This window comes from Tyto alba, unplaced genomic scaffold, assembly GCF_018691265.1.
Source record: "Tyto alba isolate M040663 unplaced genomic scaffold, T.alba_DEE_v4.0 Super-Scaffold_46, whole genome shotgun sequence".
NCBI classification, from domain to species: domain Eukaryota; kingdom Metazoa; phylum Chordata; class Aves; order Strigiformes; family Tytonidae; genus Tyto; species Tyto alba.
In genome coordinates this window covers 11,466,089-12,007,741 of record NW_024881322.1, presented here as the reverse complement: position 1 = coordinate 12,007,741, position 541,653 = coordinate 11,466,089, and the positions used below count along the sequence as shown (strand labels likewise).

Below are 541,653 nucleotides of genomic sequence, written 5' to 3'. Positions count from 1 at the left end.
ATGCCTTGAACACACAGAGGTTGTATCAGATTTCCTTACGCTTTTTGTTCCACACACTATTAACACTCCATTTATCATCATTTTATGTAAGAATTGAACTTTGCCTTAAAAACTTACAAGGAGTTGATTGTAAACCATCACTTCCTCATGAAATACAGGTATTATACTACACAGCTGGGGTAGCTTCTCCCGTTTGTCCCTCCTTTTCTCTTGCTGGAGGTGTGTGTCTGCTCAAGGGAGAGGTTACTGCTCTGGAGGCCTCTTCTGTCCTTCAGCTTTCCAGGCTGCATAGGACATCTCCAGATTTCCTCTTCAGGAACTCAACCATTGGTATTAAGATCATACGTCCAAATAACTTTATCTTTGATGCTCTGGCTTTCGAAACCAGAAATCCCGCCATTAAAGGCATGGAGCTGCTTGGAGGCGGATGTATCCACCTACATTGCCTTCATTTTAGAACATTTTTAGTTTACTTCTTTCTTATCACCATTTACCAAACAGACTTAGGAGCTCTGTCAAGCACCGACTATTGTCTAGCTATTTGTTTCTGTGGTGCCCTAGCCCGTGTGCTGGCTGCAGCTACTTCAATGCAAAACCTTAAAGACTTCCAAAAGAGGTGCCTGGAATTCAAGTTCCTGGGCCTGAGGTTTTCCATAACTACACAACTTGTGTGGAAAGAACGTGTGCATAAAGCTCCTAATCAAATTTTGCCTGTTGGTGAAGCAAGTAGCATAGACTACTGCAGGTACGAGATGACAGAAAATCAGTTCCAGGATCTCTTTGCGTTGCCACCCAGAACTATTTCTTTCCAGTTAAAGAACTCCTTTCCCCTCTCCAGCACTAATTGTCAGAGATTGTGATAATAATTTTTTAAAGAAAAAAGTATGTGGTGAAGTATTGTAATATTTTCATTCCACTGGTAAAACACTGACCACCAGAGTTAACCTGTTTTGTGATTCGACTTCAGTGGGTTACACTGGGGATACATTTAGCACCTATGAGCCCTAATTTTTCCTCTTCATCAAACAGTTATTCAACCATTGCAAGTCTCTTGGGTATTATCAATTTTCTGGTAAGCTTGTGATTCTGTCTTTAAGGCTTCCTTAGCTGATCTCTTTTCATGTTCAGTCATTTCCTCAGCTCTCAACATTACAACCAAAATCCCCTGCCATTGTGCCTTCTCGGGTGGGGATTTCATGATTTACTAAGAAGTCCATTAGCCAATGATTTATTTTTCTTAAGCCTACATTAAGTAAGTCTGATGTCCTTTACTGTTCCATTTAACCTGAGGAGGCAACTGATACTCTTGCGGCCTCCTGAAATGGCACTGTGATCCCTTTTTCATTTTGTTCAAGTGTCTGTGGATTTTTTCTGGCTTTCTTAATTTCCATGACATACGGTCCCAAGCCAGTTCAATCTTAATAAGTACAAGTAGTTCTCAAACCCTTGTTCTTTTCTAATGAGAAATAGCTCCTCTTCCAGTTCTTCAGTATTTATTGTGGCTTTTTTCAGCATTCTCAGGTTCTTTTAACTGATTTTTCTTTTGCTGCTGCTATTGTTAAATGCCAACATTTACATGTGACTGCAATAAATTAGTGACTTTTCTTCCACTTCTCTGATCCTGCCAGCTCTTCTTGGGAGGCTGCAGGAATATGGTTTTTGCCTCCCTTCTGCCACCTCAAAGTCTTGCAGTTGTGAGTTGTCTGCTTCAGATGTTAGCAGCTTCTGCCTAACCTAATGGGATATTTGGATTTTGTCTCTATTTCTTTTTCTGAGATGGCTTACCATAGATGCTGATGCTCAGGGAAGCATCAGTTCACTGAAGCCACGGCGTCACATGTCTGACATGAACGCAGCATTGGTGCCATGTGTCTGCTGACCCTGAGCTGACTTGAGAGGAAATTTGTATTGACCTCAGTGGCAGGATTGCTTGCTGTAGAGCTGTACAATTACGCTTTTTAATAATTGCTTGCATTTCTAGCAACAAAGCTGGCTATTTGGGTAGCTGATCCTCCACTGTTGTCCTCCATTGATCCTCCATTGACTGCTGGCTGTCAGGACAATCTTTCTCATGTGAGAACCAAAGCTTGCACAAGGGAAGAGACTGACAGGTTGGAAATCAGTGTATCTGACAGACTGTTCTAAGTATGTAATCTTTTTCAAATTAATACCTTCTCTTACTGTTAGTAATTCTTCATGTATTACTGGCTTCTTGCTAATTCATCCCCCCCATAAACAGCGATATTGATTACAAAAATGAAGAAGGGTGGTAGTGATTCTCCTACTCAGTTCTGTTTCCATAAAACAGCATTGCAGGCCACATACTTCTGTGTCTCGGCAATTCCGATAGCCAATAAAGTCAGCTACAAAAAATAATTGTTTTTAGAATGATCAGTACTGGCAAGTTCAACGGGAATTCAAATGTCCTGCTGGGCCCTTTCATTTACCATAGTGATTCTGCAAGCAAACCTTCTTTACTTATGTTGACAAGGCATGAGCCAAAAGCAAATTAAAATTGCTCCATTTTCCAGAGCTTGACTGCCTTGGAATGCTGAAATATAAACCCAAAAGTTAGTCAGAAGTTGTTCTCAATTCACCTGGAAAGCCTGTCTGACCAAGGAGGTGCCATTCTTTCATATTTGCCAGAGTCATTTCGAGGTAGAATTAAAGGTGCATCTCCTCAAGACAAGCTATTCCCCTGAAAATCCAATAGCATGTCCTGCTCTACAAAGCTATTTCTCAATAGGCTGTTGCCATTAATATCCACTGTGTCTCTTCACATCCTTTACAGTGAATTATTGGTCTATATTGATAATGAAGGCAGACTTAGAAGGTCTTTCAATTTCTGGAGAGTCTTCATGAAAAATGGTTTAAATAGCATGCAAATTTTACAGCTCTGAAAACGGAGTTGTGATTAGACAAAGATTTGTTGGATTATAAACGTACAAGTGTTTATTATGGCTGGTACTGAGAATAAACAGTTGCCTGCATATGCCAGCTACTATGGAAATATGTTTTTAAGTTCTAATGTGAGCTGTAAACCAAAGCTACTTCAGTTAAAAAAATTCAATACTTAAACTGTGGGGAGAAGTAGTCAGTGCCAGAGAAAACATTCCCATTTAATAATGTTTGAACATAGAGCTATGATGCAGTTTGTAGCAAGGCAGTGAGAAAAACCCACAACTAATCCTTCATTGCAGCTGTCTGAACTTTTGGTTGTCTGCCATACTTTAAACAGCGACTTCTTTTTTCTGGTGACTCAAGACTTGAATGACCTAGTGTGGAGAGTTTAAGCTATATACAAAAAAGAAGTTAAGTAAGAAATAGCCAAAGTAAGTTGGGTTGCACCTCCCAGCAAATCAGGGGTTTGTATATTAAGTCCTTTACAGTGCCTAGGGAAAAAATATTAAAATAAATAGATACCTATTTATTTATTTATTTTTGGCAAGAAAATATTCAGCAGTTTAGACACCTATCTCTCATCCCTCCCCTCTTCTCTCTCCTTAGAGTACTGATGATATATGGAAACTAAATTCTGTAGAGAGTTCTGAGTTTTTAAGTGTACAAATGCTAACCTTTTCTGTAGAAAAACTTTCTAAGTTTTATTTTATTATTTTAAACTTTTTCTTCCCTTTGATGTATCTCTTGGGTAGGCCTTTTAGGTGGCATGAAGTAACAAATCTGTTTTTTTACTGATTAATTCTTTTGCAAAGTAATGGAACTTGCTTACTTTCAAGTAGAAATATGGGGGTCAGAGGTGTAACTTTATGTGACTACTAACTTTAAAGAAAAAAATTGGGAGTTTCTGCCTTTGCCTCATTCTCACTATCACTTATCTGAAAGGGGATTAAACATTTGACTATTATCTTGAACTGAAGGTAACCCTGAAGTTTGACAAGTCTTACAACTATCTAGTAATTTCTTGTCACAACTAATTTTTAAAATGGTTATTCATAGCTACATGTATCTTTGCATTACAAATTATTGGATACAAAAAAACCCATAAATTCTTTTAATGGAAGAAAAAAATCAATCTATGCTGCCTTCAATGCCCCTGGCAACAAATCCCCAACATAATAGCTTTTGAGGTACCATACACAATAAGGCAGGACAGCACAATAAAGTAGATATTGTCATCTAGCTGGCAAATGCAAGGGCAAGCAGAGAAATTTAGGGGATTTCAGACTGAGAACTCACAGAATACCTAAAATCCATGATTTTAGTGTACAAAGGGAAACGAACACCATTTGCTTGAACCTCCAAACACTGCCAGCAGCTTCAGATGTTACACCCCACAGTGGCACATCTCAGCCTGCCTGACAGCAAACCTGTACAGCATCATCTGTATGAAATGGGGGGCGGTGAAGTGGGGGTAGTTGTTAATAAAGGAAAGGAAGGGAAAGGGAGATCACCACTGAGCTGATTCTGGCCAGCTTTTTGTAACACATGGCTTCCCTGGAAGAGGATGATACATGACTTTTGTCACAGAGTAACAGATGAATCTCTTAGTGACCGGATGTCACCATCACAAAAATCACTCCTGATATTTCCCCCTTTCCTTTTTTCTTTCCTAATTTCAGTGCACAGCTAGCACTTTCAGCTCTTAATTCCTATAATGAGTAACTCATCCCTCCCTATATTTTGTCCTTATCATCTTCAGATTTGGTATTTACTGTACTATTTTTATTGTTCGCCATCCCTACAGTCTTTGATTAGCCAAGTTTTGCACACAAAAGGAGGTATAAGCCAAATGTATCATTCATGGGCTGTTTATCACCATCTTTTATTGATCTTCCCAAGCTCCCTGAATCGTTCTGGTAAAGTGAAAACTGAGTACAAACAGATGCTGCTGCAAAAGTAGGTAGATGGTCTTCTGAGCTGAGCTGGGCTGGCAGGCTAAGCTGAACACTTTTCAGCTAATTTTCTTAATATCAGAGTGTCTTCTACAAGAATTATCCAAGCAACAGACCCACCTTTTCTCCCTAAACATGGGGGGAAACTGGATTATTTGAACAAGATCACACACAGGCGCTTCCTTTCCCTTTTTTTTTTGGTAACTTGATTTTTATTTAAATATGTCCAAAGCATTATGTTAATGTACATTTTCCTCTGGTTCATGAACAAGTATTTCCAAGTCTCAAATAAGAAACCTGTACAGCTTGTGTTTGTAATTATATTTTGAGTCTCATTTACACATGTTCAGTTCCTGAGCCAAATAGTATTGACTTTTCATTTTGAATGATGCTGCACAGAACTGTAACACATATTTGTACCTTTCTGTTAAACAATATTTTTAATGGATGTTCCTGTGTTTATTTTTCAGCATATTTCCATTAGATTACAGACGGTATGTTTTAGTTGAGTTAACAGTCTCCATAAAGTTGCTTAGTGCGAAATCCATTGTTTTTTAAAAAATGTTACTGCATAAAAAAATAGTTTACAACAGAAATTCTAGGTTATTTCATAGTCTAGAATGCATTAAAAGCAGAAATTCATGCATATGTCAGAGAACACAATATTTACAAATCTGTACAGTTTCTGTCCTTCTTTATTTACTGTGGCTCTTGACAGGCAATTAGATTCAACTTGTACCACTCTGAGGTCAAATTCTCCAAGATAACATATAGCTGTCATCTAAAAATGCTTTGTTTTCCTTACCAGCACTGAGATCGATGGCTATATGTATGAAGGACCCAGTTCTGTACTCCATTTCACAGAGCCTACCTTCAATGGAGTTAGAGATGGTTACTACTGTGACTCAAGGCAGAACATGAACATGGGTGAACTCCACCCGGTCACCTTTTCTTACTCCAATATTTTGATGTGTTGAACTACTGGTGTATTTTGGCCAAGGCTGTACAATAGAGTGGCAGATGAATTAATTTCTGACCTGCAGATTATTCACAGTTGCCAGTCTTTTTCTTGTTCATTCAGAAAGGTAAGGAAGAATATTTCATACTCAACACACCAGATTTATGTTAAGGGACTCCAGAAATCATCTTCCCCTCTCTCCCTGTTTATTTTCAAAACCACTTGAAACGGAACATGCAGTTGGAAAAGCCTCTGTGTTTTCTACCCTAGCACCCAGTCTACAAGCCAAGCATTTGCATTTTATCAACAGAATGCAATTTCTCTCTTTCCCAGATTTGCTTTATCTTTAAAACCACAACAAGCAGCATTCAAAATAGACACCCTTCTCCCATACCCAATGTCCACCCCAGACACCCTCCAGCTGATGAAATAGCAGAATGGTGAAAATCGGTCCTTCTACAGAGTTCATATGGCAGAAGTATTATACATGCCTTCAGTTGCCAGAGGTACTACCAGCTGTAAATTAAAATTTGGTATTGTGGTCAGTCGGTATCGTGTTCAGAAAAGCAACTGACTTCAGATAGGGTTTCCCTGGAAAGTGCTCCATCACTGTCTGGCTCTGTAATAGAGGCTGTTCGTCATAACACCTGGAGTCAAAGGTGCTCTGACTCCTCTCCTGCTGATGCTCAAGGAAGAATGACACTTACAGTATTCTCTGAATTCCAGGGAGACATCGTGATTTCTATAAAGAGATTAGTTTAAGAATGGCACTTCTTCACTAAGGCTTAAAGAGCACCTTCCAGAAAAACAGCGTAATGATCCAACATTTGTGGCTTGTTAGATGCACAATGTTGAAGAGAAGTACCTTAGTAATCATTGCAATACTATCCATTAAAGTATGGTTGCAAATAGTTTTTCTTTTTAAGACACGTCAGGTAATAATTTGTTATGGTGGTTTATCCTGACCAGCTTGGGCAGGTTCTAAAAAAGGAAAAAACACCAAATGTGTGGTTGCTCCAAAAACATCCTTCTCCCCTCCTTCCCTCCTTCTTTTCCTCTTCCACTGAGAATAGACCAAGAAGGCCTGACCAGCCCTGCCATTACATTATAACCAGGTAACACAGAAATTAATCAATTAATTTATTATTAATAGGAGCAAAATGTAAAAGCGGAACAAATTGTAGATGTACTACCAAGTACGTTGTGTCCTGCTGATGTCTCCAAAAGACCCTTGTGACAAAAACGTACATAATTCTTTAGCTCTGAAAGGTCAAATATGCTAAACTGTGACTTCAAAAAGATGAAATCTTTTCTGTCTTCTACGTTCTGTTAGCGTTCTTTTTTTTTTTTTTTCCTGCTTTCTGCACTTCTGGATTTTAGCATCCACGAGTCATGTGATCCTTCTAGCATCAATATGTTTTTCTTCTGATTTCTAGCATCTCTGCCAGAAGACTCCTGGTTAGACTTTCTGCATTTCGATGTGCTGGTGGTGGTAGTGGTGGTAGCAATGATGTCTGGGTTGACACCTTCCATTTAGTTTATAGACAGAATTTTTCTGCTGGCGTTTTTTAAAAAACCACACAGCCAGGACAGCTGCAACCAGTAACAAGCAGAGAAGAATCACAATTACTGCTATGATAGCACCCTTACTTGACTTGGGACAATCCTCTCCCCCACATGGCTCAGAAGTAGGGACAGGTTTTTCTCCAAGGCCCGGGGTAAGATTTTCTTGCTCAGCTAATTCCTGGGATGATGTGTCAGTAAGTATATCTGGAGCTGGTGCAGTGGTTGCCGCTTGTGCTGGGTAAGCAGTTGTTTCTTTTGGTTCTGCATACAGGGTGTGATCAGAGGGGCTGACCATCACAGAGGTCTCTAACATGGACGTTTTTAAGCTGGTTATGTCAAACAGCATCGTTGTACTGGGCTCCTGAGTCACAGTTTCTGGAGACGTAGTTGGTTGGTCCCATGCAGATTCGTCGTAACCTCTGCTCCTGCTCAAGTTCTCCAGACCACTCACCGATGTAAGTGGTACTGGTGTCTCTTTGGCACCTTCATCATATATCCTTGTTGTTGCTGCCACAATCTGTGTTAAGCCTTCCTCTGGAGCTGGGCTGCCATTGCCCGATTTTCTTACTTCAACGTGATTCGGTTGGTCAGTTGTGAGGACGACATCGTCTTCTGTTCCCATCGATCCATCAATTTTATCCCCGTCCTCTTCATCACCCTCTACCACTTCTTGTGTTACTGGATAGCCATCTAACCATGACTCGTCAGTAATGGCAACTGCATCTATCTCTGCCTTTGTATCATTAGGTGTGAGAATGGGCCCAATGGGGAAATGCTCACTGTCATAAAATATTTTGGCACCAGGTTCATCGTAGGCTGTCTTCACTCCAATGTGGTTATCACCTTCAGAAAACTGTGCTTTAGTGGAATCATCTGTCTCCTTCTCTGGTTCGGGCTCACTGAAAGCTTCTGATGGAAACCAGAACAAGTTTTTTTGGCTTAAAAGTGACACAGGGGATTCAGTTGGTGCCTGGCTTCCTTTTTCAGAAGTGTCTGTGTCCTGAGTAACATCTTTGGTACTTCCAGTTCTCCTTTCCTCTGAACTTTTACTGAAGGAAAGCTGTTCCTGCTCTTGCTCAATTTCCTCTTTGCCATTGACATGTTCATTCTCAACAATAGGTATTGATCTGTCATCAGGAAAATTATCTTCATAGTCAATGTGTGCCTCAGTTTCATCTAGAAAGGTTAAAAAAACAAAAGAAAACAAAACAAAAGCCAACACTTAATTTCTCCAGAAAAGCGCTGGATTCATTTGTTACAAGAAGCCAAGAAGAAAGGTGCAATGAGGATTGACTTTACACAGTATTTTTCATTCAGTGTTATTGTTTATTTGAAAAAGGGATGGTCTGCCATAGGCTGATAGTCAATACCAAGAAAAAAAAAAATCATTATAGGTGTCAATGCTAACCACTAATAACTTATCTTTCCAGATTTAAAAAATGTATATAAATGATTTACTATCTGCAGTTAGAGGACTTCCTTCAATTGCTTATTGTTTTCTCAAACCTTCAGTCTCCATAACATGACTCTTTTTGCCAGACTTGAGGAAAATTTTTCATCATATTCAAGCAAGAAATGGGTGGGGAGAGGAAAGTAGAGCAGAAAATAATCCATTACTAATTGGATTGTAAAAAAATAAAAATCTGCAAGTTTTACAGCAACTTCATCCCTTTTGAGCCAGCTGATTTTGAAGGATTATATTCAGTACCTTATGTTCAATTTTTTATCACTGCAGTACTTTTCAATGACCTTGTGGTTGCAGTGATACAACACCTGGGGCTGGGTGAGCTGAATGGTATTTCTCATTCCATTAGAGCTCTTCAGAGCTGACTGAGGAAGACCCCCCCATCAAAGCCGACAGTAAGTTCTGCTCATCTTCATCTGAAGAAAGCAAGATGCACCTATAACTGCAAGGATAGAAAACTCTGTCTCTAACACTTAGAGCCTAACACCTAGCTATCAAGATAATATCATTTGTAATTAACTCTTGGGCTTCCAATTTTAAGAAACTGAATGTTACCAAAAAGAAAAGAGAAAAAAACCCACAAAAGCAAACCAGCAAAAAAAAAAAAAAATGAATGCAACAGAGGGGCAGATTCATCACAAAGTTTAAGTTTGGTTTAGAAATACTCCCCATGCCTCAACAGACCTACCACTCACAGCAAAATAGATTTGACTCAAAGCATGAAACTAAGTGTTTGAATTTGAATGAAATAATGCATTGTAATTTATATTTCTTCCACTCTTCTAAAACCTTAGCTCAATGAAAAATTTTCCAAACTAGACAGGATGGTTGATTTTCAGCTCACACAAGTTTTACTCCATAGAAAGTTGATGTAATTGCTGAGATTTATGCTGGCATTAAAAGTCCTAGAAAATAGTGCCCTGGGATATGGAAAATAAAACAAACTGAATCATGGTGAGAATTTTTCTTTTTAAGAGAGTGTTTAGTCTTTTGTGAAGACAGTGAAGCAATAGACCTGGCATGACACAGGAAACAAGAATTTAATAGGAGAAGCTGTATTACAAATCAATGCATTCATAAAGCCTTATCTTTTTTTTTTGCCTTTTTACACTCAACCAGCTTTGAATCACATTTTCATCTGGGGCCCACCTCAATTTCCAAATGAGTCACATTCTCCTTGGAGACTGCTTCCCAGACTTCTGGCAGAGCCATATTTGGTCTACTCTTAAGAAAGTTTAGAAATATTGTTGAACCAGTCTGACCAAAACCATTTATTGGTGATACAGCTCACACCAGCTTATTTTTTTGCCAGAACAGCTTAAGCCAGGTGCCAGAAGAGAATGAATATTAGCAAAAGGTATTTTTTTTGGAATAGTGTCCAGGTCTACCAGAAACCAAAGCAGTTACGCCGAGGAAACTGAAATGTGTGACACAGCCCGTGGAGAGTTAATACCCCTGTGAAAGCTATCATGCTGGAGAACTGGATGTTCTCAGCAGGTCCTCTCATCTCACAGCGAGGATGTAGGGTGGCACCTGGACACGATATAACAGTGCCATCAGTAGATCTCCCTCCCGATCCCAGTGTCCTCAGCTGTTTGTGTCATCCTCTAGGTCCTCTCCAAAGCGGGAAAAAACTTCTATCTGGTGCAAAGGTGACTTAACAGACAGGGGAACCCAGCTTTCAGAGTGGAAAACTTCCTGACAGGACTCTCACTTTTCTACTTCATCTTAAAATCTTGCTCCAACAGTATTTCGGACTTCCGTTGATGACTGAAGGTTACCTCTGAATACCAAAGCATTTCAGCAACATATTGATGAAGATCTGTGTAGCTCTGGCTTTTGCTACATAGCACTTACAATTGCCATCAAATGCTAGTCTCCCTTTGTCCCTTGTCTCACTTGCACTTAAGAATTTTTCTACGTGGCGCTCTCTTTGCATGGAAATGGTGCCTCAAGCCATTTTGTCCTCCTACCATCCAGACTCCTGCTAAAAGGTGATATGTGGCATACCTGCTTCACTGAAGTCCACTGTCTATAGGTGTCTATTGGATGTATATGAACTGGAACATCATACTGTGAGAACTTACTATTTGCCAATTGTGATGGTCATTGTTTTATTTTTTGAGATGAATCATCATACCAGTCTGTCTTCACCTGTATGTCTCCTGTACCTCTGTTTTTGCCACTCATTTACTTTTCAGACTACGGTAATCCAGATGAGGATGAAACATTGATTTTTACATGATGGTGTTCTAGTGCACATACATTTGTGAACAAAAATTACATTCATATGCTTGTGTTGTTTCCTCCAGACCTATTCGTTAGCCAGCAATATGAATGGGCAGCTAGCATTCATCTTATTGACCAGTATGGATCATTGGTGAATGCTTAACAACTGTAATAATATGCTTTTCATAGAATTTTAAGTTCTTCCCCTTTAGTGCCTCTCTTGCCATGTACGTTCAGCCCTTTAGACGAAAGTCCTATGGAGGCACATCAGGAAGGAGCACGTGCTCCTAGCAAAATACAAGTCCTCAGTCTACGAGAACGTATTAAAGTTTTGTTGAACCATCAGTCAAGTCTCCATCAAACCTGCTGTCTTTGGGCCTGATCCTGCATGTATAGAAATGAATTGGTGCTTTCTTAATGCTTAGCTAAGGAAAGAAAAAGCCCATTGTAGTCTAAAGAGAGCCTGAGATTGGAGCTCATTATGCACTGCTCGTCACCGCATAAGGGAGTCTTGTTCCTTCTGATAATCAGATTGTGGCCCAAGTTGTAAAGCTGCTATAATGTATTTTCATATGAAATCTCCTGTATTTGTACAGTTTATAGCAAAGACTATCAACAAAACTAATGTTAGCTTATGGGATGCCAGAATGAAAGCAACTATTGAGCTCTCTAACCATCAAAGGAAATACAGACCCCCTTACTCTGAAGCTTTGATTTATATGATCCTGAATTGACTTACATAGTAATAATACTCTATTCTTTCTTCTGGGCCTCAGACCTTCAAATGGGGCTTGGACTTAGTATTTAGTGAGTTTGTGTTACCATGACAATCTTTTAAGTCAGCTGTGAGCTTGATTTTCCAGGAACAGATTCCACAACCTTTGCAATTCTTTTTGCTCACCTCCTTAGCACTTCCTTGAGCTTTCCAGATCCCTGAATTTTAGTCTCGGTACTGAAGAGCAACAACCAAAGTGGATTCAGCTCCACTTCTTACCCAAATAGTCGTAACCTTTATTTATAAAACAGTTAGTGGCTGATTTAAAAGTGGTTGCATCTTCTTTCCTATCCAGGCAGGAAATTAATTAGTCCAAGACCAAAATCTTTCTATATTTGGTCATTGTTACATCTTACCCCTACCATCTGGCAAACTCAAGGATCAGTGAGTTTTGATACACTGTCTGAGGGATTACTGAGGCTGAAATGAACTTTTTACAGCAACAGATGCTGAAATGGCATACTACCAAAGATGTGAAGCTCAATTAAAAGGTAAAATCATTTTAATTTAGCCTTGTCCTTTCTGGGAAGCACCCAGTCCTAAAGAGCTTTCATCTCCTTCAAGTTTTTATCCTAATGTGAAAATAATGACCAAACACAGAGACAGGCAAAACCAAAGAGCTTGGTTTTCCACACTCTAGGATCAGTTTAATTTTTCTTCTAGATAGCATATTGGCATCCGAGCTCTATTTTGAGTGTTGCTATTTTGGACAACCATGAAATGCACTGCATATTTTGTGGATGTATTTTTGGAGCACAGGAAATTGAAACTTGATTCTATGTAGACCATCATCATAAACATTTCTACTGTATAAAAACATATTTATTCTAAGAATCTCAAAGTAGTTACAGCAAACATTAACAAGCTGGCATCTGTCTTTAAGGGTGGGAAGGAAAAGAGCATGTAGAGAGATTTGCCCAAGATCAGTTGGATTTGTGAACTACAGCATCTCAAAGAATTATCCATTTGACTTGGGTCAGGCACATGAATACACTTCTCTCAAATAAACCACAATACACTAGACAGAATTTGTGTTGCCTTTTGTCTTTTGCAACAGCTACAAGAAGGGGGATGATTTTTATTCTAGTAAAAAGCCTGCTAATATAAATAAATAATCCATCACAATTTTTTAAGCCAATTAGATTTGGCAGAATCAGTTCGTGCCAGATCGATACTTGACATTAATCTAATACAACTGCTTGGTGACAGACCTGAAAAGAGAACCAAAGTTTGTCATCACAATTGTTTTGACAGACCATTTACATATTTTGTTGATGATTTTATTTGTCTGTCACAGCCCTCCCTTTGCAGTCTCAGGAGAAGAAAAAAAAAAGCATTCCCAAATAACATCAAAAGACAGAGATATTTTGTTTTACTCTCCCCATTAAAAATATAAACGTAAAATATTAAATGATGCTGGTTAGTCATGCTTACAGAACACATGAATGTGAATCAGTACTATTCTTGAAAACTTGGAAAGCAATGTCTGAAGTAATGAGAATAGCTGAACCAGGCAAAAAGACTGGGAGCTGCAGATGAATCTTTCAGAGGCGGTTGAAGTCAGACAAATCCTTCTTACACTGAAATCAGAAGTATGGTCCTCAGTGTGGAAAAGTTAGACGAGCTCTGAACACACTAGACAAGTATCCAAGTGTTGACACTGGAGAGATTCCTTAGATGTGCAGAAGATATGACCTCTCCTGCCACAAGCTTATAGCTGGAAAAAGCCAAAGCAGCCAAGGGAAAAGGATAAATATATGACATTATTCTTAGCCAGTTTTAGGGCAGAGATGTGACATGATTTCCCAGTCATTTAACTTGCCTTGTCTTTGGAGGAAGCAAACTCTCAAGGACGCACACAATGCAGCCCTGACACCCCCCACTGAAATTTTTGTATTAATGCTTCTGATAGTGAACCTATAGCTCGTTTGGGGAAAAAAACAAATGTCATTTAGCAATGGTCACTGTAGTCTCCGTGCCTGCAGGACAGCCACAGCGTGACATGTACACATTTGCTTTCAGACCTTACTACAATGCCAATCTTCAGGTTATATTTTGTGAAGCAAATGTGCTCTATCCACAGAAACTGAATAAATATTAAACTGCAAAAACATGTATTTCCCTGTTCTCTGCTTAAGGTTGCTTTGTTGGGTTGAATATCCCTGTGTTTTCAGCTAGAACACAGTGTCTTTTCATGATGAGAAATTGCAGGAAACACTAACTATACAGAGACATTTTTTATCTTTAAAAGCATCTTGATTAAAAATTACAGCCCACTACCTGGGGTGCGCAATGTACATTAAAGCCATTTGTAATGTACTGTTTTCTTAATTTCCAACATACTTTACTGTATCCAGAATCCACTTAATATAACCCCCAAATGATTTTGTTCAGTTATGTCCATAGCCAAGTTTTGCCACATATTTTGGATTATATGTGTGTTGATACGTAATATATTTTTTTCGTTTAATTTACAAATTTGCTGACTGTATGGTTGTACACTTATATCCTGGGTGCCAGAATGGACCACATGTCTTCTAACTGGATCAAAGCAGAGGGGAAAGATGATCATAAAGCTACTTCAAAGAACATTTAAGTGCTATATTTAGACATTGCTACGATGATAGTTCTTTGACTCCGTATTTGCTCTGGGTGAGCAACAGGGAACATAAAGCAGGCCCAATGCTCTTACACAAACAAGAAAAAAAACAATTATTGCTGTTTAGTCTGATATTCTGCTTAGACAGCTGGGCATTATAGTGTGGCAGTTACCAAGTACAACAGTAATATGCAGCTGTAATATCCACAAATCTCAGAAAGCTTTATGAAGCTGGATCAACGTTATCACTCTTTCAAGGATGAGGTGGAGTAAGCAGCAGAGAGTAGGATAGTGACTTGCCCCTGGTCTCAGAGACACTGCAAGATGTAGGAACAGGTCCTATATCCTTTAATCCTCTGACCGGAGTTTTCTCCCCCTTGTCCAGTTGTGTTGGTGCAGGAGCACTGGGACCACTTCACACTTCCAGTCGCTCACCCGGCGCAGATGCGGAACAAGGGAACCGCATCATCTTACCAGCCTCTAAACACAGCTCCTAAATGTTCACTGAAGCGGCTGCACAGCCCTCTTTCCTCTGATGTCAGCCAGTTAGGGCAGAAACGACCCACCCTGCCAACAGGGATATAAACTCTCCATTAAGTCCCGTCATTAAGCTTCATGATAGGGAAGTTACTCTCTTGCCTCAAAGCACTTAAAAAGCAGTGTGTGTGCTGACTTCTGGAGTACTTAGTAATTATTCTCCTACCTCCTATGACCCCAAAACATGTCAACTGTAAATCAGGTTTCTTTTAATTAAATTCATTTTTGTTTGTCTTTTTCACTGAATTCTTACTTTTTAGAAAATAACAAACCCTAGTATCACACATTGAAGTCTTCCTGGAAAGCCTCCTTTCTTAAAAAACTGTGGTCAGGAATACAGAATATATAATTATTAATTGAACACGTATTGTATTTTCTATTCCAGGTCCTTAAAGTGTTTGAAAAACATTGATCAAAGGAAGCATCTCAGCATGAAGTCAACATTTAAATCATTTTAAAAATCATAATCCACAATATTACATCTGCTCCCAAGTTCCAGTGTTGATGTTTGTGATTTTACAGCCACACTTTCCTATTTCTTTTAAAAATATTTTTCTCTCCCCTGCGGCTGTGTGAAAGGCTCAGGCAAAACAGGGGAAATAGACTATTTATCCAGGGAAAACAGTGAAACACACACAACTTAAATGGCCTGGTTTTTTTCCCTTCCTTACTTTGGTGTAATACAGTTTTATTTCTCTGTGTGATAATGTTAGCATTTTCACTAACCTCAGTGAAGGAAAAAGAAGTATCAGTTTGGACTGGATTATAGGAGATTCAGATGCCCTGGGTTCTCAGATGTAGATATTCCTTTTCCCTTCTCTCCCTCCAAGCTCCTCCTCCACTCTCTGCAGTATTTCACTTAATAGTCTGAACCACATTTGTAAGAATAATTCTGGAAGCTGAAACTGTTGGAACATTTTTATTTTATTTTTTATTTCTATACCATTTGGATGGTTTTAAATATCTGCTTCCTTGGTACACAGACATGATCCCTTTCTACTAAGAACAAGTATGACCTTTTCTCATGATCATCCACTGCCTGGTGGTATGTATTCGTGAGTAAAAATAACTCCTTGCAAGCCCCTGGGCATTAACTAATATATAGGTTCTGAAATGGATATGTTAACTCCGGCCCATATAGATAGCTCAGCTACCCAACCGCTGCCCACTCCTTTGCTTCAAATTTATCTATTTTGCCAGAAATATTATTTTAAAGGTGTGATATCTCTCTGAAAAAAATAGTAAGATACGCTGATGACTTTTCTTGAATACTGGAAAATTTGCAAGCTTTATGCATTGAGCAGGGTAACATGAGAAAGACAATGAGGAAGCAGAATATGGGCTGCATCCACGTCTGTCCTTATGGTAGTATTTAACTTATGTCTAAACAAGGGGAAAGTTAAAAATTTCTTGCAGAATTTAACTAACATATAAAGGTGGATTTACTTGAAGGTTTAAATTAAGGACATACCATTATTTCCCAGAGCTTTTACATTTTTACTATATATATGTATATATGTATAGTTAATAAAAGCCTGATTCCTTGAGTCAAGTTATTTGGTAAGAAAATCCACTTTCATTCCTTTTAATGGAGTAAACATCTGGGTAGATACTATTGTGTTTGTAGACAAAAATCCTGAAAGCGTGGTACAAGATGAAAATTGTATTCCTTTTTATTGGGGCAAATTAAAAAATAATACACTTTTTAAAAAAACCTTCTCCATCTCACTACTTAGCTCTAGCCCAAACTGTATTCCTGCCACTCTGCCATAGACTTCTTCTGTGGCATGGGCAGCTTTCTTAACTTACACAGCTCTTTAATTTTCCTAATGTACCAAAAGGAAGTGGCATTTACCATATATGTAAGGCCAGAAGTTCAAAAGTGCTAAAGCAAGTAGTAGGAAAGGGCTAGCAACAGCTCAGATCAACCAAACTAACTTCCTACAGGCCAGAGGGAAAAGTCTGGGGCTTAAAAGGTGGACAGCTATTGTACTATTCATTTTGCATCCCAAATAAAAATCCAGGAACGCCTAAAGGATGGCCAGCTCCGTTCAACCTAGAAAATATAAAGAAGCAAGGAGGGTTGCAGATGGGTCTGCTGTGCCCTTGAGAGGTATTGACCCCTCTCCATGGGGCCACGGTACCACCGTGGCATCTTCTCTTTCCTGTGAGGAGGATGCTATCTCAGGGGCCTCAGCGTGTCCCAGCACGTGAAGATGTGAGGCTGGTGGCGAGTGATGAAGCCATGGAGAGCCTGTCTGTGGCATGGAAAGCTGTTATGTGCATGCAGGCCATGCTTAGTGCATGCCTACAAAAAGACAACAGCTTTTCTCTGTACTTGGTCTGGGTTCCCAAAGGTGAGGACAAACACAAAGTTTTCATTTCAGTAGCCTGCTCTGCAGCAACTCTGTGGCTTCATGTGAAAATAAACATAGCAGAAGACACACAAAACTTGCATTGTGCACTCTATCTGGTAAACAATGTCTTTGGCTCACTAACGCTGCCTAGACATGGCTTTTGAACTACTCTGAAAAAAATACCTCTGATATTTCTTGCACCATCCATAGTAACCCCTTTCCTTGAATTAACAAAGTAAGTGCACTGAAAAGTTACAAACCCCATCCTGTAACAGAATGAGCACATACAAGGTTATAAACAGCTGATTTCCAGAAAGGGGCCGATTCTGATATTGAATACACAGATGAAGGATCTTCCCAAAGGTTATTTTCTAGCAATTAAAAATTATGCTCAGAAGTAAAGAAAAATGGTATTGTGTGAAAAAGAAAGAAGATGGCAGACTGGAAGGAAGGAGCTGAGTGATAACCCTGGGATAAGACTCAGTGAATCCCTGAAATGGGGTTAGCGGATAGGGAAACAATAAAAATGGCATAAGATAATTCTGATTTTTTATCGTGAATGGCTCCTGCTACCCAGAAAGAAACTTTATGCTTATGTAAGTATGAATAAATTATCCTCCCCTGTGGTTTACTGGAGATGTCTACCAATGGGATTGTAAAAGCCCTGTTGGGCCAGCTAAGACATTGATGCTGTAGTCACCAAGACCTTCACGGGGGCTGCACATTCCCGGCAGACGCCCCTGTAAGCCTGAAACCATCCCAGTTGGGCCGTTGGGAGGCTGTGGCCTCCCAGAGGGATGCTCTGGGCGCTGGGGGAGCTTACCTTTGACGCAGGCCTGAACCTGCCCGTACCACTCCCCGCAGCTATCGCAGAGCAGGGTGAACGCCGTCTCCTTGTTGCCCATGACGTACCCCTGGGCGCAAACGTACAGCAGCTCATCCCCCATCTCAAAGCCAGTGTGGCCATGCAGGATGGTGTGGGGGAAGGATGGCGGGTCCCCGCAGGGCTTGTCTGAAAGGGAAAAATAAATGAGATTGTAGAGACCTTGCAACAGCCTTTAAATGCAGTGCCAACAGCGGTGCTAAAAGAATTACCCCAAGGACAAACTTACACATGCCCATAGAACTCATGTATCAATCTGATTCATGCCCTTATCCTCCTTCATAACTATCTTCATCTGTAATTGGGAAGGTATATACTGGTCTACAACTGTGATGTGATACCTGTGACATTATTGATGTGTAACAGTGATGCATCTAGAGGGGCTTTGTTTCCAACAAGTCAGCCCAGGATGTCAAGCTACAGCTGTCTTCTCTGACTGCTTCTACAGAGGCCAACAAAGGCTTTGGTAGCTTGGGACTGGAAAGTAAAAGCTTGGGCACAGTCATTTTTCTTAACCACAGAAAAGTTTGTGAAATTGTTCAAGACTGGCACTTTATCATCTAGTGCACTGTAGCAATCAGGCAGAGGCTGAGCAATGACCCAGTCCGTGTTCACAAAAAGAAAAGGTCCAGGTGGACATCAGTCATTTTTCAGACTATCTCTAATCTTCTAGTCTTTCTCAAAATCAAAAGTTTCTTCCCAGATACTCAAATTTCCCCTATTTTAGGTTAGAGACATCCTAAAATAAATGGTGACTTGTGCGCTTCAACTTAACAACACCCAGGGCTAACACAGCTCTGCTCTCTGTGAGAATTTGAAATGCTAAATTTATCAGGATATAAAAGCTAACAAGATGTTTGGTAATATTTTTGCTGACAGCACTAAAAGCCTGAAAGCAGAAGTTACTATAAGCAATAACAAAACCGATTTGAGTCTTTTGTTGCATGAAAGAAATGCAGGGAGGAGGCAGACAGACAACTGCCAACACTGGTGTAAACTGACTTTTAACTCTGTTTTTCAGGTTTGAACAACCTTGATTATTGTTAACAAAGTGGGTCAAAAGCTTCTAGACAATACTTCTAGGCATTGCAGTTTCCCTTCTCTCAAAGGTCTTTCTCAGAAACGCTCTCCAAGAGGAGTTTGCCGTGTCCCGCTTTTCCTTCACATTTTTTACAGTCCCTTTTGGAATAGACATCTCTTGCTTACAGAAAAACAAAACAAAAAAATCTATAATGCAAAACCATGATTTTACCAAGAAATCCGATGGACGAAATGTGCAGTGTTAGTACAAATAAAACACTTCCATATTCTTTCAGAAATCTGGGATATTTTTCCAGTGGTTCTAGAGCCCTTATTGACTCTGGAAATAAAAACAACTGTTCCACTTGCCAGCATACCTGAAGATTCAAAAATGTGCTTCTGTCCTGATATGAAACAACCAGAAATGAAAAGGCTATTAGGTAATAACTCAGGAGTTCTGGTAATTATAGGGGATAAGTGAAACTTAGGGCCAGGTCTGTGTTCTAGTATTGATCTCCCCTGTTAAAACCGTTTGCCTTGGTACAAAGAAAACTAACTGATTAGTTGGCTAAGTAAAGATTATGTTCCTCAGAAAGACTTTTGTTTGGAAGCTGAAAAAGTGACCTCCAAGATTATGCTGCTAAATATGCAGAAGGAGAAACATCTCCAGAGAGCATCCTGCCTACCTTTAGTCTACTTTTAGGACAGCGTCAGCACAAGATCTTACAAACAACATTTCCATTGACACCATTTCATGTCCGGGTTTTTCAACGGGCAATAGTTTTGACAGAAGAGCTTTTTTCAATCTATTTTCTTCACAAGCTCAGGCTTTCCTGCTTTTGCCCCAGGGACATTCTGCAAGATCCTTGTGAGTTCTGGCTGCAGTTTTTCCCATCATCTACCCACTTCTGACCAAGCATAGGTAAATACATGTTTATTTATAAATATGATGTATTTATGTTGCTAGTTGTTTACCTCATAGTGAAATGAACATCCTACAATAAACATCCATGCTCTGTGAAAGTTCTTTTGAATCAGGCTCTTAGAAATAGCCTGATAGACCCGGCTAACCACTTCAACCAGGTATGCTGAAAAACATCTGCTGCTAATTTAAGGGACACGCTACTGAAGTCAAAGCTTTGAAGTCTATTCTCCATACTGTACACATACGTATATACTGTCTAACACCTTCAGAAGTTAGTGGGAGTTATGTACACACACACACTGACAGAAAAAACAAGCTCTTGAGGCTACACAAAGCTCAGTTTATGTACAGTCTTATGGAGGCTTGGCATCCGAGGAAGTGAGGAGCAGTTAGCAGCTAATGCCTCTCCTGTGAACTGGTTGGATGAATAGAGATTGATGTGGATGAAAGGAATAAAAAAATATTTTATTGCCTCATAGGAAGGCTACAGACCCCTGTATTTCATGTACTTTATTTATGTAGCTACTTCCATCAGTACAAACGGGAGCTGTGTATCTGCACTGAGGGAAGCATTGATCCCAAGGCTGTATGGGACAATTATATGTCAGAGGGTATTCTTATCTACAAAGCTTTGCTTCTTAATCCTGTGGCCAGAGAAAGCAGAAAAGTAACACTTGAATTAGTTAAATATGGCAAAGACATTCAAAAAGCACATTATAACCTTCCAGGAAAGAAGGAAGCTGAAGGGACCTTTACTGTAAAATGTGGCAACGTACATGGCAACAGAGAATTATGAGATCCTGAAAGAGATCTGGCTGATGTATGAATAGAAATAAAAGTAGATTATTTAAAAGATGTTCATGGACGAGCACTGTATGGGGAACTTTTGACTCTCTCACATGCGACTTTGTAAGGTCGTGTCTTTGCTGCAGAGCATACTGAGTGACAGCACGGACAAGCATAAGTGAAAGCTGATACCCTACAAAGACGTACTCAAGCTCCTACATCCATTTTGCTGCTGTCCTCTACTGTGCAAGATGTACGGGAATTTTCCGGGTTGCAGCATCTTATGGTTCCTCGTCCTGCTGCAGTCTCAGTTGCTATGACAATTCCTGCTCAGCCTTTTGCCAAACCTGTATTTTCTGGTACACGTACAGAAGTGACACTGGCACAGCAGCTCATCAAACTGAGCCACTTCTGGGGACAGGCTTCAGGTTTTTGTCTGCAGCCTTTATACCAGGAGCTGGCAAAGCATGGGCTTGTTTAGAACAACAGTCTGTACACAGTGCTGGCATTCAGGCCATTTTCTTGCTGGAAGAGAGGAGGCAGATCTGGGGCATGAAGCATGACAGAGGGTGTGTTGGCAGCAGCTTGTCATGTAGAGGAACAGTACTGCTCTTTGTTAAGGCAACCACAGGAGTTGCCTGGAGTGGTGATGCTGGTCAATAAGGACTGCGCTCCTCCAGTGCTGAACTCTTCATCTGGAGCACTGCTTTCCCCCGCATCTATCCTCCCATAAGCCAGCAAATTTTCTCAGTGATTGCTAAAAAAGGAGCCCAGTAGAAGAGCCTGATGTTCTGGATACTCAGATCCCATCCAGCAGATCCCATGCGCTACCTGCTTCTGTGCCAGATCACATCTGAAACCTAGAAACCTGGAATGTGGTTCTGGACACCGTGACCCTTTCTGAGTTTGTCACATATTGACAGCGAGGTCAAAAGCCTAATGGGGCTCCATACATTGATAGCTGACCTCCAGTATGCAAGGATGGATTGGGTTACACAGTGAGACAGCACAGCACAGACATAAGGAGATGTTGAAGTACAAAGAAGATCCTTATGTCAGCAGTAATTTGACACAGACTATCTTCTGGAGTGAAAAACACCACCATAGTCAATAAAGAACTCAATATACACGGGTAGAAATCAGGATAGAGTCAACATCTGACAACTGAATGGGAATAAGTGGCACAGCAAAGATGTGAGTGTTGAGCATAGATATGTTAGGCTAGGGATGACTGGTTACAGACCTCTTAGAGACTCGGTAACTGTTTTTTACAAGGGACTGAAGACACCTCTTGTTAACTGACTTAGCACATTCAGTGATTGGCTTTTAGGAAATAAGGCCTCTCTGAAGAGTAAGTTTAACTCCAAACCATGTGTGGAAAAGAGTTTGTGACAGGTGAATTCTTGTAAAGAGTCAAAACAAGTCACTTTAAGAACACAGCACCCCTCCTCCCCAATCCAGATTCCTCCAGTAGCATCGTTTTGATTTAAACTACAAGCACCCCACCAGATTGTAAATATTTTTTTGAAATATCTGGATAGAATATTGTCTACAGAAGGGACAGCCTAAGATCAATGCAAAAAAAAAATCCCATCAACATGAAAAAGATGCAAACTTCAGTTTTCACACCACCTGGCAGAACTGGGAATCTACCGAAAACTGATTTTCTACAATTGCTACTTTAACTGTGTACCATGCTCTGAAAGGTGACATGAGACATCTTCTTTGACATAAAACATCTAGTTACGACTTTCCAATTCAGTGGAGTTTTTCCAGAGAGACCACTGGAATTTCTAGGATGTCATCTCGTCATTAAGAAATTGGAAAATGCAACTCTTATCGCTCAGCCCTGTGAAAGACGAGTGTGGATGTTTGGTTTTCTTCTTGATTACAGAGACACTAAAGCATATGAAATTTTCATTTTTGCATAAAAATACTGAATACAGATAGAGTACAAAGAACCAAAACTCAATCATAGTCAATATAAGAGCTGCTTGTAAGCTACCAATGTTAGGATGCCAATACCTCTTTCATCAGATAGGGCGTGTAAGAATGCATTAGTTTAAATGACATCACTAGGTAGCTGAAAATTCACTGTCAGCTATATACAAAGCTCTAGAAAAGAAAGCTGTACCAATGAAAAAATGAAAAACTTCATATCCACAGCAAAGCATGATAAACACAAAGAAATGGTTCAAAAACTACATAAAACAAATTGCAGTTTGATTGATCTTGAAGAGTACATTTAATATATTTGCTATAAACAACATACTAATTTATTTTTTTCTTACTGCTGAAAAAGGCAACCTGAAATATGTATGTAAGCCATCAAGCTTTGATGTGTATCTGGAACCAGCAGTCATGTTTAACAAAGTGTGATTTTCATTTATGCTGTATGCTACTACAAGTTGCTGCCTGTTTAGTTTTTCTATGGTGGCAGCAAATCAAAGCCTTATGGAATAGAGATCTTACTTGTTGCCTGTAAATATCAGTGGGTCACCAAAAGAAAGAATCAGTAAAACATTGAAGCTATTAGCAGAGATCTTTCCTTTGTTGCATTTAAAAAAAAGCCAAGGAAGGCAACCAAGAGGATTATATACATATGGAATCAAATGGTATGCGGTCCTACAAAAAAATAAAGACTAGTAGGAAAAATTCCAGCTTTCTGTTTTTCTTGCTTTCTCTCTTCTATATTTTGAGGTATTTCCTTATGAACTTTCATACAGAAGAAATACACATTATGTGGGCCAGATCTCACTTACGTGGGATACTCCTTTTTCAGAATATGCAGAATCTAATAAATTTGTAGGTCATTTTTAGCACTTGGGATTGAGGGAAACTTTCTGATCTCAGATACTGAGCTGGTACAGAGTTGTCTTCCTGACTCTAACGGCTGCATAAAACATTAATTTATGAGAAACTGAGAAGACACATTTCTCTGTACTGCAAAAACAGCAGCTATCTATACTCATAGCATTCATAAAACATTACAACTGCATCTTTCCCTGTCAAACACAACTCTTAGTACCAATTCCCTGTAAAGCACAACTCTTAGCATCAAAGATTGCTGTGATTCTTCTGTGTGTACAGAACAAAATCCATTTCAGAATCACAAAAAAAAAAGGTATCTCTCTCTTCAGGATTTTTATTTGTAAAAGCCTGATCCTGTTAGCACACCCAGGGCTCTTGCTGGCATCTGACCACTGCCACAGCTGTTGAGGGGTGCTGAGGTGTATGCTTAAGCAATTTGACTCAACTCATTCACATGTTAAACGTTAATTGAGAAAAGATTAATATTAAATCAAGGACTAAAAATGGAATTTTGTGATGGTTGGTACTAGAAGTTTCATGGTGGTTTCAGATGCCCTTTGCACAACCTTAAAAACTGAAAATAGAGTTGTGAAGAGTTACTATCATCAACCTAGTTTCTGAAGAAAAGGCTGATATGGCCGTTCCCTCTGTCTGTCCTCAGCCTGCCAGTCTGTCTGAGCCTTTGTCTGATCTCAGCCAAGTCTGACAAAGAGGGAAAGCTGTTGCGTGTCTGCTCATTTTTGGTAAGATGAGTTTAAAAAAGAAAGAGCCAAATCCAGGCATCAATTCCATCGGAATGGGCATAGGTAAAACTCAGCTCTCACCCATCCCCACAAGCGGTGCTGGCCAGCCGATCGGCATTGCACACAGGTGGACAAACCAGCATATTTATACCTCTAAGGCAGATGAATTTCACATGGGACTGCAGATTATTGCTTGGATGGATATTGAAGAAATTAAAGGGTTTGTGGTTATTGTGTATGGGCACACAGGTCTCAGTGTAAGAAGCCTGGGGTTTATCACTTTTGGCAGGGCAAAACAACTTTTTGTACTTGATTTCAGTATGCAGGCCTTAATACTAACTTATTAATGTATTATAATTTAAATTGTATCAATTAAAAGAAATGTCTGCTTTTCTAATAGAAAAAAAATACTTGGGAGTTTTTGAGTAAGAAACAATTCATTAATCCTAACTTAGACACATAGTTATTAGCCACATGTACGAAATGGTGGAACAAAACAGAGGCTGTGATGCAGGGTTTGCTGTTGCTGCTTCTTACTGGATATTTACTTCCCAAAACTGAAAGTGGCATCCCTGAGCTGTAGGTTGTTCTTTCACCAGTCAACTGCTTTGTGCTGGCTTGTGTCTTACTGTGTGTAACACTTGCACGTTAAGGCTGTTTCCTTTCTAGGCTTTGCTCTTTTCATCCCAACTGTAGACTAGGCTCTGCCACACAACTTCACTTAAGCCTTTCTATTCAAACATTGACTCTGCATCTGAAATTTTTTATCTATTCAAATAAGAGGGGACCTTATTGTCATCCAGAAATGTTTCTGTGTGTAAGGAGTATTTGGTGAATGCATTGGCATGCTCATCCCATTCCGTCATCAGGAAACTCCCTGCCTTGTACAAAACAAGTTGTTCAGAAATTGTCTCTTCTTTGCAAATGATTCCAATTTTCCCCAGAGATTCAACTATGCAGTTTCTGAGTCCTATGAGGCATTCCTTTCCAACAAGCATTGCCAGACTATGTTCTTACCTTCACCTGTCTGCCCCTTCACCGCGAGCAGTAACCAACTGCAAAAGGCAAACACGTCTCCTTCCCCGAGATCCAGCATCTACGTGTAAGCTCAGACACCGCAGGTGGAGACGGTCAGGGGAGACAAGGGCACAATGGAACAATAGCGGCCAGAGCAATGACTTCAGCCTCCCACAGCTGTCCCACCCACAGCAAGGTTTTTCTCAAGGGGGGGATGATGACAACAGCGAAATTTGAAGGAAGACAATGAGAGAGTTTTGCAGATGTTTACAGCGAGCTGCTCCTATATGTGAGGAGCTGCATGGAAGGAAACACAAAGGTGCTTGTGTGACAACACTAGCAACTGGGTGACGGAGCTGGCATCGCCCATAGCAGCACGGAGCCTGGAGTTGGTGTCATGAGGGTTACTTGAGAGAACGGTCGGTCAAACTGTGAATTTTGAATGACTAGGTGCACATCAAATATGCATCATCTCTGCCATATTTTACTTCACCCATATTTTCATTCCCACTGCTGCCACTGAATGTTTAACAAAATGGTCCCCTGCGTTGTGAATTTATTGTTTCTCAGTAAATGTCACCCACGTGCCTCTGCTTTTCTCGGAAATGAGATGCAACACTTCACTCCAGACATCAACAATCTGTTTCAGGGGTTTCCAAACTTCTCTACACAATCCTGCCTATCAGTAACAATATACTTTTTGCCTTCAGAATCCATCTTTGCTTGTGGGTTCTGGCATTTGAATATAAAAAAGTTTAAGCATTGACTTAAATTGGAAATGATTTGGTATTCAGAATTATCCATAATATATCAGAGTCCCTAGCAGGCTGGTCTACACTTGTTAACAAAACCAAAACAAAACAAAATAAAAATAAAATGGAGGCAATGAAGTTATTTTTATACAAATGTTGCATACTGATAGATATGCAACAGCACGGTGTTTTGCAGTTGGAAGCCAGCTGTCTGAGTTACATTCACTTACAGTGCTGAGTATGGGAGATGCTTCAGGCATCTCAGTTATATTGGTGCCAGATATATATTCTTTTCCATAAAGTACATTCTGTGAACACCAACATGGGTTCTTCCAGATCAGTAGTGCTGTTTGAACTTGCTAAACTGCAGCAAAGACAAAAGATAATGCAATTTATTTTCTGCAACCAATGTCTTTGCAGCAGTTGGCTCACTTAGTGGGCGATTACTATAAAGATTTACTCCTTAACATTCTCTCTTTGCCTCTCAGCAGCAGAAAAACTGAAGGCAAAACTTTTAATGTTGCAAGACAGCGATGACTGTAAATTATTTCAATAGTGTATTAGTGCTGACCTTCATCCTTTACACAAAAAGCATCATATTGGTCATTCACAAAGGGATCGGTTTCAATTTTAACATCAATGGCTTTCACGCTCTGCTGTTTGCTGCCCGTCTTTCTGCATATAATTGTCCTAAAATAAAGAAGAAGAAGAAAAAAAATAATCAGAAATCTTGTGGACTTGTACATGCAGGTGAACTCTGGAGATCTTTTATCACAGTAGTCAGGCCTTAGCCTTATCTTAACTGTCTAGAGTTGGCACATAAGGCATTAGTGTGGGAAGATGTATGAAAAAAGTCAATGGAGAATTAGAAGTAATTAAAAAAAATGTTTTCTGTAGATAAGTTCAAGGCATAGGAAGCAATAAAGAATGTTTATTTTATTATATTCTGTAATACTTCTAAACACCAGACCAAGTCCCAGAGTATTTAAGGCCACGTTCTGCTCTCATCAGCAATGCAGATTCCCACCAATGGCACCTTGATAAAAATTAATAGAAAATTCAAGATTTTATCTGAAAGATTATAAATCGTTAGCATTTTACATCAAAAGACCATTAAGGTTGCATATTTAACTGCTCAAAAGGTAACACAGGTAAGCTCGGGAAATTAATCTTGAGTTCTTGGAAGAAAAACTGCTGTCATTTTTTTAACAGTAATTCCACACCTTTGTGTAAACGTCATTTTTTCTGGTTTGGTACTCAGCAGTACCTAACCCATCCCGTTGCCCTTCATAGGCTTGGACAAAGGTAATAAATCTGTATTTGGTTTTACAACTCTGTAGATGCTGAGCATGAAGGAAGAGATCACTAATTGTCTCTTCTCTCAGCTACACTGGCTGCTTAAAACTAACAAATAGAAGAGAGTTTGTTGTAGAAAACACTGGTTTTACTGTAACCACTGACAAAGGTTACAAAGGCTGGGGAAGCTAATTCAGCTCAAATTTTTGCAGCTGGATATTAATGGTGTGAGGTTTATTTTTTGTAGACAGCAGGTTTGCAGAAGTGCTGCACGATCAGCTGTTCTAGTGAAAGCACGGCAAAAAATGCTTTCCACAGAGGAATCCTTCCAGCAGAGAGTATTTATCATTTTGTATTGTGCAATGGTTGAACTAATTTTGCTGTCAGTCCCACACTCAATTTGGGGAATAAAATAAATGTTGACTAACTGTTCATTCACTCAGTGTGGAAAAGATCCAGTGGAAACCTAGTATTTGACCATGCACTTAAATACTTTAAAACCATTGATTTACACAAGTGGGCTGAATTAGGATTGTAGAGACCATCTTCATTCTGGCATGTGTTAGATTCTGAGGAGTTAAATATGCAACTTTAAAGCTCTTTTAATGTAAACAAACAAAAGCAACATGAAACAAGCCATATGGTGGTGGTCACGCATACATACCAAAATGGTTCCTACCACACTTCTGCTCTGCAAAACAACATGATGTCATCCCCTACAGATAGTCCCTTTATGATTCCAAACCAAATATGTTTCTTTTGAAAGGAAAACACCTCTTGATTTTTTGGGGGGTCCTTTGAAAGACAATATTGTCCATAAAAGTTTAAATTCAAGTTTCCTTAGGATTTAATGCATTTAAAGTCCAAATCCTCTAAGTCAGTAATCAGGCACCTAAACAAAAGTGACTTGATTTGCCAAAGTGAGTTCAGATGACTGGGAGAATCAGGCCATCAATTAGAAAATTTTTGTATGTATTCACATATTGTTCTACCAGGTCTTACAAGGCCTAAGTGAATGAAACAGTTATGCTTCCCTTCAAAAAGTGATTTACCAGCCCTAATCTTTCCAATAATTACTAAATCAGGTACCTGGATCAGTTATGTCTTGCAACAGTGAGTAGACAGATACTGACAAGTCTTTAAAAGTTTGTGCCTTTTGTCTGTAATTGTGCACTTAGGACTTCAGACTCTCTTTTATAAAAAAAACAGTTTTGAAGATTGTTGCCATCATAAAATTCAGGTCTCTGAAAATCAGGCCACGTTCCTTTCTATGCACATTCAAAGAATAAAATTCCTGATACTTGGAAGCCACTTTTAAAAATCATATCTTGAATTTTCCTATTCCTAATTCCAATTTCTCACTAATATATTTTGCTTCCACCCAAAGCACTGTAATTTCTTTATCATTTCTTCAGTAGGCTAAAAAGTTATCTGTGGGTGACACATTCCTGGTATATTCAGGTCATCTCCAAAACAGGATACCTGTCACATATAAGACTGTGTATTTGAAGAGCAAGATTTTCTTACTTTTTTTTTTTATGTATTGCACAATGAATTACAAGTCTGTATTTGATAGAATATATTGGTTAGTTAACGTTAAGAGCATTTCTTAGCTGCTATTCAATGTGACCAAACTAACAAAGGTGTATCTTGCATATAGTTTTAACATTATACATAAAGAAAGGCTTTAAATGATGCTAGGACTTTTAAAATGTGTTTCTCACTAAACTTTTTTCCTACATGAAGTTTAAAAATTGCTCTTCCTTTCTGTTTCTTTTTTCCCTACAACAGACTGGACCCTGGTTAATCTTCTTAATTTGGATTTTTGTCATATTAAAATTGATCTGATTAAAACCGCAAACATTCTAATAGAATTCTGAGGTGAAAGAAACCATGTCTTGTACACACACATACAAAAAATAGAAGAAAAAAAAAAAATCTATTTTATCTCTCCCATTCCTCCTTCTTAGTCAGTAGTTTCCTACCACTAGCTCAATCCTGCAAGCTTTAAACATCTTCAGTAAACTGTTATTAGTGCTGTTGAAAGGAGTTTCAAGAGTGCTCAGCATTTCTCAGTTGTGGGGCTAACGATCAGACCCGCAACACCTTTGGCATAGAAATAGTCTCTCTGCAGCCAGTAGGACTCCAGGTATGACTAAAAATATACAATAATAGTCTCTTTTTTCTGAGTTCTTGAGGGTGGGTATATGTTTCCCTAAATCCTAAAATGCTAGGTTTTAATCTATAATTATGATTAAATACATAGGTACACTTTTGTCTCAGTTCTAAAAATTAGGTTTTGATGCTTTCTTCTTTGTTACATTTTTCATTTGAGGACCAAAAAATGGCTATCAATTCAGAATTCAACATATTTTAAAATTTCTTTAGCAGCAGCATCACCATGCTGAAATAAGAAACAAAAAAATCAAACATTTTTCCTACTCTTTCCAGCACCCCACTGAGAGGTTGTGGAAATGAGTTGCACACTTCATTTTTTTACTATTTTGAACTGTTGCACTGGGGCATGCATCATGGTTGAGAGAATGTCACAAATTTTATACTTTTTTAGAGATGCATCCACCTACCCAGCCGTTTAGAAGAATGTATTCATGCAGGGAACTTTAATTCTATTTATTGCTACTTTCACGTAATTGAACTCAAACAGACTTGCTCATTACTCATTTTAGCATACATTGTAATCTGATGCTTAGAGCAGTGTAATGCATGATTTTGTACCTTGTATTTAAGAAATAGATGTAATTGTATTTTTCTTTCTGTGGAGACCTCTTATGAAAGTAGACATCCTCAGAAGAAAGACACTGTGTTCAAACTGCAGATCATCTATAATAATCCTCTATATTTAATATGGATCTGCTTGAAACATCCATGTGTCCCTGAAAATTACTCTTACATGGCCATAAACTCACATGGCCATGAACTCACACTCACAGCATAAAAATGAATCACACATACTATCACTATAGACTGTGTAAGTACCATATACTATCAGTAAGGAAAAATTATAGTTGGGAAAGGAGCGGGTTTAGCGGTGTTGACAACAGCCCCTGCTCTTTGATGGAAAGTGAGAGGGTATCTGATGGTGTCTCCTTTGGTTCCTTCACAAGCCAAGCCAAAAACTACTGAGAATCTTCTCAGTCCACTGCTAAGCAGCCTAGAAAGACAACTTGCTCCATGATTCTTCTCTCAAGTGGGAAAACAAGAGACTGCAGAGACTCTGCCCTATGTTGAATCTCAGCTTAATTCCTGCTGTACGCCATGACTCATCCAACTAAGAGCAATTAGCAGCCCTTCCTCTGTACCTACCCCGAAAGAACGATCAGAGGATAGCCAACCTGATTGTTGTTTTCCTGTGCCATGACTCAGATATCACAGTTATCATGTGCACATGCAAGGAGAAAATTTAATATGTAGCAAAATAAGGCATGAACCAGACTTCCTAGAAGCCTTCCACTTACTCTTGTGCTGGTTAATCTTTTTCTAATTAATTATGTAAACAATGAGTAATTGCTGTATTTTGCACTTCTTTTAAGGAATGAGCAGAAAAGCTGGCATGAATAGTATTTATTTCACAATATGCCATAATATGCCATTATATAATATATATTATTAAATACATCATAATGATATATTTGAGCCATAGTATTGATACCTATTTTTATGTATTTTATGTATGCATGTATAATAGATATATATATAATAAACACACAATACATATATATAAATTATAAATTATCTTTACAGTAGTATCCACTGGTACTTCTACTTTCTAAGATAATTACATAGCAATTTTGTAATACTTGAAAATTTTTCAGTAAACCCAAGTTAAAACATAGGGAGTTAACAGCTGAGTTTTTATGACATAGTGTGATCCATCAGCACAGAAACCAGTAGGTGGGACTGGGATGTTTTGTAGTCGCTACATTTTGTAGTCTTTGTCAATAAATTCACTGAACTGAGTCAGAATGGTCTTATGACATTTATTCATAGTAGTATGAGGCACTGTGAATGTCTGGTTTATAACATAATATAACAAACCTTCCCCTAATTAGAAAGTTAAAAACTTCATCACTTTTCTTAGTCAAGAGAAATCTTTAACATCCTGTGCTAATTTTTTTCATGGGTCAGCTCTACCACTTGTGTTTCAGTAACTATGTGAGAGAAAAAAAATCAGTAGTCTGGAAGCGAAACTAGAGGATTTTTATTCTTAGTCTTTCCCTTCTGTAGTTTGGGAAACAGCAAATTATAAAGCTGGCTTTGATGAGGAATAAAATATAAATGACATGTTCACGATTACCGAAGGGAAGAAAATTTCCCTGAAAAGTCATGAAGGGGAGCACAGGTGGGCTTTGGAAAGTCCATTGACTGGGAACTATAGAGGCTAATTTTGGCTGGATGTGACCCAAAGAAAGCAGCTGCTAAGTGTGACATGAAGACATTCCAACAGCAATACTGCCACTGGAAATGTCAAAAGGAGGTCTTACGAAGGCAGAACCAATATCCTTTAGATTCTTAAAAATATACACCAAAATGCAGCCTTTTGTGCTTAAAATTGTACATATGACTACTGAAATAGTAAGGCCTCTGTTCACTAAATAAATATGGCCCATTCATGCAGATTTTCATACTGTAGCCTAGTATGAGAGATTTTATATAGCCATTTTACTATAATATTGCTATGTACATATAATTTGAGCATTCTTAGTGCTTGTAGAGAAGAATCGTGTTGCTTCCTGGCCTGGACTTGGGTGCTCAAAGACATGTTGAGTGTTGGTTTTACCCAGTTTCATTTTATGGGCTCTAGTTTAACCCATGGTTTTCATAACAGACGTGATGAGTTACCAAAGGGTTTAAAAAAACCCCACAAAAATACTTGCTGAATGTTATTAATTTACAAAGAAGCTCAACTGTCAGACAAAAGGCTAACAGGTATGACAAAACATTACAGAGATTCTAAAAGAAGGGCAAAATGTGTGAAGTTCTTTTGAAAATTAGAACACCAACCTCATTAGAACTAACTGGCAAGTTAAAACTCTGGTATGAGCTGCTCTTGTGCATTTGCTAAGCGTAAGCATATCCCCTTTCTGTCTTCATTTTGCTAGGCTAAACAAACCGATCACTTTTAATCACTTCTGATAAAAGACCTGTTTTCTTGGACTGATCCTAGCCTGAACTCATCCCTTCTGGGCTGGGATGCCAAGAATTACATTGCACTATTGCAGGTGGTGTCTGACCAGTGCCTCGTTCAAGCCCTTCAGTACTGACCTTTCTCTCCTGGAAGAGCTGATGGATGTCTTTTAGGAGGACTGCATTTCTTTTTTTCACAAATTTTATGTGAGTTATTTTATTTTACATCAGGCTCACTGCCACCCTGTGTTCTATTACTACACCCAGACCTTTCTCCTGCTCTGTCTTTTCCAGCTGAACTGCTAGCTTAAGGCAGAAACGCCTATTAGTCTTCATGTAATACTGTTACATCATACCCCACTTCTGTTACTCCATCTCTGAAGTCAGGATTACCTTCCTGTTCAATGTTGTGATTTTCCTTGGTCCTAACAATAAGTTCTAACCTTCTGGCATTAACTGATTTCACTAGTGTACCCCCTACCTTTTGTGCCAGAGTTGAAGTTTTGCTAAAGCTCTCAAAGTTTGTTAAAAAAATCTTCCAGTAAAAATACAATTTAAAAGTGCGAGTCCCAACTAAGTAAATGGCTACTCTGAGGACTGTGATGCTACAGTTTAGCAGATGGTGTTTAGAGTGCTTGACCTAGAAAATACATCAAAAATGTGTTTTCTTTTGTATGGTGCTTTTCCTGAAGAAGTACATTTCCTAAAAATTACTTCAATTATTGGGCTGTCTGTTTTACAAGAACCGTGGCTGTCATAGTTTGCCCATGCTGTCTTCCCAGGTTGTGCCAAGAAAAGATTCACCTCCCCCCCAAAGCTAATGCAAAGTGGCTCATGTACACGTTGCTCGGTGGTATCATTCCTTGGAGTAAACTGGCCATGTCCATACATTAAATTCAAGTCTCTTGACTAAGCATCATGTAGAAATCCCTATTCTTGAAACAAAATTACTTTGCTTTTTCTCTGTATGGGACTTTCTGAGATGATTGACAAGGAACAATTAGAAGACAAAGTCATCAACTAGCAGAGCATGACACCAGCTGTGAACTGTGGGACTAGAGTTTGTGACATGAAGGCATTTCAGAGTGCAAGACCTCCTCAGACAGTTTCATAAGCAATTTTAGCATTTTGAATTGGACCATGTCCTGTCAGCTACGTCTGGATTTTTCTCTTGAAGGGAATTAATTGACCTACATCATACACATGTCTGGGAGCAAATTCATATGCATTATCATCAGACAGCAGAGTACAGCCTTGAAATAAACCAGAGAGTTTGCCAAACTAACATATCATTAGGACTGCTTCTCTGCAAATAAGCAAGTGGGCCTGTTATAGCATGTACACCTGGATAGATTTCACAGGGTCCATAAGTCCAAGGGTTTACACACACAGATGAGAGGACTGGCAAGGGTTAGCAACTGACCCTTATTTAATTCCTTGGATATTGCTTTTTTCTTTCCCAAGAAATGTGCTGTTTTTACCCTACTGCCAGGTGCTGGGCAAGTTCCACGCAGTAGGCAGAAAAAGAAGTAGGTAGTCCTGTGAAATGTCATTTCTGAGTCTTATTATTACATTTCCCACTGGTGTCATCTGCAGTGAGGGCCCTGTTGTGTTTGAAACTGTAGAAGCATTCAATAGGAGTCAGTACAAAACCCAAAGAGCTAACAAAAGGAAGGAAAAATAGAGATGAAGTAATATTCCTAGCAGCAAACATCTGGTGTGTGGTCAGCCAAGAAAAGAACTCCAGTCTTCTGACTCCCTCAGTAAGGCTTATTCTAGCTGACTCTGCTTGCTCACTCCAGTCATCCCCTCCAAAATAAATCCTCCAGGGACTGGGTAGGAACAAGCTCAGGGCGATTTCATGCAAAAGAACAGGTTGACAGCCCTGCAGGAGGTCTATCATAGAACAGAAAGCCTATGCAGAGGTTCAAAGCCCTTACAGAAGGGATACATGGGGCTTCATTCTTTTGTAGACAAATATGGAACAGGATAGGGAATAGAACAGCTTCAGCTTTTCAGTCCTAGAAAAAGCATGGAAATGAGTAAATTTGCTATTAATATCTTAATACAAGCTGTTGAGGGTGTTTACAATTTCTAAGATAAATAGCTGCTTTCTAATATTCTGTGCACAGGGCTGATTGTAAAAAAAATTGTGTCATGTTCACTTTCCAAATTTCAAAACCCCCAGAAATGAACATAAGACCCTACAGGATGTGCTGCCTAGCACTGGAGGACTTGACACAAGGTTTTCTAGTATGACATCTGAATACAAAAGATAGCAGTTCAGAGAACTCTGCCACCTTTTTTCATTTATATTCTGGCAGGTCGCTTGCTGGTTTCACTGACTCAATTGTCTGACATGCAAATAAGTCATAAGAGTGTCATTTTTAGTATAAATAGCTATTATGGCTCATCTGACAAATGAAACCTGCCTAACAACATTTAATTTCCTGAAATGTAACAATGTGTAATGCTTTATAAGTTACACATGTCAGGACTGATGGACTCATATATGGTTTACTTCTGGGCTGCTGGAAGAAGTTATCCAATATCCTCTTACCCCTGAACTGGGTTCGTCTGAACAACTGAAAGCAGAAGACGGAAACATCCCCTTATGCCTGTGAAAGAGGTTCTGTCCCAGGCCGAACAAACCATAAAACCACCCTGGCAGGTTGCTGGCAGGAATCTATTTGTTTAAGCAATTTTCATCCTACATCAGTTGAAGGGAATTGTATTTATCGAGACCCATTGCTTGGGCTAGCCCAGTGTGCAGATGGAAGCGGGTTAGAGAGCGCAACGTGAGCATCCCCACCAGCAGACTGGTGTCTTCTTCCACCAGCATCACTCTCTGCAGAACAATGGTTTTTAACACCCTAACCAGTAGCTGGTTGCCCACCCTGTTCACTTCTGACTTAAAAGAGACAAGAGACAAACACCTCTACCAACACAGCTGAGAAGGCAGCGTTCATGGCAGTGGGCTAGTATGAAGTACATTGGAGTGAGCTGGATGGACACAACCTCACTGGATCCAACAGAGGGTGTCCCATTATAATCCCCAAATCTTTGCATAATTACATATGGATCCATATTTACATACAAGTCATCAGAAATCTGACAGTCACCCAAACTGGGCTAGTTTTCAGAGTGAATTCTCCTCTTTGCCCACATATGAGGTATAGCCCAGAGAGCAGGCGGAGTGCACACGCTCATGCTGACTCAGTGATGTGCCTCAGTTGTAACCAGAGAAACTCCCATGGGTTTCCAGACCCTGCTTTGTCTGTAAAAATAATTATAAGGACACACAACAGCCAGCAGTGATGGATATATTTTCTATGAGCGGGACTGTAATTATTCACTAAGACCATAAAATAGCTATCAGAAATGAACAAATCACTGACTTGCGCAAAACCTGGAAAATTGATCTAGAGGTGAAAAAGTCCTTACATCTCTGCTAGAGCTCCTGTTCAGTTTTAAGTGTATGTGGGTGAAGGAGGACTGAAGCGTGTCAGAAAATCTGCAACACTCTAATGACTTCACTCACATCATTTGTTTGTGTTTACTTCTGCTGCTAACGTCTAATCCATTTTTCCTCAGGGGAAAGACTGGAATAATTTCCAGGCATCAAATAAACAAACCAAACTGCATTCTTCTTGAAATTAGGAACTTCTTTTGTCATCTTCCCTCCTATTCATCTCCTTTCTGATGTACACAGTCCAAGAGTATATGGGAGAATATTAGACTAAAGCTCTGTGATCTGCACTGGACGCCAGTCATCTGCTGGAAGGAATCCAAGGTTTTAGATCTAATCTATAAAGTCCTGAACAGTTTTGGATCTGGCAAATATGAGGAGGTCACTTCTCTCCCTGGGCCTTGCTATCACATTCAAGGATGTGTAGGTCCATCAAGATAAATAGCACAAGGTGTGCCTAGCAAAAAGTCCTTAAATTTAGAAATCATTTTCCCTACTTCCATACCCTTCTGGACATGCTGTGAAGCCTGCTTTCCCCTCTCCATCTTAAATCAGCTGAGTGTGGATTGAGGCTTTTCTATTTACCAGCTATCCTTTATCCTTGTTGTCATGTTTCCATTTATCAAGTAAAGGCCCAAAGTATTGAATAGGTAACTGTAGATATATTTTTCAAATTGAATAACTAATTCAGTAAAATATTTTGAGTCCCTTCTTAATAGCTTTTCCATTCCTTTAATCATTCTTGAGCTCTTTTTTGAGCCTCATTTAGTACCTTTCTTAAGATGTGGTAACAGTAATACGTATAGTATTCCAAAGGAGGCTGTTACACTGAGCTATATGTGCATATATATGTATATATTTTTCATACTCTCCATCCCATTCCATAACCACTCTAGAAACTCTTTGTTTGCTTGTTTGCTTGTTTTTATTACGGCTGCAGTTTGACATAGGGTTTTTTTGTGCTGTCCATAGCGATGTCCTCATATCTTTCCTGGGCTGACAGAGGCAAATCAGAACCCTATAAGATATTTTCAAGTAGATTGCTATTCCTCCTGCATGTATTATCATTTAACTCCATTTGTCATCATTTTGCTCGTTCATCTAAATCCCTCTGAAAATCTTTATATTCTACTTGAGCTTGTCCAACCTGAATAACTTTGTCTCATTTGCATACTTTGCACTCCACTGCTCATTTCCTTGTCCAGAGCTGCAGTAACTAACAATGAAACCAGTATAGCCTTTTTAGGCTTTATACTTTTCCTGATTTTCCCCAGAGTCAAAAATATCCAGGTCAGAGAACCAAGTAACATACATTCTGGTGCTTGCCTAGCCACAGGTGAAATAGTCCCAGAGAAGAGTATCAAATTCCAGCTCTGAAGTACTATTCTCTCTGGTGAAGCTCTCCAGTGAAGGTCAGATGTGGTGGCTGCACAGGAAAGGCAACTGATGTGCCCCCACAATGTCTTTTCTGATAAATAGTTTAGACACTTCTATATTAAAGACAGGTTTACTGAAGGAATGGAGTACGGAAAGTTGGAAGAGATGAAAATTCTTCCTATCCTTCCCATCAGTATGCTGATGTGTACATTCTCACATCATCATGATGGGATGTGTATGATACCATCACTGTATCCAATTTTGATATTGAAGATATTCAGGGATAGGTGTGTAACTGGTATATTAACAGTTGTAGCTCCAATTTCTGCAGTAATTAACTGAGGATCTCTCAGGACTAATTAGTGGTATTGATTAGATAAAAAAGGGATGGTTTCTTCCTCTACTCATCATCATTCCTTACTTCCATAATACAGAGGTTGTATAAAAGAACCTGTACAACAACTTTGCTGTGCACTTTTTAGAGATGGATAGTTTTCTTGGCTCTTCAGCCTGTATGACACCTCAGCAACTGGCTTAGGAAAAAAAAAATTAGGGTTTAAATCATTGTCCCGTACCCTGAGAGATTTCTGGATATTTTTAATGACCAAAAGTTCATACAAATACATTTTCAAACAATTTTTCACCTGGAAAAAAAAGGATCACTGCAACTACTTGCTTTTGCTTGAAGTTATTTAGATATCACCTTTCATTAATAGTAGCAATTTTCTGTCATTTGAAAACTTTATCACTAAGAATACACAAACACCAATGCTTACTTAGATAACTGGTAACTGTGACAAAACCCAATAATAAACTGAAGTTTGGGAACTTGGAAACAGTACCTTGATAAAACAAAATTTTATCACCATTAAACAGTGACAGCAGGTTAGATATTACCCTCTAACTCATGAGAACTTTGTAAAGCACCTCAAGGGAATTAATATATGTATTACACTAAGGTTGTGGCTGGTAAGCCTGCTGAAGGAAAGATTCAAGAGTGAAGGGGCTTCAGATCTACTCATGCTCCATCTAGGCAACTCCTGTATGGTCCCAGCTTTGGTGACACAAGACATTCATACCAAACCTCAGCTCCTCCATTTTGTTTGTTTGTTTGTTTGTTTTTTAATTGAATTTTCTGTGATTTGGTCTCTTTGTCAAACATGAGGCCTGTCTATCTGTTCCTGAGGCATGCTGTAAAGACTTTCATTATGAAAGAGACTGGGCAGCTGGGCTATAGGTGCTTGGCCCCGTGCAGTGCCACATAGCTGGACCTGTGCAAGACTGGGATGACTCTTGTGTTAGCTCAAGTTTGGGAAACCCTCACCAGCCACAGGAGAGTGGCATGGTGGCAGGGCCATGCTACTTCTGGCATACAGCTAGCGCCCATGGGGACATACATTCTCAAAATCTTAAATTTCCCTGAAAGTCATTGGTACCTCTGGAGTACTTATGAAGGCTGACTGCTTAGCCTTCTGAAACCATGATCAACAGAGGGAAGCAGTTTCCACCACAGGACACATTCATGTTTCCTGCTTTGAACTAGTCTCTACAAAGGCAACGATGCTTCCTGGAGAGGCTGTGGCCAGTCCGTACATCTTGCAACACTATCCATAATGCAAGGCAAAGCTCAGCCTAGTGCTGTGTCAAGTCACCTGAGCTACCCCGAATAACACAATTCAGCACATCAAGTGACAGTTTCAGTTCCCTGGTGAGCTTTCTCAACAAACTCTCTATCACATGAGTGTTATCATATCTAGGTACATTTAAAGTCATACCTATCTGAACACGTCTATTCAGATATGTGTAAATACCTGAGATAGGTGAGTGGTTTCCATGCGCAGCTCAGTTTGCTGAGCTTCTTATGGAGTAGAGAATAACAGAGTCAGTGGGAGCACTGACACTAACTCCAGCTCTCTGTCCTCTCCCTGCAAGCTCCTTTAGGGCTCAGCACCCCACTACAGGCCAGGTGAAAAGGAACCATAATGACATAATTCAGAAGAAAAGAGGAAATTGTCTCAGGTCTGTGAAATATGTGATTTGAGACTGATAAATACTTGTGTCCCTGCAATATTAACTGCACAAAACTGATTTTGTGGGGAGAGTGGCCTATTTAGCTATATGTCGTGGTGCTTGAATTGTGGCCAGTGGTTTTCAGTAATATTCTTAGTCAAGGAGGCAAATTTGCTTAACATCTGTCATTCATTCTTCTCTGGAAGGGTTATGGTGTTGTCCTTACCCGGTGGAGCCACCAGCAAGCCATCCCGAGGTGCAGCCAGCAAAAGAACAGTCCAGAACAGCCCTTTTCAGTTCTTCCACAGTTGCTAAGCGAGCACTCAGGTCAACACAAGCTTTCTCAGCTTCAGCTAAATCCAGACCCTGAGAGTTGTTCTTGGACTCAAGTGCAAACACTTTCCCTGCAGCACCAAGAAAGGACATGTCACTCGTCATGGTCTTGCACTCAATGCATATTCAACAAAAATATTGCAAATTGTCACCAAATAAAGTCTCCTTGCTTTTACTAAATTCATTTTAATGACCAACCTACTTCTTGGAATGAGTAATTTTATCAACACTGTAAATACCTTTGTCTTAGCTTTTCTTTTAGTTTTGTTCATCACCAGAAAAGCAAGTATGGCTAAGTCCCGAATTATTCCAATCCCACATGAGAAGCTTGTCTTGCCTCTATAGGTCTGTGCTTAAGATCTGGAGAAGAGAAAGCTTGACACTCTCTTATATGCACATATATAGTCAAAGTCAGAACATCTCCTGTAGACTATAACACTGGAATTCATTGCTAAGCATTTTACGGTTACATTTATAACAACTACATGTATAAAGCACAAATCTAAAAGCCAGTATTACAGCCCAGTCTTACATGTCAGAAATAGATTTATACTTATTCTCTAAAATCAAAATGATGTAATTCTATGGCAATTTTTGTCTAAATGCTGTTGCAAAGCCACTTTGTTTTCATATCTTTCTGGAAAGACAGACAAAATTTTTTTCTTAATGGAAGGCTTTTTTGAATGAGCATGAGAACAAATTTAGCATAACAATTTCTTGTGTTATTTTTATTTTTAGTTCAGTTTATTTTATTTTAATTTATTTAACACTGTGAAAGCTATAAGGGTGAAAGTTAGAGGTTTTGGCAACTGGGAACAGGGCAGTTGGGGTTTTGGCAGTGAAGCTTGAGAAGTTACTGGGTTATGGAATAAACACATTAGCTGGATGTCTCCAGAAAAAGAAATAAACAATGAGACAGTTCACAGTGCTGACATTTAAATTGCTGTAAGTATTTTCTTTCTGAAAATAACATCCTTCAGAATACCTTCCAAATTTCAAAGGTACAGATTGAGGTTGCCTGCAGGTGCAGGAAGACAACTTTTAAGTTAAGCACTGTTCATTCATTAAATGCCTGGAAACACTTATTATGTCTTATTTCAAAAGTAGATTAGTGGTAGTGATTATATGAATGCATAGCTTCTAGCACATACTGAGTGTTCCCAGTGTATCTAGATTCACACTCATAGGACATATTGACCAATGTCAGAAATCTTTCAGACTGATTCAGCCCGATCATCCACCAAGGGCCACCCCCACCACATATCATTTCATCAAACTGATAAATCTGAATCTAATCCTCAATATAGGGAACTGATACAGGGAAGGTCTGTACCTGACATCTTTCTGTCCTCACCTGTGCACAGTTTAAACCACTGGAAGAATCTCAGCCAGTAGAGCAAAAAATGCAACGTTTCTTTCAAGTAAATACATCATTTGTGTTCACATTAACTGGCAAGTGCAGATGGGTCCTGATGAAGATTCTTACTTTGGTGGGAATTCTACATGTGGACAGTAAGAAGTTGTCCTGATTTGGGCAGACAGTGGTTTAAATAAGCAGGACAAGCAGCAATGAAAAGGAATTTAATCTGAATTCAGAGTACCCAGAGTGATTTTCTCAGGCAGCTAATGGTAGTTGACCAAAAAATGCAACCCAGAAGCACAGATCAGTGTCCTAACCACTGGTCTACATTGTCTCTTTATTCTCAACTATAATCAGTACCATGATTAGAACTGCAATTAGAACAGGAGTTTACACAGACCAGTGAAAAAAGCAAGCCTCTACACTCCTAAGTACCAGAACATCAGGATTCTTCGCAAAATGTCGCAAATAATGCACATGAGACTAATGTAGGCCAATGTTACTAAAGCCATGAATAGACAGGGAAGTATGCATGGCATAGGGAGAGAAATAATTTAAGCAGGAAGATGGTGGTTTTAAACAGCCATTCTTAATCTGTAAAACAACTTTGTGCATGAAGGTAAACAGGGATTAAGTGTAATACTTTACTGAGGCTTTGTCTGAAATAAAAACTTGTCTACATTCTACATTTCACCATTGACTGTCAGGATTGAGATGCATCATCAAAGACATATAGGGCAAGTTTGTGTAGCATCTGACTGAAATCATAAACTTTGGTTTGATATTGCAGTAATCCTTATTTTCCAGCTGTTAGTATTTCAGTTAGAAGACTTAGAGAAAGGAAAATCATGAAGGATCAAGTTCCATCTAGATATAATTAGAAGAAATTAAGTTCATTTAGTCTTTTTACCAGTAAGTAACAATTACATTTTTAGAGGTGTTTAGCTAGCCAAGACTGAGGTTTAGACAGCTTTCCTTAACTACTGTTTGCTAGTACTTGTGATAAATTAACTTTTTATTAGAAACTATGAAGATGCTGATTCAAAACAGAGCCTTGTCATTCAAAAAGCTATCTGGAATGTCCAAATTATGTAGACAAATAGGTTTCAGTGTAAACTAGGAAGGATTTACTGGTTGGGAAAATTACAGTGAACAGTTTTATAGGAAATTCAGGTTAGCCAGAAGTGGATAAAGAAGGCTGACCTGCTTACCAGGCTGACCCAGGAATCTTCTCCAAAGCTTTAGAAGCTCTATGGCTATCTGCCCAGTTTTTAAGATGTGACTTCCGTTTTTTCCTAATTTCTTACTTAGAAAATATAATAGCAAGCAAGATTCACTTATCAGACGCTTGACCAATGGAATAGCTGGATCCCCAGTATCCTGAGTTGTGTCACATTACTGAGGGGCATTTACAGGAAAAAAATACAGGAGACATGCTATCACAGTAATATGAAAAATGCAAAACCACATCAAAACAGGAAATCCCCTTAAATAAATAAGATTACAACACTGAGGTTGAATTTTGCACCTTGCAGTGGCATGCTTGAGATATTAATGTATTGAATTTTTCTTTTTATCAGAAAAGTGATACGATTTTCAAGCTGGGGATCTAAGGGTCCTGGTTAAATATTTGCAAAATTTTTATCACTGCCAGTTGCAATTAAAAGTTTTTTTTAAAAAGGTTTGTCTCACCTACTTGATGATATCACAGTCATTGGTACTGGGGTTGTGAAAAGTTCCTTTCTCTCTAGCATGTTATGACAGTGCAGAGTAGCTGAAATCAGTTTTCTCTCTGAGATAGTATCAAGAGATGTATTGTCATTTTGTTTTTAATGTGCAATTCTAAATATGAGACTGCTCTGTATTTCCATTAGGCACAGGGTAAAGGATCATGCCTTTGTGCTTATTCGTGTGAAGAATGTAGTATGACTTTGGTTGTGGTACCTTTGAACAGCCACTGTGTCTGAAATCCCTCTCAACTCTCTCCCTTTATTTCTGCCCCATAACATTTGTTTCCCATAATATGATGATGGGAGAGGTGGTGTGGAAATTTGTTCCCAAAACTCTACGTACTTTTCTGAAGCCTTTTTAAACAAAGCCAGTCCCTCTGGTCTCAAGATCAAGCTAAAAATCCATACAAAGTAGTCTTTCTCCGGAGGTTTAATGCACATCTTGAGTTTAGCAGGTTCCCCTTCGAAACCAGTGAGAAAGTTTTAACTTCAATGGTAAGACATAAATGATATGACATAATTCTTCCAACTGTTAATTAACAGCTGGTTTCATAGTTTTGAAGAAAAATTCACACTTGAACCCAGAGTCGTTCTTTAATAATTAGCCTGTATTGTATTGCTAGCCTCTACCATCATCTGAACACTATTAATACAGAATATTGATTATATTTAGATATATTGATAAAAGAACCATTTTTATTACTGCTTGGCACCAAAACTTTGTAAACAAGCAAAAGCTGAATATAGTTTTTACTTCAGAGTACCCCAGTATATTCTGATTGAAAACTTACCCATAGGAGCATAGATCTCAGGGTGTCTAGGATTCATTTTTATCACTTTGTTTAATCCTACATAACTAGACTGTAGAATTCCCCCAGTAATTCCACCACTGAGTTCAAAAATTCATGGTTCAACTAGACCATGTCTTTTCAAAAGGCATCCAGTCATGATTCAGTGACTCCAAGTAATGGAGACTTTACAGCACACTTTATAGTAAACTGTTCCAATGGTTCATTATTCTCACTCCACCTTATTTCCAGTTTCAAATTTTTCTAAACTCAGCTTCTAAAAACTGGATCATATTATGCTTTTGAGACTGAAGAGCTGTCTACAATCAGATATATGGAAGCCCAAAAAAGGGACTCACCAAGAATAAAACCAGTCCAAAACCTGTTTCTTCATATTTTTAGGAATCTCATTGGAATTAGCAGAATTTTATTCATTAGCAGGAAGACAGAATTTGGCTAATTTATTCTAATACAGTAACATACAGTAACATATACAGCAAGAAGCTCTTCTGAGGTGTACAGGTACAGTTCAAAGCCCACTGAAAGGAGTTCAAAGTCCTCCATGTCTTCAGTAGGATTTGCATCATGCTTGAAGAAGAAACATAAAACTGCATAATAATATATACTTTGCAATAAAAATGTCTCTTGCAAATAATATAAAATGCAAGCACTTTAAAAGGCATGCCCAGTGTGCTGATCTCATGACATGATACTGGTTCAAAGGATAAAACCTAATCAGTTTCAACAAAATAAATGTGGTGAAAGATATGTAAATGAGGAGTCTAATTTATTTCTACTGAAACACTAAAAACTTCAAATTGAGGTAGAAGAGAGCAGAGGAAGGGAAGGTCACTTCTGTACTTCAAGAGCAATTTAATTTCCATTTCTACGGCTGTATGTAACAATGGTCTTGATTGTAATAGTAAGGGTGGATGATTCAGTAAAACTGTACAATTACAGACAAGAGATTTGGGTAATTACCAGTTCTGTTTAGTGTTCATGAATGTAGAGTTTATTTCTGCGAGAAACTAAAGTGAATGATGTCTTATTTAATTCAAATTGCTTAAAATATTACATCATCAGAAAAACAGCAAAATTGGGGGCTCACCTTTGAGTTTCTCCTCAGCTAAATCTAGTTTGAGCTTAAATTTTAATTTTACTACATGCTTTAGGATCAAATAGTTGTAAGAGTTTATGCATTTATTTTTGCAACACACAAGAATACATGCTGTTTTGCAAGTGGGAGTTTGAAATACTTAGACACCTGCTACTCAAATGCAAGTGTCTAGAGAGAGCAAATAAGAAAAAGCATACTCTGCCTTTTCTTTACAAAAAAGGTGCAAAGCAAACCAAAGGAAAAAGTATAGTAGTTTTTTTGTTTGTTTTTTTTTTTTTTTTCTGCCTTTGACATTGGACACATCTGATTCTAGGTCAGAGGTATGTATCTCAGATCCTCACCTAATTGTGCCTAGTTTTTTGGATTCAGGATCCTTCCACTGGCAACCTCTGCAGTCACTGTGCATGGGCACTACCAGATGACTGCTTGACCAACAGGTCTTCCATGTAACCCGAATTTAGCCAACAGACCAACTCCACTTCCACTCTGGGACAATTAGTAAAGTTTTGCAATCAGAGCAGTTTTTTCAATTCAGGAGTGTCTTAGTAAGGCAGGTTAATCGCCATCATTCTTTCCTGACATGCTCTGTCTCAGAGCAAGTACTCTACAGAAAACCATGGTTCATACGTATGAATATTTTAGCAACTGTGAAAAAACAGAAGAGGGAGTCAAAAAAAGCAGAGGCGCTTTCTGGGCAGGATGCAGGAAGTCACATCCTTGTTCTCCTATTGCAGTGCAAATCCAAGGAAATTTTTAAAAGTCCATACTCGCACTGGTATAATTGAGATCTGTCACGATAACATATATTATTCACCAGTAACTGCACTAACAGTAGTGGCACACCATGGTACGTCAGGGCAGGAACAAGCCCTTGAGAAGCTTTCTGTATGTCTGACCCCGACCTTAACAGCTATGAGCAAGCACATTTCAAATGTAAAAGAACTGCAAAGCGAAACAAAGCTTTCATTTCAGCATTTACCTTGGTCTTTCTGGAGTCTAACTGCACTACAGCAATCTGTGCTGTGGTAAATACTAGTCAAAAGAGATCAATTAAGCTTTGGGGTTTTACACTTTCACCAGACCTCGTTGTCTCTAGTTTTATTGCCTGCTCTCTGTCATTATTTGTGTGCGAGATAATAAAGCAAAAGTCTTCCTCAGGGAAATATACTGTAACCGGTTTCGGACATTTGCCTCTAATAGGGGCCAGTCTGAATTTCACAGGGTTTTTACAAGGTGAATTCAAAACCCATTCAGTGGTTTGCAAGACAGTCAGTTACTTTTCATTAAAAATAACAAATATGTATCTAAAATACAAATACATATGTGTCACCCAGAACAGTCCACTGGCATTAAAGTAACATCTGCATGTGTTAGAGGGTAGCACAATTGTATTTTCACCTACAACTTAAACAAATGAGAAGGTGATTTCCTGCCTGGATCAGGCCAGAATATGTTATAAAAGAAAGTACTAATCCTGGTTTATACTCTCAGATCTTCTTAAAAAGAAGCCTACATGTAGTGGTAAATTTTAAAGTTCACGTGTTTTCTTTGGTATCAATGTACAACAAACCAGTATATAGGACAGTGTTACAGTTGTTTGCTTGAATATTAATATTAGGAGAACACACTGAAGAGCATGTTAATAGAGGACTTGCACATTTTTCACAATGATACTTAGAAATTAAATAAAAATGGAAGCTACAGTATTATAATGATGGTCTACAACTGTAATGTACTTAAGATATTCTACCCTTTAATTCTTATAATTGCTTTACCATGTGTGAAGTAAATTTTACAAACTGTTGAATGACAATTAAAATCTGTCACGAACTCTGCCTTAAAATGATCTCCAACCTTTTTTTCCCTTTCTCTTTTATAGGATGTCTGTTTAGGAAACAAGAAGATGCCATTAATTCTATAGAAATAATACAGATTGGGAGGTGCTCTTGTAAATATAAGGGAGTTCTTCAGATGAAGCATTCTTAGCAGAGGAAATAAATTATTCCTGTCCTGTCTTCTTAAGTTCTGTGGAGAACTCTCTTTCATGGGTATGCATTTTTTCCTAATTTCAGAAGGATTTTTCTAGGGAAGGAGTATTTCCTAAAATCAGAATCACAATTTTGCCTACTGCAACATAGTGTAGTTGTCTGACACATTTCTTTTCCTTCATTCTTAATGGAAAGTAATTTTCTTCAAATTTACTAGACAGGGTTCTGTTGTATAAATGGCATTTTATGCAAAGTGGTAAAACCATACAGGCAAGATTAATTTTCCCCCTTTCCTTTGTTATACTTTGTCATCAAGCTGAAATAAATTTAGATTAAAGAGCAAAAAGAGAGGAGAACAAAAAGAAGAGGTTTTTATTGCCCTATAACGTTTAAGATCTGTTCTCTGGAATAATGCAGCAAACATCAACGGTAAAGGATTAGTGTATCGAAATAAAAAAATCCTGAGATCAGGCACAAATCTATCACAGCTGTGAAAGTGAAAAAATGTGGCCATTCAGCACTGCTCTCCCAGGAAAAGACACAGTTGTTTCAAAAATAAATCGTGTTTTTGCTTAGGCAAGTTGGTCATCACTACAGGCTTAATCATTACAAGGGCAATAGGCTACTGGAAACTTTCAAGGGATGCAGCTATACAGGATTATCATCAGTGAGTAAAAAGTCCCATTTCAGAGTAACTGGTAGCTGGTGCTTCAGGCAAATTCATGTCCTGATCACATCCCTCAGCAGTGAAGTGCAGATGAAACTCACGTGCAGAAAGTTGAGCAGTTATCTTCAGCGTGTGGGGTACTGAACAGAAAAGGCTATAAAAGCCTTTGACTTCTTGTCTTCCCTTCCCCAAGTACCTGCCCATATAAATCAACACTGGGGGGCACCTGAAGTGGGCAGATGGGGACCTCTTTGGAGAAAAGATACTTTTAATTATAAGGAGAGCTCTCCTAGAATATAGCTGAGTCTTCTTATTCATGTTCTGGCTTTGTTTTATTATTCTTATTTCCTCTGGAAAAGTTCACTATCCTGTCGCTTTGATGTAACAAAACAATCTTAGCCTTCTGGGATTTTATTTCCTTTTTCTGCTTAACCCCAGGATATTTGTAGAGTCTCAAAAACCTCTGAATCAGATCTTTCCTAACCAAAATTGGGGCGTGTATTTAAGTTTCTTATTGAAAAAGAAAAGAAAAAAAAAAGGTGGTTTGTTTTTTTTTTGTTGTTGTTGTTGTTGTTTTGGTTTGGTTTGGTTTTTTTTGCAATAACGCATTTCAACATACAGCTCTCATTCCAGCCATAGTAACCCAGCCCAAACTGAATGGGGGGACTCACCATCAGCCTGTACAGAGATGATCTGAAGGATGAAGAAGACAGATCCCACGCCCTGGAGAAAGGTGAGAGAGAATCTCTGAGAGCCTGAAGCCATTGCCCTGCTTGCAAAGCCCTCAGCCGCAGGAGGTTGGCTGCCGAGGCTTTTTCTCTCTCCTCCTCTGCACTTTCGCAGCGGGGTCTGCGGTGATGATTTCAAGGAGCGCTTTCCCTCGGCAGGATCCTGCGTCTTGGGTTTACACTGAAAGCGGGAGGGGTGGAAAAAGAAAGGGGGAGGGAGGGAGAGAGGAATCCTTGGCTTGGTTAGTGTGAAGGGGAGGGGAAGGTGGGGGGGGGGGGGGAGATGTCCAGCCAGCTGGGGTTGGGGAGAGGCTTTATCCAGCCCCGTCTGCAGGGCAGAGCATGCAGAGAGCCAGTGTGAAAAGTCACATTACCCTGTCAGTAAATACCTAATGGATCACGGTGGAAGAAACGTAAAAGCCAGGAGGGAGAGAAAAGTGTGTGGGGGGGTGGGGAGCAGGAAAGCACAAGCGACGAGCAGAAGAAATCCCCCGGCTGAGAGGAGAAGGGCAGCTAGATAGCTGGCGCTGGTACGCGGTGAGTTTGCGGGGTTAGCTGTGCATCTCCGGAGGGATGGGATCAGAGGTGGGGAGTGTTTTCTCTCTGCAACACGAAATCAGCCAGCGGCACGCTGCCGGGGGCTGCAGGTCTGGGGCTGCGGCAGCGAGAGGGACGGTTTTCAGGTAAGGGCTGAGGAAAGGTGACAAAGGGCATGGGACCCTGGCGGCCGAGCCTCCCTGAAGACTGCGATTGGGATGGGTTACTCCTGCTATTTCAGATCCCAGCGTTGGGACGGGCATGGGGAACTAAAGGTTGAAGTGGGAGTCTGTCAGCTGGTCTCTGTCAGCACTTCTGGCCCAGATGAATGGTGCTGGTCAGGTTTGAACGCTCCAAAAGCAGCTGATGAAGGGGGTTTCCAGCTCCCACTAGCACTTACAGCACTGACATCTGTCCCTTATTCTCATTTGTCCTATATTTGTCCCAACACGACTCAGAAGAAACTCCCACAATAAGAGGAAACATATTGGTGGGGATGCCAGGATTTATTTCGCTAAATATATAAATGGAATAGTTTTGTGTTGCTGTTGGAACTGAGCAGAGCTCAGAAATGTTGTTTTCATATTCCCATCCTATTTTGCTTTTCTTTCAGCTTCTTAAAATTTTTTCCCTTCAAAATTTGAAGCTGGGCAAAAAAACACTCAATCTGCTAGAAACTCTGAGCCACCAGGAAGAAAAGTAAGGACCTGACCCTCCTCCTTGCCATAGGCCTCGGTGCCCTACACAGCAAGGTGCTGGTAGACAGTTGCAGGCATCTTCTGATAATGATGAACCTGCCCAATGTTTGGTTTGGTCTGACTGAAATGACTCAAGCTCAGGAACTTCTGTATTTGATATTCAAGGAGGCAAGTAACACCACAATACTGGATACTTCAAAAATACCCTCATTTGATGAATTCGGGCAGCTAATGCTCTGAACCTGTTGACTTTTAAAGCATTGTAGCATTCTTTCCTTTCCTTATAGCCGTGTATGGCATGTGAATGTACATGCTGAATGCTTTCTGACAGCTTTGAACTTTCTGTTTATCCAGAGAATAGGGATGGCAGCATGTTTCTTTACGTTGCCTTGCCAACCTAACTTGTGAGGAACACCTCCAGACCTAGAAGGACGGGCAGTTTCTTGATCACTCCATCCTTAACATGGGATAGTTGGGGTAATGTAACTACGTAACTGCATTTAATTTCAATGGAGACTGTATGCTCTATACAATGGAAATTAACATACAACACGACAGAAAAGGAAACAGAAAATTGTAGCATTCTTTGAATTTATTTGTGTTTCTTTTACTAGTGACATAGCTAATGGCATAAAATGAAGTTTTGACCCTCTGATATGCCTGTAGTTCCACCCCTATTTTAAAAATCAGTGGACACAAGAAGATGAGAGATGTTGAATCTACATGCTTTTAGTGCGATAGCAAAGAGATTCCATAACACTGAGTAACTAATTACAGCAAGACACAGACATTAACAGAGACTTGACATGACCGCAGCAATAGCTCCAGGTTTCTCTGACACTAGCCATAGGGCTGATGACTTTGTTGGCTCTTTGCTGTCCCCATGAGTTTGGCCAAAGCAGCTGGAGGAAAGGACAGTATCTTCCGGATTTCCATCTAAAATTCCAAAGGTCTGTTGGATTAGTTTTTCTATAAATGGATCATTTCCTTATGTTGATATATGCAAAGGCATGTTGCCACTCTGGCTCCTGTCTTGGAAAATCTCAGCTTGTATTCTTGAGTAGCACATCTTACTGATTTTAAAGAATTACAACAGACCACAGCATCTGTTCCTTTTGAAAGCATGAGCAGTTCATAGAATAACCTGGCTTCTTGTCATCCCATCTCAACTGTAAAGTCTGTAAGTGTGGAAAGGTAAGGACACTTACCAGTTATTAATTCCTGGAAGGTAAGTACCTCACTGCCAAACAGCTGTCCTTCCAATCCAGTATTTCTATCGGCAAAAATCCCTGCTCCTAGTGTATTTTGGAAGATTTACATAAAGCTGAGCAGATTAGGTTTTGTACTGAAATGATGTACAGATTGTTTTGTATTGAAATCAACATTAATCAGGAAAAAATCCTGCCTTTAGATTTTGGGCTTCTGGGAACACAAAACTCAAAATGAGATCTGGAAGTTAAGATGGTTAGAAACAGACACAACCTTTTGCTCAGAACCTCTGGCATTCATAGCACTACAGTAACACATAGGTCAAACTATTCAGTGTATGATGTACAGTGTATTATGACACATTACAAAAGATTAATTGTACGTGTAGCTTTACACAACTCACAGATCGTGACTTCCTTGGGAGTAGTGAATGTGCCAATGGTGATATTTTATAAAACAGTGCTTCACTATATGCAAACTTCTACACAGAGAGTAAGAAGTGTGAAGGCACTGGCTGTAAAGTGCATACATACACATAGGAATATACACACACGAAAGACTCATGTGCTGTGAAGCACACAATAATGGTTTGGGCATCTAGCACCTGAAGAGCATCTATATACATTTACATCTGGAATATGTCATTCAAGTAAGAGCGGATTTTTAATACTAAATAAAACACCTAAAAGAAATATAAGTGAACAGACACATTTGAAAACAGGAACATGTGCATTTACAATAGAGATTATTGTATTTGGTCTCTTCATATCTACTACTAGGAATATTTACTTTCTGTCATTAAAAATTTATATACTATAAACTTTATAGATGTAAAGGCTCCAGTTCTGTAAATTCTAACACATGATCGTAAGCCTTTGCAAGATAAGGACCTAGGTTCCTAAGGCCTTGAGCAAATAGACACTCTCAGAAACGGTTGCTATCTCAAGCCAAGCTGGGCAGATGTTGGCAGACTTGTTAAAGTGCTGCAACTGGCAAAGAATCTGGTCTTTGAAGAATGCTGGAAAGTCATAGGAAAGGTCACTTTTCATATCAGAATAAAGCACAATAGAATGTTCAGAAAGATACCTCTCTTCTCTGTCACTAACGTATGAGATTCTGTTTAACTTGTTTCTCCGCAAAATGCAACAGCTTCAGATGTTGACAGTCTGCACAATTTAGTTTGAAGAACTGAATTTAAACAGAATATAAGCTTTAGGTTTACTTATCATTCTGAATTTTAATGATTTTTTTTAAGAAAGCCATCTACGTTAATATGTGAGCAAGGTGGTGACTAAATTGCTCTAACCAGCATGATTATTAGATTTTATCATACAGCCTGAAAATTCTGAAGTACTGTCTCCAGACAAAGTTGAAAGATAAATACAGAAGTAACTGAGGGACACAGCTGGCTATGTGCCCTAGACTCAGCTGCAGAGCCTGCTTAAAATGATGGCACTACTGGATAACTCCATAACCATTTGTGGTGATCCATGCCCAGGCACGAGTTATCATATCCGAACTTTCAGGTGCCAGCTGGTATACGTAAATGTCACGCAACAGTTGATTTCCTACAGGCCAGACGTGTTGGCAATGGCTTCCCCAAAATACAGCGGTGAGAACTGTGGAAATCAAGAGGATTTGGGTTCTGCAGCTTACTAACACATCAACTTGTAAGTCTGCACAACCTCTTCAGGCTCTCTAGTCACATCTAAATGGAGATAACCAACTTTACACACCATTCTACAGATACCCTTGCAGTATCATATCATTATTATGGGGGATGTCTGCTTTCCTGAAGTCTATGGCTTGAGCTGCTGCTAGAAGCAGGACATAAAGGATTACAGCTCAGCTTGCCAAGCACCACGTAAAGGGATCTGAAATACCTAATAGACGATATAGCATTTACATACAAGCACTGCAGTGACTGACATCTCCTGAAGGATGTGGAGCCTGTGCGACTGAAAGGCAGGCAGGAAACCTTGGTAGTACTGTACACCTATTGTATTCATGGATAGTACACCTACTGTATACTGGGATCCAAACTTATTCTGCAGCTGTATCCAAGCTTCTAACCCCCAAAAGCCAACTGGAAAAGGGAAAGAAAAAAGAGGGAGAGAAAGATTTCTTTGTTTATAAAATGTGAATTATTAAGCAACAGTAACAGAGACAAACATTTTTCAGTGTCTGGCAGTCTGCAACAGCCTACTAGCTGCAGGGAACTTTTTATTTTATTTATACAGAGTGTTTGCACCTAATTAAATGAAAAAGTAGAAACGTGCAGAACTACCTGAAAGTAATTCAGGGAGCAGACAAAAAAAAAAAAAAAAATTAAAAAAGGGAAAAGGCATATGCCCCACTTTGTGGGTGGTGTGTCAAACACAGGGACCTGTGTCATGGTGCTGCTGACCCTGAGAAAGAGTGTGATTCTTACACTTACATCATGTTATGTGGGGTCAGGCATTGTCATATGACAGGCCATGACCCTCATATAAATCATTGCCATGTAAACTGTAAAAATCACACTTCATTTCTTGAAGACTGAGCAGTCTCAAGAAAAGAATGAAGATATGTGGCCATAAAACAGCAACTGCAATATTAGTGATATACAAAATTAACTTGATTTTTTTCCTGATGAACAGAGGTAAACCAAACATCTGGCTGGTTTTGGTTGGTGTTATTTGGCCGGGGGGATGGCGATAATTTTTACTTTCTTCTTTTTCTAAAACCTCGCAGAAGTTTAATGGGTGAAAATTACGTAGCAGTGTAAAAAAGCACTCAGGTTTGGCCAGAAGGTTTCTGTTTGGTCTCTGTGGGCATCTGTAAAAGTCTGGGTAGAGACAGAATCCAACACCTTGCCTGGATTTCCCTCTTCAATCTGGAGACGAACCACTCCAGTTTCACAGTTTCACCCTCCTTTTCTCACACCCTCTAACCTTCACCAGCCATATTTTTCAGTTAGATGAGAAAAAGCAATTAAATTAAATTCAAGGCTACCTGCCTCTAGTTGATAGCTGCTGAGTGCCTCAGGCTGGCGACATGCAGCATGAGTGAGCACGGGATGTCACTTATCTTCTCACAGTCCCTGGGCAACAACCAGAGAAAAGACAATCCCTTTTCAGGAGTCTCACTTCAGGTCACAGTCCCTTTTCAGGCGCTGGCAGTCTCCTCAGAAGCAGGGTGTCCCCAACAGCACCGATACCTGCACCAGTGGGGAGCTGCACAGCAGGCCTTGCTCTGAGATATATTTCACCTGGAGGCATAGAGTCAATGTGGACCAACAAGCAACAGCTGAACTTCAGCATTTATCACAGATCCCCACACCTTCTCCATCCACCTGGGAACACTGCGGGGCCAGAGCACACCTGTGGTGGGAAGAGTTAGGGCCCAGCACATTTCTAAGGGGCCAACCTCTCTGGCACATGGCACGGCATTGTCTCCCTGTGGCAGAACTCCGTTCCAGCACCTCAGCTCTGGTTTTCAAAGGGACACGTCCAGTCCTTCCACTTGCAAACAGACCCTTGCAAATAGGGGAGGAGGAGGCCTGCAGAAAGCTAGAAACGGCGTCTCTCAGAGCTGCAAACACTCCCAACCAGGGCTGCGGGGAACACGCAAGGCCACGGTTGCAGTGTTTGTCATGCTTCCAGCAATTAAGTTGCCATTTATTTTACCAGGCAGCTAATATTTCAGCTTTTGTGTCTCAGCCTCCTTCTCCAGCTATTTCCTAGAAGTTGGTTTAACTGCATTATAACGTCTGTTCCCTGGACCTTAAGGCACCCTTAATTTCTCATTAGCTGTTAGCTCTGCCCTCTAGTGCTGCCTGTGACACAGGAACTGGAGGTTGTGTTACAGACCTGCCGCTTTGACAGAAAGCCCAGCTGGTGTTTAAAACCTAAATGGTCAAATGCTAAATGGCCAAAAATCCACACGTTGACTAAACCGACTTGACATTTTCTGCGCCTCCTGGGAGGGGGTTACCAGTCCATTTGTAGTCATCTAAACAACAGACCTCTGAAATACAGCCCAACATTTTACAATACTAACCGGTTCAACTGAAATTTATTTATCACACTCTTATGCAGCTCTGATCCACCCCGCAGGTTCTCAGCTGCCGGGGATGTGACCAAGTGCTGCTTTGAGCGAAGCGCAACCCAGAAAGTTCTTCACCTCTGTGCCTGGAGTTCAAGGTCAATGTGGAACAAATGGCTGAGCCAAATTGAGCACCGTGCTCTGCTGAAGCAAAAGGTTTCTATGGCAGGCTGTCCCAGTAACCAGAAAAGTTATAGTCATGAGATGTAAGTTTGTTTCGGCCTGAACACTTTGCAGTTTGCAAAGCATATGCAAGAACTTTGGATAGTGCTTTACATTTAAACAGTAGTATTTTTAAGTTGAGTTTTATGCGAACTCCAAAGTCCTGTGTTTTCCTAATTCCACTTGGGGAAAATGACATTGCTTCATCACACCGAAGCTGTTAGGATAATGTTGTCATGCTTCCTAACTCAGCGGAACTGAGTACGGGGAGATGAAGGTGTGGCTGTTGATATCAATCTTTGAAATGCCTTCTCTCCTTGCACAAGCCAAGCATGCCATTACTAAGTTCACTATAACTTTTTGGTAAGACAATAGAGAATATGAGAAAGGAAAATGTTTAAGAAGCTTTGAGTCTTTCTTGTCATAGACACTCATTCATATTTGGGAAGGAAACACCTTTCCACACCTCCCATCTCCCTTTTCTCCAGTTACCACACTTAACTTTCACAGTCGGACCTCTTTCACACCTTTCCATGACCTCTCCAAGATACGCAGGTACTTGAGGAGAGTGGAACTGAGAACCTGGGAGTGTAAAGCTGCTGAATGATAGGTGTAGGGTTTTATTCAAAGATCAATCAGTGGAGGCATTAGCATGACAGAGAGTAGATCGGGAAAGTTAATAATGCAGATGGTCCCAAGCTACTGTGGGAGTCTGGGGCACTGAGGCATGGAGAGAAGGAGGCTAGAAAGGAAGAGATCAAGCTCTTTAGCTCTTAGCCTGAGGAAGCCTAACTTCTGTTTTCTCAGTCCCCCACCTACATCCCTGCCCACAGTGTGGCTTTCCGTCTTTTCAGAAAATATGTTTATCAGATTCCTCTCAATCTCTTCTCCTGCATCTTTTCTCCAACTCTTCAGCTTCTGAGTCTCACGCTGACACTTAGCTCTTCCAGGGGGGCCAGGAGGGGAGAAGGTTGAAGAAGCAGAGCCAGATTTGCTGGACAGACAGAGGGCCAAGAAAAGTGCCATTGATTCAAAGCCAGTGTCAGGGTCCTGTGCAAGGTGATGGTTACCAGGGGGTCACAGGTATGAGCAAGGGGCAGTTTCTTTGGGCTAGATGATACTGAGAATGTTGTTTCAAAGAAATTCAAATACCTAAGCAACTTACAACAGCGGCCCTACATGCCACCAGTTTTACAACAGCTAGGTTACAATTTGGGAACACCATCTTCCATCTTCTCCCTTTCAAGGCCACGCTTCAGTTTGTGTCAGGGAAAGTGGATACACAATATTAAAACTATATCCACACTACCCATCAAATACCACCCACAACATCTAAAGGTCACTACACTTCCATCCTTGCAGTAAGTCCAGTTGTCAGGAGTTGACTAAACAGCAGTTAAAGTACACCCTACAAGTCATAATGACAACTGGGGTTGGGCAACAACGTAATTTGTGTACCAAAATCAGTAACTGGTCTTAGCAATGAGTTAGTGTCAGCCCCTTGAACCTGTCAGCTCTCGCAAGCAGGTTTGAGTTTAATAATGTGAGAAACCAGTGTATCCACAAATGCAAAGCTACTAACATTGCAACCATCGATATTTATTACTCACTACAAAAATAGTAGTGGGTTATTAGTAGCAAAAAAAATAATGAAAATATATATATGTTGTTCCATTACATTTAAACTGACATCAAAACATGCACTCTTAGCAGTGGAAATAGCCAGGATACTTCTGATATTAAAATATTTATTTTGAAAAGAAAAGAAGTATTCTCCCTCATTTGTTGAAGGAAAAATCAACACTTTGTGTCCGCAAATAATTGATCATTTTAGCCCTATAAGTAGAAGGAAATTTGTAATAACTCTGGATTCCCAGGTCTGTCCAGGGGTTGAATATTGCTATTGAAGAGATGACTAATTTTTTTTTTTTCTTTAACATATAAATCATCTATTTCATTTGTAAATGAAATTGAACCCTGCTCTAAAGTTTGGAACATCTGCAATTAGTAATTGTACAAAGAAGCTTAGGGAACTGAATCAAAACAGAAGCTTTTTGTGCGTACGTGCATGCGTGCATGCACACGCACATGTGTGGGTGGGTGTGCTCATTAGGGTGTCTGAGAAAGAGGGAGGGAGAGAAAAAAGGAGAAATATTTTCCTTGCTTTTTTATTTTTGCAACTCAGGACCTGGCAATAGGTGATTTCCAGACATGGATCTAATGTTGCAGACCTCATCATATGCTGATACCTCCAAAATTAGATTTGTGGCTAAGGCTTCCCACTTGGAGAACTTCTGATATTTTTCCTGTGTGCCTCATGAGCATGTGATATGTTTCAGTATATCTGTGAAAAGGACACTCTAAAGCATGAAATGAAGCTAGATTTAAAGTTCAATATTTACCAAAAAAAGGTTATGGAATATGAAGGTTAATTAGTAAGGTAACTGATAAAATATTTGAACAAATAAACCAGTAATTAATCATACAATAAATATAATCTAATTTCAGTAGCTGATGCATTTCTGACCAAGCTACTATACTAGAAGACAATTTTAAATCAGCAAGGAATTATTGACCAAGAGATAATGCCTAAAATAAGACCCGTTCATTCTGGCTTGGTCTATGGTCATAGCATATTTATCAATCCATCTTTTCTCTTTATCTGACTGATCATTTTTGGTTTCTTTCAGTCTATTTGTTGTCCTTGTGGAGCACAACATATACTTACTACTAAGACAAGCAGTCTTGGGGGGAGGAGACATGAGCACATGAGCACTCTGCACATGAATGTAAGTGCAAATATTCTTTGCCTCTGAACACAATAGAGAGAAGTTTATTTTTATAGTGTTTCAACCTTCTTTACCTGTCAGAGCTGTACCACAGGATCAGTCTTAGCTTCCCATCCAAGTCACTGTAACACTGCTTCTATGGTTATCCTTAGACTTCTCTGTTTTTGTATTCTGTCCTCAGTGAAAACACATCCATCCAGGTAGATTGTACAAGGAAACTTCTTTTAATTTAGGCTTTGCATTTGAAATCTGGGGAAAAAAATTCCTGACCTTTACTCTAGATGAAATATGGCTCACTAACTACAAGAAAGGTAAATCCAGCCTCCTGAACTACGTAACTTATTAGTTGCTCTTCATTCCATGGGGACACAGAATACATGGAGTGGCTAAACAGGGACTAAATGACACATTTATTTGACAGGCTGTAAGAAAGAGTAGATAGATACAAAGAGAGCATGTTATAGCCTGTAATATTGCAAATTCAATGACAAATTTAAAAGGATACAGGAGGCAGTTCAATGTACATTAAGTAGGAAATCTGGGATTTTAGGGGCAGAGAAAAATAAAGAAACATAAAAAATTCTAATAGAAGAGCTCAATGAAAGACAATTCTGCATCAAATAAAAGTGATAGGGATGCTATAGGAGACAAATTAGCAAAAAATATACAGAGGGGTAGAAGGGGAAGAAGTTCTAAAAACAAGAACAACCTTCTACTTTAAAGAAATAGCAGAAGTAGTCAGACTTCAGTGTGTTTTGCTGAATTATTCCCCCAAGCCTTCTGAAAGTCAGGCATCACAGATACCCTGGCTATGAAAAAACAGTCTGTGACAGCCCTCATCAACATGACATACCCACTAAAGAAAACAAATTTTGCAAATTTAATTTCAGACCTAAAAACTTTGTGTCCCTCTAACCCAACACTCTGAAAGTTCTCTGAATTTCAAGTTAACTTTGCCCTCCGAAACACACATATATGCAGAACATGAGTGTGCAGCATTTAAAAGCTTGAAAACACCTGGTCTCCAAAAGTCCACATGCTGCTGCCCATTTGCTTTGGTAGGGCTAATCCTTGGTTAAATTGGCACAGCTTCAAGAAATTAATTATAGATACATAGCTATTTATAGCCCTGATAACTTCCAGAGTCCTAAAGCAGCTGCTACACTAAAAGGATAGGTATATGCAGAATGCTATTTCCATTTTGTTTGCTTTGTTTTCTCCTCCTAAGTCTTCCCCAGTGTGAATACTACCATCCTCCTCCTTTATCTCTGTTTCTACCCTTGCTTTCCTTTCTGTTTTCTATTTCGTCTGTTAAGTTGCCAACTCTCCTTCCCTAACTCTCTGTTCTCGTGTTTTTATTCCTATTAACTTGTTCACTTTCTTCTTTCTCTGTCGTTCTACCCTGGACTACACCAAACAAAACAAAATATGAGGGGAACAAGATGAAGGATTACAACTCTAGTATACTTATTGCACATCTCATGGTATTTGGTACATGAAGCCTTAGCACAGGGCTGGGGCTTGACTTGAGAAATAGTAATTTTTATTTGGAAAAGAGAAAGCAGCTTTCTAGCACACGTGGTTTCTGAGAAAACATTATCTGAGCGTACCCTGAAGGCTAAGAAACCAAAGGCAAATAAAAGGAACCTCAAATTGATTATTTTTAAGCCAGAAGGCAAATAAAAAGGAACTCCAAATTGATTATTTTTAAGCCACCCTCATCACGTATGATTTTGGAACGCTTAGTGCTGGCAACACTGCAACACGGATCAAGTGTAGGATTTGCCAAAAATCAGTCTGAGCTTCCTCCGTACATTTGCTTCCTCTTCTACTCTTACCTATTAGTGCAGAATTTTTAAAGACTGACTGTTGAAATCTATTGCCTGCAAGCTAGCAAAACAGCAGAGTGCACCCTGAAAACTGGTGAAAAGAAACAGCAATCAAAACAGGGAATAGAGGGATTTCGTGACTGCCGTGCTCCCTCCTTTCTCAATTCCCAAATGGGGATGGGCTCTGAGACTGTCTCCAAAACCAATGCACTCTTCAGCCTTGTTTCTAGGGCTGGTCCACCAGGCCACGTGTCCTCTCATGACCACAGATAGCAGATAATGACAAAAATGAGTGGTAGTGTGACAAAGCAGGCAAGTGGCGAGCATTATCTGTCCTCAGGTTCCCAGGGCTGAGAAAGGAACATGCTAAGACACAGCGTCATCTTCCTCTTGGGTCTGGGGGGGTAGATGGTTTCCTCCAGTTTGCTTTGATTTGCCTTCAATAGCCTTAACGACATCTCAGTAACGGCTCAGCTTAAACAAGAAACTTCTCCAAACTTGACCAGATCTTTGTGATGGATGAAAATGTGTTTAACTCTCATCGGCTTTGCATTTTCTAGTTTGTTTTGTCAGGATAGAGAGCAGCAGCATCAAAAAATTACAGAACTGCGACGGTGTTCCCTGTTCTCCTTTGTTTCCTTTTGTTCATGTAGGTAAGGTGTCTGGTACCTTGGTAGGTATCATGGTATTTCTGGTTTGATAAACACAATTTGTACTGGAAATATCACATGATATGCTCTTCGCTGTGCAGCTACTACCTTATTTTTCAATCACTTTCAGGCACGAATCCATCCCTTCCACTCTAAGCTGATCTGAAGCTCAGAAATCAGAAACTATGGAATCCATAAAGGAAATAGCACACAAAGAAGAAAAACAGCTATTTACAATTATAGCGACTTGGGTTTTTCCAAGAAATTCTGATTTTGTGTATTCCTCTGCCCATGGTGTTTGTTTCTGTGGTGGATAGTTTGATGGATCTGAACTGGAACAATGTTCAACACAGAAGAGGCAGAAACAAGTGCAGAAACCTTGGCAGCACTGCTGTTGGCTGCTTGCTGGTGGTGAGGATGTGGAGACTAATCGACAGCGTAGTTCAGGGCACAGTGAGTTAGGGCTTAATTGCTGAGAGTGAGCCATGGAATCAGCAAGTCCTGTCCAAATTGAACCTAACGCAAGAGTTTTATGGTTGTAGCAGAGAGACGTGTGCCCGCTATGAATGTACATATGTTGTGAGGAAGCTGAACGTTTCTAAAGTCTCAGCAGTGCTAGGAGAACATAGAGTCAGGTTCACCTTTCCAGCAGTGAAAAGCTCTTTCTGTAGGCTAACATTACCCTGTTCTTCTCTGTGCAGGCACACCTGTCTCCTTCCCGAACCTTCTTGCCATTTTGAAGCTCTCATGTTACTGGTTAAATGGGGATAAAACAGAGTCTAAACTTATCATGGCTCTTTTGTGGACTGCACAGGAAGGTAAGGTGCTTAAAATCAGCAGTAATATCCGAGGCTGAATGGTGCATTTAGGAGCTGGCAGAAACTGGCTTTTGAAGCAGCATCTTTTTGAAAGTCAAAGGGTCTCAGAGATACAGCCAAACTGTTAGAAAAATTCCTGACTGTAATGCTCATTTGTCCAGTTCATAAATCTGCCTCTCTATTCTTCAAAGTGCCAAAAGCTATCTAGCCAGACATCCAGCTTTTATAAGACAGTCTAACAAGCTGTCTGGCTCAATTAGTTGAACTCTGATGGTGCTCCAGATTTTCAGTCAGCAGAACACTTTGTAAGGAAAATATCTACTCACAGACCCTGTTCCCTTCCGGTATCAGTAGCTTAATCTACCATGTTATATTTCTAAAAAGTTTTTTTCAATGAACCACAAGAAAAATCTCTGCAGTCCATCCACACACCACAATTTCAGATCCTTAATTCCTCAGCCCTTTCCTCTTGGCCTTCTTCACTGTAAATGGTTGAAGTGATACTTTCCCTGGTCTGGTTGTGCATAACACAATGTGAAAAAAAAGCTGCATACTTGGTAATGACTGAGAAATTCTGAGTACAAAAGCACTCTTTGGGATTTCTTCAGCCTGAGCTCACTCTGTTCTTGGATAATCCCCTAACAGGCTGTTCTATATGATCACTGATGTAAATGGCCCCACAGAAGCTAGACTCTATTACCAAGTCAGACTGTATACGGTTATATCTAATCACTGTTTCCACTATAACTTCTAGTAAAAAGCTGGTATGGCTCAGTTAAACAGAAGCAGTCCTTATAAAATCACAATTAGGGCTTTTAATTCATAATGAGTAAAGTAACCACTAGAATTACAGATTTGTTGTTATGCCTCTTCCTAAAAAATGACAATGCCTAAAAAGTAACCTGTTTTTCCCTTAGCTGCCCAATTAACCTGATTCTTCCAGTTTCACCCTTGGCAGTCAGCATACATACAGAGAGATTGTTTTTCTCTCCTGGCAGACAAGGGACAGAGACATTTTCACCTTTCCATGTTTCTAACATTTGCCACTAATGGCTTCAGCAACGTTCCCACCAGTGCTCCCAAGAACCCGGCTGCTTTGGTGATCCCTTGCTAGTGATGTAGGCATCAGTAACGCAGCCACGCAAACAAGACTTTAATAAACAAAATCCAAACAGAAACCTAAAAAACTGGAGACTCAAAATGAATTGTTCCCCAGCATTTCATGCACTGTTCTATTTTTTTTTTTTTTTATATTGGCCATGCAAAGCTTTATTCAAATATGTTCTATTATCTGACTGAAAATTGACAGTGATAAAATTCTCAGTCATGCCAAATGCAAAGAAAAAAAGGTAAATACACAATGGGAATGCAATGTTATTAGAGTTCTTATGTTTTCAGGATTTACAGCATTTCAGCAAGCAAATTCAGCAAACCCATATAGATTAATTTTTCTCTGTGTTTAGTTTTTGGATTTTGACCAACCTCTAGCATTACAAAATGAATCCAAATAAGATGCTACTTCTGTATACTACATGGTTAACTTAAATCTGTACAAAATTTTCAGCTGTTTAAAGCATAACACAACAACTTATCATCCTATATGAAGCAAATATCAGAGAAGAAAAGCTATTTTTGAACTAGTTGCACTGACTTCAACACATTTTAGAGCAGGCCTTATTTTCATAAACTTCACAAGTTAATATGCTATTTTTATGAGAGATAATAATCAGGATTATGTGGAAAGATGTTGGCACAGTAACACATACAGTAAAACAATTCTCAAAATACTAGTTATTATTCTCAATTATGTTTCCTATTTGATTGTTAAAAGCCAATCTTGTTGACCCAGCAATATACACTTGGCTTTGCAGCCACTGTTGCTGCTTAGTAATGTCTTGGGAAATCCTATGCCTTTGAAACTCTATGCAAATCATCTAAAAGGAGCCAATGTTAACACTCAGGCTGAATTAGAAAATAGGAAAATACACGAAGTAAGTAGTTTAAGGACAAAGTTGTCTCTAGCTAAAATTAAGCACTGATTCACAGTGACATTATGAAAACACTAAACTGTACATTAAAATTCCTAAACATTGCTGCTATTCACAACAGGCCAATGCAAACATTCGTTACTTCTGTGCCTGAGAGTGAATTTGTAAGTTAGGAAAATGATGTCAGTATAAAAGAATTCAAAACTAATTTTATCTGATTGGCAAGTGAGTTCAAGTACTGAGATACTAAATAAATATTTGACAGCACCATTCCATAGTATAATTTATTTCACATATGCACTAAATTAAAAGGAAAGCTTTTCTAAACTGCAAGCAATTTCCAGGCAAACCACTAAGCGGGATGATGGTGATGGCTGCCATTGTGTCATGGTAGAGCACCTTCTTACCCTTGCAAAGGTCACCGGAGTTTTGAGCAAATAACCAAAACCACAAGGCAGAGAACAGTACAGTAGGTCCACTTCTGTCACACTTGTGACAGGGAATTTAAATTTATACTTCTGAGCACTTCTGTTCATGGGGGAAGAGGAAACAATGCTGAATGCCTGACCTTGTATTTGTGTCGGTAGGGCTACCACTACGCATAAGGAGTTCAGAGTTTTGCCTTGCAATGGGCTTTGCTGAGAAAATTCATGCCAGCATGACAGAGCTGCTGTTAAGATCCTATTTAAATCTATGATGTACCTCAATGAGTGTGTGGAAATGTGTTATTTGCACAACAATCAATGCTCCCGGGCACACGAAGGCACAGGGAGAGACACAGAGGTATGCAAGAACTGTTAGACATAACGCATAAACAGACCCAGAGCTCAGAAATCTTTCCAAAGAGGAAACTGAGATACAGTGTGCACCCTTTTTTTTGTTGTACGCTGAAATGGAAGCTGCAGAAGCAGTACACTCTCTGGTCCCCAGTTCTGGAAAGGGTAGGTCTCTTTGGTGGTTCCTACCAAAGCAGAGTTTTGACAAAAAGCTCTGTTATTTAAGATTCAAGCAAAGAATAAAGAGTTTCACATTGTTACAAGGATATAGAGCTGCATTTTTAATACTGTAATTATGGAGACAGAAAATCAACCTGGTTTAGACCTTGCTGAAATGCTAGGGTCAAAGTTAGAACTGAAATTCCTCCATATTGAGAGACTATTATGCAGAATTTTTATTTAAACCCCCATAGAGACAATAAGTAGTTTCAAAGTTCAGCTGGTTTATATCCCAGAGGATCAAGGGCAAGGTTAGTGACTAATTATGCGAAAATGTAGGTAACACTCATCTCAAATGCAAGCCTTACCTATATGTAACACCATATGCTTTTAATGTATAACACAATGTACATGCTACTACAATGTTTTGGATGTTAAATGCAAAACAAAAAGTATTCAATAATAGTTACACTTACAAAACTATCATCAAAAAATCTGTGCTTTTTTCTCCATTACAGAAAAAGGAAGAGAGTTGTAGACATCATCTATTTATCAAAAAAAAAAAAAAAAACAACAAAAGAAAACCAAACAAAATAAGTGAAACGGAAATGGAAACTCTATTTATATGGTGAAATTAAATTCAGAATGATATTTTTCTGCTTTTTACAGTACATTTTACATATCCCGCTTCATTCTTTTCCATAATTTAGAGGAGCCTGGAATATTTACTGATTATCCCACAAATCATTAAACCCTAACTAATATGCATTAAAATACTTGAACTATTAAAAGGAAAATTAATACAGAGAGCATTGGAGGTTCTACAGTAATCATCACTCTCGATCTAACAATTTATATCATCTATGAATATACACGTTCTTGTCTTCTTGACGTACTTTCTGTCATGTACACAGGATCCTTTTCTTTCTAGAGGGTGCTAATACAGAAAAAATGCATTTGTTGTGAAGCTTTACTAATACAATACAGAGTCTGTATAGCACTTTAGCATTGTTCTCGATGAAAAGCATTACATGCACGTAAGCTGTGTCATTAAAAAAAAACAATTTGAGAGATTAGAAAGAGAGAAAAAGAGAAAGAAAATAGTGGTTCTGAAAGAAAATAATGGTGCTGGGAATCAACATTCTATCTTCCTAGGCTTTCAGTGCCACATAATTACCAGTGTGAAGTAGCTGTTCACTTTATTTATCATTGCAAAATAAACTCTCTTTGTGTGCATGGATGTTCTGTTGCACTTTGGAATTACAATTAATGGCTATTGAAACACCAGCAATAAACCATTTTCTAACAAGGTGCAGGTGGAGTCAGAAGATTGACTCACAAGTCAGTACTTATTCAGACACCTACTAGCCTTATTTCCAAAGTTCAGAGGTCTCAACATCTTCTGTTGCAATTTCTTCTGTTTTAAAAATGTTGGCCTAGATGTCAGTGCACAAATGCTACACATGCAATCTTATGGGCAAGTACACGTGCCCCCAGACTGGGCACAGATTGGATACAACTGTTAAAATTAATAGCGTCTCTGAGAATATGAATGTGTGGTATAAAGCTGTAGCATCCTGAATGACTACAGAACTTTTTAATAACACTGCACTTAAACAGCTACTGTGATGCCAATGTATTATTCTAAAGTATGTCAGCCTAAATTGGTGAAATTCAATTAAATATATTACAGCTACACCTGACTCTGATCACACTTGGTTTGAGCTGAAGTGACACATCCTGACATCAGACTAGGTTAAGTGCCAGTCCAGAGCTGACCTATTCTTTGGCTACTATAAAATTGACAGAAAACATCTTATTTTTGTCAGGAAATAACTTGAATAGAGGAATATTGTCACCACAGTAACTTAATGTTTTCAATATAATATTACCGTAAAATACATTTTTAGTAGGTGACAAATTTTAACATGGGATCTAATAGCAATTGCACTGCTCTTCTTTCTCTGATCTTTAATTACATGGACTCTCTTCCAGCTTTTTCTACCTCATCACTTGCTGTCATGACCCTAGTCCAGAGCTGTGTTGTCCATCAAACTGCACTAGTTTCTCTTTTGGCCTTTTTCTGAGCATAAGCTTCACACAGTGCCTGGAGAATTGGTTTGTTTTGAGTTGAGGTTTTTTTACCACCCTGTGTTGTAAATGCCACTCAAAATAGTGCAAACACATATGCTGGTTTGGTTTATCTGTGTCTTTCAAATCCCCAATGTTATGCTCCAGTAAATTTTACCACAGAACCTTTGCAACAGGCACATTCCACCCACCCGAAGCCTAATCCTCTACAATTATGCTCGCACGAATGTCTTGCTTCTCAGTATCATTTTCTAGTTCATTTCTGTAGCATGGAGTGGTCATTCCGGCTGTCAAATGTCATTTTTGTCTGAAAGGGCAAAAAGACAAGCAAAGAAAACCAAATAGTTCTACAAAAATAAAGATGGATAAAGCAACTGGAACTGATAATGTTCATTCCTCAGTGATTTCAGATTCCACGATATACAATGAGGTTATGAAATTGATTCTCAGACTTTTCCTCATCTGAGGAAAAGCAAATGATGAGACCAAGGTGATTGCTGAGGGAAATTGTTAGGATAGTTACTGCCTCACACCTGCCTCACTGAAAAAGAAGCCTGCCTCTCTTCATTCACTACAAGAGAAATGCAAACACCTTGTTTATAGACCTAACACATACCACGCACGTGCTTCTACTGCAGCTCATCTTGCAATATCTGCAGCCCTAGACTATCTCATCCTTTCTGAGAAGAACCCCTTTTTGTTCCATCCATCTGCAGGACAAGCTAGAACCTTCAGACTCTGGGGCTGTGTCAAAGGAAGAGGTAACGGTGAGCGGGAGAGGTAAAGCCAGAACAAAATGGCACCCCCTGGCAGGGGCACAGCTCTATGGAAAAGACTCTGATGGTCCTGGGGGCCAGCAAGCCAAGCATCAGCCAGCAGCGAAGAACATCAGCCCTGGCAGCAAAGAAGGCCAACTGCATCCTGAGCTGTATTAACAGGAACACAGCCGGTAGTTGCAGAGAAGTTATTATCTCCCTCTTGTCAGAGCTCATTAGACCACATCTGGAATACTGTGTACTGTTTTGGATGCCCCGTACAAGATAAGTTGGAGTGAGGCCAGTGAAGGGCCACCAAGATGGTTAGGGTGGGCTGGAGTGCTTGTCCTGGGGGGAGAGGCTGAGGGAGCACAGCTTTTTCGGCCTGGAGAAGGAAAGACTTTGGGTGGACCTAATAGAAGCCTGCCAGTGCCTGTTGGGAGGCTGTTGAGAACATGGAGCCTCCCACTGTGGTGCACAATGGGAGGACAAGAGACAACAGGCATAAGATGAAAGAAGAGAGGTTTTTACCAGGTATTAGGAAATCCTTTTTCTCTCTTAGGATAATCAGGCAGTGGAACAGGTTGCCCAGAAAGACTGTGCCATTTCCATCCTTGGAGGTTTTCAGGATCAAACTGGTTAAAGCTCTGAGCCACCTGCCCTGACCTCAGAGCCAATCCTACTCTGAGCAGCAAGTCAGACAGGATGACTGCCTGTGGTCCCCTCCAGGATGAATTATTCTGTGACACTGTAAGTCTACATCGTGTGTGCTGTTCAGAAAAACGGCTGCTGGAAAAGACAGCTTTAGTTACCTCTTACATGTTGGTTTCAAACGGTCTGAAATTCTGCACACTAATGAATACTGTGTTGCAGTCTGAAAGATTTTAAGGCTAGTGTAAAATCATGGCTATCTTCCCAACCCATCAGCTCTATAGAGCTGACTCTTGAGAAACGTTCAGCCTTATGGTGTTTCCTTCTGAGTTTTTTCTTCCGGCATCCTAGCTCCCAAATCCACACCTCAACCCAGTACTGCTGCAGTAGTCAGTGAATGCCAGGCATACAGCAGAAGGATGACCATGGGTAACTCCAGGACAGCATAAAATCACAGAGAAGGCATCAGGAAGAGATAATGCTGCAGAATGTTATAAAACACGTATCTGTGAGCAAAGTAATTTAATTGGTATGTACAAAGCTTTCTCTACTTTCATTGCATAAGATTAGCTTGTTTGCTGTCACTTCAGGATTGATATTTTTTCTCAGAACAGAAGAGTATACTACATAAAGTCACAGTGTACATTATCGGTAGTAATAGCTTAGCATCAATTTCACATTTTAAACGGTAACTGTTTCTGCTTGAAACTTGCTATTGCTTCACCCAGCTGTCACCACTTCTCTGTATAACATTTGTTTTTCATCCATCCTCATTCTCCTTCAAATTCTGACTTTTTTCCCCATAGTTTCAGAGATCCTAAGCCCGCTCATTTTCTGACTGGTTTCTGCCTTCAGTGTTAGCCAGACTGTGACTGATAGGAAGAGAAAACACATAAGGCCAGTCACTCTGCTGCAGAAAACGTACACAATGGATGCAAAAAATACACAGGCTTGGTCATATTCCTATAGGTGAACAAGGAGGTAGGGCGTGCTCCAGCAAGTGACCTTAAATAATACATTAATCGATGCAAGGAGATATTGCCCTTAAATTGACAAGCCATGAGAATGTGAGACCTGGCATCTAACATCCATGTTGTTCATGGGTGCCACTTAAGTTTCGCCGAGTGGCAGGTGATGTTCAGGCTCTTCGAGAAACAAGCTGGAGGACTTCTGTTGGCCTTCTTCCAGCCGTGGGACATCACTGCAATGTGAGGGGGGACCAACGGCAGCTATTCAAGAGATCAGGGACTCTCCACGCACAAGGTACATGCTTATATACCACCCAGCACTGAATGCAAAATGTTCACAGACTTCTGAGGAAATCTTAAACCATGCCAGATCTTGATCCACTGATGTCAGTGTTATCTTTCCAATAGACTTAATTGCTGGCCGAGGCCGGCCGAGGACCCAGGCTAAAGGAGGAAGAACGCAGCCGACTCAATATGAGTGATAAAGCATGCTTCAGTTTATTGATTTTCGTTACAGCCTTTTATAATCCTTCTACTAATTATGCCTACTAGTCACTAGCTGATTGGCTTAAGCTCTAAAGGTCGTATTCGCACGGTCCACCTACTTGCAGTTAGCTTACAGCACAAGCTTCTCATAACACTAAGTTTCTCATGTTACTATTTCTAATTCCTCTTATCTTGTTTACGATACACAACAGTACCGTAACACAATGTTTCTCAGACCACCGTTATCATAACACTAGGTTTCTCAGACCAACACCACGGTACACAGGGCTGAAGCGTCCTTGACATTCCTCCTGTATCAGCAGCTGTGAGCAGCTGCAGGCAAACCCTAGTGAGGCCCAGCATCAGCAGCTAGAGCAGGCTCTGATCATACAATTGCTCGGTGGGCTCAGGACCCTTGTCTCTGAGCCATTCTCCAACAATTAATGAAATTGGGACCTTGTCCCTAGACTAATTAAAGTAATTGTTCAATTCTGTATCTTTGAAAAATTTGCTCTATTTGAGGTACACTGCCTGTGCATTTGTTGTAACTCTGGAAAATCTTTATTCCTGTGAAGAACCTGTCCTCCAGAAAATTAAAAAAGCATAACACATGTACCAAAGAAGTATGTATTCCAATGGGTAACCTCTATGAAAGCAGACAGCATTTCACTGATAATTTCTAGAAATTCCTTGGGATTGCTTGGCTGTTTCTGTTTTCCGTATAAAGTATAATTAAAAGAAAAAAATAAGTTAAATTCAAAGTATGAATTCTTGAAATAATTTCATTGATGTCAGTAGAATTACAGTGAATATTAATTTAGTTCAGAGACTGTCAAGGAAGGAAGCTCTTAAAAAGTTACAGATTTATTTTTGCTGCGCCTTTATTTTTCTGATAATGAAAGGACACAAAAATATATTCTGTATGGATTCATATATAGTCTTAATAACATATCCAATCTGAAATAAGTATGATTCACCCTTCATAATTTATTATTCTCTTCACTAATGTGCTTATTACAACAGATAGTTGAAGGGTTGTCATTAGGATTTTGTCACCATTTGATGTAAAACAAACGGAAAGTTATTTTTAGATATATGTTAAATATTTAAAATATATTTCCTACATAAGAATGCAGAGATTATGGAAATTCTTTAGAAATATAGTCTTGGCCTTCTTTTTGCATGTTTTTCTATGTTATTGCACATTTTTTTGGATATGTTACAGTATTTCCAATCAGCCATTAGTAATAGGTTTAGCAGTTGTTTCAACCTCCCTCAAAATTCTTGTTCTCATTTTTATTCCATAGAAGGCATTTTAGGGATCCATCTGCAAACACTTGCTACCCAAAGCAGTGCATGCTATCATTTAACAGACCTCATGAAATCAAAGTAGAAAGTACTCTACCTAGTAATGGGAGTCTGGAGGATTGGAGCTTCGGTTGCGAATGTTCATTTAATTTTCAGAGGACATTCAGGCAACCCACGTTTCTCTCTCCAAGTGTATACCACATTCTGTAACTCCTGCTTTCTGTTTCTAACACTGCTTCTGACCAGTCATATTTATCTGAACATGGGCCATACTGTCTCCATGCTTCAGTTTACCTGGATTTAGAATAGAAACCAAAACTGCCTCATGGCATTTAGAAACACAGTACTTCATTAGGAAATCTGAGAACGATGCCAGTGACAGAAATACACTGAGGTCTTCAGTGGAAATGCACCCTTCTGAAGAGTCCACAAAAAGCAACATTTTCAAAAAGATCCTACCCTACTCTTTATTTCTATGTGGGCACTGCATCTGTAATTCCCTGATAAGATCCTGGTAACATCGATATTTATGCTTCGCTTTGTCCGTATAACTGTGTTTGCATCTTGAGGCATCTAATTTCAGGTTACCTAGGCAGTCAATAGGCAGCAGGTAGATTCTTAACTTCTCACAGGTCATTATAAAGGGAATCTGTTCTTCTAAAACAAGCAGCTGATTTATATGCCTGAAACTCAGCTGTGTCCAAACCCATGCATGAATACAAACAAAACAAAACAAAAGCTTCAGGTGTCCAGTTCAAAGTGGTAATTTGGGAAGGAATCCTCACTAGAAGGAGCAATGACTCCAAAGAAACCAGAAGACTGTATAAAGTAGGTGTCTATGATATCTCTTTATCTAAGTTCCCTACTGTGCTCCAGCCTTTTGTTGGTGAGCCATATGAGAAGGACCTTTCTGCATTTAAGTCTAATCTAAAGACCAATGTTTCACAATGTTTGCTTTTTCAAAGAAGCAGGCATATTTTTTACATTTAAGAAATCACAAATAAGAAATATATGATAATGGAAATGGCAGAGGCATGAAATATCTGTTCTGTTAAAGCAGCAGCATGTATTCCAAGTTTAGAGAAAGCAGACATGCTGCCAAGGCATTTGACCACAATAATTTACACTCTCTGTTTAAAATGCTAGTATTTATCTCCTCTTCTGCTTTTATCCAACAAAACTCCATTCAGGTTTCTACCTGATAAGACAACACAGACGCAATGATTTTTAGTTTACCTGACCAACAACTAACTACATTAAAAGACTTTTATTTCACAGTTGCAAACTAACATTATTAGAAAATTCCAAGACACAATCTACAGCATAGAATGGGTTTATCAAGCATCATTTTCAAACTGCAGAATGCTTGGATGCTACCACACTCCTAATCTAAATTCAAATTAGGTCTACTAAGCTTTACCAATAATTTGAGTGCAACAATCTGAAAATTTTTGTCTGGTACTTTTATGCAAATAAATATACATACATTCTCCCCAAACACAAAGCTCAAGCAAAATTATTTGTAAAATATCTTTAAGATCACATTTGTATCTGTTGGTGAGTGGCTTACAGGTGTCTGTAAATTAAAAAGAAAAAAAGCAAAAATCAGAGCAGCACAGTGTATGAGCAAAGGACTTTATCACGCTTTGTAAAGGGTATCATATTCCATTGCTGCTTCTGTCATCCTAATGTTTCACAAGAATGCAGCAAATGAGAACTAATTCAAAGAAGTATTAAACAGTTTTATTGAAATTTGACACAGGCAGAAGATTAGGACAGGCAATAAAATACCACTATACTCGTGAACCTAAGTTTTATTTTTATTTGCAATCACATAAATCTTACTACAGTGACTTTTTATTCCTCTAATTTTGACTTCAGCTTTTTGAACATAGCTCCGAGTCAAATATACCAGGCTACTGGGGAAGCCACACATGGTCAAACTGCTACCACAAGTCTGTACCACATGGAAAATTAGGCTGTATCTGTTAAGTGTTGATAGATATATGCAACAGCAGGTAAACATACATACTATGTCCTTGTCGAGAACATAAGTCAACTTTCCAAACTTTTATCAAACTGGTTTTCCCAAACAAGTACCTTCTAAGGGCAAATGTGATAGAAATTTCAACACTTCTTACTTAAAATAGAAATTTCAACACTTCTTATTTAAACTAGAAATTAAAACACCCTAGCAGAGATCCTTCTGCATGGCAAAAGAGAGCGTGCTCTGAAATGCACTTTAAATGTACCATGTTAGAAGTACATACAGAGAATATTCTGAGGCTGCATATGGAGGAACTTCTATAGCAGCTCTCTGGTTTTGTGTTTACTGAATTACTTCAGTAGGTGAGGATAACCAACCACATACGCACTTATAGGACTGGTGCCATGGCTTATCGCACCGATAATAATTTTCAAACATTGCCAGCTCATTATTATTTGAGCAACTCTGATAAAGTTCAAAGACTTTTATCTGGTTGAATCTTTGTTCTTTGTTTGTATAAAGTAATTCACTGCCGCAAAGATTCAGAAATACAGAATTGACTTTAAGAGCACCTCCTCGGATTTTCCTGAATGGGAAAATAAAGGAAGGACCAACAATGACCTCTCAAAAGTAGGAAAGACAGGTGTTATGGGGAAATTCTTAAACACATAGCTGCCACACATACTCCTTTTTTCTGACTGAAAATACTGTCTGGTCAACACTCAGAAGACTTCCTTATTTGTCTGGGATACCCTGATGCATGGCAGCATGATCAGAGTGACTGTACAGGGACCACAACCAGGCTGCCACGTGTTAAGATGACCTGGGACATACCCACAGACCTGCATATGCACAGAAGCTGGTGACTTTTGGGAGACACTGGACTGACTGCACAGACGTGACAGCCCGTGTATGCCCAACTGCTCAGGCATCTATCAGCTTGCAGATACTCCCTGCTTTCTGAATTTGAAGGAAACCAATTCTTCTGCACTTCCTGTGGCTTCATTTGAAATTCCCCATGTATATATTTTTGCCAACCAATTTTACACATTAGCATTGACAGAATAATCAAAGTTGGAAGAGACTTCCAAATGTCCTCTAGACCAGCTTTCTGTTCAAAGCAGAGCTAACTTCAAGTAAGAGCAGGTTACTCACGGTCTTGTCCAGCCACGTTTCAAAAATCTTCAATGGTGGAGACACCGCTGTCTCTCTGAGCCCTGTTCTAGTGCTCAGCCACTCCCATTGCCACAAATATTCTCCTTATATCCAATTGGAATTTCCCTTGTTGCAACTTGTGACCATTGTCTCTTATTCTTTCACAAGACATCTTCAAGGAGAGTCTGGCTTCATCTTCTCTACAACCCCCCTTTTAGGTAGAAGACTGTGATTAGATCCCACCTGGTCTCCTCCTCTAGACTAAACAAACACCCAGTCTCTTCTCGTTCAGCATATGCTGCAGCCCTCAAACACTACAGTGCTCCTCCAGTGGACTCCCTCCATTTTGTCCACATCTTTCTAATGATCAGGACCCAAAAGTGCTGTCAGTACTTTAGATGCAGTCTCACAAGTGTTGAACAGAGAGGTATAATCACTTCCCTCAACCTCCAAGCTACTCTCTCGCTAATGCAGTTTTTGTTGCTGCCAGGGCACACTTCTGACTCCTGCCTAGCTCATTGTCCACCAGGACCCCCAAGTCCCTTTGTACAGAGCTGCTTGCCAGCCAGTCAGCCCCCGACCTGTGCTGCTGCAGCAGGTTGCTGCATCCCAGAGTCAGGACTGGGAGTTTGTGTTCGCTAAGTGTCCCGAGGTTCCCACCAACCCGTTTCTGCAGCTTGCCGAGGTGCCTCTGAACAGCCGCCCTGCCTGCCAGCATGCTACATGCTTCTCACAATCCAGGCATGAGGCGGCTGAGGATGCACTGTGCCCCTTTGCCACGTCCGTGGGTTGGACCCCCAGAAATTATCTGGGTAGGGCAGGATATTCCCAACCTATGGTACATGTGTTACTAGCGGTATAAAAGCAGCTTTTGACAAGGCGACACCACCACAGAAGTACAAATCCTGGCACAAAGCTAGCATATGCTGGTGCCATGCTCGGGGAGGAGAAACAGTTTGGGAAGTCTTGGTCTATCAGTTCTTACAGGGCAGTACATGAAAAGCTGTGTCAGGCATTAAACCCTCACCTGCTTATGCTTAATGTGAACATGTACAGAGTACCAGAAAAGCATCCCAGAAACAAGATAAACTCCCTTGACCATTTGCACTCATAAAGGCAATGAACAGATGTGGACCTTCTTATCACAATCATTTAACTTAAGGAAAAATGAGCTCCTGAAGAGCCAGTATAGTAGCTTCAAAAGTTAACTACCTACAGCCATTTTCCTACACACCTGTAGTCAAAGCCCTTCACCGCTGAGCTGTGTTAACATGATCAGTCTTGGTGCAAGTTAAATTTACCGTGCCTGTTCTCTGGGACTTACTTTTGTTTGGCTTACACAAAGGGAGATGGGGAAAAGTGAAGGAAAGATGTAACAATTAACTTCTTTCATACCAAATGCCTTCGCTCAGCAAGGCAAATTCCTGGAAATATTTATATGTAGATTTATAAGCACATGTCCACTCCTAAGAATACTGACCCACTTCCAGACTCAAGGAAGTGCAACAATCAAAGGACTACTGTAGAGGAAGCTACTGCACAGCAAGTTTCCTCCTGCACTGAAAAGGTTCAGTTGCTGCAGCCTGGCAAGGTTCAGAAATGACAAACGTGGGGAAATCTTCACGGGTTATGAAGTTGGGGAAAGCATGAATGGCTGCAGTCCAGAAACAAAATTCCTGCTCTGAGACTGGGATACTCAGACTCTGCAGTGGCTTTCTGGAATCCAAAAGTCTCTTCTGGGCCATAGGACCTAACAGCCCAGAGACCCTGAGGCTGCTGTTCAGCAACAGCAAAGACCTCCAGAATCACACTGCTAACCCAACCCTCTCCTGGGTGGCAGTTGTTAATTTTCTCTAACAAGTATTTAAACTATTTTTATTTTTTTTTTTTTTAAAGTTTGGTAAAAAGGTAGGTAAGAAGGGAATTGGGTCAGCATTGGGAGGAACTTCAGACAGTCAAGTTCAAAGGTCAAGCTGAAGCTGTTGAACATAGCCCTGCAGCTTACAAAATATAAAAAGACATAAGTAATAATTTACTTAATCTGTCATTCTAAAGATACCAGTGCAAAGGCATTATCTAAAAACCTAATGATTTTAAAAGAATGCTAAAATTAGAGCTAGCTGGGAACTTTTTGGATGAAAAATTTTTCATTGCACAATACTACTGTGGATTGGATGAAAACAAGACGCTAAACATGGATATATTTTCTTAACACTTCAGATGTATATACTGAGACATTCCACAGACAAGAAATGGAGAAGACACAACAGGATGTTGTCACGCCCGAGACGTATACACTGCTGTACACACATTTCTGAAGTCTCATTTCCACAACTAATGGCTTATTTGACAAAACTCAAGACAATCTAGAGGGGTTTTTTGAGTAAGCTTTTCTTGAATTTTCAAGTGATACCACAACATAGACAAAAAGGAGTCCAGAAAGTCAGTAGTGCGGTGCTGCAACATCATTAGGTGGTCCAGAGCCAAAGATACGGATTTCAGCCTCTCACATCCTAAACAAATACACAGGTGGCAAATATATGACTGTCTTCTATTTCCTGAGAGGTGAAGCAAAGAGCTGTCTTTTTATAAATAAAATATTGATTTAAATCTATTCTGTAATGTTCCACTCCTGACAGTTTTCAATCAAATGAGAGGTGATGTTAGGCCACAGAGAGTCTACTTGCACATTTGATTTCTCTCCTACCTCCCTTGCACAAACCAGATCCCAACTGGGCTAATTATCCTGAACTATTCTTCATGAAACTTGGTTATTATTTTGCAGTGTCCCTTCTTTTTGCAAAATCAGATTTTTTTTTATTATTATTATTCAGGTTGCTGCAACTTCAGCTGATTCTAGCTCCCTAGATTTCTTTCTTTTTACTGTATTGATAGGAAAATTTGTCACTATCTTTATAATACAGGCCAGAGATTTGCACTGAACTGAAAAAAAAAACCCAAAAAGTATTGTGATAATCATGTATTTTGTTTTTTAATGTGAACCAATAGAATTTAGAAATTGATGGTCTGGGCCTTCTGCAATTCAGTTGAACACGTCTAAATTGTTTATACATATTTCACATTTCTGAGGCTTTCTTCCCAACTCTACAAACCAGATCAACTGCATGAACCAGGTCATTCTCCAAAATCTGGAGAGTGTAAGACAGTAGATTCAGAGATGTGCCAACGAATGGTATGTACATGTACCAACTATTTCCGTGTGGGTTCTGAGAAAGGCCATTTTTGTAAGAAACTATTTTTTACTGTTAATGAAACCAGAATATTTCATTCCTTAAAGCAACAAGCGCAGCCTCTTCCAAATAGCAAACTCCTGTTATAGTACAATGACCACTTATATTTCTTAGAAATCTGAAGGACTGAATCAACAGAAAACAATACCTGCTGGGATAATTCTTTCTCCCTGATTTTCCCCATTGCCTCAGATTTGCACGCAGTATTGTGACTGCTGAACAGATGTAACCTGTAAGTGCGCTATTAACAATATTGTATTTGGCTTTGACAGTGGTTTTATGCCGAGAGTGTTTGCAGAAGCAAGCCGTGCTCTTACTGACAGTACACCATCGCTTTAAAGCGCTTGGCTCTCCGACAGGCAAGCTTGTGTGGATTTTTCCGTAGCAATTTGGGATGTTCTCATCCCCAGTTATATCTGAGCTCGCGGTTGCAACAGGAGTGACTGCATGCTGTGGTCGCAGCCCCTCCAATTTACTAGGCAGCATCTCGGACAAAACACTTTGCCAGCAGTCATTTTGCCCAACGCTGCTAAGTCTTCCTGTGCCCAGGGAGGAGCTGGGGGCAGTTACACCTGCACTAGTAACACCCAGCAGCCCTTCAGGAGAGCAGGCAGCTGCCCCGGCCTTTCCTCGTCTCCTCAGCGCACAGGCAGCTCTGAACGCCCAGGGCCGGCGGGTGAGGGGTAACCGCCCCTTCCCACCGAGAGAAAAGGCGGCTGGCCGCATGATGAGAAGCGGGAGGGAGCCGGGTCAGGGCGACAGCCCTCCCTCACCGCGCTGACGGGCTCGGAGACTAGCCAGGTTCTCCTTCCCGCCACCGGCAGCCCTCACAGACCAACCGGCCGCCATTTCAACACCCCCCCCCCTTCCCCTCACGGCGCCACCTGAGATGGGGGCGGGGCCAGCAGCCGCGAGGGGCGGGGCCAGCAGCCGCGAGGGGCGGGGCGACACGGCCCCACCGCGCAGAGGGCGGTGGCGGTCACGTGGGGTGGCGGCGGCCCCGCCCCGCCCCGGCTCCGGCAGCGGCGGCGGCGGCGGCGGCGGCGGCGGCGCGCGCGCAGGCGTTGCACCTGGCGCCCTCTGCGGGGGCTCCGCGTCGCCGGGACAACCGGCCTCGCCGCCGCGCCTCTGCCATGGTGAGCCCGCGGCCCGGCCCGCCGCGTCCCCCCCCCGCCACCCCGCGGCATCGGGGGGGGGGGGGGGGGGGGAGGGCTGGTTCGGCCGCTCGGGGCCCCGGGGCGGTGAGGCGAGGCGGGGCGGGGCGGGGCGGGGCGGGGCGGGGCGGGCAGGTGGCGGCGGGGAGGGAGGAGTGCCGGCCGGGCTGTGTGGAGCGGCCGCGGGGCCGGGCGGCGGGGCTGGCCCCCTCGCCCTGAGGGGAGGGTGGCGGCCGGGGCGGGCGTAATGCCTGCGCTCGGTGGGGCGGTGCGGTGCGGTGCGGTGCGGCCCGGCCCGGCCCGGCCCGGGGAGCGGGGATACCTGGGGGAGGCTGTGCCGTCCCCCGGTGTAACGGTGGGGGGAGAGTCTGTCTGTCCGTCCGTCCAGAGCAGGTGGGGCCGCATGGTCCCTCTCTGGATAAGACCAGTAGGCGGCTGCGTGTCTGGGGGTGAGGCGGGGCAGGTGTCTCGCCTCCCGCTGTAACGCTGGGGCAGCCGCGGCTGGAGTGCGCCGCTGTGGCGGGGGTGTGCTGTCCCCCCTGCGTAACGCAGGAGAGATGATTGTGTGTGTGTTTATGTGTATGGGTGTGCAAGGTGGGGCGTGACAGAGGTGTGTGACCCCCCCCTATATAAAGTAAAGAGCGAGGTAAGGTGTGTGTCAGTGCCCGGAGCGGGCGTGGGGTGTTACAGTGTGGGGCACTGGGCTGTATGCTTGTGCATGTGCTATAAGACAGGGTGTGGCCTGAGATGTGTGTGTATAGCAGACGTAGGGTGGGACACGAGCGTAATAACATCCCTCTGTGTCAGTGTGTGTATGTATCTGCTACGATTTGGGTTTCCGATATGCCTGTATTTGTGTTGTAGCAGAGCTGTGACATTACGTGCAGGGACGTGGCATGGCATCGCATGTATGTCGTTGTGTGTGTGTACTGCTGTCTGGTATGGGCTTGTGTCAGTGGTGTGTGTATATAGTGAATATTGGGTGTGGCATAATATGTGGATATTTTTATAGGCATGTATGCTATGGGTGTGGCAAGGATTATCTGTACTTTCGTATGTATGTAGCAGATACAGAGTCTGGTATTTTGTGTGCACAGAGCAGCAGTTGCCTATAGGTATAAGCATGCATCGCTGTGATGGTTTAGTCTGTATGCACAGATGCATTTATAACAAATTTGTGGGGTGTGTGTGTGTGGGGCACGAGGTTTGTTGCATCTGTATGTAGAGATGGTGTATCATGGAGTGTCTGTTGTGTGGAGGGTGCAGCAAAGGAGGAAGAGTGGTTGAGGTTTTCTCTGTGGGGACGTGATATGGTACGTGTACGTAGCGAGTGGCAGGGGAGAGGTGCATTGTGATGTTTGTGAAAGGAAAGGGGGAGTGGGTAGGGACAGGCATGGCATGTCTGGAAAGGGTATTGGTATGATCCCTGTTTTCAATTACAGCTTAAATGTCGGATGCCTTATTGCTTCACAGTGATAGTTTCATACAGGAAGAAGGCACAGTTGCTAGCCTTTCGCACACGGGGAAAATGCACAGTGTTTCGGGGCAGAAAATCACTTTATGTGTGTATTTATGTGTGTGTAATGATAGTAGGCTTCCTGAAGCAAGTTCTGCAGAGGGAGCGCTCAGCCTCACAAGGGGAAGGAGCATATCCATGTGGTGTTGTAACTTTTCTCTTCTTTGCATGAAGGCTTGTTTGTGCCCCTTCTCTTTCTTCTCCTGCACTTTCCCTTCTGTTCCTTCCCATTTCTAGCTTATATGTTTTGAAGCTAAGCAAGACAACATTGAAAACTAAAATGTGAGGTGGAATAAAGATATGGATAGACGGTGTGGGATCGCAGTATGCTTCAATGCAGAATCTGGTTGGGTTTGGTTTGCAAAGTTTTTAGGATGTATCTGTGGCTAGAAGGAGGAGTAATCATCAGTGAATAGAGCTGCAGATGGTGTAGTATTGGTGGAGGATGATGCGACTTAATAACATGTCCTACGTCACATTAGTATTCCATCACACATCTTACTCCACTATCAGCAAAGATACAGTATCTTAAATCCATTTTATTCAATTGACTTTTATCTCATGTTCTAAACTTAGGAAAAATTACAGACTGAAAAAGAATGAACAAAATATTTATGAACTGTTTCACAATATAAGTAAATATTTCCATTTACCACACTCCAGGTATGGAGTTTTCCTTCGTGGTCCATTTTGACATTCCTGATTAGGTACCTCTAATAGTCTAAACTCAGCAGACATGGAATCTGCAAAGAAACACTGGATTGTGGCTTTAATTGCACAGGTAAAAATCTTGGAAATTATACCAAATAAGCCTTACTGCTGCGGAAATTCTTCTATTGTGCAGCTCTTTAGTTGCACTTGACAGCTGAGAAGAAAAAGATTAAATAGTGTGATATTTTTGTAATACTTTTCTTAATTTTCAGGTATTTTATTAAATGAATGTTTATACTTGAATTGTTGTTCTCTGTGGTAGGGTTAGTCTTGTTTACGGTGTTCTTTCCCTCTTAATTCTTCATAGCTGCATAGTTTAAAATTCAAGAAAAGTGAGGAAGAAATTAATTTTGACCAACTAACACCAGACCTTTTACCATTGGGAATATTGGTGTTCCTATAGATCAGAGGGACCATTAGTTTATTGCTTGCTTATTTTGATAATAGACTGGAATATTTATTCATCTGTGTTAAAATCAGGGATACCATGGGGCTAGCAGATACAGGAAGTTTAAAATAAAAGTTAGATTTTCACTGAAGCATGGCAACTATTTTTAGGTTAGTGTAGAAAAGTAGTACTAATCTTGGCACTGTGACAATATTGATCTGAATGCCAGCAGAAGGCTACACATTAACAGTACTTCATCTGTTTTGTCAATTAGAAATCAGAATAACTGGGCTAATTTCATATAAATTGTTATCAACTTGTGTAATAGTTCTAGTAGTGCTTCTACTGAATCAGAAATACACATAAATGGGATATGCTACATAGGACAAAACCAGATGAAATTGTGAAACCGAAGAGTTCTCCCTCACAGTTCAGACAGTGTCCTCAAACTGATTTAGACGATAGCCACAACATTCACTTGCATTCTTTCTAATAACCTTTTTAGGAAGTGATCCATATACTCCATAGATTTCTTATTTTTTTTTTCCTCTTTATGTTTTAGCACAATATAAAAACTGTTACAATATCTGATCATACTTGAGCTATATATTTTGGGTGACTTGGTTTGAGTGTTGATAGGGTTGGAGTCCAGCTGTCTGAGCTTTTACAAAACAGCTTTCCCACTTGAACTTTAATATTCTAATTGTTTGTAAAGCTGCTGAGAAGGAAGATTGTAAACACAGAGTAACTTCTAAATGGTGAAAGTCAGGTTTGCATTCTTAAAAATGCAGGAGGTTTTTATCCATTGTTAAAACAGAAAATCATACACATAAGGTATTAAAAGAGTATAATGATGGGCTTAAAATTCACAGCATACTGGTATCTTCTCTGTCGATTCCATCTTTATTTTTCAGGATAGTGATATTACTTGTATATCTCTCAAAGTTTGAACTGGTTGTTCTTGAGATTGAAGATTATTTTTTTTTACTAGTAGTTTGTGAAGATCAAACATTTCTTTCGGAGTAATTTTTCAAGAAAATGTACTGTGCTATGAATGTCTGAAAATCTGTATATATAGTGTGGTTCTACAAGGCTTCATGAAACCAAATGGATTACTTTTGTAATGAGATTAATTTCAATTTGAGTATAGTCCCTGTGAAATGTGGTGGAAGCTCCCTTAGATTCTATTTCAGTATGCCTGTGGAGTCTCAAAGTTAATTGAGTGGTCAAAGGGAAGTACCCTTCTCGAGTGTTTTTAACTTGGGCTTTTGCAAATTGCATTTGAGTGTCTACCTATGGAGGGATTTGTTATTTACCTGGTCAAGAAAAAGAAACCACAGAATCTGTAAAATGCATAATTTCTGCCAAGTTCAATGACCTCCTTCCTGTCCCTACCTGGTTGTTGTGTCCTGTTCCCCACCCCACCCCCACCCCCCCCCCCCGAAAAAACCTAAACCCAAGCAAAACTACAGTATGAATTTCAGTCAGAGTTGAAATGGACTAAAATAATTTCTATTGGGTACAGTGAGGTAATGGAAATGCAACAATAGTTGCATTGTTTAAAATACAAGGAGACTTCAGCTGATGCAATCAACTACAGCCAACGTCTTGAGTGATTCCCTTTGGGTTGTTATCTTTGCTTTGGAGGAACCACTGCCCTTGTGCTAGAGGAGGACTGAACTTGGAAATGTGCCCTTTTCTGGGCTTGCGCATTTATGACTGCTTGGAGCCACAAGCTGCTGCTGTGTAGCCCACAGGAAAGTACTTAAAATTTGGTATCAAGCTGCTACCTGTAAAATATTGGCCGTACTTCATGATATATTCTCTTTTTCTATCCCAGTGTTTTCCTGTGATCTCCTTCAGGTGAAAGGAAATAGTAAACTCTACTTTAATTGAATTTGACTGCTGTTCAACTGGTTAACCTGTATGTTCTGTAAATTTAAATCAGTAAGGAGACATCATCAAATCTGCATAAATGTGAAACTCTACCAGTATGTCAAGTTTGTCTGTCTTCAGAGGTTGAAATTGAGGTCAGAGCTTCACAGAGGAAAGGCATTTCCATATCATGACTTGATGTTATGTAGTAGTTATCTAAATATTAAGGGGCAAAATGTCTGAGTGTGCTTGTAGTTCTGAAAATGGTCTATAATCTACTTCTTAAGCAAAAATATCAAGGTTATTTTATTTCTGCAGAAATTGAAGAACCATACATTTTGTCAAATACTAACAATTAAGTGAGTATCCAGTTTCTCTTCTAAATCTCAACCTCTTACCTTTCTTGGAATGGTTTGAGAACGGTGTTTTGGAAATGCTACTGTGATGCTATTTCCTTTGATGTCAGTTATAATTGCTGCTTGTAATCATGAAGAGGTACCTAATTTTGTCTCTTATAACTGAAAGCTTTTATTATTTATACACTACATATATGGTGTGTGCAGCTGCAACACAGATTTTGTGTCATCTTTTTTTCTGGTTCATACTGTGTAGAGATTGCCTTGCAGAGGAGGTTTGTTCTTTGTAATAAAAGATTTCACACTCTTAGTACTAGGAAAAACATCGCTTCTGACATAGTGTTTATAGTGCAGATCAAGCACAGCTTTGAAATGGCTTTGTAGAAGCTATAGAGTCATTTCTGTAATGAACTATACCTTTTACGTCTCAAATGTATTTCTGAAGAGCAGTTATGTTGGGGGGGAAAATACTGGGACTCAGAACTTCTGTTTGACAAGTGCTTAGGAGAAGGGATTCTTCTTTAACCATGCAGTCAGGGCTTAAACTGTAATTTCATTTAGTTTGAGCTAAGTTCAGTAAGAAAAAGAATCGCTTTTCTGGATTGCGTGACTGGAGGGAGGACTGTGTCAGTGCAAATTAGAGTGGTGCAAACTCCTGGGGAAATGGACCTGCAGAAGAATCTCTGTGTGCACATTCTGGGAGGATTTCAGGTCTCCGTTGTCGTGCCATCAGTGTGTGAGTTTGCATGCTAATATTGGAGACTGGGAATAAAACCTAGCCATATGTCTGGCAGTAAAAACAACTATATGCAGAAGTGATGATTCAGAGGAGGAGTTTTGAAATGTGTACTCGTAAGGGCTCTGATGAATCTATGATGTGGATTAAATTTGGATGGCAGAGGCTGAATGGTTATCCCAATCCAAATACTGCTGCATTAAAACAAAAGGACACCAACTTTTCTCTTGAACTGATTTTTCAGAAACATACCATGCTCTGAATGTCTGAGAATGGGTATTATATTGCATAATTCTAGAAGACTGCATGAAAGGAAATGGATTATTTTTGTGATGGAACAAATTGTAATTTGAGCACAGTCTCTGTGAATGCTGTGATGGGAGCTGCCTTAGAATCTATTCCAATATTTCTGCCTAGAGTCTCAAAGTTACTTGAGTGGTACCTTTCTCAGGTGTTTTGAATTTAGGCTTTTGAAAATTGCACATGGGTCCCTGCTTGGTGCTTTAGGGAGGGTTTTGTTATTTATCTGGTCAAGAAAAAAAGAGCACAGAATCTGTACGATGCATAATCTACCCTTGTGATGAGCTATAGTCAACAACTGCTTCATCCATTTTACTTTAATTTTCTGCCACAGGTCAGTTGATCTCCAAGCCCATAAAGTAGATGATAAGGGTTTCCCCATGTGGCACTTCAAAGTGATTTGTAGATTTGACTGTTAATTGAATGCTTTATTTTGGTTTTTTATTTTTTTTTTTAGGAATAATATCTAAATGCTTCATCATGTACTGTTTTTATTTGGAAGTGCATGATCTTAAAAGAAGAATAATAGATAAATATCTGAAGAAGGAAATGTTCAGTCATTAAAATTATATTTTTTTAAAGAAAGAAAACAAACTGAAAAGATTTACCAGTCAGTATATGACTAACAGATGATGAGCATAAAAGTTTGTCAAACTTGTTTTTTCAGCTGTCTCTATATGTATATTTACAGAATATACAGGGATTATAATTAACAACTTTTTCCAAATTTCTTAGTGTTTAAACAGTAGTTGTTGAATCTATTTTTTTTTTTATTTATTTTTCTTTTTCCCCCTGAGCTGAACCAGTCTCTAGTCATGAAGAGTTAGGTAAGAGGTACTTTATTTTTCCATGTGGTTCAGATTTGTTTTGCCCCTCTCTGGTAGTGGTTAGAACAGGATGCTTTAAAAGACCCAGTGTGAACTAGGTGGATCATAACCTGAATGGAGGGTTAGTCTTCCGTGTAGCTCTTATCTCAGAGTAACATGAGAGAAGCAGAACTTGCAAACCTTTTCTGCAAATACTAGTGTAATGCGTGTTTCTTTTGGTTAGATATTGGGTTGAACCTAATGTTTTCTGGTTTTATCAAATGTCAGTTACATGATAGCAAGTAGTGATAAAATGCTATCTTTCAACTGAATTTTAGGCTTGCAAGTAATTAGGTCAGTCGCTAATTTTGCAAATCATTGGATTTCCCCCTTATAATATTAACATATTAAAGTAGGAACTATCCCACTCAAGTTAGTCTGAAGTGCTGACGCGGTACCGAAAAATTTATGCAACTTTGAGTTTGTTCTGCACCTCTTTGGTTTGTATCAGAATTTACAATGAATTAAATGCTTAAATAAATCTGTGTCACAGCACACTTAAATAACAGTGCAAGTAAGACAGCAGTATCTGAAAATATGCTGAATATATGGGGCCAGTTCAGAGGATTGCTGTCTCTTTGATGACTTTATAGGAGACAAGGTTAAGTCTTGCATTAAAGGATGAGCAGTTCAGCTAGTGGGTCAGGCTAACCTGTTGGGCCTTAATGCCTTGGCTGCTTGCAGTAATTAAGCAACACAGCTGAAGAGGCTTGACTGGTGATTTCCAAATATGCTGTTGGTAGTAGGTGACCGCACTTCTGAAAGGCACACAGGAAAGGGTGATGTGAGCTATTTAGTCAACTGGGAAGGAGCTAGTGTGCTTGAGACAACAGGCAAGGCAACCTTCAAGCACCTTCTGCTTCACGCTAAGAGGCAGTTGAGTTGGAACGGCCAAAGGCCTCGAGATAGGGTTGTGCAGCTATGGACATCAGCTCTGAAGTTCACAGATGACGTTGATCCGTCACCCAGTGAGAACAGGGCCTTGCAGAGCCAGACCGATGCCCTCCAATAAAATGTGAATGATCTGGTATGAATACCAGTGCTGGCTAAACAAGAACGATGGCTCTTCTGGAAGAAAACTAAGGAGCAAAGTGGGCAGTGTAGCCAGCTGCTTCTGCCTGGCAGGTTTGATTGTGCTGGATGGCACTTACCCTGGGGAAACTTTAAAAGCAATATGGCCTTTATAGGCAGCCCTAGGTCAGTGGAAGGCGCTTTGGAAAGATAGAGATGTTCCCAGGTGTGTTTGATCTTATTCTCTGAAGGTGAGCCTTAATTGTTGAAGATGACCAATGCAGCAAGAACAAAAGGCTTTCAAATGAGGTGTTAGTTGCTTTTGATCCATCAGTTTGTCACAGTGCTGGAAGAGAAAAGATCCTGAGGAAAGACCAGTGCAAAAGATCCAGTAGGTATCTGACATGGAGGAGGAAGCTATAAGCCTACTGGAGACAGTGCCCTGGGCTCTGGTAGAAGGTGTCCAAGCTAAAAAGAGGTTAGTGACCAGAACAAACCAGGGTGGTTGGGAATTTAAAGTGCACAGAGTCAAAGCCTGAGACAAGCATGGGGAGCAGCTGGAGCATAGGAGTGAGAACCTGGAGGGCAGAGAGTGTATGGGGGTTGAAATAAAAGACTGGGCCAGTCTGTCTCTGTGGTAGATGAGCTTTGTTTGAGATGGCATTGCCTTTCGAGGTTCACTTTGATGTGTCGGAATTTTATTGATTATACAGAAAGCTTTGCCTTGGGTTCTATTTTAACACCGGTTCTGTGCCATCAGCTGTTGTGTCTTCAATATCACTTATTTCAGTTCTGTTGGCAATGCATATCTGTTCGCCTGTCTAACACTCCTTTTGTTGCCTAGATACGGTTACATTTTGCTACTTGCATGGTGTTAAATGATTCTGCCTGTCTAATGCATTAATTGTACATTTCTGGAGGAAGCGCCAGCTAGCAGCAATTCTCTGACCATTAGAGAGCACTCTATAATGTAAGATGTGAGATTATCTGAAATTTATTGTAAAGGAAGATTGTTTTCCCTTTCCTTCTTCCTCCTCCATTTTTCTACTGTGTTTAACTAGAGAGCTTTATAGGATGCCATTTGTTACTTCAGCGTGCTTGTGAACTGCTCTGGGTAGTAGAGCTGATCTGCTAGCTTTCCTGCCACTATAGCAATGGGCAGTTTCAGTAGCGTGGCAAAAGGAAATTGCACAGACAACAATTAGGTGTTTCCGCTGAGTAGGAGAGATGTGCAGCAAGCTGGTGGATATTGTGTTTGATAACAAAAATCTGCATATCAGGGGAACTGAATGAAGCTTTAATTTCATTTTGTCAGGATTTTCCTTTAAAACATTTTGTTCTTATGATACCTATTACTGCATAAGTAATACTAAATAAATACTGTTCTTGCCAGTGAAAACCTGAAAGACTTGATGCTTTCTACATATGGCAATATTTACAATATAACCAGGACATTTGCTCTGTCAAACATAGGAGAAGGGAAATGTATGGATTTTTGTTCTAAACTAGTCGTCTTTGTTGACAAGGACCAAATGTTGGGTTTTATTCCTTACTTGATAAATAATTCAGCCTTGTTTTCAGTATATGTCTTCTCTTTTTGCTGATGTTCTTTGGCGTTTCTCAGACTTCATCTTCCTTCTTTCCTAAATTTACATTTACCCGTAATTACTTTCTTTAGCACACTACTAAGCAAGGCTGATTTTGAGAGTCTGGATTTTAATAACTTTTGATTTGAAAAGCTGACAGGTTGAAAGTCCATATCTACTCTGATTTTAGTGGAAATTAGGTACGTAAATATCTCTGTGGAACGGAGCCATAATGGCTGAGTTGCTAACAAAACTGTTTAATTTGTAAAGAAAACAATCTTCTTCAATAGAGAACTGAATGACAGCCGAAATTGCATCATTAAAAAAACCTAAGGTCTATGAACAAAATTAGCAGTATAACCTTATTTTGATCTTGAAATACCAGCTTAAGGGAATTTCTAAATGTTTTAGATAAGCATGATAAACCAGGGTGAATATTCCTTTGTTTCTTTATTGAGAAAAATGAACTTTTTTGAGCATATTACAGTTCTTTGCTAGACTGGGTACAAAACTAGAAATGTGCAACTCCATCAGAAAAGATTTCTTCAGCTCAGTAATTCTGGTGAAAACAGTAGAGCTTTATCTCTAACTGTTAGACCAGAGGAGAATAATACTTGATGCTTTTAATGGTCACAAGCCGTGATAAACCAAGAAGTTATATTCTAGGACTAGTGGCAATTAGTATGTTTAATAATATGGAAAGGGAAGCAAAATGGGGATATTATTCTTTTTGGAATTGACAGGTTTACAAAATGGATACTTTATTTATACAATAAAGAGAGGGAAAAAAACCTCAGTGTAGTTGCAGAAGAAATTTAGTGTAAGCAAGTATCAGGTCATTTTTTTTTTTAAGGAAATACTCCCTTTTTAGCTCATTATAACTTGTCTTTCAGAAGTACGATGAGGGTACTACCAAGAGAGGTCAGTTAAGGAATGTAAGAAATGTCTCAAGATTCAAGTAATAAACAATTGCAGTTTTCTCTCGTGGGTTTTGTTTTGTTTGTTCTCACAATTCCTTTAAGAATGTAGAGATTTTCTGTATCTCTTCTTATGTTAACAGGAAACTTAGATCTAGTTTTAGAGTAACTTTTATTACATATGTTCAATCTCACCTATCCTTTTTTCTTGTGCACATCTATCTGCTGTGTTTTGGGGTTTTACACAGTCCAAACCCACACTTTTCTAGAATTTGAGATACCCTGTCACTAACACAGTCAAACTTGCTACCAAATGCAAAAGCAAGGAAAGAAGAAATAGTCTTTCTACATACTTGGTATTCTTAATTGTTATTTTTGTATTATTGTATACAGGTATTTTGAGGGCATGTCATTGTCAGCACTATCTGTAACCGAAGACAAATAAATCATATTTGACAAGATTATTAGAATGTTTTTTACAGCAATTGAACATTTCCTTGACTGATTGTTTTTGGTATTTTTTTTTTTTTATAAATAGAAACAGAAAACTAGAAGTTTGCGTGATAAAAATCAAGTAAAAAACAAAAAGGACGATGCTGTTTGCTTCAGAGCGGTGATACATAAATGCACTCGGGGTATTTATTTCATTAATGGAAGTTTTAGATTATCAGGAAATGGTCAAAGAATAAATATGTTATCCTGTTTGTACCCTCTGTCTTTTCTCTCCACTTGAACACATTCAAAATCATGTTACAAATCTTAATCTAGAAGATGACTACCCTGGTTATTCCATGCCTGTTCTTCACTTGGGGGAACACTGATGTTGAGGAGCCTTTGAAGAAGTCCCTCTCTTCTTCTGAGATGGAAATGCAGTATAACTCTAAAGGCTAACATACTTTTTCCAGAGTAAGAGTACTTTAAATAGATGCTTTAATTTTTCTAAATACTATTATTCCATAAGAATAATACTTGTATGCATTAGCTACAGCTATCATATCATAAAGAGTACATAAAACTTACAGTTTGAGGGAAAGCAGCTTCGAACCTGTTTGTGGCCTCATGTGTGACTTGGGTAGCAGGCATGGTACTTGGTGTGGCTGAGCAAGTTGCATGCCTCTTGTATTCAGTAGTAAAAACTGCATTTTTTTCCAGTTTTAACTGGGATTCCTAAATGCAACCACATTGCTCATATCTGCTGTCACGTATTCAAAATAGTTTGTCAGTCTGACTTTAACTTAAAAGTCTAAAGGTGTCTCACATAAACATATACAGAGTATAAGCTTTTTTCCCATAAGAGTTGCCACTTTGCTTGTAGGTTTAGATTTTCAGTTTAGCCTCAGTAGAAAAATACTATTCCTGAAAATCTGTGCTATGATTTGTAGTAATTTGGCTTTTTAATGCAGGAGTTGTGGAGTAGTTGGAAATATTTAAAAGTCTCATGCATTGCAGCTGTTTGTATTAAACCCTTGCTAATTTAAATGCTGTGTCACCTCCATACAGAGAGCACATATCCATGTTACCATACATCTGGGAAGAAAAAGCAGATAATAACAGCTTTCATACTGGCAAAGCGATGTTACACATGTAAACTAGTATCAGTCTGCAAAGTAGCTTTGTTTAAAAATATATACTTATGCATATAAATGGGAAGTGTACGCTAGATGATGTAACTTTTGAGGAATTATCTGCAATTGTAGAATAGTTAAGTTGAAAGAGGATTTTTTAGTGGTCTGTGATACTGAATGTTCAGTTCCTGGACCAGAATTAATGAGACCTAAATTCACTTGTCTGTTTTACCACAGACTTTGTGTGTTTTCATGAAGGTAACTTCCTTCTTTGCAATTTATTTTTTTTAACCTGTAATGTACAAGAATATTTTCCCACTTTGCTTCCTAGTGATTTTAAGTTCTATGAGGATGGCATAAGTATCTCCTTTTTCTCAATGAGTGCTGCAGTAAACAGAATTAGACCCATGTTTTCACTGTTCTTCTAAAAAAATTACCCAAATACACACTTTTGCTTTCAGTCTATAAACTGCAAACAGTGAGTAGCACGTAATATTAAAATGGCATATGTGCAGATAATTCATAAATCTGTCAATTGTCAAACTCAGAAGCAGTCAGCCAGTTCTAAAACTGCTGACTGGAAAAGGGTCAACATAACCCTCATTTTTAAAAAAGGAAATAAAGAATACCTGCGGAACTAAAGGCCAGTCAGTCTTATCTCTGTGCCCAGCAAGATCATGGAGCAGATCCCCCTGGAAACTATGCTGGGGCACATGGAAAATAAGGAGGTGATTGGTGACAGCCACCATGGCTTCACTAAGGGCAAAGCATGCCTGACAAATTTCTTGGCCCTCTACAATGGGGTTACAGCGCTGGGGGAGAAGGGAAGAGCAACTGTTGTCACCTACCTGGATTTGTGCAAAGCTTTTGACACTGTCCTGCACGACATCCTTGTCTCTAAATTGGAGAGACAGGGGTTTGATGGGTGGCCCAGTCAGGGGATGAGCAATTGGCTGGGTAACTGCACTCACAGAATTGCCGCCAGCAGCTCAGTGTCCGGGTGGAGAGCAGTGACGGGCAGCGTTCCTCAGGGGTCGGTGTTGGGACCGGCGCTGTTTAACATCGTTGTTGGTGACGTGGACAGTGGGATCGAGGGCACCGAGCTGTGTGGTGGGGGGACACACTGGAGGGCAGGGGTAGCATCCAGAGGGACCTGGGCAGGCTGGAGAGGTGGGGCTGTGTGAACCTCGTGGAGTTGAGCAAGGCCAAGTGCAAGGTCCTGCCCATGGGTTGGGGCAATCCCAAGCACAAATCCAGGCTGGGCGAGGGGTGGGCTGAGAGCAGCCCCGAGAAGAAGGACTTGGGGGTATTGGTGGGTGGAAAATGCCTGTGAGCCTGCAACGTGCACTCACAGCCCAGAACCCACCCGTGCCCTGGGCTGCAGCCAGAGCAGGGGGGGCAGCAGGGCCAGGGAGGGGATTCTCCCCCTCTGCTCCGCTCTGGGGAGACCCCCCTGCAGTGCTGGGGCCAGCTCGGGGGCCCCCAACAGCAGAAGGACACGGAGCTGCTCGAGCGGGGCCAGAGGAGGCCACGGAGATGCTGGGGGGGCTGGAGCAGCTCCCCTGGGGGGCCGGGCTGAGAGAGTTGGGGGGGTTCAGCCTGGAGAAGAGAAGGCTCCGGGGAGACCTTCGAGCGGCTCCCAGGGCTTAAAGGGGGGACAGGAGAGGTGGGGAGGGACTCTGGGTCAGGGGGGGGGTGGGGATAGGACAAGAGGTGACATTTTAAACTGAAAGATGGTAGATTTAGATGAGATGCAAGGAAGAAATTGTTCCCTGTGAGGGGGGTGAGGCGCTGGCCCAGGGTGCCCAGAGCAGCTGTGGCTGCCCCCTCCCTGGAAGGGTTCAAGGCCAGGTTGGACGGGGCTGGGAGCCCCCTGGGCTGGGGGAAGGGGGCCCTGCCCGGGGCAGGGGGGTTGGAACTAGATGATCTTTAAGGTCCCTTCCAACCCAAACCATTTTAAAACCAGTGTTGATGTACATAGTATATGTCAGCATAAAGGCTGAAAATACTAACAGCAGTGGGTATTGGATGTAAAGCAGAACTAGAACAAATCTGATCCTGTGGTCAGCCATATGGAACTACTTTGAAGCCAAGAATGTGTCTCTTTTGAAGGAACTAGAGTTGTCCTATTGAAACACCCGTGCATAGGTGTTTTATGCTTTGAATGTCTACAGTCATCAGTCCATGAATAATTGTGCTGCTTCTGTTGCAGGAAAAGGAAGCTTGATTAAGCCTGTTGGTCCTGTTGAAAGTTGACAATTTTATTGTGGGTAACTGTGCACAGAGGTGGTTGGTGCAGAAAGTGGCTTTTGCTGTTGTGTCAAAATTGAGAAACAGTAGTATATCGTTAGACCTGAGATCAGCCTAGGATGTACTAGAAGAGAAAAATGGTTCTTGATGGCAGCCAGAAGGACATTCAGTTTTTTTAATCTTACATTATTTTTTAGGGAGATATTTTCAGAATTCCCAGATATATTCTTTCTGCTGTCTTCCTTTTTTTTATGAAGAGAGATATAAGCTTATATTCAGCTGCTTTTTTCATTTTTTGCTTCATGTATGTTTATTCAGAACCACTTCTTGTTTAGCTTTTTTTAAAAAAAAAAAAACCAAAAAAAAAAACAAAAAAACAAAAAAAAAAAACAAGAAGCAAAGTAAATAGATACCAAGTATGTGATATGTGTTGATGGTAGGATGAACAAGGGCTGCTGGAGTCAGGAACAGCATATTCTTAGTGAAGGACAGGGGAAAGATTTCTTCCAGTTGTTTTTCATGTTTGTGCTTTGTGTGGTTTTCATTTTTACCTTTTAGCACTCTCTTTCTAGCTTCTGTTTCTGGTAATGTGGACAGCAAATGGTCTCCATAAAGGTCTTCTCTTTACAGGGGAAGTGGCTGCTTACGACTTGGACTTCCTCCAGTCTATGCTGTGGTTCCTTAAATTCTGATTTACCTTCTGTTTTGTTTATTGCTGTGTTCCTCTAGCAACATTTCTCAAACCTAAATATTTACAATAAGTTGTAAGTCTGGTCAATATCTTTTTTTGTTTAGTTTTTCTATTTCACTGTTGACTGATCCTTCTCTCCTTTTGCAGAAATGTTTTCCTATATAATCTTAGTATTGCCTGCTTTTTCCCTTGGGCATTTTCTTTCAGTCTCTCCACTTTCTTCTTAGGAGGTATGTTAGTAATAAGTTTTGGGTGTGAGGTGTTTTCAGTTTTTCTTGTAGCATTTCTTGAGGTGCTTCTAGTGCTTATAGTTGCACTCAGATCTGTAACAGTGAATTCCTTAGATCTTTAGATTATTATGTTTTATCCATATTCACATACCTAGGTCAAAGTATTTACACCGTAGACAAGGGAGAAAGGGACCTCAATAACTGGAAAATGTCCAATTTGCTTTCTGGAACGGGACAGTTTTAGAACTGTGCAACTAGTGCATGTTTGTATGTATCTTGCTATTGCTGGAAGTTTCACTATTGCCTAAAATACTTCTTTACCTGGTGTAAGTGTGGCTTCTGATTGCTTGTTGAATAATTCCTAAGTTGCTCCACAATTTCTGTGCAGTTAAATCTTAGCACTAGGGAAGAGCAGGTGTATGTGTGGGTGTGGCCCTGTTGTGTATATTGAGATAATTCTAAAGTATTACCAACTAACTTGCTGAAGTCTTGACATTAACAGTAATTTAAAAGAACTAAGCACCTAAATAGAAGATGAAAAGACTTTCTAAAGTTGTTTTCCTAGTTAGTCTTTTTAAATGTTATTTTTTCTTTCTATTTCTAGGTTTTCTCAAATAATGATGAAGCCCTTATTAACAAAAAACTACCCAAAGAACTTCTGTTAAGGTAATTCTACATAATGTGTTAAGGAGTGAAAACCTGGTTGTATATTGCTTATGTGTCTTACAGGCTATCAGGTACTACTCATTCTTTCTTAAATCTGTCTTGAAATAATTAACAACATATCTGATTTAATTTTTTGAATACTTGAACTTGTGTTTTTGTTAGTCTTGATTTGTTTTAATATGTTCAAATTTTACTATATCATTGAAGGTGTCATTTAATAGTGATGTTTTCCTTGCATATCAGGAAAAGAAGTGAAATAAAAGGTCCAAAGAGCTTTGGTGTGCAGAGTAGTCAGCTCTTCCACACTGCAGCGTTTTATCTGTCTGAAGAGACTATAATGTTTCTCTAACGTAGTTCGTACTCTTTATTTCATGAATTTTGTTATAACAAAATAAAATACAAATTCAACTTCAAAGCTTTCAGAAAGGCACTGCAGCAAAAAAGTGCTGCCTGTTAGCATTACTGCCAGTCTGTGTTACATAAGGTAGAACCAACAGGAGGATGTTTCTTAGCACAGTCCTTTGCCTAATCATAGATTTCATCAGCTTGCTGGTGTGCAAGTAGATCACCTTTGCAGGAGCTAGCTACAACACCAAGATCAGTAAGTTCATCCCATGGTTGAGACACTGATGGATGTCTTCATACTCTCTCCTCTTGTTCAAAGTTGATTTGAAGCAGTGTAAACTGCCAAATGGGGAGATTCTGCTCGACTGGGTGTGACCACTTCAGAGCTGGAACTGAACCAACTCAGCAATGTCTTTTGTACCTTCATACAGGTTTTGTTGCAGCTCACTTTTTGAGGGTGGGGGGGGGAAAAGGTATTTGCTTTTAATGGTGCAACTACAGTTTTTAATGATGGTGTTATTAAAATTGAGTTGGTGATTTCTTCTTAATACACTAAGAGTTGTTTGGGTTAGCTTATATGCATGTCATTGTTTCCTGCTTGATTTGAAGTGAGAGAATGTCTCAAATAATGGTGTTTTGCATCTTGTTTCTGAAGAAAGTGCTCTTAAAACATTATGACTTCTTTTTGTGTCTGTAGTATCACAGTGCTCTCTTGGTGGTATTAAAGAAGCAGTCTGTCATTAAAGGAATTGAATTTTAAAAGGATTTTCATTTTTGTTGAGAAATACTCATTCCATATGCAGTGTCGTATATTAGACTCTTAGAACTGTTTAGAAAATGTGATTAAAAGAGACCCGTCGCTGAAAGATGCCCTGAACAGAAATTCTAGTAGCTTTGCTTTGTTGCACTCAATGCCACACATGAACCGCAAGATGAAAGTCAGTTTAATATGCTGCCTCCTTAGCAAAGAATCATAATCCACAGGCACTTATTTTTTAGCAGTAGAACCCTCCAAATATCTGTGGCAATGACTGTCATTTTCATTGTTATGGGTACTAAGTATTCCATTTATGTAATTCAACAGAATTTGTTGATGTGGTTTAGACAGTGAAAAGTATCGTGCACTGAGATAGTAAAGGCATCTTCTTTTGAAAGAACTTACTGATTATGTAGTATCCCTCAATTTTCATTGTAGGATAAAAAGAAAGTATCTGTGAAGCTATATAGATATTAAATTGCTAAATTATTGTGTATATGCTAATGACATGATTAGTATCTATGAAATTAATGTGTGGAGGTTTACTGTGAGAATTACTGCATTTAACTTCTAGGTGTCAGCTTCTTGAACTGTGTATTCCAACACTAAATTTGGTAAGTTCTTTAAAATGTTATATAGGGAGTAGCTTGTTTGCTTCATTGAGCAGTATGTTTATTCCATCATATATCTTATTGTACAGGACATTTTAAAGAACTCGGCAGGAAGAAACCCATGTGCAACTAATTGAACAGTACCAGTGGCTTAGCTGTTGGCTCTTGTAGTCGAATAACTTCTTACAGAGCAACTCAGAGGATATAGAGGCTCACCTTGGATTCAGCCAGCTGAGGAAGTGGTGCAGCTAGGCACTGCACTACACTGTCGTGGCGGTGTCTAAAGAAGCCTTTTGCATGGTTGAAGGATTTCCTGGGGCTGAAATGACACAACAAAATAGCTGAGGCCAAGCATGCACAGAATTGATTCAGCCAACCATCTATTCTAGTGCACATATGTCCTCTTTGCAGTTGCACAGTGATCTACCGAAGTAGCATTGCAGCTGTAGCCAGAAGGGTTGATGATCTGAGAAATTGAATTGGGACAGTAAGCTTTCTCAGTAAAGATCATGATGATCTCATGCTGAATGCTGAGACTCAGGTGATGGTCTGCCCATAGCCAGAGAGAAATAAAGTTGTAACACCCACAACATTGTGCTGACCATCAGGGCTTTGGAATGGAGAGGAAGGCAATGGGTGGGAGAGATGCTCTGTAAACCTCCTTTTGAAATTGTACTGCTGCAGAGACACTCACAAGGCCAGAGGCAGAGTGTGTTAGAGTTTTATGATGGGATGTGGGCCTGATTCCTGCTCTCATCACTTCAGAGTGTATGTATATGGGGAAATTTAGGGGCGCAAACCTGGCTAACGGATTATCAGTGGGGAATTTGTTTTATGCTCCTGCATGTAAATGCTTTTGTATGACTGGGCCTGAATGTCTTTCAACACCTAAACCAGTTTATGCTCTTGCTATGACATGTTTTAAAATTGTCTTGCCGTATGGTTATGACAGGAGGGATTAAATATTGCTGCACTGAGTGTAATTAATATCCTAATTATTTTTACTATATTAACTATGCAGTCTACCTTTTAATTAAAAGGAGAGTAAACCAGTTGCAGTGGAAACATTTTGCTCACAGTGCCAGAACTGAAAAGCAAATACTGTTGAAAGTATCATGAAATGCACTTAGTTTGTTGCTTTCTTATACCAGGTAAGTATGAAAACTAGTGGAAAGCACTACAGCTCTTTTAAAAGAAAAAAAAAAAAAAAAGACATAAAATTCGGCACATGGAAAAAGGGTGGTCGATATCTTGTTATAAATATCTGGAAATTAAATGTAAACATAATTTATTATATTGCAAGAATTGGTCTTACTTGCATCATATATTTAAACTTCTGTAATCCGACTATATCAAGCAATCTGGCTTTTTTCTCTCAAATTAAGAAACCTTTTTCTGATGGTAGAGAGGAAATACTACCACTCTAAAATTTATTCTTTTGTTGCTGTAGTTGTATACTGTAAAGTTGAGCAAAGTAGGCCCTTGGTGTCTTATACTGCAGTTCTTACTCTTTCTCATTATTATTATTAATCTAACAACCTGAATTAGACTGGAAGATTTTCAGGGCAGTGTCATGTCTCTTGCACATTTTCTACAGAGTATCTACTACACTTGCAAATAAATAACTGAAACCCTTAGTTTCTCAGGTAGGAAGCTCATTTGAAAGGGTACAAAACCAGAGACTATTTGTTCCTTCTCACATAGACCCAGGTACCTGGGCAGAGGAGGAAGAGGTTATCTGATTAATATAGACAGTGGTGGTTTTGAAGAAGACCCTGGTTTGGAGGGACCAGTTATTCTTTGAGTTAGGTAGAATAGCTTGAGTGGAGAGAGGGGAGGAGTTTCATTTGTAACTCTTTCTGGTTTATGGGTATTTATTTCTATTTGTAATATTGTAGTATTTTTTTCTTCCTGTGAAAGAAATAGGCTGCTTCTAAAAACTTTGATTTGTAGTACTGCTCAAGCTAAAAGAAAAATGATCACCTGTTAGCTGTTGCAGTGCTATTAGTTTGCCAGTTGGCAAGGAATGCTCTTTCCCCTCTGTTCTTACATATTATGAAAAATTAAAGGTTGACTAAGAATCCTGCAGAGGTTTTATAAATCATGACACTTAATGTTTTCAGACAATTGTAGCTTTATTTTTTTTTTCCTCAGCCTATGTGTTTATGGAAAAGCATCATTTGATTATATAGTACATTAGTTGTGGGTTTGCATTGGTGTCTAAAGCTAATATCTGTTATCAGGAGAATCAGGAATCAAGTCAGAGATAGACTATTGCAATTTCAATGGTAACAACTTTTCTAGTAAGATGTCACAGCCTTGAAGATAATAATATTTTTCTTTTTTTCCTTGTAAATTGCTGGGAAAAGGGGTTTTGAAGTTACAGTATGACTCTGAAAAGCATTGGAAACAAAAAACCTTAAGTTTCCAACAGATTCCAACAACTTCCAAAAGTATTTTTTTAAGTTTTGTGCTTTATAAAAAGTAATAATACATGTTTGCATGTGGAGGGCATAGCCAGTACTTTGGGCATGTAGGAACACAGTTAACTTTTGTTCATTTGTATTTTAACTGCTAACGTTCTGTGCTGTAAGAGTTTGAATGAAAATGGCAAGCTTCAGAAACAGATGTTCATGCCTTTCAGCCCCTTGAACCATTTTCAGTTCCTTCACAAATTGTACGACAAATGTAGAAGCTATTATGAGTTCTGCTATAAACCGTACTTATTGAGTGCATGTGCTTGAATAGTAGGCCTTACTCATCAGACTGAAAATTTGAGTGCTCAATTGGATTTAAAAGAGGATAAGCAAGTATTGGGAGTGAAGTGAGGAGAGGAACCCAGGAATTGTGTTCCAGCAGCAGCTTTTCTTGTATGCAAGCATATGCAGCTTGCGAGTTGGCTAAAAAAGCATTATATATGTTTTCATGTTTCTGTTCTTTGTTTTCATTACTGCACACTGCTTTTTTCTCAGCCTTTAGTGTGTTCATTATTGTAGAGAATAAAAATTACCAGAAGCTTAGAATTAGTGAAGTCAAATGTAGTATTTAGTATATTTGAAGTCATGCTTTACCATCTGTGTGATTAACTTGGGGGGAAATAGAAGAGAAATACAGCAAAGGTTATAACAAGAAATTGTCATAACCCCATTGGTGTTTCTTAGCTAGGTACTGTAGGTAGTTAAACGGCCCACAACTGCTGTAAAATTTGGCTGCTGTATCTTAGCGAACAAAGTAGTGACTAGTGAGTCAAAGAACTGAAAAATATAAACTTGTATCTGGAACTGTTCTTAGTTGGTAAGAATTTTGTAAGCAGAGAAACAATACATGTATTTTTGAAAAGGGGGGGAATCTGTCATCTCAGACATGATTAATTTTTCCTACTTCAAGGATTTGTATAATTAAATAGGGCAATATTTCACCCTGAGTAGAAAAGACTGCTGTTCAGTGTTTGACAGTCTCAGGAAAACATTCCAGTTTTAAAATGCACATGCAGTCTTTTATTTTGATTTTTAGACCCTGTTTTGCATCTCTCTGAAGTCCTGTGTAGTAGTCTGCCAAGCAATTACAATATAGCTATTTAGTATTGGAAACAAGGACATCGGTGTAAGTACATCAACTGCATTCATACATATTATGAACCAAATTGATTGTGTATGAGCTGCTTATGAAAGTAAAACTTATTTCCTTTCTGTACATTTACACAAATCTGTGGTTTCTGTAAAGGGAAGTCTAGTAGTGCCTTGTACAACTTCCATTGAGTCAGTCGTTTGATTTATCTGAAATATATCTGTCCAAAGAATTAGTGCAGAGCAGCTACAACGCTCCAATCTCACACTAAGTACTCAATATAGAAAACTTCTTTACCTAAGGATATGGGAAACATTTGTTAACTAGAAATATGGAGACTAACATTTACAGGAAGTAAGCAAGAACAATGGGACTGCTAACAGTGTGATATCAAATCCAGACTCATTCCTGTGGAGTCACATAGTCATCTCCAGTGGTCCTTATTTCCAAAAAAGTGATCAAAAAACAACTGAAAAGTGATCAAAATGAACCACAGGCACAGGTCATGGACAAGATAAAGCCTCTGGAAGGTGATTAAATATTTTGATCTTTAGCCAGGGAAATAACAGAATTCTAATTCTTTAGGACTTTTTCAGATTTACTGGGTGTTTTCAGAATTCTTCCGTGCTTTAGCAGCAATGGGTAAATAATACCACACTACCAATACTATTTTCATCCATTTTAACATGATTTACCTGATGTTAAAATGAATAGTCATTTAGTTTCTTGTACCTTCAGCCTTCAAGGTATTGTATCTAATCTGAAATATACATTGAGAATCCAACAAGTTGCAATTTTCTGATTAATCAGCTTTTGTTTTCAATTATTCTGAAGTGGGAATGGGTTTTCAAACTTTAAAACTTTCCAGTAATTTGTCTCAAATTCAGGACAGAACTTATGCACTGACTGAGAAGACTAAAGACTCAATCAATAGCTTGGGGGTCAGCATACTCCCTTCAGAATATGGAAAAGGTCTCATGTTGACCTTTTTTTACACTGCTACATGTATTGTTTGTCAGCTTATGAAATTCTTACCAAGATCAGTTCCAGATGCAAGTTTATATTTTTCAGTTCTTTGCCTCACCAGTTGGCACTTTGTACACATTTTCTGGCTTCTTTCTACGAGATGCTGAACATTTGCAAGTGATTATATGATCAATTAACTTTGGCCTTTTGAAATTGGAGTAGGTAGCTGCCATCCTCTATTTAATATGTTTAAGTGATTTGTTTTTGTTCACAAACAAATGCAAGAGTAAGCTTAAAACTGAATGTTTTGGGCAGAGATGTTTCAGATGAAATTTCTTGAAAGATGTGAGCGGCTGTAAGAACACAGGCAGAAAATTGCATGCTAGTGCTCTTGTACACTGTGTTAACGAAGAAGGGGAGATTTGGGAATGAAATAGATTTTTTTGTCAAGGTGCTGAATAAGATTTGTGAATTTTGAAAAGAAAATACTTTTTTTAATGTTTCTGCTTGAACAGTCGGGACTTCCTTATAAATGGGGTGCTTCAGCATTACTTGGTTCAAGTGCAGGCATTATCTCTCAGTAAGAACATGCTTGTGACAAAGGATTAGTCGTACTGGAACAAACAAAAGTAAATAACAAGTATTTGAAGCAGGTGTAACAGCAAAAGAGGATACAGCAATGACTTATACAACTCTTGGAATCATACATTACGATTTATTTTGTTTCATTTTGTTTTTATTTTATTTGTTACTAAGCTTCTCTTTAGAATCTGTTCTTTAACTAATGAAGACTTAATTCCATTTAGAGCTTTATTTACCTTGAAATGGGAGTCTTATGCTCAGGCTCTTGATTAACAGATTCTCAAAGCCAAATGTTCAGAAGTATCAGTGACAGAAAGAAGTCATGCTTTTTATATGGAGCTTTGTGAGGCAGAGAGGAAAATGTTCTTCCTCATTTCCATGCAAAAAGTAACATCAAACCATAAACTTTGATAAAAATCCTGCTGATGAAGCTAGGGAGACATGTGGAAGCTTTAGAAATTACAGAACATTGTAGCTCATGCAGCACTTACAAGAAGTGATTAAACTGGACAATCCATGGGGCTTTTAAAGTTAGAAGTCTGGATCATCCCCCTCCTCAAATATTCCAATTTTAGGAAGGCATGACAGATGTTGTGGAGATGTTGATGTGCATGAAGGGTGTTTGGGAGTGCTGGGAGTCCTGTTGGCCTGTTACCACTTCATTTCGAGATAAAGCACATGACTTGCCTCATCCTTTTGTTTAAAAGATAGTATTTGGTCTTAAATGAATATTGTCTTGGGAAAGGAAAAAGATGATTTTTTTTTTTTTTTTTTTTTTTTTTTTAATGAAAAAAGACAGAAAACTCATTGCAAATAAAGGATTCTGAAACTTTCTTCTTCAGCTTCCCTTTTGGAAGCTGAACACAGTGAGATTCCTAACCAGTATTATTAAAGACTTAATGATGTTAAATATTAAGATTCTTTTCTCATAACAGTTGTTACAGTTTTTCTGCTTAAGTTTCTTGTGTCTTGGTATTGTATGAATCAGGATAACCAGTGCAGTGAGGCAATTGCTCAAAATTGTTAGGTCACCAGCTATTTTGAGTGAAACAGAGCTAAGCAAGGATGCTGAAACTGAATCTAGCATATATATGACCTTGAAGAGGGAAGACTTCAACCTTTTGTGAAACATTAGATAAAACCTATTTCATGGGCTGAACTTTTCTCGCACACTTACTGTATGTAAGTTTTGTGTTCAAGTCTTTAACTTCTAAAAGGTTACAAAAATATGACCTTTGAAGCTACATTACGCATCCATAATATCGAGTAAATACAAATCGGAGATGTAACAGGGATGCATTCGTGTGCTATCTTCTAGATTGCATTTTCAGGCTAAAGTTAGTTTATGACTTGCATAATGTAGTTGTATCTATTAGCTACATAACTGACCCTGCAAAATTAATTACCATGTAATGCAGTTGCTGTATTCTCTATGTTTGATGGTAAATTAAACAGATTTAGCCCTTCTTGAACTTACCATTGGGCATTTTGTTTCAGATGCTAAGAGAATTAGACTGAAAATGTTGCTGTTATGTTGCATATGGTCATACTTTACAAATAAGTAAAATTTATTTTTTAAAGAGTAATATGATCCACTTGTTTTGCAAGTAATGTATAGACCATAAAAAGTTAGATGCTATCCTATAAAATGAATCCAACAGAGCTTATTGTTTGTAGAAAAAGCTGACTCCAGTTTCAAATGAAAATAGACATTAGGCATCCCGTAGACAGCCTGTTCTTTTGCAATTGCTAATATTTATGTAAGGGTTGTGTAGCAATAAGCATCTTGGCAAAAGAAAAGGAGGTTTGGCTTGTAAAGAAATGTTTTTTGGTGCCATGTTTGTTATTGAAAGACTTGCTATGTAGATCTGCTGAGAAAGGCATCTTAGCCTGAGTAGTTTACAAGTGGAAATTGCAGGGGTAAAAGTTACTGGAAAATTTTGGAGTGTCTCACACAGTTTCTAGTTTAAGTGCTTTACTTCACAAAGTAGCACTTCCCTAGTGAAAAGGGATTTAATAATTGTCCTTGGAAGGTCAATCATTAGATGAGTCAATGAGTGTGTGCTTCATGTAGAAATTGGTGTTTGTCAGCCTTTTGTGATGGGCTATTGAAAACAAGCCTGACAGAAATGAGCTAAAAGATACTTTTTTTTAAAAAATTATTATTAGAAAATAGTCAGACTCCTTAAGCTTTTAATATGTCTCAGCATTTACATTTCCAAGACAGGTAGTATTATGTGGTTTTATTGAATAAGGTATTACTGGAATTTACCAATGGAACAGGTTCCTACCTGCAAAGTTGGTGAAGTTTGGAAATATGCCAACACTAGCATTGCTAATTTAATCACATAGTTATAAATTTGTGCATGCACAATTATACATTTCCAGATTATGGCTATGAATTATTATGTTTATCTGTGTATTTTCTAGCCTACATGTTTTATTGTAGTGTTTATACATACTGCTGGACAACAGTTACCTGTGGGATGCCTCATGCCTCAGTAGGGTGTTTAGTAAAATGGGAGACAAAGGGAGAAGAGAAACCTGCCACATATAAAGAATTATAATAATGCTTTGTATTTACTGAATATGGCATTTTAGGAGAAATACAAGACAGCTTCTACGGTGATTGTGAGACTTTGTGACTGCGTGTGTTCAAATGTTATTAGTGGTGAACTGAGAGTGGCTGACGCTCATTTTCCCCTGTTGCTTGTTAATAGAGTATGCTTGGGCATTCTTTCAGAAAATTCTGAGAAGAACCTGCTAAAAGAGGAAAATCAAACCTGTGAAAGCTGTACTTTGTCTCTCTGTAATAGTTTTTCTCATGTGTAGGCTTTACTCTTCCATATTTCATTTACATTCTAATGGCACGTAAAGAACTTTCATGAGAGCGGGTTTGCTATGCAAGGAGTTGTACACATCAATAATGATCTCCCTTCCTTAAGAAGTTCATAGTCTAAAATGGGCAAGACAGAACAAATTTGCTGTGTGCTTGTTCTGTAACAACTGGATGGTGTAGTAAAGTTGAAAGGATCTTCTGAGCAGATTATCTAGATGATGTGCAGTCTTCAGTCAGGCATTTCTCGTCATTATTTTGGTTTTCATTTTGATACAGTTTCTCACCATTCTTTGTGTGCAAAACCAGCATAAATTTAAAAGATGTGAAAAATAGAAGTTCTGAAATATAACTGACTTGTGAATGAAATTCTTAAAAAAAACCCAAACCCTAATTTATGTTATTGGTGAAGCTTTTTAGAAATTTTTGGGCATTTCTGTCATACCAAATTTTGGGGGTTGGGCCAGATTTTCCAAGAAGTCACAGTGTATGTGTGTGGTACTTTATGTATTTTGTTATCTACTTTTTATCAGTCCATATAGTATGGTATCAAAATATTTAAAATGAGTAGTTGCCAGGCCAATACTAGAAAAGCTTATTCCTTATGTGATCAAATTTGGAAGGACCTTACAAAGGCGAGAGAAAAACAATTTGACACTTGCACAGTTTGATTTCTCACTCTGTAGGTGATACACAGTACAGTGCTGGGGTTTTGAGAAATAGCTGTTTCTTTCTGTGGCTCCATGGGGAGGGAAACAAAATATCAGGAGTCAGCCATTTCTGTGTTTGGAAAGACACAGGACAGTCTTGTTTATAGCACACAGGAATAGTGAAGCACGTGTGGAAATACATGGGAAGATGGTAGAGATTGTAGATCATCACTTTTTGTAGTTGTCAGGACTATATAAATTGCAGTGAAAATGCCTTTAAAAGGCGATTTAGGAGGTCTGTGGCCCTCTTATGCTGAGTTTCGGTGAGTCTTGGGTATCAGGAAGATGCCATGAAACTAGAAGAGTATGAATCCTGAATACAACACTTTCAACAAGGCAAGAGAGAGATGACCAGAAATCTCAGCCTCACATTCTGTATGCAGTGGAAATACTCATCATAGATTTGTTTGATAGAAAATTGAGAGGGAGGATTATAACTGAAAGTTGCTGTAGTTTTCTGGAAAATAAGTGATTGGACAATACCATTCCTTTGAGATTAAACAATTGGTTCGTTTTACCAACCAAAATGTCATGTTTCTGTTGAGGCATTTGACTTTTAAAATGAAAAGGTCAAGTGTTAAAGTAGCACTGTGTGTGTGCAGTGTATCAATGCATGTCAAAGGGATGCAGTATTGGATAACAGTTGTTGCAACAATTGACAGGTAGGCCTGTAGAGTTTTAATTGAATGCTTTGGAAATCACTTCTTCAGAAGTCACTGGGGATAAAATTATAGATGATACAAAACGAACCGCAGTGGTAAACTACTGTGAATACAAGGCACTCTAGAGGAAGTCAGAATAACATGATAAATTGGGATGTGTTCAGACAAGATTAATTTTACAGATTAATTTTATGTGGATACACAGGACTAAGGAGTGCTACAGAAAGAGTTGTGGCCTGGAGTGTGTACTCTCAGAAGAGGATGTGAAGGTGAAATGGGTAAGACACCGTAAGATTCTTGTGTGATGCTGTGTAAGAAAGGCTGTTACAGTGGCCTGAAATGGCTCTGAAAATGAGGGTAGTGTAATCATACTTTATGTCTGTGTGGAGCTTTGTTGATACTAGTAAGTTTTTTAAGCTGCACATGTTTCTGATGCCATGAAGAAACATACTGGAAAAATGAAGAATGTGCAGAGAAAATGAGTTTGAAAGAACTAAAGTTTAAAGATTGTTAAAACGAAGAATTAAAGATGACATGATAAGTGGCTTTAAAACTCAATGAGCAGAAAGTACTAACTGCTAAAACACTCTTTAATTCGGTGAAGAGAAGTAGAAAAAGTATAAAGCTGGAAGTCAGACATTCACCTTGGAAATAAGGCAAACATTTTAATGGGGTGATTGTCTAGTGGAGCAAACTACCGGAGAAGGTGATGATTTTCCATCTCCTGAAGGCTTTCCAATCAAGAATAGATCCTTTTCTGGAAGTTAGGCTTTAGCCAAATACATGTTTACTATAAAGGAGTTGAGGAACTGAGAGCTTGTACAACCCTTTGTGCCTTTGGTATGAGGCTCATGCATTGCAGCGGGTACTGTTAACATTGAAAGATCTCCAAGGCCAAACTCATGAGGCATGTCTCCAGAGCAGTACGTGCCTAGGGATGAGAAATCTTGAAGAACTCTGACTGTTGGTAAGCGGATTCTCCTTCTTGAGCTCAATACAAGATAACTATGCAGAGTTTAATAGCCTGGGATACTGGAAATCAGAATAGATGATCCTAAAATTTACTGTGGATCTATTAACTTAATTTCCAGTTTCCCTTAATCCATGCAAAAGATTTAAATGGAAATTAATCCTGCTGCTGGCTGCGTTATCTACCATCTATGTAGCTGTGGTCATAGAGGACAGAAGTGCTATACAACCATCAGCTGCGCCCTGCCTGGTAGTTTTTTCCACTTTTTAAAATTCCAAGTCCCTGCTGACACAGTCCTTCACCCTAAGCGCCAGACAATGTCAGTGTCTGACAGATGACTGACAATGTCAGTGTTGCCATCTCTCCATCTTATTTTGTTGGTTGCATTTAAAGTCTCTTAAAGAGTTTTTAAATGACTTTAAACCATAGAGTCTTGTGTCTTGTTGGCTAGTTTCCCTGACTTGTAGTTATTTGCTAGTAGTTCTGTGGAACTGCAAGGAGAGAAGCAAGTGTGTGTTAGTGGTGCACATGTGAGAGTGTACTATAGAGGGTAAATAAATAGAGAAGCATGGAAAAAAATGTTTTCAAGCAAGTTGGCAAAATGACTCTCTGGAATTGTAAAAGAATTTATGGGCATCTCTTACATGTCATATATAATTGAATAATAATCATTCTGATTTTGCTGGGTAATGATGCATCTTAATGTTGTTACCTATTTGATGAGCATAGCTTGAGCTGCCTTGCAAAAAAATTTCTTTAGTACAAAGATAAAAACCTGAAAGCATCTAAATATTACTAAAATATTTATCCTTTTAACAAAATGGCCACCTCTAGTTTTTGACTCTTTAAAAAGTCACTTCATATGGAATGGAGCAAAAATAAATACATCTGTGCTGCATTTGCTTTTAATTTACATTTTTAGTAGAAATCATGCATCCACATAAATCTCAACAGCAATAAACAATCAAACATGAAGACAGACTGCTAGACAACTCACAGTAGTGGGTGTGTATAAAATAATGTTTTTTCAACATCTTAGTTTCTTCTGTTGTTTCTTATTTCAGTAGGTCTTGATACACCACTTCTGAAGCATGTCACGTCCTTCATTTAGGCAAGAGTATTGTGTCATGAAATGGTTTTGTCACAACCCTTCCTTTTTTCATTATAAATACTGTAGAAATCTCTCTTTTGTGCTTCAGCTTCTGTAAGTCCATGATAACCCTCTGATTCCACCCCTACAGTGGTGCTATGAGGAAGTTTCTACAAGCCAAGAAGTTTTTACAGCTCTCCAGCATGATCTCCACACCCTCATCTTCTGCCGTTTGCTTCATGGCGGGGGGGAAAGGTGACTTCAGAAGAGGGTTCATGCTGGGTCATTGGTATAAATGCTGCTCTCAAGAGAGAACCTTTCAGTGCTCATCTAAATAGCCCAGCAGTCTTGCTGAGCACATTGTGTACTTCGAGCATAAAATGCTGCTGAGTTTCTTAAAGTGGGCAGACCTCAGCGTGGATGTCCAAATGAGAAAATAGATGCTATCAAAATGAATGTTAGTGACAGGGTCTTACAAAGTGTTTAGTAGATTCTGAAAATGTCGTGTCCTGTTGGCATGGCTAATAGTTTTTTTGAGAAAATGTGTTACTGTACGGCAAATAAGAGTGTGTTTTCATATGTTAATGAAATACTGGAGAACTGATATCTGAAGTGATCATAATAAATGTCCGGGAGGCTGTTATGTTTAAGAAGTACTTCCATTACCTTCTTTGACTCTTACCACAGCTGAAAATCAAAGCGCTTAAGATGTAGGCGTCCATTCTGAGCTCTTGCTTTAGATTTCTATTTGGAAAACAGTAATCAGAATTTTACATGATTAAATTTGGCATCTCTTATCTGTTGTCTGCTCTTCAGAGTTAACATCTCACTATAAGATGAAATAATAATAATAATAATTATTATTACTATTATCGTTAATACTCTTCATTGTTTTGATGACTGAAGAAGTTCATTGGCAAGCAGGTAACAGTCTGTAAGTGAATTACAGTAACAGGTTTCATATACTTCATATCTTTCATTCTCTGTAATAGAAAATTATTTTGGAATAGGTTCTATATTTCATGTTTAAGCTAATGTTTTAGGTTTTTTTTTGAGAACATCCTTTGAACCAATTTCATTGTTGTTTGGAAATGGTATTTAGCAAAATCATTTTGACAGTGAAAAATTTCTTTCAGAAAACTATTAAGAATTGGCAGCCTTGAGGAATTGGTTCCATGATCAGAATGATAAATTTTTGATTGTACTTTTTTCCTTGTAGAGTAAATTAAAAAAAGATACTGTGTTAGACTTGGTAGTCACTGTGAAACCCCTTAAAAATCTGGGTCATTGTTCTTTGTGTTAGTACTTAGATTCTTGAACTTGGATTTATCTGTGTGGTGTTTTCCATTTCTTACTCCTCACAAGCCTCTAAAATCTTCACCTCTATTTTATTAAAAAGAAGAAAAAAGAATTTGCTGTCATTCATACATTTTTAGGTAGTTAAGGAAGCAAAAAACGAAAACAGATTTTCAGAAGAAGTACCTGCCTGTTCTAATATGTTGGTGTTGACTGTCTTTAGATGATAGCTATGATATTATTCCTTAAGTCTCAATAAGCAGAATAATTTGGTAGAATGCTCATATTGCATTTAACTTGCTTCTTGTGTAACTGGTGTCTTTTCATAGAGCTACAGAACTGTGAATCCATGTATTAGTCTGAATTTATAATAAAACATTTTAATTGTTATTTTACTTTCTTCCTAGAATATTTTCTTTCTTGGACATAGTTACTTTGTGTCGATGTGCACAAGTTTCCAAGGTATGTATTTCCACTGGGGTTTTTTGTTGTTCTTTGGGGTTTTATTCTCTTAATTACATGCAAATCATGGGCTTTAGGGCAATCCGCTTCCTATCCAAAAAAACTCAAATAGTTCTCTCAGTCTCTTTGTTTATTAAAACAAATGAACAGTGGGTCCAGTTTTGCATTCAGATGTGGACTTAGTTGCTGTGTACTGAAGTTCTGTTTAAAGGCTATGGAAAAGATACCCAGTTGTGTATGCTCTATATCTGGAGAAAGGATTAAGCTCAGTTTGGCATGATGGCATTTGCTTTTTATAAAGCATATGGCTATATAACATTATTTTTCAGACACATTTTCTGCTTAAAAATTCCATGTAGTTCAGTTAATGTGCACCACGTGTCTAAGTAGTACATCCATCATTTGCTTGCCAAGTACAAAAGGTGTTAAGTAGATGGACTACTAGTAGAGGATAAAGGCACACAGAAGATAATAGAGAAAGCATGCTAAGTAAGCTTTTACATTTAGCTCATCTTGATTTTTTTTTTCTCGAGTTAAAATGAATAATATTCTGTTCCTACATCAAGTGTGTACAATAAAGTGCATCTTTTTACAACAGGAAGGAATTTTTTTATGTCATGCTTTTCTTCCTTCTCTTAATGAGGATAGGGTTTTATTGTGTTTTTGTTTTAATTGTGGGGTTTTTGTTTGTTTACAATTTTTAATATATAATTAAATGTGTAACTATTTTATTCCTATGCCCACATCACCTTGGTCTGCAGCTTCAGTAAGCTTGATGAGTCAATTAACATCAGGTTTTGGTAGAACCTTCAGCTAAAACCTAGAAAACAATGGAAGAAAACCAAAGTGATTGAATAAATTGCATTTTTTCTCTCAGAATTAACTGTCAGTTGGATGTGGTATTCTTTTTTTCTGTTTTTTCTGAGTATATTTGTGTTTTTCTGGCTTTTTTATTTTGTTTTACTTTGAACAACAATTGCTTCAACCATGAAGGACAATCTCAAACAAGTACATGTAACTTAGCACGTGTAAAGGAAAAGCCTGATCCTAGCAGTGGAAAGTCAGCAGTTTTCTGGAAGATTTCTGTTCCTCTCAGAACAGTAACTAGTGAGGTTGAGGAACTGTGGTTTTATTGGAAAGAATCTCATCTGCAGCTACTTTTTTCTATATGGATCTAGCAAAAGTAACTTAGTAGACAAATTTACAAAAACTTTTTTAAAAATGCAGGGTTAAATCTTGCTGTGTCCATGTATGTACTTTACATTTAATTTCTTGTTTTCTTGTATGTTTAATGGGACTTTGAAGTGTAATCCATTTAGGAGATTTGAGATTAATTTCCACAAATTATGTGTTTGTAACTAGTTTATATTGTATTACTACTATAATCTACAATCACATTTCTTTTTAAAAGATGCTACCTGAAATTCTATCTTTTGTTACATTGGAATTGCTGTGAGGAAAATGGAGGGTACAGGCAGTAGAGGTAATAAATAAACTGTATTTGTTTTCTGTAGGCATGGAATGTTTTAGCTCTGGATGGAAGCAATTGGCAAAGAATAGACCTCTTTAACTTTCAAACGGATATAGAGGTTAGTGTCTTTGGATTTTTTTCATTCCAATGGTGATGTTTGAGAGATTTTGAGTATCCCATAGACTGTGCTTGCATACATATGTTTTAAAGGCTAAAGTGTAACATGATAATACTGTCAAAGGGCAAATTGAAAAGAACTCTGCATTTGCCTTTTTCTATATGGATGAGTATTTCAGTTTTGGTTGCCAGCTATGTATCAGACAATTTGCATTTATCATATACATACAGGGCTCTAGAAATTCAAAGCTGCTCATTTTTAGAGAGCAAAGGTATAAATGGTGCCTCTGGATGGAGTGAGATCCTTGGAATCCCTTCCAGGATCCAGAGGACAATTTTGTTGCTGGTCCCGAGTCTCTCTGTGACGGTGCCATCTCGTGCAAAATGCTCTGTGGACACTTGGCTATAGGACTTGGAGACTGAAACAATAAAATGCTGAACAACTTTTCTTGCCACTGACTTGCCTAGGTTTGATTTGGTGTGTATCTGATTACTGTTTTATGAATGCTTGTTTTATAAGGTTTGAACCTTGCCTGAAATGCAGGTACATGTGGATTAAAGAACTTTTCAGGATATGATGAAAGGATTAGGGCAGTCTTGGCTTCCATAAGGGAAACACATCTGCATTAATGCTATCACAGATGTGCATAACAAAATAAAATATGACGTCTGAAAATGAAGACAGAAATCCACGTGGAAATACAATTCCTTAATTGAATCCGAACTGGTTAATTATTTGTTGTTCGATGATACAAAATAAATGTAGAACACAATCATGAATTTGCTTCTGGATTTTGTTTTATCTTCTTAGTTTTATGAATAAAATCCAGATGGGTTTCATTTGATATAATTTGCTAACCGTGGATCAAACTGTTCCTAAAGCTCTACAGTAATACATAGAGTAAATTTTTTTCACAGATTTCTTAAAATTGTATTGCCAACTCCTCTGCTATACTGATGTTAAACATGAGGATCTTACAGAGGTAGGAGAAAGATTTTGGCATCTGCCTCTGTCTAAATATGTCTAAGAAGACTTGGAGCTTTAATGTCAACGTTTCAGTTGTCTTTAAAAAGGCTTGTGTTTCTTATTTGCTAAGAAATATTAAAACCCCACAGGTCTGTGGTCCTTCTGTTGGTAGGCCTGTTTTGTGTCTGAAAGGTTTCTGCTGTTTAGAATTACAGTATTGGATTTTTATCTTTTCGATATGTTTGTTTTACATTGTACCTAGTGGTGCTGCCCTTTGAGACACTGTGTTTGTAGCATGGGATTCAGGAGAAGGAATGAATTTAAGTTATGATTCCCTTCTTCTACAAGAAGCTATTGTGGTTTGGAGCAATTCAGTTACTTCAGTATATTATATTTAACTACATTTGTAATATAAACCCTTTAAATTTATTCATAAACGTATGTTAAACCAGCAATTATTACATAAAGTAGCTTCGGATAAGATACACTTTCCCATTCAGTGTCTAAGAACTTTTTTTTCTTCAGCTGTTTTAGTAACAATTTTTGCCTATAGATTGAGGACATGTAGAAGCTGCTAATTGTATTTGGCAACTTTTTGCTCAGTTGGACATTGTACTGTTTGGTGATGCTTCACATAGCATCAAGCAGTACTTGATCTGAGAGTACCAAATAATGAAAAATTAGGTTTTGTGAAATTTTCTGTGTAGAAGACCTCCTGTGGTAGAGAATGAAGTCAGGGAGAAAAAAACTATGAAGAAAAGATGTTTCTTTTCTGTCACAAAGATGTGTGAAGATCTCTTGAAGTTAAATGTGCCTAGGATTTCCTGGTGTGTGGAACCAAATGTAAAAAGGGGTAATTTGAAGAGCTCATTTTTTGAGTGACATTTAATTATTCAAACAGCTAAACATATTTGAATGCACTTAAGGGGTCTTTTTCAATATGCTGTTTGTTGGGGTTTTACGTGCTTTAAGAAATAAATGGGTTTGGGAAAACTTAACTCATCATTTGTTTCTATTTTCTTTGAATAACGTGCTAGGGTTTGACTTCTTTCTGCAATGTAGATTGAACTTGCATTATATGTTATTAATTGAAGACTTTATCCTTACAGTAAAGGTATTTTGGCCTCTGCTGAGAAATAATTCTGACTAATCAGAAGGCTTTAAAAAATAGATAATTTTGTTTGTATAATGACTTCCAGTTTGTTTGTTTTGGTGTCAATTCTTCTGAGAGATAAGATAACCAGTGTTACTTATGGACTAAGAAACAAGCTCTGATAAGAAAATATTTTCACATAGTTCTAGCCAGGAGTTTGGTATTAGAGGTGAGTAACAAAATGTAAGAAACATTTTACTGTTTCACTAAAGTTGTTACCATCCTGTATAGAGAGGAGTAAAAACAAACAAACAAACAAATCTATAAATCTATAAAAAAACTATAATTTTGAAAGTGTTTCTTTTTTTTTTTTTTTTAAAAAAAAAAAGGAAGAAAATAAAAGGTGCTGTTAGGTATTAGTCCTGTTTGTTAAATGATCAGTGTTCATTTCTTTTATTTTACTTCCCTAAAGTTAGACGCAGTGTGATTTCTAGTCAGTTTTTGCAGTGGCCACCTGTTTTTTTGCTATTGTATCTTGATTTTCCTACCAAAAAACAACCCCAACCCTAAAAAAAAGGTATATTTTTATTGTAATTTAAATAACGTTTTTGCACAATGGTACTTTCAGATTGAATACTAGAAGTACTGTGCCATTTTTCTTACTCCTAATGTATAGCAAAATGCACTTTCAGGATGTCAGTAAAAACCACTTTGTAGCAAATGAGGGGTCAAGGAGGAAGTTTTGTTTGTAAGCTGTACTTCAGCCTTTGACAGATACAGAGGCATGAAGTCTGTAAGCTTCACAGTGTGAGAAGTTCTCTGGCATTCCCAAGTGTTGTGCACAGGCACCCAACTATAAATCTGACGTTGAAGATGTGGGCTTGGGCAAATCTTCTGGAGGCAACTGAAATGGCTGCTCCCCCCAAGGTGCTGAGCACCTTCCAGTTGCAGAGGTAACCGTCCCCATAGCAGGGACTGTAAAACAGGACTTGCGGAGGCTGTAGTTCAGCGCCGTGCTGGCCTAAGCACGGCTTCGTGGATGAATTAAATTTACGTGCTATAGTAGTAACTGTGATCCTTGAGGAACGGGCAAGCCTCCCATTCCACCTCTGGGGCAGCTCTTCGGTTTCCCTACACATCTGACAAAACTTGAAGATCGTTTTAGGAGTCTTCATGGGTAGGTTTTGCTGAGACAAAAATTTGAGCCATGTGTGATAGACTGAAAAAAAACCAGGAGAGAGAACTAAGGATTGAATGGAATAGCACTTCAATGTGGGTGGAGATTCTCAACAGGTAATTGTTTTTCTCAAAGTAGCAAAAGACATTCAAAGAGGTGTAGTTCTGGTGGGGTATAGCTGGGGCTGGTTTTCACTCCTGGCATTTTGAATTCAGTTAGAATGTTATGTCAGAATAAAACTCAACAAAATCTTCCTTTTATTTGGTTTAAGGGTCGCGTCGTGGAAAACATATCGAAAAGGTGTGGTGGTTTCCTGAGACAACTTAGTCTGAGAGGATGTCTTGGTGTTGGAGATTCCTCTTTAAAGTAAGTAAAGTCCTGGATTGAGACATCACTTATTTCCTAATGTCCGGACGGAAAGCAATTATTGTTACATTTGTTTGGATTTTTAAGTACTGACTAATGACCAAAATGGGTTACTTTAGTACTAAATACCTTAATAACAACTAAAGGAGATGTCAGTTTGAGATCGAAGTATAGCTACTGTTATTTTCAGGAAATGAACTAAGAAATGAGAACTGTGCTTTTCAGAAATGTGTCTTTTTCTTTCGTTAGTATTATGTTGATATCTCTCCATTTTCAGGCAGTTCTAATGTTCTTAGACCTATACTCTGGCATCCTACATATTAATTTCATCTAGATCAGTAGTCATTCAGTTTATTTTCTAGTCTAGACAAGAGGTGACTCTAGCAAAGGGAGGAAAAATAACAACTGATATGATCATGTGCCTACAAAACTGGGAAAGGTCTGGGATGCTCTTCTTGCTCTAATATAAGAACAGGCAGGCAACAGGAACATCTTGGGAGTCTCTATTTAGAGACAGTGGCCCTTCTTTACACAGTATAGAAATTGGACTGTGCAGTTTGTTCCCAGAAGATCATTTGAATCTATATAAGCTTTTTTTATACGCAGACTATTTAGCCAGATTCCTCTGTGGATGTTTCTCTGAGCATTTAAACCCAAAGGTCCTACCTCCACATGAAGGGTCCCTAAGACACAAGTACTGTAGGGCTGAAAGAATATTTCAGGGCAGCCCTGGGGTATGGCTTTTCGCAGTTAGGCTTTCCTCTACTGTCACAGGAGACTGGGCTGGATGGTGTGCAGTCTGGCATAGTGTGGCCATTCTTAGGTGGAAAATATAAGCACAAATAATTTGTTAAGCAGCGGGCATTAAGTCAGTGTCTTGAGACCTTTAGCTCTTTCTAAAATTTATAAGTAAGTCTAATTCACTGATTTTTGTCTTTAGAGTAAGTTCATCCAGCAACTAGTTAAGCAATAGATTGCTTTAGTAACCCAAATGGGCATCCTAGATTCAGACCCGGAGGTCTCCCCAGAGCTTTCCTTGCCTCTCGGCCATGTCCCTAAGGGCTCCATCGTGTGTCTCCACCTTCAGGCAGTCTTGCCTCCTCAGCAGAAAGTGCGTATTACTCCCATCTCCCAGATTACTGGCAACTGCTGTCAAAAAAGAGGTAGCCCCAAGCAGAGGTAACTTTCTGCAGTGCTCCTCCAAGTTCCCAGGGCATTCATGCGCACAGTCCCTGTGTCCTCAGTGGGAAAGGCAACCGCAGAAGTGGAGGAGAGGGGCAAGGCAGGCTCTGAGAGAGGTGGCAACTACCGTGGGGAGGAGGTAGTGGGGAAGGCGATGAAAAGCGTCTGGGAAGAAAGAGTCAGGACAGTAGGTAACAGTTTTGCCCCCAGTAATTCCATTTTCAGATTTGATTTAGGCTCCCAGTTGTGCTTTTTAGGCCGCTGAGGCCTAGGGGACTGCGGAGAGGGTTGTGAATAGAACCAAAAAACCTAAGAGGGTTCAGGTATTAGTGGCACTTGAGAAGAGGGGGGGGAGGCTAGAGATGGGCTATTTTAAAATAATGATATATTTACTAAACAGATGCTTAGAGTAAGTATACAGCAGTTCAGTGTGTAGCATGTGTACATCGTAGGGATGATAGAGCTAGTCATGCTATCAGGTAATAGGACAGGCTTAGCTGAGACCGGCTACCAGAGCGTTACCAGTATTCACGTGTGCATCTGTAACAGCTAACTGGTGCAGGTGGTGGTGGTGTCTGAGGCAGTTCAGGAAAGAAGATGGTTCACCTCTGAAATACAAGCAGATTACATTCCAGTTAACTAATGAACAATAAATGCACGAGCTTTAAGACTTTCAAAACATTAACATGAGAAAGGTGGGATTAGTTTTCAGATACTTGTTCTGAAAGCAACTTTTCCTATCAGGCTTTTTGTGGTGAGTTGTTTCCAGATCCGTTAGTTTTGTGGGTGATATTAATTTCTCTATTTATCCTTCTTCTACGTCGACTTTTGTTTTAAAATAGCCCATTGCCAAAGTAGGTATTGGCTACGCAAGTACTGAATGTTTGTGGCAGCTCTCTCAGGCCATGCCCCGTGCTTGAATCTCAGAGGCAAAGCTTGCCATTCCTCCAGAGTGCAGCACCTTTCCAAGTGATTTGAAGAGTGTCTCGATTGTAAATCTCCCTCCAGTACATGAATTTTGGAATAGCTGTTTTGAGAATTCAAGTGGAAACTCTCACCAGTATAAATGCTTGCTGGGTTTTTTTCCATTGTTTTCAGTCCACGCTGGAGAGCCAGGAAGTTGTTACCGGTTGAATGTGTAGTCGGATCTGTTAACCACGGCAAGCCTCCAGACAAAACTGTTTTTGTGTGTTTCTTCCACCCTGCCAATAAAATCCATGCAGTTGGAGGAAACATGGGCATAAAACCAGTGTTCTGAAATGCAACGCAGCTGTAAATATTACTCTGCAGAGATGAAAAGAAAGTTTATGTATTTCTTCTGGGTAATTAGTATAATGATACATACAATCTTTTAGCAGTATAATAGCTCCAATCATCCTTAGAGTTCATACCCAGTAGTGCACACAGATGCTTTTTAATTTTTAAAATCATAAATAGCTAATTTGCAACCCAGAGGGCTCTCCATTGGCAGTCCGATAGGCTTAGGTCCCACTTCTGTATTGTGCAAGCTACGCTCCTTTTCATCTGATGTGGGAGTGAGCTCCTTAAGACCTACAGAGGCTTCAGTAATGACACGTGCAAAAGCTCTCCCCAGCAGTGTATATTTAATTGATGTGATATTTAAACCTTTCTGGTTATGCCCTTAGTGTTTATAGTTAAGGCGTTTGAAGCAAGTCAGTTCTGGCTTATATGTGTATGACAAACACCTTGCTCAAGTGGCGTTTGAGAGAGGAACAACACTTGGTTTCGGGAGAAACCTGCAATAGAAAAAGGAGAGAGCAACCCTTGAGACAGCTGTATTTGAGGTGTGCTTTGTAATTGCTCTGTGTCTTGAAGATTAAGGTTTTTGACGGAGGTGGAAGGAGGTAGGGGACAGAGCGCACTCTAGTGACTGTATTACAGCTTGTCACATTGTATTAATTCTCCAGCTTTTTGTTGCTGTTTTAGGACCTTTGCACAGAACTGTAGAAACATCGAACACTTAAATCTAAATGGGTGCACAAAAATCACTGACAGGTAAGTCAAAGGGGTTTTTTCTTTGATGGGAAAATTTGAAAAAAGAAGTAGCTGAAGGTATTTTTAGTGTGTCTGCTGTTTTGCAGCACGTGTTACAGTCTTAGCAGATTCTGTTCCAAGCTGAAACATCTGGATCTGACATCTTGCGTAGCCATCACAAACAGCTCTTTGAAAGGCTTAAGGTAAGAAGATTCAGTGGTTTTGTGTTGAAGAAAAGCATTTAAAGAGCTGTTCAGCATTTAATAAAGTTTTTTAAAAAAAATCAGTGCTGAACCTTAATACTGTGTATCAGCACTGACTGTATTCTGTATCTAGGACTTCTTGGGTATAGACTGTCATGTTTGTGTGTGGTCTTTTCTCATGACTTTTCTGTGGAGGCCTGGCACAGTCCACTGGCTATCATTAATTTCTAACAGTGTGTTTAATTTGGGTTTCCCACTGTTATGACTATTTGAAGGCTGGATTTAACTTTATGTATTTTTTTAATTCTCCCAGTGAGGGTTGCAGAAATCTGGAACATTTGAATCTTTCCTGGTGTGATCAGATTACGAAGGATGGTATTGAAGCACTGGTGAAAGGGTGTAGTGGACTAAAAGCTCTATTTCTTAGAGGTTGCACACAGGTACATAACTGCTTGGGTGATCCTTTAGGAATAAAATTTTATTTTGGGTTTTTGAAATCTCCATGAATTAAAAAATACCCTTTTTGTTGTCATCTTTTGTTCAATCTTAGAAGATGTGTACATTCTTTGGGCTGCTTTGCCATGCTTTTAATTTCTTGTTTCTTTTCCTCGGTTCGAATTAATTGCTAAATACAGTTAGAAGATGAAGCATTGAAGCACATTCAGAATCACTGTCATGAACTTGTAATCCTGAATTTGCAATCCTGCACAGTAAGTATTTGAAGCTTCAAAAGATGTATTCTCTGAGACTCATAAACCATTTTTGAATGCTAGTGAAGTAATCTGCTACACACTGAAACACTTAAATAATTCAAATAGTACATCTTTGCAGTTTACAGAATTTTGTGTGGAATAGAGGCTTTAAGCTGGTTATTTTTACAGCCGAGTGTGGATTTGGAGTGTTAGGGTTGGTTTTTTCCCCTCATTACAACTTTTAACTGTAGCAAGCTCTAGAATAATAATTAACTGCAATCATTCAAAAGTCATGAACCGTGTTTGCACTAAACCACACAGTTTCACAGATGTAGTTCTTTTTCTCCCATCCGTTAAGGCCAAACATTTCGGTCTATTCATAATTTTAAGGTTTCTAATTGAGCACAAGCTGTGTTCGGGGCTACATAATTGAAAGTAAAATGTAATAGCATCATAACTGAAGATGATTCAGAACCATGTAGGTAGCAGGAGAAGGGCATGCTTTTTCAATAGTAATGGAGCAACATATTAATATGTAATTAAATGACTGGGAATCATTCATGTACTTTTAATTGTAGTTAGTACACAAGAAGTAGATTGGCTGTATTTTCATATTTGCTTTTTTTTTGTTTCTGATGTGACTTTTTAGGAATGGGAGAGATCTCCTTTTAGGTTTTAGATGTATTTAAGTAATTCTTTGTCTGTAAATAAGCCTTAAAAATACTGAAATAAAATAGAATTCCAGTGTTTCAGTCATGCAGATTTGAATGAACAAGTTAGAATGATTTTTTTTTTTTTTTTTTTTTCTTTTGGAAAGCTTTCTACAGTGTTATTGCTAGAAGGTATCATAAAATCTGCTTGGGCAAAAACTTTCAAATCTGTTTTACACATTACTCCTGAATGAATGTGGCATGGGGCCATTTTTTTTTAAGATTGGGTGAAAATTTTTGGACCTAATAGATTTCTTTAGTGTTGAACGTTTTAGAGTGTTAGGGATTATTAGAAGTTAAATTTAAAAATTTCAGAAATTAAGAACAATATGAATACAATGTTTGAGTTCCCACGAGCCAGATGTTTAGTGAAAGAGAGAACTTTCAGATTTTTCAGTCTGAATTTAGCTGCCCACTGTAGTCGGGCACCAGAAGATAATGGGAATGAAAGGAAGTTCCTTCTTTTGGTCAGAACCACACTTAAATAACTAAAGTCAGTACATAATTTCCTCCCCTTTCAGACTTCCTTTTGCTGTCCTCCTCCTCCAAAGTTCTGTTTCTGTTCTGTTTTACCTGAGACCAATGAGATATATCAAGGCCAGCTTTTTCTGAATATTTTTGTGGAAGACTTTCAAGAGGTCTGATGATAATCAGTTATTATCTCTCCTGCTTAAAGAGAGGCATTGGCATGGAAGTGTACTGGAGTTTTCCCTTGGCCGGTATGTTTGTTGTCATGTAGATATTAAGTACAAGCAAGAAGCCCCTCGTGAGTGAAAGTATTTTTTCCTTTGAATTTTTTGAGTTGATAGTCTGTGCGTCCTACCTAGTTATGTGTGTGTTAGAGCTTTATTTCACTGGAGATGTGTTTTGCTTGCTGTGGCTTAGAAGCCTGCTTCCAGAAGCAGCCAGACTCTTTCACCAAAGGGCTAGCAGGGCTTTTTACACAGCAGGTGGTCTTATTCTTTGTATGATCCACACTTTAATTCTAGTGGCTCTGTTTTATGGACCTTGTAAAATGCCAGGCCAGCTCCAGCAGCTGTGGAATAAACTGATATTAACTCTGGAAACTGCACATCTGAAAGGTACCATCTTTAGAAAAAGATTTTAGAAACTGGGGACTTGCAGGCATGAAACTCGAGGGTTTTGTCCGTCTCCAATAGCAGCATAAAATTTACATAGCCCTTACATCCAGAATAGTTCCTTTTCCCAATAATAGTGTCATGAGTGTTTCTCAAAGGAAACAAAACAGTTCCAGAAGATAATGTCTTTGGAGAGTCAAATCCGGAAATACCTGGTTGATGTTGGACTTCTAATTAAACAAACAAACAAAAAACCCAATGCCCGGAAAACACTGCTTATCTGTAGATGATTCAAATCCTTCTGGATCCACAAAAGGAAGACGAGACTTCTAGAATAATTTTTATTTGACAGAACAAATTGCAAATATCAACTTCTGATATTAGAAAGTGCTGGGTTGGAGGAGGGGCCATAAGGCGATCTCCCTTTGTGCTGAGCTACTGGTATTTCTAATTCTGTTTTCATCTATGAAAGGTAATGTTTGTCCTAACAGCCTCAGAAATATGCTATAGTAGTATTACCGTACTTAGATGACTGGCTTATAGAAGGAATGTGTATTTTCAATTCAAAATACAGTAGAGGTCTTTATTATTTGTGGAAGAGTAACGTTAGGCCAGGAAATAAAATAACCTATTTTGCCATGAAGGATTAGTCATTCAGCAGAAAAATTAAATTCTTGGAGTTTGGGAGTGGGAGGAGGAGAGAATAGTTTTTCCAGAATAGAAGACCTGTAAACAAAATAATATTTGCACACACCCCCAGTAACCTAGTTCCTGTTGCAATTTTGTGTGCAGCTGGATTGGGGCGATTTCTTATAGTTCCTATTTCAGAGAGAGGACTTTTTTATTCATATTCCAAATTTAGAGTTACTTTTTTCAGAATAGTATGAAACAATTGTTAGAAATTAAAAACCCTCTTCTGAGTTTAATCTTTCAGCTAAAGACAAATGCATTGGGTAGGGCAAACCTGGCTTTTACATTTGTCTTCTCTAATGAACAGATTATATATAATAGTTTACCTGTAACTCTTGCTTTGAAAATTATGCAAAGGTGAAGGATTTTTACCCTTGGGTCCCACTGCTCCAGTGCAAAATAGGTAGTTAGCTCTCCTGCTGTCGAGCTTTAAGTTCTCTTTTGCACTGTTCCTGAACTTAGACAGTCGCTGAAACAGAAGACCTGAACTCCACAAACACATAAGCAGCAAGCTATTTCATGCAATAACAACTACAAATTAAAACAACAACAAAAAAAAAATTGTGAAAATTGTAAAGCAAAAGCAAAGCAAAGGAGGAAGACAACAAACAACTTTTCCTCTGTGCTTCAGACTGTCTTTGAGCAGTACTTGATATCTGTGAAAAAATACATAGTCAAGTAGGAATTGTGTGTGTTGATTATCTTCAGTGTTACGGATGAAGATGGTTTCACAATGGTATTTTTTGGTTGTAAATCCACAGGTTGCCATGGTTATGTACAACATGGCACTAACAGTTCAATAATATGACTTGATTTTTGTTCTTAGATGATTACGTGATAACAGAGTAACTTCAGTCGTCTTATCTGTTGCAGCAAATTTCAGATGAAGGCATTGTAAAAATCTGCAGAGGATGCCATAGACTTCAGTCACTCTGTGTTTCAGGCTGTAGCAACCTTACAGATGCTTCCCTCACAGCCCTTGGTCTAAACTGTCCAAGGCTGAAGTGAGTATGTCATGAGCGTGTCGTGAGTATGTCCTCTTGTCCCTGGCCTGATCTAAGAAATTCACTTCTGAAGACAATCACTTGATACCTGCAGGTTCAATTCAGCTCTGTATTGTTTGTGTTACCTTTGCAGTCAAAACATTGTTAGAAGTACCAGTTGAATATAAAATTGAGAGCTGGTCCTCTGTAGCTATCGTGTAAATGTAGTCTACTATATATAGGAAAACCAAGAATTAATATATGACAAATAAAACATGTTGAACCTAGCAGTTCAATTCTGTGCTTCTAGCTAAATATTTTAGGTACTAATTACAAGCCAGAAGAAAAGAAGATATAAAGCCCATTATTTTTTTGAAAGGTAAAAATATCTGTAGTTGTGTTGTCTTGTGATGTTTGTACTCTGTGGTGTTATGCAGTTGTTTGTCTTGCAAAAAAATATCTAAATCATAGCTGAGTATTGTATTTACAGATTTTATTATAAATGTGTGTTTAATATGCTCTGTAGTACATCTTGGCATTTTAAAACTGATACGGAGTGTGTTGATGTCTCTGCAAGCACTGAGGACTGATATTTATGGGATGTGTTTTGAGTAATAGGGGCTCATCAGTTAAAAATAATATACATTTTTATTTGTGCTAACATGTATGTTATGGTGGTGTTCTCAGAAGTGGGGACAGCTTCAGCTTTAATAATGAAGCTCTGTCATGTGGCAGCTCTCTGGTTGTGGAGACATATAATACTTCTTGTGAGGTCTAATTTTAATGTAAATTAAATCAAAACAAAAGATTTTTGGATGTTAGTAAATTGCCATTTATGACAGGAACGAGCAGAGGTTGCGACTTGTTATACTTCAATCACAGATAAATGGAGCAAAGGGCAGATCGTACAAATCAGGGGAAGCTACACTCAAATGCCAGCGTGCAGTACGCTGACACGCAGTGTTCCTTTAGCTGATTGAGTGAAAAAGAGCTGTTGTTACCATAGAAGACCTGTCCTTAAGACAATTCCAGAGTGACAGTCCCCTTCATGTAACCGTTCGTACTTACAAGAGCTTACGTGTGCCAGCGTTAGGGGCTGAGGAGTCTGCTCACACACTTAGTGGTGTTCCTTAGAAAACTGTGCTGTTATTCCTGGTCTTTTTGCACAATTTCTCTCAATTTGCAGCTGAGACTGGAAATCAAGGGAGGTCTAAAGCACTGTTAGTTGTGCACTTCTCTCTGAGGGCGGTACAACTCTAGCAGGGATTGCTTTGACTTGGGTAGGTAAACTGTTAGCCCTTGTCTGTGCCACGAGGGGGAAGGCGTCTGCTGTTCTTCTGCAGTGAGGAGCAGGAGAAGGAAAAACAAACGACCCTTGGCAGCACTTACGGCAGGGGAGAGCGTGGTGGAAGGCTGGTTCCATGGGATCTTGTACGGAAGGTGCTTGATAAAAATTATGTTGGAAACCAAAGGGAGATGTAATCCCACGCTTGTTCGTACCTTGTGAATATTTTGGTGTTGAGTATGAAAGAGAACTCTTCTGCCTCTCTTGGGTGTACTGGCCCTGTTAGGAAGGTTTTGAGGATTTTCTGTGCTGAGTTACTTTCACTTCACTTCAGGGTCTTGGATGTGCTACTCTGCTGCTTTCCACGATAGCGCTGTGTTCTGCAGCTTTTACCACTCACAAATGACATCTCCTTGAAACAGAATCCTAAGCTTGACCAGCTCCCTTCAGCTGTTTTTTCCCCCTATGTCAAGATATAGCTGTCTCCTCATCCCTTTTTATATCTGCTTATTTAAGTGCTTGATACCTTCCCCACTTCTCCTTTTTTAGCACGTTTTAGTGTTAAAATACCAGTAGGTGTTTCGGTGAGGCTGTTTGCGAAAAGCACGGGTGAACCCTGAATGTCTTTGTCTAGGTGGGGCTGTGAAAATTAGGATCATACTGCCTTGAACTCCAGGAATGTTCTCTCCCACCTGCTGCCAATTCAACAGGAGTCGGGCGGTGCTGTGTGCAGACACCTGTAGGCAGTGAATGCAGCTGGGAGGTCTGTCTGGGAGAACACTGCCTCAGAGGGGTGGGGAACCTGCTCTCGGGTATCATTTTGCCTCATCAGCTCCTACGCTAGGCACTGTGTCATGAATCACTGGATGGGAAATAAATGTCAGGTGTATCTGGAAAAAGGAAGGGCCCTCTGTAATTAAGTGCTATCAGTAAAACAAAGCAAAAATTAGAACTTTGCTCGGTTTCATGCTGAGCAGTGCCTTCCCACCTGTTTTTCATCCCGGGACCTGATTGCTGCAGCAGGTGTGTATGTAACTCTCCTTGTTCTGCTGCTCTGACTGACTGCTCACCCAGTCTCAGGAAAGCTAGAGCTGATAGTCTGCTGGTTTCTCACCCCTCTGTTTCCATAATCTTCTTTTCAACCAGATGTGCAGTAAGTAGCATACTCGCTATTTTCCAGATGTAATTTTCCCCTGTCTTTAGGGTCAGAAATGTAATGGGGTTGGTGATCCAGTGGTTGTAAGTGTAGGTGGGGTTGAAGGCAAGTAAGTGATGAAAGGACTAAGAAGGGTGATAAATGTGGCCTGAATCAGGGGGTTTGTGGTGGTGCTGGTGACAGGTTTTTTTCCCTTCCTATTTGGTATTGTAGGTAAGTTACAGAGTAGCTGGGAGTGTTTCATGATGGGTTGCTAACTGCCCTTGGTGGAAGGGCACAAGGTTCCCAAATGTGAATCCGGAAAGAAAATCCAGAGGTCCTACAAGCATCCATTTAGGAAGCAGTACCTGTTGGCTGTTCTTGAATTTCCATCCCGCTTCTGAAACTGGTTGAAGCCTGGCATTTTGGAAGTTATTTTCCAGGGTGTACCCTGTGGGGCTGCTCACCTCTCAACTCAGCTGCGCTCTTGCTTTTGGCCTGGAGGAGACTGATCTAGCATAGTCAGAGCCCCACGTCCTGTACTCTGGTGGGGTTGTATTTCTCTCGTGCACACAGCATGGCTTTTCCCTTTGCAGTTTATAGAGGAGAGAGCTTTCTAGTGACCTCCCAAACCAGTGGAAGGGTCTAGATGTCTCTAAGAGTTACGGCAGCAAGAGGTTCCTTTGTCCCTCTCTCCCTGCCTCCTCCCCACTGACCCCAGTAGAGGAGTAGTGTTTGCTCTGGTGAGCGGGTGAGTTGAGCTTAGTTTGTGCTGCTCATTGCATGGCACTGTAGTTTCACCTTATTCATCTTGATACTGACACAACCTGAAAAGTAAGAAGTGTTTGTTAAAAAAAAAGATGCCAAAATGTTAATGGGATGGAGGCCTGTTCTGCATACTAGTGGTGCTGTTTGGGGAAGTTGACTATCTGGGAAGAGTGTTAGGTTTATCTTTCCAAAACCTTGTATTATTTTCTTGAAAGTTGTGTTGGTGTGGTTTATTGTTTTTACTGTGGGCTTGGTGATTTCAAGCTCCTTGCTTTCTGGTAACTTGCTTCACTGTGCTTTGTGCACAGGCTCTGAACACATTTCTAGGAAGCAGTTTCTCCATTTTGTGGCTTCCCAACATCCTGTGTTTAGATAACAGGTTTTAGACGTAGGCTTCATCTGCATTTTCCTTAAGTCAGGGTTTATTCTCCCATATCTTTCCGCAGATAATGCATGAGAAAACTCGAGCATTATGCTGTCTTACTGAAATGAGTGGTCTAAATGCCTGTAATTATGTATAATTTTTTTTCCATTAAATGTTGAGAAGGTTTGAGGATTGAACTTAATCTGTTCTATGCCTATCAGAGTCTTCTGATAAAATGGATCAGAGGTCTGCCTAATGCTTTTTAGTTGCAAATTACTGTGAAAAAGTCATATGTATACATTTGCTATTGAGAGCTTAAAGTTGCAGAAGACAGATTTGTGTCTCAAATGCATTTGCTTTTCTTTGTGTTAATGTTTTCTTTAACATTTAAAACTTTTCCAGGATTTTGGAAGCTGCAAGATGTTCACATCTTACAGATGCTGGTTTTACACTTTTAGCACGGGTAAGGGTCATCTCAGAAGGTTAGGGCTCGCCTTGTTTTTGTTGCTGCTGAGCAGCTGTGAATTGATGTAGTCTTACTGGGAAGGAATATGAGAAGAAGAAAAATAAAGGAGGAACAACCCAGTGGAGGAAGGGACTAAAAAGTGATTTTTATTTCTGGATTATACTTAGAGCTGCAACTTGATCTGTTTTGCCATCTATCGTTGCATTTTTCACTTTTCCCCCTCTTTTTAGTGTGTTTCAGTTGAATTTCTTATACTTCCCACAACTCTAAAATTGTTTTATGTATTCTAGCCAAATTTCCCCTGTAAAAATTACACACGACCGTGTGATATTTACAGCCAAAAAATCACCATATAATAGATTGTTTTGAGCATACCTTTAAGTTACAGAAATACTTACATTATGCAGTATAAGGTATAAGCACTCGTGCCCTGATTCATGATGTAAATATATAAAGTAATCATTGTGATGGTATCAAATGCTTCAAGTAAGACTTGTAAGCTTGTTGGTTTAGGAAATCTGGACATAAAATTAATACTCTGTAAACGGGATTCATTTATGCTGCTGATACTTAGTGTGAATGAAAGGGTCTTTTTTTCTAGCCACAGTGGCACAGTGGTTAAACAGAATGGTTTTCTAATCATTCAGCACTACAGCCTTGGGCTTTTGGTAGTCACCTCAAGCCTGCTTTTGGGAGCTGCAAGTTAAAAACCACTTCTTCCTGTGCCCGTAAAAACGGGTCAGGGTTTGGGCTGAGCCGTGGCACCATGTGGTCTGCTGCGAGGTCATGAGGTTACATCATTTTCTTGAAATTAGTCATGACCAGATACTGAAAGCACTTCAGAAAGCTTGCTAGGGATCTCTCAGAATAGTGGGAAAATTGCTTGTGTAAATGTGAAGTGCAGCTTTCTCCGAGCCTTAAAATCGACCTTATTTTAATATTTTCATCATTCGTTAGCAAAGCAAAGTGTTTTTAAGGCTTCTTGCTAATGTATGATGATGAAGAGGGATGTTCCATGGGCTTCTTAAGCATGTTTCAGATTACTTCAGTGCAGAAGTTGGATTCATCTGCATGCAGATTAGTTAGCTTCAGTGCACAGGCTGTAAGTGCCAGAGGTTTGAATTGAAGTTGACCCCAGAAGGGGAAAGGGAAGGGGGGAAGCAGGGGTGGGGGAGTACTGATACACATTGTTCAAACCTTACAGGGCAAGAAGGAAGTGTTTCACTTTGAGAAAGGCTGAAATGTAGATGTTTGAGAGGGAGGTGGTGAATTGCTTGTGGATTTAATTTATTTTATTTTTTTTTTTACCATTTATTGTCCTTTGATAGTAATCAAATATTCGAAGGGTTTTAGCTCACAATTTCCTCTTGGAAGCTGTGCTATCCCATCTCACCAGCCCAGTGCATGATTTTATGTCTAAATGTTGTTTTATTTCATCTTTTGTTTATCTGGTTTGGTTTTTGTTTCTTTTAGAATTGCCACGAGCTGGAGAAGATGGACTTGGAAGAGTGTGTGTTGGTGAGATTTAATATGCAAAGGAATATTGAATGTCCAGTGTAAGAATGCAGTGCATTAGCACTTCCCGTTAGATGTACTTTGTTTTTTATTAGTAGTGCCATGTTTATGATAGTAAATAAAAATAATTATTGGGCAATTCTATACAGGGAAGTACTTGAAGAGTTAACAGGTGATTGGGTTTTTTTCAGAGATAACAGAACCTTCATCTGGTAGAGAGAGATACCTTATTTGAGGGTTGATTCTCCTGCTGTCTGTTGCTTATGGTTGTTTGGCTTCTTTCGTTTCTAGATAACTGACAGCACGTTGATACAACTTTCTATACACTGTCCCAAGCTACAAGCATTGGTGAGTTTAACTCTGTGTTTGTGAATTTTAATACATCCCCCTCCCACCAACTCCTGCAATACAAGACCAGGCTGTTCACTCGGTATCTAGAAAAAGTTCCTGGTGTAGTATGATACTGTGCAAAATATATGCAAGTTTTATAAGTATTATAAAAGAAGGACGTTACTCTAAAAATATTTACATGCATTGTGTGATAAATATTACCAAATCAGTGAGTAATAACCAGAAAGTTTATATGTTATGGTTAACAACCTTCATATTTTATTAGTTCGACTTACAGTTCTCAGATCCTTTATGGATACCCTTAAGTGTTCCCTAATGGTTTTCTTAGGGAGGATGGCACTTGACATCAAATATTGAATAAACAAAACCACCCAGTGAAGACAAACGTAATCACTCTGTAATCAGTTTTGCATGCAGGCAGTTTTTCCCATTTAAATCATGGAATATGGAAGGTTTTTTGGACCTAGACTTTTGAAGGTAGTTGTAGCCAGTGGAGGTGCCTTCACTGGGGTGCCCCGATTCCTGTGCTTCAGAGAACTGTTTTCTAGGGAGTGGTTGCTTCGATCTTTCAGAGCATCAAAACCAATTTCAGCTGACATAAATTTGGCAGTTCCTCAGTCGAACTACTCCAGTATTACTAGACTGTCCTTACAGTAGGAGCTCCTCTACTTAGGGCCAGTTGTCCCTTTAGTGTAGATTTGTTTTACACTACCTCAGATCTGTGTGAGAGAACATGTATCTTTATAATCTGTTCTTAGATGGGATTAAGGGAAGGTTTGCTGCTTCATTTATTAAATTGTGATATGATTAGTTGGGGTTACTCAGTGTTACTAAGGTAGCAACGTGAGGAGAGATGGCTTTTAAAGAGGAGCTTGTTCACGGATTTTTATCGTTGCTGGGTTTTATTTTTGCTTTTTAATTGTCTGACCTCATTTCTGTACTGTAATTCTTAATGCTAAGCCAAACAAGGGTTGTCAGGAGCTGTGGAGCCATTTGTATCAGAAACCCTTCTGTTCTTACGCAGCAGATCTGTTTTTGTATTGCAACCCCAGTTGTAACCGGTACTTGCAAGGGACCTTCTGTACCAGCTCTGCCAGTGCTTCACCAGAGATATCAGAAAGCCTCATAATTTCCACGTATTTTCTGAACTTGCTCCTGTTTGCCAGCCTTTGTGCGTGGGCCCACAGACAGGGAGGTGTGGCATTGGCAAAATAAGATACCTTTTTCTAAGGGAACCACAAAAAACTGTATTTTGTTGTTGTTGTGTATATCCTGTGTGTAGAAAGGCTACATACTCAAAGACTGGGAGTGAACAGTCATGGCTGAGAATTACAGGGAAAGAAAAAACAAACTAGCAGTTGCCAAATACCCTACTGAACTGATCTTGATACTTCAAATGTGGAATCACATCCTGTATATAGTTCTGTAAACTCTTGTGTTGCTGTGCTTTAGCATATGTTTAGGTCTATCTGCAGTTTAAACAAATATTTTGGAGTTGCAGAAATCAACTTTGAATTTGTTTCTTGATGTTTGGAACCTTGGTAGACAGTGGAAATGAGCAAAAGCACTCTTAGACCGATTATAGCCAACTCTTCATCAGTATCAGAGTACTCAAACGCTTTATTACTTACTGGACCTAAAAAGTAATTTCTGGTGAAAGTGTTTAATAATTGCACCTTCAAATTATTAGAGAAACTGAAATACTCATGATATTCCTGGAGATGAGAAGACAGTTGAAATCTTCAGTTGATCATACTGTTTCTTACTGTCACAGTATATCATGTCATATTTGATGTATACCCAGCATTTAGTACGTATCTGACAGTATCTCTTTGTTCTAAAGGTTTCAAGCAATTGTCTTCATAAAATTCCATATTATTAACACTTTCTAACGGGCTTAAGAAGTCAGAATAATCACGTGGTTTGATACAAAGTATGTATCACTCGGCATATTTGTTTGACAGAGTTCTGTGAACTCAGCTGTACATCCTGTATTGTCCTTTCAGTAGCAAATACAGTGTCTCAGGAAAGCTGATTTTATAAGCTGATTACTTCCTGGGATGGAAAACTCTTAATTAGCCAGCAGACTGCTGCCCTAGCCAACAGCTTCGCGTAACCTCCTGTCCTTCCTTGAAACAGCATGCCTGTTACTATAAATGTTCTTTAACCCTGCAACTGCTGGTTGTTTCCAAGCTGTGAGCCAAATCAAGTGCTCAGAACGGGTACCTAAAGAAAGTAGGTATAGGAGAGAGTGTGAGTGTTTAGAGAGCTGATAGACCTGCAGAATGTAAACATGTCATCAGATGAAACACTGTTGATAGGGGCAAGGGCTTTGTTTCTGTTGTCTTTTGGAGATGGTGTGCGCCAGCTGTGGAGCTGCTGGGCGTCACTGCCAGCAGTGCCAGGGTGATGAGGGAAGCTGGACCAGCTGGAGCTGAAGGGAAGCTGCCGGGGGGGGCTCCCTGCTAGAGTTGAGGGGAGTCGCAGAGCTGTCTCCCAGCCTCTCCTCTGGTTACCTGCCCATCCTCTTGAGCAAAGGAGAAAAAAAAGTTGAGGGGCAAGTTGTTCTAAAGGGCAGGACAGACCTGGTGTGTCTGGTAGCAGGCAAGAAACGCTCATGGCTTTAGCTGAGGTAAAGTAATGATAAGGTTGGTAGTGCTCAGGCTTCCTCGTCAGGCTGAAATAAAAGAAGGTGGATGTGATGTACCGAGAGGAGGGAAGGGTTACGTGTTTGATTTGGGTGATTGCAGGAGCATTTAGTTGGCTTGTGCCGAGGTAAAAAACATTTCTGGATTACTGCAAGAGTTTCCTCATCGGCTGCTGTCTGAGAAAAACTTGTGGCAGGGAAATGCTACTTCAAAAGCAGTCACCATTCGAGTTAGATACAAGTACAGGTGAGGCACAGGGCCGAGCATGAGGCAAGGAACCGGCCCAGAGCGAGAAGAGTAAATATTCCTTGGTCCTGAATGTTCCTCATGCAGAAGACTTGAGAGCATTCCTTTCACTGGTGACCAAGAGTGGTTTTTAAGCCTCCTCCGAGGAAAGTCTGTTTCCTGTTGTTGTCATCATCATTGCTTCTCCAAAAGTCATTAATTCCCTAAAGGAACCAGGAAACTGCTTTATGTGGTGCTACTGCCTGAGGTGCTGCAACTTCTTCCATGCTCGTGAAATTCAAGGGAGTAAAAAAATACGCTGGAGTAGAATTTTTTTGTTCATTATGCTGATTGTTGCAGAAAAGACCTGCTCCTGCAGCTGTACAAGGTATTTATTACTCCTTGTATGTAGAGGCTGAGGTGCTCAGCGCTCATGGGTTTCCTGAGATCGTTATTTGGCAAATCAGTACAGCCTGACTGTTCGTTATCCGTGCGGGCTCGCACAGGCTTGGTCCTGGTGCTGTGTAGGGAAACGTGGCAGCTGTGAAACAGGAACTCCTGCCGGCAGATCCTCATCGACTCCTGTACGTTCTCGATCAGCTTTGGGGTTGTCTCTGGTTTCTGGCGTGGCACACGTGCTGTTAGCACCCACGGGCAGGGGAGGTGCGCGGCAGTGGGGACAGAATCCCCCCGTTCACAGGCAGCAAAGGGGCCTGAGGAGTTTGCGGCGGGGCGTGTTTTGGGGCTCTAACTCATTTTGAAGCAAAGTTAAAGTACCACCCTTCTTGATTCTCTCCTGCATTTCAGCTGTATACTCTTTGTAACTGTTTAACTGCTAGAATGAAGGAGGTTGAAGAGGACTTCTGGTGTTTAGAGGATGGAGTAACGTAGGACTGAGTGATGTCATTAAATGTTTGCCTCTGTTTTAGAGCTTATCTCACTGTGAACTGATCACTGATGATGGGATTCTTCATCTGAGCAACAGTACGTGTGGTCACGAGAGGCTGCAGGTACTGGAGCTCGATAACTGTCTTCTCATCACGGACGTGACTCTGGAACACCTGGAGAACTGCCACAACTTGGAGAGAATTGAGCTGTACGACTGCCAGCAGGTCACGCGAGCTGGAATCAAACGGATCAGAGTAGGTGTTTGCTGACTTGTGCTGGGAATGCCCGAGCTGTCGATGCTGCTTGAGATTGGGTGAACCCTGCAGGTGGATGGAAAAGCAGAGCCTGAATATCCTGCAGTTAGGTCCCCAGCTCTCGGGACTGAGTGTAGCTTTTCTATACGAGCAGTAATAATTGTCTAACTGTTGGTAACTCGTGACACTTTTGCTGTTGGAATGAGGAGTGCTTACCTTCCGCTTTCTGTATTTTTTCAAATACAGGCTTCTGTTGTTTTTAGGATCGTGTAGTGGCATTCTTTAACTCCCCTAAAAAAGATGTTAATATACAGAGCCAATCGTAAAACATTTGCACGGAGGTTTTGGTTAATGGGCTGTTAGGCCCTGGAGTCCAGCCTCAAACTTTCCCTCCCCGGTGCCCTGGGGGCGGCGTTTCAGCCTCCAGCTTCTCTGCGGCTGCCGATCCCAGATCCACATCCAGTCGCCGAGAGTGACCCCCGAGGGCCCAGTTTTATTCCGTGCTGCTTCATAGGGTGAGAGGAGCCACCTCCTCCCCCTCCCGTGGGAGACGAGGCAGAGCCAAGTCAGCCCTTGGGAGCCAGAGGCGCTTTGTTGGGAAGCGAGGCGAGCGTGCCAGAGCCGGGGGGGACACGAGGATTCCGCAGCAGGAGGAGACAGCTTGGGTGGTATCAGGGGCACAGATGCTTTTTTTTAGCTAACCGACCTTAATGAGAGCCCACTTGCTGGCACTAATGGAGGTGTACTGCTTCTTTTTACGAGTTAGGTTTATTTCTCTCCCGTTATAACGCAGACTTTTCATCCACAGGCTCATCTACCTCACGTGAAAGTTCATGCTTACTTTGCTCCAGTAACTCCCCCGCCCTCGGTCGGGGGGAGCGGACAGCGCCTCTGCAGATGCTGTATTATTCTCTGACAGTAAGTGCAACCACACCGGAATTTTTGTTGTTGTTGTTGAAGAAAAGAATGGGACTGCAAGTCAGTGGAAGGAGTCGGTTTCCTGACAGTCCTAATGGTGGTGTTTGGTCATCCAGTTTTGTGACAAGAAAAGCATTTTTTTCCAGGTAAAAATCTTAACGTAACGTGCAGCTGTGGATTAAGTTGGTGATGCTTCGGTTTGTATTAGTAACTCCTTCCTTCTGTTGGCATGAGAACTGAAGTACCGTGTAAAATGTGCCGGCGTTTCAGCGTAGCAGCTACTTGGTGAAAGTTCCCTAAACTTGGAAGTTACTTTGCGTGTGGAAGCACTGTACCTGGTGTGAAGTTCTAACGTAACGTGGGGCTCGAGTCCGTCACACCAAGGAACTGAACCTGCTGTGCTGTAATATACGTGACAGAGTAAATATCAGGTTTGAGGACAAATCAGCTTTAGCAGATGTTGACCAAAAAATGCAAGGTAATCATGAGCTCTTACAGCAAAACAGCTTATACTTTTTCATGATTCAGCTTCGTGTTTAATTACGTAACAGGTAATGTCAAAAGGTAAGATAGTACCTCCAGATAACTATATACATAGAAATACTTTCCAAGTTGTTGAACTTGGTTCAGTTGAACTCTGTGTTAGCATAGAGCTTGCCTGTCACTGAAGCACGTTTTATGCCCGATGCCATCGGCCTTTAAAAGGGGCAAGAAATCCCCTGGGGTAGAGCTCGTGCCCGCGGCTGCCACAGGCGCACGTGGTGCTCCCCGTGATGCTGTTCCTGCCTGTCCTCAGCCCTCCTCCCCTCGCCAGGAAAGGCCGCAGCGGGTCGGGGAGGGGGGCTGTGTGGGGTTCACCCCTTTCTACAGCTGGAGAACGGCAAGCAGGGCCAGTGATGGGAATGAGAATGATGATGGAGCGAGGAATTCACTTCGGGGGGGGCTCGTCCCCTCTGTGGGGACACAGCAGACAGAGATGGGCAAATCAGGCCGTGGGCAGGAGCTGAACCAAACCAAACCTGTGGGTTTCAAATGTAGAAAGCCAAACTCTTCACCTCTGGGTTATTTAAGCAGCTGTCAACTTCTGAATGATAATAGTAATAAAAAAATCTCTGTATTGCCTCTTAAGGCCATGCTTTCATCCTTAGTTTTTCAGTGCTAGAGGGTTAGAGAAAATAAACTCTTTTATATTAAGCAACTTAATTATCTGAGATAAACTACTCGACAGTTCAGAAAGCTTTTTTGTGTAAGATTGTGTGTGTGTATGTTTCAAGAGGTCAGGGCCTGTGCGTTTACTGAAAACCAATAGAAATACTGGCTTAAAAAGCAGTTGGAGAAGCTACTACTGGATAGTACTGCAATTTCCCCCCAAAATTTTAAACTACTCTTTAAAAGGAGTGTGAACATCACCAGATACTTATGGCTACCACCAGCTGGGTTGCGTTGGTGCTTCACACCTTCCCACACAGACTGTGGGGACGGGAAATGAAGATCTCGGCGCTGAGGTCAAGTTACAGATCAGAGTGCAGTACATGGATTTCTTTACTACTACAAAATAAGTCAATCGGGGCTTGTTTTGCAGAGTAGTGGAGGAGTGTTGGTACAGTCACACGCTGAGTTCCATTAAGACAGTGCTGTAACGGAGAGTTTTAAGCAGATTTTATTCTCAACTGTACCAGGAAAGTCAGTGGTCCCAGTACGTCAAGATGTGTTGCCTTCTGTTGGCTCATTTTTTTTTTCTAAGAACATAATGAACCTTGTAAGTCTCTTGCATTAAAGATGTACAGAAACAAATGGAACTTACTCTGATATAGGACACTTAAATAAACCATCGGCTGATGTCAAATTTGAATTTGTTTCAATTATTTCCAATGTAACTAAGTTTTCTAGCAGAAGCAGCAGATGGATTTGGGCAGAGCTGGTTTGCTTCTGTTACTGACCTTTACCTGGCCCTGGGGCAGGTGTTGCAAAAGTTCCTTCTGCTGGTAAGATTCAGATTATCTCTAATGTGTGTGTGTGTCGGGGGGGAAGTAAACAAAAAGAAAAGCACATTTACAAAATTATTGAAAAACATTTATTATACTTAAATTGAAATGTGTACATCTTATTAAAAAACAAAAGCAATTTGCTGGTGCCATAATTTAATTCCAATTTCAAGTGAGCTGGACAAACTACTGTACAACTTCTGATATTTTTTTTTTAAAATTAGGTATTTGGATACTTTTGAATGAAGGATTTTTCCACTTTTCTAAGACATCTGGATCTGACTACGGTGTGAGCTGAAAGGACACGAGTGTCAGTTCAAGAAAATGTTAGGACCAAATGATACCCAAAGATGAACAACTAACTTAGAGGCAGAAATGTTTAAGTACATAAAATTTTACTTTCAGTGCAGAAAAAGTAAAAATAGGGAAGAAACTCTAGCTCTGATGAATGTAAATTTCCAAAATGCTACCGCTTGAGGAAGCTTCACCTGCTAAGCATTTGAGCCAGTTATGAGAAGAGGGAATGAAAAAAACCCAAAGTTGCTTTTTTACATGCTGTAGTCGACAGCTGCAGTGAACACTGACTGCAGCATAAAGGCAAACTAGTCCCGAGCTTCGAAGCCAGAGAGCAAGGTGGGACTTTTCAGAGGCACAAAACAACAGCTCTGAAACTGTCACTTAATACCTTTTGAAATATCCCCCTCGAAGTACCTGACCGGTTGAAACTTAACGGTAAGGTCGGAAACGCTGTGCTGTGTCTTGACAAGAAATATCCAAACTCTTGAAAAAGCAGATTGCTTGTTTCAAAGTAAGTATTTGGTCATATGGAAGAGGCACTGTAACAGTGGTACAGTACGGATCCGAGGGCAAGGGCAGGTCAGCAGCAAAGGCCAGAGACTTGTCCGTGCCAGCAACTACAACAAGGCCTTTACCTGGGGGAAGGGGACTTAATGGTGCAGAGTTAGTGTTTCTTAAAGCGATTTATTGGGCATTGCTGAAAGCTATGGCAGCCCCCTGGTGCCAGTGGGTCATCTTCCCTCATCAGCAGAATTCCACAAAGTCATAAAAATCCACCCCTCACTGCTAGTATTTAAAACCCCACAATTTTACAAGCAAAGAGTTAAAACTGCAGCAGTGCTCCGCAGAGAACCTAGGAAACTAAACATAAAGGATGCATAGGCAATTCTTTTCCATTAAATTTGTTAAAGCAAAACACAATTACTTGGTACCCCAGAGGATTTATAGTAATCCCTCCAAGAAGGTACTACTGATAATGCAGTTTGCTGCATGCATATATTGCATCTGTCTAGGGCTTCTTAAAAGCCCTGTTCTGGCATTTACACTTCTTACATACACTCTTATACACAATTTACACGGGAAGCTGTTTTGACAGCTTTACTCTCAAAGACCCGACAACCTGATCACTATCAGCTTAACTACTCATCTCCACACAGATTAATATGTGCTCTGCTAACATCAAAAAATAAAACCAGCATAAGGTACAAGCAAGTAACAGACAAACTGGCACAGAAAGGTAAATGCCCCCAAGTAAGTTTACATTCATCTCCAACTGGATACAGATAATAGAAAAGCACCGCTGCTTCTCTTCTACAAACTGTATCTACTGGCCAGTGCAGTAAAGGGCAAGCACCTTTGCTTACATTGTCTTCCATGCCTGTACGAAAGCTGTCATGGCATTATACCTCTCATGAGGACACTTAGCTATGGCAGTGATAAGAAAGTTCACCTATCAAACAGCTCATTAGAAAGGTCATTTTGTGTTTTCAATATGAAACATCTTATACAGTGAAGTTAGATCCTAAGGTTTGGGATGATCTTCATAAGCTTTAGGCAGGACTTCGCTCTGCGTTGGCGTATCAGTCTAGCAACTGTGTGGCGTCACTTCAGAATGATATGGTAGCCTTCACCATTTTCAGCTGAAGAAGAAAAATAAGCATCAGGCTTTCGTAAATGGCACCATAACTGTACTAGCTGCTGCACCAAAACGTCACTGTCTGCACTTGGGTTTTACAGTATGGAAGTGGTTCTTTACTACTATGAAATGTGAAATAGCAGTAACTTGCTCTTCAGACTAAATGCTTGAAGAGTAACTTCTTACACTCTCTTCGGTTTGCAGCTATTTCTGAACTCTCCCTATTACCTGTGAAACCCACCTCCTTTGACAGTATCACTGAAGTTGGCTTCTGCAAGACCAACATCAATCCTTAGCGCATGTTTTTAATCATCTATTCTGTGATGCTCAGCCTTAAACTACAAAGCCAAACGGAAACAGCGTGGAAAAAACAAACCCTGGGGGTTTCATGCTCAAAGTCAGCAGTAACACCGAAGGGCTCAACAAGGGAGCCAAACCTGCTGACCCTGTGGACAGATTTTATCCTACACAGAACAATCAGTTTCAAGTCAGAACGCTGGTAACGTGAAGCAGACTGTAAAAATACAGCTTCGCTACAGCACAAACAGAGCTGCTAAAAAATCTCCTGCTTGCGCTGAGCAGAACGGTTACGATTAACAAATTCGTCGTTGGATTTTCAAAGTTGGGACAGTTTCTGCAGCAAGAGTTGCGCAGAGTCAAGCTGGTCCACTGACAACAGCAATTCCTGGCACCTTCTGCTGGAAACAAACCCGGCTGCTAAGGAAGCGTGGGATTCACCCGAAGCACCCTGTGCTTGGGAGGGAGACTCGCAGCGCCCACCGAGGAAGCCTGAGCCGCCCTCCGAGGAGCGGGGCTGCCCCCCCCCCCCCCCGGGCTGGCTGCCCCTGCAGTTCGGATGATCTCAGCCCCAGCAGGGGGGGCAGGGGGGGCTCTGCTCTGGGCCAGCCCGCAGCAGCGCGTCCTGGCGCTGCAGCCTCCAGCAGCAACCCAGGGGCCAGGATCGCGGACTGGCAGGGCCAGGACAGAATTTCACATTGGGTTCCGACAGCTGCCGGGACTCTGTTAACATCTGGTTTCTGAGCTTCAGGGGTACCACTGTCAGGATTTTTATTTTTGGTTTTCTAAGTTATTTTGAAACGTCACCATTCTCAGCGATTACGAACAGCAAGCCCTGGCCGGCGATGGGTGACGGAATTTTAAATGAGGTTTGTTACCGAGGGCTGCACTGGCTCTGAACTGCAAGTCTGGAGAAAAGGCTGAGGTGCCCTGCAGAGGCTGAAAGCTCTGGCTAACAGAGGAGGAACTCGTGGATATTTTCTGCCACTATTGTATGCAGATTTCGTTATTGTTCTTAGCAAGTCAGCCTTCACTACATCTGCCATTAGTCTTTGCTTGGGGAAGTTTTACCAGAATAGTATTCTGCTTTAAAGAAGGCTGGTAGAATAATACTGGTAGAATAAACAATTAGGGTTTTGACTCTCACAAAACACATTGTACCTTTTATTGTGGTGAATAAGAAACAACTCTCATCTTGAAAGTTTTGAACCATCTGCAAAAAAAAAGGGAAAAAAAAAAAAAAGGAAAAAGTTTTAAACCCCTCCTGAGTATGACCAGTGCAAAAAATAAATACACCAGCTATTAAACACAGGCTTTTATAAGCAATTGCGTATTTTTGGTTTAGCTCAGCAAGTGACAAGCATACACCAAATTAAATTAAAATACTGTCAAAATACTGCTGGTTAACCCTGTGACAGCCTGCTGGGAGCCGATGACTGCTGGCTGTGTTTTTCAGACTCTAAGCAGGTGTAGCAGATGCTCGAATAAGCTGAGTTCAACAGTATTGAAATGCTCCTTGCCTTTGGGCATGTTCAAAGTACACAGAGTAAGTAATTACTGCAGCATCTCAGCACTATACAGACCGGTTGCCTTTCTCTTATAATCTGAATTTATTCAGGTAGAGGAAGAGGGACATTTAAAGGATCCTTCTGCTCATTTTAATGTAAAGGAAATGATACTCAATGTCAGAAAATCCTAGGTTGCATTATCAAACAGAAAAAACAGTAATCAAGAAGCAAGCAAAGAAAATCTTCCATTCTATTTAATTCATAAATAAATTCTGTCAAAAAAATAACTTCCATTACCTGATCACTAACAAGAATGTGGATACCTGTGGGACCCTGTCTGTAAACCTGGTTGATCTGATGCAAAGGAATATTAAATGCCAAAGCAAGCTTGCGTGTCACTTCTGAGGCTGCCATTTCTTCTAAGTAGATTGCATGATAAACTGCAAGAAAAAAAGGAAAATTACGTAAGCATGGTACTAGTTGGTAAAAAGTTACTGTATCGAAGAAATCTGAGTTTGTTTATAACCACAGCTTTAAGGAATTCTACAAGCTAAAACCCTTTACTTTACTCTCTCCCTGCTCTCACTAAGCAGCATGAACTGCCATGACTTTTCTTTCAAGGTAAAGTCATAAGTGCACGTCTCTGACAAGGGGGAGCTTCTATTCGCTCTGATACTGAAAGCAACTCCCACGTTTTCCCCTGCATCCCGCAAAAAACGGTGCAGTCACGTCAAACAGACTTACAGGGATCTTTAGAGAGTCACCTGAAGATGACTTTGGGAGTAGTTCTGGGCTGTCTCAAAAGCAGCAGGTAATGCAGCTGGCTTCTACGCTGTTGTTTTAAATAGGGATACTGGATTTTTTGAGGGGGGTAAAGAAGCCCTTTTTCAACTGTCTGAAAACATTTCCTACAGATCATCTCAGAGCTGAAGGGCGGCAGGGGACAGAAATACAACACAGCAAACAAACAGAACGGGAAGACAAAGTGGCGCTTTGGTTTGATGCTGTATTTACAGTCCTATCGCTTTATCTAATCGTGCCAGAAGCCCTCAGCAGCTCCATGTTTGCACAGTCTCTGTCCCAAACCAAAGGCTGAAGGTATCGACACAGACAGTATCCTACGGACAGACCCTCCTCTGCTTCAGTTCTTGCCCGGAAAATACAGAACCAGTATTACAGCAGCAGCCTCTACAGGTGCTGGCTGGTGGGGCAGGGAGGCCTCTTCCTGCAAAGCCAAGAGCCAGGAAAGAATAATTTCAAATAGCTCCGTTCTCTTTATTGTAAGATTGACATGAATTTACAATTAAGTTCCCATCTGTGCTAAAACAACAGCTATCTATCAGGAAAATAATACTAAAATTGTGAGCCCGTGCACAACTTGGCTGTTCTTCCTTGTCCAAACTTTACCTGTTTTCGTTCAGTTGCACAGGAAGCGACAGCAAAACCGAACAGAAAGTGGAATGGCACCTCAGTGTTTTATCGGCACGTCGCTTTTACATGCACCTACATTGATCTGGTTGACACCATGTCTGTAACAGCACAGCACAGCTAATTGGAGAGCCCCTTAATTAATCACCATGCAACTACAGTTAGTTTTTTCAATAGAGTGAAAAAAAAATCACTGATTTAATGTTGAAGTTTAAGGTTCTGTTCATCCTGTGCAGTGTTAAAACTGCAGTGTCGCTGTGAATACAACTTCCTATGGTTTCTCTGTGCACCAGGAACAGAAAATCAGCTTCTTCACTACTCTTTTTTTCTTCCCATTTACCTCGTTTTAGACTTTTTGAGACACGGAAATGGTATGCTAGGAGGCCCCCTATGTGCCATACCGTATATTGCACCGTTGCTGCTATCGCCATTGTCTGCATCTTGTCTTTCCAGTTGCATGCTCCTTAATGGCTCCTGACAGACATAGATTGTTAAACGGGGCCTAACAGACCTGCAGTTCAAGGAAACCACAAATCAGAGAAGAGGTTACTTGCCCTGGAAGTACAGAAACAGATATGCCATAAAATGTAGATTTGTTATGCTAACAGTACACTTGAAAAAAAAAAAAAAAAAAAACCAAACCACAATGGTAAGTGGTCTCTCAGATGCTTCTGCATTTGAACAAAATATCAATCAATTCTGAGTTCATCCAGATGCTGCCTGCTGGAGTCCTGGCACGTAACCACTGAGGAACAGCGACGGCTCTTACAAGGGTCAGTGGTAACAAACGCCCATTTCAGTCACGCTCTCTGGGTTAGCGCCCAACACCCCTAACCCCCCAAAGCCTCAGGTTGTTCCGAGCTCCCCTAAATGAGAAGTTTTGTGTCTTGGCAACAAATCCATTCGTCCCCGAGAATCCAGGAGCGCTACCAGCCTCGGGGCCGCCCTCTGAACCCGGCAGTGCCTGCGCCTGGGCTGGGGCCTGCCCTCGGGGGCGGATCACAAACCTAGAGCCCCCACAGGCACCGAGGCCCATCCCCAGAGTGACCTCCCAGCTCTCCCGGGTCCAAGGACGAGGGATCCTAGTACAGGACAGGACAAACCCCCTCCCTCAGCCTCCCAGCCACCCTATTACCTGGATTTCAGTGCATTATATAGCCGAATTCCATCGGCCGGACCACAGATTTGTACCAGATCTTCTCTTGTCAGCTTTAATAAATCAGCACCTGGAGAAACACAGGAGGATTTTACAAAGATTATTTTAGAACACCTGTACTTTTAAAAGTAAGTTGCATGTTAATTAAAAACAAACTCCACCATTATAAAGCTGGGATCCTGCAGACACAAACAAGCAAGTGAAGTTTCAAACAGGCACTAGCTAGCACTACGAAAAACCAACCGATTTCCCACCTGAGGTGGTTCGCTTCACTTGATGGAGTTCACATCTCTGAATAAGTACAAGGTCTGCAAGGCACACAATTTCTGTAGAGACAGATGACTGTTCTATATCCAGACAATGGCTTCAATGACTCAAAGTTTTAACTGGCACCCAGGTTAGTGTATTGAAACACATGCAAAATACAGAGCGAAGATATCTGATAGTTCACTCAATGAATCATCCCAGGCTTTCACCCAATACATAACGTCCTCTATGCACTTAAGTTATTACAGTGCACTCATTTACTGCTGAGGGCTGGCATAACTAAATCACTGTGGTCAAATCGGTACCATCAGCAGCCTGTGGGGTGAATCTGGGTTGGGAGATACTTCCATCCAAAAGCATTATTTTTTTAAAAATGATCCTGGGAATAAGTGCTGTGTGAAAACAGCTGCTTCCCGGAACATTTACTGCAGAAAAGGGAGCTTCAATAAAAAATGCAAAGCAGATCTAAACATAAAATGGAAGGCAGGATCCTTTTTAGAAGCAGCATGGGTGTCAACAAAGAAAACAACAGTCAGAAAAATCAGTCGCTGTTATAGATGAGTGGGAGGACAGGGAAAAAAAAAAAAGATAGTCTTTATTTGTGAAAATACTCCACGGATGATCTAGGGATGCACAGGTAAAAGCTAACAAAGACAATCTGTCATCATAGCCCTTAAATATTATAATAAAAACCCCAACACACCTCAAGTGTAATGAAAGCTACATGCACTACACCTCTTGCTTCAAAGAAAATCTATCAGCCAGGTAGTATTTGACTTCTGTAAACATATAGAAGATAATAATGAAAAAGAAGAACTCCTTTCAAAGTCTTCCAAGAGTCTTTGCCAGATACTTGGTACAAAAGTTTACTGAGAAAGCCTGGCAATGGTAACACAAGGGGCACAGATCAAAAACTAACCACCACCAGCAGAATTAGTGCTCAATTCCCAACACTGCACAGGCTGACTATAAAATCCTGTGCTTTTCCATTAGATCTGTGGTATTTAAAATAAAATCATCACGTCACTGGATTAACTAAGGAGCCTTAGCACACCAGTGTTGGTGAGCTGGTAGGTGCTGCTGGTTGCAGGGCAGCTGGGGCAGTGCTGCCCGCTGCCGTGCCCCAGCAGGTTGCTTTGCCAGCAGGCGCACTGCGCCGCGCGGGAGGGAAACCCAGGCCAGCACCAATTTATTGCTGACATTGCCAGCAGTGCCAAGTCGTTCTTACAGGTTATATATGTTACTTGGGAGGTTTTTTTCCTCTCAAAGAAATCGTGTTCTTAGGTGCCAAAAGCTGCAGTTTTTCCAGAGGCCTCACTACCATCTCACCGTCCGGTCAATTTTTATTTGGAGAAGTCATGGTGCCTGTGCATAGGAAAACATCACGGAACCTTGGCGTGTTAAAATTTCAATTATTTTTATTATAAGACTGTGTTATTATTAGCAGTAGTTTACAAAACTGTAGCTATTGCTGCCCATATTGATGTCATCAGAGCTATACATCAGTAACTTTTATCAACACCGTGTTTCCATACTGTTTGCTGAGGAAGGCATTGCAAAACACTGGCTCGCTCATTAGCGAGATTGCAGAGCTTCCTTTGTCAGGGCTGGATGACACCTTCACAGCTTGCTCAGAAAGGCTAACTGTGATCTTATTTCTCAGAACCTGTATATCCTAGCAGAAAACAGTATGTATGTTAGGCAGAAAACAGAATTAATTAGCTACAGAAAAGACAAAGCTTTGAGTCTTACAGATTTCAAGAACGTCACATTAGCGAATCCGTACTTTTAGGGGACTGCAATCCTTACTAGATCGGACTAGAGAAACATCATCTCAACTAGGGAAGATGCCTGGTACAAAGGGAATTCTGGCAGAAGCACGAGCTAAACTAAGAGGCAAGGAGCAGGCGTCATTCATCATGTTCTCTCAACATACGTCACCAAAGAAAACTGAGGAATTTTCCTCATAGTGTGTACTGTGTCATCCCACCCTCTGCACAGTTACGGGGGAGATTAAAGAAGCAAACAGCTAAACACAGCCCCAGACAGTGCACCTATGGCCATTTCTTGCTTCCATACAGACAGTGGAAACTACATCAACACATATTTAAGGAACAACAATCAGACTTTCTGCTGAAAAAAAAAAAAAAAAAATACATGTAGGTAAAGGAATTCTCCTGTTGCCTGCCACTGGAGCAGAGTTCGATACAAAAAAGAATTTGCCACTTCTGCGAGTAAGATGACTATTCACAGCTTGCGTTTGGAAGAATGAAAGCTTCACAGGCTACGATTAAAACTAACTCCTACAAAAAGATCTAACATGGGGCAGATGTTAGCAATTTCTTACACTTTCTTTGAGATCATTGCATACTGGCTGTCATTAGGCAATGGCACAGCAAGACAGACAGCCTGCTGATCTGACTCACCGAATTTGTTCATTTTTCTCAAAGGACTCATCCTGGTTTTGGCTGGGATAGAGCTAATTTTTTTTTTTCTCCTGTCTTAGTAGCTAGAACAGTGCTGTGTTTTGGATTCAGTAGATTTGGTATGAGAAGAATGCTGATAATACACTGATGTTTTCAGTTGTTGCTGAGAGATCAAGGACTCTCTGACTCCCTGTGTCCTGCCCATGCGTAGGTGTGCAAGTAGCTGGGAGGGAGCACGGCCACAGCACCAGATCTAAACTGGCTGGTGAAATATTCCGTATCATGTAACGTCATGCTCAGTGTACGGGGGAGGGCTGATGGCGAAGCGCTCTCTGGCTTCCAGGATCATGGTTTCAGGATTCTCCCTTCTCTGGGATCGCTAGCCGGGAAGGGGCTGGGCATCAGTCAGTGGGTAGTGAGCAATCCCACTGTGCATTGCCCATTTGTGTTTTCTATAATTACTGTTATTATTTTATGTCAATTATTGTTTTTATCTCAACCCACGAGTCTCCTCACCTTTACCTCTCCAGTTCTCTCCCCGCTCCCTGGTGAGCGAGCGGCTGCGTGGCGTTTGGCCGCCAGCCGGGTTTAAACCACATCAGGACTAATCAAGGTTTAAATGATTCTATTCACTATCATCAGGGAAAAAGAACCTAGCTTCACTTTTCGGTGCTAGGGTGAATTTGTGTGAAAGAAACTAAGGAAAAAAATGCCTTCCAATGCAAACTGAACATTTAATAAGCAAATTAGTAAATTCTAATAAATATTGATGCTATAATGTTTTTAGAGAATTATTTTCCCACACAAAACTTGCTCAATCACACAAAGAAAGACTCAAAATAAAAAAGTAAACTATAGATACCTGAGAAATTTGAAAAAAGCCTTGTATAGGTAGAGAACCTATGCTTGAGCAACCATTGCTGAGTTTCCTGGATTGTGGCTGAAGGATGAAGCTGCTGTAAGAAACAAGGTTGGATATGATAAATCTAGACAGTAAAAAAAAAAAAAAAAAAAAAATCAAAACCATTACAAAAATCTCCCTCAGTTAAACATTTCCTCAGTACCTATTAATACCAAGGCATGTATAAATCAAATGTTCTAACACAAATATAGCCATGATCAATACCAGAAAGCAAACACTCACATCTCCAGACCCTTGAGAGGTTCCATCTCCTTGATGATTTGGGGAGGAAGAATTACTACAGATAAAAAAAAAAAAAAAAAAAGTATTACTAGATTTCTGTTAAACACAATATTCAATCATTGTCGAAAAGTAACTTGAAATTCCCAAAACAATAACTATCACTGTTGAAAGATGAATTAAATGCTGCAAAGAGTAAAATTTAAGTTAAACTCATGAGAAAGATCATCACACTTCATTATGCGAGCAATCTGGTTCCTATGCTGTGTATTCTTTCTGAACTGGAGAAACAGTTCTACCAACACACACTGGAGGTTATATGGCCACTCAACTGTCTTAAAGGGCGACTGAGGAAGAGGCAGTAACATCCAAGGCAGACAAAAGTATACAGACCAGGCAATACCACTGTAAATCATTCCTTGATCACCCAAGTTTGATTACAGTAGTTTAATTAATGCCTCAATACAAAATGTTTTTACCAATACAATTTCCGTTGAAAAGCTTGTAAAGATTATTGTTGAGGTTTTTTTCTTGCAAATTATATTAACTGTGTATGATGGGAACGAAGACTGTTCTTACAGAAAAAAGCTAAATAGTCTCCCCAGAGGACTACATTAGAATAGTTAAATGGTGAAGTATTTGTTATATGACAAAGGACAAGAAGAAAAGTTTTCAACAACGTATAGTAAGAGAGAAAAATGCTGAAGCAGAATTAATTACATTATAATTCACATGATGCAAGCATCAACTGCTAAAAGAAATATATAGATCAAAACATTCTCTCATTCCCCAGTGGAACCAGGAAAAAGTTGCATTTACTCAGAAAACGCTTTTCAGTAAGCCTGATTTTAAAACGTTCTCTTTAGTTAGGGTAGAGAAAAGAAACTTACCTGTCTGGGACACTGTAAGTATTATGTTGAGCAGAGGTAAAAGTTGGAGCAGGAGTAGAACTGTTGTTTACAAATGTTGTAGGAGTATCAGGCCATGGTGAGCACTGAAGATAAAGATTTAAAACTTCAGTTTCTCTTGACAAGACAATTTTTTTTTAACTCTGATGCACACTTCTTTGATTTAAAGCCAGAGTTTTATCCACAGAGAATTCTGATTTGTAATTCCAAATCAAGATTCCCTCCATCCCACACATTACATGCAGATATGTCAGGTAAAAATCAGTTTTGGTTTCGCTCATTCTTTCATGAAGACTCCTATTTATACTGTCTTCTGTTAACAAAATGAAGGCATTAGTGGTGGAACTGACAGAAGACCTGTACAGATTACTCAGTTTAAAACAAGCCAACCAGCCAACCCCAAGCCATTTGCTGAAAAAAACTTCTTTCATCCTAAAAGGGATGAAGAAGTTGTTCAAACTGCAGGTATCATGACTTGACAACAGGTGTTTAGCAATAGTAAGTAAAACTACAAAGCTAGATTTTACCTTGTAGATATTTTTAATGTGTCTGCCCTAGGAGCAATTAAATACAAATGGAATTTTCAGTAGAAATTTTGTGAATTTTCAATTTTTGTTCATTTACTGCAGAACTAAAATGATGCTTACATGTCTCTAAACTGCTCGGTATACTGGAATTTTTATACACAAATTTAAGTCATCACAAGTATATCATGAAGCAGCTGTCCAATTTAGTCAGTCTTTTTTGACTATTGTTTTAAACCATCATGATAAAGGCCTTCAAAATGAGACTAGCATTTAGTGTTTCCAATACTATTGCTAAATTAATATTTTAAAGAGAAATAAAATCCAAACAGATTTTGGTATATTTAAACACAAATAAGACAGGATTAAACCAAAAAAGTTGCCCAAGATAAAGTAAGCTAAAACCATGCCTGTCAAAACAACAAAGATTTCTGATATACTTATCATGCACCAGCTAAATACCCTGTAAAGAAGTTTCAGTTACATCGTAGCCTCGTGAGGGGGGAAGAGGAAGGAGGGGAACAAATATGACCTAATATTAATGGAAATATGTTTCAACAATTTTTTGTTGAAAGACCTTTTCACTATCCAAGGGAAACAGTAAATAAGCAAAACACCAACTGCAATCTTCCATAAAACAGTTAACAACATTTCTGTGCTGGACTCCAGTCTTCACTTGTCAGAGTACGACTAAGTTCCCCAGTATGGTGCGTACATTTAAAAAAATTAGTCTTGCATGCCAATAGCTTAAAAATTAGGAAAATTCTTTATCTGTCTGAGATTTGATTCAAATCAGTATTTTTGCTAGCCACTCTCTGCATGCTGTCTTCTACCACGTAGCCACAGCCACCCTTTACATGACAAACTGTGCCATCCACACAAAGCATGCTCTCCTATGACCTTCTAGTTTTAGGTGCTCTTCCTCCTATTCTGTATATCCCCAGCTGTTGTTTCCCTTCTCAAGCTCATTTTAACATCAATCTCAAAGATGTTATATTACAACAGGTAGTTAAGAGGCTTTCACTCCCCAATGACGTGGTCCAAAGCCGTTGTTTTAAAATAAAAGCTCAACATAACAATGTTAACTTTGTTCTTCTGAAATATTTTGAAAGTGTATCTTTTTTTTTTTTCATTTTCTGACACTCTCTCCCTAAGTTTTAATGCAAGATGTTTATCTGCACACACAGCTGCAAGCTGTACATCCTCAGCCACTATTCCATAACAAGATTCTGTTCAACATACATTTAACTTCAGGGGCAGGGAAGAATGTGTTGGTGTCAAGAGAACAGCTTTTCAGCCATTCCCAAGGCATGTACTGCAGTTAATGCTTCTGTTCTTCAAACTCAGCTGAAGTTCTTCACAACAAATCTCTGAGTTTAAATGCAGGAAAAAGCACATTTGAAATATTTCTAAGAAAATCGCGATCCAAAGCAAGCAGTCTTTCTTCTCTTATAAACAGGGTTTCCTACCTTGTCTCCTCTTCCAGCAACAATGTTACTAACTACCCAGGGAGACTGAATCAGTTGGTTGAAAAAAAAGTATAATTATATAATCATAATGGTACTGCAACAGGACCATTGGCTTAGTTCTCCTTTCTTAAGTCTTATAGGTTGTGGAGGGAAAAATGAGCACCAAGATACTTAATTCTGAAACGTTCAAGGAACAAAAAGTGGAGCATTTAAAAAAAAAAAAAGAAAGAAAAAAATCAACCCCACAGAAGACAAACAAAAAAAACCTCAAACAAACAAAACAACCCCACAACCAAAACCAACCAACAGCATGCATTCTTCAAACATCTTTTTAGCAACTAACCTGAGCTGCTTATGCTTTTGGTATCACTCACATGAACCACTGTCCCCCACTCCACAAACCCATCACATTTAGAAACAGGATTACACCAACTCCTGACCATCAAAACCCATGAACACTAAAAAGCCCAAGCCGGGGTGTGCTTTCTAACATCCCACATGACAATTCTGGGCACTGGGAGGTTACAAGGGGAACGGATCACAGAAAGTGGCACGGCTTCCCCAAAACGGTGCCTGGGGCTGCCACTGCCAGGGACAGAGCACCGGACCTCACAGACTCGTGGTCTGATCAGTCAGGGTATTTCTTATATTCTTAAGCCCAAAAGTGAGTTAACCAAAGGACATTCATCAAGCTAATACTAATTACTGGAAGTTCCTGGCCACTGGATGCAAACTTTAGAGAAAAACGTCACCCTGTCACAAGGAAGCATCCAACTCTATAAAAAGCCATCACAGAACAGAAAAAAGATTGGCATTCTATCTTTACCTGTAATGAACAATAAATATATACTGGTGAATTTCCAGAGATGATGTTTTTGAAGTCTCAAGCCTAACTACCCTCCATTACTAGTACACTGATACAATGCTACTGATATAACCGTACTCTGGAAATGATGTCTTATTTCCAAATACTGATTAATTCTTGAGAAGGAGAAAACTTTCTGGTTTCAGATATTTCACATCCTTCTGTGTAGGCTATGAATGAAGTTATAAAGTGCTGACAAATGGTTTTACTGAGTTAAAAAGGAAGATAGGAAATATTTCTAAGTAAGCCTTTTCAGATTCAGGATATGGAGCATTAACATTCCTAACTCATAAAGAACTGCAAAATCACAAGTTATTCTAAGCCACTATTTAATGTCATTTCCATTCCTACTACCAATCTACCTGAATCTACCCAAATTCATGCTTTACAAGAGAGTAACACTGAACTTTGACAAAGAACTCCACACTATATTAAAATATCAAATAAACACTAAAACAAAATCTAGGTAGTCCGATTTGTTCTCCTAATTAGACTTCTTGTACGTGGGCACACAGCATCATCTTTAGAGAACAAAGCAGCATTTTTATTATACATGGTGTAGAGCTTTTTCAATGAACCTGTAAAATACGTGGTTCTTGTCCCAAACAACCGAAGTTGTTGTTGGCAAAAGTAAAAAGCTTCTGCACACATAGACTTGATTGCTATGAATGCAGAAGTTATTCCTAAAATGTGAGGTCACCCACATTACATATCCTGTATGCCACTGATACTGCTGCATGAAGGATAGATGTAAGGAGAAACAATCAAGGAAATACTATATGCTTACGTTGCTAAATTAGTTTTGCTCCAGCTCCACTTTCTTACTCCAATTTAGAATACAAAACCTTACAGAGGCTATGTAACTACCTTACAGAAAATATTTAACTTCTGCACCAATCTTTCATGTCCAAAACTTAATGTTCCCATTTATTTCAAGGTCTATACCTGGAAGTCTTCTAACTTCCATGTGCCAGCTCTATCTGCAAAAAATGATCATTTGATCAAATTTAATCAAATTGTAGCTTTATATATTCTGGCTTTTACAAATAATATAATACATACTAATATAAAAATCAACCAAGATACTGCAGACAGAAAAAAGTGCAAAGACACAACTATCACAATACAAACGTGCCTGCTTTTTCAAAGTCAAAGCAGGGGAAGTAATCTGGTGGGGTTTTTTGTCTTTATCCTTAGATAAGCACTAGCTTCTGTATATTTGGAAGGGAGGAAGAAATAAAGTGCCTCCTTCATAAAATGGCTCTTGGATGAAGGTCATGTGGACTCTGAGGTCCAGAAGGCAGTGTTACATTTATAGCCTTTTATCTCTACAGAAAAAGTCAACAATCCATAGGAGGAGAGAGTCTTAACAAGCAGTTTGTGTCTGTCCATTTGGAAAATATGGAGATAAATACTGCAGAAACTGCAGTGAGTGCACTGAATTTCGAAACATCAAGTAAATAAAAAGGAGTAATGGAAAAGCATATCTAGATGACATTCTTATGAAAATGAATGAAAATATGGATGATGGTAGTTAGAAAAAAATATCTCGTTCTTAGAAGACAAAAGAGCAGAGCAGAATGACCATTCAGAAATGAAGCTTCACCAAAATCTTTGTATTGTATTAGAGTCCCATATGAATTAAATTGGAAAGAAGAGATATTAGATTCAATGCTTCCTGAAGAAAGCACTGTAAGAAACCATTCTGTTCAAATCAGATTGGGGCTGAGCTAGAAGAAATCATACAGGGGAGGAAAATAAATAATAAAAAAAAAAGAACAAAACAAAATTAGAAACAGCCAGCAAATGGGACAGCAAAATCTTGGAAGGGCAAAATACAAAATAAAGAAGGCAACATACAAAATGAGATGCAAAAAGCAAGGAACCAAAAAGACAGCCTGTATAGTAGGTTATGTGTAGGAGGAAGGTAACAATACCCAGCTTTAAAAAGGGAAAGGATTATAGATTGGATCAACCTAAATTTCTGGAATTCAGAAATTCTGGGCATCTAGGAAGCAGCACTGGCTAAGTAACAGCCAGTACTCTTGACTTCGTCAAGAAAAACACTCCAAACAATCCTGTTTTCCTTCTGTAATGGAGCTGCAGCTCCCAGGACATGCAAAGTACAAGATCCATCATATGTAAAGACATAATATGTAACCAGTGTCAATTCTCATACATAAATGTAGGGAAACAGGTCTTCAGTTTTTGTGTCTAAGTCCCTCTGTGACCACTGTACTGCATATGTGGAATGTTTGATGTGCACATACAAGGCAAGTATGACAACGGCCAAACCCTCTGATGGCTGCATTTCGGAAGACAGATCTGCAAGGACAGAATTCCTTTAAGCAGAAACATGCATCACCCCCTGTCCATATTTACAAGGCCCACAAGAGTAAGCCTGTCTGGTAAACAAGAGAAAAAGGCTGATGAGTTGGCCTTCAAGCTGCAAATCAGACATTCCTTTTCTAGATCAAGCAAACAAGTCGTACACTCGACTTACATAGTTACAAATGGTACTTAATGAGTGTATAGTGATTACCATGGGTTCACTATGAACACAGCAAAAATAGTGTTTCATGGTATTTTTTAACGGGCTTGGTGATTTCTAATAATTTTGCTAGTAATAAAAATAACTGTCATGATGGAACGGGTTATGTGCTAAATCTGCAGATGATACCAAGTTAGCAAGGCTGAAAGCATTTCATCCTACAGGAATAAAGTTCAAAATGGTCTCGACAAACTGACCAAATGATCTCAAGATAGCATTTCATTAAGGGAAAATGCAAACCAGGAATAGTCAGCTGCACAATGAAGAGAACTGAAAAGCTGTACATAGTTGTTATTCCAAAATAGCCCGTGGGTCATCCTTCAACCCAAGCAAGAAGCGAGGAAATAAACACACCCCCACCATCCTTTGTGTGCTTTGGGAAAGGCATTAGAAGTCCAGTACTACACCTGTCCTACCTCTATTTTTCTTCACTACAATAAAGGTAATGCACTCATTCATAGAAGCTTAGTATTTCAAGAGATTATCAAGTTGAGAACAAGTTAGACAACTTTCAGGTATCATTTAGTTACAGTTTGTCCTACTCTGGAAAAGGGATTTGTTGTATCTTTTAAAAATAGCTTTTTCTATTATTCTTCCTATAAGCAACAATCATTCTATGAAGAACTTGTATCAACAGGAAGAGGAGAGCATGGGGAGGGAAAAAAAAAAAGCAGAAATCCCTCCAAGGACAAGCTTCAAAAGATGCTTCAGACATGATTTAGAAGTGGAAGTGATAAAATCCTGTGTCTCCTGTCTGTACCTCACCCCCAGGGCCATCTGGAACAAATGAAAGAATGTCTGCCCTGCCAAAGAATCCTAAAGGTGCATCTTAAAAGAAAGAAAAAACAAGAACAACAACCAAGTACAGTAGAAGGTAAATTCAGACAGCTCAGGGTTCATGATAATTTCAGGGGACCAAAAAAACCAGATCCTCCAAAGAAGCCTTCTGACTTAATATTGCTTGCTCCCTCCCACCCGGTTACACAGTTTATAAACAACAAGAAATATTTTATAACCTAAACCTTATACATCACTGTCAGAGATCATAAATACGAACTAACTAATGTCCGAGAGACAACAGTCAGTCAGTTGGCCGTTGCCTAAGTGCTGCTGGGAAACAGCTCCCAGCACAATACGCCTGTTCAAAGAACAAACAAATAATCGTCTTCCAGAGTCACATAATTAATTGACATTTAAACCTGCCAAAAGGAAAATGCAGGATTGTTTCTCATCTGAAAAACGTACGGTCTCGATAATATTCGCTTTAAGAAACAGCATTTAAGAAACCTAAAATGCTAACTCTTGACAGGAAGATTGCGCAGGATACGTGTTAGATTCATTCTGGGGGGCACATATAGATTAGCGTACACATGTCACAAAGATGTCCTGACACTTTTAACTGCATTAAACAAGCTTGGAGCACAGTATGTTGATAGCTAAAGGAAAAAATCAGTCACTAACAATCAACCATCTGCAACACTACATGACGTTTTAAAAATACCGATGTGCATGGAAACTTATATTGAATGTTAAGTACAAATATGGAACAAAACACTAAATTTCACTGTTCTTACTTCCACTAGGTACACACACATAGGAAAGCAAAAAGCTATTTCATTTCAAGTCGCATAAACGGAAAGCTCTCGACTTAAAAGTTACACAGTCCCTCTGCAACAGTTTAAGTGTTAGATTTAGGAAGGATTCCTTTGCTGAAAACAAACATGGAATAATTGGTATACATAAAAGTGAATAAAATTAAGACACTGCAATCAAAATGTTTTTACTTTATATAATGGAAGTTTCTCCTATATCTAACACTGCACAAGGTATCTTGCACAATGAAAAGGTAAGCAGAAGTCCCTTACACTGCCTCGCTTTGCCAGAGAATCACCGTAGTCTGCTGGCAAAGTCCGCTTGCTGGACTTTTTCTGCTCATGTTCAACTGCATCTTCAATTATAGGCTCAAGCCTCATCTGGACAAACACCAAAGATTTGGATCAATTTCTTTTCATTATACAGTGAGGAAAGATCTAAAAGCCTTTAAAGAACTTCTGAAATCCTTAGAAAACTTTATAGAACTCACTGATGTTTAAATAAAAAGAAAATGCAAAAACCTACAGAGGCGCTGGCCTTAAATTCAGTAATCTCCAAAAAACAGACTCTGAAGCTCAAATTTGGCAGATATTTAAATTCTCAATTCCCCCCTCTTTTCTGTTTTGCTTTTCAGCTGCAAGGTTTTTAGATCTGTACCAAAAGACTTGGTCAGTACAGTCAGTCAAATAGTGTTCAATCTTAGTGTGTTTTAATACAAGCATCTATCCAGTATCTATATGAAGGTTTACTGCACAAAAATCTTAAAATTTAACGTTGCTGTTCACTGGAAAGTTTGTCAAATAAAAAGCTTATCTTTGTGTAGAACTAATTCTTCCCCAACCCTTCCAAGACTGCAGCTAAGTAATAAGCTGTATCTATGCATTTCCTTCTCAGTCAGCAGATGCAATTCTATTTTGTTACCTCTGTAAGAACTGTGGTGTCATATGAAGGCTGATACTTTTCTTTTTCATGTGCAGTTCGCTTTTCCATCTTTTCTCTGTCTGTTTTCTGTTTCCTGTCTGCTCCTTTTGGCTAAAAATGAACAGTTACACGAACAAGAACACAAGTGGAAAATGGTTTTATAATTGAGATCTGATCTCAGAAGTCAAGCAGTAATATAAAGATGTCCCCCATCTTTATGAGAACTTCTGAAAGGATTATTAAGGATGTTTTCTACTGTTACCTTAAAAACTTTGATTTGACAACTGGCTGAATGCAGATGATCTGTATATTCTCCATTTTCAGTCTGCTTAAAAGTGTCAACCTGAATCCTGAAAGGAACTCCTTTCTCTCCTCCATGTTTACGAGGCGTAAATTCAGTGCTGATACAGTGTACCTGAAAAAAAAAAAAAAAAAAAAAAAAAAACAGACAAGAAAGACCCTCAGAAGTATTCTAGATATTAATTTTATTATGTGTTACCAACATCATATACCTTTTCTAAGGACGAGTAACAAATTACCCAGCCTATCCCAGGACCAAGCTGCATAACTAACATTTCACTCCTTTTCATGCTCACACGCAAATGAAACCAAAAACATTATCCCTGAGCTGACAGGGAACAAGGGCAACAACCAAGTGTGTCACCAAAATCTCTCCAAAAAGCAGAAGTCAATATAGATTTTTATTTAATAAGAACTTGTTGGATATTAAGACAAATGTATGTGGATGACAACTATATCTATCATGAATATAGCAAAAACTTTTTAAAGATACTATTGTTCAATGCATTATAGCTAGAGTAAACATTAGAGTTACTTGTAATATGTATTACCAAATCTATAGAAGGTTACTGACTGGAAGAGTTTTTAATTTTATGTGAAATCAGTATATTTGCAAATATGCCCAACTTCCTATAGAAGTCAGCAGACCTTTTGATCAGTATGTAATTGCCTCAAGTGCTACATCAGAATTAAGACTGGGTTTATAAGCTAAAAGTACCCCTAAAAGGTATCGAAGGAGAAAATCAGTGTAACAGAAAGTTACGATGAATCTCACTAGACAGTTCTCATTTTTTTTTGTTTCCTTACAGAATTTTAAGTGAGCCAAGCACCATGGACAGCTTGCACTCTCAATGACTACAATACTATCTTTTTATTTCCTACAGCCACCAACAACAGAGAACCACAGACTGGAAATGGAAGCTTTCAGTGTGTAATCAGTGCCTCTATGTTATGCTCTCTAGCCTTCGGAGTAAGTGAACTATACTGGCATAATAAGAAACAGTTCCATTTCCAGTCAGTCTGTTACCACTTCTAAGGAAGTGCATTAAAAAAAAAAAATATTCAATAGTTTACCTCACACTATTTCAAGGAGAGAACACTTTAGCAATTATGTAATTCTTACTAGAAAGAATGTCTTTGTTTGTACTAGATCAAAGTTAACTTACTGACAATATGGAATTTTAACTATTTTGGCAGCCTCAGTAAGAAACACTTCTACCTCAAACTTTATACCTCTATCTTTTTATTTTGTAATAAAAACAGATCTGAGACAAAAGTAAGCTAAGAATTCCAATGCAAAATTGAACATTCTATCTAAATAATTTCCAAAGAAAGCATGTTCAATTGCCCTGAATATCAAATACAACAATAATACAAATCCTACTACAAGGAAGCCTACTGACATAGTAAGAAATATCTTTGAAAGTCTGATTTAAAACTCTTTGTAGCACATTATTTTTCATTTGGATTCCTCAAGCCAAGCCTCTGCTGAAGCTCACCACTAGGAGCAGGTCCCTCAACTGGAAAAAACGTCATCATGACAGTTATTTAGAGGAATATAAATTAATTCTAATGCTCTGTATAACTAAGTATTTTTACCATGTCAGCTTTCTTCCAAGAGCTTTTCAAAAGCCTTTCACATTTACATTGTTTTTAAAAGATGCTTTTATAAACCCAAATCAAGTTGAAAAACCTAACTATGGACCTTTACAGAACTATGGATCTATCTTCTTTACAAAGCTGGTATTTAGTGGCTATCCCACAAATAAGAAACCGAGAAGCTTCACAGTGCATTCATGACTACTGCTTGTGACCTGAAAGGCACCAAACACAGACATCCAGTCAAGTAAAGTTTCAAACCTGAATAAAAGCAGATGTACATTTTGTTGGATCCCACAAAAATTCAACTGCATTGAGCTGGCTTGGATTTGTCTTGATATCAATGACTCCAACAGACATTGGAATATCTATTAAAATAAGTAGTATATATTTCAAAATAATCATATTCCAAGAAAACGTTACAAATAAATTTTAATATAAGGTTACCGTCAGCAAACACAGGTACAATGGAAAAATGTGGTCTTTGATAGCTTGACCATAAGCCGGGAAACAGTTTCTTCAGACTGATCTGAAGAATCTCAGTAGACTCAACATACAAAGCGCTCAGGGTCTCAGGGTGTTTTTTTATTCTTCTCCTCTCCTACCACCATCCACACACAACTTATGCACCAAAAATTATCAAGTTATGCAACATACAGAAACCATGTTGGTACCATTTTCACAATCTAATAAAGTTACTTTTGTCTGCGTTCTTCTAATTACTCTAACATTTAGTAATCCAAATTAGAAAGATTTCTAAATGCCTAAGATTGCAGAGTTGCTATCTTACTTCTGTAGAATTTAAAGGTTTTAATGGAATGTGAAAGTGGTAAGAACATTTATATTCAAAATACACATGACAGAGCAGCGTGCAGAAAGCTGGTCTGTGTTTTTTCACCAGCCCAAGCACAAATGTGACCATGATCAATTTAAATTCGGAAATTGAATTTTATACAGTGGCAACAGATAGAAACAATTATACCTAAGTCGAGAAGTCTGTCCCCAGGGCGGTTCCACTTCCAACCTTCTAGCTGCTGGTGCTCTGTATATTGCAACCTTCTGTCATGGAACACAACTCTTATAATACTCTAACAAAGAGAAAAACAAGCATCTGATGAGCCACAAAGTTACTATATGTTTAGAAACAGCCTGAAGATAAAGCACTCAAACATTCCAAAATAGCCACAGTGCCAATAAATATGTATTTACAGAAAAAACATTTGGCAACCATCAGTATACCAAAATATTCCAGAACATAGAAACAGAACTGAACAGCAGGAGATGTTCAAAAATACGGTAAAAATCCAAAAGAGAATTACATCTGATCGCATATTCTAAAGGTCACTATGAATTACATGCAGTGAACTGAGCAACGCTGACAGCACAGTATCAACACTGTGTAAGCAACACCAACTTACTTTAGAAAACACACACAGAAGTCTTCATTTATTCGGAAAAGCAGTGAATGTAGTTTGACAATTTTTTTCACTGGGAATTACGTGAATTTTTGTAGGTGGTTTTAAGAAATAAAATTAATAGAAAATTTCCTTCCTAGTAGTTATGAGCATATTTACAACAAATCTGTGATTTTATTTAATAACAAGTAGTAATAAACAACTCCCATACTATTCTAGCTGAAATATGAATCTAAAAATACGATGACAGGATTAACTTTATTCAGCTAGAAGCAATTATCCAACACCACCTATTTTTGTGACCGGTTCGGGTACAACTGTGCGCTTTGTCACATTCTGCTGCATGAATGCACATACAAAGCAACTTGTTATATAGAGGGGCAAAAATCCTGGACACATTAATTGCTGCTGAACAAACACAATGTAGACAAATTTGCATTGTTTTTTTCTATTAGTCTGCAGTCTTACTTGTATTAACAGCAAATAAAAGTGCCCCAAAAACCCCAAGAACTTTTACATCAAGTATCTCTTCAAGTTACATTCCATCTCCCTGGTTTTATTTCAAATATAATGGAAAGCACATGTATGTGTGCATATACACGCACCCATGCACAAATAAACACACCGCTCCTTTTTCACTGCAAACTGACAAGTTTGGAACTTGGAAATACCCGCAACCACCTTCACCAACATGAAATGCCGCCTTTGTTAAAGTACTGCAATTCCAGCAGGGAAGCGTCCAAAATGGAAAGTCTGTTAATGGAGCGTTACAGTACCCTGCTATGATAAACATCACTTTTTTTAAACTTTTACTCTGCTTCGTCCTATTCTACCTACCAAATGGCTCATCACCGATATACGAACCTATATAAAATTACAGCAGAGAGATACCCAAAGGCTACAAGGTAATAGCACCTATGAGGACAAAATAGTCAACAGGCTTATTACAGCCAGTCAACGTGCCAGGTTGCCAAAGGTTTCATTACAGAACTCACAAATCCCAGTTTTATGCTTATGCTTAACACTTCCTGAAATCATCTCCGAACAAGTATCTCATAGACAGAAAAAGAACAAGGCACAGGACTATACAAGCAAGTCAAAGGTCACAAATTACATAGCCCAAAGCTGAGAGGTAAAGACTCAGCCTCCCACAGGCAGACTGTTCTGGTGTATTTATCAGTACCACTTTCAAAGTGACTCAGTTGAAGTTTTTCCACTCTTTCCTATATATCCAAATAAGATTTTTCAGAGAATTAGATAAAACCATTAGATGCTTAAAAGAAAAATCCAAACCCCTCCCTTCCATCAGTTCTTTTAATTTGTACCACGAATTGGAGATTTTTCAGTCTACCTCATTCTTATGCTTCATTCAATACCTGAGATCCACAGTACCTTCTGCTACCATTAAAGCACAAGGAGACAAATCTGGAATTTGGAAAAGAGCTCAGCTGTGGAACAAACTGCTCAATGAGCAGCAAAATTAGAGACCTGGTTTCCTATGGATGTATCTTCAATATCCCATTGTTGTAAAAACCACAGGTATGTCTTCCATAACACCTATTAAGAAACATGTTCATATCTCCACTACCTTCTTAATGATCCCCTAGCTTCCTTCCACATGGCCTAATCACTTGAAATGGACAATGAAACAGCTCAGAACACGTTGGATACAAATCTATAGGCAACTAGGTATCTTAAGCTTTGCATAAAATAATTTGGACTTCAGTACAGACAGTGTATGCATTGGGTATTTACAGTCATTTTTATTTGTAAACATCACTGGTCCATGCTCATTCTGAGCAAGTATCTAGTGACAGCAGGGAAAAAAAATAAAATCCATAAAACGTACAGTCTCCAGATTGGATTTCTCTTACCTAACTTTAGATACCCTAATTTGAGATCACTGTTACCACAGCTTTCTTTTACTCAGCAGAAAGACATGGGCATATTTGGTGGAGGTTCATCTTACCTTAAAACAGATCAGACTGCAGACCTCATAAAGGGTACGTGAAGTGATTAGCTCACCTTTAGTTGTCTAAAGTTACATGAAATGAACCCATGCATGAATGGGGAAAAATATACATGTATATTCTTTTAGTTTGTCATAAACCTGAAATAACAAAACCACACATTAGGTTCCCCTGTGCCTATTTTCTTTATTGGTCAGAGCCGCTGGTCTACCTCCCTCCGTGAATAAGCATATAATAAAAGGTTAAGAATTACTCTTTTCATATGCAAGCAGCACAGGTTCGTTAGAGAACTTCAACTCACCTTCACCAATTTTCCATTGATCTCTGGTATGTCTCCAGCCTTCCGATTATCTAGCATCCGTATCTCATAGGACTGACCTTTAACGAGAAAAATGTTTGTATTAGTAGAAGAGTCAAATCACAAAGTTATTTTGTGTTTAATGCACCTTAATTAGCTTTGGTTTGCAGCACACAAGACTATCAGTCCCTGAAACTCCTGTTTAAGAAGTTTTTATAGTAAGATTCACTTCACAGCAGGGGAATTAATGGAACAAAGCAAATCTTCTCAGTACCTTCAAAACTACAGATACTTTCAAAGTTTAAGTATTTTACATGAAGTGTAGTCCTTGTTTATTTTTTTTTTTCCTGAAGAAAAACTTTTCAAAGCTGAATTCTTTTATTTTTAAAACTGATGAAAGGCAACATATTGAGAACCATAGACCAGTCTTCCAAAACAAACTCTTGCAGATTTTTTGCACTCTTCATACAACATACACACTACTCTGCCATTTTTAACTTTGCCTGTTTACCTGTTGCCTTTGTACAATTTGTAGGTTTTGTATGATTTCAGAAATAAGCCTTTAGAAGAGCCAGTTACTGGTTATTCCAAACAGGTGTGAGCACACCTGTACTTCCACTGAATCTGATGAACGGGTGTGCTTCAAGAGACAAAGGTCTAAGTAATTTATTTCAACTACAGAGGTCTTAATTCCAAGGTGAACAGCACATATACATTTGCAAAATTACCTTTCTCTAACTAAAATATAGGACAAAATAGATTTCAAGAGGTTCACCAAGATCAAGTGCAGTAAATTCATTACCTTCTGCATTACCCTCCAAACTGCCTTTACACTCTAGTGTACGCTACATTTAAAAGGCATTTATTGACTTGCCCTACAAGGCAGAAGTTCAGCTATCATACCCCTGTGGATGAGCAAACAATTTCTTCAACTCCTTTCACGGTTTCATAGACTGATGTTATGTCCAACTATGGACCATTTGGTTGTTGTTTTTGTTTTTGTTTTTCTGCAATGAAATTAGCACATTTATGTATACGCTCTACACATGTACAGGGTTTCTTTACCCCAGAAGCATTTGATCATTGATGTAAGCACTGATGACATAAATCCATAGAAAAAATTAAGTTAGTGCATCTGACTAAAGTTATAGATAATTTCTCTTCCTATATTTAACAGGAGGGAACTTTTTTCCTGTTAGTGAAATTTTTTCAATTACTAGTGTTATTTTACTCACACAGATATAGCACATTTAAGTCCATCTGCATTTACAGACAGCATTTTCTTTTAATCTAGCACAATTAACAAAACTTTTGCAAGTATTTCTCTGTTCTCCCTCATCATTATGTGGGGGTAGTAGGAAGAAAAAAAATTCTGATTGTTTGCTCAACAAGTGCTGCTGACCTGTTACAGGTGCAAAATAATACTAAGACTGAAGATTTGATGAAGATAAAGACAAAGGAATACCTGACTCAAAAGTGCAAAAATAGCATGGAAAGTTTTCAAGATGAAGGGACAGATACATTCCATTCTGGAGTTTTGGACACGTAGCTGCTCTGAAAGTGTGAAAAGCACCACAGCATTCATTTTAGTCATCTCTGTAGGAGAGCTGTAGATGCTACTTTCTCTACTCTTTCCTGGAGAGCAGCCACAGGAGCAAGGTGACATAAGGTGCTAGGAACTTTAATTGTACCCCTGTTTAACTCTGAAACTGTAGTGCCCTTTTTTCACAAATACCACAGAACCGTTGAGTTTGGAAGGGACTTCTGGAGGTCGTCTTGTCCAATCCCCCCACCCAAGCAGGGCCACCTAGAGGCAACTGCCTAGGACCAAGCCTGGCTGCCTCTGAGTATCTCCCAGGATGCTCATCCAGCTCATACTTCATTAGATTCTCTGTAAGAACCTTATGGGAAAAAATAGCAAAAGCCTTACTGAAGACAGTGACTTGTAAACAATATTCACCGCCCTCCCCTTGTCTACCAAGCTAGCCATTTCATCATAGAAGTTTATCAAGTCAGTCAAGCATGTCTTCCCCTTGGTGAATCTGTGCTGACTACTCCTGATGACCTTCCTGTCCGTTGCATGCCTGGAAACTGCCCGGGATCAGCTGCTCCATCACCTCCCCAGGGAGCCTGCAGTTCCCTGGGTCCACCTGTTGGAAGATCAGAGCAATGGTTGCTTTCCTGCAGTCCCCCAGCACCTCTCCTAGTCACCATGATTGTTCAAAGACCACTGAGAGTGGCCTCAATGACAACTGACAGCTCCCTCAGCACTCATGAGCACATCCCGTGGACCCAGGGATTGATGTAAGTCCAGTTTGCTTAAGTATTCCCTGACCTGTTCCTCTTCCACCAAGGGTACATATTCCTTGCTCCAGACTCTCCCCCTGACCTCTAGGGCCTGGGATTCCTGAACACCCATTATGCCAGAAAAGACTGAGGTGAAAAAGACATTCAGTACCTCAGTCTCTTCCATGTCCTGTGCCACCAGGAGGCCCAAATTTTCCAGTCTTCCTTTTGCCTCTTCTATACTTACAGAAGACCATCTCATTGTCTTTGACATTCCTTGCCAGACTGAATTCCAGCCGAGCTTTAGCTTTCCTGACCACATCTCTGTGTGCTCAGACAGAGTCTGTATTCCTCCCAGGGTATCTGTCCCTGCTTTCACCTTCTGTATGCCTACTTTTTGTGCCTGAGTTTTGCCAGGAGCTCCTTGCCCATCCATGCAGGCCTCCTGCCCTTTTTGCCTGATTTCCTGCTTATTGGGATTCACTGCTCTTGAGGTTGGAGAAGGTGATCTTGAGTATTAATCAGCTTCCTTGGGCCCCTCTTCCCTTCAGGGCCTCACCCCAAGGGACTCTACCAAGATCATCGAAGAGGCCAGTCTGCTCTCCTGAAGTCCAGTGACATGATCTTGCTTTCTGCCCTGCTTCTTCCTGTCAGGATCCTGAACTCCACCATCTCACAGTCAGCAGCCAAGCCTGCCTTCGCATGCCCAATGGGCCCTTCCCTGTTGCATGAGGTACAGCAGAACACCTCTCCTTACCACCTCTTCTGTCACTGGGGTCAGGAAGTTGTCAGTCGATGGTCTCCAGGAACCTCCTGGATTGCTCATGCTCTGCTGCCTTGTCCCTCCAGCAGACAGGGTGGCTGAAGCCCTCCCGAAGGCCACAGTCTGTGAACGTGAGGCTATTTCTAGCTCTTTGCAGAGGGCCTCATCTACAAGTTCTTCCTGGTCAGGTGGCCTAAAGCAGACATCCACTACAATGTCACCCATATTGTTCTGCTCTTTAATCCTACCCATAAGCTCTCAGCTGGCTCATCACCCATCCTGAGGCAGAGCTCCAGGCATTGCAGCTGTTATCCCACATGAAGGGCAACTCCCCATTCTGTATCTTCTTGCCCTGCCTTTCCTAAAGAGCCAGCACCCCTCCACTGCGACATTCCAAGTATGCAAGCCATCACATCTCCATGATAGGAGTCATAGGTCATACCCTACAACTGCCAACAGCTGTCTTAATTCCTTGTGTTTACTTCCCATGCTGCTTGCATTAATGTACATGCACTTCAGAGAGGCACCCCACTGGGCTCATTTCCCAGACAGGCGTTTGGGGTTTCCTCATGGTGCTTTAGAGGCACGTGCTTGCTTACATCCAAATGCTGGAGGTGAGCCTGATTAAGCCTCCTTTTGTTCATTCCGTGTTCCTTTTCAGGCACATCACTTCAGGCCCTTTGCTCATCAACCATGTCCATCACTCCCTCACAGTGCTGCTGCTAACTCTGTCCCTCCCCTGTCATTCCTACTTCAAAGCCCTCCTTATCAGGTCAGCCAGCCTGCTGGCAAAGGTACCTTTGTTCCCCTTACTGAAGTGGATCCCATCTCCTCCAAGCAGTTCTGTGCATTCACAAAACTGCAAGTCTAACTGCACTGTGTAAATCAACCTCAAGAATGCCTCCCTTTTAAAAGCAATTATCTTCCATATCACTTCTGCTACTCAATATACATCTACCTGAACAGCAGCCAACTCAAAATGCCATCCTACAACTCTGATACGCATTCTCAATGCATTAATTTAACAGACTTTACAGTTAGGAAGAATCCTGCAACCTCCTGAACAACCAACCATCGTCACTCCAAGATTTGAACTTTTAGAATCAGCTTCAGCTGAAAACCTAATCACTTTAAATATTCCATTAGCTCAGAGAATATCTCAAGTTGGAAAGGACCCGTAACGATCAAGTCCAATTCCCTCCTCCTCACAGGACTATTTAAAATTAATCATATGACTAAGAGCATCGTTCAGATGCTCTCCAAATGAAGCTCTTAGCTATTCCAATTAAAATACTTCCTGACAGAGGGTAAAGTCAGGGCTTGCTTAAGTACTGCCTTAGGGAACGTCACCACATCTTAACAGACAGAGAAAATCTTCCCATTGATCCTGGTATTCCCAATCCAGTGAACTAAAACAACTACTGATGAAATTAAAGAGGGTACTTGCCCTCTATAGTACTCCATATTCACAGTCCTCTTGGAAATTATTTAAGACACTGACTGATAACAGAGTCAAAACTAGAAACCAGGTAACTGAAGTGACCAGAATTAAAATTACGCTTTTTCTAGAGGAATCCATCCAACTCATTACACAAATATTTGTATTGGTACAACTCAGTGTTGCAAACTGATCTTTACTTTAAGCTGGCTTCAGTATGAAAAATGTCATCTCTCAAAACTATACCAGGATTTTTTTTTTTTACACACATATATATATACACACACACACAAACAGTTAATAGAGAGAATTTAAGGAAAAAGTCTTAACCTAGGCAGCAAATATACTATCTTTCTGTCTGAAGTATTAGCATAGAATAGAAATTGGCCAACTGTTTTTTTTCCTATATTTATTTAGAAAAATAGCATACCGATGCCTTCGTTTTTCAACACCAGAAAGTTACCTAGGACACTGAAAACCAGCAAAACTACTTTTCAAAAGGAATCTTTATATTAAAAGATACCTTGGCAGGCAGATGAAACATTTACAGTCATTTCAGACACTGTCACTTAAACAGCAAGCTCTTTCTCAGAGGCAAGATAGCAAGCACTTTCCTCCTTCAGCTTGCCACCTTGTGCTAGTTCCCCAGCACACCGAGCTAACCTTCAAGCTTTGTGTTTGGTCCGGGAGGCTGAATCCTGGCACTGAAGAAGAAAAAGTATGTTCCTCCAGAGTTAAAAGTTTATAGAACTCCAAAGTTTTTTTTAAACAGTGCAAAGCATCTTGCTGGTCCAGTATACTGCTGCAACTGCACTGTTTTCTCCTGAAGAGAGCACTCAGGGTACGAAAAGTGGTAAAAAATAAAGTAAACTTGACCAAGCAAAAGGCTGAACTATGCAATCACATGTTTGTAAGACACTAGAAATCACCTAAAGAACTTCCATTATTCTCATTAGTAGAAAGTCAAGTAACATTTAAAGCATATTTAGACAGACTGGATACTGCAAGATAAAGCACTTAGCAACTTTATTCACACGGAAAGCTGAAAACGATGCTGTCATCATGTCAGTATCAAATTAGATACAATCTGCTCTCACAGATTTTAGGGCCCCGGTACAGAGTTAAACACTTCCAGGTATGAAATACACCACCAGAAATTCACACTACTAGAAACATTTTAATTTGAGCAAAAAAGATAACCTATCAAGAAAACACATACGTAAAATACACAAATTCTATAACCTAGTAAAGCAATTAAGTTAAATAGCTCCCAAAGGCCAAGGAAAATTCACCAATACATATTTTAACCTGTGTCCTTTTAACTGCACACCAAAGTAGTATGCTACTCAGAGAAACATATGAGCTAAGAAGATTAATTGTTACAAAACATGGTAGTACACAGAAAATAAGTGGTGAATATAAATTTTTTTAAAATTGTTTTTATCTTTCATACAAATCATGCTATGGGACTGTGTCTTCTAACTGCAGTTCTGTCTGTTGAGAGACTTTGGGTCAAAGTCCACGACAAAAAGAAAAAGCAAAAACAAGTCTACAAACGGTGATCCTAGATTGTCAGAGCCAAGGGAGGGAGGCGCAGGAGAGCACAAAGGCACTGATATGGTCCAAAACAAATGATAAATGGTTTCCTTTGAGTTCAGAACACTAGCTGACTAAACTTAGGACACCAATGTCACTTCCAGAGGTGAGGGAGGTTTTATCACATGGCAATGACCACATTCAGTTTATTTACCCAGCAGTCAGTGCCCTCTGTAGAAGGAAAACCCAATTTTCATGCAAAACAATTGCAGGCTATGACAAAACAAAAAACAGTTAGACTCACACAAAGTATTTATCTAGTTAATTTCTGATAAATGTAAAGAGACAATGGTGAAATACACACAAACTCCAAAGGTAACTGCAAAGGTAGCTGCACTTCTGTTCACGTTTCAAATATGATACTGTTCTGGGCAGATATGTATAGTTATTTGAGAGCGATTACAGTGGTCTCTGTTGTGTAACACTTTTTGCTTAGGGATCAACATTTTAACATTTATTATGACTTTTAGGGGGTGTTTGTGTGTAACTTATGCAAATATCATCCAAATAACTTCCTATTATGATTCAAGTTTAAATAGGAATGAAAAATGAGTCTTGTATTTGAAGCTATTACTACCTGAAGTTTGTCTCCTAAAAGCTCTGTTGGCTTTATTTTTATTGGGAGAGGCGGGAGGACGGAGAGGATAGCATAGAACAGTAAGAACCACCAAAACAAAAAACCCCAGACTCTAAAGGGGAAGCAATGACAGACTATAGTTATAAGTCTGCAAGTTGGACAAAACAAGACTACTAGTAAGGTATCCAACCTCATTTTCAACGTGCATTTATTTTGGATGTACGCACACATATCAAAACATGAAATACAATCCCAGTTTTAGACTTGAACCACAAGCTGCGTTCGCTGTAGTTATGCCTACAACATATGTATACCAACCTTGATTCAAGTATGTAAGAGTTTCATCATATAATTTCACTGCTGGAGATGTTGCAGCACACATAACGTACTGGAAGGGTGGATGTTTAGTCTCATTTTCTTGTGGAAGGCTGGAATCTTCCTGTTTGAAAATAGGCAGTGCCAAAACATCACTGAAAAGAACAAACAAATAACTTTGTGAGACTGCTGGTCCTGTTTTGCCTGAAGTTAAAGAAAAAAAAAAAAAAAAGGTTATTTGTAACTTAAAAAAAACAGTAGAATACATACAGAATTGTGTCACTCGGTTTATTAATGAAACGAATGTGAGCAGTATCCAAAATATTTTCCACCAAAATTTTAGGCTAGGATACATCAACAAAGCTCTGGAACCTAAGCAGGCAAAAAATAAAGTTGTGCTGATCCTCTGAAAATTTAATCTTCAGTTCTTGTCTCCACTGAGAAAACTCAGTTTACTCTTTCCACCTGTCAGCATAGGCAAGTTTGCCTAATATTCATGCAGCTGAGAACAATGCATTTACTTTCTTCTTCAAAATAATAAATTCCCCAAAGTTACACTGTGAACATTTTTCTCCTCAATTATTATCATTATATCTAACTTATAAATTCTGTTGACATTGAAAATTTTTCAATATTAACTTTTATTCGGCTTTAGCACACTGAATAGCACAACAATTATTAAGCAGCAGTTTCACACAACTTAAACTACTGAAAGTATATGCCAAGATTCACTTCACTTATAGTCACAAGACAACCAGGAAAACTTTGGAACTGCAAAGCTTCTGAAGAGTAAAGAGCAATCCGTGCTGTCCACAGGTAAGACAAACAGCTTCACCACAACCAGCAAACACATCTGCTTTCCATGGAATTAAATATTCTGTATTAGCAATGGATTTGTTTTCCTTGTATGCAGTAATCCTTCATAAATAAAACTTCAGAGATTAGTAAATTCTGTTCAATGACTGTTTTTTCTTGCGCTGAATTTTTGTTCATGGTGAAATTACCTGCAGATCCATGAAGATTTCTTTGAAAATTAGTTTCCACAACTGAAGGAAGATTTCTCACACCACCTCACCTGTTGATTCAGTTTTTAATCTACATATATCTTTTACGTCTCTTGCATTGGCCACAATCATAAAATCCCATATACTTTGTAAAAGAATTGTCTTATCTGTATCGCACTATTATTTATACTTTGTACTCTGAAATTTTTGAAGTAAAAATGTTTTTTGCTGTTCTTCATTTCTGTGAGAGCCTGCTTTATTTAAAGAGAAATGTCTAATCCCTCTTAAATTCCAGCTCATATCTGGAGAATCAAAAAGTATCAGTATCACAATCAATTTTAAAAGTCAAATTACAGCCAGTATTTTTGTGTCACAGAAATTTAAAGTACAGACTTGGTCTACATAAGAATTAGGCATGAGGAACACAGCTGGGGCATTCCAACTTTTCTCTCAGAGCGTGTGCTACATACAATAATGTAAAGGCCAGCCGCATCATATTCTACTCCCCTGGAAGAAGCTATATTGACCTGAAAGAAGAAATACTTATGAACGGTGAAAAAGTCTAAGAAGTTTGTCTATACCTTGTAGAGACTCTACAGCCTCTCCCCAAAATAAGAACCAGAATTAAGAACAGATCAAAAAAAGACACCCATGGAGACTCCTTTCCACTGGGAAGAAACCACATGAGATGCTACAAAGCGGCATGAAAGCAGGACAAAGCACGATGATGTCCAAAAAAGCAGTACAAGCCTGCTGAACCATACCTTAGCTATTTCTGATGCCAGCTCCCCAAAACAGAGCCCGGAGGAGGCTGCATTGCTTTACTAGGTACAAAGGAAGATAACGTGAAACACCCACTTGAGAAGTGGACACTCTCAACAGACAAAAGTAGCACCATATCCAGGCATAGGACGGAAAATTTTGTAGATCAGTGGACTGCTGCTGCTGCCTGAAGATGACTTGGAAGAAACAACTAGATGCTTTGTGCCCTGCTGTCCAAGGGCAGTATGAGCGGAGGGCAACCCAACACAAGAGGGAGAGCTGCCACAAGCGGAGGGAAGCCCCGTCCCAGGGCAGGACTTCTGCACCAGGAACCCACGCTGGTCACCCACCGACACCTGGAACACCCGCTAGTGTTTTTATGAAGAGGAACATTAAAACCAAAAGAATGAAGAAACAGTAACAGGCTTTAAAATACATACATAAGAGCCAAAGTGCAACAAGGAAGGCATGCAATCTCATCAAATAAATAACCTGCAATTCTCAACTAAGTTCCACCGTGCTTGCTTTCGTCGTGTAACACGCAAGATTAAAAAGAGAAGTCTTTTGTGTATTTATGAAAAATATCTTTCAAGCCTTCATCTTCCACCCACAATTTAAAGATAAAAATGCATCTGGTCTGCTTGAGAATGTGTGCCGTGGTTAATGAACTAGTTAAATTAACAGACAAGGCACTGGAAGCCAACAAATACAAATGGAAGACAAATTTAGCCAGCTTTAAACCTGATTTTGCTAGGAATTACAAAGTGATAATAACTATCTGCCACTGCAGAAGAAAACAAAAAAAAGACAACCAACTCCTCAACCCTACAATTAATTTGGTTGTAAAGAAAGCATAATGTGCATTCTTAAATGCCACCATTCCAAAAAAATGATCCAGCAAACAGCATGAGGCAAATGTAAGAACCTTAATTTCTTTTCCTAGATAAAAACATATATTTTTCTTATAAAAGAGTCTTCTGGGTACTAGTACATTCCAACAAAAAAGAGAAGCCATTACAACTGAAAAGACCTTCCTAGACCATCTTTAAATAAATACCATTTAAATAACATTTTTATTTGTTCACTCATAAAGAATGAAATGTCAGTGTTTTCACATTCAAACATATACTTGTTCCCATCTAAAACCAGGTAGAAGCTGCAGGCAAGTAAAGAGAGTCAATAAGGTATTAATAAAGTATTTCAAGTTAAGATTTTAACATGTCAGTGGTAAAGAAATGTTAACTGATTTAGAACCAACTATTCACTCCTCTTGAAGTGATGCATCTTTTCTGACTTTCAGCAAGGAAGCTGCTATGAAGCGACAGGTCTGTCCTTCAGTCGCTGTTGTCCAGCACCAGAGGATGACCAGTTTTATTCGATACCCATGAGCCCACGGCTCAGCAATGCAAAAGGTATTCTGGGCAGGACTGGCATAAAGAATTTCTGCCACGTGAACTGCTCCCTCCCCATCCTCCCCCTTGACACACTGTTTTTCTGGGGTAGGTTGGGATCTCTTTCCGTTCATAGCACAGCCCAACACACAGCTACACAACTGAAGGTGGTAAAAGCAGGTGACAAAAATATTACTGTAGAGAAACTCCCACCCTATCAAGCATAACTCGAGGGCAGGCATAATGAGTTAAGCCCATTTCCCCCTCATGAGTGGCAGTAACAAAGAAATCACTAATGCCTACATTTACCTAGGAAATCATAAGGAACATGCAGAAACAGGAATACAAAGAGCATTCCTCCCACTTCTGAGGCCAAAATCCCCTGATTATCCTTACATTAGTTCGAACAGGGACCACCTATATTTCAAAGTGACGAGCTTTTTCTACAAAATAAAATTCATTGCTCACACAGCACAGCTGAAGATGTGAGATGTACTCACAATTCAGAGAAGGAAACCAAAGGGAAAACAGAAGTTTAGTATTTTCAATAGTCCTCTTTACTTACACTGAAGAAGAACATCTTGTAAGTGATAAACTGCATACAATATATGCTATTAAGTAGATCACATTCCTAAAAACTATGGAGATCCTAAATGGCGCTCTTTTTTACCACCTCTAAGTTTATACCGATTCTATTGTAGGTCCCAACAAAAAAAACTCAAGAGCAGGTCAGCCTTCTCAGTTCCAGCTTCTTTCCCCTCAGACCCCAAATACAATTTCTGCGTTTATAAAGAGCCAACAGCCTGGCAGTGCAAATTATCTGCCCCCCAGTAAATCCTTGGCAGCCTCTGTGTTTATGCACACTTCAGCATCCTTTAGTCATTTTCCTACTCGCCTGGTGAAATTTGATTTGTGTTGGCCCAGTGCAGATTAGTGACAGGCACTTCTACTGCCAGCTTTGCTCAGGTTATTTAACATCGCAAAGAACCTCTTACCAACACTGAAGCACCCACTGGCAGGGCTGCCCAGATGGAAGAAAAATAACTTTTCCAAAATAGCTACTGTTGAAATTATTTCAGGCTACAGGAGAAAAAAGCTTTAAGAGAGTGATTCTGTTCTTTTTCTGCCACTGATAACTTCTGATCTTGTGAAGTAAAAGACTAATTTACTTCGTCTCATCTAAGTGAACTCTGGGCTACTACAAGCAAGCTGAGGTATAAATTAATGGCAATGTTTTGCCATGAAGGAGAAGTAGCATATTTTATTAGACTTCTTGGTATCGTTTGAAAAAGGAGATCTATCAAGGTTTATTCTCCTGATGGAAGGAACTCTGAGACCAAATTTTTGAAACTATTAGCCCAATTAAAGAAAGTCTTATCTCAGTCCCTCACAATTTGTTATCTAAAGCATTCAACTGAAAGCATTCTTTCTTCCTAGAGGGAGGAGAAAATTTTCCCAGAAACCCAACAGAAACAGTCTTCATTACACACCAAAAGCAGGCAGTAAACACATCTCCAACACTCAATAACCTTAGGTAGCTATACTACAGAAGTGCATAAATGAAACTTCACCATACAGAAGTAGGAAGGGCTTAGAAGAGGAAGCGAGGTGCCTGTTAACACCTGAACCAAAGCACCCAGTAAGACAGATCATGTGTGATAAACTCTGTTATGTAGCCTACATGGGCATAGTACAAAAAGACCAACAAAAATTTAAGTTATCCTTCTCCCATGTTTGTGAAATGTGTTTGCCAGCCACAAAATCACCTTCCTTCTAAATTTAAAACCCTCTTTCCTTTTCTGAAGCATTTTAAAAACCACCAACCCTGTCTAGTAATAACAGGGTCACAAAACACACGAAGAACCTCCTGTCCTTACAAGAACAGGAACTAGTATGACATCAAAATTCAAAGTGACAGCCCATCAATCATCTGCCTTATCTGTCTTTTGGATTGTATACCTTTGGGTGTGAGTACTAAAGCATCCAAGAATATCCAGTCTTTTGAAACTTTAAAGCATGGTTTACAAGGACAAATACCTCGAGAAAAATGTTCCTCAAGCAGTATTTAAATAACTTACAATCTCCAAGTCAAGTTCCACACTGTTAAAAGGTCTAAACAAGCCATAGGAAAATGGAAGGGAACAGGAAAGCGGATACTTCCTAGCACTTTCCCTGTGTCCACAAAAGCAAGTTTGATGTGAGACGAGCCCCTGGAAGCAGCTGCTGGGAAACAACTTTATCTGAAGCAGCTGTCAAGAAGCGCAACATGAATGAGAAAATGGGTGCAAATATAATGCTCTTTGGGGAATCCTACAACCCATCACATGGAAACTCATCTGGTTAAAGGCCTCAATTTACGGGAAATCTGGCACAGAATGCAAAAAAACAACCAAAGAACAAAAATCCCACCACCAAAACCCGTGTCTTCCTGAACTCCTGAAGGTACCAAGGAAAAGCTGTAAGAACAGTATTTGTTCACAGTTACAAATCCCTGGCTCTCCATCCACTCCTCCGACACAGGGAGGGTCAGGCAGCTGCTCTAATTTGCAGCAGCTTGCTCCTAAACATGAATAACACATAAAGCATAAATGAGGGTAAACTTGCTGCCCTGCTCTCAATCCCACACATCCATCCACCATGAGAAGTCACGGGAACAGACAAGGTAGGTAAGCAACCTGAAGCGTCTTTTCCTTAAGAGTTAAACTGGTCTCCTTGACTTTTTGAAACATATTCACCCATTCAAGTGGGAAGAAGAAAAAAAACAGAAAAGAACCAAACCCCATGTCAGGGATCTAGAACACGAGGTTTATCTTCTGACATGTTTCATCCGTGTTAACAAAGCAAGGGGGTTTAGGGTTGTGGATTTTCTTTTTCCTCAAACGTCTAGCTCCTAACAGGTATTTATATATTTGTGTGCAAACATACAGAATCAAGCTCCAATTCTATGCAGTAAATAAAATTTTATTTTAGAGTCTACACACCAGTGAAAATTATTTCTTCTACAGTGCAGTACATAAAAATAGAACAGACCACTGCATAGAAGCTTTTTCATATATTCTCCAGAAAATGCTGTGTGCATCTTAAGGTATCCTGCATTTTTTTTTTAACTAAGCACTCCTCTTAAAAACAAACAAACAAAAAAAAAAAACAAAAAAAACAAACCAAAAACAAACCAAAAAAACCCAACATAACCAGTAGCAGAATCTCAAAAGAGTGGGAGGCGTGAGGGGAAGCACAAACACTCATTTTGTCTGTCAGAAAGTAACAGCAGCCACAAGGAAAACCAGGCCTGAAAGAGGTAACTCCATCTTTTTTATTTCTGCTCAGTGACTATGAAGTTAAGACAGTAACTGTCATGACTGAATCATGTTCATCAGAAGCCAGAAAAAGGATGTCAGGGACCCAGAATGTGTTAGAAGACAACACCCTCCCCCTGTTTTCCACCTGCATGGTAGGTTTGAGTGGCAGGGTTTTTGTTAGCAAGGGAGGGGGCTACAGCAGTGACCCTTGTGAGAAACTTCCAGAAGGTCCCCCAAGATCCAAGTCGGATCTGCCTCTGGCCAGGGCCAGGCCAACTAGTGACGGTGGCTGCACCTCTGCAATAATGTATTTAAGAAGTGGAACCTGAGAGGGGGCTGGGACTTGTGAAGAGTTGTGAAAAGGACACCTACGCAAACACCCAGGTCAGCGGGAGGAAGGGGAAGGACGTGGCGGAGGTGTGCTGGGGCAGAGCCCCCTCTACCCCTTGGGGAGACGGCAGGGCCACCCCCCTGCCACCCGTGGAGGTCACCAGTGGAGCAGCAGCCGACCTGAGGCCTGTGGAGGAGCCCACGCCAGGACAGGCGCCTGCGCTTAGAGGAGGCCGGGACTCTGAGGGGAGAAGTGGCTCCCACTGTTGTGGTTCGGCGCTGGGAGGGCTGGAACACGCGGGGGGGACCCACGCCAGAGCTGCACAGAAACGGCTGCGGCCCGTGGGGAGGGATCACGCCAGAGAAGGTTCGTGGAAGACTGTCTGCAGTGAGAGGGGAGCCACATTCATTCCCCATCCTGAGAAGGAAGGCACGGCGAGCTGACTAACCCACATCCCCTGTGCTGCTGGGGAAGGAGGTATAGATATTTGGGAGCAGAGCTGAGCCCAGGAAGAAGGCAGCGGTGGGGGAGGTGTTTTTGCATGTGGTGGCTCTTCTCACCATCCCACTTTGTTAAGAGTTGTCTTTTGTTAGTGTCTGAATGAAAGAGATTTTTTTTTTTTTTATTCCCCTAACAACACCCCTTGCAGCCCTTATCTGGATTCCTGAGCCATTCTGCTTCATCTTCTCCATTCTGTTCCTGATAGGGGAAAGGTATGAGTGAACAGCTTCCGTGGTGCTCCATTGCCCTCTGGGCTCAAACCATGAAAACCTGAAAATAAAGCTGTAAGTTTTAAAGACAACGGCTAAGCCTCGGGGGTGAGTGAATACACAAAGTTTCCTCACTTTGGATCCATCCAAGGCTCTCCAAAGCACAGTAAGGAAGTTATGGACTGCAGTTGGGTTTCTGTTCTTTTCAACCAAGACAGCAGCCAGCTCCACTCTCCAGAGATTCTTCAAGTGTTTGGGAGATGCAGCAGAATCAAACTGACTTGATTGTCCACAAATGGAGGACTGTCTGGACGTCTTTTCATATGTCCTGTTCCAGAACCAAGAGTCATCTTTTTCAATTTAGTTAATTAAGCTTCAGGTTTTAATCTAGGAGTATATACCAAAATACCTACTCCTGAACTAATCAACTTACCCAATGACAGGCTTCAATTTTCACACTACAAATATCATTGGAGTTGCAAGCATTTAAATAAATCCATATACTCGGCTTCCAAATTACACATTAAAAAAAAAATCAGTCATTAAGGTACTTGCCCTTATATTAATGCTCATTTAACTTAATTTAAATCAATTCATTAACCAAGTAATGCATTACAAGGAAAATGAAATTCTACTAGAGAAATGGCAGGCAGTTCCTGAAACTTATCACTTCAATGAAATAGCACTCGTTTTTTAACAGTTCATAGCAACAATCAGTGGTCCCCAAAATTACAGTTCTTGCTGTGTTACAATGGATATCTATATCACAGTGTCACTATCAACAGAAGCTAACAGCCATACTCAAAACTCACTATCACTAAAGGTACCATGGTACCTATACTTTTCCGAGGGGGGTTACTTGACGCACCTGACAATTACTATCAGTTGAATTGAATCCTGTGTTTATAGGCAGTTTCATATTGCATGAGATGTTAGAACAGCAATCAGAAAAACTGGGTTTCAAGTTCAAGGAAAATTTGAGAACTACTTAAAACCATGTGAATCTTCAGAGAAACTTTGTCCAGTTAGCTTCCTTTTAAAAAAAACCCTAGTTACTGGTCAATGGACATGAGCAGTTTTCTTAATAAGAATAAACACAGGAATAATGCTACATATTCTACTTCAGGGCACTGACTGATCATCAGCTTGAGGAAGCATCAGCCACATCATATACAACCCTAACAGGTAAAGGCATTATGTGCAGGTCTTCCTAGCAAAATGCAGGGACTTATAGCTTGGGGAGCTCTCCCATCATTCTCCTCCAGACAGTACTACTTTTTCTTCTATAATTTTTTTTTTTGCAGGGAAGTGACAAGTAATTGGCTTATACTGGCACACAGAACAGTGACAGCGTAATATCTTCACTCTTCAGGCTACACCATTTCTCTTAGTTTCCCCCTCTCACATCACTTAACAGTCCATGATTTCCCTAAAGTAGAAATCTAAGCATGACAAAAAACTAACATAGTTGATGAAATCACTCTGAATCCAGCAAACACTAATTTCAATTAGGTGATCCCTAAGTTACAAATAATATTCAGTGTGTGTTCCAAAAATACTTGCATCTCATCACACACATGAAGAACACAACAAAGTGTGAGACTAGTGCATAGCTTGGCTTGTGCAATTACTTTTTAAGAGCTGTTTTTAACTGCTATAACTCATTTCGTGGTAATACAAAATATCCTAACGGGCAGGAATATGTAACTAAAAAAACACTTAGGACTGCTGCCCACCATAAAAGGATGATATGAGCAAAAGAAACAATCTATCCAACAACAGTAAAGATTAAAATTCTTTAAGTTTCAAGAAAATAAACACTGTGTGCTACTGAGAGGAGAAATGAAGTCTACAAAAAGAAAGCAAGTCTTCAAAAAGCCATCCTAGTCAAAACCCAAGACTTTTAATCATAAGAAATCCTAGAAAGAACTCGATCACAATAGAGAAGGAAAACCGGTTCTTGACCAGGAATGCATGCATTATCCGTTGGTGTGGGCACAAGAAAAAAATAACCAGAAACCGAACGCTGAAAAGCCATCCAGGCAACTGCCATAGAGTGGCCCAGAAAAACTGGTACACCACTTTGTGGGATCAAAGTTCGCTTGACAAAGACATAAACGGGACAGAAGTGGAATAAAATCGAGACGACTGGAATATAAAATCAGGAGTGTTCTCAGGAAGAGAGGTGAATCACCTTGTTCTCTGAACTGGCAAGTTCTCAAAGTTATTTTTAATTACAAAAAAAAACCCACACCAAAAAACTATCAACTAAAAAAAAACCAAACATCGAACGCCACACAAAATACCGGCCCCCCCCATCAAATACATATCCCACCATAAGCCTGCTGAGCTCACGATTCCAAATACTCGCAGTAAAAGGGTCCTCATTTCTATTCAGCTGAAACTCTTATTTGTAACTACGAACAAAGACACTGCGGTTCCAACACCTCACCTGGGAAGCACTGCCTTAAAACATATATATAATAGTTGAAACTTGTGGTGGCCTCCGAGTTTCAGGTAACCCTGAGAGAGAACATCTCTTCCATATAGGTTAGGCCATCAAATGCCAGTGTTTTACTTTTCCAGACTCGTAAAATACTGACTAATCCTGTTGAAAACCTTAGACTAAAATGTCTCCCAGGGTCTCCAAGGCAGTTTCCCTTTTTCACGCTAATAAGTCACTCAGGAAGTCCACATGTTCTGCCCATAACTGCGATAAAATGCTCTTATTCCATACAAGCACAGTTTTATCTTAACTTTGAAAAAGCACACCCAAACGCTATTTAAACACTTTTACCGTAAAACAATCAAAAGGCGAAGAGACTGCCAAGTTGATTAAAAACAGAAAGAGCTGCATGGTAAGGAAAAAAACAAACAAACAAACAAAAACCAAACCCCGCCATCACTGAAGACATTACTATACAGATATATGAGAAACTACACAGACTGATTAAATTACAACTATCCTATTACCCTGTTAACTACCACCCCGTTTACTTGCTCGACAAAGAAAAAAAAAAAAAATTTAAGCGTTAGACAGCTATTGTGCATTATGCACCAGAACTATATTCGCCGAGTAGAAAATGATAACCTTCTAAAACGTGGGGTGCAGTTATACAGCCAAGGGGCAGAGAAATGCCATTTTTAAGGTAGAAATTATACATATAGGGGAAAAACATCGCCGCCGGAGCAGCAGCCCGCCCTTTCGGGGAGGCCCTGCGTGTGCCCGCAGCTGCCGGGAGGCGTCGGGCCGGTGCCCGCTCCTCGGGAAGGGGGGGGGGGGGGGGGGTGAGGAAAAAAGGAGGAAAAAGGAGAAGGGGGGGGGGGTTGGGTGCCCTTCCCGCGCTCCCTGCCCAGCGGCGTGGCGCGGGCGGGGGTCGGCGAGTTACCTCATGCTGTAGGCACCGGCTCCCAGCTCCTGCCCGATGCCGGAGAGGCTGGCGTCGAAGTCGTGCACCAAGCCGGACTCGATCACTTCATCCATCTTCAGCACCCACGCCATCTTCCACCGCTTCCAACCCCCCCCCACCCCCCCCCCCCAAAAAAAAAAAAAAACCTCCCCTCCCCTCCGCGCTCCCGCGGGAGGAGCCGGACGGGGAGGAGCCGCTCAGCCCCGGAGCCTCCGCCGGGAGGGAGCGTGGGGCTGAAGGAGGCGGAGGGGGGGGGGGGGGGTGCGGGGAGCGTGTGCGAGGAAGAGGAGGGTGAAAGAAGAGGGGGGAGCAGGGGGAGTCCGCGTTCAGTCCCGGGGGGGCCCTTTCCCCGCGGCGCGACCAAAGCGCGGGGTGGCCCTCAGCATCCTGCGCTCGCCCGGCCGCTGCGGGGGGCTGCGGGCCGGGGGGGCGGGAGGGCGGCCGCCGCTTCCTCCTCTTCCTCTTCCTCCTTCTCCGCCGCCCGAGCTCCGACCCAGCCCAGCGGCGCCTCCCGCCGCATCATTCGCGACCCCGGGGGGGGGGGGTGGGGGGGGTGGAGCGGGGAAGGCGGCGGCGGCAGCACGCACCGGGGAGGAGCCGCCCGCCCAGCCTCGCGCGGCTGATTTAACGGCCGCCGCGGGCAGCCGCGCGCCCGCTCGCGGCGTCAAAACCCCCCCCCACCCCCCACCCCCTCCGCCCGGGCTACAGCGCGCAGCGCCTCCGCTCACGCCAACATGGCGGCGCCTGCCACCCACCCACCCCCCCCCCCGCCGGGGACACCCATTGGGCGGCCTCGGCCCCAGGGCCCAATCAGAGGAAGAGCGGGGAGGAGTGACGGGGGGAAAGCGTAGCCAATGAGCGGGGACTTCCTCACGCGAGGCGACGTCAGAGGGTGACGCGCTCCCCGCAGCCCCACCCCAGGGGCGGTGCCGGCAGGCGTTACCCGGAAGCGGAAAGGCGGGAAGGAAATGGCGTCAGTGCCGCCGCCATGACCTCGGGGTTGGGGGGGCGGCTTGGGTGGCTCAACCTTTAGAGCGCGGGGAGGGGGGAACCTATCCTAAAGAAGCCAAACACGTCACGGCACGAAACACTGATTCACAGTTTTCAGGAGTAAGGGGAAACTGAAGCCAAAAAAAAAAAAAAAAAAAAGACACCCTGCAAGCACGCGAGGCAAAATAATACGTCATGTCTAGCGTACTGCCCAACATCCACCATAAACGCTTAACTTGAGAAACAAAATCTCCACCCAGCGCCCTGGGCTCAAAACTGTCCAGTTTTGTGAGAAGTGCTGGCGAGGGCGCGGGGGGGCAGCTGCGGGCGCCGGCTACGCTTCTAATAAATAATTCTCCCTGGCGAGGAGGACCTGGCTATTGGAGAGGACAAGGAAGAACTGGAGTTGCCAGTGGTTGAGATTATAATCCTGTCCCCTCTGGTGATAAAATACTTAGTCCGGTGGGGGGGTGCTACTAGAGTAAAAGTAACCCAAAGCTTCATGTAAAGAAGCAGTCTCCAAAAATCTCAAATGTTAATAATTCAGAGGATAGTTAAATAGTTTTACAAGAAGTTGCATTAAAATGATACATCCAGTGAGCAAAGTACAGAACAACACTGGGGCTGTAAAATGTATTTTGATAATATATGCTTTAAGCACAATTGCACTAGTTTTTCAAAAGATGCAGGTCAGAAACGCCCTGAATACTAGCTGTTGGTCAAAATGTACATACAATGTCCTCAAAGAGAAGCACACAGAACATGATTTATGATTTTTAAAGGCAGTTTGTAAGTTACGTCTGCCAGCTTCTCCAGAAAATGTTGCTAGTGGTTTTGCTGCTGTAAGAGTTGTTTGCCTGTCTGTTGACAGATGAACAATTCATCTGTATATAAGAGGAAGCTTGAAAAAGTGAAATGAATGAAGAGGGCAGGGGCTTACGGGCAAGTCACTAGCACAGGCACTTGCTACCAAGTTACAGCGTTTAGTGAGAATTGAAATTAACACAGGCAAAATAGCTCTTTTAAGCCTGACAAACTGACAACAATACCGTCCATTTATTTATTATTACGGCAGAAATATTTGTTAGCACTTCCGAAGCTGGTAACAACACAAATGATGGCATTAATTAATTTTAGTGACTGTTACGGGATGTTTATGACCCATTTAATAAATCAGTGGGCATTACTGAGTCTGCAACAGTATTCATTATTCAGCATAAAAAGTTAGCCTAAACGCCTACCATTAAAGAATTAGAGTTTAAATTGGGAATTCAGACCTCACCTTAAGCAGACATTTGTAGCCATGAAGTGGACTTTAAAAAAGTAAGGTAGCATAGGTAACACTAAAAACCATTTTTGTAAGTGCTACAAAAGAAAGTGGTGGTTTGTGGAAAACTAGAAGTAGTGCACTTTCTGCTTCTGACAGTCAGAGAGATAAGTTAAGACAGGATCCAAGACCAGAGAAGCCAGATGCAAGTATGATTTATGCATAGCAAAACTGGTTTATCTGCTTACTATACTTACATTAACATAGCTACATAGCAGTTACAAGATCATAAATTTAGGATTTTTATAATGGGAATTCTTTTCTTTTGACATAAATGCCAATCTCTGGTGAGGGTATCTTGAGTGGATACAGTCCTTTTGCAGTTCAGTCCTTAAAAGCTGGGTAAAGCTTCTCCACGATAATCAAACTGACTGTTAGTATTTTTGAAGATGTTATCTTTAGCTATTTTAGGACACAAAGTGCCCTTTTTCTCTTAAAATATGAATATGGCAGCGCCTACATTTTTCTTTAGCATTATTTGTATCCCTGGCTAATTTACAACAAATTTTCTGTAGAGGTTTGTGGTGTTTGTTTTTTGTTGTTTTTCCAGTACAGGCCAAGCGATGCGTTTCTGTCTTTGGGGCAGGTTCCCTGATCAGTCCCGTTCTCCCATCGCCCGCCGAGGATCAGCAGTGCTCACAAGCCACTTGCCAGCCAGACCTACCCAGCTCCAACGTAGGGAGCTGTGGCTTCAGTGCAAATCAACCTCAACCTCTCGTTTTTGTAATTGTGATGCAGTGTTCTCAACTTCTGCCAAAAGAGTTTAAAAACATCTTTAGGCAGATAGTGATTAAAAACAGAAACCTTGAAAACAAACATTTTTCTATTCTATTTTTCAGTTTTTACACTAGCCTGGTCATTTTTTCCGTATCTTTTTTATTTTTAATCCTAATTTTCCTGCTAGTCTTCCCATAATTGACTAAAATGACTGGAAAAAAATGTCACGCTTTTGATGCTGTCTGTATTCCACAGAAAACTAGCGTAGATCTAACCAAATAGGAACCATTGAAAATCCACATATGGTACGTTTTTTATGCCCTTTTCCTAATGAAATTCCTGTTCTGCAACATGGACAATGTAAGCCCCATGCAGAGTCCCACAGGTTAGGCACATGAGCCTGTTTTGAGGATGAAATTGCAGAATTTGTACCTAAATTGTGAAATACTTATCAGTAAGTCTGAGAGCAGAGGCTGTGGGACAGAGAAGACCCTGTCACACTTTATAGAACGATGCTACTTTCCTCCTGGCTCCCACCCAAGCTTTGCCTGCGTGAAACACTTGAAACTTCCAACCTGCCTGGTGGAGTTCTTTAGAACAGGAATTAAGCATTCTGAGATCTGAAATTGCTTCTCTAACCCTCTGAGCAGGCCAAATCCTCACATCTAACCTGTCAGAAACGACCTTCCCCGTGGCCCTGCCATTCCCTTTCCGCATGTCCCCGTCACCAGAGCCACCAACTGGAACTGGAGACTTTCTGTAAAGGAGAGCAAGCGCATGCAGCGGGAGCCTGATTTTGCAAATATGTCTGCATAAATGTGTTCTAAGTACAGTTTTACTGGGACATGGGAGTAAGGGTCCTGGGACGCTCCTTCCTCCATCTGCTCGTCACTAATGCCGGCTGGCATCCTCCCCTGGGGTCGACTGCTGTCTGTATAAGCCTTACAGGTATTCAGACACAGGACTAAGGGTGAAGCACTGAGGACAGAGCCAAGAAACTCGATGATTATGACCAGACTGAAGCCTAGTGCCTGGACTGGTCTGTATTCTTTCTTTCTGCTTATGGTAGTCAGTCTCCATCTTGGTAGCTCCTGTACACAACCCTTAATTTATGGAAGCGCCCCCCCTCCACGTTGTATTTCAATACCAAAACACAGATGCGTGCTGCCATCCAAACCTAAAGGCTCAAAAGTGTGTGGGAAGAGTAACTCCAGAGAGACTCTGAGGTAAAGGTGGGGAAACGGAAGCAAATACAGGGAAACAATGAGGAAAGACAAGGACATGGTGAAAACGGGCCTTGAGAGAGCATGGCCCTGAGAAGGCTGGAGAAGATGGGGGCTGGAGGTGCGAGTGGACATCCTCACTTTCCCTTGCTCTTTGGTTCCTTTTGCACCAGGAACCGTGCACGTTCTTATTGTTAACAGGATGGCAGCAGGGAACTCCCACACCCAGTCTGCATTTCTGGCTCACTGCTTGAGTCAACAGCGACAGCGCTGTGCTCGCTGAGTACTTGTGTTAGCCGACCCCAGTTTCAAATCACCCTGACCTTTGTACTGAAATGGGTTGACTTTATAAAACTCCACTGTGGCTTCATTAATTTCACACTTCGGAAGCCAAATATAGCCTCAATTCCTCTGCTTTTTTTAAACATAAAATTGTACACATTTCTAATAAAAGCATGCTACACGACAATCCTACAAGAGCAGAAGTAATGTTGTGATAGAGCAGTAGGTGTGAGACTACCAACATACAAAAAAGCCATGTCAAGGTAGATAACTAATCACTATCATGTTTACATACATTGTATTTGGCCAAAAGTAATAACCTAAAGTTTAATACAGAGAGTGAACCACATTATAAATTGAAACTCAGTTAACATCAACATGATCTGGAATCTATGAGCCCAGCTCTTGTCAAAGCATAATAATTTTTAATTATAAGAAAAATTTGAATACTGTACACAAATAATATTTTAGTCATGAAGAGGTAATGTAGGTTCATAGATCACGGGAGTACGCTGATGCAATAAGCTACATATTGCATCAGAATTTCAATGCAAAGTGTTTAGCCCACGTGCCTGAACTGATAGGACAAGCAGCCCGTTGTCCTGATCCTGCAGATCAGCTGCGCTTTGGCAGACAATCAGAGTAGATGTGAAACATAAAGGTATTTCTGAGTCTGTATTACTTCATATAAACAGAGTTTTATCTATAGACTGTGAATGTAATTTGGAAGAGAAACAAAAAATTAACACATCTGTGAATATTGTATTAAGCAGTAGAACATCCCTATCCCTGTTACTAGCACACACACGTGGTGGCATCGTTTGTGAAAACTGCGGAGCTACAGTAAAATAAATCTCTACTGCGTTGCCTGTACTGCTGAAACTATTCTCAAAGGGTCTGTGATCACTAGCTCGATTTGAAGGCTTGATCTTGTGAATTAACAAAGGCCATGCAGTCTGCATTTTTATGTGTTAAGCATTATAGTTATTAAAAAATCACCCCCATTCATTTCTTACCGTAGGTAGCTGCTGTTACTGGTGGGATACTGGTGATGGTGATAATGTTCAGGCTGGCTGTGCCAGAATAGCATTTTGGGATGAGTTGAAGTGTTGTGCTCACCTAATAGATGATCGCTGCAGTGATGGGAGAGAGGAAAGAAAAAACAAATTCAGATTAAAGTTGCAGTTGCATCCCTCACAGCTTTACATTTAGCTGCTGCCGGCCAGCTTGCCGGTGCCACGCTTTCCAGAAGAGGCAGGTAGGCTGAAGTCTTGGCTGGTCCCCAACTATTTTCCTGTTCCCCAGCCTCGCTGTGCTGCTCGCTGCTGCCCAGCCGCGAGGTTTTATTGCGACCTGACGCGGGCATGACTGACTGAAAAGAAAAAAAGTGGAATATGTAAGGACGTCTTTAAGGCAAGCAAGATGCCATCTCAGTAGTGTTTAGACTGTAATCCCTTTTGCCTGTTCATTCTGTACGTGCTCAAGTGGCAGGCTACTACAGAGTACAACTTCATAGCTACCTTCTTGCCATTAAAAAAGATTTTTATAAAGCTAATGAAAACACTGTCAGGCTGCAGGAAAAATAGTTACTCCAACACCCACCCACAACACCCCTCACACACACACACTTCAGGGAATATTTAGGAATATTATTTAGCGAATAATATTCGGATGCAAACCAAGTGCTTGGTGCACTCATGTTTCAAGGCCATTTGCTTGCCTGAGTTTGCAGCTAGGATTGTAATAGCTACTTTAAAACACACAAAATAGTACTGGTCGATCATGTCAAGACCTCGACACTCAGAAATAAAGAGAGGCAGACATCCAAAAACCTCATCTGAAAATAGTTACCTGCAGAGGGCACCCATTCTACTTGAAATAGGAAAGACTACAGACAAATAATAGTAGTTTGCTAGGTTTTTTTTGTGGTTTATTTTTTGTTTGTGTTTGGTTGTTGTTGTTTTTTTAAATACCACCCCCACACAAGCACACATTGCTTGTTCCCTGCAGCTCATTCTATAAAAAGATACTTTTAAAAGGTATTGCAATATTGTCACAACATGCAGGCTATGAAAATCAGAATATCAAAGAGCAAGGTTCTGGAAAACAAAAAGGAATTGTTTCTTATTAGGGCGACAGTAATATGCAGCAGTCAAAAAAATGCAAACAAACAATATTGTTGGTCGTTTTTTTTTCATAGCATGAGGCAGTTCTCCTTTAACTTACCATTCTTAACATTAAATAGCACAAACAAAAAGCAAAGGCCAGAGTAATAGTAGAAGAGGAACTGTAAATATGGGAAGAGAAACACACACCCACACGTAACGCTGTCCAGAAAAGTAGACAAGAATTGTAACTGCTGGCTTAGTGGAGAGTTTATTCTCTTCCAGGAAGCACCCGGGCTGCTGTTACCATAGACCTGCTTGTGCACATGAATTGATTTTACCTCCAGCAAGGATGAGAGCTGGAAGAGTCTTTTCAAGGTTATTTTTTCCACTTACATGTCTATAGGTAACTGCATACTCTTAATAAGCACTCCCCTAGCAGAGGTAAAAGGCTGTATTTTTTTAGTAATTAAGTTGATTTCAGTGAAAAAGAGTAAGTATCCTGCTATTCAGTTTGCTCCATCTACTGGCAAGTCATGTAATGAAATCACTCTAATTCCAACCCTAGATTTAGGGTACAGCGCATTCTACTTGGAAGTCCCGTTTCTCTTTGCACTGATTATTCTCAAGAAAAGGACTACACGTCCCTCAAACCACTTTCACAATCTTCCCTTGGGGCTGATATGAGCTTCCCAGATAGTGGGTAGGCATCTGCTTGGTTCTGTGACTTGTGTTTCTATTAAATGGAAAGAGTAGAACCACAGATTCCCCCTGACTTAAAGGGCACAGAGTGGCTCCCACCTCTTCGTGTACCCCACAGAGCTCATATGACTTTAAATGATCCGGCACCTTTTGCTCCCCCAAAGTAGCCTGTTGCTTTTGTCAGATACTGGTTTGCCAGAATGCAGGTGGGAGCACTGCAGTTTTGATCAGTCTTTTCTTGTGAAGTCCAGGAGAGAGCTTGTGAGCAAAAGCAATTGAGATTCCCAAACTAATTAGTAGCCTATTTTATTTTTTATCTCTTTACCTATTATTTATTTGTATCTATATACACATGTATATTACATATGTATGCACTCTTATTTTTCATCTTTAACATAGTAGACTGTTACTAGCCCTTTTAGAATTAATTTTGGTATTTTAAAATGGCACAAACACAACATCTCTTATGTCCTAGATTTGTTCTTATGTTAAGACAGGTAACTTGCTGTAATTGAAAATAACCACCCCAGGGAGCCCAGGCCAGCAGCTGCTGCTGAGACTACGGGCCTGGGTTCACCCCGTATATTGTGAGTGTGGATGGTGAGCAAGAGCTGGTAAGCCTGGGTACTTCAGTTCTCTGATTTCAGTCCTCTCTGGTATTAGCTTGCCCAGGTCTCAGCAAACCTTGGGCCCTGCTGACCACAGTGGCAGGCCATAATAAAATGAAGGTGCCTCACAGAACGTGTGCCCATAAGTATTATGCTTAGACTAAAAATAGCTGAGTCGGTTCTATCCAAAAAGCTACTGCCTGGAGAAGATCAGGTATGTATTAGTAGAGGAGGGTGAAATGATGGAGGCTATCCTGATCTCCATTTCTAAATACCCGCCTCTTATAAAAGGCAGAAGTTCAAGGCGTGTTACAGGCACCTCTCCTGGTGTGCAAACTATTTAAAACTTGAGAGAACGTGGCCACAAAAGCTGGTGCTACAAGTCCTCATATCCCCCTGTGACCACCGTTCCAGATGGTGTGAGAAGCAAAGCAGAACCAAATCTTGTGGAGTTCCATGCAGCAGCACTGTAGAAGAGGAAAATTTGCCTTTCATTTTTTCCTTCCATGGGTTGACAAGATGCTTGACTTACACTCATAGAAACACTGAGTTCCTTGTATGGTAAGTACTAGACAGAACATGGAGGAAGAATGTTATTATTCAAACTGAAATTAAACACTACAAAAAAAAAATAATAATCAGTATTTCTTCTCTTTAGTTTTGACTAATCCTTATTGCATACAGGGTATGGGTAAAACTTCAAGTACAGTATAGCTTAGTTTTTAAAACCCAGATGAACTTCCCAGGTCATATTTAATTCTGCTATTCTGCCTCACGAAGCACTGTGTATTCCCCACACCCACACCTGCTGCCCTTGACTAACCTCTAGACATAAAGGTATGTGGTTACACGGTCTTGCAAGTTTGGGGACAAATAAGGTGAGTTTTTTACCTTGTACTGTTTGTTGTTAAGGGGCTATTTTTGTTTCTTGCTTTATGATCTGCCCAGTAAGTACTAAAACAGATCTCGCAAAGGGGCATTGTCTACACAAACAACAAGACATTATTTATTTAAAACATCTCTTGCTCTCAGGCTTGTGTATGGCATGCAAAGTCCAACCTGAAATTTAAGGTGGGGAGGCTGATGTTTTGCTAATGTGTGGAACGGCACTGAAGTTAAGTACTTCAGCATATGGGGCCTGAAAACTTTAATGGTTGGATTTTTCTATGAGCAGCACCCAAAATGATGAGGTCTCCTAAAGCATCATTCAATTTGCTAATCTTTTTTTATAGTGATCAGACTCCTCACTTCATTTTCCAACTGCCCTTCTGAGAACTGCAACAAATGACCTTAAATACTGGTATTGTAACTGGTTATAGAGGCAGAATGCCATCTTTGATCTTAGCACCTAAAAATTATTCTACAGACAATACCACATGGAAAAACTCTATCAGGTACAAAGTTAAACATTGTAAACTCAGTATCCGCATCAGTTTAAGCTGTGCTGAAAGGACAAAAATATAACAGGCTAGAAATTACTGTTTTCCCAGATTAGAGGCTTTTTGCACTTGTATACCATTAGAGTTACATTTCAAGTGTATTATTTCAGATTTGCAGATAGCTGAAGCATTTTAAAACATGCCAATCTGCAATTCTAATTGAAACAGACACACCCGCTTCCCCTACAGGCTCCCACTGTTTAGACCAATCTGCAATTCGCAGTTTCCTTGTCTTCCTTGGCATTTTAACATGCTAAACAAATTGGGCTAAAAAATGTTTTTTTTTCGGATGCCCCCCTGCCCCACACAGGCAGACCCTCAAAGCCCAGGACAGATGTTGGTTCACTTGCACCAGCGTCTCTGGCAGCAGTCTCAGCCCAGGGTGCTGCCGGGGGACCAGTCTGAGACGGCTCCCCAGTCTGGTTTGTCTGGAAGAGCGATGGGGAGCTCCCACAGGGTCCCGCGTTGGCTCTGCCATGGCCAGAGATGACAAGGTGGTGAGGGAACACCTAACCGGTCTGGCTGACTTTGGAGAACATCTGTCTACCGCGTAACTTCAACCCACGTGTTTGTTTTCACTGGTAGGTACCCTCCTCGGCCAGACGGGCAGCACCCCGGGAACCGAGCCCCTTGTCGAGGTGACAGAAGGGCGTGCAGCGCCGATTTCAGTAGGAGCTTGCAGGGGCCCAGGCCCCTGCGCTGGTGGGCAACAGCAGGATCTAGGAAAGGAAGCAAGCTCAAATGGAAAGCTTGTAAAACTTTGATGCCCAAGATAAAGTTTAGTTACCTTTCTACCTACTGCTAATGGTAACGAGCCTGGCTACAGGTTACACGCTGGCACGTTGCTGAAGAAAGGCATTTTCCATGTTTCACTACTCAGCATTTTTTCCCATCTTACCCCCTCAAATATGCTTCATTAGAATCACTTATATCTACTTACAATACATGAAAAGTTACAGATTTTTTATTTGCTAGAAATGATACAGTTCAAAACTGCTTGCAAAATACCATTTCAAAATTTGCAAGTTACTGTTAAACAGCAATTTACAAACAGTTGGGAATCTGTCCCAGCAGAAATCACTTATTAGCAAGCCTTCCTCAGTGGGGAACTTCTCAGTAATTGCGCTAATTACCCTAAAATCCTATCAGCAAATGAAGAAACTTCTTTAACTGGGATAATCCCAGCTACATAGCTTGGGAACCCTGAGGTTTTAAAATATACTTAAATATACAAACATATACACAATATAAAAAAAAAAAAACAACAGTAATTGAAGTTTGATTTCTTCCACTTGCTACACTAGCACAATTAGTTTCTCAACTTTCCAACACTGCTGAAAATCTTCCGTGTTTTAACAAAAAATATATTTTTTTTTGTGTTTAAGGGAACATTTATAATATATGAAGCAAATCTTTAAAGTATGTGCTTTTAATGAGATAGAAGACTTAATTACAAAACGTAGGGGGGAAAAATATAAGAAGTTTTCTTTAGAGAATGTAATACCACCATTGATTTTCATCTTACCTGGAAGTAGACTGCAACTGCAAAACTAATCAGTTTACTGTTTTAATTGGGAGAAAACATCAGCTTTCTTCCTCCACGTAATCCTCCAGTTCCCAAGCTGCCCATTTATTTATCCCCATCACACTTATGTTTATGGTGTTCTGTGTTTGTGTTTGCCAAGTCCCAGCCTGGCAGTGTGAAAAGTTACCACAACCAGCTGAACCATTCCCACTGGCCTATCACAGGGAGCAACTGTAGCTTAATTCAACAGATTTATTCCTCAAGATTATTTTCTCTTTTATGTTTGTTTTCAAAGGGACAATGTCACATTCAGAATTTGAATTCTTTTGCTGAAAATTAAACCATGAGCAGTTCAGGCCTGCATTCTCAATAGGCTTTGTATCTGGGTAAGTTTGTGAATTTACTCAAAGGTTTAAACATTCATAGAAACTACTAAGAATATATAAGTGTTTCAGGATACAAATGTTTGTTCATTTTGCTCTGGGACTCAGACCACAAATAATAAAAACAACTCCATCTCTTCCAAACTTTATCTTCAAAAACAAACAAGCAACCCAACTCAGGAAAATTCATACGATCAGGTGTCCTTTCAATTTACATTTACTATCCCAACTTCCTTGCCAAGAGAGCTGCACATAATGTGACTCAAAATTCTTTAAAGCAAATGACATCCAAGTCCGAAACATCCAAGATATGCATTTCCTATCCCAATTCTGCATGTAGCTTTCTTTCCTTCTTCTGCTTTTTTCAAGCCCAAGCCCAACCTTTACAAATTACATTTCAGTATTCAAATGACCCATCTTTACATACTATTACAGAGATCATAAACCCTTTCTGAAAGAACAGCAACTTAGAATTGTCTGATTTTCTTCCTAGAACTTTATGCTAATCCACTAGAGAGACCACCTCCAGCAGGAACGTAAGGCATGACTAATCATTGCCTGAATTTAACTGAACTGATGTCTATTTAATAATAGAGGAAAAGAAGACAAAAAGCAATGCAGTGAATCTGGTGACAGGCTGCCATGGAAATAATTTTGTTGCAAATTCTTACACTGCGATGGCTCCATGTAATATAAACAGATTCTATTCGTTACAGCAGCCCCATCTTTGCTGGAAACAGAACTAGTCATATCGTAAGTAAAAGATTAATTTAAATATAGGGCATTTAGATTTTGAATACAAGGGATATCCACACTTAGAACATTTAAAGATGGCTTAGAAGCAAAACTGATGGACAAATATGGTGTAAATATCTTCCTCCCCTGCTACCTGGAGCAAAATTTTTCAGTCATACAGGGGATAAAAAACATCTTTCTTACCAACTTTTGTTTGTACATACAAAAATTAGGTTCACTCAGAATATATACGGTATGTTTCAATTACTTATTTTTTCAGTATGAAATAGCATCTTCAAAAAGATGACAAAGAGCAGTCATCTTGAAATGATACTCTGAAAATAATTATTACCTGTAGAAAAAGCAGGAATAACATACGGGACTACTAAGCTTTGAATTTGTGCAATTTCTTTTAAGTGACCTTTTGTATAATCAAAATGTAAACTACAAGATCGTAGACTGAAAAATATTTTTGAAGTATTAAAAAATTAAAATGCAAACAAACGTACAATGTACAAATAAATGGAATAGTAAACAAGAAACCTGCCTAGATGAAGGAAACTGTGTGTTCATAAAGACTCTATTCAATTTCCAAAAAACATTTTTGTGTAGCATACGTATATTCACAGCATATTCTCAAATGCCCAATCAGATTTAGTAACAAAAGTATATAAAGAAACATCGTTTGGACACACAGAAGTTGAAGATTAAGATAATTTTTTTTTAACCAACGTTGTATCAATCACATTTATAATTTTTCTTATAGCATGTGATCAAATAAAACAGAAAACCAGAATGTATACATTGCTAATTTTCAAAGTAATGTTATGTACATTTTATTGCCAGTATATGCACAATGGTAAGCATAGAACTATAAATACACAATGTAATTAAACAGTTGAAAACAACAAGGATGTTACACATAACAAAGGAAAGAAAGAGATACTATTTTCTTCATGTAGCTGCTAAAAAGGGGTAGCGACGAGTTATGACAGTCTTGGTTTTTTAAGTCTTTACATATATTTCTACAACTTCTCCTCCAGATAAATCTCTGCAACGGCATTGCTTCTTTAACAACTGCATCTTAGCTCCTTCTATTGCATTCACTTCAAACTAAAGTGAAAACAACCTTTCATGTAACTACAAGCATCTGACTTAATTTTTATTCAGTTTTGCTTTTCAGGGTTCCTAGCAAGTAAAGTGTATAAGTAGTTTCTTATGATATTTGGCTGCAATGTTGAAGAATAGAGTTCTGAATACACATTAAGTGATAATTTGGGAAAAAAAAAATAAATTTTTTTCTGTAGATAGTTCTTCCACCGGGTGCCATATGCAGCAGCTCAGTCAAAAATTAGTCACCCTGAAGAGGTAGAGAGAATTTTAGCCTAGCACAGATCATCATCCTTGGCACCGCTATTTTCTCTCTTATCAGGATACACTTTCTACAACTAGACAACATCACAGTCAAAGGGAAAAAAAGTCAGTAAAAAAACAGTTCCACCATTCCTGGGAAGGGCACTGTTTCATCCCAGTTCTTAGTTAATTAGCTTGCTGCTTATATCCAAGACCAGAAAAAAAGAAAACAAAAAAAAAAAGAAAAAAGAAAAAAAGAAAAAATACAACATTTAGGGACACATTTACTTGATCTTTGTTCTCTTTCCATTAACAAGTTCATAAATACAAAGAACCATTATTCACAATAAACTAACTCTTTTTCAAAACTGGAAAACCAAACCCTGGAAATATTTCCACACCTTAATCCAGATGGGTCTTCAGGATACTATTCAAGAAAACCATGCAAATAATTTGGTGCAGCTTTCCCAACTCATCCAAAATATATATTTTTTTTTTTCTTAAATTAAAAGGTGGTAAGATCCATAGCATTTGTAACTATACCCCCTCCCTCCCCATTTAAATTCAGTGCAGAAAATCTTGGTGTTTTTAGGAAGGTAATGAATAAAGTTTTCTGCACTGCTGTCATAAAATCCCATGTGAGTTACAATACAAGACTACTTGTTCCAGCAATTAGGTTGAGAGGCAACATTCTAGTGATAAAGATAAATACATACTGAGCATGCTTGGGCAGAGCACTCCATTCCGAAGCATCCTGCTTGAAGAACGAAAGGTGACAAGGATGGTTCACGTCCATCAAGTGACCATTAACTCTGCTGCTGAGAAGCAGGCTGCTGCGCGACCACCGGGTCAGCACTGCTCCCCTGAAAGGGCTGGCTTCCACCGAGAGAGGTACTGCTTGTACCAGTCCTCCACTGCGCACGCTAAATTCTTATTTATGCAACAAACATACAACCAATGAACAATATCACTTTTACAGAACTGGATCAATCCAGCTTTTTTTTTTTTTTTTTTTTTTATAGGCATATTTCTCAATCTCCAGAATATCCCAAACAAGCTGTAAATAAGACGATGAACCACCACCACAGTGAACAAGTCTCACTGCAGTTCAGACTAGTTCAGCCTTGTTTCACATCACTTCTTGTTTCTAGTGAAGGACATGATACTGAAACAAAATAGCAGTAAAAAAAGTAACATTATCTGCAGCTGAATAAAAGCAACAGAATTTGTATTTTAACTTCTGAAGCTTAAAGCATACCTTTTTAATTATCATTAAAAAAAAAAAATCTTTTTTTTTCTTAATACAGTAACACTGGCAAAAGTTAATGGGAAGACACAGAGGATTGTGAACAGGATAACTGATGGATTAGGTTATTTTAGATTTTATTCTGCTTTGATCAACTGATGTTAATACTGTTTCTCCTTGGATTTGGAATAATTCTATTGCAAGAGTCACATGCAGGCTGAGGACAGCCATTGGTTAAATGAAAAAAACCAACCAAACAAACAAAAAAAACCCAAAACAAAACAAAAGGGAAAAAAACAAACAAACAAACAAGAAAAAAGTTCCAGAAGTTGTATGTAAGGATTTTCCTTTCACTGAAGAGGGCCTTGCCCTTGCTTTAGGAGACCTGGTTAACTCTTGTCAGCTTCATTAGCTTTGTCCAGACATATCTGCTGTTGTATCCCCTGGTCCAGAGCCTGTTTGTGCACGTTTGATGTAAAGGTTCAATAATTTCATCTGCAAATTTAATCCAGAAATTCACTTTGTTTAGTATTTGCAAACTGTACAGACTACAGCCATGGTACAACAAAGGAGACATTAAACCATTTTCTTTTCCCCAAAAGCAAAATTGTATTTTACACAGCTGATTCAAAGGTAACATACTTGCCAATGAAAACATCAAGCACAGCAAAATTTGTCACATGGAAACTGCTCAAGCTTCTTTAAGGATGTAAAGAAGAGAATGATCTAAGGTAGCTAGATTAAGATAGATGGAATATTTTTCTCAAATTACAATGCTGTTCTAAATAAGGTACTTTTTTTTTCCCTTTTAAGTTAATGCTGAGCTTTTAAGTCTCTAGTTACAAGTTGTTGATTCTGGTGCTTACTAAAGCTTCCAATACTGTCTAGAATCACATTCAACACAATCACTGCCAGAGAGTATTTTTAAGATATAACTGTCTTATTGAAAGATATACAAAATTAATTCTCCTGTTTTATTCTCAAGGACAAAGAGATTCACAATTAACATACAGCTGTTCGCATGCAAAAAACAGTCTGTAAGAGATGTCAATAAAAGCATGAATATCCTGAACCAAAAAGGACCACAGACTGATTACTAATATTATTATTTCAAATCAGAGGTATTGACAGGACTGATGAAAAAAAAGCAACAAGGAGTAAGAATAAATAAAACTGCTGTATGTAACATCTACATATTACATTCATATTTTCTGCTTTCCACTCAGAATTTACATGAAAAACAAGACAAATACTGATAGGAAAAGCCATGCTGAGTACAGCCACTAGCACTACTATTGGGGATACAACCAGTAACTAAATCCATTAAACAGCAGTAAAAAGCCTAATTTAGTATTTATCTTAATGCTAAAGTTTGTACACTTGCATAAAGAGAGATCTATGGATTTCCAGTTCTGAACGGTTCATGATGATGTTCTATTAACCCTTGGAGAGTTTCAGTAGCCCTGATACTATCATTCAAGTATATACTTTTATGAAACTTTCTGGCAATTACAACCAAAATGAAAATGCATACATACACTTAGGAACCAAGATTTCTTTAAATGGTATCTTTTACTTACTTTGCTGCCAGTGAGTTGACTGAGATGTGGTTTTAGTTCATCACCAATTACTGCATGAATGGCTACAAGGCAGAAAACACATGCCTTACGAACACTGCTCTCTGAATTATCATAACCCTAGAAAGCAATAAAATTAACATTAATACCTTATCAGTTAATGATTAAAAGCCTCAGAAAGCTATTTACTTATTTACTACAATAAATACATTGAAGTCTACAGTAAATTAATGCTAGTGTAGCCCAACGAAGCATTCCAACAAAAAAACAAACATGCAAATATAGAGCATGCACTTAAAAAGCAGGCTTCTTATTAATCACCATTGATAATCATTTTCCAGAGTGAAATTAAAACCCACACAACAGTGTTCATAAGTTACACTGAAAACAGAGCTGCTGTCATACAACAGGGAAGTACCTAAGAGAGACTGTTCTAGATTATAAAGATATTTACTTAAAGCAGAAGACCATTCAATTTAGAGCTTCCTTACTCTGAAAGAAGTTTTCTCTTAACAGCTAAAGATACTTTTGTTAACTCCCATCTTGTTCCTTAATGATTTTTGTTTGTTTTGCCACTTGACTAGTACCCATGCCTGGCTGTCTCTCTCACACCTCCTTCTCAGAGGGGCCCTTCTCTGCCTGTACCTTCCTGCCCATGTATGACTGAGTCACACCCATTAAAGACAGAAATCTGCAGCATGCTGCTGTCAAACTCAGAAAATCCTTTATCTATCACACAGAAATTAATATATCTTAGCTCTTGATAAGGTGGGAAAGAATTTATTTTTAAAGACAAAGGAAGAGAAGCCTCTGATATCCTCCTCATTTTATTAAACCTTCCCCAATCAACTGCTTCTTTCCTCTTGCCTCCCCCAAATTGCAAGTGACAAAACCCTACAATTATACACAAATACAAGGTGGACAATTTCAGACCAAATGATTCCAATTTGGAAAACAATACAAACAACGAAAAAACCCAACTATCTTAGAACTAAAAGTATCTACCAAGCTTAACTATAATCAGTACTTTATATCCTACCAAGATTTCCTTTGAGATCTAACCATAGTTATAATTTAGCTACCAGCCAATCAAAGAGTTTGTTCCCATTATCTGAGTTATTTTGAATCAAAGCAACCATCACCTATCAGACAACTAAAATCCTTCAGGAGAGCCAAGTGAGATACTATTTTTAAAAAGTCTTTGCAATTCTCACATATACAGGTTTTTTTTTTTGTTTGTTTGGTTTTTTTTTTTTTTTTTTTTTTTTCCTTTTCTTTCTTCTCTCCTTACCTGTATTAGACCTGGTACGATCTCTGGTAAAAGCTGAGTAAGAGTTTCTTTAGATACTCTTTCTATGACTTTCGTCTGCATTTTGATTGCAGCCAGATTAATGGGGTAATCTGCAGTTTGGATAATGGGACAAAGAACTTTGATGCACTGATCTGGGCTAATGGAAGTGGCCAGCATGGAAGCAGCTTCTTCAGCAGATCTCACCACCTATTGAAAGAACAAGTAAAAGATGTAGGAAAATTATTTACAAGAGACTGTTACTATTGTCTATTATATGGCAGTAATGGTCTTGAGCATAAAAATTTCCTACCAAAAACTCCATGGTATTGCAGAAACATGGGAATGAAGAGGCCTTTGAAAATCTGTTCACAGGATTCCAACTGTTGGGACATACTTCCCTAAAAACAACTCTTTCTATTATTCTGCGGCTCATCTATGTCCCTGGCAACATGCTTACCAGTTTTTCAAACCTGCTTGTTGAATTGGATCTGAAATGTCTATTCTGCAATACTCTCCAGCTACACACTGAAGTATCATCACTGCTGTGTATCTGTAATTCCTTGTGTCGTCATCTGTTATTTCTCATTAGGTCAGTGATCACTGACAAGACATGTTTTCACATTCATCTCAAAAACATGTTTAATGACATGCCTAGATTGCTACTTCTAGAAGCCAATCTAGCTGTTTTTTCCTCCCTTCTGAGTTTGAAAGAAACTACAAGAGACAAGCCTGAAGAATATGCAGAGCAAGCAGAACAAGAGTAATTAGGTAGGAAGTCAATAGGTACAGAAGGTCAGGATACAACATGGGCACAAGAGAGAAAATTCACATCTGATCCTCATATTGGTGCAGCTGGGTGTCTGCCATCTAGGAAAACAGACTGCTGTACAAAATCAGTGGTTTGTACATCAGTGGTGTAAAAAAAACCTCTATAACTGTTTCTCTCCATCGTTGTCCCCTGTACTCTCTCACTTGTATACATGAAACCGAGAGAAAAAAGCACAGTGACAAGGAAAGATGGGGACAAGACAGTGTAATAAATAGAGTATATGAAACAAACCAAGAGAAATGAGTATCAGAGGAGCGACAAAAGTAATTGGCTGGGGTAGAGCCAATTTTCTTCATCTCCCCCCCCAACCTCCCTGACTGGGGTTAAACCGTGACAGCCAGGAACTGCTGTCAGACTTCAAAACCTGGAGCCCACAGTAAGTTCCATGCAGAGCAAGTGCCCCTGCATGGGGAGGGCAGGGAGAAGATGTAATCATTTAATATCAAGCGTGGATTCTTTCCACAGCATCAGCGACACCGGCATGAACTGTTTCACACGGGGGTGGTTACTGTATTTGTGTTTCTAGTATCTACATCCATTATTCCTCGTTGTGCGTGCATGCATCACAAATACTTCTGAGTGAGATCACGGTTATCCTTCTACTTCTGAATCCCCTCACTTTTCTGGTAACAACCAACTCCTCCCCTTGATATGTTCCTGTGTTCTCCCCTAAGAGCATCCGAAGCCGTGCTCTTGAATGGCGCAGAGTTGGCTAAAAGTGGAAAGTGTTGACAACTCGTTGCCATGCTCAGTCCCATCTCTCAACCATGAACCTTAATGAAATCCAAAAGCTTACTGTATGGCTCTAGGACACCTACATTTGGCTTAAGATGTCATATAAGGAAAAAAAAAACTCCCCTCAGTTATTCCTTGAAGAGCTGTAACAATGCATCATTGGTTACTATGTCCTCTTTGACAGCACCCAAGGCAACTGTTATTAGGGCTGATAAGAAGCATTTGAGAGCTTATAAAACTGCAGTTCTTTTTTTTTCTTGTATACCCGTGTTAACTAATAACAGCTAAATGCTTGATTATTAAACAAATTACTTGCTCAGTAAGATCTGACTAATTTCTCAAACATTTTTTAGACAGCTGTTTCATTTTGTAATAACTTGTCGTAACCTCAAACAGAATAACCGATTACTAACCTCCTTATGAGGATCCTTATGCGCTTCCAGGGTCTTCATGATTGTGAGCTCTGCATAATTCTTAAACCTTGCTGGCTGGTTTCTTAGAATTTCTCTTAGAACTTTCAATGCCAAAGCTCTAATTGCATGCTAAAGATTTAATATTAAAATAAATAAGTTATGTATCATCTTCAAACAGACATACGTTTTCCCATTTGTTCAGAAGCTGGAAGAGTATTTGATAAGGGCAAAATATCAGATTACGCTCTTCGCATACATACGGTACGAACCTAGTGTTAACAAATAAAGCCAGGAAAAAAATCTTCTGTTTCTTGCTCTTCTTGATCTTTTTTTGCAGATAATTCCATTGGCAAATCATAAACATTTTGCTAACCTGAGTTATTTACACTACCCAGAGGTTGCTGCAAACAATTTTATTCTTCACAAGTGCTGATAAAACCTTTAGCATCACATTATGCAAATATATTTTTGATTTTTTTTTACGAATTTTTAGTTATTTAAAATAAAAAGCAACTGTTGGTGTCTTTTGATCCTCAGTAATTTCAAAAACATGGCCCTTGTAGAGAACAACTACACAGAACTCAAGTCTCTTCACAATGACCGTTACTGTATTTTAGAAATATATTTCTAAATGCTTTGCCACACACAATGTTTTGATATTCTGGATTCCACCAGGGGCTGTTAAAGATAAGCTTTGGATCCCAGTGAAAAATGTTTCATTTAGTCTATCCTGGAGTACTTGAGAAGGTAAGTATTACTGATGCCCTTTTCACCATCAGGGCACTCGAGCTTCATGACATTTTTGTATTTTCAGAGTTTTTTGTTTTTCAAGACTAACTGAAACGTGTGCCCGTCCTGCAACATATACACATTTCAAAGATACTGAAAGTAAACCAAGTGCTTTGTTAACATTCTTAACTGGATTAATCTGAATTTACCTCTTTATCTCCAAGTGTTTCAAGCAGCAAAAGTAGTATTGTTTTGAAGTGCTCATCCCAAACACCAAAAGATTCTTCCTGAGTTAACCTCATGAGCTCGTACAGGGCAGCCTTTCTTTCCTCGACTCTCTCATTATGGTTTGATAACTCTTTCAGTAACTCTGCAACCAGATCAGAATGGTCCATAGGAGGCTCTGCCAAAAAGGAACACATTAACACAGCTTTCAGATCACTGCAAATAAATATTAGGGCCTGCTGTATAACTGAAGGATATTTTCTAGGATGGCTAGCTGGCTTTCTAGCATGCTTTTATTTTCTTCCCCAAACTTGTCTGCAAAAATCACAATTTGGCTACGACATTTTCAGTTCAGCCAACATTGCTGAACAAGGTTACCATCACCAAAAAAACCCCTACAATGATATTGCAAACCCTCCCTGTCAGCTAGTTTACTGCAACAGTTTTTAGGCTTGCAATACCCAAAATGGTAAGTACTCTGCATCCTTTAAAATCTGACCTATACACAAAGTGCCTTTCTGATATGACCCTTCCATCCAAGACAACAAATCTGTCTTTTCTCCATTAGTATTACAGAATTGCTTAGACTTTTGCAAACCATGGTTCCCCAGCAATAGCTAGGCTGTTAACACAAATAAGGAAAAAAATAAATGCACAAGAATGGTGCTTGGTACAAACTAGCTGAACTAGAGCAATCCAAGGCCACAGAGATTCCTGTCAGCAGTCATTATAAGAGGCTCTGGATTTCAGTTTTGGTTAGAGAGGATTCCATGATGATGGGAAAACTCATTAGTAACACAACCCACATTTGTAAACACTGAAATGCAAACGGAGAGATATACAAACAGTCATGAAACGTAAAAATGTTCTTAATAAAAATTACGTATCAAGTCGTTGCCTTTATTCCATCATCAAGACCAATTTAACTTTTAAGTAAGAAAAGCACATAGCTTCCATCTTTGCACTGAGACTTTTAGATAAATTAACAGAAACACACTTTTTTTTTTCCCCTGGAAAAAGGTTGGAAATATTGACATAAAATGCAAGTGTTCCTGCATTGCATCTTTCCTAAAATTATTCCATTTATTAACACGTGAAATACTTTCTCCATAAAAAATTTATTAGATCATATACTGAGAAACCACAGCCCTTGAACATGTTATATTACTGTATTCAACACTGTAGCTTATAAATGCTGTAACAAAGCACCTGTACAAAGAAAGAAAAGCTGTATCAAGTATCTTAAAAATCACATATCAGTTACCTTAAAAATCACACTGCTTTTGAACCCAACATTCCAAACCTTTTTTTGTAAACGCTTCTACTGCCTCTGTATTAATGCACGCTTTGCAGACTCTCTAAATGGATCATTAATGTTTGCCTAAAGGATAGGCTGGAATTGCATTATGTGACTGATTAATTAGTACAGATGAGCAGAATGGACAATTACTTTTACAAAACCAAAATCATTACTTTTATTACCAGACCTATTACACTTGTTCTACCAAACTGTGAGGATTACAGCTATAGTAAATCCTATTTTGGGGAATGCATATTGACACATAATTATCAAAACTACCCATATCTGTTTGAATAAAGTTATTTTCACTGTGGAAGTATCAGAATGAAAAAAGTGGCAACTTGAACATATGGAGGGAATGCGTAAAGAGAGGAAAAGGTAGCAGCCATGTCCAAGCAGGAATAAGGGGAGGAAAGAAGCTGGAATTCCTGAAAAACATGAAAACAACCAAGAAGGAGATGGCTTCACAGCCTGTATTTTCCATTCCCCTGTATGAGCAGCCAGAGTTTCATTTCCAAACATTCTCCAGGTAAGAATGGAGAAGTGTAAAAGTCATCATATAAAAGTCTGCTCTCAAAATTTCTTTTTCAGAAAGAAAACAAAACACACATGGGGAGGAGCAGATGCAACTCCTTCATCTGAATGAAATAAAATATACATTATAGATATAAATATTTGATGAAGAACAGCTATTTTTAAACTAAACAATTAATATCCTTTTGACAGGATAAACAGTGAAAAGGTTAAAAGGGAACATGCAGGTATGTCCTGAATTTAGTAAAGATTTTCCTACTGCCACCAATAGCATCTTAGCACAGAAACTATGCAAACATGGCAGTCAAAAAAGCCAACGAGGAGGGTGCAAAACTTGATGAATCATTTGCAGGGTGACTGGACTATGAACAGCTTTCTATTAATCTAGGAGGACATGAGTGATGGTCCTGCTCAGATCCGTGCGGAGTCTGGTTCTGTTTGAGGCTTTTGTTGATGCTATTGAAGGAATATGGAAACAACTTATAAAATCTGCAGATGATATTAATTTAAGAGCAGTTGCAAACATACTGAAGAACACCATAAAAATGGAAAATTATCACGATAAATCAGAGCAATGGTCTGAAAAAAAAAAAGATGGTAAACGTAAGGCAAGACACAGAAGCAGAAACCTTAAGCTCATATACAAAGTGACAGGTAAAAAGAAAGATGTTTGGAAAACACAGTCCATGAAGTAAGCTAAAATAAATAACACTGGTTTTCAACCAGAGACTGTGGACTGCTTTTAAGGAGTGTGGAAAAGACTTAGCCAGGTTTCCCTATGCCTTGGAGAAAGAGCTTCTCCCTTGGGAAGAAAAAAAAAAAAAACAAAACCAAACCAACAGCTGCCAGTGGTTGGAAGATTTAGGCTGTTACTCTGAAAACGTTTTTGCTGTAAGAGAGGCCGAACACTCAAATGACCACGTGGGGTACACTGTGGCACCTCCTCCACCGGAAATTTTCAACTGTTAGACAAACCATCTGCAGAATACACATTCATGCCTCGGTGCTGCTGACAGGACTGCATGAGCAGCTACAGCTTTCCTGCCTAGCCCTGTATTTCCACATCTTTCTCCCAGTAACACATGGGAGCATAGCTGGGAGTCCACTAAAAACAGGACTTTGTATCATTAACAGGCAGCAATTCTGTGGAGTTTCTGAAAATTAAAATCTAATGTTCAACAAGCGCTTCAGATTTATGGGAAAAGCATTCAACTCCTAACTGAGAAATTGTAGGCACAAAGTATTTTGCCAAGAGTATCTTTTTTTTTTTTTCATGCAGACTTTTTCAAAGTTATCTTAGAATAAATTCTAAAAGTAACACACAAATGACAGAAAGAACATGATGTAACTAGATACTAAGGGTGAGCACAGGAATTAATCTAAGTACTTTGTTAAGATCCATGACAGAGCAGACCTAAATGATGCATTGCACTACTCCTCCAAGCAGGTCAAACTAATACTGATGGCAATGCTTCACTCCAGCCAGTCATGAGTTTTGACAAAACCAGAACATGCTAGTACAGCACAGATTAAATTTGCCTTAATGCAATATCCAGAAATATGTTGTCAGGTCTAAAGAGGCTTATCCCACGTAAATCAGGATCTCTGTAACTCAGAGTCTTGATCATAAACTGGATCTGCATGTGGATGGCAAAGGTATCTGATTATTGATATTTACATGACAAGATTTGTGAAAATTTGCATTCCCCTCAATCTTTTTCAGAAGATAATAATTGGCCATATGCCTTTTTACTCAACAGAAGAGAAAAAGAAAGGCACTTCACTTGGATTTGTTTTGCATTTAATGTAAACCTAAAGTCAGCTTATAGAATAGCTAAATAAAACACCATTTCAGAAAAAAACTTTGTTTTTCAACAATTTCTGTAACACATTTTTGCTGGATGACAGAAGGAAAAAAGCCAGAAGGGGAAAAATTTATTTGTCCCTCACTATTAAGAAATTTGTTTCCTTAAAAACTGATTTTAATCTGTAACTGAAAAGAAAGTATCAATAATAATGAATAACAGATTATGAAAACCACTTGCTACTTTTTAAAATAATGACAGTGGTGATACTTTGGAACCTTCCCAACATTTAGAGATAAAAAATTACCCAAAGGTATACTGAGAAATATTACAAAGAAGCTCTAGAAGCCTACAGAACAACAGCTCAAATTCTTAGATTTACATGGGCTAACTGTACCACCTTCCTGGTAAAAGCTGGTTTGTTTGGGTGTTGCTTTTTTTTTTTTTCCAAAAAGAATGTTTAGTCAATAGAAAATGCCAATGTCATGTTTCAAATACAAATATATTACTAAAAAAAATACTTAATCTTTCACCTAATTGCCAAACTGGTTTGATCTAGAGTTTTACTTCTTTGCTGTAAATATTTCCCCCTCCGCTCTTTAAATTTCAATCATAAAGCAATCTGATAAGTAAATTTGTATTGACAATACTGCTGCAGGATGTGCTACCAGATGAATACAATATAGTTCAGTATTTATCTCATTTTCACCCTTATCTCTACAAATACCAGGTAATCCAACAATGGCACTCAAAAGGATTACTAACAAATAAACTAATTTGCAATACAGTATTTGTAAAAACCTCTCAAAGGAGTGGCACTGGTGATACATATATTGCTAATCATAAATTCGGAAACCGAACTAAAAGAATGAAAATCTCATCGTTTTTCTTCTAGCACAGAATGCAACCTGAAGCTTACCATCAGGAAACTGCTCTGCATCATCATCAAACATGGCTTCTTTCAGAGCAGATTTATTAAATGAACTGATTCCATCAGAATAATTGTATGGGTTATAATCTCGTGAACGTGGTGAAGAGTGGGGAGGCATTGTGTTGAGTAATGATGTTTTGTTATCAAGAGCTGTTCGGCCTGTATCGCTCACACCACTTCCTGCTCTCAGCTCTACTATTCCAGAAGCACTGCAAATCTGCAGGAAAAGTAGTATCATATGAGCATATCAAATACACACAGACACGTTTCAATTAACTAAATTACTAATTCATCTATGTAGCAAAAGCTCACAAATTTTAAAAAGTTTACAAATTAAAAAAAAGGAAAGTGTACATAGTCCAAAAAAATGTGTGAACTAGAAACAGCTGTTTTATGTCAGAAGCTTGATGGTAAGTAAAGGCATGTTTAAGCATATTCGTATTTGGCAAGCTCAACAAATCTGAAAGCCAAAGTTCCACAGAAACAGAAGTTTAAAACACTGCATGTAGCTGTCTGAAAAACCCACAGATTTTGCACGGAATAAAGCCTTTGGAAAAACATATATTAAGGTGCAGACCTCTCAAAAACTGAACTCCAGCTGTTTTGCAAGATAATATATTTTTACATTGCTAACATTCTAAATAAACAAACAGCTAGTGCTATTTAGAATTAGCATTTACATACGAGTTCAGTCACATATTTTTCTAAAGCTCTGAAGTATTTTATGAGAAACATCCCATTTTGGTAGTTGTAATATAAACCTACTGAAAAACATGCTTTATCACTGGTAATGAATCAGTTACTGGCTTGGTTTGCCGATACCAAGATTCACTGAGTTTAAATGCTCACCGAATCGCCATCATCTTTTTTGGAATCTCGTTTTACAGGCTCATTCATATCTTCCTGACTACGAAAACTGAAATTCTGAATGGCTTCAGTGACTCCACGAAGAGAGCTGTAAATATCTTCAGAGTTCATATTTTCAGTGTCATAGTCAAATGCACTGTGGGCGACAGAGAAAGACATAGGAATGAATACGGATTTATTTTGGGACCCTATATTTTTAAATAACATTAGCATGGGACTAAAGAGACTCAAGAAATACTAATAAAAATTACTATTTTTCTTGAAACACATTAAGGAAGAAAGATGGTTCTCCACATAACAAAACTGTATTATAGTAAGCGTACTGTCACTGACAGAGAAAGCACTTGGGAGTAGCTAGCTAAGGGAACAGCTGTCTCATGTAGCAGCATCTGCCTGAAGAAGCAAACTTTTTCTCTGTTTTATGAGTAAGAAACAACTGGGAATTTTATACCATTCTCTCTTTCTGAAAAAAAGTTCTGAAATAAGAAGGGCTGATAAAACTCAACAGTTTTCACAGAAAGGTGAGTGCTAAGAGCAAAATTACAAAGTCCACTTGGCTGGCAACATCAGTACCACAAAATTGAAGACCAGAACATTTATGAACTACTACTTTTTTAGTCTCCCCAATGTTAAATCTGGTTTGCTGACCCAGCTGACATATTCTAACATTTGCTAGAGCTGAACACTTCCTTCTCTCGCTGATCCACTTGCTCACCAAGGGGCACAGCCCTCCCCACCTCAGGCCAGCCCTGACACGTGGCGGGGAGGACGAGTAGTTCACTGTCACTGCACGCGCGTTCTGCGGAGGGACGGGGATTGTTTTTCAGCACCTGTCACTTTGTGCAAAATTCGCTCCATGCCTTCGCTGTTGGGGTTACCATTTTGGATAACAGGTAGTGAAGCCTTAGATGCACACTGGTGTTATTACAGTTCTGCATTACCTTGGTGACAAAGTGTTCTGGGATGTATTGGTTGGGGAAGTGAGAGGACTTGACCAGCTTGCTGGGGAGCGTGGAGTAGGTCTTGTTAAAGGACTTCCCATTGAGCCCTGGAGGAGGAGAGTTGAGAAGAGATACTCCAATAGGACTTCAGCTGCCCTTTTAACCTATTATTGTATTTATTTTCTAGTGTCCAGAAACATTTAAAGAGCTTCTATTTAATTTCTTGTACTGGCTAACCAATTGCTAGCAACTTCAATCAGGTATAACTTTGAAATGAGTACAGTAAAAGATAAACTACACTTAAAAAACACATTCAAACTGAAATCATTTGGAAGTAACATCGACTTAGAAAGTATCACTCTCTGGAGGAAAAAGTCATTCCATAAAGAGTGATTAAAAAGTGGTATCTACTACTAAGACAGACTTCTACGTAGGATTTGTGTTGCCTCCCCTCCTCCACCAACCTTCTTGCTCTCACAAATAACTCTGCTGAAATGGACTTATGTTCAAAACAAGAGTAACTTCAGAAAGAATAGTAAGAGAGGTGTAGATACCTGGCCACTGTTGCCTGTATTCCGGAGATGATTATGGAGAAGCTTTGTGGCTCCGTCCTGAAATGTTTTTGGTAAAGCACCCAATAGCATTGTAAACTCTGGAGTGTTGAGTTCAAAAAGGGAAATCAGCACTGACTGTGCAGCCTAGAAGGAGAAAATACAGATCGAAGACATTAATTTGAGTTTCTAAAGTAATTTTATCAGAAAGAGACAACAAGTGGTAACTGGAAAACTTGACTTAAGTCTTGATCAGGGTTGAAAAAACATGTTAACAGATGTGAACAAAAGCAGTTCATATTTGCTGGTAAGCTGGAAGTTCAGATATTGATAAATCCAGGCACACAAGCAGCTCACACTTTGCACAATCATCTTAACAAGCAGTCTTTCAGAAATGTGCTCCTCAACGCCCCCAACCCCAGATCCCTACTTACAAAAAAAAGTACTGAAAGAATTTGCAAAATAGCTTTTAAAGGGTTTGGCAAGTCGAACAAATTTAGAGAGGAATGGAACACGCCAGGCAGGAACAAGGCTGCGATTCCTCCTTTTGAGTTCTGGAAGTGGTAATTACAGATGATGGATAATCAACACACTAGCTTGAAAAGGAACAGTTATCACTTTAGAAATTAAAAAACCAAAATGAAACAGATATTCTAATTTGGAATCAGACAGTCTTGATTTTGAGTTGTGATCAGAGCATTTGATGTTCTCTATAATTTATCCTACAACCAAACTAGTTAGTTAACCTTCCCCCCTCTTCCTGTCCCGCTTCCTTTATCTTTTTTAAAAGATAGGCAAGCATCATGAGGAATAATTCAGCTGACTACATATTCTAAAGATGAAAACTGTTAAGTATTGGAGTTTGTAGCCTACTGGATGTCACCTCCCACACCCTCAGTTTTAATTGTGCATCTTTAACATCATCCTCATCCTACAGCATGTTTTACTACATATATTTTTTTTATCTGAATCAAAAATATGGGCTCTTTACTGACAAAGCAATACAGTAAGTCAGACAATGGCTGGGTTCCCTCTAGTAAAGGAATGTTGACTGCATGACTTAGTAATGTTGGTACAGTTTGACAAGTATTCACTGGATAGTCTAATGGACCTGTCAACACAGCAGCTAAACTAACACATGCAATGAAGGGCTAGAGATTAAGTTCTCCAGAATTGTTTAATAGTTTCTCTGAAGTACGAAACTCTGTTTCTAAGATTAACCAACTATGCCTACTTTATACAGCTCACCATCAAGGTCTGCCATGCACTGGAGAGAACCAGTGCCTCACGCTAGACAGAATGAGAGGCAGCTTGCTTAAGCAGCAATGTTTTTTGAGCAAGTAGTTTAGAAAATTCTTTTAGACATTTATTTCCTCCTTTTGCTTCCAGAGCAATGAGCTGTAGCATTTTTTAATTAAAAGTGGAAAGCCAAGGTATGAGCACACATGCCAGCACACATCTCAGTATTAAGTTTAACGACAAAAATACTAGCATGTTAGATTGCCACAAATTATCTCTGCACACTCGTGACTGGCTGTTTTCTTTAACTTTTATTCCCTTCTCCCTCTCATAGCCTTCCCTTCAAGTGAACACCCTGAATGCCCTCTACAATATGTCTTGAATACTTCTCTTTTCCTTGGGATTTCTTACAGTCAGTCTTTTAAGAGAAACTGATACAAGGCAAAACCAAAACAAATCCAGCAACTGAGCAAAGGCTTGGGAATTATCACTTTATTCCTTTTGCCCTGTTATCCATGTCTCAACTTCACAACACTGCGTCTAAGCTGCCAACAGACAGTCCAGGATGATACCAGGAAAGAAACTGATACCATCAAGTCTGTCCCAAAATGAAGCTCAACCTAAAGTATCAAAATTGATACTGACTCACAGGTTTTCAACTATGCAGCTATCTATTTTCTCTCGTCCTTGACAAAAAAATGCATTTTAGAGTATTTGGAGGTTTAAGTCCAGTCATACAGATAACTTCTTTAAAAGTCTGCAATAAGGATCAGAAACAATTTTTTTTGGTTTTGTTTCTAGGAGAACTCCAAGAAGATTTTACTTCTTTCCAGAAGAACTCTAATTTTAGAAGAAATCTAAGTTCTGAAACACAGAATTTTACCTTCCAGAAAGAAGTCCCATGTCACTGAACTGCACTAACACTGCCCAACTTCAGACTAATAAGAGAGGATTTTTCGTAACACATGACTGGAAATGTTTTTATTAAAAAAAACCCCAAACCCATCAATTACACAGAAATGCACTTGGCAAAAACTTTTCATTTAAAGAAATCATACAATGTACTATAAGCGTATTAAAATAAATAAAATGAAAAGGCCTGTAATAGCAGGCTGTGAAGCCTGCTAAGAGAACGAAACATTTTATACCATCAGAATAACTCTTTTGATTACTTATTGGTGAAATTTTATTTTTGAGTTATTAAAGGCTTTTGGCAGTTAGTTGCCTCTAACAGCTGTGTTATGGAAAGAAAAAATAAAATGAGAAAACTTCATAAAATTAAGGTGTTCCAGGTGATTAAACTCACCAGCAATTCTTTCCATGATTCAGTTACTTAATGACATAAAAATGCTTATTAGAGATATGAACCATCAGATAAGACAGCTTGCCACGTGTCTTAGTACTAAAACTTTACTGATTTAGAAGATAGTGCTGCCTCAATTCTCCTCCTGTTTTATGGTCTTATGTATGTCACTGGAACATGGTACTAGGCAAGAAAAGTCCATAGGATATAATCTATTACTGCTTTCTCATAGTCATGAAGTTATATAAGAAGTGAAAGACAGAAATATTATTTCCAGTATAAACTCTCCTATGTTTTTTTATTACATATTGCAAACATTCCAGATACTAAGAAGTTGTGGAAGTTATTTTTATTTTTGTTCTCTTCACATAACACACTTTGTGAGGCAACTCCCACTATTTCCTCTCAAATGCTTTCCCACAAAATATCCTTCCTAATTAAAGGAAGCTTTGGTACTGTTTCCAGAAATTATGAAGTTGCCAAAACCCAAACTTATTATTTGAAAAATGTTAGCATGCTGATAATGGCAGCTAAGAATGGCTGGTGACAATCAGAACAAGAACAAAACTCTATTCCACCAAACTGCAAATAAAATGCAAAGACTTTTGTTTTCTATAATTGGAAGAACTATTTAGAAACGCCTTCCAAAGACTGCATTAGTACAGTTCTCATGGTTACACCGTATCTCTGGTGTACCTACATAGCTCACAAATACTCATTTTCACTTCACAATAATTATGTGGAAGAGGGAGTTTTGCACTGGAACCACAGAAGCTTTGATAATACTTCATTAAAGCACAAACTTTTTTTTTTGTCAAAGGGTCAAGACTTATTTACCTATCTTTTGTTAAACACAAAGGGTTTGAGACAATCCAACAGAGACTGAACCAAGTTTGCTACCAGATTTACCATTCCTGTTACAAATGTGCTATTGGTATATCACAGAGGGTGGTTTCTGAAGTAATATTAAAACTGTATAGAAAATGCTCACTGAAGACATTTTAATCCTAGATAGTGGTTGAAACTAAGTTATTCCTTTCATTAAGAAAAATAATCTTAACATGTTAACATAAATGAAAATATAACCCTAACAGAGAGTTTCAAGTTGAGTTAATTTTGAATTTTCACTTAAATATTCCTCAACATATAATTTCTGGCAAAGTTTTACTTTGTCACTTCTGATACTTTATACAGAAAAATTAGGTGTTTGCCGAGAAGAATACAGAAGTATCTTTTCCCTATGAAAGAGTATGCTTGTTTTTAAAGGAAACATATATTTTTTGTTTAGGCAAGAAATATTACCTTCTCTAATTTGCCAAGATACTTGAAACGTACTACAACTCTAAGCACACGTGAACAAACCTACCTTCCTAACATCTGAGCTTTTAGGTTCTGTGGTCCAGGTGATGATTCGAGACACTGCTAACCGAGTTTCACTTGAATTTACAAAATCTCCTGGATCCATCTGTTGTGCAAGAGTCTCTATGTATTTAAGGATTGCAACTTTGACCTGCAAAGAGAAACAGAGTCAGGTAGACAATAACAATGGTGTGCTGCAAGAACTAGTGTGTTCAGAGAGTACAGTGTTCATTCCAGAAAATAAAAATATTTTTTTCCCCCAATTAACCTAAACACCTTTTTAGTACTGATATAAAACTCTATACAATAAATCAATCTACAAATGGATATAACATTGCAAGAAGGGAGTTATTCCACAGAAATTCAAATAGTAATAGAAATCTTAGGTTTCACTGGTAACAACTAAAAGATACATAAATCATTGCATATATGCAGAAGCTTGTATTTAACAAAAAGAAAACCAATGTAGTCAGAATATTTAAGAATAGTCAGGATTTTACAGAATTATTCAGAATTATTAAGTAGTTTTTTCAAATACTAGAATGAAAAATGAACATCATCTGGTGAACCAATAATCAGTTCCTATTAGTTCCTAATATGTAGTTAACACTCATTCTTTTAGAAGACACCAGAGTTGAGCAGTCACTATCTTTGGGGATAAGCCACATGAATCTTCCCATTAAATAATAAAAAAGGTACGTAAAAGAATTTCTACAAAAGACTTAGAAGGGGTCACATGCACACTTTTCCTTTGAAGGTATTTAGAAGACAGACATATATTTACCAGGACAGAAAAGATGTTTTACTCCCTCATTTATCTGAGCATCGTTCTCCTACTCCACTAACTCCCTCCACTCCTTGTGTAGAATCTCCGTTTTACACATCCCAGGCTCTAGCCTCTCTCCAGTTTCTCCAAAATTGCACCACTCCACAGCTTTGGGCAAAGGGCTATTATGCCTCTATCTCCCTTAAATGTTTATCTTCTCAGCTCCTGCTGCCCCAGAGATTTGTCATGCAACCCATCAACAAAAACAGTGAACATTTGTTTAGAGCATCTATTTGATTAGTTGCTTTTATTTCCACTAATAATTACAGCGAACCAGAAATACCTACCAGGAGGGAGACACCTATGTCCATCATAACCAGAAAGAAAAAGAGTTCTGTGTGTATTTTTAATTGTTCACAGCTTGTAGTACAACTGTTCTGAGCAAAGCTATTTAGAAATTTCCCTTGGTCATGAAAACTAGCAAGCTTCTAAAAATTAAGTGACACGCACGTTAGTGATAGCTGATACACACAGATTAATAGTGAATACTTCATTTTCACAGCAGCTGTTAAAGCTTGACCTCTCCAACGTTACAACAAGCAACAGCTGGAGGCTTTCATCTTATGCAGATCAGTACCAACAAATGTAGTAAACCCCACACTATTTGCTCAATTCCTCCCAAGGAAAAAAAACCACCAAACATCTCTGCAGCAAGAAACCTTAGGCTACATGGTTTTCCAAATATGAAGTAATAGTTAAAATTTCTAAATTACCAAGTGAAACGATTATGACAGCACTATCTTTCATTATTCATGATTTAAATACATATAATATCACACCTTAAAAAAACCACCAAACTATTAAAAATTGTAACATTGAGACCATCCAGAGGCATTTCTCCCAATGAAAATGTTCCAGAGTACTGTATCTGAGGGAGCAGTGTTATTTAGTGTTTAAACTACTCTTACAGAGTAAACTGCACAGACTTCTGGAAAGATAGAGGCTCTCAGGAGACAGAAGGGCACTGAGCAGAAGATTAATGGAGAGAGTTCGCACTAATAAAGCTTTTCACTGCGAGACAGATACCCAAAGCTGACTTTGACACCTATTTTGAACAAGAGTAGTTTCACTAACTGCTTCTGAGAGAAGAAATTCTGGAAGGGGTACCTTTCTATGCTCAAATATATTGAGACAGTATTATATGGTTAAGAAAACCCCACCCTGAAGTAAACTCCATAATAGCAGCAAATTTACTTATGATGTATCTTTGTCATTATTTCCAGTAAGTATGTACAGAGTTGAGATTTAGAAATAAAAGGTCTAATATAGTTCTCTTCAACAATCTATTTAATCTCTCTGAGAAAGGAGATGAACAATTTTTGACTGCAATGAAAGGAGCTCTAGCAATTGTTACAATGAATATTTGCTGTTAATCTGAAATCACTGTCTGTGAAGTTGTTGAATACTGTCTTGACTTTCTTCGTACTCTTCTAGGTTGAATTTATTTTACTTTTGCTGGACTATAAACACTGAGACATTTTTCCTGTACAGCATATAACACAAACAGACTTTTTGTTTAATAGCACTGCTGTATTAAGTGAGCTGAAATATAGATCAAGCTAGAATTAGCACTATTACTCACAAAAAAGAGATCAGACATAAACGGAACTAAAGTGCTTCATAAACATCTTTCACAGCTAATGAAATGACAAATTCTGGCACAAAAACATGTGCAAGTATGTGCAGAGATTCAGGAAATACTGCAAGGATGCAACCCAGTCAGTGCCAGAAGGCAAATTATTTTCCTGTTCTGTGAAAAATTCGAGTTTACGGTTTAATTTGCTGCATCAGGGTAAGAAAAAAGAAACATTTCGTGTAACAGGAAAAAAAGAAAAAAGGAGAGAGGACCGTAGAGAAGCTGCTTTACTTAAACCAGAAAAAAATTCGTCTCTTACAATGCTTTCCCGGGATGCAGGAGCCTCAGCTCTGCCCTACTCAGACTGAATACAAGCAATCATGCAAAGTGACTTTCTGATTGCCCCATCCCAGGTGTCTGTCCCTAAATTACTGGATACTCAGGAGTGACTTTCTCTGAGATTATTTCACTAAATTACTAAAACATACCCTGAAGATGAATTGTAAAGGGTGCACTCATCTCTGAATCGGTGTTATTGGTTGGTTGTTTTTTTTTGAATTCAGAAATTCCAATATGGATTTAGAAAAAAAAAAAAAAATCTGCTCAACTGCAGCAAAAACCTTTGTCAACAAATCGGTATTTTCAAAGTAAAGAAGGGTTCAGAAATTTGTAATGAACTCTGGTCACAACGCTTAAATCAATCTCTCGGTGAGCGTGAGCCATTTGATACTCAACCTGAGACAAAGGGAAGTGATGATCTGAAGTGTATTTCAGGACAACACCATCCTTTGAAAAGCATATGTTCTGCAGCTGTGAAAATAAGCTTAACAGATTACATCCCATCTAGCAAATCTGACTCCTGTGCCCATCCATACATTTGACCAAAACAGATACATGCATCTGGCACCTCTAAACTGTGTTTCAGCAGTTCACCACACCTACATGTAAAATTATAGCAAAAGAAAGAGAGATGGATACAGCATAATACGCTGTGCTGCATCCTCCATGGATTAGGTCACCAGAACTGTATCTTCTCTATGTTTGGTCCTCTTACTGGCTAGCTGCCCAAATCCACCCCTATGGCCACTCTAAAAGCTCAATTTCTATGGTCCAAGACTTAGCTGTGTTCCTAAGTGTACGAACGACAATGACAGTTTACTCTAAAGGATCATGATTATTTACTACTACCACATGAAAACCAGAAAGAAAAGTCATTTGTAGAAGGGAATCCTTCCACGGAGTGAATTTCAGACCTGTCATCCCTTCTGATATCTGACCACCCATCTTTAAGGATGCTGAAAATCCTTGCTCTGATTTTTCCTGTCACAGTGAATGCTGTTTCTGTGTCTACCTAGGCCAAAGGCACACACTGCCACAAAACAATCATTTATCAGAGTAAGAACAAAAGCTGAAGACCAAGAAATAAAATAGTGCCCTAGGATTATCAATCTGTTGGACATCTGGGTGCACTGAAGACGGGATTTAGACAAAATCTGTAAGAATGTGGATGTTTAATAGAGTCTTCTGCAATTTATTTTCAATAAATTTACTGTCTGGATCCTTAAGATGTAGTTACCTCAAAGATGGAAGTAGAGGGTAGATACCACTTTCTTCTGAAAAAAACAGCTTACCTTCTCTTAAACAGTTACATACTTTACTGTCCCAAAAATTAATTTTAAATACTCTCTTTATTTGATTTCAAAGTAACAGGCGATCTTCTATGGATGTAGCATTTACTAAGATCTTGATTTCAGAAGCCTCTCTCAAATACTGGAAATTATTTCCAGAATGCCTTCCCATTACGTGTTTCAGATTTCTTAAATCCTTCTAGGTCGCACAGTGAACACTCTTGAACTTAGCCCCAAGTCAGCCTAGTAGGAGTCCATGTCTCATTCCAAAACTATACTTTCAACTTTGAAACATGATCGATACGTGTTTACCAACTATACTATTATATGGAAAAAAAAAGAACATCTCAACCATCAAATTCACCTTCCTGGGGAGGAAAACCAAGTAAAACAAAAGCAAACCCAATTTGTTCCAAGGATTTATTTAAACAACAAACTGATTTTTACTACCTCATTTACTGTCTTCAATAAATGACAGCAGTCCCTTTTTAACACAGCTCTACGAAGCAACAGTGGTCAACGTATCAACTGTCCTCAAAAGCTTAAAAATGTAAGTTTTACTGTATTGTAGACAAAAAAGGCATATTCATGTAACTTTATGTTCAACATAACTTGGGAAGTCATATTCTTGTGCAGTATCAAACTATGTAAAAGTATTTCGTGCAGGACAGAGCAGAAAATGCCAGTTATCATATGCTTGTTATTTCCCCATTTACATCACTTGTAAATCTTCTTAGGATTTGATGCATTTATCCTAAAATCAACTCTCTTTGGAACCGTAAATGTACTACAGAATATATTTTTACTTTTCAGTTATACTGACAAGTCTATGTACTACAGATTCTTATGTAAAAATGTGTGTAATTATAAAGCTACACACTGCTTTCAGAAGAGTAAGTGTACCACAAAGGGAGCTGATTTTTAACATAGCAACTCAAGTTCATATTAATATTAAAATAATTTAAAGTAAATTCAAGACCTATCAGGTGAACACAGGAAAAAAAAATATATATGAACTAGAGAAACACGATTGGGAAATCACAAACATAAAATTAGAAGACTTGATAGGGTGAGTTTGCATAACCAGCTTGATGTTAGGCGGCCACATTTTTGTTGCTTGTTTTTACTGTACTGTGGTTTTATTAAATCTCTCTTGCAGCAAACATTTCATACTAGTGTAATGTTTAAAATCGAACAAATGCATGCTTAAAGTTTCTCGCAAAGGTTAGTAGCAGCATACCAATGCATTCAAATAAAAATTATTGGAAACACTGTAAGAGTTTGACATAGGGTTAAGAATAAAGACAGTAATTCAGACAAAAACCTTTGAGCTCCAAAAAGAGCGAAGCTGGTCCTGTAGTGCTGGCTTGACTGTCTGAAAGTTTACAAAAGAAAAATCCACTAATTGAAAACTTTTTATTCCTTTATTTTTTTAAAACAAAACAAAAATAACAATCCAAATTCAAATATTAAGACAAGCAAATATCTATCAATGAAGACTTTTGTTTGCAATGCGAGTCTGAAAACTCTTACCTTTAGGCTAGGTGTTTGGGTCTGGTCAACAGTAAATCTCATTAAAATACTGAACTGGAGGTCATTTGGAAAAGATTCCCTGTAAAAGAAACAAATCAAAGCATGTTAAGTTATGTAAAATTTTCTTTTAATACCTGCTGAGAGGAACAAAATAAGCCCTCACTCTTTTCAGTAAAGAAAAGCTTTAGTACTTCTGGAAGAAAAAAATTTCTACCGTTTTTGTTGATGTTATATCTGACTTTTAGAAACATTCACTTAGCATGTGAAGGACAAAATTTAAGAAATTCCTGCTCTGACGCAATTATGGCTGGAATATATAATGCAAGTAACACGGAATGATACAGTAATGATATGGCAGCATTCTGACTGTAAATCTAAGCAATCCTCACACTGTGAGGCAGCAGTACTGCTAAGGAACGCACCACAGCCCTCCCGCACGCTTCTCTGAACTGTTCCACTCCGGGCTGCCTCCTCTCCCCCACACCTCACCCTCCGGGTATGACCCTCAAAGGCTCTGCTGCAGCAGCAGCAAGAGGTGTAGCAGCTCATACTCCCTCTCTCCCTGCAACGTGTGTCATAACCGTCCCCAGATTTCACACAACTGCTACATGAACAGGTTCAGCAGAAGCCCAGACCGCTCAGACTGTCCTGTGCTCCAGAGTGGAGGATGAGCAGAGGGTAGGTCTCAGAGCCCCTCCAACTCAACTCAAAAATCTAGCTTCCATTTGGAAATTAAACTGGCCAGGGACAGGCAGCTCTGACGGTCCCCAAAATCACGTAAGATCATTTTGGCATCAGGCAAGTAGCAAAGAGTGGCGGGAAGACAGAAAACAAATCCATTACTGCCTTAACTCCTTAAAAGCTTGCTGACACTGAGAAAGGAATATCCCAACAACATTTTCGTATCAAAATAAAGAAGTTCAAACACAAGCACTGCATCACTGAACACAAGGCCAGAGAACAAACGCACAGCTCAGATGCAGATTTTGGCATCAGGCAAATAGTATCATATTAATTGTTCAGCACTAAGGACTCAAACCCTTTCAACTAAGTGTCACTTAGCAAACCAGAACGCTTAAAGCAGCAAGGTGTACTGAAGTTACGTGATCTGTTATTAGCTCTGTGTTTTTCCAAGAATCTCATAGCAGACAAAAAAACCCCTAAACTTGGAAAGCAGCATGAGGGTTTGGATGTTTTTTTAGTGCCTTTTTCTTATTACAGTTTTTTTTAAGAACTCATTACCTCGTGACATCAAGTGCCTTCTGAACTTTTGCTTGTACAGACCCAAGCAAATCAGCACCCATTTTTTTCAACAGTTGTGTCAGCAGTACAAAGAGCCAGTCCTGTAGATCTTCTTTATGGACCTGGATAAAGTCCACCAGTGTCTCCAAAAACATACTGAACACCTAAAAGGCAGAAGAAGATGGAAAGAGGGTAGGATGGGGCAAAAGAGGAAACGACACTGACGTATGCTGAACTTACAAACAAAGAAGAAAGCAGTAAGGGAATCAGAGGCAGAGAAAGGCAGTGTTTTGCAGCCAAGCAGGAGAAAAAATGAAAAAAAAAAAAAAAAAAAAAAAAAAAGAAATCTGTCTTGCTTTTTCATTGGATTTCGATACAAGAGTAGATTGGAAATGTTAGCTGACTTCTGTAGAAGTTTGACAATTAGGTGTTCCATGCAGTTTCATCAAGAAAGGAAATGCTTACTGTGATGGCTGGCGCAACCTCAATTTTTTCAGTAAAATTTTTTTAGCCCTTCAAGCTTTGTCATTAAGTTGATTTGATATATTCCTTGAAGACTACAATAATACTTTCTCTCTAAAACCAAAAAATCTGCTACAATTCTTTTGCAAAATACTAATGGTAAATATCTGCATTACTAAATACTTCAAAATCCAGAAAGTTGGCCAATTCCTTTACATAAAATATTTGTGGAACAGAACAAGATTCTCCTCCTACTGGAGCTATCCAAACAGAAAATTATTCACCAGAGTAGGGACAAAAGCCACAATACATTTCAGATTGGCAGGTGTTCAAAACACAGAAGTACTTTTGTCTTCTCAAAAACATGTTATCCATTGTGTTCTTTTCAACAAACATTGTTGAATACAATAAATACAAATAATGTTGAAAAAACTGCATTCAGTAAAAAAAATGACGTGTATTACTGTATTTATTGTAATCTCAGCACTCAGACCAGGAAGAAAGGCTTTTTGGAGGGAAGAGGTAAAGCAGGGCATGACAAATATGTGACTTTGTTTAAAAATCCTTTTTAATATCTTAGTAATTATATGTTTTTTCAAGACTTATGGTGAAATCAGGATGTATATGTTCTATACCACTGTGGCCCAAGAGTTTCCCATTTCTCTGACAAGAAACCAGTCCATGGAAGTGGGCTTTCTTCTACAGCACTGATCAAGTATGCAGGAGTAGGCACATTTTTGTTTTCCTTCAGCCCTGAGGAAATAAGATCTCTTTTCATGTTGATAATCAGGCCAGGGTAAGCAAATCCACACTGTAGGTGAAAAAATCCATACAGGTACCTTCAAAAGAAGTGCCTCAAAATTTACATTAGAAATAAAATATAAATTCAGACTCCTTTTGCCAAGAAAAGTTGGACCAGATGATCCTTCAGGTCCCTTCCAACATGGTATTCTATGATTCTTTCACAGTCTCAGAGAGAATCTTTTAAGTCATCTTAAATACTGAAAAGCTGTTTTAGAAACAAAACAATACAAATTCTACTCAACATAAAGCCCATAAGGAGGATCTTCTTCAATTAACTTCCCGTTTAGGGCAAAGTAAATTGAAAATTGTAAATAAAAATAATAATAATAATAATAATAATAAAGGAATTGCTAACTCCTCTGCTGTCAAGACTTGTAATCAAGTCTGAGGTCAAAAAATAGCCCTCCCATTAGTGGGAAGAAATTTTTTTTATGCTTGGGATTGGAAATGCCTTCTGTACTCAACTGAACTGAAACAATATACCACTTTGTGGATGCACAAGTAGTAGGCACAATTATAAGATGTGGGCAAAACCAAACCAAAAAGTGCTTTCTGTACAGTAATCAGACAGTGTTTGGATTTCACAGTCCTAAAATAAGGGGAAAATATATTGGACTTAGGCAAACAACAAAAAAAATTCCAGTGCTATGAAGATTACACTGAGGGTCTTACACCTGTATTAAAAACTCTTCAAACTAAACTACACAGCTCAGCAGAATTTAAAAACTGTACCTGTTTCTTGAAGATTTGAGATAGACACGCATGTGTTTTTCATTAAAATGTGCAAGCTGAACAAGCTGGTTACAACCTCTTATTTGATGGAGTAATGTGGACTTCTTATGACACTTTAAAGATGTAAATTGGTTTAAATTGAAGTCATTATGAAGGGAATTATGAATCACGACGGCAAAAGTATTCTAAAGATCCTGTGCCAATGTTTTAGCTGTTAAAAACACATATAACTGAAGACTCAGTTTTGTTTTCAAGCTTTGTTTTAGGTTTACCTAAAAATTTTCGGTTTACCACAGTGGATGTCTGCAGAAAACTCAAGTTGAATCATTTTGTTGTATTTAAAAAAAAAATACAAACCATACCGTTTTGTCTTAGGCCAAAGCATGAAAAATTTAAGAAGGCTGTAAGAGCATTTAAGGTAAAGGATGGATTTGGAATGGAAAATGGAACTCAACCAACTGTATGTTGAAAAATGTATGTGGGTACTGCAATTTTTTGCAGTTGCCGTTTTTATGATGTAAATTAAAATTCTGAAACCAAGCATCTAAAGTTGAAGTTTTAATAATTTGCTAGTGGAAAAACTAAACAGATACGAAAATAATTATAAGCGATCTCCCTTCGAAGTGAATTATTTCAGATGTGCCAACCACCACAATATAAAGCAGGAATGCATAACCAAACAATGTCAGTTAATTAGTAGATAAAGCACATCTCGAAACTTTACCACACAGTTTACATAATTCTATATAGCATTTTATGATTGCAAAAGGCTTGACACTGCATGAACTCTTTGGGGAAGAAAAAGAGAAAAAGGGTTAATTGCAGATTCATGCAAGTAAGGTTAGGCTTCCAACAAATATTGAACCAACTTACTCTCTAAAGAGAGTTCCAACACAGGGGACAGCATGCAAAACGAAACAAAAACAAAAACAAAACAAAACAACAAAAAAGGGAAAAAGATAAAAACACACAAATTAGTGGCCATCAATACAAAGTTCCTGTATGGAATATAAAACAAAATAAAACAAAAAAGGTATTTTAAAACTCGTATGATAAATTTAGTAATTTTACTGGGATACCCAATGTATTTTAACAGTAAGCACTTGGCATTTCCTTCAAATGATTCTCCCATTTTCTCCTCCAAATGGTATTACTCTTTTTTCTAAGCAATTCCCTACATCCAGCTATCATGTTAAAGTAAACCTTTAAAAAAAAAACCAAACAAACAAAACCAACAAACCAAACAAAACCACACAAAAGTGATGACAGAATAATTCCTACAGACACTCGAGAAGAGTCTAAGATGAGATTTGTGTAGCCATGTGTGTGTGATAAAAAACTCAGAGCTCATAAACTCTTAATAATTAAAAGGATCTTCCTGATAATATATTGGTAACTATTAATAGTTTTCAAACACCAAAAAAACAGGCAGGGTTTCAGTGATTGGAACAGGTGTACCACTTGTGCTGTAACACAGGCAAAATGTTTGGAATCAAGGCAACATTATTTGATGACAGAACAAAACAAAATTATCAACTAGAATAACTAAATGTAACATTCCGAAAGGCTTAAAGAAAAGATAAAACGTTTTTCTAACACATAAAACTAAATTTTGGAACATTTTCATTATCCTTCCCTGGCTCCCCCACCACAAAAAAATCTCCAGGGTAGTTCTGATATATATGCATAGCTGCAATATTAATTAACACAAGCATCAGCAAAATGAAAACAAGCTGCTGTTCACAATTTTATCATTACTTAATTTAAAAAACAGTAATATTTCGACACTGAATCTTCTTTCCTCTCCTCTGACCTAACTGTTCTTTTTATGGAAAGTTTTCTTCAGTTTCTCTGTAACTGCTTGGCTTTAGTCTTTTCTTCTGGATTTCTTCAGCATGTGAGCAACTTTAAGATCAAGTTGCTGTGTGCAATGCAAGTTTCTTCCAAAATACACAGTGTCACAAACAGCAGCTAAGTCTCATCTTCCAGAAGGAAAAATGAGGACAGACAAATACTAAGTTAACCTGTCAAGACACGTTATACTCAATATAAAAGGTAAGGTTTCTTCTAAACAAGCCTATAACCCAAACGAAATAGGAAGTTACATGTTTTTTACATGATACCATTATAACTTTATTCATCTCCTTACTTACCTGCAGACTTTTGCTATATGAAATTACTGCATTTATGAAGCTGTACCAGTAACCTACCTCCCACCAAAACTGTAAAACCGCTATCAAGTGAAGTAAACCAGTTAAAAAGATTTCAATGGTCACAGAAGAATTATTCTCCTTACTAAATCATCCATACTGGGTTTTTCCCTAATAGAATTGAATAAAACATTGCATTTTCTTTTACACTGTAGTATAGTCTCCACCTTACATATTGAATACTAACAGTGACGTAAAAATTATTCAACAGGCTCAACTGCCAGCTGCATCTATGAAATTTGAGGAAGACATCATTAACTATGATAACAGAAAATAAGCACACATTTGGTATAGCTCATCGGACTCGTCATGTACAATTTAGTCAGACGACTTTCTTTATGACTTAAATTACTGCAACAGAGACCTTTGTTTCTAACTGAAAGAAAACCATTGCTCATGTTGAAGTGGCTTCTGTAAACAACACAACTTCTTAAAAATACTTACAAATTTTGAGCACAAACTGTTGAACTACTTCAATGCATTTTAGATGAAACTAACATTTACTTTATCTCATTTATCCTGCAAAAAAGGTGGAAAATGATCTTGTTCAAAATTGCAAATTAAATCAATTGAAATCTGATACCATTAACTGTTTATACAATTCAGTTTGTCCAAGTTTTACATGTGCAAGTATTACTGACATTTTACCACAACTGGCTGCCTATTAATAAATGTTTTCAAACATTTACTGAAAGTAAGAAAAACCTAAACATACCTTACTGTGAGGATCAGCAAACATTCTTGTGAAGATTTCACACAACCTTTTCAACTCAACACGACTGTCAAAATGACAAGACATTAGTCAACTCGTCTGCAAGTACTAAGGGAACACTAATGCACAGCAATCAGTGAAATCAACTGTAAATATTGAATTGAATAATCCAGTAAATGAAGTACAGAAAAGCATCTTGTTTAAGACATGGATAAAAATATAATAGGTTCTGTCTAAAATGAGACTCTCAACCCAGAAGTATCTTTAAACTAATTCATATATTATACCATTCCCAAGTATTTTAACAGAGCAGATAATGAGAAAGGTATTCTTAGTAGCTAGTAATAAATAGTTTCTTCTGAATAAACACCCAATAAATAAAATAAAAATAAGGGCCTTCCACTGATACTAGATGCAAACACTTTACAAATCTTTTGTATTGCACAAATTCTCTTGATCTTAAATTCTGTATCTTAAAGTGAGGTTTTAAACAGATCCTATGCTCTAGTGGCCAAAGTGACAACAGCTTCCTCATTCCTTTCCCCATCTTCATCTCACACACCCTGCCTTCCCTCTGCCCAACTTCCTGTATTCTTTAGAACATCAGCCTCCTTTCCTACTTCGTTTGCCTCTCCAACTCTGAAATAAAATGTTTTTCTATTAACATGTCTTCATACCTCAAAGTTCTCTGGTTCTTCAGTAGGTTTTGCAGGCCCAGAAGGCCTTCCTTTCTCTCTGACCAGTTGGAGCTGGCACAGCGATTTAGGACTTCAGCCACATCTTCCGTCTGTCTCATATACGTTGGTATGCTTCCGTTCCTAGAGCTGTAAGACCTTTCTGAACAGGCACTTGATGCATCACTGTTGGCATCATCATCCGAGTACATCCCATAGGACTCATATCTTCTTCGCACAGGCTTCTTCTGTTGTACAGAAACACCCCACGTTAGAATGATTTTCAAAGAGACAATATACATACCCGTAATCACTACAAAGACCAACAGTTCAAGTAATTGGTGTGACCCCTACTCCCTGCAGGGACAAATGGCTCCAACTGTTCAGTAGGTCAAACCAAGTTAATAACAATATTTTAAAGAGGCATGGCTTACGGAGTATTCCAAATACAAAAGCAAAGCAAATGCAGAGAAGACATATGTTTCATAAAACATTCAACTTAAGGTTTACTTGTAAAAATCCATAAAGCTGCATGATAGGGTGACATAAAGACTGTATTGAAATTAGTTATTTCACTTTAACAGCTTTATATATAAAAATCAGGTATAAACCTACATATACTGTCATATTAACTTACTTTGTATCAAGCATGTTAATAGCAAAATACTAAACTATTGAAGAAGGAAAATAGTTTCTATACCTTAGTCCGTATGTCTCCTAAGAGCTGTTAGCAGTAAATTATTGAAAAGAAACAGAAATTGAGAACAGGAAGGTAAGGCATAGCAGCATTGTGACTATTAAACTACCTGCCACTGGAAAACACATAGTCTTACTGTAAATTTTGTTTTTAGCTCTCTATCTGATTAGCATATCATGCATTGCCAAGAAGTAGTTTGCTAAGCTTCCATTCCCAGAGAAATAACACACATCATCTACAGGTTGGTCACAAAGACTTCCCTGGCAAAACCTTTGTGTCTTATGCGTGGTATTTGAGCATGAAGACTTAACACATGAAGTCAATTGCTATTTAAGTATGAAACCTTAATTTACACTTTATTTTCCATTCAACTTCTCCATTTCTGTCTTGAACTTAATTTCAGTATCTAAATTTTGCCATTACAACAATTATTACAGCAATCAATGTCCTACCAAAAAATTAATTACATAATGCAAGACCCCAAAGCCCCTAAAAACAAAAGCAAGCCAACAAAACAAAACACAACATGCCAAAGATCAGATGGAAAAAAAATATGCTATTTATCCTAAAAACACACACCCCTGCAAAATAACTTTGCTATTCAAATTTTGGAGTTGAAGCTAGTAATTAAAAATTTGGTTTCATTACATACTCAAAGAAACGGCAGTATAAGTGATTGGTTTCCCCTTAATTATTATTACCATTTGCACATGGTTCTCATTTTTGACTGTGGAATAACTTCAAAGATATTGCAATATAAACCAGTCAATATATCACATGACAAGCAAGCTTACTGTCAGCAGAACACGCACACATACACGTGTAAGAGAATAAAGGAAGGGAAAAACACAAAGACGTGAGCATTTTTGAAAAGGTTCACCATAAGTAAAAAAAAATATGTTTTTAAAAAGAAACAGAATCTGAAATGCCAAGGACTGTACTACAGAAAAAAATTATAAAAATAAATAGAGATCACCATATTGCTGCATTTCATACATCTTATATTCAAACCAGATCTTAGCCAGAAGACTGATGCCCATTTGGCTTGAGCAGTATAACTGGTCAAGTATTTTTCATACCATACAAACAGTAATACAATCCAGAATATTTTTGGCTTTTGTATTACATCTGCCAGGACTCTACATTATACCTTTTAAAAACATTTTGGGGGGGGGGGCGGGGGGAGGGTGGTTCAGTCTATGATAAAACAAGAAGGGTGTTCACAACCAGACTTCCAGCTGCACGGAGCCATTTGTACAGGACAACATGTACATCTGGAGCATGGCAGGCAACCAGGCATGCAAATACTACAACACTAAAGTGTTGCTGTTCTCGAGCCTTCTTTGTAATGACGGATTCTAGCTAAAATACACAAACTAATTTTCCTCAACATTTCTAGAAGCATCATGCTATTTTTGGTCCAGGTAATACAAGCCGGTTTCTGTGAACAAACTTTATGGCTTCAACAAAGCAGCACACACCCAAGCCTCAAGAGCAGTCACTGGAAGCATGAGTTTCTCCTCAATTTCTGTTCTTACTGCATACTCTGCCCACCTACATTTGAATAAGCTATGAAGGTGTTAAGAGTACGAAAGATACTCTTCATGTAGCACTACTGTGGATAAAGCTATAGCACAGGGTTTCAAATTATAGCCAGAAAAATTTCATGTTCCATGGACTGTTTTTCTACTGCTCCCTGTTCCAAAATCCAAACTGATTTCCGGTTTACTAACTAGCATTTCCCAGCAACACTGAAAACCTTTAGCAAGTTTACAGTATTGGAAAGAAGAAAAAACAGTCAATCTCACCATGACCTCTTAGGTGAGATTTCAGAGATATCCTGATCTCTATGCCAGTCAAGGTATACAAATTTTGAACTGACTTGCCAAGAACATAGTATTAACCAAGAAATCAATAAATTGCCAGACTAAGTACATGGAGGAGTTCTTCAGATTTTTCCTTCAAATTTTTCTTTCTCTGTATCCAGTGATATCTGACTATAATTAAATTTTAGAGTCTAATTTTTAAGTTTTTTACTAATGTTCCAAACAATCTTTATATTAAAACAGAGTAATGACAAGTTCCTTAAAGCATTCTGATAACTAGGTAACAGGTACTTACAAATATTTAATGATATGCAAATAGTATACCATACCTGATAAAAACATATCTGATGCATAGCGACAGTATTTTCAATTAATTGAAGATTTCAGCTTGATGATGTAAACATCACAATAGCAAAATACATGATGCATTCAGTTTGGCTAACTGGGGCAGGGAAGTAGAGAAGCCAAACCCACCCCCTTAAAGAACAGTGAAGGTTAAGGAAGAGAATGCCATAACCAGTTTAAATTCAGTGTAACATTTTGACAACAAAAGAAAACAAAAAATTAACTTATGAAATGCTGCCTGCCAAGCCATCAGTTTATCTCTTTAGTATCAATCTCACAACTTGAAACAGAACCCAGGCTCACGACAAGCTGTCATCATTCCCAGCTCTGGTAAGCCTTCAACCTATCCAGAAGTTTGTCCGGCTGTTGTGGGAAGCCTCTGGTCAGTGCTGTCTGCTCAAGTGGCTCCTTGGGCCACACTCCAACAGAACAGTCCAAGACTATTTCCTGCCTACCATGGAAAAGAGCACATTTCTCAAAAGTTCAGACTTCTGCAGGGAACAAAAATTCCAATACTTTGCAGCTCTAGCAATTCAGTCTCTCTTTTTTCCCCACCGGAAAGCCAATAAAATAACGAATGACAAGTTCTTTTACACACTTTAATGTATAGGTACCAAGCATTTTAAGAGTCTGTATTCTACACAAGATAAGTGCGAGATTCTTACCAAAGCATCTGCTACTGCCTCTTCCACGTCAGAGCCAGTGTTCAGAACTCGCATAGCACTGACTGATGATGACAATCTACTGGACTGACTAATTCCAAAGCCGGTACCTGTTATAACAACAACAAAAATTTATATAAAGAATTCAGTCAGAATAGTAGCATAGGACATTAATACCACACTCACTTAAAAAAACCCAAGCAGAAGAAAAGTATTTGCTTAACATCTCTAATGAATTATGTAGTGCCTAAAATACTGGTTATTTTCACTCTGAAGTCTTTACTGGTACAGTGAAAAGTAAGAAATGAAGTAAAAAAACAGAGTCATGTATAAAAATTCTATTCCAATATCACAGGGTAAAAAAAAAAACCAAAACAATGCTTTTAAGTGAAAGAACCTTCCTTTTTTTTTTTTTTTAATTAAAGTCTTCTTCATTTTGGGTTTTTGTTTTCATTTAAAAAGAAAGCAAATACAATAGTAAGGCTATTCAGAGTGCTGATTAGAAAACTACATGCATAAAGAATGCTCTACAAATACTGAAAAATGGAAAACTAAAAAAAAAGTTCTTCTGCAAGTAAAAAAATGATTGTTGTTAAGGAAGCAAAGGATTAACATTGGAGGATGGGAGTGGAGATGATATCTAGCAAAATAAATACATCAGTCCGGATTATTAAAACCGCAACACTCAAATGAATATAAATAATGTTTTTTAAAACTGAACTATAAGAATAACCAAGTGGATGGGGGAAAAAAAAAAATCCAGGATGACTGCACAGATGACAGCAAAATGTACTCATCCTTCACCTGTAGCCCCATAAACATCAGGAGTGTAGAGGGCACCAGTGGATCTGGAGTGATGTCTGGAAGCTGCAATAACAGGATCATATAAACCCTATCTATTACGCTGGAAGCAAAGTGCTGCAATAGTTGCTTAGATGCACAAGAGAATATTTATCAAAAAGATACAGCGTTAGCACAAGAAACTGGGTATTACACAGAAGGAAAAAGCTTCAGGTAAGTTCTTTGATTATCTAGAATTATATTGGCTTATGTACAATGGACATTTCATGCATAGTTTTTTTTAATTGAAAATATTAAGAGCAGATTAAAAGCAAGTATGTTTAAGTTCAAAGGAGAAAAAAATGCATACACACATGCGTGCACACACACACAAACAGCATCCTCAGAAATATCTAAAAAGTTCCACTGATAATGGTCTTCTATAGTAGAGTTAACTCAATTACAGGTGCTCTGGTCACAGCCTGAGCTCATGTACCAAACACTATCTGCAGAAAGTGAGTCCTGCACAAATTATTCAATTTTATTTAAAAATTTAAAATAATTCAATGCAAATACGTCACATTTGTATTCTTTAAATGAATAAAATGTGAAATTGAAACATATATGTTAGTTACTGTAGCTCATTAAGATTCTTTAAAGTTATGGGAAGTGGGAACCAAAGATCCTTGAGGACTTCCGAATAAAACAGAGCACCTTCCTCCTTACGGCAGTTCTATAAAAATGGTCTTTCAGAGATTTTACAGTTGTCTCACCATGGTTAATATTTTCCTTCTTAAATCATGTAATTTTAAATTCAGTATGTTTTTAAACAATTCATCCTCTTCAGTTCAGTTAGAATTTTACAGCCATGTAAATGAAACTGGTTTTGACAATTTCAAGTTGAATTCAGATGTCCATCCACAGTCAAATAAACACCAGATATAATCTTATGATTTAATAACTAACTGTAAATGCAAGTACTTCATGCTTTTTGGATACAGAAAGTAATATAAATAGAAACCAAGAATCAAATAAGTCATTCTCTACTCTGATTAATACCAACTATTTAAGAGTCATATTTGAATCAAATAACTCTGACACGGACCAGATCACATGTGGGGAAGCACACCTATTTTAAGCTGAGTGAACTCGAAAATCATGGTAAGTCCTGTAAAGATCCTGGAAACAACATACATTTTCCATATAAAGCTCTCTACTCCTTACATAAGGTACAGCAATGTATTTTATTTAAAATTAAACCTGCACGAATTTCTTTAGCTACAGAATTTTATTTTACAACTAGTGCTTCGTGGAATACTTGCTTTTTTAGAAAGTATGTCTCAGCATGGAAAAGGAGACAGGACAGGGGATGTGAAAACACAGGCATCAAAGCTGATAAAGCTTTAAATCCAAACTATACCAGAATAAACCCTTCTATTGCTTTCCATCAACAAGCCCTGAAAATTAAAAATTTAAAACTTTAGGCATATAATTCAAGACAATCCTGCCCCCATATGCATTTGAAATATGCTGGACATGTTTTTAAGACAGTGAAAGGAAGCTCTATATTGGATCAAAAATACCTCACACCAAAGCGTATTTTCAAGAATATTCTTTGTATCCCTCAAATTACAGAAACTGTGCAAGTATTTACTTGTGTTGTTTCATTTTTTAAGAAGAATCAAAGATTTAAAATGCTATCAAAGTAACATAATTTCTTAGCTAAAATATAGAAATAATAGTAGTCTGATATTTAATATTAACTATAAGTAACAGAAAAATAGGCGCTTCCATATAAATTACAAATCACTTGCTTCTCAAGAGTGCCTGTTATTTCCCAGTTTATAACCTTATAGCGAGATGTGACATTACATAAACACTTCATACCAATGTATACAGAGAAAAAATTATGTAGTATTTGGGTCATTTTATGCCCCAAAGGGCTTAGCGCTTGTAAACAAAAATTTTTGTGCTGAGAATCAGATACAATACATATTACATTCCTCCCTCCAACTGTATGTAAAACTGTCTCTAGCTACAAACACAGAGCTGAAGTTGCCTTATTTCCTCTTCCACTTCCACCCTTAAAAATATTAAATTTAGTATTTTTTATAGAATTTAATACCATCCTATAAGACAAAACTGGTCCAACAAAACACTGACTGACATTCAAAACCATTCAAATAAAATGTCACAGAATCATAGAACAGTTTGGGTTGGGAGGGACCTTAAAGCCCCCCCAGTGCCCCCCCCTGCCCTGGGCAGGGCCCCCTTCCCCCAGCCCAGGGGGCTCCCAGCCCCGTCCAACCTGGCCTTGAACCCTTCCAGGGAGGGGGCAGCCACAGCTGCTCTGGGCACCCTGGGCCAGCGCCTCACCCCCCGCACAGGGAAGAATTTCTGCCTTACATCTCATCTAAATCTACCATCTTTCAGTTTAAAATGTCACCTCTTGTTCTATCCCCCCACCCCCTGACCCAGAGTCCCTCCCCACCTCTCCTGTCCCCCCTTTAAGCCCTGGGAGGCCGCTCGAAGGGCTCCCCGGAGCCTTCTCTTCTCCAGGCTGAACCCCCCCAACTCTCTCAGCCCGGCCCCCCAGGGGAGCTGCTCCAGCCCCCCCAGCATCTCCGTGGCCTCCTCTGGCCCCGCTCGAGCAGCTCCGGGTCCTTCTGCTGTTGGGGGCCCCCGAGCTGGCCCCAGCACTGCAGGGGGGTCTCCCCAGAGCGGAGCAGAGGGGGAGAATCCCCTCCCTGGCCCTGCTGCCCCCCCTGCTCTGGCTGCAGCCCAGGGCACGGGTGGGTTCTGGGCTGTGAGTGCACGTTGCAGGCTCACAGGCACTTTCCACCCACCAATACCCCCAAGTCCTTCTTCTCGGGGCTGCTCTCAGCCCACCCCTCGCCCAGCCTGGATTTGTGCTTGGGATTGCCCCAACCCATGGGCAGGACCTTGCACTTGGCCTTGCTCAACTCCACGAGGTTCACACAGCCCCCACTCTCCAGCCTGCCCAGGTCCCTCTGGATGCTACCCCTGCCCTCCAGTGTGTCCCCCCACCACACAGCTCGGTGCCCTCGATCCCACTGTCCACGTCACCAACAACGATGTTAAACAGCGCCGGTCCCAACACCGACCCCTGAGGAACGCTGCCCGTCACTGCTCTCCACCCGGACACTGAGCTGCTGGCGGCAATTCTGTGAGTGCAGTTACCCAGCCAATTGCTCATCCCCTGACTGGGCCACCCATCAAACCCCTGTCTCTCCAATTTAGAGACAAGGATGTCGTGCAGGACAGTGTCAAAAGCTTTGCACAAATCCAGGTAGGTGACAACAGTTGCTCTCCCCCTATCCACCAGCACTATAACCCCATTGTAGAGGGCCAACAAATTTGTCAGGCATGCTTTGCCCTTAGTGTAGCCATGCTGCCTGCCACCAATCACCTCCTTATTTTCCATGTGGCTTAAAATATTTTCCAGAAGGATCTGCTCCATGATCTTGCTGGGTGCAAGTTATCAAAATAGCTTTCATTCAATTAATCTGTACTTTCCCAATAACGGGATGCATACTGCCTTAAGAGACCACAACAAACTTCCAGTGCTAGTTCGGAGTACAGTCGGGTACCTCAATTTGAGACAGAAAACAGAGATTTACTATCTTCAGACGATGTTTAACAGCTAGTATTACTAAGTCCTTAGCTGTAAGCTACACTTGAACAAAGAAAAGAAGAGGGATACATACTGAAGGCTAACTCAGACGAAGGTAACACCAAAAAAGATCATTTTCAGATACAAGCCTACAGAGGCAGCTCTGTACTACCAAACAGTAAAAAAAAAACAACCCCAAAAAGCACAATATGGAAAAAGATTTTTATCAACATTTACTAGCAATTTCTTAGTAACCTTGACAAGGATATACGGAGATGGGAAGCTTCTCCAATCCTTAACCAACAACATGAAGTAACTGAAGCTAATGTTCCTATGCCTTATTGACATTTCAGAAGCAAACAGCTTGACAATCTTGCAAAATCTTTTAAGTGTCAGGCCAATAAGCTGAAACACCAAGTGAAAACAAAACTTTTGCTTCTAGCAGCTCTAGAAATGAGGACTGAACATAGCTATGCATGTGTGAATGCTGAAAGTTTTCAATTCCTCTTCTTCCTGATGTAGCAACAGCTGCTATTTTAATTATTTATCACTTGTTCCGTACAGATTAAAAATAAACTTCAGAGATGTACTTTATTCATCTATTTGCATAAGGACTTCACTACTTGCCCTCTTCATTTTTAGAAAATGGAGAACAGCCTCAGCATACGGTTCTGCTTCAGCAGATTGGTCCCATATCTGCACCATCATACTTACTTGCTTTCATAGCAAAAAGTTTAAATTTTTATTATTTTTTCACATAATACAGTGATGACAATATAGCTAAGGAGACATAAAATGGAACAGATGTTCTTCTTATACACCAAAATGATTCATTAACTAGGGAGCAATTTTGAATGACAGCAGACCCTAGCTGTTGATGCAGGGAAAGGCAGAGGGTGACAGCCACACTGCATTCTTTGCTCCAGCTGGTCAGGGAGAAATGGATTATCTAACTGCCCTCAAGCAATGACTGCTCTAATAAAAAGGAGAAACACATGATATCAAAAAACTTCCCAAAAGCAGAATTGCCCTTTCAAAAAAAAAGTATCAAGATACCGCGTATGACACACCTTTCCAGACTTGGTATTTAGGGTAAGACTAACACAGCATTTATTTTTCAAGTGTGCAACCCATTCACACATTGGACAATTCTGCATCGAGGTAAGTGGTGAGCGAGCCAAAGGAAGGGAAAATAATGGTGGCCGGCTACAAGCTAAATGAAGGAGGCATGGATTCGTTAGGTGCAAATAATGAAGGGCAAAGACAGCCATGCACAACAAGGGGCTCTGAGTACTTACCAAGGGGTGGAAACGAGCGGACAGGGCTCGTGTCCCTGCTACTTTCACGGCTGGCCTCCCGACTGCAGCCCTGACTCACACTAGGCCGAGGAATGCGGCTGCCTCGTGCTAGTATGATTCAGGGTACAGACAAACAGCAGCACAGAAGGGAGAAGACATAAGAAAAGTTGCAGTTTTAATGCAATTCTGTTTTGCAGCAAGATCAAAGACGTATCTCTAAGAAAAGACACTGACGATTATGGCGTATTCTACGTCATAACTCCTTCCACACACTTTCTTGATTGTGCTGGAGTACACGAAGTGTAGCCAGTTCAGTAAAATTATTTCTTCGCATAGCTAAAAACGGGGATTTACTAACTCTTACAGAATGGTTGAAAAACCTCTCGAAAAGGATGAAGAGAAAACATGAAGTGAAAAATATGAAGAGTACCGATTTGTGCTCAAGATCAAAGTAATCAACAGTAACAAATGAAAAAAACCCCACAACTCTGAAGAAAAATATAAAGCTAATATACCCAATGTAAAAATCAAAATACAAAACAAATAACAGCAGCAATGCCATTAAAATAAACTGGTATTTTTCAATAATATTGTTTGCAATAAAGTGGAATCAGGTTATACCATGAGGTTTAGGAAGTACAACATACATTTTTGTATCACAGAAGCATACACATGAACACACACATACACAAAAGAGACAAAAGTAATGAAGAAAATTATCTTTTCAAAATAGTATCACACTTTCATTCAATGGATGTGGGTAATTTGGGAGTGGGGATACGAAGTGAAGAAAAGTGAAAGAAGGAAGACAGAGAGGTGAGGGAAGGTACTACTGTGTTCTGACAGCAAAAAATTAAAGTTCCAGCTTAAGTTTAAAACTGTCTTGTGTATCAGAGACTAGCCTCAGAAAACAGGAACATTTTAGATTTTTATTGAGATGTATTCTAATTTTATCATCCACCTATAACTAAATGCAAGCTGTAGATATCCAGCACTTAAAGTAAGAAGGGCTACAAAGAAACCTAGAGTTACTCAGTGATTCTTACCTACTGACAATCGAGAAGGACTGGCTTCTCTACTGCATCCCTGACTTCGTGGGATTTTGCTTCGTTTTTGTGCAGTTGCAGGATTCACTAACACTCTTTGAACTCCCGTGTTCACAGTGGAAAGTGTAGTTGTTGTCAAAACTCTTCCAGGAGAACCAGATCTACTGCCAGCTGAAGGCAAAGTGAATAAATATAAGTAACAGCGTAGAAGATAAACAACCATGGTTAGAAAGAAAAAAATGCTTTAAGTTAGTAGGGAAGTGGTGGTAGATTGAAATGTTCTGGAAAACCTTACAAGGTAAAAATGTGAAATAGAAAAATCCTGGTCCAAGTTCTTATAGCACTACATAAAAGAGAGATAAATTATCAACGCAAGGAAGCATTTGCCATGGTATTTAGCACTAGAGATGCTCAGGAAAGCATAGATAATATTTCTAGTCTTCATCAGCAGTTCTGGTGTCCCTAACATGAACATTGGTGTGTTCATTATTTAAGCTAAAATATAGAAAGTACATAAACAAGCTAAAAAAATTGTTCAAGACATATTTAAGCATCTTATATTTTTATTAGTCAAAACTGTATATTTCAAAGTGCTATAAATGTTAATTTCAACACACTGTACTCACTGTCAGAAACTAGTCACTGATCCCTAATTTTGACATTTCAGTTAGAGAAAATTTAAGTTCTAAGCCCTAATAAAGAATCCGTTCTTCTCTTGTTATAACCAATTTATACCACCAGTTGATATAAATAGTTTCCAGCTGCAGAATTCAAGGAGTCTGACCAAATAAAAAGCAAAACATAATTTTAACCAAAGGTTAATTACATACAGATACGAACCTTTCATGAATCTTTTAAAAATAATCAGGTAACTGTACGACCACAACTATACTATCAGATCTACAGACTTAACATGCAACATCTCAAGTGAGTTTCATGAGTTACTTCTTATGAGGCACATTTAAGAGACACAAGTTGATTAAAGCTTGACTATATGGGAAAAGAAACCAAATCTCAAACAAAATAAAATATATGCTGGGTGGAAGGGAGAAAACTAAAACAATGTACCATGCATATACTTTCAGATTCATTGTTTGAATTCAAACTTGAAATGACTATTTAGAAAAATCCATTTTCCAAACTGAACCTATTCAGCAGAAATTATAAATAAAGTATTACACAGCCTGGAAAAAAAACAATCATAGCTTCTATTACAAAAAAAAAACCAAACAAAAACAAACAAAAAAAAACCAAAACAAAATATATAAATTATGTAAAATTGCTATGGTTTGCAAAAATTGAGGGTTTGGCAGTTTCTTCACATTAGGGCATTTCAGCTTAGACCTGATATTACTGTGCCTTCTTCCTAGCCACCAGTATTTTGTATCTCTTTAAAACAATGAAAGTACTGTAAAGGTTTTCACTATGCCAGAGACTTTTAGAAGACTGTCTTCAATAGGTCAGAAACCCGAAAACCTTACTTTTCTCAGAATTCACAGAAGAAATGCAACCTCTCATTCTAATACTTCATTTATCTTTCTACTGTCTGACTGGCAAAGTGTACCAATACAGCGTAAATGAACTAAATGAAACTTAATATCCTGAAAATACTGTGCTAGTAACAGCACCAGCATACTGTTGTCAGAACTATCACCAGTAGTAGATCTAAGCAAACTGAATGAGATGAAAGGAGTACTAGTAAAATAGTATTCCAAAATGACACAAACCCTCTACAGCCTTCCAAATAAGGATTACATCCAATTAGGTTAGTGCAGCATATGGAAAAAAGTGAGCCACAATTTCTGCTGAATAGGGTCCTTACATGAGAGATGTCAAACAGGTGATCAAACAATGATGTATACACAAATTCTGTAGACTCTTACCACCAATGGGGTTAGCAGACTGTGATCCTGAACAAGTGTAAAGGCAGGATTAGGGTAGGGGTTTATAATCCATGAAGAGGGAGGGAGCAGAGCAGATTAAAAAATGGATGGCAAATGGAAATAAGAAAGCTTTAGTCATTTCACACAGGAAAAAAAGCCACAAGGGGGTTATGCTAAAGCAGTGCTTTTAAGTAGCTTCCACAGTTGAAGCACTAAACTCAGATGCTAAATATACAAAGCAGATGAAGCAAAGCTGCACAAGCAAGTTACAATTCTTCAGCTCTCTAATGAACAACTGGATAACACTGAAGAATTAAATTTCAATTAAACATGAAACTGTCGCCTTCATATTACTTTAAAAGAATATTACATTACCAAAAAGGTTCAAGAAGTTCAACAGCTGAACAAAAATTACACACAAGGCCAAAACATTATTTTTTTTCAGACAGACAGTAAAGGAACTGAGCTGCAGGTGCAGTGGATGACAAAAAAAAAAACTCACAATGGCACAACTGAAAAGACTTGCATAGAATTTCAGGTTTTCCTCTTTAAAATTAATCTGAAGTATAAAAGTAAGAATTTGCCTCCGTTCAGAAATTTAATTCTTTTTCTCCGAATGAAGATTGTAATGTAATTTTAGCACACCTTGCTGAATTACCTGACAACAAAACAGGAACAGAGAGGAAAAAAACGGCAATTTTTTTCCATAGATAAGAATAAAATAATGAGCTATAGATTGTATATGCTTTTATTTTATGTTACAATTTAAAAATAGAAGAGGAAGAGTAAAGGGCTTCTAAAACCCTAAAAAAGTATCTTTTGTAAAAGCATTCAAATTTGCAAGTCTTTCACCAAATGATCTTTGAACAAAAGTGCTAAATAGCTGTAACCCTAAATTTACAAAAGCATCTGTGTTACAGTGGTTTTTAAAAAAATAACAGCTTAACTCTAATATGAACACTATAAGCTGGGGAACTAAAACAATCCCCCTGTATGGAAACATTAAGCATCTTGCTCCCTACAATGATGTGAAAATTTTCAGTCACATAAAGAAGCATCACCCAAATAGCTGTCATACAGTGTCTGACAATTCTCCTTTGCCTGTCCATTTGTATTTGTCCTGTTTATCTTCCTTAAAACATCTCAGAATTCTTGTTCTCCCCCACTGACAGGTTATAACAGAAGTGGTAATAAAAGGCTGTAAAGATGCATTCACGCATTTAATTTTCACACTTCTTCACATGTAGACAAATCTAGTTATTTTAATATAAATTCAACTTATCTCTTTACACATTAACACTGTGCAAAAATTAATTCTCTTGGAAAAAAAAACTGTCATTATTAGTAAAAAGAAACTGAAAAGGCTTCAGTTTGTTTCCCTGAATATGCAGTCAGTTTAATTAATACTATATGACAATGATCATCACAGAAGTCTTGTATTGCTACCTAAATTTAAGCCCTCCCCCAAACAGTTTATCAAACACTTTTAACTTCTTAAGAATTTTCCAGATCTATTCAAAATACGAAGGTATTTTCAAAAAGCTTATTTCAGAACTTTCCTAATACTAATGAAAAGAGTGTTACAGATACTGCTTACAGCTTTTCATCAAGGGAAAAAGTGATCTGATAGGACTGTTACCTCCCCTCCCCTTTAAATTATTAATCCAAATATTCTTTGATTATGATATAGTTATCTTAACACTGCAAATGTAAAACAAGATTTGCACAGGCTTTGTCATAGCAAATAACTAGACTTCATTTCCAAATTCTCATCCCACAAACTCTGGTGGGATTAGAGAATGTCAAAGTAAAAACTGACTTTAAGAGAACTTATGTTATTGGATTTTATTATTTTATATTTACTTGTTCAGATTTTTTGAAAGCTTTATTTTACAAAACCTACAAGCGTTGGATCAGGTTTGATCCAACTATATCTGTTGAAAAATGAAGTAATGCAAAACTGAATGGGAAGTACTCTAACGGGGGGGAGAGGGGGAACTAAGAAACTCTTAGCTGCTTTCTTAACCTCCAAAGTAATTCTATTTATGATGCTGTCACTGCTGTGAAGATAAATGTTTCTGCCATTAAACACAGAATTAAGGGATTTTATTAAAAGAAAATGGATATGGTTACTGCTAACAAAATAACTGTAATGTATAATTTAAAAGCTGTATAATTTACTGGGTTTATAACATTAGACCTGACAAACCTTAGGACTGGTTAGTTTATTTTAATTTTATTGTCAATTTGTCTTCCTTTGATTAATTTCATTCCATTTCACTTAATTAGACAAAGAGGAGAATCTGAAAGCACTACAGAGCTTAGTCAAATGCCAGTAGGACATCAGATGTGTGAACAAATTGCTGTAGGTCAGCCAGTGCCAAAGAATGTGAGGTAAATGGGTCTTTTAATTAATGACAGAGTGCTCAGCTAGATTGGAGATTTTGCATTTGCTTTGGTTTCTAAACACACATAGGAAATTACTGCGGATTAGCTGACATACAGTAAGTTGCTTCTTTTAGCTTACATTGAATCAGAGGGTTAAGTAACTGATCATCAAGTTAGGGTTTAGCATTTTCACTCCAAAGAAGAGTTAAGTAAAGGTAACAGCTGTAATACAAAAAAAAAAAAAGAAGTACATATCCAATAACTAGAGTAGTGCCTAGCTTAAAATGGAAATAAGTATTTAAGGCTGAAAAATAAAAACTTTTTGAAAAAGAAAAATAAGGTTTTGCAGGGAACACTGAAGATATCATTCAGCCTACCCATTCTTGTCTAATATTTGTCCATGTGTCATACATAAATGACACAGAAGCTTACTGGTGTTTGGTGTTGGGGAAGTCAGAAAGGGGGGGAAAAGAATGTTGAGAAGTTATAATCGAAGACAGAATTTAAGGGTAGATTGCATTTCCTGTTACATTATCTAATTTAATTGGCAAGCTAAGACCTAACCTAGTGTTTTGTCCAGAGAAAAACAACATGAATCAGAAAAGCATGCAAATACCAATGACCCAAAACACTGAAAAAAATACCTTCATTTTTGTCTGGCGATGATGAACCTAAGGCACAGAACAACAACTCAGTATGCAGCTTTTTTTTTTAAATTAACGTTGACTGTAGCCATTGGTCAATGAATATATGCTTAAGCATTTGGCCTTTTTATCAGGTATAACTGACAAACAGAAAATACATACGCTGAGACTGTGACACCACTTTGGTTCTACTCCGTCCTCTGGAATCTGTTTTAGAATTTCCAATACCAACAGAAGGCGTTGAAAGCTTTGTTCGTACACGACCTATAAAAGAAAAGTGGCATTAAATCAGTTTTTCACAGTAATGTAGGAAGCAAAGCATCAGTAGCATTTACTAATACTTTCTTAAGTTTCTGTAGATAAAACTGAAGCATAACATAACTCAATTGGTGAAAATTCACTTGGGATAATTAGTAGAAATTTGAACACCTTGATGGACTTAATAATTGAGGAATCAAAATACTTCTCCTCTGATGCTATGTAACAGTAACCAATTCACACATTGTCATTTAAGCACCATGAACTAGCTCGCTTGTTCTTGCTTCCTACATAAATAGGTTGATCGCATTAAAAAAAGGGAAGTTTGTTCAATATAATAGGTAATGCATATGTTAATGTTGCTGTATCAGGTACAGTCTTCTCATGGTTACTTGTGGTTGTAACGCTGCTTTTGCTGTCGTTAAACTACAGAGGTATTGTTGACCCTTTTTAGAAGAGGGTTCTGAAGCTTCTTCCTAACTTCACTCCTCTTAGAAATCTAAACAGTAGCTTTCCTATTACTGAAGATTGGCTGATACCTGGCCACAGGTATATGAACTTTTACAGGATTTCCCAAGCCTTTTACAGCATTTTGCAAAGACCGAGTACACTTAAGGACTTCTCAGTGATTATGTGATATAAGGAAACACTATTCTCCTCAACAGATAGAACACCTGACGAAGAGACAGATTAAACTGAGTATCTACAACTAAAACAGGAAGATTCACTTCTCTCTATAATGCCAAACCCTCTCGGTTTTGGGTTAGACCTTTCTGCACTATTAGCCACGTTCCTCATAACATCCAGAGTATACAATGAAATTACAAAAGAAAGTAAGACCCCGGTTGGATGAATTATAGGTAACTGAAAGATTATTCAGAAAATAAATTAGAGTTGTGTACATTTCCTATACCAACCTCTCAAGAGAAAAATGAAACAAAACCCAAAATCATGCTAACCATAATTCCTAGAAATTGCAAGAACAAAACCCAAAAACCTTGCATAGGGTGGATCTAGCTCAACAAGCAATCCACGTTTAAAAACAACATAAATTTTCTAGACATGTAGAGTCAATATTTGACCCAGAAGAATTAGGTACACAGACTGTTATTTAGTTCTAGCCTTCTTTAGGCTTTCCACAGCAGAATTTGGAGACCAACCAAGTTAATATTATTCATCCAAGTACAGGGAATAGCCATAGGTGAGTCTATAAGAAGAGAATCAGGATAAAGGAGGTTATTCACTAAACTATTAGAAAACAATATGCTAGCAAGAGCGGTTAGATTAACTAGTCCAAACTCTACTAGTTATCCCCGTGCAATGGCAATGTTTTCCCGCTGAGTGCTGTGAGACTGCAAGGCATGTAACTGCGTTCAGTATTTGGCCCAAAAACTTAGGAATACAGAGTGCCACTATTTCGATATACTAAATGATTGCTTGGAACCTGGTTCAGTTTTATCACAGTAGAAAAACAGTTTATATTTGTGAGGCAAAATAATTGTTAATTCACTTGGAGTCTCTATATCCATTCACTAATGACACATTTAAATGTTAATAGCGTATTGAAAATTAATTCCCAAGTCTCAAAGAGGTGAGCAATAGTAGCACCTGCTTCCCAGAGCATGAACACATTTGATGAAATACTCTGTGACAAGATTCACTTTAAAAAAACAAATGCAAAATTATAAAGCTCCTATATTCTCACACTAAAAACGTTAAGCAATGACACTTCTATTGCAGATGAGTACTTCAGAATTAAAATAAAAGCAAAAGAATTTAGAAATACTACATGACAACCAAGTATTAGATGCATAAGCTACCTGGAGTTATGAACCTCTACAAAGTCCCATTCTCAAAACCTCCCCCCAAAACCCCGTTCTACTTTTAAAGCTTAATTTGTATCAATGAAAATATGAAGCTGAAAATATTAGCTCTTCTAACAAAATATTTTCTTACCATCTTCAGAGGCTGTTCCTAAATAGAAAAAATAATAAAATACATGATATTCCAAACAATACTGTGTCTCTCCAATTCCTTTTTGAGATTAATCTTATGAATCTTGACAAATTTAATGAAGTCAGGAGGTCTAAATCTTTTGTGTTACAACTCCATTATTGCATTGAAGCAAAATTATCAAGAAACATCCATATTATACTATTTGTGACTTACAAGAACACAATATATAGCAGTGCCTTCCAAACTTGTCATAAAACCACAAAAAAAAAAAAATTGAGAAAAAAATAATCTATGAAATAAATCAACAAAATTATGTGTACAGATCAAAACACACGATAAAGATGTTTTAGTTCAAGCTCTTCTGAAAATATAAACCATGCTATTATAAATTATCTCAGAGAAAAACACAAGGACAGTATTTCCCACACTGGACAGTGATAATTTGATAGGAACTGCCAGCAAGGAGGATTTCTCTGAGTTTAATCCATGATTACTCTGAAAATTTACATGCATGGGATCAAGTTTTGCTCAGAGAAGTGGAAGTAACAGGAGCTATTTGAAACTAGATCACATCTGAACGTGGATGCCAAGCTTAACAAGGTTTGATTATGACCAGAGTTGGACAAATCTTTTTACTAACATTGGTATCTAAAACTGATGGGAAGCTATCTACACAGCAGTCTTTCCTCTCTCCAAGTTCCTCTGAAACGAATCTGATTATGCAATACAATATATATTAGTAATGATAAAAAATGTTAAATGACTCAAAAAAAAAAAATCAAAGGTTATTTCCATTTTTGTTTTCACTCCCTGCTATGCCTGTTTTGTGAGAGAACTACAACGATTAAAACGTCTGGCAGTGTCTCTGGCTAGCCTGAACTGAATTTTCTCAGCAAATCTGGCTGTGGCTTTCTCATATTTGACTGTCTTGAAGGCACTATTTTTAAAAACTCACTGTAAAAAAAATTAATTCAGCTTAAGTTTCAATGCTTCTTCACAAAAATCAGTAGTATGTAGGAGTGCCTCAAAGTTTTCCAGATCAAATTTGCTAGTCTGTATAAAAAAAAAACCCCAAACCCTAAACTACCGCCCCCAGTCCAGAGCTGGATCTTAGGCAACACCTAAGCCAGGCTAACAGCTAGCTGCCCCTGGAAGGGGTGGTTCTGCTTCTCCTTCCTCTCCACCCTTGTGCTACCACCTGGTTCGGCTGGCTAAAGGCTCACTGTCAGCTCCAAAAGCTAAATAACAGAATACTATTCACTTTTTTTTTTTTTTTTTTTTAGATGAAATGAGCTTTTCTGGGGTTTGCTCACCTACAGTAAATGATAATGGAGTATTACAAGGCACTAGTGAAAAAAATGGTAAAAACATGTGGCCAAGATTAGTTCCTCCTGGTGGCAGTTTCATCAGAGCAGCTCTACCATCCTACAGCTAGAGCTAAGCTGTGTTCATTCTGTCTCACACATCATCCCTCCATATATCCTCTAGAAAAACCCCTTCCTTACTCTGATCACTTACTCTGATCAGTTGTATAGTACTTCCCCCACTATTTTTCAACAGATGTGTGGGTCACCATTAGTTGTGATTACTGGTCTGAACAAAAGAAAAAACCTGTACAATTGGCCCTAAGAACCTTCATTGCTGGTAACAGTGTGCAAAAGCTCAAGATTGTTTAGCACAGGTAGTTATAAATAAATCCTATTATATGCAACATGAGTAAATCTGATACGGAAATAAGCAAGACAGACACTACTACCATGTACCAATCCCACACATTTTCTTAAAGTAGGTTTGCCATCTGCAATACTCAGAAATGGCTCAAATTCTTCCAAAAAGTATCTCTCATGAAACTGATTATCTGTGCTTTAAAATGATTGAGGATTCTGGGTTTTAGAGATCTACCTTCTTACTATTTTCATCACTATGAAAAATATTATCTGTTTTGCTTGCAGTAAACTATCCATTCTCCAAAACATGTACTGTTAATAAACACATGTGACAAGAATTAACTAAGTAGCAAACGTAACTGACTTGTTGAGTGTTCCCCAGCAATAAATTATAACTAGAATTATCAGGCACCAAGCTAGGACCCTGTCACTTTATTATATGGGAAGCATTACTTACACACACCAGAAGCAGACAACTGCTATGAGAAGTCTGATTCTCAACTGCTTTGCAGTTATGATAAAAATGTACGACAACTGCCTCCATTTGTTTAGTACGGTGATTTAAGAAAAAGTAAGTGCTAAAACTTAGCTCGAATATTTGGTAAGCTATTTTACCAGATAGGGCTTTCTTAACAATTCTTCATTAGAATTACACTGTATTACAGAATTTAGAGGCACTTAAAGTTACACAGCTAGACTAGATTTTCATAGAGTACTTTGAAAGCCAAGATTTGAGTTTTATTTTTTTAAGAAAATCCTTAATAATGTAGTCAAGCATCTTCTGCTCTTCCATTGCTGTTCTTCCAGGAAGTCCAAAAATTGGACTTTATAGGTAGAACTATGAAACATGACGGAACTAGAGCTAGTTAAAAAAAGTATATACTGACTACAGAATTGCTCTGTAATTTAATAGAGCTTTTGTTAAAAAAAACAAGAGCAACATCCAATTTCTGATTAAGTTTCTGTTGCTGATACTGACCAATCATCAAAAACATTGACAAATACAGCAACAATACAACACACATATTAAGACATCAAGATTACATAGGGATTAAAGAAAACAACATAGTATTTGGTTAATGAACAAACAAATACATTAAACATCAATAATTCTACATAAAAGACACTTTATTAAATACTTAATAGAATTAGAGGACAGACTAAACAATTTCTTACCATCCATCTTGTCAGAAGTATCCTCTTTGTTGAAAAAGCAAGCAAAGAAACATTGAAAACTTAGTGTGTTAGAATAAAGGTGTTCACAGCAGAGTCATAAAACATTAATTAAGGAAAATACATTAATATTAAATACAGCAGACATGTTTATCTAATTCATGCATGTATAAGCTACCTTAAGTAAAGTTGGTTTCTCTCAGTCCAAGGTACAAACTTACAGAACAGGGTACAAGTACCCTGCACAGGGATGCTGAATCTCTCCATATCACCCAGATTTGAGCAAACATTTACAGTAAAGTTTATATAAATTGCTTCATGCTTGGTGTCAACAGTTACTGGAGCATCAGTATGTATTTATATCATTACTGAACCACAGTATGTCTATTTGTTACGAAATTTGCTACTGAACATGAAGCCCCACCTGGGGTAAGGAACAAGGCGGGAAAAGACATCAGAATAAAGACAGAGGACAAATGGGCAAAAGTTCCACTGTGGTTTAAAACCATTAAAGATTTACCAGTTCAGCTAGAAGGTAGTGCATACATATTCTGACAGTAACAATCAAAATTAAAATATTTAGCATGAGACATATATAATTACAGCTTAAGTCTCCTCAAAAGGGACATTAATACTTAAGGATGACACAGGTACTCAACACTTAGAATAACTAAAGCAGAAAGTGTCCTCATGCTTCTCAAACAGTCTTTTAAAAAACCCAACCAAACATACAAAAGCAAGCAAGAGCTCTTCTATTAATAATGAAATGGGAAGAGATGGGTGGCTCTTGAACTTGTGGTGCTCTGAGGCTCTAAATTTGGCAGCTGTTTAAGCAAAAGGTGGACGTTTCAGTAAGAGTGAAAATAAAAATAAATTTAAGCTCCAGAGGAGACAATGTTATATATTTTGGTACAGACTGCAACACCTGAGAAGATGTGGAAAGTATTATGAAAACATAGTAACATTTTCTGGTCATCTTATTACCATGGTCAGCCTTATGTTGACAATTCTGACACTGAAGTTGCCATATTTGGATTTTAGGATAAACACCACCCTTAAATTGAACAGAAGGGGGAAGTTTACAAAGTAGCCCATTGTCTGAAACATGGAACTTGCTTGGATTCACATTTCATTCGTTTGAAAAGGAAGTGCAAACAGCATTTTGAGGTGGATTCCATGGTTAATCCATAGCCGAACACACAACAGTCACACACTTGACATCGGTAAGAGGGGACAGGTTTGTGTCATTTAAGTTACCACTATTAAAAACTGTTAAGGGGAATGAGCCAAGATCAGTCAAGCAGTACTGTTTTTGTGCAACTGTCAATAAACCTTGGTCTCCTTGACTATCACTTCCGTTATACCACATGTAATAGGATTTGACTTTACTATACATGGCTAGTATCACATTATTTTGCCATTTCAAACCACCATTGTATTCTTCTCCACAAGTGACTGCATCTGCTCGCAAGGCACCGCTTTCTAGCTACTCCAATTCTTCAGAAGAATATGACCTGCACTTACTGCCTATTTTTGTCTCTCACCCATCCCCACTCACCAAATCTATATACTTCAAAAGAGAATAAACTATTTCTTTAATTCTGGGTGGTTTTTATTATTTTTTTTTCCCCCCTGCATAAAACCACCACTACTTCCCTGAAAACCTCTGTTCTCTTTTCAACCCTTGCTTACAAAATTCTGGGCATGAATCACGTATTGCTTGTAATGTTCTGAAAGCAAACCAATGCTCCAATCAAGAGCTAATTTTCTGTGAAACTCTTAAGACCAAACTAGTCCCTTAATTTCAGCAATATGAAGATGATAGATTAACAGAGAGAGGTTTCTCTCTGTTTTCAGTTTGACCTTTTCTTCCTTCTACTTCTCACAATAGCTGAAGTCCAGCTTTGTCTGAGATTCAGAGTATGTCCTGTTGCACACCAAAACAGACCGGGCAATACTCTGACCTTGGAGAACAATCATCCCGCTTACTTCAGACTTTCAGGCATTAAGTTAGGAGGAACTGAGAACTCCTCAAGCAGTAACCACAAGCATATCTTCTCCACTCAGCAAACTGAGCAGCCTAACTGCTGTCCATGGGCTTCCCAGCAGGTTCTCCAATTCCGCCCCCACAGGCACTAGAGGGAGCCCACACCCGAAATCACTATTTCAAGTAGCAAGTATTCCCTTTAGTCAGCACTGCTCACACTCATGAATTTAATCCTAAAACCAACCGTGTTCAAACCATTTCAAGTAGGCCCTGATGACAAAAGAGTCGATGCATTTGAAAGAGTTTTTAACTTAAATTTTCAATTACAAAAGCACAATCAAAAACTTTGAAAACCATAGCCTAAGTGTATCCTAACATCTCCCCAAACACAAGGTTAACCACAACAACTGTATAGTTTCTCTGCCTCTCGTCATCATCTTTGGCAATATCAACATAAGGACATGCCTCCTTCGTGATCTATCTGGCACAAACCGAGAAGAAAAACCCAACAGTTTTGTGAACACTAAACCTCACTTCCCCCATTGCTACCCTTACAGTATGGACAACCTAAAAAGAACAAAACAAGCCCCTATTGCTTTACCCTCCCCACTTAGTGGAGGCTTCTGCTACCGCTACCACCACGACCACTAGCAAATACTTCTCTGCGCTCTTATAATTTGTAGCACTTCCTGTGTCTAACAGCAAAAGTATTCCTATCGGTGAAAACTGTCACCTAGATAAAAACACACACATAGTTCCATCAACATGTTCCATCGATGTTGTAGGTTATTGTGTAAACACTTCTGTATTCCATGAAGAAGCCACCACTTACTGCCAGGACGTCTCTTTAGCATTGTTGTAACAAAGTCAGCTAAAGAGCTGAGAAAAATGGAAAATGAAGAGTCCTAACACTCATTTCCCTCTTACTTCTAGAAACAAAAAAGCCACGATCACCATTTGCTGTTAAGCCAAGGTACCAATTCTTCCAATATTTAATATTAATTCCAAATAAACACATTTAAAGAGCGCAGTATGGACACATTCTTGCACCTGCATTCTTCCAGCACAAGAAAAACCAAACATCTAGCAAAGCTGGTAACTTACTTCAGAACACCTGCTCTTAAAATACTTAAAAAAAATGACAATTTTTCAGCTGTAGCAATATCTTCCTGGAACTTTTTGATCCAAACCTCAAAAATGATTTCTCAGTGCTGCGAAGATGCTCCCCTTACCTAGCGAAGCGTAAGACCCGGGCGGGAGGCCAGCCGCCGACAAGCGCCCCGCTCCGGCTGCCTGCCCAGCGGCGTGGCGGGCCTTCGCACCCGCCGCAGCGTTCACGTCAATGTCACTGCGAGACCTCTGCAGGGTTCCTGTGCTTGGAACGCTCTTGCTGCTGCCTGAAACTAGCAAAAGAAAAAAAAAAAAAAATTAAGAAATTAGTTGATAATGACTAAAAAGAATTATATTTAAAGGGCAACATCTTCTACTACTGCAGCATACCTGCAGAAAGTACTGAAACTGATGTAAAAAAGTGTAAGTCAAGTTAATATTCAACAAAGTATTATTGAAATTAAGAAGCAAACTAGACCTTATGTTGCCATGTCATTCAGATAAAGAACGATTTATTTTGCAGTAGTATTTACCTTCACTCAGATGAAATTTTAGCATTAATACAAACTATGTGCTCCCACCCTTAGCACAAACTACGTAATTCTGGACATTTACACGATTTATTACATTACCAAATGCTTCACAAACGTAAGGGAAAGTCACAGCATCCCTTGGGATACTGAAGGATGATAACAGTCCCACACTTAAGCTGAGATAAAGCCATAGGCAAGCTGAATGCATACCTTGAATTGCTTTTGCATCTAATCTTCTGTAAAGTGTTTTTATATTCACCTCCTATTTTTTCTGAACTATTTGCTTCAGTTAATTTTAACCACTGATGTATGTCTTAAAAACTGGACTCCCCCTTAACACTTTCAGGATCCATAAAACAAGCACTCTCAATTACTGGCCATTTGTAAAAATGAGTTCAATGATTTACTCTGCAAGAGTTACAGAGATATTATGTGAAAAGAGAAGAAATACATCAAATTCTGAAAACTGAAGACAAAATTTAACTCTTTGAATTACAAATCTGTGGGTTTGGGGTTTTTCTGTTGTTTTTTCTAGGGGAGTTTTTTTGTGGTTTTGTTTGTTTGTTTTTTTTATAAGGAGCAGGAACTACATAAGAACAGATGAAAAGTACAATGAGTCCTTCATTTCTAATTGCCAGAAACTTAATAATCGCGAATAGACCACAAAATAATGTTTTCCTTCTTTGAGAGTGACTGTTCCATGACAAAACTTCCAAGACAGATGAGCAATTAATAGTACCAATACACAGCAAATTAAGTCTTATACTTGCAACGACAGAAAATATATAAAATATGAAGTGAGTATGAGGCAATCTTAGCTCCAGGTGCAGTTTGTAGTGACACACACCATTATTTAACTTGGAAACAGGGTAAATGCTTAAGACAATAAAACTTCAAGCTGCATTTAAAACTTTTAATTCAAAGAACATAAAGAACAATTACTGTGCACTGCACTACATTGCAATCGCCTTACCTCTGCCTGCAAGGCTTGCTGAGCTGGCTGCAGACCATTTAGAAGATAGAGGCCGACTGAAAACAAAGTCAATAAACCCAGTAAGTCAGTCTCATGTATCAGATCCAAAAGGCAACAGTAAAAGAGAGGAAAAAAAAAATCTCTGCTCTTTTCTTCCTTCAACCTTTTCAGCATATTTTAGATAAACACATTAAGTGCATAATTATAAGGAAAACATAAGCATCTTATCTCTCCCTATTTCATAAAATTACATCTTTGTCACAAAGCACTAATCCTTTAGTTACCAATAAGCACACTCTGCCATCACAAACCTCAGGCATTCTGGACTTGGTCACAGAAACATTTAAGGTGATCAGCACAAGGTTTTAACCACAAGGCTGATTTGTAATATCAGCTGTCAAACAACAAGAGTGGGAGCTATACAAAAAGCTTGATTTATGGAAGAAACTACGTTAAGTGCTGTCTGCAGTAACAAGGAGAACATGTACAATTCATAAGCCTCCTCCAGTCCTGTTTCTCCCAAGAATCTAGTTACAAATTAAAAAGGAAAATGATGTAACTTCCAAGCAGCTAGAATGAGTTTCCCCTGTTTGAATGTTGGAGGGTCCCACAATTTATAAACGGAGAAAAATAACATGTCTTTTCCTCTATGTTTTCTCTCCGTTTATCTTTATTCTTACTGCAAAAATGAATAGTTGCTGAAGCAAAATCTGTCTACACAAGTTTAACTGTGAGCCCTCCCTTCTGCCTCATTCAGAAGGATAAAATGCAGAAGGACCAGGGAAAAGCAAAAGACTATTTGAAGAAAGCATGATACTTTATTCACATCTAGCTGTCTAAATATTTATCTGACTGGGAAGGTTTGTATTTGCTGAAATAGTTGACTGTTTCATCAATAGTCAAATTATAACCTGAGTCTAGCATCTCAGCTTTAGTAGAAATAATCCCTCTCTAATTTTAAATGAAAAACCAGAGAGAAAAGAGATGCCTTATACTGTGTATTTATCCAAGTTATCAGCTCAGGTGCTCAGTGATAATATAGGTCAGCACTGCTCCCTACCTCCTCAGAGAAGATCATACATTTGCAGCTTATTATGAATCATACCTGCTTTTCTGCCATTACTAACTAGTGTTTTGGAGGTGTTCTGCTGCAAGTAAGTTGAAGAGTCTGAGACAGAGCTCCTGGGTGTCTCCTGACCTTACAAGTTGCTTCAAACAGGAGGCCCAGACAACAGTCACCATCTATTGCAACTGACATTTCATTTAAGCAGTTTCATATAGGTAGACACAAGTCACCACCTCTCTCTCATTCCACCATCCTCTTTAAATAAAACCATTTTTGATCAATTATATAGAAGAGCTCGAAGTTCAGAGGGTTGAAAATCATGGATGATCAGACTTCTAGGAAAATCACACTCATATTTCCTAAATTAGTCTATACAGAGACAACTCAGCGTCTATATTAGAAGCCAGACACATAATTTTGGGTAACATAGGACCTAATAACATGCATCCAAATGCAAAAAATAAGTGAAAAATCAATTAAAAATTATTTAATTTCCAGCATCATGACCTCTTCTGTTTATCTCTTATTTTACTCCTCCCCTTCCGTACTGTAATACTTACGTATCTTGCAATGCAGAAAGTAACACTTGAGGATTTTAAGATTCTAATTCCTCTGTAATTTAGTTTTTAACATTTTATTACCAGTAACTCATCAACAACACTTTGATTTTCAGACAGGGAATATGGATTAATTTAAACAAAAGTAATTAATATTTGATTAAACATTTGTTTGTGGAAAATTAAGTGTTAGCAATAGCCTACATTACAATTATTTTTATGATGCTTTTTATCAATACAAGTATCACAGGAAAGATGAGATAAGCCTCTGGTATTTAAGGAGGCAGCCAAAGAAAAAAAAATTATCTTCTAATATGTTGGAAGCAGTCTTTGCTTTAAAGTCAAAAGTGAGCAGACAAGTTCTCTGGCTTTAGAAATGAAGAACCTGAATTGGAATCTTAGAAGGTTTAAAAACACTTTGAGGAAACTTTCTAGAATGTAAAGGAAAAAAGCCAGTAGATTTCTTTTGCTATTGGTACCTAAGTAAACTTTAATCTATTCAGCTCAAGATTGTCTACACATTTTAATACACCACCAACCGCAGCACAGACACATCCTCTAGTAATTAGTACAGCTGCAAACTACTGCTAATACTTATTTGATACTGTGAAGCCAGGAAAAAAGAACATCTCCAATCTGAATGAACCTCACTGCTGTTGTCTCTTTCTCATACTTCCCAGTGAAAAGGCAGAAAAAAAAAAAAAGAGGTAACACCATTATTTATTTCCTAGACTTTACATTACACCAGAATGCTGGACATGAATATGTGAACCTTGAAGATATTTTGGTGTAACAAAGACTGTTAAGGAATAAATATATCAATAAGAACAGCCTGCTAAAATCCTGTTAATGACCGCCCTTACTTTTTGCCTTGCTGGGGAAATACTGTCATACAGCAAAACACAACAAAAAAAATTAAAATAAAAAATTTAAGAGTGGCAATATACAACTGCAGCTTTTCTGTATGCCACAGAAGTCTGGTTCATTTGCTTTTATGTACAAGCTCAGAAACAGTTAAGAGGTGCTTACTTGAGGCTCTCCTGTGAGCTGGAGGATGACCTGTCTGACTGAGGGAGAGATGCTATGCTGCCAGAATTCTTCAAGTAGGTCTGGAGGCTTCTTTGATAGGGTGGCTCAAGAGAATTGTACAGAGTCTCGGCTTCACTAGGAAAGTGATTTCTAAGACCCAGATAAGCCCTGCAAAATAAAAGAATAACCACATGTAATTCCTCTGTATTTTCTTCAAAGTGTGGAGTCAGGAAGTAAAGATTACAGAATGAACCATTCTCTAATGGGGAGAGAAGGAAAGGAACTCGGACTGAAAATAAGTAATGCATACAATACTGCTCATCAAAACAGAAAAGAAATCAACTGCATCAACTGAATTCATCTTTTCTAAGTAACTTGTCTATCCTCGGATATTCTCACATTCACTTACGGATTCTGTGGGGAAGCAAAAGAAATTATTTTCTGGTCTACTCACTCCGAATGCTGCCGTTGCTTAATGACTTAATTAAAGGGCAGGAAAAGAAGAATGACTATGCAGCAGTATCAACTGTTATGACTCCTGTTTCAGTAGAATGACCAAATGCTACACAACAGCATCAACTGCCTCAGCTTTCAGAATGTCTTTTGCAAAAGAAACTAGATTATTAATTCAGGACTTTGAGAGTAGAAACAAATTTTCGACCTAACTTGTGTCCTCTTCTTCAGCCACAGTTAGCTGCTCACCTCCGACCAGAGCCTTCTGTCACTCATGTAAACCATAAAATTTTTCAGAGCAAAATGTAGTCAAAACTCACTTTCTTGCCTCCACTCTTGCTTCTGCATCAGCATCATGGATGCCCTTCTTGATTGTTTCAACCAACACAGCTGCATGCCTAGAAGAAAGATATTCTTCATGCTATTTTGTTATTCCAAATTTTATTTCAAGTAGTGAAGTTTTACACTTTAACATATCTCTAAGTAAAAACCAGCTGAGATAGTCGTTCCTTCTAAGAGAGGAAGTAAACACTTAAGCACACTGATGACATTATTGCATCTTCTGTAAAGGTTTAGGTAAGCTTCTGCCTTCAATCTAAAAGATTTATAAACCACTTTTCAGACATACATCCACCTATCATGCTTAAAAAATTATTTTAAAATCCCTTTTTTAAGATACACACTTTCCTGAAACGGAAAAACTACTTCTATTATATTAAGAAAAAGGAAAAATTAAGATTACTAAATTTGCCTTCCTGGAAATACACCTTAAAGCTTTTGGTGTACGAGTTCTGAACCTCAACACATGCTCAAAGAACAGCAAAGCTCCCATGAGATCAGCCAAAATTTGTGATGATTTTTATCCAAGACATGTTTGGGGTTTTGGTCTGGGGTTTTTTTTTGGTAGTGTTTTTTTTGACGGGTGGGATGCTTAGGTTTGTTTTGTTTTTTAAAAAAACATATACACATGTGACATAAATCAAGTGATCTTCCCCTTGCTCCCTTTCTCAGAAGCACCCTGAGAGCTTAAAAGGTGACTATGAAGCTGGATAAGCTCTTCAGTGCCTTCTCTGGAGGCCCTGTAGTCCCCTTGCTTTTACTCTGTGCTTCCAGTATGCATTCTGCAGAGCTGATGACTGTACTATTTTCCTATCTACTTAGAGAAGCTACAGCATGCTCTTAATAGAAAGAAGTCCTGCAGCCTAATCCCACTTTCACTATTTTATGGCTAACACACAAATTTCCTCCTCTGAGGAGAGAAGACAGATGCCTACCTGTGCACCTCTGCTGCACAGGACACATGATGTAAGTGAAGGTGAGAAAGCATGCTACACACATTGCTCACAGAAGCACAGTCCAGGAGAAGAGGCAGAGGGTAAGGAGAGGCGGCAACACGAAGCCAAGGCTGGAGCTTACAGCTCCTTCTCCCTGGCATTCGAACAAGCCACCTGACCTGCTCTGCTAGAAAGGTCGTCTATGCTGCAAAGGCTGGCCACCACTGAACAACATGATCCAATTAAAGGATTCAATGAGAAGATTTCTGTCTCAAAATCCATCAGCAGTTTATTATTGGGGAAAAAGTATATTGGCTCATACCTTTCCAACGAATGTGTTTGCCATTCTTGTAACAACAGGTCTAAAAATTCAAAGGAGCGTCTAAAAGGACAGAAGAAGTTGTAATTAATACTCATTTCTCTAATGTGCTTGAGGAATAAACAGTAACTTTATTCTTTCTCCCTGAGGGAAACAAATACAGAAAATACACGTTTATCTGTCAAACAAGTACATTGGTCACCTTATTGCAAAGTTTAAGTATTCTGTATAGAAAGAAAACATGCAGGCTAACTAATCTCAAACTTCAAAGTAATAGATGTGGTTCAATTAACTGTCTGTTGCTTAAGTCATGTTACTACACACTATGTTAGTTTTATTAGCCCCAAAATAATGCACAAAAATCAATGAAGTTTAAAAATTGTACAAGGTAGATAATATTAAAAAAAAAAAAACAAACCAAACAATACTTTCAAAATTCAGCTATTAAGTCACAACATATTTCTATGGCAGTGTACTTCTGTCTCAAACACTATTCCCATCCTTTCATCTATGCTGAGTATATAGCATAAAAGAGAACATGAGAGGATTAGTACTGAGCTCTGCATACAGAAAGCACTCCTAAAGATGTCATGGCACTGTACATACAAAGTTAACAATCGTATTTACTATTAATTCAGAATTCTTGCCAATTTAGCAGACAATCATTAGCAAAAGGCATACTTTAAAACATGTCTGAAGCTAGATCCTGGTGAACACAAAGCAACATGGATTAGGAAGGTGTAGATAACAAGTCTTCAAAAAAGGTAGTGGACTATTGCCTGGAACTATTACTTTTTCTGGTTATGCTGCATCTTTGACCTGTTCTGGAGGGGCAGATTTCTTTTTTATTCTGCCCAAATCCTTTGGACTCCTACAGGGCATGGCAAGAAACCCTGAAAGGTGTTTCACTATTATAACCAATCTAGTTTCTCTGTGTACTTGTAAAGGATTGAAGTCAGTATGAAAACAACATGATTTTGGCCACCTTCACTGATGTGCACTGGATTGAGAACTGCAGTACCAAAGCCACCCACAATCTAATGTTCCTCTGCAAAATCATGGTAAGTGGAGGCACTGAAGCCCTGTGTATTTTTCTGCAGTCAAAACAAAGTTATGACAGTTCAGTAAAATCTGGGTTGAGATAATACTTGCTTTGAATACAAAGTCAGCTTACACTCAGAGCAAATAGTTTAGATGCCCAAGCGATTTCTTGCATACCCACAGCTATCTCGCTTTGAGGGCTAGCGTGGGTCCAGAAACAGCGTTAACTGCCGCCTTGAGATTCTGTGCAGAAAATGACATTCTGTCAGAAACCGACTGATTTTATCGAGAGCCAATCCAAGTGTTCAAGTATCAAGTTCTTGGAAAAAGCAACACACTGACGATGCACCTCAGCTGGTAAAACATGACACCACACTGATCCACCACGCCCTACCTAAGGTAGCAGCCACTGTCTCAACCCCTCAGTCCCCAGCATGGTCGGTTTATTATGCTGGGCACAGGACCAGGCAGCCTCGCTCCATGGATGCAAACTGCATTGCACAGAAGTTACCAAGTCCTCCTGGCCTCAGGAGAGCAAGGTGCTGGCACACACTGCACGCCGTGCACCACACTGCTTCGCCAAGAGCTCACCAACCTCACTAGGCCCGCCTGCTCTGACCCCAGGAGTGACTTCTCTGCAAAGACAGGCCTACCTGTCTCGCACTCTCCCAACGCCTCTCAACACCTGTGCTGTTTATTCTCATTAGACTGACCAACACAGATTCAACTACAGCGTTTTTTTTTTTTTTTCCTTGTTTTAAATCAGAAGATACTCTTCCCAACAAATGTTAAAAACATTTTATAATGGAATAAATTCCGCAGAAGGATAGAGTGTACATCCCTCAATATGGAATAAAGTACCATTCCTCAATATCACTTAATGTAACTTTCCTGAAATTATTTTTTTGTAGTTTACTGAATAACAGTTTTGTGTATGCAGAGTTAATGGCCATACATCTTCAAATATGTTTCTTTTCAACATATCATATTTAAAAAAGCAATAGTTTTAATAATTTGCTATTTATAATGTACTCACCTTCTAACTGCAACTGATTTTGAGGTACAGTTGCTTGTTATTAAAGGTATGAGTCGTGGCACATGAGTATGCTAAGGGGAAAAAAAAAAAAAAAAAAAGAAAAAAAGAAAAAAGACAAAGCAGATAATCACAAAAGCATTCCTGAACTTGTACTGTACTAATTGAGTCAAATACAATTAGCAACATAATAAAAACTGCAATCATTTAAAATGCATACTGAAACTAAATGTAGAATACTATTAAATAAGAGACTGCTGCTAGTGTGTCAGTTGATTAAACCTATTTTTTTTCCAACAGGTCAAGCAAAAAACACTTCCAATGCCATCAACAATCACACCATGACACGCAATATTTAGCTGTCAGAATTCACATGTGACAGCTCAAATGTAACTGTTTCCTTGAAGAGTTGCAACTTATAACTAACTGCACTGTACTTATGATTCACTGAATTCTTAACGAATCAAGTTGAATGTAAGCTGATGTTATTTTAGTTTTGCCACAGAAAAAATAGCAATAGACATAGCAATCTTAAAAATCAGAGTTATGGAGTAGAAAGTGCATCACTCAACCTGAAACTATGGGCATTCTTTCAGAGATCAATATGATCAGTACTACAAAGAGAAAATTCCTTTTAATGCAAAATATGTTAATAATAACAGCAGTGGCATGTGGAAACACCTAGTGTCCTCACGGGAAGAGAAAACTCTTAAACTACCATTTAAAGTAGGTAAGATAAACTACATTAAATCCAAATGCAATACTTCAATTCAGAATTAAAGCAGCCTTACTTCAGCTTATCTTAACTAACGGTAGACACAAAGTATTAACATTTTAATTCCAAGGAACATGGCTCAGTAACTCCATTTTCAGTTCATTCCTTTATTCCTTTCTTGAAGAAATACATAAGGTGAAGTATAAAACAGTGTGAAACTAGACTGTATAAAACAACTCCTTAAAAAATACAATACAGAAAAATTTTTAGTGTCTCATATATATACACTTTCTCCTTAGGTTATTGTTTCAGGATATAAACACAGAGATCACCAAAAAAGCAGAGATATAATTATCAGCTCTCAGAGTACTGACAACTTCAGAATTAGGAGGGAATTAATAAAAAAATCTGGAAGAGCCTAATGGTTGCAATTTTTTGTAGTGATATACTTTTAAACAGGGTTTTAGAGGTTTTGTTTGTGTTTTGCATAGTTTTCAAATTGAAAAGTGACATGACTGCCGGAAAGGGAACAATAAGCAATATCAGGGGAAAGAATAAAATGCTTTTAACAGATGAAGAAACCTATATGCTCCAAATCTTTGGAGCTGTTGACATTGTAATTTCTAGAAAGTGTTTTGCAAAGGAACCAAAGCCTCAGGCTTGCTTTCACACTCAGTTTTAAGACTGCACATGTCATGTTACCCCTTTGAAGCTGTAACGTAAAATACATGCTTCCTCCCAACCCACCTTGCAGCTCAATTGCCCAACCTGAATCCCAACTCCCTCTGGAAAAAGATTTTCTGCCACCATGTCATCTCAAGACACCGCCTCCCCCCCACACCACCTTTTAAAAATTAGTTTCCTGATTTACTAAGTGTAAAGAGATATCAGACTACCATGTAAGAATTATCTGGAGAAGAAATACAAAATCCAGCAAAGTTACAAAGATGAGATAGAACTCTTCATAAACACTGGTATAATACAGTCTCCCTCTTTTTACATAGGCTCACTCTCACAGCAATTAGATACTAAAGCACCATGATCTGAACTGGCTATCAGTGGATTGTGGGAGGAGTTTTTGAGCAAACCACTGACTCTGTATAGCTTGAGCCCTACATAATCAACTGATCACACACTGCCTGACCAACTCTCATTTAGTCCAAAAGACAGAAGTCCAAAGGAGTGTGGGGCTGCACCTGGTTTGACTTCGGTATTTATTCCTTTTTCACTGAAACATGAATTTTCTATCAGAACACCCTGCATAATCCATTTATGCGTTGGACATTTGAACACTGTGGACAGGATTTTCTTGCTGCTAAGCCTCCAATCTAGTATGTTAAATTACAGCTAACAGATGTAAACAAAATCAGGGCAGCTATAGACAATGTGTAGGCTCATCTCCAACTGAACTGAACCAATAAAGCCAATTTAATATAGTTGGTGAATTTTTGTCTCATGCTGCTTTTCTGGTGCTTGATTTGGCTCCTGTAAACAAGACAGGGTTAGTTTCTTACATGGTGAGCTTGTCTAATACTACTACAGATTATATTCTTCTCTTACAACTTCAATCATCCTGTGTAAGGTGTATTCCTTCCTCTACTCTCAACTTTGTGCCATCCCACAATACACTGTAAGAGTCTGAGGAGAAAATGCCAGTGGATCTTAGCCCAAGAGCTGATATAAAGGTAATGCCGAAGCCTTAGAGCACATTCTCAGAGGCATGGGTAGAGAGAATAAGTACAGATTCCAAAACATACTGAGGATGGCAATAAAAGGTGAGAGTGATTAAAACACTTAGGTTTCCAACAACTTATAAAATTAAAACCACAGATGAGATCACAGTGAATAGCATTAAGTGCCTAGCATTAAAGACCACCGCGGTTTTTAATGCAGACACTCCAGACAACCTCCCGCTTTTATTTGAAACACAAAAATATCACTACAAGTCTCCAAAAACTAGCTAACTATCTTGCCTCAGACACCAGTCAGGAGCTGATGCTTAAGGAACAGACAATAAAAAACAGCTAGTATATAACTTTCCCCTCTTTCATATGCTCTATCTTTAAGGACTCAAAGTTCCTAAACCCAAGCATTAAAATCTCTATTGGGCTTTTCTTCCGTGAACTTCTAATTTCTTAACTGATCCACCTATGTCCAGCCTCTTCAACATTCTATCACTAACTCAATGGTTCCAATTTTCTTAATGCTTTGGGTTTTCTGTAAAAAGCAATGTTTTGTTGGGTTTTTTTGGAAAAAATCTTACTGCTTAACCACTAGCTTAACTTTGTCTTTTCCAAAAAGGCAGTTAAAAGCAGCTACACTTTGGAATACACTTGGCTTTGTACAATTAATACATTACCAAAAATCATCAAAACAAACTTGCTTTTCTACCTGTTCCGCCATCTTTAGTATGGTAAAGCTGCCAATTGGTTTCAATGATAAATAGTATTTGTCCATATATGAGCAAAATTACTTCTCCCTTAAGGAATTAGTTATAATCCTGTATTTCAGAGTTGTTACCGTCTCAGCTAAGAGCCTCTACCTGGATATCCCTAGCAAGCAAAGGGAGAGGGGAACACCTACCCGAATAATGAATCTGATGGCTGCACACCCAGAAGTTGCCATCACTTTGGCGCTGTTGGGAACCAGATTAAAAAGAGTAGGCACAATAGCTTCAGCGCCATGATCAAACTTGTTTCCCAGAACAGTTGAAAGATGGCTATTTAGGAAAAAGAAATAGAACTTATTAAAAAAAAATAATCAACTTGTTTAGTCTTAAAATAAAAGTTCACGACATGTTTTAAAGATATATCTTTCCCAACAACAAAATTACTTAATTTCACAATTTTCAAGTCCCTGCCTCATTAGAAATGCAGGATTTGTGAAACATTTTTTGTTAGTTAGCAGACACATTAAGAAGTTGAACACTAATAACTTTATTTTGTAATGAAAAACAAATACCATAATTTGAAAGGCTAAAATTCTTATGTCCACATAAAATACCACAGTATTTCTGCTTTTTAACATACTTTGAGAATATATAAATCTAAAATCCTATGGAAATTACAGTTTGAGGTTTTTTTCCCTTTGAACGCAAGCAAAACTACTGTATTTATCATAATTAGCCAACCGTAAGATTTGACACCCTTGTTTATTAAAGGTTGTGGTTTCAGTTTTAACAAATATACAAACATATAACACACAGTAATTTAACTGTCCAGTGATGATGGCAAATGCTTCTTTCATGCAGAGAGACTACATAAAAAGAATCCTCAGTCAGTAGCAAATGATACATCCAATATATCTAAATTTAGGGATCAAGAAAAATGCCAGGTTTTTAGGCCTAGACGAGGACATTTACACAGTCCTTTTACACTACACCTGACTCATGTGAGGAAAGGTTAGCATTATTTTCTCCAAGCCTCAATTTCCCTGGCAAGGACAGCTGCATGCTCCAACAGGTCCCCATGGGCTGTTCAATCAGGAGACCAGAAAATAGCCAGGGTAAACTCTGGGGGATATCTGTTGCAGACGGCCACTGAAAATCAGTGGTTACATTAATGCATTTCCAGAGGAAAAGAAGCCAGGGAAAAAGACTGTGCTGGTGTACAAAGGCGGCTTTTCTTTCCCACCCTTGAATTTAATGAGGGTCCCCAAGATAAGGGTGAAGATGTTACTTCTGTTTAGTCCTGGCTTCTAAAATTATCACGGACATGAAAGATACTGTCTCACCGAAATGTAGTGTTCAAACCACCACAGGGCAGCTCCCGTGGTTATCAGAAATACTCACAGTAGAGCCCTGTGCCAATCACCCAAGCACAAGTGCTCCTAAGACTAGCGCCTAGTATTACAGTAGTACTTAACAACAGTTTGTATTAACTTGCACTAAGTACTCAGTGTAGTGATGGTAACTTGTTCTTCACATACAGTTGGTTACAGGATCACCAACTATGTGCACTGCATAAGACAACAAATTCCCTTCAATGTTTCTTTTTCTCCGTGGCTTCAGATGCTGCCTTGACTCTTTATCAGTCAGTGTACAGCAGTCCATCAAGATAATCTTTCCTGCAACACTGATAAAGCATCTTTAAGTCAAACTCACACTAAAATCTAGCAGCATACAAACACAGATAAACTATACTTACGCTACAGTAATGCACGCTTCCCTAACCACCTGGGATCTGAGATCCTTGGCTGACAGCTTGAAAGCACCATCCAACAACCGTAAATGCTGGAAAAATCCATCATACTGTGCAGCTCCAGCAACAAGCAGTGACCGAACTTTCTTCAGCTAAAAAATTGAAGGCATTTAGTTTAGGACACTACCAATATGCATTTCAAAATATGAGAGTAACAGCTTAATTGCAAAAATGTACATGGGCATATCTTTAAAGCAAAGTGTCACTTTGAGATATATAGAAGGAATTTTAAAAACTGTAAAAAAATCCTATTACCTAAATTCTACAGCTAAAAAGTCTTAGATCCCAGTCTACAAATATACAACTAAATAATTCTGTTCACATACCTACCAGTTTCCAAACCCTAAGATGCCATAAACTTGATAAAAAATAGAAATGCTATCTAGACACAAACATTGTATTCCTGCATGTGAACCTTATCATAGCCACATATAACAGGTACTAACGCTACCAGTTTACCAGCAGAATACGTGAGTTTGCATAAATGCCAACTGTAACATACATGATGGCTTTTAGAAAAGCTTTCCCTTAAACGTTAGCAAAAATTTAGCCTTTGAAAAATACTTGCTCAAACTTATTTGGTATATAGAAATTCAAGGTTTAAAAACTAAAAAGAAAATTTCTTCAATTATCTGGAGTGTAATTACTTTGAGAAAAAACATTTTAGCATATGCAGCTGCCTGTGCTTTATGAAATACACCCACCTAAACCTGAAACCAGATAAAAAGTTTACCGCATTAGTTCGTTGATCCCAATCATGTTTGTCATCTGAGAGTATTTCCCTGATTTTGTTCAACGTTTCTTCAAGTTCTCGACTAGAATAGATCTGAAGTATTAAAAAAAAAAGAAAAAAAAAAAGATCAGAAAATGTATATTGTTAATATCCCGGGTAACCTGATGAAGGAAAACAGCTTGAGAAGACTGAAAATACAATTATAATTCTGAAAATCCTGCCCTAAATGTTCCAGAGAACTATATAAGAAGTATAAATGGGCATTTTAAGGCAAATGTTTGAGGATATCAACGAATAGTGAATATTCATTAGCAGAAAAGCTGAGGAATCAACTTCTTCCAAGATTTCACCTCTTACTTTTGTGAGCTAATCATATACAGAATTTCATAAACTCCATTTAAAAAAAATATAATTCCATATGAGCAGAGGTTTCAGATAATCTGCTGCAATATTACTGCAATTCAACTTCATTTTCATACTCAGTGTAATGAAACTCAATCAAGAGATTTTAACCCGATGACACTCTTTTGGGGCAGGGACTCTCTTCACTACAAGAGTGCATGGCTCTGTGAGGACCTACCCAAGCTGCTAGGTAACACTAAAATAAAATTTGTCTGAAAAAAAAGATTAAAAGCTCCAGTAGCTTCTAGATGTACTACTACTGCAAGCCTATAATTTATTAACTTGCACACTCAGTAAATAAATGTAAGGAGCAGCCTCCAGTCGGGAGTCCTCGCTACACAGTAACTTCAGCAAAATTGAAGCCTGACCAATCTAATCAAGCACCAGTCAGAGTTTGGCAATATGTGAATTAATGAAATTACTGATAACTGTACATGTACAACAGTAGATTTCTAAAGAAGAAAGTAAAAACAAAACTAGTCATGAAAATATATTATTAACATCAGAAATAAACAGACTTCCCCGCTATTCTCCTGGACATAAACCACCAGATGATCTTTTCTGCTGCCACTGCATATGCAAAACTTAAAGTTGTTTTTTTTTTTCCCCAGATTGAGAACAAGCTGAAAAAGGATATGAAGCAAATTGCTAGCCAGAAACCTGATCTGACCAGAGTTTTTTCAAAAACATATTTTCAGCTAAAAATTTCCAATTTTTTGGCCCAAAAGTTATTTACATAAACACATCAGGCAAAACTCAGTTGCCCATACACAGGCATCTGGTGCCATCTGAGACACATCCAAGACATCCATATGGGGCTGGCAGATATAATTCAGGACTTCAAGGAAACTCCATACCCTTCTAGAGTGAAAGGTGGAGGCCAGCATGATAACTTACATAGCACCTAAACAGGAGTGCCTGATGCTCTCTCCTTATCTAAGTCCAAGACATAATTTTGTATGTGCAAGAGCACAGAGCATGCAGAGAAAACAAGAACCAGCAGTTAGGACACCTTGCTCCACATGAATTGCTGAAGAGCTTTGACTGGTCTCTTGAACACTCTGTTCTGCATGTATATATGCGTCTTGTATTTTTCTGTAAAGATTTGGGAATGCCTTTCTTCTGTCCTACAGTTAAGCTGAATGTGTATTTTCGACAAAATACCTTTTTTCCTTGGCAACTTGAAATTACTACAAGAGTTATTCCAAATAACAGCCTAGTTTTCCAATTTCCTGAAATTTTATTCCATATCAAATGAAATTAACTTACAGTAGATACAGGACCTTGACTCTACTGACATCTACTTTTGTTCCAATGCTTTAACAGAACATGATTATGGAGGCCTCTACATTTCATGCTGGAATACTGGGGAGGTGGAAGACATCCATGCTCTTAAACACCCGTGTATCTGGTTTGTAGGATAAACAGGGTAGGAATCACTTCAGAAAGAGATGAATTCACATCCAGGCCAGATTCACTATCATGTGGAAAACAATTTCTGAATGTGCTTTACCAACAAAACACAAACTGTTATTACCACACAACTGTTTAACCTTTTCCAGTGTACACTGTGGAAGCAGCTTTGCAGTTCTATACAGGGGACACAACTGCATTCATAAAATCCAAAAAGTGATTCCTCATGATTACTATTTTCTTCTTCATTAGAAGTCAACATTCAACGCCTAACTTACTGAAAAAGAGTAAATGATTTAATGAAAACAGTTGGTCCCAGCATAACAGACTTCTACTCCACTGACCACAAAACCAAACATGAGTTTTGTATCACCTTTTAATATATGTGTATACCGGTAGCATGTAATACTTGTTACTCAACACTAATTTACTCTAATACTAATTCTAGAGGTACCATACTGTTAAGAATAAATACTATGTGTGTCTCAGTAAGCTTTTTTTTTTTTTTCCAATTAAATGCTCATTATCAAAGAAAATAATTATTTTCCTTTTATTAGTGGAAGGGAGTAGTGACTGGTTAACCAAAGATGCCGTTTCATATTACGGTGACCCTAACGCCATCAGAATTCACGACAACCCAACCTCCGCAGGCTCCCCCTTTACCATCACCCACCTTGCCCTGTCTCCTTCCCAATTCAGGACTTTAACAGAGAAAACGCTAACCCTACAAGAGGAAACACAAAATTTCTCTGCCAACTCAGCAGCCTATGCCAACTTATCACAAAGGCATGAAGTGCAACAACAAGAGAAACAGGATCGTGCCTTCTGGAGGCAGCTGACTGAGATCTGTTTAGTGCACACCCGAAACTTGGTCTGCGGTTCCAGTCAAGGTACAAATACCTTTTGTAAGCTGCCTCATTGAGTAGATTCTGGAAAATAGGACATTTTTTTGTTGTTAGCCTATGCGTTATCAAACACCATGTTCTGTAGGTACTGCCACAGGATTAGAACACACTAGAGGCAATAGACAAACACAGAAGCAACATGTACAACGGGTTTCTGTCTGCCCTACTTGCATTCCTAGCAGAGAATTTTATTTTTTCTTTAATTACCTGACACAAACAGAATTGGATCTATGCAATTTCTGCTATTCAAATTGGTGCGGTAATAAGGAATTCAATAAATGGCGTGATTTTATCTTGTCATGAAATTAAAACTGTTATTCCATTGAAAAATCCCAAATTGTCAAGGCTGTTGTCCTGGGTTGAGTGAGTGGTGGAGTTTTTTGGTGGCAGGGGAGGGGGCTATCGGGGCGGCCCCCTGTGAGAAGCTTCTCAAAGCTCCCCCAGCTCCAAGTCAGCTCCAATTCTGTTTGGGAAATTGAGCCAATCGGCTGTGCCTCTGCGATAATGTATTTAAGAAGGGACGTGGTGACGGGCAGTCAGACTTGTGAGGAGGAGTTGCTGCAGCTGCATGAACACCAAGGTCAGTGGAGGAATGGAGGAAGAAAGGAGGGGGGAGGTGTGCCGGAGCAGAGACCCCCCCTGTATCCCGTGGGGAGACGGCAGGGCAGCCCCCCCCCGCCACCCATGGAGATCTACGGTGGAGCAGACACTGATTTATGGCCTGTGTTTTTTGCCTGGGTGATCAAGGTTCTGTGCCCGAAGAAGGCCGGGGTCTCATGGGAAAAGGCAGCCCCGCTGCTGTAATTCAGCGCTGGGAGGATTGCAGCATGCGGGGGAGTCCCACGCCGGAGCAGCTCGGGAAGGGCTGCAGCCGTGGGAGGGAATCCAGTCGGAGGAAGTTAGTGACCCATGACGGAGCAGTGTGGGGAACGCTGCGGCCCATGGGAGGAATTCAAGTCGGAAAAAGTTTGTGGAGGACTGTCTCCTGTGAGAGGGGGACCATGATGGAGCAGGGGGGAACAAGTTCCGGACACTCCCCTCACCGAAGATGAAGGACGTGGCAGCACTGACTGCACCCCCCATTCCCTGCCCCTGCGCCACTGGGGGAGGAGGTAGAGATATCGGGAGCAGAGCTGAGCCCGGGAAGAAGGGAGGGGTGGGGGGAAGGTGTTCTCAAGGTGTGGCAATGCTTCTCACTGTCCTACTCTCTTATGTGTTGTCAGTGTCTGTAATAAATGTATGTTCTTTTTTTCCTTCCCCTAACGAGTCTGCCTTTTGATCGTGATCATAAAGGGGAAATTTTTCCCCATCCCAGTCCTATCTCTAACCCCAAGCCTGGCTCTCTGTCCCTTCTCATTGCCGGAGGGGAAGGGAGAGAGAGCTGCTACATGGTGGTTGGCTGCCAACCAGGCCTAAACCACGACAGTTGTCCATCCCTACATAAGTTCCAAAAGAATAGAAAGTAATATTTTAAGAATTTCGCTTCTCCCTGCCCTTGACTAATTATGCTTTTAGAAGGCCAAGACGAAACTCTGTGTTCAATCAATGACATAATACATGTTTTTTTGTTCGTAAATTCCCACAGCGGACTTTTATAAAAACAACTAAACTTATTCAGAACTGAACTTTAGCTATTAATGGGAGTTAATCCTAGTAACCTGAATACAGATTTTTCTTCAATTTAAGCAGAGGCAAATAAAGAGAGTTGTAAAAATATTACGGCTATAATCCTGAATATGAAGGAACAATCCTCTCACCACAGTGCTTCTCTTTTTGGGACATAGATCCATCAGACTACATCTCAAAATCACCCATCTTCTTCATAAACTGCTGTTATCCATTAGAGGGCAACACACACACGCATCATTAAAGGGAAGTGCAACACCAAAGACAGAAAAATTAAAAGCTCAAATGCAAATAGGAGTAATGAGTATACAGGTGGAAAGTATTTCAAATACGGGGATTACAAACTAGGTATGAGTAAGCAATATGATATTCCTAAAACATTAACGATGAGCAGTCATCAGAACAGGTTGCTGGAAAGGCAGATGTACCACTGAAGGCTTTTAAGAATGAGTTAAACATACACACACTGTAAGTAACCTCAATTCACTTGATTAATCCAAGTGTGCTTAATCCTTATTCAGAATTGGATCAGTTTTTCCGTAACGTAATTCCCTTCCTTACTTTCAATGAAGCCACTACTGAAACGCACAAATGTAAGGAAAACAGAAGGATGCAGAAATGAGCCCAATAACATACAAACAATTCCCCCTCACCATTATAACAAGTTCCCTTTGCTTTTAGAACAACCTGACAAATTAGAGGTCATAAACATTCTTTCTTCAGAGGGTCTAGTACAGAAACTTCTCTCTTCCTTAGTAATTAACATAGTCACAGAACGTGGGATCTGCCTTTTATTGAAAAGATCAGAGACTGTCCATAACCAGAAGCATGAAGTTGGGCAGCAGTAAGTCATTATTCCTAAGGATACTTAAAAATAAACAATCAACTTCTTTTTTTACCTGGTCAGCAGGGCTTTCTTACATTCTCATCCACAAAACAGACAGGTTTATTTTGAGGTCAGTTACACATTTCTGCCCTGCCTCCTCACCTCAATTTGGCTGAGATCAGTAAAGACAAGTGTGCCTTTCTCCTCCACCTCTTGCAGTTTAGGAATGGCCTATCTTCCTCAGCTATCCAGCAGTCAGAGTATCGTATGTGCTGGTCAACGACATACAGTTACCCCACTTCTGTTCTTGCAATGTTTTTAACCAAGTTCAGTGATTAGAGAACTCTACTTGCGACTGCAAGTACTAAGGCACTGAACTACAAGCAGCACATTTTCTGTGCTGTGGAACATGGCTCTGTTCAACATAATGGGGATAAATAATATTGAGAGCCCCATGTTTTTGCCCTCCAAAGAATTCTTAACACAGTTTGGAGAGTCAACGAAACATAAAAATATTACATTGTAAAACAAAGATTTCCTTGATGTGACAGGGATCATGGAGATAGTATTCCTTCATAAAAGCAGACAGTATTTCTGCCTACAGAAGGAGATCTAACAAAAAACTAGACTATGATCTTGGGAAATAAAAACAGAACAGAAGTATGCATCAAGAAAAGGGAGTCATACAAAATCCTTCTGGTATTCAGGAACTATGGCTTACTGAGTTTTTGGTTGCCTTCCACTCCTCAGTTGCTCAAGGGAGACTTATTTAAAATAGGTCTAGGAAGACACAAACACGTTAAATGACTCAGCTGTGTGAAAGTACAAAATATGTGCAATTCCCACGCTTACAGAATATAAATTAAAACCTAATCTTTCAACTAAGAACTCAGAATCCAACATCTTCATTACTATTCAAAGGCGGCACTAGATTTCTTTTTTTGAAGTATTCCTAGAGATGAGGACATGTATGCCGTGAAAATGCAATTCTTGCATTCTAAATTATTTGCCTGTATTATTACTTGATTATCCCTTGAAACTGTAGTCCTAAATTTTCCAAATGTTATGGAAATCTTTTTCTTCTTATAATTAAAACATACCATTATTTTCAGTAGCTCCCTGGAAAAGATTAAGAAAGGCAATAATGGATTTTAGCTGAAACACAACATGATAATAATTAGTAGAACAGTAAAGATAAGGTGGATTTTTTGGTAACTAACTGGAGAAAGAGCTTTCCATGGAGACTGTAAATTCAGAAAGAAGGAAATGTAACAACACTTTCTTAGGAGACAGCAAATTACAGAAGTTTTAAAAGTAGGCTAATGCACAGCACTGCAAATAGCGTATTTCTGAAAACAAATATGAGTATACACAGCATCTTACCTGTACAGTAGGAACATCTGTAAATGCCTTAATAAAATCATCCTCATCCACAGCGCCAGCTCCTCCTTCTTTAGAGGAACCTAAGTAAATGTAAAATACTGTTAAACAGTACATGTCAAGGTTTTCAAATTGACGTATCTTTCACGATACCTCTTTTCAAACATTTAATACAACTTACAAAAATCCTAAATGTTCATCATGTGTAAAATTGCAAGACCTTGAACTCTTGATTTCACCATAAATAAGAAAAAATGTTTGTGGGTTTTTTTTTTCCAAAAAAGAACAATTCTGAGCAGTTTTCAATGTGACAAAGTTAATGGCATAATTCTATTTTTTAATTTTTGTGTTTAGTATTACAATCCTCTAGTTCACACAGAATTCTGAGACCTGCATCCTGATAATACAAACATTCCCAAACAAAGCAAAGAATTTCAAATTATTTACCAAATCAAGAGTTATTTGCCATTAACTGTAATTTGACAGGATGAATTTTCACCTTAACACATGTGCCACAAGCAATCAGCCGCAGAATTCTGGGGATCTTTTTATTTATTTTTAAATCTTGCACAGTAGTCCTACATGATTCATTTACCTTGTGCTTCCCAGTATTCTCATGAGGAGCTGAGAAGTGTGAGGGGCATTTCCCAGTCTTAAAGCTCCAAGAACTTCAACAAAGCAAGCAAAGACATGGTGAAGCGAAATTGCGTAGGAGCAAAATCTGAACTCCACTAATTGGCAGCCTCCCATCTCAGAATGCTCATCCCCACGGGTGTTCCACAGTGGGGCTCCAGGACTGTATCACCTGGAGGAAGCTCCAAAGAGCCTTGCAGACACATTACTAAAAAACTACCATACCAAAAATGCTTTCTCTCCAAAAGCTTCCATGACAGCCATGCAGGTAGTAGGGCAGTTACTTCTGCGACAAGTAAATGATGGAACTACTCTTAAATAACAGGCAAGAGATGCCCCAAATCCCAAGCAAAAGGATCAGGGAAGAGTACTAACAGGTAACCTGCTGGTTTTGCACTAGCATATAGTTGTCAAATTTCATTAAAATCAAGGATAGAAACTATGGCAACTCTAAAGAAATATAGTCATTTGAAATCTGTCTGGATTTCACCTTCTTGCAAATACTAGGGTTACCAAGAAAGCCCTTCTTTTTAAAGCAATGGACTCAAATTTGCTATCAAATCAAAGGACAGGGTCATCAGATCCAGGCTGAGCTCCAAGCCTAAAACTCCAAGTACAGGGTGAAGCTTGGCAGAATTCTTAAGTGTCTTCAATAATCAAATCAGGCAGATAATATGACAAGACAGGTTAGCTGCATGGAGATAATCAGTCCAGTAGAACATTTCCTACTCAAGAGGAAAAAAAAAAAAAAAATCTCTTGCAGTAAATGAGCACTCTGGAACAAGGGTCTTGTCTTAACTCTTCCAGAGTGAGGCCAACAAGCTAGCTGGCAAAATGCCCTTGATCACTTGCAGAGCACAGGTGAAGTGCAGGTACCAGGCACAGAAGATATGTATTGTACTCACTACAGAACGAGTAAAAGCCATGAGGAAAAAAGCAGTTAAGGCTGAGTGGTCAACAAAAAGCTAGGACTTCCTGACAAATCAAACTCCTGGTGGCTGCACTCTTAAAAAATGTTTCATGGTTTACAGTCCTTGATCTATTTATACTGCACGGAATTACGTCTGCTGTGTTTGTATACCTACCTGTGCAGTTTGGAAACATGAGGGTCCACTACTACTACAAATCTGATGGCAAACTTCTTAGATCTCCGCAACTCTGCAGAACGAGATCTCCTGCATGCCTTTGTGGCTGCTTAGCATAAAAACACTGAAGTGATACCTAACAAAATGTGGACATGGTGCCTGCAATATGATACAGGAACATCTAACAGATTTTGGCAGCCTTAGCTCAAGGATGTTGTAAAGAGATGTTGTATATAACACACTTTTACATGTGTATCTCCAACACCATCTGTCGTAATTGCCAATGGCAGTCAGAAGGGAGAGAAGAAATTATAATCACCTATTTCTTCTCCCTCCAGACAGTAGAGGGAACAAGTCCTTTTACGAAGTGAACGATCACCTGACTGGTTAAGAAAAGGAAGAGGGAAAGATCCCTTTTAAACCCCGAACACACCCTTCTGCCACACAAACTTGTACAGCTCCTAAAAGGGAGGAAGCTCCAGTCAGAGCAGAAGTTTGTGGAAAGAAAACTTGAAAAGAAATAATTTGGCAAAGGGAGACAATGCTGAACTAGGTGGTATAAATATCCACCAGGATGCTCAGTTCATAACCGCATCTGTCCCTCCCAAAGTTCTCTGACATTTAAGAAAGCCTCATAGTACCGAAATAATCAGTCAGTATGTAGCATGTATTCAGGAAAAGTTAATGGAAAAGAAAGCTTAAGTAGCCAAAAGGTTACCACAAAACCCAATTTTTAAAGATTAAAATATAGTTTTCATATGGTCAAAGAACTTACTGTAAATGTTTAAAAATACTTAAATAGTTCATCAAAGGTTTCTGCTCTTACCAAAATAGTTTTAATCAAACCTAACCCATGTTTAGTAGTCACAACACAGTAAACCCCTACAAAATCCATACTACATGCTTCTTTGCAACCTTATAAAATATTAAGACTATAGTGATCCTGTCACACTAGAGGTAAAAAAACCTCCTGCAGTTAGCAGTTTATACAAGTCCTGTCTTATTATTCAGTTACATAAATATCCAAATGCCACTGTTAAAGCAGGGGAAAAAAAGTACTTTGCATTCCCATCCATTACTTACCAATTTTCTGCAAAGGGAATAAACTTACAGCAATCAAGTATTAAAAACAGGCCACGAACATAAAACCAGAAAATGTCTGGATTTCAAGTATTCTTCATGCACTCCTACACAGTATAAAGTAGAGATTAAAAGGGAATGAAGTTACCTTTGCTAAATAAGTAGATGTTGTGGTCTTTAGTTTGTCTTAAAAATCACACAAAACTCCACAGACTACGTAACAAGTTTTCTAGCACCTTAACACCATGCAGTAAGACAACCATCTTTACCTAAGGAATGACAATTTTTAACTTTACAGAGAAAAAAAGGAGGGACTACTATTTACAAGCCATTTGACCTAGCCCAGGGACATCACATTTCCCACCTTCCCTAGTCTCAGCAACTAGTTCACTTCTACAGACCACTTTTCTTTAAAATGTAATACTCCCAGAAACCTGTCTTATTGCCTTTTTGCCTGGTAATAGAAAAGGTTGTATGTTTTTTGGCCGGTGACACTTCAAAAAAGCTCTCTCTAAAGTCTATACTGCCAGAGAAGAAAAAATATTGTTTAACAATTCCCTTCTTTTCCCAATCTCTTGGTAGCTGTGTTTACCAATTCTCTCAGTCCCTGTTTCAGTAGAAAGTAAGCAAAAAATGACAGAACTCAACTGTTTCCCAGTTCAGGAGAAAGTCTTTTACTACAGTAACAAGTCACAGACTTAAGTCACAGACACGTAGATGCCTTCAAAGAACTTCCCATGCTTTGTAAGGCTTGACTTTCCTCCACAAAAGGAAGATTTACAAAAATTCTCATTTCAGACAGTACTGCCTTCAGACTCAAAACTGATGTGTCTGACAGAGCATGCATATTTTGATAAGCTGTTTTGTTGCTGTTGCTCACCTTCTCAGACCAAGACGTGATTATAAATTTCTTAGAAGTATCTCTCTCGAGTGGTAATGCCTTCCACTGAATAATGCATGTTCTTAACTTTATCAGCAGAACACTTGATCCTTTAAGTGCCCAGCAGATAACCAAAATCCAGAGCCTCATCAGCTGTTTTTTTCTTACATGAGCACAATTTACATTACCCTACTTTTGACTCAGCTCACTGAATCCAACTGGGCCTCCCTCAGCTGAGACCCAGAAAAGAAATGCATCTGAAGGAGAGGGACAGGTTTCTTGTGTGGATGGTTATCTACTTTATTTGTTAGTTTTCATTCATAACCTTTACTTATTTCTTATCCTTCAATCACCCTGGTTAGACAGACACACAGAGAGACCTGGAAGCCTAAGTTCCACTTCAGGAAGCTGGTGCGAATCTACTGAGTATCACAAATAAACTTGCTATGGAAATAAATTATAGCAGTTTAAGCACCTCTAAGTTCTATAGGATTTTTTTCTTGTTTTTTTTTTTTTGTTTTTTTTTTTTTTAAGTTTGATGTGTCTGGGGATAGAAGCAAATTAAATGAACCCCTTACTTCCTGCCAGACTACTAAGAGAGATGACATTTTCAGAAGTTAAATTTAAGTATTTTGTACATTTTGTGAGGCCATAGGAGTCTTTTTTTGAAAGTTTTTTCCAGTCACAAGGCTTTGAGTTCAGCATTGTGAATAGCTCAATGCCAGAACGGGTACTGGATGCGAACGAAGAAATTAGCCAGTCTTTTGCAGAATCAGTTCGCTCATCCAGGAATTAATTCCTGCAGTTGAGTTCTCCTCTTCTGACTGAACCATCTGAAATCTTTCCATCATATCACAACAACTTTGGACCATTCACTTGCTCTACCACCGTGATGCTCTCCCCACTAGTATCTACAGAGCTGTACACCGTGGGATGACAAAACAACAGGTCAACACTATATGGGAGAAGAAAGATGTTGTGAGAGTGATACTGCACCAGTACTTTCGTTTTGAAACCAAGAACTGTTTAATCAAAGCACACAAGTGCTGGTCTAAAAATAAAGCACTCAAGTTGTATTTGGTAGCATGTCTTTACTATTCCAATTCATTTTTTTCTACTTCTGTGGGTCTTTTGACAAAAATTTCAGAACAAAAACTTCCCTGTGAAAAAAGGGCATTTCAAAACCACTACTGAAACTTAGAAGTAGCACAGACTAAAACTCTGTTTCCCTTTTTGTTCTGAAATGCTTTTCTCAAAAAAGATTCCTAAAAAAATTCTTAACTTTCCTGATAAAACATGCATCACAAATTAAATGTCAGTAAGTTTTGAAAAGGGTACTGTCATACAGGTGTCTTTTATCCCTCAGAAATCTCTAATTGCACACAATAACAGTATCCTACTGAGCAACACATCTAAAGTAAATTGATGTGGATTACATTTTTTTCCTGAAATAAACAAAATACCCTCAAAAACCCTAAGGCTACACCTACATCTCAACTAATTCAAAAGCTTCACTTCTTATCTATCAGAGACTCAAGCAGAAGATGAAGATCATTCTGGATTAAAGAAAAAAAAAAAGTACTGTTACGCCTTTGGTTTTGTAAGATAGATAATAAACAATTGGCTGTAAATTAGGAACTGATAGCTTCAGCTCAGTGTAGAATAAGTGGACAGGATAAACACAAGTACTTACTCAGCTTTTCATCTAATAGGTTAACTGGCAACTCCCATTCCTACTGTCCCCCCTCATTCTAGCCCTAGTACAGCTGAATAGTAGATCGCAAAGTGGAATGGCTAAACTGAGAATAAAATCAACAGTCCAAGAATAGTTTCAACAAGCAAGTTCCCCACTGCAGGACCATATAAACACCACGCTAGCACAATACAATGGATGACTCGAGATACAAACAAGTTAGTGGAGATAGGGAAGGAAATTACTCCAGGCAGCTTAAAAAAGCTGCTAAAAGCCTAAGTATAGGCTGAAAGGAATAAAGCAATACTCAAATGAAATAAGTTCCAGGAAAGACAAGTGCAAAGGCAACGTAGTGAAATGGACATCCTATCTCACTAAACAAAAAGAGGGGAGAAATCTAAAGAAAGTGATGATGAGTAAAACCACCAACAAACAAAAAGCAAATGCACCCACACAAGCTACAAATAAATTAATAGATTACAACAAACAATTTTTAGAATCCCTATCAAACAACAAAGACACAAAACCAAATTGATTTTGAACAGAATTCTTTAGCACAGTACTTTGCAATGGACACAGACAGTGCTCCATAACCAAATTCTGGTCCCAGACCTAGTGGACAGATGTTGCAACAGTCATATTTAATTTTCTGAATATCTGAAACTAGATTTTTTCCTGAATCTTCTGTAGCTCTCGGTCTTTGAAAAATCTACTTATTTATTCTTGGGTCAGCCTTTATTACTATTTGATAAAACCAACAGCTTACTTTTAAAATGTTATCTGTTGGGGAGTGGGGGAGGAAGTCACCAGTGCTTCATGATCTGAATTACCACATTTGAGATGGCAAGGGTGAATATTAGGATTGATGGTTCTGATAAAGCCATCTGTATAGACTGAATCTCAGTAGCTCAGTAAGGAATCTCTTTATATTTCCAAGTATCATAAGATTATCACTACAGTTAATAAACAATCCAAAAAGCATCTTTTCATATGCACTTTTCACAATTCTGCTTCCATAAAACATGAACCAAATGTTTGGAAGTAGCTAAAGATTGAGAATCTCTGAAAATTCCCTTCATGTTTTAAATTACTGGGTCATCCAAAGTAATTTGATACACTGTACACACACACTTTGACATATTAACAGAATACACCAGTAGTCTTACCTTAATTCTATCAATGCTCTAAATATTCTTATTTCCATGTCTGAAAGACTGATCTCTGGATTTTAATCTACAAACTTGAATAAAAACCTCCCCATAAGACAAGCAAAGAACTATACTTCAGTCTCAAATATGTGGATAAAGCACAAAGGTGTTCTTTCATCAATTCACAATGAATTACTTAGTACAGATGACTTCATGTTGCCTGCTTAAATTAGGAAAACATCTGAGAGCAACAAAGAGGTAGCACTTGCTCCAGTAAAAAAAAACTTTGATCAACATTAGACAAGGTGTTTTTTTTGTAAACAAAGGCAGATTTACTTTTAGATGGTTACACTGGTAAATCCTCTAGGATGGATATAATGAGACTAATTTAAATAAAATCACGTTAGTGTAACTTGTACCAAGTTCTAATGACAGCATAAATTGTACCAGCCAATGCATAATTGTTCTGGTATAACTGTTAGCATCACTTACTGGCTTTGCTATACAAGTTAAGAAACAGATCACGCCCCTAATTATCACAGGTCTGCCAGTAAAACTTAGGGGAAGACCAAACCATGAAAAGCTGTAGTCACCTTAGTTTAGACAAAAATTTTCATCAACAGAATTCCAGCTGTCTTGCGTCTGCTTTCTGAGGAAAGAAAAAACAATTGCACATGGAAACAAATAACTCTTCACCCTCAAAAACTTCTCAGTTATTATAAACTTGTCTAAATTCCTAGACTTTTTGCAAGCATACGCCTTGCCTACCAGAGAAACCTCACAAAGAAAACTTAGGAAACCACTGGAAGACTACTTTATTGGGTTGCTCAACACATCTGTCTAATGATAGTTATTACCTGCAAATAGGGGAGAGAGAAGGGAGAGAGAAACAGCAGAAGGAACATGTACCACTGCAGTTCAGGATTTAACAACTGAAGCTAAAATGCCTCTGACTTAAGCTGAACTACCTTTGACAAAGACACTGGGCAGACAATTAGGATTAGTAAACCTATTCAGTTGTTTCAACACAAGTCAGTGGAGGTTCTCGAAATAAGTTTCAGAAATTAAATATATTTTTAAATCATTAGATACAACACTAAGCCCAAATAAGTTGGTTTGGTTTGTTTTTTAGCCAAAACCTTAACTGACAAAGCCATCACATTGTTTTAAACTAGCTTAGAAAACAATTCAACTTATAACCAAGTGACTTAGCAGAGTAGAAAAGCATTCGCTAAAAAGCCCACTTTAAGGAAGCTGGCAGATGAAATCTGTCACGCTCAGCCCCAGTGACTGATATTCATTCTGAATTGACTTGTCCACTCCAATGCCGAAAGTCACTGTCTCTGAGGCACTCAGAAAGTCCTTCAAGCTGAAATTGCTGCACAAACTGAACAAGATACAAAAATCCCTTCACATACCTTCAGTAAGACCTTCTATTCCTTACTTATCTGCCTACATTAGAAACTTGGTGGACATGGGTAGAGAACTTCCCCAGAGATCCCACCTGTATCGCGCCTGCTCCATTAGAACACTCCCCTTACACACCAGGGACACTGCACATGAGCAGAAGTTTCCACTCAGCAAGTGAGTGTGCTGTCTCAGAGATGGAGATGCTGAGCAGATCTCTCCATACAATTACTCACCCCAGGAAAGAACAGGAGCAGGAGGGACAAGAAGAAATTAGGAGTGAGCTATGCTTACAAGGAAGGTGGTGGTACAAGGTGTTCAACTATTAGGATAGCACATCTGAACCCGTGAGATGTGCCACATTAGTCAGGAGCAAAGACAGGACTCATGTACGGAGTAGAGCCAGAAAATAATTAAGTGGACTGAAGAGGCTGAAGACCACTGCACCAGCATGCATACCTTAAAGTCTGGAGATGCTCCTGAACATGAAAATTCCCCTGGCGTTGTGTACTGAACATGACATTCTCTGAGAAATTTAGCCAGTAGTATTTGAAGCTGATTCCTAACACTGAATGGCCAGTTTCAACAACTTTAGCCTCAATTTCTATGTATCGCAGCTTCACTGGTGTAAAGGATTAATAACACCACCTCTTATTTTCACAGGCATGCTATGAAGGATCAATTCAATTCACAAGCATTTGTGAAACACGCAGAAAACATGACAACTACACAACGAAGAAATGAATACTGTTTTACTTAGTATGAGGCTTGGATGGCATACATCAAGTATGACCAAACGCTGGGTGTGGAGAAAAACAAGCAATTCCACAAGCAGCAAGAACACAGATACCTGATTTTTTTCAGGCTTATCTCACAGTTGACTAATGTCTGTTTCTACTCAACTGGAAGCTCATACAGTCATCTTTCTACTCATGCACAACATTCATGCTCACACAGTAATCTTTCAAAGCACTCATGTCCTTCTTTTCTCTGTTGGCACTCATTTTTCACAAATACCTAAAAGAACACACGTTTGAGACTGGCTTGTTTGTCCAGTTTCAACATGTGAGTTTTGAAGTTATGCTAATTTTATGAGCATGACAGCGTTAGTCTTATTTTCAGTTTTTAATATAGCTTTCTAATAACCTAGTATTTACATTTTACTTTAATTTGTTCCTGGTTTTACACCTCAAGAGGGAAAATTGCACTAATTATTTTACATTACAGAAATTACTGAGAACAACCAGGAACACAAACAGTTCATTTGTATCATCTATAATTTGTGTTGCAAAACAAACTGGTTTTGGATACTGTGATTTTTTGGAGTTGTGGTGTAAGTTTCAGAAAAATAGCATTTTCATTACTGTTCTCGCTTCTCTTCAACTGTGCATTCTTTTCTGAAAAAATTTAAATAGATATTGTATTAAGAATAATTAGAGCTAGCATTGCCCGACATCGCAAACTACACAGTTACAGTGTTTTTACATGTTTTAGGCAACGCATTTTTATCTTTTTCTTCTAAAAACTCAATAGTGCAAGACAGAAGGTCAAAGTGATTTTATTTTAATGTACTGTTTTTCCCTTCTGCTTTTAAGGACACTGCATTTATTTGTTACAAGTAATATTCACACCTTTGGTGAAAACTCTCTACTCAAATTATAAAAATATTTTATGTCTTATGCTTCTACATTCCCTGCTTACCTATCTGAGAGCGTATACAATTGTCTGAAGAAATGAAACAGGTTTTCCCACTGTAGAAGGAGGAATCACACCTGCTACTTTGCAAAGCAGCAGCGCAGGCATGTTTTGGAATGGTTGTCTTTACTCACTGACATATAGCCACAGTCCACAGGGCTCACATGGGCAGGGTCAGCCAATTTCAGCCCAGCTTCCTCCTTCCTCTTTTTCCTTCTGGATTCACCCATATGAAAGTATAAACAAATTGCTTCCCCTTCTTACTGCTTGAAAAAAATCAGTATTTAATGTTAGCAAACTAAACAAGGGGTGGGTTGCCTTCCTTATTCTCATCACTGCCTGGTACTACCATGATTGCCAGTAAGATGTCTGGGACTAGAACACACGGAAGAGATGTCAAAAGGTGGTTACACAGTGTGGTTAGCTCTTATCCCTAGACCTCTTAATTCCTGCTCCACGGTTATTTTCTATTTTATCCATTTCTAAGTTGCCTTCTAGGCTATGAGCCTTTTCAGAGAAGACTATCAAATACAGTATTGTGCTTATACCAACATCATAAATCCTACAATCTAATTGAAGCTTCTAGAAATTAATGCAAAATAAAGTAGTATGAATTATCTGCCAACTGTCCTTGGGTGACATACAGAAAACAGACCGACTAATGAACAGTAATGATGAATACATATATCTATATTCTCTGAAGGTGTATGTATAGGCACATACATAAAATTATAATTTATCGTGTTGGTTTATTTTCATCCAGATTCCTCATTAAGGTTCATTTTCCAATCCATCTGCTGAGGCCAGTTGTAAAGGAAAGTATCTGTTAGAGGAATGGAAACTCCAGTGACTGGACAAGCATATACAGTGGCCAAGGAGAACAGACCACTGACCCCACGCAAGGAAACCCTCTCCTGAAGTGCCCTTCAGGGGAGTAAACAACAACAACAAAACCCAACAACTCTCAGAGAACCTGGGAAGTTGCAAGTCCTCCTATTGGCATGAACTCTGGGTTAGGTTAAAATAGGCACAGTTTACGCCTGCAGGATTGCAACCCAGCAATTCCACAGGCAAGGATCTCTCAGGATGGAAGTTAACTGACATTCACTGTGGCAATAAGGAAGCAAAAAGGCATTCTGTAACAAATCCTCTGATTCAGACTCTGATACCCAAGGCTGATCTCAAAGACAAAAAGGCTGATCCTCAGAAAGACAAAAAGGCTGATTTCTGCTGGGATCTTGAAGAAAAATCCCTGAATTTCACAACAACCTGGAAGCCAAAAAGGGAAGCAAGTACCAGAGAATGCCAAGGATGCTTTGCTGACCACGATCATCTCAGAGAAATTTTATGTCATACAAAGGGCCAATATAGAACAATGGGGAGAAAAAAAAAAAATCCTGGTTGATTTTGTATGACAAATACAGCACTCTGGAAATCACTTAATGAGGGCTAAATAAGTAATAGATGAAAGACTCCTGAACTTATTTTCTGAAAAACTCAAAAGTTAAAAAAACCAAACCACCTTGGAAATTGATTGCTATGAAGTCTTTTTGATGCAAGTAAACACAGAACTGTCTTCATGAGTCTGAAGACAATCGATACAGCAAGCATGAATCTACCCTCCTTCATGTCCATACACTAACAAATCCTATTTACAGTTCCACAATTACTGAAGCCCTTTTAACAAAAATATGTCTTAACTACAGGATGTAGTTTTAACGAGGTTGACTTCGCCTGGCTAAGATTCCAGAAGGCATGTATCTTTTTTTCAGTACCACATTTGTTTTATACAGAGCCTTTTCATTTAGACTGTTGCCTACTAAAGCCTCTAAACACTTCAAAATGTCTTCTTCTAGGAAATAGAGCCAAAAAAAGCAAATCAGTACCATTTTAATACTTCTCAAAGAGCTGTATTGCTATTATTGAGAAGGGAAAAAAAAAGCATTACCACGTTGCTAGAACACACTGTAGACTGATACACAAACTAAACTTAAATTTCCTCAAGTTGGGAATGGCCTTCTACAGTTAAAAACATGTTCCTGTTGTTAATAAAAACACGTATGGTGTTATTACAGTTCTCACAGCCTTTTTTGCCAAAACTGTTCACCTGGTTCACCCAAGTTTTCCATTTACTTGATTTCTGCCTAAAAAGGAGATATTTTTAATGTCTTTTCAGCTATAATCAAACTTTGGTTTTTTTTTTTTTTTTTTTTCTTGTAAGGATTAAGACTACTCTAAAACTGAGGGTTATTTCAAATAATGCCAGCATCAAACCTCAAACTGGCACAGTTGCAGTCTTCACTGAGGATCAGATCATCAGATCCTTTGACCAGTTTAAGAAAAGAAGACAACATCACATTTTTTATGTTGGAAAAGAAAATGCTTTTTAAATCCACACATTTTTTAAACAGGAAAAAAATCACCTCTGCGTGTCCTTGAGGTTTCATTTCATTTCCTTCACACTTGGCATCAATGATATTCTTACTCCAAAGTATCTTCTTAAACAGCAGTGACAATAATTCTGACATTTAAATGAGTAACATTCCCTTTGCTGGTTTGTTACTGGATGATTCATCCTAAAGCAACATAGGTTGTTTCAAAAAGTGTATTATGAAGTGTTAGACAGTAAGCAATGTATAACACCACTAGCAGGCCAATACACCATAAAAAAAGCCAAGGAACCTTTGGGAAAAATAATGATGTGGTATCTTCCCACTGAAAACAACTGTGAAAAGTAGAAAGTTCACCTTACTTCAAATTGTAACACTAATGTTCCAGCCCTACAGGGGTTCTCATGAAACATACAACAGAAAGTTAATACAAACTCGTCATGACTGTGTTTCATCAGCAAGCTTTTCTTCCTAATGCCGCATGGCTCTATTGGAGTATCACCATTCCTACATTTAACCCATTTTAAAGACGACCGACTTCAACTGACATTTGGGGAAAAGAGGCCAGTTTTCTTCTTGAGGTACAGACTGAGGTTTCCTACTAACATCTAGATTACATAAAGCTTCTGAATACAAGCAAACAATTCCCTAGAAGACTTGGAACACGGATCTCACATTTGCAAGAGAACTTGCCAAAGACCTGTAAGAGATCTTGAACAGCACAGATACAGGAATATAGCTCATTTGGCTAACATACTCAACTTAAGTCTTTTCCTACTGTAAATTATGGTGTCCCTTACAAATGAAAAGCTGCTTGCCATACTGCCAAGAAAGATCCCACTGGTATCCATTTCTGGAAGGACAGAACACACACGGAGCACATTATCAGTAAGAAAGCCTTAGAGCAAAGGGGTATTTCCAGAGGTTCTGCCACTTGAATGAAGAGCTGGAAGCAAGTGTGTCAGATGTAAGTAAAACAGCTGTGTATTTCCTGGCAAAGGACTAACTCAGGGAAGTGTATTGACTATGGAATAAGAAATATGCCAAAGCAAGCACTGCCCCATGAAGTTGAAGAACTGTCACTTCTCATTCATCACAAGCAAGAAGGTCAGTGCCTGAACACCTCCAAGCAGTACAGTCAGACAAGAAAGAGCATGCTGGATTTCTCATTTTCAGGGCAGTATACCACCAAGGCTGCCTGCTCTGATACTTTCCTGGCAAGCTGTGTTCTACAGGCTTCATCACACCTACCAGCAAACGCGCAAGTGCTACAAGCTCTCCCATCCCTACTGCTGACAGGAAAAGATCTCGCACAGTCATTCCCTGAACAAGGAGAGAGAATCCCAGCTCGAATAGGACACTGCTATTACTAATGTACATAACTGTTTCACCTGCCTTCCTGGACAATGACTTTGCATTTCCAGTGCCACCTAAGTGCACTTCCTACATGAAGTGGAAAGTGCCCACTATGGTGAAAAAATCTCTTCTTGCATATTGGGTGGGTCCTTTCACTTGAACCGAGTATCTCGTCAGTTGTAGAATTATCCATTTCTTCAATAAGAAACATCTCCATTTCATATAACGAAAAGCCAAGCACACATGCATCTGCAGCATAATTCAGCAGATACCAGCATAAAAAAAAAGTGAGCAGCACGGCTAAGAGGTTTAATTTTCTTAACCTTAAGACAGGACAGTCTCCACTTTTGGAACCAGGAAAACACTGTACTTTCTTTATTGTCATCTACAGCTGACAGGAAAAGACATGTCTCTAAAGCAATATCCTAGGAAAAGGGTATCTGCAATGTAAAAGGCAGTTTAAATCAATGGAACTTGCAGTAACACCAGCCTACGGTCAACACAATTTCTACCTGCAGCAGCAGTTCTGCCTGGTCCCAGAAGCCCGAAGGGAAGAAACTGCAGCGAAGGACTGCTTCAGCTGCAGGTCACTGACATGACTTTGGAGATTTTTGTGAAAAGGAAAGAAGAAGTAACACAGTTACTGGAGCTGCTGCTAATTCTTCCTCCAAGGCTGATCTGCAACTTCTTAATATGTATACACGGATATATAACAGAGAGAAAACTTAGGCAAGCAGGACCAACAGGTGTCAGAACCATGAGGTCAGCAGTTCTGAGACTGAAATAGCTGTAGTCAGTGCTTAGGAAGGAAAGGTGAGAAGTGATGTGCCCACTGATTACAGGCTCGGTACGCAGTGGTGTGCAGAGGGATTTGGGACTGCAGGATATGGCAGAGCTTTAATAAATCAGCAAGAGCAGACAACTTCCAGAACCACAGATTTGCTCCATAAAGGCGGCGATTTTGAGGCTGGAGAAAAATCTCAGGTGTCCTTTAGGCACCTGCAAAGCAGACTCTACAGAAAGTGGCTGCGAAAGAGCATCAAGGTTTGCTTGTAGCCACAAAGATCTATGAAGTCTCAAGGTAAGTGGAATAGGATGCCCTAACTCGACTCTTCAAAGACTGTGGTTCTCTGTGGAATAAAACTCTCTAAACCGAGCCTTTAATCCTGTGACAACACTGTACTTCTAGACACCTGCCCTGTTCATTTAAATCTGTCTAGTGGCCATTTCTGACTACTGTCAGATGGGACAGTGGACTATATCGACCTCTTGTCTGACCTACTATCATTTTTCATATGAACAATGTTAGAAAAAACTCCTAATTTCCTGAAGACTACGACTTGATTGACTTGTTTACAAAACACATTTTGCATCTACACTAATGTTCTTTATTAGGCTAGGAGATGCAGGATTTGTAAACACTATACAGAAGAGTAAGGCTCTCTCAGCATAGACATTTCTATTTGCTAGCAAGCTTGTTACTAGACAGAACTGGTTTAAACACTGGTAACCTCAAAAAAAAGTATGCAGATGGAGAAAAACACTGCAAAATACAAATAATGAACAGCAGGAGTAAAATGAAGACAAACACTAGCTGCTAAAACCGAAAACAACAATAATAGCCTTGCTGATCAATGGTCACATAAGGAAAAGCTAAAAAGAAAAGACTGAATGTCAACTCAAGAAAAACTTGAAGGGGAAAAAAATCACCAAAGAACTAAACTAAGAAGCATATATTTATACGTAATTAAATAAACCTGTGCACAAGCAGATTAATAGACCTGTAAAAGTTTCTCCTTGGCAGACAGCAAGAAAAAAAAGGACACATAGTTGAGAACAACTGAAGACTCTAAGACAAATTTCCACCTTCTAGACATTTGGTGAAGAATACAAGGCACATAATCTGTCCTACTAAGAATACTAAGGCAAAAATTCTCCTTGCTCAAGCACCGCAGCACTCTGCACAACCACGCCATAGATGCACATACAGACAAGCATGCAAAGAACCATTTAACCATCACTATAAAGGTCAGCCAAACATTTAATCCTAAATTTTCAGAATTCTGACTACAGACATACTGACAGAATAAAAAAAGAGGGGAAACGGATGTACATGGGAACACTCCTCAGTATTTTCCACAGTTGGAAGGAGACAGCATAAAGCAAGGAATGACCAAAGTGCTCTGGTTTTGGGCATGCTTGAATTTTGGCCTTATTTCACATATTTCTTCATTTAAATTTTTTGAAGTTTGGCAATCTAGGAGAAGGAAGAAAAACAACTTAATTTTGGGGGTTTTTTAATCTCTTTCACTACTGAATTTTTAAGATAAACTGAAAAATCAAGTCAAGTGGTTATTCTGTTCTTACTTCCCTCCCCCTGCTCTCTCCCTGCTTTCCTATCTCCATGCTTTTACTGCAGAGCATGTAGAGCTAAAGTCTAAAAGGAAAAACAATTGTACATTAAAAGAACATCTATATTTAATAAAATGTTATTAAAAGATGCACATACTGAAAGAAACAGGAATCCTGAGCATTCAGTTCTGGTACTATGCATGTTAGTCTTGCATACAAACCCCATCATACTTCAGGTTAAAGGAGATGATATTATTATTAGTACTTATTTGTGTAATAATAAATACTAAGAGTCAATTCCAAGAGATAACTTCATTTAGGAAGTCTTTCAGGTGCTATTTTTCAATTCAAACTGCTATCAATTTTGAGTTACGCTATGGCAGTGTTGATCCCACCCTATGGGAATCTTTTCAATTTAGTAGGAATTCTGAAGATCACATTAGAAAAACAATAAATTGTCAAAACATTGGCTATATTTTATTGCCATCAAAGTAATTAAGGCAGCTTGTTTGGCATGTGTATCTTCTTCCAAATCTTTGCTTTGCTTTGCAGTTCACATAAGGGAATGTTACATGAATAGGAACATGAGAAAGAATTACTTCTACAAAAATCCCTTAACGAAAGAATCACTTATTCATAAAAAAGCCATACCTGAAGCACGGCATAATTTCCACTTAATTATATATTACTCTGACTGCGTACATGAACCATCAAAAAACCTGTCACCTCTTTAACACTAAACACTTGCTTTTGTTAGATTACCCCCGCCCTAAAAAAATGCGGATTTCCATGTTCAAAGATTACCATTAGTAAGCATCATCATTATACTGCTTTGAAGTCTACTATGCAAAAAAATCCAGGCAAGGGTTTTGGCCCTCGTTTTTTACCCTTCACAACCAATTTCGCAACACTCTGACAATTTAAGGAATAATACTAAAATTCATTCACGTCTAAGACACCTCTGTTGAGGCATATGCTTGACGGCTAGTCCTTTTTAGCCATGTGAAACAGTGCAGACCTACAGTAAAAATTTCATCTAGAGAGTCCTGCTACAGAATTTCACAGTGTATTTATATATACAGTGCAGTGTGGATTCTATCAGAGACACCGGTATATTCATTTCACCAACACAGCTGCTATCTCCAGGCATTAATTTTATTTATACCACGAGAGACCTTTATAAACTAACTGTACATTCACAAAAACAGACATGCACACACCTTTACATATGAATAATTACGTAAAACAGGGTCCCTTACTGTTTTCAGCTCTGCAAAAATACTGCAGTCATGAATTAAACATCACCTTCCAAAGTTCCCTGTTTTGTGCCTGCTCTGGCAAGGTTTCTGGGAACACCGATTAGAATCTGAATAGCTTTACATTACCTCCAACCTTAGGCCCACCAGCTGATCCTGGCTTTCTTGCACTGTTTGAAGGATTTCCTGGCTTTTTAGGTGCTGGAACCTTGAAGGCTGAAGCAGCTGATGACGGCCTATTTCCATCCACTGACTCTTCATCATCAAAGCTTTTGTCTAAAAAAGGACACATTAAATAAAAATACAACTATAAGAATGGATGTATATTTACTTCCTAATCAGCTATTCTGCTTCACATTTCATAGAAAATCACAAAATGTATAAAAACAAATATTTATCACTTTGTCCTCTCTCTCTGACCTAGGAATAAAATGACAGGGAGAAATAAAGAGCATTTGCTACATGTGAAGTTCTTATAAAAATATTATTTTGCCTTCATAACTAAGCACTGCAAAACTGAACGTAAAAATGCATCCTACACATTTGTTCCCACAAAGGGAAAATATCTTTGCAGAGATTGAATATTTTTGCCCATTTCTGAATATTTTCCCCAAAGGAAGGCCCTTAATATAATTTTTATCATTCCAGTCTACCAAAGACAAACGCTTCTCCCTTTTCTTCTTTTACTCATGCATGCATTTTCTGCTACACATCCTCCCACAATGTGTCTAACCAGCACTCCCTGTCTCTTTCCTTCCACCCAGATTTTTCAACTTACAATCACAGATCCTCTTGCAGATCAGCCGCCTCATTCCTCTGACAGCTCTTCAATCCCCTCACCCTAGGATGGACCCAGCACCTGACATGGCCCCACGCAGTAAATTCTCAATACTAATCAAAGATTCTATCAAAAACTGCTCGCAAACACCCTAGATCCACCACTGAGATTTGTGCCGGCATCTTTCTCTCCCTTCCCCGCACTAGGTGCCGCACAACCAATGAGCTGCAAGGTGACATCATCTTCTGGGAGCCTCCGCCAGAGGAAAAGGTGAAAATTCTCCATGCAAATAAATTCATTCCCACACACGGTATTTGCCACTATTGCAATCCTTCATTAAAAAAATTAGACAGGCAGGCAATACTCTGGGGTTTGCTCTCCTCTTTCCTGTAATTTCAGGTTTGTGTATTTTTAATCAAGAAAGAAATTCACCTCTAGTGACAAAATAAAATAGTCTCAATATAAAATATTTAGCCTTAAAAAAAAAAACAAAAAACAAAGAACAAACCCCAATATATTCCAACAGCAGAACATAACCATTTCTTAATCCACTTAGGGAAGTAGGATTTATCTATAAGCTTTGAGCACAGAAAACACAGCAGCCTATGGTTCCTATAATAAATAAAATGGGCGAGGCTGAGACACAGCTGCACTACAGTAATGAAACACCAATTGAGTGTACTACCTGCTCTAAAACCTGCCATTTCTACAAAAACTACAATTAATTGCAAAGCTTTATCATCCCCGAATGGTGACTATTTACCCTTCGCTTATTCAGAACTTGCTCCCAGTGAAATGTCAGCTATATTTAATAATATAACCTCTCAAAGGAAGGCAGCTTTCATTAAAAGGGTAAAGCAAGGTTTCATCCAACAGCATTTGCAGCACCATCAAACGTTAGACACCCCCCCCACCTCGTTTAACATGTCCGAGATCCCTGCTGCTATAGTTAGGACATTTTTCCAGCATTAGTGAAAAGCTGTGTGCTGCACTAACAAATCTTCATGATTAAAGAGGAAACAAACCACCACAAGAAACATCTGGATGTATATGGCCAATTGTCACTGACATTATTTCCTTCTCTCTAACAAACACTGATTTTTTAAGAGAAGCCTGCTAAGAATAATCATGTCTGGATATGTAAACTCTCAGAATCGGGGAAAAAGCATCAGCATCCCCCCCTCCCCGAGCCTGGGTGTTGCCATGGGAACAGCACTCCCGCTCAGCATAGGGGCTGAAGCAGGATACATTTGGATTCCTGCTGCTTTTACTCTTAGTGTCTTAAATAGAACCAGACATCAAGATTTTTGAACAGGAAAAACCACTAATCCAAACGCCAGATTAAGTGCAACAAGCTAAACGCTATAATAGAAGGGTAAATGGTAATGGTTAATATCTAGGATACCTGCAACGTTACAGGTATTTTTAAAATAGCATTAAGACATACGTTGTAGATTTTTAAACAGCATGAACGGATCAACACTGACACGTGAATATGTTATTATAAAAACTGATTAAAATTTACAATAAGGTTTTCAAATAAAAATGGTTTTGTTGCTGCAGTTTAAAATCTGATAACGAAACAAGCTAGACTTTCATGTTACTATCCAACAGCACTACAATGCAGCATTGATATGCAAATATTGCACAAGAAGCCTCTGAATAAAATAGTTACTTGCACTACAAACTTAAAAATAGCAAGTGAGCATTTGGTCACTTATGCAAAGCCTCCTAATCAAGAAAAAACTAAACCACCTCAAACAACAGTGTATTTTGGGAACCAAAGGCTCAGATAAATTAATTTTATTGTTACAAAGCTACTCATTACAAAGCAGTATTGAACACAGAGAATTGCAGAAGTTAGTACTCAATCCCAAAATACAGAAATAGAATTTCAGAAATACACAAAGGCAAATATTCTCAGCTACTGACATGTTGTGTAAATTGTAGGACAATATATTAAATAATGGTCTTGGTAGTACTGTCAAATTACTTTACCTAGTCAAAGAGTATTTTTTCTATACATTTAAAACATTGTTAACACCAGATTAAAAACCTACACTATAGTTTCATGCAATTTTTTAGTCCACAGAAAACCTAACTTTCAAAAAAAAATCTTTTTTTTTTTTTAAATGTGTAAGTGTTTTTGAGAGACATAGAACTCAACCACCATGGGTGTTCTTAACTGGACTTTTCATTATTTATGTTAAAATAAATTAAAAATTCACGTACAGTTCCAAAAATTACAGCACAGTACCGTAAACATATACAATTCATTGGTGAAAAGGATCAGTTCTAATTCTGTTAAGGCTAAAGTGATAACCCATCTGAGTTTCTTTTGTTTGAGTTTGCTTGTTTGTTTTTAAATAAAGGTGACAAGGAAAATGTTATACTATCATTTCCATAAACCAGACATTTTCCCCACCCTTTTGGGCCTTTACACTTTTATTTCCCTAGGCTTTAACAACAAGTGATCTTTAGGGACCTTTCATTTTCAGAAAGATGCTTAACAGTATTTGTGAAGATCTGAAACCTGAACTCTGTGTTTACAGCAGTTAATGAAACCAAAGCATTGTATTTGCTGCCAGTAGGATGTGCTTTCCACATGCTCTCATCTGCAACGACACACTTGGTTGTAGCTCTTATAAAAGCACTTCCATCCACTTCAGCATCCAGAACCCCAGCTCAGGGTAGAACTGCTGCTCCGCAGGGTATAGTCGAGGTGCAGTTTTGCTTCAGCCACCTGAGCCAAACGTGTTTCCTACGTGCCTTTGGTTAGCCAGCGGGCCGGGGCTGGCGCTCCCGGCTGCCAACAGGCCGAGCCTGCTGACTCTTGTACAGTCATTATCAAACTGGGACTGTAATGTCAGCTTCACCCAGACTGCAAACAAAATTCATTTCTACAACGGAAGTCATAAAAGCCTAAATATAATCATTTCAAAACAAATCTATCTGAAGGATGCAAACACTCTTTCATTCTAGAATGGCCAGGTATTTTCATTCTACGTAATTTTAAAGGCCAAACTCTTTCAGCATATCAGATTTTACATATGCAAATAAACTCGACAGCTGATAAAACACTATCCGAACAGCATTTTACAACAAAGCTCTAAGCTACTAAAAAACAGGAATAAAAAGCTGTATGAATTGCTAGGAACATACAGAACAACTTAAATGAAAAGTACCATCAACTAAGGACACTGAACGTCAGTTAAACCTCACAAGACTGTTCTTGTACTCGGAATCTTAATTTTAAATCACAAGTCAGAAGAGTTTCAGAGGTAAGCATACCCCATAAACAAGAGCTTGGAATCCAGTACTGCCAAAACCTCCTGAAGAAACCTGATGAGCAACGAACGTTCTTACTCTAGTACAAGTTCTCTTCCAGATGGACAACTTCCAAGCATAAGATAAAAATTAAATTCATCAAAACGTTGCTCTTATATTCAGAAATCTGGAAACACGACATTCAACTTCCAAGCATTAGAAGTTTTCTCTAATAGAGGAAAGAGATCTGTACTGCAGCGCAGTGTCCTGTGGGTACCATGCAGCACGTGAACTGGTGTCAATGAACTGCTGGGCATTTCTACAAAACGCTTCGAAGGAGCCAAAGGAATGTTTCTAGTAAAAAACTCACTAAATCAACCTGCATAGACCTTAGAGTTTACCGCACTTTCAAAACTTGGGATTTACCAACGTTATTCTAAGATTAAATCCAGACACACTTGTTCAATTAGAAACACAGTCCAAAACTCTGAGCCACTGCAAAGGTTTAAATACTAAAATTCTTTAGGAACAAACTATGCAATTTGAACTAAAAATAACTAAAAGAGATGCAATATCTTTGTGCCTTGCAGCATTACTTTTTGGGGCCAGATTACAAATATGTAGTACCTGTTTTTTAAAGTATTTAGAGATACCAAAGGGTAAGTATCTGTGATCAAACTTGACACTTGAAGAACATCCTAGTACCCTCAATGCTAAAAATTTATAAACAACCTGTTTACTGTGATTGGAATATAGAGCAATATGGGTAATTATGACAAAGAAGAAGCTAAAAGTTTTCGTATCTAGAGAGAAAAATATTTTATTTTAAAATAAAGTAAAATACATTTCTTATTACTACAGCTCAAGCCTTTACCTTAGCTGATCTCAAGATTCATAGAATTAATGTGACGTTCAATATCTAACATTTTGTAAGTCACAGTCAGTAACAGAAGAAATACAGCATCATATACTTGGCTGTAGAAATAAAAGATCTATATTCTACTCCGAAGCAGCCAATTGGAAGGTTACAATAGATTGACAGTAGTCAAACCAGAGAACATAGTCTCTTTAGTAAAACTGCTTTTCAACTTTAACTTTTGCTGTAAAAACGTGCCTTTCCTCTATCCATTTTCCATTCTAGTACTGCTAACAGATACTACGTTTTTGAACTACTAACAGTTTCTCTTTCACACCACAAACTGTTTAGAATGACACAACTGCAAAAATTGTGCCCAAGCAAAACAACGACAAGCAGAGGAACTCCTTACATTTCCCAAGTCACTCCCACATCCTGCGCCTACCCAGACACCGACTGCCAGTCTCCCTCCAGTGATTTACAAACATGGACACCATCAGTTAGTTGGAACATCTGGGACTGGATCACGAGCTCAATTCCAGATGAACTGGTACAGCCTACAACAACTTCTCTCAAGCATGAAAATGAAGCCGCAAGCACTACAGATGCATCAGGTTAGTTGATCCTTCTAATCCATACTTGAAGCCAATGCCCCACATCATTTAGTGAGCACTTTATCCCTTACACATCAGGCATTCCATACAGCCCAAATCTGTTTGTCCTGACACAAAGGACAGGATTCATTTGCCTAAGCACAGCCATCTAAAACCAGTTTAGACAGTTCTGGGTATCCTGTCTAGCATTCCAGAAGGGCACAGATTTCTTGCAGGTCTCTTATGACCCTTGCTTGCTCCCCATGGCTGGTGAGGATACTGCAAGGCACCTCAAGTAGCACTCGATGCCTATATCTGGGCAACTGAATTGCACCCAACGTGTTTTAGATCTACCATAAGGGCATAATTTCTGGACATTCTCCCTGTGCCACAGCAGGCAGTGGAATCTCGAACCATTAGGACACAAACTGTCATTCAAAAAAAAAAAAAAAAAATCTGCTTTCAACAATGATGGAGCACAATTCTTCAGGAGATGACAGAGTGTAGCAACAGAAGTAACATGAGTCCTTACCAACGGATTTAACTTTACTTGACAGTACCTCCTGTTTCCCTCTGCATTCCTGAAGGAGGCAACTGGTACCTGTGATTCAGTGCCGGCAAATGGTTCTCATGGTCTGTGCAACATATTCTGATGCTCATCAGCAAAATCTCAAACTCTCACCAGAAGAGTCTCTGTTTTCCACTGTAAACTCACAGAGCAGGGGAGAGCATAAAACTTACTGATGAGAGATGTAGCTAAATAATACAGCTTGGTTCAAAAAAACCCCAATGTACCAAAGCCAATTGTAAAGCCAAATGTATTCCTTCACATGCTAGTTTTTCAGGCAGTTCCAGTGGACTAGTGTCTTCAAAAAAAAAAAAAAAAGCAGCAAGCACAGGGCCCAGCAGTCAGTAACAAGGCAAATATTTATCAGTTAAATTTACGCTGCTGATCCAATCTCAGATTCTGATAAAGTTCCCCTAACTTTTCAACAAGCAAAGTGGAGCACAGCTCTAATACATTCCACCCATCAGCACACAAAGAGGCTCCTGCCAGATGTGCTTGGGCTTTCATTTGTCCTGGTTTGGTTTTGTTTGGGTATTTGTAAACATGAATCTCAATTAAAAGGGCAAAAGAGAAAAAGCAAAACCGGAAAGAAGAGACTAGACCTGATAGAGACTTTTAGAAAATAACTATTTAGGAGTGGCAATGGCACTTGCCACAATAATTATCCACATTTCTTACAGGACTACTCTAATGATACTAATAATTTATCCATTTTCCTCAATGGTTTCATGAATATGTTCAGAAAATATTTAATTCACAAAAAATGTAACATATTCCAGTAGTTTTTTCCTGACCCCAAAGAAAAGCTAGTCTTACAGTTCATCTTACTAACGTCTAGCTGAAAGACAAGTTTTAAAGATAGGTTTCAAACAAAGCTGCAACAAGCCAGAAAAAGCACCTGAGCTCATTTTGCTCCCAAGCAAAGCTTCACAGCAATTTGTAGTTCTGGAATATCTCCTTCAAACTCAAGTAATTTTCTCATTTTTACCTACTGAAGTTGAAAACAGTTTCTGTAAATCTTGCTATATTTTTTAACTTTGCAGCACCTGCAAAATTATTTCCACAGTCCAAATTTGTTAAAATAAATAAATAAAAAAAAATCTTTAGTCAGTTTTAAATTCTTGCAATTGTATTTTCCTTTCCTGAACGCTAACTCAAAGCAACTTACTGAAAACTGGAGATACAGTCAACATTGCCATACTTTAGAAATCATCTATTTCACTTTATTTACAGCTCTTCTTGGGCATGTTTAATAGCCTTCTGAATCAACACCTGATAGTCTACAACCTATTAGTAACCAAAGCACAATTTTATCAGCAAAGGGGGAAGAGAAAGGTAGCTAGGGTCTCCAGAATTCATGGCAAGGCAACACCTAAAATAGGATTCAAGATTAAACAGCAAGATTTTTTAAAAGTACATACCTACTGTTAATTGTTCTTCAGCATTTGTACTACGTTACTGCGTTAGGCCACACCGCACTATGCCCAGCACTGAAATGGTAACAAGTAATGTGCCTTTTGGGCAGGGGGAAGGAAAAACAGTAGAGAAAGGACACAGCCACGCTTTGCAGAAGAAATTAAAGACTGATAATTTCAGACCATTTAAATACATTGTAGGTTGACTGAGGAGCTGTAACACAGAAAACTGATAGGAATACTCCTCTGTTTTAGCGCCAAGTAAAATATGCCCACCTCAGCGCAGGTGTTTTGCTTTCCTATGAAATATTAGCAGTAAAGATGAGAAGGGCAGTAACTTCTGAAGCAATCAAGACCTCTGGTAAATGAACAAGTACTCCTGAAGCAAGCCTCCCTATCCAGACACTGATTAAAATGAAATGAGGTCATTCACTTAAAATAGTAATAACCAGAAAAACATTTAAAACTTGAAGAGAATTTTTACTTGCTGCCTAGTAAATCTGTGAGCCACAAAACAGATTCATCATTTGTATCAAAAATTATGGTTTATTTAACTTCTGTAGCCTGTCTGAATTCAAACCTCATTTTTGGCCTAACACTTCACTCTGTTGCTTAAGTTGCCCTCTAAAAAGCTACCACTTCAAATATTTTCTTGAAGTATAAACCCCGCTACTCACCTTTAAAATATGCTGTAACTCAACAGCTAGCCTTTGCTCAGTAGGCCTGGTTTTCATTACCGAGGCTCCAGAAGTAATTTTATTTCTTTCTTCACAAACTGCCTTGGCTTGTACATCAAGTATCTACTCTCAATAGCACCAATATTTTCTTCAATGAATCTAATGACCTATTTTAAACCCAATATATTTAATATGAAAACACATTATATTCAGAATCCACTATCCATAAATTGCAATAACATCACCAGCATTATCGATACAGTTAAGGTTCAGGAAAATGAGAAAAAAGGATCATCATTTCCGTATTTGTACATCAGTCAAACAACTGATATCCATTGCGGAAGAAACCATTTGTGTTATTTCCAATACTTAATTCATTCACACAGAAACACTTGGGAGTCTAATGATTTGATTTTTCAAGTTATCATTTACTTTACAGCAAAGGAAGGAGAGGCAGACATAGGGACCATGTTCATTCACCTTTAACATATATCACGCGTACGTGATAGCTAAGGGCTATGTGGTATGTATCATACAATATCTATAAGAAGGTTTGCAAATGGTGTACTTAAGTTGTGATCTACTATTAGAGGCTGACAGTAACACATTTACTTCTATCATCAGAGAAATTATTTTAGTATCAAACGCTTGAATTACTTTTTAGCGTGGCCAATTTCTGTGTGTTTAACTCCATTTGTACCTTGAAAATGTAAAACAACAAGACAGATTCACAAATAAAACACAGGTCCTAGAAGCAGAAAGTGTAATACACAGTAGATAAGATGCAGAAAGATTTAGTTTTCTAAATTTACCTTAAATCCCTGTAATTCAGGAATTAAAAAATACTATTAATCTCTGAACATGAAAAAGTACACACCACAGAATAAAAAGGGTTGTTAACGGTCTTTGAGCTCACTCAGCAATCTCTTCTCTGCCTCACATATTCAGAAGTGGAGATCAATTACAGCAAAGATAATTTGAATTTACTCTCAATGCTGCAACTTCACTGTAGGTGACAAAACCTGTGGTTTTAAGAGAACAGGCTCTCCTCAAACTGGACTTCTCATAAGACACTAAAAACCTCCCATCATCTGGAAAACCTGAAGTGTCTGGTATACAGCCAGGCAGCTTTAGTAGCTGCCATTTCTCCTCTTTTTTGAAAGTGTCATCCAATCCCAAAATAATACATACTGACTGCTTCCCTCAGTGTTTCTAAATAGTTTGCAAAAGTCAGCTCAACACCACAAAGATATTTTAGACAAAAACAATCTACACACAAATGCTTTTGACCTTTAAGTTCAGCAGCAAACCTCATATTGGGTAAGTTGATTGACCAAAGGACTTTTATCAGGTCAACGCAGAAAACAATTCACGATAAAACGGTATTTCATCAAATATCAATCTACTTAAGTTAATTGTTTCAGTGACCATGGAACATCATGGAGATCTTGACATTTGATGAAAAACGTCTAATTTGAAGAATGTAAGTTTCTTCTGCAGACTGTTAAGAACGTGGCTGTGCATCTTCATCCCCTCTGACCTTTCCTCAGGCTTCAACTACCCATAACTTGGAGGGCTTTTAAGAGTTCCCCAGTTGAAGAGAAGAATTTTCACATCAATTAAATACATGCGAAGCTGTACCACAGAACTTTTAAACCAGTAACCATGAAAATCTTCTTGTATATACTCCACATAGCTCTGCAACTCCTTTGAGTTTTAAATTGTAGTTACTTCTTGTAAGAATCTACAGGCATAGTTGGCTTTCAAAAGGCTCTTTCAAGTTAAGCACTGCTCTTCCCTGCTGTGCTACAAAAGCGTGTTTTGATGAAGGAGCTGGGAAAGAACACACAAAACCCCAAACACAAATCTTTAAAACTAAGGTACTTTTCGAACTACAGTATACAGAGTGGAATTTCTGGTTCAGGTGAATACTACAGCAGAACCTTCACCTCTGAAGGCATTTCAGGCACCTGAAATGATCCAGTTATATCTTACTTGCTCATTGATATTTACTACTTTATTAGACTTTATTAGAAATAATATATAACAGTAAGGTAAAACTCATATTTAATGCATAACAAAGATGAAAATTAACACTGCAAGGCAAATACTCAGTTAGTCATGTGAAAGAATCTTGCAAAATCTGTCAAAGAAAATCCTTACTAGACTTTAAATTTCTCCTTGGGCTGTTGGCAATTCTAATGCTTATTTCAAAACTTTTTTTTTTTAAAGGCAAAATAAAAAAAAAAAAACAACATAGTACTAGTAATAGTCTGAAATAATCAAAGGTGTTTCAAAACAATGAGGATATCAGCTGAAACACCAAAGGATTTTTTTTTCCCTTACGTAACTTCTTAAAGACAAATGGAAACAGACTCCAAAAGCAACCAACACTTTTGGATGTCAGATTAAACATGTCCAGAAGTCTTTTCAGTGGACTGGTGTTTCACATTTAATGAGAACAACAATCATCACACCACCACCACCAAGTTCCCCAGAACTGAACACCAAAGATTCCTTGACACTTTAAAAATGCCATTTAGAGAAAGGAAGGAAAAACTTACTTGTAGCTATTATTCTAGAATATTAAAAACTCAAGTGCAGTTATCACTCTAGAATCTAGAACGCTGGTTTTGAAAAAAATAACTGTGTGTGTCATATGTTTGCAGTTTTGTTCTTTAAGTAAGAAATGCTCTGAGTTGCATACTTCTTCCTTGAATTATTTTTTTTGTTCTCATCAGTGTGCTGTATTCATCCCTTCTCTGAGTAGAAACTGTGTCTTTTCATATAGCCCTTGGGTTGTTTACACATTCCGTCCCTCTCCTACTCAGGTTTTTCACTGGTCCCACTGTTCTTTTACTGCTATTAGCAACGGTTTGTGCACTTTACAGAGAAAACACTACTCTGAATCTATGTTAATCACTGGGAGTAGCATATGACCTGAACGGGAAAAGCAGCTTTGCACTGGTTTGGTTCAGAACAGCAGCCAAATTCCAACTCGGGGTTATCTGCCCTTCCTCTCTCAGGCACCGTGAGCAAAGCCATTTCCCAAACCAGTGTGCCCACCCACTGCTAATAGTGGAAGAGGAGGGGTGTGGAGCATTTACAGGGAAAGGAGCCAGTGCAGGCCCAGTCACCGTATTAAAAACACAGGCCCAAAGGGAAGTGAAAAGGGAACAAGCGATGCATTTCTATTCCCCAGAAAAAAATTCTGCTAACATCTTTTTGTTTTTTTTTTCTCCTCAGGGAACAGCTCTGAATGGTACAAAGCACCACAGTTACATTACATCCTGCCTGATTTCTAGGCCAGTTTAGCAATTGCCTTGTGACCATCATTCACAGGAATCTTTTGGTTTAAAAAGCCTCTGCTCTCTCTTACCATAGTGAAGGAAAATCAGAAATACACATAAGAAATACATATGCACTACTATTATTTATATATATATTTTAAATCAAGATAATGTCTCAAACATCACTAGAACCCCTGTACCTTTATTATATCCAATCTTTTTTTCAGTCAAAAGTAAAATATTAAAGCTGTACATCATCCACATTTTTCAGAAACGACTAATCAGATTAAAGATTTAGGAAGACAGCCTCTTCTCAGAAGAACATCAAGGAATGGAAGATAATTGTTCTTGTGCTCTAGGACCATGCATATATTAATGAAGTATTTTGAAAGAAGACAAACCCCATCATTTGATATGCATATGTAGTAAGATATAAGGATAATTCCTATTCATAAACCAGTCACACCCTTTATCAACTGAAATCTGACAACTGCTTGAAGTCATGAAACATCATTGCATTGTATGCCATTTAAATAAAAAATCCACTAATAAATAAAGCAGGTTTATCTCGTTCATTATATGATTCAAAATAGCATACTTAGTATATACTACTGCAACAAACGTGTGCACCAAATATGTCCTCTTACAAAGCTGATTATATGCTTTTAGATAGCCCTCAAATACCTTATGTCTGCTACCACAGTACGTTTAGTACATCTTAACAAACCTTATGTCTAACCTTCCCTTCGTGGCCCCTCATAGTTTTAGGCAGATAATTTTGTCCTTATTCTAATTACCTTGTTCAACTGGGAGCAGGACAGTCCCTTACCTGTGGAATAACCAAGCAGCCTAGTGCAGACCAACAAGGTGATGGAAGCTGCTGAATCACAAACCCTGAAGGGAGCGCACAACGGGTCACACTGATTTTCTGTCAGCCACCTCCTCAACACCCTAATCTGGTTACCAGCGGATAAGGGCAGAAAGGCATTAACCTCTCCAAGGAACAACAAATCCAGAGTGAGGAACACTTCCTGACTGGATTTCCTCAGCAGCCTCAGAACACAACTGGCAGGTCACACAGACCTACGCTCACAGAACGATGTGAAATGCCTCTAAGGCTGAGGTAGTGCCTGCTTTCCCACTGGCACGCAGTCAGTACAGTAGCAGTAACAGTCCAATTGTTCACTGGGCCACAAACAGTACTATTTTTTTCCCTCTACATTCTTCCAACAAAAGACTGGAGAGTTTGAGATAGTCAACATGGGAGCAAAGAGAAAATCTAGCTCTTCCCTTTAATCTTTACTTGAGAAATCAGATTAAGAATCAACCTTTAAGCACCATGTTTTATTTGCATTTCTGCTTGTGCTTAAGAAAACTGAAAAAAAAAAAAAAAAGGAAAAAAAAAATCCAAAAGGTTACAATAAGCTAGTGTCGCATTAAGATAAAATGTTGAAATTACCACCTCCATTAATATGCTCCAATGCAGCATTTCCCAACATACTCTATGCAATTTTCTAACATATCTAGGCTGATCAAGTGAGCAAACCAAGTAAGTAAAAAAAAAAAACAACACATCTCTTCTCTGAAATACCTGCACAACACCTTCCAGAAAATCTGCAGTCTCACAAATAGTAAGTTAAACATACATACTGGCCACAATGAAGTGACATTTTGTTAAGAAAAGACATTTCTCAAAGGCTACAGAATCACTGACTTTTTAAAACAGATTGTTTTCTCTATGTTGCATATATTAGGAGGATGTATAAAATATTTGCAAAACAAAAGACCATGGCAAAACCTACATAAAATTCAGAAAAAAGATCAAAAAGTTTTCCTAACAGTAACTAGGGTTTTGTTTTCCCTAGCAGTTTCATAACACAACGTCAGAATATTGAATTCCTTGTAAATGTGGTAAGCAGTAGTTTTAAGAGACCAACAGCTACATAATCATCCTACGCACTGTTAATTGTATCTGGCATTACTGCTCAAAGCTCCTACACAGAGCGTCAGCTGACTGCCTGAACAGTACTTTGTTCTTCGTCCCTTTGTTAATGGCGAATTAGATTATACAGGAGAGAGCTCCACAACCACCTTCACTTTATAAACCCCAACCATTACAGAACCACAAAAATCCTACAGCTTTGCCTAGGGAATACAGTTATTTCTTAGCATGCTACAACTTGCATCCTTAATCTGCAGATTACCACAATCCATGTTTACACCCTGGAGAACTGTGTTGTTTCCCAGGAAGGAAACAAAGACAAAGACAAACATTCCTAGAAAAAAAAAAATCTCAACAAGAAAGGGCTTATTACACTTTCAGTTCTACAAAGACCACGACTTGCCCTGCATCTTTCAGATGACACAAAAATACAAACATCAGAGAACTGCCCATAATTTTTTACACTATACAGTCGAGCCTTAATTTCACTGGTCTGATCACACAGATTATCTCTTTCAGTCTCTAAAGTATCAGAAAACTAAGTGAAAAACATACATTTCAGACCCTTTCTTAAGGCATCCTTTCTCAGGGCTCTTACTGCTGATGCTTTAGCAAATTCAGATAAAAGACCCACCTTGATCTAAGTACATGATCTTTACAAGACCATCTTCCTCAATGTTATTTAAAACTATACACATAATCATTTGTAAAAGCACTGCCCTCCTACTACATTCCTAAACTTGCTGCAAGTCAAATGAACACTTCTCAAGTTCCTCTAAAAATAACAATGAGTATGTAGAAAATCGTCAAGTTATTAAGCTCAAAGTACCTGGCTGTCATGACAAACCAAGAGATGTGATAAAGATAAAACATATGTCCAGTTTTTAATCAAAACACAACAATATTGTGTGTATTGATTTACTGACCTACTTTCCATTGGTTTGTGTAACGATACCCCTGTGCAGTGAAGGAAATGTAGTAACATCCCATGTCTTGAATAAATGCATATTCCTAGCCCCAAAAGCAAGGCACTTCTATGGCTATCCTGAATTACTATAAATTTCTTCACAGAACAGCGAGGATTCACATACGTTTGTTTACAGTGCGGTATAGTAAATTCAGTCTTATCTTCCGGAGCTGGCTACGACACGGAACACCGAGACAAGAGGGGGTAAACAGAACGCCAACATCAACATGCAGAGTGGAAACTGCCAGGCGTTGTAAATAATTAAGACCACGGAGCATCCCAGAGTCGCAACACGGTTAAAATTTTAAGAAAGGAGCGGAGCCGCCGCGCTCGGTGCCCAGGGCACCCTCCGGCTGCGCCCCCCAGGCGAGGGTGTCACCCCGGGGACTCACCGCCCCTCACTCCAGCCAAGACCCGGCTCTGGGAAGGGCGGGAGGCGAGGAGCGCAGCCCGGACGCCCGCCCGCCTTCTCCCCCTCAGCGGCGGGGCACGGCCCGCCGCCGGCCGGCCCCTCCGGCCACCGAGCGCCCTGCGCGGCGAGGCGGCACCGCTCCCCGGGGCTCCAAACCACCAACCGCTCCCCCCCCCGCCCCCCCCCCCCCGGCCGGGGCAGCGGCGGTTCCCCCGAGGCAACACTCACCGTCCCCCACAGCCATCATGCCGCGGCGGTGCCGGCTCCCTGCCGCAACCAGCCGCCGCCGCCCCGCTTCAAAATAGCAGTCCCCGCCTCGCGCGGGAACCCCCTCCTCCTCTTCCTCCTCCCAGCCCGCCCCGTCCCACCGGGGACTTTTACTGCGCTCCTCCGACCCCGCCGCGGCCTGCCCGGCCCTTCCGCCCCGGCGGCCCCTGACACCGAGGGAGCGCTGGGCCCGCCCGGAGCGGGGGGGGGGGGGGGGGGGGGCGGAAAACCGCGCAAGAGCCTTCTGCTGCTGCCTGCGCAGCTGCCCGGGTTAGGGCAGGCATGCCACAGGAAAATAATAATAATAAAAAAAAAAAAAAAAAAAAAAAAAAAAAAAAAGCAATCAATCCAAAAATTAACAAAATAAACCAAACGCACAGGAACTAAGTGACAGCTCGTTGAAGAACGGTGCTTTCTGATGAGAGTAGTCGGAAATTCCCACAAAACTTTACGAGAAACAGCCTTTTAAGGCACGCGTGCAACAGATGCTGGAGAGCATTTTGCAGCAGTGTGGGAACCTGGTGTTCACAGTTTATTCCCAAATCTGTGTTTCAAGTGACACACACTGAAGGCAGAGTGCAGTCCAATGAAGTGATTAAAAAAAAAAAAAAAAAAAGAAAAAAAGTAATTCTGATGTAGTGCACGTTGCCTAAGGACCAGGTGTGAAGGCAGAGGCCACAGCGGTGGCACGCCGCGGGCTGGCAGCGCGGCTGAGCCACGTGGTTGCAGGAGCTGGGGCACAGCTCCCCGGAGCAAGAAACCAAAAACTCACCCCCAAGTTCCTTAAAAAACAGGGGAAGCATCAGCCTGATGAGGCCCTTTACTTCCAAACAGGCTTAAACCAACCGTTACACTTCACTGCTCAGTAAGTTTTCCTATTTAAAATTATAAACCAGCAATAACAACACCTGAAATTTAAAATTATGTGGCTACATACAGACCATTCTCATTGAGCAAGGAGAAGAAACACAGGTAGCTCAAAACCCTATAAAATAATTGTGGCAGCTATCACTACTTCCCGTATTTCCTGAACTATATACATTATTACTGTGCCACACTTGTGAGCTCTGTCAGAGTATGTCGTCATTGTCTCCATAGTGACTATATTTGCAAAAAGAAAACAGCAAAGAAAAATAAAAAACCAAGAGCATAATGTGGAAAAACAGATACAGATTTGTGCTATGGATTTCTGACTTTTTTTTTTTTTAAATAACGTATCTCCCTCCCAACTGCGATGCTAACATCACTGTATCCTACCTGTCACGTTTTATGTCTGTAAAGCTAACACTATGAGGCATACCATTAAAATGGGAAAATTGCATGGGTTGAATAGAGATGTACAATTTATATTCACCTCAAATCATCTTGTCTGCTGAATGAGGCACAGTAGGGGGCTCATTATTATTATTTTCCCTACTTTTCTTTTAATTCCCTGTCTCAAAATTTACACTACTATCCTATATAGGAGAGTGTTTAAATTCTCTTAGAGAAAACAGTATTTACAAATCTCAGGCAGCAGAAACAAGTGCTTTTGCAGCTTTGAGATTGGTTGCCAGTTCTGTTTCCATAGAAATGAACATTCGTTTGCTGAAAAATGGGGAGGTCCTTTAAAGAACCTTTTTCAGTTTGCAAGGGATACCTATATTTCTGGTGGAGTAAAAGGGCAAAACTGGCAGCACGCCTAAGATTTTTTTTACAGGCAAACATCCTGATACGGTTCTCTTAATATGCAACATCATTATGAATGTAAACAAACCCCAAGGTTTTCAGAGCAGCTAATTCATTTGTGTAATACACATTAAAAAAATTATGCCTGCTTCTACTATCCCCATCTGAGGGCAAGGGAAGATAGGAGAAAATTAAAAGAAAAGAAAAGAAATCAAAGGTCAATTGGAGAGGCAAGTTAATAGTGTGCTATTATTTAAGCTTGTAAGTCATCCTCATCAAGCAAAAGCACTGAAACTCTTGCCCGGTGCCCTTGTTAGACACAGTGCCTGTTGGCTTTTGAAACTCCTTGCTACATCCTGCCCCGATTATTCCATCCATACTTGTTTCAAGATGCTTTTCACCTCGTCTACCCTCCCAGAGGATGTGTCAGTCTCTAACAGGGTAACTTATTGCCTTCCACCTCTTCACAGCTTCCCCAGGGATCAGATTCAGCAAAGGAAGATGCTAACACAAGACTAGAAGAACTGTTCACACTAGGTTCACTCTAACACAGTCACAAGGATAACAAGATATTAAGTCTACCAGTGTGCATAAGAATGCAGGTACAATATCTTTTTCTCTTTTCCCTGTATTTCTCCCACATACCTAAGCATACCAATACAATGTTTTTAAAACCTGTCATGTGTTTTATCACATTAGTACATTTTTTAAAAAACATATATTTGATTATTAAAATACTATAGAAAACATTATTGTATTCAGATTGTTTAACACTGCAAGTTTTGAGGATTTTATTCCTTTTTCTTATTTTTTTCCCCACATAAGTAGAGGCTGAACAACGAGACTGAACAACTGACATCATTATTATTTGATAGAAGAATCCTAAATCACAGCTCTAGATTCTCAGAAACTAGGTTATCACCACAAAGATTTACTATGAAGAAGCTGTTATCTTCCACAGTTGGGATCAGCAAGCCCTTCCCTATACATCACACACTGAAGAGAACCCTCACCAGTACAGTTAACTTACTGGGGCAAGTAACTCCATCTGGCAAAAAGCCATTCCTTTCGCTGGTAAAAAGGTCCACTACAGAGCTGCACCAGGCTAACTATATTAAAGCCTATTGAAAAGGTTTTTTCCCCCCTACCCCCACCTTTGGAAACATAACCCTGTTCCCCGTTACCTTCCCAAACCCTACTTCAAAATACCCAAAACACTCAACAAAAAGAAAATCCTCAACACTGTAACAGATGTATTTAGACATTAAAATTTGGCCTTTACGCAGAGATGTTTCAAAAAGCTCCTAAAAGAGAAGTTGGTAACAAGGCTACAGGAATTCAGCAGTAACTTCCAATCTACACATGCAAGCAGTAAGTACAAATTGTCCTTCAGAGAATAATGAGGGACAAAGCCAAAACAAAATACTAACAGTGAAAAAGTACGTTTTCAATAACATCAAAAAATTGTCTAGATGGATGGAACAGATAATCTGAATTCAAGCAAAAATACTGAAACCAACGTACTAGAGGGATTTTGTTTGTATGGTACCAAAACAGCATCACAGAAACTTTTGCATAGAAATTGCCACCTACAAGACAAAATAAATGGTTTATACTGCTGTAGATCAGCATTCATATCTTCATTTTACAGATGAGATAAAAATGGCTTAAAGAAAACTAACCGTAATCGGCTCTCTTAAAATAGAGAGAAAAAAGCTGAGAAGTGCTATGTAAACTAGTCCAGCAATGTTGTATTTATATTTTCATATATATTTAAATTATTTCAATGCATTTATATTCCCTCATGTAACTTTCTCCATTCTCCTGAGAAATACCAACAGATAAAAATACATGTAAAAGGCATCTTTGAACCTCTCAAACCTATGCAGCTGTATTAACTTTAAATGCAAAAGATAATACCCTTCTACAATGCGTAAATTTACAGTCTAACAGAACATTTATGTAAACATTTCACCTCCAAATTAGTATGTTTTCTTTTCGTTGTGTTTTTTTTTTTCTTTTTAATATGAATCCTTACAAATCTATTTTTGTATTAAGTGTTCAAGAATAGCAATGTTTTATTTCAAAGCGGAATGCAGCATACAAACTCTTTACTACCTCAAAGAAAGGGCTGTAAAAACACAAGTCCTTAGAACCTACAGTCTCTTCTGTTTTCACACTAGTAGGAAAAGGGTGTGAATATTTGAAATGAAAAGGTGTATTTGAGGACATTAACAAATCACATTTATTCCTCTAAGTATTTCTATTCTTCCATAGTTAACACTTTTTAGGTCTAGCAGAGCCTCCTTTTCAGTCAGCATAGTTGCTTTGAGAAGAAAATGAACATCAGAAAACCCTCCCTTAGAAAACACATCTACTGATTCCTTGCAGAAGACAATGAAGCTTTCAAAAACAGCCATATTAAAGCCACTGACACAACATCTCCCTTGTGCTCTTACATAACAGTCGTCTTCTTAAATTATACTTTTAAATAAGAAGGAATGATAGTTTTGCTCTTTCGTACTATATCCAGAATGCAGTAGGAAGCAACAAGGATTCTCTGCACAACAGGTTGTCTTTTCATGAAACACACCACAAGAGAAGAGCTCAAACTGAGCAAAGACTAAGTCTTAACTTCAACATTTATGTCTTTGAATGCTGCGGTCATCTATTTCTGTAATTTAAAACTCCATGTATTATAATCATTATTTGTCATTTTAAATTACCATTTTCTTTTAGAAACAAAGTGTAATAGAGGATAACGGTTCGTCTCATCTTTTTTCCCAGGCATGAATACTCTGCAGCTTTCTTGTATCCCCTACTGAGCACACATGTAACTTGTTAAAATTCACTGCTTGTTTCCATGAAATTTCAACACCTTCTCCAACTCTACTCTGACTGCAGCCCAGCAAATACTTTCAGTAATACGGTATCAGTTTGTTTTACTGTCTTTTTTAGTATTTACATATGTTTCTAGTCATCATCTCACATTGATAATACTGGTATTTAAATTTTTATCTTGTATTACTCTAAAGCTGATTATAAATATACGAACTTTCATACTCACCACTGATGCTACTTAGAATCATATTTCCAGAGTTTTTTACTTCATCAAATTTTGCAAAGATTGTTTGCAACCTGTAAAGAACAACAACGAAATATTTTTACACCTCTGAAATCTCCCAGGTTACTGGTAAAAACAGAAATCAGGTTATTATCATATATAACACAGTAACAGAGACTGTACAAGGGATTAAGAGTATCAGGAAAAAATTCCTAAATGACTCCTCTTAAATTAGTTGAGCGTATTCACACAAAAGCACAGAAAACTAAGTCAACATAGCAAAGAACAAAACTGAACGTTATTAGCATGATTAAAAATAAGTAAAATTCTAAAGTTCAGGTTGAGTAACAGCATATATTGGGTTAAGATAACCATGGTATTATTCTATTTATACACAACACTAAAAGGCAACAATTTGAACTATGGAATGTTCATGTGGGAAAAATAGGGATTACTATTTAATGTGTTGTGAGACAGTTGCTAATTTTCCTCAAAATTTACTGTTTCATTATGAAAATACTTTTGTAGTAATTTGCACTTCCACGGGAAAAAAAAAAAAAAGATAAATACTTTTTTAATACTTTTTTCTAAACTTAAGGAACACTAAACACTTCAGTTATGTTCAACACGCACTCCACTGGTTCAAACTCTCACGATAGAAAACACACTGCAAGTGGTTAGCTACACTGCAAGCACTTGGCTACATGTAGATAGCCAAAAAAAAAAAACCACCCCAAAAAACCTCTACATTTGCAATCTAGTCCCACAAGGTAAAAAAATGTAATGCAAGCAAGAAAGCTGGCAAAATACTAAACTGCCATTTCTCATCACTTCTGCAGAAAACTCAATAAAAGCAGTGGAAGTATCTCAGAAGAAATGTGACCCACACACTAGCAGTAGGCTTGTACTGACATAATACACTGTTCAGCTGCAAACAATTGAGAATATTTTCTTACATTTCTCCAAAGACTTCTCTGCATTTTAGACTACTCAGAATACAGTAATATTCAACACAATATGCAACAAGACTAGCATGAATGAATCCTGACCTTAAATGCAGAGACTTATGAACTACAAATCACATGATGATCTGCAACTCTCCAAACAGGTACATTTCAGCTACATTACCAGTACCAGAGACTGTATTACCCAACTCAAAACTTGCTAAAAGAGCAAATAGTTAAAGGCTCTGTTTACAACTCACAATCCAAACTGTTTTAAGACAAACCACAAAAAATGGGTAAGAACAGTGCTTGGGTATGAAAATTCTCACGGTATGTGAAGGAGCAAAGTCAAGGACACACAAAGATTTAACTTCAACATTCCCTTATGCACAGACCACCACCTTTACTCAATGATCCGTGCAGAGAAGCTGTGCCCTCTCACTGCACAGTCTACCGTCTCTGACACACTGCACACGCCTTTCACTCACTGGTACCTCACTTCTCTAATAATGAAGAATGTGGTGAGATCAGGAAACGCAGAAAGACAACAGCATAAAAACGTCTGAGCCTTTCACCCCATTTTCCAATGTTTTAGGACTCTCACAATGTGTTACTTTTACTCCCCAAATACTTAAAAGCAGTCTGCTACAGAACAAATTCATCCTGGTCTTAACAGGCCCACAATAAGAATTACCTGGATTTAGCTGAGAATTCCACAAAAAGGCTTACCCTACCGCAAGCATCTAAAAAAACAAAACCAAAAACCCCCTTAATTGTGGAAGTTAATAACCCATAACACAAACCAGCAGTTATTCCACCACGTCAACTTATCTCAAAACTAGATGTAGCTCAGTAGTAGTTTGCCTAATCTTCCCCTAACACACCTGTCAGTCTCCTCTCTGGAACCTATTATCCTCCCCCTTTTGCGCCGTCATTGCATTTACAACCACTGCAGCCACAGCAAAATGCCTGAAATGGCAGCAACTCACAAATGTCAGACTACGTTGCTTTAATATTAAGCCTCAGTCTTTAAATGAAAAGGTCAATTTGTAAACCAAATGCAATTTACACCAAAATGTTTTTTTCGCACTTACACTTAAAAAAGGAAAACTACAGTTAATATAGGAAATGCTTTTTGGGTACTTGCATTTACTAATGACGCACAGAATCCCATTAACCCGCTATGTGCTTTCCAACATACAAAGTGAAAAGATAAACCAAGAAGCAATACAGATAGTAGTGCATCATGCCATCTTGCTTTCATAAAAGGAAGTTAATGTATTTGCTTTGTACGTACCACAGGAAGTATTTTTACTGTTTACAGTGGTTCCAAGTTCTCCCCTCAACACTGCTGGATTCCATGCCAAACCACTGCACTGTTTGCCTAGTTAATGAAGAGGACTTAACACTACATCTGAAAGGCTGAAACTTGTCCTGAGAGAAGCTGAACATGAAGATTACAGAGATTAACAGTTTTCCTTTAAAATTTCACTTTATTTTTTATATCCTGCTAGGCTGATGTTATGCATTTGACACCTGTATTTCAGAGAATTCACAAGATAAAAATACTTCTTGCTCTTTTGAACTTAGCTTTCAAAAATGCCTTCCTGTGTGTTTTAAACAGAAGAGAAAACCTAAATGCTTCCTTATAAATACATTATAATAGTACACACATTGCCTCTCCCTCTGGGCAAAATATCTAATAAAAGACTAACTATGAACGTTTAAAATGTGTTTCTCAGCACTGGGTGCTATATAGTCAGTGGTGCAGGCTGGAGAACATCACAGTACTGCCACTCCTAAAGCTTTCAAAGCATGTCTTTATGACCAGAGGCACAGTCTATTAGTATTTTGTCATAATTACAAAAAAAAAAAATAATCCAGTAAAACACAGCTGACAAAATGGCCAAGCAGTACTGTAGATCCAACCCTCTCTTTAGAACAGCTTACAGGAACTGTAACTACTACTTTGCAAAAACTCTCACAACTTGCTTCTTCCCCCTCGTCCCACCCAGCTCTACATGCTACCATTTTCTCGTGTTTCTTCACACAGCTACAGGCAGAAAAGCAGCATGGGCTAAGGTCCCTAAAATTACTGAAACCACAATCAATTTAAGGAGTTCAGCTCCTGGCAAAAGAAAGCCCGGCCAAGAGGAATCCAAGGAAGTATACAAGGTCGGGTGAAAACTGGTTTCACTGTCATTAGCAATGAGGAACGTTTTTTTGAGAAGAGCAACATTATTACTCCTTTATCTCATATCTGCAAGCCCAAGTCTGGATATGACATGCATAATCCATCAGTGAAGTCATCAGTCAATAGAAATAGTATGTCACCAGTGAATAGAAATATCTTCTTTCTCCAAACAGACACAGACAGGTCTTCTGCAACTTCACATACAGAAGGAAAAATCCCCACTGATGAAAAACACATGTTCAGGACAGCTGGCCACTTCTGCAAGGGCTGGGTGATTGTTCCTGTCTCAGTGAATGAATGAACAAACTGATGAAGTTGTAGCACTTCAAATGGGGGCTCCTGGCAACTTGCTAAACCCTCTCCTACAGCAGGTGACAGGTGTCTATAAAAGGATTAACGTACTACAGTGACTACGTTCAGTGAGAGGAACACATACCCTGCTAAGACACAGCTTGAGCTGACGTGCATGCACATGGAAATGCAGATGCTAGCAAAGAACATGCACTACACTTCTAGACTGGAAAGCTATTATTTATGACCAGGCTTGATGGAGTTCAACTGTTTGCATGACAGGCAGAGGGGGATACCTAAAAGTTTGGATCTTATGATGAAGTGGCAAAGAAGCACCACTCCCTTGTCAATAGCTGGAGGATAAAGAAAAAGAAAGGGTGGGTGCTAAGTAGTCTCTTCTTCAGGTCCAAAGTGAGTTTACAGCAGGAAATGGCCCACATGAAACCTTGCACTTACTTCCCCTTTCCAAAAAAAAACCCAGAAGGATCTTGCACAGACACATGTCCACATCTGGACACACAGATGGACCTCATCTACAACATGAACCAGACAGAGTAGTAGAATGTGCATACCACATAAAATGCAGTATGCATTTCTGAACATTTCAGGATATGAAGTTGTGGCTCTAGACATAAGAAGTAAACAAAAAACTGGCTTTACACATTTATGTTGCTCAAATAACAGTGGGAAAAGTTGTCAGATGACTTCCTGAAAGATCTTAAACAGCTTTTAACACTCAGACTGAGCAACTGCTATCCAGAGCCACACATACTACCATTCAGGAAATATCAGTCACACAGATTCTATGCTTTAACAAATCCAATTTGGTCCATATAGAATAAAACCTGTTCACTATTCCTGGCTCGCAGAACAACAAATGTAACATCCACTTTCAGTATTCGCGAATGTATTAACAGGCCTGATCCCAAAGACTGTCAAACCTCTGGCAGCAACTTTAATAAAAGGGAGAACAACAAGCAGATTTCCAACCACTGACTTCGTACTGATTTTTCTGAAAAAGGGATGTGCTTCAGGCAAAAACCACGACATTATTCTGAGATTCATAAATTGAAAAATAACAAAGAGAAAGAGGAACTCACTGATTTTAAACAAACTCAGAAATTAATCTCTGCAAAGAATAAAAATGCACTGAAAAAAAATACAGTAATGGCAAGTAGAGCTGAACTACAAAAGTAAGATCCCATCTTCTTTTATTGCCTGCTAGACTCCAACAGGTCCAATAAACTTCTCCAGAAAATCCAGTATTTTCTACAAAGGCAAGGTGGAGTTACAAAATTCTACTAGATGCAGATTACACAACCTTTTAAACCTACTATTATTAAATTATTAACTACATTTGGCTTTATACATACACAACATGTATGTACCATTTGAATATTTAAGGAAGTTGAACAACTTCTCAAAACAATGCTTGATTAACTTTCCTGCTTTCCTTTCAGCAGACATGAGCTCTTATTTTCAGTGCTTTAGGGCAGAGTGCATTCAAGCAGCAACACATAGATCTCTAATGCGTAATTTGTTACGTAAACTAAACAAACCTACATTCTATTAAATCACGTGTGCACCAAATACTGAAGTAATAAATATGTTTTTCTGCTAATATTTATGTTTACACACAATTTTAAATGCACTGTCATACAGTGAAAGAGCTCCACTGCAGTTCTTTAAGGCTGATCTTGGCAACTGAAAACAGCCGTGTCTGAACTACAGATTACCCGTAACACTCGAAACCCTTAAAACCTACCCAGACACACAAATATAAACACACATACCCCTCAAAACAATGATAAGATGATACTCTTCATCAAAGGGATTTTCCACAGGTCATAGCTCCATACTACATAACCCCAATGACAATTTTAATGCATCAAAGCAAAAAGGAAAACTTCTGACAGGCACTGGGGAAGAAACGTTTTAAATCAGGTCTGCCTCTGAAGGAACAACAGTCTGAGCTGCCATAGAGCTAATGTGTCTTTCCTGAGCTTTGTCAACTGCCTCGTTACTTGTGTAAAGGAGTGAGAAGAGACTACAGGAACTCTGCTTTCTGTCAGCAATGGATGTGACAGGGGTCAGTAGCCTCATGGTCAACTCAAGTAAATCCCAGCTCCCCGCTTTGTCCCAACCTGAAAACTGCTGCGGAGGACGCAGCACTGAAACTCAGCTCATGTAATATTTTACACTAGCCTTGACTATCAGGTGCAAAACTGTTCAGATTCAGTGTCAGCAGCCCATTTAATATGCACCATGTAGAGCCTTGCTTCTTTATGTAAATGCAAATGGTACAACTATGCTTGCTTTCAGATCAGGGGGATTTTTCTATTCAACTGATTCAGACAGTAGAAATAACAATTTGGCACCTACTGCAACTAAGTTAGATGCTGTTGATTGCCCTGAGGATATAAAGCTCCTATGGTGTTTAATCCTATTTGGATCCCAAGAGTTACTCAGTTTGTATCACATGGAAATGTGAACAGGATGAATGTTGAACCTAAACTTATGGTCAGACCCAACAGGCACAGTACAAACAAAGGCTGTTCTGCACCCTTTTGCTCTTATTCTCTATTCAGAAAGACATCCAAGACCCTACCTTAATGCAAGAATGATCTTCTCTGCTATGTTCCCATTATCTGCTATGAAACTAATTTTTTTGAATTCTAGTAATAATACATCTTAAACTTCTGTGGGAACTATATAATCTCTTAATAGTCTACAATTGTGAGCGCCATTAAGCGGAAGAGAATGAGTACAACTTCCCATTCCCATAGGCAGGGTAAGCTTTTGTTCAAACAGGCTGAACTCTGCCTGGAATATGAAACAATAAATTCAACACCGTTCTCCTATGATATTTTGATACCCTACAAATCATCATAAAGAACTAGGGCTAATAGTTTTTTAGTAAGGTCTGATGAGGCACAGTATCCATTCCACAGGTATCTCCTCTGGCACCATGTAGCAGATATACTCAGCTTTATTAAAATCAAGAACTGAAATGAGGAGTTGGAGTAAAGTGGTATGTTAATTGATAAGGGGTTAACACATATTAAAAAGTGTAAATTGTTTAAATAAGGAATTTCAAAGACTTTAGTATAAACAGTCTTTCCCACTAAGTAAAATTTCAAGCTCTAACTTTCTTAATTAAAATAATCCTTAACAAAGTAGCAACAAAAGAATGGCTACTTTTATTTCATATAAACTAATCTACACAGACCAGCCTTTAAAGATTGAAATTGTTTTTCAGGAAGAAGAATGACCGATGAAATACCATTTTCAGAACTTCTTTGCACGTTTTGCAAAAAATGTCCAGTGTCCTGTGATGGCATGTGTAACAGTTAGACCAATGAACATTCCTTCTGAATACTCCTTTCTCATTGAACCCCAGAATTGCAATGTCAGACTTTATGAGATGTAATTATTTTGAAAAGCATCTCTCTCATCTAACTGTAGCCTATAAGCAAGCATCTAGGGTGGAAATGATTTGTCTGATGTAATTAGCAAGAAACAAGGGAGGACAATTTTTCCATTATAACTATATTCAAGAAAGCAGTAGCATCTTGATTTGCCATACCTTCATTGCACACTCACACATGGACACACACACTTGTTCTCTCTCACACATGCACAACACATGACAAGTATTGATTCAAGTGCTTCAGCTGAGAAACTTCTACACAGAGGCTAAACAGCAACTCTAGAATAAGGAACAAGATGTATACATTCAAATGTTTTCCAATTATTTCACCACTGCACTCATTATATATTTGCTTAATTTTGAAACAGTTTTCTACTACTATCCATCTCTCAGCTTCTCTTAAAGTCAGGGGATTTTAACTAGTGAATGTAAGGCTGCTTTTCATCATATACCTGTATGCCTCTTCCAAGCAGAAAAGACAAGAGCAAAAGAAAGTCAGGAACTCCAGTAACATTATGATGGGGGCAAAAGTAACTACAAGATAAAATAAAAATTGTAATAATTATAAAACAAACCTTTTTGTGAGTTTAAAGTCCCGATAAAGAACAGTAACACAGAAAAACTCAGGATTACAAAATTAAAACAGCTAACTCACCTTCCAGGAGGAACTCCTCTCTTCGAAAGATCTATTCGTACTTTCTCTCCCACATGTCTATAAACCTCTACGATGGCTAGTATGGCAGCATCTCGCACCTGTGAACACAGTTTAAATTGTTATTTTCGGGGTTACAGAAACCAAAACAACATTTGCTGACAAACCACTAATCTTCCAGTTTCTATTGACCTGCATGCCAATTCATTTCACAAAACAGTTGAAACAGTGAGGATGGAAGGGAAAGGAAATACAACTGTTATTTCAAGATGGTATTTGTTCCAAGTTAGAGCATCTCCAGATGGTAAATGGAAGTCCTAGAAATAACAGCTCTAAAGGGAATTTCTGGGATGGACATAAAAATAATATTTGTGGGAAAGATGTGCTTTATTTAGAACTGTATCAGAGTAAGGAATACTGCTATAAGTTAGTCCCTGCACTCAGTCTTGACACTCCATCTTGCTTTCTTCTGTTTCTACATGCAGTGAGGCCCTTCTGGAAAACTAAGGACCTGACTGCCCACCTGAATGGGCCAAAGTGATCAGCATTTTCTTGACTTCCTCCAACAGCAATTATGTGGCATCACATAAGGATAAAAAAGGGAGTACGACAAGATAGGGGATGGGGAAAAAAACAGTTAAAGGAAGGAGACAGAATGTCTCTACAAATTTTAAGCCATATCCATCATAATACAAACTGCCAAAAATGTGTGTTAGTAAATGACATGATTCTCTATAAGGAATTACTGGAATGACTTTAGTAGTGTTCTTTGTAACAGTTTGAACTGAACCCACAACTGCTCTATCAAGATAGGAACTACAACTTTACTAATGATCAACAAAGAAGACAAATTCCTAACAGATTGTCTCTAGAACAGAACAATGCTACGCTATACAGAGGAGACAAGAACTTTGCTGCACCCAGAAAATAATCACAAAGACCTATCCTGCTTATTTGCCCATCTCTTACTAATGCTACTTTCTTCTTTAGTGTATTCTTAGTCTTTTCTCTCCAGCACAACTTCAGAAAAATCAAGAGAGATCCTACCCACTTCTAGCTGAAGGTTTTTTGAAGTTCAGATGCCACCATTATGAACTACATCTTGATTTTCACTGCAGATGTTTTTGCTTAATTAATTGATTTTAACTACAGTCCTTGCATGTGCTCAAATGCCAATTGGGTTCCATTTAGGAAATTATTACACTTGATAATGTTACCTTCAGCAAATTTGGCAGACTATTACAGGTCTCATGTAGGGTCAGCTTATGGAGGCAATACTTCTTGTCAATATATTTTTTTCTCTTTTCTTTTAACATGCTCTATAAGAAACAACTATTTGCAGTAATGACTAGTTTCAACCTCTGAAGACAAAACGGAAGGGGCCAGCATAATGCAACACTGCTGCCTTTGCATCTCTACTTTCGTCTTCCAATGGAAGGACTGATTCAGAAGAAAATGGGTTGTTTCTCATGGTAGGAAATAACATCCTGTTGTATAGGAGCAAGGCTGTCGGCTTTTCTTAAATACCTACATTTATTTCGCTTTCACCTGTCAAAGCATAGTTCTTGGAAGCACCAGTAAGTAAAGGAATCCTTACCTGGCTATTTGAGTCACCAAAAGCTGTACATAGATGTGGTACCAACTTGCTGAGGATTAATGGCTGTGCACCATAACTACAAAAAAAAAAAAAAAAAGTTAAACGTATTTTTTTTACAGAAAAACAGAAAATACTTTATGCAGAAGTGAACGTCTAGCTTAGCATTGATAAAATACAAACTTACATCAATCAAGCTCCATCTCTCTCTTATTAGTCCTTTGTCTACTTTTAAATAAGACAAAAATACTATCCCTTCAGTCTTTCTTTCAGAAAGTCCACCAGTTAAATTGTTCTTTTTTTCCTATTTATTAATTTAATTGAAGCAGACTTCCTAAAGTATTAGTTTCAGAGAAAAATGACATTCAGAAGAAGGATAGAACCGTTATGTCTCCATAGAAACAAACAGCTTACATGTTTAAGGTAGCAATAAGACACAAACACACTCCTTCTCGGGATCGGTAATTCTTGTGTTTAAAACCAACAGCAAGGCGTTCCCAAATGTACTATAAAAACAGAAATAATTGTCTTTGATTACTAGAAGCACAATACAATATAATTATCTCCATATTTTATAATTACATTCGTAACAGTTGCAAAAAAATAACAGAAGACAGATCCCCTGCAAAAGTAAAGTCACTGCTCATATAAAATTAAGTTATAAAATGCACAGTTTGGAACACAACACAGATTACTCCAATTAGAAAACCAATTTCTAAAGAACATCCTTCAGAAATCCAGCTGAGTGTTTTTACTGTATGAGAAACAGCCCTTAAAAACATACAGAATTGCTTCAGTTAACACACACAGAACAAACACTAACGTTACAAACTACTGACTCAAGCAGAACTTGCTATATTCTTTTTGCTTCATATTCTGTTTCCCTGCCAAAATTTCCTCTCATCCATTTTAGCTCGTCCTTCTCCACACTCCTGCTGTCCACTTCTCCCCTACTTTTGCTTTAAATTTCTTTCTTCGTTTTTCACTTATTTCTTGCCCTTTCATTCTAATTCCTTTGCTTCCATTTTTGTTCTGCTTGCACTTCTCCTTTTGTGCTGGCGCCGCTTCCTGTAGTACAAGTCCCTGGCTCGCTAAGCCCTCACTTACCTTCTTGCGCACTTGTTTTTTTGCTGCCTGCCTTCAGCGTTCCCCTCCCCAGTCTATCTCTTTACCTTCCCATCTCCTTGTCGTTCTCTAGCAGCCGCCCGTTGGGGCGTCAGGAGTGGAAACCCGAGGCTGAGGAGCGTGGGGATGCTCAGTGCTATTCCGGAGCGGCTGCAGAGGCTGGGACGGCAGCGCTGCCATTACCGCCGCAGCCAGCATCCGCGTTGCCTGGCGATGGCTGCACACCGGCAAGAGCGCATTTTGCAGCCCGGGCACCACCCTCGGCCCTACCCCCCAAGGGGTGCAATTCCAACGTATAATAGTTCCATGCAAACCTGCTAAAATGTATGAGGTACCAATTTCTGCAGTCGTATTCGACTTTCTGAAAAAAAAAAAAAAAAAACAAACAAAAAAAACACAAAAAACCCAAACCAAAACCAACCCACTCACAAACAGCTATTGATCAACAAAGACAGCGTAACAGCAGGGAATACTGCATCCTCTTTATTAATGATGTAGCACACTTCATAGCAGACATAAAAATTTCCAGTTAGTGCCTTGCTTGATCACTTTGTCCCATATGTGCTTTCCTGATTGTTTGTTTTATTTTACACTTCATTACGTTTAGAGAAAACAAACCTTGCACAAGCAGAATATGGTTTGCTAAAACTGCACAGCTTAACAAAAGAGAACATAATGTTATGGAAGAAAACATCCTTCCAATTAACCCTCTCTCCCGGAAAAACATAGAAAAAAATCTCCTTGCTAGGTGTGAAAAATACAGGTAGAGAGGGAACTGTGCAATACTGAAACAAACAAAGCAGAATGAAGAGAAGTCTTTCAATGAATTAACTCTACTTTAAGAACTTAATTCTTCTAAACAGAAATTCAAATAGCTGTTTAGAAATTTCAACTCTCACAACTTGCTAGCAACAGTTGGTGTCAACCTCCCTTGGTCCCATTCATGCATTTATACCACCTATATTCTTATTTTTATGCATTCCTGCCCATAGTCAGCTACATTTAGTTCTCACTCATTAAAAAAAACCAAAACAAACAAAAAAACCCCAAACACATCTAAAACAACAAAAGGGAATTGACAACAGAACAAGTGAAATGTTATTCAATAACACACTAGAACAGACAAGATGAATTGACTGGAAAGAAACTTAGAGGACTTATCCCAAAAAATTACTCCACCCAGCTCTTCCAAAGGGATGTTTTGCTGTGGCAAAGGAAGCCTAAAACTCTGTATTTCAGTGCTGGAGGCACAGGAAAGACTTCTCTGTTTTGGTCCCTGCTGTGAGTGAGGATGATTGATACTTTTCATCCAAATTTTTAATGATACATAAGCTGTCCCGAGAGCAGACAACTGCAGTCAGGTTTCTGCCGCCCTAGGGCAGTTACCAGAGGAGCCACACCTTTTCTTACTCACGCGTGCTGTTCCTCAGACCCTGTGAACCTTGCATTCTTCCAGACACTGTGAGTAAGGAAGTACAGCCTAACAGCTCTTCAGGAACTGAAAGATGCACCAGTAATCTAAAACTCTACCATGATGAGGGCCCGGCACGAAGTAATTATCACCACATTCTTTATCAGCAATTGTTCAAACGATGGTGTCTCCAAGCAGCTCTTCTGTGTAGTTATCCAAATGCTATTACTGTAGAGGGAGGTGTATGTTCAGGTCTGCATGCCAGGTACTTGGGAGCATTTTGGGCACAGAAACATGACACTCGTTTACTACTTGTACTTAGGCATGAAAAAAATGCAGCACTGCCTCCTTGTCAATGAACACGATCAAAACTACATCTCATGAAAAGGTCAACGCATGTTTTCTTTGTGGATGACACTACTAGATTTTGATGCCTACATCCATGACCAAATCATGCAAGAAAATGCCTCATGCTGGAAGGCAGATAAATATGTTTCTATAGTTCCCTAACATGCTACTCGGTTCTCCTATCAGGCAAACAAAGCAATTGAGAAGAATTTTCTCACTGCAGATCAAGTCTGCAAAATCTAATTCCCTGTGCATAAACGTTCAAACCTTTATCTATGAATAAACAAAGCCAGAAATCAGCACACAGAAGAAACTCATTTTCATTCACAAAAAATACTATGTTCCCTATTAACTTATGCACTGAAATCTCAGAAACAGATTTTCCTCATAAATTAAAAACTCAAATAATAAGTTCCTACTGACAACCAGCATCCCCAGAGTTCCAAATAACATAATTGCTCAAACAATTCTGTTAAACAATTCTGCATTTTTCAGACTCACAGAGTAGAAATACAAGATTTAGCACTTGGAAGCCACATAATACTAAGGACTGTAAAAAGCTTTCCTTAACTCAAACTTCAACCTAAGACAAGAAGTCAGAGGGCAACTTATCATCATCTCAGTTTGTCTGACGTTCACACAGCATGTTTATCATACATCTAAAAAGCCAGATTCGCTAAGTTACAATGCACCACCTCAGCTGCAGGACTACTCCTACGTGTTCAAGAACAACGCTGATTTAAAAATGAATTTGGAGCTAAACAAACTTATTTATTACCATTATGCAAACTCAAATGCAGAAGGATGCTTCAAACATGCCTTAATTACCAAAGTCTTGCCACATGACATGAAAAACATCTACTCGGAATTTAGCTACGACATGCAAAAACTGCAAATTGCACCATGCCAGATTTTTATCTTTAGCTGAACAACGCATCAGAGTCAATCCATTAAGAATATCTTTAACATTTACACCATTAACAGTCGCCATAACATTATGACATATTCAAAGTCAAGCTCATGCATAAGTCGTAAGCTTAGTGGAGGCCCACATCTGAAGCTACATTAAGTAATCATACCATGGGTGGTGCTGCTTCGTCCATTAATTTCAATATAAGATTCTGTGCTTGCTCTCGAACTTGGTCTTTGGCATCTCCCATACGATCAATCAAAGGCAGGAGAACTATGGGAAAGGAAAAAATTAAAAAAAAACCACAAACCATTAAACACCCAATGAAGATTTTCTAATACTTACGGATATTTCCTGAAACAGATTTAACATACATCTCATTCAAAATAAAAACTGATTTTAAGTTGGTCAAAATATTTTAAAGTCCCAAAGGTATTTCTGAGTAGGTTACAAGACTAACAACAAATGTATTGGACTGAAACTGAAGAAAATGCTATTCTTCCAAAAGGCTAAAAAGAAAGCAAGCTTCCCATCTTAAAAAACTGTGCAAATGGCTTCAATTTAATCTTCAAAAGGTATGCCAGTAGCTTCTGAATGTCCAGCTTTTCTGAAAAATAATGCTAGGCCTAGTGAGTGGGAAAGAATTGGGATAGGAAAAAAGGACTATTTTAAAATCAGTGGGATTTTGCTGTTTGTTTACAAAAATTTTAAAAGTTTTAAATTCTCCTATTCACACAATGTATCTTCTGGAAACTCAGTCTTACTTCGGTAGAAATTACTATTTTAAAACAAGGGTCCTCAAATAGTATTTCATCAAAACTGCATGATAGCTGATGATTTCGCATCATCAGGACTCACAATCAGACCTCACTCAAAATGAAAAGGACTTACCAATCTTTTCACTTGCTTATCCAGAGAAAAGTTTATACTTACATTTGATAAACAAATTAATGTTATGATATTAGAAAGTTATCTGAATGAACGTTTAGATCAGCATTCTGCAAGACATCCTGCTATACTGGTTCCCAGTTCTCCATCTGGGGCCTACACACACGCTTTGGGAGATTCTTCCCCCCAGTGCTTTTGGTACCAGGTCCTCAAAATGAGGGGTGATGCTGCCGAGTGTGCTGCCGTCCCTCAGGAAGTATGGAACTGGTGGAGATGCCTCTCCCACAGGACAGTGCTTTTAAAGTTAGTATAAGCAAGAGAAACAACGCCTAGAAAAAGCAGTGTCATGTGCTAATGGTAACATTTACCTGTCAGCAGCTCAACCTTCCGCATTAGCTTTTGCTTCTGATCAGATCCACAGTTTTCTAAGAGCGGCAAGCATCAGTCACGTAATCCAGGTGGAATTTACTCAACACAGACCACAATACCCACCCAGCCCATCCTTCTGCTCCTGCACTCTAGTTAAACTGGGACTGAAGCTGCAATTACCATGCTATTTATTCCAAACTTCTAAAACTAGCATAACATTTACCTTGATTCTTTTGGAGACTGTCTTATATTCCAATCAAAAAAAAAAAAAAAAAAAAATATATATTAACAGCTAAAATCACCTTTTGCTGCATTTGGTGTTACATCTCTGAACACCTGAGTGCATTTTACATTTGCTGCCTGATCTCTCTCAGCTGCTGACTGCTATAAAATTAATTTTCCTATTCTATTCACAGAAGAAATAACCATATCGCCCTATTTTTTGGAAGGGAGATGTGTAAGAATTTTAACTACTTAATGATTTTATAGTAATAACTAAACAACAGAGTTGCCAACAAAAGAAAGGGAACAGAACAGTAACTCGGGAGGTCTCATCACTCCTCTGTTCCTACATTAAAACCAGGAGCCATTTCTGTACCATGACTATTACCAGATAACTACACTGCTGAAGTCTGAGTATCTCCTCCTGCTGTAGCTGAACATTTTTTAATTGTCCTAATCTGAATATTTAATTCTACTGGCTCTGGATATTCCAATGACATCTTTAGCTACCATTATCAAGTTTTGCATTTTTCATCTATCCTCTCTTCCCTTTCTCCTCTGAATAGACTACTACAGCTACTTTCATGCTACAGTTTGAAGAGAAGGGTTTGGGCTTTTTTGGTCTAGGTTGTGTTTTTTGTTGGTGTAGGGTGTTCAGTTTTGTTTTGGTTTGGTTTTTTGAGGGGTGTTTTTGTTTTATTTGGTGGTTTGTTGTTTTTTTTTGTTTGTTTGTTTGCTTGTTTTTTTCCATTTTGTGAATACAGAAGAAACACTCAGAACTCAAGAACTGATTTTAGAAGTATACAGCTGACCCCTCCTATAAACTTCCAATCACTCGTATACTTACTGGTACATTTTTATTGCGAACAGTACTCTTCATCACTATTTTCAGCACTTCTCAAATGACCTTTTACCCATAGCAGATGTTACTGGTGAGGTCTGATGCATTAGCCTGACTGTTGGGCAGCTGAAGGCAACTCTAGTTTTCCAGAGAGGCAAACAAACACAGCCACTGAGAAGCTGTTCCAGTGAAGAGAAACACAGCGAGTGCCGGTCCTGCGGGAACACGGCTCCTTTGTGACTAATTAGCACGCTGAGCCAGTTGACGGAGCTGTAGATACCAGGGCTCCGCTCAAACCACCAAGGCAAGCACAGAGAACAGCTACCAGAAGCTGCTGAAAAGAGATGAGGTCACCGAGTTTAAGTAAGCCACGACACAGCCTGCTGATTTCACGGCACGTAGCTACTGAACACACCAGCCTTTGTCACTCGTGGAGCTCTGACAGAGGGACAACCTGCTGTGGGAGCCGTGGAAGAGCCCAAATGTCTACAGGCTCGACCTTCCCCCCCCCCCCCCCCCCCCCCCCCCCCCCAAATCTCAAGTTTCTGGAAGACTCCATATAAGGCATGATATGTTCTGCTTGCATAAGACAAATGAAATTAGGCTGTTGAATGCTGGCAACCACCAGCTGGTTTTCACTTTGGTAGTTCGTCTTCTCTGTCAGAATAAGCTCCAAAAGGAAATTATTTGAAGTTGGTTGCCTATTGTTGAAGTTTCAGAACACTCAGCCAAGAGGGGATCTCTACCAAAATTATTTCAATCTGAATTCTGAATGCCTTCATCACTTTTACTCCAAATGTTAGAGACATCTAGGGAGAGCTATAGTGAAAAATAACTGAATTGTGTCAGCTGTCCTTTCTATGAATGAGTGGGAAGCATCTCCCTACCTAAAAATTCTGAACAACATTTGAGACACTTGGGTCCATCCCAGCACCCTTTTTTGCTGATCACCTTTCTCTTCTTCCCTGATCCAAGTCTCCTGACCTCTCCCTTCTCTCCTCTAGCTCCTGCCCAGCCAAAAATCACAGAGCACAAGAAACTCTGAATTCTCATACAAAACCTCACCTAAGACCAAAGCAGCAATTTCAGCTGAATGTCAGAAATGACAGCACAGAACAGGCTTTTGCTCTACATCAGGGTAAGCCAGTGCTGTCACTAGCAAGCAGCAGCTTTGCCTACTCACTATGCCGAGTGTCTCCCCCTCACAGCCCGTACTGCTCCTCCTATCAGTGTTTGTCTGTTTACAAGGTGAACTGAGGACATCCTCAGACATTCAAGATGATATATGCATGTCAATCTTGCACAACAAGATTTTATAACAAGATTTTTAGCTTGGTCAGCATTAGGCAGGTTTCTATCCTTACCAGGAACAGCTGAAGTCATACTTGCCATGCAAGGGCACACTTTACCAAAACTCAAGTCTCTGCTTTAGAAGATGAGAGCACTACATCCCAAAGAATGGATGACCAGAAAACACATCACTAATAATATGCTTTTTTTTTTCCCCCCAACTTCATCCCAAATACAACTTTTGCTGATACTTTTCCTTTAAGTTTTATATGCTTTCTCATCAGCATTATCAAATTAGCATCCTTCTTTATAGTGCAGTGCAAATACATGCATTTGGCACCAGTCTGCAAACTAAACAATCTCAAATACATGGAGTTAAAAGACCAGTGAGGAAGAAGTAGGACCATGCATGAAGGCAGTATTCATAGTCTCCTAACAAGTTACCCAGTGAAGTATATAATTTGTCATATTCAGTACGGATTCACACATTCCTACTGTTCTATACTAACCGTATCCATCTTACTTCTTCTGTTGCATCATTTCTTTAATGATTTCAAAGGGATTTTGGAAAACCTCATAACATATGACAACTTTCTTCCTTTTATTTCTGCTGACATGCAGAGAAACATTACACTAAATTTAGGAGACACTGATTCGCTTTGCAGTGGCTGGTTATTTTTTGCAGAGCCAAGAATCACTATAACCCATCCAGTTTGCCTTTTTGCCATATTTTGGCATATTGTCAAAGTTTCCAATCACTACCAGCCATTCCTGAGTTCTTCCTGTTCATATTTCTACATTGTTATACCATGATTTTACAGGTTTTGACTGAAGAAAACTTAGAAGTGGTAGCAAAAATATTCTATAGCACACATCAGTTCTACCAAATCTACCTTTAATTGAATCTGAGCTGCTATCTATGCCTTTTTCCCTTCTACTATACTCCTAACAGAGCTGCTTATCCTGTGGCTTTCATTTCCATTGTTTATCTTCCTTCTCTTGGCTCAGTAAACCTAAATAAATTTTCATTTATACAAGTTCACATAATGATTTTATCACCACTAGTTGGACAGTAGAGTTAAGGCCAAAATCAGCCTGGGAAGTTAGAGTACAGCTTTGAGAGATTAAATATTTATTTCCTCTGCTGAGACTGAAGATGATAAACAAGTAAAACACGTAAGTCTGTGCCTACTGTGGCACTCAATGTGTTTTTAAAAATCCTGAGCAGCTTAACTGTATGACTCCCTGCAGTAAAGAATGCCATAGGTAACACAATTTCCTTTTGTTTAACAAGAATTCCTTCTGTTATGACACAAGTATAGAGCTTTTCAGTTTGTATTATCGCTCACAGCTCCCTCTCTATCCCTTTTCTCTTGACCACTTATATCTGCTCTTTTTAAGAGCCCATTTTATGTATACCCTCTCACACCTACCCCCTTCTATGAACCAACTTTAGATAGTCCATGTCTGCTCTACTGCAAAGACTTACAAAAAAGCATTAAACAAGCAAGAACATTCACCCTGGAAACAATATCAGTGTTGGCAAAAATTCTGTTACTAAAACATCTAACTTCTTGTCTTAGACACTAAAAGAAAAGGCTGGGAGGGCAGAAACAGATTAAACCTAGGGAGCAGTATCTTCCTAGCTTTCTCAGAACCCCTGCCAGCTCAGACAGCAGCATTTAACAGCTGCCATTAGAAAGGAGGGAGGGAAAGAGCTGTCTCAGCCATTAGAGCAGTCTCTGTTCTCTGGGGTTAGATGCACGGGGGAGAAAGAAATCCCACAGAGGCTCCTACAGGGCCAGCAGCAGGGCTGGTCTGCCTGAGCCACGGGCTACTTCTAAGCAAAGAATCATCAACAGGCTCTCAGACAGGGCCTCACCGCTGCCCTCCTCAAGATAAAGCCCAGGCCACAGTAACTTTAATCAAAAATCATCTCAGACATGAATGTGCTTCTTTGGGTCTCTCCAGCAGCCAACTAAGAAAAGCATTAAGGGGATTAATGAGAGATACTTTTCACCACCAGTACTGGAGGGAAAAAACAAACACTTTTTTTTTTTTTTTTTTTTAATGATACATCCATCAATCTATTAGGGTCTCCATCTCAGGAAACATGAGAAGAGAGCCTTCAAGTCCAAAGAGTTTCAAGAGGTGTTTTAGACCAGCAAGAAGACTAAAAGGTAGAGAACATATGCTCATGTCATCATCTGACATTTTTTAGCTCTAAGCTAGGTTTTTACTGAACCTGTGTTAATTAGAACCAAACAGATCCGAGGAAGGCTAGGACTTCTCTGTTCTTACTTAATGGCACCGCATTTCTAGGTGTCATACAGTGAAGTGTCGACAGACAACGAGGAGATGGTACTCTGAATCACAGCTTATCACTCAAGCACGGATCACTTCAGGCAAAAATCATTCCCGCTACTAATAAATTCCAGTGCTAGCCAGCCAGGACATAAAAAGCTTTAAAAGGCTGCACAGATTTTTCTTTCTTTTTTTTTTACTAAAGCTTTAGAGAATCTGTCACCAAGATGAAAGAAGTCACAGCTTAAATCAGCTATGACCACTGGCTATGATCATTAACCATACAAGAAACCAAAGAAAATCTAAGGATTTTCTGAGATGTTGCAGGAAGTTCATCATTGTGTTAAATTTGAAAATATAGAAGCAATCAAAACATCTATTCTGGACAAAAAATACAAATAACGGAGTCTTCTCTAAAAGCCTTTAGGAAAAGTCTGAAACGTCGGCATTTTATTATTTAAGAAAATCCTACAACACGTATCCAGCACAGCTTTTCCTGAGGTCAATAAGCAATAAAATGAAAAGCCACTATCAGACAAAACACCTGACTTGAGATGCAACAAGGCATCTCTGAGACAGAACTTCTCTCACATAAATAGAAAAGCTTGCTTTACATTACTGGAGCAATTCAATTTCTTGAATTGTTTAATTTAAAATTCTTCCCTAACATTTGAGTTTGGCCATACTTTAAGCAAAGACAGGGGCCAGATGATCTTGAAGGTCTCTTCCAACCTAAATTATTCCAGGTTTTATGTTCACGTGTTCTGCAAGCATCTGTATCCGGAATCCTAGAGCAGATTGTGCCATTAGTCTCCACATTTAAATTAAATTATTAAAAATGAAAAATAAGAATAAAAATTAGTCAGTCCCTAAAACCTGAAGATCAAATATTTTTCTACATGGTATATAACCATGGTAGCTCATGCTAAAATAATTCTTGGTTTTCACTGTGTTGAAGAAAACATTTCTCCATACTTCATTAAAAAGACTTATTGAAGAGTTACATCTTGATTAAACTGCGCATTTAAGTCTTTCTATCCAAAAATTTCAATCATTAAGCAGGAGAAAAAGCAAAATCTAATAACTTGGGTGTCACTTATGTAAATGCAGTCTTACTCAAACAAATATTTCCAAATTCTTCTACCAAGTGTTTTTAATCCAAATTCAGCCAAAAAATTAACGCACATATCAAGTCCTTACAACTGCTTTAAAATAAATCAAGCAACATATTTGCATGCGTAATTATAACAATAAATTTAAAAGAGCTTTTAAATTATCCTGAAGAGTCTAACTTAAAGGTTCTTCCATCACTGCTAGAAGCCACCTGGGAGAGAATTTAAACACTTCGAATTGGTTTCAGATCTTAGTATATGTCACTACAACTATCTTCCAAAATTGTTTTTGCTCACTGGTTGCTTGTTAAGGAGGACTTGAAACTGCCACTACACATACACATATCTTTACCTATGGGTTTTCTATGTGTTAAATGTGTATCTCTATTGAGACTTACACATATATGCACATATATAGTGTGTATCTGTGTTTGGTCTTTTTAAAATGTCAAGTATCTTTATTTTGTAGATAACTAAAATACATTTTGCAACATCTTGTAAGGTAAAACATGAAAGTAAATGGCAATATAATTATATCATAGACTAATGGACAGTTCACTATATGCAGAAAAATAGGTCATGATATAATACCATACCAAAACTGAAAGAGATTCCATATACCTTTATTATACTTTTTCTTTTCCTGTTCCTTTGACAATAACAAGAGGGTAAAATAACATTCACTCCTTTTAGAAAACAAAGCTACAAATGCCTAGATATAATATTTTAATAATTAACGCCATCACCTGAGAAAAGAGATTGTGACAGGGTAATTATGTACACTTACGTAATCTCTTTTAAATCACAGAACAAGCAGTATTTTAAAATACTGGAAGATGTAACACTCACACACTCCTTAATCTGCATTATTTTATCCAGAATATAGCTACATAATCTTATGAATAAAGACATAGCCAGATATTTATTGCTTGCAAAGTATTTTCAAGCATCTTCACTGGAAGTCCTAAACAAGAGATTACAAATTTGTGTGTCCCAGTTCCAAGATCCTGGACGCCAGCTGCAGAGAGCGTGCAACGTGGTTAATCATAAAAAGGACAACACCTTGGAAGAAAGTTGCTGCAACATTAGATTGTTGCCTAGGAAACTGAATTAAGTCTCTTATTGAGCATTAGACTTCAATACAAAGATCACTAACACACTCTTCAGAATATTAGAAAGCATCTGTCCTGTAACTATTGTAATGACTTTGCCCAAATCTAATTTATAGCATACATACAGGCTGCAAAGATGGAAATAATAATAAAGCATGTGTGTTTTTTACTTCTTAGCAAAAATCCTGTAATGCTTATGGGGGGTGAATATTCAGTCATGTTAGTTAGTTTTGTCTGCACAAGAAATCTATCCCCATCATAACTAAACAGGAAATTAAACTGGGGCAGGGGGGGGAAATGTTTTGCCATGCTGTAGTTGGGTAATACACTACTGCATTTCTATCATTTAATGAGCTTTGAATGATGAATAAAAACATCTCAGGGTCATCAAAACATAATGCTCTTTGTTAAGACAAAAACGCATTTAAGGTTCCAGGTATTTTATGACAAAACACAGCTATAAAACTGAAACTTCACCTAGAAAATAGGATACATGTATTTGTAAAAAGGCAGAAAACAGAGTAGGTCATTATTTTACATATACATCTTCCTTTGCTGTATTCATGGTGCAATCCTGATCTTCAGTGAGAATGCAAGCACCTACAATAACTTATTGCAATAAACAAGAAGGAAAGTATATTTTTAATATTTCGAAGTAATAATTAAATTATCTGGAAAAGTTCTATTATGCTTGTCTTCAAAAACTAATATAGTCACATTTATTTGACCAAAACAGAAGAAAATAAATGCCTACCACATAAAATACTACTAAGACATCCTGTGGGGTAGAAGAACGTCGTTACTTAGTTGAAGTATTATGCATCCAAATTTCCCCACATTTTCAGGCTTGATATCGTACTCTTTACTTTCTCCTCATATCACCTGTATGAATTGCAAATTTGCAATATGTGATTACTCACCTCATTAATTATGTTTACATCAAACAATGACCTAATTGGACATAACCAAGACATGAGAAAAAATGCTAAAATCAGAGTTTGCATAGAATAGTTGATTCTTTTCAAATCCATAACTATGGACACTTCATAGGAGTTTCAGGGGGTGGAGGGACAAAAGCTTATTTTTTCCTACTTTTAAGCAATTTTCATAATTCAGATGTAATGAAGAGATTACATCTAAAACCTGAATTAAAAGTACTCCCACAGCATTCTCCTGGAGGAACTGGCTACTTACAGCTTGGATGGGTGCACTCTTCCCTAGGTAAAAAACTGACGGGATGGCTGAACCCAAAGAGTTATGGTGAGTAGAATTAAACCCAGTTGGCAGCCAGTCACAAGTGGTGTTGCCCAGGGCCTGGTATTGGGGCCAGTTCTATCTAATATATCTATCAGCGAACTGGATGAGGGGATGAAGTGCATCCTTAGCAAATTTGCAGATGACACCAAGGTGGGCAGGAGTGTTGATCTGCTTGAGGATAGGGAGGCTCTACAGAGGGATCTGGACAGGCTGGACAGATGGGCTGAGGCCAATTGTATGAGGTTCAACAAGACTCAGTGCCAAGTCCTTCACTTGGGTCACAACAACGCCGTGCAATGCTACAGGCTTGGGGAAGAGTGGCTGGAAAGCTGCCTGGTGGAAAAGGACCTGGGGGGGTTGGTCAACAGCCGGCTGAATATGAGCCGGCAGTGTGCCCAGGTGGCCAAGAAGACCAATGGCATCCTGGCTTGTGTCAGATATAGTGTGGCCAGCAGGACTGGAGAAGTGATCGTCTTCCTGCACTCAGCACTGGTGAGGCTGCACCTCAAATACTGTTTTTGGCCCCTCACTGCAAGACAGATATTGAGGTGCTGGCACGTGTCAAAAGAAGGGCAATGAAGCTGGTGAAGGGTCTAGAGAACAAGTCTTATGAGGAGCAGCTGAGGGAACTGTGTTTTTTTGGAAAAAAGGAGGCTCAGGGGAGACCTCACCGCACTCTTAAAATTACTTGAAAGGAGGTTGTAGCGAGGTGTGTGTTGGTCTCTTTTCACAGGTAAAAAGTGTTAAGAGGAGAGGAAACGGCCTTAAGTTGCCCCTGGGGAGGTTTAGATTGGATATTAGGAACAATTTCTTCACTGAAAGGGTTTGTCAAGCACTGGAAAAGGCTGCCCAGGGAAGCAGTCACCATGCCTGGAGGTATTTAAAAGACCTAGATGTGGTGCTTAGGGACATGAATTAGGGGTGACTCGGTAGCATTCGGCTTATGGTCAGACTCCATGATCTGAAAGGTCTTTTCCAACCTAAATGATTCTAGGGTTCTACTTTCTTCTGGTATCTCTAAAGAACCCAGTAGTTAGAGTTAGTACACACGCAGCCAGCTACAGCATAGAAGAGACAATACAGCTTTTAGAAAAAGAAATGGTACCTCACAAACTTGTAAGAGTTCTCTGCAGAACGGATGTTCAGAAAGTAACTCAGCTAACAGAGCGCAGGTGGATTTTCACACAGTTCTCAAGAAGGGGTCTTAAAGGAAGGAAGGTACCATAATGATAAGGGCATGAAAGAAGAGACACCACCCTGGACAGTGGACCCTAAATCCACCATCACTGTTTGCTGTAACAACCTGTTTCCTGTGCAGTCTCATGAATCTATTAGGTCCATTTTCAAAAGCAGCAATATAATGGAGAAATCTGTTATCAATAATTACAGAAGTAATAGGTGACATAATAAAACCAGAGTTATGTCACTATAAACATATGCTGCATCTGTACTGTTATGGCATCCTTAACTCAAAAGCACTACAACAGAAAGGCACCAAAAGAGCAAAGAAAAACAATAAAAACTGTGGAACCGTGTGTATGCAAGAAACAATTAGGCCAGGACTCTTACCCAGGTAGGGAGGAAGGATGGCAGACGACGGGCACAGAAGAGATTCATAAAGTGAAGACTGCACAGTCAAGAACAGAAGAAACGATGGCTTACCTCTCTAACACAAGATCTAGCAAGCATCAAGTTATCAGACAGACGGTCCGAAACAAGAGTTCTGCATAATTAAGCAGAACACTGTAAAAGCCAAAGGCTATGTGGGTTCAAAAACTAACCAGATAAAGCTGTAGGAAAACAGGGTGGCAAGGGAGACATTGAAGATACCATGTGCCTCAGCTGGCCCTAAACTGCAGGACTGCTGACAGCGAGCGGGTCATACTGAAGAGTTATCACTGCATGTTTGTCCTGTCCTTCCTTTCTTCTCAGGCATGTGCAAACAGATCCCTGTCAGACACAAGGCTTTGGTCTGAGTTACTGAAGTCATTCTCAGATTACGTTAGAAACCAAATCTGCAGAGTCAACAGAACATGATTTGGGAAACCGCTGGTTAAGTTCTGTTGAAGGAAGCTGTTTTCTTGCTCACCAGTGTGCTTTTAATTACTCTCATAAACCCAGGACTATCCACACTCCCAGACATTTACAATAAAGTTTTTGTGTTACTGCTTCACTGACAAAGCCTGAAAATTATCTAAATCTTGTTATTAGACTTGGAGAGACAGCAACCAACTGAAGAGAATTCATACGATAAATCACTCTCTTAAGAAGTCATCTAAAATAAACATTGTTTTCTGCCTTTACTGAGACTAATATTTCAGTGTCTGTTAAACTTGTATATTCAGCATAATGCACTCTACAGGTCTGGATTCTGGAGATGCTCAGAAGGCCAATTTCACTTGAAGACACTACTACTCAGCTTTTCTAAAAAGTGCTTCTGGAATGCACAACTTCAGATGTCTGTTGATGTTACACGTTTGATGGTCACACAGTGTTAGTACTCTCTTATGTTTTTAAAATATAAATGCTACTGAGTACTGAAATTTAAATCTATCATTTGCTCATAATCTCAAACTACTCAACTACTGGGAGAAAGAAAATAGTTTTTTCAAACTATTCTCAAATAGTTCACCCTTAAGGAAACAAAACCAGAAGAAATATAAAAAGCTTTCTAATGTTGAATAAAGTTGCTCTAATTTTAAGTTCTACACACCACTAAAATATACATCAAAACAGAGTAACACTCTGAAGCACAGCACTATTTGTAGCTACAAACGGAGACTATTCAGAAATCAGTAATATTCTGCATAGCACGTCTCCAGTTCCCTTACACTGCTCCAATACAAAAATTAACCAGCCAAAGAAAAACCCTCTGCAACAAAATAGATTTAAATTCTGTAGCATTCTACTGCAGTAGTTCTACAGCATCCTGAAATATGCTTCCAATCAATTTAGTTACTAACTTGTCATAAGCTGTACTTTGTACTCCTAAACTTTCAAATTTTGGTGATTTCTTAACTCTTAAATACAAAAGTAGACATGTAAAGAAGAGGAAGCTTAACATTTTGACAGACAGTTTGAGATAGTTGAGAACATGGGAATAACTCACACAAATTTTGGAAAAGGACATTAAGTTAAAAACTTCTGTTAAAAATAGGCAGTGATATAGCACCAATGTTAATGCCCTTGCATCATTATCTCTTTTCAAGGACAGCAGCAAAGTGAGTTCAGCGGTATAGTTTGCTCATACCTCCCAGAGTAACTGTTCCACACTCAGGCACGTGTAGATTTGTTGATTTGAAATTCATTTGAGTAAACGTTTCACACAAGAATAACAGTACTTTTTTTTCACCCCATAAAAAGTTTAGACTACTAGAAGCTACAGTCCAGTCATCTAACAGGAGGTAGACCACAATCCTCTAAGACCACAGGCTTCAGCAGACATAAGGCTCTAATTAAAGTGATCTGCAAATAAAACCTTTGATCTTTAACACAAGGCAAAGGTAACACTTAAATTCCAGTGTAATTTTTAGATGACTGGCTTGGGGAGTGGTAAGCAAGTACATAGCATGGGACTGGTAAGCAACTATATAGCATGAAACTACTGAAAAGATATTCCTGGAACTTTTAAAAAAATCCCAACCACCACCTGGAAATCAGTGATTGCATGACGACAGAGCATTTAAAAGTTCATGTAAAATTGTTCAAATTTCAACAGCAATAAGATGCCTACCAATATATTCTAATTAGCACCAAAAGCTTTCAACATGTTCCACTTCAGCTGCTGGGGGACAGGAAAGCAAGTGTCTTTTACTTTTTGGTCTTAAGAAAAATAAAGTTGTATCTCACTTACCGGTTCCTATATAGGATTTAAAGCGTCCTGATAGTCTGTCAACAAAGGCACCTAAAACATCTAATCCCAGTAATGCTACCTGTTGAAACAAAAGCATGAGATATACAAAACACATCACTAAAGAATTCTTTAGAATGTATTTTAAAGAAATTAGACATATATATGCAAGCATGCCGAAGGCTGTATCTTAACCTAAAGATACATTAAAGTTCCAATTAGAGAGCTGATTAATTCCTTGAAAGCTTTTATTAAGACTAAGTTATCAAAATATGTTTGGAATGGATCGACTATATTTACATATGCTAGAGCAGTTCAGATTTTTCAGTACTTGTCTTAAAGAAAATAAGTACTAGAAATACAATGTTCTGGTATTTTCAACTACAAAGGATTAAAATTCAAATTAATAATTAGGACTAAGGAGTTGGAGGCAGCTTTTTTCCTTTTTTTTTTTTTCCCCTCTCTGGATCATGTATTAGGACTGCAGTTCTGTCCCTCATTTTCTTTAAAAGATGACTCCAGAGGTCTAACTCATTATTAACTGAAAATCAAAATTCCTTTGAAACAGGTACTATGTAAGGCTTTATGCCTTACCTTCTCTACCAGGTTTCTAAACTGCTGAAAAAACAAAACAAAACCACAATGCCTTAGCAATAACAAAACAAACAAAAAAAAGAGGGAGAGGGGTGATGGGCAGGTGGAGGGCAGAATATGCACTTACCAGACTCAGAAAAAGCGAAAGATTTAAAATGAAAAACTAAGCCCTCAAACATAAGTACTAATACATACTGGAAAAAACAAAGCAAAAACAAAACAAAACATGGTGTAAACAGTTTCCCAGGTGCTAAGAGCTTACTTCAATCCAGCGATTTAGCTCATCTACTAAGGTCATTATATTGTCTTCCCAACTCCCAAAAGAAAACAACTAAGGGAAGCTAATACTGTCTTCCCTAGCAGTTCAGACCACCCCTGCTCACCTGCTTGTTAAGCTAGGGAAGGTTTATTTCTCTTCCTTTGCTCTTGTTCAAAATATTAATAATTAAAAAAAATAGTAATATTAAAAATAATAAACAAAAGGAAATTCAAAATACTACTGGGATTGTGAGGAAGTTCCCATCCATGTACAGAAACTAGATGAGAGGACAATATGTGCTAATGTGGAAACAAAAACATCATCAGAAATGATCAGTTAAAACAAAATTATTTTAACAAGTCAGAAAACTTTTTTTAGCCCTTAACTACCCTGGCATACTGTTCCAAGACTTCATTCATAATGAACTATTATAGGCAATTAAGAACACCAGAACCTGTATCTTCACATCTTGTAGTTAACTCAGTTTGCTGCCCATGAACATGCAAATGCCAAAGGACAGACCTCCTAAAGCTTGGGCTTTCGTAACAGCTTTTCCTCTATTTTCTACCAAGACACACACAGCAAATTTTTCCTCATGGTAGACATAGACAGAATTTCTCCCCTCTATTATCTATTTGTTGTCCTAAAACTTGGAACGACATTTTCTTAGACAACTGTTTCCTTAAGATCCTTATCTGTCACAATTGTCCACAATGAACAACAGACCAAAAAAAACTTGACTGGAGGTGAATGTGAATACACATGGCCCACACACAGGTGAGCCTTGTTTCCACAGGGAACTAGACAAATAAGGTCCCCATAAAAGCAAGGATCTGAAGCAACCACATAATTAAGCAGATTTTAATAAGTTCAGTATTATAATATTAGATCTTTTAAACAGAAGGTACAAAACTTGGTTCCAAGTTAGTACAATTTACTTGAAAATTTACACAATTTTATTACATACTAAAACAAAGAATAGCAAATATAAGTGGATGGCATTCCTAGCTTATATTAATATGTTGCCAACAATTGACTCCATCTACAGCTGCAGATGGGAAAACGGAATACTATAACTGGTAACTTAAACGATGTAAGTCAGCTTTTATGGTAATGCCAAGGTTTCCCTAAAGATGTTTCGTTTAATGTTCTTTCCCAGATTGTCAAACTATGAGACCCAAGACAAAAATCTCAGTCTAAAAAGTGATGCCTAAAAGAAGTAAGAAATTCATTCTGGATATACATTGTTTTCCTATGCTTCTGTTTACTGACTACAAGTCCCACCTTAGACTTGTCTTCCAGTGACAACTTCTAAGATACCTTTCCCATGCAAGTATTTTGGAGTTTATTATTGCACAAACCACAGCCTTCCCTTCTGTAAAGGTACTTACAGAGAGTGTCTCCTCCACGCATTTGATTAGCTTTCTAAAATCTCTCTTGAAGACTTCTACCATTCGGAACAAATGCAGTGCAAAGATTTAAAAAACGTAAAAGACACATGGCTGGTTTTCACTACAGATCTACTCTTCATTAATCCCAAAGAAGAGTTGTGAGTAGGATCAGGAGTATTTCCTGATCGATTCCTCCAGTGTTTAACCTCTAAGGTTTGGAGGGGATTTTGTGTGATTTTTTGTGTGATTTATTTTTTTGCCTTTTTTTTATTGGCTGGTTGGGTGGAGGTGTGGATTTGTCTGTTTCTAAAGCCTCACCTGGGTAAAAACAGTGGCCGGATGGAATATCTTAACCTCAACATACCTAAGAGGTTTGGTAGCTACCAGAGAAATGGCTACCATGACTGTTACTGACAACAAGTAATCTGATAACTTATATTTCATTTGTGTAAGAGTATTTTATTTTGATCAAGAGCATCCACTGAGATAATGCCTGCATATTCCATATTTTTTATCCCTCTCTGTGTAGAGTTTAATCACTTCTTATGATGCAAGTCACATTTATCTTGATTAACCATTCAAGCAGTTGTGAATATGGCATTGGCTTTCTGTAACTATCGAAGATTTGCTTAATGAATGCAGTAGTGGTTCTACTTCAATAATTCGTGTACAAAAGCCACTTCAGTAAATACTATAAACTTAACTATCCTGATAAGTAGTTTTGTCTTGTGATGTCCCTATGGTATGAAAATATACCATTGTCGTGATTTAAAACTGGCTGGCAGCCAAACACCACACAGCCGCTCACTCACCCTCCCTTACCCTATGGGATGGAGAAGACAATGTGAAAGGTAAAGAGACGCATAGGTTGAGATAAAACTATTTAATAATTGAAATAAAATAAAATTTAAAACTTATAATAATAATAGCAATAACAGAAAATACAAACAGGTAACACACGATGTGATTGCTCACCACCCACCACTGCCCAGCTTGTTCCCAGCTAGCAAAGCCAGAGAAAAGAGCATCCCAAAACCTCAATGCCAGAAGTGAGAGAGTGCTTCACAATCAGCCCTCATCTATACACTGGGCATGACCTTATATGATGCGGAATATTCCACTGGCCAGTTTGGGTCGGGTGCTGTGGCCGTGCTCCCTCCCAGCTACTTGCACACCTACGCATGGGCAGGACATGGGGAGTTGGAGAGTCCTTGATCTCTCAGCAACAACTGGAAACATCAGTGTATTATCAACACTCTTCTCATACCAAATCCCATAGAGATTCCAAAACACAGCACTATTCTGCACAGGATGAAATAAAGCCTTCAAAAGTTACTTTTCTAAGTTAGAGTAAGATACGAGACTAACCCTGGTGTTATGAAATGCAACAGTAACAACCACTGCTGTGAAATTCTCATTGCTTTAATAGCTACTAAACAAGAACCTTTATATATAAAGAGATAAAGGAATAGGTTACTACAGTCTTAAAGAAGCAATGCTCTACTTATGACATGATGGTTATTCTTTAGCTCATACAAAGTCCTCTGTGGTCTGAAACTCTGAAAAGACAACAGGTATGAAATGTCATGGTGTCTGCAGAGTGAAAAAGTATGATGTGACCTCAGGCTGGAAGTACTAGGAAACTGCTCTAGTTACAAGACTGGCTCTCATTCCACATTTCAAAACAAGTTAGCTGAAGCAGATCACTACAGAGCAGACCAAACGAATTACCACCTATCATTTTTTGTAAATCAGTCTTAACATTACTATGCTTTGATACACAATGTTCTGAGTTTCAGCATCTCCTGGTAGGTATCATCCATGCAGTTTTCAAGCAGCCCTTTGGAAGGAGTCCTTAACAACTGATATGGGGTCGCATGAGCACCATTCAAAAAAATTAAAATAAAATCACAAGTCAAGGCAAAAGTGATCTGCAAGAAAAAGGTTCCAAGTAGGATCAGGTACCAACACAGGCTCGCCACTACCAACAGAAAAACGTCTCACCATAATGGCCACTTCCCCACTAGCTTCAATGAGGGATGGATTTCTTCTGGGATTCAAATAATTGGATCTGTTTCTTACTCTGCATTCATTAAGCCTTTTGCCTGCTGCCTAGAAAGAGCCTTTATACGTTGAGACTGATTCATCAGCTCACTATTGTTTGACGCATTGAAACACTGCTTTTGAAGTTTACAATGGAAAAGAAAATCAGGCTTATTTGAACTGGAGTTGGTTAGTTGTTGAGCTACTCCTTAACAAATCAGTGTTCAGCAGGACTGTCCTTGACTTCTCAGATCACAAGAGAATTGCCAACCCAACTAAGAAGTATTTTATCTGTTCCAGAAAGGACTGGACTCTTTAGTGAAATCAACATGTTTCAAGTAAAATGTAATTATGAATTGAGCCAGTGATTAGGAATTGAGCTTATTTCTTGCTGTGCAGCTTGTTCCTTTTCTAGCTTTCCTTCTATATACTCTTTCCAGCACTGCCACTGGTCTTCTGTGGACAACTGCCAAGCACCTAAGCCTTTGCTAGGAAAATAAATACTGTTCTTCAAACCATCCTGGTTAACTACGCATGCTTACTATTATTCTCACTGTGATTCTGTAATTTCCCGTCCCTGTAGGGGATATCCAAGGGCAGACATCCACTGCCAGGAAGTCATTTCTAGTTACGTTGCCAAACGACCTTAATACGAACGTCCTTGGATTTGGTTGTAGGATCTCTGAATGGTGTATGGAAATACGGATTCTGCAGTTCCCAACCAGCAAACTAGTCATGAGAATCTAATGGGAGAATTATGGAGGTCACTATCTGGAACTCCATAAGAATGAGGTTAAGGAATTGGACTTTCTGTCACCGTAGGGGCAGCTGTGGTATCACTAACAATTAACAGACAAACCAGCATGCCAAACAACTACGCCCTGCAAGAACAAACACCGTTTCAGCACTGCAACACTGGAACAAGACGAATGCAAGAACATAATGAGATTTTTTTTTCTTAAGTATTGTCAGCCAAGCCCAAAGGTCTATTTTTTCAGTTCTCAAACAATCTCAAGCACCTTGCAAGTAGCTAAACATGACACAAAACCAGGTATGCATGTGCCATCTCTTCTGCTTCCCTTCTTGAAGTTTCTTATTCCTAGTTCTCTTCATTCATCCTCTTGTATCACTTCTGTATTACAGGATACTCAGTCACCTTTTGCTCCTCTGTTTTCCACTCCAATTCTCTACACATGGCCCACTTTGCTGAGATCTACCCATATTTCATTCCCTCTCTTAATTCAAAAACTTGCATAGATATCAAAAACTGCCCCTGGCTCCATGGGCAGAAGGAAGCTTCCATTTTCCTGGGTTGCTTCTTCAACCCAAGTGGTTCTTCAGTCCCAGTCAGGCCATCTTCAGACTCCATTCTCCCTTGCACAAGGAAATTGCTGCAACCTTCCCACTCAGCATCAATTGGGTAGCTGCCTCTGCTGACAGCAGCAAAAATTGCAGTCCCAGCTGCTGAAGCTACCACACACATCATCTATACTTTAGATATTTTAGCTGACCAGAAAGCATTATTTCCATTTTCCTGCTTCTTTCATCTTCAAGGGTACAAGTAACACACCTCCAAAGATGTGTACAACCTTTTTTTTTTCTTATTATTTTAAACATAGATCACATAACTTTACACTGAAAGTGAGAGGGGTTGCTGGTAATCCAACAAAAAGTCTTCAAGATCAACAATTTGAGTTGCAAGTTCTTTAGCAAATGTAGAGCCTCCTCTATCTAAAAATGTAGTGACTTCAAAGAAATGTTTTACATCTATCATTTCGACTACAATCTAAGATTCTCCTGAGACTACCAAATCTTTGCTGCTGTTAAAACTAGACATCAGCTGCAACTCCCACTGTCTCAAAAGGGGTTTAGACTACCAAACTTCTCATGGTAATCTTCCTTTCATAATCTTTCTGTGATGGCCAACCACAAATCATTTCAGCATCACAGTGCAAGTAACCACACTACCAGAGGATTACTGAATGCATCATCCATATTTATCCAGAGACTGATGAGTGCAGTTCAGCACCGAAAAGGCTTGGTTTCTCCAGAGGTCCTTCTCAACAGGCATAGATCTGGGAGGTCCTTGTTATTTTGACCTCTCCTGTATAGCAGCCAAAACAAGCTAGCATAGTGCTGTCATAAAACATTTGAAAGCTTATAAAAAAAAAAAAATAGTATCTGTTTTACTGCCCTTTCTCCATGATGGGAACTGTAACATTCCTACCCCCCACATTAATTAAGAAACATTTACACAGTTTTGAAAAGCACATTAGTGTAACACTCCAAACAGTTACTGCAAAAATGTTTACTGCCTTATTTCAAAATCTCTCATCTTCTTTAAAGTAACTTGAATTTAGACTGAAAGTGTGAGCTCCAAACTGCTCTAAATTCTGTGGACAATATAGTGATCAGTATTCTAAAGTGCGCCATGTACTGCCTCCAGCCTGTTCCGTTACAGGAATATCCACGGTTTGTTCCATACGTACATTAAATGTTCCTCCCTTGACCACTGCCATAAATTTTTGATAGACGTTGTTCCAAGGACAGGAGGCATACAACCAAAGTATATGAAACAGCAACACCTGACATTTTAAAGCCATTTTATTTTTGAGATTGTCTGGCTTAAACTTTATGTGCTGCAGTGGAAAAAGACAGAAGCCTCTTTAACAGCAGAACTCAGTGGGAAGGCAATGAGATGTATGGTATTTCTCTCTGGAATTGGAAAAAAAAAAAAAAAAAAAAAAAAAAAAAAGCAAGCAAGCTTTTTTCCCCCCCAAAGAAAACTGCACTTGAAAGCCTAGTTTCTGAGCATGTTGTTGGAGTAGAACAAAGGAACACTTTATTTTAGGACTTAATACTCCCAAAAGAACATAATTCTTTTCATGCCCAAGGTCTCTTACTTTCTTTCTCATTTCCTCTTATTTAAATTGTATTAAGCACACAGTGACTCCCATTCTCTGCTCCTTACTCCTACCCCTGCACCAGCTCCTCTACTGTGAGGAAACAAGTATTCATGCAGCTGAATAGTAACCCACTTTAGGAAACAAGTCCAACAAATGAACAAGAGAAAGCATTTTCTCAGCCAGATCTCTTCCCTGAGCCCATTCAATGTGAAGCCTCACGAGCACTCGCATCAGAGCAACATCACAATTCAGGGCAGCCAGGGAAAGAAACTGCTTAAATCAGCAACACAGCTAAAAACACATATTGAACTGCGTATGGCTCACATGCGCCGACTGCTGTGAATTCTGTTCTGAAGGGTGCACCTCTCCTCCTGCACATTGAACAGATCTTGGAAAGGGGTCTCTACTCACACCCAAAACCCCAGGCTAAAATAGTTTAGCCTATTCTCCCTCCTGACTTGCAAGCATATTCGAGCTGGTACACTGAAGTCTCCTGTAGTATCAAATCAGCTTGTCGAAACACTGGAAAATTAATTCAACATCCACAAAAAGCTAATTGCCTCAAGGATAGTGGCCAGTGAGAATGTCTGGCCACAGGAGACACAGAGCTGCTATTTCAACAGGGACTACAGTTAGGCTGGATTACACAATCTGAAACTGCAAAACAATTGAGAACTGTCAATTCCACCTCTGGAGGAGGTGCCTGAGAGTTTGAGACTATATATTCCACATTCCTAATTAAAGGCTGGACAAAATTAATTTTAATTAAACTTACAGTAATTAAAACGTCTTGCAAGTTTCTCTTGTCTTCTGGAGGTCTGCTTGATTATTTGGCTAACATTCAATAGTTTATTTAACATTCTAGGAACATAAATAATGCATGAAAAAATAGTAATTATTACTCAAGAAAAGATCACATCACTGCGCTTAAAAACTAAAACTGGATTTATACATGGACAGGTCGAACCACCTTCTCATTACATAGAAATAAGGGAAGTAGCTCCCACATAGCCAAGATGAAACAAACAACTTGAAGAGAGAAATAATGAAATTCAGGAAACAGCTCAAAGTCAAACACTTCTCCTCCAACAAAGACGTTTAAATTATCACTATTTGCTACCAAAGACTAAGGAAATTCCAGGATCTATATAGCATCTAAAAAAATAAAGTTTGAGATGGGTCCTCCTTTATTCCATTTTTCTGTCCTGCCAGTTACACCCCTTCAACTCACTAAAGCATTTGCTTTTTGCATAACTTACGTTGGCTTGTGTTCAACTTCAGATCCAAAATAACCCACACGTTTTCTTCCTAAGGACTGCTACTTAATCACATGCCCCACATCCTGCATTTGAGCATTCCATTATTCTTACTGAAATGTAGGACTTCACAATTTTTTATTTCTGAACTTTCCTTTCTTTTCAGATCTCAGTATCTCAATTTTGTTCAAATAATTTTGAATTCTAGCTTCCACCTCACACCCTTACATGCAGTCAACAGAGTTATAACTGCTGCTATCTCTTTGAAAGGTCTTCAGACAAACGTCTTAACCTCTTGTTTTAACTATTTGCAAAATTACAGTCCAAATCTTCCCTTCCTTTCTGGAAACTGAAAACTCCTCCTGCTGGCCTTTTGTTGAACTAAAGACAAACCAAAATAAATACTTGCCAAACCAAGGAAATACAAAAATGCAACAACAACATAACTGGTATTTTAGTATCTTTCAGTATTTGGTGTTGAGACAAACAAGGCTAAGAAAAAACTCACTCTACAGGAAGCATAGAATAAAAGATAATCCCAAGGATTTGCCTAAAGGAAACAAATTACCCACATTATCAGAAACAGTGTGAAATGCAATTTTTTCTTTGAATGTTGAACAATCTGCTGCTCTGACATAAAACCACTGATTAGTAATTATTTTCCTACTGCAGTTGAGGAATAGAATAAGCTAAAAATATCGACTACAAAGGTAAGAAATCCAAAGATGACTCTCAGTCACAAACACTACTGATGACTCTTGTCACATAAAACTACCTTGAGAAACTACCAGAATTTTAGTTACAGGTTTTTATTACTTCTGATCAGGAGTGATTTGCATAAAGAACTGAAAGGTGGTTTTATTGCTCAAAAAATAAATTTTATGAGGGCAACTATTATATTTTGGTGGGCTTAAAAAAAAAAAAAACACACAACATGCTAACAGCCAAGAGTAGACTCGCAAAGCTCTACTTGAAAAAGTAGTATTTGTCCATCCCACATCTCTAGCAGAAGTTGAAAGCAGATTTCCAGATTACTTGCGTCAGACACAGATCAGTTTGAGCCACCAGACTGTACAAAGTTAGATAATCTTGTAATTATTTCAAGTGACTATCTAGTACAAAAGAGACATAAGAGATGTGTTAATTAAAACTCATGTATACACAGAGGAACATTCAGGTTAACCCGGTGAAGCCAGCAAATATCTATCAGTAGCAATACCCTCAGAACAGGGAATTAATTTGCTGCTTGAAGTTCACCTGAGAGTCTGAACACAACCATTAGCACTGTTCCAATTTTCTGAGATTGCCAAATATGTCAGTTTGAGAAGAACAAATACCAGCAAAATAATTCCATCATCCAACTCTTAATACTTTGCATCCAACTTAACTGCTTCTTACAAAGACTTCAGAATTCACTGCCCTTAATTTTTTTTTTTTTTTCTCCACTATTCCTCACAGCCTTGGGAAAACAGCCATTGGGGGGGGCGGCAAGGAACCAAAAAAACCCCAAACCCAAAGCTCTGTATTGTAGGAGGAGAAAGGTCAGTCTCAACCAGTATGAAATAAACCACATTACAGTACCAGGACAGCAAGGCAACAATTTTCAGTTCAGTGAGCAACTATTTCATTCTAATAAGATCCAAAATAAAAGCTCAAATTATTCACAACTTCTGGGTACTGCCTGGTGTTGCAAAGTTTTCAACAGTCTTTGGAAGGTAATTTATCACTGGCTGCACAGATATCATAACTGAAGTCCCAATAATACACCATTAAAGTCAGACTTTAAGAGGTGACTCATCTCCCTCTCTAGGTCACTCCCCATGTTCTGCAACCAACTTTCACTAGCACCCTATCCCTCTGCAGATGAGACAACACATTCTTAATCCCACCTTTCTGATTTATCAGTAACTCAAATTGGTAATTGCATTTTCTACTTCAACAAGCTAGATGAACTCAGAAATTTTCCTATCTGCTTTCTGTGTTTGGCAACCACTATAAATAGCTGCAAACTTCAAAAAAGCAAAACCACCATTTATGTGGCCAAAAATCTTTTTGAGAGCAGTTAATTCAACCGTGCTGATAACTAGTCCATACTTGTTTATTGAACACCTATTCTCTTCTTCCCAACTCACTGTCAAGTCTGACAAATCAACTCTCCTATCTCTGTTCCCTCCGGATCTTTTCCCTTCTGGTAACGCAAGGCAGAAACTTCCTAGTGTGGCATTTCATGGAAAGTTTTCTCTTCTGTGGCACGGCACAGAACGGAGCCCAGAGCTCTCAGGTCACGTATCTTCTCATTCAGCGTGGTCAGCAGAGTGCCCTGCATGCAAGAACGGAGTTTTCACACAAAAGATAGGGAACATCCCAGGCAAGTGTCATTAGTTATTCCTTCATTATCCATACCGGTCACCTACAGTGGAAACAATGCTCCTCCTCAGAACTTCCTCCAGTATTCCTCACTTGTCACTCCAATTCATGTAGCTCAGCAGTTCTGACAAATAAGCCAGTCGCCAGCCATTATCCCTGCTCAATTAAACAGCCCTGTCAACAGGGAGGAATTAATTACTTCGGGGCTTTGAAGACCGGCAAGATCTTCAGCAAGATCCAAGAAGAAAGAGATGACAAGCAGAATTGCCTAAGTGCTCTACATATCCATTCCTCAGCAGAGGAAAGAGTAGCCAACAAATTATTAACAATACGGTAATCAAAAGTAAAGACTATTTTTAATATTTTTCTTGAGAATACATGTAATCCTGTGGTACTCATTACTTTATGATATCATTCAGGCCCCGAGTTTAATAACTCGGATCTAACATTTAAACATGTAATACCTATGCTTGCATAAAATAAAATACACAAGATGCAAAACACAGTCTTCCAGAATATTTTCATTTTCATTTTGAAGCAGCAGAGGCTGGCAAGTCAGCACCACAGCCAGGAACACTGGAACTGACTGTAAGCAAAACACCCAAGACCTTGTGTGGTTGCAGTTCATACAATGTATATAACACACTTAACAATAGGATGTTGTATGTATGAACAGCCATTAATAAGTGCACACAGACAACAGGTAACAAAAAGATATTCAGTATTATGCAAGATACTTTTAAAACTCTTAGAATCTGTAATACTGTTAACCTCATCCTGCATGACTGAGGCTTGTGATCTGAGGAACTGCATATTCCTCATTCATCCTACAGTCCTAACAGCCAAGGCATTCTGTCACCTTACATCAACGGCAAAAAAATGTATGAAAAATACATCTTGAAAAACAAATTTCAAGTATTAATGCCCAATTTTGTCAATTTAGAAGTGCAGGAATAAACTTTTACATTACCCTGACGAGATAAGTAAGTATCCAGTCCTCTTTACACAAAAGGGTATTTAAAGACCTGTCTAGGTTTCACAGTTATCAATTATCACCAACTGCCCTCAGATGAGGAATTTAAAAGCAAATAAATTATACCTGTATACATTATTTCCTCAAGCCAACCTGACCTTTAATGACAAATATGGTTAAAAAAAAAAAAGTACATATAGAGTTAAGCCTTATTATTTTCAGACCTCAAACTCAGCTGCGCTATGTGCAAACACTGGCAAGTGCACAGCACTGTAAAGCCAACGGAGTGAAAAAATGCCCGTTTCATGAACCTCTCGCCCGCACAAGTCACCCCCCTACGCTGCCTCCCGAGCCCAAGTGAACAGAAAAAAAATGACACTAACCTCACTACACTAAGTGCAGGTGATCAAAGTGTAAAGCAATCAGCTCCGAAGGCAAGAGGGCGAGGCTGGGGACGAAGCGCAGAGGGAAGGGCGGATCTCGCCCGGCTGACAGAGCCCAGCTCCGCACCGCGGAGCGACGCTGCCCCCCGCCGGCAGCAGAGCGGGCAAGGGAAGAAAAAAAAAAAAAAAAAAAAAAAAAAAAAAAAAAAAAAATTAAAAAAAATCGCTAATGCGAATACGCTTGCCCTTGGTAACAAAACTACGGTGTCAATCGTGGTATCGGCTGACCGACGCCAGAAAAATTTACAAATATTACAGAAGAAGCCTGCAGGAGTCATCACTGGTTTCTTGTAGCTCAGTCTAAAACGCACAATAAAAATAAATAAATAAAAAGGCAAAACGTGAGTCATCATTGGGCTGCCGTAAAGATACTATATAACTTCCCACGTACAGAAAAGTCACCTAAAGACGATATAAACAATTTCAAACTTACAATAGGAACCCCGAGCAAAAAATTATTCATTAAATCGTATAAAACACACGGTGTAACACAAACCCGGTGAAACTGCACTCTTTACGGCCTACAGAGAATAATGGCAATCCCATGAAACATTACACCCAACTACAGACACCATGGGATGGGAGCGGTAATAAAAAAAAAAAAAAAAAAAAAAAACAAACAACAAAAACCCACCACCTGTCTTGTTTCAAAATAAGAAACAAAATCCGAGTATGTAAAATAGTTGTGTGGGTTTGGGATTTTTTTTAATATTATGTACGAAAACGTTTAAGCGACGGTAATGCAAAACCAAAAAAACCCACTACTGCTTCTTTTAGGACAGGAGAATAGAAACAAGTCACAACCAACCCCTCCCAAAATTTATGAATTCCCCTTTGTGGGGGGAGGGATAAAAACTGGTAGAAACGTAGTTTTCTTTCGACTCTGATCTGATGAAAAAGTAATCCGCGGAGCTCCGTACCTCCCTACCATGATGAATCATGGTCTTCCCGTACCGAGCCTCGCCGGCCAGCCTTACCTTAAAATTACTAGAGTTGACCCATCCCGTCAATTCGTCGATCACTTTGTCGAGGCGCTGCTGGTCCTGCTCCAGGTCGGGGGACCTCGCCGGGTCGCTGAGGTATTCCAGCAGCTCCTGCCCGACCTGCATCCTGCGGCCCACGTCCTTCTGCTGGACCTGGCCGCAGAAATAATCCATGCCGGCAGGCTCCATCCTCGGCCGCTGCGGAAAAGTTTCTTCGGAGACGAGCCGGCCGGTTTCAGGGTCGGAAGCGCGGCCAGGACAGGGGGAGGGAAAGGCCCGGCCAGGCCGCTGCCCTCATGAAGCCGCTCCGCGCCCTCTCCGCCCCGGCTCCGTGCCCGGCGCCTCCATGCGCACACGCCCCGCAGGGCCGGGGCCACGGGCGGCTTCCTCCGGCCTCCGCCCCGAGCCCGCCCGCCGGCTGAAGCCGCAAGCAGGAAGGGAAGACGGGGAAGCCTGAGAGCGGGAACAAGCGGCGGGGCGGAGGAGGCTCGCCGGCACCTTAGCGGAGAGGGCTGAGGGGGGTTCCCGCCGCCGCCTCTCGCTCGCTCCTCCCGCCCGCAGGCGCCGAGGAGCGATCCCTGGGCCGCCTCTCACCGCCGCGGGCACCGGCCCGTCCTCCCACGGAGACGGCGAGGCCGGGGCGGACCTCTCATGCTCCCGACAGCCGCGGCCTCCGGGCTCCTCCTCCTCCACCCAGCGGGGCACCTTCCAAACTTCGCGCGGCCGGCCTCAGCGCCGCTCGCTCGCTCCCTTTCCCCGCCGGCCCCCTCACCGTGGGCTGGGATCGGGCGAGTCCCCACGGAGCCGCCCCACCACTCCTTCTCCCCCACGCCCACTCCTCCTGCGGCGCCGCCGTCCCGTGGAAGTTGCGTGTCCGTCCTTCACTTCCCCCCCCCCCCACGCCGCGGGCTCTCCCCTGTGGCAGGAGGCGCATGCGCAGTCGCGGCCGCCGCACTGCTGCCCGTCCCCGCGGTGCCACCCCGGGGGCAGGTGAGGAGGAGGAGGAGGAGGAGGAGGAAGCGTTGAGAAACAAGGGAAACAGCGCGATGGGTGCTGCGATTCCCCCCCGCCTCGGCTCGCTTGCGAAAGGGCGGGAGCGCAGGCTGCCGGCGGGGAGACTGAGGGAAGCTGCCTTGGGAAAAGGCGGGCTGCGGGCGGGGTGTCTCCCCTCTTCTCCAGCCCGGGGCCGGCGCTGAGGGGAGGCGGGCGAGGAGCCGCTGCGGAGGGGGCTGCAGCCCTTCGCCACGCTTTTCTCCTCAGCGCCCCCCCACACCCCCGCAGGGTTGAGGTAGGCGTGGGCCTCGGGGAGGAGCGGGGAAGCTGTGGGAGCGGGGGCAGCGCGGGAAGCGGAGCTCTGTGGGGCGGTGGGGCGCAGAGCCCCGCTGCAGAAGTGGAGGAGGAAGAAATGAAGCTGCCGCCGTTCCAGCGCGGCCCCGGCTCGGTTAGGTGGTGCCCTGCAGCCTCCTTCGCCCAAATCTCTGCCTTGGTTTGAGGTGGAGAGACCAGCAGGGAGCTAACAGGGCGCAGTTAACTGCAGCGTAGCAAGCCCACGGGCAGGCTACCAGGAATTGACTTTATTTGAAACAGAGGGTGCAGGGGCTGTGTCTTGAGGTGGTGGTTAAGGGTCAGTTTAAACTGATCCAAAGCCCCTTGAGGTTTGGGGAAGGGTAGTCCTCTTCTGCTCCCTCCCTCCCACCTTCTCCTAGCAGGGTGTTCGTGTGGTCTCTCAGGCCTCTGGAAGTACAATTGCAGTTTTCACACGCAGGAAAAAGAAGAGGAGGTCCTTTTCCCCCTCCTCCCACCCAAGCTGCTCTGCTTGGGCTCCCTCCTGTCCCCTGCGCTCATTGACCACTTTGGGTTGATTTAACAGGCTAAATGACAGAGCTGGTATCGGTCAGTTGGGCTGGCTCACGGGCAGGAGCACAGGACTCAGGAGATGGGAAGTGTAACATCCCCTGCAGATGGGAAGTGTAACATCTCCTGCCAGTGGCAGTGGACAGCGATGTCCTGCTGTCCCTCCGATACTGGGAGGATTCATATTACACCAAACTGCAAGCTGCTGTTGACACAGGGGAGTCCTTTTCTTTCCCTCCTGTCATTGTATACAATCCTTCCCTTTCTTACACCACAGCTGGTGTTTATTTGACTTCATATACATAATTCAGGGAGATAATTATTTTCATTATTTTTCTCCTTTTCATAGAATGAGCTTTTTGCTGATTCAGATTCCTAAATTGCCTCACTCTGGGGTTAAGCAAGTGCCAAAGTTGGAACAGGAAAAGTAGAAGCAGACAGCCAGAAGCTAGATGGGGGAGACGAGGGCTGGTGGGTTCTCTTTCAGTGACAGCCTTTGTGTCATGAAAGCTCAGCATAGTTTCAAGACTGCACAGTCTGGCTGTCGTGCTTGCCTCATTATTCGTAATGCTGCGGAAGGGTGAGTCTGCAGGAAAGTGAGGTACTCCCTTGGCTGCAGGATTTAGACAGGTATAAACTGACTGAGGAACCACGCCTGCAAATTGCAGTTTCACAGCAGCATAAACCAAACTAAATTGGTGCTGCAGTGGTCCTACTCGCCTGCTTCTTCACAAATGCTGCTTTCAGGAATTCTGCACTTCCTTTCTGTCCTGTGCACTGACATCTGTGTGACCTTGCAGAGGGCTGGTTTAGGGAATTTATCTGACAAAAGAAAAAGAGATCACCATCCACAGACATATCAGAACACAAGATCACAAGCAGCCTTTTGTTGATTTTGATGTGATGTGGCAAATTCAGGATCCCGTGCTTGATTGGGCCCTAGGCATTACAGTAATGAAGATGATTAAAGATTATAGATGCCTTTAAAACAGAAATGTATGTATTGTACTTTGAGATTATTATTTTATAAAAAGATGAACTGCTCATCGTTTTTTCACAGTGGGTTTCCCTGTGCACATTTAAAGAACTGTAATTTTGGATGGAGCTGAATAGTTCTTGTCCTGTGTGTGCAATGCCATTCACGAAGATAGAATATGAAAACTTGGTGTAGGATTACTAATTGCTTTTATTGAAAATGGGACTGAAGAAACAGCTGGAAACAGAAAAATAAATATCAGAAAAATAAAATAGCGCTGTTACATTTCTTCAGTGCACTAGAATCTGATTCACTGGTGTTGCAAGTAGCTCTCACTGTAAAAGTTTTAAAACTAACTGTTGATCTAATAAGATGGGCTAAATATGAAAGAACTGAGTAGATGATACTGGACTCTTGGAATATCAAGGACTGTAAACAGTTTCAGTCCACCAAACTTTCTGAAAAAAATCCAAGTAACTTAAAAATTCACCTTTCATTATAGTCCAAGTTAATGTCAATCTCTTAAGACAGAAAATCCTAAACAAAGAGAGGAGGTAAAGCTCGTGGCACTAGCTTTTCTGAATTCTTGATTCAAAGCAAATATACTGATTAGGTAATCTAATTGCTATGAATAGCATTGAAGCTGAGGAGAAGGGTAAAGTATAATAAGATACACACTTGAAATGTTGAAACTATTTTGTCAACCCAGAGATGACATCACAAAGTTATGTTAAGGGTGAAAAGCCATGCTGGGGTATGTGTTTTGGTTGTTTTTTTCCATTTCATGTAATAAATGTTTTCTTAGAAAACACAGGAGAAAATAATTGCCTTGCTGTAAAATCAGGCGATTAGACTACTGTACTTCATCCTTTCACTACCTCCCAGCACTACTGCCTTTATACTGTATGGGCATTGATACAACACTAGAAAATTGGTAGCCTTTTTATTGCTGAGGTTTTCTGATAGGATCAAGGCAATTTCCTTTGAAATCCTAGCACTGAAAAGAATTGTCTTCTTTGTGGGATCAATAAATGTTGATCTTTTTTTCCTCCGCAAACAAATAGCATTTTGATTTAGCAAATAGAGCTTCTGGATACTCATTTCTTCTTTTAGCAAGGCAGGAGTAGCATTCTGATGTGGAATCTAGAGCAGTCCCCCAGCTTGGACAAAGGACGTGGCTTTGTTGTTAGATGTTCTCACAAAGTTCTAGTGGACTTTATACCTAGGGATGTGTGCTAGGCTCCAAAATGAAAGCATTTTCACTCAAGCCAAAGATCTTTTAAAGCATCTTATTCTCAGTTAAGGAGATTGCTTCCTTTGGAATGCAGTCTTCTTTCTGATATGCAAGCATGTGAGCGTAAATCCTCTACTGTTGTGTATCTGTACAATGTGTAATATTTTGTAGAGCAATTAAGCCCCATAATTGAGCACAAGAATCAAAATTTCCTTCAGTCTTCCGAATATGACTTGTTAGCAAGCAGAGCAATTACAGCAGGAGCTGAGGTAAATGACACTAATCCAGCGAGGTGCATTTCCAGCCTGAATTGCACACCGAACCTGTTCCTACGCCCCCATCCCGTACAAGTGTGCTGTGCCATTACCGCGTGTACCGTCCTCTTCTGGAAAAGGCCGAGAATCGTCCAGAGAAACAGGCTGGGGATCCCTCTGACGTGCTCTTCGCTCCTGTGGCTGGTAAGAAAGCACGTACTGTCTTTCAGACTCTGTTTCTACCCTCTTTCCTTCCCCAGCAGTAGCTTTAACAGACTGAGACCTCGTGCAAAACCCAGTTATTGATCTTCTGTAGCGAGCCTGCTTGTCATTCCAGCAGAAAATCTACTTCCACGGACTGACTTCCCCTTCTGAAAAAATCCTTCCTATGCAAAAGATGCAATCCCATCAGTGAAGGAACCATAAAAATCCCTTTAAAGCCCTCTGATTAAAAGGTCTCCATCACAAATAGCAAGCACGGGCCATAATAATAAAAATAGAGTAAATTTAAATATGAGTCACTCAGAAAGTTCCCGTAAATTACACTTGACTTAGCCTAAGTTGACACTGAAGAAATCTGTGAGAAAGTTGTCCTTACATTCCTGTCGGATTCCTCAGCAGCCGGATGGCACTTCTGCATCGTGTTCCACCCCAGGTGGCTTGAAGCAAATGTCCAGATCACATCTTGGATGTGGTGTCCTTCAGCCATACACCACCTCCTTTTAATGAGTTCTGGAATAACCATAGGCTTTTGTTTGTTTCTAGGTTGGAGATCAGTACATCAGGGTTTTTCTTAACGCTGTCAGGAGGTAAAATACTGTCATATTGTGCTATTTTAAGCAGAAATGTGGCATTTTTTGTTATCCATGTTGTTTAGGTATTTCTTTTACATCTTTTCTTAAATTAATTGTAGAAGGATGACGTGTATCTTTTCAAGCTGAATTTACCACCGCTGATAGCTTTTAAGAATCATTTGAATTCCTCCAAGATTAATAGTTTCAGAATAAAGAAAATAGCTTCTGAATTTAGATTAGTTAATTCACAAAGGAAATTTCTGATGAAGATGTTGCAATATATGTACCAAGCTTGTTGAAACACTGCCCATTTTCCTCACAAGGCCTTAAAGATTAAATTAGATGTAACTGTATTAAAAATGTACTTGGTGAACTCTTCTACATTTTGGCTGATGCCATGGATTTTCTTGAAATCACATATTTCATACAGATCGCTTTCATATGCTTGTTTGTAAAGCAGTCAGAAGTCAGAACTAGTAGTCTGGTATTCTTCTTGTACGTGCTGAGTAGATCTGACTGCAGAAATGAGGGGTGAGGTGGGTCAGACTGATGCCCAATTTACTGGATTACTCCAAGGCATTAATTGTTTCCTTATGGCCAAATATGTTCCAACATGTAGATACTGCAATTAAATAATTAATCCTGATAAATCTTTAATGATGCATTTGCTAATTCTCTTGAACATGTGATACAGAGAAGGAAGAACAAGTGAGAACTATGGGTAACAAATAATACTAGTAACAGATCAAGAAAATAGTGTCAGAATTAATGTGTAAGTGGCCCCTTCTCTTTTAGCACGTTAGTCTATCATGTCTTCTATAATTACTGAAAGCACTGCCACATACTTTCGTGTCCTTTATGTCATTTTTGTACAGTGGCAGAAATGTTTCTCTCTGGTGGTAGAAGTATCTCAGTGTGGTTTGTCCAGAGAATGACTCCGTCAGTTTTGTGCAGCAGGTTAGTTTGCTAAACCTTAATCAGTTATGTTTTTCTATCTTTAAATTCCTGCGATGAAATATGATATGCCAGTGTTCTGTATAAAATCTTTGTATAATGTTACTGTATGCCGATTTTGTGTCATGCTGGAGAAATCTGGGATGTAATAGCTCAGCAGAATAGTCCATCAATACAAAATTTTCTAAATTGTTAAACTTAAGAAACTGAATGAACTCCTAGTTAAAATACCTATGAGAACTATTTCAATATAGAAGCAATTACCTTTGTATTGTCATGCTACTGTTTGTAACAGCAGTATGGAAGAACTAGGAAAGGATACAAAATACTTGATTCATCTGACCTGAAAAGCAAAAACTAGTGAGCACACAGTGTACTGCACAGCAGTATCAAGGGATGTGTAGCTGGATGTATTTTGGCCTTGGACTGGCAAAATATCTGTTCTTGCAAAACAAGTCACAGCATTTTTATTATCTGCAGGAAGCTGGCAAAACAGTGAATGCACTGAAGAATGTGAAAAACCATGCAGAATGTTACATGTCTCATTACAGAGAAACAACTTTCCAAACCAGGCAGGGTGTTGATATTCATCCTAGTGACACCAGTGCAGTGGCAGGCTTTGCCCCAACTTACATAGAGCGACCCACTTCTCACTGCATGGGAAGCAGAAGGGAGAAGGGGAGACATGTATGATTTGATTTGTTGGTCTCTGGTTTGGCTTGCCTTTTTTTTTTTTTTTTTTCTGTAATGCAAACCCTGCTATAAATAGGACCAGATTCAGCAGCCATTTATTACTCGAGTAACTCCTACATTACCAGTATTGATCAAGAAAGGTTTTCTCAGGTGAGCAGAAGCTGCAGTGTTCTTCAAAAAGAAAAAATACTTTTCCTTACATACATATAGTTTAATTCATACATAAAGTTGCATACATACAGTTTAAAGTGTTTTGGTTTTGTTTTGTTTTTTTTTTCTTTTTTTTCATAAAGAATTGTATGCATTTACATTGTTGAATTAAACTGACTGTTTTTTTGTCTGTTGCCTAATTTTGACATGCTTTTCCTCTGTCATTTGGAAAAAAAACCCAAACCAAAACAAAACAAAAAAAAAAAAAAACACCAAACCAACAACAAAAAAAAACCACAAACTTGTCTGGCTGCTTGAGAGCTCCCTCTCGTGGTAAACTTTCCCGGAAGATTTTCGCAAGTGCTCCCGTCCAAAGGCATATAGTTGAAACTTTACCTCCCGTATCTATTACCGATAACGCCGTGCAGCAAAAGAAAGAAGCCAAGCTAGCAGTTGTCACAGATCATATTTTTCACTTGTCTGTCCACCTTCTGGTTTGATATGGATGCAAATATTAATTCGTATTTGGGAGGAATAGCTGTAAATGATTATGTATATGAAAAAAATGTTATTATTCATCTGTGTTCTAGGATAAAACCCCAAGTCATGGTTGATTTTATTTTTTACCCTGCAAAGCATAAATTACTGTCCTTGCCTAGAATAGTTTAGAATCTTTTGTTACCTGGGTTGGTGCTGCTGAACATGCAGTTTAAAGCAGACCATACTTACAGCCATCAGCAGCTGTGACCAAATACTCTCTGTTACGGGTCTACGCTGCACAAGGGTCTGTTTTCACCAGATTGCTTTGTCGTTCAGACCTGTCGCTCGCTCTGTGCCGGAGAAGCACCAAGACTTTTGGAAAAAGAGGTTCAGGCATTTCCCTCTCCCCTGCCAAGCCTTGATCTCCTGTGCCTCACTGGGGAAAAGATGTGCATCTGCAGTGCCAGGGGCTGAAGCAGCAGCCACAAATCCTGCAAAGCTCCCGCGCAACGTGGTGGGGTCATTGCAACCGGCTCTTTGTGTCTCCTGTGGGAAAGGCTGAGTCGCCCTTTTTGGTAGCTCAGCATCGGCCGAAACAAGGGAGCGTGAAGGTTGTTTCTCAGAATACAGAGGGTGCACCGATTCTCCCAGTTGTGCTGTGGTTACAGTGATGGCCTGTCCAGCTTTTCCAAGTTAGATTGAATTATACCATTTTAGAATCAAAATTGCAATGAGATAAGAGCCATAAATACAGCTCTGAAAGTAACAGCACTGTAAATCAAGTGAAACAGTGAGAAAAGTACGGTAGATTGTGGGGGAAGGCAGTAAGGTTGGCTTTGTGAATGGGTATCTTGTGGGTTCTGAAGTGGACAGTTTAAATTAAATGTAGTTGTTTTAATGATCAACAGATAGCCCACTGTCAAGAAAAAGCATTTAGTCACACATCGTTATCTAACTGGGAAACCAGTAACAAAACCACATGAATCCAAGCAACTAAAATTGAGGAAATTTTTGAAAACTAAGGTTGGATTCACATCCTATGGCTCTGACCAGTAACAGGGATTGAGTTTGCTATTTTGCTTTCTTTTTATTTGCAGGAAGAGGTTGAGGTACTGGTGGGATGTGTACTGATGGGATCTTTAAAGAAAGCATATGGACATAATAATTAATTGAAGCAATACAAATGAGTAACAGTTTCTTGTAGTGAAAATGTAATATAGTTGTCAGAAATTAAATGATAAATTGTTATATAAACATATACACACAAATTTAATTCAAAAAACAACCTGTTGCAAAGAATTATTCGGAACAACTTCTAACTTTTCGTTGGTATTTATTGAATGCATGTAGATCTTTAGTTTACTTCCCAATAAATTCTGTAGCCACTAATTCATTTGATGTTTGCAGGTGCCTTTTGGCACATATATATAAGGAATTTAATATTCATTTACCCTAATCCATTGAGTTGCAGTTAGGACTTTCATAAAACAATCTTTAGGTACCAATTTAGCAGTATTTTATTCCAAATTTTAGGTATTTCACCATTTCTACAGTCTAGAATGGAAATGGTTAGAGAAGTGAACATACAGATTTGTTACACAGGCACATTGAATAGACAAAATTTCTTAGAGTCAAATTATGAATAGGAGTTTTGTTCCCCTCTGGAGCCTCTATCTTTCCACTGAGAGAACTCAGTTATCCACATTGTAGGTCTGGGGGACTATTTCACTATAGACAAATCAAGAAAAATATGTCATAATATTGGCAACAATAGAATATCACTTTTTTTCTATAAAATCCCAAGTGATAAAATTTAAATTTGTGGCAGCAGAATCGGACTCCTTTTAATCTGCTTTTAACAGAGCAACCATAGTGTCTGTGATGCCTCAATCATAATTCTCTCTCTTTTTTTTTTTTTTTAAATATGTTATGACTCATAGCAGAAACATTCTTGTATTCATTGCCAGCATTTAAAGACAATAACCAGCCTGTTGAGAAGTAAATTCCTATTGAAATAAAAATTTCCGCATAGGGGGTGCTTCTGCCTACCAACGTTATCCTCTGCTACGGGTTTTCCAGAACACACGTGCTGTGGGTACGCGAGCGAGCGTGCCTGCGCTCGAGGCGACGACGGACACAGAGCCCGACCCCAGGGCCCTGTGCGACCGTCCCGGCGGCGGTGGCTGAGCCCCCACCCCGGCGCTCGCTCTGGCCGCCGGCTCTCACACCCGTAGGAAACGGAGACTGGGGAAAAGTGAGAGTCACGAGCTAAACATCATCTGTAACCAGGCTTCTGGTCCACTCCCTTTAGCTGCCCGCTTGTGTTCAACGTGTTGGATGTTTTTAAACTAGTTTAAATGCTGCTCTATAGCCTGACCCTCTTGGAAGGAAAAGGCTGCACAACCTCAGCTCAAATAATATCAACTTAGTGACCAGCAGCTTGTTTTGTTTAATAAAACAGCATTCTTCATTTGTAGGCCTCAACAATTCACTTTTATTCAAGGATCGTGGTATCAAGCAGATGCTCTTCTGGGCTGTCCTGGGTTGAGTGAGTGGTGGGGTTTTTTGGTAGCAGGGGAGGGGGCTATAGGGGTGGCCCCTGTGAGAAGCTTCTCGAAGCTCCCCCAGCTCCAAGTCAGCTCCACATCTGCACCAAAACTGAGCCAATCGGCTGCGCCTCTGCGATAATGTATTTAAGAAGGGACGTGGTGACGGGCAGTGAGACTTGTGAGGAGGAGTTGCTGCAGCTGCATGAACACCAAGGTCAGTGGAGGAACGGAGGAAGAAAGGAGGGGGGAGGTGTGCCGGAGCAGAGACCCCCCTGTATCCTGTGGGGAGACGGCAGGGTGTCCCCCACCGCCACCCATGTAGATCTACGGTGGAGCAGACATTGATTTACGGCCTGTGTTTTTTGCCTGGGTGATCAAGGTTCTGTGCCCGAAGAAGGCCGGGGTCTCATGGGAAAAGGCAGCCCCGCTGCTGTAATTCAGTGCTGGGAGGATTGCAGCATGCGGGGGAGTCCCACGCCGGAGCAGCTCGGGAAGGGCTGCAGCCGTGGGAGAGAATCGAGCCGGAGAAAGTTGGTGACCCATGACGGAGCAGTGTGGGGAACGCTGCGGCCCGTGGGAGGAACTCGTGTCGGAGAAAGTTTGTGGAGGACTGTCTCCTGTGAGAGGGGGACCACGATGGAGCAAGAGGAACAAGTTCCAGAAGCTCCCCTCACCAAAGATGGCAGAAGCGGCAGCACTGACTGCACCCCCCATTCCCTGCCCCTGCGCCACTGGGGGAGGAGGTAGAGATATCGGGAGCAGAGCTGAGCCCGGGAAGAAGGGAGGGGTGGGGGGAAGATGTTCTCAAGATGTGGCAATGCTTCTCACTGTCCTACTCCGTTATGTGTTGTTAGTGTCTGTAATTCATGTATGTTCTTTTTTTCTTCCCCTAACGAGTCTGCCTTTTGCTCGTGATCATAAAAGGGGGATTTTCCCCTCCCGGTCCTATCTCTAACCCCAAGCCTGGCTCATCTGTCCTTTCTCATTGCTGGAACAGAAGGGGGAGAGGGTGGCTGCGTGGTGTTTGGCTGCCACCCAGGCTCAAACCACAACATAGGCTCTCACAGGACCCTGTTTGCCGCCCGGGGATCAGGGCAGTGGGGATTGCCACTGCTGCTCCCTCAGGGGAGGCGGACCGCCGGCCGAGGGGACAACGAGGCAAGCTGGGGCAGGGCCCTCACGCTGCCCGGTGGCGAGCGGGGCGAGCAGAGCCATCCCCTGGCAGGGCTCAGGCCTCAGGCTGGCCACGGTGGCTACCGGCCCAAAGCAGGTTTCGGGCCAGACCAGGGCTCTGACTCTGTCAGGAACAGGAGGCAGAGACGCAGCGTACGTCAGGGCCTGGGGCGAGAGCTGGAGCTTAAACGCAGCTCCCGGGGGAAGGGGGCCAGGCTTCCAGCGAGGCTTCACGCAGCTCCTTTGTGCCCACCAGCTTTTCACAGCCATCCGACCCAAGGTTACAGAGCTACCCCGCACCAGCACTGGCCTCCAGCACCGGCAGTCACCCCTCTGCTGCGGGACTGCACCCAGGGTCCTCGTGCCACGGGGTAAACGGCGCGTCTGTGGTCTCTGAGTTGTTGGTTGCAATTAAAACCAACTGATTTCTTACCTCCATATATATTCTCTCATTTTCCGAAGTGTAAAAATACATGCTTCTTTATGCGTTTGAGAATGGCAGTGTTCTTTTGTCTTAAATGCTTTAAACGTCTGGTACTGAATGTAGGAGAACTTGTATCCCACTGCTGCCACAAAGCTACGTGGTAAAGGAGGAGTAAGAGCAGTAGTAGAACCAGTCCCTCTGAACTGCACATTTAAATTTGAGATGGGCCTGAACGACAACATCTAAAATGTCAACACAGTCTGATTTTCCACCCACATTTCACTTTTGTTCATCTCTGTGGTTTTGCTGTGGACCATTGTAAGGACTAGTTTCAAAACTTTAGCTGTAAACTTGGGTTGAGATTCAGAAATCCAGAAAATCCTGTTATGATGAGGTTCAGTGTCAGTCCTTACCTAAGCACAACTTCCCTTGGGAGCAGCAAATGTTGCTTAAGTATGAACTTCCGAAGTATGCCCAAAAATAGGAATGAAGCACATCTTGGCAATGGCTACAATTCTTCATATTTATGAAAGCAATCCTGGGGCATGATGACATTTTCAAAACTAGCATCCAGTTAAATGTATTTTTGGGAAAAAAAATGAAGACATACTTCAACCAAGGATAAAAATGTATTATTCTCTCAGTCTTACTTTTCTGAAGTATATATGATGAGAGGAAAGTGCTTCCCAACCATCCATTTTATTTCTTCAAGCAAACACTTCAATTGATCAGATTTTGCTAACTGAGAAGACTTTTATAGAACTTGCAACATTCCTGGCATTTTGTAGCACTACTTTCTTTTCCCTGGTATTCTGGAAGTTTCACTAAAACTGTACTCTCTGGGTTTCACTGGGACAGATTAGACCGGCAACATTTTCCTTCTTTGATGCAATGTAATTGATGTCTTGATGCTGCTAGAAAAAACGCTAACTTGTGCCTAGAGAATGAAGCAGATACACTGGCTATGCCTACGCTGCATTTGAGGTTACCGCGTCCACTTCCACGTTGCAGACTGTGGGGTGCTTCCAGGCTATTACAGGTACATCGATATGGAAGGATACACTGTAGTTATGTCAGAAAAAGAAATCGCACCTTTGGGCTTTGAAAGCATTTTTGAGTGCATATTCATGCAACCTTACGTGTTTAAAGATGTGGGTTTGTGCAAACTAACAGCTGCCTCCGAGATGCCATTTCAGGAAGCACAGTATTTCCATGGTTATGTGACCATATTCCTGCCCAGGACAAGAATTTTATTCACGGAGTGTTATTCGACACAGAATACTTTTGCTGTTCTTGCCAGCATAAGTTGTAGCCAGAGTCTGCCCTAGCTCCAAGAGAGCCTTGCTAGGCGGTGCGTGGTGTTTGGTGTTCAGCTGGCGTTGCTGGAGGAAGGGCTGCAGCTGCAGGTGAAAGCCAAAGTAAAAACACAGGTGTAGCTGCTGTGGTTGTGGTTGGCCGCTACCAACGCTGCTCCCTGCTTGTCAGCGTAGGTGCGAGGCAGGCTCCGGCTCCAACAGCCCCCGAGCGAGCGCTTAGCCCCTCCGGAGCTGGCGTGAGGTGTGCCATCCTCTCTCGTGCCTTGCCGGTGGGAGGGGGCAGCCAGCCCAGCAAACCCGACGGCTGAACGTCCCCCCTGCGCTGCACAACGCCCCAAGCAGGACGGCGCCGGTGCAGGCGAGCGCCCGCGGTGCCGGCTGTGGCGTGGCCCTGCGGTTCTCCCCGCAGCAGTGCTGGAGAGAGGGTCAGCCCAGACCTCCTCCCTGCACGTCCTGGATCCTCCGCCAGCTTGACTGGGTTAGTCTCTCCGTGCCTCGGAGTGTGCATAAATAACTGACAGAGGACAGCCAGGGGTTCGGGCCTCAGGCGGTCTAACAAGGCCATACAGTGGCGATCACAGAACCTGTGTCACAAAACACGGTTTCAGGTACACTCTGGACCTTCCATGCCCAGACACGATCATTACATGAAAATCCAAGACAATTGTCACAAAAGGATGCCATAACTGCATCCAGTGGTCCGTGTAAATAAATATTTAATCCAAAATCTATTTTGCCACCGAGAGGCACACCCCATCAAAAGGTAATGCAAACCGTATCTCAGAGAACTGAGCAATGGCTGTGTAATCATTGCTTGAATCAGACAGTCTTTATCAGCTTTAAAATGTGTCCGTAATCTCTCTTTAGAAGCATATAGATCTCAGCAGGTGTTTTGCCTGAAGGGCTGTACAGCAGTGGGCCTTCCGAGATTAATCAGGCCGAAACTCATCATATGGTTTCAGTATAAAACTGTTACCAATATTTTAAATATTTCCAGCTTTAATTAAGTTTAACTACCATTGCTCACTCCTATTTAATGTACCACCATTATAGTTTAATTGCAGATTGACTTTCTTTCCATAACCACTAACTAGCAGTTGGTTTGGTGAGCCCTGGTTTTCTCCCACTCTGATAAAAGTCCATTATACAATAAAATCTGACTTGATTTCAAACGTTTTATGGTCACTGTGTTTTATTTCATGTGTCAGTAGTCATAAAGTAGAGGGCTGATCCTGCAGCAAGGAGAAAATCTAATACGAAACTAATGCATGATAGCTTTGTACAGTGTAGTCTTCTGACACAGAGATGAATTTTGTCAGCACGGCATTTGCAGTTGGTAGTAGATTCAAGAGATATACTACTCTGCTCAGGAAAAAAGTGAAAAGCACGGCATGAATATTATTACTTTTAGCTTTATCTTATCTTGTGGCTAGAAAAAATGAGCTCCCTATCACTTCTATCAGTATCCTCTATTTATTTAGACAGGGCTAGGGTAAGGATGGAGAAGTGATTTACAAGGTAAATGTTTTTAAAAGTTTTTTCATTCCCTTCTACAAGTGAATTTTTAAGACAGGAGGGAAAAAGTGCGTTTTGTTCCTTGATGGTAACAATGTTGGGGGTTGTACAGTATGGCATGACAGCTACCTCTGTGCTGCAGTACGGAGCTGGTTGGCTTGGGGCAGTGCTTCTAGAGGCTCCTGCTTTGAGAAGTAGTTCTGGTGGGGCTACATCAGGAAACTCTGCACAGTGCGTTAGTTAAGTAACCTTGTACACTTCTACCTGTCTTCAGCTGTTAGCTCTTTACAATTATACGTTGCTTCAGACAGCATTTTTTTTTTTTTTTTACTTGCTTGTACAGTAATTTGTGCAGCTGTGTTCTTCCTCTGCAGCACGGTAACACTGACAACAGTAGGAAACTGAGCCACTCTCAGGCAGCTTAGTTCCTTTCAGGTGTAATACAGAGCAGAAAGCAAATGCAAGAAATATGTATTTATCTCCATTCTGAAGTTGCCACAGGCCAGTTTGGTCCCTGGAAAAATTCCAACTACCCTAAGAGTTGCCCTAACTTGTCCCATAATTGCTATGTTTCCCACAGGACCTTTCAGCACCGTGCATGACAAGCACTAAAGAACATCTCAGCCACACCTCAGACTGCTTTCATACCGGCTCGCACACGGAAAGATCTTTAGCAAATACTACCAGTCTAGTAATTTCTTCACTGTTGGGGAAGACCTTTTCTGGTACAGGTGTTCTTGGGAATGTGAAGAGAAGTAAAAGGGGAGAGGAACAGGAACAGCTAATGGCCACAAGACGTTAACGAATTCTACCGAAACAGAAATCCCTGGTTCTTCTCCCGGGCCTGGCATGGGAGCTCATCTGGCAAATAGCTTCTCTGGTATGTTTAAGCTAGGTCTATTAATATATAATTGCTTCAATTATTGTCAAACTTAATTAACATTTACAAAGTGTTCCTAAATCTTTGCAAAGTCCCTTGCATACACCTATAGTTATTTACCAGGCATTATGGCAAATAAAACCATACTTCCTATGTTCTTCATTGAACATGTAAAAACCCTAAAAATTTTGCACTCAGTCAGGACACCCTGAGCTTGATGCTTTTTCACAAGTATTCTGAGTCATCACCACAGTCCTCCATTTGCAGCACTCCCTTTTCCAATTCCTAAAGTCACCATTCTTAATTCCTCTGTTTCCCTGCATTTAATCTGGCTAATATGGTGCTCTCAAACATGGTTTATTATTGCATGTAAACATATAAGAAAACAGGAGGGGAAATGAGTTGGAGCAAACTTTTTTGTTGTCAGTGATGAGATACGGTGCCGGCATGATATCACAGCCCAAGAGTGCAAACGACTGGGTACAACTATGGCACTTCTGAAAAAAACTTTCTGGTGAGCCTTAAGGTTTCATCTTTAATTTTTATCTTTGATCTTAGCAAATGATACATCACAAGTAAAATTTCCCATCTCTCACTGAGCCGTTTTGTTGGGAACGTATTTTGATGTGCATGTATTTAGACCTTATATGAGTTTTATACAAACGGAGATGGTTACCGTTGAATCATTGCATATATTTCTGGCCTATAAAACAGAACATTTAGATAATTAGTATATAAACACTAGGTACGTTGAATGAAAAGTCATACTGAATCATCTACATAGTAAAGAAAAAATTCTTTAGCTGCTTCATCCCTGAAAATAGGTACCTCATTAGTCACTGATAAACTGCCATGCCAAGCAGGTAATACTGGTAAGATCAAAATGGAAAAAATTACCGTCATGAGGTGGAACAAAACATGCCATGGGAAAATGAATTGACCTGCTATGATGACTCACATCTAGCTCACCAATCCGAAGCACATTCTTTGATCCCTATGAACAGTGGAGGAAGCAGATGCTAGAAAAAAATGTAGACATAGGGGTACAGAAAGGATACCCAGAGACATAAGCCTGAAAGTGGACAGACGCACGCACACCTGGTGTTATCAGAGTTACAGAAGAAAGAAGGACTCTATTGGTCTTTGCTCTTTGTGAAATTCACTTGCTGTCTTAGAGTGATTCTAAGGACAATTTAATGACAGTCATGCCTAGTCATTGTCAAACTCCTAGCCAAGTATTTTGTAGGTAGTGCCAGCTGATTGCAAAAGTGACCGCTGATAAGCCTGTCAATGCTTGCATGGAGGATGGATAGTAATTAAGCATTCATTTAAACATAATATTTGAAGCAGGAATATACTATCTTGTGTTCCTTGAAATATCTTATTTGTGTATGTCAACATCTCTGTATCTGGAAGGAGAGGAAGCAGTGTTAAACTGCGAGGCATACTAGTTTGAAAGGAAGGTGACATTACAGTTTATACCAGTCGGTGTGAATGGAAGAAATGTTGCATATACAAATCAGCTGAATGTCTGACTCCACAGATGAAAATATCAGTTAAGAAAATGGCTTTATTTCTCCCTACATGTGGCTCATTACAGAAATTTCAGACTGTGTGTATGACAGTAAGAAATCACTGGAACTTCAGAGAGAAAGTCAGGCAGAGCAACCTGAGAATTCATGAAGTAAGCGGTCGGGATAACCTCCTGAGTTTGCAGAACACAGTTTGCATGCTGAATTCCTTACAGTAACATTTTAGGTAGTGGCATTAGTCAAGCCATGTCCAGATTCATGTCAGGATGAATCATATATGACAAACAGTGCACTGAAGTCTGCCCTAATTTATGTAACTTCTGCAAAGCTGTCGACTGAAGTGCAGTCCTGTAACACAAACCGGCTCGTCCAGTGTCTCTCAGACTCTCTCCTTTAATGTCTGAGTCAGACTCTGTGATGTCCTATGGATGTCCTACCCCAATTAGAAGCAAATTGTCCCACAGTTATCCCCTTTGATGAAAAAAAAGAAAAAAATTAGAAAAAGGCATGTATTGTAAAAATGCCCTTGATCAAATCATCCTCTCCTTTTTTGTGCACAAGCATGCCACTAACGCTGGATTTTGTGGCCTGCTTGGACCACATATGTTCATATACAGCCAGAAGGATGATGAAATAGAAGATTAAAGCACATTTTTTGCATCTCACATTTTGCAGACTATGCCAGTGCAAGTTTGTCTATCATTTCTCCTTTGAACATTGCAAAGCAAGCATTTTTTGGAGGAATCTTCTAGCAGTGTTGTCAGCAAATCCTGTTGCCATTTCTTCATCCCTAAGTTTTTGTGGTCGGACCAAACTTTGCAAAAAAGCTGCCTGTACTGGCGTTTGTTACATTATGTCACAGAGAAACTTTGTTCTGATTCACTATGTTTGGCATGTGTAAGATAAAACCCTCGTATTTTAGTGTCGTGGTTTAGGCCTGATCGACAGCCAACCACAATGCAGCACCTCTCTCTCCCTTCCCCTCCGGCAATGAGAAGGGACAGAGAGCCAGGCTTGGGGTTCAAGATAGGACTGGGATGGGGGAAAATCCCCCTTTTATGATCACGAGCAAAAGGCAGACTCGTTAGGGGAAGGAAAAAAAGAACATACATTTATTACAGACACTGACAACACATAACGGAGTAGGACAGTGAGAAGCATTGCCACATCTTGAGAACATCTTCCCCCCACCCCTCCCTTCTTCCCGGGCTCAGCTCTGCTCCCGATATCTCTACCTCCTCCCCCAGTGGCGCAGGGGCAGGGAATGGGGGGTGCAGTCAGCGCTGCCACGTCCTTCATCTTCGGTGAGGGGAGTGTCCAAAACTTGTTACCCCCTGCTCCATCGTGGTCCCCCTCTCACAGGAGACAGTCCTCCACAAACTTTCTCCAACTTGAATTCCTCCCACGGGCCGCAGCGTTCCCCACACTGCTCCGTCATGGGTCACTAACTTCCTCCGACTGGATTCCCTCCCACGGCTGCAGCCCTTCCCGAGCTGCTCCGGCGTGGGACTCCCCCGCATGCTGCAATCCTCCCAGCGCTGAATTACAGCAGCGGGGCTACCTTTTCCCATGAGACCCCGGCCTTCTTCGGGCACAGACCCTTGGTCAGCCGAGCAGAAACAACAGGCTGTAAATCAATGTCTGCTCCACCGTAGATCTTCATGGGTGGCAGGGGGGGGCTGCCCTGCCGTCTCCCCACAGGATACAGGGGGGTCTCTGCTCCGGCACACCTCCCCCCTCCTTTCTTCCTCCGTTCCTCCACTGACCTTGGTGTTCATGCAGCTGCAGCAACTCCTCCTCAACAGTCCCACTGCCCGTCACCACGTCCCTTCTTAAATACGTTATCGCAGAGGCGCAGCCGATTGGCTCAATTTCCCAAACAGAAGTGGAGCTGACTTGGAGCTGGGCGAGCTTCGAGAAGCTTCTCACAGGGGGCCGCCCCGATAGCCCCCTCCCCTGCCACCAAAAAACTCCACCACTCACTCAACCCAGGACATTTAGACAAGTTTAACAGCAGGACAAGAGGATCGTCACTGCTTTCAGAGGTAGATTCCCTGTATTGTTATTAGAGGTGGCTCTTTGTAAGCCTGCCAGTACATGTGTTAAGGAGATGTTTTGAAGTGGAAGAAGTTATAAACTCCTCCCTGCATGGACCATGGAACAACCTCCATCTCAGGGTCTTCTATCTCTTGTTTGATCTTTCCATTTTTCGTAATGTCCCAGACTCTTGTGCACCCGAGTGGGCTGTTTCCACAGAACAAGGGCCACAGCTGTTCTTCCTGGACTGCGCTCCTGGGGAACGATTCATTCAATTCCCACATTAGAAGGAGAAGCCTTGAATTTACAGTTTTTAAATCCTCGCCTTCCTCCTGACGTGCTTGTCATCCCCCCACTGGATCTAAAATTAGGCCTTGGCCCCTGCTGTCGTCTCCCAGTACCGCTCCAGCAGTGGGAGTTTGCTCTGTCCTGCACAGAGTGGCAAATCCACCCCCCTGACTGTGAGACAGTTTTACATACTAGATGCCACCTACGCGGTGGTGACGGCAATACGCACAGATGGGGATACGGGGGCTCGGCCCGGGTCAGCACGCTCGGAAGTACCTCTGGCTTTTGATTCACCTCTGTTCAAAACCCCTCAGCGCCACTTTACTGAGGAGGCCGAGCACGGTGTCTCGCGGCTTATCTGAATTAGTGAGTAGGTGGCAAATGACCCAGCAAGGAGCCAAGAGCTGAACTGCACCTTTGGGCAGCCGAGTAGCGGCCCGTGCCCCCAGCCAAAGGACAGACGCCTCCCGCCCCGCACACGAGCAACAAACTGGTCTCTGCTGGGGCATGTGCCCGCAGCCCGCGAGAGCGACGAGGTTTATTACTGCCTTCTCAGAAACCAAGACCGCTTTGTGCAGTAAAGGAGTTCTAGATATCCGAACTGTGACTGACCACAGGCTCTTCTCCACCTCACGTGCTGAAAAGAAAATACTTCGCTGTCAATAGAGGGGATTGCTTAGTGGTACAAACCTCTAATTTGCTGTGAAAAGAGTCCGTTGAATGACAGAACTGAATTTAGCAGTGTTTTTAAGTGAGATTTACCAAGCAGAGGTATTTCCATTGGGATCTTACTTACTGTCCTGCTCGTCCCATGTAGCAAGAAGTGATGTCTCTGTACGAGCGAGCGTTATGCTGTATAATGACTGACTACCTAAGTCCCATCCAGAACTATTTCAAGCTATGTAAAATTATTTCTATTTGAATACTTTGTAAGATATTTCAGGATAAGAAACACTCCAAATAGAAAATACTACTGAAATAATGCAAAGTCAACAACGATTTACAAAGCATCTTCCTCAATTAACCAGATTTAATTTCTTTCATATCTTCAGTGTCATAAACCTAGTAGTCTTCAAAGTATACATGGAGTTTTCTAGACAAGCCTTGTAATTGTAATGTAATAAACAGGAAAAAGTATTTTTCTTGCATTGAATATACAGACAAAAGCCAATATAAAATTTAATTACATACTGTAAAATGCCAACAAAGGGCAAATATTAATTTCTGCTTCTTTGAAGGCTACTCTGTCCTTTGGTTCAAAAAGACTTGGGATTGAATTGATGACATATTTGGACAAAATTCTTTATAAAATGTGAAATACAATGCTTTAAATAAAGCAAGCAATGTTTTAAAGTCAATAAAATAAAGGCATTGCTTTCGGTATACCCCATATTGCAATAATTAAGAGATTCAATGTGACCACATTATCTTTCATCTATTTTGTTACTTTCCATTATTGATACATTTGTATTATTTAGTAATACACAATTTAAGTGAAAACTTTCTGACTTTCAAATCTTAAGGGATAGCTTAATTAGCCAAACTTGTAAGAGCAATTTGTAGAATAAAAAACTCTTCTTCTGGAATGAATAAAGAATCACATACTTAGGTTTCAGTTGTTTATTATTTTAAAATTAGAAGCAGTAAAAACACAGCATAGTTAGAGGAAGGACATATTGTAAATCACTTGTGTTTCAAGGTCATTAATCCTTTAGTCTTTTAACTTTTAATTAAAGACGTGATAACATTAGAACACTACCCATCTCCTGTTGGGGCTTCTGAAATCCTATGACAGTTCAAGGAAATGTTCATAGCAGGAATAAGTGCAGCGTAAAGCAAAATTTAGTCCATTAACACAAAAAGCAGGCGTTTGACTTTTCATCTGCTTTTAACGCAGTATGACAGGTACTTTGTTTTTCATTCCTAAGGGTAAAAATTATTTAAAACTACAGAATTTATATATGTAAAATAGAATTAATGATTTACTAAATAACATCAACAGTTCAACACTGAACAAAGGCAGAACAAACCTTTTCCTTCTTTCAACAAACTTTCAGAAGAAGGCTCTGAACTTTTTTCAAACCGCACACCATAAACTTTGCACCCAAATGTGTTGATGACAGAGTTTTCATACCAAAATCTAAGTCAAATACTCATGCATGACTTCAGATTTTTCAGAAACTAATAAGCAAGGTTGGATTCACTAAATAGATGTGCCATCTGCCCACGATTAAATCACAACGATTTTCTCTACTATATCCACCTCTTCTTAGGCACAGTTGACCCATAACCCATAGATGGGAAACTGGGTGTACATTTATATCCTCACAAAAACCCTCATTCAGAGTCAAAGGGGCCATTTTGGGGGCCTACTGCTCACCTGACTTGTATCAGCATAGCTACAGCACTGCACATTCATGCTTTGGTTTGTATCAGGATAATTACCTACGTAAGCATTGCCTCTTTTTAAGTAGAGAGTGTGTATCTGGAGGCAGAATGTGACTGTACCCTAGTACAAGGTATACAGGGCTGCAGCAATATATCTAACTCGCAAGCAGTTTTATTCAATACATTGTAAAAAAGCACTGTATATGTTTGCATTTATACATCTTGCACCTGACCTTCAGCTTTTGGGAAACATGTTTTACTAGCCTGTCAGCTATTTCTTACTGAACTGGAAGTTGCTGTCTTTTACAAGCTGTTCTGCTCTGTAAATCTTCTAGAACCACAGTGATGTGAATAGAAGTAAAAAATAGTATTTGAAAAATCTTATAAATCCTTTTGAGTGGGATGTAATTTTACCATGGATTTTTAACAGGATATATGAAAATGCTTTAGCAATGCTTTTGGTGCTTATTAAGAAGACCCACTGCTACAAACCATGATGTGGGACAGTGAGGAGCTGTTCCTTCCTGTTTACGTGGCGTATTTGGGCAACAAGCACAGGCGCTATCATTATGTGATCAGTAACAGGGCTTATTTCTGAAGCCTGCTGAGACTTGAGGAGAATTCCAGGCCGCACTTTAATTGGCCTAATAGGTAATATTCTCGCAACCATCTGCGGAAAACATTGCACAAATGCTGGCTGGATTCCCTGTTTGCTCTGTTCTAGTCCATCTACTATGCAGCAGGTAAAATCATTTTCCTAGGTCAACAATTTCCAGGCCTGGTATAATCTCCCTCTCTTTCAGATCTCATCTAAGTTCATGTTACTTCACCTCTATCTTCTCTTTAGCCTTCTCTGATCCTCACTTCTGCTTGCCGTTTACTTCATCTAAAAAGATCTTTTCCATGCCACTAGCTATGCATGTGATGCCCTTCTTATTCCAGACCTTCTGCCAGCTCCCTCTCCTCAAGCAAAAATCAGACACAGTCACTATCCTTATCTAGCTGGTGGCTGAAAGGCAACTTTGTTGTAATTACCACTGTACACAAGCATCTAACCTAGGAAGTGTACTGGCAGTACTGATGTAGACCTGTTTTCCCCCTTTTCCGGTCTCTCATTTCTTCATCCTGACCAGTATCCCATCTGGAATTTAGACTGAAAATGTGTTTTTCTTACTTAGCATTGGAACAGCAGGAGGATGGTATATCGAGCACTCTTCTGAATGCAGCTGTACAACCACAAAAGAAAGCACGGCTGAGTTTGCTACCAATGTCTATCCCAGTTCAGGTCCCTCCTCACCTATGAGAACTACAAAATCCTAACAAATACAAACGAAAATTGAGGAAAACAGGATTAATAGTTCCTCTAAAGTTTGAAACAAAAGGTAAAGGAGTGTCGAATTTGAAGGAACTGGTAGGAATTCTTCCTCATGCTTTTGATTATGGGCTGTTAGGGAGAAATTCTTCACAGATCATGGGAAGTTTTCATTTTCTTCTAAATGGGCAGTAGGACTAGACAGGTTATTTGGATCCAGTCAGAGCTTTTTCTGACACACAACTAGTTTTCTGCATTCCCTCATGTTGGCAACTGATGATAATCACTCCTGAAAGTCACAGTCACAAGATGATGGTGATAAAAGACTTGGTCCTTACCGTATGCCACCAAAAGATGATGTTAGGAGTATCAAAACGGGCTTGGACCTGTGTCGTTAAATGAAGCTTTAGGCAAGAGGACCATCAGATTTAATCAAGTGAACAACTAGCTGCCTTATCACTTCCTTTTGCTGATTTTTGATTTCTTTAGTTGTAGCATCCGTTTGCCAATTAGTGCAACGGCTACAGGGTAAGTCTTATGCTATGGATAAAGCAGCACGATCAAAATCCACAGAATAAAATACAGCGAATGCAGAATAAAACTTTGCTTCAATTAAATATCTGTACACAGAATTTGTGAACAGAAAGCAAGCATAAAATAGGAGAGTTCAGTGAAAAGTTTCTGTCTAGAAATTGTGGACAAAATCCATGAAGCATGCAGAAAAGCCAATTTGCATACCAAAAGCAAATCTGACTTTTAGAAATGCTTTTGCAAAACTGCGGTGCTCTACATACATATAATGGTTGTTTAGGAAAAAGAGGAAAACTGGGGACACCTAATGATCTGTCTATACTAAAATTAAATATAATAGTGACCTCGTTATTGCTTAAATATGGCTATAAGTTGTCTATGCTGCATTACTTCAAACATTTTAGGAGAAACCTGCTTCAAAGTGGTTCCCCTAGATACTATCATAAATTTGTTGAAGAAGGAAGTATAGTCTGCTGTTTAAAGCACAGGACTCTGAGTCAGAAGATGTAGATTATGCCCCCTGCACTGATAACTACTGACTTATGTGGCTTCCTCATCTCTAAATTGGGAAATAGTACTTAACTAGTCAAAGGTAACAAGGAGAGAAGTCATTACTGCTTATAACATTATAATTGTAATAATCAGAACAAAGCCTTCAGAGGAGCACTGATTTATTAAGAAATCTGTGGGAACGAAGCAAATCACCTGTACGTTTGAAGTTCTGGTAACTTATTCTAAGACAAACTGAAATTTCTGTGCTGTGTTGGTGGATGGTTTAGGAATGCAAAGTACCAGTCGTTGCATTTGTTAAGCAACAGCTATCTAAAGGTCACCACGGCTCCAAAGTAGAACTGTGATCTCATGGCTGCAGTTTTTGCCCTTCCCTGTTCACACCCTTTCCGTGTTTATGACTGCTATGTGGGAAGGTCTTGATGGCTTCTGTCTTCCATATATAGGAAGCCACGTATCTGGTAATGCTGTGTGGGCTAACGATACCCCTCAAGGTCTTGGTGTTGGAAACAAAGGGAGGCAACTGCCCAGCTGACTGTACCGTACTTAAAACTGATCAGAATCTAAGCTTGTGAGGGCGGAGGTTTTCTCTGGGACAGGAAAGTGCAGGCAGCACAAGGCTGATGTAAGCTAAGAGACCAAAGGCTTACAAGTGTATGCGGGCAGTAAAACCTAGGGAGAAAAAGCAAGTAACTCACATACCCAGATATGAATAAGGCAGGGCATTACATTAGATAGTTTGTACGATAAAAATACCTTTTTTTTTTTCTTCTTTTAAATATAAAATTAAATCAATTACTACTTTGCCTTGAACGAGCTGTGAGAAATTGAGCTGGGTGTTTCCTCAGCGCAGGGAGGCAGGCGTGCACCGAAGGACGGTTAACAGGTATATTTGCTTTTTGCGAACACTGCGAAGGTTCGTAACAGGAGCCACCCGGCAAGGCTCTGACGGATAACCGCTTGGGCCCTGCTGGAACCTGCAGAAGGAGGACGAGGCCGCAGCACCGCCGGACTGTTCCCCGGGACGGAGCTGCCCCTCCCGGCGGCCACAGCAGCAGCTCCGGCCGAGCTCCCGGCCTCTCCCCTTTCCCTCTTACACCACCCCTCCAGCCGCTCATCCGAGGACGCAGGAGGGAGCAGCTCCACGGCGTGCAGCGCGCCTCCCGAACGGGAGGAGCCTCGGCTTTCCTTCACGGCAAAGCTGGTGGTCTGCTACAGCAGGAGAACCAACCCTTCTACATTAAAAGCACTTTTACCACTCGTTTTCACGGTATCATTGCCTCGGGGCTTATATAATGTGAAAATAGCCGGCTCGCAGCCTTATCTGTCTGGAACTAGTGGCAGAATAAAGGAGGAAATAAGATGGGTTGAATATTCCTTTTCGGAATACACACCTTGCCGTGTGCCTGCTCGGCATATTCGGGCCGTGCTGGGCCGGCGGCTCCGCCAGCACCGCCACCCGCCCGTCTGCGCCTGTTGCTGCCAGCGGCGCCATTCCAACAGCAGCTACGGCGCAGCAGCGTTTTAGCTTACGGGAAACGCCGATTCTGAGGGCGGGTGTCAGTCTGGGGGGGACCCTTTGCTCCCCCCTCCGAGGCGCTACAAGCGCGGCCTCTCAACTCCCCGCTGCTTTTCACCGCCGCGTCGCAGCTGACGCTGCTGGCCACCGAAACCTCCACAGCCACGAGCGAGCCCCGCGGCCACCTATTTCGCGTAAAGGCCGCTGTCCCACCGCCCCCCACTCGAGCCCTCCCCTCACTCCCCTCGGGCGCCACAGGCCGCGCCTGCGCGCGCTGAGGCGACGGGGCGGGGGCGGGGCCACCGCGGCGCGACGGCGCTGCGTGGGGCGCGCGCGCCGACCCCGGAAGCGCGGAGCTGCGGCCGCGGCGTGAGCTGAGGCGGCGGCGGGCGGAGAGGAGCGGGAGTGGCCCCCCCCCCCTCCTTAAACCCCCCGCCTTACCCCCCCTCCCCACACCCGCCATGACGAACTTCATCTCGGTGCAGCTGAAGAAGGCCTCGGAGGTGGACTTGGCCAAGCCGCTGTGCAAGTTCATTCAGCAGAGCTGCCCGGGCGGCGAGGCGCAGGCCGAGCAGTGCCGCGCCGCCGAGGAGCTCAGCAAGTTGCGGCGCAGCGCGCTCGGCCGCCCGCTCGACAAGCACGACAGCGCGCTCGAAACCCTCCTCAGGTAGGGGCGCGCCTGGGGGGGTACCCCCCTTCCCCTCCGCCAGCCGCCCCCGGGGAGGAGGAGGAGGAGGAGGAGGGAGGAAGAAAGAGGGAGGAGGCTGCCGGGCCGGCTCCGGCGGTCTGTGGGTTGCGAGCCCGCCTCCCCGCCCTTCCCTGTCTTGCGGTAATTTTGGGGTGTCCCTCCCCGCCTCACCGCGCGGGCCGAGGGTTGGGCCTCAGGGGGTGCCCCACGGCGGGGGGGGGTGGGGGGGCGTGGAGGGGAGGCCTCGTCCCCCCCAACTTCCCCTTCCGAGTGCTGGGCATCTTCGTTGGATCGCGGTGGAAATGACAGACTGTTTCGCCTCTCAGAAGAGAGCGGGTGTGTCTTTGTTCTAATGTTACATTTGGCTGTTACGGCTGACAGCTTGCTTTTGGTTTTGTATTTTTGTTTTGTTTTGTTGTTTTGTTTTGTTTTTTTGTTTGTTTTTTTTTTTTTTTTCGTGCCATCTTTCCTTTCTGTTTATGTTCAGCAGTTTCATGCATTTGCAAAGTCACGTCCGTATTTTCTACTTAACATGCTATCAGAAAGTTTACCAGTGTTTCTGTTGTGCTGGAATTATCGTAAGTTAGAGGAGCAAAAGATTAACCTGTGCCTTTTGCCCGGTATACTGCATAAAGCCTGCTTTAGCACTAACTGCTCCATGATCCAGGAAAGCACTTGCTCTTTCCTATCTCTCTAGAACATTTATGGACTGCGGTATTGACTTACTGTGGTAATCCTGTTCTCTTTCTTTATGTTGTAAATATATTGAGCCCCTTTTTTTGTAGCTCATCTACTCACTGGGTTCACTGTGATTCATTCGCTTGGTTAATACCAAGTACATACTTGTACTTGGAAAACTGGGATCAGAGATTTGCAGTACCAGAATATGAGGGTTTACATAGTGGCAGCAAGTGTGGAGGGTTTTTTTTAAAGAAGGAAAAAAGGCAGAGGGGTTTTCTAGTATAGGGAGAAGTGATACTTGTAGACATGACACGTTTCTGTGGTATCATGAACAAGCGGAAATACACTTGATGTTCACTAGAATTTTTTATTTATAAAAATAAAAAAAAACAACAGAGGAACAGAAAAAAAGTGACATTAAAAAGAAAGCAAGATTTGTAAAAGGAGTTGCTGATATTTTTTGAGCTTATCAACCCTTCACTGGGTGTTTGGGCTATAAAAGCTCTGACTGTACTGGCCATGCTTTACAGTATCTTGGTCGTTTTCTGTTCTAGTCCTGTTTATTACTGTGTATGCTTTTCAAGGTACTACTGTGCATGTCTTTTGAAGGTCAGGGAAATAACGAGCATCTATGTACTGAAAGAGGGCCTCTGCTAGCTACATTGACAGGCATACTGTTACCTTCCCTTGAACTCTAGAATCGAGGTTCCTTTTCTGATGGTGCCAGCCAGGTTTATGATTAGTTTTGATCTGAAATCCCTGTTTGGCCCAGCCACATCATATGACCTCACCCTGTCCTCACAGCCCTACATTGCGAAGAGGAGAAAGCTCTTTTTTTTTTTTCAGTGCTGGTCCTTCTCTTTGACCATTTTTGGAGAGCAAAAGGTACATACGTCTTTCTGACAGGTGAGCGACTTGAATGAGTTCAGTGGAAGGTCAGAGGAACATCAGAGCTGGCTCAGCAGAGGATAGAAGTAGTGTTGCTGAAAGCTGAGAGGCTGAGCAGGACCTCCCTCTTTTAGTGCCAGGAGGTCACTAAATTAATCCTAGCCATAGTATGCAACTTCACCTCAGGTTTTCTCTTTGAATAGTGAAGGGAAACCACTTGCAATTGCATAATTACCAGTTTTCCTTCTGAGTTGATTCCATATGCAGGGATCTGTTCTCCCTGCTGTTGATCAGTGGTTAGCAGATGACATCAGCTGGCCCCAGTGCTGTTACAGTAGTTGTGAGGTGTTGAACGTGCTCTGCACCAGTGCTACTTTATGTGTGAACAGCAAGTGATATCCTTGTCACACAGAAGCTCCTCTCATAACACATGCATTTTAAAATATATCATTTGAGAATATTAATTCCCTTTTACAGTGGAAGAGAGATAAGATGAAGGTCTGAATTAACTGTAATTTAGAGAAAACAAGAAACGAGATGTTTATTTTTCCCTTATCTCTAACAACTTAGAGTGGTTTCTACCTGTCTGACCATTAATATTCATTACACTTGCTGGAAACCAAGTTTGTTCTTATTCTTTAAGAATATTCTGACGTATATTCTGTTAATATTCTGTGAGGTGCAGTTAATTTAAAAAAAATCAGGCTGTCTGCATGCTCAGATGTTTGAAGCATCCAGCTGAGTTTATGACTGAAGGAGCACAAGCGTCTGAGTGCCTTGTGTTTCCTCTGAAAATTCCATTCCCTCTCCTACTTCCAGTATTTTTCAGTTGCTATTTAAGAGTTGTACTCAGTCTTCTGTTTAAGTAACAACTTTAGCAAGATTTTTGTTAAAGTTGGAGTTTAAACCTGGTTTGTTATTGAAGTAATGTTGGAAGAGCTAATTGCAGTGTGGACGCCCCTTGCATACATTTACTTCATTGTGGCTTTTTATAAAACCATAATACCCAGTAGAGCACTGTAGGCCATTTAACTGTTAAGAAATGGGGTCTTAATCTTCTGCTAATTAAACTAGAATTTGGCCACGGTTTTGCAATCTTTAGAAGCCTTGCTTTGCTAAGTAGTTACTGCAGATTTTTTTCTTTCATGGAAGAAATGAACTCAGTTGCAGCCCCATTTCCTAGGCAAACACTGACCAATAAAGCTTTGGAAGTGCGTGGTGCGCTGTTGTTCAACTGATGAATGCAAATGCTTCTCTTGGAGAAGTATTTGAGGTACCCAGTGAAAAGGGGCACAATGTAAGTGGGAAAGACCTGAGCCCTCTTCCAACCTTTCTTTTTGTGAGAATCGGAGTGCTCTGAAGATGGTGTAGGTAAGTTTGGTACAGATGTTTCCCCTTAAATTCTGTCATAGCAGATTTGATTTAGCAGTGTGTGTGTGTGGGGGGGTTGTTTTTAATTTTTTTTTCTTCTGAGTACAATTATAGCTTCAAGGAGTTCCCTGCTTCTTCTCTTAATATTAAAGATAGCCTGGACTTAATTTCCTTTTTTTTTCTGGAGGGATGGGATGGTGGTGCAAGTTTAATTAGTTTAATTTTTCTAACAACTCTTGCAGTTCTTTAAAAAAATAAAAAGGAAAAAATGCAAGTGGTGGTGGGGATGCATGGTTTTATTTTGAATGGTCAAATTCTCCGAGGGCTGAAAGTTGCAGTTCTGGTTTCTGGATGTGAGGTCAGGACTCCAGTTCTTAACTAGAAGAGTGAAGGCAGATCTTGGTATCTTACGTTCTTTTGAAGGAGATTTTCCTTTATCATTCTTTGAAGGAGGAACAGGATTTGAGGTTCTTAATGTAACACATATATTTTAATGACATTCTAATTTAAACCTTGACTTCCAACTCATTTGACTGCTGTAACCCATTTTTACTAGCATTTGGGAGTGTGTAATACCTGTTTCAGTGAAAGATTTCTGTACTTCGGAGCACTAGACCTGTGTTGCTGGCATCTGCCCTCCCTTCCCTTGCAGCAGTTGGAACACGGGCAGTTGCTATGTTTGTGTGGTTTTCTGTAGTTCATCGCTGTGTTGGCACAGCCAAACACACGAAGCTCATCTGTGTTGCATGGCAACTTCTGTTCTTTGTGTCTTGATAGCAAGATTAATGTAAGTTTTGTTTTAAATAACACCTTTATCTTTACCCTTAACTGTCAACGTGTAACTACTTGTGCATCAGATGGAGCCTTTCCTCCGGTATTTGCTTTCCTGCTTTTTACTGCTAGTTTTACACTCTTCTGTGGTTAATGTCTTCATTCACCATTTTTTATATATGTTGTTTATGCATGCCATTATATATGTTTAGCTACTCTAAACAAAACTAAATGATTTCACTTTTTTTTTTTTTTTTTTTTGTCTGGAGAGCTTTAATGAGCTCTTAAATCTTAAGTAGAATTTCAAGTTCTGTAATAAAAAGAAATGACATCACATGGTTAAAATAGTAAAGAAAATAGTAATGTAGGTTCTGAACTTGTTTAAAACCGACCAAATAAAAAGCCCTGTGTTGTTGGTATTCAGTGATGTTAAATACAGCAGTGTGCATATTTAGGAGGAAGGACACCTCCTTGGTTGTATTTTCTTTTTCTTTATGGTTTTCTTGACATACAGAGAGTATTCTGTTGGCTGTTTGCAGATGCTTAGGCGCACCCAACTTCACAAGGCCATTTAACAGGCTTTGCTTCTTGTCTCTACCCTCGTGGCAGACGAGAACGGGGTAATCGTGGAACGTGGGAACACAGCTCAACTTTATTGGTGGCTTTTGGTTAACAAATTAAGTTGAGGCAGGAGGAGACAGCATGGGAAGCCTCATTTTCTTTGTGATACTAAGTGAAAATGATACTGTTGAGACCAGATGAAGACAATGAAGGAAGTACATTTAAATCTACTTAAATGTTCAGTGAATAAAGTACATTTAAATACATCAGTGCTAGGATTTTGTTGTTTTATTTTTTAAACTTTACCTTTCACATACTTGGTAAATCACAGTAAATATCTGCAGACTTTAGTTTTTTTCACCTTAGGAGCAATTGCTTTCAACTCAATTATTAATGGAAGTCCTGCTAGGTTACTGTTGGATTATTGTAGCTTTTGACATGGCTTAGTACATTATGTCTTAAATTGCAGTGGCTCAACTGAAGTCAGAAACCTGTAGTTTTATATACATTGGTAGATACAAGTCACTGAAGAATATTCTAACACTGTTTTTATTGTATATGACTTCTAAAAATGCTTCTTGAATTTTTAAACAGACATTTATTGCCTGCAAAACATAGGTCTTGCACATCTGCTTCATGTCTAGATCAATGGTGATTAATATTTAATAATGTAATGTAAGGAAACAGGGACAATGTTAACCCTGTTTCACAGGCTGTGAAACTCATTACTACAAGGTGTCTTGTATATTGGGAGTATAAATTATTTAAAAAGGAATTTGACCAATATAATGCTGGATGTATGTCCATATGGCAAGTACTATAGGGAAAGTATAGGAAACAGGCTTCACATGTTGTGTGTTCTCAGCAGTTGGCAGTTGAAAGGTTTTCTGTTCTGCATCCAGCCTGTCATGTTCAACAAGTGGTGCAGGTGTAGGGTACAACTCAGGTGAACTTTGAATTGCTAACTGTTGCTTGGGTAGATTGTGTGAGGGCCTGTGCTACAATTGCTATATTATCTTTCTGGCTTTCTTTCCTAAACATCTTCCACTGAGTAGACAAAATATTGGCACAGAAACTTTTGGTTTTAATTCTCTGTGACTGCTACAATATGCTCTAATGGAAACTAAGTTTACAACTGAAGAATTTTATCAAGGATTAGGCTCTTCAGTTGATGCTGGGCAAGGCAAATGGTATCTACTTCAAAGACATAAACGTTTAAACAGATGAGTCAGAAATTGTAGGGGAGTGGGATATAATGTTCAGATTCAAGAGAGTGCAGCATAGCTTGTTAATACTGTGTGAAATGCTGTACTTAATTTTACTTTTGCAGCATGACTTAATGTCTAATGTACTTTTTGTCTTCCTGTATGTACACAGGGACTCTTCTGCATGACATTCCTTTCTAATCCACCCTACATCAGAAAGTGGAATGGGTCAGCTTCATCTGTGATACTCTTCTACTTCTGACTGAGACAGGGTTTCCACACCATCTGTGGAAGACTACCTCCTATTGAATTTATTCTTCTGCTGAAAAAATCCCTTCAGGCAAAATTTCTGTCTGCCCTGCAAATCCCCTGTAGTTAGGAATGAGCTTCACAACTTGTGTGGGGAAATTTTTGTGCCCTTTTCCTTACATGCCAGCATACAAAACTCTTAACTTGATTTATCCAATAGCTGTTTCTTTTTTTTTTTTTTTTTTTCCTTTTGTAGATACTATGATCAGCTGTGTTCAATTGAACCAAAGTTTCCATTCTCTGAAAATCAGGTAAGGCAACTTATCAAACCATTAAACTGAATCATGGCACCTATGATGTATGACTTTGAAGCCTGTACCTCTCTCAGGCAGTACTTCTCTCAGGCACAGCATTTAATCGATTTGAGCCTTATTTTCATGGTCTCTGTTGTTTTTTCTAGTCAGTGCTCACATAGAGGCTATACTGGAACTTCACGTCTACTGGCCGTAGGTGCCTTCGCTGTACAGATTCAGAAATGTTTTGACTTTGGCCTAGTGATCACTGTGGTCTAGGTCAGAAAGAGTTGTCCTGCACCGATTCATCTTTCAACTCTCCTTTTTCCAAGAAGTCTATTTCGTGCTATGTTCTAAACGCTTTTTAAAAAATAATTTTGATGGGAAAACCTTTAGTAATGGATGGATTATGATCTTTGTTTTTTGAAGTAGAACTGATGTTTCATTCAGCTAACAGAATAAGCCACTTAAGAGCTTACCACTTTATTCCTGCCTCTGAGTCTACAAATGACATAATTTTTATATAGATATAGTGTTCATTAAGTTTTTTTTTTTTCAATCCCATTTCTTTAGAATCCTGTCTCTAAGGGGAAATTCAGCTTAACTCCTGTCGGAGTCTTCCTCAGGTAGAGACTGGAATAGATCTTGAGGCCCCTGTATTTTGGTGGAAAAAAGATTTAGGCTTCCTTTGGATGTGTTTATTAATAGGACTGAATTTATATTTCTTTCCTGATCAAATCATATTTAAATGATAATGATATGATTAAAAGAAAATGTTTATTTCAGACTTACAGGTTACAAGTAAGGGAATAATTTTAATGCAGTTCAAACTGATTTGTGTTCTGCATGTAGTTGCATTCACTTGTATCCAAGAATTACGCTTTGGTTTTTAGTGTGCAAATGTGATCTGCAAACCCTGAGACATGGAAGACTGAAAAACTTTAAGAGCAAGTTCTGCAGATATGTAAACTGTTCCATCAAAGGGAAGTAGTAGTCAGTGCAAGCAGCAGTGGGGACCAGAACTTCCTGCATTAGCATTGTTGCTAGAGGAAAATACATTATCAAACAATATTGAGCTTTTTTCTGAAGTTATTCTCCCCAGCCACTTTAAAATGAGGAATTTTGCTATATTTTTTGGTTTGATACTGGTTGCCTACAACTAGCTTGATCAGCTGAATAAGGAATCAAATTGTGGAACTTCAGAGCAGATTCTGTGAAGTATTTGCATTGTCTATGAAATATGTGCTAGAAGTGTGATATAAAACACACTGGTTTTACCTGCATTGTTTGTCCTGAGTGCATTTCCCAACAGTGCTGCTCTTGAATTCACTTGTAAAAATGAGTGAATGTTGGTATTACAAAACAGTTCCAAATATGGTAGTAATTTGGTACAGTGGAAACAGCCTGTTTGGGTCGTTTTCTTTAACTGTGACTATACCAAGCCATCAGACCTCTTGAGAGAGGAATATCTTGGTTTGGAGGTAAATTTATCTGTCATGCAGAATATGAGCAGAGCTGCAAGATTATTCTGAGAATTTCTGTCTTGTCTGCTTTGAAATGTTTTGAGCAAGCTAACAGGAAGAAAAAAAAAAAGTAGAATAATTTTTTTTTTCAGGTAACTCTTGATTTCCTGAAACTTCCAGAATATTTATAATGTTACAAGTGAATTAAATGTTTTATGCAATTAGAGTATAAAAGGATAAATATGTGAATTAGGGATTTTCTGAAGACTTCGTCTTTAATTAAAGAGATAAAGGTCTTTCTTTCTCACAACTTTCAGGTCTGCGTAACATTTACATGGAAAGATGCTTTTGATAAAGGATCACTTTTTGGAGGATCTGCCAAATTGGGTATGTGAATGTACCAAAAATGCATGTATTGATGATGTTAAAATTTGTGAACTTTTTTATATAGCTGCATTGTTAATAGTTCTTCTATTATGCTTAATGTATCTTTCAAATGAATTCAGCTGTATTGATAACAGATTAATCAGTTCAACATTGGTAATGAATAAATGGGCACCATGCAATTTTCTTTAAAAATTGATATTAATATTAGTTTTCTAGAGGCACAACTAGATGTGCATTCTGATAATAGTTGTGCTGCTTGCTCCTCAGACACTTTGAGAGTTAGCCCAACTGATATAAATCATAATTATTCAAGTTAATGTGGAGTTTTAATAGTAGGTTTTTGGTAATCCAGCATTTATTGTTCTAAATGAGTAGGATGCTTGTGAAAAGTGCTTGGTAGTGAGTGAGTCCCCTCCAGAAGAAGGGGAGTGATGGTCGCTGGCTTCAGTAACCTGGTCTGATATCACATTTTGTTCAAGAGAAGAAAAGGATCTGCCTATGCCCTGAAACGATTCTCCTATCACTTTTTAACATATTTTGATACAGATTTGAATGCTTATAAGGAAAAAAAATAAATTGTATTTGGTTCCTGCAAGCATAAGTAGTTTGAGTCTACGATTTGTTTTAGTCCTATATGGACAAATCTGCACTGCAAATTCAGGATCATTAAATGGATTTGGAACACTTGCCAATAGAGAAACGAAGACTAAATCCTTTTGAGTGGAGTTCAGTCATGTATCATCATTCTTTAGTGTTTCTATTTATACGTAAGTGTTCATCATGACTAGCATTGCAAGATGACCATTGCAATTTTGAAGCTCCAGACAAAGCTCAAAAAAAAAAGGTAGAATACTTATTATCTCTTTATTTTTTTAAAGTTTTTGTGTCCTTTATATAGTTCCTTGTTAGCAGCTACTCAAAGTCATTGCAGTTTTCCATGTTCTGAACACACCTGCTAAAGCTGTGCTTCTGTGAACTATATGTGTAACAATACAATGCATTCCTATCCGTAAGCAGGTGGTGCTCACCTTTTCTTGCTTTATTTAACTGTTCTAAGTAGTCCTTCTGGATAATAGGAGACCTTCCTGGAGATGCTGTGTTTTTTCCTCGGAATTTGATTGATTCTATCTTCTTTGGGGCTAGCATTTCATGATGTTTGAACCTGTTTCGTAGTAAAGCTCAGAATATTTAATTATGAATTAAACATAGTATGTGATTTGCAAGGGATTTTATAATTGTGAGAAAAAGAATTGGTAATCATAACGTAATGATTACCCTGAGAATTTGAATAAATGTGATGTTACAACAGCTTGAGAAAGCTTGCTTGTCTGCAGGTTAATTATATACTAGTCTAAATAATCTGAGGCAGATGGCCAAAGATTTATGCAACAGTCCATGTCAAATACCAAAGAAATGCTTAATTGAGATGTGAGTAATGCTCAGTTAACAAGCAATGGAATAAGTTTTAGTTTGAAACTTTAAAGCAGATCTTAGTGGAAAGAAATTAACAAAAGGAGACATCTAGTCTTTACAGTGCTGTATAGCAGATAATCTGGGTGCTGCTCTCCAGATCAACTATAGCATGTCTTTCAGATCAGAATTAGCAGTGAGGTTTCACAGTGTAAAGCAAAGTTTTCAGTTACTGAGGGAGCAAAACTTCTGTTGACTTTTCAGAGGAGGCGATCCTGTCTCCAGATGGAGATTCAATGTAAAACACTTTTGACTTCCATGGAGCCAAGATGCAGGGGTGTCACTTGAGAGTTCTGGCTCTTGTGGTGGTGACAAACTGTTTCCTTCCCATCCCCTGAATCCCAAGTCTGCGTCACAAGGGTAGCTGACAGATACTGTGGCTGCTTGAAAAGTGACCCAGTTCACAGCATGGCATGTAAGGTGAAGTATGTTGGCTTAAATTAATAGGTAGAGCTATAAATAGATGAGTCTGAGGAAAAGCTATACTGCTAAACAGCTGTTCTCACTGTAGTAAATCACACTTGAGATGCAGTCCAGAGTGCAAAGTAATGCCGCATATAAAATAATTTTACACTTCAGAAGCTTTAAAGACATATTTTATTTATTTTCATGTGTCTGTTTTAGTCTTTTGAATGATGTGTAAGTTGTACAAGATCTTCTTGTTAGAAAAAAATCTTCAAAATAAACTGCAGAAGTGATGATGCATGTCTTGGATAAATGACTCTTATTGTGATGAAATACAGTGACTGTGTAACTCACTTTTCTTTCAGGGAAACAAAATGGCATGTCAGATTTATGGCTGCTTGTCTGAAAATTTAGTGCAGGTCAGGGAGCGCTAACGTAGAAACTTCAGAGACGCCTTAGATAAATATGTGGCTGTATAAGGAGGCTGGATGTTAGTGAAATGAAACGAATGTGCCTCTTTGATACCTTCATATTTTAAGAGTAAATTAGAAGTTGTACCTGATTTTGTGGAATTGAGAATTCAGTAGCTGACTTTTCTGTGTTCTCCAAGAGGAGTGTCTAGACAGTTATTAACAGCGGTAGGAAACTAGTATCTGCAGTCTTTAGATTTTCCAGTGCTTGCATATGGCCAATAACCTTTTGAAAGCAATTAATAGATTCAAAATGGTTCCTGTTCAGGTATTACTGTTTCTAGAAGTGTGGGCTCCATCCTCTGGGACTATGAAGTACTACAGGAGTTGAGTCTGGACAGACTACTGTCTAGTGAGCACAAGTTTTAATTAATAAATCCTTAGCTGTTTCAGTACAGGTATAACCACACTGTTTGTCAGCATTTTCAGTCTGAAACGAGAGCTTTGAGAGGTGAAGAATTCCCTGCATTTCAGTAGGTAGTAAGTTAGACTGTGTGAAAGTCTTTGGTTGCAGTGAGGGAAGGCTAGTTCATCTTGCATTTAAGATAGAGTAAGAGTATGTAATTGGGCAGTTATTGCAAAGTGTTTAGTGTGTGGAAGTTCCTATTTCAGATTATCCTTCATTAATGTGTATTTTTGTATTTCCAGGAGCCAAAAAGCTGCACTCCAGTTAAGACTTCCAAATTATTTTGTGTATTGTGTAGATTTTCATACTACCACTTTCATGCTTTATGTGACTCTGTAGTTCCTCCTGTGGAAACATTATGTGGAAATATTAAAACAGACTATGTAAACCCTTCAGAATGAAGATGACACTGACTTTAAAAGTTTACTATGGTTGATTTGGTTGGTTGGTTTTGTTGTGTTTTTTTTTTTGTTTGTTTTTTTTTGTTTTGTTTTTTTGCTTGAAACTGTTGATATCTTTAAGTACAGATATTAGTAGTGTTGGCTACATCTATCTGTAGGATGCTAGAGTACTGAAGTTTATTTTCTTAACAGTGTGGGTAACTGTCTGTCTTGATTGCAGCCCTGGCAAGTTTGGGGTATGAGAAGACCTGTGTTTTGTTCAACTGTGGAGCATTGGCAAGCCAGATTGCAGCAGAACAGAATCTAGATAATGATGAAGGACTAAAAGCTGCAGCTAAACACTATCAGGTACAGAGGGTCCCTGCTCATGCTTGGGAGTTCAGAGTTATTAATCTTAGAATGCCAAATAGTATCTCTTAATTTTAGAGCTACATGTACACATAAATATATATATATATGCTGTTTTCCCCCTCATAACTGCAAAGGTGGGTTGGGTAAGTACCTGGTCCTGGCTCATACTTATTTACCAGCTTTGAAGGATTGAATTCCATACATTCCCTATAGCCCTTCCTGCAAGTGTGTTGATAACTAATAACCTTCAGCTTAAGATTTAATCATTTTAGCTAGGATAAATTTTATTTTTAACAACTTGTACAGTAATAATCTTTCTTTTTTGTGGAATGCATTAAATTTTCTATGTTCTTAATGCTGTTAGGTGTAGCCAATATACCTTTACTTATACTATGTCTTGATAAATGTCTTGGTGTAAGTGGCTTCAGGAACAAGAAGTCACAAGGAATTAGTGGCTAAACAATAAATGGGAGACCATATACCAAAAAAGATCTTTTTTTTTTTTTTTTTTAAATTGTTGCATGTATTATATTTGTAAGAGAAAAATATCTGTCTAGAAACATGAATGATAGTGTATTATTTTGTTTTACTTAGTTTGCGAGTGGTGCTTTCCAACACATTAAAGACACGGTTTTGTCAGCCTTGAATCGAGAACCGACAGTGGACATCTCTCCAGACACAGTAGGAACTCTCAGTCTTATTATGCTGGCTCAAGCCCAGGAAGTCTTTTTTTTGAAAGCTACAAGAGGTATATCTTAATTTTCAGCTTCTGTATTTATGTGTTCATTCCAACTTCCACAAAAACTTAAGAGTGTTTTAAGTTAAGTTTGTAAAGGGCCTTTCAGAAGTTTTAGTTTTTGCCTTTATTGATTCCACCCCACCCTCCCCCCCTGCCCTGTCTGCAGGTCGTTAAACACAAGCTACAGCTGCCATGTAAGAGTGTATCTAAGGTTCACCTGACAGTACAGTTGTCCTAGTTGCCTTTCCTTTTTTTTTTTACATCCAAAACTGTAAGTCTTCATCTTCACAAAGGATTTTGCTGGTCTGTATTTTTTCTTTTTCTTTTGTGAGAACAAAAGACATTCTCTAAAAGAACTAGAAATGGTGCATAGGGGTTTTACCACTAGTCCCTTCCTCCTCTGTATGGGGAATGATTTCATAAGAATTTAGAAAGAAATATATGACTTAGGAAATTTCCTAAGAGTTTAGGGGAGACGAATTCTGTTTGATTGCTCTTATTTTTAAGAGAGGAGCTGTCTGACCCAGTATAACTTTGAGAATGCCCCGTTTGTCTTGGTAAGTGAAATTCTGCAGGTAGAACAAAGTATTATGTCCCTAACTGTTAAAACCTGATTGTGAAATACTGATTTGGAGGCTGCATATTTTAATACAACTATTAAAGAACACATGCTTCAGAGAACTTGGCTGTGGAATAGTTCTATCTTCAGTACAAGATCTGTTACTCTTTGCTATTCTGCTTTCTTCTCTGTATTTACAAGAAGTTGTGCATCTAGAAATTACAAATACCTAAAAGTAGAACTAATGACACAGAGGTCACGTGTGGTTGCCCATCACTTCCTCTCTCTCCCCATGTTCTTTGGAATGGAGGAAGGCAGGGCTTATCCTAACTGGTATATTGCTTCTCTTTGCAGGGAAGATCCCTGAAAATTCTCATAGCCTTACTGTCTTTAGGGCAATCTTACTAGGAAGCTACTGTTCTTCAGCCAACTGATAAGTTATGTTTTTTATTGTGCTGGTAGCAGTATTTTAGTCTGGCTATTTGGACATTGCTTTGAAATAAAGTTGTGTAACAAATGCCTGAAACTTTTCTTCAAAGCAGGAGCAGACGCTTACCTCATTTTGCATGGGAAATAGATTTCTCTGTCACCTTGATTACTTATTCAAAGCGTGAAAAAGAAAATCAAGGCTGATCCAAAACACATGAACCCAGTGAACTGCAGATTTTTGTGGCTGCTCCCAAGACCATAAGTCTGCCAGTGTTAGAAGGAAAGTGAGGTTAATAATAATCTGAAATGGAGGCTGTAGCTTTTGCCCGATATGGAGAGGTTCCCTTCCCTGACAGGAAAGACATTTTGTGAAGAGTCATGTTTGACATGATGATTAACTTCAGAAACCTATGTTCAAGTGGAAATGCTTCAAAGTTTGATTTAAAAACTCAAATTCAGCTTCTGGTTGGATTGACTACTTACCTTACTTAGAATTCTTTGATTTCGTTCTCGTGAGCTTTTTTTAGCAGCTTACCTGCTGATAATGTTATTTCTGATGGAACTGAGTTTATTCACAAGTTGAAAGTGGAAGTGTTTGGCAAAAAGCAAATTGGTCAGGCAAATCTTAACTCCGCTGCATAACTGCAGATCAGTGCTTTGATTTTTGAGCCGTTCTTAATGTTTTCTTTAAGGTCTCTAACTCTGCCCGTGTTCGCTATTTCATCTCAAGGCTTGCATTGTAGCTGCAATATTTTAAAGTTTTGTGAGTAAAAACTAAAGCTTCTGATGGTGAAAGATCTATTCTGAGCTGTCTACATGGACAAAAGATCCTCCTCCTTTGTTAATGGAAATGTAGCTAATATGTCAGTATTTTTTTCTTTTCTCAAGCTTTAAGAAGGAAGCTGCAACTACCGTACACTAGGTGGGGCTAGAAGGATAGTCTGTTTAGATTTTATTTGTTTTGGTTTTATTAAATATTTAGTGCACTGGACAGAAACATTTTAGCAAATCAGTAAGTTGCTAGATCTCATGAGCTCCTTTCCCTCCATTTGTCATCTAAATCCTGGTAGAAGGTAAATACAATACATCATAGCTCCTGCCTGAAGTGTTGTAGATAGATGTGTGAATATGATGGAATGAGCAGACCTCTTGGGAATTCTTTTGATTTAATTTTGGCAATTAAGCATACTCTGTAGACTTCCCCGTCTCCCCATGCCCCCCACTCATGCTTATCAGTCTGACAGTACATAGAAGTCACATGAATCAGAGGGTACTTGTTTGTAAGGGCAGCTCTTCAGGGTGGCTGGTAATCAGCGTTTGCATTGGTTGCCTGCCTTCTCTTGGAAGGCTGAATTGCTAGTGCAGGCCAGAGGTGATTAGAAAATGAGATAAAGATAGATGCAGCATGTGCCTAGGTAAGCAGTTTTGGCTTCACGACCAGGGTGAGGATGTGAGGCAGGGAATACTGCTGCTGCTAGGCACGTGCGACTAATGGGAAGTAGTGGATACCACTTGGGGGAACTGCAGTTATTTATGTCTAGGAGTGGCCTTTCTATACTCGCTGCGAGCTAACAGCAGTGTGCACTGCCATGGAAAGGACCAGTCCCTTCTTCTGTTGCACTGCTGCAAATTTTTTGAGAGTGTTGACATGGGGTTGTGTTAGAGAACAGATCTTGCTGAAAACTAACTGGATATCAGCTAAATTGTTTGACTACAGCTGCACAAATGCTTGTGCTGGCACAAGGGGAGGGCTGGGAAGAAGCTGCCAGAGCGGGACGGCAACTTTTATTGGCAGCTTGCCATTGGTCAGAGGTAAAGCATCACTCTTAATCCTGCATAAATGCCAGCAGCTGCCAACAGATTTATTGTACAACTGACTGAACCTTCAACATCATGATTGAAGTAGAAAATCTGTAAACTGCTGCTGGGTGTAAAGAGAGAGGAATGGGGTCCCACCTTTGAGATATAATGTATAGCTATACCCTTAGAATGCAGTTGTTGCTGTTTGAAGGTGAAATAATTTATCTGTTCACTTGTAAAAACTGATGATAATGATAATTGTTCTTTGTTTTTTCTCCCCTTCCCCCAGATAAAATGAAAGACGGTATCATAGCTAAACTAGCTAATCAAGCCGCAGATTACTATGGTGATGCTTACAAACAGTGTCAATATAAAGATACTTTGCCCAAGGTTAGTAACTCTCCCGGAAATAATCTGCCATCTGCTGTTATTGTGAATAACTGTTATTGTTACAATGTACTTGATGAACCACACTTAAAATGTATCCTCAAGAAAAGCTGACATACTGCTACATTTAAGAGAAATGAACCTGTAATCTGAAAAAATGAAGAAACTAGCAGGCAAAAGATACTAGGTTTTTTTAAAATAAGTAAAATCTTATTAGGTGAAGTGTGTTTAGTTGCAACACATTTAATAAGTAAACTTGAATTATGATAGCATGTAGGGATGCATTCTTAATGCTTTACTAAATCTGTTTTTCAAACTAACACTTTCTAATGGGGCTTAATTGGCTTCTAGTCTCAACGTTTTCATGTAAAATTTGCTCTTATGTTGACAGCATGAACATGGTGGTACTGTTCACTTACCTGTTAATGAAAACCATGACTGGAAGTCAGTGTGTCTCTTCTGTCCTTCTGCCTTCCACCTTCTCTTCCTCCGCCCCAAAACAAGCTTGATACTTGTAAATTATCTCAGTTTAGTTATGACTGTTCACTAGGGTGCTGTTGGGTTTGGAAGATGCAGAAGGATCTTTTTTCATGCTCTTGGAATTTATATCATATAACAAGTCCTTTGAAAATGAGCGTGTTTTCAGTGTATCAAATGTATCCATTATGTTAAAATCATAAAACAGTGGAAAACCTTTTGTTCAGTGTTATAAATGTCAAAGTTGGATAAGATTCACTTACTTTCAATATTGTTGGACTTTAAATTCATATCTAGCTAAGTAGGAGATAGTCTTCCATAGTCCTTTTTTTTGTGAATGTCCCTGGGAATCACACTTATTATTAATATGCATTTATTTTTCATTCATTAATAGTTTCAAAACTCTAAAATAACTACTCCAGCTTGAAGTAGTCTTTCTTGTTACAAATAAAATGTGAAATATTCTAGATCTACTAAAAAATACATTAGATACTTGTTAAAAATATTCTTACCAGTGATAAATGGAAGTGGCTGATGTCTGGTCCTATAACTTAATATGCAATCTTAGTCAAGTAATTGCCAAAGTATTTGCTAAAGGCACTTCTATTCTCTCTGGAGGGGGAAAAAAAAAAAAAGTAATTGTTTTTTTAACCCCCCCTCTAATTTCTAATGCAGAATAGAATTTTGATAATGATAGGAACTGTATGGGTAAGGGCTAAAGGAAAAGCAGGCGTTTTTATTCTTAAGCAATGAATTGCACAAATGCCTTTTTAGGCCAGTCAGTGACTTTTTATATATATTTTTCAGAAAAAGATGTTTTCTAAAGTTAAATTGATGTCTTTCTTGACTGCAGCTTGATAGAGTTTTTTTTTTTTTTTTTTTATGTATGCACGTATTTCCTGTCACATGTTTTGTGGCATTTTAGAGATTGGGCCTATTTCTCAATTAGCTATTATGCTCATGATTGATTTCTGAGAGGCAATGAGATATAATAAAGCCATTGCTTTCTCTTTTGTTGTTGTGGACCTTTCTCAACCATAGATCTGCTCCCTGTTCCAGTTGCACAGTAATCTGTCAATTTATTATCTGAAAGAACATGATAAGGTTTGCTGGTTTCACAAGTTAACACTAGCTCTGAGAACAGTTACATGTATAGGAGTGTGAAACAGAGGTTGACTTGATTCATTGAACTCCAGTTGCAAGGCCTCTCAGACAGCTTTTTCTTTGAAATTTACGTGTTTTTTTTTTTTTTTTCCTTTGAATCTTTGTGGGGGCAGCAAGTTTGCACAAATGTAAAGAAGCAGGTCTTTCTATACTGAGGTCTTTAAAACATAACTCTGGTTTTCCAGTGCTCCTTGATTTAAGAAATAAAACAGTAAGGCTAAATCCTTGATCAGAGACCATGCTTATACTGTGGGCTGCAGCATAGTGCTTTCTTCGTGTCTTGGTTGGTACTCCTGCAAAGATAAGTGCATTTATATAAAAAGTCTAAAACATGACTTTTAAATCTTCTAAATTGCTTTCAATGTCAATAGTTATTGGTCCTCTTTATTTGTTCTTTGCTTTCAGAATTTTAGAGTTTCTTTCTTGATAGGCCTGCTGCTGTTTTAAGTGTGATTGCTCAGTTAAATAAAAAAAAAAAAAAAAAAAGGGCCTGTGTTCCCCATCTTTTGCTTGTTTTAAGAACTCTTTGTCTTGGCTTTGTCTTGGGGGCATTTGGGTGTGTTCTTGCAACTATCCTTTCTAATATATGCATGCATTTCTAATCTGTGAAGTAAATGTTGTGACTTCATGGCTTGAATTTAAATGGTTCTTCTAGAATAATGGACACTGAAAGTTTTGCAACAACAGACTGAAAAAAGAAAGACTGAATTCAATCCATGCCAAGTCACGCAGTCTCTGACATTTACCTCTAATGTTTAACCTATCTAAACCATTAATTGGGTGATTCTAATTTCCTTTTCTTCTTCCTTTTTCTTCCTGCATCCCATGTTGTCTGTGATGGTTAATGTGGTTGGACTTTCCCCTGGTCAGTATTTTTATTTCCAGGAGGTGTTTCCAGTTCTGGCTGCAAAGCACTGCATTATGCAGGCCAATGCAGAATATCATCAATCTATCCTGGCAAAACAGCAGAAGAAATTTGGTGAAGAAATTGGGAGATTACAGGTGGGTAACTTTTTTTTTTTTTTCCTCTGAAAAATATGAGAAAACTAAATCCTGAAAAACTCAAGAGTTCTAAAATTGAAATAACTAAGAATGAAGCATGTTCATAAATTATAGAGCATGTTTATCACATGAATCAAATTATTAGCTGATGCAAAAAGGAAAGGTATCTCTAGATTTTACAAAGATGTATTTTAATGATTTTTTTGGGGCAGTTTGTTACTGCTTGACATAGTGAGTCTGTATCTTTACATTGACATAGGCTTCTTAATTCAGTAGAGCTAATATAACAGATCTGTTAATAAATTTTCTGAAGTAATGTTACTAAAAAACAAAGCAAAATATTAAATTTCTGCCTAGTCTATACCTAAATCCTTCCCTGCAATCCTGAATTAATTCTGAATACTTTCTGAAAAACATACAAACAGTTGTATTTTTAGTCTTCTTTTTTTTGTGCCTAGATATGGTTTCTAGAGGGACTTGGATATAGATGTTGTAATGAGTAAGGTCTTCTCATGTTTTAAGTAAGGTAGGGAAAAAAAAAATATGGTTAAAACCAACTACTTCAAGTTCCTTGGTCCTTGGGGTGGGGAAAAAAAAAAAGCATCACTTTGACTGACTTTGTAGGATCCATGTGCAATATCTATTTATCGATATGCAGAAGAGTTGAGAATCTGATATAAGACTGTCGTGTTGACATTTTGAAAGTTACCATTGTGCATTTATTGACTTGGAATGGGATGGAGCATGCAACTTCTTTGTATGCTTACATGGCAGTGCAGTGCCTGTATGAGCTTCTGATAGCAAGTTGTTACAGTATGACATTACTAGGTGATAGATGAAGGTATATGTGGTTTATTCTTGAGTTTGAAATCTGTCTAGTAGACCTTTTCTAGGACACTACAGTAATAGAATATTAACTTTTTTTTTAGTGCTCACCCTCGACAGATCTGAATGTATCAAATATACTACCATTGTTAAGTTGGATAGTGAAATAGCTTGTGTCTATGATTTTTTTTCTTCATGTGGTGTTACAGAAGTATCCCTTCATGCTGAGGAGTTAAAGTTGTAGTGGGTTTTGGTGATGATTTTTTTTTTTTTTTTTTTTATTGAAGCCTGAGGGGAAGTACTCTATTTAATTACTTATTTTAGCACTGCTTTACAAACAGTGTGTAGTCAGAAGTTGAGATCCTGTTTCTTGTTTTTAATAAATTTAGTAAGATGAAACGTAAATCCTGTTCTCCATAGTTATTCAAGTACTGCTTCCATAATTAATGTAAATTAGAGGTTTGTTATTCTCTGAGTTTTTGAAAAATGCAGTTGCTAAAAAGTGATACTCTTTTTTTTATTTCCCTTTTTAAAAGCTAGAACAAAGATAGATGAAATTGGTGGGGCAGGGGGGAAGGAGATAAAGGCACATTCCTGTTTCTTTTCCTCTAATTTTCTATTTCTGGAAAATGCTAGTTAGACTGTATCAAACCAGAACTATGGCTGTGTGATTTATGGGACGATGGAAAGTGGCAAAAGCAAACTTCAAATATACTTCAGGTGTACTTAACTTCTAATGTAGCTCAGGTTCCACTTCATAATCCCAATAAGTTTGAGGTTTTTTTGAGTTATTCCGAGTTTATGTAAACCTTGACTGACATTACTTCTTAGTATTTTGTTTGTACACATTCACAGCACTAATGTGATCAGGATTGAATGGATAGAATCAAAGAACAGTGTTTTTTCTTGCATCTCTCCTGCAGTAAATTGGATGTAGGAAAACCAGATACCTCAGGGTTGCATCTAGGCTGAGCAAACAGAGGTAAAGAGACAGCAGACCTTGTATTTTAGTTTAATTTGCAGTAGGATTCCATCATAACTTCTGTAGCTTCTGAGCTCAAGGTTAGATGGGTGTTAGTGGCAGATGTGAAAAGCAGGACTCTGGCCTCTTCCTTAATGGATGTGAGCAAGGTTTGAGAAACAGTTTGCAGGCACAAGCAAAAGCAAGCTGTGGGTTTCATGAAAGATGAAAATGACCTGATGGCATGGGTTTTTTTTTGTGGGTGTTTTTTTTGTTGTTGTTCTTTTGTTGTTGTTGTTGTTGATACTTAAGAGGGGGAGAATATTTCCTGAAGGAAATAATAATATTGATCATACGTGTTGGCTATAGTTACTTGGCTAACTAGGAAGCTTGTCTGTTTTACTAAGTGTATATAAAAGGGAGAAAGAAAAGTTATTATTTTAATTGTAACTATGTTTTTATTTTATTTAGCATGCAGCAGACTTGGTGAAAACGGTGGCATCTCGTTATGATGAATATATAAATGTCAAAGATCTGGTTGACAAAATCAACCGTGCGCTTACAGCTGCCAAAAAAGACAATGACTTCATTTACCATGACCGGGTTCCTGACCTGAAGGATTTGGAGTCCATTGGAAAAGCCAGTCTTGTGAAGTCTACTCCAGTTGTTGTTCCCCTCAGTCAGAAATTCACTGGTAAGCAGAGTGTGTGGAGCGCACAGAGTAGTTGTTACCTTGTGAAACACATAGCCACCAAAGTTCATTTGGACCATGAAAAAGGAAATGCTTACTTTTGAATTGTATTAAGTATACAGCAGCGGTTTTGAAAGTGCCATTTGCCTCTTCCAGTTTGTTCTACTACTGGATAGTAAAAAGTACTGAAAGAATAAACCAGAGGTTGAAAATCATTATCTGCAATGTACCCTTCTCTTAAGCATTTTCTTACCAACTTTATTTTCTATTTTAAACCAACCTTTTTAATTTCAGAAGGAACACTAATGTAAGGAAAAAGTATCATTGTACAATTTTGTTTAAGCTAGTTGCTAGCCTTCCATAAAGCTGAAAAATTTCAGTTTGTTGACTGTACAGAGGAGTTCTGAAAAATAATTATCTCTTCCCTTTCTCATTTTCTTCCTTCAAAAAAACAGAATTAGAAATGAAGCTGTAAGGAAAACAGAATTTGTAATCCTACAGTAATTTTAAATACAATGCCTTTAAATTATTTCTGAATCTATTTGTCTTAAAAAAATTAAATATAATCTGAAGACCTGTAGAAATAGATGTATTTTTTTTAAGATGTCTTGAGGAGTGGGGGGAGTATCTTAAACTGTTCAGATCAGTCTCTTTCATACAACCTGTACGAAAGAGCTGTGAAGATGTTTGTTCCCTTTTACTTTCACAGGGCAACTTGAGTAATTTATACTACTTTAATTGCAGACCTGTTTGAGAAGATGGTTCCATTGCAAGTTCAGCAATCTTTGAGTGTTTATAACCAGAGAAAGGCAGATCAAGTAAACAGGCTAATAGCCCAGATGAGAGAAGCCACAAATCTGGCAAATGGGTAAGTATGGCTTCTTTTGAAATTTATCAAGAGGATTTATGGAATAATTTGTAAACACTGGTTGCCTTGCAGCTTGTAGATATCCAGATTACACCAGTGTTTTTTTATTACTGTATGGCAGGCTGACAAACGTAAGACATAGCAGGGGTATTTAGAACTACTTTTCTGCAGTTGCTAAGACTGAAAGTATAGTAAGAACAAATTTATTTAATTTTCTTCAATCTTTCCTTGTTTTAGGAGTTTGACACTTGCTCACAAAAAGTTCCAGTTCCATTAGTCTATGAGGATTTTCACATTCCAGTGGTCATCTTAATTGTACCAATGACTCAATATATAACACTTTTTCTCAAAAAATTTTGTTCTTTAAAATAAATAATAATTAAAAAAAAATTATATAAAGGTGGAAGATAGAAATATAACTCAAGGCAGTTGCTTCTTTATTTGCCAGATAGTTACTACTGAAAGTACTGAAAGACTAGGATTTGTTTAGCTTTTCAGAGCTTTAACATTTATTTTTGAGGTATACACTAGGAATAAGTTTAGAGCTTTCAGTTGGAAATTTCTGTCCAGGAGTACATTATACTATGTTTCCACTATAATTGGCTGTGTGATTGCTTGTTTGGATAACAGTGTTATTTACAGGATAAAACCATCTAATACTGTAAACAAGTTGCTATTTAACATGTTGACTTTTTCAGTGTGTTGGCTTCCCTCAATCTTCCTGCTGCTATTGAAGATGTGTCTGGTGATACTGTTCCTCAGTCTATTTTGAACAAGTCTAAGTCTGTGATTGAACAGGGAGGAATTCAGACTATTGATCAGCTGATCAAAGATCTACCTGAACTGCTACAAAGGAACAAAGAGATTTTGGATGAAGTAAGCTCAGCAACTGGTAACACTAAAACATTCTTAAACACCGTCACTGAACTTGTTCTCTTCAAAAGGCCATAGGAAAAGTGCATGATGATCCAAAATGCTTGTAACTTTATCAGCACTTTGAAAATATGCCATCGAAGTGTTTAGTCCATAAAAAACTGTGCTGTCACATGTGGATGTTCCCTTAAGAAGTATTTTGTTTTTAGAATTGTTGGAGGTGAAGAGGCATTCTAAAGAAATTTAGGTGGTTTGTACCTTTTGTGCCTGTTCTTTATTTGCCAAATTAAATTTATAACGGATATATAAGCGTTCCTTATTTTCTACAATAGCTGTATATTTTGTAGCTATTTAATGTTTAGAACAGTTTATAATGCATGTTACGCTTTATTCTTGTAGTCACTAAGACTATTAGATGAAGAAGAAACTACAGACAATGACCTGCGAACAAAATTCAAAGAACGCTGGCAGAGAACGCCATCCAATGAGCTCTATAAGCCTTTAAGGGCAGGTAAAGTTCCTGTTTCATGCTTTGGATTCTGGGTGTGCTCTGAAAACGTCCCTTCCCATCATGGAAATTAAAGTAGTTGTCAATGCTCTGATAATCTCTTCAAAGATAGACATTTCAGTTTAGGAGGGGTTATGCCAGAATATCCTTATTGCCATCTGCACCATTATTTGGAGTTGAGAAATGATGTGATAGCAGAGAATTTGCTGCTGCTTTTGGACCCCTGGAGTGCACGTGCATGCTAAAGTTTCAGAAAGCATATGCAGTGAGAAATGGCTGCCCTCCTAAGAATCTGGTTGAAATTTCCTCATAAATACTTGTGAATTTTTCTTTATATATTAACATATTTTTTTTTAATATTTTACTTTGTATATTCCACCAATATGTTCTTTTCTCTTTGATTTAGTGTTTTGTTTTCTTTTTTTTTTTTTTCCCTCAACAGTCCATCAGTCTACTTAGGGCCATCACTGTATCATGTTTTCTGTGCACTTAATGTGTTGTTTTGAAACAAACAAGGGACTGATAAAACTGCTTTAATTTGGCACAGTTACAGGGGTTTAAATCTGGGGAGTAGCTTAAACCAGTGTTCATTCATATACTTCTGTATGTTTCTCTGGAGAATTAATATAGGTGCTTAGTTTATGCACTATTTAAAACATAACTTAAAAGCTTAAGTTTTTTTATAAGTCTTAATAACTTTGTAATGTGCAAGCTCATAAAAAAATGTAAGAAGACTTGCCGAAAAGCATGAAAACTGCTCTGGTGCAAGACTTGGATAAAACAAGTTTTGAAATGATATAAACACACTTTTTTCCTCTCACCACCAGAGGGAGCCAATTACCATAATATTTTGAATAAAGCTGTGCAAGCAGATGGCCAAGTTAAAGAGCGTTATCAGTCTCACCGGGATACGATTGCACTTCTGTGTAAACCAGAGTCAGAACTCAACGCAGCCATTCCTTCTGCCAACCCAGCAAAAACCTTACAAGGAAATGAGGTAAATTGTTGAAATTTGTCTCTATTTTAAATAGAAGTGCTATTTGTCTAACAAAGTAAACTTATGTGAGTTGGTATGGAAGCTGATCCTTCGCTGCTCTTGTTTCTGTCACACGTGATACAGGAGGTAATTAACATTTGGAAAAGAAGTTGTCATCTTGTTTAAAACTCGCTTGAGTGTATTTTGTTAAACTTGGTGTGAGCAAGTGCAATTGCCATGGAGAGCAAGACTGGTTGACTATAAGAAGGACAATCCTTGATTAATATTTTTATGTAGGGTGACGGAGTGTAGTGCTCAGTTTCTTGAGACAATTAGATGATGTAAAAGGCATGGCACAGTATTTTAAAGTATTAGATAGTTACACCAACTTGCTTTCCAAGTAAGTCATGGCTAATCTACATCAATATGATTGGTTTTCTCATAGGAGCGATTTGAAGTCAGTGTTTTTTGACTGCTGTTTTTAGAATATCCTATTGGAAGGTCTCCGATCAGTATCAAAAAAAAAAAATAGATTTAAAAACCTTTGTAGTAATTCAGTGTTACTAGTGGAAGCAAATCTTTAGAGAAGAATATAGCTTGAGAAATGCTTGAAGATCTTTGTTTCATAGAATTTTGTCCTGGTTTGTCATGTTAGACACATTTATAAACACGTGCTCATGCAGTAGTGTTGCCTGCATCAGTGAGGAATGCAGGATGGAAACAAGTAATAGAGTATACTTCTGCAATAATTTTTCTAAGCCTGCTAACTTCTGACAACTTTTATTGTCTAGGTTGTTAATGTCTTAAGAACTTTGCTGGCTGATCTGGATGAAGTTAAGAAGGAGAGAGAACAACTGGAAAATGACCTGAAGTCTGTAAATTTTGACATGACAAACAAATTCTTGACTGCACTTGCACAGGATGGTGCTATAAACGAGGAGGCTATCTCTCTGGCTGAGTTGGACAGAATTTATGGAAGTTACATACAGAAAGTGCAAGAGTCTCTAAAAAAGCAGGAAGAACTTCTCAAAAATGTTCAGGTACAACACTTTGTATGTCTTCCTTCCTCTTAAACTAAGGAGCCATGATTCCACTACCTCTCCAATGCTTTAGAAACCTCACTTTGCCTTTGACTCGGTTTTGCTTGTTGCACTGTCATAAGCCAGTTGATAATCCTTTACTCCTCTGATCACTGAAAAATAGAGGTGTGTTTTACGTTTGCTGGAAAGAAATGTGAATTTTTAGCCAACGCTCCAGTGTAAATTCACTGGTACCTTCTCTTGTCCCAGTTATTTAGATGGCTTTGCTCTTGGAAGAAGCTTAATTGGTGTGTTAAAAAGTTTGGGGCATTTGTTTTGTTCTTTTCCCTCATCCCATCTTAGTATTTCTTTCTGGAATAACAGGACACCTGTCTTCACTGTCTGCTAGAAGGTATTTTAGGTCTCTGAAGTACACTTTGGCTTATTCCCAATTGCTATTTGCTATATGCTTGACTTCCAGCATGTGCAAAGCTCATAAAAGTAGAAATTAATAAATTCAGCCTAAATGTGTCAGTAATGCTAGAGACAGGTATCTGAAATATCTGGTGAAACTGGAAGTCTTAGTGCTTGGACAAGTGACAATAGTGGCTTGAGTAGTGATGGGGCCTAGTTGTGCCCAGGATGACTTGCAAATTGTGACTGCAACTTGGATTCCAAGAGTAAGAAACTTTTCCAAAAGGGAAAAAATTGTTTCTAAATGACCGTATGGCCCATGTTTATTAAGGATTTTATATTCATCTTATAATATACTCTTAAAATCTTGATGGATGTTACTTTGATGTTTGAATGTCTGTTCAAACTTGAGTTCAAGTTTGGCTGCTGCTGGCATCTGAAGTAGTCTTTTTAAGTTCACTTGTCTGTTTATTTTCCCCAAAGAAATGAGATGTAGGTGATCTTTCTATAAGTTTTCCACTTCCCTGTCCTTTTAATAGCTTGCCAATGTCAACCAGATTTGAGGTGATGCTTCTTAAAAATGCTAACTTTCAGTATGATTTTATGAATATCAATGGAGGATAGTACAGGAGACAGCCTAATTAGTATAGCCTCTGAATGAGAGTCTGCAGTATGAGCTTGAGAATTAGCTTAAGGCAGCCCACAACAGGACAGGTAATTAGCTGATAATTAGCTGATGCTGCCAGGGAGTTAATAGGTGTATAGTTCTGAAATAGCCACTGCACTTAGCAGACAGCAAGTATGGGGAAGTACAATGTGAGGGTGGAAGGTGAGGAAAGACAAGTGTTGGGAAATGCAATGAGTAAGAGACAAAAACCCCAAACAGATTCTTACATAGAACTGGCTTGCATTATTTTAACTGCTTATTTTTTTCCTTCTTTGTAGAATGCACACCAGGATTTTTCAAAGATGAAACAATCAAACAATGAATCTAATTTAAGAGAAGAAGTTCTGAAGAACTTAGCTGTAGCAAATGACAACTTTGTGGAACTTGTAGCCAATTTAAAGGAAGGCACAAAGGTATGGTAATGCTTAAGGGATTGGAAGAACTTTTTTATTTTATTTACACTATGAGACAGGAATCAAAAATCATAATAAACTTTGCAGACATGCTAAGTAAGAGGTACATTTCTGAGGATTTTACTGCTGAGAACAGCAAGTTGCTCAAATTTTGATTGTTTTGGCAGCTGTGAAATGCTTCTTTGTTCCTATCTGAAAAGTAAGCTTTTCTGAGCATTGCTTTATATTAAAATAGGAAAAGTTGTTAATTACTGCTGAGTAACTGATGCTGAAGTACCCAGATGAGCTATTTTATCTGAGGAATTCTTTCATCTGTTCTCCCATGGTATTTAATTACCTTATCAAATTTGTGTTTTATATACTGCTGCTGCATACGTGAGGAGAGATGAGGAGGACTTTATTTAGCTTGCTTTTTTTGTTCTGGGCTTCTGGAAGGTGTCTTACTGCTTCTGTATTAAGTACTTTTTTTCTGGTTTATTGATAGCTCTCTAGAGGGAAAAAGAGAAAATAAAACTCTGAAATGTCTATACAAATGAAATCCATGGAGCTAATTAAAGGCAGTAAAATTAAAAGAAAAAGAAAAAATTATCCTTTAAAAAAATAAGCATTTAACCACCAGAAGTGATCTAGTTTTATTCTGGTTTTAATACATTTTCTAGTTGTCTTAAACTATTTTCATATTTGTGTTCATATATATATTTAAAAACCCATTAAATTGTATGATTCAGGGATGGACGACAGCTGACTAATACTTGTTTTTGGAAAGCAGAATAAAATGCACTCGCTAGCTAACTTGAGTGGAATGGCAGGTTCTGGGTGCTGTAATAATACAGTGCCTATAACGGGATCAATATGTAGAAATATGATAGCACAGAGTCTGAAAGTACTGATTGAATGTGTTTGTTCATTTGTTTGTTTTTTTTTTTTTTTTGTTTGTTTGTTTGTTTGTTTTCTTCTTCACTAGTTTTACAATGAGCTGACAGAAATCCTGCTGAAATTCCAAAACAAATGCAGTGACATTGTCTTTGCTCGCAAGACCGAAAGAGATGAACTACTCAAGTAAGATTTCAATATTTTGTGTAAGCATTGTAGAAACAGTGAAGTATTTATCAGAAATTAATCTCTGGGGACACGTCTATTATGGGACTTGATGAAATGAGAAAGGAGAGTAGGTGTGTTAAGACTACCACCTCTTCTTTGCCTGAATGTGAACCCCACTCTCCCCTCTCCTGAAAAACTATGAAAGTGATAAGAGAAATAAATGGAAAAATCTACTTTGAAGTCTGCTTTGGTATTCCTATGCACAGTTCAGCATGAATCTGTTTCATCTTACCATGATTTCACTCGGTTCTTCTTCACATGCGCTTGTTAATAATTTTATTTTATTTTTTCCTTTGAAGATCTTCTGATTTCTGCATCTTGCTCCTGCTGTCATTTTAATTTGAGAAATTAGATAAATGCTTCAGTTTATGATTGCCTACCATGTGTCCAGTGTGGTGGGCGGAATAATGTCAGTATTCCACCTCTGCTCTGTAGTCTGATCTGGTCTAATATTTTATAATTGAACAGATACTTGGGCTGCCTACAGTACTGGGGAGAGAAGCAGATTTTGTCCTTGATGAAGGAAAGCGTCTGTTGTCATTGTCCCCCACGTGTGATCAGGCTAGTGTAGTATGCTTCAGCTGTGATTTTTAGGCTCTCCTCGTAAGAGGAAAGCATAACTGAAAAGGCTTGCCCTTTAATCAGCGTTTTTCAGCAAAGCCTGTAGCTTTTCATAAAAAGGGCTAGTTGTTACTGAAACTCCAGTTGTTTTGTGCATGTATCATGTTGTGAATGGAATGCTCAGCCTTTAGATTTTACCTTTCCTAACTTCATCCTTTGTCCAACTGAAAAAGAACACTTTTACATTGTGCGTGTAAATTAATTCTTAGTAACTGTATACAACCCCTTCCACCTCTTTTCCACTTCCTACATTCGTGGCAGTTTGGAAGCTGTAGGCTGTCTAGCCAAGGCTTAGGTCTGAATATCTCACATCTCTAATAAGTTAACATTCAGTGTTAAAGCTGTGGGTTTAGTGTTCAAGGTTAGGCTGAGTCTTGCCACGCTGTCTTTTACTGCCTCATGTGTTAACTGTTTGCTGATGTGATCCCCTGTCAAGGTTAAGGGCGATGATGCAATTTGGGATATTTGTAGTGTATGCCTACAAAATGCATTTCTCAGAGCACGCCCAACCCATAGTTTGAGTGAATAAAATGTGTGTTTTGCCCTTTCCCTCTCCTTTCCCCAACCAGCTACAGCAAAAACACTGACTGTGGGCTGCATCTTCATTTAGTAAAAATAAATTTGTTTAGAAGGTTTCTCATTTAGAACTAGAGGTATTTTTTTTTCCCCACATAATGGTTGTCCATTGGAGGTTAAGTTTTAATAGTGTTTTGAGCTTCACATTTAATGCATTTGGTCACTTTGTGATCAAAATATACTTCACTCTGAATGGTACCACTGTAAGCCATCGGTCTTTGCAGCAGGATGATCAGGGGACCAGAGCACCTCCTGTGTGAGGCCAGGCTGAGAGAGCTGGGGGGGTTCAGCCTGGAGAAGAGAAGGCTCCGGGGAGCCCTTCGAGCGGCCTCCCAGGGCTTAAAGGGGGGACAGGAAAGGTGGGGAGGGACTCTGGGTCGGGGGGTGGGGATAGGACAAGGGGTGGTAACAGTTTTAAAATGAAAGATGGTAGATTTAGATGAGATGTAAGGCAGAAATTGTTCCCTGTGCGGGGAGTGAGGCGCTGGCCCAGGGTGCCCAGAGCAGCTGTGGCTGCCCCCTCCCTGTAAGGGTTCCAGGCCAGGTTGGACGGGGCTGGGAGCCCCCTGGGCTGGGGGAAGGGGGCCCTGCCCGGGGCAGGGGGGATGTAACTGGATGGTCTTTAAGGTCCTTCCCAACCCAAACTGTTCTATGATTCTATGTCATCTTCTAAGTTGTTAAGTTTCAGTTTTGTTAGTTTAATAGACTGCTGAATAGCTACTCCACTATCTGCAAGAAACAGTTTGATATACATATGCATATCTAACAGAGCATCAAGACAGTATTTCCAGCTTTTTCTCCATCATTCCTTTTTACTGCAAGGTTAACTGCAAGGACAGTGTTCTTGGAGTCTTTGTTTGTCTTGTTTTTTCTACCAAGTTTCTGCAGAAGTTGCCACTTCTGTTCTTCTTTGGAGCTCACATTTGCATGCCATGTAATTGGAGCCTGCAGTTTGTTGCTAACTAGACTGTATACCTTTGTCAGTCTCCCATCTTCTGTTTCAGAATGCCAGGTATCAGGTTCTAGATGTTACATATTGCTCACCTATCATTTTTACACAAAATTGTCTGAAATTTTAAATGCTTTCTAAAGTTTCTGTGAAGAATCTGTCTAGTCTTAAATACCAAATCTTAGCATTGAGAAATGCATTGCGTTCCTCTGAATATATGACTTAGAACTACTTCCTTGGAGTTTTCATGACAAGCTGGCTGTAAGATTATGGTGTTGAATGACAGCTCGTAGTACATAACACCAAAGTCTCCTTGCATCTTACCAAGACTAATTCCAACACTAGAGGTAACAGAATAGAGAACTTGAAAGCTCATGTGCTGAGCCATTTAGATTTTTGTCAGGGTTTTTTTGATAGCTATGGTTATACAGATATAAATGATATTGCCGAATAGCTAGTGGATGACTTTTTTTTTTTTTTAGCAGTTTTTAGATGTACAGTATTTGCATGCAGTATTCTTTAATTTAGGGCAATCTACAAGTAACATGACATGGCCTTTTTTCTGTGTTTGAGCATCTCTTTACATGTCAGAATTACTGAAACTTACTTTTATCCTTTTCCATAGCCTTGAGGTTTCCTTTGCTTCTCAGGAAAGCTTCCAAGTTGCTACATGTTCTGACTATTCTGTAATTTCTGATCCCAAAGCTTTTGGCTAATTTAGTGGTCTATACCCAGTATTGAATCAGAACATAAAGACATTATTAGAAATTACATGTAACAGTTAATCAGAAGGTTGGCTAGAGGATTGTGTTGGCTAGAGGAAGTGATTTGGACTCCAGATTTAGTGTGAGTTAGCTCAGTGATCATGCTTTAAATACTAGATTTATTCTGTTGCCTGTTTTTAGCTTAGTTTGCTAAAATGTATAGCGAACAACTCTTAATCTAAGCTGTATGTTTGCTTGTTTGTTTTTAATAGGGATTTGCAGCAAAGCATTGCTAGGGAACCCAGTGCTCCCTCTATTCCTCTGCCTACATATCAGACCACACCAGCTGGAGGAAGTAAGCCTGCTGCATCGTCAACTCCTACTCCAGCACCCAGAACCATGGTGGTAAATACATGCTGTGGAGTTAGTGGGTTGAGAATAGAAGGTCCATACTTTGGAACTCAAAACTGATCTGTAATTTCTGTATATCACTCCTTAATATGTTGGTGTATTTGGAAATGCGTTGAAGTGAAATAGACGGCCAAGTCTAAAGACTTTGCAGAGAGGTGTATTATGTAATAATGGTGCTCATAATTTAGAGGTTTGAAATGGAAAGCTTATTGTTTTTTAGATGCTTTGCATTATTATTTGTACAGACTAAATATAGAATGTCTTGTTTAAGGTGAAAATAAAAACAAAAATCAACTAATCATATAACCACAGTGTTTGATTCCAAGACTTCCAGAAAGAAGCTCCAGCTTAATTCAGTTTCTTTTCTTAGGGGACTAAACCACAGCCACCAGCACGGCCACCACCACCAGTGATTTCTGCAACAAGCAGTTCCTCTTCTACATCAGCACCCTCTGGAACTGCGCCAACTCCTGCTCCTGCTCCTACTCCTGCTCCAGGAGCCAGTGCACCTGCAGCAAGCACTGCACCTTCACAGGCCCAGGGGCCTCCTTACCCAACTTATCCAGGTTACCCAGGGTAAGCTATGGGAGTACTTAAGCAGTTTGTTTGTCTAAAAGCACCTGTTTGTTGCATGTGACATGCTAAAATCAGTTATTGTTATAATTGAAGATGTGTTTAGTGTTTGAGGGAAGGTGATTTTTTTTTTTTTTTGTAGTTTTAATCATGTAATTCTTGTTGGAATCATTTGCTGGTACCATTTTGGGAGAGTTCCTTTTAAGTTTTTGTAGTTTGGCTTTTTTAAAGGAGAAGAGAGGTAGGACTGCAGTTCCTTAACTGTGGCTTGTGGACTATTGCCAGCCCTTGCATAATCAGTTGATGGTGTTTATCTCAAAAGTGTTGGCATATCTCATTTCTCAAATCTTGGTATCCTGTTAAAGACGATGAAAAAATTCCAGTTGAGTAGTGTGCTGTCTTCTGATGCTTTTTTCAGTCTTTCTGGACTTATCATGAGAAATTGAAGACAGCTGCTCTGTCCTTCAGTAGAAGGCTCAGCAAATGTTAAAATATGTCCAATGATATTAAGCATAAGAGAATCCATTTAGATCAGTTCTCTAGTTGTAGCAAGTTGCCTTTACTCTGCCTTCTGTTTGCATTGCTGTTCCATGTGTTGTACTTCTTTTCATGTTTGATCCTTGAAAGTTACCACACGTCCTTCTGCGCAAAAAGGAAGATGAAAGGAAAGCATTTGTGGTGATTGCCTGTCTCTTTTTTGTATCTATTAATGAGTTGTTGTTTACAAATTACCAGCACCAGTGTGTTGCAACTAAAGTATGCTTTTTTTCCTCCCTTCTCCCCCACTCCCCCCCCCCCACAGGTATTGCCAGATGCCAATGCCAATGGGCTATAATCCATACATGTATGGTCAATATAATCTGCCATATGCACCCTCACCTGTGTATCAAAACCCTGGACAAGCACCATATCCAGCACCTCAACAACCTGGATACCCTTTTCCTCAACAGCCTTATTACCCTCAGCAATAATGTATCTGCAAAGAAGTTCTGCTTGTTAAAATTTGGGAAAAAATTGGCAATAAGCGTACTAAAACTTCTCGCTTCAGTTAATGTACCATACTGAACTGTATGCAGTCTATAGCTCTTGTTTACTGTTAACTGCTCAAAAATGTTTAGAACAGTTTTTGATTACACTAAACACGTTGAAAGATCTATTGCAGTGGTTTAGACTGTAGACTAATGCCAGAATTAGAGCCTGATTCAGTGGTTTGAAACTGTACACTACATGTTGACCAAAATATTTCTTTGCAGAAATCCTATAATTAATAAATAGGTTCAGATGAGAAGAATGAAGCAGTGCGTGCACTGGGTGTGATATATTCTATGGAACCATATAGCATTTCCTTCTATACTCTATTGGTTGGTATTTTTTTTTTGGGGGGGTTTAGTTAAAATACACTATTTTGTCTAATAATCAAGGTCCTGTAAATCATCAGTAAAGAAAATAAATTGCTTAAGAATGGTTTAAACACATGGCATTCTCATTACCGTAAAGACGTGTTTTGTGTGTCTGTAGATTCCTTGACTTTCGTAACATAAAGATAACTTCTCAAGTGTTTAGCCTTACAACTGAATTTCCACCTCTTTTCCTTGATTCTGTATTCTTATGACAGAATCTATAATTAACCATTTAAATGTTGGTAGAGGAAGTTTTGCAGATAGAATTTTCGTATAGCTTTGAAGTATATTTGACTAAAATATGTTCATTGACGTTTTAAAAGAACGGTTATTCTAATCTGCAGAATACTACTTGAAAGAGGGGAGATATTTCTTGAAAGAAGGGTCCCTCTTACAGGACCAGGGACTGGTTGGTCTAACCCATGTTTTCCAAAGAAATGTTGATCAGAAATGTGTTGTGGCTCAAAATAGAGCAACTATTGATTGTTGGAGCTTTTCAGATTATGTTTTTAAATGATTGCTTTTTTCCCTTGAAAAAACAAATCTATTCCCTCAGGGAGCTTGTTATCAGTGGAGAATTTTTTCTTTTCTGGGGGAAAAAAAAATGCGATCTTGTAAATTAAAGGACATTGAATGCTTACTTTTGGATCCATCATCTCAAAGGATTAAAATAACCTTGCACTACATTTTGCATTAGGTAGTGAAGAATATAAGTTTGTGGTTAATGGCTTCTACCAAATATATACTAACAATCTTTCAGGGGTTTTTTTGTTTGTTTTGGTTTTTTTTTTCAAAACGTGCTTGTCTAGTGAGGGACTCTCCATTCCTTTAGCCCTTGAAATGAGTTACTTGATTCTGTAGGACAGTTAATTTCCTGAGTGCTTCATATGAGATGCTCTGGCCTTACCAATTAGCTATCACAATACCTATGTTAAATGTTACTGCTTTGTTTTTCTATTTAAGTGCCTGATTAAAATATCAAGGTGTATTTTAATGTAGGGGTTTAGAGGGTGCCAGTTATTGTAGCATCTGGGTGGAAACCTCACTGGATCTTGAATACTTTTCCTTATAAAGAAAGCAGCATACATGTTCATATGAGCTCCTTTCTGTCTCAAGTTCTTCTTGCTATGCGGTCACTCCGATTACTTTGTGAAGACTACTTGTCTTGAATACTCCTTGACCCCAACAGAAAATGCAGATCAAAAGGTGAAAATAAGCATCCCTTGTAGAACATGAGTAATTCTAAACAAACTTACTAACCCTGTCAAAGCTCAGTGATGTGGTGGAGCAGGATATAGTGAGGGAATACAGCACTGTGGATACAACTGTGCACAGGGACAGGTGCTTTGCCTTTCTTTATCAGTGTTGCTGAATGGGGTGGCACAGGAGAACCTCTCCAATTTTTTTCCCCTGGTGAGAATACGTAGGAGGCAAGCAAGGACAATGAGAAAAAGCTAGGAAGATAACTGGAACCAACAATCAGAACCTGATTTTACTCCAACTGGAAAAACAGTAGTTTTCCACTAATTTCACTGTGTCAATGTGAGCAAGTGCAAGGCTAATCCAACCTTTTAAGTTCTAAGTTTCTAGCACTCTATGGCCTGTAGATTTTTCAGTTTGCACATTAGATGCATTTGAGCTATTGTGTAAGTTTGTTTCTAGTGCCTCAATTTATAAAACTAATTTTGATGCTGTATAAAAATGTAACTTGGTTCAGCATAAAGATTCCTAGAACTGAATTTCCTTACTAAAATTTTATAGATCGGGAATCACTATTAAAACATTTTTTTTCCAGTTGTGTTGCTGCTTGCTTTAATCTGCTATTATTTCAATATGTATAGATATATATGCATTACATTCAGTTTTCACATGACCAGTTTTCTTTTTTTTCTGAAAGAGAGCAGAAAATTCGGGAGACGTGTCTGTATCTGCTTTTAAGCATGCAGCTGTCATGACTTTGGTTGAAATGTTACCTTGTTCTTCTATAGTTTATTAAAAAAAATCAGTTAGAAAACCTGATTTCATGGCTTTTCTCTTGAGTCCTTTGGCTTCAGATAAGTGTTGTTTTGGAAAGGATGGGAGTAAGTTATGGTCCCCCAAGGAAGTTTGTGCTGTGGCGAAGGCACTCGGCGCATCAGCTACCATGTGAAAGGGTAGCCTGTGTATATGCAGGTGCTTTGTGGTACAGCTGTGTTTAAATCCTGGTAGTTGTGTTTATTTCCAAAGCTGACGGAGTGTATTTCCTTTTGATTATATCAGGAGGAAATGGTAAGGTCCTTCAGAAACTTTGATTTAAAGTTTGTTTTCGTGAACTCGTGTTCAGGTGGGTTTCATATGACTTACAGCAGCATGCATGTGCTGGGCAAAGCAATTAAAGGCTTGTACGGGCAGTTAACTTCACCTGCCAGATACATGGCCCCCATAGGCACTTGAAATTGATTTTTTTTTTTTTTTTAAATCGATTTTTTTAGAAAAAGGTGCTGTTATACCATGCTTGTTGCAATTGCTGTGTGGAGACAAAAGTTTACAAACATGTCTTTTCAGAGACTTTGAAGTCAAGCATTTATTTTTTTCTTGTGTAAAAGCTTTCAGTGCAATTAATGAGAAAAAAACAAGTCTTATGAAGCAAACTAATTATGGATCATCAGTGAAATATCAAACTATTTCAGGGCTAGTAGTTCTTTACTCAGTTTTTTTTCCTTTTTAATGTGGTTTCAGCCCATATAAAAACATTGCCAGCTAATGATGGTTATCTTACTATCATTGCAAATAGGATGTAGGATTATTTTGAGTGCTTCTAGGGCTGATCTGTGGTGTCTAGTCTGAATTACACTGAACGTAATTTTGATATTTCAGAGTATCTCAAGGCAGTATTTGGACCTTGACATTCCAAAACAACATCACCCATTGCCAGGTAGCTAAAAATACTCAAGAAAATTCTTTGGAAAGCAAATTTTCTCTTTGCATTAGCAGAGAGATATACTTGTTTGTTACTAAAATGTGTTTGGTTCTGAAGTGACTTGCATCTCAGGACCTGTTTTCTGGCACATATTTACCCTGATAGAACATTAGACTAAGCTGAGTGATTGTGTTTAAGTTTTGGTTGTATACTACTTGATGAAGCTACCTGAATTTTCAAGACTTCACTACATTTAGTTTAAAAGAAACTGTTTTGAAAGTTCTAGCTCTTGAAAAGATGAGCTGTTACAGTAGAGCAACACTTAAAATTGCTCCTGTATTGTTTATGGGGACGATTTGGGGCTGCTTTTTTTGTTGTCCTTTTTGACTAGCATTAGCCACCTGCTAGCTCTTTATATTTCCTATGACTTTTAAAAGTTACATTAAAAATGTCAGTGTTTATTATTTTTAAAAAGTTGACATCCTGTTTGTCATAATAGTTAAATACTGCTAGATCAAAAAAAACCCCTGTCAAAATTATTTTTTTCAACTGTTCTAAGTACTTTCCCTTATGCTTTTATGTTCTGACAAATAGCCAAAAACTTTATACTCAGGTTGAGATTTTCCTGGTTTGGAGTCAAATTTGGAACTATAGTAACTTCTACTGGCAAGCATACAGTTACTGTTAATCCTGAATGATGACTTCAGTCTTGCTTCTAATTCCCCTAATTGAGTGTAATAGTCCCTGATGGTAACAACTGTATCTCAGTTGTTTTATTTCCTTTTTTTTTTTTTTCTCCTTTTTTCTTTTTTAAATATAACGTGGTGATGTTTTTAAATCCTTGGGAGAAGCTGGCCATCACTTATATTAACTAGGTTGTAAAGAAAAACTTTCTATTATCAAGGGCGAGAGAGATGACTGCTACTGCGAGATCAGCACCACGTCTTCCTCACAGATTACTGCCATGGGTTTCCTCAGCTCTTGGGCCTTAAATCAGTTCCACTGTTGTGCATGGTGATGCTGACTGCATTACACTTTTTAAAAGCCCTCCCAGGTGCTGGAACGCTGCTCTCGGCGCCAGCGAGCTGCGGGGGCATGGGCGGGGGTCACGGTTGAGATGGACAAAACTACAAGACAGATTCTTTAAAGCAAGTTAACGCCAAAGCCCCCCCCCTTATTGCTCTCCTCCTTTGTTCCTTTATACTTTTACTACAGGGTGTACAGACTTTCTGGACCCCCTACCGACACGCCCCTTCATGTATGTGTTCAAACATCACATGTTCATGGAAACGAACCCTGGCTCTTGCCAGGGCAGAGAAGTTAATATGCATAAGCTCATCATGCAAGCGTAATAAGATGAAAAGTTCAAAAGTTCAGGCACCCAAGCTTTCTAGTATCTCTATCCACCTAAAACTAGTTCTGAGTACAGGGTTATCAGTTCTTCCGATGTGTCTCTTACTGGCTCAGAGTTGTTAAGTTCTCATACTGCAGTCCATAAGCTTGCTCATCTTGCAGCTCCTCTTGTTCTTGTTTGCTCTCTCGGGGGTAGATTGGAATCCTTTCAAGGTCGAAGTTGTTCCTTCCCAGGTCCCCCACAGGCGGGTGTGAAGGTGGCCGGCTGGGAGCGGCGTGCTGGCCAGGGGGGCAGTTCCTGGGGGTGGGGGCTAGCAGCGTCTGGGTGTCGGAAGCGTGTGAGGGGCTTGGTTCTGGCTTCCAGCGTGGAGGGTGGTGAGACTTGTGCCAAAACCAGATTTGATCTGAAGCAACCTTCCACCTAGAGTAACCTCTGTCCACTGACCTTGAAGAACCTCTGTCCGCTGACCTCAACTCACCTATGATGTTGAGGAACCTTTGTCCATTGACCTGATGTAACCTTTGGTGTGGTGTAACCTCTGTCTGTTGACCTTGACTGACACTTGACATAGATTAACCTTGGTCCTCTGACCTCAAGGAACCTTTGACCTCGCGTGATGGGTCCTCTGATCTCAAGGAACCTTCCACCTCGAGTCATCTCTATCCTGTGATCCCAAGGAACGTTTGACCTCAAGCAGCCTCTGTCCGATGAAACAGGCCGGGCTGGTCTCACTCTGGAAATCTGCCTGAGAAAGTGACCTCTGACCTCGAGTAACCTTTGACCTGGAAACTCACTCTGGAAACCCGCCTTTGACCTTGTGAGGGCGAAGCAGCCCGGCGTGATCCGGGCGGGAAGAGCGCGGGGCCGTCCCACCAGCCCTGTGGGGAAAATGGCTCCCGCCCCACCTCAGGCACGCTGCCAGCAGTGGGGGGCCCGCCCCCCACCCCGAACCCCCTCGGCTGCAACACCCGGGGCGGGTCCCTCTGCGGAGCCAAAACCAGGCGAGGGCGGGAGGGCTGTCACTCCTGTGGTGTGGGCTGGGCTGCCCTGCCTTTGCTGATGCCGCTTTCCCCCCCACCCCGAAGGCACAAGACCGCCCTAAATTTTGGAGGGAATGGTGCTTACAGGTTATTTGTATTTAAGTGGGGTTTGCTGTCAGTCTGCCCGCTTTTCAGGGTGTGACAGGGAGCGTGCACGTAGCATACTGAGGGGGAGACTGCGGTGTGCGTGTAAGCTACCTCACAACTAGGGCATTAACAACTGCCTGCCCAAAGGTGTACCTGCACAACTCTCTCTTCCCTGCTTTGTATTTCCTACTAAGCGTTTTTAAGTCTCATTGTCACACCTTCTTGGACCTGTTATTTTTTTGCCTGTTTAGAATTTTCTGAGCGGTACATTCACCTGAGGTAGGGCCAGCCCGTGCTGTTCGTGTTCTCGGCAAACAAAGGGCAGTGGGCGACACGCTGCTGTGTGCTGGACCTGCAGCAGAGGGCAGGCTGGAAGCGCCGAACGGAGAAACCCGCTCCCCGTGCCAACAGATCCTTTTGGCGCGACTTGATGCAAAAAAGAGATTCTGAGTTCATGTTGGTGGAAGGACAGGCAAACCGCTTTTAATTATGCATTGCCAGTTTTAAGTGTGTGTAGCTGTCCTGAACGCTCCTTGGTTGGTGACTCGAAGCCTGAACTGTAGATCCGGCCAAGCGCAGGGACAACTGTCTCAGCTGCCCGCGTCCACCATCCCGACCAGCTGCAAACTGGACTCAGAGCACTGTGCTGTGAAGGTGAAGGGATAGGTAAGACTTCACAGTCATCCTAACCTGCTTTTTTTGCTCTGCAGGAGTTTAGGTAGCTTTTAGGTATTTTCTACTTTTAGTCTGAGTACCTGGACAGTCTCCTTCTGAATCTAGCCCATGTAGTTTGAACTGATGGCTCCTTACCCCGTGCTGTGCAGGGTTAGGCTCAAATAGCTGCTGTGATGAAGTGACATTGGAGCAAAGTGGATAGTGGGTGTTATTATGACTCTTTCTGCGAGTGGGAGTAGAAAAACGGAGCACGTGTTGCTGGCTGGGGAAAAGCACGTTGGCAGCAACAGCTCTGTCACTGTGGGGCAGCTACAATGCTGACAGCAAATGTTACACCAGCGGGACGAGAAATGCTTGGAGAGGGAAGGTATCAAAGTGGTCAGAGAGGAGAAAACCAGGAGAAAATGGAAGGAAAGCTGAGGGACAGCTGATGGTTGACGAAACGGGGGGCTTGTTAAATGAGTTTTGGAAGAGCATGGAAGAAAGGCCCTAGGACTTTGACAGCACAAAGTCATAAATCGTAACGTTTTGGTTGGTTTAAGGAAAACAAGTGAGACAGAAGTAAGAGCAGTGGTAGTAAAGGGAATGGAAAAAGGAGATTTAGATGCACAGGCAGGGAGAGAGAATTCAGAAAAAGAATTTAAAGATGAAGGAAACTAATTTGTTCTCCTCCTCTTTGGGTGAGGGAAGAAGTAATGGTAAGAAAATGAGTCAATCAAGGTGATTTCCAGTGGGTGTGAAGATCTGGAGAGCTGGTTGAAAGCTAGGGATTGGTGATGGGCAGAGAGGGTCTGTAGAAGGGAAGAGGGAAGATGCAGCAGATCAGGTGGATTTGATGATGTTGGCCCAGGCTGGCTGTAAAAGCGAGTTAGGTCTTAGAAATGAATAGGATCATGCATGGAGTGACCAGTCTGAGTAGGGGAATCAAGGTAGGTGCCTCCATGCCAGTTGCCAGTGTTGGAGGCAAAAAGGGGCAATGTGAACCCTGCAGCCTATAAAGGAGAGGAGAGACAGCAGGTCAAGGTCCAAGAGCCCAAGAACTGGTGGTAGATAGGGGTATCTCAAAGCAAATGGAGTTTCTTATTTAAGAAAGCTGACTTTCTTCTCTATTCAGCCTCTTGCTGCCACTAGTTATACTTCATTAGTGAAGGAGCTTTTCCTATTCTACTAGTAAATTTTTCTTTAGTCAGTTGTTTCCAGCAAGTATTAATTTTCATAAGCAGGGAAGGAACATGTGATCTAGTGCAGAAACAGATGTAGATGCAGCAAAAAAACCCTGCCTGGTATGTTGCTGTTTTCCTGTGTTGTCATACAACCACGTTGAAACACTTTTTCTTGTTGCTTTGGGTAAACAAAACTTTGCAGTGACTTCCAATCCCCAAATGTAAAGAACAAACCAAGAGAGCCTGGCAGTTCCTTAGCACTAGGTGGCATTATAGGGAAAGACATAAACCCAAATCATCCAACACGTACTGCACTGCTGTTAAATCCCTGCATCGCAACAGCATCATCAGCTTTGTGTGGAAAATTTTCAACAGCATTGTTAAGGGTCAAGATGAAATGATTCAAGCTGATGGAAGGAAAAGTTTTTCTGTGCTATGAAAAGAGATTGTTGTGAAGATACTGGAGAAATTGGAATGGTACCTGTAAGTCTCTAGAAAATGGTTTTCTGGATTTACAGATTTCTTCCCCAACTTTGGCTGTGATAAGCATGTTGTATTTCACCACAAGGTTGTCAGTGGGGCTTAACAATGAAACCCCTCCACCCCAGTTTTCTGTGAAATAACGCTTCATACCTATTACTTTCAATTAAGTGGTAGAAGGGCAATGAGTATAGTGTGAAATACTGACAGCAATGATCTACATAATCAGTTATTAACCTTGCTAGTATAAAATATTTTGTATAATCTTTGAAGAGGAGGTAATAGCAGACATGGGAGTCTTCCTCTTCCTTCCCTCTGAACAAGGGCCACTATTTTGGATACCTGCTTATGCTGTTGGGTAGCAAAAGCAAAGTATCCTGAAGGTGACCATGTTATTGGAGACTGAGTGGATTTTGCCACGATGTAGAGCTGGCAATAGGACCTTGAATACTACACATGCTGTAACAGGTTGGTTATGGCAGAGAGGGAAGAGCATGTACCCAGGGTGAATTTATTTGGGCTAATTTTTTACTTCCTGTGACTTCGTCATAGCTGTTTCGTGTGGCTTCTCATCCATTGTGGAGAAGAGCATGAAGAGATGAGCTGGAAACTCAGGGTAATGCAAGTCAAAACTTTTTGTGCCTGTGTGTACTATTCCCTGGAGCCACACTTGCTGTCCTTCAGGGTGGTGCGAGGAGATTTGTTCCCTGCACAGCTGCAGTAAGATTTGTATCACGTGACACAGAAAACACGCTGGCATTTGGAACACATTCAGTAGATTTTTACCTGTTACTGAATGTTACTTGCACAGAGGTTATTAAAACTTTTTGTGTGGATAGCAGGAGGTACAAAATGCCCCTGCTGTGAAGTGGATAATCCTAAAATGCTGCTCAACAGTCACACAGGTTCACTTTGAAAATGATCATTGGTGTAACTAGAGTTTTCCTCTTCTAGAATGTTGATTAATACAGGTCACGGTGGTTTTATGCAGCTAACCTTAAGCGTGGATGATTTCTTAAAGCATATTCAAGATGAGGCTGACAGGGCTTTGTCACAAATATCCTACACAATAAAACACCCCCTAAAGCTTTTGAATAAATGCAAAAGCTCCAGCTAGCAGGTGTCTTGCTCAACCAGATCCTTCTGCCTCCACACGTGTTCTGAGCAATACCTGTTGTGGAAGCATTGCTTTGCATAGTGTGCATTAACACTGTATGTGGGGAAGACCAAATACAGACAGAAATTTGCAATCAGAATGCCCTTGAATTCTGGTGGAGAGCCACAGAGTAAAGGTGAGAGCAAAATTGGGCTCTGTGGGAAAGCATCTGGTGTGTGTCTCTGCTGACAGCCTCTGCCACAGCGAGCAGAGAAATGGCTGCCAGTTCTTGCAGAGAGAGGATTAGAGATTAGAAAGTGCAGTAAAAGAAGACAAAGGTATGGGTTATACGCTTGCATGCTCTTGCAGCCTACTAGGGTGCAGTCTTGTGTAACTTAGTTCTTGTAATTGGATTACCAACAGTGACAGAGGGGCATGAATCTATGAATATAAAGGTATGCTAAAGGATTTAATGTCTTCCTGAAATGAGGAATGTAGTGATGGATGCTCAGCATTTCTCACTAATTTAGCTGGATGGTTCGACCTGTGCTTTTGCTTGTATACATGGCTGTGAGAGTCAGCATGTTAGAGGTAGCTCGTTTTGAAGGAATGAAGAGATGGGACAAACTTGGCTGACCGCTTTGTTTTTTTTTTCTGAAGGGTGCAGGTGGCAAGGCACCTCAAATAATGGGCAAACAGGCAAGAGAGGTATTAGTTATTCTGTTGGCATCCCTGACCTTCAGGCAGGATGTAATTTTGACAATTTCTAAACGGGAGCCTTGACTTCCAAACCCAAGAACAGATGTCCCATGGATCTGTGCCTTGTGGCAGGCAGTGTGTCACAGTGTTTGATGTCCAAGCAAGTATGAGCTTTCCTACTGAAGCACCTTGTGGAGATGCAGCAGTTCCAGGTGCAGCTTCATTCTCCTCTCATGCAGGTTCTCTACTGTCTAATTTAGATTTCTTTGGCTGGAGAACTTACAAGATCACTTCTCCCTTACCTGGATCCTGTCAGAAAACTGTTTGCATCTAATTATCCCTGGAACTTCAGTTTTGCTGTCAAATATGTTCAGAGTTGCTGGAGGCCAGAAGAAGAGCACACAGCTGTACATACACATGTGTGCATCCACTCACTCCCTTGCAGGACAGTACCATGTCACAAGTGCTGTTTCCATGGCAACCAGGCTAAAAATACTGAATAATGGAAATTAGAGACTCATCTAACAAGTATTTTCTATCCTGGACAAAGTTATTCGCATCTATATTCTCTGTCTGCGTGTGTCTTCATGGGTTTCTGAAAGACTGTGGATTTTATTTTGTTCTGTTCGTACTCTTGTATGCAAAGACAGACCCTCAGCAGTAGCCCCTGTTGTTATTTCTGCTGAAGAAAAATGCTGCATTGCATCACTGTGTGCTGCTGAAGCACCTCCATGAGATCAGAAATTCATGTTAGGGATTCTTGCCCCGTGCTGGTTGCTCTGCGACCACGTCCCGCAGAACGCAGCCCCCGGGGCAGCGACACGGGTAGCCCGAAGCAGGCTCCGCGCTGATGCTTCTTGGGCTTTGAATCAGGGAAAAGCACCTGCTTCGTGCCAGCACTGGGAGTATCAAAAAGCACATTAGACACTGATTTAGCCTTGCCCTGCGGCTCTCCCGAAGGGGCGTTCAGGACGGCCGGGCCCCGAGCCCCTCGGCTAACACGCACCAGTACCTAGCTGTGCGTGCCCCGCGCCCTGCCCCAGCCAAACAAAGCCCTTAGAAGCCTACAACAGTGCTCTTGCAATCTACATATAAGCAAGGCTCTGCACTTCAGAGAATCTTACATTTTATTTCATAAACATAGGCATCTGCTGCTAATTAAAGTAGCAGCATATAATTATACCCTTTCTTATTAGTAGATATAGAGTCTGACAGTTGCTTAGATACAAAATAAGCAACTACAGCTTGTCTTCTTGCACTTTAACAAGCATAGGGAGCTGGAACAATAGAATTGTAAACTTCTTCTGAATTATCTTCAGTAAGTGTGCCTGGGAAAAATATGTTTAATCTCATTGGTAGCTTGTAATTTCAGCTGTAAGGTTCATCAGCTACCTCTCTGCTTTCCTCCATGAAGTACCAACCAAAAACTTTCCATGGAGAGGGTGGGATCCTTCCTTGGGGAAAACATTAGCTAGAAGGAGCAACAGTGCAGTTAACAGCCACCATTTTGCCAAGACCCCATTTTCTAGTTTTTGATTACTAATGAAAGTAAGTTTCATCTTCTTGATTAAAAACATCCAGGAGCTACTGCAACTATGTTGTGGTGTAACCTCAACCCGGCCGCTCACTTGCTCCCCACAGCGGGATGGGGAAGAGAATTGGAATGGTAAAAGTGAGAAAACTCGTGGGTTGAGATAAAGACAGTTTAATAGGGAAAGCAAAAGCCACAGGTGCAGGCAAAGCAAAACAAGGAATTCATTCACCCCTTCCCATCGGCAGGCCACGGAGTTCAGCCGTCCCCGGGACAGCCGGGCTCCGTCGTGTGTAACGGTGACTTGGGAAGACGAAACACCATCACCCCGAAGGTCCCTCCCTCCTCCTCCTTCCCCCAGCTCGATCTGCTGAGCGTGATGTCTTGGGGTCGGGGATATCCCTTCGGGCAGTGGGGGTCGGCTGTCCCGGCTGTGCCCCCTCCCACCTCTGTGCCCCCCCAGCCCCCTCGCCGGTGGGGTGAGGAGCAGAAAAGGCCTTGTAAGCACTGTGTAAGCACTGCTCAGCAGTAACTAAAACATCCCTGTGTTATCAGCACACTTTTCAGCACAAATCCAAACCGTAACCTCATGCTTGCTACTATGAAGAGAATTAACTCTCTCCCAGCCACAACCAGCACTGTAGACACTGGCTAATAAATAGGAACATAAAGTGTGCACATACCGTAGCTAATCTCTTCAAAAAGCAGAAGTTACAAAATGTGGTTGCCTTATTTTTTATCAGTTAAGTTCACAACCAAAGCATTCTGGATGTGACAAGATGGATCGACAGCTTTCCTAACAAAGTCCCTACTGTTTCTTGTCAGAAAACTCACAATGCTATATTGAGAAATCAGTTTTCTTGCCCCACAGAATATGTCAGCTGTATCCCGAGAGGCACATTTGGGTGTGTGACCTTTTCTTTTCTCGCATTCTGCTAATAACCCCCAACTTCCTATGCTCTCAATTCCAAAACTCTGCTGATACACCTATGGTCTCACTGCTTTTGTTATTAAACTGTAGGGAATGTAATCAGAGCAGTTAATGCCACGATAATCCACCTGATCCATGCGGTTATCTCTGAAGATATCAGAAACGATGCTGCCTGTAAAAGAGATGATGTATGTTCTGGTTAATTCTGCACCTGCAAACCTTTGGAGGAATATATTGAGCTAACCTTCAAGATGTTAAAATACTTGAAGCCACAGAGAAGCCTTTGGTATTGACTATCAAAAATGTTTGATATTTCTTGATGGAAATTAAAAAATTCATTTTGGATAAGGTCTTTCTATCTTCTGCAACACTGCTGTAAGAGACCTAAATAAAGGGATGGGGCTTGCGGGGATGCCCAGCAAATGCCACAGCCAGCCTTGCTCCTCTGCGAGCAAAACTGCAGCCTTTCTGTGGCCAGTTTGGAGAATTCAGGGTTGAGCAAATCTGAAGCTTCTCCCGCACATAGTTATAGTAGCATTACCAGAATTTAGGGCAGTGTTTTATGGAAAGCTGAAGGCAAAGTTAATAGGTGGGCAAGCAGGTGGAACTTGCTGCTCAGGTTCAGGCAGTGCTCAATCTGCTGTCGAGTTACCTGTCTGATCACCAGTACAGCAGCTCACTTGCACAAGGAGATAATGTTTTTTTTTTTTTTTTTTTTTTTCAGTCACCTGCATCATTTCTAAGGTCTGTAAGTTCTGCTAACAGGGACTCTTTACCACCCAGAGTCAGATGTGAAATGATCCTCCTGTACAAGAACCTTAATTTCTGATTTTCCTCATTCTTCCCAAATATGTAAGGGTTGCCACCTGTGCTAAGTAGTATTAAATATTTTAGCCAGAAACATGTCAGGTAGGAGTTTGGGTTCAAGATGGAGGAGGTTGTGTGGTTTGTTGGTTATAGCTCACAAGCAGGATGTCTCCCAGGAGACCCTCCAAGTGCACACAAATCCAGGAGGCAGGTTGCTGGTGGAGAGTGAAGAACGATGATTTGCTTACCACTGCCTGGTGGGGCTGACGGGTTGGCAGAAGTTAGGCAGGTGAAGTTAGGGTGTGCAGCGTACTTGGAAATTACTTTCATACGCTTTTTAGTGTCCCAGATTTAAAAAGGAAAATGAAGAGGGGGAAGAAAGAGGGGAAGAAAAGGAGAAAGAAAAAGGAAAGAAAGAGAAAGAAAGGAAAAAAGAAAGAAAAAAGGAAAAAACATGAGAGAAGAGGCTTCTGAGCCTGGTGCAATCATTGCTGTAAACATTGTGTAAGTAGTACCCTGTGATGGCTGGGTGTTGGTGAGTTCGGAGCAGCTCTCCCTCTCTCCAGATGGCCTTTTAGCATCAGTGGGTTGTCGCTGTTCTCTCTTTTCTGAAGCATCACCAGTTTCAGATTCTGCCTTATCATTTTGGCAAACGTGCCTTTCAGTAGCCGGCATGAATACCCAGTCAGACTACCTGGCACTTGCCAAGCTGGGCAAACCTATAGCACAGGCATTTCTGAAATGCAGACAAAAATGTCGTTTGGTTCAAAGTTTTTGTGCTAGGGACAGCATCAGGATGCCAGCAGATAAAGGCCAAAGCACCTTTTAATCTTGCTGTGTTGGTCCCTGGAGTCTGAATTCCCATTTCCTTCCAGTCTGCATGTGAGCTAGCTGGTTTGCTCTACGCTGCCTGTCTCCTTACAGCCCACTGTGAAATGACATAAAGGAGAACACACAGATCAAAAGACACCGTTACACAGAAATGTGGGGTAAACATTACAAGAAGGTAAAGTGCTCCAGTGAAGAACTCTTTCCCCATCTCTGTTTTTGCTACTGGGCTATTTCCCTTTCCTTCCTGGTGTAATATAAATTTTATCATCCCAGCAACGTTAATTTGCCAGATCCACCTCATTCTGAAAGGCTCCTGACAAGAGTGCTGCACTGCAAGCTCCTGAGCTCCCTACCTACCCATCAGATTTTTCAGAAATTTTGGTGTGGGTTCAGAAGCTTCTTTCTTCTGCTCTTTTTATTTCTCAGCACGAACTTCAGGGTCCCCAGAGGTATATTCAGAGTTTAAAGGTAAGTGCAATGCAGTGTCACTGGGTATTCTTTAGGGTCTTGCACACGAAACACAGAAGCATAATGATCCTCTCACCTCTTTCCAAACATAAGTAGAGCACTACTTCCCATTGCACAAATTCATGCAAAAATCAGTAAAATCTTCAGTATAGACACCTGAGTTGGCTGCTCACCCTTTTCATCTGTGGGCAGTTGACTGTTGTGTAAGATGTTTTTTAGCAACTTTCAGATAAAGTTGCTTGTAAATTTTGTCCCCTCCAGAGCACCATGGATCCCCTTCAGGAAACCAAATTTCAAGACAAGGTAATCTAAGAGGTTGCCTACCACAGTCTTGCCTGACATTTTGATTTCAGGCAAGATGTGTTAAGTGCATTGGTGCGCTATGCCAAAAATTTACTTCTCTTTTTTCTTTTTCCTGACATGAAGCATCTTCTAACCCAAGCTCAGGAGATGAAGTTACCCAGTGGCACCGCAGATGATTTGTGGGGCTTTGCTTTGTGCTTGGATGCAGGTACAGGGTCTACTGACAAAACGTGAAGCTCGTGGGTGATAAGAAAACCAGCTGCCAATGGTTGTAATTCATGCATACTCACTCTGTTCCTTAGTAGCCCATTTTATTCCTAGACATTTTGTTATACCTCCTTTTCTGTACTTTTCAGATCCCTCACCTTCTTTTATAAGATTTTAAAATATTTTTTTTTTTAATATAGCCTTTTTTTATAAGAGATTCTCCTCAGCCAATGTACCTCTTTCCAGACAACACCTCGGGCATCTCACATAACAGACCTCTGAAAACCTGTGGATGTCCTGTCTGTTGGTTTGGTGTCTGTTTGCCAGTCACCTTGCCAAGAGTTTTGCTACTTCAGCAGCACGGGAGCAGCAATTAGACCTTGTCTTTCCCAGAAAGGGCTTCACAACACAAGGAGAGGCAGTTCCCAGCCATCTGTAGCTGGCAGGCTGCAGGAGGTGGCTCTCCACATGGACAAGTGCTGCCCTTCTGGTTACAGCACCAGAATAGGATGGGAGGGTAGGGAGAATCCTTTTTGCTCTATCTGGAGGGTCATTCATGGCCTGGAGTAGGACGCAGGTCCTTTGTCCCACCATCACTGTGGAGGGATCACTGCGGGGAGGCCTCAGCAGGTTCGGTCTGAGGGAGCTCCCAGAGCAGATCACTCTCATTATGTGCAAGTTAGTCACTACATATTCAGGAGTAGATTCCTAGTGCAATACATGTGATCTGGGAAAAAAGGTATCTGAGAGGTGGAAAGGTGATCCTCCATCTAGAGTGGGTGTCAAATACCAAACTGGCCAAATGGCTTCTTATGTCCTCCACGGGCCGAAACAGTATTTAATTTGTGCTCTCACAAATGCACAGAGCTCATCAGAGCTGTAAGTGCAACCAGCCCCTGTAAACCAGCAAGAAAGGAGGAAAATTGGGGAACCAGGACCTGCTTTGAAGCTTCAGTGTGCCACCTTGATAAACTGGAGGTATTGCCAGTGTGAGGGGGAGCCTAGAGCAGGCTGCCGTTTGGCAGTCAGCTCTCTTCAGGCTGGCCAAGGCTTACCTGTTGCAGTTAAGGGATGTCTAAAAAGTACAGATAATCGGAATACCTTACTGTATCTCGATGCTTCTTATACCTCTAGCATCAGTAGTACCTTTGCTAATAGGTGTCTTGGAGAAACCTTAAATAATTCCTTGGCAGAAAATTAGATTTCAAGTACAGGTCAAGTCTGCCTTTACTCATGTCATGCTTTTCTTTTGTGATTTTACTTCCAAGATATTATATCTCAAGAACTTACCTCATTGCTTTGTCAGAAAAAAAAAAAAAAAAAAAAAAAAAAGTTTTGTTTTTCTCCAAGGTTTGTTAGTTGCTCAGCATGAACTTCAGTGAATCTGACAAATCTGGGATGCTTTTCCTGCAGTGGACTAAAAGATACCCAGATAAATGCTGTTGCACTGAAAACTGATTTGGTGTCTGCAAGTCCAGGCAAAATGGGGAAACATCCATATTGTCACAATGGGGTCATGTTGTTCCCTCTACAAAAAACAAAGTTTTCTTCAGAGTACAGATTTCAACAGTTTGTTAGTCACTGTGTTTTTGAAAAACAACCTCCAGTTTTCCTGTTTGTTAGTGCTCTTCCTGTGCTGTAAACAGTGATGCTTGATCGAGCATCCTGACACCATTATAATGAGATGTACCTAATACTTTAATGAAAACACGTGTGTAGGCTACAGGGGAGGTGAGAAGCAATAGAGACTTTTTCTGACTGTATCAGAGTGTTCAAGTCTCTGAATATTCCAGCTAGACAGTCTCTCTTCTTACCTTTCCCTGTTGGCTGTATTCTTTTCTAAATCTGCTCTGGGTATCCAGCATTGGGTATCCAGGTGCAGCCCCAAGTCCTCACCTCACGTGGCAGTTCTGCTGCTCGGGGCTGTACCGGTGGTGCTGAGGAAATCCAGCAACCAGGAAAGGCTGTGGTGACGCTTGGTGGTTTCTCTGCAAGCACACCCCACGTGCCATGTTGCTCTGTTCTCTAATCCCTTTGAGCAGGCATTTTGATTCCCGTGTCATATGCTTCTGACTTAGACCACATTTAAGACCTTTCAGCTTCACCTCCTGTTTCTCCAATGGTTAGAATATTTTTCTCGCATTCTCTGTGCATCCCTCGAAGGCGCTACTGTGCACGAGGGCATCATTCAACACTCAATACCTCATTCACAAATTTTCCCAGGCACTCTTCTAGACCCAGCCAACAAGGGCATTTTTTAACTGAAATGGGATTTCAACCTATACGATACAGTGTCTGTGGAGTTGACTGAGCCTGCGGAAAGCTGACAAGAGATAATTTCTTTCAACTGTGAAGCCTTGAACCGTGAAGTTCGCAGCATTGCTCATCCTTTCAGAACACTGTCATAATTTGATGGATTAATCAGGGTTACTTAGCAGGGATGCTTATCTGGCACGATTCTCTACCTTTTCATACAATCATAGAATACCAGGTTGGAAGGGACCTCAAGGATCATCTGGTCCAACCTTTCTTTTGTGCCTCTTGTGTACAAAACTCAAGGCCAATGAGCAGCTGCATCTGGCTCAAACAGTACTGTTAAATTTCAGTACCAAGACCTATGTGTGTTTTATGTTTTACGCGTGATTTTTTTATCCCTTGAAGATACTGTTGTACTTTGTCTTTGCTGAGATGCACACTTCATTGCAACCTTCATCGTTGCATCTGATGACATTCATGGAGGCATTTGCCCCAGCAGCGCTGAGGAGACATATGTTTTCTATCTCTGGTATATATACGTTATTAACAATCCAGTGCATGTCAGCATTATTTATTGTCCAAAGGAATTTGTGCTTCAAGCCCTATGGTGCAAGTTCTGTTGACAGCTTTGCAATCAAACTTTCTGTCCTTCCCCACTAAGTCTTCAAGCTTCCTAAAGCCTATCCTGGGAGCTGTTCAGCCCTCAGACACAAGACAGTGCACACATGTGTGTGCCAGTGTCCTGAGGCTCCAATGTTCTTTGTCCTGAGGAAAGGTCATGAAATGCCTTTTGCTAGTGAAGCCAGGACCCTCATTTAGGTTGTCTGTGAGATGGCAAAACCCTGTGTTGCAGCCTGCACACAACATACTCAGGTCGGACTTCACGGCTTGTGATTCTTCCTGCAGCCCCAGCCTGGCGTTCAGGTTTCTTTCTTCTCCCATCTTAAAGAGAGTCCAAAACCAAGCTAGGTCATTGCTTTCTTTCCTGCCTGCCCTGGTCCATGTACCATGCTCTGTGCTTTTGGCACCTGCCTGGGCGGCTTGTATTAATACTTTGATTTTATTTTTCAGCCTTTGATCTGCTCTCCTTTAGCTATTCAGCATCTTATCCATCAGTGAGACTGCTTTTCCCCCAAGAGGGGGGATGTTCTCTTCTTCTGCCCCGTTTTCCCTCATATTAGAGCTACAACATGCTCACAGTGCCTAAACTTAGCTCTGCAACGTATTTTTCTCTAATGCATTGCATACAGTTGAATGAAGTTTCTCAAATGACATCTCATCTGCAAATGGTCTCACTTTCAAATAAAGTCTCGTGGTATTTGAATATGACCATGCTGTAGTTGTGTCAGGACTGAAGGGGGGAATGTGTTTTGCAGAATGGCAGGGTTGTATTTGGGATTGGAGTCAGCCCCTCGTGAAGCAAATGACACTTCTGCCTCAGATCAAATGCTCAGACTAGAAAATGCTAATCTCTCTTCTGTGACTCACCCGGGGCTGCAAGTTCAGCTTAATAGTGTCTTATTCCTGGTAACAGGAATCTTCAGAAGCTCTCCAGTGTTGGAAGGCTTGGATCACCTTTTCCCCCCCAAAAGCTCCGGCAGATCAGCAGTGAGCAATAGGGTCTGATTACGGCTTCCAGACTAGACCTCATGACTGTTTCAATAAACCCAAAAGCAAAAGCTTAATCTTTTTCCTAGGCATCTCCCTACAAATTGTGTTCTGTTAATTGAAAACCCTTTTTAATTAACATTTTCAGAGTACCCTTCTTGAATAGCCACTAATTAATGTTTGCTCTATTTTGGCATAATGCCCACTATAAAATCTCTTTTTAAGTGTTTTAGTTTAAACCACTGCAATGTGGAGAGTTTTACACCTTCCAAGTGTTTTGCTTTTTCACTGTTTAGGTAGCTTAACTATATATATTTGGAATGCTTTTCCTTTTTTCTTTTTCCCTGTAGTTCTGCTGCAGTCCATTCTGGAAATACCCTGAACTATGGATTTCTCCTCTGTGCTAATTCTGTAAATGCCGTAAAGTCTTCCTGTTTCCATATGAAGGGTTTGTTTAACCTTCTCTTATCCAGAAAATAATTTCTGGCTGCTGCAGAGGGATTCAGCCTGCTCTCCGCCATGTTATTTCGATACAGCTACATCTTGGCTTGCTAAATATTCCACCTTTAGATGAGAGGCACTTTGAAAAGTGAAATTTTAACAAATTGAGAATTTCCTCCCTTTTTCATAATAAAATAAAACCCCTTCTGCCCCTAAATGCATGCAGCTCCTTCCAGCCTCAGCGCTGCTGAGTGTGAGCAGCATGGTGCAATGAAACCTTGTTTTTCTGAGTTACAGAAGTCCTTCTGCCCTCGCACCCTGCTGGGTGTCCACCCCCGCCTCTCCCCACGCCTGCCTGCGCCCTGCTGCAACGCTGCGTCTGGGAAGCCCCAACCTTCCAGCAGCTGCCCTTGCTCCAGAGCTGGGGGCAGTTTTTGAACTGGAAGGGTGTTGTGGTTTGGGCCTGATCGGCAACCAACCACCGCAGCTAATCACCCTCCCTTCCCCCTCCCCACCTGGGAATGGGGGAGGGATTAGAGGGGTGAAGGGAGACTTGCAGGCTGAGATAAGAACAGTTTAATAATGGCAATAAAATGAGAACAATAACGATGATGGGGGAAAACAAAAAGAGATATATAAACAGGCGATGTACAGCGTAATTGCTCACCGCCCGCTGACCAATCCCCAGCCCGTTCCCAGCCAGTGACCCCGAGATACCAAGATCCCACAGTCGCAATCCCGGAAGCGAGAGAGCTCCTTCCCAACCACCCCTCCTCTATACAGTGAGCATGACGTGCCATGATATGGAATATTTCACTGGCCAGTTTGGGTCAGGTGCTGTGGCCATGCTCCCTCCCTGCTCCCTGTGCCCTTGCGCACGGGCAGGACATGGGGAGTCGGAGAGTCCTTGAAGTCTCGGCAGCAGCTGAAAACATCAGTGTGCTATCAGCATTCTTCCCATACCAAACCCAAAGCTAAATCCAAAACACAGCACTCATCTAGTCCCTGAAAAGGAATATTAACTCTATTTCAGCCCAAACTAAGACAAAGGGGTGGGTGCCGGTAGCGCGGTGCCCGGGATGACTCCCCCCACGGCTTGTGCCACTGCCCTGATGTGACCCTCTAGGCTCTGGAGGGTGCCAACCCAGCACCTCCCCTGGTGGGGGGCAGCCGGAGTCAGAGCCAGTTTGGGAGCGAGGACAGGCCACCGCCGAGTGCTCCCAGAGGAGCAATAGCCCCAAACACAGCGCTTTCCATATCTAACATTTTTCCTTTTTCAAGCCCATCCTGCTGCGCGGGGTGACGTACCTTATTCTGAGTAAAGGTGGGCCTGGCTGCTCCTGGGAGGATGGACTGTAGTGCTCTGCACTCCTCTGATTTAGGGTCATGCCGACAGCCGCTCCTGAACCTTGCTAGATCCTCAGTTGCTCCAAAGTCTCCAGATAAGAATAGAGGCAGGGATGTTCTTTCATTTCCAGTTGTCAAAAAGATTGCAAGACAATTTTTTCTACAGATGGATGTGAACTTGCCCCAAATATCCAAGCCTTTTCCATCTTCTTATGAAATTACTTCTGCATATTTCTACATGGGGCTACACCAAGTACAGCATACAGGAAAGTTAATAATGGAGAAGTAGAGAAGTTAAAAGTACATCTGGAGTTTTAAAATTCATTCATGTTAATAATGCAAACTGCTACTTTTAAAAATTCCTTGCTATGTGTTCCAGAGCTATTTCAAAAATCTCTCCATAAGGAAGGCTAAAAATCAAATACAATTCATAACTTCAAAGTTGATCGTGATTTCAGTGGAGGAGCTGCTGGTGTCCATTGGTTCAGTGATACACCCAGAGATCTTAGGAGCATGGGAAGAAATTGAGGAAAGGTCACGTATTTCCTTTTGTCTTTCTGTTGCTTGCGACACCACTACAACACACTGCAACACTTGGTGAGGCTTCTCTGCTCACAGCTTGTGAGTGTGCTGCCAACTCCACGTGCTGTCCTAGCACGAGCTTTAGAAGGGAACCACCAAATTGGCTCTTCTCACTCTCTGCTTTGAGATCTATGTGGGAATAGTTTCCAAAGCCTGGGAGGCTGGATGCTTTCTTTCTTTCTTTCTAAAAAATTGTTAAATTTCCCATGGAATTACCTGACCGAAAAATCCTGAAAGGACAGAAGTCTCTGAACATTTGGGAACAGTCAAGCCCTGGCATGATGTTGGATGCCCAGATAGGTAGGTAGGAAGGCTATCGGTGCACAAAGATTTCTCTTAATGAGTTTTCATACTGTTAGCACAGCTCAAAAGCTGTTCTTCATTTAGTGGTACTTAATGGACTCATAGAGCCTTTGTTATGGGACAATGTGGCAGATTAACATTGATTTAGAGGAGTTTAACAGTTCTTAGGTGTAGTATGTTCACTGAGCTGGAAATAGTTGGCAAAATGTGTATGGAGGCAATGAAAACATTCTTAATGTCTTTAAGATACATTTGATTAAAAAGAAGTAGAAAAGGCCTGGCAAACAGAATTTGCTGCTTCTAAGCACCAGAACACATAGAAGTACCAGGAGAGTTTTGAGGATTTGAATTTTAGTCCTTGAAGAAAGCAGGTTGGAGGGCTGCAGCTGCAGCCAGCCGAACAAGTTGGTTCCCAGTCAGCGCTCAGGGCAAATGCAGAACCTCCTTCTGCAGCCACCTCCACAAGGGCAGGCCCATGGCCAGTGGCTCCCGTGGACAGACCAGGGCGGTGACCTTCTTCCTGATGCCCAGCTCCAAAAAACAATGAACTCCACTTTGTGTGGGATCCTTCTGGCTGGAGACCATAGGCAGCAAACAAGAAGCAAGAGGCGGAGGCGATCCCCCCTCCCCGGCACCATGCCAGCCTCGCAGCCCCTTTAGTGGACCCAGTTGGTATCATCTGGGGTCCTTCCCCACCCATGACCATGCCCCAGGAGCCCCATTTCATCCCAGTCTGGGGTTGCCCTCGGTGAGTAGCTGGTTTTTGCTGATGTGGGTCATGCAGGTAGGCATGTGTGTGTGCTTGCTGTCTCACTGGGTGCCCAGGCCTATGCTGGGGCTAGTTCCAACACGGAGGGGGGGTAAAACCTGACCAGGTACACGGTAATTTGAAGCTTTTGCTGGGGTTTGCACTGTTCTGATGACATGGTTGGTGCTAGCCTGGTTGTTGCTCTGTTACACCTAGCCTGTGTACGCCTGCCCAGTGGCAGGAGCTGCCTGGCCCTCTGAACACCACGTGCTGCTCAGGCTGAAATAGCAAGCCTCGTGCCACTAGCCGTCAAGACTAGCTGAGTTCACAGGCTCTTTCAGGGCGGTCTCTGTGGGTGAAATCTAACAGGGTAAGTGAGATGCCTCTCTGAGAAAGGTCCAGAGGTCCCTGGAGGAGAGATGGGAATGGCTGCTGTCTCTCCCCTACCTACAGAATGACAGTGCCTGTTAGGCTGGCTGCTTACAAAGGGTCTGTAAGCCCCCAGTCCCCTTTGAATTTGCTCTGTATCTCAAGGAAATCTTAACCTGATGCCCTGCTTTTCCCTGTTGACCAGGTTGTCTTGCCCCTGGAGCTGGTTGTTCTCAGGCAGCCCAGGTGCTGGCCGTAGCAGTAGTGTAGGATTTCACCACAGCTTACTGTCTGGTTTTCACAAAGTTAATGGGGTGAGCTGAAGAATTTAAGAGCAAAGGGGATAGTTTCCTCATTTATGGGCGCTGGTAACTCTGGGAGCCCTTTCTAGCCTTGTATTTGCCATCCGCTTCCCCAGTGGGAAGTCTGAAGGAGCAAAAATAATCTATTTCCTACTGCTTAGTTGTATTTATTTTCCACTGCCTGCCTCTCTGCCTGCAGCACCACTAATGTTCCCAAAGCACCTGAAGTCGTTTATTTCCTACCTCTGCCTGTGGCAGTGGTATTGCACCCTAGAAGGTTTTGCTTAAAGCCTTCTGGGTTTTACTGGGGTGCTCTAGGCATGTGAGAAAATAAACAAACTTGGGAACAGTATATGTTAAATCCACGGTGGGTGTCTAGACTACCAAGGTTTGTGCATGTTTTCACTTTTAATAAGTGTACATAGATATATTACTAAGTATCTGGTAGACAAACATACACTAGATGCTGCAAACTTGCTATTCCTATGGTCCTCTCAGGAGCCATTTGAACAGCATCAGCTTCCCTTTATAAACACTGTAACATTTCTTTAAAAACTGAAATTACTTTTGATGGTCTCCATTTAATTAGTAAAATCTTTGCTATGGTTGTCTTGTTTTATGAGCTTTCCTGGGTCATCCGAAGTCCTCTGTGAATAAGGAGGATGCTCTGTCTTTGTTGGGGCTGTTCAGGTCTTACTGCTCTGAACCAAGCTGTGCATGCACAGACGAAGGTTCAGAGTTTTTGGAGACATCAGCTGAGGGAAGGAGCCAGTTGGCTCATTTTTTTTTTGAAGAATGGTGAGGTTTGGTATGATTAAATGACTACAGGCTTCAAAAGTAACGACTTTTATTCTTCTCCAGGATTATAAATGGCTGAGAGTCTAAATAGGTCCATTTCTTTCCACAACTGGCTGCTTAGGAAGTGCCTGCTTTATGCTTTGAATAACTCATGTTTTCCCCTCTTTTGTGCCCCCAATTTCTGACAATCTTTCGCAGATGTGCCTACACATACTTCACATTTCTATCAGCTGTGTTCCCTTGCCCCAGGTGGCATCACTAATATGACGTCTAGATCTCCATCAGCAGATTTCTTGGCTGTTGGCTTCAAGGTGGGGCTGGGTAGTAGGGCTTCTGTCCCCAGTTTATAGCCAGTTTGGCCTCTGACCGTGAGTTTGCAACCAGGGAAGACACAAGGAAGGGATATGAGGCAGTAAGTAAGTTTGTTTTGCTCATATTTCACTTGGGTGCTTTTCCTCTTTCGCCTGTATCTTGCTAGCAAAGGTATTTCTGCTTGTCTGACAGCTGGCTACGGCTCAAGCTGGATAAAAGCTGCTGAGATATTTAAAACCTCTGTAATTTGAGCTCCTGTGTAGCTTCCCTACTTACCACAGGGGAGATGAATCCTCTTACCCAACTGTCAAATAAGCCCCGAGGCAAAGCTGGAAACGAGATGTGTGTGACCCCCCGGTCTTACCACAGCTCCCAGGAGCATGCTTGGTCCCCTCCTGCTTTGGAGGTGTTGCCTGGAGCTTTGTGGGAACCTCTGGGGCCAGCCTGGGCACCCTGGCATGAAGGAAGTCACCTTGGATGACTGCTGAGCAGAGTGGACAAAAGTGGTTTGAGCAATTGATACAATTTGAAGTTGCAGATGAAAAAGAGAACATCTCGTCAGATAATTCAACTTTTCCTGTAATGCTACTGCCCCCAGGCTTGCTCTTCTGATGACCCTCTGTTGGCCTGTGCTCACAGGGGTCATAGAAAAACCTCTCTGGCTGTTGAGGAGTGGGTGGAGGAGGAGGAGAAACTAAAAAGAAATAAGTTTGTTTTGCTTTTCCTGAAAGATATTTTCTAGAACATCATGTATCATCTGGTCTTGCTGTGGAGCAAGATCAGTGACATATATAAATACAGATATTAGGGGGAAAAAAAAAAGTAAGGCAAACTAATGTCTTATTCCTGTGAAGTTGGAATGGCTTCGCAATAGATATAAAACATCCAGTCTGTGTTTAATATGCTACAAGAAGCCATAAAAAGTAAGATTTCTTTCTGTTCTTACTGCAGTTACTCAAAAAGCTATGAAATTAAAACCAACAGCTGATTCTTATTAATTTTCCTTCCTGGGGGTTTATAAATATCTTGGGTATTTCTGGTTTGGACTGTGTTTGACATTCACACAGCCCAGTGCAGAAGATATATAAATAAGATGAGTGGCTATAAAATGCCTTTTTGGAATATTTTTGAGCCTTCTGAGCAGGTTCTCTGCTGAGGCATAATTGACATTACAGCATCTACCCCACCTCTCTTAAATGTTAAAATTGAAACATTAAAAAAAATATTTTTCTGGTGCGCTCCCCCAGTCCAAATGCCACTGTTTGTTAGCAATGTGGGCTTTTAAAAAATGCACGTTGTTGGGAGGGAAGGCACTCCATGAACTTTGCAGCCTCTCTGTTGAGGTTTCATCTCAGCTGGCTGCTCCTCCAGAGACTCACACAGCTATGACTCGTAGCATTTATCTCCAGGAAAAAGTAGATTTCTCAAACGAGAAGGGTGGCGTTGAGAGCTTTCAAAGCTCTGGGTTGCTTGCCTTGAGGTAACTAACTGCAAAGCAACCAGGCATCCAGTAGGAAAACTCACTCAATAAGGGAGCATTTCAGAATTTGCCAAGACTGGGCATTTATCTGCTATTTAGTCAGCACCCATCAGGATAGCAGCTAATTAAAGCCAAAGGGACCACTTGTGGTGTAAGATACTGGGCAATGTGAGTAATGATAATATTATTTGGCCTTTAATTAGTCACTTACAGTTCATTTCAGAGCTTAGAGAGTTCAGGCTGGATTCACTGCTCCTGCATATGGGTTCCTTGTGGATTAATTTGTGACTCCCACAAAAGGTATGAAGGGCTGGTGACTGCAGAGCTGCTGATGTCTGCAGGTGTTTGCACCACACTCCTACCCCCTCCATTCATCACCTGAGAAATTGGGATTTTTCTCCTCCTTTGTCACAAAATATCTCTAGTCTCTTAGGTGTCTCAAATAAATCTTGCTGATTTCTCTCGGTGCCTGCTAAATTACAGCAGCTTTGCTGCAGGATAACAAGCCTGGCTACCTCCCAGCTGGTTTCTTTGCTGGTTGTCCAGCTGTTAACCTGACCAGGAAAGTGCTATGGATGTCTGTCACAAGGCCAGGTTTATTTTTCTTTCTCATTCCTTATGTTGCTGCAAGTATATTTGATTAGGGTTGAACACCTGAAGTCTGTGGAAATTAAAATTCTTGATTATTGCCCATTAACATCTGTGCAGGGAGACAGGTTTTCAACAGGGCTGGATGGGTATTTTTAATTTTTATTTTTTTCCCCTTACTGCTGGGTTTCTTTTAGAAAGATATCTTCCTGGAAGCTCTTTTTTGTTGTTGTTGTTGTCTGTGTACTTTAACAGGTAGGCTGACTACTGTGGTGATTGCTGCTTAAAAACGTTGGATGGGCAGGTAGGATTAGCCATGAGTTTCAGTGCCCCCTTAGCGTGCGTCCCTTGAGCTCTGAGGTCTTTTCTGGGATCCTGTGGTCTGACTCTTGTGATTTGTGTATTGCTGCTATGGCATTGCTTTTGCTCATTAGATTTGACACTGCTGTAAATAAATATAACATTTGCTGAATCCTGCCAAGGAAAAAGTCTCCTATTCTTTCGTTTGTTGTGAGGTATGTGTTGTTTTTTTTTGTTTTTTTTTTTTGTTTTTTTTTTTTTAAATAAACTGGCTTTGCCGTAGTATTGGTCCCTGCCTGTTCTAGGAAATTGATCATTTGCTGAAATATTTTTCACCAATACATCTGGCTGTACCAATACTGAAAGCCAGTCTCATCCTGACAAGTTGACAAGTTTTGACAAGCACACGTTTTAGCAGTGCTCCCGTTAGAAAATGTGACTCGGACTGAGGAATCCATTTTGGTACTTTTGGTTTTCTGCATTGCTACTAACGAATCATCAATGGGATGTGCTCTTGTCTGTGTCTTAAGTGGGCACAGCCTCGAAGGAAAGCTGCTGCTACACAGACAGTGAAATCTAGAGGTAAGTATCCTGTGAAAGGTAATGAATGCTTACTGCGTGGAGAGGAGTGGCAATGTGTTCAGGCACCTCAGGCCAATGCTGAGTTTAAGTACAACAGCAGCAATCAACTTGAATATGATTGCTACAAGACCTGCTTGCTCCCACCAAAGACCTCCTCAAACAGAGCCTACGCTGCGGACTCAGACCTCAGGGTGGGAGCGAAGTTGCTGAGGGGAGATGGGCAAAGGAAAAGGACATGCATTTTTGCCATTTCTGAAACGGAATCATCTAGATTTGGATCCTGTCTAGAGGCCTTTACGCTGTAAAAATAGCAGCCCCAACAGTACAGGGTTAGATCCTCACCCACCTCCAGTTTGTTTGTGAAACTGGAAGGTTTGGCTTCCCTCAGTTCCCAGCTCCTGCAGCCTAAAGCTGCTGAAGAGTTTCATAAGGATGTGTAGCTACTGTTACCCCTGTTAAAAGGAGGAGAAAAACAAACCACAAGCAGTCCTATACTTTATCAATTAGCAGATCAGACTGGATCTGGAAAAAGCATTATGCGTACCTGTCCTCAGCAGTTTCCAAGTTACTGGATTTACTGAGCCTATTCCTCTTGACTGAAACATACATCTGAATATACACGTTTTCATTCTGCTGCTTAATATGAGTGAAGAAGAGGATTTAAAAATCGACCCTTTTGAGGAGCAGATATTTTTCAGCCCTTCACTCTTTCACTTTTCTGCCTTTTCATTCTGTTCTCCAAGCTGTGAAAGCTTTTAATTTCTTTTCATTTGACTGTCACCCCTGAGGATGTGACTCATCAGAGAAGGGACGGACACGAAATTTGTGTTCTGTGGTTCCTTTGTAGGGACACGTCTGTCCTAAGGCAGTTCTGCTTTTTGAGTAGCAGGGGGCTTCAGTGAGTAGAAGAAAGGTGTTTTTGACTAGGAATGATAAAGGATATCTAGTAAAGGCTTCTAAGAAAAATGCTCCCCTAAGCTGCTTCAATAGTGTGTTAATAGGGCTTTGTGTCAGTGAGCATCCAAAGGTAGAGTTAGGTCTGTGGAGGCATCACAAAAAGGTGTGGGCATCCTAGAGGGCCTTCTTTCCCTGTATTGCTCTGAGTTTGGAAGGGTCACTTCTCTGCTTTTGAGCACAGTTCCAGAAAGGGACAGATCTTATTTACACTACAAATAAAACTGTGGGGTGTACCTGGGCACTGACACAGTGCTCCCCGAAGAGCTCCCAGCAGCAGTCTTCTCCGTGCAGCCATTTATTCTTTCCTTTATCCCATAGGTTGTTCCCAGTATCATTGTGTCAGGATGCCCCAAGGAGTTTTGCAACTTTATTTAGCTCGGGCTGACTGACTTACCTGTATATATCAGCTAGCTGGCTTGCTCTGGGGCATAGGTGTTGGTGTTGAACACCTGGGGTAAATCACAACTTGGTACCAAGTCACAGAAGTTTGCTTCTGGACACACACAAATACATTTGCGGTGTTCAGTCTTGCCTGTGAAAAGGCAATAGCTATGTTGAGCTAGCTGGCAATACTGATGTATGTATGTATTTTTTTTAATTTCTAGTGTGGTTATCCCTGACTATAGTCTGTGTTCAACCCCCAGGAAAACAGAAAGACTATTTTCCAAATAAATCATCTCAACTAACTGATAAGAAGTGCTGTGTCACAGGAGGGGTAGGTGTTCTGATCCTAGAGGATTTACAGCTGGTACAATAGGTGCAGCCTGAAGAGTGCTAATGAAGTGAATAGAGGATAGGACTACCAGACTTGAGCAAACATGAGGTGCCTATACACTGCACTGACTTTTCCTGGTTTTCAGACCTGGGAAGGAGCATACCAGTGACAAATCTAGAAGCACCTTGCACATGTACTGCTGAGATCAGTGTGACTGATCACATGTAATTGATATAGTAAAGCTGTAATATTGACTCTCAGTCAAAAGTGGGTTTTTTGGGTATGTGGAACAGTGAAGCGTTTTGAAATGTTCCTCACCTTCAGACCACTCTGCTGACTGGTATGTGCAGGAGAGGTTGGGTAAGAGTCCTGTGGAATGGAAAGCTGCTCAAAGCCACTTTCATTCTTGCCAGGTGGGGTAACTAGTCTCTCTTCAAACAGATCAGCCCCAGAAATGTTTCTTTTCCAACTGTCTGCTGGTTTAGGGCATCCTGGGAACGTGTTTTAAGATGTTCGTGAGTGAGTTCAGCAAATGCATATAATGTTTCTCAAACTCACTACTATTGAGGGAACTTCTGGGATTTTGATTTTTCTATTAAAGGTGACTACAGGTATGTAGGAATCTAACTTCATAAGCCCATTAACTTGAAGCAAATGAATGCATTTCCTCCAGTTTCCTATGGCTTTAATCTCAATAGGCTTTGATAATATAGGAGCAGGGAAAGGACAGCTTGTTGTGATGGACAGTTTAATCTTACCTGCCTGCTGGTAAGATACACTGGCTGATCGAGAGAACTGCGAAGTATAAATTGCCTTTTTAATACTGATAAACAGTAACAGAGGGAAAAATTTACGGAAATGTTACATCTTAATTGTAGTTCTCTGCTGGGATCAGCAAATCTGGTTCATCCTTGAACTTCTGCTGTTTACCAAGCCTCTCAACCCCACAATAATTATTTCCTTAACCCTTAGTAGGTTGGTGACATAATTTGCAGCACAATAGTAATTGTATAACAGCTTGGTGATGGGATTTTTTTGTCCATGTTTATTATATGACCAAAACAATTAGCCTGCTAAGTAGGTCTGATTCTTCTGTGACTTTGTAAGCAAACTCATAATCTAAATGATGTCTTAATACAGAGAGAGAGAGGTTAGATAATCCCTGTAGTCCCTTAGAAGAGAGTAAAATGCATTCCTTGTTACTTCACTGTCTTTGCATATAAAAGGGATAGTAGGGGAAAAGATTGAAAATATGTAACTTGACTTAATCGCAGAACTGTAGGACTGGCAGTGACACTTGAAGAGGTTGTCACACCCAGCCCTTTGTTCCGCCCTGGGAGGAGACGGGACCCTGTCAAGAATTTACTACATCTTGCCTCTCTATCATAAGGCAGGACTGGCTCTTACCAGATTTTCAAGATGATCTGACATAAGAGATTAGAAGTCCTACAACCTGTCATCTGATGACCAGTCAGCCTACAGGTGCCATGGCTTGGGAGTACAAGGATGGATATTGTTTGAGAAGATCGAACATGGGAGTGCAGAATTAAATTGAATCTAGGTTGAATATCAAACCAGTATTTCCCAGCAGTGAGGTCTCACAGGCTGTAGAATGCTTGTGGGAAAACAGTAGCAGAATTGCTTCTAAGTTTGGCCTCTGAGTGTTCAAAAAACAAAAACTTGCATATGGCCCCATAAAGGGCCATACTATGCCATTAAGAACAAACAGGCATTGCCTTGGCAACATGCACCAGCAGGACCCGGGCTAACCTGGCTGTGATGGGAGCAGCTTTCTTGCCTATCTAGGCAGCAAATTACATGTTAGTTGATTGATTGCAGTCTAAGGAAGGGCCTAAGCCTACGTCACAAAGCTGGATGTTATCACTAGTTTACCCAAGAGGAGGCTGAAGTTCATGAGGACTCAGGAAGAAGTTTGGTAACCCGTCCATCTCCCTGACCTTGCTCTGACCTTCAGGCATGCTGACCCTGATCCACTCGTGGCACTGCTGGTGGCACCTTGGTTCAGCCTGATTTCAGTGTGTTGCTCTCAAGTCCTCTCGTAGTGAATCAAACCCCCCAAATCCACAGTGGTGGTCTAACCTGACAGAGGGGATCTATTGCATTTGCCTCTTAATCCTTGTTTTAGATGGCTTATTTTCCCTTCTACTCCAAGATCCCAAAGCACTTAGAGCAGGCTCGACTACCTACCCCCTAAGAGTAGGGCAGTGTCAGAGGCATATGATGGTGCTCAGTGTGGCAGGCACCAAGAATAATCACGGGAGCTCAGCATTTTGAACATCTACAAATGGGTAGACTTTTGCTATTATGTCTTGGGGAAGATGGTCCCTTTCAGAGGAAGGGGATCTGCTACCACTGCAGTGTTGCGTGGAAGGGATGGTGTTAGCATCTGAAGGGCTTTTAACACCTGTGTGGGTCACTGGTAGCTCCCCAATTAGCTTGCTGCTATGAGATGGGAAAGGATGACTGGACTCTGTTTTAAATGCAGCCTGTATCTACCTTCTGCAATTGTTTTAGGTGAGCCTGGGAGTGCAGGCATGGAGGGCATTCTTTTCAAAGAGCAAAAAGGGACTTGTTTGGCTTTACTCAGTATGCTTAAGAAGTGGAATAAACTTAAATATCCCCTTCAATTTTGTTAGGAGAAATTCTATTTTCATGTTACACCATTATTAGCAGAGACAATGGGACAAGCATTGGTATCCTGTTAATTATGGGCATGCTAATGATATATATTTCTGCAGTCAAATAGCACTGCAAGTCTATTTCCTATCTTAATTTTGTGCTGTGCTGTTTGAAATGTTAATAAAGCCAGAATTCTCAAAGGTCATCCTCTGAATGTGTTGGCTTTTTTTTCTGTTTTGTTTCAGAACAATTTAAATGAGGTTTTGTTCCTGATGTTGCTAACAATGTTGACTTTCCTTTTTAATGAAGGTGTGGGAACATGTCTTTGCCCTGGTCAGTGAGTTAAATGAGAAAAGCTCTCTTTCTTCTTAAAACCTTTCCTTGGCATTTTCCTTCCATGATGTGTATCCTGTCTCTCCTCTTTCCCCCATCAACCCCTACTTCTTTATTTTCGTAGGCTGTGTGAAAGAACAGTTTAAAAAGAAAAAAAACAAACCCAACAAAAAACTGAACTCAAAAACCAATAGAAAAGTGCAAATTTAGCAGAACTGAGCATTGCATTATCCGAGGAGCCATTTATCATCCTCAAAGTTTTGATTCTTCACAAATAATAAAGAAAAGGACTTGGTAATTGCTATTTTCAGCTAATTGACAGAATTGTGTCATAAAGAAGGAGAATTTCTGCATTGCCTTTTCTGATGACACTTGAAGGTTGTTTTAAACTTTCAATTTCTACTAAATTAAGAGGCTGTCCTTTGTCTGTGTTCATCATTAATCCAGTAGGTGGGTTTTTTGCTTGTTAATACTAGTAGATGACAGGGAAGTGGCTAGTATAAAGGACGTTTCCGTCAACTCAGGTTGTGTGATAAAGCTCTACAAGTTTGTAATATTCAACTTAATATTGCGAAGTAGTACCTGATTCAGCTTCTACATTGCGATCTTTCTCCTGGTTTCACTGGAAAGTAGATGGAGGCTCTTAAGTATTAGGTGGTTTAATGCATAACCCTCCATGCATCTTCCTAGGTGTCTTTTTGTCCTGGCCCTGGAGCTGTTCAGTAGTTGTTAAACACACAAACACTCTTTGCCTAGCTTGTTCAGTCTCAGAGTTAATGGATGGCAGAGTTTTCAGCTCGGTGAAGCTGAAAGCTGATGCCAGCGGCTGCATGCTGAGAGGAGTGCAAGGCCTGCGAGGTACCGAGGACACCTCTGAGAAGGTTTCTGGGTGTCCAAAGCCCTTGGGCTGTGTTTGTGGAGGGACCAGGCAGCAGCAAGGACTACCAGCTGCTGCAGGCGACCAAGATGCTGGGAGACTGAGGCTTCACCAGCCAGACTGCGCAGCCCTAGGCTCTTGCCACTGTTCATAATCCACCCCCAGGGAGTTCAGGCAAAGGTAGCCCCCTGACAGAAAGCTATGTCCTCTGCATCCCCTGTAGCATTAGCGCCCACTGGGACTGATGCAGCTACCCAGACAGAGCTCCCAGGACAACATGCAGCCTTCAAGGCCAGCTCTCTGGCTTTCAGGGTGTCATGGTTTAGGCCTGGTTGGTAGCCAACCACAATGCAGCAGCTCTCTCTCCCTTCCCCTCCGGCAATGAAAAGGGACAGAGAGCCAGGCTTGGGGTTCGAGATAGGACTGGGATGGGGAAAAATTTCCCCTTTATGATCACGAGCAAAAGGCAGACTCGTTAGGGGAAGGAAAAAAAGAACATACATTTATTACAGACACTGACAACACATAACGGAGTAGGACAGTGAGAAGCATTGCCACACCTTGAGAACATCTTCCCCCCACCCCTCCCTTCTTCCCGGGCTCAGCTCTGCTCCCGATATCTCTACCTCCTCCCCCAGTGGCGCAGGGGCAGGGAATGGGGGGTGCAGTCAGTGCTGCCACTTCCTTCATCTTCGGTGAGGGGAGTGTCCAAAACTTGTTCCTCCTGCTCCATCGTGGTCCCCCTCTCACAGGAGACAGTCCTCCACAAACTTTCTACGACACAAGTTCTTCCCATGGGCGGCAGCGTTCCCCACACTGCTCCATCATGGGTCACTAACTTCCTCTGACTGGATTCCCTCCCACGGCTGCAGCCCTTCCCGAGCTGCTCCGGCGTGGGACTCCCCCGCATGCTGCAATCCTCCCAGCACTGAATTACAGCAGCGGGGCTGCCTTTTCCCATGAGGCCCCGGCCTTCTTCGGGCACAGAACCTTGATAATGCAAGCAGAAGCCACAAGCCATAAATCAATGTCTGCTCCACCGCAGATCTTCATGGGTGGCAGGGGGGGCCTCCCTGCTGTCTCACCACAGGATACAGGGGGGTCTCTGCTCCGGCACACCTCCCCCCTCCTTTCTTCCTCTGTTCCTCCACTGACCTTGGTGTTCATGCAGCTGCAGCAACTCCTCCTCACAAGTCCGACTGCCCGTCACCACGTCCCTTCTTAAATACGTTATTGCAGAGGCGCAGCCGATTGGCTCAATTTCCCAAACAGAGGTGGAGCTGACGTGGAGCTGGGAGAGCTTCGAGAAGCTTCTCACAGGGGGCCGCCCCGATAGCCCCCTCCCCTGCCACCAAAAAACTCCACCACTCACTCAACCCAGGACACAGGGTATTCCAGGAATTCCTACTGGTGTCTGAGGGCAGTAGTGAGAATAGCAGTGGGAGGTGCACCCAGGTAGAAGAATTGCTCAGCTTGGTGGCTGAGCTTCAGGAGGAAGTGGGCAGGCTGAGGAGCAGTTTGGAGTCTGAGAAGGAGATTATCTGGTGGAACCATACTCTGCCCTCTCTGGAACAGAAGTATCAGCTAAGGAAGACACCTGGAAAAGGGGAATCCTGCACCTTTTTCCCACCAGGCAGAAGGTAATGACTTGAAGGATAGAAGTGAATGGATATAAGTCTCTGGGGCAGTGGGAGAATCTCCTCATTGTCTACCTTGCCTTCTCAGGTGCCTCTACACAACAGGTAACAGGCTCTGGAATTGGAGGGGCAGGGACATTGATGAGTTGGATGATGATGCATCGATACTAAAGGAGTCACTGAGATCAGGTCAGCTTATCCCCCACTTCATGACCACCTCCATGAGGTAAAAAATGGGGGATTATTGTCATAGGTGGCTCCTTTCTGAGGGGAACAGAGGTTCCAATCTTCTAACCAGACCCACTTTTTAGGGAAGATTGCTGCCTCTCTGCAGCTCAGGTTAAAGATGTTGCCAGGAAACCTCCTAGCCTGGTATGTCTGTCAGATTATTATCTGCTATTGCTTTTTCATGTGGGTACCAATTAAGTTGTGATGAGAAGTCCAAGAGAGGTCAAAAGAGACTTCAGGGCCTTGGGGAGATGGATAATGGCACGATGAGCACAGCTGGTATTCTCTGTCTTCCTGGTTGTAGGGAATGACACTGAAAGAAATGGGCAGACCCAGCTTATCAGTACCTGCTTCAGAGACTGGTGTTGCTGGCAGAATTTGGAGGTTTTTGATCATGGGAAACACCAGACATGCTGGGGGGCCTGCCAGGATTCACCTTTTTCAGTGCATTTGAGAAAAAGTGTTTGATACTGTCCCCCACAACATCCTTGTCTTTAAATTGGAGAGACATGGATTTGATGGATGGAGAACTCGGTGGATAAGGAATTGGCTGGATGGTTGCACTTATCCAAGGATGAGCCCTGGGTTGGAGGACTGCAACTAGGGAGTGATAAGTTTCTGGTTGACTTTGAACTGGTACAAGATTTGCTGTTGCAATTGAATGCTCATAAGTCTATGGGACCCAATGGGATTCATCCCAGGGTACTGAAAGAGTTGGATAATGTTATTGTGAGACCTCTCCATTATTTACCAACAGTCTTGGGAATCTGGAGAGGTCTTAGTCAACTGGAAACTAGCAAATGTTATTCTAATTTTCAAGAAGGACAAGAAAGAAGCCCCTGGTAATTACAGGCCTGTCAATCTCACTTTGGTGCCTGGTAAGATTATGGAGAAGGTTGTTCTGGGAGTTATTGAAAACACCACTTGAAAGACAATGCAGTCATCGGTCAAAGACAACAAGGGTTCACAAAAGGAAAGTCATGCTTTACTAACTTACTATCCTTTGATATGACAAGGTTATCCTCCTAGTGGACAAAAAGAAGGTAGTGGATGTGGTGTGGTTTGTGGGTTGGTTGTTTTTCCTTTTTTTTTTTTTTTCCCCTAAGCCAAGATTTTGATACTGTTTTTCACAATATCCTTCTGGAGAAAATGTTCAGCATACAGCTAGACATGTACGCAATATGATGGGTGGACAACTGCCTGAAGAGTTGGGCTCAAAGAGTTGTAGTAAATGGGGTACCATCTGTCTGGCAGTCAGTCACTGATGGTGTTCCCCAGGGCTCCATTTTAGGACTATGTCTCTTTAATGTTTTTATCAGTGGCCTGGACATGGGAATTGAGTGTACAGTTAATAAGTTAGCTGATAATGCTAAATTAAGAGGAGCTGTTAATTCTCTTGAGGGTAGAGAGGCCTTACAGAGAAATCTTGATAGATTAGAAGGCTGGGCAATCGCCAACTTCAGGAAACTTAACAAGAACAAATGTTGAGTTCTACACCTGGAATGGAGTAATTCTGGATGTATGTATAGGCTGGTGGGGGACAAGAGTATGGAGTGAAGCCCTTCAGAATGGATTCTGGGGTTTTTGGTTGATGGCAAGCTCAGTATGAGTCAGTGTGCCCTGACAGTCCAAAGGGCCAACCATATTCTGGACTGCATTAAGCACAGTAGAGCTTATCGGTCAAAATAATTGATTGTCCCACTGTACTCAGCACTGATGCGGCCTCACCTCAAGTACCGTGTGAGGTTTTAGGCTCCACAGTATAAGAAGGATATAAAAATATTAGAGTGTGTCCAAAGACAGGCAACCAAGATGATGAAAGGACCAGAAGGCATGATGTATGATGAGCAGCTGAGGATAAGAAGTTTGTTCAGCTTAGAGAAGAGGAGGCTGAGAGGTGACATCATTTCTGTCTACAACTTCCTTATGATAGGGAGTAGAGAGGGAGGTGCTGATCTCTTCTTTCTGGTGTCCGGTGATAGGATGAGAGTGAATGGCTTGAAGCTGTGCCAGGGGAAGTTCAGGCTGGATGTTAGGAGAAAGCTCTTCACTGGGAGGGTGGTCAAGCACTGGAACAGGCTCCCCAGGGGAGTGGTTGTGGCCACAAGACTGTAGGTGTTCAGGAAACATTTGGACAATGCTCTTAGATGTATGTTTTAACTTTTAGGGTATCTGGCATGGAGTTGGGAGTTGGACTCTGTGATCCCCATGGGTCCCTTCTAACTCGTAGTATTTTATGATTCTAAGCTGTAACCTGGCTCACAGTTTTTAAGCCTTTGATGTGGTGAAATAAAAAGGAAACTAGCCAGGGTGGTAATATGCAGATTTTCATTTCTACTGGGTTAATCAAAAAGAGTGGAGGTGAAGAGCACAGGGTTTTAATGAGGTATTTTATCACTTGTACTTGTGTGTACCCATAAATCTATGCAGGAAATGCAAGCCTGACACCTTCTGAAGTAAGCTTGTTATTTTTCATGTAATTTAGATATCGTGATTGTACTGCATGTAGAGGGCAAATGTGTGAGTGGAATTTTACCTCTTTCTAATATGAGCAACACAGAGTTTACTTACTACTTCTTCTGTGAAGGTGACTTTGGTCCATTTCCTACATTTCTCATTTTACTACTCAGATTGTCGATGTTTTTTTACCTTCACTGCCTAGGGCTGGAGAGTTTCTCAAATATTTTTTTACAGCACGTGTTTCTACCCACATCTCTAAATTTACATGCTAGAGCACTTCAAGGGCAGCTTTTCAGGCTGCAGACCCAACTGTCTTTCAGGCATGGAGAACGCTTAATGGAGCCTCTGAATGGGGTTCAGTGTGTGCAGAACATGCAACTGCTGTGCAGGCATTGCTGGTTTGTCCCTGTGTAGAAGAGGGGGGAAATATTTACCCTGTGGTGAACAGCTCTGGATACAGATATGAGAGCTGTATGGGAAGAAGTCTATGGTATTCATTGCTCAAGAACACCCACTAGCTTAAAACCAGGCTTGTGGCCATGCAAGACTAATTTAACACAACTACAGAGGTTGGGAACTTCTTGCAATAATAGCGCAAAGGAAAGCTGGGTTTTGCTTATGCCAGCTACAGGCCAGCTCATTCTCTGAGGCTGGTATTGCTGGAATAATCAAAGAAGAATGCTATTGGACTTGGCAAAGCTCAGGGGACAGGTTCGTGGGAACGCTTGCCAATGGAGCTGCCCCAGACCCTTTTCCTGATGCCGCGGGGGGGAAAAGCTCTTTTTCTCCCTGCTTCTTACTGAGGTTTCCAAGCAGTAATTGATGCAAAGGCTGATCCCTGCTTAATTTGCAAATGAAAACAGACCAAAAAACCTACAGGCAGAGATTGTCCTCTACTAAATGTTAAATGAAAATGAGGGTTTGGAAGAATGTGTATTGGTGTATATTTTGGACTAAAGTTTCTTATGACTCTGCGCATGAAGTTTAGAGCTGTATCATCCCCTTCCCAAAAAAACAATAAATGCAAAGAGACAAGGTTAAGTAGTGTTGGGGGGAGTCCCCAGACTACTAGACAATATTCTTTGCAACACCCCTGTTTTGGGATGTTAAACAGTTTAGCTATGTAGATGTTAGCCACACTGTGCTGTTGTCCAGCTGGCAATCTTTTTATTATTATAGATTTAGTCACCAAGTCCAGCCTTGTACACAAAGTACTAGCACATCTATCAAGATGCATTATGCTCTCTATAGCTTTTTATTTTCTTTAAATAAGAACTGTGTATTTGGTTTCATATTAGAAATCAGCTTTGGGACAAAATGGATGTTTTCATCAGACTTTGGTATTTTATCATATTTACAAGGCATAGAGAAGTGCAGAGAGAAAACAGTGTGACAATAACTTCTCTCAAGTAGCCCAGATAGTTAAAGGGAAGTAAAGTTCTTTGTAGTTCCCTGGCAAAAAATGTCTTGTTTTCTGAGGTAATTATGGATTTTCATGAGCAGTCCTTGCTAATCAGGTTTAATGACACTAAACCCAAATCACATTATAGTTATTTCCAAGGCTGTGTTGGAGACATGCCACATTAACCCAAAAGAACAAAGCATAGAGATGAGAACAACAACAGCAAAAAGAAAACAGAAAACAGTAGAGAAGCAGGATTCTTATCACTTGGGGCTCTACCCCTTGCACAATGAGAGTGACAAAGCATTAGAGGAACAGGCACTGCTAAAATGATTGATAAATAGCATTTTCCTTGAATGTTCTGGGAATCCAAGGGACTTTGAAAAAATATTTGCTCTTAATTTTATCTTCTTTATTACAATGTCTAGCTGATTAAGCTAACAAAAATACCCTACGTATTGCAGGGTTGCATGGTTTTATTATTATGTGCTGCTGCTTGCTAAGTCTAACCTTCTTCAGTTGTTCAGTACCAAGGGTTATGACTGAGCCTTGGCCACAAGCTGAAGGAAGAAGGTTGGGGACATGAGAGGTGGAGGAAATGTCTGCAAGAAATGGATAGTGGAATCTCTTGTCTCTGGTGATGTGTAAAGCTTTAGCAGATGGGCACAAAATTGTGAAACTAGATCAATTATACTGACTGTGTGGAGGACTGAAAGGTGCAACCCTTGGCAAGTCCTGTCCAGCTGAGAAGCTGTTGGTTTCTGGTCTCCACAGATCTGGTGTGTGTTCTGAGGACAGCATATACCAAAGTAATAGTAAATGCCAGCGTGTGTTGCCTGCTTTGTTCCATACTCTCTTCCATTTACCTCTTCTCTGTATGTGTGAAGACACGTGTATTCTATATTTTGTTGAGGCTGAAAAAATGTTAATATTGTTTAACTTGTTAGGTACGGGCTCTCTGGGAAAGTATTGCATTGAAAAATCAGTAATAATGGAGCTGGTTTAAAAAGAAAGATTTTTTTTTTTTTTTTTTTTTGTTCCCCCATGAAAAAAGCCCCCAGAAGATAGTACAATTTGCATGTTTTTCTCTTGGCTGGATAATAATTTTGGAAAGCCTGTCTATACAGGCTCTTCTCCAAATGAAGGGTTGATAGGAATTTCATTACTGGGCTGAGGAAGAGATATGATCAAGCTGGAAGGATCTTAACACTCGTACGCAGAGCGTACTTTTACATATATGCGCTTTCTTAGTCCTGGTAAGGAAAATAAAACACCACAATGGCACATTGGTATCCTTTTGCTATTTCATCATGTGCACTTATTAGTTAAACCCTCCTTGTCATCCATATTATGTACTGAGGAGATTAGATAAATTACATCATGAATTTCCCTGTGCTATAATTTTGCTTTCTAGCCTCCATAAAACACCACGGAAACTTCATGTGTAGTTAGTGTGTGAGTTATTTGTGGTATTGTAAAGTACTAACTGGCTGTAACTGTTGTCTTTTGGCACTACGTGACTCTCAAAAATGGAGATGTGGTCTTAGGATATCATCAATCTTTTCTTTGTGGTTCAGAAAAGGAATCAATTTTCTTTGATAAAAGACCCATTGGTCTTTGTGATCTATAAATCATTCTTTCAAAAGAAGCCCTTTGAAATATCAATTCCAGGTATTCTCACAGAATATCACTTTATAGCTTTTTCTAGGGATGGAAGGTAATCCTTGTGCCTATCAAAAAGGAAGATCTGTACTATTTTTCATCGAATTTTGTAACTTTAGTAGAAGCTCTCTCAAGGTCCAGTATTGCCATCTCTAGGCTTGTGTACTGCACGAAGTTAGAACTTTTGTTTCAAAATAACATTTCTTTTATGTCCAGCAGAGTTTGAGATGACTGAATTAAAAACAGGATCCTATAAAGCAGCATTCCTTATGGTGTTGAAAATCCTTAGACCTGTTAATGAGAAATATTGGCATTTTTGTGTATGTTCTTTGTTTGTTTGGTGGGGTTTTTTGATTAGTTTTTGTTATTTTCAATAAAGAACTGGTTTTCCATCACTGAAAAACTGCTTTAGGGACCCTGCTGAAGTAGCCCTTCTATCAGAGGGCTTTCTTAACTCACTTCAAACATACATTTTGTGGAAATACTTGCTGTTACGTGAACCTGTTCTGAATGTACCTGCCTGTACCAAGGCTACAAGCCAATACTTGGTAACTCAGTGGTCCTCAGTAAAATAGCTGAAGTGGAGGTTGCCAGCTGTTGGTGTTGCTGTGCCATCACACTCCTGCAGCTGGAATAAATGTGTGGTGTGATGGGTCTTTTGGGTGTGGGGTTTTTTGTTCGTTGGGTTTTTTTTTGTTCTGTTTTTTTCTAAAAGCATTTGCATTTGTGTTCAAGTTTTTTGTTACACTATGAAGGACAGAAATTTTTCTTCATATAATATAAAACCTGCAACCGTAACCTGAAGGAAAATTTCACATACTGTAAAAGTGCCTGAAAAAACTTGCCAGGGGAGGCAACTAGAGCAGTCACAGGGTATCTGCCTTTCAGTGATATAAGAAATGAGCAGCCCTTAAATATGCAGTTTGTCATTCCTCAGAGGCCTTCAGGAACCTGCTGTACAAATTAAATAATAAACAGTGTAGCTCTTTTACATAAATAATCCTTTCTGTTTCTAATCTACTGGTTCATTCCTGCAGTGTGATATTGTTTGCAGTATTTATCTCAAGGTATTGTTATTGATCTCCATTGTGTGAAGGAAATGAATTTATCTGCATGGAACTTCGTTGTTGGAGAGGCACTCTATGACTGTATTTACAGTTTTCTTCTGTTTAGCAATTACACTGGCTTTTGGTGTTCTGTTTTTTTTCATTTGTGTTTTTTTTTTTTCCCTTTGTTTTCTCCATCCTCAATTTATCTTTTGGTTGGCTGGCTGAGAACAGCAGGATGTTTGGTGTGGGCTGTGGAACAGATTTAAGAAGTCAGAGGTACTTTTAATCCAGCCGTAACTTCTTCAGTCTTTAACCTGCCTTTGTAAATAATACTATTTGTTTCCCTTTTTATAGCTTTCTCACAGGGACATCATCAATCTGTACTTTAAGCATTTTTAGAGAAGTGAGGACAGTCGTTGGAAGAGGGGAGAAGTATGATGGGGAGGGGGGAGAAGCCTACTGAAACTGCACCCTTAGTATAGCTAAATACAGAATTGGTAATGGGTGAGAAAGGGACCAAGATCTGAATCTAGCTGGAGGCCACACAGGAGGGATGGGGTGTTATGGCAAACACGTTCCTTGGCCTGTATTCCCTGCTGTGAGGAAGAAGTGAGGATCGACGGCTTGTTCAAAGAGCAGAGCCGTCACCACAGAGTTCTCATCTAAAACCATATAACAAAGAGTGAGAAACCTCTTAGATCTGATCCTAGGATGAGGGGATAAAAGAGAAAAATCACGTTTCTATTTCTGTTCACTCGTCCTTCACAACATTAGAAACGGGGCGGTTGTTTTTTAGATTTCAGTAAGTCAATTATTTCTTTGCTTTTTGCTTGGCTTGTATTATGGATGGTGTCAAGGTAACCGACAACTACCAAAGCTTTGGTACTGTTCCCATGGGTTTTCTCGTCCTTAAAAAGGGAACTGAACTGCTTTTGTGAGAGCCAGCATCCTGAGCTGATCCTCCAGAAGATCCAGAGCAACCAGGTTCACCTCAGCCCAGCTGCATGGGGGTCTGAGGGGAAGAGGAGCCTCCTGGTGATTGGCATGAGAAAAAAAAAAAAAAAAAAACAAAAAACCAAAAAACAAAACCCAAACCAAAATAACTCTTTGACCTGCAGCAGGATGTTGGGGAACAGGTTTGAACTTGGGAGAGTTCTTAAAAATTGCCTCTTCTCTTTTCCTTATGGAGCTCAGATGCCAGTTCCCTTCTTTCCTCCGGATAAGTCAGCTGTGCAGAATTACTGTGGAAATCTACTGGCTTCAGCTTCTTGTTTGACTGCCATAAACAAGGAAATCCGGATCCTCCTTGCCAGTTCAGCAGAACCAACCTGCTTGTTCCTGGGTGGCTGTATGAATTGGATTTTGGAAGGATGCTTTGTGTCTTTGAAGTCTCTTCTGGCTAAATATCATTAAGCTTCAGAGTGATTCAGTTCTTAAGGTAATTTGTGGCTTTCTTCTTTTCTTTAAATCCTTTAAAGGTGTGATATGGAAAAACTTCTTTGCTTCAAGATGATCCAGTGTAATTAGAACAGTGTCACTCAACTTAGTAAGGTCAGCTATAGATTTTTTTTTTTTTTTCCTCTGTCTTGTTAAAAATTAAATCCCTGATATATGGGAAAAGGTGCAAGTTATTGTTCATTTATTCTGTATCTCCCCATACACTGTATTTCTAAAGCTAGCCAGCACTACTTTTTGGGCTTTTGTGGCTTTGTGCTCAATGTCACATCCTAAATCAGTTCTGTGAGGGAGTTACTGTCTCTGTGGGAGGCTCTGAGGTGCTTTCCACTTGTATCAGATTTACTAATTGCCTTTGCAATGTGTGAAATCCTTGTGTAAGGGATAATTGTGCAACAAGGCAGTGCAACCAGGGCGTCAAATATGAATATACTGGACACCACTGGGTATGCTGATTCCCTTGCCTATGTGTGTCTATTAATAAAAAAGAGAAACCACTTGCTAACCCACCTCCATAAAAACCTTGTTCCTTGACGGGGAATACTACTGTAATATTAGTGTCTAGTGAGGGTGTTTCCCATCCCCTCCAGTGTAAGAGACAGATTGGAGTGAGGCCAGTGGAGGGCTATTAATGTGGTCAGGGAATGGACCATGAGACATACTGGGGAGGCTGAAGGACATGGGTTGGTTCAACCTTGAGATGGCCAAGGGGCTGGATCTCTTTGCAGCCTTTCCATTCCTTATAGGGGGATGGAGTTTTCTCAAATACACAGTGAACAGACAAAAGACAATGGGCAGAAGTAGCTGCAACGGAAACTCTTATGAGATAAAGAGAAAATTCTTCACAACAAAGGGTGCTCAAGCACAGGAACACAGGGCCCAGAGAGGCTGTGGGCTCTCTAACCTCTCAGACTTTCAACTCTTGATGGGTTGAGGCTCTGAGCAACCTGGTCTAATTTTGAAGCTGGCCCTGCTTTGAGCAAGGGCTGGGCCTAGATGACTTGTGGATGTCTCTTCCAACCTGTATTTATCTATGATTAATAAAATGATGTTATGTGTTTACCTTTTTTTTTTTTTTTTTTTTTTCCCCTTCTTTTAAAAAGGCTAGCTGCACTTGTTTTCAGCTAATACATTGTCTTTGCTGGAATACTTGCTGGGAATCCTTCTGGTCCTCAACCAATAGCTGAATATAGCTTGTTGATCTCTCAAATCCAACTTGAGCTCTGACTTTCCAGGCTATGTGGAACAGGTTGCTCTCATTTCCAGTGCTCAGGATGATAAAGTAACTGTCTTTTCTCTGCTTCAGTGCTTCATTTGGTTATGGATAACCTTATTTCCCAGATATGACTCATAATTTCCTCCTCTAAATACTTTAGTTGGGTGGAAAGCTGACTGAGAAGTCATGGGACGCTGTTCCATTTCACTTGCTCATCATTTCAAATTTTATTAATTTGAGTAAATACTATTTAAAACGCTATTTATTAATTAGAATCTGGATTGCTAACCATCACATTGTCATGACTTGTGTAACCATTTATCATCATACAAAGCAATGACCATGCTGTTCAGTAGACTTTAATAGCTATTTTGCATAGGGGCAAATGACTGTAAAAGGTAAAAGAAGATTTAAGCCAGCCCTGTGCTAACTGCGTATCTGTTATCAATGTTTTCCAAGTATTTTATTTGTGTTGGTTTCCTTATTCTTTGGACTTGCCTGTTGTTGTTGAAAGGTCTCTTTTTTTCTTTGGCCTTGGTTTTCTATGCTTTTCATGGCTCTTTGTTTTTAAGTATCACAATTTATTCCTCTATGCATGCAATGAAAAAGCCTTCACCTAGTTTCTTTTTCAAAGATTTGACTGGCTTGCTCACCACTTGAATTTTGGAAAGTAAAGTTTGATTTGTAGCCTGCCAGATCCGTAATAATTCTTTGTCCACATAGCTTGCGTTCTTTGTCAGAAGTTGCAATTTCTAACAAATTGCTGAATAACTGCATGGTGTTTTGCTTGCTTTCTGTTTGTGCTGATTTCCTGGCAACGTCCGTCATTCCCTCTTATTGTTACTGTAGTCTGGTCTCTGTTCAGAGTTCAGTTTTCTCCCTTCTACAAGCCTTTGGTATTCCAGTTTTCCTATGTGAAACTTCCAACAGGCCCAATCTTGCCTAGCAAATATCTGTTTCCATGACTTCATGAGTTACCTTTCACCTGAGTCTCCTGGGGGAACTCTTTCCCTGTACCTTCATGGGGGATGTACCTGTCTAGATTGCTCACCGTCTGAAATAATTTAGTAGAAAGCTGTTATTTGCAGACATTTCCCATGCTGTGTCTGAAGGACAGAGGAAGACAACTGAGCTTTCTTATGAGCCTGTGAAGGCTGTTTAACAGCAGGTAGTTGTGCAAAAGTTTATTTCTGAGGACAGGAGGAGTGAGATCTATTAAAAAAAATATATAATAATCTTCATGGTCCAGTTTAATTCTCCTTGGAGCAAGAAAGTCAGGCTTTACTTTCATGATCTGGAAACTCTAATTTAGGTTTGACAAAACGCCTGGAAAATATTGGGAAAGGCTAAACAATAGTGCTAAGCAGCAAGCTAAATTTTCCTCAAGTGCTTCAAACTTAAAGAATTTTTTTTTTTCAGTTTGATGGTCGTAACTCAAAATCCATTTTAATGCTCTTAGGAGTTTGGGAATTGCCATAAACCTTCATATGCATGGTCCATTTCATCATCTCCTTTTCCAGGAGTACAGACAAGAACACAAAGATGCCTGTAAGCTGGTTCTGAAGTATTGCTGATTCAGTTCGTGTCCTGAGACATGAAGAGATTGCATCCTTAACACTTTCAAATGGTTAGTGTCTGTGCTTACATTGTTCTTTCTGTTAATCTTGACCTAAACCCACCATGGCAATACTTTTCACAGCTCAACTATGCAATGATTAAGGCTTTACTTGTAGATTATAATTGAAGGCTTCAAAAATACAGAATCTAATTATTACAGCTGTGCAACTGAGATAATGGAGATCTTTAGAGAGGGCCAGCTAGTGAAATAGAGGGTTAAGGAGCAGGATGTCAATAATCCATCAAAGGACTAAGCACGGGCTATGGAAGGCCTGTATGGCTCTGTACAAGGAGAACATATGGCTGGGAAAATGCAGTGTAACATCTCCATGTAATGACCATAATGTGAGCTGTGTCTGTGGCACTGCTAATCACTGAGGCTCGGGAGCATGCTTCTCCTGGGGGAAAAATAATTAACTAAAGAGAAAATGTATCATAGATGATAATCAATAGAAGTATGCAATACAGTGTACTGATATAGCCCATAGCTCGGGTTCTTTGGATTCAGAGTGCTGTGCTGGACACCATCACTGGTTGTTTAATCAACAGTGATGTAATGTGTTTATTATTTACCAAATATAAAAATAAATTCAGTATTTAATTGAAATTTTTGGCAAGGTAAGGCTGAGAGAAACAGGTTCATTGAAAGAGATGGGATAAGAAATGGTTGCAAGATCAGTAAAACAACTGGTGGGTGATGAGTTGTATTCTGGAGTGCTGACAGTGATTTTTTGGGTCCTAACAGTGATAGTCTTTGAAATGCAGATAATGCTGTCAACAGGCAACAGATTGTTTAATTTAAAACTTACTGCCTTCTCATTTTATTCCAGTGATTTTTTTTATTTTTTTTTTTTGTCTTGAGGAGAAATAATTGGGTGCTAGCTCTATCCATTGTGCTTGTGCGTATATCTCCTTTGCCCTCTTAATTTTTTTGGTAGAGGGGAATGTTGTCTTTAGTCTGACTAGGAACTTTTCTAATATGCTGTTTTGCAGGAAGGAAGCTTAGTTCTTGTCACCTTTGCAGGGTGGGAAGTGCTTCCATTTAAGTCAGTGGAACTGTTCTGTTGCAGAACTGCTTTATATGCATTAGGAATCAAGGTAAGGAATTTTTTCAGCTGCTTGGCCCAAACTGGTTGCTTGGTTTTGGACCCGTTTGCTGCTTCATTTTTGTGTATTGCAATTCTGCAGTCAGGCTTTTGTATTGGAGAAATTTCTGGAGCTCTTGAAGGTTTTGTTTCAGGAAACTCTTCCCCAGTCTGAGTAGGTGTTTCTTATACAGTTCAAATTATATTCACAAATAACTTGTCTGTATGTGTATACCCCCACTGTCTCTGTGCCTCAGCATGCACCATAGTATTACAGATGAATTCATTAAAATGCTTAGACATTCATTGCTGACATTTGTTCTGTTTAATTGAAATAATTTCTTCACCTTCTAAACTTAGCTTTTATGACACATCAAAACTTTGGAACAGTATCTTTTCAATTATTTATAAGCCTTACAAGTTACTTCTTAATGTCTTGTTAAGTTGTCCCAGATCATGTTTTTATGCGAGTATGTATTCATATAATAGCATGCCCTTCATCTTAAGAATGCTGCCTAACTTCTAGCTTCCTAGAAAATGCACCTTCTACGAGCTGTAGGACGAATGTACGACACAAACTGCTCTGTTAAAATGCATAGACCATAGCAAAGTTATGCTTTTGAAACAGGAGTACTTTCAATTAATGTGTGCTTCTTTGTGCTATAACCTGTCCACTGCTGCAAGTAACCTAGCATCTGGGGCTGCCTAAATAAGGATTTCTTTGTAACTCAACTACATTACAATGACAGAAAATATAGGACATGTTCTGTCTTCACTTGAGCTTTTTCCAATTTACTAAAATTGTGGAGGTTTTAATAGCTGAACCGGAGCTTGATTGCCTTAACGTACTGATGTATAAGCCTGCTCCAGCATGGTACATCCATCCTGTGAGTTTGTAATTGAGCTAGAACAAAGAAGGAAAAAGAGGGTAAGGGTTTATTGACAGAATGGCGTATTCTGTGTTCAGACTTCAGCGCAGTCTTGTATTATCAACTGAAACATTGCTTCCCCAGCATATAGCTGCTCTCTGGCTGTCTTAATCATTTTGCGTTCTAACCTCTAACAGTGCCTTCAGTGTGCTGGTGCCAGCAGGGTCACTCTGCAAATGAGTCTGAGGAAACATATCTTTTCTTGTCGAATTTGAGGGGGAAGAATAAAACGCCACTTCTGGAGCATAAATAGGTTTTGCCTGAATGCAGCAAACCCAAGAGGGTGTTGAGTTTGCTTTTGTGTTTTTTTTTAAATATGGGAGTCTCTTCCTGGATTCCTACATCTGCAATCAAGACCCTGAGGAAGAACAGCCTGGTTAAGTTCATCTGCCTACGCAAGTTGGTTTGTTTTTGGTTTGGGGTTTATTTTTTTTTTGTTTGTTTGTTTTGTTTGGTTTTTTTGTTGTTGTTGTTTGGGTTTTTGGTTGTTTGTTTGTGTGGGTTTTTTTTGTTGTTTGGTTTGTTTCTTTTTGTGACTTTTTTTTTTGTTTTGTTTTGTTTTTGTTTGTTTTTTTCCCCCTTGACTTTTTGAACTTAATTTGTCCAGCTAGCCACTTGAAAGGGTGGAGATAGCACTGAGGTGATTTGCAAGCCCAGGTCCTCAGAACTGCAAACCTCTGGTTTTGCTCATGTGCACCTCTCAGGACCCCTGTTTGAGGCATGTGTTTTGATTTGATATTCAGTGCAGAAGTTCTCTCAGTTTCTGGGACTGTATTGTTGCTAAATAAGAGGAATATTTTTTTTGGTGGTGTTATAATTGATGATCAATGTTGGAACTAATACCTTTGCTGTGGGTTGAGCAAGAGAGCTTCAGAAACAGCACAGAAGGGCAGTGAAAAGCAGCAGTGTCTTCTAAAACAAAAAATAACTTGCAGGAGTTCCTGTGGAGATATCTGTTGTCTTGATCTTCATGTAAGTGCTCAGTATTAATGTTCATAAAAAGATCTTAGTGCTAAACTTCCTGTAGGTTCCTTTCAAATATAATGCTTAACTACTATTTTTTTCTTATTCCTTTAAAAGTTTTTAACATGCCTCCTACATTTCTTTCAATGAACACACAGTCTCAGATTTATTAATGCATAATGTGTCCTAGAAATCAGTTTAACTGATTCCCATCCATCAGTCAGCATCACTTTTTCTATTGTTCTGCAGAAGGGATTTATTTTGAAGCCCCATTTTCTAGGCTCTAGATGATATCTCTGTCTGACTTTCCTGGAGAAGGGAGAGAACCTATCAGTTTTATTATTTAAGATTGAAGGATGCATTGGTAAGAGCCAGAAGCCTACTTTCCATATCGATGTAGAGTTCTGTTTTTCAGAAGTTGCCTTTCATTCACAATTTTTAACTCTTGGAAATTAATTTAATGATCCAGAAAGGACCAACAACACTAGTTAAAGAAATATTTAAGGCCAGATCTGTGTAGAAATGCAAGATCTGTAACCATCTAGTATGGTTTCCAAATGTAAACTGGAAATGTTATGCCTCAGAGGCATACAGTGCACAAGCCTGGTGCGAAGACTAGATGTATCTTGATTCGTTGTCAAGCAAGCATCTTCTGTCCTGCCATTTCATGTCTGCCCTTCCCCTAAGAGTACTCCTAATTGCCTGTCCTGAGGCACTGATCTCCGCCAGATATCGAATATATTGATTTGTATTTCTGCTCTGTGGCATTATTGAAGACTATGTAGAGGGATGTAAAGCTAGTATTTGTTGTGCCACTTCAGCCATAAAATACTGCCTGTACCAAAGCAATCTAGTGGTCTCTGTTCTGAACACAGGCAACTGCTGGGGCACAAAGACAAACCTTTTCCTTGAGGATCTGTTATCTTAGCTGACATCTGGGAATGATTTAGAGCCTCCCCCAGCCAAACACATCCAAACCTACATCTGGAGCTGAAAAACCTTGGCTTACAACTAGAAAGACTTGCATCTACTATGGATAAAATCAGGAGATAAGCAATGAAAACCAGTTGATCAGCAGTGGGTTATACCCAAGTTAGAAATATTTAAAGCAGGATCCTGGAATTTGCATTCAAGCAAAGAAAGGGAGAGACATGAGAAATTTCTGGTGCTTGATCCTGCATTCTGGGCATGAAGATGACTGGAAGTTGTTCCCTTAAAGTGAACCTGTTGGGGTTTGATGGAAAAACTGTGTTACCAGACTTCCCTCTCTATGCACTGGGACGATTGAGGCTGTCTACATTTTGAACCGAGCAGCTCCCTGCCATTTAGCAGGAGTTTGTAAAGCCTTACGTTGGTAATATTCTTGTTTTTCCTGGGGGTGAAGTCTTGGTGCAAGTCCACAAGTGAGGCTCCATTTCATCACTTCACAGTAAAACAGTGCCTACAGCTTTATAACTTTTCCCAGAGCGTGTGGGGTAGATGTGGAATCTGTAATGAACAGCAGCACTTAAAAGTTAGCTAAGAGGCAGATCGTGTATTGGCACTACAGAGCACTTGAGCAAGCAGTTCATGGCCACCCTGTGTGATCGAGTCATCACAGTGTTGGATCTTGAACTGCTGCACTCTGTACAAACAGTTAAACAGGCGAGTTAGGATTGCTGATGAGTGTAGGCAATTTGGGAGTATAAAAACGTGTGCATCAACGTTTCTAAAATAGGAAAACAAGTAGAAACCTCGAGTCTGGAAAAGTTTTACAGGTAGGCAGCACCCATTTGCTTTAATCAAGACTACTGGAGGAGAGGTGAAGGTGACCTGTAAGGGTCTGTTGCTTTACCAGGTATAAAAAGAGGCTTGAAGCTGGAGTGTGTAATACATTAATGGTAACTTAATGACCTGGGACAAGAGAGCTCACTGTTGATACTTGCTAGTGAGGAAGATTAAGCCACAGCTTTTGGATGAGCAGAGACCTCCTGACTCCCTGAGGGTAGGTCTTAGTTCATTTAAGTGTTCATTAGGAACCCATACTAATGGAATGCAGCCCCTTTCTTCCTGCTAAGCACAAGCTGATAGAACATTACAATAAATTTTAGCCTTTCCTGTTTTGTGTTTTTAATTGTGACTAAAGGGAGCATATCAGCCTTGTGACTGTCCCCAGATGACACAGTTCAGAGGTGTAGCATATAAAGAATAACATCTCCCTCTTCCTGAGATGTATCGTTCTTCTTTAGAGGCAGATTCTGGCCTTGGTAAAGCCTTGGGCAAGATCTGTTGAGAACTCTGGTAGAACAGGTAGATAGACAGTTGCAGAACTTAATTAATATTTAACATCAGGAAGCCTTCTATAACTAATGAAATGAAATCGGTTGTGAAGAACGAGCAGAAATGGAGATTTGAATAGCCCAGGTTCTCCTCTGAAAAACAGAATGATGACATGTGGAAGTCAGGTAATGTGCTCTTTATATAGAAAGACGTTTCTGGACAATGTTCTGAACACAGATATCAATACCCAACTTGTTTTCCAGGCTGCACCTATGATGGATAATTTCATTTTGACATGGGCCCTGGTAGTTGCTAGAACTAAGATTGCTGGGTCGTTTACGCCTGAGGGAGAGTCCCAATCTCGGCGTTTGGGCTGTGTTCTCTACATGCCACGTGGCTCTCAGCATTTGAGCCCATGACCTTCTGACTGGCACATCCCATCCTGTGCCTTGGAAAACACACACATGCGCACCTGCCGCTGCACAGGGTTCATAGAGAGGACAGATGAATCACATCAACTTTGTTATTGAAATCTGTGGTCTTTGCCCTTTGCTTGTTTGTTTGTAAATGCTTCTGTGAGAGTCTGCTTGTATCTAGTTTATAAGTGACAAAATCCAATCTCACTTGTTTACTTCCAGAAGGTAGTGTGATATAGGTGCTAAGAGAGATACATCCATTGTGAAAACAGAATTAAAAGACCCAGATGTGCTTGTATACTTCCTTTCTGTGATTAAAACTTTTCCTAGTGCATTATCCTCAAATCAAATTTGCAGTCAGGTAACAGGACAATAAATATCCTAAGTAAAGCCCAGGGACACTTATTAGGTAATGTCTTCATAACACGGTCATAGCTTTGGACGGTACCTTACATGACACTAGTATTAGCTGGCCAGCTAGTAAAAGACAGGCAGCTACAATGAATAAAAACCTCAAACCCAAAACAGCTTTTAAATCTTAAGCTGTTAGAAAGAAGTGTCCTGAACTTCCATGTAATCATTAGCATCAGAGCAAACTAGGTGGAGTACACTGTGACCAACCCTGCAACTAGTAAACACCAAGTATAAATGGTCACTTAAGAGGCGAACCAGGAGAATTGCACACAGAGGTTTGGTCAGTGCTTCAGGTTGCTATAAAAACTTGAGGATAATGGTGATGGAGAAGAATTGGAACAGTTTTTACTCTGACAGCAAGATGAGTCATGCTGGAAAAGCCTTTGTTTTTCTTGGTAAATAACTTCAAAGATCAAATATGAAATTCGGATATGATAGTTTTTCCTTTGAAAATAGTTATGTATTGAATCTAATTTCACCATGCAACACAATCTTAACATTTTTTTCCAAAACAAAATGACACTACACAAACTTGCAGATGACTAGTTGCATTTGTGCAGGAAAGCGAACATTACTAGCCACTAAAAATACTGACCTGAATGTGCAGGTGCAGCTTTATTGTCCAATGTCAAGTTTTACGTGTTTTATGGTTGAATGTGCGTTTTTTTTCCATATGCATGTATTGGTTTTCCTTTAAAATACCACAAGAATGTCTTTTCTCTGTTATTCATCAGAGGAAGATCAAGAAGTATGTGGCCTATTGGCATATCAGTATTTATACAGGGCAACTTTCCTGGGATAGGATGCTAATTAAACTTGAATCAAAAAGAACTTGAACTAGAATTCACCCTCTGGGTGAACCATATAATTTGATGAAACTAATACTTAGCCTGTGAAAAATGGAACCTGGGTAAGAGGGGTAGTTTGCTGTGATGGGAAACACACTGGAATTCCACAAACTGAATTTGAAAATTATTTTACAAGGGCTAGTGGGTGTAAGTTGGTCTTCATTGCAGTCCAGATGAATACAGAATGACCTACACTGTGCTCTTAGCCCTGGGTAGTCCTACAGGCTCTTCCCAGACCTTATTTAAAAACATAATGGAAAATAGGAGAAAGGGTTGTGAGTGTCGATAAGCCAAGTTCACTGAATCCAGATTCATGATTTCCTGGGGAGCTGCGTAATACAAAGATGATGTTTCATTAACTGCGCAGTCTCCACCATCTTCAGAAATGAGTGGGCTGGTCCATATAACAGTGGATGAAGGAAGGAAGAAATTTCAGGAGTGTTTTAGGCTGTTGATTTCTTAGATACTTATGACTTGAAGGAGGTACTTAAATTTAAGAGGTTTCAGCTGTATCCCCCTTTTAAGAGTGTGCTATGGACTGATGGTAGATATCCTTTCTCTTCTTGGTGTTCTAGCCCCAGGGAACCCCCTTGTAGTCCCCAGTCATTGTGCTGCACAGGGAATTTCGGTGCTGGGCTCCGATTGAGAGTTTTAAATTTAGCTGCCAAATTCTTTAAACTTTCTCCCTGGATTGGGATTGCATTTCTCCTCTGTGTGTGTGCAGGTGCCTTGCTCAGCTGACAATCACAGTGTTTATTTGTGAAGCCCTGGTGCAGGACAAAGGCAGCCACAGAAAGTAAGGTTGTATCAAAGCAACCCCAAATGTTCGTTGGGCTGTACAATGCTCACAGCGGGTTTTGCCTGCCTTGGATGTGTCTCATGGATAGGTGGCAGGAAATCAGAGTTTCCGTGTTCTTTGCCTGATTGTTTGTTACGAGTGACTTACACAGCTATATGGCAGGAGAGTGGTGGGTTCTCCTTCCTATTTCCATTTTCTTTTCTTCCCTGTTCATTGAATTTTTCTGACTGTGTAGAATGCAGTGTATTATCATGCAGGCCTATCCAGAGAGATGCAGCTGTTAAAGCCAGAAAAATACAGTTCTTCAAGTGCAACTGTTATAGGGAAAATGCCATTTGTGCTTTATAAGTTATTACTGTTGAGTAACTTAATATTGTTGACCACAGAGCAGCCTTGATTAGTCTTAGTGTAATGCAGAAAAATTCTTTAGAAAAGAGGAGATTCATGTGGAATGAAGGTAAGTGTTCTTAATAGGCTCTTTAACTTGACCAAGCAGTAGTAATGAACTTGTAATTTTTGTATCTGTATTTCCAGACAAGTCAATAATTTTCTTCCAAAACTACTCGGATTTACATGTGGCTGTTCATAATGAAAAGATTTGTTCTGGTTAATCTTCAGCATGTAGTTTTTAATCTCTTACTGAAGATTGAACTACGATGCCTAACGTGGTTCTTGAAAGGGACACCCTTGTTATGCTTTGCTAAAAGGAAGCGTTGTAGTTTTAAAGTGGATTAAATTAAACTTGACAATGCTACTCTGAAGAGAGGAAGTAGGGCGAGACCAGGATCACCGAAGTCATCACTGGAAAGCAGCACAGCTCTTCATCAGTGCCCTGGTAATTTTGCTACAGTGAAGTATGTGCAGAATCTAAACAAAATGCTGTAAACTCCCACTTAGTCTCAGGCTCTTTAAGTCTTCATGTAAAAAAGGTTTGTGAACCTGTATAGATAGAGCAAAATATGTCCTGCTAAGTGCCTTTTCATAGGTGTAATTTAACTAACATCAGCAAAATGCCCAGTCACCTGAGGGATACTCTAGGTACTAGTAATGCCACAAGCCTCTTACCTCATTTTGTTGATGCCAGTTCAAATTGTCCTAGTAAATTTACAAGATGAGAAGGTCAGAGGGAAGTGGAAAATGCTGATCCTTAGTGCTCAGGACACGCAAAACTGTTCTGAGTTGTTGGGAAATGTGGCAGGCACATGTCTCCCTACTTGTGAGCGGCCTTTTGAATGTTTTGATCTTTAATGAAGTTTGCAGAATTCACTGCATCCTGGCAAGACCCACAGAGCATCTGGCTGTTGTCAGGACTTGAAGGAGCAGACTTGGTGTGTCTGGGTGGTAGACAACTGAGGAGTCTGCTTTGTATAGGTGCTGTAGCCTTGTTCTTTGCACCAGCCCTTTGAATCTGAATGGGCAGAAGCAAGATGTTTTTGAGGTGGAGATAGGAGTCACAAAAACTTCACCCAGAACAGCCAACATTTGAGTTAGAGGGATTCATTTTGGACTTGAAGGGTTTGTGAGGATTCTTATACAGTTGTAAAGAAACCCACACTTGGGGCCTTCCCTAAACACCAGAAAGAAGGTTTTCAGAAGCTAGTACAGAGCAGGCTTTATATATTCAGGGTTGGGTTTGGGTACGCTTAGGTGTATATAAGGTATCCAAATTCTCATTGTGGAGAGCGCTCGCTTGATTCACTTGCCTGTACATCCACAAGAGATCTCATTTGAGATGACTTAAGATATCCTACCTGATCTCCAGGTTTGCCATGTGGCTGTCCCTGATATCCCACAGAATGTCCAAGGCTGGTAGGTGACCTGTGCTTTGGCATTAGCTTCAGGACATACCTGCTCCTTGAAGAGTAAGGTGGGAAAGGTTGTTTGTGCCCACTGGAGTCTGAAAGGTGTTGGCATGTCTACTCTTCCTTGGAAGCTTTGCTATGGAAGAACAGCTCAGTTCATTGGGATTTGTAGTTATGAAGGTCACCTGGGAGGTAACGCTGTACCAGTAGCACTGGATTCCTGGCTAGGCGGATGCCCTTTGGTACTGAGCTGGGTAGTTCTGTCTCCTTCATTATTTTGATCATCTGTGCTCTCTGGACAGCTGTGTGATGGTTGGGTAGATCCTAGCAGGAAGGCCACCGTGGTCATTCCCCCTTCTGAATGTGGCAGCCCATTTGATCCTTGTGAAGCTGAAGCAGCCTGTTTATGCTCACTTCTGCAGGGAAGGGTTTTGCATGCCTCTTATGCCTGGACCTGGGCTTTGGGTCAGATGTTTTGTGCTCTCAAGATTTCTGTCAGAAGTTGTGGCAGAGTACTTGGTGTTATCTTTTCATACTCTTGGGGACATTTTGGAGGTAGAAAATATAAGGAAATTGCCATTCTTGCTGTATGGGCAAGAAACCTGAGGCTGGTGGCTCCTCAGCCCATCAGCTGAAGTCACATGTGGTTATTAGCTATAGTTACAGATAAAGGTAACTTGGTCTGTTTTTTTTTTTTTTTTTTTTTAATTAAAAAATCATGAACGGTGAGACAGCTAACAAAGGAAATACTATATGCTTGTATATGATGCTAAGGAGATTTGTAATCTGTATTATTAATGTTGTATTAGGAATCCCCACAAGCAAATTGTAATGGCTTGTATATAGACTTTATCTTAGCAGGAGCAAAGTGAACAACAGATATTAAAGATTGCTTTTTCAGAACAGTTATTATTTTTAATGAAAACTTTGACTTTATTTCTTAAAGTATGCATCTTAATCTGTTTTTCACTTACGCTGTTATCACCATAAATGCAGTGTGGTTAAACATAAAGTACCTTCAGAAAGTAAAACTTTACTGAAGTCTTATATGGGCCCTTGATGTTGAAACAACTTTATTACCAGTTTATAGACACTTAAAATGTCATTGTCCTATAAGGTTAATTGCTTTTACAACTTCAATAATGGCAATTACCTGGCCTGCCTTGTATTGAATTAAGCCATTGTATCCTTATGTCTAGAGTCATATGCTGCTTTCATTTTGAATAGTTTTACGTATGTTACAGAAATTAACAAAACTTTTCTAGACGGGCTTTTTAAAGGATAATGTAACTTTTAAATTGTATCTGGCTTTTCTTTGTTTATTTGAAGAACCATTAAAGAGAGAGGCCTAAATGTAAATGATATTGTAATGTACTTGATGCCTTGCTAAAATATGGGTCTTGTCATACTCAACTGTTATCCCTGTTCTCATCCTTGTACCATTCTGCTCTTTTAGCAAAGTTGAAGAGAGTATTTACTGCTCTTAACAGCTTGGGAATGAAAAAGGACCTGTAGGGAGTCCTAAACAGTTTCATTTATTATCTGCTTTAAAACAATAACGCAAGGACTGTTACGCTTTCAGTATGGGTAGATAGGGGAGGGAAAGGCATCAAAATGAAAAACTGTGGGTTGATGTAAGGGATTGTCAGGGCATGCTGGCATATAAGTGTCAACATGGCTTGTTCGGGGCGTTTGCCCATCTGCAGCACTCCCGAGCGTGACGCGCAGAGATGGTGTTTGCAGCTGCCCCCGGGGCAGCCTGGCATGCCGCTCCCCGCTGTACGCCCACAACAGCTTAGCAGAGTGCACAAAACACCACAATTTGTGGATGCGTGAAGATATGTGCTGAGAATATATTTCCTCGGGAGCAAGTGCACTGATCGTTTGACTCAAATTGTTTCTTAATTGAAACACAAAACAGCTCCTCTTTAAACTTCAGACTACTTGAAATCATGTCTGGTAGGGTATATATAAACTGCATCTTCGAGGAATGGTGTGTCTACTATTTTTTCCGCCAACAGATGACACTTGGATTAACAAATCAGGATTGTCCTCACAGCAGCAGTATCTGATGAGGTTATCAAATTCTGTTAAATTAAAGAGAACTTGACGATGACATAAATCAGATGTTTTTGCTGCACATATAAATGTTTGCTTGTTAGTCCAAGTGGTAGTTCATCTTTGCATAGCTGAGGAATTCCTTTCTTTCAAGATCTGGTAATAATTCAGCAGTGTATTTGATCAGGTTTGTATACATAAATAATTTCAGTAGCATCCAAAAATGTTTGTTCCTCATCTGGGGCTTTCCATCATCAGAACTTTGTCTTTTTTGGCCTGTGGCATGGGGCAGGGTAATTTCAAGTCAGAACTTCCTCTGGCAGATCCACACATATGCACGTTTCGCCTATGATTTTTGTTAAATTAAGCATATGTCTGAGATGTTAAATTCCAGTCTAAAACCTGTATCAGATCTGAGGTGTCTGGACCTTATGTTTCTCACTTCCATTTTATGAAAATGGAATCAGTCTTAAAATCCCAGTTTTGATCCTTAATGTTTGGGGAGCCATTTGGCTCGAGACTTTTTTCCTTTTTGTAACATTGCCTTTGTGGTCTTAGCCACTAGTGCAATCACTCTGTTATGTAGCTAAGCACTCTGTATGTGGATAATATCTGGGTTTATCTGTTTTCTTTGTTCACAGATTTATCAGGCATAGCAACAGCTCCTGTGTGTCAAAAAGTTTTGCCTGGGGAATACCCTCTGTGCCCTTCTCGATCAACCTCCTCTTACCACTGATGTTCCCAATAAGATAAAAATATTTAGCATGCATTTCTGATTTCCTAGTGGAGAAGTTGGTCACTAACATTTTGTTTCCATACCTTGAACTTTGAGGAGGTTCACTTCCTTATGGTTCCTTTTAGAGGAACAAATAAAAAGAGCAGGAAGAAGCCACCATCACCCTATAGTAGCTGTACATTAAGCTCTCAGTGCATTATGTGAACTTCCTGGGCTATTTTGCTAATTTATCAGTGTTTCTCAGTGCTTAGTAGGTGGGAGTCAGAAGGATCTTGTTCTTTTTTGTTTCTAACAGTCCAGGATTTAGTAGTCTACAGAAAGATCATGATATAATTTCTAGTGGGATGTGAAGAAAAAGGCTACACGTCTATGAGAGCATGACCACACTGGGATTTAGTAGCCCTGTAGTGAGTGACTCTAATCCACGGAGGGGAGGTCCCCCTGTTCATAGTATTCTGGCCCATAAGAATTCAGATTACTTTTAACACATTTTAGAAAAACCGTTAAGGAACACTTACCATTGCTGCATTTTTCCTCAAAGCATCCAGTAGAGAAAAAGCACGGGGATGTTGGTTCATTCCCAAGGTGGGCAGAATCAGTGGAATCCCAATCTGTGTTCACACCTGTTGGTGAAGGGTGGCAGATGCTTGGGAATGCAGAAATTGCACTTGGAGGAACCTCTAAGAAATATTTGCTTCTTTAGATAGTCTTTTGGGCAGGCCTATATATATATACTCTGTTGAAAAATGCTATCGCTATCCTCATCCCTTTGCAACCTCCCTTTGGTAGTATTTGCTTTGAAAGGTACAATCTGGCTTTGCTTTGTTCGCATATGCACATGATTTCTAGTTTAAAAAGTCTGCAGTGAGTAAAAGCAGTCACACGGTTGGATTCATCTGCTTACAACCGAGTTTCCTTTACAGTCAGTGGAGATCAAATCAGGACAGTCAATAGGTTCTGGAATATAATTCCTCATATCCTAAAGTATTGCTTAAATAGGCCAGATAACCTATGCTCGAAAGGCTTATTTCTTTCCTCTGATTTTAGAGGGAGAGTAGATGTCTCTGTTAGTTATCAGCCCCATAGACACTGAAGTTTGGTGATTGTATGTCCCACTTGTGTCAACAGGGAGTGGTTCCAATATCAAGCTGCCCTTGCTAGTGGTACGGGCATGGAGTCCCCATATGTTTTGGAATGCTGCACTTCTGCTAAAAGTGACATGCTAAAACTAAAACATTTGAATTTGCGTAAGGTATAGGAAGGCAGTGGAGGTGCTGTAGGAGCTTTTTGTCAAATGGGCCTTTTGCTGTGAACCTAGAGCAAGTTAGCGCTGTTTTGAGCAGGGGCTGGATTTTGTGGCCTCTGAAGGCCTCTTCCAGTCTCGTATATTCTGAGATTCTTCTGCCAAAAAGTCATTCTACTGCATGATTATTTAGTACCAGATTTGGCATCAATCTGTGTTTGGACAGTTATCCAGATCACGAAGCAATTTGCAGTCTCAGGTGTGGACTCCATCACATTTTCTGACCCACCGCTGAGACGGGAGGAGGAGATTTGATTAGCTTTTCTTCCTGAGATGAGGCTGGATCTTTCTAGACAACCAGAGTACTGCTTTGCAGTACTAAATTTTTTTTTTCCCCTGTTCTCTACAAAGAATAAATATATAAATTACAATGGAAGAAGATGTTTTTCTTTTCTGCTAGGAACATTTTATAAGACTTGGCATGAGTATCTTGGGAGTCTGAGCTAAAGATGGTGAACATATGGGAAAGCCCAGGAGGAAGCATACAGTTTTAGTTTTCAAACCTTGCTCTTGGATTGTTACACTAATGTAATGAAAGGACATTAAATGAGCGGATGTTATTAAACCCTAAAGGTTACTGAGTCCTATTGGGGATCACATTAAAAATGTAATTAAACCAAGTCCAGATATTTTAATTTCTAGCTGGAGATTTATGCAACATAAGCTGATTCTTTTTCCAGTTCTGAACTTTATTGAAAATGGGCTTGTTAATTTGCTTATTTCTTTTTAGTTGTAACTGAATAGACATTGTTTAGGCCCACTTGGCTCTAGTAAAACAGTAAGTACCAATATCAAAGTCATGGTTCAAATCAGATCGAGTATCTGGGAAGATAGATGCTTGTGCACTGTTATTAAAACCCCAGTCCCCCAAAACTATGTAAAGTGTGTAAGCAGATATCCTCTATGGCTCTGGCTGTGTGTTGTTCCAGACAGTCCTTTGCTGGTATCATGTTGTCCGTTATGCTGTGAGAGGGAACAATAGCCTAAACTGGTAATTCTACTTATTAGGAATATGGGATTACACTTATTAATATGGGATTGTTTCTGTCTAAATTGTTCCAAATTCATTGTAATATGAACTAAATGATTTTAACTCTTTAATTCTAAGAACACTGAATATCCTATTAAAAAAGAAAAAAAAATATTGTAACTTGTTATCCTGAAATCCCAAAGTTTTGTGGATCTGACTTAACTTCTAGTGTCCGGCTCAGTAGTTGGAGTGGGTCTCCCTTCTACTTTCATCTGACTAATTTAGCTGCTCTTTGGAAGTTTGGCTCTACAACAAGTTTTACTCAGGTGTGTAGCTGCTCTAAGGGGTTCAGCTCCCTGGTGCTGCAGTTTGTAGGTCCGTGCTGAACCCTGCCCCTCTCCCCCAAGTTATTTCTTGGATTATTTCAGTGACCTGTTTAACATCATGGCTCCACACAGAACAGCGCATTTCTGTGCGAAACATGATCTGAGCATGTCCTGTGGTAGCTCTGGAGCCGAGGGATTCTTCCCCCTGGTGATACCATCCCTATTCATGGGGAATTTGTGAAAATCCATTTGGGAGAGCAAGGGAATAGCTGCCTGCCTTGGTGGCTTGTGCACACACTTACTGGGTTTGACTGGCCCAGGGTGACTAGGCACTGTGGCAGGATGCAGCTGAGGACTATGAAAGACAGGGGTTAAAACCCCCAAGGTCAGGCGAGGGACTCAAGCCTAAGATGCCCATGCATTGGGTGGTTGCCTTGACCGTTGGAGAAAATGGAATGGTACTACAAAAACATTCAGGTTTGGAATTTAGAAATAGTTCTTGGATAACCGAAGCTGTTTTTTTAGGAAAACTTACTACTGGCTCTTATTATTTTGCCTGATAGACCTGTGAGGACATGACAAGGAGGAAGATGAGGAATGTTTTTAGTGAAAGGAGAGGACTACTTTCTTGATATCCAACCATTGGATAAATAAGTTTGCTGTGCTGGAGACAACCGGGGTAGAGGAAAACTGTTGAGACCTAGTTTCCTGCTAGAAAGTATTCCTGTTTGAGGGTACTAGTAATGCTTTACAGATCATAGGCAGGCTGGGATAAGAGTTGATTTAAGGATTGAATTCAGAGAGAAGAGTTTGTACATAGACAGAGGATGTGACTCTTTCTTTTTGGTACTTTGTGGTAGGGGTACATCTTCTTGGGCTGTGTAGTGGTGGGCTACTTAAGTGACTGACTGTCAAATCAGGGAAAAGGCCAGTTTAGGATACTTTTCCCCCCTCTATCAGTGATCAGAAAAAAACCCCAAAACCTAGACAAGTGGGAAGCATTTGGGTAACGTGTGACAGTAGCTTCAATATGCAGAATGGTGCGGAGAAACTGGCTCAGCAGCAGATCTGTATGTGGGAGTCAGCCAATGCTCCCACATCAGTTAATGAGGTGAGGAAATAAATGGAAATGCTTGTTCTCCAAGTTCATTCTCTATGGAAGATTTATATGGAAAAGCTTCTAAGTAGATTTAATGGAGATCTGCACACTCCTGAGAAGAATTTTTATACATAGCTCTTGGCTATTTGAACAGAGGTCCCAAAAATAGAGTAGGGCAAGCAATAACAGGTTTCCTCCTGTTGGTTATTTCAGGTTTTATTTATTCCTTAGTGACTGAGAGTCCCTTGGAGTTGAGGGCAATATTTTAGCCAGTTATTTTCCTGTCCTGACTGGGGGCTGTTCTCTGCAAGAATGCTTATCGAGGAAGAACTGATGAAGAAATGGGGATTAAGGAACCCAATTCCCACCAAGAGCAGCAGCTCTGGTAGTTTTGTCTTGAAAAGGTGCATGTTAGCACAGGCCAACTTGTGGATTTATTCCATATCCAAAATGCTTACTTAATGTTGGCAACATGCCATTGACACATGATAAAAAGGGGGGGAGAGAGAGGTGGGTGGTGATGGAAGACGAGGCTAAGCAGCAGCAGCATGTAAAATATATCCAGCTGAAAGGGATAAAGTGAAAACTGAATGTGCTGTGGGCAAGGGGAACTATTTTGAGTGAGGTCAAGACTGAGAGGGGAATGGGTCGTGAATGCAAGCTAGAGAAGGTTGGATTTGAAAGGCGCTCAGATAGAATTTTCTCTGCAGTGAGGAAAGGCAGCAGCTAGTCATGACTCTGCTGTTAAGACTGAGTTTTGCATATGAAGGATGCAGCAGGTTCTCCCCAAAATGCTGGCTGAGCTCAGAATTGGGTTTCTGTGGAGCGCAAGAATAAAACAGTCAATTGGCTGATGAGCTAAAATGAATGAAACTGGGTTACTGGAAAGTCCAGGCCCCACAGGAGCGGACAGCTCTGCCTCAAGCCGTGCCAGCGACTCTGTGCACTCTCTGTGGGCTGTCACCTGCATAGTGTGTGAGGTACCAACATAGGTGTCATGCAAGCAAGGGGCCCAAACTCATTTGTTTCTTTATTAATGCAAGGTTGATGTTGTACTATGCTCCTATTTGACCTTACACACACCAGCACACAGGTTTTGAGCTGTTATGGCAGGGGGATGAGGAGTTCCTGCCGCAGCCTGCCGGCTTTGGGTGAGTTGGTTTTGAGCACTGCTGGGGCTGCTGCTCTCCATCTGGAGTGTAGTTGGTGTTGGAATTCTGCTAACTGTATGCTGCTGCCCTGGGCTGTGGGAGGCACTGCCCTTGTACAGAGAGGTGTCATCTCACGCTCTTCTGGAGAGGGAGGGAAAGCGCAGACTGCGCTCGTCTGTGCAAAGGAAGAGAAATTGTACAAGAAAGCCTTATTTCATAAAAGGAGTAAACCAGGGGCTAATGTTGGTGCTGGATGCCAACAACAGTTCAGGAGACTATAACATCCAGAACCAAGCGCTTAAAATGCAGAAAGTCCAGAAGCACGTCAAATGCAAAACAGACCTCAATAGTCAAATGCCTGAAAAAAAACAGCTAGGAAATTTCTGAAGCTTTAGCTTCAACTAGTGTACTGTAAGGAATAAAAAAAGAAAATGAAACATTTCTCATCTCATATAAAATCCTTTACAACAAACAACCTCTTCAGGTCTCAGGTGTTCTTGAAAATTAGTGGTACCATAAATATTCTTACACAGCACTCTGAACGGTATCATTACACCTTTCAAAGAGGAAAAAATTGTTTTGTGTGAGTTAATGCATTTCCATGCTTTGCATTTTACCTGAATTTCTTTTCAATTTAAACTTAAATTGGAATTTCTTTAGCTTTATGACTCTTGTTTGAGGGATTATTACAATATTCCTATAATGTTTTTGCTCTTGTTGTACTGCTGTAATTTTGAACTAATGTAAGTTATGGAAAAAATATAGAATGGAAAAGAGCTAGTGCTGGAGTTTGAATGCACTTGAAATTGTGTACATATTTAAAGGAGACTCCTCTTTGATAAAATTGTTTGAATAATGGAGGGAAGGTACCCCTATGTGTTCTGACAATTGGTGAGGAAAATGCTGGATAAACTGGAAATATTGTTCCATCAGTCCTATTGACTCCCACTCTTGCACACAGTGCTGAGCTCAAGTGAGAGCTCCAGAGACTGGAACTGATTTTATGGAGTAAACAGGTTCCTTTTTATTAGAGCTTATTTTTTTTTTTCAGCTTTTCAGAACTAAACTTAGTGCCCTGCCGTTGATGTTGTTTTAAAACCTATCACGTGTTTTATAAATCTTTGTCAGACCAATTATAATTACCATGATGGGCCTAAAACACACAAGAGTTCTCAGCTCTTCTTGAAGTATCTGGTATGTCAACATAAAAAAAAAAAAAAAAGGCAGTAGTAAAATTAATACAGCCTCACTCCTTAAATTTTTAGGATACTTGAGTCTTCTACCTTATAAGAATTATACCTCCCGAGGTATGCATGCCCTTAGTTTTTCTTCTAGTTGTTCCTGTTAGACTTAATACCTGTGTTACCAACAGGCCTGAGTGGTTGCAAATATTGTATTGAAATTTGCATTAGTCATCTCTTCTCTTTCTTTGTCTAAACTAGCATAGATTAAGTTGTTCAGGATATATGGCACATGGAAATTCTCAGCTGAATGGTCTCTAAGCAGGGAGAAGACCGTTGTAAGGAACGTCCATCCTTTTCTACAAGAGCTTACGTCAGACCCCAGGGGCCCTGGGACAACTGGAGCTATGCTTTGCAGTGATCTGGAAGGCAGGAGAAAGATGAGACTGATCAGGAAATAAACCTATAAAACTATAAAGCGTTTGAAATGGGCAACTTTCCTTCTGTCTCTGCATATGTTCGAAGTCTGTGTTGTCTGGCGATACCTCTACCACCCTCAAAAAGGGTTTTCTTGTGCTACTGTTTGCTTTGAAGCTCTAGAAGAGCACTGCTGTGGTACCAGACTTAATCTGAGACTCAGCAGACTGGTCTCATTTACCAGCAAACTCCATGGTTACCTAAGTGTCACTGGTGCCATGCCCCAGTATCATCCTGGTACGGTTTTCCTCAGAAGAAAAGATGATAGTTTTGAAAAAAGTCATGAAGTAGGAATTACCAAAGCAACGTAAATGGGAGTGTGTTCACTGAAGAAAGGAGAAGTTTCCTTCTGGGATTGGGGGAAGGACAAAATGAAATAAATCTTTCTTGTAAATGTTAAGCACTGGGGAGAGGTGGAGAGAAACTCCTTGCAGGCTTGGCTGAATGATGAAATTAGCATGTAGTGATCTAGAGAATGAATTGTATAGACAATAGTATCAGTAGACGCTGAATTTTTTCATAGAGACAGTTTCCCATGTGACGTTAATGCTGTTGATGACTTGCAATTTTCCCTTACATCTCCAGAGGTTGACTGGATGGTTATTACAAATTTTCCACAGTCTGGAAGATTTAAGAGTTTAGTTTGAACTTTATTCTGGTTGAATTATTTTACAGCCATGCACTGGCAGCTAGATGGTGGGTTATCACAGTAGTTTCCTTTTTTCCTTTATCTATTTTCCTATCAGTATTTCAATCAGTCTGTGATAATTTTTGATCTGGCATTATTTCTGAGAGAGTGTTTCTAAGAGCAGTCGGACCTTTGGAGCCAACATAAGTGGAGAAGAGAGTGTTCCTGTTCTCTGGATACAGAAACATGACAGCACCTACAAAAAAGCAATGTATAGATCATGAGCAGAATGTGAATTTGCTGAAGAGGGTCATTATAGGCTCCTTATGTTAGAACAACTTGACGTTTCCTTGGAGTGGAGACCCTGGAAAGGCATTCAAAATGGAGAACTGTATGCTTGATGTAAAAAGAGGATGACTTAGTGCAAGCCATGCACGACATTGTAATATTTACAGCTTTGCTAGGGGAGGGCAAAAAATTCCAATGGCTATTGCTAAATGGGTTCTAGTGGTGACCCATGCAGTCCACCCTCTTTTTATGCACACAAGGGATCTCACTGTAAAGAGTGCTAAGTTTGCATGCCTTAATTTAAAATCCTGCTTAAATAGAGTTTAAATGAGACCTTAGCTCTCTTGACATTAGACATAATTATTAGGCAAAGCAAGTACTGTCATTTATTGAACTAACTGGTAGAGCTGGAAAAAGTAGGCAAGCTCCTGGGCATACAAGGATTTTCTGCCTTTTCTACCTCTTGCAGTCAGTTTAAGAAAACAACAAAAAAAGGTATTTTTTTCTTTCCGTTCAAACTTTGTCTTGCTTATGTCCTCGGATCACCGCAACTCCATCAGCACTGGAGTATACATTATTATTAACTATAACTTGCAGTGTAGTTGTGCTATACCAGCATAAGAGATGGGTCCTGCTGGGAGAGGCTGCAGTCTAATTGGAAACCAGACTCCACTGCAAAGTATAACAGGCATGAGAGGGGGAAGCACTGGGGAGAGATTACTGAAAAAGTGTGTTTGCATAGCTCTCCTTACAACTTATTTCGAGGAGCAGACATGGGCTGGAATACACTTCAGAAGTTGCCAGTAGCCTCTCCTCCTCCTTGCTGACAATTATTTAAGGGCTTGATGGTAAAAGAGTCAGTTTTGAAGGCTGATTTAAGGGATGTGGCTTCAACTGATGTAACTTAAAGAGGTTATGTGTTAACCTGCAGTAGATGTGGGCTTCCAGTGCTACACTGGTCTCTGTGTCCTGTCACAGACCTCTGGAAAATTAAAGGTTTTGGAAAGCATGGGGAGTTCAGATCTAGGACCTGGGTTAGGCTCTTGAAGGAGGCAGAGAACGCTTAAAAAACTCTGTCTGAATCAGGGATTTGAACAACCAGAAGATCGGAGGGGCTCAGGTTTGACTTTAATGTAAAACTGCAGCTGGTGAGATGCTTGAGCCTCTCTTTCCTGCTCAGATGGCAAAACAGGGCTGAAGTCTTCTTGGATATTCCAGCTGGGATTTTTCACTTTAGCAGAATTTTAACTGGTGCAACTTATATATAAATGGTATCTGTACCAGGCTCTGAATCCCTGACACATCCAGGGTGCTAATGGCAGTTATGGCTGTGGTGTCCTATTCTCCAGCTGTCCCTCGTCTTGTGGTGTGGAACCTGTTAGAGTATGATGCAGCTATCCCTGGGCAGTTGGAAAGCCATATCAAGCAGACCTTGCTGTCAAAATTAGCTTGGTTTGCAAGAGTAATTTATTCACCTGCACTGTTCTGAGAGCGCGTTTTCTAGCATAAAATGGAAACAGAGCTAATGGATTTCAACAAACATACATCAGATCTGCTGTAACGGGGGTCTAATGTGTACTTATTTTGTGCTAGACTCAGGAAAAGGGGATTAAGTCTCTCAAAAGTCGAAGTGTTATATTCTATCTAGTGCCCCATGCTATCCAACATCACCTCCTAACTCAGCTTTGTAGGGCCTTCTGCAAGGTGGGATGTGGAGTGCTTGGTCCCAGAACTAGGTCTGGGTCTGAGTAGACAGTGATTTATATCAGGGTTCAAATCATGTGTAACCCAGTTCTATGAAATATTTATATTCCCAAGAAGAATTTTATCATGGGAGGGTTTCCCAGCAGGTTAGACACATACCTATGCAGCCTTCATTTTTCATACACTGATATAACTGGGTCTATTCAGGAAATGAATAATTGCTATGCCATCATGATTTTTTTTCTTTCTCTTAGAATTACACGTTTAGCTGTTGCGTGCAAAGTTCTAAGCTGAATCTGGTGAAACAAGATCAAGGTGCTGCCTTGGTCTATAGGTGGAGTTGCATCTTGACTTAGTTGGCTTTGTATGATTCCTGGAATAATCTGCGACGTCTCCAACACCATAGCTGCTTAACTTCAAAGGGTAGTAGGTGGTGGCTTCCAAGTCAGCAAAAAGTCCTTCAAACTCTGACAAACTCCCCCAGCTATTCTGTGTTGTTCTGGCAAGCCATCCCTAAGGATGGAGAAGCACTTCCAAGTCCCCCTGCAAGGGATGTTCAGTCTCTGCCCTGGGCTATCAGCTTTCTGAAGGCTCTCCAGGCTCAAACGCTTCCAGGCTGTTGTGCTCCCAAAGTTTTCACTTAAGGTTGGGGGGCTGAGGAAAAAAAAATCAGTGCCTTCCACCTGGTAATGATTGTAATCTGTAGCCCTATTTATCTGATGGTTTCAGAGGGCCCTGAGACTGAGGTAGATCAGGCTATATTGCCTGTGACTGATCTGGCCCACAACTGCTGGTGGTTCAATGTTTAAAAAAAAAAAAAAAAAAAAAAAAAAAAAAAAAAAAATCCAAAACAGAGCAGTGGAAAAATATGTAGGTTTTGCAGTAATTGTGATTAACATTTGCTTGCAAAAATATTTCTAGTGGTATCCACAGCAGTAGGGGGTCATCTCTATACCTTCTCAACCTTATGCTCCAAACCATACACTTTCATCTAAGATGTATATTGATTTTTTTTTTTTTGGTGAAGGTTATTTTGATCATGTGTTCATTTTCTATTATTGTCTCTTTTTTGGAGGGGAACCTTTTCAGTCAACCATGATCATTCATGTAGTCATAAGAAAGAAAAATAAAGAATGAAAACTGAGACATAGCCAAGATCCAAGAAGTCCATCTAGTAATGGTATTGCTATACTCATTACAATATGAATCATGGTTCTCACCAGCCACAAAGGTGGTGGTGTTCCGTTTTGGCTTCCCAAGCTTACCTGTGTTACTCAAGGAGCTCTAAAACACAGGGCTGAGATAGGCAGAGAGCAGTTCAGGTGCATCTACTACATACAGTTTTTTAAAATGTGAGCCTACTCTACTTTGTAGCACAAGAACTAGTTGTTTAATTTTTGAAATGTTTTCAGATCATTTCTCTGTAGCCTCAGAAAAAGAGGCCTTATGGAAGTCATATCTGAGGAAGGGAGGTTGAAGTACTTGCTTCAGGCCACAGAGGGAGCTGATATCCGGGCTAAAATCTGGTTTCTGTCATTCCTGTCAAAGGTTTTGAGGCCCTGTGCCATGCGCTTGATGCCCACTTGACTCAGCATTATGGGCCCCCAAGAAAAGCCAACCAAAACCTATATCTAGTTTTTTTTTTCTTTTTAAACAGAGCAATGTCTATATTTTGTTCCTCCACCTCCACTGCAGCAACACTAAAGCCCGTTTCAGCGCTGCAGCAGTGAGGGTACAAGGTGTCTGTCAGGCAGTGGCTCAGCGTTTCTCATACTGGCATCTCCACACAAACGATAATTCAACAATTCGGTGTTCGACTTATCTGATGGCGATTTTCAGAATCAAAGGTATGGGGATAACTGGGACTCTTGCTAATCATTCTGTGCATTTTTGTCTTTTTCCTTCTCAATGGGATGAGATTCACATGGATTAATTACTACCTGCTATAAATAAACCCTGTGAATGGCAATCTGCATCACAGAGGCAGAGGGTAGCTGTTGTTTAATATATCACAGCTTTCCACGCACCTGTTCGCCCAATGCTGTTGCCATAGGAACTGCACTTTATAAGAGAAGCTCTGCATAATTATCATGGATCGAGGTCTGTATCAATCAGAATAATTTGGAGGAGTATGAAGAGCCCAAAGGAGAAGGCAAAGGTACTTGTCTCTGTAGGGAAGGTATCAGACCTCTGCTGAGTGGTAAATAGCGAGGTAGTTACTGGAAGAATTCAGTGGAATTAGCAAATCTAAGGGAACCAAATTATAGAAAAGGCAGAAAACTTTACCCCCTTGGTTTTCATTATAAAACACTGTTAGAAAGGTCTTTGAAAAATGAACAAAGATAAAGAAAAGAAATAAGATACTTGTGTAATTAATTTAGTCTTTGTCGCAAACTAAGAAATTTCATAGGCTGCACTAGTGCCGTCAGCCTGGGAGCCTGGCAGTGTTGCATGGCACTGCTGGTAACGCACAGCTCTACCTTTTGGACCTTTTGACTGTATCAAGATAATTCTCTGAAATACATGAGAGAAGGATAGTAACTTATATATTCCCAAACTGCTGTTTCATAAGCCCTTGTGTCTAGAGTTCATTGTTCTTTGCCTAAACATGTAAGACACATCTCAAACCTACAGATGCAGTTATCCAGCCAGTGCATCATCCTAATCACGGTGCAGCGGATTAGGATAGAACAATAGCTTTCACTTTAATTTTTCTTTCTTCTTGTCAGCTGGTGTCAGAAATATCACTTTAACGAAAAGGGCTTAATGGTTTTGTAAAATGCCTGAAATTGAAAAGTTGTTTTTAAAAGAAGTTGGAAGAGCTCTGTGTGTCTGTGTATCCGTGCACAAGTGACTAAGTGAGTGAATCTTATGCTAATATTGTCTTGGCTGTGAGTCTGAGCTGGATGTGATACAATATTAGTGGAGTGACTGCAGTATGGAAGCTGTCTTAGACTGTAGCTGTAAGTGAAGCAGTAACTTTGAATTCTTTAGGGGTCTGGTTTGAATGCAAGTGTCAATGCAGCACTATATTTTTGTGTTGATAATAAATGTTGATAATATGAGCCATAAAACAGCTCAAAAAGGAAAGGTGATGAAAACTTGAAAATCTGTTCTCATTGTTATTAGTAATGACAGGAAACTGTTTCTAACACAGTGGATAGTAGAGGCTGTTCATCTAAAGGCCTTCTGGTAAAACAGTAAGGTGGTGGGTTGTAGTGTGCGTATTGTCTTGGTTTTTGAAATTGCAATTACTGAAATCAGTCTAGGTTTGAAGAATTTGTAGGCCTTATACAATAGATAAGTTATACTTCTTGGATGACATGGGAATGGCCTATGCTACTTCATTTAACTTACATAAGAAGATCATGGTAATCTTCCGCATTGAGCAGATTGTGAGGGGGAAAAAAAAAAAGAATTAAAATCACAAATTGCTTCAGTTAATTTCCATGGTATTTTAGTCTGTGTACCGAAATCCTCACTTACCCCCAGGATTTTATTAATGTAGAAGCTTGTTGCACTGCTGAGTGCTGCACTAGTTATGGACTAGAGAAAACTCTTGCTACGTGTAAGCAACAAACTTAGATGAGAAACTGAGGTGGGGTTCTTCACCTCTGCTGATCCTTGGCACTGGATGGAGGGGCTTCCACCTGTGCTGTATCTGTTGTCAGATGGAAGGGAGGATATTTCACGGGCACAAGCACAGATTTGGATGCAACTGTCGCAGAATGTGGAAAAAATACCTCTCATAGCTGCTGCTGTGGAAGGACAGGGCAGTGACTTGACCAGGGGAATGTCCTTGTCCTCACCTCTTCTTCCTCCCCCTTGAACCCCTTCCTGCATGGCATCACAGCTTTGACAGTCAGAGCAGCGCGTGCTCTCTCCCAAAACGGGGTGGCTGGAGAGCTCATTTTGGGAAAGGGGTTTTGTCTCCCTTCGCCCTAAAGAGGGATCCTGGACAGGAGAGCCACTGGTGCAGCCTTTCATAGCTGTGCTCGCTCCAGCCCGGCTTTGCCTCAGGCCAGAACAGGGTGCCACTGCTGCTGTCCCCGGCAGGCTGGGGAGAGCAGCTCAAGGCATGCGACCGCTTTCAGTTGAAAAAGAAAGGAGTTCAACTGCTTCCAGGGAAAGGTTGCAACTGAGCAAAATCTTCTGGGTTGTAACTTTGCAGGGAGGCACCTACGTTGGGCAGAACATCGTCCTTTTAGGATCAAATCTAGCTTTAAGTCACTATTTCAAGTTAAGAATTATAGCTCTGAGAGTAATGATCCAACCTAAGTGCTTCCATAAATTCAATTCATTAAAATAAAATTTCCTCTGGCCTCAAAAGTGTCAGATCTCATAAACTACCCATTTGAAACCATTAGATAAGTTTGGGGTTTTTATTGTTTTTCAAGAGAAAAATGTTGCCTCGAGAATAGGAATGTGTTTGGTACAATTTAGTGAGTTTTAGAGGTGTCCTCATTGGAGTAATCCCTCATTTTACTTTTGCATAAAGGAGAGGAGATCTAGGTCCTTAACTCTAGTGCTGCAAATCCATTTATACCTGTACAGTAATAATTCAGAAAGAAAGGGAAAAAGTTAGTCAAAAAAGATTAAATAGTGTGGGGACAAGTTTGCAGGGTAATCTTTGTACTGCATTAAGATTGAAAGATGGCATAGATGAGAGCAGTTACAAAATTTTCATGTCTTGTGTCAAATTATTCTGTGATCTAATAAAACAACAGGCTAGATTTTTCTGTGTCTGCTTCCATTTTTTTCTTTTTTTCATAAAATAAAAAGCTATCTGTTTTGTCCTGTCTATCAAAAAACAGAGTGAAAAAATCGTACAAACCTTCCTTAAATACATTACCATCTATTTATGTAGGCACCACATACATATCTGAGAGAAGATGATGAATAAAAAGTCTCTTGGTAGAAAACCTTGAACAACTGGATGGAAACAAGGATTATTTTAAGCAGATGTTTTTAGTGTTTATGAAAGGGGCTGGACTGTGACAGCCCGAAAAAATACTGTAGTTTTGATTTATTTATTAAAGAAAAAGCCTATAGCTTCGGCAACTTCCCTGACTGCAGCATTTCTGGTACTTTAATGGTAACTGTTAAAGTATCATCCCCCATGGATATGAAATAAGAGTTTGCTCCCTGCCCGTCCCCTTCCCCCCCCCCCCCAATTGTACCTAGGTTTGATGGTATCCACTGTCATGCAAAAACTAGAGTGAAAATACCAATTCATTTCTTAAGTGTCTTCAAAACCTGTGCTCAGTGTGACAGACTTTAATCACTGTCAATACTAGTAATTTTGAGGTTGAAATGAAAGCCTCATGTGTGTACTTTGATTTCCTAAGACAGCCAATATACTTGCTGTAAAAATGTGATCATACACTGGGCTTAATTTCAGTGTGTCTTACTGTAAATAAAGAGACTAGAAGAAATTTGTTCTGCCATTGAACTTACACCTGATCAGTGGAGGGTGCTGAAAATCTTCCAGGTAGGAAAATGGGACCAAAGATGTCCCAATATATCTTCTAGACTGTGATAACAACAGCAACTGAGTTGATACTTTTCATAAATTCAGAAAGTCAGCCTCACACCAAAAAGGCTGTTTAGTGAACAATGTTTAATAAACATCGAGTGATGAGGCAGGCCCAATTGCAGATGATCTTTAAAGGTTTGAGGATTAGCATCATGCATTTGGAGTTCTGGTTTTGCTCAGAAACTGCTTGGTCCAGTTGGTGTCACGTGGACCCAACAAAATAAATTTCTACAGGAGGAATGGATTATTTTGTTGTTGTTGTTGGGTTTTTTTTATTCAAATTTGCACACCTGAGACCTGTTTAAGTCTGTGTGCCAAGCCAGAGAACAGCTGTTGCCAGTTTGCCTTTATTCCCTGTGCCCCCCTTTCCTGATTTGTCTCCAGTCTTTCTTCTCTCACGGTTTGCTTTAACTTATTCTCATTCAGGGCTGGAGAGCTGGAATGGGAATGGAAAATCAGGGAGCCAGAGTCAGATCTAGGAGCTTCACCTCTTTGGCAATGCACATGGCATTAACGCGAGGTCTTTGTTGCTTCTGTTTCAGTAGCATGCTGGGTTACTACACTGACTTTTCACTGTAAACATGGCATAGTGGGTTTTTAGGAAGCAGTGTGTAATTCAGATACATCTCACATAGCCACACAAGGCAGATTGTGGACTTTCACCTTGTGGGGGAAAGAGGGAGTGAGAAGAGACAGCTCTGCCCCAGACCACTGTTAGCTGTTAACCACGCTCAGTGGGTACATTTGTTTCTTTTGGCATATGGAGCTTGGAGATGCTCTGGAGAGTGAAGGAATGCAGAATTTTCCTATCTGAGTGAGACTGCGCTTGAAATGTCACATACCCTTACAGGGCTCCATTAACCCATTTTGAGATGCTTGTTTTGGGCATGCATCTGAACGCAGATCTTGAGAGACGGCGATGCGCTAAAAGAAAAAGACCTAATTAATGATGGTGCAAGAAAAAAGCAGCATCCTAAACATTCTATTTGAAACTTACAGTCTTTAGAGATTTGTAGACAGCAGGGGCTGCTTATGTTGCCTAACTACTTCTGCCACTGAGACAGCAGCACCTTGCTTTCACAGTTACTGCTGCAGACTTTCTCTTTCTATCCCCATTTGGCTGCCCATGGAAGTTATTTACAACCTCAGCAGAAAGATCAAACAACGCTGTGATAACTGGCCCCTATCAACACTGTCAGGTTTCCAGGTCTGTAAGACAAATGTCGCTTCTGGCTCGCAGCACCCTGTGTGCTGTGCATTTTGATGCAGATTTTTATTACCTGGCAGGTGGCTTGGGAGTCACGGATGGAAAAAAGGGCTGAGATCAATAACGGAGAATGATCAAGTCATGTCAGAGAGGGGTCAGCAGGCAGCAGTTGTGGAAGTTGCCCTTTGACATGACTCTTGGAAGGGGGCGGGGTGTGGGGGCGTGCCTTGATTTCTGAAAAGCACCATGCTGTGTTAAGAGTGTCTAATTACAGCTGTCACTGTGACCAGTTTAAATAACAGAGGGCTTTGAATAGGGATGGCGAATAACTGCATTTTGTTCTGGTTGCTGGTGTTGCTGTCTCTGTCCTGTACTGGGCTGTGCTGGCCCGGGTCCCCTGAAGTGCAGGCTCTGTCTTTTCATGGTCCCATAGAGCTGGGAGAGGCTCTGAGAGACCCCATAGCCCTGCATGAGATCGACTGCAGTCATTTTACTCCTGAGATGGTCTTACCCTGCCTGCTCTTAAAAACCTTCAGTGTCACCTTCCTTTAATGCACTCACTTCTCTGTATCAACTGGTGCTGCCACTGTTTTATCTGTAGACATTTCAATATGGGATTAACTTTTCCAGCTTGAAAAGGCAAGTGGCTAAGACTTCTGGCAAAGGGTATGGGCTGCTATTGTGCTTTTATCCTGCTGTGCTTCTTCCAGGATCAGAGAAGTCCTGCTTTCTGCAGTAAGACCTGCAGATATTGTTGTTTGATTTCAATGATGTACTAAAATCTGAGGATACTTTAAAGCAAAACAAAACAAGAGCTCACAGTTTTTACTCTGGTTGCACAAACAGGGCTGTGATGCAGAAGGGCCTCGTCAAAGTTTCAGGCAGAACTGAGTAGTAGATTTAGCAACCTCTTCATTTCAGCTTGGTTTGTGTCTCCTTGGAATTAGATGAGTAGCAGATTCTGCAGTTTTCTTCCAGCAAAATCCAGGAAGATATCTGTAAGCAGTTTCTGTGTTATAGTCCCTATTTATATCTGTAATTAAAGAAATAAGTATCATAGTTATATTTCTAATTTCATAATTACCTCTTTGAAATAATAGCCCCATTCCAGGTGTTTTCTAAAATAAAACAGCTAGGGAAATTAATTCCAATTAAAAAGGAAAAAAATACAAACTGAAGTAGAGTTTTAATAAAAAAAGCAACCTAAAACCACAGTCACAAAACCCCCCAACCAAACCCAACATGCATTTCTTGGAGGGTATTTCATTTAGGTAATTAAATCTGTGCAGTGTGAATGAACCATTGGCAGCAGTGCCCTTTATCAAATGACATTTAGAGCACATTAATCTGCTGAATTCTAAGGCTTCCCAGCAGCTTAAAACACATCTGGAGGCAAAAAATCAGTGAATTCTTAATGGGAATGAATAGTCTTTTGGTATGTAGTACAGATGCTCTAGGCTTTCTCACTTGGAAGATTTAGTAATGTTGAGAAACCTGAGTTGTATACATCTAAATTCATAAGCAATCACAAGTTTGTGGCATGTGCATGTTGGATGTTGGAGTTCAGAAGAAAGAAGTTCTTCATCCAAAGGAAAATAAGAGTTCTCTCAATGGGTTCTCTCATCTCAACCATTGCTTTCTTTTCTTTCTCCCTAATCTTTCTTCCAGCACCTTGTGTATTGTCTGTGACCACTGCAAATCCTATTTTCTTCCTGAGACACAGTTGCAGGGGGGAACTGTTTGATGTGGGATACGTGGAAAGGAGCTCTCAGGGAGCTGCCAAGGCTGGCAGATTTTGGGAGAGAGTCATGCTCATTAAAGCTCAAAGTCTGAAGTTGAATTTTGCAGCAGCACTTCTTCTCTTTTCCAGCTTTGGGCAACCCCCCAAAATGATCACTGGAACAGAGCTCCTGAGAACAAATATGTCCTGAAAACAAGTTATTAAGGTCACAACTCTCTTGCGGAGTTTTTCAAAGTGTGTCTGTTGCTATTACTCTTGTAAGGCTGCTGTTCCTGTCAGGAATTACATCAGCGGGGTATGGTAGCACCCACCATATTGCAGGCCCCATTGATCTATATAAGTTTTCAAAGTATCATTTCCCCCCCTCTGCGTGCCCCCCCCCCACCCCCCATCTTCAATTAATTCATGCACCCCTGCTGGAATGTGGAGGGTCCTTGGTGAAATTTCAGGTTTAAGCAAATGCTTGGTACAACTGAAGGGCTCAAAGTTTGCACCTTTGAGTTTGTGTCTAAGTTCTGAAACTGGCCTGGCCATCCTTCTTTGGTAGGATCCCTGAAGTCCTTGGCTTTGTCTTAGGTAAGAATTAAAATTGTTCTCAACCAGCATAGGGAAGTGCTATAGCAAAGGGTGAAAATGAACAGGAAATTTTATTTTAACTCTTTAGAGGTAAAATACAGTCTTGGGGATACTCAGTGTCTGAAAGTATGTACTTTTAGGCTTAGAGAAAGCTTATCAGATCGGTATGTTATGCTAGCCACGTGCTTTTCCCATTTCAGGGTAAGATCTGGCACACATCACCTCATCCCGCCACCCACACCACCTGAACTAAATGACTGTTTACAATTGCAGCAATTCCTTTGAATTAAGTGTCAGTCCTTTCACTAATAACATGGGACTACAAACTTGGCAAGGAGGTCCTTGGTGGACATAAGGAAGGGATGGAATGACAAAATGACCAGGACTCATTCACAGAAAGAGTATATTTCAAATGGTGAGTGGGATTACAGATTGGAAGAACAGAAAGTAGGCATTTAAGATCTCTCTGACATTAGTGCTTCAAAAAGCATTTGCTTTTTGAAAATAGAGAAAATATTCCTTGAACATTGCAAAACATAAGTGAATTTGCCTTGGATGTATTTTTCATAATTGTTCTCTTTCTTTGTGTTAATAACTAAGGCTATTGCTTCTGAAGGATTTGATCCCTTACAGCCTGTCTTTTTCTCTCTCCTTGATCCTGCAGTGAAGTCGTAATACTGCATTTTTTTGTGATATTGCAATCATTTCCATGGCAACAGACTGATGTCCAAAGTATGGGATCATGACTTTAGTGTGGGATCAAGCAAGAGGAAATAAAGTCCTTATTAAAATACACTTTGTCAATAAAAAGAAAAGGAACTCATAAAAAATTCATTAATTTTATTATGCATTTCCTTTTCCAACTGAGCATAAGTGCAAATAAAAAGTACTTCTTTTACGGAGCTGTTTGTTTTTTACTTGTTTATGTTTTACTTGTTAATGTTGATCAATAAATGTTGGTTTGAAAGGAAACATGAACTAAAGAACTGCAGCTATAATATATACAAAAACTTACTTAAAATCCTGATGGTAAATTTTTTTTTGAAACAGAGGAACGCTTTCTAATACCAATAGCCCCATAGGGAGCAATGGCCATGAAAGGTTGCTTGGCAGACCTTCCCTGGGGAAGATTACCTTTATCATTTGTTTGTAGACCCCTTAGGAACTTCCTGATCCACCCCAGCTGTAGCTATGCTCCATTAGGCTCCCCTAGGCATATGTCTCTCAAGACCATGCAACATCCCTAACAGTTGTTCTGCCTCCAGTCACCCACACCAGGGAGAAAGAAACCATGACCCCAGAGGCCCGTTCTGCAAACCTCTGCATGTGCTTAGCAGAGAAGACCACCTCCTGCCCTCCTCTGGAATACCCTGAACCCAGTAGATATTCTGGAGAGCATCAGGAAGGCCAGGCAATGTTAAAAGAAGCCCATTTGCTAGTGGCAGTCCAGAGGCATCAAACAAGCCAACCAAATAAAAGCTCTGTCAGGGTTACCTATGCTTTTTGTGCTCCCCTTCCCTAAAACTGGTGCTACTTTGGAGACGACACTGCATGAACACTTTCTAGATCTTTCCAAATAGGAGCAAAAAGAGGCAAAGGATACCCTGGTTTAGTAGTCCTGTGTTGCAGAAGATGCCCTTGATGCAAGAAGAGGGTGGCTGACTCATCTTCTGTCAGGCAAGGGTACACAGGGAGAGGATGGAGAGTTGCTTTCTGAACGTGAGGCTATTGTCAGTCCTGTCTACTTCCTCCGAGACCTTGTTCGAAGAAGTTGTCACTGCAGTAAGGAAATACCAGGTTATCTGTACTCCTGTGAAGTACATGCAAAAGGGCTGAAGGTGTGGCTGGCCAGCCTGTGGCAGAGACAAGGGACAGTGAGGTGAGGATGGCTGAGTTTGGAGCATGAATCCCAAACTGCCCCATGCTGTCGGCTTCTGAGGAGCCATTGTGAGTCAACCTGTGTCACTTCTGACTTTTGCTAGCAGACTAAGATGTCAAATCCTCTGTTCTCATCCCATGGGCCTGATTCTCCTCTGACTTACACTGAAGCATGTCAGAAGCGCTCCCCCTGAGGCCAACACATTGGTGTCAACGAGCAGAGAATCGAGCAGTGGGTAAAGACAGTCATAGGCTTCAGGATCTGTTCTCCATTTGGTGCATGCTGTGATTTATGCACAGACCTCCTATTAACAACAGTGAGAGAAGAGATACTTACATTGCACAATAGGAGTTTTTTTTCTCAGCTGCCTGAAGCTACTCAGCATAAGCCTGTTGTGAAAGTGATTGGAGATTTAGCAGAAGGAATGCCAAAGAGAAATAAGAAACAAAAGCTAAGCCTAAACTAAGTAACTGTAAGAATTGGGAGGGGGGGGGTGTGTGTTGTTGTTTGTTGTGGTGTTTCTTTTTTTTTTTTCTTGAAACCTGGAGGGTTTTCTTAACAACTAAATGACTGTTCTTAATAGTCCTGAAGTTTTGGAGTGCTTCTGTGGGTGGGGATTTGCACAGCCACTGATGAGAGTGGAGGTAAAAGGACAAGAAAAAGTTGAAAGTGGAAAAGCTGGAATCACTTTTTTGCTCATTTTCTTCACTGCAAATTGCCTTGTAACAGCAGACCTCTATGGAAATACAACTGTTGCTCTTGCTATTTTGCAAACCAGGTTTTGCCCTTTTTTCCTTTTATTAGAAATGTAACTTTTGATCTGGTGGTCAGCTTCAGAACTGTTACAATTAGGATGAGTTTTTCCTCTTTGTCTTCTCTGCACTGTCTTCTAAATTTCCAAGTCTTCTAGATTTCTAGTCTTTTCAGCAAAAGGTTTATTCTCTTGCCTTGAGATGTGTGCATAAGGGCAAGGTACTCCTTGACGTTATAGGGTGTAATCTACCAGTCCTGTCATTATCTAAGTCCAGGCTTTGCAGCAAACTAGCAAGAGTTAATCTTTATTAAGCAGAAGCATATAGGACCCACACAGGCTCTATAGTTGCAGTGTATTCTCATGCTTACCATTTCCTTTATTGATTTGCCTGTCTAAATGAGTACTTCTAAACTCTGTGGGTGTTTTCCAATTAGATAAAAGGCAATTCATGTCACCCTGCTGCAGCTCTAACAGCCATAACCAAGAGAGTGCATTGAGGACTCCTCAGCAGAGCAACCTAGTTTAATCAAGGCGGCCCCCTTCAGCGCTACCTCATCTGCAGGACATCTCTCTTCACACGCATTGCTTCCTTTATTGGAACTTTAGAGGGATGGGCTGCAGCTACACTAACAGCTGTGGCTGCGCTTTATGGGCCAGCTATATGGTTAGTGGAGAAGATGCATGAGCCTCCCTCTCAGGCTGTTTTGGGAAAGTGCTGCTGCTCCAACAAGAACCTGGGTGTGATGCACGCAGAGCTTGGCTCCTCGCTCCAGTAAGAGCTGCCAGCAGCGTTGCCCTTCCCAAATGGGAACAGAAACATCTCGGAAGATTGTCACTGCTGCTTATGTGAATGGTGCTGCTCCTGTCAGAGCTGAATCTGATAAACCTCCAAACGGTCAGAGCCGAGCATGCATTTCCTGACTGTTATGAGTTTGCTGGAGAAGCGTAAGCTCTGTCTGTTGGGGGAGAAGCATGTTTTCTTGCATGCCCAGAGAGCTCTTGTTGTCCCCTTCCCAAGCCAGTGCACAGACAATGGTCAACCCCTGAGCATGGCTGAGGAAACCACAAAGGGAAGCGAGGATTTCAATATGAGACTGTTTAGCTTAACACTCTGCATCCTATCCTGATTCTGACCCTTGGAATTTCTCCTTGCTACTGCCTTTCACACTCCTCTGCTGCACACTCTCACAGCAGGCCACCCAGCTGAAAGACTGTGGGCAGATGCTTCTCTTCTCCTTGTCAACAAGGTCCCTGTGCTTGTTGTTTCACTATTCAGCACTGTCCCCACCATTCTTTCTGATGTGCTCTAGTGACACGTCCCACACGACTTCCATGGAAGCCATACATCTCAGGGCCTCTTTGTCTCCTGTGCGTAGGACCACTGGAGTCAACATCTGGTGGATGAAGTGGGCAACCAGCTGCTCTTTATACATCAGCTAGAGCTCTGAGAGAGATGGGGAAGGCATTCTTGGCTCCATGTATTTCTTATTAAGGGAGAGAGAGATGTGGCTGGGTACACAGAATTTAATTTTTGTTGCTTTCTACTCTCAGTCCTCTTGGAAGATACAATGGCTTAATAGAAACTCAGAATCACTGGGTGTCTCTGAGTTAAAGGAAGGGGAATGGGTTTCTCTTTGTGTACTCCACTGTCTCATTTACTGTCTGATATAGTATAAGATGTATTCATAGTGTCCTGCAGCACAGAAAGGACTTTTAGTTTAAACTGTAGAGGGTAGAAGTGGCAGAATATACACTCAGATGAGATCTGTCTACGTACTGGACAGAACTGAAATTTCTTTACCTGTGTAAGGTGTCACCCAGAACCTTTTCAGTATCAGATGGTCCTTCCTGAGGGAAAGGCCCCTCTGAATGCTCCTTGAGACACCAGGGCAATGTCACTACAGACCCCAAACTGCAATTGAGTCTTGGGGAGCATCCGGTGGTCAAGGAATAGTTTTCAGTTGCAATTTCTAGGTTGCAAACAAAGTTACAATGAGGAGTATTTTATTTACCATCAATACATTTTATTGTTACCAAAGTCAATGCTGTTGTGTTTTTTTGTTTTGTTTTTTTGTTTGTTTGGTTGGTTGGTTTAGAAATTATTTATCAGTGAGAGGAGAGAAAGGAGTATCCTGTTATTCTGTTTCTTATCCAGTCTAATGTGTGATATGTAGGAGATAGTGTTTTTTGTTCTTCTTGCCTTTTTTTTGATTGTTTTTTTTTTCGTGGCATTTTGTTTGTTTGCTTCTGAGAAAGGGCAAGAAAGAGAGTGCATGGCATTTAGTTATGGTTCTCCATTATTTTAGGTTAGGATCTGGTATTAGTGCTTGTGCGTTGCGTGTGCAGAGCAGCCAGGGGAAGTACACCCTGCTTCCAGAAGTTCTGGGTGTGATTTTGAGGAGGTTCTTCTCATTTCTCCTGGGCTTGAAGCAAGATAATTGGTTCTTCTTTCTTCAGAAACTAGTGCTCTTGCTGCGACAGTATGAAGCAGAAGTATCTGAGGTGCTGCTGTGAAGGGTGCTGGGGTAGGCTGCCGGTCAGAGATGGCTCGGACTTGGGTTTGGAGCTCCCCTGGTACCTTCTGGCCCGGGGCAGCGCCCACAGAGCCAAGAAGCTTGCCAGCGCCCTGTGTATCTCCCCCAAACCAGTTGTTGGACTCCCCTGTATTCACGAGAGGCAGCTGCCTCACCTTTATGGCATAAAGAAGCACGTCACTGCGAAAGGCAGCGCTCGCTCTCTGTGACCGTGGCTCTCCGTTCACCCTGAGCAGAAGGAGCTCCCAGCAGCGGATGCGGCAGCTGGGCAATCCTCTCCCTTGCAGCCCCATTTTCAAAGTACATTAGCTGGCTGCTTTTAAAGATCTCGTTACTGCCTTTAGTCACAAGACTACTGTAACCCTTCCATGGTATATGATGCTCCTTAGGTGGGATGTTTCCAGGCCACAGGTCTCAGTCCTCAGAGGCACTGCAGTTTTTGGAGGAAATGGTGTTGAGATCTGACTGGCAAACCGTGCTCGTCAGGAGCATTAAAGTACACTGCCAGTGAGAAAATACACAGTGATTTGTCCCTCCTCTCCCCGCCACAGCAACAACCCCCTGGCTAACCTGGAGCTTTGCATAGCCAGTACGTTAATGCCACCTGGCTGCTGTAAAGCAGAGGGGGCCACTGCTCTGATCCACTTGCCTTTCTTCTGGGGTGTTATGGCCACGTTAATTTGTGCTTGTCTTCTCTAGCCTGCCCAGTTTTCCATTAAACTTGAAGGGACTCAATTCTGTCGGAGGCTTATGTCCTCCTCTTTCAAATTTGAGTGAAATTAGCCATTGAGTTAAAAACATGAGGGTGGACTCGTGCATTTACATGGACAGACAGCATGAATGTATAAGCGTCCTATTACCAGAAAGTTAGGTTAAAAATAAATAGTAAGATCCCTGGGAATTTACGCTGTAACTTTCCATATCTTAAATGTCATCATACAGTGTTATATTTGTCTATAAAAATCATTATAAAAACATCCCAGTAAGGAAAAATAAGGGAAAAAAAAAAAAAACAACAAACCAAACCGAAATAATCATGGTAAATGGCATTTTTCAAGTCTCGGAGCATAAGCAGAGAAGCAGAAACTAAAGACCAAGAGGTAAAACGTGTAATACGTTACTCATTTCTCACATTGAGACTAAGAAAAATGTGAAAAAGCTTATGTTAAGAGTAAAAATGTAATAGATGAGCTGAAAATACTTTGGTGGCAGTTTGTATTTATTTTCTTCCAAAAATCAAGGTGGTTCATTTTCTTTTTTTTTTTTTTTTTCAAAATGTGCATTTGAATGCCTCTAGCTGTAAGTCTTACAAGTATACTGAAGGAATTCATTAATTTTAAGAATTCTTTAACCTTGCTTTACATCATCCAAGAGATGTAGGTTTACTCAGGAATATTCAATCACTGAACAAGCACTGTATCAGAGGGCAAGATGAATAGAATTAAGGTTGCCATGGGTACTTTGCTTTTGAATTTCTTCACTTTCGAGTTTAAAGTCTAAACATAAAATTCCCAGTAATTTTTGGCTTTTGTAGTTTAGCACTGAATACACACATAAATTATCAGCTTACTCATGGCTGCAAGTACAGCTATTACTGTCTAATGTACAATTCCCCATGTGCAGACAGCCTTTGTTTTTTTCCTTGTTCTCTAAGTTTTTAATTGCCTGGTGTTTTGCAGTATGACATAAAGAGCAGGTGTTCAGAAACCGTGTAGAAATGTAAAAATAAAAAAAAAAAAAAGAGAAACAGGGTATCTTTTGACTGAGAAATTTTCTCTGGCATTTGGAAGAACGGAAGGAAGACAAATGAAGACCAGTGTTGAGCTAGGTTTTTATGGATGGTGTAGGCTGTAAAAAAAAAAAAAAAAAATCAGAAGTGGTAGTCTGTGAATAAAGACACGTAAATAATATTGATTTGGGGAATATCAAATTGCAGAGCATTTTTTCTTTATGCAAACTCATGAAAGCAGTCTGTTGCTGTGAGGTTAACTGATTCTAGCCTGAAAGTTGTATCGGATCTGTTTGATGTTCACACCGGCACCTGGAGAGGTGCGCAGACGGTGCGGTAGGTGCTGCATTGAAACCCAGAAAGCCAAAACCATCCCAGAGGGCCTGAACTTGCCTCCTCTCCCGCTTGCAGCAGGGACTGCAGTCTTGCAGGCTGAGGCTTTGACGCTTGGCTTTTGCACCCCTTACAGATTAAAGTGCTGGGGTGACGCTCTCCTCGCCTCTTGAATAGGCACAAAAGTTGAGACCCAGCAAGCGGTGCCCCCAGATGAGTCTTTCCCGCCTTTGCAGAGGAGTTTTGCAGCATGTTTTGGGTTATACCTTGCAACACTTACTCTCTTAGCCAGTCCCAAGCCAGCGAGGTTGTTCAGAGCTATCCTGGTCCCGCTCGCAGGGTTTCTCTCTTGGCTACTGGGACTCTTGGAAGACGGATTGTGTCTCTTGGCATCCCTGCTCCCCTTGGCAGTGCTGGTTTGGTCCCCAGATTTTAGCGATGTAAAGAACCTAAAAGATCATCCTGTCCATCTGCTTGGTTGGCACGTGATCATTCCCCACAGTGTATTTTCAAGTGTTTTGTCTAACTTAATTGATTCAAGTGGGGGGGGGGGCCTTTGTTACTTGTCTTGGGAGACATATTTCAAAATATAATAGACTTCCTTGTTGAAAAATATTTCCTGATACGCAGCCTACACTTTTGCTGGTTTAATTACTACTGCCACTTTGCAATTACCAGTGCTAATTACCATTGCCATGTTCATTTTTAAAACAATGTAGTGAGTTCTGAAGTAAGCTGGCATTTTAGGATTCTGACACAGACAACTGGATGTGAATACTCATCCTGTGGGAAACTCTCCAGTAAAATACAACATTCCATTATACATCAAAGTACAGCACTGAGATGTAAAAATTTCTTCTGAAATGAGGAGTTCTGGGAAAAAGAACCCCAACTGCTTCAAATCAAAAGAAAATTTTTCAAGTTGGACATTATTTTAAAGAACTTAATCTAACTTTAAAAAATATTTTTTCATTTTAGTTATCTTTTCAGGTTAATTTTATTTTTTTTTTATTGTTTTAATGACTGCTCTTCTTAGAGTAAAGGAAACATCTTTTCTGGCTGATGAGTCCCTTGATTCAGATGTGTGATGATGCTTCATCCTTTGAGGCATAGAGTTGTTTTCTCACTATCCCCAGGGCACCTGAGGAACTGGGATCCCTGCCTCTGGTAGAGTCCCCTGGCAGAACCACTCTTCATACAAGCCCACAGATCAGACTCACTGACTTTAGAGCAGCCCCTCTGCTGTTCAGCCAAGAATTCAAGGCACCTGAGTAACCCTTACTGCTGCTGTACTGAAGGAGAATTTTGCCTGGAATTATCTGCAATTGCCACAGTCCTGTAAACAGCTAATTTTTTTAGCAAGTAACTTCTCACGGAAAACTATTCTATTGGGGGGAAAAAAGTCTGAGCAGGTGTAGGGAGAGCTGCTGTGCAAGTGAGCAGAGAAATGATGGCTATGTTGGAGCACTGCTGGCAGGACTAAATTCCTTCAGGTTACTGGAGATACATTGGTATGCTATTCTGCCTCTTCTGGACTTGTGAAATGTTCTGGGGGATATCTTTTTAATGGTAATGGCCACGTGTTATAAGATGTGCCTTGAGATGAGATGGATTTTATACACTCTTACCTGCATTACAAATGCGACACTTGTGGTATGGGTTGGTGAGAGTTATTCTTGATAGAGTTTAGTTGTTATTTCAGCTTCAGTGCATTTTAATCATGCTTCCTCTGTCAAACATAGCAAATATTTCCATTCTTCACTCAGGTAGCTTTTTCTTATTCCCTGTGGCTCTCAGAAATGAAACTGAGCAATAGAATTATTTCAGTTCATCTGTATGTTCGTGTGTCTCTGCTCTTCACCAAAAGCATGGCATTTAAAAATCCATGTTGTTTTGGGGAAATATTACCCTAGCTGGCTGATACTCTACAATGACTGTAAAACTGAAATGCACTGGAGTGTTTAAGGCTGGAAGAACATTTAATAGTGGGAAGGAAATCTGTACAGACCATTGTAATTTTAAGTCCAGTAGCTGGAAGGGTTTGCAGTTTCTAGCCAAATCAAAACAACAGTGTGTGATTTTAAGCGGAGCAGCCAGAAATCTCAGAAGGATCAGCAGTGCTCAGGTTGGGGCCTGGAGGCAGTAACTCTAAAATTCTCCTGATTTTTTCCCTGGTGTACATTTTAGTCTGGGGTAAGTCATTCACTCTGTCCCCAGTTTCAGTCTTCCTGAAGATGATGATGTTTGCAGTGATTAAGATGAGGAACATTATGCTGATGTAAATGGTGGGATGTTGGTATACTGTTTGGGTTCTGTTTTGTTTCTGTTTGGCTAGTGTTGTGGGTTTGTGTTTTTTTTTTTTTTTTTTTTTTTGTGTGTGTGTGTGTGTTTTTTTTTTCCTCCCAGATTTAGAATTAACATAAAGCAGATTTATCTTTTACCATGTTTTTCTGAAAACAGATTCATCTAAGTGTTTGTATTAGTAGCCTGCCCTCCATAGGGTTGATAGGCTTGTCCCAGTTTTGTGATACTTTTGTTTCTTTTGCCTGTATGCAACAACGTAAACTGTCCTCCTGTGAGCAGAGGATGAATTCTAGGGAAGAAGAAAGTGGGGAAGAGAAGGTTGTGAAACATGTCAGTGAATGACATTCTCAAATAATAATCACAATACTCTGTTCTGCAGTCTCATGGGCTTCAGGGAGTGTGGAGGCAGCAGCAGGCTTCCTTCCTGGACAGGGGAGCAAAAACCACCAAACCTTCATCTCTGTGGGAACAAAACACATTTCTGGCAGTGAGGTCCCACAGGGGGCTTTAATGGAAATTTGCAAGTGAGCCAGTCAGGGAAGGCAATGATGAATCAGAATTTAAAAAAAAAAAAAAAAAAAAAGAAAAAAAAAAGAAAAAAAAAAAGCCTAACAAAACCAAAACCCACAAAAAAACCCAAGAGACAAAAAGTCTGTATAAAGAAGATGAGAGGAGCTTTTGTAGGCTGTAGAACATGCCTAAGGCTTTGCTGTCCTAGAGAACTCTTAAAGTGGTCTGCAAACAGTATATTTAAAAATTTGTAATATAGCAAACCTAAAAAGGTAAGCAGCTGACGACAAGAGAGGTCTGGACATCTGTTTTGCCAGGGCTCAAACTGTCAGCACCAACTAGAAGGAAAATATAGCTCCGATGGGAGATCACGTGTGCCACTGTGCACTCTGCCTGCCTCAAACTCCTCCTCCTCACCTCCACTTCTTAGGGGAATGTAATTCGGTCACTGTCTATCTGAATCTCCAGCTATTTTCACTGTTTTATTATTCTCGCCTATTCCCCTTTGGGTTATCCTTTTTATTAGGTTGCAAAAGTGGCTTGAATTTTTTATCTGTGGTGAAGGGGAAGAACTGAAGCAAAATTCCAGCAGAGGCACTGGTTCTTTAATTCCACATGAAGGAAAACAGTCAGCATGGAAGAGTTTTATGGAGAGGGAATGATCTGCACTGTTAGAGCAAGAGAAATCGGAGGAGCTCCTGTGAAAACAGCTGAGTCACGTAGATACAAATACAATAAGACTAGGATGTGAAGTATATTTAATGGAAAATATCTCTACAGCTGAGAAACGGAGAAGAGATCTATCATGCATCTGATTTATCCTGATGTGCTCCTTAGCAGGATGGCTTTCTGTTGGATGGCTTTCCTGGGGTGGGATCCCATGAAGTAACCATTCCTCTTTAGCCCCTGGTGCAGCCCGCACCTCTCCTCTGTGACTGCCCCACCACCACCACCACCACCACCAGCAGCCCTTGAGTAGCAGGTACAAGGCTCTGCAAGGGGAACTGAACAGTAATGAGGAGAGTCTTGCTTGGAAGAGTCACTGAAGTTAAGTCAGCCAATGCCCTGTGACAAAGCTGCTCCCATAAAGAAAAAAAGACGGGCCATTGTCCCAGCAGACTCCCTCCTGAAGGGAACAGAAGGCCCCATACACAGACCTGACCCACTTCTTAGGGCAGTCTGCTGCCTCCCTGGGGCCCGGGTTAAAGGTGTGAAGAGGAAGCTTCCTGCCCTGGTACAGCCTTCAGGTTACTATCAGTTATGGATTTGTCAGGTAGGCAGTGATGAAGTTGCAACAAGAAGGCCGATGGCAATCAAGAGAGACTTCAGGGCTTTGGGACAACTGGTTAAGGGATCAGGAGCACAAGTAATGTTCTCCTCTGCCCTTCCTCTGTGCAGGGAATGATGAGGGAAGAAACAGTCAAAGCCAGAAAATCAATACCTGGCCCCAAGCCTGGTGTCACTGGCAGAATTTTGTTTTTTTTGATCATGGGTTGGTTTACATGACACCAGGCTGGCTGGCAACAGATGGGGTACTCCTGTCTCAAAGGGGAAGAGGGTCTTTGTGCAGGAGTTAGCAGGGCTCACTGAAAGAGCTTTCACTAGATTTGAAAGGGGAAAGGGATAAAACGAGGCTCACTAAGGATATGCCCAGGGACAGCACATGAATGTTTGAGGGACAGTGTGCTAACGAGGTCCTTTGGTCTGCCATCTCAGTAGAGGCAGGATATGGAGATTCATGTGGCAGCAAAAATCAAGGGTTATCGATGTGTTAGAAACCACAGAAGAGCCTGAGAATGGTCACGTAGGAGTTATGGCTTCTCCTCACAAAAAGGTGGTGGGATCAATCGCCCAACTGAAGTGCATCTATACCAACGGATGCAGCATGGGCAATGAACAGGAGGAACTGGAAGCCATTGTACAGCTGGAAAACTGTGATACAGTTGCCATTATAGAAATAGGGTGGGATGACTCACACAACTGGAGTGTTGGCTATAAACTCTTCAGAAGGGATAGGGCAGGAAGGAGAGGCCATGGGGTAGGCCTTTACATCAGGGAGTGTTTTGGCTGTCTAGAGCTTGACAGTGGTGATGATAGGGATGAGTGTTTATGGACAAGAATCAAGAGGAAGGCCAATAAGACAGCTATCATGGTTGAAGTCTGTTATAGACCACTCACCCAGGATGAAGAGCCAGATGAAATATTCTATAAGCAGCTTGAAGAAATCTCACAATCACTAGCCCTTGTTTCTGGGGGGCACTTCAACTTACCAGATGTCTGCTGGAAATATGATACAGCAGAGAGGAAACAGTCTAGGAGGTTCCTGGAGTGTGTGGAAGAGAACTTCCTGACACTGCTGGGGAGGGAGCCAACTGGGGAAAGCGGTGGCCTGGTGGACGACTTGTTCATGAACAGAGAAGGACTTGTGGGTGATGTGATGGTTGGAGACTGTGTTGGGCACTGAGATCACAAAACGATAGTTTCGATTCTCAGAGAAGTAAGGAGGGAGGTTAGCAGAACTGCCACCATGGACTTCCAGAGGGCAGACTCTGGCCTGTTTAGGGACCTGATTGACAGAATCCCTATGGAGGCAGTCCTGAAGGGCAAAGGAGTCCAGCAAGGCTGGATATTCTTCAAGAAGGAAATCTTAAAGGCGCAGGAGCAGGCCATCCCCATGTGCCGAAAGATGAGCTAGTGATGAAGAGGACCAGCCTGGCTGAAGGGACAGCTTTGGCTGGAACTCAGGAAAAAAAAAGAAAGAGTTTATGGCCTTTAGAAGAAGGAGAAGGCCACTCAAGAGGACTGCAAAGATGTGAGCTTTTGCAGAGAAAATATTAGAAGGGCCAGAGCCCAATTAGAACTTAATCTGGCTACTGCAATAGAAGACAATAAAAAAGTGTTTCCATAAATGCATTAACAACAAAAGCAGGGCTAAGGACAATCTCTATCCTTTATTGGATGTGGCGGGAAACATAGTGGAAAAGTCTGAAGTGTTTAATGCCTTCTTTGCCTCAGTCTTTAGTAGTAAGACCAGGTGGTCTCCAGGCACCCAGACCCTTGAGCTGGAAGACAGGGACAGTGAGCAGAATGAAGCCCCCATAACCCAAGGGTAAATGGTTAGCAACCTGCTTCACCACTTAGACCACACAAGTCTATGGGGATGGATGGGATCCACCCAAGGGTACTGAGGGAGCTGGCAGAAGTGCTCACCAAACCCCTTTCGATCATTTATCAGGAGTCCTGGCTAACCAGGGAGGTCCCAGATGGCTGGAGGTTAGCAAATGTGGCACCCATCTACAAGAAGGGCCAGAAGGAGGATCCAGGGAACTAGAGGCCTGTCAGTCTGACCTCGGTGCCAGGGAAGATTATGGAGCAGATCATCTTGAGTGCCATCACACGGCGTGTACAGGACAACCAGGTGACCAGGCCCAGTCAGCATGTGTTTATGGAAGGCAGGTCCTGCTTGACTAACCCGACCTCCTTCTATGACAAGGTGACCAATATAGTGGATGTGAATGTTGTCTCTGTAGACTTTAGTAAAGCCTCGGACACCATTTCCCACAGCATTCTCCTGGAGAAACTGGCTGCTCATGACTTGGATGGGTGTGCACTTCACTAGGTAAAAAACTGTCTGGAGCTGGATGGCCAAGTCCAAAGAGTTGTGGTGAATGGAGTTAAATCCAGCTGGTTTCCAGTCACAACTGGTGTTCCCCAGGGCCTGGTATTTGGGCCAGTTCTGTTAAATATATTTATCAGTGATCTGGACGAGGGGATCAAGTTCACCCTTAGCAAATTTGCAGACGACACCAAGGTGGGCAGGAGTGTTGATCTGCTTGAGGGTAGGGAGGCTCTACAGAGGGATCTGGACAGGCTGGACAGATGGGCTGAGGACAACTGTATGAGGTTCAATAAGGCTTAGTGCTGAGTTCAGCACTTGGGTCACAACAACCCTGTGCAACACTACAGGCTTGGGGAAGAGTGGCTGGAAAGCTGCCTGGTGGAAAAGGACCTGGGGGGGTTGGTCGACAGCCGGCTGAATATGAGCCGGCAGTGTGCCCAGGTGGCCAAGAAGGCCAACAGCATCCTGGCTTGTGTCAGATATAGTGTGGCCAGCAGGACTAGGGAAGTGATCGTCCCTCTGTGTGGCACTGGTGAGGCCACACCTTGAATACTGGGTTCAGTTTTGAGCCCCTCACTGGAAGACAGACACTGAGGTGCTGGAACATGTTCAGGGAAGGGCAGCCAGGCTGGTGAAGGGTCTAGAGAACAAGTCCTGTGAGAAGTAGCTGAGGGAACAGGGGCTGTTTGGTCTGGAGAAAAGGAGACTGAGGGGAGACCTCATTGACGTCTACAACTACCTAAAGAGGCTGTAGTGAGGTGGGTGTCGATCTCTTATTCCAAGTAACAAGAAATAGGAAAAGAGGAAATGGCCTCAAGTTGCCCCAGGGGAGGTTTAGATTGGATATTAGGAAAAGTGTCTTCACCAAAAGGGTTGTCAGGCTGGGGAACAGGCTCCCCAGGGAAGTGGTTGGGTCACCATGCCTGGAGGTATTTAAAAGATATGTAGATATGGTGCTTAGGGACATAGTTTAGTGGTGGACTTGATGGCGTTAGGTTTACAGTTGTACTTGGTAATCCTAAAGGTCTTTTCCAACATAATTGGTTCAATGTTTCTATGATCTTACTGTGATTTTAATATTTCTTTTGGGTGTTTCTTGTCTCCTATGAATAGTTAACCACAGGTTATCCTGGACTCTTCTGAATTTGAGGCAAAGTTATATCATCTTTGATATCAAACAGAGATTTTTTTTTTTTATATTGCAACAGGCTTTGTGTTTATTGACATATGTATACTAAATAAAACAAGCCCTGTTATGTAAAAATTTTTGGGGAGACAATTCTATATAGTTGAAACTTATAGTTCCATAATAAAGATAGGCTTGAAACATTGATTTGAAGAAATTGCTGCATGCAGTTTTACTATTAGTCTGGAAAATATTTTATATATATATTCTTTGTGCATGGGCTCCCTCTGGAGCTTTATCTTATTAAAAAAATACCAGCAAACTTGAAGTACCTTTAAAGGTTTTAATCAAAACTATCAAGCAAACTAATAAAATAAAGGTATTGTTTCTGTCATTGCAGTGTTTGGTACAAATTTGTTCTTCATGTATATTAGATACATGACCAGAGTTTCACCATATTATCCCAGCTGAGGAAAGGAGCCATTAGAATTAATGTCTAGTTGGACATTAGCAGAGCTTTGTGTGAAAACTATGTCATGCAGCACAAGAATAATTAATTACAGTACTCTAAAGATGCAAAGTGCCATGTAAATCCCAGGCATTCATCACACCATTTATAGTCTGATGGATAATAACAGATTTGATTTTGATTTCAATGAATCATCATCAAAGGAAATTTTGTTTCTTTGAATATTTTCACTATCTTCCCATATGTGTTTTATTAGAGTGTGAGCACACACAAAAGAGAAACATTTAATTTATTAAAATCTGACTCTGCCAGCATTGGTGCAGACACTTTCAGTGCTTTCCCCTGAGAAATTCTAGATAATCTTGGACAGAATTGCATGTCTGAAACATATTTGATGATACTGAGATGTTTATCAACTTTTCTTTATTAAGAGCAAAGTTAGCAATAAGATCTATGTTGGTTTTATCAGAGGGGAAGACAGTAGAAGTGATATTTCTTTGAATTTTGTTATTACTATTTGAAGAGCTTACAAATAACGCTGTTCTGAGGTGTATTTGCTCTTCTCTTTATTTTAATAAAATAGGAAGTTATTGTGCTTCAATGAATTGCATTTCCTTTTTGTTAAGGAAGTATTCTGATTGATATCAATAACCAAATACAATTATGTACTTTAATATTTATCAGTGATCTGTATACTCTTCTTGATATGAGCAGAACTGTAGTTCTGTCCATCTCTAAATGCACCCTGACTACGGGTGAGGCATATCAGAAGTTTTGTCACATTATGACCATTACTGTTTGCACAAAAGAGATTTTTAATGCCTTATCAGACTTAGGAATTTCTATTGCATGGAGGCCTGACTGGTTTTCTATTTCTTTTTGAAGCTATTTCAGTGTTTTCTTGTTTTGTCTGTCTTTTTTTTTTTTTTTTTTTTTTTCCCCTCCGAACATCAGTGGCACCTTGTACCATTAGTTTACAGACAGTGATGTGATGGAGGCAATTCTTACATACTTCCTGTAACAAGTTTGTGACTGTCCCTGTAAAGGCATTCTAGTAAAAAGTGATTCTTTTCCTGGGGAGCTCAGGGAAGGAAGACGTTCAACTCTGGAAAGAAAGACTACACAACCGTTTTTCCTGAAAAAAAAAAAAAAAAAAAACAACAAAACAACAAACTCCCAAGACCAATAAAACTTTTTTTGTTAATAGCAGAAGTCCTTTTGTCCTCAGCTAGTGACCCACAGAACACCAACACCGCTGTTCTGTGCGTGAGGGATCTCTCATCATAGTCTGTTGCTCAGGTCCCCTTTGCATTTTATCATATGGTCTATTTTCCTCTTGAGGTACATTGGCCTGGTTGACTTTTCTGAGGTGAGAATGTCGTGGGTGTTGATATAGTTGAGAGTTTCTTTGAAGCAGCCACGTCTGCTCCAAGCACATATTCCATTACACTAACATTAATCTTCCTTATTTGTTCATTTTACTTTTTGCAGCTCCTCTTTCCTTGTTAGGAAAGGTTGCTAGTAGGTTATGATAATCTTGCTGTTTATTTTGATTTATTAGCTTGATGAAAGTCTAACAATATATAGATTTTTTAAAAATAATAGAGCCATTATCCTCAAGAATATAAGTTGACTGACTTCTTCAGTTAAAAACTCGTTTTCTGTTGTTTTGTTTTTTTTTTTTTTTTTTTTTTTTTTTTTAAAGTTCAATTTGCCAGTTAAACATCCTATTTTCATTTTTAACATTTATTGCTTTTCGGAACATTTTAATTTCCCAACACTGTCTCATAATTAAGCTCACAGTGCACACTGTGTAACTTGAAGGGCACTAATAAGCAGGACATTGCACAACTGGTTTCAAATGACTGCCCTTTAAAGTAAACACATTGAACTTAGTGTGGTAAAAGAAAAAGAGAAGCAGCAAGGTCCAGTGGGGAGAATTGTCATATTGAGTGCTGTGACAATGATCCTGCCTCAGGAACAAAGTTTGTTGAGACTGGTGAAATGTGAATTTCCTTTCAGGTTCAAACCCTTTACTGAAAGTCAGTTGCAGTCAGATTTGGGGCACGGTGCACGTGAGTATTTCTGCACCAGGTTTCCTTTTCTGGGTGCAGTCACTTTTCTCATGTGGTGGGAAAGGGTGAAAGGGGCTTCAGCCTGGCAGTGACCGTGGGATGAGGTCCCACAAGGCTGATGCTTTGGGTGTAGAAGCAAAGTGCCTTCCCTGGGTAAGCACGGAGGTGCAGCAGAAGTTGGATTGGAGTAGAGGTGCAAGGATAAAAGAGGCAGTTATGGGATCAGCGATATTAATAAATTAATCTGCTGGGCATCAAGCCAGATCCCATAAATTGGAAAAGGTCTTGCTTTACCTTGGCAGCAGCCCCAGCAGCTTGGGGCTAGGCACCTACTGTCAGCATCCTGAGATTTCCCCTTCTCTGCTTTGCTGGGTGGATATCAGGTGTTTTATGAACAAATGAAACCCAAGGTTTGCCTTGGTCCCACATTGCTACCAGGGAGTTTTTTCCTTTGTTTGCTAGAGCTGCTACTGATGCTGCACAAAGCTGGCAGGAGAGCCCAGCTGGGTGTGCGGGAATGGGAAATAATATTCTGTGATTGATCTGAAAGGCAAGGGAGGAATGGATGTAACTGTGTGGGCTCAGCTGTTTACTGTTTGCAGTGCGAGACTGCAGTCAGGAGACTTTTTTGAAACTCAGGTTTCTTAAGCAAACCTGGTGAGTTAAACGTATGATGTTAACCCAGGCTGTAGTCCCTCATTTTAATGTGGTTTGGTTAAATAAGGACAGTCCTTGTAATTTTTTCACTTGGTGTCCTAAAACCCGACTGAAAACTAACTGAAATTTGTGTGATAGTGCTGCATCTGCTACTATGTCTTTTTTTATCTCCCTCCCAATTAACTTGGTTAATTTTAAGGTCATTTGATGAAGAGAGAGAAGTTTCAAAAATAATGAATTCCCATTAGTTTCATGAGGGTAAGTGTCTGGTCAGAGAAGATGAGGCTGCACGCATGCCCCACGATGGGAAAAGCTTTGGAAAAATCTGTGGAGAGCACAGAGATGTAGAAAGCCTTAGTTCAAAACTTTCTGTAAACCAGGCTTCCTAGCTTTGCCTGCTAAGGCGCTGGCTGCTTTGCATTTTAAATGCACCAAGTTTGTGATGGCAGAATGGGGGTTTATTCCTATCGTTTGGTTTATGTATGGAAATTTTCCATACAAATGATGCATCAATGGGTTTATGGTCCAATCTAAGGTCAGCCTGACTGAGTCTCTTCAATGCTCTTCTCAGCCTGAAATCTTGGTGATTCATAGTAGTTTGACACCACCACCAAACTTTCTGATTTATGACTACATAAAATGTTAAAACATTCTTTTTCTCTTTATAATTGGCCATTCTGGGTCTCCTGTGGGGAAGGCCTATTTCACATTAAAATAGAATAAAATTAAATGTCAAAGCTATATTGAGAATGGCAAGGATTTTTTTCTGTTTAATTAACCATAACATTGTTTTTACCTTTAAAGATTGGTAGTTCCCTTTTCTACCTTCTACAGATAATATTCAGAGGGGTACCTGTATGAACCTGCAGTTTTTACTGCTTATTTTATATTCCAGAGAGTTGCATTTCACAGAAACTTTCAAAGAAAAGACCAGGGAAATCAAAGTTGTTAAAGGTTTTGTAACCATTCCACTGAAGTATTTTAATCTCTTTGTTGTTGCATGGATGCAAGCCTACAAATATTCCCACTGACCTATTTTTGTTCTGAGTAATATAAATGGCTGCTTTTGATAGATGAGACCTGTCTTTACAGAGACCAAGAGGCCAAGTATTTTAGATCTCATGTGATCATGGTTTCCTCTTTTACTCCTGCTTATATGAGCCAAATCCAAAGTCTAGTGAAGGAGATAAGTCTTCCTTCATTTGACACTGGAAGGAACATGTAGATCGAGCTGTCTGAAAAATTTTGGCAGTTTTTTTTTGTCAAAACTGAAATGGCTTTGTGGTTTCTTTGAGATGCAGGGAGGGACCAAGTGAAAGACCCTGTTCTCTCTGGCTATGAGGAATATGCCGAGAGTGCGAGCAAGCATCTAGCCCCAGTTCCTGACCAGGCAGAACCGTGTGGAATCTCTTGTCCCACACTGTAGACAAGAACCCAAAGTACACAGGGTCCCTTCTGTGTCCTTTTGTTTTGGCAGTGAGCACTTGGAATGTTTCCTTCTTCATTACTCTACAGAGAGATATTATGTTAAATCACTGTTTTCTAAATGGTCCAACTGCTGCGTATGGGATGCCTAGTCTGTCCATTCTCCTTTGGGGTGCTCCTACAGCAGCGTGTGACTGCAATGATATGATGGTCATCCTCAGGGGAGAAATATCCCTCTGTGTAGAGGGTCGGCACCAAGCCCAGAGGAAACGTGCTTTCCACAGGAATCCTGGTCTAAAAGTGAACAAGGAGTTTAATTGGCCTTCAGGGGTGAATTTCAGTGACACTTTGTATTACAGATCAGCATCTGTACCTTTTCCTTTTCTGGTGTTATTCATGCTTTCTTTGCTTTGGTTGTCATTGAAAATTCCCTTCTTGATTATTCTCATGGATGTGTAGCTTGGGTTGCTTTCTAGTGTATTTTTAAACTTACTCCTTTCTTCCTTCTAGACCCCAAATAGTAATTTCTTGTATAATTAACTTGTGAGTGAATTTTCTGGAAAATATTCTGTTCAAGCTGTTAGACAGCAAGACAGCGTTTGTGTTATAAGCAAATCCCTAGCTCTGGAGGTAAAATATGGAATAGGTATACGTGCACAATATGTAAGTGTGTGTCCCTATACACGTGCATAAAAACCTATAATTGTGTGTCTATATATTCATATTTGAATATGTCTAAGTGTATGTGTGTGCACACATAAATATGTATGTATGTATATGTAGGCAGGTTATTTTGCTGCAAGTGCAATAGATCATCTGCAATCTGTGGAACAACCTGAAATGATCAACATATTGCATGTTGAAAACAGAAGAGTTATGAAACAGTGAATATGCATAATAAGAATACCACAAAATGACTTGAAAGATCATGTAGTTTTACAGTCAAGTGTCACAAAGTTTTAAGAGAATGTAGGAAAAAGCATCATTACAACTGTCCACTTCTGCAGTTGCTGTCCTGTGCAGAGCATTTTGGAAAAGAGAGACCAGGAGCAATGGTGTGTTTTCAAGGAACTGCTTTAGAGCAAAGAGAAAATGCACTGAAATGTAATATAATGTGTTGAGAATGCAGCATAATACTGTTTCAATGGAATTTTAAAAGGGCATATTTCAGTTAGGCTCACACTGAGCCAAACACTGTTTCTGTTGTGTTACCTGTATACAAGAGGGGTTTTGCAGAAGCAGAAAATGTGTAATTGTCCTTGCTTATGGTGTAAACATCATGTATGTTGTCAGGCTACATCAGTCTCACATCATTGAAATAGCATATCAAGTCCTGACCACTAAGGATGGAATAAATTTTTAGTGGGAATGTGAAGGGACAGTATCAAAACTGTCAAGGCACAGAAACAGCAACACAAAACGGTCGAAGGAAAAGTTGGTCTTCTCCTCCAGGGAACAGGATGTCTGAGCAACAGATGATGTTGAGAAATTACTAATACTCCCTCAGCCTTCACTGAATTAGTGTCAGACACACTTAGTATAAATGACAAAGGGTAAGATCTCAGCCTTTAACAGGGAAGAACAGACTTGAGACTTCTTGACTAATTTGATATTTTTAAATCATGCTGGCCTGAGAAACATTATCCAAGGCTAAAGCACTGCTGAAATGTCACAGCCAGTTACCAGTAGTCAAAATACTGGGGCTATCTTAGATCTGGTATTACTCAATATTTTCATCAATCACCAAGAAGATGGGGTAGAGCTACTTGTTTAAATGCAGAGATGACAATAATCCAGGAGTGACTACCAGAATATTTTAAAGGGAGACATGAATTCTAAATGATAAATTGAAGCTACTATCTGAAAAAAATAAAAGGCTCTTCAATAGTCACAAGGCAAGATACTACAAGCCAATAGGAGTAATCAATCATGTAAATCCAGGATGCTTAAGTCCTGTGGAAAATTGATGAAGAGGAACGTGGTAGAGGAACAAAATCAAAAGAACAAGAAAAGATGATTCTATGATGCATAAATGTGAAGTAACCTTTTGCTCATGCTGCCAAGCTACTCACCTGGAGTGGCTTGCCCAGCTTGGGTACAGCACGTCAAGAAGGATGTGGACTAACAGGAGACAGTTCACAGAAGAACAAAAGAAAAGATCAGAGATTCAAAGACACAACTGAAGTTTCTTAGCATAGAGGAAAGGTGACAGGGTGGGGATGTGGCAGGATTTTTCAAATATTCAACATAATGCATATAATTCTGAGGATAAGGTTCAGAAAAAAGTTGGAAGGGACTTGTCAAATAATACAGCCAATGCATGTTTGTAGACAGGATGTGAGCAATCGAAGCATGTACCTATGAAGTAAGAAGTGTGAATGGAGTATAGTTAGTTTCAGGCTTTAAAATTATTTCTTTAAACTTGGCTCACTTAAATATAAAACTAGAAAATTGACTTGGCTTCCCGGGTAAACTTTACTCATCCTGATGAATGTATGCAATGATGTTTGGATAACAAAAGAGAGAGCATTACCAAGGTGATGTTTAATTGAGCTAAATCCATGTATAATCATTCCTATTATAGTGAAGTACTATAGCATTTAGATGAAGTAAACCACTTAGAAGATTCTTCAAATGTTTCATTGTGTTGGTGCTTCTTCCCTAACTTACACTGATGGGGATGAGGAAATGCTCTATTGAAATCCATGGTGCTAGGCAACATTTAAACATCATTTGACATGCCAATATTAAGGCACACTCATGTTTTCTTTGATTTTCTTTTTAGTAAATTATTAACTATTATTATAAGTGAATAGGCAGAGCTTAGAAAACACCCCCAAAACAGCCAAGGAGAAGAACATGAGGACCTAATGTCAAACTGTTGATGGTTGTGGGGCAGGTCTTTCTTGTACAAATCTGGAAAAGACAAATAGGTGTAGTCTTTGCCCTAAATCATCATTTGTCACTCAGGTTTCTTATCAAGGGAGTCTTACACAGATTCTGGCTCCATTTAATGCCAGTTTTATCCAGCCTGATTTACCTGTTGCCATTCAGGTGCCAATTTGACTAACCCAGATAAGTTCATGGTGAATGTCCTACACTGGTAGCAGCCAATTTATTTGGGAAGAGATGGGTCAAGTTAGCACATTCATCCATTCTCATGCTTTAAACATTCTTGCTTTTTTTTTTTTTTTTTTTTTTTTTTTTTTTTAAAGGAGTTGATAAATTATTAAGGAAAGAGGAGCAAATGGTGAAGTCCACAGTTATTTCACATTTGTAGTTAGAGGTGTTTTTCTGGGCACGATCTGGATTCTTGGGCCTCTTATAACTCTGTGGATGGAGATGGAGGGCATAGTCCTGGTTTAAAACCGCCATCTGTTTCTATTATTTTATTCTATTTCCAATATTTTATACTTCATAGGCTTCTTAGCTGAAGTTAAATGCTCTGGAAGTAATTTGAATTGTTCATGATCTTTTTCCACAGGAGAAAGTGAAATATTTCTAATCTTTCTGAGCAGTAGTAGTCTTTAGAGTTCTTCCTTGCACTTTCTGTGCACTTGTATTAAACCATCCCTTTATTCTTTAAAAAATACATGCAATCTCATCCAAGTGTGAATTCAGAAAAGTAGAGAACAATGTTTGGCTCATTTTTGGAGAAGGGCAGATGGGGTTCTTGGCATCTGTTCATTCTTTGTTTCTGAATATTGGGTTGGGCACAGTCTTTGCCTTTTTCTTTCTCCAGGATTTGGTCAGCCTGAATTTTGGAACAGCTGGGTCTTTTGTGAAAACTAAATGTCAAGAAGTCCCTTGAGCCCCTAGATCAGCAACTTCCTTCTTCCCAGCCTTTCATGTCAGAGAGTGACTGATTGTGGCTGAGAGTGCTATGCTTCATAAACCTTTCTTTTTAGTTGTTTATGACAAATGTAAAGAAATCTCTTCTGATATTGCTTTAGATGAACAACTTTTTCCCTGATTTCTTGCTGAAAGCTCACTAAGATCTTATTATTCAGAACTCAGCAATTCCTGAGAAGAATAACTTCTATAAACTGGACTGGGAATTTAGGTAATGTAACAATATTTCCTTGAGTCCCCTATGTACAGTGGAAAAAGAAGAAGAGGAAAAACGAATGAAGCAATGACAAACACTGTGGGTACAGGTTAAGGAAAAATAAGCATTCTGTAAGTTTGTGCATATTTTACATTAAAGCAGTACAGCAGACCTGGTTAGAATTTAGTCCATAAGAGCAATGCTAAGAGTTACCTCAGTTAGATCTCTCTTTGCCCTTTAGGATAACAAGAAGTCATTGTTTTTTAAAATATGGAATAGTACTGGGATTTGTCAGGTATCAATCCTTTCAGCTTTCCTAAGGGCATGTGCATCACCTGTAGATGTTAGAGATGGAAAAGCCTTACTCATGAACAAGGTCATTAACAGGTTTTCTTCTCTGGAGTAGTTTCTAGTAATGTGCTTTCCTAGTTTTGTATTCTCTCAACAATAAGACTGCCTTATCTTTTTTCTCAGGAGGCTATTCTATCACCTAATAGGAATCACTATCAGGAAATACTTGAAATATCAAGCCTACTGTTTCCAAGAGCTCTGATGCAGCAGTGTATGGACAGTTCTGTACTGAGCTGGCACTGATCCTTCAACCCAGAGAAGCTCATTCTGAGGTTTGGGCTGCTTGAATTTGCAGGAAGGCTCTCACTAGAGAAGAAGAGCTTACTGAACTTACTGAATCACTGCTCGATTATTTCACTTAAAATTAATTCCGCACAACACTTCTGAAAATTAGTCCTTACTTGTGAAATTTTCTGATTAAACAGAGGACAGTGACTGATAACTAATCAATGCTGGTGAAACTGAGCTGCTCCCAAGACTTGTGGTCACAGGAACCACAATTTCATAATGTTCATTCCAGTCATTCCTCTGGAGTACATTAAATATGTCCTCTCTGTGTTTGTTACTGTCATATATTGGGCATTTCCAGCCTATTGGTATCTGCTTTTCCTCATGGTTTGAACAGGTTATGGGTACTTGGCTCTCTTAATTCTTCTTTATAGTTGAGTCCCTTTGTCTAGCTTGTCTTTGAACTCTCTGTTTTTCTGACGAATAGCAAACACTGAGATCTAGCCAGGACTGAAGGCCATACAGCAAGTGGAGTCACTCTGGAGCCACAGAAGCAGGGATTTTTACCTCCCAGATTGCCAAACAGCAGCTGTAATAAGGATGAGATATATGTATTAATTTTACTCTGCGTGCTTAATTATGTGAATCTTCCAGCTCATCTCTAAAGTAGGTGCCTACAGAATATCAAGAAAGCAGGTTACATTGTTCGGGATATTTTATTATCAACTTCGTCCCAACCACGAAACAAGTAATGAAGTTTCTTCTCTGCAGTTACTACCTTTCTAGTAGATCTTTGATATGCTTGTAATCTTTGTAGATGTTTGCATAATTCTTAAAATCTCTGGTGGCTGAGCATTTGACAGTGTGCCCTATTGCTACCTTAACAAGGAAAGCAGTAGAGAGAATGAACTTTATGACAGCCAGAGCAGAGCAACCAATAAAGCCCATTTATAAATCCCCTGTAGCTTTTCTTGGCCAAGGGCTCCCTGGGGATCTCTCTGGAAATAGTTCTGTCCATCTGCTGTAAGTAGGGATGGGTGTTGTGGCTTATCTTTGCAGTCAAGCCTATTCAGTAATCTAGAGTCAAGGCATTAGCAGTGCTCAGTTGTTCTCACATCACTTGCTTAAGAGTATGCAAAGTGTGACTATGTTAATGATGGAGGGAGCAGGTGGCATGTTGTGTGCATGTGTGCTAGTGAGAGGGGAATATTAACTGAAAGAACCTCCATTTCGCTTCGGTCAGAAGTTGCCAAGTTTCCTTTTTGATGTGAGGAACAAGATAAATAACTTGACCAGGTTTTCTCCAGTTTTTGTCAAGATGAACCTGAATTCAGGCCACAGACTCCAACAGGGACTCTACGAATTTATACTAGTGAATATAAAATTTGAACCTCTGCCTGCACAGGCTTTTCCATAGTATTAGCTCTAAATTTCCTCTTTGTCCCAAACTGTCCTCTTTGTCCATATTGCCATACACACTGGGTCTTTTGAGACATGTTTAATAGAGATCTCTGGTGTGGTGAAACAAGGAGTCTGGCAGTGTGCTGTTCATCAACAAATACTAACCAAAGGTAGTGCACTAAACTGATAGGTAGCTCTGCTCGCAGTGCCTGGTTAACCTTCGAGATGCCCTCCATCGTTCCTTCCACCACGTGAGACCTCCTGTCCCCACGGCATTTTGTCTGTTGGGAAATGAGAAACCCATCTGTCTTGGATGTGCCATGTTTGCAGTCTCAACCTGCTCTAGCTGTGTTCTCTTAGTCCTTTTCAGGCAAGAGGACAGATTCATGCCCTATATCTCCTCTTCATGTGTTTTTGTGAATCTGTTGCCCATTCCTTCATAAAATATATCTATCTGCAATAGCAGCCTCATATAATTGAGGGCAACCTCTTGAGACAGTGTTGCTATTTGCAACCATTGTTTCTCTTCATTGAGATGCACAGTGTTATTTTCATGAAGGTAAGGCAGTTCCCAGGGCTTCAAACCGTATTGTTTTATTTTTGTTTATCTGTTGTGTTGCACATCTGCAAATCTCTAAAGTGTTTGACATCAGGTTTTAACAGTGCAGGCAGTCTGGTTTTCGATTTTCTGTTGAACAAAATGTCAAGGGGTGAAAACCCACTTTTCAATGGCATTGTTCCTTAATTAAATAGTACTAAATATGATTAGAAAACTGATTCCAAAGTCTTTCAAACAAGTATTTTATTTTGATGTAATTTCCCAATACCTCTTGAAATTAAGGATAATGGTGATTATTGATTTCTTCTCACTAGGCACTGTTTAAATGCATGTCCATTAAATTCTAACTCTGTCTCAGACGTATCTCTGGGCAGGTAGAATATCCAAGAAAAATGGATTTGATAAAAGCAATTGTTAGTTTAGTTGCCCTATCTTCTAGAGAGACTATGTCAAAGAAGTGTAAATGCCAGTCTAAGGGAAGTTTATTTTTCTATGCAGGATGAACAAAGGTTGAAAATGTGCATTTCCAGTCGTGCTCTACTTTGTACATTGCTTCCTGTGTGAGGTAAGCCTTAACAATTGTTATGAAAATGGACATCCTTGTGTTTAGAGACATCTTTTCTAAATGCAGACTGACACACATGAAAGCCAAGTTCTGTCCCAGTGTAGACAAAGGCTGTTGAATACATGCCTGCAGTCACTGAATCTCTTCCTTAATTCCTTTGGCTTCCCATGTCTATTTTCACCATGGCAGATTTGTTGATTTGGACACCTTGTTTAGGTACAAGTCCTTCTCCTGCTTTACATGCTTGAGGAGTGTCTGTGTCCTAAGTTATTCTGCTGGGTCACATGTACTGGTGATGGCTCCAGCAATGCTGCCCCCACTACCAGGGAATGCCTCTGGCATCCCACAGAAGTTGTCTTTGCCTCTAAAGGGTGGCAACTAGACAGCCCCCAAAAGAAAGTTATATGATCAACTCAGTGCTGTCCTGATGCTTTTTTTTCAGTGGTTGCCAGACTGAACGTGGCTTGTAGGGTCTACCAAGGTGTGTTGGATTCAAGAGGTTGATCACATAACCTGAGCAGAGCACTCTGCATAACATCAGATCTCTCCTGTGGTGTAACTCTGTAATTCATCTTTAGATTAAAGCATCTGTCCTGGATTTTAACCTTTTTCTGCATAACTAAGGAAAAAAGTGTCAGTGTTCAAAACCAGCAGATACAGTGAAGCATTGACATGTTTTGGTAGTTTAAAGAAGCATTGAGGTTTATTGTTAGTGAAGCAGGGGATTGTATTTGCATATGATTCTGCAATTCTAATCTCATCAGAGTTAAGACAGCCAAGATAAACCTAAGGCAACTTCATACTTTACATATCTTCTTTATGCAGTCATGCTTAGCAGTGCTGCTATATATTCCCAGGACAACTATGGCCTGTTTTTTAGTGTGTATTGGAGTGTTTCTGTTTTTAATATACAGGTCTGACTTTGAGGAGGAGAAAAACATGCTTTTTGTAAGTTTTTCATGCTGAGAACCACAATTAAAAGTAATTGTATCTATTTCCAAAGTAAAACATGCCTTTTAAAAAGTATAATGTTCACTAGTACCCAGGGGGACACTTATGCCGTGTAGAGACAGTTTCCATATTTCACTTTGTAGGTGCTCCCATCTGCCTCTCTTAAAGCAGTTTTTCCTGAGAAATGTATGAAGCAGTTTCCTGAAAAAAGCCAGTATAAAGGGAAGAGGAACACATCATACCAGAGGTAGAAAAATGAAATAAAAGTGATCACTGCATCAATCTAAAGGCATTTGTACAAATTACCTCATAAATATAAACAGTGTAGACTGCTGTGATAAGTAGAGGCATTTTAAGGTTAAGATGTTTTATATACAACTCTGCTAATTGTAAACTAAAAAGATTATATTGATAAATGGATCTTGCCTGCCTTGCATTCATTTTTCCCTCATAAAATATAGAAATTGCAGGAACTAAAGTTGTTTTACCAATAAACTGTTATAAATAAAGGCGAATCAAGCTAATACCTGAACTTTGAGGCCAGACAGAGCAACATAAAATGGATTTGGAAAGCAATCCTGACCTGGTCCCAAATTTTTCTGAAACAGCCTAACACACAAGCCCAGATCAGAAGAATATCCCACTTTTGGAAATTGGAATTTTATGCTTGGAAAGGAAAGGAGACCCATAAAAAATGCAGATTTAGATTATATAGAAAGGGTAGACATGGCTTTCTGCATAGTTCATGCCTGCCTGGCATCTGATCTGTGCTGTGGTCCGATGCAGCCAAGGAGAAGCGAGCGGGGAGGTCCTCTGTGTTCATCCCCCTCAGAGGGATGGGCAGCAAAATGCATATGAAAGCACAGGTGTGGGGCACACCTTTGTTCTTTCTGGGTTATGTGCTTTATCTTTTTTAGGTAACTACTCCACAGGGAAGAACAACTGGACAGGTATTAGTTTTGTATTTTTGCCAACTACCTTAATGTTTATATTCTGCAGGGTGCATGCTATGAACAGTGCAAAAGTCAGATTCATGCCAGATACTACCGAAAGGAAGCACATAATTGAGTCCCTATGCAACCTTTTAAAATGTTCAGAATCTGGTGGGATTTGCACAGTACCATCATGGCTTTCTGGCTTACTGAATTGGCCAAATCCATTTTCCAATTCCCTTTGGACTTCCACCGTAGTTCAACACCCTGTGCAGATAAATTTTTTAAAGAAAAAAAAAAAAAAAGGGTGCAGCTCAGTCTATGAGGTGATAGTCCAGGCTTCCAGCAGTCATGAGCTTCTGTATGTAAGAGCCTGGTTTTCGGCAGGCCATGTGCATGTAACCATTGACATAGGAGTTACTTTTAGAAGCAAGGATGGGGTAGGAGGTTGGGGTACTAGTAGGACACTTGGGAGATCTGGTGCTCTGACATCCTGCTCTCCGCAGATTTCCTGCAGGGTTTGGGGCAGATCACTTTGGCTTTCTGCATCACAGTTACTCAGTTGTAAAACAGGGACAGCTGTCCTCCTCTATTTCTCAGAGGACTTGTGAAAATAAAGGCATTAAAGATTGTGAAGCCATCTGTTGCTATGGTGATGAGGCTCATTTAGGCACCAAAGAACCAAGATTAGAAACTAATATGTTTCCTTGTACAACTTATTTAGAATATGGATGGGCGGTGCTGACGTATAGAGTCTGGTTCTGCCTTCAGTAATATCGTTATTGATTCTCAGTGGGGACAGGATCAGTCCTCAGTAGATTACAACAGACAAGTTTTGTTAAACTCTATGATTTGAAATGCCTCAAATTGGGTCAGTTGCATAATGCCTTATGGTTGCCTGTTACATCAGATAAAAATGATGTGCAGGATTTTAACACCTGCCGTGACTGCTAGATGCTTCTCTACTTCTTGCCAGGTATTTGGAACTAAGGTCTATGCAGTGGAAATGTGGAAATTTAGCAATGGGGAAGGTTTTCAAAATTCCTGGAGTCATAGGGTGGAAAGAGTGGGGAAAAAATGAAGGGGAAGGGATTTCCTTGTTTCAGATCTGTGTGAGTGCTGTCATAGGAAGCACATTATGGATGAGTCAGAGGACATGGAGCGAAGTGCTTGGGGAAAATGGAATCAGTGGGATACCTGTCGTCATGCTGTTGATGGGGAAAGCTGATAAAACTTCCTTTTATGTGGTGGTTTGGCCTGCAGGAGTAGGCTTGATATCCAAAGATTGACAGATTTTGCAAATACCATTTGCCTATCTTTTCCCTGTGCTGTTAGGATATCATCAGTCCATCAACACCATCTAGTATTATTGAATAATTTAGATTGGATGGGAACTCGAGGTCCTGTAGTCCAAACCCCTGCTCAAAGGAGGGCCAGCTTCAAAACTAGACCAGGTTACTCGGATTCTTGTCTAATCAAGTCTGAAAAACCTATAAGAATGGCTATTGCACAATCTTTCTAGGCCCCAGTTTCAGTGCTGGCCCGCTGTGAAGAAATTTTTTCCTTATATCTCACCAGAATTTTCCTTGCTGTAACTTGTGACTGTTGAGTCTTTAATTGTCCTACTCTGAGAAAAGTTGCCAAGCAGGCTCAGTACCTTGAAGCCACATGAGTGTGACAACAGGATACTGGGCTTATTAGCAAATGCAGGGCCCTGTGAGCATGAGTCTTACTGCTGGCCAGACCGAGCTACAGCTCTGCATGGGACAGCCCTGTACCACCTATGCACTCCTCTCATCCTCAGTTTGCTGTGTCTCTTGCACTAGGATGATTTGCACCATCTGTGTTTGCCCTTGGAAAATAAAAGCATGCTTACAGTGGGTAGCTTTAATAACTGCTTGGTTCAAAGAGATGAAGCATCTGGGGTCAGCTAGAATATGTTTGTTTTTAAACAGCCTATCAAAATATGAAATACTTTCTCTAAATCTGATCTGGAATGAAGTCCCAGAGATCTATGTCCCATTTCCAGATGGACTAACTTAATATCTCTGTGAATTATTTGGCACATTTTAAATATATTCCTCTTTTCCCTGCACCTGAGACAAAAGTATCATAATACTATGTCAGGGTAGCTTGGTGAATTGTTCTGATTCTTATACTAAGGAATAAACTATTCCTTTCCAGACTTTTTTGGGCCTTGTTAATATTTTCTGGTTTTAAACTTCACATTTTTTTTCCCTATGTATTTGTGTCTCTGGGTTATTCTAGCATCCAGTTCTCACCTGGCTGTTTTTGCCCATTGTTTTATTCCTTTTTCCAGCTTCTCTGCAGCTCTGATGTCTCTGACGCAGGTGAAGCATAGGAACTGGTAAAAAAAAAAAAATAGAGCAGCTAAATGATTATATGTTCCTGCTTGACAAATATGAGTTTTTCCTGGTCTTTAACCAAAGCAAATATGACCACTAAATGCAAAATTCTCTGCAGAAAAAGAAACCCAAGGAGCCTTCCTTATTTTCTGTGTTTTGCTAAGGCATTTTAGTCAGAAGCAATAAGAAAACAAACATCATTTTCTCACATCCAGGTGAGAGATTGATTCTAATCGTTGAGAACAAATTTTGTTTGTAGAGTTATCTCTGCATCACAGCTAGTTTTGCCAGTAATTTTCTTTAAAAATAATAAACAAACTGTGGAGAACACCACAGTAAATATTCTTATTTACTATTGTCTACTGTAAATCATTTTTGGAGGAAGGGTTCGTGTTTTCTAGAGTTTATAATATTTGGGGTTTTTTAGTCATTCTTGGCTCTTTCAGGTGATTAAGCTGAAGCTCAAATTCTACTTTCCTGTACCTCTGAGTCATTGCTGTGACTTGCACTTTTCATTTGCTTCTCCTGCCTGAAGTAAAAGCCAATAATCATATGTAAATGCACTTCAGAAATTCCACAGGTGCTACAGGGAGAACTGGCTTGTAAATTGAATTAAGACAGAGCTGGATGTTGCTGAAACATAAAAGTAAGGGCTGCATAACTGTTCCCGCTACTGGGACCATGACTTAGAAGGCATTTACCAATTCAGATGATCCTCCTGACTGGGGCTTGAAAAAACATGGGAAAGCAGCCTGGGAATGTCTAACGCAGCACAGGCTGGCCTTGCACAGGCTGCAGCACCTCGGCGAGCCCCACCGCCTGCTCCCAGGGAAGCAGGAGTGGTTGCTCAGGGTGCTAATGGCTTGGCTGTGAATGTCTTAATCCCTTGCTCCTGGACGATGCCTCTGTGTTGAAAGGAGCAGAGTTCCTTGCTTTTTCCTTTCTGTTGGTCTAGGTCTTGGGATCACCAGGGATATTTTCATTAAGGGGTTGCAAAGCTCGCTTCAGCCTAATCGTAATTAGCAGATTGTGGCCCAGGGTTGCTGAGGCAGGTGATGCGGCCTTGGGAAAGCAGCTACAGCTTAGAGTGGTTTCTTTGCCACACTCTCTCAATGGATAATTGATTCCTCTATTATCCTCTGGGGCAGAGAGACGATCAGCAGACAGAGTTATCACCAAACCACAAAAGTGCATCATCCTGGTGCTTCCTGTCCTGCTCTGAGTACCTGGGTGAATCTACAGAGATCAAGGCATGCATGTAAATGGCCCAGACTTTTTTTCATTGCCCAGTTTCAATATTCTTCAAACAGCTTGAAGCCTTCCAAAGGTTCAGTGTTAAGTCCATAGGGCAGGTTTCTATTTGCTGTACCCCGTATTGAGTAAAAGGCTTTCTGGGCCAAAAGTCTTTGGATTTTCACTATGTTTCTACACTGGAAATTGGATTTAATCACTGCATCTCTCCTACAAACTTGGGGTCTGCTTTAGAAACTGGACCAGTGTGTTACAAAGGCCAATGGACTATATATGTGGCTAAGAAACCAGGTTTACACCGTGCTTCAAGCTTGATACAAGCAATAATTTAGCTGATTTGGAGGAAATAGGCCTTCATTCCTTTTTCTTCCATTGTTTGGAGAGAAAATGTTTCATGAAAAATGACCACATTAAAGTTAACTATGAAGCCAACAGCTGTGTCTCTGCTTGTAGCAGTAGTGTCTCATTTCAACCCTCAGTAATTGCTGTGAAAGATTCAGTGGGTTTGATTATGGCCTTATTCAGGTGTGCTTATGCCGGTAGGCTTCTGTAGTGGTCTTATTGCTTGTTTATAACAGTGTCAGAACAAGAACAGAGTTTCTGGGGACAAATCTAGATATCTGGATTATTACTGTGGAATTCAGCTCATTCCTTGTTCTCCCTTATCCTGATGAAAAAGCAAACTGCACAGACAAGGGACTGACCCAACTTCCCAGGTTTTGGTACTCTTCCAAGAAGGTCATTGTGGAAGTTGTGTTACTTGCCACTGGTTCAAAAAAACCCCAATAAAAACTGCTTGTCTCACTTATTTGGTAGAGAATGGGTGTCAATCTTAGAGGAGGCTTTGAGCTGTGAAGACGGTGGCATCTCTTCAGCTGTGAAGAAGTTGCTGGAGGAAAATGCAGGTTTAAGAAACACCGGATCCTCACTGTGTCTGTGTTGATTAGCTAAGGGCAGAGGAGTGCCAGTTTTAGGTGGTCCCTTGGTGTGCCTGTTTAATGTGCATTAGACTTTGCTATCGTGACCCAAATGCACTGTGTAGTAGAAACCCCTATCACTAGGGTTGTGGTCTCTAAAAGTGAGGTATGGCAGTGGCTGTCTTCAGTTCTGTCTTACTGTCACCTTCTTTGACCAAGGAGGGAAATTGTTTTAATTGACTTTATATTTTCTCTAACAGCTAAACTGAGATTTTCTTACATTACACAATATTTTGCTTTGGTGAAATAAGTAAAAAATCCCATTATTAGACAAGGAAAGGGAAAGAAAGAGTGAGACATTTTGTCCCTCAGTGTATTATTCTTAAGAAAATTTCAAAGATGTGGTGGTGTTTAGAAATCGATGAAAACTAGATGGCATTTAAATATTAAGAGTCAGGAATTTGCCTTCAGGTAAAGGATGACATTTGCATAGTAACAAGAATGACTCATGTTGTTAGGTGAATGTCTAACTAGAATCTAAAATTCCAGTGCATCAGTGACCTTTTACCTTAGATGGCAATGGGAAATATGCTAAGCAGGGTACCCAACCCTGTCGTGTCCCACCAGAGGAACTGACTGAGAGATTTCATAATGAGTGAGGTGCTGAACCATGTTTTATCATTGCACAGGTAAAACTGCCATTGCTTTTTATAGAATTACTGAACTATGTTCTTTTTACTTTCTTATTCTTTTTACCATGAAAACCATGCAAAAAGGGAACTTCTTCCTGAAGCAACTACTGCAATTTTCACTTCTATAGTTTAGATTATATGAAATAATGTGCTGATTCATCTTCTTAACTATGTCTCTCTTCTGCCTAGAATTACAACTTTCAAAACAGAGTATCCAAAGGCAGAAAAGCAGTGAAATGCCTCTTAAATTGTGCCGATTTATTGTACCAAAATGGCTGTGATTGGTTCAAGCATGATGCTCTATTTGTAAATGTTTGAACCAGCTTTTCTGCTGAGAATTTGTTTCAAATTCAGTTCCCCATCTTAACTTTTTCTTATGGTTTAACACTTTAGGCAGGTTAGCATCAACTGATTTTACTGAGGTTTCCTATTAGATGGGTGACTCAGCCAGAATAGGAACCTGACCCCTTTAACTACTAATCCTATTGCTTACACTTTTCCAGAAATGTTATAATTTTGTCACTTGTGAAAAAAATATATTGAAGGCCAACTCAGTTCTTTAGTCCTTTCCCCATTTTTTATTTTCCATTTTTAATTCTATGTCCATAAATTACTTGCTTATTGGACCTTGAAAACATTCCATACAGCTACTAAACCTAGCCTGAACATAAAAATATTACTTTTGTAAGGAATGCAAGGTGAAATAGATGACAACTTTTACTTTTAATTGCTTCTCTATGCAAAGCATCCAAGCAACTATAGCACCTAAAATGCAGAGACTCAGGATTTACGGTGTCTACAGGAGTCACACAGAGTGAAGATGTGACACAGAAACTTACCCAATTTACATTGCCGGAGCCCAGAGTTGCTTACCTGCAGTAACTCTCATTAGTTCTGGATGTTCTCAGACAGGTACTTGCATAAGTCCACAAAACACATCTTTACTTGAGATTTAAATATCCAGTCTGATAATGAGTTGACTTTGGGAAATCTGTGCAACGGCAGAATTAGCCACCGGCCAGGAGGGGTGATGAATATCTGATAGCTTCCTGCAAGGCAGCACTCTGCAGTTTCTGATCACGCAGTTTCATACCGTGGCTGGGGATCTTGCATTTTTATTTTTCATAAAAGAAATGAGGATTTTTGACCTCATTTCTATCAGGGTGAATAAGGAATTGCTCTACTTCTTGCTGGAAAGCAATGGTATGGAATAGGTGCCTTAATCAGTTTCCATGTGGAAATCTTTAAGATCGTGCCGCTGGACAGAGGCAGCAATACTTTTCTATATGTCTTTTCATGTGCCATGTGATTATTTCCATGTGAGGAAATGTTGTATGTTATAACTGTGTGCTACCTGAAACTATTTTGGTCTGAAGATTAAAATATTTTTTGGGGAAATTTCCTGACTTGCATGTAGTGTTCTGCAGGTTTTATTTCAATACACAGACTTGCAAAGGTTTCCCACCCCCACCCCCACCCCCCCGGCCAAATGCTTTTAAATAGGCTAAAGCAAACTTACCTCGTTTCTCTGTCTCAAAGTAGTATAACTGCTTGTGGATGTTTTAAATCATGTTTTCAGAAGTTGTAGAATAAATCAACTCGGACTGACTTTTCAGTATTTCTTTGGTGGCTTGTAATGGTATGCGGTGAATATTTCTGCCAACATTATTTAACTGAAATTCAGCGTGACCTTAATTCACTGCTGTAAATTGGGTTTAAAGATATCTTTATTTTTTTTCCCCTAACACATGGAAGTTTAGGTCCACTACAAAGAACAGCCTCCACCTCATTTGTTGGTATATTTTAATCTTTTAATAATCAACACTTAATTTTGGTGTAATCTTGACTCTGTTACTTCCTCTGCTATAATATCATAGACAAGGTCCTTAACCTCTGCCTGCCTCAGGCAATCCACTTAAAGATGGTTATCTAAATAGCAATCTACTTATATTGTTAAGGATCAATTCATTTATTAAGTAATTAACTGAAAACACTCTGCAAATATAAAGTGCTATAGATGTAATTTTTATCATTAACAGCACTTCAAAACTGGTAGTGTTAATATATTCACTGGCAAAATTTAGTGGGTACTAAAAGAATATCAGATTAACTCAAAATAGGAAGATGTATTATCTGGACACATGTGAAGGTGTTTACAGTACTGGGAGTGGAAACGTCCTGATTCTGGGCTTCCCTCATGCAGTTGTCAGGGGAAATGCCCATTGCCAATAGTGATGTACTCTAATGTAAGATTGGTAAGAAGTTTATCAACAGTTGGGACTGATTTGCGGTAGATGTATGTCTATATTATGTAGAAATATTCAAGTTAGTTCCTCTCTTGTGGTCTGTTTGTCATCCTTAGCTATGACATTCCAGAGTATTTTTCCCTCATCCTCTGTGGATTGCCTATTTGACAGCATTAAAAGATGAACAGGAAAGGAAATTTGTTTCTCAATATTAATTGCTCCAATACACGGCGCTTTTTTGCGCGTCTGCCGCCTTCAAAGTTCGCCCCCGCTCGAAGCGCGTGCTTCCCGCTGTGTTGTGTTAAAGGGCTTTTAGCAAAGGAGTGACGCTGCTCGGCGATGGGGGGGATGTCGTGCTTTGATCAGCAGCTTTTGTGCCTGCTGAACACCCTTGCTCTGATCTGAACGCCGTGTGCGCCCCTCTGGATTCTTGAGCGGTGCGGTTTGCTTGCTGTAGTTCTTGTCACGGTGTTATGCAAAGCATGTTAAAATGCTGACGCTTCCCCCCGCCCCGGGATTATTTTACTCGTGTTATTTTTGTGACTTCTGGCAGAGGCATAGCCTCTGTATACCTCATATACTAAGTTGCTGTTGTTTATATCTGAAATAGGACTCTCAAACTTGTTATCTACAACCATCTAGGTTATGAAAGTATATATTCAGCAAACACCATCCTCTTTGTTTTTTTACTATTCTACCTTTGGTTCTTTTCAGCACCTCAGTGTAGCTCAGGCTGACCAAACCTAGAAATGACTGATAACTCCCAGCAGATTTTAACACTCGCATCAAAGCATGGAGTTCTTAATCGTGGTATCTGTGTAGCCTGCATACATACCCACTGAAAAATAATGTTTGACTGCTTTGCTTCAAAAGCGGGTGAGGCCAGCGGAGGTAGCCAAGGTATGCCACTGGGCAAGAGGGAGCTACTGGCCTTTTTTTCTTACCCAGCTGGGGGGGATTCAAACCCACTTCTGTGGGACAGAATTGATTGCCATGTGAGCCATTGTATGCTATTTGAGGGCAAGCCCCAGATGTCTTTTCCAAGGTGCTAAATATTGACAACTTTAATAAAATACTTGCTTTTTAACCCCACAGTATGTGTCACACTTTCATGATCATGAAGAAAACATAAGATACCTTAGTTTTATCCTAAGAAAAATTTAATGAGATAAGGGACAGCATGGACCTCATCTAATTTATCTGCAATAAAATGTAACTGGCAATAGCCTTGAGATCTATGTGACATGAAAGCAGGTGTTTATTACGGCATATATTTGCAACAAAAGATGTATTTACATGTAAAACGTGTTGCCAAGATTGATCAAAAAGCAGTATTGGCAGCAGTGATAAGGCACTTTATGATCAGTCATGTGGCATGGCTTGTCAATCGAAGATAAATTGCTGCTCTATTCCTCCATGGCCTTTGCAGACACAAGCTCGAGGTAGTAAGAGCACTCAACAGTAGAGTTGGCTCCTTTGCTGCATCAATTTGCCCTTATTTGCTAAATATACATGAAACAGAATTTCTAATTTTCTGAGCATCTGAGTCCAAGAATAAGAGCTGAAGTTTTATCTATACTTTACATGCCATGTACTGCATCTGCTGTCTTTTGCTGCAGCTGAGACATCCTGTGTTGCAAACAATAGATGTTCTGCCTTTAGCCTTAAATCATGCTGGTAGGGATAGGGACCCTGATTCTGCTCTCACACCAGTGACATTCTGAGTGGAGGGCATAGGAGACACATAATTTCTTTAAAAAGTGTCATCTGCTTTTTAAATCTTAAACTTACTTTTATGTATTAGTTCACTAAAAAGCCCTGCTTTCATAGGTTAAAATAAACCCTAATGGTGATTGAGCATAAGCAGCTATCAAAGAGCAAGAATTGTTTTACCTTTGCAGTATAAATTCTTTAGCAATTTCTTTAAGTTATGCAAACAATTTGGGGTGCAAATAACATGGACTAAGGTGATTTGAGGAAGGAGAATTCGTTGTGCTTAGGGACAGCTGCTCTAATCACTTCATCCTTACACACAGTAATAGGACTCGGCTGTGGAAATATTGTAAAATGCTCATTCCTACGGCAGTCTAAATCAGCGGCGTGGGAGCTGTCTGCTCTGCAACGGCAGCTGAAGAGCCACCGTTTGCTTTTCCAGCACTGTAACTATGTAGAGAGGGATGCCAGAACCGTAAAAACTCATCCCGCATAGCAAACAAAATAAAAAACCCCCACCAATTTAAATGACATTTCTTTTGAAATGGGAGCAAGAGAACATAGCTAACCCTCTTCTGTCTGCTTCTGTCATTGCAGTAGGACTCTGATATTAGTTTCATAATGCCGTTCAGACATATAAGCACCCTTTCCTTTACAACCTCTCAAATTATTCCACACTTGCACAGGAAGAGATTTCTTGTGCAAAGAGATATTCCCAAATCCCCTAGCCAAGGAACCAGGTAGATTAAAAAAAAAGAAATGAACAGAGATAACCCCTCTGCCTTAAGGCAGCTGAATATTTAGCCTATTACTTCTTTTTTTTTTTTTTTAAAGCCTTATCTTCCCAAAGCTCTCCTTTCTCCCTCCCCTTCCTGCCTCTGCCACATGAAAAGCTCAGTATGACTCGGGCAGCTGGCACCTCTAGGTCACTTACATGCCACTGCTGCCCAAGCCTCCCAGCCTCCAAATTATTCCCCTGACATGAACAAGATTGATTTTATTTCTTTTTTTTTTTTTTTTTTTCACTTCCCCTTGGAGCAGGACGTGGCCCTTTTCGATCTTGTCTGTTAATGCTGACTCTTCCTTCTATCTCAGTGTATGTAGTAACATTAATTGGGGCTGAGCACATACAGGGTACAGCATAGGTGGCACTCTGTGGGTACAGAGAGATGTGGAGGGCCAGTGGAGATGTAACGTGCTCATTATTTAAAGCTCACTAATAATCACAGTAGTTCTGTCTTGGTTGCCAGTTTTTAGATTTGTGTGTTGAAACATCTTGAACAAAATGTTAGTGAGAGCATTTCTGTAGCGTCCTGCTGACTGAATGCAAGGTGCTGCCGCGTTTGCCATCTGCCTGCGAGCTCACAGTGGTAATTATAGCAAGTCTCGCAAGTGCTGGAATGAGAGGTATGTCAAATGCATTTTCCTTCCTTTTGAAGGCAATTTTCATTTTCTCAACTCATTTGAAGCTGCATATGATTATCAGCTGCAGGTGTGAGAGCCACACAGAAGACAGACATGTGTACACACCCACGGAGCAAGATATCAACTCCTAGAGTGTCCAGAAGAGCTTACATACTTATCTTGGCACTTTTAAATTAAGAGCGGTGCTGGAGAAAATTCCTTCGTTACTGCTGCTTCCATACTTGTGCATAGAATCTTAATGTCTCTCTTATTAGTGTGACGATATTTTAAAAAAAAGCAGTTAATTTTGAGCATCACTGGAATTATAACACATATATTATAAAAGCTGCTGAAAGTGAAATTCACTTGTGGTTTGTTGAAACTTCTATGGGTTTCTAGTTTTGGCTGGGTTGCTGCTGTTACCTGTAGGTTGTTTCAAATCCTTGCAGGGTTAAAAAGGATTGTGAGTAGCAGAGAGCTGCAGCTGAAGTAGGTGCTATTAACAGCCTTCCTCAGGTTGCTGCAGGCATTTCATTTAGTTGCCATTCAAAGCACCTGATTGTATTCTGTGTAGTCGGGGGAGGAAAGAAGCAAGTCTGGAGGCTGATCCAGAAGACTTAAGTGTGTGTATTCCCTGCACAGTCGCTGTGGGATGTGATGTACATTGCAATGTATAGAACCCTTGACCATCAGCCTGGTGCCAACGGTGAGGGTAAGCAGGGTGAAAAGGTTAAAATGGCACTATGTGATACACGGTTTATTCAGTGAGTGAACAATGCTGAGGAACTGGGGTCCTTGAACTGACTTTTGTTTGGAAAGTGGTTAAAGACCTGGTGTATTTGAATAACGGCCACCTTGGAGGAGAAGGTTTGGATTTGACATGGCACATGGGAGCGAGCTGGACCCAGGGGGCTGCTGCAGCCCTTTGAAATTCTGCCCATCCTCACTCGGGAGTACAGGGAGCCGCTTTTCAGGGCTGTGCTGGGATTAACTTTGAAGCTGTGGAAGAGCGAGCAGGCAGAAAGCACACTCTTGTCATCACATATCTTCTCTACTGATCCACTGAGAAAACAGGGGTAGGTGAAAGGAATGAGCAAAACTTTGCTCTCCCTGGATTTCTTGGTGGGACCTGCTTGGTGTCACCCACTGGAGGGGACAGCATTTGTTTGAAGATGCATGTCTGTCTGTTTTTTGTTGGTTGGTTGGTTTTTAATCCTTGAGTCTGCCACCGTTCTGGTTCTTGGTCAGGAGGTGGTAAGGGGTTACTGTGAAAGACTCCCTCGGGCCACTGCTGTCCCCTGTTTCTCACTTGGACAAAGTTTTCCTCTTCTTCTAAGCTTCATTTTCTCCTAAGTGTGACTGATTTGCTTCCTAGGCTGCTCACCCTCATGAGATTAGAAAGACAAGAGCTGTGCAGAGAAAGAGCAACTGAAGTTAATTTTCTCAGTGAGGGAGTCTTACAGACCATCCGGGCCATGGATAGATTTTAAGGGATATAGAGAAAGGTCCTTTAGGATATTATGACCACCAAGTATCTCTCAACCTAATTAAACAGGACATTCTTGCATGCTTTGAAGAAAAGCCTCTACATTTGTACTTGCAGATTTAAGAGTCGGGTGTGATCAGCAGTTTAATATGTCAAAGACAGGAACAGACTTGAACTTTCCTGATTTTATGCCTTATCTAAAAGCATAGTGTTATGATCATCTTTTCTGTTCAAGATTCAGCCTAATTCTGGGGCAGTGAAGTATCTTGTGCTTTTCAGACAAGAACTCCTATAAGCATCTGGACCAATGAAATCTTGTTTCCCATGGATTTGTGTTTCATGGCAGCTTATGAGCTCCAGATGACATCTTTCCTGTGACTGGGCTATATGCCATCTTCTTTCCTCACCTTATTCCATGTCTGTCATTAGACTCTCTGGTGGCTAATACAGGCTGGGATCATCCAGCAGTCTTTCTCTAATGAGGGCAACTACCTGGATACCCAACTGCCTTGCACAAACTAGAGGACTTCACTTATCCCAAGCACTCCACCATTCTGTCAGAGGTAGCTGAAATTAGCCAAAGGGGGCAAAAGTTATTGAGGAACACGTATAGAGTGTGATCACATAAGTCATGTTTCCATAGGAACCAGCTAAAAATACATCTGTATGAATACTCGGTGTCTATCGTGATGAACTATTATGTAAGTAGTGGGTTTTTTTCTCAGTAAGAACATTGCAGCTGCTTGTTAATAATTTGTGGTAGAATTTACAAACAAGTTTACAAGTCATCCTATGTGCAGTCGAGTGTGTGCTTATTATATCGTCTGCCTTCTCTCCTGCTGACTAAAATGGGAAATTAACAGAGCATCCTTTCTCAAGACTTAAAAACATCCAGAAGATTAAAAATAGCCTGAGGCTTAAAAACTTCTTCACCTGGTAAGACAAACAGAGTTTTGTCCTAACAATCATATAAATGTGAATGTTGTAGCTACCTAAGTGCTGTATGCGAGAGGTGGAGAGGAAGGCTTGGAGGCCTGTACATCATGGCAAGTGTGCCATATTGCACCATGGCAACTTGTGAATGTTTGCTATTTGAAAGTAGTGAGTCCCTGCAGACCAGGAAATTATCACCAAATAAATTATTCAAATTATAAATACATTCTTACCTTGGGATAAACCTTCTGGGGATAGTGGATTTTTGTGGAGCAGTGCTTTAGGTTGTGTGAGATGAGACAAAAAGGGTATTTTACCAGGAGGTGACATATATTATAACATCATACATCCTCCATGACTAAGATGAATTTCTGTGCTTGTAACTGCTTTTGTCTATGTTTCCAGAAGCAGGGTTAGGAATTGTCTGTTGTGCCAACTGAAGGATGGGACTGGATGATGCATTCTTACGAATCAAATCACTGAAAACATCTGGTTTGAAAAATTGCATAAAAGTATCCAGCATTGAGTTTCTCTAAATAATTCTCTAGCCTCTTTTAATATTCTGTTCCAACTTACCAGAAATTATTCTCTAAATATCTGGAAGGATTTTTTTTTTTCCTGTCCTTGTTTTTTACTTTAAATTTCTTTCAAAATCACATTAGAGTTCAAATGGTAAACCTTAACATCAGGAGTTTGTTTGTTTATTTGGTTTTTCTTCAATTCAAATTTTAACTATAAGACAATGTAAGACTGTACATGTAATAGTAACATTTACAAAGTGTACATAGTACTATGCAAAGAAGGAGGAGAAAAGAGTCCATATATCTTCTGAGCCTCATAAGCTAGCATGACACTGGACAAATTTTGAGTTATGAATATTAGCAAATGATGAATAACTTACAGACCCAGTGTTAATCATCAAAGATATTATTTAAATTAAAAATGAATTCAAGAATTCAACATGCTGTCTGTGGACAATTCATTGATAGAAGAGAAAAAAGGATGAAATTAATCAAATAAATAATTAACTGTAAATCATGCAGCTCTAATTATAACAAGGTGTTAAAAAATAGATCAGCTTCTGAAAGCACGGCTGAGTTCTACTACACATACGTATCACCACAAATGCAGCTGTCGAAGTACAATCCTTGTTTTAATTGCTTTTGGTTCAGGACAATAGGTACAGGAGTGGTAACAAAGGCATTGACTTACCCCATTTATTAAAAGCTGTTTTGTTTGCTTGCATTGTAAAGCACCCGAAGGTAATGATTCTGCAATGTGAGAAAGATCAACCTACCCTTCCCCAACCTCTTCAAAGCAAAAGTGTGCATGAAACCGAGGGTTTCTGACCTTCTCTCTCACCAACTGCCAGCTCAGAGTTCTGCCTCTCTCTTTTCTGAGGGGCTGGCTGTTGAAAAGTCGTAGAGCAGTGCTCTCCCAGCTCTCTCTTGCCCCTCGGGGAGGCTCCTGCAGGACACTCGCCGGCTCTCGGGTGGAGCGGCCAGCGAGAGGTTCGCTTCGCTGGCGGATGCGGGGACCTTGTCCGGAGCACTGCTCAGCAACCCACGTCCCGCTGAATTTTAGATGGAGGGTGAGGGAAAGACAGCACAGAAACTAATGAGATGTGTAGGAACACCTTTGCTCTGAGGCCTCCAGAACAGTGAGTCGCCAGGCACTCCATCTTCAGCTTCCTGAAGCCTTTTGGTAGCCGAGAGCTGGGTTCAGCAAGCCACACTGGTCCCACTCCACTGTCCCACTTTGCTGCCAGCACTCACCACTGCAACACCTGTTCCAGTGAATAGGCAGAATCCAGCATTTATTACTTTTTTTTTTTTTTATTTTTAGCTTTCACTTACCTTCCTCCCTACCAGCAGCATGAGGAGGACTTCTTTCTCAATTTTTTTTTTTTTTTCTCGTGTGTCTGCAAAGAAAGGCGGGGTTGGATAGTTCTCATTTGCAGATTTGCAGGAACAGTTACACAGGCAAGGACAGATTCAGCGCTGTGCCCTGCGCTTGCAGAGGTCCTACTTTAATTCCCATTACAATAAGGGCTAGCAGCAGTTGTAGTGAGAAGATGAGGGCATTTATCATGAAATATCTGTATAGATTTTGAGCAAAATGGCTTTTACTGCCTTAGTGACTTCTAGGGCAGTGATGGAACAAAGGTAGCCTAGAAATCCCGAGTGCAAAAATAGCTGGCACATGAACTGGAGCATCCACTTAACTATAAATGGTGCTTTTCCCAGAGAGCTAAGAAGTCCCTGTCCTGTCAAAATTGGTGTGATGATTGGAAGTTTGAGATGCTCTGTGGTGGTGGGTTCAGTATTTTTGAATATCTGCACTGTCTCTTGGATTTGTCACATCATTGGGTCAGGCAACAGCTGGTAGCCTGACTCTGTCACCAGGCTGTAAAAATGTCCAGTCCTTTAGCCACCAGAAATTGCTGGGGATGTTAGTTTTCTCTGCAGCCAAATAATAAAGCAGAATGTAACTTGTGTACAGTACCTGTAAGGTGATTGAAAAGTGAGGTGGAAGAGAAGGAAGAAGATGAGTATAAAGAGGATTAAAGTTGCTTTTATGTCAGCTGTGCCATATCATATTAGTAAAAATAAAATCATCAGAATAATACAATCTGACAAATGTATTTACATCAGCATTTTGTCCTCTGAAAATATATTAGTAGCAGCTTTTACACTGTCCTAGCAAAATTTGCAGTGGTGGAAAATTGCTTATCATTAGTATAGAATAAGGCTTCCATTCTTCCCCTTAAATTTCAGATCCCCAAATACTACATAATAGTCCCCAATATGCCAGTGACACCAGGATTTTTCTAATGTTAGCAATTTTGAATGTACTCACAATGTTTTTGCCCTAGTGATATGAAAGCAATCAGCACTGCAGAACAGGAGGGGAAAAAGAAAAAAGGAGAATACCAATACCATGTATTAGCCTCAAAACATCACAAAATTCAGATTGCCACATGCTGAATACAAATGTGGTAGAAATGTTCAGAAACTACAATCAAATAGCTTTGAATGTCAAATGAAATTACTTTGGGAATCTTCTAAGCCCTCTTCTTAAACCACACTGGAACATAAATCCCCTACTTTCATTTGATTAGTCCAAAAGGCTATAGGATATATTACTACATCTAGAAAACATGACCAGAGTCTTAGTCATTAGCATCACTGAACACACAATTTCCCTTAGGTCCTTATTTTTTCTTGCTCTGTATCTTCTGAATGGAATATAATCAGTGAACTTTTAAAATAAAAGTATACCTTAAAATCACTGAGAGTTATAAATTATTTATATTTTAAAGAAAATCCCCTGGGATGTTTGCATCTGCTCAATTAAGAGTGTGACAGCAAAATTTTAAAAATTATGTTATTAGTGAATATTAAGAACTGTGGATAAAGCTATTTTGTTCCTTATAGGTGATAAGAGTCTTTGGTTGACAAAGTCCCCTGTAGTAGTAATGATCAAATTTGGCAACAGAGTTTTGATGTAATTAGATCACAGAAGTGTGTATTCAGTCTGCCCTTAATGAATTGTTGCAGCACTATACACATTTTGCTTTTTTTAACCTGGGACAACGATAACAGAAGGTGTGGACAATTGTGCAAAGACATTGATATGAATAGTAACAACAAGACCCCCAATTCCAGTAAACACCTCAGTTTAAGAAAGGATTTATGTTGTGCCTCAGTTCTATTATAATTTAATAAGACTTAAACATGAGCTTAAAATTAAGCAGGCAATTAAGTGGTCTCCTGTCTCAGGAACCCTTGGGTCTGAAAGAAATCCCTGTTCCTGTTTCATGGCATCTCTTTGAAAGAGGTTGCGTAGAGAATTGAAATAGCTGTATCGGCCCATGCGTCACAGTATCTTACACAGGACATACATACAGGATATGTCAAGTACGTAAGTCTAGGGTAAGCGTTTAGTCCTCCTTGCTGGTAAACACTTCCAGCCTCCAGTGGTTTGAGGTTCTCAGCCTGGGATGCTGTCATCATGTTTTAGAGCCTTTGATGTATTTATTTATTTATTTTCCCCTCCATGATTTTTTTTCTGATCAGTTTTTGCAATTGTTCATTTTTATCATTCCACAGGTTTGGTAACAACTTCTACAGTTGTGCTGTGCATTCCTTTTTTTGAAGGTACATTCTGAAAACTTTGTTTGATGCTTACTAGTTCTTGTACTAGAAAAGAAAATGAGCAATTGTTTCCTGTTCTCTCTATGCCCTTCATGATTTTGCCAACCCCTTTTATTCTCCATCATCTTTTTTTTCAGACTGAGGAATGCAATGCTTTACTTGTTCCTTGCTTGGAAGCTGTGCCAAACCTTTCATCATCTTTATCATGTTTCTTTGTGTGTTTTCTAGCTCAACTCATATTCTGTCTGAGATGAGGGGAGATGAATTGAACACAGTAATCAAGATGTGGGCATATTGATGCTTTTCGGTTTTGTTCTCTATTTCTTTCCTAATAATTCCTAACATTCTAGTTGTTTTTTTGACAACTACCGAGCACTGAGCTGGAATGTTCACAGTGCCATCTATTATAATTCCAACACCTCTCTCCAGAGTGGTAATAGCTAGTTCAGAGCCCATCACTAGATCTTCAAAGTTAGCAATCCTTTTTTTTTTTTTTCCCCTCCTCATGTACATTACTTTTCATTGTCGCTTTCACACCTGACATTCTATGAATGTGGTATTGACCCCTTTACTGCAGGTTGTTATGTGAGAGATGCTTTCTGTGTTTGTCACACACACTAGGCCAGAGTTTTAACAGGCAAATGTGTCTTGGCTTTGAGGAATTCAATGGAGACATGGCCCTTTGCCTCAGCAGAGGAGCTGTCTGGTGTTTGGAGTCCCTTGAATTTCTTGACTAAACCAATAGGTGGCATGACATGGTCCAGAAGAGATAATTGAATAAAAAATGGAAAAACTGGTTTGTGTGATGGACAAAAGGCGAAGATATTTTGGTTTATTTCATATTCCCTTGCGATTCTCCCCAGGAAGAGGTGTTACCCCTTTTGGTTACAAGACCCATGGTACATTGTTGCTGACTGCTGCTTTTACACCTACGTGGTGTACAGCTGTGAATCAGCTTATGCTGTGGAAAGAAGTGGCTTGAACATTAGAATCAGGGTCAAAACCTACAGTTGTTGGTTGTATAAGGATAAACGAATGCACCTTCTTGAACAAATCTTCAGGGCATGCATTTTCTTGACACGTAAGTCTCTCTTAAAGATCTATGTGAGGATGCCTTAAAGAAGTCTGATGTTATAGTAGGGATTTAATTTATGTACTGTTTTGCACATGGATTTTTTTTATTAAAGAACCTTATCTGTGGCTTAACCCACTTTATTTACATCTACATTTGTCTTGAGACTGTTAGTATAATGATAATAAGCCATAGTTTCTACATAGTATTTAAATAAATGTTGGTGACAGCTTCTTTCCACAAATACTTTTTTGTGGAAAAATAGTCCATATCTTTGAGTGGAATGTTATATAGTCTCAGCAAAGGATACTATTATTACCCCTAGCTGCAATACAAACACGATAATTTATACAACACACTTTTTACACTTGCAAATAACAGTATTAGCATGAAATGGAAAAATAATGGCACTCAGAGACGGACCTGGATCTATTTAAAGATGCTACCGATACTTTTATTTCAGTTTATTTGTACTCAGAAGTCATGTTCTGTGTGTTGAAAAAGAGAAAGATGAAATCAGCACTTTTCTCTCCAACCAAGATTGATGTGTATGTTGCAATTAGGGCAACAAATTATGCCTCCAATTTTAGAAAATTTTCTGTTTAAAGTTGCAAGTGCATATACACCTCTACGATATCTAACATCTGCTTGAACATGCAGATATTTGTTTTGACACTGTGACAGTTGCACTAAGTATTTTTTTTTTTTTTTTTTTTTTAACTTTGAAACATGTCAGTACAATAATTGGACCTTAATTCCTATTTGTCAGTGACATAGATTTTGAAGTCAGGTACTTCATGATTTATTTGCAGGTCATTTGCTCTAGTCCACACTGGTTGCTTCTGAAACCTGTGGTATTTCTGTAAAATGCGAATTTCATTTAGTAACCTGCTCAGTGCCTCTTCCTCTACTCCATATCTTCAGTATCTTGAGGCCTGTCAAAGCCAGGACTTAATCTTTCCCTGCTGTTTATTTACTAATTAGTGAAAGATATATTGTCTTGAATTCTTATAGTCCACAAGAGAAGATGACCTTTGTCTTGGTGGCTGGGTCTCTATAAACATGCCATAAAGCCCGCAAGTGTCTACTCCTTTCCAAGAATGCTAGATGTGTTTCCACACCATACAGCTTATCTCACCTGAAGTCCACCCACAGGCCAAATGATTTTCCAGTGCTTACATCAATTCTTGCCCTGAAGGGCATGTACAGTGCCTTGCAAAACCACAAAATAGGAGAGGATTTTCCACAGCTAAGGGACTCCATCAGCTACCCCCAACTATGCTGTGATCATAAGAAGCAACCTTTCCTATATTTGTTGTTTTGTGTATAAGGTTATCTGGTTTATGTTGTGCCTCCTGTGCTGTTATAGAGTTGTAACCTGATGGTATTCACTATAAATTGCTATGAATCATTTAATTTTTGTTACACTCTCCCCAAGCTCCTAGCATTGTTTACTTCTCCCAGTTTTGCTTAGCGTTTTCAGGAATTCCATCATAAATGTGCTGGTTCCTCATCCTTGGGATGAAAAGATGATCTTTTGTTCTTTCTTCATAACCTTTATTATTTTGCACTGCTCTCATAGCCATGAACATCTCATGCGTAGTTCTGTTTTTCTTACAGATCTATCTTCTTTCTCAAAAACCATTCTCACTCTTACTAGAATCTGTTTTGAACAGCAAGGAAGACCTGAAAAGCATCACAGAAAAAGGTAGAGGCAAAAAGAGGAATGTAAGAGATAAGTACAGCTCTGGAACATTTCTAGAAACAAAGTTGGGAGTTATGGTCATTTGTGATGTCAGGGGAAAGATACCTTTTCTCACCCCTGAGTTTTGCATTGCATGTTTTAATATTACAAGATTATTAGAGGATAATTTTGCTCAGGACTTGAGTCTTGGATTCTTTTTTACTTACCCTGTAGTGTTCTGCAGTATCTTGGTGCTCCAGAGGTCTGGACAAGTCTTAAAGGAGGGTTAGTGGGGCATAGATGTTTGTATCTGGGCACAGGAGTAGTTCAGGCACTTTGGAAAGTTTGAGTCTTTGTTGAACTGTTTGGGTGGAAGCAGCTATTCTTTACAACCTGCATAACACTACTTTCCTTTGTTCTCTTTGGTTTGCCAGCTCTTTAAGTCCAGCCTGTATGTGTGTTTGTGTAGCACGTGGCACAGAGGGCTGTAGTATCAGCTGGGTTCCTACTTCAGAAATACATAGTTAAACTCACTGTTTCTTTAGAAGAATGATAAATACACAGTCTGCCTAAAATGCACTATCAAATCAGTGCCTTAAAATGGACATGTGAATCTCCTTACTAACTTCTTCCAGGTGCACGTGTTACTGTGTTTATAAGGACAATACAGCTTCTTGTTTATGTTATTTTATGACTGGCCTAGGACAAAGCTGCCCACTGCTGGGGATTGTTTTCAAACCATTGTGTCTGCTGACTCCTAAGGAGGAAAGCAGGAGGTGTGCTTAAGAAGCTATTTTACACGTGGCTACAGTTTACTGCATCTGCTCTTCTTCCTTCTGCAGCCTCTACTCCTGTTGGGTTATTCCTTCCTAGGCTGTGATGGGACAGCATTTTCACAGGACCTGTCCAGTAAACATCCACGCACATAGGAGCTAAGGTACACAGTCCTGGTAATTCCATGTACTGAGACACTATTAGATCATGGGATAGAGAATATGGAAAATTAATGTGCTTGCTTAAATATTCTTATTGAGGATTTGACAGATGTAAACTTTCCTGTCTCTATTCAGCACTGGTAAGTCCATGCCTGCAGTGGTGTGTGTGTCCACTCATGGGTTCCCCAGTGTGAGAGAGACATGGACATACTAGAATGAGGCCAGTGATAGACCACAGAGATGATTAAGTAATTGGGGTATCTCTCAGTCATGGAGAGTCTGGAAGAGCTGGGGTTGTTCATTCTTGGAAGACAAGGCTGCAGGGGATCTCTTCAGTGTGCATAAATACCTGATGGGAGTAAGGAAGGGGGAGCCAGACTCTCTGAGTGGTGCCCTGTGACAGGACAAGTGGGTAATGGGCACAGACAGAGTTACAAGAAAATCCATCTGATCATAGCTTTTTCTCTGTGAACACTGACAGGTTGTCCAGAGAGGTTGTGGAGTCTCCATCCTTGGAGGTATTCAAAACCAGACTGGACAGAGTCGTGGGCATTCTGCTCTAGCTGTCCTTATTTAAACAGTGGGGTTAGACTGGATGATCTCCAGAGGTCCCTTCACAACTACACCATGATGATTCTGTTGTTCCTGTTAAGTCCTTAAATGTTTCATTAAATGAAACTGGACTTTTGTAAAGGGAAACAGAAGTGTGTGTTGCTTCCAATGGTTATAATACACTACCAGGTATATGGATCAGTATTCTGAATGTCCTTTTTTGGTCTCTTCTGTAAATTTCATCATTTTTCTGAGGACTTTCTTTTCCCTCTTTCATTTTTTTTTGACAGGTAAGGTGAAGGCTTTCAGTTGAAGCCAAAAGTTATTCTCTCTGCTCTAGAGGAGCAATCCTGGGCACAAATGCTCATAGCTTTTGTCTGATGATAGCCAGATATAGTTTTAGAACTGTTAAAAAAGTAATCCAAATAGCAGTGTTGTTCAGTAATAGAGTATAACTTACTCTTACTTGTGCTCCCAGCTAATTTATTCCAAGTCTAGAGAGAGGAAGGTATTAAAGTCCCACCACAGTTGAGTTTGTTTTTTTTTTTTTTTTTTAAGCTCAAAATCTACCAGCTCCCTGGTTCAGTTAAGTGTTTACTAAAATGGTCACCTCCACAAAGCCAAGTATTCAGCTTTTCAACATTTTATAGTGCTTCAGGTATATTCACTGATTAAGCCTCTCATCATCCCTGTGATGGAGATGAGTTGGCATATATTGCAAATTAATAGCTAAGGAAGTTAATAATTCAGTCACGCAGCTATTTTATTTAAGCTTTAGTCCTTTGACTTCTAATTACATGCTGTAACAACTACACTGTGCTTCCCTGGTAGGGAAAGTCCTTTAATGAAGAGCTTTATTCCAGGAAATGTCTTGTTCCCCTCCTGCTGATCAGGAGAGCTCTGTCGGATGGCTTTCCGAATCAGTGTGGCAAAAAAAGACGGATTTTACTCCAAGACAAACTTTGGAAGGCAACTTGAGGTTTGATTGGCAGAAGTAAAGCATTTGGGCAGACTTGGCATTAAATGAGGGCAGCAGTTGGTTAAAGTGCCTGAAGCACTGTCAGTCACTTACTAAAGATCTGCTCGTGAAACAAGAAAATATGCTGGTAGCAGCACCTGGGTAATCTTCCCTCTTGCTCCCCCTCAAATCCAGTATTGGACACATTCAGCAGCCTTGTGGCTCTGTCTCCTGGAGAAGATAACCTGCACCTATGGTTTTCTTTCTATATGAGGAAGGATTTGAGTTGTGGAAAAGGAAATCCTGACAGTGGGTCTGAGAGGTGCAAGCGTGGTCTCCTGTGCAAAATTAAGCCAGATGGTTCAGATCTTGGAATGACTTAAAGCAGGCTTAAGATTATTCTAATATTTTCCAGGGCGACAGTGGCCCCAAGCAGCTGTTCCAGCAGCTGGAGAATTGTGGTTGTGAGCTGGTGCTGACATTTGCCTACCTAACCTCCGCAGGGAGGAAGAATGATACAGAGTTGGTGTTCCTGGCTTTGCAGTGCGTGAGTTCCCTGTGCAAGGGGAATCTCTGGCTTGTCAGCTAGCGTGGCTTTATGGGTCCTTTGTGCTACTGAGGAGGTGTACATCAGAAACACGTTCTGTGCTCAAATAAAGCAGAAGATGGCTGCTACTACTTGTAAGGGCACTGCTAATTCTTTCTACTCCTTTCCATCCTTGCTTGAACTCAAGGAGGCTATCAAGTTAGTTCCACATTTTGCACTTTCTATAGAGATATGTGGCTGAGAAACTTCTCCAGGTTTCCTTCCAGGAAGCTTGGACTATCTGAAGGGTGTATTAGAGTGCTCCGATATGATTTTCATCACCGTTCCTTGTAAAAGGTGTCACATGTGGTGTTATACAGATGTTTATATGGGGTGGTGATGGTGGGGTAGGACCTGGGGCAGAAAGGCAAAGATCTGTATGGTTTCCTTGATGCCCAGACCCAAACTTTTTCTCCAGTGCCAAGTAGTTCAGACACTGAATCAAAATCTGAATACTTCTGTGCCTGCTTTTCTCTCAGAATGCTGACAGGGCATGTTCTGATGTCAGTGTCATCACAGCTCTTATGATGCAAATTGTCACTCTCTGCTACCAGGCAATGTCTCTCAGGGGACCTATTTCACATTAAAAGACTAGCCTTTGCTCTCAGTAACCCCACGGTAAATCTGGAAGAAATTTTATATTGTCAACAGCAATTATACATGCCATTCAGGGCATAAGTTATGGATGCAGGTCCTGCCCAAAAGTCAATTAAAAACTCTGATGATCAGAAGGTATCTCTGCTGCCCAGTACAGATACATCCCATCATCTTAACTTTCAGCATGGACTCATTCCTTTCCTTTAGATTCACATTCCCATTTTGTGAGTGAAAATATAACCTGACCATACTAATTTCCATGTGTTGTATTGGATTTGAGCAGACTGTCCATCAATAACTGCAACTTTTTGCATTTTATTTCTTCACCTGGCTACACTCACTCGGGTGATGTGTTGGGCAAATTAATGTTGCTCTGGATGGCTCTGGTTTTACCCATAGATTGGAAAAACAGTCTTCTAGCCTCTCTTTCAAAGTCTACTTCTTTTCCTATTATTTTAAAAGCAGTCTCTTCTTTAAAAAGAATAACCACCAAAAACGAACAACAAAGAAACTTAAAGCAAAACAATACTTTGCAAAATAAGACTTGTGAAAAATGTAATAGGAGCAAAATAAGCCGAAACCCCCTTTCAGGTGTGCAGATGCTGTGATATTCCTCTTTGTTTTTGTGTCAGTCAAGGTTACTACCAAACCGTAAGAGTTCACTGAATAAACCACTGAGCACTGCGAATGCTCCCACTATATCACAATTACAGAAATAGAGGCAGTAAGTAAGTTTATGCTGATCCACTGTGAACATTTTTAGAAAGTTTAATAGCCCTTAAAATTTCTCATTTCTAACCTGTCATGGCTTGCCTCATGACTGCTCATTTTGCTGTGTTATAAAAGCAGATAGAAAATCAGATTTCTGGCTGAAGACCTCACCAAAACCATCATATCTGTTTAAGACAGCAATAGCCACATACCATTTAAGCCTGTATAGCTTTTTCTTTCTACGTGTACTGCAGCAACATAGCAGCACATTGAATGGCTTGAAATGGTTCTGGTCAGATTAGAAGAGTTTACAAAATTCTGTGTAAAGATTATATGGAAAGATCACTGAAAAGGAGTCTAATTTCCAGTTCTGGTTACCTCACAAATGAGAAAGGCATCTTTAAAATACGCATTCTGTTGATAAGATCATTAAATAGGTGCAGTGATTACACAGCCTTTGAACTCAAACCAGGAACTTCTGATACGATTCACAGAAAAAAAAAAAAAAGAAGTTTTTTAACTGATGCACTTCCAGTCTAGTAGCTCCAAGTATCTGGATCCGGTCCAGGTGCACCTGAGCAGAGCACCTGTTGTGGCAAAGAGCTTAACAATGCACATAACTTTAAGCACATTAATTATCCCCCTCTTTAAAAAGAGCATTACTCATTTGAGGGAAGTGTCCTTGAAATGAAGGATATTCATATATGTATCATTGGATCAGAATAGAAGTACCCAGTATATTACAGGATTGCATTTGTGAAATAAGAACTCCTTTATAGTTGCTTTACATACGTGGCTGAAAATATGGTTTTGTATTAGTTGATTCAGTAGTCAGTAGAGAAAGCTGCAAACTAGCTTAGAAAGTCACTCCTGTTGGGATATCAAACAGCTATTAAAAACTGAATTGATTAAGGGTTCAGTATAGTTCCAGAGAAACGTGTATAAAGTCTTAAATATCTGCCTTCTCAATGGGTTGACAACTCAGAAGAAAGGCCAGCTGCTGGGAAGGTGGATTCATGGAGTGTGCATTTTTACTTTTAGAAAGAAATATGTTACTCGGTATATCAGGAAATTAACCTGACAAATGGGGTTTATTTCTCGGTCATTTTTTTTCCCTGCCTTGTTCTGTATATTTTGGGCTGCTCCATTCCAGCTGGTGCAAAATGCACATGCAGAGGAACAGCGAGGCTGGGGAAAGGCGGAGATTGCTTTAGGATGAGCTGAGCACTCCTCCAGATGAGCTTGGGTTTGGGGCATAAACTGAATGTGCTGTAAGGGAAGCGTTCATCTGCACTTTGTCGCTCTGGTGGGGTAGGAGAAGGGTTTCAGGTTAGTTGCCCCTCAGCAAAGCCTATGTCAATACTCTGGAAATTCAGCAGTAGATGGCCATTATTCTTTTTCAGATAGCCTAGTGGGGCTTTGTGCTGCTCCTCCAGGAGTGGACAGGCCACCCTTTGAACCATGTCAGAAGTTGACTCCCCATGACTGTAGCTGTGGTAGGTGGTACGGTAATCTGCTCGGCAGATCTAGCTTTAAAAACAGGTCATTAAGACTTCGTTCTACAAGGAGACGTCATCTGGTACAAAACTCTGCTTACCTGGGGTTCTAGGACCTATCTGAAATTCTGGATGAACTCAGGAATCTGCCCTTTTACATTGAAGTGGGAGATTCAGTCTGATGAAAATACAAAGCAAATGCACAGTTTGCATAACTGGCTGAGTATTTTATAACTGCAGGGCTAGAGACTGAGGAAAGATTTCACAAGGTCCCTTAAAATACTGTCCTCTCACTCCTTATTAACACAATTTCTTGGTACAGCTCTCTGAGGGTGCAAGTTAAACACATCTCTTTGTCCTTGAGGTTCCTTATATCCTGTTCTTGATAACACTCTGGTCGGATTAAATGACCTTTAAAGGTCCCTTCCAACCCAAACTATTTTTTGATTCTATGATTGCCTGCAGTAACTTCTGTATAGGAAAAAACTCAACCTTAACCGGACAGAATCATAGTGAACCAAGAGTAAAAATTCAGCCAAATTCAGTAATTGCTGAAGAGACGTTAGAGCTTAGAACACATTTCTGGGCTATTGCAGGTCCCCACTTTTCTTTTCTGGAGTGGACTGTGGGGAGCCAGGGGTGTTTTTGCCCAGGTCCGGGGTGCATGCAGTTTGTGGGAAGGGAAGATTCTGGGCAGGGTGCTCTTCCCACTCGAGCACTGCACTGGTGTGGCTCTGCCAGACACAGCACGGTTTCTCGTGGTGAAAAATCTCTGTCTTGTCTCACGTTTTCCTTTGTTATATTTCGTTTTGTATTATTGCATAAATCAGAGATCTGTGTTTTTTAAGATTTTGTTTATTTTTGTTTAATCTTTTTAAAATTTCTATTCTGTTAGTTATTGCACTCAAAACATGGCCAGCTACTGTGAATCCATTTCACTTACACATACTTAATTATTCATGGGAGAATTAGTTGGTTCATAACCAATACAAGCTCCCTGCTTGAGAAGAAAGGTCTAAGTTTTGCTAAACACTGGTGATAAAGATGGGCAGCCAGGATATAACCAGCTCTCACTGGCACCTCTGTAAATTAGAATAGTCTTGGTGCCAAAATGTGCTGAAAATTTTAAGAAATTCTTTCTTACATTTGAAACATAAAAGAAAATGAAAGCCAGTACTCCCAGGGTGATCCATAATACCCGTTCTGGTCATAAGTCAGACTGAAACAAAAAGCCTTGTGCAGTAGTGCTGGGTGAAGAAAACTATGCAGTATTTACAAGCAATAGTAAGATGGAACTGAATCCCCCTTCATCAGAAGGTTTTCAAAAATATAAAACTCTTCTTACAGTGTCTTCCAAGCCACTCACAAGCAGCTCCTTAGCCATTATCCACTTAGATAAATACTTATACATGAAAAGATTCAGTACATACAGCATCACAGAAGATGATGTAAGATAAATCTTTATAGTATTGATAGAAGCAGGTGACATATTGCTCCTTTGTGGATGGATTAATTTGTTATTGTAACAAGCCTTTTTTGTTTGTCTTTTTTTTTTTTTTTTTTTAAATTATTTTTACTAAAGCCTTTGAAAGCCTAAGTACATCCATTACTGCTAAGGTGTTTTATTTTCTGGTAATGGGCATATTTGTAGCTGGCTTGAAGTCTCAATTTCAACTGTTTGATTTATACAGGACTTTATCAGGTTGCTTCAGGTACTCATATCAGTATTTATAATTCACCTGGTTCAGAGAGAAGGGCTGAAAAAGCTATATGCAAAGGAAAAACAAAATCCTGTTGAGGTCTTAAATATCTATAGATTACAGAAAACCTGCTAAGTCCAACTACCAATATTTGAGTTGGGACTACAAACGGGGGAAGATGAGGGAGGGGAAAAAGTATTTTTTTTAAAGAGCAATGCACAGAGGAATGGGACTGGAAGGGAAAACCTGAGCTGAGGCAAGCCCTCTGTTTTGCAAGTACTTATGTCATGTTATCATTTCAGAAAGGGGACCACACTGAATCTTAAAACTAGAAGGAGTTCTTGTTCCTCTTTGGGTTCTTGTTACCGCTTTCCCGTAAGAAGATGGCTCTTCTGCCTGCCCCCTCTTCTGATCTCCATCTTAGTATGTGATCGCTACAAATTGATGCTTTTTTTTTGTGCCCATGCTGTCCTTTAGTAGAAGTCATTACTTTTCCTAGGAGCTGTTTATTCTCTGCTGGTCTTGTGGACAGCATTCATAGCTCCTGAAGCCTTTGTTTCACTTCTGTTCACATCCTTTTGGAAGACAAAGCTGTTAATTTCCTTGATTATCCTAGTCACCTGCTCTGGGTTAAAAATCTTTTTCCTCTGTTTAAATATGACTGCCAAGAAGTGTACTGCAGATGCTCTCTCTGTGGCATCTGTGAGCTATACAAAGGCACTGATACTTCCCTGTTTCTAACAGAAACATTTTACCTGATAACTACCAAGAACTGTATTTACACTTTCCATCATGGCTCAGTCATCCTGTCCTCTATGAATACCCCCAGGCCTTTTTACCTTTCTGTCATCACTGACTAATGAGTTCTCAGCTTAGAGAAAAACTTCTTGTTCCTAGTCTCTAAGTGCAAGGTGATGTCACTTTTGTACTATGCAATTTGATTCCATTTTCACTACTCCTGTTCTTGAACGTCTCAGGTTCTTCCCACGCAATGTGCTAATACTCATCTTTACTGATGACATCCCTCAGCAAATGTCATAGCTCTGTCCTGTTTTTAACGGAAGTCATTATATGAAAATATGAGACGTGACTGGTTCCCACTGATTTTTAAGCTACAGCCACAGTCATCTCCATTTTGCCCAAGAACTTCCTTTTTAAACCCAGACTGCTACATCCCTTGCACTAATCCCTACCTTTTCCTTCTTAATAAATATCGTCCCATGTGGCATTTCATTAAATACTTTTCTCATGTCAAGCTTGATGAAGGCCCTGCATTTCTTTCATCTAGAAAATCACCTATCAAAGAAAAACAGTAAGTTTATTTTATGTTGTCATCCAAACCATGCCCCCAGTCGTTAAATCTTCCATGGGCTCTATTTTCTTTGTCTGCTACAGGCAATATACACAGGCCTAAATGTCTCCTGGCAAGACAACTCAATCACTCATTTAAAAAACTCCTTCACTATTTTTTAAAATACTAATAGTGGTGTTTTTTCATCCCCTTTAAACAGCTGATTTCTTTCCTTTTATAGTCTGATGAAGGTTTGTCATCAAATCCAGGTTGTGGGAAGACTAGAAGTCATGACCCTTCAGAACATAAATAATGTTTTAGGAAATAAGAACCTAGTTCTCTCATTATTCAAAGTTTAAGGCTTATTTAGGCTTCCAGATGAAGTATGCTCTATTGTTTTCTACCACTACACATGGATATTTGTCTGCATCAAAGTGCCACAGACAACTAGAAAGACATTAGTTGAGTATCTAGTTAAAAGACACCCAGTTGTGAAATAGCCGAGTTTTAAAATTATTTTTATTTTGTCTCCTGATAAGGTTTAAAGTGAAACACGAACGTAAAAGAGTAAGTTTGAAATAGCACTGGCCCAGGATATGCTTGGTTTTATCTAGGGCTCTATGCACCAGTCTTCCTGAGCTCCTAAATTCATTCTTTATTGCAAAAGAATGAATGTTAACACTACCTTTCGTTTCAGTCATGCCATTTCAGCAAATTTACCTCTCTGAATCACTAACTGAACTCAACGAAAGGTTTTTATCTGCTGATAACTTTCCATCTGAGAGATTTAAAGTGCCAGATGACATTAGCTCTAGCTTCAATGATGTTATTAAATTCTCACCTTAAATCTCACATACAGAAAGCTTTTGTCAGGTCACATGAATGAGATGATTGTATTAGTCATACTGCAAGAGTGATGTACTCATTTCAGTAAGTTCACTGTATTCAGGCTGAAGTTTGATCTATGACAGGACACTTCATATCTAACATGATGTCGTTTCTTTACTTCAGTGTTTTTACTAGTTATACTCTTGTCATTGTGATTTATATCCTCTTTGCTCTGGAGTATGCATTCCTCAGTATCCTTGCTGCTTTTGTTAAACTGTGATCTGATACAGTAAACATCACTAGTTTATGCAAGAGATTTCTTCTGTTCATAGTTTAGCTTGAAACTAACTGTACACTTCTGAAGTACAATGTCCATGCCCTGGCTTCTGAATTACGAAACTAAATTAGCATGACTGACATTCTGCATGTGGGAATTTATGCAAGGATCTACTTGTGAAAAGTTTAAATACACCAGCTGAAACATTGATGAATTATGAATAATTATAATTAAGTGGTTTTATTTATTAATTGTTTTTATTTAATTTCCCCTTTTTCTGTCTTCTCTTAACCCAGTAATATCCAGATGGCTTTGGATAGATGGATTTTGTGTGTGTGTGTTGATCTTGAAGGAAACCACTGCCATTGACTAGATTTGGGGATTAAAATGAATTTATCTATGGATTAAGAACTCCATATGCCAGTTTTAGTGGGTGTTATGGAATAGGAATCAGCTAGCTACAGAATTCCTAATACAGTTATGTACTTTTATAACCTAAATCATCTTAGTATCAGAGCTCTTCAGCAACCTGAATGTACCTACAACACCCATGTGAGTTAAAAGGGTTATCTCTTGATTCTCCTAACGGGATAACTGAAATGCAGAAGGATTAAAAGGCAAAGTCAGTAAGAAATCTACAGCAGACTCAGAGCTAAAAGATAGTTCTCTGGGTTCCAGGCCATTGCCTTGAACAGAAAGTTGTTTCTCCCTCCTTGCGTAATAGCCTTACCGAAACCAAGAGCTCGCCTCCCAGAATGCTCTGTGCAGGGATGCTCCTTAGGCAGGGCAGAGTGGGGAGGTAGATGCCTGTCCTCCCTATTTTCAGATCTGTAATTCTCTTTATGGCATCTTTTGCTGGAAGATCACAGGATGCTTTACAGACCTGAATTGTGTCTCCCAGCCCTTCTGGTAATTACAGGAGGTTCATAAGTATAATTATCAACATTTTATTGTGGGAAGAGGGAACATGAAGTGCTTGGTAAGTGTGTATCACTGTAAAATGAATCTGTGTGTGAGTCAGGAATTGACTTTTGCTTTCCTGAGATTGTCCCACGGCTCATCTGCCGGACCTAGCACCATCTCTGGAGGAGTCCCCACCTTGCCGGTCATGTCAAGGGAACAGCAGCAATGCTCAGCGGTGCAGCAAGGGCCTTGCAGTTAATTAAGATTTGCAAATGGTTTAGGAGAGTAGATCTTTTAAGTAATGTTGGGGTACCTGTGTTGTGCCCAAGTCTCAGAGAACAACGGTGGCCCTTCTTTCTCTATATTACTGAACTCGGCTGCCCCAGCCTCCTGTTAAAGCTGGCATGTATGCCACACCAGCTTGTACTACAACTTCCCGTGACTCAGAAGTATAGCTACATGCATCATGTTTGTTCAGTGAAAATATCAGTTGGGTTCCGTGTTGAACAAAACCAGATGTGCTTATTTTGGTGTCTTTTTTGATGTTATAAATTCCAAACAACACCACAAGGAAAGTTCTGGGAGCCCCAGAGCACCAGCAGATGTGCCATCCTGGTGCTGGGGCTAGATGTGTGCTTCAGTATGGGCTGTTTTGTAGCCAGCCTTCCTTAGCATCATTACCTTTCCCCTTGCTATTTAAGTATTTATCCCTTTCTCTCCCCTTTTTTTCCGATTTCTTTCTGTTGTATTTATCTAGATCTTCAGATCTAATAATCATATAAAATTATTTTGACACACACCCCTGGCTTGTTTTGGTATATTTTCCATCAGCCCTGGGACTCTTTGGTCTGGTAATAGGTATGTTCCTCATGGGACTTTCCCGTGTCTTTTATGTCATCTACTGGCTCAGCAAGTATTTGCCAACTTCAAATTTTGTGTCTTGCCACTCTCTTTCCTACCTTTCTATGTCTCTTCTTTTTTTTTTTTTTTTTTTTTTGGCAATTTTTAAAAAAACAGTATTTTTATTTTTATTTCGCTTTTTAAAAAAAACTTTTCCCTAACCCCTTTCATCCAGATCCGCCTCTCTTCTTTTTCCTTCTAGCAGTCTTGATATTTTATTTTGGTCTTTTGGCTCCTTTTTAGGGGTCTCTTTCAGCTCTAAGCCCCTGCCCAGTATCTCAAGACCCATGAAGATCAGCATATTGGAGAACCATAAATTACTGTGCATGCCTGAAAGAGCACAAAGTGGCCGATGACTCCTCAAGAGCCTTTCTTCGCTGTGGACAGAGGAGCTTAGAAGAAGCTGTTACTCCTGAGTTTCAGTCCCCAGTTGGAGTACTTCTCCATGTCCCACAAGTCTGGTTTTCTCTCTCTCCTAACAGCCCCACCTCTATTTTCTGCTTCGTCCTGCTGCCGGACAGGGCAGTGAGACACCTCATTTTTTGGTCCTGTTTTTCATCAGTGTGGGCACACAAATCTGGAGCTGCCCCTGGCTTTTCTTGGTTTCTCACCAATCGTGGCTGGACAAGGGCTGTCCTGATCTGTTCTACGGCCCCGTGTTGCTGAGAAGGGGCTTCCCTCTCTTGCAGCCGGGGCTGGGGGGGATGGCTGGGGCCATGCCATGGGCCACCTCCTGCAGTGCCCCGCTCCACCCTCCACATCCCCCCACCCCAGGATGATGCCTTTGCACCTTCTTCCCTGCAGCCAGTGCTCAGTGGCGCCGAAATATCTGTGCAGGCAGGGTGAAGGGGCTGCTGCCGCCTTCGGAGCGGTGGTGCAGCGGTGGGGGCCCCGCAGGATGCCAGCGTTCCCTCTGCCTGGTTTGGCTGCGGGGACTGTGCTGCAAATGGATGGGGATTGAAGTTTGCCAGTGAGCGGCCTGATCCTTGTGGTAGACACGAGCCTCTGATCTGTGGCAGTGCATGAGGTGACAGAGGCCACAGCTTGAGGTGTCACTGGTCTCGTGTGTGTAAAATTTGTACTTTCAAGCTTTTTGGCCTTCCTGATTGTTGACAGTGACATTCTCTAAAGCTTTTTCAATTTAATGTACTGGCTTTTATTTACAACTCCACCTTGACCGAGTTTTATTTTATTCTTTCTTGTGTAAAATGCATTGTTTGTGAAAGCAAGGGACTAATGGCAGACTAGAGCTAAGCCTAGTAAAAGCAGGTGTTATGCAATTTGTCACTGCATGGCTCTGCTAATGCATCTTTAGTCCAGGACTATGGTACCCCTGCCATGTTTTAAAGTGCAGAAAGATAAGCGTATGCTATATCCTGGAGTGACTTAGTCTATAAATGTAATTCAGAAATATGGGAACAGTGCTCTGAATCTGATGGCCTTTTTCAACACAATTACAGAAGCAGCGTGAGATGTTGAACATTTGCAGCAAGGGCAAACAGAGTAAACTGGAAGTTGGATGCGCAGGCTGTTAATTCAAGCCTAGATAAGCTTCTAACTAAGAGGGTTTTAATTTGTTTTGTACCCTAATATGATGCTTGTATGATAGCAGTTTTCTTCAGTAGACCTGTTACAACCTATGTTCATCTGTAGAGCCACCTTTAATGACAAGGATACATTATACTTTTGAATGGGCCTCTACAGACATCAAGTATATGAATCTAAAAATGTGTTGAATATCAAAGTGTTTTTATTTGGCTGCAAATGAAGACACTTTAATCTGGAAAAATTGCGTTTTGAAATTAATTTAAATGAAAGAGGAAGCAGATGAAAAAGAGTATTTTCTCTCAAGAGGGAGAGAGAAAAGACATTTAATCCCCCAATGCCACATTTGTGTCTGTCCTTTCAGGATCACTTCCAGGAAGGTACCAAGAACCTCTCTTGGGTACTCAGTGTCCTCAAACTCTTGCTGATGTGAATGGAAATTGAAGACTTTCAGTACCGTAGAGAAGAGGTTTAACTCCAGGGGTCACAGATAGGAAAGGGTATCCCTGCGTTGCAACCTCCAGTTGCGCACCAACAAAATATTAAATCACTTTGGCTGAACAAACCAGGTAAGGTTGGCTTGGCTACTAATAATTTTTCAAATGGTTGACCAGAGAAAAACTATTCCTCTAGTTACCTGTTGAGACTTCACTGAATAATGAGAGCCCGCAATATAGCCTGAGAATTGGTAATCCCTGGCTCTGTCTTTCTGGGAGTAGTTAAGAACCAGAGAGAGAGAGGATGGACAGAGCAAACATCAGCAGATGCACACTTGCTGGAAACACACAGTCTTCATCTTTCCATATGTGAAAAATCAGAGGGAGCTTTTTCTCTGATTTCACTCAACAATGGGTGGTTAGCTGGTGCATGGGACAAATTGAGCTTATCTGGTGTATTTAGCTTTCTGTTTCTCAAGGGTATAGAAGCAGTTTGTGTGAAAGGGTAGATGGAGAAATCTCTGTTTTTCTAACATGGTTTCCTTTGATCTTACCTGCTAGAAATACATGATATCTAAGCAATTTTCCTGGCAATGAGTTATGACACCATCTCAGGAAAAGGTTTTGGAGTAGGCAGACATTGCAAAGAACTGCCAACTATTGCTAGAGTCCTTTGATGTACATGTGTGTGCAAATGAGTGTTCATACAGCTGGATGGCAGCTCTTTGAAATAGTATCAGCAGAGAAATGCACTGCTCTCGCTCTTTATATATTTATGAGTCATTCTCTTTAATATTGATATTGTGAGAATTTTTTTCTCCCCTCACTTTGTATTCAGCAAATGGTGTGAGAAATAAGATACTTTATTTTTGCATTCTGATGGAGTAAAGTTCTCAGGATTGGTTACCTTTCAGGTGTTTATCAGTAGCAGATGCTGGGCCCAATACTGCTTTAATGCTCTTTTTCCAAAGGTACAGGTTGTGCAGCTATGAGCATTGTGTGTGCTTGACCAGGCACCTTCTTCTACAAAGAGCTGAGATTGTGTCCCCCAGGGGGAAGCTCATCATCAGCCCCAAGGGTTGATCTGCAATTTACTTAGCTGTAAGAACCTTTCAGGTGCCACTGCTGAGCATGGCAGGTTGTCTCTCTTTTCCCCTCATGAACTTCAGTGTTGCAAAGCCTTCCTCAGGCATACTTATTCCTGTAGACAGGGAGGTCTCTTGAGTAAAGTGAGAACAGACATACAATAAAGCAAGCAGAAACACCATGTGGCCCTCAGCATGAACAAAGCCCAAGGGCTATGTTCAGAGCTTCTTCAGAAACGTTGAACTCAGAGGGGCTGTGTCTGTCTTAAATTTTGGAAAGATTTTGGCTCAGGTTTGGATGATGCTTTAAAGGGATTTCTGCCAGAGAAGCTGAACCTGTTGACTTTTGCCCTTCCTCAGCTGTGTGGGCCATTTTTCAGGGCCCTCCAGACAACGGGCTTCACGCTGCTGTTTGTCTTGGCTGTGGCTGTTTCTACATGATGTATGCCTTGAGCCCATGCTAGTAATACAGATGCAAAAGAGTAAGGACATGGCTGCTGCTGGAGTCAAGCCTGCTCTCAAACTTGCTCACAGCAGGGAGAAGGATGCTCCTGCTTCTGAGAAGTTCCTCTGTACATTTCTGCTTCAGTTGATTCTTCAGATGGAACCCTAAAGATTATTTGCCTTCTTTTGCCATGCTCAGTAATCCCAGTGTTTAACAATGAGGTATGATGTTCCTGACTGTTCCTAATTAATATATTTTAATCTGTCAATAATTAATGTGGAAATCTGGAAGAATAATGCCGTGGAGGCTAGAGCCTGAGATCTGCTGCCTGGCAACGGTGGATGTACATATCCATTATATCAGGAAATTAGAAACTGGAGCAAGAACTGATCTGTCTGACATTTTGTAAGATGATATAAATGGGCCCACTTAACAAACAGTAGATTTATGTGGGGATATGAATGATACGTGTCTGGGGAAAAGATACTATCTCTCTTATGAGGGTGCAGTTAAAACCAGACATCAATTAAGTGTAGTTCATTAAAGCCTCTGGGTAATCTTATTTTTGGACTGGATCAGAGGAGCAACCTACAAGGACTGACAGAGGGGTTATCTCAGTAATAATCTACACTTTTGCATGTAGCATCTCTCATAGGAAGTAGCATCTAGACTGTAACGAAAATAACCTTTTCAGCTGGAGAGACTGTGCAGTGAAAAGTAATAGTGGCTTATTTTGTTTGAAGTAGTAGCATCAGACAGGTGTACTGAGATGTGCCAGTCATGATAGTAGTGCTGGCATGATAACAGTTGGTTTATGCACTCACTCCCCACCCTCAGAGGGGTAACTTTGCCTCTGCCATGTTCATGGGATGTGGTTTTATCTAAAATATTTCATCCATACAGGTGGAGTGACTAGATCCAGGAAAGTTTATGGCACTATTAGAGATAAGGAGGTGACATTTTCTTGCTTCTTCCTGCTCTGGCTACAATATTCCTTTATATATTGAGAGATACAATGTATTAATGGAATCAGTTTGAATGTTGTTTTTTGAATTTGACCAGTTGTCTCCACCTTATGAATCCCAAGTGTAATGCACCAACTGCTGCTGGGAAATAAAGTAAGCATTCAATAAGGTAAAGTGTTAATGGCTATTGTGATGCCATATCTTATTCCCAGTTAGTGATGTGGCTGATAGGCAAAGAGACAGGAGAAACAAATTTCTTCAATGCACGTGGAAGAAACAGGGTAAATCTTGGCATGGAGCCTGAGTTTTCAGGGTAATTTTTGAGAACGCTTCACATTCCTACATTCAGCTACTGAAACGGGCTCCGCACTTGCATTTTGACATTAAAACTAACTCCTTCTGAAAGCTGCCCCTCTTTTTTATTTTTCTCATCTTTGTTGTGAAATCTCCCGTGGCACCTTGCCTATGTTTGATTTGTGTCGCAGTTCCTCCTGTGTCATGAATCAGGTGGGTTTGCAGGAGGCAGAGGGGAGACAGCATTGCTGGAGGCAGAGGGGACCAAAAGCTCCCGGAGGGCTGCTGGAGGGTGCCAGCAGGGAGAGAGGAAAGAGGATGGGCTGCCTGCTTGTGGCAGAGCTGGGCTGTCTAGTGCCATCCTTTCACCAGAGAGAAGCCTAAAAAGGAGAGAATAGAGCAACAATGCTGAGGGAGAGGGTCATGATTTTAAGTCTCTAGATGTTAAGACAAACAGTGTGCTGGCTTTCACCAAGTAGCTGGCTAAAACTGCAGGTCTTTAAGTGGGATGATTTTTCTAAGCCACTTTTTATTTCTCTGTTTGAATTAGAAGCATTGCCAGCACTGGCACTTCAACTTGCAGACCCTGTCTGCGAGGGAGAAAAAGGAGCTTTGCTGCTCTGGGATCTCCCCAGAGATTACAACCTCCTCCTCCTCAGATCCCCCCTGAAGTGAGAGATCATGGGAGGGATGCTTACCAAGAGCTGCCATCCATGCAGCCCCCGGTGAGACCCTGTGGAGGAACAATGCTGCCAGGCACTTCTGCTTAAATGCTGTGGTGTTGCTGTCCACCTCTTCCTCACTCGCCGCCTCCCTCCTTTTCCCTTCTCCCCGCAGCATGGAGCCTCAGCCTTGCTTGCTGTGTGGGTATAGTAACAGCTACAGCTCTCCCGAGCTCAACACAGCCTAAAGTATGTTGGGTTTTTGGTAGCGTATTTCAGCTAATCTCTGTTCATATCTGGGGTTTTCTGTTTCAGAGGCTCTCAGAGTAGGAAGCCATGCCAAATACTGTATAATGAGAGAAAACTGGCAATGCTGACTGACGGAGGGGATTATTTCCCACGTGCCATTCATACCATCATGCACGGTGCTTGAGTTTTCTGCTTCCCACAACTCTCCCCAAAGCCTTTTGGGATCCTTAGATATCTTTTTCTAGCAACTATTCGGCTTTGTGGATTTGGGTCTTTTCTTTTCCACTACTTGTGTTAATTGGACAAACAATCATACTCCACATCCAAAGGCAAGAGATAATCTGGAAGTTTTTGGACTAGAGGGGGATATTCAGAATAGCATAAAAGCAAATCTGGTGTATACAACACGAGTCAAAGCAGAGCCATTTCAAAAAAACCCAGCTCTAAACATCCCTATTAGCAAAGCTTCTGCTCTCTACTTAAAGAGCTGGCAGTAATAGAGCCAGCTTCAAAAGTATAAAATTTTACTGTATTACCTGCCTTGTTGCACTATAACTAGCACATTTCTTTGTCGGCCATGCTGTGTCTCAGTCTGCAGCAGCTGTCAGCTCCTGTGGTAGAGAGGATAAAAGAGAAACATATTTCATGGTGCCAGACTCTGGACAGGGCCCAGCTTGCTCTCATTTTTGGGGCAGCTCTGACTCAGATCTCTGCTGTGGGGCTTTGAAGTAGTGGTGCTGGAAAACAGTCTGTGGGGCCGGATCGCCCTTTCAGAGCACAAGGAAACTTGCAGCTCCCTGAAGCTGAAGAATTTAAATTATTTTTTATTTCTTTTTTTTTTTTTTTTTTTACTTTCTTTCCTGGCAGCTATTCTGCTAGTCCTACCTGATGTTGTTTTTCAGGTTTATTTGCTGCTGTCTCCATATGAAAACCTGATGTTTTCCTTGCCAAAGTACTATCCCTTGCACTAGGGGAGAGTGAGCCAGGCAGGCTTTGCTGAGCCCGGTTGAGACAGACGGACTCTATAGCTTTTCCTGACATCTTGGCTGCAGGCTTAGCCTTGGCCGCTGCTGTTACTTGTCACCACCTGAGGTCTCACTGAAATCTGAGTTCTTTATCCCTCCTATGTACAATTAAATTAAGTCAGCACGGTTCCCCAGAGAATGCATGGACCAGAAGGGGGCAAATAAGACAGGAAAGAGTAGACAGTGAACTAGTTATCTCTCCCATTTATACTTTTAACAAGATGAATTAAGAAAGGCACATTTAATAACAAATCTCACCACAGCTTTTTCTGAAACATCTTTGCTGTGAGGCTGGGAGAGACTTCTAAAGCTAGTGTTCTGATTAAACAGTGTGCTACTGAAGGTCACCTAATTAGCAAAGCCACAGTATTTTGACTGTTATGGTAGGTTCAATCACATATTGTGAAACTATAGGAGATGTGAGTGTCTCCCAGTCTATTTCTCAGATTGCTCCCTTTTGTTCAGGCTGGCTATATATATGTAATTTCTGGCTTATTCCAGTTCACATAGATATCTCTAATTCTCACAGAATTTGTATAATAATTTTCTGGTCCAGCACAACTTGTGTAAACTTTTAATCTCTCACCATTTTGTGTGCATGTGTTGCCTTTCCCCCCCTGTTTGCATTAATTGGACATCCATTCGTGCTCTGTAACCAAAGGCAAGAAATATTCTTTTGAAGACTTGGCACTGGAGGCAGGAACTTTGAATGTTTACACCTCCAGCAAAACACTGCGCAGTTATGCTGAGCATGGTAAATTCACCTCTTTACTCTGCCTTTCCAGGTTTCTTCATATTGTATTAATTTTACATCATGTGCATCACTAGTCATCTGGACTGGCACCTATGTAACACCAGAATCTAGATGATGACTACTTGGCAGGTGGTCTGTATCCCTTTGTGGTTTTCTTACATTTCTCATCTGTTTCCAGTGTATATCTCAGGGGTCTTGACAAGCCTTGGAATAAAAAGTAGGAGAGTATGACAGCAAACCCCTTTGCTATTGAATGCATAAAGCAAAAAAAGACTTCAAAAGAAGAATGTGCATCCCCTTTTCTTGTGTTAAAGATAGGGTCATTGAGACATGGCAGAACATTTCAAC

The 541,653-nt window shown here is 39.9% G+C and overlaps 5 protein-coding genes across 44 annotated transcripts; 2 read left to right on the top strand and 3 right to left on the bottom strand.

The window, feature by feature from the left end:
* Positions 1–5,068: 5,068 nt before the first annotated feature.
* Positions 5,069–48,470, bottom strand: SUSD5 (sushi domain containing 5). The gene is made up of 5 exons (XM_009968434.3): positions 48,228–48,470; positions 39,800–39,977; positions 26,848–26,966; positions 18,163–18,351; positions 5,069–8,553 (listed from the first exon to the last, which is right to left on the bottom strand). Exons 1-5 carry the CDS (start codon positions 48,319–48,321, stop codon positions 7,271–7,273), a joined length of 1,863 nt encoding a protein of 620 aa, XP_009966736.2. The 5' UTR covers positions 48,322–48,470; the 3' UTR covers positions 5,069–7,270.
* Positions 48,471–77,640: 29,170 nt separating this feature from the next.
* Positions 77,641–133,697, top strand: FBXL2 (F-box and leucine rich repeat protein 2). 3 transcript variants are annotated; one of them, XM_042806569.1, is made up of 16 exons: positions 77,641–77,773; positions 93,394–93,455; positions 108,255–108,309; positions 109,824–109,898; positions 113,406–113,500; positions 116,630–116,698; positions 116,785–116,880; positions 117,194–117,320; positions 117,516–117,590; positions 120,925–121,055; positions 124,989–125,049; positions 126,526–126,570; positions 126,859–126,915; positions 130,721–130,933; positions 131,742–131,851; positions 131,998–133,697. In XM_042806569.1, the coding sequence occupies exons 1-15, from the start codon at positions 77,771–77,773 to the stop codon at positions 131,847–131,849; spliced, it is 1,272 nt and encodes a 423-aa protein (XP_042662503.1). In that variant the 5' UTR covers positions 77,641–77,770; the 3' UTR covers positions 131,850–131,851; positions 131,998–133,697. The 3 variants fall into 3 exon arrangements, with proteins under 3 accessions (XP_042662503.1, XP_032853327.1, XP_032853329.1); XM_032997436.2 differs by having other exon boundaries at positions 131,742–133,697; XM_032997438.2 differs by lacking the exons at positions 77,641–77,773; positions 93,394–93,455; positions 108,255–108,309; positions 109,824–109,898 and having other exon boundaries at positions 113,407–113,500; positions 116,766–116,880; positions 131,742–133,697.
* A 205-nt stretch (positions 133,698–133,902) lies between these two features.
* UBP1 (upstream binding protein 1) lies at positions 133,903–177,029 on the bottom strand. 4 transcript variants are annotated; one of them, XM_042806566.1, is made up of 16 exons: positions 176,267–177,029; positions 165,384–165,535; positions 158,409–158,485; positions 155,705–155,810; positions 154,984–155,090; positions 153,086–153,238; positions 152,824–152,934; positions 152,175–152,282; positions 144,883–144,986; positions 143,996–144,050; positions 143,714–143,807; positions 140,138–140,228; positions 139,404–139,513; positions 137,872–138,014; positions 137,228–137,279; positions 133,903–135,773 (listed from the first exon to the last, which is right to left on the bottom strand). In XM_042806566.1, exons 1-16 carry the CDS (start codon positions 176,377–176,379, stop codon positions 135,736–135,738), a joined length of 1,614 nt encoding a protein of 537 aa, XP_042662500.1. In that variant the 5' UTR covers positions 176,380–177,029; the 3' UTR covers positions 133,903–135,735. The 4 variants fall into 4 exon arrangements, with proteins under 4 accessions (XP_042662500.1, XP_042662501.1, XP_032853323.2 ...); XM_042806567.1 differs by having other exon boundaries at positions 143,714–143,804; XM_032997432.2 differs by lacking the exon at positions 176,267–177,029 and adding an exon at positions 173,013–173,194.
* Positions 177,030–187,721: 10,692 nt separating this feature from the next.
* On the bottom strand, positions 187,722–340,664 carry CLASP2 (cytoplasmic linker associated protein 2). 32 transcript variants are annotated; one of them, XM_032997384.2, is made up of 44 exons: positions 339,874–340,663; positions 326,668–326,746; positions 313,589–313,692; positions 310,040–310,131; positions 309,629–309,704; positions 308,035–308,132; positions 300,524–300,594; positions 280,886–281,032; positions 263,785–263,864; positions 257,230–257,322; positions 256,443–256,588; positions 254,881–255,016; positions 251,586–251,656; positions 249,512–249,571; positions 248,236–248,313; positions 247,463–247,630; positions 244,811–244,866; positions 243,427–243,597; positions 240,211–240,234; positions 237,368–237,385; positions 235,316–235,417; positions 235,154–235,180; positions 232,122–232,148; positions 230,239–230,409; positions 229,193–229,300; positions 224,285–224,347; positions 223,484–223,590; positions 220,651–220,674; positions 219,954–220,198; positions 219,280–219,343; positions 217,228–217,230; positions 214,357–214,520; positions 213,115–213,193; positions 212,906–212,956; positions 207,559–207,702; positions 203,654–203,797; positions 203,100–203,206; positions 202,141–202,294; positions 201,280–201,508; positions 196,706–196,899; positions 195,768–195,896; positions 193,791–193,997; positions 192,503–192,619; positions 187,722–191,417 (listed from the first exon to the last, which is right to left on the bottom strand). In XM_032997384.2, exons 1-44 carry the CDS (start codon positions 340,066–340,068, stop codon positions 191,331–191,333), a joined length of 4,710 nt encoding a protein of 1,569 aa, XP_032853275.2. In that variant the 5' UTR covers positions 340,069–340,663; the 3' UTR covers positions 187,722–191,330. The 32 variants fall into 32 exon arrangements, with proteins under 32 accessions (XP_032853275.2, XP_032853276.2, XP_032853278.2 ...); XM_032997385.2 differs by lacking the exon at positions 217,228–217,230 and having other exon boundaries at positions 339,874–340,664; XM_032997387.2 differs by lacking the exon at positions 220,651–220,674.
* Positions 340,665–365,579: 24,915 nt separating this feature from the next.
* On the top strand, positions 365,580–398,480 carry LOC104364360 (programmed cell death 6 interacting protein). 4 transcript variants are annotated; one of them, XM_042806442.1, is made up of 18 exons: positions 365,580–365,909; positions 371,913–371,967; positions 373,730–373,799; positions 377,172–377,299; positions 377,897–378,050; positions 381,119–381,219; positions 383,728–383,859; positions 386,117–386,339; positions 387,081–387,204; positions 387,903–388,080; positions 388,477–388,588; positions 389,413–389,582; positions 390,353–390,601; positions 391,940–392,074; positions 393,039–393,133; positions 396,298–396,430; positions 396,807–397,012; positions 397,812–398,480. In XM_042806442.1, exons 1-18 carry the CDS (start codon positions 365,704–365,706, stop codon positions 397,978–397,980), a joined length of 2,640 nt encoding a protein of 879 aa, XP_042662376.1. In that variant the 5' UTR covers positions 365,580–365,703; the 3' UTR covers positions 397,981–398,480. The 4 variants fall into 4 exon arrangements, with proteins under 4 accessions (XP_042662376.1, XP_042662377.1, XP_042662379.1 ...); XM_042806443.1 differs by having other exon boundaries at positions 365,600–365,909; positions 396,298–396,427; XM_042806445.1 differs by having other exon boundaries at positions 365,601–365,909; positions 383,743–383,859; positions 396,298–396,427.
* The last annotated feature ends 143,173 nt before the right edge of the window (positions 398,481–541,653 follow it).

Coding starts and splice junctions, on each gene's coding strand:
- SUSD5 (XM_009968434.3), bottom strand. CDS start 48,321: ATGGCTTCAGGCTCTCAGAGATTCTCTCTCACCTTTCTCCAGGGCGTG. Junction 39,978..48,227: donor CATCTCTGTACAGGCTGATG/GTGAGTCCCCCC, acceptor TTGGTGCTGCAG/GGAAAGTGTTTGCACTTGAG. Junction 8,554..18,162: donor GGTTCAGGCCTGCGTCAAAG/GTAAGCTCCCCC, acceptor TAACCTTTCTAG/ATGAAACTGAGGCACACATT.
- FBXL2 (XM_042806569.1), top strand. Junction 126,916..130,720: donor GTCCCAAGCTACAAGCATTG/GTGAGTTTAACT, acceptor CCTCTGTTTTAG/AGCTTATCTCACTGTGAACT. Junction 130,934..131,741: donor CTGGAATCAAACGGATCAGA/GTAGGTGTTTGC, acceptor TTTCATCCACAG/GCTCATCTACCTCACGTGAA.
- UBP1 (XM_042806566.1), bottom strand. CDS start 176,379: ATGGCGTGGGTGCTGAAGATGGATGAAGTGATCGAGTCCGGCTTGGTG. Junction 155,811..158,408: donor TCAATGGAAAATTGGTGAAG/GTGAGTTGAAGT, acceptor TCTCTTTGTTAG/AGTATTATAAGAGTTGTGTT. Junction 144,987..152,174: donor CTCTGGCAAAGCGAGGCAGT/GTAAGGGACTTC, acceptor CTTTATCTTCAG/TGCTCACCATGGCCTGATAC.
- CLASP2 (XM_032997384.2), bottom strand. CDS start 340,068: ATGGAGCCTGCCGGCATGGATTATTTCTGCGGCCAGGTCCAGCAGAAG. Junction 308,133..309,628: donor TTGGTGACTCAAATAGCCAG/GTAAGGATTCCT, acceptor CTGTGTTCACAG/GTGCGAGATGCTGCCATACT. Junction 193,998..195,767: donor ATAAGGATCCTCATAAGGAG/GTTAGTAATCGG, acceptor TTCTTTCAATAG/GTGGTGAGATCTGCTGAAGA.
- LOC104364360 (XM_042806442.1), top strand. CDS start 365,704: ATGACGAACTTCATCTCGGTGCAGCTGAAGAAGGCCTCGGAGGTGGAC. Junction 373,800..377,171: donor TGGAGGATCTGCCAAATTGG/GTATGTGAATGT, acceptor TCTTGATTGCAG/CCCTGGCAAGTTTGGGGTAT. Junction 390,602..391,939: donor AACTTCTCAAAAATGTTCAG/GTACAACACTTT, acceptor CCTTCTTTGTAG/AATGCACACCAGGATTTTTC.